The sequence below is a fragment of the Homo sapiens genome, chromosome 6 (genome assembly GCF_000001405.40).
Source record: "Homo sapiens chromosome 6, GRCh38.p14 Primary Assembly".
In the NCBI taxonomy this organism is placed as follows: Eukaryota; Metazoa; Chordata; class Mammalia; order Primates; family Hominidae; genus Homo; species Homo sapiens.
In genome coordinates, this window is record NC_000006.12 from 122,376,905 (window position 1) to 122,953,620 (window position 576,716).

Here is a 576,716-nt window from a genome sequence, read left to right on the forward strand (position 1 = left end):
AAACTGCAGGAATTAAAGCAATAGATAGAAGATAAAATTTTTAATTGAAATACACTAGAAGGCAGGGGAATGTAAGAAAGCTTAGTAAAAATGAGCTAAGTACTCCTCTATCATAGTAAGAAGTCAATAAAGAATATCAAAAATTGATAAATCTTGGAATAGATATATAAGCACATTTTGGAAATATCTTAACAGTGTACAAGCTGTGTAACTGCCAAGTTAGTTAACCCCAGTATGCCTCAGTTTCTTCATCTTTAAAATGAGAATAATAATAGTACATATCTCATGGTGCTTGTGATGATTAAATGAGTCAATATATGTAATCTTTTTTTTATTATTCTTTAAGTTTTAGGGTACATGTGCACAACGTGCAGGTTAGTTACGTATGTATACACGTGCCATGTTGGTGTGCTGCACCCATTAACTCATCATTTAACATTAGGTATATCTCCTAATGCTCTCCCTCCCCCCTCCCCCCACCCCACAACAGGCCCCAGTGTGTGATGTTCCCCTTCCTGTGTCCATGTGTTTTCATTGTTCAACTCCCACCAATGAGTGAGAACATGCGGTGTTTGGTTTTTTGTCCTTGAGATAGTTTGCTGAGAATGATGGTTTCCAGCTTCATCCATGTGCCTACAAAGGACATGAACTCATCCTTTTTTATGGCTGCATAGTATTCCACAGTGTATATGTGCCACATTTTCTTAATCCAGTCTATCATTGTTGGACATTTGGGTTGGTTCCAAGTCCTTGCTATTGTGAATAGTGCCGCAATAAACATACGTGTGCATGTGTCTTTATAGCAGCATGATTTATAATCCTTTGGGCATATACCCAGTAATGGTATTGCTGGGTCAAATGGTATTTCTAGTTCTAGATCCCTGAGGAATCGCCACACTGACTTCCACAATGGTTGAACTAGTTTACAGTCCCACCAACAGTGTAAAAGTATTCCTATTTCTCCACATCCTCTCCAGCACCTGTTGTTTCCTGACTTTTTAATGATTGCCATTCTAACTGGTGTGAGATGGTATCTCATTGTGGTTTTGATTTGCATTTCTCTGATGGCCAGTGATGATGAGCATTTTTTCATGTGTCTCTTGGCTGCATAAATGTCTTCTTTTGAGAAGTGTCTGTTCATATCCTTTGTCCACTTTTTGATGGGGTTGTTTGTTTTTTTCTTGTAAATTTGTTTGAGTTCATTGTAGATTCTGGATATTAGCCCTTTGTCAGATGAGTAGATTGCAAAAATTTTCTCCCATTCTGTAGGTTACCTGTTCACTCTGATGGTAGTTTCTTTTGCTGTGCAGAAGCTCTTTAGTTTAATGAGATCCCATTTGTTAATTCTGGCTTTTGTTGCCATTGCTTTTGGTGTTTCAGACATGAAGTCCTTGCCCATGCCTGTGTCCCGAATGGTATTGCCTAGGTTTTCTTCTAGGGTTTTTATGGTTTTAGATCTAATATTTAAGTCTTTAATCCATCTTGAATTAATTTTTGTATAAGGTGTAAGGAAGGGATCCAGTTTCAGGTTTCTACGTATGGTTAGCCAATTTTCCCAGCACCATTTATTAAATAGGGAATCGTTTCCCCATTTCTTGTTTTTGTCAGGTTTGTCAAAGATCAGATAGTTGTAATGTGTGGTATTATTTCTGAGGGCTCTGTTCTGCTCCATTGGTCTATATCTCTGTTCTGGTACCAGTACCATGCTGTTTTGCTTACTGTAGCCTTGTAGTATAATTTGAAGTCAGTAGCACGATGCCTCCAGCTTTGTTCTTTTGGCTTAGGATTGTCTTGGCAATGAAGGCTCTTTTTTGGTTCCATATGAACTTTAAAGTAGTTTTTTCCAATTCTGTGAAGAAAGTCATTCGTAGCTTGATGGGGATGGCATTGAATCTATGAATTACCTTGGGCAGTGTGGCCATTTTCATGATATTGATTCTTCCTACCCATGAGCATGGAATGTTCTTCCATTTGTTTGTATCCTCTTTTATTTCATTGAGCAGTAGTTTGTAGTTCTCCTTGAAGAGGTCCTTCACATCCCTTGCAAGTTGGATTCCTAGGTATTTTATTCTCTTTGAAGCAATTGTGAATGGGAGTTCACTCATGATTTGGCTCTCTGTTTGTCTGTTATTGGTGTATAAGAATGCTTGTGATTTTTGTACTTTGATTTTGTATCCTGAGACTTTGCTGAAGTTGCCTATCAGCTTAAGGAGATTTTGGGCTGAGACAATGGGGTTTTCTAGATATACAATGATGTCATCTGCAAACAGGGACAATTTGACTTCCTCTTTTCCTAATTAAATACCCTTTATTTCCTTCTCCTGCCTGATTGCCCTGGCCAGAACTTCCAACACTATGTTGAATAGGAGTGGTGAGAGAGGGCATCCCTGTCTTGTACCAGTTTTCAGAGGGAATGCTTCCAGCTTTTGCCCATTCAGTATGATATTGGCTGTGGGTTTGTCATAGATAGCTCTTATTATTTTGAGATACATTCCATCAATACTTAATTTATTGAGAGTTTTTAGCATGAAGCATTGTTGAATTTTGCCAAAGGCCTTTTCTGCATCTATTGAGATAATCATGTGGTTTTTGTTGTTGGTTCTGTTTATATGCTGGATTATGTTTATTGATTTGCATATGTTGAACCAGCCTTGCATCCCAGGGATGAAGCCCACTTGATCATGGTGGATAAGCTTTTTGATGTGCTGCTGGATTCGGTTTGCCAGTATTTTGTTGAGGATTCTTGCATCGATGTTCATCAAGGATATTTGTCTGAAATTCTCTTTTTTTGTTGTGTCTCTGCCAGGCTTTGGTATCAGGATGATGCTGGCCTCATAAAATGAGTTAGGGAGGATTCCCTCTTTTTCTATTGATTGGAATAGTTTCAGAAGGAATGGTACGAGGTCCTCCTTGCACCTCTGGTAGAATTCGGTTGTGAATCCATCTGGTCCTGGACATTTTTTGGTTGGTAAGCTATTAATTATTGCCTCAATTTCAGAGCCTGTTATTGGTCTATTCAAAGATTCAACTTCTTCCTGGTTTAATCTTGCGATGGCGTATGTGTTGAGGAATTTATCCATTTCTTCTAGATTTTCTAGTTTATTTGCATAGAGGTTTTTATAGTATTCTCTGATGGTAGTTTGTATTTCTGTGGGATCGGTGGTGATATCCCCTTTATCATTTTTTATTGCGTCTACTTGATTGTTCTCTCTTTTCTTCTTTATTAGTCTTGCTAGTGGTCTATCAATTTTGTTGATCTTTTCCAAAAACCATCTCCTGGATTCATTGATTTTTTGAAGGGTTTTTTTCTATTTCCTTCAGGTCTGCTCTGAGCTTCATTATTTCTTGCCTTCTGCTAGCTTTTGAATGTGTTTGCTCTTGCTTCTCTAGTTCTTTTAATTGTGATGTTAGGATGTCAATTTTAGATCTTTCCTGCTTTCTCTTGTGGGCATTTAGTGCTATAAATTTCCCTCTACACATTGCTTTGAATGTGTCCCAGAGATTCTGGTATGTTGCGTCTTTGTTCTCATTGGTTTCAAAGAACATCTTTATTTCTGCCTTCATTTCGTTATGTACACAGTAGTAATTCAGGAGCAGGTTGTTCAGTTTCCATGTAGTTGAGCGGTTTTGAGTGAGTTTCTTAATCCTGAGTTCTAGTTTGATTGCACTGTGGTCTGAGAGACAGTTTGTTATAATTTCTGCTCTTTTACATTTGCTGAGGAGTGCTTTACTTCCAACTATGTGGTCAATTTTGGAATAGGTGCAGTGTGGTGCTGAAAAGAATGTATATTCTGTTGATTTGGGGTGGAGAGTTCTGTAGATGTCTATTAGGTCCGCTTGGTGCAGAGCCGAGTTCAATTCCTGGATATCCTTGTTAACTTTCTGTCTCGTTGATCTGTCTAATGTTGACAGTGGGGTGTTAAAGTCTCCCATTATTATTGTGTGGGAGTCTAAGTCTCTTTGTAGGTCTCTAAGGACTTGCTTTATGAATCTGGGTGCTCCTGTATTGGGTGCATATATATTTAGGATAGTTAGCTCTTCTTGTTCAATTGATCCCTTTACCATTATGTAATGGCCTTCTTTGTCTCCTTTGATCTTTGTTGGTTTAAAGTCTGTTTTATCAGAGACTAGGATTGCAATCCCTGCCTTTTTTTATTTTCCATTTGCTTGGTAGATCTTCCTCCATCCATTTATTTTGAGCCTATGTGTGTCTCTGCACATGAGATGGGTTTCCTAAATACAGCACACTGATGGGTCTTGACCCTTTTTCCAACTTGCCAGTCTGTGTCTTTTAATTGGAGCATTGAGCCCATTTACATTTAAGGTTAATATTGTTATGTGTGAACTTGATCCTGTCATTACGATGTTAGCTGGTTATTTTGCTCGTTAGTTGATGCAGTTTTTTCCTAGCCTCCACTGTCTTAATGAATCATTGAAAGAACTCAGAGAAATCATGTGCATTTGACATCATCCAGGTAATTTTTTAAATTATACTTGCCAAGAGAAGCACTAACTGTAAATTCATATTTTATCAATAATTAAAATAAAATGGATATTAACTAAGGGGGAAAATCTGATCCTAGGGAATACAACTCTCTAAAGTACATTCAGTGATGTGGTTTTGCTGAGAATGAACAATTCTCCTGTTGGGGGAGTGAAACTTAAGAAATTAATCATATTTATATCATTTTGGGGCCACCGAAAATGGGATTCAGGTTTCTTTAGCAGATTTCTCTTTCTGCCTGCATTTACAGGTCGCCATAGTAACAGAGAGTGAACAGCAGAGGGAGCTGAAGATGCAAGCCAGCCGGTGAACATCTGTAAGACCAGTATTTCACAGCAGGCTTGGAGTTAGCGGCATTCATGTGCAAAACTCCGCATCCTGAGGCTGTGCAAAGCATACTGATTGAAATAATTAGGAGATTTACTTATTCTCAAAAGAATTATAAAAACATAAAGGTATCTTTAATAGAATCCGTTCTTGACAAATATTAATTTGGGGGTCAATGTGATTAGGAAAAGATTTTAATTTAACAAGTTCAGGAGTACATGTGCAGGTTTGTTACATAGGTAAACTCATGCCAAGGGGGGTTTGTTTTACAGACTATTTCATCACCCATGTATTAAGCCTTGTATCCATTATTTATTTCTTCTGATCCTCTCTCTCCTCCCACTCTCCATCCTCCAGTAGCCCCAGTGTCTGTTGTTCTCCTCTATGTGTCTGTGTGTTCTCAACATTTAGCTCTCACTTGTAAATGAGAACATGTGATATTTGGTTTTCTATTCCCGCATTAGTTTGCTAAAGATAATGGCCTTCAGCTTCATTCATGTTTCGCATGTGGTGTAGCACATTTTCTTTATCCGGTCTACCATTGATGGTCACCTAGATTGATTCCATGTCTTTGCTATTGTGAATAGTGCAGCAATGAACATACACATGCATGCGTCTTTATGATAGAACGGTTTATACTCCTTTAAGTAAATATCCAGTAATGGGATTGCTGAGTCTAATGGTAGTTCCGTTTTTAGGTCTTCGAGGAATCATCACACTGTTTTCCACGATGGTTGAACTAATTTACACTCTCACCAACAATTTATAAGCGCTCCTTTTTCTCTGCAACCTTGCCAGCACCTGTTATTTTTCTGACTTTTTAATAATAGTCATTGTGACTGGTGTGAGATGATCAATGTGGTTTTGAATTGCATTTCTCTAATAATCGGTGATATTCAGCTTTTATTCATATGCTTGTTGGCCACAATTTCTTTGAAAAGTGTTCGCTCATGTCCTTGGCCCACTTTTTAATGGGTTTGTTTGGGTCTTGTAAATTTGTTTAAGTTCCTTATAGATGCTATAAATTAGACCTTTGTCAGATGCATAGTTTGCAAATATTTTCTCCCATTCTGTAGGTTGTCTGTTTATTCTGTTGATAGTTTCTTTTGCTGTGCAGAAGCTCTTTAGTTTAATTAGATCCCATTTGTCAATTTTGGCTTTTTATGCAATTGCTTTTGGTTTCTTTGTCCTAAGATCTTTTCTCATTCCTATGTCCAGGTTGGTATTGCCTAGGTTATCTTCCAGAGTTTTTTATAGTTTGGTGTTTTACATTTAAGTCTGTAATCCATCTTGAGTGGATTTTGTATATGGTGTAACGAAGGGGTCCAGTTTCAATCTTCTGCATATGGCCAGTCAGTTATCCTAGCACCATTTACTGAATAGGGGAGTCCTTTCCTTATTGATTGTTTTTATCAGCTTTGTTGAAGATCAGTTTGTTGTAGATGTATATGACCTTATTTCTGAGCTCTCTATTCTGTTCCATTGGTCTATGTGTCTGTTTTGGTTACTGTAGTCCTGTAGTATAGTTTGAGGCCCTGTGGTGTGATGTCTCCAGATTTGTTCTTTTTGCTTAGGATTGCCTTGGCTATTAGTGCTTGTTTATGAATTTTTAAATATTTTTTTCTAGTTCTGTGAAGAATGATATTGTAGTTTGATAGCAATAGCAATGAATCTATAAATTGCTTTGGGCAGTATGGCCATTTTAATTATGTTGATTCTTACTATCCACGAGCATGGAATATTTTTCCAATTGCTTGTGTCATCTCTGATGTCTTTGAGCAGTGTTTTGTAATTTTTATTGTAGAGGTCTTTCACCCCCCGTTAGCTGTATTCATAGCTATTTTATTTTTGTGTCAATTGTGAAGTGGATTGCCTTCTGATATGGCTCTTGGCTTGACTATTTTTGGTGTATAGGAATGTTGGTGATTTTTGTATGTTGATTTTGTATCCTGAGACTTTGCTGAAGTTGTTTATCAGCTTAAGGAGCTATTGGGCTGAGACTATGAGGTTTTCTAGATATAGATTTATGTCATCTGTAGACAGAGATAGTTTGACTTCCTCTCTTCCTATTTGTACGCCCTTTATTTATTTATCTTTCCTGATTGCTCTGACCAGGACTTCCAATAATATGGTGAATAGGAGTAGTGAGACAGAGTATCATTGTGCCAGTTTTCAAGGATAATGCTTCCAGCTTTTGCCCATTCAGTATGATGTTGGCTGAGGGTTTGTCATAGACAGCTCAAAAAGATTTTTTAATGCATTTATCTTTAAAATGTCTTGGAAATGCCATCCTCAAATATTTCAGCATCTCCAGATTCCTGTTATGAGTAATACCAATCAGTGCAAAGAGGGTAGAAGAGTAAGCCAGAACAAAACACTCTTATTATTTTTACTAAGAAGAACTTGTTTAGGGTGGCCCAGTTACAAACCTGTTGACACACAGCATTCTTTTCATTTCTATTTGCTACTCTCTTCTCAACTGTTCCATGTTTTTCACTTCCTTTCTCTGTGTTGCCTTTCTCTTATATTTCATTTGCTTGTCACTTTTCTTTCATTTCCACAACTCCTTTTTTCCAAGAGTTTCCTATTTGTTCTTGGCTATTTCTATTTTATCATTTGTTCCAGTCACATTTTATTTCAACCCATTTATTATTGCCCTTCCATTTATTTTTATTTTTAATAATTTTCCCTCTTTTTCTCATTATCTTTTTTCCATCTATGGGTTCTTCTTCTTTTATAATCTATTAACTTTAAAAAATTTCTTTTTTGCCAGGCACGGTGGCTCATGCCTCTAATTCCAGCAGTTTGTGAGGCCAAGGCAGGAGGATCACTTAAGCTCAGGAGTTCAAGACAAACCTAGGCTACATAGCAAGACCCATGTCTCTATAAAAAATACAAAAATTAGCCAAATGTGGTAGCACATGCCTGTGGTCCCAGCTACTTGAGATACTGAGGAGGGAGGATTGCTTGAACCAGGAGTTCAAGGCCGCCGTGAACTATGATTGTGCCACTGCACTCCAGCCAGGGCAACAGAGTGAGACCCTGTCTCAAAAATAATAATAATAATGTCCTTTTCTCTTTTTCTTTTCACATTTATTGAGAAAGCTACCTCTTCTCCACTTTTGCAAAGTGGGAACAATATCTTGGCTGTATTCATTCATTTACTTATTTCATAAATACTTAACGAATGCCTACAGTATATAAGACATACCAGGTATCATGGTTGGGAAGTAGCAATAAGGAATGAATGGGGAACATAAAAATGAAAAAGACATAAATCCTTTCCTCTGTTGCTCATAAGAAATAAACACAAGGCCAGGCGTGGTGGCTCACACCTGTAATCTCAGTGCTTTGGGAGACCGAGGAGGGTAAATCACGAGGTCAGGAGTTCGAGACCAGTCGGGCCAACATGGCGAAACCCCATCTCTACTAAAAATACAAAAATTAGCCAGGCATGGGGGCGTGCACCTGTAGTCCTAGCTACTCAGGAAGCTGAGGCAGGAGAATCGCTTGAACCCGGGAGGCGGAGATTGTAGTGAGCCGAGATAATGCCACTGCACTCCAGCTTGGGAGACAGAGTGAGACTTCGTCTCAAAAAAATAAATAAATAATAATTTAAAAAACACAAAATAACTACAAGGCAGTTTAATATCAGTATCATAAGAAAAATGCAATATTTTTCTCCTGGACAGGGCATTAACATAGAAACTGTGAGGGCTCTTGAGGGACACATAAGATATCCATAAAGGTAAGTTAGGAGAGCAAGATGGCTAATAACACTGAGGCAGAAAGAAGGAATAGCTTAATTGTACTGAAGTAAGGGGTAGATGTGGAAGAATAGCTGGAAATTCTGTACATTATTTGTCTTACAGTAAGGATGGTTTCTCTGCAATATTCATAATAGAATCTGCCTTTTGGTAAACCTTTTCAATCCTTCTATAGACTTGGTGGGAAAGATTGAAAATCACAATTACTAATCAGTACTTTTTCTTGGTTTATTTCTTCCTTTTAAATGGGAGTAAAATAGTATCTAATTCCTGGGGGGTTGTTCAGAACTAAATTAGTTAATAAATGTAAAGTAGTTATAACTGTTCTTGCAATGTATTAAGGAGTGTAAAGCCGTTTCTTATGCTGTTGTTGTGCTGAGGGTTAATTGGGGCCAATTCAAATGCTCCATATTCATTCCATGAAGATTTTCTAATCTCTTCAACCCACTCTGATCTTTAACTTTGCTGTACACCTAGTCAGTGTTACCTGGTTAATACTTAGTTATTTGCTAATGATTTTGTGTATTTTCATTTTGTGTTTTCGTTAGATCATAAATTCCTCTTGGCAGGGACCACAAATATTGTACAATTGTCAGTGTAACTAGTATGACCGAAGACACCTAATAGACACTCAAAAAATGTAGCTAAACTAATCAATAGCTTTCATATCTTAGAAGTGCAGGAGTAAATAGTATGAAATGTAAGGCTGCACATTCATTAATGGGAAATAAAAATTATAAATAACCTCAAAAGACATCTAAGAAGAACTGCTCAAATGAAGAGTATTTTAGCATTCAGTTATTCAACAGTATCAGGGAACATCTGTTAGACACCTACTATTATGTGTGTATTTGTCCATAATAAATTCATTATTTAAATATGAGGTTTTGTAAATGAGTGAGGCTCAGAGAGGTCCACAGTCACACTATCATTAATAATGACAAAGCTTGCCAGGCATGGTGATTCATGCCTGTAATCCCAGTGCTTTGGGAGGTTAAGACCAGAAGATTGCTTGATCCCAGGAGTTCAACACCAGCCTCGGCAACATAGTGAGACCCCATCTCTACATAAATACAAAAATTAGCTGGGCATGGTGGTACACACCTATAGTCCTAGCTATTCAGGAGGCTGAGGGTAGAAGATCACTTAAATCCAGGAGTTGAGGCTACTGTGAGGTATGATCATTCACTGCACTCCAGCCAGTGTGAAAAAGGGAGATCTTGTCTCAATAATAATAATAATGGCAAAGCTATGTCTGCCAAACTTCTAATAGGTGCTCTTTCTTCTGTAATACCTTCCATTGATATAAGTAAATTTGAGAAATAATTTCCATTTGGGGACTGAATAGACATTTTATATAATTAGCACAATTATAGAGACATAAAGTGAAAATAAGAAAAATCAAAATGTTTATTTCCAGAATCAGCTAAAGAAACAGAGCAGGAGTTATGAAATGTCAAAAACTGATTGATTTAAAAGGCTGAAATTCTGCAAATGTATTTTGAATTCCCAAAATACATTAATATTAACATTTTCCAGTAGTGAAACAAATGCTTTTTTACAGTTAGTATGGAAAATCTTGGACAAGTATTTATTATTGAGAGAATCAAATTTCATAACAGCAATCAAATCCTTTGATTTTTATTTCATGTTTTTAAGAATCAGCCTACACCCTTTCTTGAACCCCAAGAAGTGGGCCATTTCTTTGCTAACTTGGAGTAGAGTAGAGCTAATGCATCATTAAATAAAGCTTGTCTCTATGCCAAGTCCTTTACTCAGCTCTGGTTATTAACTTAGTTGATAGCATTGCATAAAGATGCTCTCCTCTTATTTATTCATTTATTCATTTTTCAATAAATATTTAATGAACACTCATAATGTGCCAGGCACACTTCTTGGAATACATCCATGGAAAAAAATGAAGATCCCTGGCCTTGTGGAAAAACTAAAAAGAAATTGGGGTTGTATAGGGGAGAGTAATCAAGAAGGTTACAATTTTAAACAGGCTGGTCAGGACAGGCCTCATAGAAAATATGACGTTTGAGCAAAATCTTAGAAGCCAGGAGGAGAATATCTAGAGGAAAGAGCATTCCAGGCAGAGAAAGCTGTTAGTGCAAAGACCCTAAGACAAAGTGCTCCCAACATGTTTGAAGAATAAGGACTCCAATACATCTGTAAAGAGGTAAGAGCATTAAGAGAAGAAATATGTGATCAGTCTTCCCCCAATCCCCACAACCCAGGTGCAGAGGTTTTACCAGAGGCCGGGGTTGGGTGAAGACAAATCACACAGGTGCTTGTAGGCATTGAAAAGACTTTGACTTTAATTGGAGTGGAGAGATGGAAATGGAGAGCCTTTGCAAAGTTTTGAGCAGAGGAGTGACACGTGCAGTTGAAAATAAATAGCACATATTGGTGATGTGAATAACTCTTGGTAAAGTTCTGAACAAAACAAAACTGAATCTTCCCTTTTCTAGAAATTGGATCCCTAGAAAATTAAGTGCTGTATATGATAAAATCTTAAAAAAATACATAAATAAATAGTAAAAATCCATCCAATTACTTGTTCAAGGATAATTTAAAAGCATTAGGCTAGCCAAGGGAAAATGTCATTTGATGACACTTAAAATATACAGTCAATTTTTGCATTCTTAGGTATCAAGTATTGCATATTTATTAAACTTTTTATACTCAATGACAAATTTCACAATGATTATCTTAATTTTAATATGGAGAAATAATTCTCATTTCACCTAGGCTTAAAATAATGCCTTAATGTCTCATAATTAACTTTTTTGGTTATAAAAATAAAAAATATTAATAGCCATTAAAATGTGTTCATGAGTTTATCCAGCCACTATAAATCAGCAAGGTTAGTAAAATGTTTTTATCAAAGTTGTTTAATATCCAGAGTAGTTGGACTTTTTGGTTGTCACAAGGTTTTGGTATAGTTGAAAGTCCTCCTATAGAGAGTACATTAGCAGTCTCAGTTGCTAAAACAATGGAAAATTATTTTCTCACTGTTCTGGAGGCTAGAAGTCCAAGATCAAAGTGTTGGCAGATCTAGTTTCTTCTAAGACCTTTCTTCTTGGCTTGCCGATGGATTCCTTTTCCCTGTGTTCTCACATAATTACCCCTCAGTCTGTAGGTCTGTGTATTGTCTGCATTTGAATCTCCCCTTCTTATAAGGACACCAGTAATACTAGATCAGGCCTACCTGCATGGACTCATTTTATATCAATTATATCCATAAAGGCCCTATCTCAAAAAACAGTCACATTCTGAGGTACTGGGGGATTCAAATTTCAACAAATAAAGCTTGAGGGGACACAAGTCAGCCCATAACACATAGTATAAAGACCCAAATGATTTATCTGATGGAAACAAGACTCAGGATCAAAGCACACAATGACCTCACTAAGCACCAAAGCAGGAGAACCAAAACATGTTTTTGTTCAATTATGTTCATTTGTTTGTTTATTGCAGATTTTTATATCTTAAAAACATTAAAATAGTTACCATAAAAAAGCAGAACTTTATTACACATTCTAATTCTTATTAGAATAGAGTCTTGTTAACTGGTGACTATAGGTCTTAGCCAGCCTGTGGAAGATCCTGAGTAAGGGCTAAGGGAGCAGCCCAGCCAAGTAGGTGGGTATGGGCGGCAGGGCTCTGCCTCTCATATGGGAATTGGAGTGCAGCCTAGTTATAGGCTAAAGAGAGTCAAATTGGAAGCCTGCCACTTTGAACAGGGGATGTCAAGCACTCACTCTGGGAACATCAGATACAAGAGACTTGGGATACCAGATTTGGTTTGGATTCTTCTAGGGTCATCATACGGCAAATCATAAAGTGATAGAAAGGCATAGGCTTCAAAGTGGAAAAGTCTGAATCAAAACACATGCACACACACACACACACACAAACACACACACACACATATATATATAAAACATGCTGATCGTGAACCTATTAGAATGTAATCGAACCTCTCTGGGTCTCAATTTCAATAAATATCTCTAAACACCAGAACACTAGCTCATTTTGTTTACTATCTTCATTTTTCACAGCTGGCTAGGACTAGAAGAGATAGTTACAGATAATTATGAATTAATTCAGTGGAAAATAAACCAGACCTAAATTGGTCCAAAAGCAATACAGAATATATCTTCAGCCACCAGTGCCCCCAAAAATCACATGTAATAAAGTGTATAGTTTCCTGGCTTTGCATTGTGTTATGAAAATAACAAAGAATAAAGGTATCTCCTTTTATTTCTATCCAAAGGTGAAATCACCCCTGAGCACTAAATATTAGATTATTCTCTGTCTTGCTTAAACATTTGCTATTGCCATAGAAGCATGATGTTGACATTTCTTGTTGCTAGGAGCGTCATAGTGTTGGATACGTATACAATAGCATTCTGTTAGCTCAAACGTGGGGCTTTTTAAACAGCAGCATGCTCTTTTTATATCCTGGTACAGTAATCTAAAGTATAGATTTACCATGCAAATTATACATGAAAATCTGAATTTACTACTACACAGAAATAAAAGCACCAATGCTTAATAATTTATCTTTAAGGAATATTTTTGCAGCATCTCAGAGTGGAAAAAAAATAAAAACCTTGAAACAAAGCAGATGCCCATCAGTAGCAGAATGGCTGAATCTATTGTGCTGCATACAAGCCACAGAATATCATGGAATCTTTAAAAGGAATAAATTATAGCTATGCCAATTGACATGAAAGAGTTTCTACCATGCGTTATCAACTGAGAAAAGCAAAATGCATAAAATTGTTTATATACACCAATGTTCATAGCAGCATTATTCACAATAGTCAAAAGGTAGAAATAACTTGTGTCCATTGATGAACGAATAAAAAAAATGTGGTGTATGCATACAAACGAATATTATTTAGCTTTTAAAAAGACAGAAAATTATGACACATGTTTACAATATGGATGAACCTTGAAGACATGCTAAGTGAAATAAACCAGTTACAAAAAGACAAAGACTGTATGATCCCAAATATATGAGGTAATAGAGTAGTTAAATTTATAACCACAGAAAGTAAAATGGTGGTTGCCAGGGGCTGAGGGAAGGAGGAAAAGCATAAATGTTATTTAATGGGTATGGAGTTTCAGATTTGCAAGATGAAAGGCATTCTAGAGATTGATTGCACAAGAAAGTGAATGTACTTAACGCTATTAAACTGTACACTTAAAAATTGTTAAGATGGTAAATTTTAAATTGTGTATATTTTACTGCAATTAAAAGTAAATTTTAAAAATTGGGAAAATGTTTTATATAAAAATAATGCCAATAAACTCTCTTTATACATATAAATACATATATAACCTACTGTAAATAGAGAAAATTTGGAAGGATGACACCAGGTTGTCAAATGAGTTACCCTGTATGAATGCAAACTAGAGGGAATAGTAGGTCGTTCAAATAAATCAAGAAAATAAATGATATAATCCCTACATTGGAGGCAATGGGAGTTCTCTACAGAGTGATACTCGGAGGCCTTTATTGGCCGTAGTGCTTTTTAGTACGTCTTGAAATATATCTTTAGCCACTAATGCCTACAAAGTCATATGCAATAAAATCTATGACCCCCAGCACTGAAAATCAGCTTCCCAGCTAACTGAACTCATAGTTCAATGTAGGGATCTATTTTGTTGCATCAGTTTAGAAAATTTTGCCAGATTTACACTTCTGAGAACTAATCTAAGCCAATTTGATTATCCACAATGACTGTTTTGGTAGCTTCAAAGAGTTAGAGCTAGGTGAAGTTGAGTTGACCAAAACCTTACCACCAGAAAGAAGTTTATATTTTAAAAATATTAAAATAATCGTCATGAAAAAAGCAGAAATTCTGCCACACATACAAAGATGTATTAGCAAGAAGGCACAAAAAGTTATTCACCCTGCTATATAAACCTGATGAAGTATGTTGCATAGAATATGTTGCAGTATTCTAACAGTGGGATTCAGCTAACTTTCAAGAAAGTCAGGTGACAAAAATCTACTCTAAGTAGCAGTATTGCCTTTATAATCTAGGAGAGGAATCTCTTTTTGGAGCCCAGCACCTTAAAGAGCCCTGAATATCATAACACATACCAAAAAATTAATTTATTAAGGAACAAACGGTCACTTCTATCATTTGGAATCCAGCACTCCGTGTTGGCATAGTGTAACTCTAAACATTATTCCAGCAACTAAGAGCTCCAGGAAAATTCTTCTCCTACGCCCTTGAGACACAAGGTTTGCAGGTTGTACTACTTTATGCCCATGCCAGCTGCTTCTGAGTGAGAATAGTTTATTTTTTTGAAATGTTTAATACAATCTGATTATAGTTTCAAAATATTAAGCTTAAAATGTCAAATTTATATGAATGATTTTGTTTTTAAATTAGAAATTTATTAATTATAATTTAATTTTTAATTTTATGATATTTCTAAATATTTTAAAACAAAATGTACAAAAACTTTAATTTTCCTATTTTTAACATGTATTTGAAATACATTTTATAAAATATATTCAGATTTGGTTGTTAAATACAGTTGTACTTTGAATACAACTACATTTCAAATACTTTGATCCAATAGAACATAGGTTATGTGACAACCTTGATGGTGACAATCTAACTGAAATATAGGCAAGAAAAAATAATTTTATGGAATAAATATACAATGATCTACAAATTATATATCTCTATTTTATTAATCATCAAAAACATCATTCCTCCATCAACAGAACACCAAACAATAATTACATTTGATCTTCGTGGATCAAAGTTAATTTAAAAATATTTTGCCAACCTAGTGTCTTATGAAAACTATACATACATTGTTTGTTTGTTTGTTTTTTTGTTTTTTGAGACAGGGTCTCACTCTGTTACCCAGCCTGCAGTGCACTGGCGCAATCACAGCTCATTGCAGCCTTAAACTCCTGGGCTCAAGCAATCCTGCCTTAGCCTCCTGGGTAGCTGGAACTACAGGCATGCACCACCATGCCCAGCTGAAAACTATGATTTGACACATATCTTTTAATTTTATTATTATGAAGATATATTTTTCAAGCTAGGAGACTAGAACATATTTTATTTAAGTTTGTTAGCTTGATTTGCAATCTTTAAAACTTCTGAAATATGGCATGTAAGCCTCTATTTTTACTCTTGCTTCAGGCCACCTAAATCCCCTGAACACTGGGTCTATGAGGATCCTAAGGTTAGGGCACCTAGAGAATAGGCTACCAGTTCAAGATAACACCATTCTCAGGTTAGTCAAAAATGGGGAAAGACAATACACTATTTTTAGTCAATACACATATCCTGAACTTCATTAATTTTACCAAGAAAGAAATCATTTCCACATCCATTGCCCTAGTTAACAAAACTTTGGTATTAATTAAAAAAATAAACATTAAGATTAAATCTTCATAGGAAAAGCATTAGATTAGTCTTTCATATGCTAACTAACCACCCCTGGAGAATGCCTTCCTAATTCGGGTTTTTCAACTGTTAACTTGACTGCCCCTAGGGTGCAGATTACAATTAACTACCACACTATATACTCCTCTTTAAATTGTAGTATTTTAAAGTAAATTATAGCAAATATAACAATTACCATATATAAGGGCTTTATAAATCAAGAGTTCTGCCATTAAGTAGCAAATTTTTTTTTTTTTTTGAGTCAGAGTCTTGCTTTGTCATCCAGGCTGGAGTGCAGTGGCGCAGTCTCAGCTCACTGCAAACTCCGCCTCCTGGGTTCAAGCAATTCTCCTGCCTCAGCCTCCGGAGTAGCTGAGAGCACAGGCGTGTCCCACACGCCTGGCTAATTTTTTGTATTTTTAGTAGAGATAAGGTTTCACCGTGTTAGCCAGGACGGTCTTGATCCTGTCCTTGTGATCCGCCCGCCTTGGCCTCCCCAAAGTGTTAGGATTACAGGCATGAGCCACTGCGCCCAACCGCAAATCTTTAAGAGGTCCTAGCAACTACTTGATTCAGACAATGGCAGACTTTTCTCCGAAAGATCAGAATTCATTCAGTTCTATCCTAGGATGCCTTCTCAGAAAGCAGCAGGTTGAGCCTTTGTTTCATCTCTACTGTACTGCACCACGCTGTGAGCACAGAATAGAAAAGTCATCTCTCTTTATGGCTGGTAAGTGGATGCTGCTCATAGTAGATGACTAAACTCTAAAGAGGTTAGAAATGTCCCAGTGGTTACCAGCTCTTCACAGACACCTCTCAGATCATGACACACAGCTGTGACAGTGACTGCCTCCTCACTGAACCCAATTTCTCCAGTTTAGTATTCAAAGCATGAGTGTATTTCTGTATCCAATTCCTATAATTCAGCTCATTTCATCTTTGAGGACCTCAAAGGTCTTAGTTATCAAATGATTTGAATAAAATGATGACTTAAACCACATTTTCCGAAAGATAAACTCCTAACACATTCCATCTATCTTGGACACCACCTCCTCTTGGAACAAGACAAGTCCCAGTGAAGTAGAAACTTAAACCCTAACATGGTTTTGTTCTAGTAGAAATAATGGAAGGCTTATATTGCAGGCCATTTCTCTATTCCACTCCATTTTTCTAATGTTTCCAGTCCTTGACGGTTTTTAGCCTTGAATTTTCTTTCTTATCAACATCTCTCTGTGTGTGTCTGAGCCTTCACGGGGACCTTGAGTTGCAGGGGTACATCAATTCCTTCTATTTATCAGCTAGCTGTTGGAGTGCCTGTGAAAGAGAGCCTCCGCACTGCTTCCAGAAAGGCCAAAGCTGCATTAGAGTTTCCAGATCCCGTATCTACATTGTCGCTATACAATATTTTGCTTTGCTTAAAGAGCCTCTGCTTCCTGTCCAACATAAATAACTGGAAGAGGCTGAGTTAGGGTGATCAAACAATCTGGTTTGCCTGGGGCTGAGGGATTTCCTGGGACATAGGACTTTCAGTATTAAAACTGGAAATGTATTGTGCTAACCTGAACTAGTTTGTCACCCTAGTTGGATGACTGATTGGATTCTAGCAAATCTGGCATAGATTGGAGTTTTAATGTAGAGCAGTTCCAGCCCGAGTCTGGTACAAGCAGTACTAACACATTTCCCATGTAAAAAGCTCCTCTGGCTAGTGTCTTTTGCACCCAGGTTGTAGCCTTAGAAGAAGAAAACTTCTTGAAAAATTTTAAAAATTAACTTTCACAGTCTTCTAGCTCTTCACTTACTCAAAAGCCTATTCAAGAGTCCTTAAGCATTTTGCCACTGTCATTTGTTTTGAAGATATAAGTGACCTCAAACCTGGGCCTCTATAGCATTCTGTTAACATCTGGCATTTCCAGGATTCTAATATTTGTTCAGTTACTAACAGCTCCTCATTCGCATGCTTCTCAGTTGAGCTATCCTTAAGCTCTTCTCTTCATTTTCTTCTCTTGTAAACAAAAAGGTTTCTACTGACTGAGAATAAATTGTAAGGGGTTTCCTTATTATTAGGTAGAGCACATTTTATCCAAAGGATTTCAAAAGCTAAAATTATTAATTCAACAAATATTTATTGAGCAGTTCCTACGTTATTATTAGCACTGTGTTGAGTGCTCAGGATACAAGAGTGAACAATGCAAGCACAATCTGCTAGTCTAGTAAGGGTTGTTGAGAAGTAAATGAGCAGCAATAGTGTGGTAAAAACTATGAAGGTCAAGTTCCAGAGCTATAGGAGCACATGGGAGGAACAACTAACCCAGATTTGGGGGTCATGCAAGAATAAACAGATGATTAGCACTTACCTGTTCATGTATTCATTTATTAATTCAACAAATATTTATTGATATTTTAACATATATCATGCATTGTGAATGTCATTGTAAATAAGTGAATGTACATATGACATAGTATTTATGTTGAAGCAGTTTCATAGTCTAGAATGAAAAATACATGTAAATAAATAATTATAATATGATGTAGTAAGTGCTATAATAAATGTTACCAAGGAAGATTTCACAAAAGAACTTATGTTTGTACGGGATTGTACTTGACCTGGAAGGTTGAAGAAGAATTTAGGGGAAAATGGTGAAGAAGGGCTCTGCAGGCAGAGACAACAGCCTATGGAAATACATAGAGGTATAAAAGAATATGACCAGTAAGGTAACTACAAGCAATTAGGTGTGGCTAAGGGAAAGGCGTTGTAAACAATGGTAGACAATAACTGAAATGGTAGGCGGCATCAGATCAGAGAAGGCCTTTTATGCCCCTTAAGGGGTTTGAATTTATTCTGGAAATTATGGGAAGTCACTGAATAGTTTTAAGTCAGGAAGTGACCTTTTCAGATTTGTGTTTTAGAAAGAGATCCATAAAGATTGTGAAAGTGGACTGGAGGAAGAGACAATTTCTTTGATCTTCAAAACCACCCTGTGAAGTGAGCATAGCAGATATTTTTCACTCACATCTTATATATAAGGAACGAGGACTAGAAAATGTTAGGTGATTTGCCTAAGGTCCCCTAAGTCATTCCAAAATTGAAGAAAATCAACACTTTGTCCAGATAGCAATATAGGTGGAAACCTCTATGCAGTTCACCTTTGGATTTAATCATCCTATCCTTGAAAAAAAAATCTTTAAAAGCTAATACTGGTTGCACCGTTGATTCCAATTAGTTTTGCAAAATCGATTGGATAGAATTTATGGCATCGTCTGATGATTTGAAGCATCAAATTGCTCCATAATATGCTTTTCTATTTCCTAGACAAAGGTCTGGATCATTCATATTTTTGAATGTTATTCTAAATCTAAGTCTTACATTCTAGGCTGCAAATGAACCATGAAAATAATCCAGCTTTTTAAACTGGAGTTAACAGGAGGCAACTCCTTTAAGAAAGTGACATTTTTATCTTCTTGTGTTATAAACATGTCAAAATTGTCGACACTGGCGCAAATCTGTTTCTTCTGATATTTTAGGGATATTATAGGTGGCAAATAATTGTGAGATAAAGCTTGATTTTGTTTTCTTCCCCTCTCAGTTTTATAAATAAGTGCAAACAAGCCAAGTTATAATTTCCTTTTCCCCAAAAAAAGTCTGCATTCAATACTTAGTTTTTCAGAAAATGTACTAATTATAATAAATATTAACGATTATAAGTTCATAGAAAAACAAAACATAGTCGTTTAAGTTATTCCTGGAACATCTGGATTTTATTAAGAGATGAAGGGTGGCCAGGTGCAGTTGCTCACACCTGTAATCTTATTACTTTGGGAGGCCAAGGTGGCAGATCACTTGAGCTCAGGAGTTCAAGACCAGCCTGGCCAACATCGTGAAACCCCATCTCTTCTAAGAATACAAAAATTAGTGAGGTTTCGTGGTGCAGACCTGTAATCCCAGCTACTCAGGAGGCTGAAGCAGAATTGCTTGAACCCGGGAGGCAGAGTTTGCAGTGAGCCAAGATCACACCACTGCACTCCAGCCTGCCAGCCTGGATGACAGAGTAAGTCTCTGTCAAAAAAAAAAAAAAAAAAAAAACAGACAGAAGTAAAGCATAACAATAAATCTGTACATCTTAGTAGTAAGGGAAGCTCAGTTTACTAATTTTTCCTCTATAACAGCAATTCTCAAAATGCGGTCCCAGGGCCAGTAGCATCTGCGTCATCTGGGACTTGTTAAAAATAAAAATTCTTAACCTGTACCCCAGACTTACTGAGAGCCATGGAAGCAAAAGCAGCAATTTGTTCTTTAAGAAGCTGTCCAGGTGATTCTGCGCTAAAGTTTGAGACACATTGGTGTAAATTTAAAAAGCATGTTTCAGACTACGAAAGACCTGGTTTCAATTCCAACCTTAACTAGATGATTTTGGATACATCATCTAAGTTTTCTGGTGCCAAGGTTTTCTTATCTGGTTAATAACTTATCCTTGTCACTGCCCTTATAAGTATTACAAATACTACCTGATAAGTGATATTGCTCATTTGCTTACTGGAAGGCTTCCCTCTCCAAGTGATTCAGACGCATGCTTAAGTTTGAGAACCATTTGTTTCAAACTTACGGTCTATAAGATGCCATACATTGGAAACAGAATCAGCTACACAATTTGCAAGATCCATTGCAAAATGAAAATGTACAGTCCCTTGTTCAAAAACTGAGAATTTCAAGAGGATGAGAACAGAGCATTAAACTAAGTATGGCACCCCACTAAGCCCAGCCCTATGAATGCCCAGCCTTTGAATGTCCAAAGACAAGTTTCTGCTTCTATCTAATCACACCTTCTTTTTTTAGAAGAAAATAATATAATGCCATGAAAGTAGGCCACATTTCCTCCTTAGACACTGCCATTCTTACCTCCTGAGCTGTTGCCCTCCATAGACAGACATGATCATTAGCTTCCTGGTTTTTGCTCATTCTGTTGTCTTCCTTTTAGCTATTCAAATATATTTGTACCTCAAGACCCAACTTAAGGTCCCTATCTGCCATGAAATCCTTCCTTACCACCTTAACCTACTAATCTGTCTTTTTAAACTTATCTAGTACTTATTTTATACAAAACATTTAGCTCTTTTTGTATATATTGAGTGCTGATCACTGTGGTCATATTGTTTCTTGAGTTTGAATATAAGCATCTTGAGCTTTGAAACAGTGTCATCATTGTACAATGGAAAGGGCACATACTTTTGAGCTCAATAAAGCTTGGGTGTAAATACTCTCCCATTTACTTGCTGTGACTGAAGAAATTAATCAACTTTTGAGTCTCAGAATCTTCTCTGGGAAAATGGGATAATAAAACCTAGTTCATTGGGTTGTTGTGAGGATTCAATAATATATGTAAAGCCCTTGGCATATATAAGGGCTCATCAAATATTACTTCCTCTATCACATGCATGCCTCCATATATCTGATTTTGCTTCAGCCAACATCCCAGTGCTGAGCACAAAGGCAGCATTCACTAAATACTTGCTCATTGGAAGAGATATACATATATCTTCCATTAAATGATAGATATATATTTAATGTACTATTTTACATTCACCCAAGAAGTAAACCAATCCTATGTTGAAGTTTTGTATGTTATCTCTGACTTGTTTGTAAGTTTTTGCCTTCACATGCTGACTTTTGTAAAAAAAAAAAGTCGAATTTTGTAGACTTCATATTTTCAAAGCATTTGCACAGCCATTATAGTATTAAAGACACTCTTAGTGGGTAAAAAGATAGATCTTATTCCCAGTCAAGAAATGGAAAAAACTGGCACTGGTGGCTAAGGAATTGTTCTAAATGACAGAACCAGTGTATTTTAATATACAGAAAAATGTCCAAGAGGCTTTATCTAAACTGAGATCTACTGACTCCTTTTCCATTGTTTTTTCCACTATACCAATCTCTTAGGCAAAAAAGACTATATCTGTAAAGTATACGCAGGAAAAACTATTTTAATTAACTAAAATAGTACAAATGAGTCTATTTCTTTTTATTCTGGGTACAGAGTAGGCACTTGATGACTGGATTAAAAACAGCACATGATATATCAATTGCAGTTCCTGGTTTACAGTTTTAAGTAATCGAGAGTGAGTTATTTAAACTGCTCTTTTTGATAAACATATTTTAAAGAGGGCTTTTTCTCCCAATGAAAATGTAAGAACAAGTTTCATTATTTTTAAGACAATTTCAATTTGGGGCCTAGCACATCATGCTTGAGAGCTGGTTTTTTCCTTATGCAAATGGATCCTTTCTCTAAACTGGTGCAAACCACACTTTGCCTGCCAAACTTATGACTCAAAGGCCCTGAAGGGTTTCTGTAGCCTCCCAGCCACAGCCCAGAAACCATAAGCTGTTTCCACGTGAAACATCCAAACACGGTCTCCCAAGCCTAAGTCTGCTACCATCAAGGCTTCTGTATAAAAGGCAAATGAGGAGGCAGCGCCCCCTTCTGCTCCCACCCCCTTCTGCTCCCACCCCCTTCATGTCAGCAGCAGCCAATCGCTTTTCTCTGTCGTGCAGTCGGCTCCTGGGATTGGCCAGGGACGGGACAGGCGCGGAACCACTGCGCGCACAGGCGGAGCGCGGAGACTTGTCCGTCACGTGCGGCCGCCCGGCCTCTCGGCCTTGCCGCGCGCCTGGCGGGGTTGGGGGGGCGGGGACCAAGATCTGCTGCGCCTGCGTTGTGGGCGTTCTCGGGGAGCTGCTGCCGTAGCTGCCGCCGCCGCTACCACCGCGTTCGGGTGTAGAATTTGGAATCCCTGCGCCGCGTTAACAATGAAGCAGAGTTCGAACGTGCCGGCTTTCCTCAGCAAGCTGTGGACGCTTGTGGAGGAAACCCACACTAACGAGTTCATCACCTGGAGCCAGGTACGGTCAGGCCACGGCGGCCTCTGAACCCCCTGAATAACCGCCTCCTCACTCGCTCTCCTGCGGGGTGGTCTCTCGCGGCCTTGCGGCTCGACGCTGTCTGCGAGGCCCGCGGTGCGGGGCCTTGGCGTTCAGCCTCGCGGGGGACCCCCTGTATTGTTCGCTCGGGGAGCCGCGGGGGCCCGGCCGGCAGCGCCGCTCTCCTCAGGCCGCGGTGGGGGAGGGGCGGCCCGCGCGGGGCGTAGCGGCCCAGGCAGCCCCTTAACGGTCCGGTCCGCGTTCGGAACCGGCCCGGCGTCGCGAGGGGAATCGGCGAGCCGAGGGCGCGGGAGCCTCTTTACTGCACACTCATCCTCCGTCCTCCCGCCCGGCTCAGGGGTTACAAATCGCGGAGGGGACAGGGAGCCCAGGGCCAGGATCATCAACGTGGGGCTTTATAGGAGGCGATCTTTACCTCAGCGACCGATCACCCCCAGTTCCCCCAACATTGCTTTGCATCTGGCATCTTTATGTGGAGAGCAGTCAGGGCAATAGACATACGTTCAAACGCAGGTTACTGCTTATCAGTTGGTTTTAAAAATATATAGAAATTAACAAATTATTCTTTTGAGATTCTGTGCTATTTGTATAATGGGATTATTAGGATTGTTTTAATAAAGTACTAATAGGTGGTAACTTAGTAGTTACTAAATTTCGCTGAACAGTTACCAGCAGAGGGGCATATCGATGTGTTGATTATTGGTTTGATCTCAACTCTGCTTCTAAACAAGCATGACCTTAGTCCAGCCCTTTATCTTGTCTGGCCTAAGTTAAATCTTTCATAAGATGGATGGGTTGCCTAGGTGACCCAAGACCTATATCAGTCCCAAATACAAGATTTTAGGCAGAATGATTATTTACATCCACAGTGCATGTGCATTAGAATACACTCCTAGGCTGTTGGAATCATTTTTATGAAGGAAAGTGGTTAACTCTTATTGTAGATGATCACCTATTGAGGCATATTTTCATATGTGTAGTTCTTGAGAAGAATAAGTGAAAACTACCTGCATAGTGCCTGGCACCTGTTAAGTGCTGAGTAAATGTTATCTCCCGTCCTCCTTTCTTTCCTGTTCTCCTATTATAGGAACTCTTAGTTTTATTTACTTTTGTCTTAACAGGGAGTGAGCACCATATTAAGACCCTGAAGTTTTGACTTCTGTAATACCATAGTTTGCCTTGTGTTATTATTTGTTCTTTTTTCCGACTTCCTTCTAGGATTTAATTTTTGTGTGTTCTTTATGAGCAACTGAGTTATCCTTTTAGCCCCACTCCCTGCTTGGAGTTGAGTAGGGGGGCGTGAGTGTTTCTATTAAGCATTTAATGAATTCTGTACAATTGTACAAAGCTAGGTGAAAATAAGAAAGCCAGCCACTAGCATGTACTTAAAATAAACACATGTCTCATGCTTTTCATCAGTTAGAAGGATTAAAAGTTGACAAGAAGGATCAGTACAGACTGTTACTCAGACACGTATTCGTGTTAGAGATTGGACTGAGATTCTCTCCCCACGAAAGCTGACTTTATCATACCTTTTTGTCTTTTATGGGCCAGAAATAGGGGCTATATATATTGGCAGTTGCTTTTAATCAGAGTATCATGTCAGTGGTAGGCCTATTAAATTCTGATTAGCAACAGTGTTTTAATAACATTCTTATTTTCTGAGTACTGTCAAATGTGGAGAGTTTCGTACTGATCCGTAAATGCATCATTCTATGAGTTCTAAGCCAAATAAACAAGCCACTTAACCATTTTTTAATCCCATTATTAACTTTAAGCTTATGTGTTAACCAATTTTCTAATATGCCAGTGGGACAATCAAAATGTAAGCTCAGTGAGATCACTGTGCCAGAGACACACTAGGTGTTTAATAATTGTTTGATGAATAAATGAGATCCCTCGAAAATGTAATGGAGTGGTAGGAATGATGAAGATAAAATTATATTTGAAATGACTCTTAGAGATCATCTAGGTTAGCCTTATCATTGTATAGATGAGGATTTGAGGCTTGGACAGGTGAGATTATTTATCCATAATTATACAGCTCGCCAAGATTGGAGATAAGACCCTAACATAAGCTTGTCCAACCCGAGGCTCACATGTGGCCAAGGATGGGTTTGAATGCGGCCCAGCACAAATTCATAAAGTTTCTTAAAGAAACATGAGATATTTTTGCAATTTTGCTTTTAAGCTCATCAGCTATCATTAGTGTTAGTGTATTTTATGTGTGGCCCAAGACAATTCTTCTTCCAGTGTGGCCCAGGAAAACCAAAAGATTGGACACCCCTACCCTAATAGATTTCTGAGCTCCCAGATCAGTCTTCCACCAATAGAACTAGACTTAATGCAAGTTGACATCATATTTAGTTTTATACCAAAATGTTGCTTGCCACAAGTCAATGGACAATTCTGAATAAATGTTGTCTAGGGCTAAGCCTAGTTGCTTAGGCAGCTGTCTCATTTGTGCTCTCCATGGATTTTTCTAAAAGCAGTGCTAATACTGAAAAGTAAAACTTTAACAATAATGTTAGGTGGAAAAACCAAAATAAGTTACTTTCATCTTTCTCTTTTCTTTGATGAATAAATGAAACCCTAGAAAATGTAATGAGAGTGGTAGGAATGATGATATAATAGTCCTCAACAGGCTTTGAATTTCCAAGTGGCAGAGACTATATCACACTATATCATATTCGTTTTTTTTTTTTGTGGTAGAGTATCACTCTGTCACCCTGGAGTACGGTGGCACGATCTCGGCTCACTGCAGCCTCTGCCTCCTGGGCTCAAACGATTCTTCTGCCTCAGCGTCTCGAGTAGTTGTGATTACAGATGCGCACCACCATGCCTGGCTAATTTTTGTATTTTTAGTAGAGACAGTGTTTCACCATGTTGGCCAGGCAGTCTCAAACTCCTGACCTCAAGTGATCCACCCGTCTCGGCCTCCCAAAGTGTTGAGATTACAGGTGTGAGCCACCGGCGCCCAGGTACTCTCATCTTTTGAAAGTTGCTATTTATGGTGGTTTCTGGTTTCCTTCAAACTTGTGTTGTATTTCTGTTGAGGTAATTTAGCATTTATACTATGAAAATCATTGAGAACTTTTAGAAGAAGCAGTTGTTTTGGGAACCAGACAAGCTTTTGTGCAGTTTTTTTTTTCAATGGTGGAAAATAATTTATTTCTCTACCTTGAGTGTAAGGCAAGGGAAAAAAAACTCTTACCAATTGCGTTTTGGAAAACGCAGTTGGTAATATCTCTAGATAATATCTCTGGAGACGTACATAACTTTAATTTTCCTCGAAATTTGCAATATGACAAAATTGAAAAGGGAAATAATACCTCTCACCATTAAATACAAGAATATAATAATCTGAACAATTGAAATTATACTTAAATATGTTATTGACTCTAAAATAATAGAAATGCCTTAATTCCAGACAGTCTTTAAGAAAGCATAATGTGGCTAGGCGTGGTGGCTCATGCCTGTAATCCCAGCACTTTGGGAGGCCAAGATGGGCAGGTTGCTTGAGCCCAGGAGTTTGAGACCAGCCTGGGCAACATGGTGAAACCCTGTCTCTACAAAAAAATACAGAAAGTAGCCAGGTATGGTGGCGTGCATCTTTAGTCCCAGCTACTCAGGAGGCTGAAGAGGGGAGATGGCTTGAGCCCATGAGGCAGAGGTTGCAATGAGCTGAGATCACACTACTGCAAGCCAGCCTGAACAACAGAACGAAATCCTGTCTCAAAACAACAACAACAAAAAACAGAAAGAAAAGAAAGTATGTTTTACATATTTCCATTTTCTCCTTACTCTTCTGAAAAACAAAAATGAAAAGTTTTCATTTTTTTTAACATTTCCTTTAAATGTAAAATTTTATATAACTGTTCTTGGCTTTGGTAGTCTGTTGTCAGAATCAAGTACAGAGATTGTACTGTCAGACGACCTAAAACTGTTTTAAATCTTAAGTGTCCTAAAGAGAGGGCACATATTAGCTTGGAAGCAACTGGTGAAACTTGATATTCAGAGACAAGGCCGTAGAGGTTAAATGAAGTTATATAGTAAAAAACAGCCTTTACGAGTTAATGAAATGTTACAACCAACGTATGCTGAAGTGAAGCAGTATAAAAGAAGGAAAGAACTGGAAGGTCATCCTTTTGTCAGTGTTGTTACCTTTGTCTCTGTTCTTCAGATTGTTTGAGAAAATGAAGTGATTTCCACCAAAGACTTCATACCCAGCTTTCCCCCCTTTTTGTGCCCTTTGGCATTCTCTGCTTCTCTATCCCCCTCATGTCAGCAGAGATGAATTAGGAAATAGGTAGGAGGGAGAGAGAGCAAAAACAGAATTTTTCCATTGTTTTCTAGCTGTTTTGGATGAATTTGAGCAGTAGGCCCTTGGACTTCACAAAGTGCTAGTATTGTTTTGAACATCCCAGCAACCATTGCATTATATTAGTATTTCAAAGTGAAAATAAGAAAGACTACAAGTGTGGGAGGATGGGGGTAAAATCCAACTTAGATGGACCTGCAGAAAAGTTGAAAGATTGATTTTCAAGTATTTTTATTTGTATATATAAGAGAAAGAATGAGCTAAAGACTCTAAAAGAGTAGCTGGTGCATATTAAAAATTATAGATTAGCAAGCCACAAATTTCTGTTCCGAAAAATGTTTTAAAGTAATGTGGCTGAAGTATTAGATTATTAGGAATATTTTGAGTGTTCTAACAAGAGTGCCAAAATTAATTTGGAGAGTAACGACTGTTTCTACTCTTTGGACTCTTGCCAACATTTGTGGGTAAGGTTTAAGGAGAAGGTGCCTATCTTTCCCACCTCACTCAGTAGTAGTTTTCTCATCCTTGTAAAATACTTAGGGAGATTCTGTGTTGTATTGCTTGAACCTCACAGGTTTAAAAGACAGGAAGGTGAATTTTTGCACTCAAAGAAGTTATTTACTAATTTTAGAATAGAGACTGAGGGAATACAATAAGCAGAGATAGAGTGATATGAATGAATAAGGAGTGTATGTGAGAGAGAGTGAGCACAGGTATAGCAAGAGATTATTGTCATCTCCCTATTTTATATAATCAAATAGTTGAAATTCTAAAAATTCAGTTTATTTGGCCAAAGATTAATTTAGTCAGTCACAGGTATTTGTTATGAATCTGTTATGACCTAATATTGTGCTAGGTATCAGGAATTCATTCAGTAGTGAACCAAAGTGCCTACCTTTATGGAGCTTACATTGAGTGGTGGATATCAATAAATAGTAAGCAAATACAAGCTGGGTATGGTGGTGCATGTCGTAGTTCTGGGTACTGGGGAGGCTGAGTTGGGAGGATTGCTTGAGCCCAGGAGTTTGAGGCTAGCTTGGGCAACATACTGAGACCCCTGTCTCTTAAAAAAAAAAAAAAAAAAAGTAAAAGCAAGCAAAACACAATCAATATAATTTCAGTTAGTGATAAATGCCTTTAAAAAACACCAAGATAAACTGTGTGTCGGTTAAGATGCAATCATAAGTCAGAAGCCACAGGTATTTTCAAGAGGGTAAGTTTAATAGAGTTACTGACTATATCAGGGAAATTAAAGAAAATTAAAAGAATACAAGAATAGTTTTAAGAAGCAGCCACTACTGATAGGGCTGAGATAGAGTGCCCAAGTAAGAACCTTTTTTGCCAAGGCTAAGATTCTTACCTTATTGGAAGGAATATGGCCATGACTCAGTAGCAGAGCAGTCACTGGTGTTGCTCTGGTGGAACTTACTGGAAATGCATCCTTCAAAACTTGGTGGGAAATATGCCCTCTAGGTCACGGGTTGGCAAACTGTAGTCCTTTTGCCAGCTGTTTTATAAAAAAAAGTTTAAATAGAACACAGCTATGCCCAATCTATTTACATATTGTCTGTATCTGCTTTCTCACTACAAAGGTAGAGTTATGATGTTATAATCTGCAAGCCTAATTTACTATTTGTCCCTTTAAGAAAAAGTTTATAAATCCCTGTTCTGGAGTACTCTAAAAAACTGTTTATGGGGAGATATCTTGTTAGAGATACTCTGCTTTGAAACCTCCCAAGGGAGAGGAAGCACCAGTGAAAGCTGATGGTCTTTGAGTGTTGCTGACCACCATTAATATCAAGAGCTAGGCACTGGAGAAGCTGCCTCCACTGCAGAAGCTTGCCAAGGATACATGAGTCAGGAACAAGAGCTCCTTTTTCTTGTAATATCTCTCTTTTATCCCCTGCTGACAGAACTTAACATCATGGCACCTAGAAAAAGAAAGATATTTATTTAAGGAACCAAGCTCTATGCTTGTAGAGCAGACAATGAAGAATGAATTTGGAGCAATAAATTGATAACTGGCCCATAAACAGACTAGGATTTGTGAATATTTTAGGTAAGGTGATGAGGAAAGCCTCTCCAAGGAGACGATGTTTGAGGAGAGATCTAAATGATTAGAAAAGATGGGCCAAAGGGGAATGACAAAAGGTAAGGCCTTGAATGTGGCTGTTCAAGGAAGCAGGAAGGCCCATGTGATTAGAATATCTTTAGGGAATTAGGAGAGTGAGAGTAGGGAGGTAGGCAGGAGCAGATGGTATAGGGCCCTAGATCTATAGTAAGAAGATTGGAAATGAGGGGACCAGTTAGAAGACTATCACAGTTTTCCTGTATGGTATTGAAAATATTGATGGCTGAGACTAAGGTAGCAGCAGTCAAGGTATTGAGATGTAGCTTTGAAATCTTTGAAGGCAAAGCTGCAGGATTTGCTGATAAATTGATAAATTGGCTATGGTTGGAGGAACGACAATTAAAAATGATTCATAAATTTGGTTTGAACTACAGGATAAATCCATTTGCTGAGGAAAGATGTTAGAGATTCTTTTTGGCATATTAACTTTGAGATTAAAAATGGATCTCTAGTAGTATTTGAAACAACTTGAAAATTGTTTAATTTTTCTTAAATTTGACCATGCCTAGTCATATGGCCACACCTAATTTCAAAAGGGATGAGGAAGTGCAGTGCTAGAAAAAAAAACAGGAGTATTTTTGAACAGCTTGACTGACTTCCACACTCCAAAATGTCCAAGTGGAAATGTTGAATAGGTGGTTGAGTATAAGACTTTGGCATTCAGGGTGGAGTTTAGACCTTGTAACTGGTAAAGCCAGGAGACTTAATGAAATCATCTTCTGTGAAGATAGAAGGAACCAAAAGATGTATTATTCCAACATTTAGAGAGTATGAAGACAAAAGCCAGCAAAGGAGGCTGAGACGGAACAGTGAAAAAGAAGGAAAATCAAGGGAGTGAACCCACAGAAGTTAATGAAAGAAAATGGCTCAGGAAAGAGATCAACTGTGTCACATGCTGTTAGGAATATTCTTGTATATCTCTCCTGGTGTATATAAGCAAGAGTTTCTCTAAGGTCTGTACACTCATGTGACTTGCTGGGATATAGGATATGAAATGTCTAACCTCAAGATAGTGTGAATTATCTTCCAAAGAGATCACACCAGCTTATTCCGCTATTAGCCATGTATGAGATTTTCTGTTAATCTGCCTCTTCAAAACTGTGTATTAGTTATCGTTCTTACTTTTTACCAATCTAATTGATGTAAAGCATTGTCTCAATGAGGTTTTGATTTATATTTTCTTGATTATTAATGAGTTCTAAAACCTTTTCACGTTCGTTGGCCATTTGTGTTTCCTGTTCTGTGAAATGTTTGTTTTGCCATTTTTCTGTTTTTTTTTTTATTATTTGTGAGAATTCCTATATATTCTACATATTCGAGTTTATGTTTTGGCCATATCTTCCAGTTTGTGGCTTTTTACATTTTAGTTGTCTAGCACCTTTACTGAGTAGTTCTTCCTTTTCCAATGATCTATATTGCCACTTCTATCTTACGTCACAAGTACGTGTAGATATTGTCTTAATCAGTTGGGCTGCCGTAGCAAGATATCATAGACCAGGTGGCTTCAACAACAGGCGTTTATTTTTTACAGTTCTGGAGGTGGAGAAGTCCAAGATGAAGGCAGTGGCCATTTCAGTTCCTGTGTTAGAGCTTTCTCTGCTTTGCAGACAGCTGCCTTCTCTCTGTGTCTTCCCAATGGCAGAGAGAGAGAGAGAGAGAGAGAGAGTGTGTTCTGGTCTCTCTTATCTTATAAGGACACCAACCTAACCTGGGGGGTCCTATCTTCATTACCTCCTCTGAACCTAATTACCTCCCAAAGGCTCTAACTCCAAATACCATCATATCAGGGGCAAGGGTTTCAACATAGAATTTTGGGGGACACAAACATTCAGTGGTTTTGTTTCTGGAGTCTTTATGCCATTCCATTGGACAATTTATCCTGTGCCTGTCTTCTGCTGTCTTAATTACTGTAGCTTCAGAAAAAGTCTTTTGGTAGGGTAATCTATCCTTCAGGAGTGCCTTAAGTATTTTTGGTCTTTAGCTCTTCCACATATGTTTTAAAATCAAGTTCCATAAAAAAAAAAAAAGCCTTTTGGATTTTTGCTGCAATTGGATCAAAACTATATAAATCAGATTAGGGAAAATCGATATCTCTGTGTTGTGTATTCTCATGACAAGGCATATTTCTAAATTCATTTTGTTGATTTATGTTTGCTATTAGGCCTTGTGGATCTTTGTTCATTTTCTTCCTGGATATCTTATATATGTTGTAAATGGTGTTCTTGACTTAAAAATAGATTTCTAGCTGTTGCTGGTAATTAGAAATACAAGTAATTTTTGTATATTGATAATAAATCAGTGAGCAAATCATTTTACTGATTTCAGTTTTCTGAGTACACCCATAGTATCTGTGATTGACATTTATTTTCTTCCTTTCAGACCTTTATGCCTTCCGTTTTTCTTTTGGCAGTAACTAAGAGTGAGTAGAAGCAATTATCATGGCATTCTGGCTTTGTTCTTAATTTTTAAAGGGAATGTTTTAATGTTTCCCCCTTACTAGCTGTTAGAATGAGAGTTTTTAACTTCATTTTTTTTTTTTTTTTGACATCAAATGTTGTCGGGTGACTTAGTGAGGAAGGGACTTGGTAGAATGGAAGACACAAGAAAAGATTGACTTCCGGGGAAACAGGAAATGGGTTTAGAACATACTGAGTTAAAGAACATAGTGTAAAAAATGTTAACATTTTAAATTGAAGTGTGTAATTTGAGATGATCAGGGACAGAGCTGTAGATGTGTTTATTATAAAATAAAGTCAATAATAAGATACCCTACTGTGGATGAATTCTAAGGAAAGAATATGAATGGTGCCACGATTAAGGATAAAAACCTGGAAAATACAGCTACCTCTTATTTGATAGGTGGAAGAAAATTGAAAGGAAATATAAGAGATAAGAGACTCAACAGTGTTTAGCATCAAAGCCCAGAGAGTCGAACATTTAAGGAGGAGATTGTTAGTTGTACCAAATGAAATGCCACAGAGAGGTGTAGGAAGATCAGGACTGAAAAGAGGGCATTGAATTTGATATTTGACATTTTAGAAATCTGGTTTCAGTCGAGTGAGGGAACCAAAAGCAGTTTTCAGTGAGAGTAAGTGGATGGTCCTGAATTGGAGAAGGGGGGTTTAAAATACCTGCTTGTTAAATTTTGCAGTTAAGGAAAAGACAGATGGGTAGATTGAAAAAGAAGGTATAAGAGGGAAAGTTCTTTTAAGATAGGAAAAGACGTATGCATTTTAAGCATTTTAATTTTGATAATTACCTAGTTGCCAATACTGGTTATTGTCAAGGGTTGTAAATTTAATCTAATAAGGGAAAATCATTATTTGTTTTGCTCTACATTCTTCATTTATGAGTCTGGGTCTCTTCTAAATTTCACAATGTGTTTTTCATCAAAATTGTGTTTCTGTTAGGAAGAAAGTAGAGGAGAGTAGAGATAGAGTAGGAAGCTAGCAGTCTCCATGGATAAATTTATATTTTATCTATATGTCTTCTGGGTTTATTATGTCATGTCTCCAAAAGCTTGCTTGTAAAGAGTAAGATGACATCGAGCTCTTATTTTTCTTCCCAAATGGAAAATTTCTTAATCCTTTTCTTTCCTGATTATCCCCCCATTTGAATGCCATCTTGACTTACTACCTGGTAAATTCTCAGATAGATTTGCTGGTTCATCTGTCCTCTCTAGTCAGTCCATTCATCTATGTAATCACTTCTTCTTTTGTACTAAATTGTTAACACTATAATTTTATAATCTGTATTGGGTAGGGTTAAAATACTCCTCCCCATTGTTCTCAATATTTTCTTTCCTGTTGTTATGTAATTATTTTTACAAATGAACTTATGTACCTAACATTTGGTTATGATAGCATCAATTCATCTTTACTCCACAAATCATTTTTTTAATTAAGACAGAATTTAATGTATTGGTTAATTTAGAGAGAATTGACACCTTTACAATACTGCATTTGTCTTCCTTTTGTATTTCTATAGTTTTAATATTTTTAAAGTTCCTGTATATTTTTAAATTTTATTTTTAGATACTTAACATTTTTCTATTATTATTGGGATATTTTATTCCATTTTAGTTTCTAATTTTTTTAATTGTGGTAAAATATACATAACATAAAATTAACCATTTTAAGTGCATTAAGTTAGATTCACATTGTTAGGCAACCATTACCACCATCCATCTCCAGAACAATTTTTATCTTTCCACACTGAAACTTTATACCCATTTCACAATAACTTCTAACTCCTTCCTCCCCGCAGCCCCTGACAACCACCATTCTACTTTTTGTCTCTGAAATTGGCTATTATGGAAACTTCATATAAGGGGAATTGTACAGTATTTGTTCTTTTGTGACTGGCTTATTTCACAGCATAATGTTTTCAAAGTTCTTTTCATGTTGTAGCTTGTGAGAATTTCCTTTTTTAGGTGAAATAATATTTCATTGCATGTATATACCATACTTTATCCATATATATTTCACCATGTGTTGGTGGATACTGAAGTTACTTCTACCTTTTGCCTGTTGTGAAAAATGCTACTGTGAACATGGGGTACAAATATCTGTTCAAGTCGTTGCTTTTATGGTTTTTTTTGTTTTGTTTTTTTGTTGTTGTTTTTGGGTTTTTTTTTTTTTTTTGAGTATATACCTAGGAATGGAATTGCTGGATTATATGTTCTTTGTTTAATTTTTAAAGGAACTATCATAGTGTTTTCCACAGCAACCACACTATTTTAACATTCCCACCAATAATGCACCAATATTCCAATTTCTCCACTTCCTTGTGAACACTTGTTTTATGCGTTTTTGATAATAGCCATTCTAATGGGTGTGCAGTGGTATATTGTTTTAGTTTTGATTTTCATTTCCCTAATGATTTGTGTTACTGACCATCTTTTTATTTGCTTATTGGAAGTTTGTATATCTTCTTTGAAGAAATATCTACTCACATCCTTGCTCGTTTTTTATCGGGTTGTTTGGGTTTTTTTTGTCTTTTGTTCTTTTTGAATTTTAAGAGTTATGTCTATGTTCTGGATATTAACTCCTGAGGTATATGATTTGCACTTTCTTCTTTCCATTCTGAGGGTTGCCTTTTCAGTCTGTTGGTAGTCTTTAGATTTGATGTAGTTCCATTTGTCTATTTTTGCTTTTGTTGCCTGTACTTTTAGTGTTACATTTAATAAATCATTGCCAAGTCTAATGTCATGCTCTACTATTGTTAAAAGTTTCTTTAGCTCTTGTGTTTAGGTCTTTGATTGATTTGAAGTTAGTTTTTATATATGTTATCAGATAAGGGTCTAACTTCATTTTTTTGTATGTAGATATCCAGTTTTCCCAGCACCATTTGTTGAAAAGACTGTCCTTTTTTTATTGAATGGTCTTGACACTGTTGTCAAAAATCCTTTGGCAGGGTTTATTTCTGGGCTGTCTATTTTATTTCATTGATCTATATGTTTGTCAGTATGCCAGTACCATGCTACTTTGATTACTTTATTTTTGTAGTGTTTCCAGGTGTTTGTTTTTTGTAGAGAAAAACACTAGTGACTTTTAATATTAATTTAGTAACCACGTATCTTACTGAATTCTTAAAGGGTTTTTAAATTGATTTTACAAAGATACAATTATGTCTACTATGTCTACTGCAAATAATTATAAAATGGTACTTCCTCTCAAAATCTTTTTTTTTTATTTTGGTCTTAATTGCACTAGTTTTAAAACAATGTTAATTATGCTGTCTACATAATTGTATTTCATTTTCTCATTGCTGGTTTAATGGAAGTTCTAATATTTCACCATAGAGTGTGATGTGGCATTTGGTTTGAGATATGTTCCTAAACTTTTGAGGTTGACATCAAAAAGCTTAGTTGCAATTTGTTGCTTAATTGCAATTTTGTTTCTTGTTCCTGTTGTCAAGAATAGAATGTTGGTCTGAAGACATCAAGGAGGGACTGGACTACTCAAGACAGTTGTGGGATGTATAAATATATCACCATGTGTCATAGGAACTTAACTAATTTACTTTTTCTTTTTTTTTTTCCCCTTGCAGAATGGCCAAAGTTTTCTGGTCTTGGATGAGCAACGATTTGCAAAAGAAATTCTTCCCAAATATTTCAAGCACAATAATATGGCAAGCTTTGTGAGGCAACTGAATATGTGTGAGTATGGACAGCAGTTTATTGGAGTACCATTATCAGCTACTGATGAAGCCATTTTTTTTCCCATTAGGGTGGTAAAGGAAAATTATTCCATACAAGCACCACCAAATTTTGACTTGTTTATTTTAGTCATTTGAATTTTGAATATTTTTCAGATGGTTTCCGTAAAGTAGTACATATCGACTCTGGAATTGTAAAGCAAGAAAGAGATGGTCCTGTAGAATTTCAGCATCCTTACTTCAAACAAGGACAGGATGACTTGTTGGAGAACATTAAAAGGAAGGTGAGCTATTGTGAACGTGAGCTAATTAGGGTATTGACCTGGAGTGTGCTTGGCCAAGATTTTTATTTCAGCTGTTGAAAGTACAGAAATGCACAACTGTTCCTTGTTGGGATGAATTAGGATAATAAAGTTTTACTTGTTTCCCTGTATTTTTTTCCTAAGTTAGCTTAAAAAAAAAAAAAAGTTTAAGTTCCTGCTAGAATATGAGCTCCCTGGAAGACTTTTTCTATAGTTTGTAATTGTACATCCAGTACCTACAATAAGTCTCTTCTAATAATATAAATATGCCCACATAGTAGGCATTCAGAAATACATTCAGTAATATATTTTTTAATGCATAATATCTTTTGGTAAAATAAGATATTTTACTAAATCTGTAAAAGGGGTGGACCATGAAAGAAAATGGCCTAGCATGAACCTTTTACTGCATAAATTTAATTAAATGTGGAATGTGGTAATAAAGAGGCTTGGGGGAAATTGCAAGGAGCTTGGCATAAGGGGAGAATAAAAGACTCTAAGATATTCCTGCTTGCGGAAACTTTTTAACATTAAAAAAAAATTTTTTTTAAGTAGATTATTCCTTGCGTTCTCTCCCATTGAGCTCTGAAGTTTATTCTTTCCCTAGCATTTCATCCCGGGCTTTTGGAACCAGATCTCACTTCCTGAACAGGCTACGAAAACCTCTTCTAATAGGGAAGCTTTGAATTACAATCATGGGTGTTTACTGTTTCTTTGATTTTCTAAATTTACTTTTTCAAAGGTTTCATCTTCAAAACCAGAAGAAAATAAAATTCGTCAGGAAGATTTAACAAAAATTATAAGTAGTGCTCAGAAGGTTCAGATAAAACAGGAAACTATTGAGTCCAGGCTTTCTGAATTAAAAAGGTAAAGTGTTATTTCCAAATATAATTTTAATCTGGGAATTGGGTATGTGTCTATGTGTGTTGAGTTTGGAGGTTGTCTGATGTTTTATTGTAAGTACTCAGATCACTTTGTTGAAGCCAAGATCAAAGGTCATTTTTCTGCAAGTATTGGTTCCCTTTACTTTGATTTGTGGCCACTGACTTTACTCTAATATTGTTTTAATTATGATAGTCAGAAGAAGATATAAACCTAAGCGTATCAAAACAGTTTGATGTATAAGTCTTAGCAATAAACAGTAGGTCTTTAAGATGATGTAGGAAATATGATTCTATTTAGGTTAGCTCATATGGTGCTCATAGACAATGAGGGCATACGACATAAAAACCCTGTATGTTACCCATCCTTTGTTTAATGGCTGTCTCTTAAGATTTCTTTGTGTGGACTCTTAGGAAAAAGTAGGACACAAAAAAATCGGAAAACGATGCAGGAGAGTTGCCATGCTTGATACTTATTTCGTATAGACTTGGAAAAGTGTTATTCAGAGCTTTTATCTACAGAAAGATGCTTCGTTTTATTTTACTACATTTCTTGGTTACCATTATTGTAACTTGCCATACTAATAACTTGTGTATAGAGTAGATAGTGTATTACTCTTCTTAGTAAGTAGCTGGAATTTTTCTGTATCCTAATAGGTGCCAAGGGCTTAAGAGTGGTTACTTTACATATTCTCTCTTCCATATCAGATGTGAGACGTTACTTTAGTTAATCATAACTCAAATATCTTCATTAAAAGAGGAACCTATAACTTTGATTTCTTTTTTAAATAAGCTTTAGGCTTTCTCTTCTTGTGTATTTAACAACTTGTTTACTGTATGTATCTTGTGTATACTAGCTGCTCTTTGACCCAGTTCCTTGGGACCACAGTTTCAGCCTTTAAAGAAAGTGATCCCCAAATCATTTTTTGTACCTTAGAGGGAACTTTCTTCTCCTTATCTTTTTGTTTGTTTGTTTTTGTTTTGAGACAGTCTCACTCTGTTACCCAGTCTGGAGTGCAGTGACTTGATCTTACCTCACTGCAATCTCCGCCTGCCGGTTCAAGCGATTCTTGTGCCTCAGCCTCCCTAGTAGCTGGGATTACAGGCATGTGCCAGCTAATTTTTGTATTTTTAGTAGAGATGGGGTTTCACTGTGTTGGCCAGGCTGTTCTCAAACTCCTGACCTCAAGTGATCCGCCCACATCGGCCTTTCAAAGTGCTGGAATTACAGGCACGAGCCACCGCACCCAGCCCTACTTATCTTTATTTAGTAAGCAGATAACAACATTTTTTAATTTGAATCAGAAAAATACAGTAGTTATTCAGTAAATATTAAAATCTCCTTTGGTATACCCTTATATGTAAATCTCCAGTTCCTTTTATATTAGTTTGGATTAAAGAAGATGACTTGTGGAGAATAACAAAAGATGGAAAATTAAAGCATTTAATAGGTATTCAGCATTCTCCGTGCTGCGAACATTTAACAACATAATGCAGTTTCAATTAAAAAAGGTGAACGAAGAAGAAGCTATTCATATTTGGCAAGTTATTAGTTTATTATTGGATATGCTTTTTCAGAATAACATTTTAGTGGTTTACATATGCTGTTGTTTGAGATAGATCTTAAGATAGTTTTAGAATCTGACAGACTTTAGTTTGATTTCAACACTTACCAAATTATTTGTATGATCTTGAGCAGTTCCCCTCAATTCTCTGTACCTCAGTGTCCTCATCTATAAAATAGAGATGATGACTTATTTCTTGGTGGTTTTTAGAGAAATTTTAAATAAGTAATACACATAAAATGTCTAGCATAGTGCTTAGAGTATAGTAAGTGCTGGGTATATATCACTACCCTTTATTTCCTAAGGTGATTAGGAAGGCCTGAATTCACTTGGTAACCACAGTTGAAAGATTAGCTTATTTTTTTTTAAGCAAAAAATAATGAGCCAGATTGTCAAAAGTAGTAAATTGCCAACTACTATATTGATGTAGGCATATGTCTTAAGTTTCTGTGTATCTATTGTCATGAGTAGCAGATACTACACTTAGGAAGGAATGATTCTGGTGCTGGGTGCGGTGGCTCATGCCTGTAATCGCAGCACTTTGGGAGGCCGAGGTGGGTGGATCACCTGAGGTCAGGAGTTTGAGATCAGCCTGGCCAACATGGCAAAACCCCGTTTCTACTAAAAATACAAAAAAAATTAGCTGGTTGTGGTGGCACATGCCTGTAATCCCAGCTACTTAGGAAGCTGAGGCACGAGAATTGCTTGAACCCTGGAGGTGAAGGTTGCAATGAGCCGAGATCGTACCACTGCACTTCAGCCTGGGCGACAGAGCAAAGCTACACCTTTTTTTTAAAAAAAGAATGATTCAGGAGTTGTGTCAAGGTAGTTGTCATTCCTATGTAATTGAACCAAAGTTTTCTTGGTCTCATAAATACATATAGTAAAAACAAGTGTAGTTCAGTTGTCTGGTATTCTTAATTAAAGATACTATGGTCTGGTTTTTTGATTGATTTTTTTTTTGTTTTGTTGCTTAATAAATTATAACATAGTGAGAATGAGTCCCTTTGGAAGGAGGTGTCAGAATTACGAGCAAAGCATGCACAACAGCAACAAGTTATTCGAAAGGTAAGAAGCTCTTTTCCCCAGGACCATAATTTGCATTTGTTTAATGAGTACTGTTTGTGACCCAAAAAGGTCTTTATTGAGTGTCTGTGATTGATCTTAGTTTCTTACATATTGGATGCACAGATAGAAGTAAAAAATGAAATGAAATTAAGCCAAGTGTTACACATTTTTAATAAAAAATTTCTCACTAGCTAAAGATGGTTATTCCATACTCGCAGATAATGTCTCAGTAGCTTTTAGTAAATGATCTTTTGCCTAATATAACAATTTTGAAATACTTTATTTTTATGAGCATAATGAATACACTACCAATTTCTTTTAAAATTAGAAAACATAGCCTTACTGGTTTTTTTTGTTGGTTTTTATTATAAAAGGCATAGTTAAGGTCTCAGAAGATAAATGACAAATATTTTCAAATCAGTTGACCAAATTATGAGTTCAGAAAATGATTTCTCAATGTATGCTGTTATTAGTCTGTGGAGAAAAGCAGTTAACATAGTGTTGTAAAATGAATTTTAGATTTTAGTATCTGAGCTGAAAATTTAATAGAGGAGTTGGAATCCCTCCGTTTCATTGTGTCCTTGTGATTTAATCTTTGCATATCAGCTTTCATTTGCTAATAAGAGATGAAACATAGTAATTAAGGCAGCTATTTTTTGCTCATGAGTAAACTAGACTCTGAGTTTAAGCAACAGGTTTTTTGAGGGGGAGCTTCTGATTGCTCCTGCTTAGAAGGCCCTTGAACTAAAAATAGGGTTGTGACTGACAGGATCAGGGTCTAATGGAGAAGGCTTTAAAGCAGAGATGAGTAGCAGTTGCAGCCTGTAGCCTAGTCAACATAGATTTACTGTGTTTTTTTTTTTTTTTAAAGTGTGCAAGTGAAGGTTGAATGTAGTAGAATTCAGTTCTAAGTGTTTAGTCCAAGTACATGTATTTTTAAAACTTTCATAGGCAACTCTAATGTGCAGCCTGGTTAAGAATAGTTGACTTAAAACAATAGATGTACCTTAACCTGTACTTTATGGAAACAGTCTGTTAATACTTTTCAGAAACAGTGTTTTGGTAATATATTAGCTTACAACACTCTATAATGTGTAGATTTTTTTTTTCCTGAAAGCAAGAATAGTTGATAAAATAGCTATGTGACATTTCAGTTTTTCATGAATGCTAACATTCTGTCTGCTAAAATTTGAGTTTGAATCTCTGTGCTTTGGTGAGTGGTGTTTATATAATGCATGACGACAACCAATAATTTTTACTCTGCTCCTGGAATTTACTCTCAGCCATGGATTAATTGAGAATAATATGTGTGATGGTCCAGTTATAGGACTTAACAGGTACAGAAGTTACATGCTGTAAGTGTTAGACGCCTTATCTTCTTCAGATAAAAATCCCTGTGTAATGTGATCCAGAAGTGTCAACAGAGAACTGAGATGTAGAATAAATTTAATTTAGCCAGTGATTGATGTTCTTATAAATTCAACCTGAAGTTTTTAGAATATTCCCATAACATTTATTAATTAAAAAAACTGAAGTCGAATTGTATCATAGATATCTTTAAGCTTACATATTGTCTTTTCACTAGCTGTTAACATTTTCTCTTGAATAAGCAATTTAGTGTCTACCCTCCTTTTCATAGACTCTAATACTATGAACCTCTTCAGTTAAAATGTCTATATTTTTTTCCATTGAAAAATTGATATTGATTATAAGGCAGACCATTTAGTAGCCTTTTTTGTAAGGAAATGCTCACTGTTAGAACCTGTACAATAGATATTTTTAATTGATAATACTCTATTTAATCATGTAACTTCACAAAGCTTATAAGCACACTTTCTGCACAGAGTCTAAATAGTGCTCCAATCAATTTTGGCTTTTATTCATAGCTTCTCAGTGATATACTACTTTTTATAGTTTACCATATGATCCTCACCTTTTATAGCACCTTTAGGAAGTTGGCAATGTAATTTCAAGACATACTCTAAGCCAGTAGTTCTTATACTCACATCAGTATCCAGTCTACACTAAAGGGTTTTCTAAACATACTGGATCCCATGATCCGAATTTCAGATTCAGCAGTTCTGTAGTAGGATTGAGAATTTAACATATCCAAAGTTCCTAAGCTAGTGTTCCTGGTATTATGGGCCACACTTTAAGAAACACTACTATAAGATATGAAAGCTTGTTTGTGTGTCTTCACAATTTTCTCTCTAAATTTAATTAAATATTAAAGATTAGCTTCCCTTGTCAGTAGGAAGTTTTGACAGATAGGTCTCAACATTAATCTTTATAGAATCAGACAATAAACTTTTATCTTTTTCTTTTTTTTCTTTGGTTGCAAGCAGAGTTTGTTTGTTTAGAAATGGAGCATCACGATGTTGCCCAGGCTGGTCTCCGACTCCTGGGCTGAAGCAATCCTCCTACCTAGGCTTCCCAAAGTGTTGGGATTACAGGCATGAGCCACCACGCCTGGCCCATCACCTTTTTCTAACTCGAAAATTTCATGATTATTCTGAAGGAACTGACGGTTTATTTTGCCTCTGTTACCTGGTATAAGAAAAATGTTGCCTATCAAACACCAGTTTTCTCTTTTGCACCGTAGTGTAATCTTCAAAGTACTTGAAGTAAAAAAGTTGGGATCTATAGCCAGGCAAGTTTGGTACTTATCACCAAAACAAATAAACTGCCTGGAAGCTGGTATGTTTCTTTAGACGGTGGTTCTACGGTGCGTCTGGATTTCAAGTGTTAATATGTGAGAAATTATGAGACTTAGAGGACAAATTATTATATGAATTTGTTTTATAAGACTTGGTAATAGAGACAAAAGAATTAACAGTATAATGAAATAATTTTTGTTTATATTTTTTTCAGATTGTCCAGTTTATTGTTACATTGGTTCAAAATAACCAACTTGTGAGTTTAAAACGTAAAAGGTAAGTTTTTATGATAAAGTATTATGTCCTGTATATAGGCAGTCACACTTTTTAGTGTTTAACCATGAGTAGCCTACACTTGCTGAGTATGTGCTTGTTGTCCAAAAAGAACAATTCTCCTTTGTTAAATTATACTCTTAAAATCTCTAGAGTAGTATTATTTTTTAGTTTTATCATTCTGCTGATGTTTGTGAGAGATAAGGGTAGCCTAAATGGTCACTTTATAGACATACATACAGTTAATACAAAATATTCACTTTTCATTCACATTATTAAAGTAGCATTAGAAGGCCTGAGTGAAGGAAATTTTTAAAAAGAGGCCATATGTTAAAAAAAAAATGAAAATTTGTTTTACTTGACCTCTCTTAGTTTAAGCCACTCATAGTCTTTTTAAATCTGTATCTCAGCCATGGGTTGTGATACCTGTAAATGTCAGTAGCTACTATTGTCACAGCTAAAACATTAGAAGAATAATGGACAAAAGGAATAGTTGGAAGGAAAAAATGATCTGTAACACTAAGATTTGGGAAAAACTTGATTATGATCAGAGCTTTATGGCCTTAACTACTTCCACTAATTAGTTCTTATGATATTATCTATTTTTTTCTATATAAATACAGTTCATAGAGTTGTGTGGTTCGGTAAGCAATGAAGTATAACTGGAGAGAATAGCTTATTATAACAAAAAGAGTGTAGAAAAGTGGAGAACTGAAAGTCCTAGATATTCTCATCCAGCAGTTTCTGTTCCTAAGATGTAATCATTTTTAAGTTTATTTATTGTTACTGAAATTTTTTATTCATTATTAAGTGAGTGTGCATGTGTGTGTGTTTGGGTAAGTTAATAGAGGGAGTTTAAATTCATTGTATGTTTGCTTCACTGAACTGCATATTCTTCTGGTTTTCAGGCCTCTACTTCTAAACACTAATGGAGCCCAAAAGAAGAACCTGTTTCAGCACATAGTCAAAGAACCAACTGATAATCATCATCATAAAGTAATTTTTTAGTTAGGGTCTATTTTATATTTATTGTCTCAGACTAAATTTTATTATGGCAGTGTTTCATGCATTCAAAGAAGTGTGGTGAATAACAATTCAAGTGTTCATCCCACAGCTTTGTTAAATTGTGACATTTTTTATTATTTGCTTTAGATTATTGTAAGAAATAAATCATCACAAATCTAGTTGTTCCAGTTGCCTGTTTCTAAGTTTTTCTCTCTCCCCGTCTCTTGTCTCCCCTCTTTACTCTTCCTCGCTTACCCTAGAGGTAATCACTATCTTGAATTAGTATCTATCATTCTCATGGCCATTTTGTATATGTGAATCCAGGAGCAGTACTTGGTATTATTTTGCATATATCTAAACTTCATATAAATAATATCATTTTGTGCATATCATTTTATAGTGTGGCTTTTTTTTAACTTGATGTTGCTTTTGAGATTTATTAAACATAGCGATTTAGTTTATTCATTTCTTTTTTTTTTTTTTTTTTTTTTTTTTTTTGAGATGGGATTTCACTCTGTCACCCAGCCTGGAGTGCAGTGGTATGATCTTGGCTCACTGCAGCCTCCACCTCCTGGGCCCAGGCAATTCTCCTGCCTCAGTCTCCTGAGTAGCTGGGACTATAGGTGTGTGCCACCACACTTGGATAATTTTTGTATATTTTGTAGTGATGGATTTTCATCATGTCACCTTTGCTGGTCTCGAACTCCCAGACTCAAGCCATCTGCCTGCCTCAGCCTCCCAAAGTTTTGGGATTACAGGCATGAGCCACTGCACCTGGCTTACTCATTTCAATATTATATAATAATTGAATATTTTGAAAATGTAATTATTATAATTTAATGTGATTATATATTCTTACATTGGTTATTCTATTTTCAACTTTTTTTTATTAATGTTCACCAACTAGAATGCTTTTTACTCCAGCAATTTAAATTTTTACCTTCATTTTGTCACAGGCTTTCTGGATAATTTGTCAGATTTCTATCCAGTGGCAAATTAGTCCAGTCCAAAGTCCAGATCTTTTTTATTATCTTTTTGTTACTACTTTCAAACTTCAGAATTCAAAATAGTTCTTTAGATTTATTATTAAAGTAATAAGATTTTTGTTCTTGGACAATCAAACTTAACCTCACATCTGATTTCTTTTCCCTCTACTGTTAGAAAATAATCAAGCATACCTATTTTGTTTTTAGGATTGAAGGCTCATGTAAGTGGATGAAGATTTTTATATTTTTAACTGGGTTTATATATTTTAAAGTACTTCACATCCTTTGCCTCTTTATTATCTAGTATTGGAATTTATAGTTTTTTGCATTTTAATAATGACTTTAGTTTGCTTTACAGGATTGAACTTAGTTTGATTAATACAGCTGTAGCCTGAATATATCTGTAGCTTAAGTTTAAAAAAAAATCATTGCTAAAAAGCCAAGCTAACATGTAACTGAGAGAGGTGAAGTGCGTTTTTTTCTCTTAGTGAAGGTATTTAATGAATAAGAATAAAACACATTTCAAAACAGAGCATCTTGAGCTGAAACAATATCCCTATCAGCATGGTGGCTGTCTGGTCGTGCTTGAAGTTTCTAGTGAAGTCCTAAGACTTTTTTACTCTTTAGGCATAAAAAATACTTTAAAATTTGAAGATCTTTCCATAGAAACATTTTTAGGGGTGTCATCTTCAGGGTCCCTTACAGTAAAAGAAGTAGTAAAGTGTAGAATGCAGTTAATATACCTCATACCTCTGTGAATTGGTGCTGCTAGTACCAATTATTATGTAAGTTCCGTAAGAGCAGAGAACACACCTGTTTTGCATACCCCGAGATTCAGTAAATAGTAGTTGCCTAGTTATTTTGTAGATGATATCTTGTTTGGTAGTCAATGATTTTGATTTTTAGATATATTTTTCTCTCTGAATTTTTAGGTTCCACACAGTAGGACTGAAGGTTTAAAGCCAAGGGAGAGGATTTCAGATGACATCATTATTTATGATGTTACTGATGATAATGCAGATGAAGAAAATATCCCAGTTATTCCAGAAACTAATGAGGATGTTATATCTGATCCCTCCAAGTAAGGAGTTTGTGAGATAAAATGTATGAAAATATTGATTACTTTTCTTATTACAGAGTAAAATTCAAAACTACTTTGTTCTTTGAAAAATAATAATCTTTCTCACATTTGGATTATTAAACTTGATAATTAAGCTAAATTATTCAACCAGATAAAACCTCACCTCCTCTTCCTCTCAAAGGAGGTATACTGAAAACTAATTGATTTTTAATTTTTATTTTGGAGTTAAGCACTTCTCATTCAATCTTTATGGTCTTCTATACTATGAAGTACCAATATTGTGATTAAGCTGCTCGCTCAAGAAATTTAAGCCTTTCAGTATGTGGTATGGGGAGAGAGTTTCCATTTAGAATGAATGGATAGTATGAACTTATTAAATTTGAAAATGTAATAGGTTCCTTCTTTTATTGCTGATTTAGCTGTAGCCAGTACCCTGATATTGTCATCGTTGAAGATGACAATGAAGATGAGTATGCACCTGTCATTCAGAGTGGAGAGCAGAATGAACCAGCCAGAGAATCCCTAAGTTCAGGCAGTGATGGCAGCAGCCCTCTCATGTCTAGTGCTGTCCAGCTAAATGGCTCATCCAGTCTGACCTCAGAAGATCCAGTGACCATGATGGATTCCATTTTGAATGATAACATCAATCTTTTGGGAAAGTGAGTGCTTATCTAGATGTTGTCTAAAATTATTTGCTTTCTTTGTTCACTTCACATGTTCTGTTTCTCTTTGAGTAATCTTCCTTTCAGATGATGAACCCACATAGTCCACCTTTCTCTGTTTTGGTCAGTGTTGAGTTCTGTAATGAATGGGATTTAATCATCCCAAGAATAGTCTTGGTATTTTCCTGGTAGTTTCTCAGATTCCTTTGATGATATACTTCCTTTGAGTGTACATACAGTGTTTGTGATTATATATATTTGTGTATCCAAACTACAGAATAATGTAATTTCTAGTAAGGTACTTATAACAAAGAAAACTTAATAGTAATAATCAGTAATGAGATTAAACATTTTATATAGTATAGAGGAAAAAGGTAAATCAGACTGTTCTGCAGGGTGTGTTTTTCTGTAAATACTAAAGTTTTCTGTAAAGGCTATGAATTTTCAGTTAACCAGATTTTCAAGAATTCCTACTCTAGAATAAGATCTCTTAAGATTAAGAACCGGTAAGGATGCAGCAGCTGCTAGAAATATCTTGCCTAGCCAAGTTGTAATGGTGATTTTTAAACATAAAAACAAGGATATCTAATATTTGATTAAAAAAATTTTTTTTTCCTTAGGGTTGAGCTGTTGGATTATCTTGACAGTATTGACTGCAGTTTAGAGGACTTCCAGGCCATGCTATCAGGAAGACAATTTAGCATAGACCCAGATCTCCTGGTTGATGTAGGTACTTTGGGTAATCTTTGCTATACTGGTAGTTTGTGTGTTTATGTATATTATTTAAAAACCAGTACGTCATTTTGTTTTGTATTCTACAGGTTGTTTTTGCATTTCTTTTTTAAATTAATAATTTTGTTTATCAGAAAGAATGAAAAAATAGGTTTGGGACATTGAAGGAGTATGATTACCACCTGCCTTGGAGTAGCAATTGAACTAATTTCCCTGTGAGAACATATCAGATCTTTTCAGCAGTACTGTTAAGTTCATGTCTTGTCTGGACTTGTTGCTCTTTTCTGTTTTGCTCTAGAATGAATTGTCAGTAAATAGAAATTTGTGGAAATTAGTAATAGAGGTACTTAGCTAGGAAATAGCATGGAGACACCTTTTGATACTTTGGGGATTAACATTTTTTACTCAAATATGTTTTAATATATTTGCCTTATTTTTTACATTTTTATATTTTGAGTTACAAGGTTCCCCTGCTCCAGTCCCCACCACCATCCCTATGAAGTTGACTTCAATATTGACTGGACTGAGAATTCTTATCTACCGTTTCTGCCACTAACCACCTTTCTTACTCTATTCTCTCTTGTTCCTGCTATTCCTCCCTTCTTTATCTAAAGCTTCCTACGTGGTCTGGTCGCGCTTAGATGAATCTTGTTCTGTCTCCTATTTCCATTTTCTGTTGTGAACAGTTTTCTCTCTTTATCCTGGAAAATTTTGTTGTCTTTTTTTCTGTGTTTCTTTCCTTACATTGCAGCTTCTCTTACCCTTTTACAAGCCTCTCAGGCTAAACAAGAATTAGTTCTTTCTGCTCTTCAATCTTATTTCAAGTTCATTAATTTACTGCATTACTCCTCTGCTTCTCACCAGTCCTTGTCAGTGCCCCAAGGACTTGTTCTTACTAAATTGTTAGCACCTCACAGAGGGGATTTTACTTTCTTTGAAGATTTCTTTTCCATTTTGACCTGTGTTTCTATCTTATGAATACATGTTAATTTGAATTTTGTATCCATGTTGATAACCTACTTCAACTTAGCGGTAACCTGACAGTGTTTTTTGATCCTATCAGCCTTTCTCCCTTCTTTAGATCCAGAGACCTTTCAAAATATTTTTCCTTTAGATCACCAAGAACGAAATAAAATTCTATAATTCTGGCCATGTTCAAATCCTTACAGTCTTCAGCTAGGTCATTTTAATTCAACTTTAAAACATTTGCCACATTTATTTGCCCTAAAGACCTTATCCAGTCAACAACCCCTTATTCACAGAGGATAATTAACTATACTCTCATTCTCTCATAAGTAATGACTCTGTTTCCAATCTTGTATCCTTTCTTCTTAGAAGTAATTCCTTAAACCAATGTGTACCCCTATCCTTTGCCTCTGTATTTGTCTCCTCTATCCTTAATCTTTCCCGTCTGCCTTCAGTAGTTAGAGATCTGCTCCATCTTAAAAAACAACCATTTTGACATCTTGCTTTGTTCATTTACCATTCTGCTTCTCTAACTCCTTTACTACAAAACTTTAGAAACGAGTGGCTGTATTTACCTCTTTTTTACTCTATTTTGTCTGAAGCTTTGTATTGTGTTGCTTATTAACTCAAACTCTGCACTGCCTGTGTTGTCTTGGTTTTTTTCATTGTAAGTACGCTGTGTGTGATTTTTCTTTTCTTTTTGCTGTATTAGTCCATTGGGCTAGTGGAAAGTTTGTTTTGAATCAGACAAATTTGGGTTCTGTTATAGGCTCATGTTATTTACTAGCTATGTTACTAACCTTTGAAAAGTTATTCTCTCTCGCCTAGTTTCTCCATTTGTTAAATGTTGCTAATGTCTAACATGAAGGGCTGTTGGCAAGAATTAGAAATAATTAACACTATTATTAACATTATTGGGCATTCTGTACAATAGAACTTTTATTGTTGATTTTAGAGGTGCTGTACTTTTTTGTTCTCTCCCTGTCTCCCTAATCTTCTCTGTTTTATCTAAGAGCTTTTCTTTTTTCTACTATCTTCTACTTAAGGGCATCCCCTAATGCACCCAATCTTTCAGCCTCTTTTACTTTTTCTGTCTCTCTTCTTTTTCCATTCTTCCTCTGTGAAGAGATTTTGGCTTGTAAGATTGCTTTCAAATGTGTATATCCAGCTCTTAACATTTTTCTAAAGTAAACTGGACTTGAATTCTAATTCCGTTACTTTGGGATCATCAGTTAGCTCTTACCTCAGATTACTTGATTTAACAATAAACTTCTTTATTCTCTGTATTAGTTACATTTTACAGCTTTCTGATTTTCTGTAGTGGTATTACTTCTATTTACTTAGGAGGATAGTTATCACAGAATCACCTTGAATTCTCTTTCTCTCATCATTCACTAAATCCAGTTTTCTAAAATAGCATTCACAAGCCATCCCTATATTCTGTTTTCACTATTGCTTTTCTCATCCAAGACCCTCATTATTTTATCCTTGAATTACGCTGTATTGTCATAAATAAAAAGTCCACCTATGCTGCTTTGTTCTCTGAGATGACAAAAATGGTAAGAATGTGAATAAGTGTGCTGAAAAGTTTACAGCTTCTCTCTGAAGAGTTTAGTACCAGTACTGGTAACCCAGAGTGGGGTCACAGCAGGAGAGGCCTGGCCTTAGAATTCAACCAGCTGTGTCAGCTTATATATGATCTACTTTTTCTACCATTTGTCTCCTAGGAATACATGTAGGATATCCCTGAGTTAGTGGGTAGGGGTTGCTGGGCAAAGAGGAGAATAGAGGAGCTTACAGTGCTGGTCCTCCTCAGATGCCACTCTCTGTAGGGACAAAATTTGGGTTAGGCTTCTTAGGCAGTGATAAGCTAAACTGGCAGAGATTGATTATTATGAGTCACTATCTACTCTCAAGGATCTGAGCTTTCTTCCTTTTCTGAGGTTAGTAGTTGGTAAGAAAGGAGAAGGAAATAAAAAGGCAAAGCCAGGGAATTTTATAGGACTACCATGAATATGGAACTTTAAAGAGAGGAATCAGTGTCTAGAGAGAATGGAGGAAGAATCTGCCTGTGGCTTTTTTGCACCTCATTCTATCCTGTGAACCATTTGGTGTGTTCATTCTCATAAAAGGCTAACTCAGTGAGTGCATTTCATCATTCAGGCCATTCCCAAGGCTCTTATTGCTGACAGGATGTGGCCTCTACTTTTCGAACCTATGTATATAACTTATTCAACTTAGAACTTCTGTGTTATTTCTATTTCTGGAACATATCCTACCTTCTTTGTTGATGCCGCTAGTATTATACCCGTGTGTTCTTCCCCTAGTCTTCTCCTTTCCAAGTTCTAACCTAATATTCTCCAGGTACTGATATATATCACATAGTTTTATCAGCCCTTTTATTTCATTATGTATGTTTCTGTGTGCGCTTTCCTCCCTTCCCATTGTCTTAACTCCTTAGTGCTTTTGAGCGCCACCATCTTCTGTTAAAATACTGGATTATATCTGAACGTGTGTTGCTATTTGATGTTGGTCTTACCTTGTCCTTTAGATTGTAAGCTCCTAGAGAGCAGGAATGATGTCTTTATGATGTCAGTTATTTGTTAAAGATACTCAGTAAATTTCTATGGAATGAATGACTTTAAAGCTTATGACTTATAGTTACATCTGTGAACTGGCTGGACTGAGGAGTGCAGTAAGCAGTGATCTTAGCACTTAAAATTTTCCTTGCGAGGTGTGGTGAAAAGAACCAACAAGTAGATATGCCATCTGTCAGAGGGCTTCACTTGAGGCATAGTTTAGGAGCCACTGTCATAGAGCAGATTCTGTAAATTTTTTACCTAACCAGGTATTCAGTGAAGGCTCAGTGTCAGGGCAGAGGTCTCAACCCTGCACACCACTTAAGGCCAAAGACATTTAGAGAAAAAAAATAAAGGAAATGAAATTGAATGATAAATAATGAAGAAGGGAGGAGGTGAAAACCACTATTTGTCTCAAGTGATTTACCCCAATGTTTTTTAGAGAAATTCTTACCACATGAAATTTTATCTAATGCATGGGCTAGCTTGTTCTGCTTTTGTTTGTTTTTCTTTCTGCTTTTCTCTTTCAAACTTGTTTAACTGTATAGAAGCTTCCTAGTGCAGGGGCTACATCTCTTCACCCAACATGGCTGTATAAAATTTTGAACACACAATTATTTTTAATTATTTTTTAAACTTATCATCTTTCTTGTTTGGTCTTTCAGCTTTTCACTAGTTCTGTGCAGATGAATCCCACAGATTACATCAATAATACAAAAGTAAGTTTTAATTCATGTTGCTCAGGACCCATAGCTATAAAAATCTACAAAAACGTCCTAATAAGTAGAGAGCAATGTCACTCCCAGCCACAAAAAGCATTTTATATTCTTACCCAGTATGTGTGATCAAGATAATAAAATTCTAGTTGAAAAATTAGCTTTTGGTTATGTGGTGAACTATTACCCACTTTTGGCACTTGTGGGATTAACTACCAGTATGAAATTAACTTCTTTTGGTGCTGGGAGATCACCTGACTAAACTTGGTATATTGAAACCAATAACTAAAATATGATTTCTTCATGTTTTATGGGCAGCATTTTACATTCTTATTTTTCCTATTCTCAACTTTTTTATTAAAAAGTTATAGTACCCATATTTTTTGTGAGTTCTATCATTAGCATAAAGTAAAAATTCAGGAATTCTTATTTATTGCAGAAAAGGGAAGTTGAAACGTATGAATATTTGACTTTTTTTAAGTAATAAGGATTTTTTTTTTGACATATAGGAACTGCACTTGGGCTTAGCAAGTGTTGACAAGAGATTTTGCGGAACTTGTTTTTAATGAGTAGTAAGGACAATTTGAAGTTATTAGAGCAGGTGTTTTATATCATTGTATTTTATATAACTTAATTGTCATGAATAGGTATACACTCCCTTTATCTTTTATTTGTACCAAATTGTTTAGTAAGCCTTGTTAAAGGTAAATCAAGTCCAGATTCCAGATTAGTGAAGCCAGAATTTTATTTTGATTCTTTTTCTTTATAGTCCAAAAATGAGCACATCTCAAATAAATATAAGTGATTAGGGTGAGGGGTGGAATTTATACGATTATTGTCATGTGTAAGCCTGACCAGACTGTCTATATCTTCAAAGTTACATTGTGGATAACTTAGAGCTTAAAAAATTTGTGAATTTGTGAAATAGGAAGTTGATTATACATTCAGTATTCAGATAATTTATATTGGAGGTTGGCATACTTTCTCCATAAAGGGGCAGCTAGTAAATACTTTTGGTTTTTCAGGCCATATGTTCTCTGTCATAACTATGCAGTTCTGCAATTGTAATGTGAAAGCAGATACAGACAATATGTAAAAGAATGTGTGGTTGTGTTGCAAAAAAACTTCATTTACAGACAGGCAGCATGCTGAATTTGGCATATGGACCATAAGTTTACCTGGATTTATATTACAAGATTTTATATAACATGCTCTGTGTTTCAGTAAATATATTACTGAATGTTATTCTCATGGACCATTTAAGTTGAATGGACCCATATCATTTGTTCATGTAGTGAATGTGCTTTGTTGTTTATTTGCGACTGGACATTGAGTCCTTATTTGTGGATCATCATCTTATTCCTGAAACCAAGACCTTGATTATAGTTTTCAAAAACTATAAGCAGTTAAGCAACAAATTGCATTTTGCTCTACAATGCTGTAGAAAAATTACATTTGAGAGTGACTTTTCATTATAGTTCTGAATCTAGATTTTAATGTTTTCAAATAATTGGCACATCAGCTGTCCTTCCCTTGCTCATGACAGGTATTACATAACATGGATTACAACACTTTCCTAATAAATCAGATGCCTTATACTTCTCAGTACAGCAATCTTAATTGGCCACTATGAATGAATAAGAATTTGCATGGGAAATGAAATCTCATTCAGTATGATACTGGCTATGGGTTTGTCATAAATAGCTCTTACTGTTGTGAGATATGTTCCATCAATACCTAGTTTATTGGGTGTTTTTAGCATGAAAGAGTGTTGAATTTTATTAAAGGCTTTTCTGCATCTGTTGAGATAATCATGTGGTTTTTGTCATTGGTTCTGTTTATGTGATGGATTACGTTTATTGATATGTGTATGTTGAACCAGCCTTACATCCCAGGGATGAAGCCGACTTGATGGTGATGGATAAGCTTTATGATGTGCTGCTGGATTCAGTTTGCCAGTATTTTATTGAGGATTTTCGCATTGATGTTTATCAGGGATATTGGCCTGAAATTTTCTTTTTTTGTTGTGTCTCTGCCAGGTTTTGGTATCAGGATGACGCTGGCCTCATAAAATGAGTTAGGGAGGAGTCCCTCTTTTTCTGTTGTTTGGAATAGTTTCAGAAGGAATGGTACCGCTCCTCTTTGTACCTCTGGTAGAATTCAGCTGTGAATCCGTCTGGTCCTGGCTTTTTTTGGTTGGTAGGCTATTAATTACTGCCTCAATTTCAGAACTTGTTATTGGTCTATTCAGAGATTTGACTTCTTCCTGGATTAGTCTTGGGAGGGTGTATGTGTCCAGGAATTTATTCATTTCTTCTGGATTTTCTAGTTTATTCGTGTAGAGGTGTTTATAGTATTCTCTGATGGTAGTTTGTATTTCTGTGGGATCAGTGGTGATATCCTCTTTATCATTTTTTATTGTGTCTATTTGAAATCCATTTGTTATCAGGTTCTCATGTTTTAGAATAACGGTGACGTCTTTGGAAAATACCTATTTTAGGAAGCCTAAAAATAAAGATGGTATTATTTCATTAATGTTTATATATTTATTGTGAATGCTAAGTGATGAAATATTTTTATGTACACTTTTGGAAAGGTTTCGTAGTTTTTATTATATCTTGGAGCCCTTATTTTCTCTTAAATCCTAAAACTTACACAGCTTCATTTTATGTTAAATATCAGGGGAATTACTGGAATTAGTTTACAGTTGGTTACACCATATATATTTAGCCAGCATGTAGATCTGGGACTTGCAGATGTCTGGGACTTACAGGAAAAATTAAGAACCTCTGCACCTCAGAGTTTGAACATGAAAGGAGCACTGAAGAAATTAACAATGGTAAAGATATAATTTCCCTACCACAGTCAGATGTGAGGAGAGAAGAAAGTGGTTCAAAGAAGCAATTTAAATGACAGAAAAGAACTGACAGAGCTACAGAAAGGACAAGAAGAAACACCACCTCAACTTTGAGGCTTCTAAATAGTGATAAAGAGTTTTAAGGATGTCATTATGTCATCCTGAGCTACTCTAAATATGTTCACTTATGCTAAATATTCTGTTTATGAGTGAAATGTATAATACATTTTTTAAATCAAAACTACTTAAAATGAATTTAATTGCTTAGTTAATTATCTCTCAATTAACATTTTGAAACCAGTCATCTTTGATTCATTCTGATCTTTTACTCGTGACAAATTCTATCTGTTCTGCTGCTGAAATCCCCCTTCATTTCATACTTAATATAGAACATCTTAATTCAGGTTCTTTGTTTTATCCCCTCAGTGACAGCAATAGTTCCTTAACCAGTCTTGTTATCTCTACTCAGATCTCTCTCTGTAGCCCATTTTCCCTGATGTTTCCCCATCTCATATATTTCAGATAATATACCAGTATTTACATATTGTATCAATTTTTCATTTTTTTCAGAAACATAAAATATGAAACAAGTACTTATATATATATTTTTTTCTTTTAGTCTGAGAATAAAGGATTAGAAACTACCAAGAACAATGTAGTTCAGCCAGTTTCGGAAGAGGGAAGAAAATCTAAATCCAAACCAGGTAGGTATAAATATAGTATTCAGTCTCTGTAGGTTTTTTTAATCCTATGCAGAAACAAGTGCAAGCCGAGGGTAGTCTTAATTGAATATGCTGGCTTTAGTTCTGTGAATAGTGTGTCGAGGTTCTAGTATATAGAGAAAGTTGAATTGGTGAGGTAACAATTCTTTAAGTTTTTTTTTTTTATCCTATTTAACTTTAGGAAACTAAAGACCCCTCATTTCTTAATTGTTGAATAAGAGCTATTGACTTGCACATTTTAAAATTTATTGACATAGTGCATCATGTCATTTCTTGTTTGGCTATATGAGAGTAGTAATTGCCTATGTGTACATCTCTGTTTTCATTTTTTTCCCCTCAGCTTGAACTCAGTATAAGCTGGTGATAAAAGAGTGTTTTTCTGATCTTTATAGATAAGCAGCTTATCCAGTATACCGCCTTTCCACTTCTTGCATTCCTCGATGGGAACCCTGCTTCTTCTGTTGAACAGGCGAGTACAACAGCATCATCAGAAGTTTTGTCCTCTGTAGATAAACCCATAGAAGTTGATGAGCTTCTGGATAGCAGCCTAGACCCAGAACCAACCCAAAGTAAGCTTGTTCGCCTGGAGCCATTGACTGAAGCTGAAGCTAGTGAAGCTACACTGTTTTATTTATGTGAACTTGCTCCTGCACCTCTGGATAGTGATATGCCACTTTTAGATAGCTAAATCCCCAGGAAGTGGACTTTACATGTATATATTCATCAAAATGATGAACTATTTATTTTAAAGTATCATTTGGTACTTTTTTTGTAAATTGCTTTGTTTTGTTTAATCAGATACTGTGGAATAAAAGCACCTTTTGCTTTTCTCACTAACCACACACTCTTGCAGAGCTTTCAGGTGTTACTCAGCTGCATAGTTACGCAGATGTAATGCACATTATTGGCGTATCTTTAAGTTGGATTCAAATGGCCATTTTTCTCCAATTTTGGTAAATTGGATATCTTTTTTTTACAAATACGACCATTAACCTCAGTTAAATTTTTGTTTGTTTTCCTGTTTGATGCTGTCTATTTGCATTGAGTGTAAGTCATTTGAACTAATGGTATAACTCCTAAAGCTTTCTCTGCTCCAGTTATTTTTATTAAATATTTTTCACTTGGCTTATTTTTAAAACTGGGAACATAAAGTGCCTGTATCTTGTAAAACTTCATTTGTTTCTTTTGGTTCAGAGAAGTTCATTTATGTTCAAAGACGTTTATTCATGTTCAACAGGAAAGACAAAGTGTACGTGAATGCTCGCTGTCTGATAGGGTTCCAGCTCCATATATATAGAAAGATCGGGGGTGGGATGGGATGGAGTGAGCCCCATCCAGTTAGTTGGACTAGTTTTAAATAAAGGTTTTCCGGTTTGTGTTTTTTTGAACCATACTGTTTAGTAAAATAAATACAATGAATGTTGAGTACTAGTGTCTGTTATGTGTCTTCTTTAGAGGTGACACTCACATGAAACAATTTTTTCTTCTCATAGGAAGCAGTAGCTTTAAACTGTCTGTGGTTCATTATTCTCAATATGAATCATACCAAGATATTTGTGCCTCATCTCGAAAATATATTGTATATTGCAACAAGGGAGAAATATAATCTCTAAATTTAATGTATTTTAAAGTTCTTTGTTTAAAAATTATACTGGGTTGCTTTCTATGTTTCTAATAAAAAAGTGAGAGAATTATGCCTCTCATTGTCCCAAATAGTGTAAGAATATTATCACTGGATGTCTGGAGAGAAGATAAGAGAAATAGTCAAATCACCTCTTTCCTTTGAAACAGTTGCCCAAGAGAATTATGGAGACTTAATGCAAGGCCAGGGCACTTTATCATGTGAAGAATTTCACCTTTGGGCAAAGGGCTGAAAGCAGTACAATTAATATTGTATAGGGCTATTTAATGAGTTTCAAGGCAGGTTTTCCTATTGGCCATATTCTGTCAGTGTCTTAGAATTTCTTTTATTATGATGTAAAGATTCAAAGTAAGGGCTAGCACAGAAGAATAGGAAAATTCCCTTAGGAGAGTTTTAGTTAGATCCTAAAATACTTGGCTCTGATGGTGGGATCTTGGTGAATTAATTCAAGACCCTACAACAGTGCTCTGCGTGAGCTGAAGAGGTTATGTTTCTAAGGGTGATAAGAGTTTAGAAACTGAGAGGAGAAAACCTTAAAAGACTTTTCTTCATTCCTTTCTCATTGTGAAATACAGTCAAGTTTCTTCTTCTTGGGGGCATTTTGGAACTCTAGAAGCACTTAAAAAATAATTTTGAAAAACTTGATTATGACCCTGGTACTTTTAAAGTTGACATTTAAGATTTTTCATCTTAAGTTTAAATAGTTGGAAGGAATTTAGGATATAGTTAATATTGCTGTTTTAAAACATAATTGTTATATGTTTCTTTAACATTTACCTAAAGGAATTTGAATGCCATAGTGATTTGATCTCTATCATCCACTCTACTTCCTCCAAACAATTTTTTTTTTGAGACAGACTTTCACTCTGTCGCCCAGGGTAGAGAGCAGTGGCGTGATCTCGGCTCACTGCAACCTCCGCCTCCCAGATTCAAGCGATTCTCTTGCCTCAGCCTCTTGAGTAGCTGGGACTACAGTCATGTGCCAACACACCTGGCTAATTTTTTATTTTTAGTAGAGATGGGGTTTCACCATGTTGGCCAGGCCGGTCTTGAACTCCTGACCTCAGGTGATCTGCCTGCCTCGGCCTCCCAAAGTGCCGGGATTACACGCATGAGCCACCGTGCCCGGCTTCCTCCAAAGAATTTTATCCTGCTTTTTTATGTTTGAAAGTTAGACAATGATGATCTTTCGTGACACCTCTTTACATCTAAATTTGAGATTGTTTCCCATAACTGTAAGATTCTAGGCATTAAAAAACTTTCCCTCCAATTTTATACTGTATAACTACACAGTGGATTAAAACCATATAAATATATATGGTAGAGACTTAACTGATTGCCAGACCGTTTCCTTTTCCTATCATGTGGCTAGATTATTTCCACCACTGCAGATGGGGTAGCCATGTAACTGAGTTTTAATCAGTAAAACAGGAGAAGTGATGTGTAGCACTTCCAGTTCTGGTGGTGTAACTTCCCCCATGCATTCCTCCCATGCCATTTACCCCTCCACTGGCTTGATGCAGAGTTGTATGTAGCTTTCAAATATACAATCAAGAAGGAAAAAAATGGCTTCTTGAATTACTGCTTAGAGGAAGGCCACCTATCAGTCCTGGATAACCATTTTACACTTCAGGTGAGGGGAAACAAACCTTTTTTCTACCTGAGTTTTTGGGGGTTGATCTGTTATAGCTTGTAATGTTTACTACAATTAGAGTCTAATTTTGATGATCTGTTAAACAAAAAGTTTTACCAAAAATATATCTTATAGTGGAATAAACAGCTCTTCCTGAGTTTTCATAATAAAAGTTAGTACCAATTTTATTCCTATTTTTGTTTTCACTGATGTTAAAATCCTGAGAATCTTTGTTTATAGTACAAAATGACAAGTAGATGAAAAAGCAGTTTTGTATAGTACTGTTAATTTTTTAATACCTTTAGAATTATGTACCAGAATTCTATCAATTGATGACTCAGTTGGATCATCTTTCAATTTTGTTGAAAGCAAAATATTAGAAACCAGCTAAATCACAAAAAAAAGTTTTTTTTAACTCAGTGTCATCTCTTTCTCACCAATATTTTTAAATGTCCCTTTACCAATTGTCTGGAGATTTTTTTCCAAAGTGCATTGGTAAGATTCAGAATGGATAAGAGATATATCTTTGTTTTGTCAAGTATGAAAAGAATAATTTTTGTTCTGTTTTGTTTGAGATAGAGTTTTGCTCTGTTGCCCAGACAGGGATTACAATGGCGCAATCTCAGCTCACTGCAACTTCTGCCTCCCGGGTTCAAGCGATTCTCCTGCCTCAGCCTCTGGAGTAGCTGGGATTACATGCGTGCACCACTACGCCTGGCTAATTTTTTGTATTTTTAGTAGAGACGGGGTTTCACCATGTTGGCCAGGCTGGTCTCAAACTCCTGACCTCAGGTGATCTGCCCTCCTCGGCCTCCCAAAGTGCGGGGATTACAAGCATGAGCCACCGCACCTGGCCAGAATAATTGTTAAAAAGGATGATGCCGGCCGGGTGCAGTGGCTGACGCCTGTAATCCCAGCACTTTGGGAGACCGAGGTGGGTGGATCACGAGGTCAGGAGATCAAGACCATCCTGGCTAACACGGTGAAACCCCGTCTCTACTAAAAAATACAAAAAATAGCCGGGCATGGTGGCGAGCGCCTGTAGTCCCAGCTACTCCAGAGGCTGAGGCAGGAGAATGGCGTGAACCCGGGAGACGGAGCTTGCTTGCAGTGAGCTGAGATCGCGCCACTGCACTCCAGCCTGGGTGACAGAGCCAGACTCTGTCTCAAAAAAAAAAAAAAAAAAGGATGCCTTGTCCTGAGGCCTGAGGCACCGTTTCAGCCAGATCAGTTTTAGGAAAGAACACACATAGGAATGAAAGATGTGGTTTCTTTAAAAAACAATCTAGCTTGTGTGTACCAGAGGAAGTCTGCCTGTACTATCTGGGAAACTAGTACCACAGTGTGAAGACAGTGTAGGGGGTACCCCTCATTATCCCACTTCCAGCTTTTTTTTTTTTTTTGTCTTAGGGAGATAGAACTAGGACCATAAAAGCTTGCGAATTACAGACAGCTAAATGTTCTTTTAGGTTGTGTCAGTATGTGTTTGATTACAGATGGCATAATCAGGAATCTAGAGCTTCAGATGTGAGAAGAATGGTCTGCGACTGGAAAAATACCAAAATGACATTCACTATGACTTAACGTATATAAAAGGTCACGTTCAAGACTTAGAGCCTAAACCTTCATTTCAAGCACACATGAAGTATTTTTCGAGAATCAATATAGCATAGTAGGTCATAAAGTAAGTCAACAAACTTCTAAGAATTGGTATCAAACAGACTAACCACAATGCAAATAAGCTAGAAACCAGAAGAACCATTTTGAGCTTCTTTAACATTTCTGGAAATTGGAAAAGAACTGCTAAACTTTGGGGCCAAACAAAAAATGTTGGAAATACTGATGTTAATGATTAAAAAAAAAGAAAAGTACATGCCCAGATTTATGAGATGCAGTTTAAGTGATATCTAGAGGGGAAATCTATTCTTAAGTGCCTTTTTAAGAAAGGAATAAAAACAAAATGAGTGGACAAAAACCAAGTAAAATAAGCCAGAACTTGTTTATTGAAAAAGCACTAAAACAAAATATTTTGGTAAGATCGAGCAAGAAGACACAAATAGAGAATGGAAAAATGAAAATTTTATAAACGCAGTTGAAATTTGAAAATGTGAGGATATTATGAACAATTCATTTGAAAACTGACAAAATACACAAATTACTACGAGTATTTTACTCAAACTAATTGAAGATAGACATGTAATCCCACAGCTCCTAAATAGTTTCAGTAATTAAAAATTTCCCCCAAAGAAAAGCCTTTTATAGTAAGTTCCACTAACCTGTTCCATATGGTACCAATTCTTAATCTAACAGTTAACAGTTCATTCAAAATAATGGCAACAATGTATTTGATTTTGTACACATATATTTTTGTGTGTGTGTGTGTGTGTGTGTGTGTATAGTCGTCATACTTAGGGGTGCTTATATATAAGTGGAATGACAGCAATGATACATGGGATAGGAAAGAGAAATTAGGATTATTTTGTTACTATAAGGTACACTGCCCAAGAAGCAGTATATTATTATTTGAAAGAGGGGTTGCATTATTTGTAAATCTATACTGCAAACACAAGGGCAACCACAAGAAAACCACGCTAGAAGAGAGAATAATAAAATGCCAAATTAACACCATCAAAGGCACAAGACGAATGGAAGACAAAAATAGGAATAAAGAACAAGGTTAACAAATAGAAAACAGTAACATTATGGTAGATGTTTATCCAAATATATAAATACTTTGAATGTCAAGGGTGTAAATGTACCAATTAAAAGATAGATTATTATATGGAAAAACTGGGCCAGTTTAAAAAAGAAAAAATTGTCAAAGCAGGATCAAAGAACAAAACCCAATTATATGTTGGTTACAAGCAACCCACTTGAAATGTAAAGAGACATACAAATTAAAGAGAGAAAAATATGCCAGGCTAACACTAACCAAAATGAAGAAACAGGTATATTATAGAATAGCAGACTATACAGCAAGAATTACTATCAGGGATAATGATGAAAGGGGTCCATTCTCCAAGAAGACATGACTATCCTTAACATGTATGCACCCAAGAACAGAGGATCAGGATACATGAGGCAAAAACTGATAGAACTGCAGGGAGAATGATATAGTTTGGAAGTTGACCCCTCTAACTCTCTTGTTGAATTGTAATTTCCAGTGCTGGAGGTGGAACCTGGTAGGAGGTGACTGCATCATTGGTGCAGATTTCTCATGAATGGTTTAGCCCCATCCACTTGATGCTGTCCTTGTGATGGTGCGTGCTCATGAGGTTTGCCTGTTTACAAGTATATGGCTTCTTCCTTCACTCTCTCTTACTCTTGATTCTCACTATGTGAGACATCGGGTTCCTTTGCCTTCCACCATGATTGTAAGCTTTCCGAGGCCTCACCAGAAGCTGAGCAGATGCCTGGGACTGTGCTGCTTGTACAGCCTATAGAACCATAAGCCAATTAAGCTTCTTTATATATTACCCAGCCTCAGGTATTTTTTGCAATATAAGGATGGCCTGCCACAGAAAATTGGTACTGAGGAGTGGAGCATTGCTATATAGCTACTTGAAAAGCCAGAGTCTCTTCCTCCAAACAACCACCCTAGTGCCCCAGCAAGGGTTCTTAACCAGGCTGAAATGGCTGAAATGACAGAAGTAGAATTCAGAATATGGATAGGAACAAAAATCATCGAGATTCAGGAGAAAAGTCAAAACCCAATCCAAGAAATCTAAGGATTACAATAAAATGATACAGAAGCTGATAGATGAAATGGGCATTATAAGAAAGAACCAAACTGATCTGATAGAGCTGAAAAAGACACTACAAGAATTTCATAATGCAATCACGAGTATTACCAGCAGAATAGACCAAGCTGAGAAAAGAATCTCAGAGCTCAAAGATTGGCTCACTGAACTAAAACAAAAAGAATGAACAAAACCTCCAAGAAATAGGGGATTATGTAAAGGAAACCAAAGGGGAAGAAAGCAAGCAACGTGGAAAACATATTTCAGGATATTGTTCATGAAATTTCCCCAACCTCACTAGAATGGCCAACATTCAAACTGAGGAAATGCCCTGGGAGATACTTCACAAGAAGACCATACCTGAGGCACATAGGCATAAGATTTTCCAAGGTTGAAATGAAAGAAAAAAATGTAAAAGCAGCCATAGAGAAGGGGCTGCCCAGCCTTGGGACACTGCTCAGCTCTAAAGGGCCCAAGTAAGGCATGGGGTGCCACTTGTGCAGGGCACAAGCCATAAGCCTTGGTGGCTAACACGTGTTGTTAAGCCTGCAGGTGTGGAGAGTGCAAGGGTGAAGGAGGTTTGGCAACCTCCACCTAGATTTCAGAGGATGTATGAGAAAGCCTGAGTAACCAGGCAGAAGCCTGCTGCAGAGATGGAGCCCTCACAGAGAACCTCTACTAAGCCAGTATGGGGGGGAAATGTGGGGTTGGAGGCCCAACAGAGTCCCCACTGGGGTGCTCCTCAGAGAGCTGGGGGAAGGGGGCCACTGTCTTCCAGACCCCAAAATGGTTGATCCTCCAATAGCTTGCACTCTGTGCCTGGAAAAGCTGCAAGCACTAAACTCCAACCCTTTACCCTGCAAAGTCACAGAGGCAGAGCTTCCCAAGGCTTTGGGAGCCCACTCCTTATACCAATGTGCTCTTGTGAGGCACAAGGTAAGACATGGAGTCAAAGAAGGTTATTTGGGATATTTAAAAAAAGACTGCACTGCTGTATTTCAGACTTGGATGGGGCCTGCAGCCTCTTTTGGCTAATTTCTCTTGTTTGGAATGGTAATATTTATCCAATATCTGCACCCCCATTGTATCTTGGGAGTAAATACCTTGTTTGGATTTTAAAGGCTTATAGGTGGAAGAGACCTGCCTTGTCTCAGAAGGCCTTTGTACTTTTGAATGATGCTGGAATTAGTTAAGATTTTTGGGAGAATATTGGCAGAGGACGATTGTATTTTGCAATGTGAGAATATGAGATTTGAGATGCTGGGGCAGAATGATACAGTTTGCATGTGGTCTCCTCTAAAACTCATGTTGAATTATAATCCCCACTGTTTGTTGGAGGTAGGACATGGTGGGAGATAACTGGATCATTGGGGCAGATTTCTCATCAATGTTTTAGTGCCATCCACTTGGTGCTGTCCTTGTGATAGTGAGTTCTCACAATATCTAGATGCTTAAGTGTAGCATCTTCCCCCTCATTCTCTTCTGCTCTTGCTATGTGAGATGCCAGGTCCCCTGTTGGCTTCTGCCATCATTGCAAGTTACCTGAGGCCTCACCAGAAGCTGAGCAGATGCCTTGCACCATGCTTCTTGTACAACTTGCAGAATTGTGAACCAATTAAACCTTTTTACCTTATAAATTATCCAGTCGCAGGTATTTCTTTATAGCAAATTAGAGAATAGGTTAACACAGAAAAAGTTGAATTCACTATTATAGTTGGAGACTTCAACACTCCTCTATCAGAATGAAGAGATCCATCAAGCAGAAAATCAGGAAGTCAACAGAGAAAATTGATAAAACCAAAAGCTGGTTTTTGAAAAATTGATAAAATCAGTAAACCTCTGTCAAGCCAGACTGAGAGAGACAAAAATTAATATCAGAGATGAAAGAGGGGATATCACTGTAAATCCCATGGACGTAACAAAGGTAATAAAGGAGTATCACAATTGTATGCCTACAAATTTGATAACCTACATGACGAAGAAGTCCTTGAAACACAACCTGCCAAAACTCACACCAGAAGAAATAGATACTCCAAATAACACCTGTATCTATTTTAAAAATTGAATCTATTGCCTTCCCAAACAGAAAATGCTAGACTGAGGTGGGTTCACTGGTGAATTCTAAAAACGATACCAATTCTGTAGAAACTCTTTCAGAAGGTAGAAGCAGAGGGAATTCTTCCCAACTCATTCTATGAGGCCTAAAACCAAAACCAGACAAAAATATCACGAGAAAACTACAAACCAGTGTCTTTAATTAACATAGATGTAAAAATCCTCAATAAAGTATTAGCAAATCCAATTCAACAATGTATAAGAATTATACACCAGGATCAAGAGGGATTCATCCCAGATACGCAAGGCTGGTTCAGATATTGAAAATGAACTAATAGAATCTATCACATAAAGAAACTCAAGAAAAATCATATGATCACATCAATAGATCCAGAAAAATATGACAAAATCCAAAACCCATTCATGATAAAAATTTTCCATAAACTAGACCAGGCGCAGTGGCTCATGCTTGTAATCCTAGCACTTTAGGAGGCTGAAGCAAGCAGATCACTTGAGGTCAGGAGTTCAAGACCAGCCTGGCCAACATGGTGAAACCCTGTCTCTACTAAAAATACAAAAAATTAGCTGGGCTTGGTGGCAGGCGCCTGTAATCCCAGCTACTCGGGGGGCTGTGGCAGAATTGGTTGAACCCAGGAGGCGGAGGTTGCAGCGAGCCGAGATTGCGCCACTGCACTCCAGCCTGGGTGAGAGTGAGACCCCGTCTCAAAAAAAAAAAAAAAAAAAAATTCTCCAATTCTCCATAAAAAAGGAATGGAGGGGAACTTTCTCAACCTGGTAAGGAATATTTACCAAAGATCCCCAACCAGTAACATCATATTTAATGGTGAGAAATTTAGCAGTTTTCCTACTAAGGAGGAAGGCAAAGATGTTTCTTTTCACTATTTCTTTTCAACATCCTAATGGAAGTCCTGGTTAATGCAATAAAACAAGAAAAGGAAATAAAAAGTACACTACTTGGGAAAGGACATATAACATTAACATTGTCTCTGCTAGCTGATGACATGATCATTCATGTAGAAAATCCAAAAGAATTGATTACAAATCTCCTGGAACCTATATGCAATTACAGCAAGGTTGCAGGATACAAGGTTATTATATGAAAGTAAACTGCTTTCTTATGTAACAGTAATAACTCAAATTTGAAATTAAAACCCAATGCCATTTATATTAGCACCCCAAAATGAAATATTTAGGTAAAAATTAAGAAAATATACATAAGATCTACATGAGAACTACAGACCTGATTAAAGAAATCAAAGACCCAAATAAATGGAGAGATATTTCATATTCATGGATAGGAAGACTCAATATTGTCAACATGTCAGTTCTTCCCAACCTGATCTATAGATTCAATGTAATCCCAATCATAATCCCAGCAATATTTTGTGGATATTTGATAAACTGATTTTAAAGTTTATATGCAGAGGCAAACAACCTGGAATAGCAAACACAATATTGAAGGAGAAAACCAACACTGAAGGAGGAATGATTGATAGCACTCATCCTCAAGATTTAATATAAAGCTATAATAAGATAGTGTGGTATTGGCAAAAGAATAGACAAATGATCAATGAAACAGAACAGAGTTTAGAAACAGACTCATATTTAGTCAACTGATACCTAGCGAAAGGACAAAGGCAATACAATGTAGTAAAAATAGTCTTTTTGACAAATGATGCTGGAATAACTGGACATCCACATGCAAAAAAAAGAATCTAGACACAGACTTTCCACCCTTCACAAAAATTAACTCAAATGGATCACAGAACTGAATGTAAAAGTATACAACTCCTAAAAGAAAACATAGAAGGAAATTTAGATGGTCCTCTCTTTGACAGTGGCATTTTAGATACAACACCAAAGGCATAGTTCATGATCCACAAAGGTCTCTCCCCTCCCATCTCTGACCCCAAACAACCATTAATCTGTTCTCCATTTCTATAACTGTATCATTACATGAATGCTATATAAATGGAATTATATGTGATCTTTGGGGACTGGATTTCTTTAAAACCCAGCATTCATGTTGTTGCATGTACTAATGGTTCATTCCTTTTTTAAGTAGTATTCTATGGTATAGGTTTACTGGTGTGTTTTTTCATTCATCTATTGAAGGACATCTGGGTTTCCAGTTTTGTCTGTTACAAATAAAGCTGTTATGAACATTTATGTGCAGGTTTTTATGTGAACATAAGATTTTATCTGGGATAAACAGTCAATACTTTTATGGGCATTGTGCTGCTGATAATGTTGGAGAAAGACCACTTCACAAGAATTATGGAATAAAATATACTAAAGCTTGGTAACTAACATGAGTTGGAGTATTTTATCAGTAAAAGTACATTCTTTTTTAGTAAGGGAAATTTTTATACTATCTGAAGTATCTGTGGAAGAAGACAAGCATCAAAACTGGCAACCAGAAAAAATAGCTGGAAGACATAGTAGATGTAGAATATCCACTGAAAATATATTAATATTCTCCAAACTAAACTGATCCATATACTGAAGACTCTTTAGGGGAAGAATGCCTCTTTACCTTTGAGATCCTACTTCTGGGGTCACTTACAGACAACCAAAGGGTAACAATCTCCTAAGCAATTTAATTATCATTACAGAAAACAGGCAGTTACTTTCTAGTGCCAGGTCCTTTTTCACATAGGAAGAAAGGTCTAAATGTTATTATGGCCACCTAAAGTTAAGCTGCTAAATAATCAGTACACTACACACTTTCTCTGAATTCATTTATTTAGAGGTAAAACACAGCCATTCAAAATTGTGGAATACAATGTCTACACACAGAATAAGGTTGGGGAATTAAGCTGAATTGTTATATTCCATTCACATTAATAAATATTTTTAAAGAAGAAATTGTAGATTTTAAAAGCTTCATTAGACACTAGTGACACATACAAATAACTAAACTCTCATACTGCTTGATTTTCAGGTTGAAAGGTTACAATAATCTATATATTTCAATTACATGGCAGTAAATACAAAAGCATTTTAAACATCTTTTGAACTGTGTAGTATACTATAAGCAGGAGTTTATTCTAAAACATTCCATCATTCTTCTGACCTGTTTATGGGTCATGCTGGACACCAGCAATCCACATCACATAAATTATCCACCAGTAATGAGGTGTAAAATCAATTATGCATGTATTTTGAATAGAAATTATTTTTAAATGTCAGAGAGAATGCTATTATTGGCCAACTTGAAATTTCCTAATTAGCTATCTGAGCTATTTAAGTCTGTATTTCAGTGTCTTCATTTTTTTAAATGAGAGAACTGGACTAGATTTTATATAAGTACCTACTAAAGCCTAGTGTTTTGCAGTTACTTCCTTCCCTGTCAAAATTTTGCCTCCTTTGATTTTCAATATATATATATTTTTTTGTCTTACTCTGTTGCCCAGGCTAGAGTGCAGTGACGTGACCTTGGCTCACTGCAACCTCTGCCTCCTGGGCTCAAGCAATCCTCCCACCTCAGCCTCCTCAGTAGCTGGGACCACAGGCATATGCTACAAAGCCCAGATTATTTTTTATAGAAACAGGGTTTCACCATGTTGCCCAGGCTGGTCTTGAATTCCTGGGCTCAAGTAATCTACCCACCTCAGCCTCCCAAAGTGCTGGGATTACAAGGGTGAGCTACCGTGCTGGCCCAAAACTAACTTTCAAAGTGACTTTCAAACACTTCCTTCTAACCCATGATTATCCTTTTCAAAACCTTGTCTAAATCCTTCAGAGTTCCAAACATTTCCACTGAACCCATACTTCATGAGTTTAAAACAACCAAAACAGTTCACTTTGTTGGCAAAGGCCATCTCTACCCAAGTAAGATTATTTACTCGTTATTCAATTTAGTACCGACACCTCCATCCATAACCTACACTATTGTCCACTAAACACTCCCTACCTGTGTAAATTCCGTATCAAGGGTAAAACCTTATAAGATTTTTCAGACAACTGGCATTTAAGTGACTTGTTTATAAATTTTAAAATAAACCATGTTCTTTGCAGTATCCTGCCAGGCAACACATCAAATATTTCAAAAGGCAGCCATACATTTGCTTTAATGCTTGCTAAAACAGCTTAAGGTCTAATATAATTTTAAAATAGTCAAACAAATTTGTTTTTACTCTTCATTTCACAACTATAGAGCAGAGAATAAGCCCAATAATGGCCACTTTTACTAACTCATCACCATATTCATAAAACTTTCCTCTGCAATTCATTCTACTTCACATATCAATGCACTTGGTAAGAAAATAACAAAATGACAAGCAGTAAAATCTAATTCATGCCAGAACACTGGAGAAGTTACATGGGAAGCAAAAACATACACAACTTTACAAAAGTTGGGAATACTGTTTTCAAATAAGCAATAATCAAAGTGGGACTTTCATGCTAGAAGTCTCACTCAGTCAAAATCACGATTTGTAAGAACAAGTGGTGCCACGAGTGTCCAAACATACAGCACGATGCCAATCCAACTGGAAGAGATTTTCACCCAGACAGCTGTCCACTGACTTTTCATCTCACGAGAGGGTTCATACCTAAAATTTCAGGGAAAATTATTAAAAAGGGGCAAGGGGGTTGAATTATCAGCCACCAAGCTATGAAGCTTCATTAATTCAGAAGCGTGCTTTGTATACAGTTTGTGATTTCAGATATATCATTGCTGCATCTAATCTGCTCCCTTTCTTTCCACACTGCTAGTGTGAAGGTAAAAATCTGTTATTTCCTTTAATGGAGTAAAGTATACAGGCCTCTGAAATAGTTATTTTGCATAATCTCTGAAGCACTTTATGCATGTCTGCCATGTTATTAGACAGAAGAGGAACTGAATGTGACCTCTGGATAAATGAGATGTCACTATTACATAAGATTGTTCAAGATGTATATGGAACTCCTCACCTGATTTCCACTCCCCCAACCCCCTCCCCCGCCCCTCCCTTCTCAGAATTAAGAGACTGGTATGACTCAGAGATATCTCCTTAAAAAAAGAAAGAATTAAGAGACTGGGAAGGAAATATATCTCAAGTTTAAGTGATTTTTGAGTTAATGAAATATACCAAAATCCTTCTGGTATAAAGCCTTAATATCTACTATTATGTGACAGCCAAGGATCTGAGTTAAGAACCAGCTGGTACTCGGGAGGCTGAGGCAGGAGAATGGCGTGAACCTGGGAGACAGCTTGCAGTGAGCTGAGATCAAGCCACTGCACTCCAGCCTGGGTGACAGAGCAAGACTCCATTTCAAAAAAAAAAAAAAAAAGAACCAGCTGGATTCTTATAGCTTAATACGCTACAGTGTAAGAATTAAAAAATATATATACTTTTCAATAATAAAAATCAGTAAAGGCTGCACTCAAAGACATACAACAAAGAATAATCTTTTTCCTCCATCTTTTGCTGATACTGAGAGCCGCCTTACAATTTGTTTATTAATATTATGCATTAAAAAGTTATTAAAAACAGAACTTCCCAAACCACATAGTTCAATTTGAATCTTTGACCAAATCTTTCAGTAATCATTTGGACAAAACCAGAACTTTCAAAAATGAAACACTATAAATCACTATCTTCCTTTTAACAGAAAAAGATTTATGGATTAAGTTTGAAGTGATTAAAAAAAAAAGTAGCTTGTAAGAATTCTAAGCTTGTAGAATTTGTAGAAATTGTTGCTTGTAGAAAGAATTCTAAGCTTGTAAAAATTGTGGCTTGTAAGAATTCTAAGAATCTATCTACATTAATGAATTCATACTTAAATTTAAAAATTTTCAGAGCTTTTAATGACAGTTCAAACAAAAGAGAAAAAAGGATGTATCCTTTACTTCACTATCTTTACAGAATTGAAAAAAAAAATGTTAGATCCACTATCAACATGGATTTTTGTAAAAAGTATTAGTTTCATGAAAATTTTTATTTTAATCTCTCCAAGATTTGGAACTATTTCAATGTTTGTGTTACTGTTAAAGCAAGGAAGTAAAGACTGCATTTCTCATGCTGATCTCACTATTCATTTAGCTGTACATTTTGAAATATATCAGAGGATAAAAAGTACTTCATATCACATCATGGTTTCACAAGAGAATCATAAAATGCCATCAGAATTCACACATCCAGAGTTTTCATGAAATATAAATACCTGTACCAGTTGGTAAGGGTCATCATGATATAAAGTGAAGCCAGGAAAAGCATGAAGTGAAAGAAGGAATAACTGTAAGTGACACCATCCCTTTCATTATCTACAGCTCGGTGAACATCGTCCCCATCCTCCAGTGATCCATCACTTCTAGCTCCACCATCTTCTATTAATGTAGATTCATCACTTGTTAGAGTCAGTTTATTAACCTGACTATTGTTTGAAGTACGGATGCTGTATGAAAGAGAGTTTAGGAGGAGAGAAAAAAAAGAACATTTTTAAAAGAAATGATTCATAAATAAACAGCTAGACTTCTTGTTTAAAGAAAAAAATTCCATAGTTTTTCCTACCTGGAATAAAATACACACAACAAAAAGAGAATTAGTCCTATAATTCCTTGAGCATGCCACCACTGGACTGACTGCCCTTCCTTTGGGACAGTGCTTGTTGTATTGTAGCCAATTATGCTTAGTAGACTTGGGTTGCAATTTGTTTCTGTAATATAAAGCCAAATTAAAATGTTAGAATATATTAAAAAGATGTTTTTCAGAGCAAACAAAAGTTATTTTTAACTCTCTATACCCCTGCAAATTGAGAAACAATTGCTGGAAAAGGCATCAGTATAACAAAAATAATTGAAGAAAACTTGCACTTATTAATAAGACCTTTGAAGTGTTAATAGTTCTGATTTTATAGAAGTACCTGGAAAAGTTAAATCATTTAATTTTCAACAACATGTGATAGCTGAGAGATAATTACCTCTACAATCAGGAAAGAGGTGAAATATAGATGAACTTTCTAAGGTTAGTATAATTCTAGTAGATTTAGAAAGAAAATTCAGAGATTATAAACCACAATGCACTGGCTTTTCTATCATATGTTGAGATTATGATACAGACTTTATGAAGCTTATCAATTTGATACAGCACATTGTTAAAAAACCAAGACAGCTTACACAAAAACCAGTTATAAGGACTCCAGCAAATGCCTCATGGAAATTACCCAATAAAGTATAATGACCTACTGCTTACTCAAGTCTTATTCTTTTATAAAGAAGAAAGTAGGCAAGGTGCGGTGGCTCATGCCTGTAATCCCAGCACTTTGGGAGGCCGAGGCGGGCGGATCACAAGGTCAAGAGATAGAGATCATCCTGGCCAACATGGTGAAACCGCTTCTCTACTAAAAATACAAAAATCAGCTGGGCGTGGTGGCATGTGCCTGTAGTCCCAGCTACTCGGGAGGCTGAGGCAGAAAGACTCGAACCCGGGAGGCGGTTGCAGTGAGCCGAGATCATGCCACTGCATTCCAGCCTAACGACAGAGCGAGACTCTGTCTCAAAAAAAAAAAAAAAAAGTAGGATTGCTAAAATATTCACTAAAGTGTCTAAAATACATATTTTTCTCCTGCAAAGCCAGATCTGTCAAACTCCATCTTACTAATGAAAATGATTCTTACCTTAAAGCCAATTAGGTAAGGCTATTTCCTTCTCTAAAGCAAACTACTAATAATTTTTTTCTAACCACCTACCTGGAAAAAAACAGGAAATCTTTGTGTAATACATCAAAACAAAAAAACAAAAAATAAATTGGTCTCCAAGTTATAAAGTACCTATGATAAAATACCTACAGTTTGTAAACTCAATGAGATTCATATAACATCAGATAAATTTTTTAGGAAAAGAGATCATTTTCTTCTTTTTAATAGGTAATAATTTTTGTCTATTCTAATTTGTCTCCTTTCAACATATGTTTCTATTCTCATGGTATGCAATATAACTAGCCTATAATAAGATGCATTACAAAGCCCAATTATCAAATTCAATTGTAAGGTAGTCACAGGCTAAAAGAGTAATTTAATAATGTGAAAAAATTATACTGTTCACAATTGAATCAACAGGAATTTGAAGAGTTTTTCTTTCTATATACGACAATTATATGCTCTATGCAAATCAGATACCTTTCTTATAATTTCACCCAGTTTCTTACATAGACATACCTTGTTTTACTGTGCTTTGCCTATTTTTTTTTTTTTTTTTTTTTAGCATTTTACAGATACTGTTCTTTTTACAAATTGAAGGTTTGTGGCAACCCTGCATTAAACAAGTCTATTGGTTCCATTTTTTCTAACAGTATGTACTCACTTTGTTTCACATTTTGGTAATTCTTGTAATATTTCACAATTTGTCATTATTATTAATTACATCTGTTATGGTGATCTCTCATCAGTGACCTATTATGTTACTATTGTAATTTCTTTCGGGCACCACAAATCACACCCATATAAGATGGTGAAATAATCGACAAACATTGTGTGTGTTCTGACTGCTCCACCAACCAGCCATTTCCTTGTCTCTATCCCTCTCCTTGGGCCTATTTCAAGACACAACCATATGGAAATTAGGCCAGTTAATAACCCTGCAATGGCCTCTAACTGTTCAAGTAAAAGAGTCCCCTTTCTCACTTAAATCAAAAGCTAGAAATGATTAAGCTTAGTTAAGAAAGCATGCCAAAAGCTGAGACAGGTCAAAAGCTAGGCCTTCTGTTCCAGTTAGCTGAGTTGCGAATGCAAAGAAAAGAAAAAGTTCTTGAAGGATATTAAAAGTGCCACTCCAGTGAACACAAACACACAAATGATAGATAAGAAAGCAAAGCAGTCTTATTGCTGATATGGAGGAGAAAGTTTTAGTGACCTGGATAGAAGATCAAACCAGCAGAGCATTCCCTTAAGCCAAAGCCTAATCCAGAGCAAGGCCCTCTCTCTCACTTCAAGTCTATTAAGATTGAGAGAGAGAAGGAAGCTGTAGAAGAAAAGTTTGAAACTAGATGGGGTTGGTTGTTGAGGTTTAATGAAAGAAACTGTCTCCGTAACATAAAAGTATAAGGTGAACCAGTAAGTGCTGATGCAGAAGCTACAGCAAGTCATCCTAAAAATCTAGCCAACAAAATTAATGAAAGTAGCTACACTGGTCAGGCATGGTTGCTCACGCCTGTAAGTTCAGCACTTTGGGAGGCTGAGGCGGGTGGATCACCTGAGGTCAGGAGTTCGAGAACAGCCTGGCTAACATGGTGAAACCCAATCTCTACTAAAAATACAAAATTAGCTGGGTGTGGTGGCGCAGGCCTGTAATCCCAGCTATTCAGGAGGCTGAGGCAGGAGAATGGCTTACCAAGGAGACAGAAGTTGCAGTGAACGGGGATTGTGCCATTGCACTCCAGCCTGTGCAACAAGAGTGAAACTCCATCTCAAAAAAATAAAAATAAGAAAAAAGAAAGCAGCCAAACCAAACAACAGATTTTCAATAAAGACAACATAGACTTCTATTGTAAGAAGATATAATCTAGGACTTTCATAGCTATAGAGAAGTCAGTCAATGCCTGGCTTCAAAGCTTAAAAGGACAGGCTGATTCTCTTGTTAGGGACTAATGCAGACAATGATTTTAAGAGAAAGCCAATGTTCTTTACCATTCCAAAAATCCTAGGGCCCTTAAGAATTATATTAAGTCTATTCAGCCTCTCTATGAATAGAAAAAAGCCTAGATGACAGCACATCTGTTGAAAGTATGGGTTACGGAATATTTTAAGCCCATTGTTGGGACTTACTGCTAAAAGATCCTTTCAAAATATTACTACTCAATGACGATGCACCTGGGTCACCCAAAAGCTCTGATAGAGATGTACAGGGAGATTAATATTTTCATGTCTGCTAACACAGTATTTATTCTGCAGCCCATGGAAAAAGGAGTAATTTCAACGTTTAAATCTTATTATTTAAGAAATATATTTTGTAAGGCTATAGCTGCCATAGAGTAATTCCTCTGATAGATCTGGGTGGACAAAGTAAACTGAAAACCTTCTGGAAAAGATTCACCATTCTAGATGCTATTAAGAACATTCATGATTCATGGGAAAAAATGTCAAAATATCAACATTAACAGGAGTTTGAAAGAAGTTGATTCTAACCCTCATAGATGACTGAGGATTTCAAGACTTTAGTGGAGGAAGTAGCTACAGATACGGTGGAAAGAGCAAGAGAACTAAAAAGTGGAACCTGAAGATGTGACTGAATTGCTGCAATTTCATTATCAAGCCTGAATGATGAGGTGTTGCTTCTTATGGATGAACAAAGTAGTTTTTTGAGATGGAATTTACTCCTGATGAAGATGCTATGAATATTATTGAAATGACAGCAAAGGAGTTAGAATATTACATAAACTTACTTAATGAACCAGGAGCAGGTTTAAGAGGATTGACTCCAATTTGGAAGGAAATTCTACTCTGGGTCAAATGCTATCAAACAGCATCATATGCTACAGAGAAATATTTTGTGAAAGGAGGAGTCAATCAATGGGCAAACTTCATTGTGGTCTTAGTTTAAAGATACTAAAACAGCCATGCCAACCTGCAGCAACCAACACCCTGTTCGGTCAGCAGCCGTCAACATTGAGGCAAGACCTCCTACCAGCAAAAAGATTACAACTTGATGAAGGCTCAGATGACTGTTAGCATTTTTTGGAAATAAAGTACTTTCAAATTAAGGAATGTACATTGTTTTTCTAGACATAATGCTATGGCACACAACAGACTAGTGTAAGATAAACAAAAGTTTTATATGCACTGGGAAACCAAAAAATCATGCTTTACTGTGATGCTTGTTTCATTGTGGTGCTCTGAAACTGAACTCACAGTTTCTCTTAGGTATACATGTAACCTTCTTATAATTTTGTTAGTGATGGAAGAAACTAAGTGAAATAAATAATACATCAAAGATCAAAACTTTGTACTTTATTCCTCTAGAAGCCTAATTTTTAAGTAATTTAATCTCACAAAAAGACAATTTCTGGAAAAACAACAACTGCAGAACCTTTAGGAACATGTAATATAAATAAAACACACCTGGTTCATTGGTCATAGCTGACCATGTCAAATACATTGTGTAGACTGTAATTACTGAAGACTGTAACAAACCAGATCTTGGTTGTGATTCCTACAAAAAAAAAAAAAAAAAAATATATATATATATATATAGCAACACAGGTAAATAGTCTGACATCATTCTAGATTTTTGAAAACTTAAAAAGGTATAAGCTTCATAAAAACTAATGCTTTAAAGGGCATACTTGGATTTTTGGCAGTATAGACATTACAGAAGCACCAACGCAGAGGAGCATGTTGACACTGATGAACGCCTTGTTTTCTGAACAACTGGCTGGATGAGTGTAGTAGACAAAGAACAGGACGATAGCAACTAAAGACAGCAGATAATTCAGAGCTGTAGCTGATAACAAGGCTGTGAAAGAAATATAATTGGATAATTAGCTTTTTATCAGAAATTATTAGCAATTAGAAATGGGACCTGTTTTATAAACAATCTGTCATTTTGTCAAAAAATATATTTTAAGCAACTAACATTGTCAGCATTATAAAGGCTATAAAAGCAGGAAAGAAAATTAATTCTGACCTTTATTGCTGAAGAATTCTAGTTTTTACACATAGCTATTATGTATTTGCAAGGATGGCAAGTTAGTAAGAAACTAATAGGATTTAATACTAATATCTATATTAGAGTTTACAAACTATGTTTACATGTTAGCCATTATTTTCAAAATAAAGAAAAATAACTATAAGAGGAATATTACTTAAGGTTTTTAAAGAACCATTATCACTCAGTTGTAAACAAGGGCATTAAGAAAATTATTTTCATTATTAATGTTAAGCCCTCACAACAATGATGCTTTTCCTCATGAACTAAAATCTTAAAAGATACATATTATGCAAGGGTAAGTCATTATTTAATAAGTCAACCTATGCTTTTTCTATGTAAATTTCAACATACACAAGTTGTTTAGCCTTTATGCTAATATGTGCCTAATATACAAGTATTTATGTAGATTTGCCTCGCTGACAGGGGATCCATCCAACAAATATTTATTGAATGCCTGCATTCCAGGCCCTGGGGATACAGCAGGGAACAAAAGACACAGAAACCCTTGCATTAGACTTTGCATTTAGAGAACAAGGTATTCAATGTAAGTGAAATTTCCAAATGACTAAAGCTTATTTCTTTGAGCACCAAATTATTTTAACTTGAACCACTGAGATAAAACACCACAAATTAGTTGTGTGAGAGGAATATTAGGCCAGCAGACACACTGGATTTGGCTTGCACTCCAATTTAAAATTTTTTTAGCTGAAACTCAGTCATTTAGCATGAAAATCCAGATTTATGACTTCTTTTGAAAAACATTAGAAAAATCAAGCAATACTAAGTTCACATTCCCACAAGGCAACTAATAAATGGAGCTGAGCAGTAGTAATGCACTTTAGATGGGGCATTCATACTCTCCAATTCATTGTAGTCTATTTGCACAAAGCTTATGCACTTAAACTCTGTCCTCCTGTTCCCTCATTTTTGTTACCTGGTTTGGCCCTGTAAGCATTTGAATTGGGATATCTGTTTTCAAGTATAACCCCAAAGGACTCAACATCATCATTATAAATAATCATTAATTACATTACTATAGGAATTCCTTTAGTTGTTATTGATGCACATAAAAGCATCCTTTGCACTTGAATAAAACATCCGAGTTGCTTTTTATATTTTTTATTTGCTGCTGTTTATGAATTGTATCACTGTGTGTTTATCTATTCCTAGCAATCCTCTTCCCTTTAATATTTTGCTTTTAACCCATTGTAGGCTAGAAAATTAGGCTATAAAGTGCACATGCTTTCAGTAATATGCTTTGGAACATTTATTTTAGCTATTCAGGTTCTTTTGGATTCTTTCCTGGTTCTTGGGTTATGTTCCCAGTTAATCTGCTAAAAGATCTGCTCACCAAGTTGCTGATACAATGTGATATTTTGACACTCACAAAGTTTAAATTAAAAACCTCATCATAGGAAAGTAGACCATAAAAATCCTAAGTGATTTACCTAGTCTACATATCTATTCTCGACTTCAAAGTTCAACTATACTGAAGTTGTTCTGCGACGAAAGCTTACCTGCATACCAACATCTCGAGTTCCCTTCTTCCATTTTTTCAACCCACGATTCATTCCATGAATGTGCAAAATCAATAAGTAAGACTAGTTGTATGAGGATGAAACAAAAGGCACCTGCCATGCCTACATAAAACCACACTGAAAGGGAAAGAAAGCATACATAAGTGATTGGTTAGTTTGATTTTTATCATTTCCTTTCAAAATCACAGTACACAAAAAGGAAAATAAAATTTTATATGAACATCTTGATTTTGCCAACTGGGGAAACACACACACACACACCCCCAAACAAAAAGACAAACAATTATAGTTCCAGGTGACAATTATTTCAGATTCCTTTATAAAATATCAATGTCAAACAACTTAAAAAGGATTTCTTACCAGTTGTAAAAGTTCCTTCTGGAATGAAGAATGCCCCAATAATAATTGCAATTGCTGCAGCAAATTTAAAGAACCAAAATCTAAAACAAAAAGAAATATAATTTTTTATTAATAGACATTCATCAAATAATTTCATATATGAAATCATTTAACTGCATCTTAACAAATAGCTACACTTTATGTGAATGTTCTACTTCTTTCTGAGGATATTATGATCTGGAGTGTAGCCATATTTGTAACTACAAAACAAGGTAATCATCATATTTAGATAACATAGTTTGGAGAGAGAGTGAAATTAACCATTACCATGAACCCAAGCTTATATTATAGATCTTTCCAATTGGAAAAAACAAAGCAAAAAAAATCTGATAAGAAAGGCAAGTCAACATGTGAAAGGAATGGATTAAAGCCCAGACCACGCTAGAGGAAGCATCAGAGCAAATGGCTGGAAAAGAAAGGGAAATGATAAGACATTTTGGGGACTACTGGACACTGGCTCTGAGCTGACATTGATTCCAGGGGACCCAAAACAACATTGTGGTCCCCCAGTTAAAGTAGGCGCTTATGGAGATCATTGGGTCACTCCACCAGGAAAAAAACCACGACCTGCTGAGTTGCTTGCTGAAGGCAAAGGGAATACACAATGGGTAGCAGAAGGCAGTCATCAATACCAGCTATGACCACATGTCCAGCTGCAGAAACGAGGGCTGTAATTGTTGTGAGTACTTCCTCCTTGTTTTGTCAAAAACATGTTCATGCATGCATATACTTGTACTAAGAAAATATCTTCATTTTATTTCCATTCTCCTTTATCATGTGACATAAGATTTACTGACTTCACATCAGCATTTAAGTATTGTTAACTTTATGTAATTAGTATTTTGGTTGGGGACTGGTGCGTTTTCAGTTGTAAGGTTAGTTGTATGACCTTATTATTGTCTTTATTTGCAGATTATGTATGATCTCAGGAGATGTATACGGGTTCAAGTTGACAATGGGTAGACTTCTGATAGTTATACTGAGTGTCAATTGAATTCAAGGATGCAAAGTACTGACTTGTAATGGTTAATACTGAGTGTCAACTTGATTGGATTGAAGGGTGCAAAGTACTGATGCTGGGTGTGTCTGTGAGGGTGTTGCCAAAGAAGATTAACATTTCAGTCAGTGGGCTGGGAAAGGCAGACACACCCTTAATCTGGGTGGGCACCATCTAATCAGCTGCCAGCAGGGCTAGAATATAAAGCAGGCAAAAAAAAAAAGTGAAAAGACTAGACTGGCCTAGCATCCCAGCCTACATCTTTCTCCTGTGCTGGATGCTCCCTGCCCTTGAACATCAGGCTCCAAGTTCTTCAGTTTTGGGACTAGGACTGGCTCTCCTTGCTCCTCAGCTTGCAGATGGCCTATTGTGGGACCTTGAGATCATGTGAGATAATACTTAATAAACTCCCCTTTATATATATCTATCTATCCTATTAGTTCTGTCCCTCTAGAGAACCCTAATACACTTGATTATCAGAAAAAACAACAATTACATAAACTGCTTTTAAGACCATTTTGAGAAAGATGTATTTCTCACTAATTCATTATGGAAAAATGAGAATGTTAGTTCCATTTCACAGGCTTATTTCACATAAGTGGGATAATGTATCAAAGTATAAGGTGAACTGTATAAATGAATAGTTTTTATAAACACATGATAAATGCCTCCATCTAAAACTCTAATAATTTAATAAAATAATCAATGACCAAAGGAACAAAATAAAGGAAAAGCAACCCGTCACATATTTTCTCATTAATATTTATATTCTACTTGTTTATACTTTTTGTCTTTGGTAGCACATATAACTAGATAAGCAACAGCAGATATTAAAACAGTCAAATAAGGGTACCAGAAGTAGTGCTCTATATGAAGGAAGATTGATAAAAGAAACCCTGAAGTTTCTTTCTGGGTTGTCCAATACAACCAACCTAGAAAAATCTGCTCTCTGGGTCTAGGGAACTGAGAGTTCTATGTAAGTGGACTGGTCCACCTAAAGTTAACAGTAGAAGGAGAAATAGCTATTCCCTTAGTAGTCACAAATATAATAGAGCCTCTTTTTTAGTATGAAAATATAAAACACTGTGGATCAGAGGTTATCACAGCTATTATTTAATATCCAAAGTCTGACATTCTCCAGTAAAAACAAGATTTTCTTATCCTGTCATTCATGAATAAAGTAATTCTGCAAATTGTATAAGTTTATTTTACCTTAAAGTTTCCTTGGATAAACTGGCAATTATCAAGAAGAGGCTACCCAAGCTTTTATATTGAAGCTTATTTAAAAACTTACCCATTGTGCACTGCAGCTCTAGGATCACTGCTACTCTTCACTTTGATCATTAGTAAAGAGAGAAGAAGATAGAACATAGCCAAACCAAAGCACAAACGATATACAGCTTTATAGCCAACCAAAATGTTACAAGGGACAACACCTTTCTCATTCTCACAAAATCCAGGAATCTAGAAAAACAAAAGAGTTTATGATCCATCATTTTTTTTCATTAAGTAAAAATAAAAATTACATGTAATCAAATAGTTTAAGTAAAGGTTTAGAAAACTGGCATTTGCTTTACAATTTATGATGAATATGTACTCAAGATGAGTCTGATACATTTTAATCACATACAGTGGGGAAAAAAGAGTTAAATCCCCATCTGCGCAAATCATAAACTACAATACCAACTCTATGCTGGTTGCTTATTTTGAGTTATAGATTTATCCTACATTTTAAAAACTTGCATTCTACTTGAATAGCACGATAGACTTGTTTTAGTAGTGTAAGTGCTATTTCTGAGACTACTGTTCAGAACTATTAATACATCTATTATTCATATATATAAGAATAAATTATTTCCTCCCACTCTTTCCAGTCCCAGCACTCTAAAAAAACTGCTTTTCCAGGATACTAGTCATGTACTGGTTTCCAAACCCAAAGGCTACTGCTTAATCACATTCCTTAATCTCATTTTTATATAGACACTATCCCTGTCATTCTTAAAACTTTCTTCCTAGAACCTATACATTTTCTTTGTTCTTTTCTGTTATCCCTTCCCTCCCAGTTTTCTAGGATCAGAATCAGGTTTTCCTTTCTCCACTAACTCCCTTAAGTAAGAGATTTTGGCAGAGTTCTAGCTCTGCTCACTCTGAATGATCTTCAGCATACGCTGCCATGGTTTCAACATTCAATTTCTATCCTCAAGGCAGTCTCTAGCTCTGATTTCTCTTTTAAATTCCTTCATGTTTTCTACTTACTGCTGTATATTATTATGGACTTCGTGTTTGTGTCTACCCAAAATTAAATGCTGAAACTCTAACCCTCAATGGGAGGATAGTGGGAGATAGGGCCTTTATGTGGTAATTAAATCATGAGGGTAGAGCCCTCAGGATGGGATTAATGCCCTTATAAAAACAGACAGAAGAGAGCTGCTGCTTTCTTTCAAAAATGTAAGATGGCCATGTGTAAACCAGGAATAAGATCCTCATCAGAACTTGACCATGGTGGCACCCTGATCTCGGACTTTCAGCCTCCAAAACTGAGAAATAAATTTTTGTTGTCTTAAGCCACCCAGCCTATGATATTCTTGTTATAGCAGCCTGAACTGAGTAAGACATACATATATATATATATATATACATGTACACGATACAATACCACCAAGTCAACATGTTAGAAACTAAATTTATTATGTGTTCCCAATCTCCTTCCACAACCTGACTCTCTCTAAAAATTTTCCTTTCTAGGTTAATAGCAATACTTTCCTCCCGGTTTTGTAGGACCAGAACCTGGTTGTTATTTATGATTCCATATCACTGCCAATATTTCAGTGCTAGGCTCAGTCAATTTTACATCCAGAAAATCTTATTTCAGGTCCGCTATTCTCTTCTTGATTATACCACTGCAACAGCCTCCATATTTAACTGCTTGACTTTTATACTTTATTAATTGTAAGATTAATCTTCCTAAAGTATAGATACTTTGCTTGAAAAGCTCTTTTATACTCATTATGCTTTCTATTTTTCAATCTCTGTATATGCAAGTTCTAATCATTCTTAGAACATCCTTTTTTCCATGACCCATTGAGATTCTGACACCTGGTTAGAATTATACTTCTTTCTGTGTATTACCACAGTACATTTCCTGTACCACCATCATAGAACTTAACAAACTAATGTATATTATCTTTTTCCTAAAAGATTATGAACTACAACTAGGATTACATACTGTCTTATTCTATATTATTCTGTTTACAATATCCCCGAATCAATTTTATACATATACATATATACCCTATAGCCTCAGTTAATCAATAAATAAGAAACGAGACTAACCTTATTCAGTTGTTCTTCCATTCCTGGTATCAACATTACACAAGCTACACATACTCCAACAAGCAAGAAAAGTGCATAGATCAATCTAGTTACAGTGGAGTTGTTTCCACTAGGACAGCATCGGCATAGCAAACACGGGGCACTTCCACACAAACATGGTATCTGGGAAAAAGAATATTATTGAAAATATTATTAAGAATCAGTAAATCACTATATCTTAAAATGATACAATGAAAATTGACATTCTATCTGTTAAAAAAGAAAAAAGACTAAAAGTAATTACATCAAGGGACATACGGTATTTGGTTCATATAAATTATCTATATACCACAAAACTTAGCAACTTCTAAGAAGGAGTAAAGACAAAAAAAATCCTTGGACTCTATGCCAAGTAAAACGGACAAATCAGCTAAAACAAAAAGGGGAAAAAATCATCAGCAGTAACCAAAGTTTAAAGAGGAAAAGAAATGGAATATTCATGAGTAGCACAGCTGCTAAGCCCACCTCCAGCCCCTGACCTTTAGCCCCCAGATACTAGACTGATGAATACAAAAAATTCCGAGGATTCTCAAATACATCCAGGGAGGGAAAAAAAAGTGAATTGATATATTTTCCTTCTTTTGACCTGGCGATAGTGATAATAATGAAAACTACAACTAGAGTGAGGCAAAAAGGATAATAATACAACTGGGGCTAGCTTTTCTCCAGTAACCACCACACTAAACTAGCAGTATGCCCCCAAGGGAACAGAATATCTTCCTGTCTAGGAGAGAGGAACACTGGTACAGAGTATTTAACAGTATCTAAGAAAGCCACAGAGTAAATATTCTCATAATATCATAACCTGGGCTGAGATGTCAGACTTCTAGAAGGTGGATGAACCAGATCTTCCAGCCCTAGAATTACAGCTCTAGGGGAAAAGAGTCTTAGATATCACAGTAAGGGAATGTTGTAGAAGCCAGACCACTACACCAACCAATATAAGGTAAGAATAAAGCTGCTTTATATTAAACGTCCACAAAACGGAAATACATGTCATGGCAACTATGTAAATATACTTTAGCAAAAGTTAAACATAAACATCTCCCCTCAGAAAAAGGAATGAAGAAAATATAAGGCATATGAAGAATTCAGTCTGAAATAAATATAATCCAGTAAGAAAAGGAAATCCCCTACCAGTATTTCATTTGAGCTACAGAAAAATAAAAAATATTTTTTGTTAAAAAAGGAGACCTCAAAAATGAAGTAAGAACAGAACACAATGGAAAGTGGAAATCAAAGGGCTAAAGAAATGAGAAGGGAAAAAACGGACTTAACTAGTAACTATCAAGAAACAAAACAGACATAGGTAAACATAAAATTACTGATGAAAAAAGGCTTGGGATAATTACTATAAATTCAGGTCAAGATGGAGAAACCATGACCAGACTTATCCTCCTGACTTAAACAATGGAAAAAATAAGTTTTTCAGACAATGAACAACAGGCAATGTAAAGCCAGCAATTTCTAAGAGGAGACAATGTGAGCCCTATGACTGGCCCTTATTTTATTGATTAATTGATTGATTTACACAGTCTCCTTCTGTCACCCAGGCTGGAGTGCAGTGGTGCGATCTCAGCTCACTGCAACCTTCCCCCACCCACTCCGGGTTCAAGGGATTTTCCTGCCTCAGCCTCCTGAGTAGCTGGGATTGCAGGCGTGCACCACCACACCCGGCTAATTTTTGTATTTTTTTGTAGTTTTAGTAGACAGGGTTTCACCATGTTGGCCAGGCTGGTCTCCTGACCTCAGGTGATCCGCCTACCTCGGCCTCCCAAAGTGCTGGGATTACAGGTGTGGCCCACCGCGCCCAGCCAAGTGGCCCTTATTTCTGCCTAGGGAGAATGTTCACTGCAGGGAGGGTCTGAGAATTTTACCACCCAGAGGTGAAAAACTTTGTAATCCATGAGGCATTGGGTAAAGATATCAGAAGGCAATTAATACTGGAGAAAAATCAGCCATCAAACTAAAGGCTGCACTAGTTGCACTTAACGAAACCTAAAGGCAAATAAAAAGATCACACTGTCTCTAAGTAAAATCACCCAAGTCAAAGATAAAAGCCCAAGAATATTTTTTTGAAAATAAAAGTATATCCAGCGCTGATCAAGGAAAAATTTACACTGGAAAGCTAACAAAAAATTAGCAGGCATGCAAAAACCAGAAAAATACAACCTATAATGAGGATCAATCAGTCAATATCAACCTGGAAATGATATAGATAACTGAGTTCATTTATAAATAGGGCATTGTAGTATTACTGTTAAGTATATATCACATGCTCAAGGAAGTAGAGGAAAACTTGATAATGTTACGGACAGACATGGAAGATAATTTAAAATTAAGACCCATATCATACTTCTCCAGATGATAAAATAAGCCCCCTAAATATTGACAAGACAGAAGAAAAGATTAATAATGAACCTGAAGACATAAGAAAATAAATGATCCAAAATGAAAGAGAGATAAAAATAAGAAAAGGATCAGAACATTGTGAGACAACTTTAAATAGCCTAATATAAGTGAAATTAGAGTCCCTGAAATGAACTTCAATTGGAGAGAAGTGACACAAAGGTGCTTCTGAGGAAGTAATTGCCCAAATTTTTCCAAATTTATGAAAACGATAAACTCACAGATCCAGGAAACTCAACAAAGCCCTAGCAAAATAAACATGAAAACCACACCAAGTCACATCATAATCAAATTACTTAAAAAAGTAATAATCAGAAAAATCTTAAAAGTAGGCAGAAAAATAAAATGTACATTATAAACTGAGGAACAAAGAAATAAATCACACTTCTAGTAAGAAACGGTTCAAGCCTAAAATCAGTACCGAAAGAAAAAAATATGTAAACATAGAATTTTGTACGCATATTCTCACTGATAGGTGTGAATTGAACAGTGAGATCACATGGACACAGGAAGGGGAATATCATACTCTGGGGACTGTGGTGGGGTTGGGGGAGGGGGGAGGGATAGCATTGGGAGATATACCTAATGCTAGATGACGAGTTAGTGGGTGCAGCGCACCAGCATGGCACATGTATACATATGTAACTAACCTGCACAATGTGCACATGTACCCTAAAACTTAAAGTATAATAAAAAAAAAAAAGAATTTTATACTCAGTGAAAATATCTTCCAAAAATTAAGGCAAAATAAAGACATTTTCAGGAATAGAAAAGACAAAATAATCCAAACAAGCAGAATTAAACTACCAGAAATGTTGAAGGAAATCCTCCAAGAAAGAAAATTATACCAGAGAGAAATTTGGATTTGCATACAAAGGAATATGAAAGAGACATATTCTTCTTATTTAAAAAAATGGGCCAGAATTACAGAGACTAAATCCAAAGACATCATAAGAAAATAATAGACCGATATCCCTCATAAACATACACAAAAAAATTCTTAATGATATTTTAGCAAGTCAAAAACAGCAATATGAAAGTATATAAAAAGGATAATATATTGCCACCAGGTAGAGTTTAGCCTGGAAAAGCAAGGCTGGTTCCACTTTTAAAAATCAACCAATGACCTCTACTGTATAAACAGACTAAAGAAAAAAAACAAGGTCATCTCAATAGATACAGAAAAACCATTTGACAAAATTCAATACCTATTCATGATATAAACTGTCAGCAAAGAATAGAAGATAACATCCTTAACTTGATAAATGGCATTTACAAATACCTATAGCTCTCACCCATAATTAATGACGAAAGTCTGAATGCTTTCCCTGTAAGACATCAAACAAGGCAAAATACCTCTCTCACCATTTGAATTCAACTTCACACTGGAGGTCCCAGCCAATATAATGAGGCAAGAAAGAAAATAAAACATAAAAATTGGAATGGAAGACACGAAACTGCCCTCTTCACATATAACACAACTGTCTATATAGAAAATCCCAAAGAGGGCCATACACCATGGCTCACACCTGTAATCCCAGCAATTTGGGAAGCTGAGGCAGGAGGACCATTTGAGCCTAGGAGTTCAAGGAGTTCAATGATAGCGCCACTGCACTCGAGTCTGGATGACAACAAAACAAAACAAATAAAAACAATAAAAATACCCCACAAAGAACCTACAAAAATGCAACTAGAACTAACTCATCGGTTTAATAAGGTCACATGATAAAAAGTCAATATACACAATCATGTTTCTACGTATTAGTAATAACTGAAAACAAAAAGAAAATAGTTATAAATCTAACAAAACATAGACAAGATCTCAAATAATGAAAACTACAAAACATTGGTGAAAGAAATCAAAGACCTAAATGAATGGCAAAATATACAGAGTTCATAGTTGGAAGACAATTATTTTCAAGATATCAGGTCTTTCCAAACTTATCTATAGATTCAGCCCAATTCCAATCACAATCCCAACATCAGATTTACAGAAATAAACTAGCTGAACAGGCAAAAAACACCAGAATAGCTCAAACAAGTCTGAAAAAAGAACAAAGTTAAAAGACACACTACCTGATTTCAAGACTAGCATTAAAGTGACAGTAATTAAAACAGAGTGATATAGGGAAAAGGGTGGACACACTAAGTAGAACACAATAAAGTTCAGAAATAGATTCATGCAAATATAATCAAAGGATTTTTGACAAAGATACCAAAGCAATTCACTATGGAAAGGATAATCTTTTTAACAGATGTTGCTGAAATAATTGGATATTCATACATTTTTTAGAAAGTTAACCTTAAGCCATAATCAAACCATATATGAGAATTAAGATTTCCTAGATACCATATAAAAAACAGGACTCACAAAAGAAAAACAAATGAATTGGGCTTCATCAAAATTAAGAACTTTTGCTCTTTGAAACACACTGCTGAGAATGAAAAAGCAAGCCATAAACTTGAAAATACTTGCAAGTGAGGTACATGATAAATCATCGGCATCCAGAATATAAAAAGAACTCTAAAAACTCAGTGATAAGAAAACAAACAACTCAATTAAAAATGGGCAAAATATTTAAACAGATACTTTAATAAAAGGCATATAGACAGCAAATAAGCAAAGAAAAAGTGCTCAATATCATTATTAGGGAAATGTACATTAAAATCAGAGATACTACTGCATGCATATTAGAACGGCTAAAATGAAATAAACTGATGATACCAACTACTGACAAGAATGCAGAGCAACTAGAACTCTCTTACTTTGGTGGCGGGAATGAAAAATGGTACAACCATTTTGGAAACCAGTTTGACTGTTTCTTATTTTTAAATCAAACATGCACTTACTGTATGAATAAGCAAATCCACACTCAGATATTTATTCAAGTGAAATAAGAACTTATAATTACACAAAAAAACCTTGATGGGAATGCTTATAGCTACTTTATTTGTAATCATCAAAACCTAGAAAGGCTCCTCAAATGGTGAATGGATAAATTGTGGTACATCCAAACAAAAACAATATTCAACAATAAAAACATACGGAGAATGAAACTCATTATGTGCTAAGTAAAAGAAGCCAGACTCAAAGACTATATATTGTAGGATTCCATTAATATGACACTCTAGAAAGGCAAAATCCTAAAGACAGAAAATAGGGGTTGCCAAGGACAGGACAGTGCAATTTTTTAGGATGATCGATGTTCCAAAACGGTTACACGACTAGAGATGCATTTGTCAAAACTCATGGAACTGTATATTACAAAGAGTAAATTCTACTGTATGTAAATTATACCTTAACTAAAAAAAGTCCTTAAAATAGAGAATCCTCTAAATAAATGAATTAAAGGATATTCACAGATCTAATATAAGAAAAATTCCTTAGATGGAAAAATAATCTGTGCATCAAAAGAGCACACTACTTTTTGAGAAGGGGAAAAAAAGTGATAAAAGATTTAAACTCAGACTTATCTGGTTATTTAATTTCTAAGATAAACAAAAACTCTTCAGCTACTCAGGCAGAGGAAACAAACCACCTATGCACGTGCAGAGGGACGGTGTGGAAACCAGGCTGATATAAGACAGAATACGAAAGAGAAATAACTACAAAGTTCTGAAGGAAATTCGTATACTATATTATACCAGTCCAAAATGTCTCTCAAGAATTTAGCAGGCACTTTCAAAAACCAAAGAACTTAGAGATTCCGGCACCAATAAATCCTTTTTGAAAAATCTACTGATGACAAAATGTGGTCAATTAGGAGATGACATTAAAATAAAAAATTAGAGCAAAGCAATGGTAAGCCAAGGACTGGTAGAGAGCTTTGCATCCACTTAAGTTTAGAGCACTGGTTCTCAAACTGTAACAACTACCAGAATTACCTGGAGGGCTTATTAAAACATAGAATGCCCCCAGTCAATGTTTCTAGGGTATAAGATAATGGCAACATAAAAATAATAGTACAAAGTGCTTCTAGTTAAAGATGGCAGACTGAATATATTAATTTACCTATGTTCACTCTAGAAATCCCAATAAAATAAAAAATAAAGGTTTGGGGTTTTTTTTCTTTAAAAAAGAAAGAATAAAATGTAAAAGTCAAAAAGAACTAGATCTTTTGTTCTAGTTCTTTTGTTTTGTTCTTCCCAGAACAAATCTAGGAAGTAGAAACTACGAAGTAGTAACAACCTTAACAGAGAAAGCTGAATTCTAAGTTATCAAAGGAAAAAGTTAACGAGCAACACAATTCATTTGGCAGAATCCCCAAATAGTTCAGGAACTGGTGGCACCAGGAGTCTCTGTAAGTGACACTAAAGGTATAGTAAAAATAGATGATTGGTTGAATGTCTTTCCAAAGAGCAGTTAAGACTCCCAGATTTCATTCCATTTCTTGCACTAGTCACCTGAAAGAATAAAACATGAGGTTTGACAGGGAAACACCAAGTAGAGTTGACAGAAGGGGTTCCATACTAAAAACATAAAATTAAGTCAAATTTTATGTACTGAATGTGAAGAACCTCATCATTCTTTCCGTCACTTGCCTTCCAGAATGCAGGTATATTCCCCAGGTTGGAGACTGGAAGTGTACCCTGGATCTATCAATAGCCCTAGATAAATATCTGCATTAGGCTTCCACAATAAACTGGTTGAGCCAGATCACTTCACGGTAGTCACAGCTGACAAGTCCTACACCAAGCTCTTGAGTGTCCCACTCCTAAATATGAACAAATAGCTACTGACCACTGAATACTCCGGAAAACACTAAGATCAATGAAAGTGGGAGGAGTGGATAGGAGAAACTTGAAAAGAAATTATAGGCAGACATAAAAGCATAAAAAATTTGGTATTTTTAATATACTTACAGAGTATATTAATAAACTATATAGTACAGGGTATATCATAAAGATAAAAATAAAGATTTTTTTAAAAAGGGAGAAAGCTTGCTTCCATGAAACAACCACAGGATGCTATAAAAATGGAACAGAGGCCAGGAACGGTGGCTCACACCTGTAATCCCAGCACTTTGGGAGGCTGAGGCTGGCAGATCACTTGAGGTCAGGAGTTCAAGACCAGCCTGGCCAACATGGTGAAACAGTCTCTACTAAAAATACAAAAATTACCCAGGGATGGTGTTGTGCACCTATAGTCCCAGCTACTCAGAAGGCTGAGGCATTTGAACTTGGGAGGCGGAATTGCTCGAACTTGGGAGGCGGAAGTTTCAGTGAGCCGAGATCACGCCACTACGCTCCATCCCGGGCAACAAAGCAAGACTAGGTGAAACAGAGAACAAAACAGACTCTTGGTAATTAAAAATGTTACAGCAGAGGTTTTTGTTGTTGTTTGTTTTTTGAGACAGAGTCTCACTCTGTCGTCCAGGCTGGAATGTAGGCTTTACTAGAGTGCAGTGGCATGATTACAGCTCACTGAAGCCACAACCTCCCTGGGTTTAGGTGATCCCCCCACCTCAGCCTCTACAGAAGCTGAGATCACAGATACGCTGGGTGTAGCTGGGACCATAAGCACGCACCACCACGCCTGGCTAATTTTTTTGTATTTTTTGTATAGACAGTGTTTTGCCATGTTGCCAAGGCCTGAGCTCAAGTGATCTGCCTACCTTGGCCTCCCAAAGTGCTAAGATTATAGGTGTGAGCACACTGCCCCTATAGCAGAGGTTTAAAAATTCAACAGAAGTCCAATCAGTCAATAAAAAAATTTAAAAAATAAAATTCAACGGAAGTTCTGAAAACAATCAAGGAAATTTCTCAGAAAGCCGTGCAAAAAGCCAATGAGATGGAAAGCAGAAAGGAAGAAACCTAGAGTTTCAGTCCAGGAAGCATAATATGTGAATAACAGAAAGACAATGTAGAAAATACAGGTGAGAAAATTAAAGAATTCAAGAAATGTAATTAACTGGTGGAGAAGTGAAGGATGGAAAGGTCATACAGAAAAAGTTTCTAAAATGACTTCAGAATACCCAGCAGCAAGACTACAAGTCTACAAAGGAGCATCAAAATTCTGAGGGAAAATGACTTCCAATCTAGACTTCTATGACCAAAGTGTACCTCCTATGTGGTTCTGTCAAGGAGCATTATACCAAAACATGGTCGTCAACCAAATGAATACAAGCAATGAAGAAAAAAAGGGTTTCAACCTAAGAGAGAGGAAATGTACATCCTCATTAGAGGATAAAGTGAGATCCAGGATGAAAACAGTTGACTATAGACTAGAGCAGGTCAGAAGATTCTGGGAGAGATAACCTCCAAGGTTCGATCAATCATGACATGTATCTGAACTTAGAGATGCATACAGCTGGGGAAAAGTCTGAGGTTAAATAATTTAAATACACTGAAAATAGGCTGGGTGCGGTGGCTCACACCTATAATCCCAGCACTTCGGGAGGCCAAGGCAGGTGGATCACTTGAGGCTAGGAGTTCTGAGACCAGCCTGGCCAACATGACAAAACACCATCTCTACTAAAAATATAAAAATTAGCTGGGTGTGGTGGCACATGCCTGTAATCCCAGCTACTCAGGAGGCTGAGGCAAGCGAATCACTTGAACCCGGAAGGTTCAAAGTCGCAGTGAGCTGAGATCGCGCCACTGCACTCCAGCCTGGGCAATGCAGTGAGATTCTGTCAAAAAAAGAAAAGAAAGCAAACCAATGAACAAAAAATGTTGTGCATGAAAGGAAAAGTCATTGCATATTTAGTACAAGGCTGACCTATGAAGAGCATTACACAAATAAAGAACTAACATGTAAGTGCTTGCTACAGCTTTACATATATAAACTTATTTAAATAGTCACAATAATGTTCATTTACCAAAATTATTTAGTATTATGGAAAGCTATGGGGACATCAATGTGTGTGTGTGATTTTGGTGGGGGTAGGGATGAGGGCCAGTTGAAATCAAGGGATGACTGCTAAATCTTCGTCTTCCATAGTTAGAAGACAATGTCTAAAACAAATAAACAAAATCAAGAATACACTATATGTATGTTAATTAGAAATACGGCAATAAATACCAAAAGAAATACTGTCTCCAAAGGGAGGAAATGGGAGTGGTATACTATTTTTCTTAAGCGCATAGAGAAGTATGTACATACAGAATTATGAATTAAAAAATTTAAAAATGATACAATTAATTAAACCTGGGAACTAGGGGAATGGGTGAATATTGATTTGTTCCACCTTTCAGAGAAGTGAATCTAAAATTAAAATGTCCTTAAAAAGTTACTCCAACTTCAATGTCTTATACAATGTTTTTCTTAAACTTAAACCAGACTTTCTTAACCATGTTGTTATTGCTATTTTGGGCTGAATAATTATTTGTTGTTGGGGGCTATCCTATACATTGTAGATTTAGCAGCATCCTTGTCCTCTACCAACTAACTAGATGCTAGTGGCACGCCTCACCCCAGGTTGTGACAATGAAAAATGTCTGCAGATATTGCCAAATGCCCACTGGGGAGCAAAACTGTGTCCAGTTGAAAATCACTGCTATGGAAACACCTCCTTAGAAGAATCTTTTTAAGAAACTCTCCTGACAAATGTTAACATTTAAGAATTACTTTTTTTTTTGTTAAATTCAAGAAACATTAAATTCAATGCTTTGCTTAAAAATATGTTTAAGATGCTGCCATTCCTAAGAATATATTTTTGTCTATTCATCCACCCATGTGTATACAAATACACAATGCACCCATGCATTGAGAGAGAAGGAAGATTTTGGGGGGACATTTTTATTTAATTTCTACTCTGCATTGCTTGACCATTCATAGCAACTATAAATCATTTCTATAAAACAAGTCACTGTATTAACAAAAATTTAGGAGGTTGGCAAAAAATACGCACTCAGTAATCACTAGTTCTTAACGACTTAACTAAACTAAATATCTTGATAGGTATTGTATATAAGGCTCACCCATTCAAAAAAAAAATCAATTCTGTCTACTCACTAATACCAATGTTGAGACTGGGATGGGGAAAAGCATGTAAGTAGGTATTAGTGATTGGTAATGTTATAGTTATAGGATTAGTTGGTATGATGTTTATAATGTTTAAAGTAATTAACAATCAAAAAAAGAGACAACCATGCATGAATAAAAAATTATACTGCCATGAACCAAGGATTATGATCAATCTAATTCTAGGTCTCTTAGCAGCAAACAAAAAGTGAACAATTTAACACTCCAATTTCTGCTCAGTGGTATTACACATAATTTGTCTCTTTATAGTTCAGACATTTTCTACAATTATTTTATAAATAAGGAAAAAACTTTTACTAAATTTGATTAAGCCTGCAGAAACTTGTACTAATTAAGAATGAGGTTGGTTTGTTTTTAATTCTGGCTTACCTGATCTAATTTAATGATTTGAATGTTACTTTTTTTTTGTTCTGTTTTTTGTTTTTGTTTTTTTTTTTTTTGACACAGAGTCTCACTCTGTTGCCCAGGCTGGAGTGCAGTGGCGCCATCTTGGCTCACTGCAGCCTCCGCCTCCTGGGCTTAAGAGATTCTCCTGCCTCAGCCACCCGAGTGGGATTACAGGTGTGCGCCACCACATCCGGCTGATTTTTGTTTTTTTGTTTTGTTTTGTTTTGTTTTCTGAGATGGAGTCTTGCTCTGTTGCCCAGGCTGGAGTGCAGTGGCATGATCTCAGCTCACTGCAACCTCCGTCTCCCAGTTCAAGCAATTCTCCTGCCTCAGCCTCCCGAGTAGCTGGGACTACAGGCATGTGCCACCATACCCAGCTATTTTTTTTTGTATTTTTAGTAGAGACGGGGTTTCACCATATTGACCAGGCGGTCTCCCACTCCTGACATCAAGTGATCCATCCACCTCATCCTCCCAAGTGCTGGGATTACAGGCGTGAGCCACTGCAGCAGGCTCTGAGTGTTACTTTTGAAAAGCTGAATAAATTTTAATTTCATCAAAACCTCTAAGTAAATGAGCACATTAACTGTTAAGAATGTGGAAGAGATGGTCCCCTTCAATGACTATTGGCCTGCAGTAAAATCAAACAATTAATGAATAGAGACAGAGGCACAAGGAAGAAAAGGGAAAAAGATTACTGAAACTGCAAACAATAAAATAAATTCCAAACTGAGCACGGTAGCACCTGCCTGTAGTACCAGCTACCTGGGAGGCTGAGGTTACACTTAAGCCCAGCAGTTCCAGGCTGCAGTTCACTACGACCATCCCCTGCACTTCAGCCCGGCCAATACACTTAGACCCCCATCTCTAAAAAACTGCCTCACTGCTTCTACCTTTTTAATGTACTTCGCTATTAACACAGAAACTAAAAGGCAGGGTCAATTTTATCACGGACATTCTTCTAATCAATAAAGGTGGCGATCTATTTTGTAAAAGGGAAAACATGTATCTCATCTTTTAAATCTCTATTATATACAAAAAACTACAGCACGCCCACTTCATAACTGGACAAGATACGACATTACAAATTGAATTGCATAACATCTTCCAATAAAAAACCGATGAAAACAATCTTATATGATAATCAATTATCAGTTTTCAAAACTGTTTATCACACTAAATATGCCTCTTTTGTATAAAAGTCAATAATTAAACTCTCTAATATCTTGAGATAAAATATTCCAGGCTTCCGTGCAAGAAGAAATACCATATAATCAAAAGAACAGACTGGCTGGAGTAACAATCCCCACATTATTATTTGATTAAAATTCAACATTTTTAGTTCAAGACATATCAAAACCTTTAAGAGTATATATAACGGAATCATTTGGGAAGTCAGAAAAGCAATTGTTAGAAACAGAATTAACAAATTCCAGACTAAAGAAAAGTGATTTGAGTCCAAATACCTCGCCTAAAATTACAAATATCTTTATTAACTGCACTGCCAATGTTTTGCCTACTATTTTGGAGGGGGCAGAGATTATCTTAAATAAACTGAAATTTGTGCCACACGGACCAAAGTCTTGCCACTATACTGAAAATAGTTTTACTCTAACAACTCTTTAATGAAAATGCAATGTACAGCTAATTAAGCATGAAATTTCAGATGACACACGCATGTTTTGTGCCTAAAGACAAAATTGTCATTAGGCACAAGGCATGCGTGTGTCATCTGAAATTTCAATTTTAAGTTGAAATCTGAAATTGACACTTCAAACAGTTACGGCAGAGCTATGACTATTTGTTTCAAAAACAATATTACTACATTAGCATTACTGCCAGGCGGTTCCAAATGACGACAGGCACTTTTTAATCATAATCTGCGCCACTGAACAAAGAGGGCGACATGAATCCAGGAACGACAGTGCGGCAGTCTGAGGTCGCCAGGAAAGAGATGACAACAGAGTGGGTACCCCACCGAAGGAAAGGGGCAAAGACCTTTGTAGAGATGGCCTGCGCAGATACAAACAAAACCACGAAAAGGGACCTCAAAGAATGGGAGACAGCGTTCACGAAGCAGGGGTGGGGGAGGGGCCCTATTCTAGTTCTCTTCCTCAATTTGAGTCATCTTCCCATCGCCACTAAACCTTACGGCCAGTGATCAGTTCTTCGCAAGACCCAAAGCTCTGAAGCTGAGTCTGAGTGACGAGAGGAGACGGGAAGAAAACGGGGACAGAGAGGGCACTCCCTGTTGGGTGGGGCACCACATTCCCGCCGGGCTCACCCAGCCCCGGCTCGGATCGCCTTCTCTTTGGTCTCTCACACTAGCACCCCAGAGGCCGCAAAAAGCACCTTACCCAGCTCGCCATGGAGCACAGCCCCAGGACGCTCCCCATCTCCACAACGTCACAAGAGCAGCGGATACAGACAAGATGGAGACAGCTTCTTTCTCGCCTTTCCGAGATTATTTACTATCTGCGAGACACTTCCGGACGCACAGCGCAACCCGCCCCTCAGCCTCGCGTCACTTCCTTCCAGGCCTGGGTAGGATAAAACACGGAGCGCGCAGCGCTGAGACTGCGCATGCGCGTCACTAGACGACACGGCTGTCTTCTTTCCTGGAGAATTTCTCAAGGACTGCTGGCTGGAAACTTAACGGCTAATGTGGATCTGACCGTAGTTTGCCAAATTAAGAAAACGGTGTGAGCAAAACCCACCTTTACCTACCATGCACTTGCATTTGGGCATTAGTAGAGAACAGAGCTGAGGTGGTGGTTGACGTTTTGCCCTCCTTCATCTGAGGAACCTCTCTGCTTTTTAGGGGATTGCTTCCTCTTTCTCAGTCTTTGTCCGTCCTAACTCCACTTATTTCCCATTTTTCCCACGTTTGCATCCTGTTTTGCTCTTGCGTTTGCAACGTATTCCTGCAGCCCGCTGCCCGGAACAAGTTTTATTGGGATATTTATATTCATCTGTGTGCTTCAGTTTCTCTGTATCATTTCTGTTTGCTATTGACTTATATTTTAATTTCTTATGCTATTAAGATGTTACAAGAAATTTGCACGTTAAAATTATTTTTAATTAGTTAGATAAGACATTATCAAACTCAAACATTGATTTCGAATGTCATGAGCTGTTGAGGCATGTGGAACCCTTGCATATTAGGTGATGATGCACATCTGCAGGGAATGCATTCCTATAAAAGTTCCAGTTATTTTTTTAGAGTTATTTGTTCTTGAAAATATTCTGGGAAACAGCTCAAACTTGAAATAGTCATTCCCATAACTAATAATAAGAAAGTGTTGTAAAATCTACAAAAATTGCATGGGTCGAGGTGGGGTAAACACCTAAGAATCTGGAAGAATGTCAGAATCCCTACTCCTAGTTATTGTAACCACTAAGGGACAATCTTGCTTTATTCTTCTTTGCCTTATCTGTGGTTTTGTAGACCACTCTTAAAGCAAAGTATTATAATAGAGCATCCATAAGGTTTAAAGAATTGTGGAAATGCTTGTAATCCCAGAACTTTGGGAGGCTGAGGCAGGCGGGTCACAAGGCCAGGAGTTCAAGACCAGCCTGGCCAGCATGGTGAAACCCCATCTCTACTAAAAATACAAAAAATTAGCCGGGCATGGTGGCACGCGCATGTAATCCCAGCTACTCGGGAGGCGAGGCAGGAGAACTGCTTGAACCCGGGAGGCAGAGGTTGCAGTGAGCCGAGATTGGGCCACTGCACTCCAGCCTGGGCTGCAGAGCGAGACTCCGTCTCAAAAAAAAAGAATAGTGGAAATGGAAATTACAAACCTAACAATATTTTTAATTATGCTAAACTTAATACGTTATTTATGGGAGAAGAGAATCCTAGTATCTCAAGTCCTTAAACTTTTCAAAGTACCAGAGAAGGAGACAAAAAACACTTATATGTGAGTAACTTTAAGGTCGTAAAGAATATGTTTATTAGCCAAATGGAGAATGGGTCTCTTAAAATTTAAATTTGCACAGATTCTTGTCTCTTGCTCCATTTAAGAGGGTTTCTGAGATATTCATAAGTTCTTGCACTATTCAATAGAGTTTTTTCACCTGAGATATTCAGAGTTAAATACAAAAGTCATATTAATCTTTCTGGAATGTAACACTTGGCCTTGAAATACATTAAAAAAAATTTACTTTTATTTAACCTGTAGGCTATGTGGAGTGGAATTTGCTCACTTAAGTTATTATATATACAACATTAATTGGACACGACAGTATATATAGACTATTTTATTCGTTAGAAGAGTCTTCGACACCAGTCTCATTTTTCTCTTTGCCAACTATGAAAGAAAATTGAAATGATGACTTTTTCAAATTTCAACCCAAACACAGCTCAAAGCATAGTTTTCTCAATATATACCAGCTATTAGTAGGAGCACCCATTTCTCCAGGTGACTTCCTGTAGCACACGTATAACTTACAATGCCAAAATTCAAATTAGTCTAAGTAAGTACGTTAGTAAAAAACATTCTATCTAGCTGAGCATGGTGGCTCACACCCATTATCTTAGCACTTTAGGTGGCTGAGGCGGGCAGATCACCTGAGGTCAGGAGTTCCAGACCAGCCTGGCCAACATGGCGAAAACCTGTCTCTACTAAAAATACAAAAATTAGCAGGGCATGGTGGCACACCTCTGTAATCCCAGCTACTCAGGAGGCTGAGGCTGGAGAATTGCTTGAACCCAGGAGGCAGAGGTTGCAGTGAGCTGGGATCGTGCCACTGCACTCCGGCCTAGGTGATAAGAGCAAAACTCTGTCTCAAAACAAACAAACAAACAAAAAAGCCATGCTATCTAATAACTCAGTTCTCTGACTTGATTAAGGGCTAGTATGCCAAAAAACAAAAAAATTGGAATATTGATTTTTTTGAGAATGTTACTAAGTAGCCATGCTGGAAGAAGTTTTCAGATAAGCTTGGATGGTACTGCCTGTTACATTCTTCTCTTGTGACTGATGTTGCATATTAGCATGTTCAATTCCTTCACTCCTAATGTTTTCTAAACTTGACCTTAAAAAATCTTTTTTTCTTATGAAATGTATTAATATGCACTGTAAGTGTTCCATGAAATATAGTTTAAGAAATACTGATGGAGGGAAGGATGGACTTCATAGCCTTCTGGCAGCCCTCCTAGAATATCTTTTCTCATAATTAAACTTTTGATCCATATGTGGCATCAGAGAGCTGAAGGTTATGTTTGTTGTCAAGAATCAGAGCATGAATGCTCTGTGTTGTCAATTAAGGACAAGACATAGACTTTAACATTCAAATAAATGGTATGTAAAATTAATAGTCTCTTAGGGAAATTCAGGAGAAAGACCAAAATACTTGTCAGAATAGACATGCACAGAAATGGGCTGGGAGATCTGTGGAGTACTATAGACAGGCTTAAGGTTTTCCTTAGAAGATAGTCCAGGTTCATTCTTACATATAGGTAAATGAATTCTCCCAGATAAACTATAGTTGTGACTATTGTACCCTGAGAAAAATGTAAAGCAGGATTACGAAGCTTATCCTAGCCATAGTAAAAATTTCAATAATGGATTCACAAAAATCAATATTAACCAATGTAATTTCAGAATGATTTAGGTACAAAATTTAGGTTTATGTAAGTCACTCTCAAATATAGATTTGTCAGTTATCAGTCATTTTGGTTTGTTGTTGTTCTTGTTATTGTTTTGAGACGTAGGCTTGCTCTATTGCCCAGGCTGGAGTTCAGTGGCCTGATCTCGGCTCACTGCAACCTCCACCTCCCAAATTCCAGCGATTCTCCTGCAACCGCTGCCTGGAGTGCAGTGGCCTGATCTCAGCTCACTGCAACCTCAGCCTCCTGAGGAGCTGGGATTACAGGCGTGTACCAAAACGCCTGGCCCATTGAATTTTTGAGAGAATACTAAAAATAATAATTTTATTTTCAGAAACCACATCTTCAGCATAAAGGAAAATAAATGTCAATAACCCTTCGCCACCTCTTGTAATTCCTGTTGAAATCCATAAGGTTATGCTGGGTGCAGTGACTCACATCTTATTTCCAACACTCCAGAGACTGAGGCAGGAGGATAGCTTGATCACAGGAGTTAGAGACCAACCTAGGCAACATAGTGAGACTTCATCTCTATAAAAGTAAAAATAGGCCGGGTGTGGTGGCTCACGCCTGTAATCCCAGCACTTTGGGAGCCTAAGGTGGGTGGATCACCTGAGGTCAGGAGTTTGAGAGCAGCCTGGCCAACATGGTGAAACCCTGTCTCTACTAAAAATACAAAAATTAGCTCGGTGTGGTGGCATGCGTCTGTAGTCCCAGCTACTCAAGAGGCCGAGGCAGGAGAATTGCTCGAACCTGGGAGGCAGAGGTTGCAGTGAGCTGAGATCACGCCACTGCACTCCAGCCTGGGTGACAGAGTGAGACTCTGTCTCAAAAAAAACAAGTAAAAATAAATAATCAATCCATAAGGATATGGTTTAGAATCATGTATATCACATTAAAAATTCCCAGTGTAACCTAGAATCAGTGTGTCTCCATCAAGGTTGACTAAAATTAGACTCATCTTTGGTCCCATAATCCTTCCTGCCTTTACACAAATCTCTGTATAAACTTTATTTTTTATCCTAATAAATGATCTATATCTCTGAAATATTGTGAGAGTGGAACAGATTTTAAGGAAAATAATCAGGTCATATTTTTCTGGAAATTAGAAATTATACTGCTTAGTTCTCTTGTCCTTAGTACATCAACACTAAATATAATGAGGACTGAAACATCTTGGCCCCCCCACAGTAGTTAAAGGATGAATAAAATTTGTGCATAGTTTGTTATATAATCCAAGGAGAGCAAAAATATAAAAAGTATTTTATGGCTTTTATCCTAAATTAGTTATATCTTAAATGTAAACATGTTTAAGTATTTCACAGATATTCTGAAAGGATAAGCCAAAAATAGATTAGGACACAGTAACCCATAGGGGTCAGTATAAACTTAGAATTGGAAGAGACCATATTCTGATTAAAGACATGCTTTTATCTGTTAAGACACACATTGATAGTTTTGGAAAATAATTCAAAACTAAGATACAGTGTCAAATGTACAAAAACTCTCTTCAATTATGGTCTTAATGTTAAAACAGCAAATGAACAATATTCTTTCCACACAGATTTTCTTATTTTGCTGAAATCTAAGCCTATAATTCCATAACAAGCAGATATGTTTATACCAGTGAAATAGATGTCTACAAAAATAAGTTTATTTCAGGCAGAACATACATAAATTCAGGAAAAAAGGAAATATTCACTGTGTAAATAATAAAGTGGATAGCAAATTCAAATATGTGTCTAATATTTAATGTACTATTTTATAATCATTGAGAAGGGAGTGACTTCTTGAAAAAGTGTAAATGACATTTCTAAAACATTTCACTTTTCAAGGGCAGATGTATTGACCTTGATAAAATAATGAAATTATATACTGAAGAAATTCTTCACATTCATTCACCCAAAACGTTATTTATTTGTGCTACAGAAAGGAATCAACTAGTTCGATTTGGCACTCATCAGATTTTTGAATTCTTATTAAACATGTTATTAAGGCAACGTCTAAATCAGCACCTTCCAATAGAAATGAAATGTGAATCACATTTGTAATTTAAAATTTTTTGTAGATGTATTAAAAGAAACGGATGAAATTAATTTTAAAGATGCATTTAATTGAACTCTATATCCAAAATATTTCAATGACATTAATATAAAAATTCTTAATAGAATGTTTTACATTATTTTTCATATAAGTCTTCAGAATCTGGTTGTGTTATATAATTAAGAGCACATCTCCATTTGGACCAGCATATTTCAAATGTCCAGTAGTCCCTATATTGGACAATGCAGGTCTGTAAGCTGAAGGAGAAAGTCGAGGCAATTATCCAGGTGATACAAGCTAAACAAGGAAGCAATCATATTTTTCTTTGTATAAGTTATTTAGATATTTCAGATAAAGTGGTTTTAAGCCTGTGCATTTGCTTTAGGTATTGAACCTAAATTGATTTCTTATATAAAAATCAGATATGAGAGATTTGTAAGAAGGATAAATGTTATATTCTGATAATCATTTAGGCTATCAAAGTACTATACTATATGATACTATATGAAATTTGCCAGATTTGACTTTATTTTCCAGTAATCCATATATTCCATTATGTTATTTTAGCCAATTTATCCTGATTTCTTTTTTATTCACCTGAATTTCTATGGCCTTAGCTGCTTTCTTTCCTCCAGAATTAATTGTAAGAATAGAATGATATCCAGAGGCCCTGACATTTTAAGTGGCCTGATCTCAAGCGACTTCAGACAGTGATTTTTTCTTCTTACCCAATTCTCTACACCTCACTCCACTGACTGTATTGTCCATTATTGCGTAAAACACTTTGGCAAATTCATACCTAAAGCTCTTTCTACTGAGTGATTAAGAACTTTGGGTACTTTTTCCTCACAGTTTTTACCCTGTTGAAGATTTGCTTTAACTTCAAAAGTGATGACAAGAAAGTATGGACACCCCTTCAGGACCAACCTGATAAGTCACTGGTAAGGTCTTAATTTCTCCATAAAGCTTCCTAATATTTTCTAGTATTAAGGTCTTCATATCCCGTAACCCGCTTTGCATCACCTGCAGAAATCCTAGGCTTAGCTGTTTGGTAGCATCTGGCTGTGTCATTTGTTCTATTATTTTTCGCAGGCTCCCACCTAGAGTCCTGTTATAGTGAAGGCTGGCTTCCACTAGTTTCCATTATTGCTTATGGGTCTGTCCCTTTCCTCCAGAAAAGTCCTATCTTTTTAAAGATGTAATGTCAGATGAAGCTTATGAGCCAACCACAGGCCATTTTTTTAATCGACATCTCCTGAAGGAAATTTTCTGCCTTAGCTGGCCTGACTTACTTGTATTTTGTGGCAGAATCCAGTCTTTCTAGGAATCATCCAGTTTTAAAAATCATCTCAGTGGTTGTAGAGCTGACAGCAGAATTCTCTCTACCTATTTTCTCCGCCATGGAGAAAGCATTCCCAGCATCATTTATACAAATGCTATGCACATTTCCACTTCCCAGCAATACTCATCCAGCAGTTTAGATGCCATGGGAGGGTACTCCATAGTTCAGTTCTATGGTATGCTTTGATACGGGCATGGCTGGACACTGCACATTGTTCAGCAATTCCAAATGGTAGTCTTTAGTAAGAGAAAAAACATAATTAGAGTCACTTAACATATTATGTGGCAGCGGGGGGTGGGGAAATATCCTTTAAGAAGTAGCTTTCACATACAAATGGAGTCCAAAATAGTGAACTTTTCCCATTGGATATTTATATGAATACAACCATGGATTAAATGCCAATAGGAGAAAGTGTTTTAGAGACATGCTTAAAATCTGGAGAAAGAAAACAAAAAACAAAAAAAACTCCTGCAGCCAGCTCAGTGTCTGCCCAAACAGCCACCCAGTTTTGTGCTTGAAACCCAGGGCCCTGGTGGCGTAGGCACTGGAGGGAATCTCCTGGTCAGTGGGTTGTGAAGACCGTGGGAAAAGCATAGTATCTGGGCTAGAATGCACCATTCTTCATGGCACAGTCCCTCACGGCTTCCCTTGGCTACCAGAGGGAGTTCCTCGACCCCTTGCACTTCCCGGGTGAGGTGATGCCCCACCCTGCTTCTGCTTGCCCTTCGTGGCTGCACCCACTGTCTAATCAGTCCCGATGAGATGAGCTGGGTACCTCAGTTGGAAATGGAGAAATCACCCACCTTCTACATTGAACTTGCTGAATGCTGCAGAGAGCTGTTCCTATTGGGCCATCTTGACTAATTGCAAGAATATTTTTAAGAGCCTTTCCAGGGCTTCTTGCTTTCTCTAGGCAGACTCTCAGAAGCTCTGTCCCAGACACATTAAAGCAGTAATAAGCAACTTAATATCTTAATCCTGCCCTGAGAAAGGTACTTCATACTTTATAGAGTTTTGAGGCACTAAGAATCAACAAAGGGGAAAAAAGTTCCTTATCCTAATTGAGTGGCCTAGGAAACAACATGTAGTATTATGACTATGTGTTTTAATTCTGTCAATTAGAACTCAAAATTTTCTTTTTAGTCAGATCAGTTCTATAGTTTTGATAAATATCACAAAACAGAAATGAGAGTACAATGCATTTACTCATGGGTGCTTAGACATCAGAAGTCTCATTATTTTCTTTGCCCTCTTTCCTAGCTGTTAATATAATGCTAAGATTAAGTTGACACATTGACTAGACTGTGATCTCTCTTTGCCCTCTGCTTTATTTAAAGATTTTCCTTTGGCGAGCAGTTATATATCAGGCACTCCCCAAACCCAACATCAGAGACACTCAAAATTGCCGTGAATATTCTAGTAGCAATCTCAAAAGTTTTAAGTTCTTTTGTATATAGATAGACTTGACACATTCTCTCAAAGCATATACTGTTTCTGGCTTTTCACTGTCTACAATGCCAGTGCCGGTATTGACTGTAAGAGCTTCCCATGGCATGAATAAACAGTGAAAAGGTCCAACAGAGCTTAAAGGTATATAGAAAAAATAATAGAAAGTTAAAAAAAGATTAAAGAAAACAATGAGTATATTTGTAGAAATAAGTGAGGTTAGTTCTATTTGATTTGTAGTGGCAACCATAGTCAATTTTTTTTTTTTTTTCTTGAGAGGGAGTCTCGCTCTGTCACCCAGGCTGGAGTACAGTGGTGCAATCTTGGCTCACTGCAAGCTCCGCCTCACAAGTTCATGTCATTCTCCTGCCTCAGCCTCCTGAGTAGCTGGGACTACAGGCGCCCGCCACCACGCCCGGCTAGTTTTTTGTATTTTTAGTAGAGACGGGGTTTCACCGTGTTAGCTGGGATGGTCTTGATCTCCTGACCTCATGATACACCCGCCTCGGCCTCCCAAAGTGCTGGGATTACAGGCTTGAGCCACCATGCCCGGCCTATAGTCAAATTTTTTAATAAAATTGCTAACCTACACTTAGTATATCCAATAACGAATGCACTATTTTGATTTTCAATTCTGATTTTATGCATGTTTGAGTAATCGATGCATACATATGTAATATTTTAATGTTAGTAATGATAAAGAACAACTACAATTTATTTAAATAATGCTTCAGGTACTTTTTCTATTCAAGTTATTTACTTAATCCAAAGGGAATAAATTTTTTGAAAATGTAGTAATAGTGATCCTGGAAAAATGTCATGTTCTATTTATATGCCTACAGTATTTACTCCATTTCTATCTCTTCCCTTTGATCTGTTTGATGGCTATGCCTGCCTTATATTTCTAAGAATTTTTTTTCAAACAATTTTTAGTGGGTTGTGGTGTTCATCTCCGTTTCTTACTGTACAAATACTTTTCTGTTAAATTTAAAGGTTACTCTCTAAAGCTTAGTAGGTGTGCTTTCATTTTCACACTGATAACTAAAATCCACATCATTACTAATCATAGACATGCATATGTGTTGATTATAAAGTGATATTGTACATACCACAAAATCAGAGATACAAAAATAATCTTTTGTTCTTTTTAAAAAACTTAATGTAGAAATATCATAAAATGAAGTTAAATTGAGTAAATCTTAAGACATCACTTAGTCAAGCTCCTTGCATCAAATCAAGCCCATGATTATATAAGTGTATAGAAAAGCCCACAAAAAATTAAAAAGAAAGCTTTTCAGTGGAAAACCTGACAGACACCTTATCCAAAAGATCAAAGTTTTAACATCACCAGTAATAGAACAAATAGGTTTCATGTGTCTTCTGATGTAATGCACTAAGGAGTGAGCACTATCACTCCTGAGGCATTTTTGCCAAAAACATATAAACGGGAATAAATCATGAAGAAATATCAGACAAACCCAAATTAAGGGACATTATGCAACATAAATGGCCTGTACTTTTCAAAATGTCTAGGTCATGAAAGAAAAGGACTAAGAAACTGCCCAGATTAAAGGAAACCAGAGACTTGACAACTAAATGCCACATGTAATCATGGATTAGATACTGGAGCAGAAATAACAATACTAATAAATAATTACTGTTACTGCTGTAAAGAACATTATTGAGACAATTAGCAAAATTTGAATGGGGCTTGTGAATTACAAAGCAGTATCATATCAAAACTGATTTTCTGTTTTTGATTGTTATAATGTGGTTATGTAGAAAAGTATTATATTTTTGAAAATGTACATTGTAGTATATGGGAGTAAAAAGGATCATGTTGGAAATTTATTCTCAAACGGTTTACAAAACAGTATGTATGTGTGTGTGTGTTTGTGTGTGTACATACACACACATTGTGTAAAGTAAACAAGATAAAATTTTAATATTTGGTGAATAGAGGTGAAAGATATATAGTAAATTTTGTACAGTGTTTGCAACTTTTCTGAAGTCAGAAATTAGTTCAAATTTTTTTTAAATATTGCTTTGGCTTCCTATTTTACCTGTAGTTAACTGTGTCAAAAATATGCTAATTATGTTATCAACACCCAGGGTTTTTGTAATCTCGCAATATTGAAATCAAGAGACATCACAGAACACAGCAGCAAAGGTAAGTTTTGTTTTTTTTTTTTGAGGCGGAGTCTCGCGGTAGCCCAGGCTGGAATGCAGTGGCGCGATCTCGGCTCACTGCAGGCTCCGCCCCTCTGGGGTTCACGCCATTCTCCTGCCTCAGCCTCGCGAGTAGCTGGGACTACAGGCGCCCGCCACCTCGCCTGGCTAATTTTTTGTATTTTTGGTAGAGACGGGGTTTCACCGTGTTAGCCAGGATGGTCTTGATCTCCTGACCTCGTGATCCGCCCGCCTCGGCCTCCCAAAGTGCTGGGATTACAGGCGTGAGCCACCGCGCCCCGGCAGCAAAGGTAAGTTTAATTTTATTCCAGCTTGTGCTCAAGGGAGCTAGCACTGAGAAAGGAAAAAGGAGTTGGCTGTTCCCTGAGGGTAGTGTGTGGGTTAATTTAATAGGCTCTTTTCATAGGGAAAGGTTATATTAGGGCATATATAGGACAGCTTTTTCTAGTGCTTGCACAGTAGCTCAACATGCTTCTCCATACATTACATGTAGCATTAGCATTTAAAATCTCCACCCTTGTGTGTGAATTTTAGCATTAAAATGAGGAAGAGATAACTTTAGGTTGGATTTTTTTTTTTTTTTTTTTTTTTGCAGATGGAGTCTTGCTCTGTCACCCAGGCTGGAGTGCAGTGGTGCGATCTCAGCTCACTGCAGCCTCCGCCTCCCGGGTTCAAGTGATTCTCCTGCCTCATCCTCCTGAGTAGCTGGGATTATAGGCATGCGCCACCACACCCGGCTAATTTTTGTATTTTTATTAGAGACGGGGTTTCACCAAGTTGGTCAGGCTGTTCTCGAACTCCTGACTTCGTGATCTGTCTTCCTTGCTCTCCCAGCGTGCTGGGATTACAGGTGTGAGCCACTGTGCCCGGCCACTTTAGGTTGGATTTAAAGTCCAACTGCACGTGCAAGGCTCTGGGGAAATCCCTACCCCGCTGAAATAGGAGCTTGCTGTTAAGTTTCTTGGGTCTCTTGTCACTGATTGGCTGAAAGTTAAATAAGCTAGTGTTTGAGTGAGGGGCTTTATCGTTTCCTTTAGACCATCTTAAAATAGGGACTCAACCAGCCTGCTTGTCTTAATCATATAAATTTATTTAAAATTATCTTAATAAACCAGAACGTGGAGACTATTTTTTTAAAAGAATTATTTGTCGAAGTATTACATTTTTAGTAAGTTATCTCTTTTTCTTCTGTAGCTTCCTCATTTTTAAATTTAAACCAGACAAAAAGTTTCAGTATACAGCATAAAGAACATTTGATGAAAATTTGATGGAAGTAATTTAAACAACTATAAATACATTAATTTATATCAATTTTTGATTATGGGAGAGTAATAATCCTTTATTACAAGTTGAAACATCCCCTGAATACATTAGAATGAATGCTACTGAAAACAGAAATAATTTTTACAATTATCTGCCACATATCATAATGCCTCAGACAAATTTTGTGTATGCATATAGAAGATGAAAAATTATTTCCTAATACACTCCTAGGTTTTCTGGTTAGAGTCCTCTAAATTAAATTGACAAAAGGCAGAAAAATAAGGGGAAAAAAACACAAAAGTTTATTAACATATGCATTGTGCATGTAACATATACCCAGAGATGAGTAACTCAAAGGTTTGGTTAGAACTTGGACTTATATAGGATTTCAGCAAAGAAACAATTTTTAGAAAAATGACAAGAGTCTCTAGGAGTGGCAGATTGTGCGAAGGCAAATATATGGGAAACTAGGTAAATAAAGGCTAGTTTGCAAAGTTTGTTATATACAGTCCTCTGATTCTGTCTGCAGGCTGTAAGGGTCTAAAGCTGTCTCTGGTAATTAAGTTTTGTCCTTCCTTGTAGAAAGCGGGGGACAACTTTGTAAATTTATGTCCTGCTTTTAGATGACAGAAGAACAGAGAGCTTTTCTTGTATCTTTTTCTTCTCAATTGCCTTCAGCACAAAGTAATCCTTGTGCCAAAGTGGAAAAGTTTGCTGTGGCATATTCTGCCACCCTACCATAGCTAGGATAGAATACATCTGTACGTGAAGGTCTTTGAGGGCAGAGGCCAGATTAATTTGTAGAGTTTTACTGCCATCACCTAACCTAGTGCTTGACATGGAGAAGGGGCTTGGTAAACAATTGAATGAATTAATGAATTTGGTTGTGCCTTCCATATTTTCCGCACAACACTCTTGAAGTAAATAAAGAAAAAAAAAGGAAAAAAGAAAAAAAAAACCACTCTTGCAGTAAATATATTCATATACTTTTAAATACTATTCTAAGGTCAAAAACACCTTTATCAAATATCTAAAAGCTAATGTGAAGAAAATTACATGAACACCAACCAAATTGTATAAAATAATTTCGTATGCTTGGTTTATGTACTTGTTTTGAAAAGTGGGATTTTGCCTTAGAAATCAGAGGCCACTTTACATCTTAACTGAGAATCATTTTCGTCAACTCTTGGAACAAGGACAATTGCAAGGAATAAATATGACTTAATTTTTGGAAGATGTATTCTGTGAAGAACTGTTATAGTAAGAGGAATTATTTATTCTTATAAAAAGAAGAATCTTGAAATAAAAAGGGGCAGTCCCAAAGTGAAGGGATCATTTTCAGTAGGTTTGCTATTTTCCTTATCAGAAATTCACAGCACACATTACTTTTTTAAGACTTTGACAAATACTGCCATAAATAAAATTATTTAATATTGTTTAATCCAATGTTTCTTAAATGTGTATGATCTCAAACCCTGAAACAAAACAACATATCACATCCCGTGGATCATCATTTAGGAAAACACTATTAAAATGTTAAAGCAAACTAAATATGGTCTGAGAAGGACTCCGTACTTCTATATTTGAGTCCTTGTGGATGAGCTGCAGCCTGACTTGATAGGTAGACAAGATTGAAAACCTAACTTAGGAGTATGCGCCAGAAACAATAGATGAGTTTTGGCCAATCCTAGCAGCAGAAGTTCAACCACTCTTACACTGCCTCGTGTTCAAACTGTGTTCAAATAAGGCAAATGCTGAGCTGTAATCAATCTAGTTGTTTCTGTACCTCACTTCCAATTTCTGTACTTCACTTCCCTTTTTTTGGCCTATAAATCTGCCACCATGTGGCTGCTCTAGAGTCTCTGAATATGCTGTGATTCTGGGGGCTGCCTGATTTGTGAATCGTGCCTTGCTCAATTAAACTCCTTTAAATTTAATTCAGCTGAAGTTTTTCTTTCAACAAAAATATTCTTTTTTTTTTTTTCCTGGAATGTGGTAGCTAGGTGGTCTGTATTTTTACTGAGAATAAAATGAGACAAAATGGAAAAACTGAATTAATCTATTACATGAGATATAAATAAGAGGCCTAAGTATTTATACATTGAAATTATTTCCCAAAGGAGAATTAGAATCTCACTGAAAATAGAAGAGCTAGTCATCTATAAAGTATTAATTTTGAAGGTTTAGGTTAAAATATTAGAACAAACTAATGTATCAAAGTGGCATCATTCTTTAGGTAAAAGATATGTCAGTGGTAAAAACAACATTAAATTTTCTGGAATAATTAGGCTTCAGGATAGCATCAGTCGTGTGTTACTGGAATACAGAAATCAGGATCTAAGGGAAGCACACGTGGTAAACAAAAATCACGTTTAATAACAAAGGAGAGTGGTTAACACATTTCCAATTCAAAACTAGAAGAGTAGAATCTAGTAAGGATGGCTAGTTTAATAGCAGAGCCATCAAAGGCAGTGTTAAAGCGGAAGGATGGTGGCAGAAATCATTAGCAGTCGAGTGCCTGAGTATTGAATGTTGCATCTGTTGAAGTCTTTATCATGAATTAGCAGTGACTGTGCTTTGGTAGCATGGTTGGATTCACTGTAACTTTTGGATTATTGCTGTATGTCTTGCCTTTTGTCTTTTTGCATGGAAGTAATTGTCACCAAAAATTGTCTCTCTTCTATTTTTTTGTCCCAAATTTACAACATATGTCTTTTCTTAGGAGAAATTTCTGGTGCCAGTTGATTGTTTCTTTCTAGAAATAACATATTCATAGACACATACACAAATGTGGCTAATTCATCACAAAATATACCCATGTAACCTCCACATTACCCCCCTGACTCTAAAATAAAAATAAAAACAAATGTAGCTGATAAATTGAATAGCCAAACTTAAAAATAAACTTTTTTTCTTTTAAATCCATCACTGTCCCTATTAAACTTGTGAGCCAGCTTCTTTCTGCAGAAATTGAAAAAGTCTTGAGTCCAGTTTCATCATTTCTGGTTGTTTCAGATGATAAAAAGTCCTCCAGTCATTTTATTCCCCCTAAACCAGTCGCAATTCAATTATTGTTATCTTTCTTTCAGAATAATAAGTATGGCATTTAAAAATATTATGCAATTATTTGTTCTCTTGTTTTGGTTTCTTTTTTGAGGATTCCAACCATAGTTGCTTGATCCACCCTCGTCTTCTATATTTATTATTTCATGTTTAATGCATTTTAAGTTTATTTCTGTTATACATTTTCATTTATAAGTTTCATCCTCTATGTTCCAATAGTATCTAACTTCCATTATGTTCCTTCTAATTTCATTTCTCATATTAGTTTTTTGTGTGTATGATTTTTTTTCTTTATCTCTTGTTTCTTTCTAGTTTTTCTACTAATGTGTATCTCCTTTTATTGTCTTACCATTTCTTCCTCAAGTTCTAACATTTCTGCTTTATGGTATTCTAGTTAGAGTGAATTTTATTAATACATTTTTAATTTTATGGCAGAGTATTTGATCACAGTTTGAATCTGCACCATGACATTTTTCATGTAATTTTACTTTTGCTTTTTAAAAGTACTGTGTTTTAAAACATCTTAGTTGAAATAACTCTAGATTTGCAGAAAAGTTATAATACTATGAAGAATTCCATCTACCCTTTATCCCAATTCCCCAAATGTTAACCTTTTGCCACACTTGCTGTCTGTCTATCTATCTATCTAACTACTATTTTCTGAATCAATTAAAAATAAGTTGTAGACATGATGCTGTATTTCATGTAACTACATAAATATTTATTTCTTCAAATGTAAAAGCATTTTACTGCATAACCACAATGTACCAAAATCAGAAAATTAATAGGTAAAATGCTTCTTTCTACATTGAACATATTCACATTTTGCCAATTGTCCCAGTGATATATTTTATAACAAAAAAATAAATAAATAGTTTATCTGGTCCAGGGTCCAATAGAGGATTATGTGTTGCATTTAGTTGTCATGTCTCTTGATTATCTGACAATCCAGAACCCATATTCAGTCTTTTCTTTCATGACCTTGTTATTTTTTTGAAGAATGAAAGTTAGTTAAATTGTATCATACCTCTTATGTTTAGATTCATCTGATATTTCTTTGTGATTAGATTCAGCTTGTTATGTTCTGAATATTCATGTTTGTGTTCACCCCCCAAAATTCATACATTGAAACCTAATCACCAGTGTGATGGTATTAGAAGGTGGGGCCTTTTGGGAGGTGATGAGGTTGTTAGGGGACAGCCTTCATGATTGGGATTTATGCTCTTATAAAAGAGACTCCAGAGAGCTAACTAGCGCTTCTACCATGTGAAGACACAGCAAGAAGGTGCTGTTTTGTTGTGTTTTGAGACAGGCCCAACTGTAGCATCAGCTGACTCCATGGGGAAGCTCTGGATGACCCTTTAGTCTTGACTGGAAGCAGACTCTCACCAGACACCAAATCTATTAACACTTTGATCATAGACTTCCCAACCTCCAGAAATGTGAGAAACAAATTTCTGTTGTTTATACGCTACCCAATTTAAGGTTTTTAGTTATAGCAGCCTGAATGAACTAAGTCACAGCTTAGGCATTCAGGACAGGGATATGAGAGAAGCGATGCTGTGTTCTTCTCATTGTATTAATACTGCATCAGTAAACATATGGTGCTGATTTGTCCCATTACTGATGATAACACATTTATCACTCGTTTAAAGTGATATCTTCCAGGTTTCTCAATTGTAAAGTTTCTGTTTCTCTCTTTAGTAAGTATTTTGGAGGGATATGTTTTTAGACTGTAAATATGTTGTTCCTCAGTAATTATTTACCCATTCATTTCAGCATCCATCCAAGGTTCTTATCTCAATATGTTCTTATTATGGCTACCAAATTGTAATTTTCTCATTTCATCATTCTTTCTACATTTAACTTGCATTTGGCTGGAAGTAATAGCTTTTTCTTTCATATATATATATTCATATATATACACACACACACGCATGTATGTACACACACAAACACACACATCTCCTTATAGATTTCTGTTTATTTAATGAGTTTATAGTCTATTGTTATAATTATTTATCTTGTTGCTCTATTTGCTACGTATTTGGCAAACGGGGAAACCCCCCACCTAGAAGCTGAATACTGTCTTTTACTTTTTCCCTTCATATTCTTTTGTTTGAGCTCTTCTTTTCTGGCACAAGATCTTCCAGGGTCTCACTGTGTTGCCCAGGCTGGAGTACAGTGGTACCATCATGGTTCACTGCAGCCACTCCCTCCCTGGACTCGGGTGATTCTCCTGCCTCAGATTCCAGAGTAGTTGGGACAACAGGCACACCATTATGGCCAACTAATTTTTGTATTTTTTTTTTGTAGAAATGGGGTTTTGCCATGTTGCCCAGGCTGTTCTCAAACCAGTTTATATTATTCTTTCATTTCTCCAAGGAGCTCTTGTTCTACGTTAGAGAAGAATGATACTTAGAAACCAACATTGGAGCACTACGTCTGCTCACTGCTCCTGGGATTAATTGCTTCTAGGCTTTCCCACCAGGCAGAGGTAGAAAATGTCTGTCACTCACATACACAAACATTTGTATCTACTTCTGTATCTATCTGTCTATCTCTGTCTATCTAAGAAATTGTGTGTTCCCAGTGATAATTCCAATTGAAACATAATACCACAGGGATCATTCTGGCCATTGGCTTTTCATATTTGTAACTCATTTATCCAATAGTGAGAAACTTGGTTCTCATTATTCTCAATTTATTCACTTATTTGCTTTTTCCTCCTGTATATAATCAAACTCCTGACCCAGAAAGTTGCCTTCTAGGCCCTGCCCACCTCAATAGCCCCAATAGTTTCCTTGGTCCTAAAGTTTCTACTTGTGTTAGCTGCCTCAAAGGACAGGAAGTAAAAAGAATTAATAGATTTTTTTAAAGAAGGGGGAAAAATAAGAGACTTTTAAAAATAGTATTTCATTTATTATTATTATTATTATTATTATTGTTATTATTATTATTTTTGAGAAAAGTCTTGCTTTGTTGCCCAGGCTGGAGTGCAGTGGTACAGTCTCAGCTCACTTCAACCTCTGCCTCCCAGGTTCAATTTATTCTCCTGCCTCAGCCTCCTGAGTAGCTGGGATTACAGGCACCTGCCACCACACCCAGCTAATTTTTGTATTTTTAATAGAAATGGGGTTTTGCCATGCTGGCAAGGCTGGTCTTGAACTCCTCACCTCAAGTGATTCAGCTGCCTCAGCCTCCCAAAGTGCTGTGATTACAGGCATGAGCCTGGCCAAAACAGTAATTTAAAAATGGATTCTCTCCTTTTAAAATACTACTTATCATTGAATGAGTTAGGCTTTCCTGGACTGGCCATTTGTAAGAGGTTTCTTTTGGGATATGAAGGAAAGATAAAGTTTCTGGCTAAGTAATTTTCATAGAGCAAAAGCTTTCTCCTTTCCTGTTACAGAGTCATGTTACTTCTTATAAATATGATTTTTCTGTATAATTCTTTTTATAGCCCCAGGCCTTCTTAAGAAGAAAGACATGACAACTCAATCCATTCAGTCTTTGTACTAACGGTCACAAAAAAGGAATATTACTTTTTGGCTTCACAGTATACCCACACTTTCAGGAAGTATATTTTGCAAGTGCTTTTTGAGATCTATTTTTCAGTGGATCCCTGCTCTTGAGATTTATCACCAGGGATTCTTGTTTTCACTGCCCTTTCTGTGTATACAAAAAAATGTCATGTGCTTTTGATAGTGTTTGATATAAAATGGAGTCTGGGAGTTAAATATGCATCCAAGTTCTTCAAAAATAGTTTGCAAACTTATGAAAGCTTCTTCTTGTAGCTTTTGAATAATTTCCAAGAAAAAGGGAAAATGCTGATTTATAGAGTCATTCAAATTGTGTCTAAGTCCTCCAAAAATGTTTTTCAAACTTATAAAAGCATCTTCTTGTAGCTTTTGAATAATTTCCAGGAGAAAGAAAAGGTGCTGCTTTATATAGTTATGTTTGTAGTTGTCACATGTTGGCTTCTTCAGGAAGGAGGCTCTGAGATGAAGTTTAGCGTGAGGATGTTTATTAAAGTGTGCCCTTACCAAAGAGATCAATACAACTGGCAGGGAGGGAAAGAAAACAGTAGTAGTATTATGGTTTGGATGTTTACCTCTTCCAAATCTTATGTTGAAATATGATTCCAAATGTTGGAGGTGGGGACTGGCGGGAGGTGATTGGATCATGGAGAAAGGTCCCTCATGAGTGGTTTAGCACCATCCTCTCGGTGATGAGTGAGTTTCCTTTCAGTTCACACAGAGATCTGGTTGTTTTGAATCTGGGACCTCTCCCTTCTCTCTTTCTTGCTCTCATTCTCATCATGTGGCATATTGGCTACCCTTTGTCTTCCACCATGAGTGTAAGCTTCCTGAGTGCCTCAGCAGAAGATGACAGCACTATGTTTCGTGTACAGCCTGCAGAACCATAAGCCAATTCAACCTCTTTTATTTATAAATTCCTCAGTCTCAGCTATTTCTTTATAGCTAGCAAAAATTGCCTAATACAAGTAGGCAGAGGAAGAAGTTGTGCTGTGATACAGCCCAGCTTTAGCCTCAGCTGAATCCATAGGGAAGCTCTAGAACTAGAATGACCCTTTAGAGTTGCCTGAATGGGGCTAAGATCACCCATCAGTGATTATGTTAGTGGCAGTGAATCTATACTGGTCTCCAGCAACCTCAGTTCCTGCCTCCTCAGAAGAAAAAATTTGAGGGGCATAAAGGAGAAGAAGAGACTGAGACAAGTTTTAGAGCAGGAGTGAAAGTTTATTAAAAAGCTTTACAGCGGGAAGAAAAGTACACTAGGAAGAGGCCCAAGCAGGCCACTTGAAGGACAAGTGTGGGGTTTGACCTTTTGACTTGGGGTTTTATATCTTGACATACTTCCATGGTCTTGCATCCCTTATCTCTTTATTCTGCACTTGGAGCTGCCTGTTCTCATGCACAGTGTGTTACTGGAGTTATACGCATGCTCACTTGAGGCATTCTTCTCTTTACCAGTGGAATGCTTCTGGAAGGTCATATACCAGTTAAACTCCACCATTTTGCCTCTTAATGTGCATGCTTGAGCTCACTCACCCAATTCCTGAGATCTTTTTGGGAATCATCTATTATTATTTTAGAGAGGCAGTGTGACAACTGCCTGACCATCACCTGATGGTCACCTGACATTCCTGTTGGAGTTGGGGGAGCCCTCTCCTCCCCCGCTCATGCCTGGCTAGCTACCTACTGTAAAAATTAGTCATTAACGTAGGCCTCTAGAAGGGACGTGTGGCCTTGGGCAAACCAAGTCTTCCTGAAGAAGTGAACAGCTGAAAGATGTCTGCAGATAGCACTCCTCACTACTGGTGCAACAAGTCATTTCTTGAAAATAGGTTGTGGAAGCACATTTCAGTGTCCTGGTGCATAGCCTTTGAATACACACTCCTCTGAGTTATAGTTTTGATCTGATTTCATAGCCATTTATGACTCAAAAATATCAAGAATCACTGCATTATTGGGAACATTCATTATTTCTGTACCTTGTTTTTATCTAGAAAACTAAGGTTAATCTAGAAAGATTTGAGCTGAATTTCTAAAGCTACTCGGTAAAAATAAATATGTTGTTTTTACAGTCAGCAAATTTTCTTTAGTTATATGTTAGAATTATGAGTACTGAAAGCCCTTTGTAATTCCACTACATTACTAAAAGCTAAGACTCACCAACTGTGGATTAGTTACGCAGATATTTCAAAAACACTTGGAGGTTTTATTCAGAGGCTTAAGCCACACATCTCAGCGCTTGAGAGGGTAGCCTAGAACCAAGAGGGGGCAGCAGAGGGCCACCAGAACAGTGAGGGAGAGGTATGAGAACATGTCAGTTGAAAGGATACTGATTTTAGAGAGAGAAATACATTTATGTATTCATGCTAAACACAGAAGGAGGAGTTATGGCTTAAGAAAAATTGATTGTAAGCATATTGAGAGAATCTCTGGTTGTTCGTGGGTAGTGTTCATGGGACAAAAACTGAGCAGAGGAAAAGCAAGTAGAATTCAGGTTATAGGGAAGTCATGAGCTTCTTAGGGAACGTGTGCCTTTTAGATCTACGACCTATGGTTACTTCGGGCTCTTTATCACTGATAACATTAAGCACTCAGGGAACAATATGGGACCAGCGATAGCCTCAGTAATGTTTCCAGATATATATTTATATTGCTTTTCCACTAATTCCTAGACCAGAGTAATGGACTTAAGAGACATTCTTTCAAAGAAAATTTTTCCCCAAAGAACCAGTTTTTGCTTTTAGTGATCAAACTACATTTTCCTCTCAGTTTCTAGTTTGACTTATTATTTTTATAACTCTAACATTTTATGTTTTATTTTATTGAAGCATTTGTTCTTTTTATATTTTTCTGTAAAGTAATTTAAGCATAAGAGGTTATGAGTTTGCCCCAGTATAGCTTTATCATATCTTATATATATTTTAAGAGAAAGAGTTTTTTTTTTTTTAATTTTCTCAATATTCTTTACTGGAAGCTTTGGTTTCCTTTTAACCCAATAATTATTTAAGACATGTTTTCCATTTTCCACAAAGGCAAGCCTTTTTGTTTAAGCCATTGTCATTAAATTACAGTTTTATTACATTTTAGTCAGAAGATATGACTTTTATTACTTCTACTCTGGCATAAGGTTTTGTGTCCCAGTAGATAATTAATTTCTCTTTCATGAATTATTGAAAAGGATATATTTTCTATTACAAGTTATCTATTGTCTATCTAAACTCAACTTCATTAATTAGGTTAATTTTAGACTTTCCAATATTTTCCGAATTTTTAAAAAGAAATCCCTTTGAACTGTCAAAGCATGATGCTATGGTCTGAATATCTGTGTCCCCCCTGCAAATCTACATGTTGAAACTTAATCACCAATGTTACTGTGTTAGGAGTTAGGACCTTTGGGAAGTGAATGAGATCAGTGCTCTTATAAATTGGCTCCAGAGAGCTCCTTCGTCCCTTTCACCATGTGAGGACACAGCTAGAAGACACCATCTGTGAACCAGAAAGTGAGTCCTTATCAGACACTGAATCTGCTGGCACCTTGACTTCTTAGCCTTCAGAAATGTGAGAATTAAATTTCTGTTGTTTATAAGATACACAATTTATGATATGTTGTTATAACAGCCCAAACATATATGATGTATTGAAATCTTCTATGAAAAATTGTGTGATTTTCCTCAATTTCTTCATGTTTCTAACAGATTTTATTTTATTATGCATATCTGAAGCTGTGCTTTTCAGCATATAAATGTTTATTGTTCTATAACTTTGATATAGGTAGTGCCTCATAAGTAGTACCTCTTGTCTGAGAGTCTATTTTGTTTTCTTCCATGACCCTGTGAACTCCAAGGAGTTTTCTAAAATATTTTCTGCTTTGGTAGTATGCAAAATTCCTAGGCCTGAAATTTCTTTAATTATCTTTACATGAGGGGTGGTCTAGCTAGTCCAGTCTTTGCCGACTTAACCTTGGTCTTCCTCTCTGTACCTTCACTCTAGTTATATTGAATTCTGGACCACAGCCAGGGACCACATTGTTCCCACTAATCCTGTTCTTGCAGTCATTTATCTACTGTGGCTCTTCTGGAAAGAAACGGGATCTTCTCCCATCCTCTCTGCTTGCTTTATTGCTTGCTTTAAATATTTAACTATTTTATTAAGTTGTCCTTAAGAGTCATGAGACATATATGCCCATGTTAATATCAAATAAAAATTTTGAAAAACCTATTAGTAATTTAAAATCAATTACTAAATCCCACTTTATATACGGCCAAGTTAATTCCACACAGACCTTGAACTTTCTTATTTGAGAACATGCTTGATTAATTCAAATTAAATCCAAACACCAAAAGTTCAGAAAACTTGAAAGGAATGCTATGGCATTAAAAAACTTTCATTTAATCTTTGGAATAGTAAGAAAAATCTGCTTGCTAGTTTGGAAGTTGCTAGCTCTGAGACCTTAATTGAGCCATCTAACTTTTCTGGACTTCTATTTACCCTTTTCTAAAACAGTAGGCATTGGGCCAATGGTACAATATGGAACTTCTTCCTGGCAGGTGTTCAGAAGTATGTAGGGCTGTTTTTGTTGTCACAGTAACTGAAGAGTGCTATGGCACAAGGGTTTAAAACATGAGACAGTTTTATACTAAAGAGAATTGTCTCAACAAAATGCCAAAAATACCCCCTTGGGAAATACTGGAAGATGATCAGCAAGTTTTACTAATTTTGTGGTTCCAGAACAGGTGGTGAAAAATAATGGGAAAAAAAATTGCCTTTAAGTAAATCTTGAAGATGGCAGACTTAGCACTCTCACACAGAGAAACAGGGTAGAGAGTAAACACTTGCTCTTCAAGTGGGTCATCAAAGGGATCGTTTCTGGATTCACCAAAGAAGCGACAGGAACCAAAAAGAACAAACAGAAGTGAAGCCAGGCAGCCTCCTACTCAGAACTGGTGTGGAGCCAGCGGAAGCCTCCTAATGTGGAGAAATGATGAGGGAATGAGTGTCCCCAGAGGATCCACACTTCCTCCGTGAACCTTGCAATCCTGGGCATGGGAGAACCTCCCTGACACCTTCACTCCTCCAGGCCAATACAGAGAGCCACCTGGAGTCTTTGCACAGGCACTGTTTAAGCCCATGTGAAGCCCCAGAGGACTTGGACCCTTGGTGTCAACAGTTATAGCCCTGCTAGAGGATGCAGCCACAGTGCTGAGGAGTGGCCAGACTGCCCTGCTATTTCCTGCCAGGCAGGATCTACAGCTTGGGCTCCCAGCACAGTGGCCCTGCCCCCAATCCAAACATTTTGGTTGGTGACAGCTCCTCATTCTTCTGAGCCAAAACTCTCAGAGGTAATAGACAAGGTTTAGCACCTCTGCATGCCACCAATAGCAAAGTCCACCCTCTTGGGTGGGAGGGAAGTGCAAGTGTATCACATGCCCTACAGTCTTTACTGCTGCAGCTGAGGGGGTCCTGCCTTCCTCGGTGGAAGGCCCATAGCACAGCTGCCCTGCCCCCACCTGAACATTTCACCTGTGGTCCAGAGCCCTTCTGAAAGCCCAACCCCCACAGGCCTGTAATATCCCCTCAGATCCTCTACCACTTAAGTGTTCCATCTGCCCCTGCCTGAGAGTTTGGTTGGTGATCTGGGGACCAGGCCACCCCTCCCCATCACAGCCAGCACTTGACTTCTGGGCTAGCCCAACCCTAGTCCTGGCCCTTCAGGAGTCATATATGCTATCTAGTGGGCCACCTGGGGCCTCGGAACTGGGGAAACTACCTACCCCATTCCAACTCAGCTGGCATCTGGCCGATTCCCCCAGTGTCTGAGGTCAAGCTGACCAAATCAGCCAATACCACCACACAACTCACTTGCATGAGTCCAAATGTGGAGCCACCCCTTTATAAGAAGCGGAAGTACTCTCACATTGGAGAACAGGAGAGCCAGGAAGCTATATGTATCCGGTTGGGTGACAAGATTATACCCTGAAACCACTTCCACAGAGAGTGGTGAAACAGGTGTTTCCCATGGCTTTCAACCATATTGTGGTCCAGAGTGGTCCAGCTGCTGCAGCCTCTCCCCCACATGGAGACTCATTTCCCCAGATGATCCTCCTAGTCACTCTTGTCAGAGCTGGTGTTTACACTTGCCATCTCTGTATTCATAGGCAAGCTTGGGGCTCCAGCTCAACCCAGCTGTGTCCCCCAACCCCCATGAAAAGCTCAGGGCACCAGGTACTTCACTGTCCAGTCCTTCACCCAAGACAACAGAAAGCACCTCATGGTAAAGAAAGATCAGGTACACAACTACCTGCTTGTGCTACAGTGCTCTTACCTGCAAGTGCTGTCTACTGGCCTGTAGGTCAAACCACATGGCATAGTATAAAATCTGAAGTGACAGAAGTGCAAAGGGCTATAGAAGTAAAGCCAAAAGACCCTAACCAACACATTTATCTCCAGATTTGAAAGAACTAGTATAAGAATTCTGGCACCATGAAAAATATGAATGTTGCAACACCACCAAAGGATCATTCTTTTCAGAAATGGTCTCTAACCAAAATGGAAGCTCAGAAATGACAGTTAAAGAATTCAAAGCATAGATGTCAAGGAAACTTGATGAAATCCAACACAAGATTTAAAATCAATACAAATACACTTCTAAAGTAATCCAGGAAACTAAGGAAAAGATAAATCTTCTAAAAAGAAATCAATCAGAGCTCCTGGAATTAAAAATTGCTTAAGAAATTCTAAAATACAATTGAAAGTTTTATCAGTAGACTAAACCAAAGAGAAGAGAGGATTTTAGAGCTTGAAAACTATTCTTTTAAACTAATCCAGTCAGACAAAAATTTTTAAAAATTCAAAAAATGAGCAAAGTCTCCAAGAAATATGAGATTACTTAAAGTGACCAAGTCTATAAATTATTGGCATTCCTAAAAGATAAGGATACAAAGTAAACCTGAAAAATATATTTAAGGGAATAATTCAAGAAAATTTTCCTAATCTTGCTAGAGATTTCTTATATCCAGATGCAAGAAATTCAGAGAATACTTTCCAGATACTATACAAAATGAATGTTATTAAAGGATATAGTCACCAGACTGCCTAAGGTCAATGCTAAAGAAAAAACTTGAAAGATAGCTAGAGAAAAAGGTTAGATTACATGCAAAGGCAACCGCATCAGGCTAAAAGCAGACCTTTCAGCAGAAACCTTTCAAGCTTGAAGAGATTGGGAGCCTATTTTCAGCATTCTCAAAGAAAAGAAATTCCAATCAAGAATTTTATATCCTGCCAAACTAAGCTTCATAAGTGAAGGATAAATAAAATCTTGTTCAGACAAGAAATCACTAGGGGAGTTTGTTACCTCTAGACCAGCCTTACAAAAGATTATTCAGGAAGTTTAAACATGGAAACAAAAAACAATACCTACTACCATAAAATCACACTTAAGTATATAGCCCACAGAACCTATACAACAACTACACAATAGCAACTACAAAGCAACCAGCTAACAACTTTATGATAGAATCAAAACTTCACATTATAATATTAGCCATGAATGTAAATGGTATTCACACCCTACTTAGAAGGCAAAGAGCAGCAAGTTGGATAGAAAAGCAAGACCCATTCATCTGCTGTCTTCAAGAGACTCAGCCCACATGTAACGACACCCATAGTCTCAAAGGGTTGAAGAAAGATCTATCATGTAAGTGGAAAACTAAAAGAGATCAGGGGTCATTATTCTTAGACAAAATAGACTTTAAAACATCAACAATAAAAAAAGACAAAGAAGGGCACTACATAATGATAAAGGGTTTAATTGAACAAGAAGACTGAACTATCCTAAATATATACATAATCAACAATGGAGCACCCAAATTAATAAAATAAGTACTTCCAGACCTATGAAAAGACTTAGCCACGCAATTATAGTGGGGGACTTTACCATTCCACTGATGGCATTAGACAGATCATAGAGGAAGAAAACTAATAAGAAAGTCTGGGCTTAAATTCAACACTTGACCAACTGGACACAATAGGCATCTACAGGACACTCTACCCATCAACCAACCACAGAATATACATTCTTCTTATCTGCACATGAAACATACTCTCAGATCGACCCCATGCTCAGCCATAAAGCAAATATTAATAAATTTAAAAAATCAAAATAATACCAACCATACTTTTGGGCCACAGTGGAACAAAAATACAAATCACTACCAAGAAATTCTCTCAAAACCACCCAATTACATGGAAATGAAATAACTTGCTCCTGAATGCTGTATTCATCTGTTTTTATGCTGCTGATAAAGACATAACTGAGACTAGGCAATTTACAAAAGAAAGGTGTATTGGACTTACAGTTCCACGTGGCTTGGGAGGCCTCACAATCATGGTAGAAGGTGTACAGCACACCTCATATGGTGGTGGACAAGGGAAGAGAGCTTGCGCAGGGAAAGTCCCATTTTTAAAACCAGTAGATCTCGTGAGACTCATTCACTATCAGGAGGACAGTGCAGGAAAGACCTGCCCCCATAATTCAATCACCACTCACCAGGTTCCTCCCATGACATGTGGGAATAGTGGGAGTTACCATTCAAGATGAGATCTGGGTGTGGACACAGCCAAACCATATCAAATGACTTTTGGGTAAACAACAAAAATAAGGCAGGAATAAAATACTTTTTTGAAATAAAACAGACACAACATACCAAAATCTCTGGGATGCAGCAAAAGCAATGTTAAGAGGAAAGTTTATAGCATTAAATGCCTACATCAAGACTTTAGAAGGATTTCAAAGTAATGAGCTAACATCACATCTAGACAAACTAGAAAAACAAGAACAAACTACAAAGCCAGTAGAAGAAAAGAAATAACTAAAATCAGAGGAGAACTGAATGAAACGAAGAGGCAAAAATCCTTACAAGGGATCAATGAAATATAAAGTGAGTTCTTTAAACGAATAAACAAGATTGATGACCACTAGCTAGATTAACAGAGAAGTGAGAGAAGATTCAACTAAGCTTAATCAGAAATGCCAAAGGCAACATTAGAACTGATCTTATGGAAATACAAAAGATCCTCAGAGACTATTATAAACACCTCTATGTATACAAATTAGAAAATCTAGAGGAAATGAATAAATGCCTGGAAACACACAATCTCCCAAGACTGAATGAGGAACAAATTGAAAGCCTGAACTGACCAATATCAACTTCTAAAACTGAATCAGTAATTTAAAAACCTACCAACCAAAAAGAACCCTGGATCAGATGGATTCACAGCCTAATTCTACCAGACATACAAAGAAGAGTTGCTACCAATCCTACTAAAACTATTCCAAAAAACTGAGGAACAGGGACTCTTCTCTAACACATTGTACAAAGCGAGCATCACTCTGATATTGAAATCTGTCAAAGAAACAACCAAAAACAAACTTCATGTCAATATCCCTAATGAATATAGGCAGAAAAATTCCTAATAAAATACTAGTAAACCAAATCCAGCACCACATCAAAATTTATTCACCACATCAAGTAGGTTTTATTCCTAGCAGTCAGGGTTGGTTGAATGTATGCAAATTAATAAATCTGATTTGCCACATAAACAGAATTAAAAACAAAAACCATATGATTGTCTCAGTAGACACAGAAAAAATCTCTTGATAAAATCCAGCATCCCTTCATGAAAAGAACACTCAACAAACTAGTCATCAAAGAAACATATATCAAAATATTGAGAGCCATTTATGAGAAACCACAGCCAACATCATACTGAATGGACAAAAGCTGGAAGCATTTTCCTTAAGAAATGGAACAAGACAAGGATGCCCACTCTCACCACTCCTATTCAACGTAGTACTGGAAGTCCTAGCCAGAGATATGAGGGAAGAGAATGAAATAAAACGCATCCAAATAGGAAAAGAAGAAGCCAAATTTCATCTCTTTTTGCTGATGATCTAATTCTATACCTAGAAAACCCTAAAGACTTCACCAAAAGCCTCCTAGAACTGAAAAGTGACTTCAGTAAAGTTTCAGGATACAAAATTTATGTACAAAAATCAGTAGCAATAACATTTAAGTGGAGATCCAACTCAAGAATGCAATTCCATTTACAATAGCCACATAAAAATAAAATACCTAAGAATACATCTAACAAAGGAGGTGAATGATATCTACAAGGAAAACTATGAAACACTGCTGAAAGAAGTTATAAATGAGACAGACAAATGGAAAAATATTACATGCCCATGGATTGGAAGAATCATATTATTAAAATGGCCATACTTCCCAGAGAAATCTATGGATTCAATGCTATTTCTATGAAACTATTCAGCATAAAATCAGCATCTTTAATCTATTCAGCATTGATGTCATTGGCTACCCAGTGAGATATTAAAAATAGTGGGAAAAAAGTACTCAACAGGGTTTGAATTTCTAAGTGGTAGAGATTATATCACATTCTTTTTTTTTATATTAAGTATCCAGTATATACTAAATGCTCAGTAGATATTAATAAAATAGAATTGTAACACTGAGGAAGGGAAGAGAAGATTGCTTCTACATTCTAACACTTTTCTGTAGATAAATTTTTGTTTGCATTACATTTACACAGTTAGCACAAAAAACAATTTCCTTTGAGTCATTTCCAATAATGCTAAATATAAACCTTTATGCTGTGCAGCTAGGAGTTTACACAAACAATGCTGTCCAAGATTGTCTTTAGAATTTTTCTGACTGCTCCAGAGGATTAAGAACTTACCCCTACTCACAAGCATAGAATCCTAGATATGGCCAATTCCTAGAAAACAAGTAGGCATTGCATTTTCTTAGATATGGAGAAATTTATTTTGCATGAGTTATATGTTGTATTAGTTTGTTCTACACTGTGATAAGGGCATACCTGAGACTAGGTAATTCATGGAGAAAAGAGGCTTAATTAACTCACAGTTCTACAAGCTGCACAGGAGGCATGGCTGGGGAAGACTCAGGAAATTTGCAATCATGGCAGAAGGTGAAGGGGAAGCAGGCACAGTCTTCATATAGTAGAGCAGGAGAGAGAGAGCAAAGGTGGAAGCACTACATACTTTTAAACAACCAGATTTTGTGAGAACTCATTCACTACCACAAGAACAGCAAGAGGAAGTCTGCCCCCATGATTCAATCACCCCCCACCAGGACCCTCTCCCAACACGTGGGGATTACAATTTGACATGAGATTTGAGTGGGGACCAAGAGTCAAACCATATCATTCTGCCCCCAGCTTCTCCCACATCTCATGTCCTTCTCACATTCCAGAACACAATCATGACTTCCCAACAGTCCCCTAAAGTCTTAACTCATTCCAACATTAACTTAAAAGTCCAACTCCAAAGTCTCATTTGAGACAAAGCAAGTCCTTTCTGCCTATGAACCTGTAATATCAAAATCAAGTTAGTTACTTCCAATATACAGTGGGGCTACAGGCATTGGGTAAATGCTCTCATTCCAAAAGGGATAAATTGGCCAAAACAAAGGGGCTACAGGCCCTAGTGGAGGTTCTCTGTGATGGCTCTGCCACTGCAGCGGACTTCTACCTGGACATCCAAGTGTTTCTATACATCCTCTGATATCTAGGAAGAGGCTTCCAAACCTCAACTCTTTCCTTCTGTGCACCCTCAGGCCAACACCACATGGAAACCACCAAGGCTTGCAGCTTACAGTGTTTGAAACAATGGCTCGAGCATTACTTTGGCCCCTTTTAGCGATGGCTGGAGCTGGAATGCCTGGGATGCAGGGTGCCATGTCCTGAGGCTGCATAGAGCAGTGGGGCCCTGAGTCTGGCCCATGAAACCATTTTTCCCTCCTAGACCTCCAGGCCTATGATGGAAGGGGCTACCAGGAACGTCTCTGAAATGCGCTGAAGGCAATTTCCTCATTGTCTTGGCTATTAACATTCAGCTCTTCTGCAGCCTTGAATTCTTCCTCAGAAAATGGATTTTTCTCCTCTACTGCATAGTCATGCTGCAAATTTTCCAAACTTTTGTGATAAGTTCTAGTTTCAGTTCATTTCTTTGTTTATGCAAATAAGCATAGGCTTTTAGAAGCAGCCAGGCCACTTTTTTTTTTTTTTTTTTTTAATTTTATTTTATTTTTTTCGAGATGGAGTTTTGCTCTTGTTTCCCAGGCTGGAGTGCAATGGCACAATCTTGGCTCATTGCAACCTCTGCCTCCCCAGTTCAAGTGATTCTCTTGCCTCAGCCTCCCAAGTAGCTGGGATTACAGGCCTGCACCACCACACCCAGCTAATTTACACCTGGAATGTCTATATCACTATCAGCATTTTGGTCCAAAAAAAATTAACAAGTCTCTAGGAAGTTCCAAACTTTCCCTCATCTTTCTGTCTTCTGAGCTCTCCATACTGTTCCAATTTCTGCCCATTACATAGTTCCAAAGTTGCTTCCACATTTTCAGGTATCTTTATAGCAATGCCTTACTTCTCTGGTACCAATTTTCTGTAGTAGTCTATTTTTATGCCACTATAAAGACATACCTGAGCCTGGGTAGTTTATGGAGAAAAGGGGTTTAATTGACTCACAGTTCTGCAGGCTGTACAGGAGGCATGGCTGGGGAGGACTCAGAAAATTTACAATCAGAAGAGGGCAAAGGGGAAACAGGCACAATCTTCGTTTGGCAGAACAGAAGAGAGAGAGAGTGAAGGGGGAAGTGCTACACACTTTTAAATAATCAGATCTTGTGAGACTCATTCACTATCACAAGAGCAGAAAGGGGAAAGTCTGCCCCCATGATTCAATCACCTCCCACTAGGCCCTTCCTCAACCTGTGGGGATTACAATTCCACATGATGTTTGGTTGGGGACAAAGAGCTAAACCACATCATGTGTCAAACATATTTTCTTTATATACATACTGAATATAGTAAATTCTAGATATTTTGGAGATGAATTCTGCAGCTCATGAATTATGTAGATCCTGTTTTTTTTCTTTCAAATCTCAGTAATTTTTCATTGCTAATTACATATTTTCCTTGAAAGAGTCAGTCAAGAGTAGTGTCTTAGTTAGCTTAGGCTGCTATAACTATACACTGCAAACTGGGTGGTTTAAACAACAAGCATTTATTTCTCACAGTTCTGGAGCCTGGGAAGTCCAAGATCAAAGCATGGGCAGATTTAGTGTCTGGTGATGGCCTAATTCCTGCTTCATATGCGGTCTTCTCTCTGTGTCTTCATGTAGTGAAAGAGGGAAGTCTCTTTCAAGATTCTTTTAAGGACACTAATTCTATTCAGGAGGGCTCCACCTTAATGACCTCATCTAATTCTGATTACCCACGAAAGACCCCACTTCCAAATGCCATCACATTAGGAGGTAGGATTTCAGTATATAAATTTGCAGGGGACATGAACATTCAGTACATAACAGGTAGTGGGTCTCTGAAATGTTCATGTAGCAATTCTTGTAGAGATTCAAAAGTCACAGATGAAGTAGAAATTATGCCTAATAATTGGCTTATGGATTGCTTGTAAATTTATCCAAATGCTATTATTGTTATGGAGAGTTGTTATTCAATGTTAAAAATTTATGTAAATATTTCTGTTTATTAAAACTCAATTCAAACTGGCTTAAGAAATTAAGAAGAGTTTATTTTATATTTCAGCGTGACTGAGTCCAGGGATTTAAATGAGCTCTTCAGGATTATCTCTTTCTCTATCACTTATCTTTCTTCTTTTATGATTATAGTGTCATTTTCTTCCATGACCACAAGCTTCCTTCAGGAAGGATTTATCTCAGCCCAGTTAGTATCCCAAAAGAAAGAGAGGGCTAGTTTATTTTGGGGTATTACAAGGCAAAGTGAATACCCTAGCACTGGTCCTATTCATTCCTCTCCTGTTTCCCAGGACCAGAGCAATGGAGGATCCTGGCTGGTGAGACACAGTGATTTTTAACACCTCACCCCCCAGGCTAGGGTGTAAAACAATTTTCCAAATAAACTGGGGACTCTGACACCAAATAAAATGTAGGAGAGAGGAAAATAATACAGGAGCACCAAAACAAATGAAACCCAAAGTGGTTTCTGTTATATTTAGTCAAACATGTTCAACTACATTCTAGTTTCTGGTAATGATAATGAATTGATTCCAATGCACTTCATGAAAGTTTCCCCAAGGATTTTCTAGGGATTAAAAACAGATAACAATACATATCCTTCAGAAATATGCTAATGAGAGATATATTCATATGCATTTTTTTCATTGCTGGCTCAGTGTTCTGGGCCTATGTTTGTTGCCTTTTGTGGTAGACTTTGCGGTAATGATAAATATTTTTTTTATGAGGCTTTATTACTGTTGTCAAATCTTTTGATCTTAAGGATTATGGCTGAAAAACTCTAATAATCTGAATTATTTCCTTAAATAAAGTTTTTGCTTCTTTCTCTTTCTGGTTCTTCCTTATTTTAGAATCTTTATAATCAACTAAATGCATTTTCCTTCTGATAAAATAACTCATTTAACTATAAATTTCACCACATCTTAGGGACTATGGGCCTTGACTACTTGGGAAGAATATGCATTTAATGAGGCATGTTTTATTTACTGTGTTCCAAATGGTACTTATACCATTAGGTGATTAGTGTTCATCTGCTGAGTGCAGTTGCTCAGAAAATGCAACCCTTCATTTAAGATTCCTTGGAACTTGATGTCAGTCTCTCTGAATGCATATTTTCTCTGATTTTAGCATGTTTGTTAGAAATCCCTGGATGCTCAGAGATATTTTCCATAGCTTGAACAATGATTTAGCACAAATTGTGTTGCATTTTCTGGCTTTAAACAGTTATTTTAAAAATTAAAATTTTACCCTGTTATGTAATATTTTTCACATTTCTATTGTATTTTGTTATAGACATCCTTATATAGTTTATCTACTGAAGGATAATCATTTTGCATAACTGTAGTACATAAAATGTGTTGGTTTAGAAATATGTAAAGATTTCAATGCAGACACTTTTCAGGTCATGTCCTGTTGTGGGCCAGCCTCAACACCATCCGTAGGGTATCCGAAGTCCGGTGGTAACAAAGGAATGAGAAGAGACAGGTTAAGAGTTCTTAAAGGTGGGAGTCAGGGGGCCAGTTTTAAAATGGAGGCTGCAAAACGCCCCGAGCTCTGGTTTCTACTTGATTTATTGAGTACAATCACTTAGATCTAAGAAGCAGATGTTTAGGGCAAAACAGTGACAGGGAGGCAGTACGTCATAGGCGTTATCTATAGTAATAGTGGTTTAAATGAATTTTCTTTGTGTTCAAACAGTGTATCTTTATCGGAGAGTAGTTGGTGGGAGTGGGCTTAACTAGGAGCCTGTACGTCTGTCCACATTTTAATGTTTTAAAGGAGTATCTTTTTTCTTGAACACAGTGTTTACAGATAAGAGAGCAGATCTCGCTCTGAGCATGGGAACATGATGGCAATTAGGAGGCTTTCCTCCTCAGAGGCCTCTTGTGGCTTTCCACAACTTATTGTCCCATATTTTTATGGCCAGTTTATACAGGCACCCCACAAGCCCTTTTCCCAACATGTCCCCCTTTTTTCTTTTTTAAAACTGTCATTGTTATTATGGTTTGTTTGTGGTGTCTGGTCTCTCTCCAGAGGTGTCTTTCGCATCTGTAGACTAAAAGTAAACAGCATAAATAGATACACATTAAAGTAAAATTTGTAATAGTTGATCCTCCAGTGGTCTTAATTTATTTAAGAGGGTTTTCGTTTGAAAGTCCATTAGTAGTTTTGGTGAGAATGTCAGTCTCAGGCAGGAGAGTTGAATGACCCTGAGTCCCTTTAAAAACCTGTTTTATTAATTTGACTAAATTTAATATTAATTTTTTATCCCTTTTTTTAGATGATATTTAACTTTTTTAAAATGATGTTTAGTAGTATTATATGAATAGGGAGTTATGTAGAAATCAGAAGTATTTTAATCACATTGTATTTGTAATTGATGCTTTAAGCTTATTATATGATCTTTCATTTAAATAACAGTCTATATAAGATTATTTATTTGATTTGTTAATTGTTGGTCTGTTTAGGTCTGAGTTCCACAATTTTTGAGGAATTTTTTTGTCAATTATTGACATATTTTGTAGTTTGAATAGAGGAGTGTAAAGTAATTCCAGCAGCCACAGCAGTAGCTGTGACTGCAATAAGGCCCATAATGACTGTTATAAGGCTAAAAATAAATCTTTTTGTTTTGGTAAACACTTTTTTTTAACATTTTTGTGACCATATGAATGGAAGGAGAGGCTTTTTAAGGTCTATTGAGGAAAACTGGTATCCAAACTTTTTTTAAATCTTTACCAGTAACACAGATGTTTTTTCACCAAATGTGAAATCAATACAGGTGAAAAGGTGACAGTTTTGACAAGTAATAGTTTGATAATTAGGTCGAATATTAATATTTTCAAACATTAACATAAAAGGAGGTTTGACAGAACTTTGGGCACCGTTTGGTGGGAAGAAAACTGATACACAAATTGAAGTCTCTCATCATTTTTTTAAAGATTATATATATTTTTAAACCCGAATATGAGTTTGGGCCATCATTAACTTCCATAATTTGGGAATTATGTTTAGGGCCTATTATTGGTTTAATTATTTTTGGATGTGGGCCAGCCATACTAAAATTGGCCCAAATTATGGGAAACTGGGCATGTTGTTTAGTGTAAGTAGTGTCATCTTTTTGATAGTATAGTTTTTGTTTCAGTCCTGTCATGTATTTATTATTTTGATTGGTACAATTAACTGTAAAGGTCCCCTTAGGAGACCAATTAATGACGATTTTATAGGAATTATTTTGTAGTACCAGTGTGATTGGAGATGTAATTTTTTTTTTTTTTTTTTTTTTTGAGACGGAGTCTCGCTCTGTGGCCCAGGCGGGAGTGCAGTGGCGCAATCTCGGCTCACTGCAAGCTCCGCCTCCCGGGTTCACGCCATTCTCCTGCCTCAGCCTCCCGAGTAGCTGGGACTACAGGCGCCCACCATCACGCCCGGCTAATTTTTTTTGTATTTTTAGTAGAGACGGGGTTTCACCGTGTTAGCCAGGATGGTCTCGATCTCCTGACCTCGTGATCCGCCCGCCTCGGCCTCCCAAAGTGCTGGGATTACAAGCATGAGCCACCGCGCCCGGCCGTAATTTTTTAAAATTAATATTTTTAAATTTTTTCACCATTGTTGAGGCTGTTAATCCCTCTTTTTGGGGGGTTTAAATTGTTTTAATTGAACCAAACTTTGTGAATGATCTGGGTTCTATTTAGAAAATAAATGATAGAGTACTGGTTTTTTATTATGACCTGGAATTTTAACAGTCAATGTTGTCAGTAGTCTTTTAGGCAACTGATAGTTGGCCCTATGTAAAGAGGGGGAACTGATAACTCATGGACACATTTATTAACATTTACTTCTTCTCTGGGTGAGAGGGTTTATAAGTATCTGTAGGCTCAGGCATCTAAACACTATTATTAACATAAACCTCAACCAGGGGTTTTAACCATGTAACAGGCCTAATTAAAGGCAGAAATGGGACATATATCTAATAGGTATAATTTTGGTTTGTTGTAGTTACAGGGAGACTTACCGTCATAGTAATTACCGTATTATAGTCACCATCAGGTTACTTGAAGTTAGTGGGTTTTGTTGTGTCTTTAGGTGTTTTTTTTGTAAGTTGGGTCCATCATTTGATTTGTTTTCAAGCTGGTGGGCTCATTTGATGGGTTTTGTTGGTCTTTACCTGGTTGGCTGAAATGTGTATTTGAGCCATCAGGCGTGTTGGGGGCGGGGGTGGAAATCTTGGCTTAAAAATTTTTTTTTTTTTTTGGAATTTTGTTTATGGTAGAGTTTAAGATGTTTTGTAGGTACCCAAACTGGAAGTTGTTTTTTTTCTGGGGAAATACAAACAAACCCTCTTTCCCGTGTAATAACTTTTCCTCTTTTTTAGGTCTTTGTTTTTGAGTTTTTTTTACCACACAGGTTTTTCTTTATGAACATTTACCTTTTGTCCTGTTAAATGTTGTTTAGTTGTTGTAGTAACCTGATTTTGGGAGATGTTTAAAAAAATTTAAGGTAACAAGAGCCAATTGTAACTGTATATGAGGGGTGGAATATTTTTAATTTTTTTAATTTTTTGTTTATGTAATTGTATTTTTAAGATTTGATTGGCTTGTTTCACAATTGTTTGTCCTTGAGAATTATAGGGAATGCTTGTGTTGTGTTTAATGTTTTATTGTTTTAAAAATGTTTGGAAAGATCTGCTACAGTAGTCTGGTCCATTGTCTGTTTTTAATTTTTGTGGAATTTCCATGATAGTAAAACAGGAAAGTAAGTGTCTTTTTATATGTGTTGTAGTCTTGCTGGTTTGGCAAGTAGTCCATATAAAATAAGAATATGTATTTATGGTCGCATGGACATAAGAAAGTTTGCCAAATGTAGGAACGTGGGTGACGTCTGTTTGTCAGATTATGTTAGGTGTCAACCCTCAAGGGTTAACACCAGTTTTTTGATGCGGTAGTTGTAGTACCTGGCACTGAGGACAATGTTGTACAATGTCCTTGGCCTGATTTTACATAATTTGATATTTGTTTTTAAGTCCTGTTGTGTTAAGGTGTAAGGTGTGTTATTGAGTGGAAACTTTGGGCATTAGTAAGTATGGGGGAAACCAACAAGTCAGCTTGTTTATTAGTCTTAGTCAAGGGTCCTGGAAGATTGGTATGTGCTCAGATATGAGTTATATAGAAAGGAAAACCCTGAGTACGCACAGCTGTTTGTAAAGAGTTGAACAATTGATAAAGCTGTTTACCAATAATATATTTAATTAAGGCAGTTTTAATATGTTGAGTAGCTTGTACAACATAAGTTGAATTTGAAACAATATTAACTGGCTGATTAAAATTTTTTTTTTTTAGAGACAGAGTCTTGCTCTGTCGCCCAGGCTGGAATGCAGTAACGCCATCTCGACTCACTGCAAGCTCCGCCTCCTGGGTTCACGCCATTCTCCTGCCTCAGCGTCCCGAGTAGCTGGGACTACAGGTGCCCGCCACCATGCCCAGCTAATTTTTGTATTTTTAGTAGAGACGGGGTTTCACCGTGTTAGCCAGGATGGTCTTGATCTCCTGACCTAGTGATCCGCCCACCTCAGCCTCCCAAAGTGCTGGGATTACAGGCGTGAGCCACCGCGCCCGGCCTAAAATTTTTTAATACTGTAATTACTGTTTGTAATTCAGCTCTTTGGGCTGAGGAAAAGTTAGTGTGGATAACTTTATCACATGGTCCCATATATGTCGCTTTTTCAGTACTAGAGCCATTAGTAAAAACAGTTACAGTTCCTTTTAAAGGGGCATTAGGAGTAATTTTTGGAAGAACCCATGTAGTTAATTTTAAGAACTGGAAAATTTTATTTAGGATAATGATTATTAATACATTTAACAAATTTTGTTAAATTAACTTGTCACGTAACTGAATTAATAAATGCTTGTTTAACCTGATTTTTATGTATTGGAACTACAATCTTATTGGGCTTAGTGCCATAAAGTTTAACAATTTGTATATGAGCCTGTCCAATTAAAATTGTCTTTTTTTTTTTTTAAGATGGAGTCTCACTCTGTTGCCCAGGCTGGAGTCCAGTGGTGCGATCTCGGCTCACTGCAAGCTCTGCCTCCCAGGTTTGCGCCATTCTCCTGCCTTAGCCTCCCGAGTAGCTGGGACCACAGATGCCCACCACCACACCCAGCTAATTTTTTTGTATTTTTAGTAGAGACAGGGCTTCACCATGTTAGCCAGGATGGTGTCGATCTCCTGACCTCGTGATCTGCCCACCTCGGCCTCCCAAAGTGCTGGGATTACAGGTGTGAGCCACCACACCCAGCTTAAAATTGTCATTTGATCAAATATACTGTAAGCATTTTTATGGTATTATGTGGCAAAAAGGACCACTTAACTAAATCATCATTTTGAATAATAACCCCCATTGGGTAGTGGGAAGTAGGGAACACTGTGAATTGTAAAGGCAAGTCTGAGTCAATCCTACTGATCTGGGCTTGTTGAGTTTTTTTTTTTTAATTACTTTTAATTCTTTTATGGCCTTGGGTGTTAGTTTTTTTTTACTGTGCAAGTTGAAATTTTTTTCTCAATATTGAGAAGAGATTAGATATAGTATAAGTAGGGATCTTTAAGTTGGGCTGAATTCAATTAATATCTTCTAACAATTTTTGAAAATTATTTAAGGTTTTTAAAGAATTTTTTTAAATTTGAACCTTTTGAGGCTTAATGGCTCTATTCCGCACTTGTATTTTCAAATACTGAAAAGGAGTGGTTTTTTGAATTTTTTTCAGGTGTTCTAAGCAATCCAGTGTTTGTAATTGTCTTTTGCAAAGATGAATAACATTGAATAAGTTGGTTTTTATTTTTTGTTGTACACAGTATGTCATCCATATAATGAATGATGTAACAATCTGGAAATTGATTTTTAACAGTCTGGATAGCTCTGTCTACAAAAGTTTGACAAATTGTGGGACTGTTTAACATACCCTGAGGCAAAACTTTTCAATGATATCTGGCTGTAGGTTTTTTGTTATTAACGGCAGGGATGATAATGGTAAATTTTTCAAAACCTGTCTCTGTTAAAGGAATTGTAAAAAAGTAGTCTTTTAAATCTATAATAACAAGTGGCCAGTCTTTAGGGATCATGATGGGAGATGGGAGCTCGGGTTGTAAGGCTCCCATTGGTTGAATTACAGCGTTGACTGCTTGCAAGTCAGTCAGCATGTGCCATCTACCAAACTTTTTAAATTACAAATACTGGGGAATTTCAAGGAGAGAAAGTGGGTGAAATATATCCTTTTTTTTAGTAGTTTAACTATTTTATGAAGTGTCCCCAATTTTTCCTTAGGGAGCAGCCACTGTTTGACCCAGATAAGGTGCTGGGTCGGGCCTGAATTGTTCCTTCACTGTAATGAATGGCAGGGTGAGCCTGAATGCCCCCTTTTCATAATGAACTGTGGGTTGGGCAATAATAGGCGCAGCAAGCCGAGTCATGGCGAGCCAAGTCTTGGGCTCCCTCTCCTAGAAGGTGGCCATTTCGGACATATCTCTGAAGGAGCCATGGGCTGAACAATTTTTTGAGTAGGTTTAGGGAGACTGGGGGGATTGGCAGAAATCACCTCCGGAGTCTCCTTTTTGTTAGTACTTAGTAGACGTGGTTCAGGGTCCTGATCATTAGACTCCTTTCTCTCCTCCTGTGACTCAACCTCATCATTTGTCTGAAAAGGCACCAGTGCTGCATGCAGCAATGACCAAACTGACCAAACAGGCAAAGGAATTTCCTTTCCTTTTCTATTTGTTTTTTAAGGTCCTCTTCAACTCTTTCCCAATTTTTTAATTTCACAGTTCTCTGTTTTTGGAACCAAGCACAAAATTGTTCCACAGCATAAAACAAATCCATAAGATTTTCCGTATCAACTTTTACCCCACCACACTTCAAGAGCTGCCATGGCAAGCTCAAATATGTGGTGTACTTACTTTCAGTTTGTCCCATTTGTGTCCCTAGCTTTCTCCGAGTGCCCTGTTTACCTGCAGAGCTTAAAACTTTTTTGTCCTCAGGAGTCCTTTGTCCATCGGTCCTCCATTTCACACACTTGAGCGTTTCTTCACTGGATTCTTTTGGGTCCCATGTTGGGTGACAAAATGTTGGGGGCACCACCCATAGGGTACCCGAACTCTAGTGGTGACAAAGGAATGAGAAGAGACGGGTCAAGAGTTCTTTAAAATGGGAGCCAGGGGGCCACTTGTAAAATGGAGGCTGCAAAAGGCGCCGAGCTCTGGTTTCCACAGTATTTATTGAGTACAATCACTTAGATCTAAGAAGCAGATGCTCAGGGCGAAACAGTGAAAGGGAGGCAGTACGTCATAGGCGTAATCTACGGTAATAGTGGTTTAAATGAATTTTCTTTGTGTTCAAACAATGTATCTTTAACTTATCAGAGAGTAGTTAGTGGGAGCGGGCTTAACTAGGAGCCTGTACATCTGTCCACATTTTAATGTTTTAAAGGAGTGTCTTTTTTTCTTGAACACTGTGTTTACAGATAAGAGAGCGGATCTCACTCTGAGCATGGGAACATGATGGCAATTAGGAGGCTTTCCTCCTCAGAGGCCTCTTGTGGCTTTCCACAACTTATTGTCCCATATTTTTAGGGCAAGTTTATACAGGCACCCCACAGTCCTTTTTCCCAACAATGTCCTAACCTATTTAAAATTATAGTGGTATCCTAACACACCAGTACCTCAGAGGACTAAACTTTTAATTCAAGTAATATAAAATGCATTTTATTTTGCACATGTTTAAAAAATAAGAAAATGTCAATACTTAAAATAACTAGGTTAGTTTCTTCTTGAAATAGTCAAGAATATTCTTGGGATCTGTGGCTGCCATTCTCCTTAGTGAACTTCTCTTTCATTGCTCATTCCATAAATGTTCTCAACTTTCTCTCTTTTCCCTCTTCTCATTTTATATCAGATATTGGAAATTGGTGACTATACAGACCAAATCTGGTCTACAGATAGTGTATTATAATAGTAATTATTATTTTTTGTCTCTCGCAATACTTGGAAATAAATGGATTTAACATTTAACAATTTGGAGATTATATATGAGATCTGTTTTCAGCTTTTTTGAAAACCTGGACTCTCTGGACCATCTTGGCTGGCACTTCCACCTGTCCATAGTTAGCTTGAGCTGTGTACCAGCTGCTCCTTTGGACAATACATGCTCTGTCCCTTCACCTACCACTGGCTTTGGTATCCTTCGAACACTGAGTCCAAGTCTCGGTTATCACTTATCACACTGAGACTGTTGTTTTTCTTATAGTAGAAAAATATTCCTTGACATTTAAAATTAGAAAATGAAAGACCAAGACAGCTATGTGTTTAAAGGAAAATTAGACATGTCAATGTCCCAATTGCCCAAGAGGGCAAGTCAACCCTCTTCTCCCTGAAAGATTCATTCACTTCCTTAAGATTTAAACTACCATTTTTAATGTTTATAATTCTAAAATATATATCTCCCTTTCATAGTTTTCTCCTAAACTTCTTAGCCATATATTTGTATATATGTATAGGTGTGTATGTATATCCAATTTCTTAGTCAGCATCTCTGTTTGAATGTCTCACAGACACTTTAACCATGACATGCCTGATGTGGACACATCATCTTATTCCCTCGATTTACTCTTCCACCTCTGATCTTTCTTTGTGGTAGACCATATTATCATCCTCAATTGCTCATTCTTCCCTTCCCTGTAAGACCATTAATCTACATCCACTGCCATGTGCATACAGTACTAGCCTTAAGAGGAGCATACTTTCCCACACCATTTAGGCCAGGCTCAGCTACATGACTTGTTTTGACCAGTGAAATGTGAGCAGAATTGACAGTACACCAGTCTGAACAGAAGCTTTCCGTTGTGTAGTTTCACCAGCTCTCTTGCTTTTACTCTCTACCTTGAGAACTATAAATCACAGGTGAGTGATGCTTCTGCCAACTGGATCCTGGAGTGAAAGAACGACTAAATTGCTGGATAAAATATTTACATATATATATTTATATTCAATTTCAACTTTTACTTTAAATACAGGGGGTATATGTGCAGCTTTGCTACAAGAGTATTGTGAGTACATTGTGTGGTGTTGAGGTTTGGGGTGTAGATGTCATCACCCAGGTTGTAGTAAACATAGTACCCAAAGGGTTGTTTTTCACCCCGTGGGCTTCTCCTTCCCTCCCCTGTCTAGTAGTTCACAGTGTTTATTGTCCCGATCTTTAGTTCCACGTGGGCTCAATGTTTAGCTTCCAATTACAAGTGAGATCGTGCAATATTTGGTTTTCTGTTCTTGTGTTAATTTCCTTGGGATTATGGCCTCCAGCTGTATCTATGTTGCTGCAAAGGACATGACTTCGTTCTTTTTAAATAGCTGCATAGTATTGCATAGTGTATATGCACCACATTTTCTTTATCCGTAGATAAAATATTTTTAAATGTATAATTATAAGGAAAGTGAGGGAACTTCACTAAGACCTGAAGCAATAAGAAACTGTGAATCTCTTTCTAGGTCAGTGCTGAAGTCAGCATTTGCACTAACAGCATCTGCTCATCCTTGGTGATTTAAAGTTTCATATTTTGGTGGACTGATAATCACAGACAGGAACACTTGGGCTCCTGTGCAAGGTGAGAGACTGGAGCAAGACTCAGAGGCAAATCCAGGAATTCTAAAAGGAACAGATTCCAGGGATGAATTCTCTTATTCAGGAAAATGGAGAGAATAAGAATGCTTGCCTTTTTTTGGCTTTGGCCATGAGTACACAGGGAAAAAAAAATTCTTTCTTTGAGAATTCTCAGTATGCTTTCCTTTTGGTTTGGGGTCACATTCCCTGTATGCCTGGAAAAAAACCCATGCCACAAATTTATGTAAAAGTGGTCCTGGGCTAGTAGTACACACAGGTTCCTGGCATTTTAGCAAACTCAAATTCTCTATGGTGGTACATGCTTGAAACTCAGGCCACAAAGAAGTCATACTGATAAAGTTTAGAGAAACGTGAGTTCACAAAAATATTTGAAAAGCACTTGGAAAAACAAGCTACCGCTGGCAAAATTTAGCAGAACAACAAAATGAAGAATCAGATTCACAAAGTGGCATATATTTGAATGTTTAAAGACAATACAAAATAAGGGTTTAAAATATTTATCAGAATATAAGAGGATAGCTTCAGGGCCTTGACCAGTCTCCTTTCCATAGATACCAAGATAGGAAATATTGCTTTAGAGAGTAGTGGGTTTTTTTGTTTTTGTTTTTGTTTCTCAAGTCCTTTTATTATTCATTTTTAACAACAGCCCAGGGATAGGGAACCAGGGGAAGTGGAAAGGGGAGAAGGGAGCCCCTACAACCCCTCCCAACTCACCCCTTCCCCTATTATGTATTTATAATCTATATGTAAGCCCCAGGGGTGAGAGGAAAAGGGAACTCCCTCACTGGAGTGGGGTAACCCATAGAGTGAAGTTATATTTAGGCTTTGAGTGACATTCATTCTATGCTTCTGTGCCTGAGGTCTTTGCAAGAGTAAATGGTACAGTTTGGGTGTGATTTTTTCTCTCTTGGTGTGCTTATAGCGATAAACTAACAGTAAAACTATTTTACTTTTACAGCTGGTATTAGTGTAGTTTCTTATAAATTCATATTTTTTGGGGGAAGAAAGAGTAACGCACTTAAGTGGACATTAACTCATAAAATATTCAACCCTATTACACAATACTAAATAATTTTCCATTTTCTGAACTATAATTTCATGATAAAACTCTGGATTTGAACCGTTTATTCCAGGTATAAATAAACAATAAAATACAAAAATGTGTTTTAAAATTATCTTTCTTCTGTTTCTGACTTCTTCAAGCTCAATAAATATTAAACATTAAGAGTTGTCACTTGCAAAGAATGAAACATTTTAAATGACCAGCTTAATTTTAAAAAATACTTTATAATTTATAAAACAGAAGCTCATTTTCATTAGAAAAATTTTATTAGTTCAGATTCACACAAGTTTAAGTATAAATAAGAGAAAGTTAGGATTAAATAATACTTGAGAATAAAGGCAAAGTCTTCTCACATTTTTAAATACAACACAAACTTGAAGAACAAAGCATTTATTAAGAGATCCTTGAGAAATTACTTTAAGAACAGATAAGACAGATTAGCAGGTACCCCATGTACATGAGTGCCTCTATAGTTTGTTCATTTAGATAAGTCAAAAATTCTCACTTGAGATCTTGTTTATTAATTAAAATATTAGTAAACTATTTCTTCATGAGTTGTTTGTTTGTTTGTTTTTGAGATGGAGTCTTACTCTGTCACTAGGCTGGAGTACAGTGGCGTGATCTTGGTTCACTGCAACCTGTGCCTCCTGGGTTCAAGCTATTCTCCTGCCTTAGCCTCCCGGGTAGCTGGGACTACAGGCTCGCACCACCACGCCCTGCTAATTTTTGTATTTTGGTAGAGACAGGGTTTCACCATGTTCACCAGGATGTTCTCCATCTCTTGACCTTGTGATCTGCCCTCCTCGGCCTCCCAAAGTGTTGGGATTACAGGCGTGAACCACCACGCCCGGCCTCTTCATGAGTTTTTAATGATTCCTGGCTCATATTTGAAGTCAATGTCAGCTAAAAAAGCTATAATAACTAATGGGTTTCTCACAGAATCTACTATCATACAATTTAGTGTCCTGCAATAGAAAGTATAAATCTCAAAGAGCACACACGTAACTACTTGAGCAGAGGAGTGAGCCAGTATCTGGCTTCCTGGAAGACTGTACTGTAAGTATGGAGCTGTCTTCTCTTTTGGTCTTCTGCTTCTCTCATCATTCAGGTGAATTCACTCATCCTCACCTTCAGGCTTCAGATCTGCTTCTTGGGGGACTGGTTTTTGCTTTAATATAACTCCATAGGAGACCTAAAGGTAAATCAAAGAGTTGGCTTTCAGTTCCCTGCGCCTCTTGCATGCTCCTCTTTTATGGTTGTGATCACTAATGCTCAGTCACTTGTTCGAGTTCTTGCCTTCAACTTCCAAGACCTTTGTTGCCTACTGTTAAGATGACTTCTTGGGTAATCAATATGTTCTCCTTGTCCTTGTCAATATTTACTAGGTGACTAATCCTATAGACCTTGCCTGTGTTCCCAGTTCTGATTACTCTGCTGGAGACTTCCAAGTTGGCCTGCTTAGCTGTATCATCTCTCATTCAGATCTGACGTATAGCAGGAGCCAGATTGACTGAAACTGAGGGGTTACATAAAATTCAGCATTAAGTAGGACAGATGAGTATTAGAAAGCAGAAGAGGTCCCACCACATAAGGCAATACTAAAACAAGTATTGAGATTGGGAGCATTCAAGGAATAAATTAGGGAGAAGAGACACGGAGCAATGGAAAAGTGAGAGATTTTGGTTAAATATGGACATATTGGAAGCTTTTGCCTGGTCTTCCAGGGATATTTGCAACATGTGGCATTTAAAAGCTGGGGTGAGCAGGTACCCAATTCTAATTCTGTGCTGATAACCTCCTCCCACCCATAGTGTGGGAATGGTGCATGTGCCCTGGCCATGTATGGATCATTTGAATCACTATTTAGTGAATTATGTCTTAGAATCTCAGCTTTTTAGAGGTTAAATGGTCTTTAAAAATATTCCATCACGGATTATGTTTCTGTTTTTTTGTTGTTGTTCACTTTTTATTGAAAATATGCATTCAGAAAAGCATACAAATAAATGTACAATTTCTGGAATTTTTATACTGAACACATTCTAATCACCATTCAAGTCAAGTTATAGAATGTTTTCAGTACCCTAGAAGCTTCCCTTGTACTCACCTTCAGGCATTATTCAACCCCACAGGTAACTAATATTTTGACTTATATTAAAGAGACTTTTAAAAATATTGTTCTTTTATAAGTCTAATGCTTTTAGGAAATGTTTAAATATTAAACAAATATTCCCCTAAGCACTTACTGTGCACTAAACGATAGGGATTTTAAAAAGAATAAAATGTCACCTTTGCCTTCTAAAAAGATGAGCTGAAAATGTTTTCTGCGAAAGTCCAGAGGGAAAATATTTTAGACTGCTTGGGCCACATGGTCTTTCTCATAATTATTCAGAGACATCAGTCTAAAGTGTTGTCTAACCCTTCTCCTGTTTGCCTTGAGAATACTCACTGGTGGCACTTACAGCTGCAGCATTTGCTCCTAGATAACTTTGCTACGAAATATCTGGCTTTTATTATTATTTTCACTTTGTCTATGTATATTGACTTTGGAAACAAAAGACATAATTCTATTTATGGCATTCTGTTTTTAGTAGTGGCATTTCCATTTACAAAATACAGTAATTCTTGATCACTGAATGTGTCAAATCCTAGAAAACATAGCATTCCTACATGTGATATTAACATCATTCTCAAACAGATATTGGCCCAAGAATCATTTGATGAATCCGATTTTTCCAAAATAGGTGATTCTGATGTTAGTTCTGTTTATAAATAACTCCAAAAATAGTTTTTATATTTTATTTTCACCTTAAAATTAGTCATATTTGCTTCAGCCTCAAAGAGCATGTTCATGTAAAATTAAATGAGTGCTGGCAGTGAGCTGCACTTTTTTTTTCTCAACAGGTAAAGGGTTAAAAGCAACCCCAGAAATGAATAAATGTGGCTGTGTCCCAATAAAACTTTATTTATGGAAACTGAAATTTGAATTTTATATAATTTTTACATGCTATGAAATGTTCTTCTTTGAGCTTATTTGCCCAACCATTTAAAAATGTAAAAGTTACTCTTAGCTTCTTGGTTGTACAAATGCAGGCAGTGGGCTGTATTTGGACTGTGGGCCTAGATTACCAACCCTGCTTTAAGAGTTCAAGATTTAAGGTAATCTAGAAGGGGATAGAAGAAAATAAGCAGATACTCTAATTTTAAACACTACATTAAGTCTTTTTAGAGTGGTACCTTCACAGTTTTATTGGAGTTCATTAGTGAGAGGGACTGACTCTATCCAAGTGTGTTGGGGAAGATTTCATGAAACAAAATGAGGGAGCAGCACCCTGCTTTAGCTGTAGGTTGTCAGGACCTCTCTGGAGAGGAACGATTTGAGCTGAGAACTGAAGGGTGAGGCAGAGTGGCAATGGGAGAGCTGGAGGTCACGCCTTCCAAGCAGGAGGTAAAGCACATGAGAAGGTGCTGAGAGGGCCTCTGGCACATGGGAGAGGAGGAGTGCCTAGTGGGTGTCAGGCATTCAATAAATGTACCTATTGTTATAACCATCATGACCCCTTTTAGACCGAGAAACTAAGGAGTGAAGAAGAATTAAGTCCATGAGGCTCACATTCATTAAGACAAATATATTTTATTTATGCATCATATGCTATTCATTTTATTTTTAAAGTATCTGTTAAAATACACTCAAATACAAAGATATTTTAAAAATTGGTCATTCAGACGCAGACTGAGCACCACATGCTGACCACTTTACTGTACTTTTCATTGTAAGATGAAATAGAAAGATGCCTCACTTTGGGGAATGTACCATCTAGAGGAAGAAGAAAATGCTATAATACAAGTATGAGCACTTATTGGGTTGGAAGAGCCAAATTTGGGGGAGATAAGATGTTTTAGGCTAGGGGTACCAGTCCGTGGGCTACTAGGAACCAGACTGCACAGCAGGAGGTGAATGGCTGTGGGTGAGCAAGCGTTACTGCCTGAGCTCTGCCTCCTGTCAGATCAGCAGCTCCTAGAGTCTCATAGGACAGTGAACATTGTGAACTGTGCATGTGAGGGATCTAGCTTGTGCCTTCTTATGAGATTCTAATGCCTGATGATCTGTCACTGTCTCCCATCACCCCCAGATGAGACTGTCTAGTTGCAGGAAAACAAGCTCAGGGCTCCCACTGATCCTATATTATGATGAGTTGTATAATTGTTTCATTATATGTTACAATGTAATAATAATATAAATAAAGTGCACAATAAATGTAATGCACTTGCATCATCCCAAAACCACCCCCCACATCCCCCACCTCCGTCTGTGGAAAAATTTTCTTCCATGAAACTTGTCCCTGGTGTCAAAAAGGTTGGAGACCACTGTTTTAGGTTATACAGCCATACAAAGCAAGCTGTAATGAATTAATAAAAATCTTTTTCTATTCCAAGGCAAGAGGAAAGAATGATGGGTTAAAACATAGCCCTCACTAACTAATAAACAGCAAAATACAATTTCACTAGTAGAGATGCCTTTTTCCTTACTCTGTAAGTTAAAAGTGATACAAGGTTTTATCTTGTTTTATGTTTTCCTGAATCTTTCTATTAAAGACTCACATTCATGGAGTGACAGCATAATAAATGTTGTCCTCAAAAACACTTTTCTCAGAGCCATTGGATAAAGAGACATTTCTAATCCCAATCCTAGATGGAAACAGAGGACATCACATTAGTGGGGCTTTACACCCACTGTGGTCCAGATACAATACCCTAATCTTTTCTTCCTCCAGCTTTTCACTGAACTGTTGGCATTTTTCTCATTTATCATGTAGTTTCCCACCTTCCAAGATTCCCTCTAGGGTGCCATTCATTATTGCCAAATAATCTTAATATTTCCAGTTATGTTATAGTTATCCATTGAGACTGAGTTCAGGCATCAATTCCCAGAAGCATTCCCTAAAAATCCATACTGAGCCTTTTAGCCTGCTTTGTTTGGCACTGTATCTGTACCACATTACTGTACTTGCTATATTATGTTGAAATTATCAGCATATTGGTCAATTTGATATATTTCCTGCAAACTAGATTATAAGCTCCTAGAAGAAAAGAGCCATGCATTTTTGTTAATTGTCATATATCTGGCACTTAGAAGAGTAGGTACACATTAAATATTTACTGATACTCTAAGTTTGATAAGCCTTTGGAGTAACAAACCTGAGTTACACAAGCTGATTTTGTTGCATTCTGATGATCTGACTTGATAAAGGGATTTAACACAATAAATCATGAATGCGTCTCCTTAGAAGAGGCCTCTTCCATATCAAGAGTGTCTATTTACCATAGGTCTATTCTGCAGATGGTATAAAATTGAGATAATTGGCACACATCTAAGTTCACATGTTTGTGTTTTTCTCATCTGGCTTATACTCCTGTGGTGATTCTTCTCCTCTAGGGAAAGTCATTATTTCCTCTTCTTAAGCTCTCTCTGTAAATGTGTGGTGTGGGCTGAAAGTTTATGTTCCCACCCCCCCCCCACCAAATTTATATTAGTTTGATGCAAACAAATTGTGGTTTCAGACCGTGAATTTTAAATTATTATAACTAAGCTCAAACACGTCTTTGTTAATTAAAGTAGGGACCATTACAATCAACACATTTTTTGCCAATGAGAAATAAGTTTATTTAGTCCTGTAGCATAAAAATTCATGCTTTGGGATTTGATGAACTCTTGGAGAGCATTTTCTGCATCCTACTGGTTGTGGAAGCATTTTCCCTGCAAAAAGTTGTTGAAATGCTTGAAGAAGTGATAGTCAGTTGGCGAGACATCAGGTGAGTATGACGGATGAGGCAAAACTTTGTGGCAGAATTTCTTCAACTTTTGAAGCACTGGTTGTGGGATATGCAGTCTGGCATTTTCGTGGAGAAGAATTGGGCCCTATCTGTTGACCAATGCTGGCTTCAGGTGTTGCAGTTTTTGGTGCATCTCATCGATTTGCTGAGCATACCTCTCATATGTAATGGTTTTGCTGGGATTCGGAAAACTTAGTGGATCGGACTGGCCGCAGGCCACCAAACAGTAACCATGACCTTTTTTTGGTGCAAGTTTGGCTTTGGGAAGTGATTTGGAGCTTCTTCTTGGTCCAACCACTGAGTTTGTCATTGCCAGTTGTTGTATAAAATTCACTTTTTGTCACACGACACAATCTGATTGAGAAATGGTTCACTGTTGTTGTGTAGAATAAGAAGATGACATTTCAGGCCAGGTGTGGTGGCTCACACCTGTAATCTTAGCACTTTGGGAGGCTGAGGCAGGCAGATCACGAGGTCAGGAGATCGAGACCATCCTGGCTAACACGGTGAAACGCTGTCTTTACTAAAAATACAAAAAATTAGCTGGGCGTGGTGGTGGGCGCCTGTAGTCCCAGCTACTCAGGAGGCTGAGGCAGGAGAATGGCATGAACACAGGAGGCGGAGCTTGCAGTGAGCTGAGATCAGGCCACTGCACTCCAGCCTGGGTGACAGAGCGAGACTCCACCTCAATAAAAATAATAATAATAATAAAAGAAGATGACATTTCAAAATGACGATATGTTTGATTTTCCATCAGCTCCTGAGGCACCCACTTATCTAGCTTTTTCACTTTTTTTATTTGCTTCAAATGCCAAATGACCATAGAATGGTCAACATTGAGTTCTTTGGCAACTTCTTGTGCAGTTGTAAGAGGATCAGCTTTGATGATTGCTCTTAGTCCTTGTCAATTTCCGATGGCTGGCCACTACGGTCCTCATCTTCAAGGCTCTCGTCTCCTTTGCAAAACTTGAACTGCCACTGCACTGAACATTCATTAGCAGTTCCTGGGCCAAATGCATTGTTGATGTTGTGAGTTGTCTCTGCTGCTTTATGACCCATTTCAAACTCAAACAAAAAAATCACTTGAATTTGCTTTTTGTCTAACATCATTTCCATATTCTAAAATAAACATGAACAGCAAGTAATAAGTCATTAGCAAAAAAAAAACATAAAGCGAGAAATGCACATTAAAATGATGTACAAATAAGCACATTTATTTAAGAATGTATTCTAATATCAAACGGCAAATTTAAACAGTGCAAAAACTGTAATTACTTTTGCACTGGCAGTGAGAATTTCAAGCCAGTGGATCTTAGCTTGTTGGGCTCTGTCGGGGTGGGATCCACTGAGCAAGACCACTCAGCCCCCTGGCTTCAGCCCCCTTTCCAGGGGAGTGAATGGTTTTGTCTCACAGGCATTCCAGGCACCACTGGGGTACAAGAAAACCAAAACAAACAACAACAACAAAAAACAACAAAAAAACTCCTGCAGCTAGCTCAGTGTCTCAGTGTCTGCCCAAACAGCCATCCAGCTTTGTGCTTGAAGCTCAGGGCCCTGGTGGTGTAGGCACCAGAGGGAATCTCCTGGTCTGTGGGTTGCAAAGACAGTGGGAAAAGTGTAGTATCTGGGCTGGATAGCTCTGTCCCTCATGGCTTCCCTTGGCTAGTGGAGGGAGTTTCCCCAACCCCTTTTGCTTCCCGGGTGAGGCAATGCCCCACCCTGCTTCTGCTCACCCTCCGTGGGCTGCACCCACTGTCTAACCAGTTCCAGTGAGATGAGCCAGGTATCTCAGTTGGAAATGCAGAAATCCCTTGCCTTCTGCATTGATCTCGCTGGGAGCTGCAGACTGGAGCTATTCCTGTTTGGACATCTTGCCTGGAGATAGCATTTTTATATTATAGAATCATGTCATCTGAGGACAGAGAACTTCATTAATTGAATACATTTAATAATTTACTTTTTCCCCCAATTTGGATATCTTTCATTGTTTGTTTTGACTAAGGGCTCTGGTTAGGACATCCAATACTATGTTGTATAAAACAGTGAGACTGGGCATCCTTGTCTCTTTGTTCTAATCTTAAATGAAAAACTTCAGTTTTCACTATTAAGTATAATGTTAGCTGTGGGCTTCTCATAAATGGCCTTTATTATGTTGAGGCAGTTTCTTTGTTCCTGTGTTGCTAAGTGTTTTTTAAAATTATTATTATTATGAGAGTTTGTTGAATCTTGTCAGATGCTTTTTCTGCAATTGAGATAATCATGTTGTTTTGTCCTTCATTCTGTTAATGAAGTGTATTACATTAATCTATTTCTGTGTGTTAAATTATCCTTGCATTCCAGGAATAAATCCTACTTGTTCATGGTTGATATGGTTTGGCTGTGTCCCCACGCAAATCTTGTCTTGAATTCTAGTTCCCATAATCCCCACACGTTGTGGGAGGGACCCAGTGGGAAGTACTTGAATCACAGAGGTGGGATTTTTTTTGTGCTGTTCTCATGATAGTTAATAAGTCTCATGAGATCTGATGGGTTTAAAAAGGGAAGTTCTTGGGAGGCTGAGGCAGGTGGCTCACCTGAGGTCAGGAATTCAAGACCAGCCTGGTCAACATGGTGAAAACCCATCTCTACTAAAAATACAAAAATTAGTGGGGCATGGTGGTGGGTGCCTGTAACTCTAGCTACTTGGGAGGCTGAGGTAGGAGAATTGCTTGAACTTGGGAGATGAAGGTTGCGGTGAGCTGAGATCAAGCCACTGCACTCCAGCATGGGCAACACAGTGAAACTCGGTATCAAGAAAAAAAAAAAAGGATGTTCCCCTGCACAAGCTCTCTTTCCTGCCGCCATGTAAGATGTGCCTTTGCTTCTCCTTCGCCTTCTGCCACAATTGTGAGGCCTCCCCAGCCATGTGAAACTGTGAGTCCATTAAACCTCTTTTTCTTTATAAATTACCCAGTCTCAAGTGTTTCTTCATAGCAGTATGAAAATTGACCAGTACAGTGGTGTATACCCCTTTTAATGTGCTGTTAAACTTGGTTTGCTAATATTAATATTTTGTTGATTTTTGAATCAATATTCATCAGGGATATTGATCTATAGATTTCTTCTTCTTTCTTCTCTCTTCTTCCTTCTTCCTTCTCCTCCTCCTTCCTCCTCCTCCCCCTCCTCCTCTTGCCCTTCCTCCTCCTCCTCTTCATCCTCCTCTTCTTCTTTCTTCTTCCTCCTCCTCCCCCTCCTCCTCTTCCTCATCCTCCTTCTTTTTCTTTTCCTCTTCCTCCTCCTCCTTCTTGTTCTTCCTTCTCCTCCTCATCCTCTTTCTTTTTCTTTTCCTCTTCCTCCTCCTCCTTCTTCTTCTTCCTCCTCCTCCTCCTCCTCTTTTTCTTCTCCTCCTCCTCCTTCCTTTTCTTCTCCTTCCTCTTCTGCTTTTGCTGCTTCTTCTTCATTGTCATCGTCATCGTAGTTGTCTGTAGTGCCTTTGTCTGGCTTTGGTATCAGGTAATGCCTCATAGAAGAATCTTGGAAGTTCCCTCCTCTTCAATTTTTTGGAAAAGTTTTAAAAGAATTGATGTTACATCTTTAAATGTTTTGTAGAATTCTCCAGTGAAGCCATCTTTTCCTGGGCTTCTCTTTATTAGGAGGTTTTTGATTACTGATTCAATCTCTTTACTTTTTATTGGCCTGTTCAGATTTTCTATTTCTTCATGAGTCAGTCTTAGTAGTTTTTATATGTCTAGGAATTTATCCATTTCTTTTAGGATATTCAATTTTTTGGTATGTACTTGCTTATGTTATTCTTTTACAATTTTAAATATGTGTGGCATCAGTTGTAATATCCCCTCTTTGTTTCTGATTTTAGTTGTCTTTCTTTTTTTTAACATAATCTGCTTAAGAGGCTTTCCATTTTTTTGATCTTTTGTAAAACATTTTTTCGTTTTGTTGATTTTTTTCCTTTTGTTTGCCTATTCTTGCTTTATTTATCTCTGCTCTAATTTTTATTATTTTTTTCCTTCTGCTAATTTTGGGCTCAGTTTTTTTCCCCTAGTTTCCTTAGGTGCAGTGTTAGGTTGTTAATTTTTTTTTTAAATGTATGCATTTACAGATATAATCTTCTCTCTTAGCACTGCTTTCACTGCATTACATAAATTTTGGTATGTTGTATTTTTATTTTCCTCTGTTACAAGGTATTATATAATTTCCTTTGTTACTTCTTCTTTGACCCATAGGTTATTTAAGAGTCCACTGTTTAGCTTTCACATATTTGTAGATTTTTTAGTTTACCTTGTGCTTTTTATTTACAGTTTCATTCTATTGTGATTGAAAAAATACTTTGTATGATTTCAGTAAACTTGAAATTGTTGAAGATTTGTTTTATGGCCCATTAAAGCTTCATTTTCTGCCTTAATATGTAGTCTATCTGGGGGAATGTTCTATGTGCACTTGAGAAGAATGTATATTCTGCTGCTGTTGGGTGGAATGTTCTGTATATGTCTGTTAGGTCCAATTGGTTTATACAGACATACCTTGGAGATATTGTGGGTTCAATCACAGACCACAAGATCACAACGAAGCAAGTCACAGATGTTTTGGTTTCACAGCACATATGTTATGTTAACACTATACTATAGTCAAATGTGCAATAATATTATTTCTAAAAAGATGTACATACTTTAATTAAAAAATACTCTATGGCTAAAAAATGCTGATGATTATCTGAGCCTTTAGTGATTTATAATATTTTTGCTTGTGGAGGGTCTTGCCTTTATGTTGATGGTTGCTGACTGATCAGGGTGGTGGTTGCTGAAGGTTGAAGTGGCTGTGGCAATTTGTTAAACTAAGACAACAGTAAAATTTGCTATCTCAATTGACTCTTTCTTTCATAAAATATTTCCCTGTAGCATGCAATGCTTCTTGATAGCATTTTACCCTATAGTAGAATTCTCTTAAAATTGAAGTCAAATCTCTGCAATGTTGCTACTGATTTATCAACTATGTTTATGTAATTTTCTAAGTTCTTTGTTGTCATTTCAGTAATGTTCATAGCATCTGCACCAGGAATAGACTCCATCTCAGGGAACTACTTTTTATGCTCATTCCTTAAAAGCAACTCTTCATCATTCAAGTTTGATAATGAAATTTTAGCAATTCTGCCACCTCTTTTGATTCCACTTCTAATTTTGTTCTCTTGCTATTTTTACCACTTTTTTAGTTATTTCCTCTGCTGAAGTCTTGAACCTTTCAAAGTTATCCATAAGAGCTGGAATGAACTTTTGAAAATTTCTTTTAATGTTGACATCTTGAACTCTTCCCGTGAATTACAAACGTTCTTAATAGCATCTAGACTGGTGAATTCTTTCCAGAAGGGTTTAAATTTACTTTGCCCAGATCCATCAAATGAATCATTCTTTATGGCAGCTATAGCCTTATAAATGTATTTTTTAAATAATAAGATTTAAATGTTGAAATTACCCCTTGATCTATGAGTTGCAGAATGGATGTTGTGTTAGTAGGCACAAAAACAACATTAATTTCCCTGGATATCCCCATAAAAGCTCTTAGATGACTAGGAGTATTGTCAATGAACAGTAATATTTTAAAACAAAATCTTTTTCTTTGATCAGTGGGTCTCAACAATGGACTTAAAATATTCAATAAGCCATGCTGTCAGTGAATGTGCTGTTATCTAGGCTTTGTTGTTTCATTTATAGAGCACAAGCAGAGTAGATTTGGCATAATTCTTAAGGTTCTAGGATTTTTCAGAATGGTAATAATTTTGCAAAATGGATTTTCAAGTGGTAAATGAGCATTTGTTTCTAGCTAAAGTTACCAGCTGTGTTAACACCTAATTAGAGAGTCATCCTCATTGTAAGAGTCAGTGATTTTCTCCTTAGCTCTGAAAGTGGTAGATGACATCTTCTTCCAATATAAGGTTGTTTTGTCTACATTAAAAATCTGTTGCTAAGTGTAACCACCTGAATTAATGATCTTGGCTACGTCTTCTGGATAACTTGCTACAGTTACTACAAAAGTAATTGCTGCTCCATCTTGCACTTTTATGTTATGGAGTTAATTTCTTTCCTTCAACCTCATGAACCAAACTCTACTAGCTCCCAGCTTTTCTTCTGCAGTTTCCTCACCTCTCTTAGCCTTCGTAAAATTGAAGAGAGTGAGGATCTTGCTCTTGATTAGCTTTGGTTTAAGGGAGTGTTCTGGCTTGTTTGAACTATTCAGACCACTCAAACTGTTTTCCTTTCAGTAAGAAGGCTGTTTTCCTTTCTTATTATTCATGTGTTCACTAGAGTAGCACTTTTCGTTTTTTATAAGAATTTTTTTTTTGTTTTTGCATTCACAACTTGCTAACTGGTACAAGAGGACCAGCTTTTGCCCTGTCTCAGCTTTGGACATGCTTTTCCATTAAGCTTAATCATTTGTAGGTTTTGATTTCAAAGCAGATATGTGCAAATTTTTCTTTATTTGAACACTTAGATGCCATGGCAGGATTTCTATTGACCTAATTTCGTTATTTTTGTGTCTCTGAGAATATGGAGATCCAAGGGGATGAAGAGAGATAAGGGATTAACTGGTCAGCAGAGCAGTCAGAACATATACAACATTTATCAATCAGTTTCACTGTTTTATATGGGAATGGTTTGTGGGGCCTCAAATAAATTATAATAGTAACATCAAAGATCACTGACCACAGATCACCCTACAGATATAATAATAATGATGATAAAGGTTGAAATATTGTGAGAATTACTAAAATGTGACATGAGGCACAAGGTGAGCACATACTGTAAGAAAAATGGTTTCAATAGGTTTGCTTGATGCGAGGTTGCCACAAACCTTCAATTTGTAAGAAACACAATATTTGTGAAGCAAAATAAAGCAAACTGTAATAAAATGAAGTACATCTGTGTTATTTAAATCCCCTGTTTTCTTATTGATATTCTGTCTGGTTATTCTATTCACTATTGAAAGTATTGAAGTCTCCTACTACTATTTTGCTGTTATTTCTCACTCCAATTGTGTCAAAGTTTGCTTCGTATATTTTTATTTGGAAACTTGGATATTTGGTGCATAAATACTTATGATTATTATGTCTTTCTGGAAAAGTTACTCTTTTATCATTCTAAATGCCCTTCTTAGTCTCTTATAACAGTTTTTGATTTGAAGGCTGTTTTGTCTACTATACCAATATTAGGCACTAGTATAGCCACTCCTGCTGTTTTTGATTGCCATTTGCATGGAGTATCTTTTCCTATCTTTTCATTTTCATCTTACATGTGTTCTTAGATGTAAAGTGAGTATCTTTTAGAAAGCAGATAGCTGGGTCCTATGTTTTTTATCCATTCAGTCAATCTCTGTTCTTTGATTGGACAGTGTCTTAGTAAGCTCAGGCTGATAAAACAAAATACCATAGACTGGATGGCTTAAGCAATACAAATTCATTTCTCACAGTTCTGGAGGCTGGGAAGTCAGAGATCAAGGTCCCTGCATGGTTAGGGTCTGATGAAGGCCCTTTTTCTGGCTTGCAGACGGCTGCCATCTTGCTGTATCCTCACATGATAGAGAAAGAAGGAGCTCTAATATTTTCCTCTTCTTATAAGAACGTTAATCTGTGGGCCAAGTGTGGTGGCTCATGCCTATAATCCTAGCACTTTGGGAAGCCAAGGTGGGAGGATCAGTTGAGATCAGGAGTTCAAGATTAGCTTGGGCAACATAGCAAGACCTCGTCTCTACAAAAAATAAAATAACTAGCTGGGCATGGTGGCACATGCTTGTAGTCCTAGCTACTTGGGAGACCAAACTTAGGATTTTGAGGCTGCAGTGAGCCATGGTCATACTGATTGCACTCTAACCTGGGTGACAGAGTAAGACCTTATTTCTTTAAAAAAGAGAAAAGAGAAAAAATGGAAAAAAAGACACAATTCTCATGACCTCATCTAAACCTAATTACCTCAAATGATCACACCGCTAACTACTGTCACATTTGGGACTAGGGCTTCATGTGAATTTTAGGGTAACACAAACATTCTGTGTATAACAGACAGTTGATTCTATTTACATTTAAAGTAATTACTGATGATAAAAGAATTACAATTGCCATTTTGTTAACTGTTGTTTGTATATCTTACAGCTTCTCTGTTTCTCCTTTCTCTCTGCTTTTGTGTTTTGTTGATCTTCTGTAATGATGTGCTTTGATTTACTTCTTATTTCCTTTTGGATATATTACATAGATATTTTCTTTGTGGTTTTCATTGCAATTACGTAAAACATCTTAAGTTATAGCATTTTATTTTAAACAGATAACAAGTACGTTTAACACACACAACAACCCTACTTCTTAACAGTTCCACCTCCCCTACTTTATGTTGTTGAGGTTACAATTTACATTTTCATTTTCATATATTGTATTCTCACTAATATGACTTTATAGCTTTTGAATTTTTGTCATTTAAGTTTTATGCATCAAAATTACAATAATACAAGTCACGATATTTGTCTATAAATTTACCTTTACGAGAGTACCTTATATTTTCACATCGTGTCAAATGGCTGTCTACTATCCTTTTGTTTCAACTTGAAGGGCACCTGTTAGTTAACCTTTCTTGTAGAGCAGGTCGAGTGGTAATGAACTCCCTCACCTTTTGCTTGGTCTGGGAAAATCTTAATTTCTCATTCATTTTTGAAGGATGGGATGTTTTTGCTGGATACAGTATTTATTGATGATAGTTTTGTTTTCCTTTCTACACTTTGAATGAATTATTCTACTTCCTTCTAGCCTGCAAAGTTTCTGCTGAGAAATCCCCTGATAATCTTATGGAAACTCCTTTATATGTGATGAATCTCTTTTTTCCTTTCTGTGTTCAAGATTCTTTGTCTTTGGCTTTAAACAGTTTGATTATAAGATACATCTGTGTTGTTCTCTTGGGATTTACATTGGTTGGAGTTTTTTCAGCTTCTTGAATCCACATGTCCGTTTCTTTCTTCAGATCTGGGCTATTTTCAGCCATTATTTTTTCAAATAAGCTCTCTCCCCCTTCTTTCTCTCCTCTCCTCCTAGTATTCTCATATGTATATATTGGTCCACTTAATAGTGTCCCATAGGCTCTTTTCACTTTTCTTTACTCTTTTTTATGTTTGATTCTCTGATTCAATCATCTCAACTGACTTGTCTTCAAGTTTGCTCATTATTTCATCTTAGTGATAAAGTTTGCTGTTTCATTCTTTAAAATACATTTTTAGTTTAATTGTTGAAATTTTCAGCTCCAGAATTTCTGTGTTTAAAAAAAATAGTTTCCATTGACTTGTCCATATTCTAATTTTGGTCACAGATTGTTTTTGGTTTTGTTTAGTCATTTATCTGTATTCTCTTTTAGCTCATTGAGTATTTTTATGATAGTTATTTTAAATTCATTTTTAGACAGCTCACAGATTTATGTTTCTTTAGGATTAGTTTCTGGAGTTTGTTCCTTTGATTGTGCCATGTTTTTTCTTTGTATGCCTTGTAATTTGTTTGTTTGTTTGCTGGGATTTGGGAATTTGAAAAAACAACCACCCTCTCCCAGTTATGTACTGCCTTCAAGCAGGGAAGACTTTGCCTATGAGCCTAGCTAGAAGTGAAAGAGCTTCAAACCTTTTATGATCTCTGGCTCTCTCTGGTGTTTTTCTGAGGAACTGCAGCCTAACATGCTACTAGCCTCTGTTTTCAGCAGCTTCTAAACTCTCCCAGTCAGGTGAGAAAGAGATCAGTCCCCAAGACAGCTCTCAGATAAACCAGAACATTGGAAACGTGGTCAACTCTCCTGTTTTTGGCAAAAGCCCCAATATGGGAGAGGAGTTCTTTCTAATTGTTCTGCAATATGCCATTTAGTGGGAGACACATGAACAGACACATCAAATGCTGCAAATTTCCTTACTTCTTTCTTTGAAATCCTGTCTTGGTTTTACAATGGCTTACTTAAGTGATGTATCTACTCAATTTGCCTCTGTGGTTCTCACAGGATATTCTGTTATTGTCAACTCAGTGTCTATGAGGGAAGGAGAACTTTTAGCTTTCTAGTCTGCCATCTTGCTGAAATGACCTTAAGAGTGGGTGACTTTAAAATATCATACGTGTATAGGAAAAAGGCTGAACATTGTAAGGGAGCTATACAAAAATTGAATTATTGCCTCTTTAATATCACAAAAGAAAATATGTATGTGAAATTTTTTGAAAACATGGGAATTCTCTGTAAATACAAAATTAGTTTCTGCTGCCCCGTCATGTCCACATGTGCAGATGAACCCTTTAGAGATTGAAAAATATGCTATCACTATTGCTGGATTGTTCTATGACAAGAGAAAAGTTTGGAAGTTCAGGCACACAAAGAGTAACAGAAAGAGGGCATTAACTAGATGATTTCATCATTGTAGTTACCTATAAATCTACTTCATTATACAGGGAAGAAAGCTTCATATATCCTAAACTGATTTATCAAATCCAGACTCAATTTTCCTGTTTTTATCTGAAAACCACTACTTGTGGACACTTGAACTTGTTGGTTCTTTAAATGTTCTTTATCCTTCTGCCTGGGATACAGCATAATTGCTTCAATTTCCTATGCTGCCTTCTCCTGGTTAATTCCTACTCAGCTTTTGAGACCCATCCCAGGTGTCTCCACCTCCTTCCACTCCCCACCTTTCACTTCTGGTAAGGGTTTCCTAACTATGAGCTAGATGCACCTTCTATTTTCCCAGGGATAGCACATTGTTCTCTAATTGTCTATATTCTTATTTCTTTCAAATACTAGACTGTGAATTGCTTAAGGCTGGGAATTTATACCGTTAATCTTTGTGGCTTTAGCACTCAGCATTGTGCTTGGCACAAAGTAGCTTAATAATTGTTGAATGAATGTAGGCAAAAAGACAGATCTGAGTTTAAATCCTGGCTGTTCCACTTGCCAGCTCTATGATGCAATGTTACTTGACTTTTGTGTAGCTCTATGATACAGACTTACCACATTTTCAGTCCTTTAGTTTTCTCATCTCTAAAATTAGCTTGACGCCTCCATAAATGTTTGCTGTGAGGATCAAATGAGAGCTTCAGTGTAGAACATTTATGCAGCCTCATAGATAATAAACAGGCAGTAAATGGTAGCTATAATGTAGCTTGTTATCCTTAAATTGCAGATAACAATTAACTAAGGTGAAATGAGAAAAATAAAGTATCTACATGCTTCCACCTAGTTTAATCAACATACTCCAAGATGGGGAACTAAGTAATTAATTCCAAATGTGTATCTTTCAGCAAATTAGTTCTCTATCACTCTTTTGTTTATTTAATACTTTATTAAATGGTTACATTTTTAGCAGCTTCCTTTTTTATAACAACCTTTTTATTGTGGTAAAATACACAAAACAAAAATTGCCTTTTTAAACTTTTTTTTAAGCAGACAAGTCATTAGCATTAGGTGCATTAACATTGTTGTGTAATCATCACCACTATCCATCTCCAGAATGAAATTCTGTACTCATTAAAGAGTAACTCCTCATTTTCCCATTCTCCTCCAGCTCCTGGCAACCACTATTCTACCTTCTTTATCTGTGAATTTGACTATCCTATATATCCCATATAGATGGATTCAAATAGTATTTGTTTGTGAGTAGTTTATTTTGCCTACCATAATGTTTTAAAGGTTTATCCATGCTGTAGCGTGTGTTAATCCCTTCCTTTTTCATGGCTGGATAATATCCCATTGTATTTACATACCATATTTTGTTTATCCACCCATCCTTTGACAGACATTTGGGTTATTTCTATTCTTTTGGCTACTATGAATAATGTTGGGTGCACGAATATCTCTTCAAGACCCTGCTATAAATTCTTTTGAGTATATACCCAGAAATAATGGGATCACCGAATCACATGTTCATCCTGTTTTGATTTGCATATCTCTAATGACTAGTGATCTTGAACATCTTTTCATATGTTTGTTGGACATTTGTGTATTTTCTTTGGGGAAATATCTATTCAAGTCCTTTGCCCAGTTTTTAGTTGCTTTTTTTGAGTTGTAGCAGTTCTTTATATATTTGGGTATTAACACTGTAGCAAATATATGATCTCCTGCAGGCTGCCTTTTCACTCTCCTGATAGTGTCCTTTGATGCACAAAACTTTTTATTTATTTATTTATTTATTTATTTATTTATTTATTTATGAGAAAGAGTCTTGGTCTGTCGCCCAGACTGGAGTGCAGTGGCATGATCTTGGCTCATTGCAACCTCTGCTTCTGGGTCATAAGGAATCCTTCCACCTCAGCCTCCCAATTAGCTGGGACTATAGGCGTATACCACCGTGCCTAGCTAATTTGTGTATTTTTTGTAGAAATGGGGTCTTGCTATGTTGCCCAGGCTTGTGTCAAACTCCTGGGCTCAAGCCCACCTTGGCCTTCCACTTGGCCGACCACTGTGGCCAGCCCTTATTTAATTTTTAAATGTACACCATCAATACCAATTTCTGATCTAAGTAATGTATATAAAATAAGTACTTGGCAAAGAAAAGAAATGATTTTCTCTATTGTCTCACACTATAATGCATTTTCTTTTTCAGAGTGTAGGAGACTTCATGTACTGTTTTATTTGTAGAATTTTCTTGCTTATGTTTTAAAATCAATGCGAGAACAACTTTATTTTGAGGTGAGTTTATTTTGAATTGGATTACTCAAGAAACAAGAACAATTTACAACTCTAAAGCTAACTCGTGAGAACATTGCCTGATTATATTCAGATAATGTTTAAATTTTGCTTCCTTTCTCATGGGTCTGCGTTTTCCTCTTATTACTGTTTTTCAACTGGTCTGTGCCTAAAATCTTATCTCTATATTGTATGGTCCTCAGATCTTCTAGTGCTTACTTCTTATCTTCTATACATCTTATTTAGGCTTCCTACTTCCTGTCCCTTCTATCAACCATCCTCTCTGTCTTTCTTTTATGCTTATCACATCTTGTATTTTGGAAACTTCTACCCACTTACCTCCTCTCTCCCCCAACTGCCAATATATATAAACTTCATCTGTGACCTTATTACTTCTCAGATAATCTATTTTTTAAATAATGACAGCAATAATAATATTAACTAATGAACTAATCTATGCCCAGGTTCTGGTATATTATATTTTTTATATATAATATATATAATACTAACATATATAATATATTATATACAATTGAGGCCAACCTTACAATCACCCCAGTTATTGGCCTAGAGGACTTTTCTACACCACAGCACAGGGAGATGGACCCATATATAGCATGATAATCTCTCTGGTTGTGGGGACATAGATTGGAATTTTGGTTGGCTAAGGCAGATGTGCTAAATGTAGTTATGCATGAATAAGGTGAAATTTTATGAGGTAAAGAAGAATTGGTCATCTTTAGGTTGAGCATTTTCCTGAGTTCACATAGGGCCAAGAGATTTCAAGTTCTGAGTATCCAGCGTAAAAAGATCTCGTTGTATGCAGGGAATACAGTAAAGACCCTGGAAACATGGCACTGTGGTAGAAGGGCTAAACTAGCACTAGCACGGAGGCTACTCAAGCCCCACCATACCAATGCATAAAAGCAAGTCTCAAAAGACTTACACTGGTTCATAAATAACTACCAGCCAAATACAATACTTTCATTGGAAAAATATATAATATAATATATAAAATTATCTCGCTATTTTGCCCTGGCTGGACTTGAGCCACTGAGCTCAAGTGATCCTCCCACTTCAGCCTCCAGAGTAACTAGAACTACAGACAGGGACCGCTGTGCCAGGCCCCTCATTTTTGAATGAGAAAAGATTCAGGAAGGGTAACTTTGAATTAAAAGTATTGATATTATTTCTATATATGTGTGATTAATAAAAGTGAAGGCTAAGGAAAGAGTTTCAGCGAATATTCATTTACATTTTCTCCAGATTTGTGATATCCTCTCCCTTCAACACACATGTATTACCTCATACAGATATTTCATAGTTGCTATAATGCATTCATAATGGTCAGTTCTGCTCTTAGTGAAAATAGATGCATTTTTAGTGTTGGGGTAATTTATAGAATACCCTCAGCCTGTCCTCTCTCTCTCTTCTCTCTCTCTTCTTTACATCTAACTGTGGAGATCTGTTTTTAATCAATCTACGTCTGCAGAACAAGTTTGGTCTTTGTAAAATTAATTAATTAATTTGTGTTTATCTTCAGAGACTTTACATTTTGGTAGGAGTTTTACTCATCAGAAGAATAATTTTTCAAGCAGTTTGACTTTAGGTTCCCAATTTAAAATTTAGGTTTTTAAACATAATTAGTAAATCACTGGCTGCTCTCTTTTTCTTTCTTCCCTAAAAAAGGTTCAATTATGAGTTCCTTTTATATAATCACTATTCATTCAAACAATATTACAATAATTCTTTACTATTTTATTAGTAAAATATGACACATTTGTCTGGTTATGTAGTTAATTACTAAAATGACAGCTATTACATTTTGATTCTGTTGTCCTATGCTGCCATGGATTCCAACCACAGTCTGTCCAGTAAAAAATCTAAAAACCTTCCAGCATGATGCCTTCTTCCTCTTTTGAGGCTCTTCTCTTAGTCCTGCTTGCACTTGCTGACTGTTGTTCTTTTCAAGAAACCTGGACAGAGGAGAAGTAAACTGTTGAAAAGTTAGGCACACAGGCTTGAGAATTAAACATGTTTAAGTTTAAGCCCTAGCTCTACCCCTTGTTAGTAGTATGACTCTGAGAAAGTTTCTTAAATGGTCTAAGCTGTGGTTTCCTCATCTTCAAAATAAGAATCATGACATCAGTCGGGTTTGTAATCTAATGAACTAATATCTATAAAGCACAAGTACTGTACTTGGCACTTTGAGTCAATTGATAAGCTTCAGAAGGTCTGTGAACATCATGACACTCTAATGTTTTCAGTTGCAATTTTCTTTTTCTTTTAGACAGAATCTGACAGAGTAAGACTCTGTCACCCAAGTTGAAGCGCAGTGGCGATCTCAGCTCACTGCAGCCTCCACCTCCAGGATTCAATTGATCCTCCTGCCTCAGCCTCCCAAGTAGCTGGGATTACAAGCATGTGCCACCATGCCCAGCTAATTTTTGTACTTTCAGTAGAGACGGAGTTTCACCATGGTAGCCAGGCTGGTCCCAAACTCGTGACCTCAAGTGATCCACCTGCCTTGGCCTCCCAAAGTGTTAAGATTACAGGCGTGAGCACTGTGCCCAGCTGCAATTTCATTTTTATAGCCTTGAAAATGGTCTTTGTGAAAAAAAGACAGTGGAAAAATTGTTATTAAGGTATTGCATCACTTCAAAAATATGTAGACTGCTTCTCCTTTAATTATCAAATATAATTGGTAATCAGCTCTAATATGAGTTCTAGCAAATATTCCCAATAATAGTAATTATAAGAAATGCACCCTAGCATTTTGCATAGGGACATCTCTGACTATATTTGGCCTAGTTTAGATTGAAGGATGCCAAGGAAAATAAGGTACAAAGAAACTTGCCTATTCTTTGGGTTTCTGACCAGCAGTGAATGTGATAAACATAAAAATTCCTAAATCTTTTGAACAAGTTTCTTTTTTAATGAGTGCATTGATTCCTAAAGATCCTTTATGTCCACTTTGAAATATGTTGGAAAGAATAGATTTTATTTATGAAAAAACTTTTGATTTGAATGGAGATTTTCCAAAACTTAAAAACTATGTACCAGTTGACATAAAGACTAACATTAATAATAATAATATTAAAACAATGACAGTAAAATTAAAAAATAAAAGAGAGAAAAACAAAGCAATAATAAATATTAGACAAATGAAAATAAAGGCATCAAAGAAATATAGCAGGCATAAAAGACAGTATTTTTGTCTACCCAATATCCTTTCTGTCTTTTTTTTTTTTTTAACCAACGAACCTCAAATTTTGCTTGGGATGCCACATTGCCTGCTAGAAAAAAAATCCATATTTCTAACTTTTCTTGCATAGAGGGGGCCATATAAGATCTCCATCTGTTGGGACATAATCAGAAATCTGCTGTGGATGCTGGTAAATTTTTTTTCTTTATACTGGTGCTGCCTTTTCCTCCTAGTTGCTTCTTTATTCCTCCTAGTTGCTTCTTTATTCTTCTTTCTGACAGAATCAACTTTATTTTATTTTATTTTATGATTATTATACTTTAAGTTTTAGGGTACATGTGCACAATGTGCAGGTTTGTTACATATGTATACATGTGCCATGTTGGTGTGCTGCACCCATTAACTCGTCATTTAGCATTAGGTATATCTCCTAATGCTATCCCTCCCCCTCCCTGCACCCCACAACAGACCCCAGTGTGTGATGTTCCCCTTCCTGTGTCCATGTGTTTTCCTTGTTCAATTCCCACCTATGAGTGAGAACATGCGGTTTTTTGTGAGAACATTTTGGTTTTTTGTCCTTGTGATAGTTTGCTGAGAATGGTGGTTTCCAGTTTCATCCATGTCCCTACAAAGGACATGAACTCATCATTTTTTATGGCTGCATAGTATTCCATGGTATATGTGCCACATTTTCTTCATCCAGTCTATCGTTGTTGGACATTAGGGTTGGTTCCAAGTCTTTGCTATTGTGAATAGTGCCACAATAAACATACGTGTGCATGTGTCTTTATAGCAGCATGATTTATAATCCTTTGGGTATATACCCGTAAGGGGATGGCTGGGTCAAAGGGTATTTCTAGTTCTAGATCCCTGAGGAATCGCCACACTGACTTCCACAATGGTTGAACTAGTTTTCAGTCCCACCAACAGTGTAAAAGTGTTCCTATTTCTCCACATCCTCTCCAGCACCTGTTGTTTCCTGACTTTTTAATGATCGCCATTCTAACTGGTGTGAGATGGTATCTCATTATGGTTTTGATTTGCATTTCTCTGATGGCCAGTGATGATGAGCATTTTTTCATGTGTTTTTTGGCTGCATAAATATCTTCTTTTGAGAAGTGTCTGTTCATATCCTTTGCCCACTTTTTGATGGGGTTGTTTGTTTTTTTCTTGTAAATTTGTTTGAGTTCATTGTAGATTCTGGATATTAGCCCTTTGTCAGATGAGTAGGTTGTGAAAATTTTCTTCCATTCTGTAGGTTACCTGTTCACTCTGATGGTAGTTTCTTTTGCTGTGCAGAAGGTCTTTAGTTTAATTAGATCCCATTTGTCAATTTTGGCTTTTGTTGCCATTGCTTTTGGTGTTTTAGACATGAAGTCCTTGCCCATGCCTATGTCCTGAATGGTATTGCCTAGGTTTTCTTCTAGGGTTTTTATGATTTTAGATCTAACATGTAAGTCTATAATCCATCTTGAATTAATTTTTGTATAAGGTGTAAGGAAGGGATCCAGTTTCAGCTTTCTACATATGGCTAGCCAATTTTCCCAGCACCATTTATTAAATAGGGAATCCTTTCCCCATTTCTTGTTTTTGTCAGGTTTGTCAAAGATCAGATGGTTGTAGATACGTGGCATTATTTCTGAGGGCTCTGTTCTGTTCCATTGATCTATATCTCTGTTTTGGTACCAGTACCATGCTGTTTTGGTTACTGTAGCCTTGTAGTATAGTTTGAAGTCAGGTAGCATGATGCCTCCGGCTTTGTTCTTTTGGCTTAGGATTGACTTGGCAATGCAGGCTCTTTTTTGGTTCCATATGAACTTTAAAGTAGTTTTTTCCAATTCTGTGAAGAAAGTCATTGGTAGCTTGATGGGGATGGCATTGAATCTATAAATTACCTTGGGCAATATGGCCATTTTCACAATATTGATTCTTCCTACCCATGAGCATGGAATCTTCTTCCATTTGTTTGTATCCTCTTTTATTTCATTGAGCAGTGTGGTTTGTAGTTCTCCTTGAAGAGGTCCTTCACATCCCTTGTAAGTTGGATTCCTAGGTATTTTATTCTCTTTGAAGCAATTGTGAATGGGAGTTCACTCGTGATTTGGCTCTCTGTTTGTCTGTTATTGGTGTATAAGAATGCTTCTGATTTTTGTACATTGATTTTGTATCCTGAGACTTTGCTGAAGTTGCTTATCAGCTTAAGGAGATTTTGGGCTGAGACAATGGGGTTTTCTAGATATACAATCAATTCATCTGCAAACAGGTACAATTTGACTTCCTATTTTCCTAACTGAATACCCTTTATTTCCTTCTCCTGCCTAATTGCCCTGGCCAGAACTTCCAACACTATGTTGAATAGGAGGGGTGAGAGAGGGCATCCCTGTCTTGTGCCAGTTTTCAAAGGGAATGCTTCCAGTTTTTGCCCATTCAGTATGATATTGGCTGTGGGTTTGTCATAGATAGCTCTTATTATTTTGAGATACGTCCCATCAATACCTAATTTATTGATAGTTTTTAGCATGAAGCATTGTTGCATTTTGTCAAAGGCCTTTTCTGCATCTATTGAGATAATCATGTGGTTTTTGTCTTTGGTTCTGTTTATATGCTGGATTATGTTTATTGATTTGCATATGTGGAACCAGCCTTGCATCCCAGGGATGAAGCCTACTTGATCATGGTGGATAAGCTTTTTGATGTGCTGCTGAATTCGGTTTGCCAGTATTTTATTGAGATTGTTGCATCAATGTTCATCAAGGATATTGGTCTAAAATTCTCTTTTTTGGCTGTGTCTCTGCCAGGCTTTGGTATGAGGATGATGCTGGCCTCATAAAATGAGTTAGGGAGGATTCCCTCTTTTTCTATTGATTGGAATAGTTTCAGAAGGAATGGTACCAGCTCCTCCTTGTACCTCTGGTAGAATTCGGCTGTGAATCCATCTGGTCCTGGACTTTTTTTGGTTCGTAAGCTATTGATTATTGCCACAATTTCAGATCCTGTTATTGGTCTATTCAGAGATTCAACTTCTTCCTGGTTTAGTCTTGGGAGGGTGTATGTGTTAAGGAATTTATCCATTTCTTCTAGATTTTCTAGTTTATTTGGGTAGAGGTGTTGTAGTATTCTCTGATGGTAGTTTGTATTTCTATGGGATCGGTGGTGATATCCCCTTTATCATTTTTTATTGCGTCTATTTGATTCTTCTCTCTTTTATTCTTTATTAGTCTTGCTAGCGATCTATTGATTTTGTTGATCTTTTCAAAAAACCAGTTCCAGGATTCATTAATTTTTTGAAGGGTTTTTTGTGTCTCTATTTCCTTCAGTTCTGCTCTGATTTTACTTATTTCTTGCCTTCTGCTAGCTTTTGAATGTGTTTGCTCTTGCTTTTCTAGTTCTTTTAATTGTGATGTTAGGGTGTCAATTCTGGATCTTTTCTGCTTTCTCTTGTGGGCATTTAGTGCTATAAATTTCCCTCTACACACTGCTTTGAATGTGTCCCAGAGATTCTGGTATGTTGTGTCTTTGTTCTCGTTGGTTTCAAAGAACATCTTTATTTCTGCCTTCATTTCATTAGGTACCCAGTAGTCATACAGGAGCAGGTTGTTCAGTTTCCATGTAGTTGAGTGGTTTTGAGTGAGTTTCTTAGTCCTGAGTTCTAGTTTGATTGCACTGTGGTCTGAGAGACAGTTTGTTATAATTTCTGTTCTTTTACATTTGCTGAGGAGTGCTTTACTTCCAACTATGTGGTCAATTTTGGAATAGGTGTGGTGTGGTGCTGAAAAAAATGTATATTCTGTTGATTTGGGGTGGAGAGCTCTGTAGATGTCAATTAGGTCTGCTTGGTGCAGAGCTGAGTTCAATTCCTGGGTAGTCCTTGTTTACTTTTGTCTCACTGATCTATCTAATGTTGACAGTGGGATGTTAAAGTCTCCCATTATTATTGTGTGGGAGTCTAAGTCTCTTTGTAGGTCACTCAGGACTTGCTTTATGAATCTGGGTGCTCCTGTATTGGGTGCATATATATTTAGGATAGTTAGCTCTTCTTGTTGAATTGATCCCTTTACCATTATGTAATGGCCTTCTTTGTCTCTTTTGATCTTTGTTGGTTTAAAGTCTGTTTTATCAGAGACTAGGATTGCAACCCCTGCCTTTTTTTTGTTTTCCATTTGCTTGGTAGATCTTCCTCCATCCTTTTATTTTGAGCCTATGTGTGTCTCTGCACGTGAGATGGGTTTCCTGAATACAGCACACTGATGGGTCTTGACTCTTTATCCAATTTGCCAGTCTGTGTCTTTTAATTGGAGCATTTAGCCCATTTACATTTAAAGTTAATACTGTTATTTGTGAATTTGGTCCTGTCATTATGATGTTAGCTGGTTATTTTGCTCATTAGTTGATGCAGTTTCTTCCTAGCTTTGATGGTCTTTACATTTTGGCATGTTTTTGCAGTGGGTGGTACCGGTTGTTCCTTTCCATGTTTAGTGCTTCCTTCAGGAGCTCTTTTAGGGCAGGCCTGGTGGTGACAAAATCTCTCAGCATTTGCTTGTCTGTAAAGTATTTTATTTCTCCTTCACTTATGAAGCTTAGTTTGGCTGGATATGAAATTCTGGGTTGAAAATTCTGTTCTTTAAGAATGTTGAATATTGGCCCCCACTCTCTTCTGTCTTGTAGAGTTTCTGCCGAGAGATCCGCTGTTAATCTGATGGGCTTCCCTTTGTGGGTAACCTGACCTTTCTCTCTGGCTGCCCTTAACATTTTTTCCTTCATTTCAACTTTGGTGAATCTGACAATTATGTGTCTTGGAGTTGCTCTTCTCGAGGAGTATCTTTGTGGCGTTCTCTGTATTTCCTGAATCTGAATGTTGGCCTGCCTTGCTAGATTGGGGACGTTCTCCTGGATAATATCCTGCAGAGTGTTTTCCAACTTGGTTCCATTCTCCCCGTCATTTTCAGGTACACCAATCAGACGTAGATTTGGTCTTTTCACATAGTCCCATATTTCTCGGAGGCTTTGTTCGTTTCTTTTTATTCTTTTTTCTCTAAACTTCCCTTCTTGCTTCATTTCATTCATTTCGTCTTCTATCACTGAGACCCTTTCTTCCAGTTGATCGCATCGGCTCCTGAGGCTTCTGCATTCTTCACTTAATTCTCGAGCCTTGGCTTTCAGCTCCATCAGCTCCTTTAAGGACTTCTCTGCGTTGGTTATTCTAGTTATCCATTTGTCTAATTTTTTTTCAAAGTTTTTAACTTCTTTGCCATTGGTTTGAATTTCCTCCTGTAGCTCAGAGTAGTTTGATTGTCTGAAGCCTTCTTCTCTCAACTCGTCAAAGTCATTGTCTGTCCAGCTTTGTTCTGTTGCTGGTGAGGAGCTGCGTTCCTTTGGAGGAGGAGAGGCACTCTGCTTTTTAGAGTTTCCAGTTTTTCTGCTCTGTTTTTTCCCCATCTTTGTGGTTTTATCTACTTTTGGTCTTTGATGATGGTGACACACAGAAGGGTTTTTGGTGTGGATGTCCTTTCTGTTTGTTAGTTTTCCTTCTAACAGACAGGACCCTCAGCTGCAGGTCTGTTGGAGTTTGCTAGAGGTCCACTCCAGACTCTGTTTGCCTGGGTATCAGCAGCGGTGGCTGCAGAACAGCGGTGGCTATAGAACTGCGGTGACTATAGAACAGTGGATCTTGGTGAACCACAAATGCTGCTGCCTGATCATTCCTCTGGAAGTTTTGTCTCAGAGGAGTACCCGGCCGTGTGAGGTGTCAGTCTGCCCCTACTGGGGGGTGCCTCCCAGTTAGGCTGCTCGGGGGTCAAGGACCCACTTGAGGAGGCAGTCTGCCTTTTCTCAGATCTCCAGCTACGTGCTTGGAGAACCACTACTCTCTTCAAAACTGTCAGACAGGGACATTTAAGTCTGCAGAGGTTACTGCTGTCTTTTTGTTTGTCTGTGCCCTGCCCCCAGAGGTGGAGCCTGCAGAGACAGGCAGGCCTCCTTGAGCTGTGGTGGGCTCCACCCAATTCGAGCTTCCTGGCTGCTTTGTTTACCTAATCAAGCCTGGGCAATGGCAGGCGCCCCTCCCCCAGCCTCGCTGCTGCCTTGCAGTTTGATCTCAGACTGCTGTGCTAGCAATCAGCGAGACTCCATGGGCATACGACCCTCTGAGCCAGGTGTGGGATATAATCTCCTGGTGTGCCATTTTTTAAGCCCGTTGGAAAAGCGCAGTATTAGGGTGGGAGTGACCTGATTTTCCAGGTGCCGTCTGTCACCCCTTTCTTTGACTAGGAAAGGGAACTCCCTCACCCCTTGCGCGTCCCGAGTGAGGCAATGCCTCGCCCTGCTTTGGCTCATGCATGGTGTGCTGCACCCACTGTCTGGAGCTCCCTAGTGAGATGAACCCAGTACCTCAGATGGAAATGCAGAAATCACCCATCTTCTGCATCGCTCACGCTGGGAACTGTAGACAGGAGCTGTTCCTATTCGGCCATCTTGGCCCCACCCCCTCCTTTTTTTTTTTTTTTTTGTTTGTTTTTAGACAGAGTTTCACTCTTGTTGCCTGGAGTGCACTCTTGTAGACTGGAGTGCAATGGCATGATCTCAGCTCACTGCAACCTCCACCTCCCAGGTTCAAGTGATTCTCCTGCTTCAGCCTCCCAAGTAGCTGGGATTATAGGTGCCTGCAACCATGCCCAGCTAATTTTCGTATTTTTAGTAGAGGCAGTGTTTCATCATGTTGGCCAGACTGGTCTTGAGCTCCTGACCTCACATAATCTACCCACCTCAGTCTCCCAAAGTGCTGGGATTACAGGCATGAGCCACTGCACCTGGCTAGAATAACTTTTTAGAAGTAAGAGATTGGGGTGACCATGGATATGACAGCTGCTGCTAAGGATACCAGAGCAGAAAGAGAGAAAGTGCTGTCGATCTGCTGTATACGAACTGAAAGTAATACTTTCAACTCATTATGTGGGATAAACTAGTGAACTTTCAACTCATTATGTGGGATAAAATAAACTCATATATGGTTAATCCACTCTAGTTGAATATCTGTTACAGGCCTCTGAAAATGATCCCAAACTGATATGAAATATCATTTTATATTGATAATATATATATATTTCACACAACATCTCATTTTCTTTTTGTTTCTGTTAAAATAACCACAGCAATAATATTCATTGAGAACTAACTCTATGACAAAACTCTATTAAATGTTTTATAAATACCATAATCAAATCAATACTGAAAACAGTATAATACACTGATACCTATTAAAAAACACAAAAGCAAACGCTTTAAAATACAAAGAAAATTTAAAAGTATATAATCATAAGGTAAATTTTAACAGAGCAGTAATCATCAATAATAGATTAAACATTGAAATTTAAACTAGATATTAAAGCATTCAAACTAATAAACTTACACAAACTTTTGTATGATATATACATTTGTCTCACTTTCTTATAAAATGTCTAAAGAAAGTGAAAAGTCATATACTTAACCCTAAATAAAATATTAATAGATTTTTAAAAATTAAAAAAAAATTCTAGCTAAATTGTCTGAGCATAACCTGTAAAATAAACCCCACAATCATTTGAAAATATGCAAATTATCTCCCAAATAGCCAGTGTCTGAAGTACCCACCTCCCCCTTGCCTGCACATGATGCTACCCTGGGGTTCCAACCTGGAGGGGTGTTTTGAGATTTGGGCGTGGATATTAGAATGGAGAATGATGGAATATGTAGTGTGCATGCTAGAACTTGGGTGGAGATTTCCCATATAAAAAATTATCTGAATGGACTACCAGCTTCAGAAAAGCCAAGTAGAAGAAAAATTATCAACAGAGTGAACAGACAACCTAAAGAATGGGAGAAAATATTTGCAAACTATGTATCTGTCAATGGTCTAATATCCAGAATCTGTAAAGAACTTAAAGAAATCAATAACCAAAAAACAACCCCATCAAAAAATAGGCGAGGGACATGAACAGACACTTCTTAAAAGAAGACATACATGTGGCAAACAAGCATTTGAAAAATATTCAATATCACTAATAATTAGGGAAATGCAAATCAAAACCACAATGAGATACCATCTTGCACTGGTCAGAATGGCTATTACTAAAACATCAAAAAATAACAGATGCTAGCAAGGTTGCAGAGAAAACAGAATACTTATATACTGCTCGTGGGAATGTAAATTTGTCCAGCCACTGTTGAAAACAGTCTGGCGATTTCTCAAGGAACTTAAAATAGAATTAACATTTAACCCAAGAATCTCATTACTGGGTATATACCCAAAGGAATACAAATTATTCCACCAAAAAGACACATGCACATATGTTCATCACAGTACTATTCACAATAGCAAAGATACGGAATCAACCTAGATGCCCATCAGTCGTGGACTGGATGAAAAAAAATGTAGTATATATACATCATGGAATACCATGTAGCCATAAAGAAGAATGAGATCATGTCTTTTGCAACAACATGGATGGAGCTGGAGGCCATTATCTTACATGTATTAATGCAGCAACAGACAACCAAATACTGCATGTTCTCACTTACAAGTGGGAGCTAAACACTGAGTACACATGGACACAAAGGTTCAAGGGGTACATGTATAGGTTTGTTATGTGGGTAAATTGCGTGATGCAGGGGCTTGGTGTACAGATTATTTTGTCACCAAGGTAATCAGCATAATACCCGATAGGTAGTTTTCCAGTCTTCATCATTCTCCCACCCTTCACCCACAAATAGGGCCTGGTGTCTGTTGTTCCCTTCTTTGTGGAGGGTGGCAGGAGGGTGTGGATTGAAAAACTACCTATCAGGTATTATGCTGATTACCTGGGTGACAAAATAATCTGTACACCAAACCCCTGCAACATGCAATTTACCCATGTAACAAACCTGCACCTGTATCCCTTGAACCTAAAATAAAAGTTGGAAAGAAAATAAATGAATAAATAAAGGCTTTCCATCATGTGAAAAAAAAAAGTCAAGCAGAGAGGTGAATATATGGTAGAAAGCAATATGGCTGGTATTTAGGACAGTGGAGTGGTTAATGTGGTTAAGTGTGTAGGGAAGAGGTAGAACCTAGAGAGATCTCCCTGGGTGCCCAGGTATAGCGTTAAGGGGTTTCTAGTATGAGAAAAGTCCCAGGAGCAGGGGTTTTCTCTTAAAGGCTCATTTCCCTTTAAGCATCCTGATTAACAGTGTAAATAGAGGGTGTCTTAGTGCCAACTAGAAATAAGCTGAGGCAAATCAGGTCTTCAGCTGTTTTAAGCTGCACAGTTCTTCCTTTTCTTGAGAAGAGAAGTTTTTTTGGGTGGTCAAGATAGAAAAGTTGTGGAACAAACTGCCAATAACATCTAATGAACCCTAGGGTCTTGCTCTTCAGAGCATGCATAGCATGAGGGACTCTTGGTTGGACCCAATACATCCTAAAACCTATACCTGGAGCCGTGCTCATCACCAGATTACTCACTACCCTTCTATTCTCAAAATGACTATAGCATTCCAAAACACATGGGATGAGGTGGGGGCAGGTTGGGGGGTGGAGGTGCGGTTTGGAGCCACAGCTTAGTTTGCAACAACTTTTCTGCCTCAAAGCAAAATAATATTCTAATAATCACTAAATGAAACATTATGGAGCTATTTAACTGTTTACCATGATTTTAAAATTACATGTAGACTTTTCGTGTTGTAATGTCTAACTATATATACAAACTATGTGGACATCATGCTTAAACTGTATATAAAAGCCATAGAAAAAGGTAAATAAGGGGAAATATTTTCAAACATTATTTCTGGTATATTCAGATGAAGAACCTGTGGTTCATTTTATTTATTTATTTTTTACTTTACTGTTTTTCAAATATTCTTGAGTAGACAAATATTATTTTTTAAAAAACTTATGAAATTAATGAATTGAATGCTAAATATGCAAAATCAGAGATAGGTACTATGGGGACAAAAGGATACATAAGAGTAAGAGAAAGGATGTTTTCCTTAAAGACCTTTATCACAGTAGAAGAGATGAGACTTTCACACATAACGTAATATATAGTAGAAAGTAGCAAATGCTATAGCACAGAGATACAGGGGAAGAAGAGATTATGACCACTACCATTAGTCATTTGTAATTTACTTTTGACCCATACAGGTCAGCTTTAGACTAGTGAATAACAAAGTCAAGTTTATATAATGGATCTGTGTGTACCTGTAGGCTATTTTATTTACCATTTATATTTTGGAGAACGGGAACCTCATTGCTAGTATTTCATAGGATCTCTTTCCTCTCAGATTTGGAAAGGTGTTCTGAAAGAAGAAACAAGGTGTCACGCCCAGTGTTAGGTTCCAGCCCATGCTGAGGTCTGAAGGGAGTGGGTGGATGGGTGGGAGATAGCTGAAAGAATACTTGGGGTGGTGGGGGTGGAGGCGTAGGCAGATAAAGTATGGTTTTATTCAGCAGCTTTCTTTTTCTTCTATTTTCTTTTCGAGACGGAGTTTCACTCTTGTTGCCCAGGCTGGAGTGCAATGGCACGATCTCAGCTCACTGCAACCTCCGCCTCCTGGATTCAAGCGATTCTCCTGCCTCAGCCTCCCTGGTAGCTGGAATTACAGGCGCCCGCCACCAAGCCCAGCTAATTTTTTTGTATTTTTAGTAGAGACGGGATTTCACCGTGTTGGCCAGGCTGGTCTCGAACTCCTGACCTCAGGTGATCCACCCACCTCAGCCTCTCAAAGTGCTGGGATTACAGGCGTGAGCCACCGCGCCCGGCCTATTCAGCAGCTTTCTTATACTGTCTGTCTTGGCTGCCTGGTCCGGCTCTGCAGCTCCAGCCACTCCCACGCACAGCTGCATGGCCGGCTCTCCCTACAGGGTCACTGGACACGAACCATATGCACAGCATCAGCAGGACAGTTATACCTTTTACAAACAATAGTGGCTCCGAGCCAGGTGATGAGCCTTCCCATATTATGGCTACACAGCTGTGATTATATAACAAGTGGAGTTATGCGTCTGTGCTCCAAACTCACCGAAGTCACTTTGGCCTGGATGTCTCCTTTGGCCTATCCTTGACTAAAGCACATCCATATACCTTACACTCCAAACGCTAGGCCTAGGGAGACATAGGCCTTGGATACACAGGTTATACACATAAACTTTGGGTACATAGGCTCCATCTACACACACCGGCTTTATACATAAGTTTTGGGCATACAGATTTGATTCACCGGTTTGGCACACAGGCCTTACACAAGGGTAATTTAATTTTAACAGACCTGTTTTGACATGACTTGAATTGATTTGAAATACACCTGAGAATTATAGTAGCTTAAAGATGACCCTTGACTCATTTTCTGGTCAAAAAATACATTCCAGAGAATTTTAAATATGAAAATAACCTTTGTGAGACTTCTACAGTGAGGATTTTAAAAGCTTCTATAATTTAAGCAAGTGTATAGACTATCAGCAGCTGAACCCCTAATTTCCCGAGCCTTTCTAAAGCATTAAAAAAAATAAATCTCTTAGCAAATATTAAATCTGATCCTACTGTTTTCAAAGTGGTCATCTGACACCGAAATGGAAAGCATACGTAGAGAATGATAGGGAGAAAGGACATCAAATATTTATTCTAGCTGTCATTTCATTTCAATTTAGAATACAGTGTTGTGAAAGTTATACAGATCACATGTAGATATTATTCAAAGTGCTTCAATAATAGGAATACAAAATAGAGTTAAGCATTTGATTTTATTATTCAGTTTCCATTCTTTAGGTTATAAAGAGACAAATACAGCAAGCACACAATGACTAAATGGGCAGAAAAATGGAGTTAAGTATCTAAAATTTAAATTACATTGTTCAGAATATATTGAGTACAATTAATAATAGCATTTTGGGAATTACAAAAGAAGAGAACACAAGCATATTTTGATTGTGTTTTTATTCCATTCACATGGAAATTTTAATTTTATTTAAAGAAAAAGAAGAAATACTTTGATAACTATGTATACCTGTATAAAATAAATAGTTATAATCCAATGTTTAAAGGAATGTTTGGCATAACAAAGACATCATGTTCTAGCACACATCCATTTCAAAAGCACTGTGGGGTTCTGATAACACACAACAGTAACTTCCTTACTTTCCTTGACTACAACCCATGGAAAGAAATAAACTGTCAAATCATAGCCAAAAAGATAATCTAGTTTACTTTCCCCCTTTGAGGCTGAATCATGTGTCAGCCCTGGGTACTACTGTGAAGTTCTTCTGTTCTTAAAACTACTATTATTCAGTTCATCTGTAAAATGAGTCTAATACAGTTAGGAGGACTAAGTCAAAGAATGTGAATAAAACACTCAGTATGGGTATCATACATATGAGGCAATAAAAAAAGCATCTACTACTATTATTATTAAGAAGATAATATGGTAACCTGCTTGAGCAACCTCTTTTAAACTGTAAAAACATTTTTTTCCAAGAAATTTTTCCTCTTATATTTCTTTTAGACAATTGAATTTCCCATGCTACAATTTATACTGTATATCTAGCATTGGCAATGTCCTCTAATTATTTGTTTCACGTTTTTCTCCACATTCCTCTGCCATTCTTTAACCTTGTGAGTTCCTTGAAGTTAGGATCCCAGTCTTATTCCAATTTTATGCCCAGTGCATAGCTTGAAGCTGGGTATTCAGTCAATTCTTAACATACATCAGTTCAGTGAGTGTGAGAAGAAAAATAACATTTTTGACTAATATATTCTCTTGCTCTTTTAAAATTAAATTTACTTTTGAAAAAGTAATATTTGCACATAGTTTATAAGCCAAATAGAACAGAATGATATGTAACAAAATACAGTAATTTCCTCTCACTTTTCCAGTTCTCTTCGCTAGAGGCAATCACTTTTGATTTCTTTAGAGGTTTCTTCCTTTTATGTTACCATATTTCTAAATAGTATATATATATAAAATATATATGTATATATACACATATATGTATATGTATATAAAAATATATAATTTTATATATACACACACACACACACACATATATATATATACACATTTTTTGAGACAGAGTCTTGCTCTGTCACCCAGGCTGGAATGCAGTGGCACCATCTCAGCTCACTGCAACCTCTGCCTCCTGGGTTCAAGTCATTCTCCTGCCTCAGCCTCCCGAGAAGCTGGGATTACAGGTGTGTGCTGCCATGCCCGGCTAATTTCTGTATTTTTAGTAGAGATGGGGTTTCACCATGTTGCCCAGACTGGTCTCTAACTCCTGACCTCAGGTGATCCACCTGCCTCAGTCTCCCAGAGTGCTAGGATTACAGACGTGAGCCACTGCACCTGGACTCTATTGACTTTCTAATAAAAAGTCTAGCTAATATGAAATATGTCTAATATGAAAGTCTAGTCTAATATGAAAGAACTAGCTCCCTGAAACTTCTATCACTTCTGCTTCCCTTCCCTATTTCCTACAATAGAGTTATATCAGAAGATTTTGTTTACATCTATATTTATTGCTTAAATTATTATGAATATGTGAGTAATATTTATAACTGAGCATTTTAGAAATTTATTAAAATTACATTTTCTTTTGTATTTTTAATGTTTTAACATCAATGATAGCCTTGCTTTTTCATAAATGAAAAAGAATTCATTTAAAACTTTTGCTAATTTTTCATATTTTCCAACAGTCTTTTGATACCATTTTCACCAATATCATTCTTATCAGGTAATCTACTAATTATTTTATGGAGTCATACATCTGGAGCTCTCCATCCCTTTTCTATTTGAATGAACTGCTCTTTAGAAATGCTTCAAAGCACCTGTCCAGGAACTTCCCTTTGTTGCCATGCAAAAAATTTCATTGATTTTCTCCTGATTTGGGTGTCCTATTTTCTTCATCCTGTCTTTTCTTCTTTCTAGTTTATTTCCTTGTTTTGTTGGAGTATATCCTTTATTTCTTGAGAAAGAGTGCATGAGAAATACAATATTTGAGAGTATGCATACTTGAAAATGTCTTTATTTTACCGTATCACTGCTAGTGTGGGCATTGATTTCGATGATGGAAAAATTTTTTAGTCACAGTCGTGAAGGTGTTTCTTCATCCTTTTCTAGAGAGCAGTGGTGTTGAGATGCCTGAAATTAATTTGATTCCTCATCTTTGCATGGCATTCTATCTTTTATCTCTTTTTGAGGTTATCTCTGTTATCCTAAAATTTCACTTATATGCTTGAGTGTGGATCTATTTTTCATCTCTCTTGTTAGCACTTAGTATGCCCTTTTAATCTGGAAATCATGACTTTCAGTGCTGGGAAATTTTCTTTAATTATTTTCTTGATGATTCCCTGGTTACTCTTTAATTTCTCTTTCTGAAAGATCTATAATTCAAATATTGCACCTTCGGGACCATCTTATTTTCTCATATTTTCTCTCATTTCCTTTCTCTTTGTCTTTGCACTTTAATTACTAGATGATTTCTTTGACATTATCTTTCATCAGTACTATTGAGTTTTTCCTCTCTGCCATTATGCTTTTAATCATGTTCTTTTTTTGTTTTCTAAACATCTCTTTTTATCTAGCATCTTGTTTTGGTTTCATAGATGCAGTATTTTCTCTTATTTCTCTGAGAACATTTGAACTTTCTTCTCCCACTAAGGTCTTTGTTTCTATTATTGTTTTTCTCTCTATTGTTCATGTTAGAGCTTTCCTTTGATTTCCCCTTATCCTTGTCATTTCCTCATTTTAAGTGTGGGGAACAAAAAAGTCATCAACATTGAGCCAGCATTCTGGAAGCCACGAGGAAAGAATGGAGGGGTCTCAGCATTCAGTATTCAATATGTTTATGTTCACTTTTCCACCCAGTTTTCACACTGTGCTTGGCATTTCCCAGTCCAAAGACCTCCTGTTTTGTCTTTAAATACTAAAACTCCAGTATTTCTACTGGGTTAAATGAGAGTAATCACCCAGCTATAGAAAGTGACGGAAGGAATCTTTGACTTAGTACATCTTTTTTTTTTTTTTTTTTTTTTTTTACAACAAATTATCAGTATGTTTATTAAAGCAACTTCCTCCAGTCCTCCGTTTTTAGTCTTGGGCCATTCTAGAGATGGTGCCAGTTCCTGAGCCTTCTGTGCATTCTCGATGTCATGTTGGTTCTCTGCTCTCTCCACTGCTACTTCTCAGTTCTAAATTTACCCTTTTTACTTGCTCTGTGTAAATGGAGATGGGCCAATTAAATATTTCTCTTTGCAGCTGCCATGATGTTAAGCTTTGTTACTAGGTGGTGTTGGAGATACACCGCAGAAGGAAGAGGCTTTCTTTCTTGGTTCCAATGTGTTCCTTTCGTCAGGCTCCTACAGTATGAGTAGCTTCTGCAGCATGAGTCTCTTTCTAGTGCAGGTAACTTCTCTGGGGCCTGGCTTTACAGTTCACGCCAGGTAGCATAACCCAGCGGCCAGCAGCTTCCTCAGCATCTCCACATCTCAGGCAGTTTTGTTGTTGTTTTGTTTTGTTTTGTTTTGAGACAGTGTCTTGCTCTGTCACCCATCACCCAGGCTAGAGTGCAGTGGCTCGATCTTGGCTCACTACAACCTCCACCCCCTGGGTTCCAGTGATTCTCCTGCCTCAGCCTCCCTAGTAGCTGGGATTACAGGTGTGTGCCACCATGCCCAGCTACTTTTTTGTATTTTTAGTAGAGATGGGGTTTTGCTATGTTTGCCAGGCTCGTCTCAAACTCCAGGCCTCAAGTGATCTGCCCGCCTTGGCCTCCCAAAGTGCTGGGATTACAGGCACGAGCCACCACACCCAACCCATCTCAGGCAGTTCTAAAACAGAGTGCCTCCAGTCTGCTATCTCCCTAGAAATAGTTTTCTCTGCACCCTAGATGGTGTTTTTATTTCCAGCAAGTCCACCAGTGCAGCATCAAGGCATCCTCTTTGCATCCAGGGAGCCATTTCTATTCCTCTTCCAACAAGGTCTGGATCTCAGTCTTTAGGGCTAGTGGTGGGGTTGGGTGGAGAGTGGACAGAAATAGGTTCATCTTTGGGCTCTAGCTCATTGTAAAGAGTAGTGGCTACTCCTTATATCTGCTATTCCTAAATTCACTGGATTTTTTTTTATTTCTTACTAACTAATCTTCGTTTATCCCTATCTCCTGTTATAGTTAGTAATTCTTTATTATAAACTCTCCCTGTTCAAATTACTGCATTCAATTTGTTCTTAGCAGATACAGTTACTTAAAGCCTACCCAAAGCTCTCTGTCACCCGCAAGGTAATAGCATGGTCTACTCTGCTCTTCTTAATCTGCCCCTGACCATCTCTCCATTTATCCCCTGGCTACCCTGACCACCTGTATTCTGCTCCTAACCTCTAAATACTCATTTTCTTTTCAAGAGTGTAAACTATTAGGTTGGTACAAAAGTAATTGCAGTTTTTGCCATTAAAAGTAATGACCAAAACCGCAAATTACTTTTGCACCAACCGAATACTCAGTTTTCAGGGTCCACAAAGCCGATTGATATCCTGGCCCTTAAATGCATGCAGTTTCCTCACTCTAGAAATACCTGAACTCATCACCTTGTTGCACTCATCTCTCAAGATTGCTCAAATATCTTCTTTTTTTTTTTTTTTTTTTTTTCTGAAAAAGGCTTCCCTGACTCTTCGCTCTCATGAAATGAGTTGCTTTTAGTTCTTTCTCCTCTTAGGACACAAGCCATCCATAGGTCTGTCTCCCTGAGTTTACAGTGAACCATTTATCCTTCTTTATATTACCAGATCTTTCATGCTGACCTTTTGTTATATATTAAGAACTCAGTAAAATTGTGAAATAAGTGAACGTGTTTAATTTTTAAGGAATCTAATTTACAGTTTCCTCCATAGAGAATTGAACAATGAATAAGCAAGAGAAAGGTGAGATTTCAGGAAAGGGAAAAAGATTAAACAGTAGGATGACTCTTCCTTAATGTGCAGCTATATTTTCACTCCTGTCACCACAAATACGACTGCACCACCCTGCTATTTCAAAGCAGCTGTCAGGCCAGCTGGAGCTTGGAGCTCTTAATAAATCATGTGAATGGAGCAAAGTGACACAGATGCTTCTAGTTTAGGGAAAAATTAATCATCAGTATATTCCAGTATTCTGGTGGACATTTGCATTTATAGGTCAACAGGTACAGCTGAGAATTTATAGTTCGCAAAAGCAATCAGAAATCAGCATTTCTTAGATTCCTTAAATTTGTCAATTAAAAATTTTGTACTACAGAGCTGGCATTTCCCTGAGCTGGAATTTTGCTTATACACAAGGACTACTAGACTACATTACTGTGACTTCAAACTATTTGTTACTTTCTGATGAAGATAACACATTAGCCTACAATAATGACAGAAAAAGTAATTAATTCCACCTATAAAGCAAAGATTCTTGAATTTTCCAGGCATTGTCTCAATGATCTGCTTTGAAATGTAGATATTTAAATATGTGTTAATTAGCTTTCTATTTGGTTTAGACATTATGCAGTTCAATAGAAATATAATGTTAAATAAATCCTAGGGCACAGAGATTGTCCATGCAATGCCTCTCTAAATGTTCTGATACGTTTATAAGGCACATGATACTCATAATGCTTGCATTTGAATAGTGCTTGTACTCACTTCAAAAACTCACATTTATAAAGTTATAAGATGGCCAGGAATTATTATCTTCATTTTACAGTGGAAAGATAACTGAGCAGTAGTGGGGCTGTCTATCAAAGGTCATACAGCCAGTATGTTGGAAAACAAGGACTTTAATCAAGGGCTCTATTATTCAGGGGTAAGTATATAACCTGAACAGAGTAAACTTTAAAGAGATCCACATTTTAATAAACAGGTCAATTCTTTTCTTATATAGAGATTCATGCAAGGCTGGGGCACCAAAAAATCAATGAATTGAACATGAAATACTAGACTTTTCTAAGTGACCTCTAAAAAATCAATTCAAAAGAACACTCTATTAGTAACTTTAGATAATTGCCTGCACAGCTATTTGGGGAAAAATAAGTTTCCTCTTAAAGATTTTCAATAAAACCAACAGCAAATTAAGGGGGGACAGATAGGGAGATACCGTGAAGGAGATGGGCAAAGCAGAAGGTAATACATTCATCAATTTATTTCTAGATCACATGTTTATGATGCTTCTTTTCTTTGTTCCAGTCACTGAGATAAACACATATAAATAGAGAAATAACAACCTCTGTGAAAAGCGCTCTATTAGTTATGAACTATGTGCTGGGGGTAACCTAGAGATGGGACTGATCCACTGGTTTGGGGGAATAAGAAAATCAGAAAATAAAGGATATTTGAGTTGAGTCTCGAGGATTAATTGAGTAATCCACGAGAAGCAGAGGAGCAAAGTCATTTTCAGCAGAAGGACCAAGATGTACAAAGACTGGAAATTAAGAAAACACACAATGTATTCTAGGAAACGTGAGGAATCCATCCTGACTTGAGAATAAGCTGCAGGTGTTAGAGCCAAGGCCATAAAAACAGTTGGAAGTAATATTTGAAGGAGGTTTTTGGCTATGAGTTGTTTGCATTTTATCTTGTAGACAGCAGAGAGACATTGGAATTTCATATATTGTGGCAAGGACAATTGAGAAAACTCAACATTTAAATTGACTTTAGACAAGACACAAAGTGCTAAAATCAAGGAAAAAAATAGAAGATAAAAGCCACACAGAGTTGGCCTGAATGCAGCATTTTCTCTTTGATGTGGAGGGGATAATCTCATATCCTAATTTTGTAGTTTCCTATCCTGCAGGCCTTCTTTTTCTTTTCAAATTGCCATTAGGACTTTAGCCTTTGGTTCTATTTCTTATCTTAGTGTTCTGCTTTCTTTCAAAACATTACTTGATGGCTGGTTTGAAGATCCTGTTCACTGTCATTTAGCTCTTGTTTATAAGTGTTGATACTTGTGAAAAGGCTAATCTCATTATAACATGTAAGAGAAAAACACCAACTTGGAATTGAAAAGATGTGTATAATACAGAAATATCACACAAAAGTTCAGGGGCTTGTCACCTTGGTGAAACTTATTGTGGTCTAGTGGTTTGGGGCATTTAGATCTATGCTTTTAAAGAAGAAGGATGATATGGTCTGGTTCTGTGTGCCCACCCAAATCTCATCTTGAATTGTAATCTGAATTTTAATCCCCACGTGTTGGGGAAGGCACCTTGTGGGAGGTGATTAGATGATGGGGCAGTTCCTCCATGCTCTTCTCATGATAGTGAGTGAGTTCTCATGAGATCTGATGGCTTTATAAAGGGCTTTTCCTGCCTTTGCTCAGCACTTCTTCCTGCTGCTATGTGAAGAAGGACGTGTTTTCTTCCCCTTCCACCATAATTGTAAGTTTTCTGAGGCCTCCAAAGCCATGCTGAACTGTGAGTCAATTAAACCTCTTTCCTTTATGAATTAGCCAGTCTTTGGTATGTCTTTATTAGCAGCATGAGAACGACTAATACACAGGACAAGTTACTGCATCTGGCCCCTTCTAACACAAAAAGGCGGCACAACAACTTGTCAACTTCCTTGAATTTTTAGAAACAACAAACTTCTTACTTGGACATGCTATTCTGATCTATGTACCTAGTGTCTCTAAAGACTGCCAATTTTGAGTAGGACCAGAACAAAAGAAGGCTCTGTATAAGGTCCATGCTCCCATACAAGCTGCTCTACAACTTGGGCCATATGAATGAGCAGATCTGCGGGTGCCTGAAGTGTCAAAGGTAGACAGAGATGCTGTATGGAACCTCTGGCAGGTCCCTACAAGTGAATCCTAGCACAGAGCTTTAATAATTTTGAAGCAAAACTTTGTCTCCTCTGCAGAAAACTCTCCTCCTTTTGAAAACCAGCTTCAGGCTTGCTACTGGACAAGCCACAAGTAACTGAAAGCTTGACAATTATCTACTAAGTTACCAAGCCACATGTGCTACCTATCACAAACTAAGTGTTTTGCACCAAGCCAAAACACTGGATATGTATAATAACACTTGATTGTCAAATGAAAGTAATATATACAAGACCAGGCTCAGCCGGGCGTGGTGGCTTACGCCTGTAATCCCAGCACTTTGGGAGGCTGAAGTGGGTGGATTACTTGAGGTCAGAGGTCTGAGACCAGCCTGGCCAACATGGTAAAATCCTGTCTCTACTAAAAATACAAAAGAAATAGCCAGGTGTGGTGGCGGGCACCTGTAGTCTCAGCTACTCAGAAGGCTGAGGCACGAGAATCACTTGAATCCAGGAGGCAGAGCTTGCAGTGAGCTGAGATGGCTGCACTACAGCCTGGGCAAAAGAGAAAAACTTCATTTAAGAAAAACAAAAAAACAGGCTCAAGCAGATCTTCAAGGTAACAAATTAGTGCATGAGCAAATGTCACAGATGTTCATGGCCCATATTTCTGCCTCATTGCTTCTTTCAACTCAACCGATACCTGTGTTCTCATGGGGAGCTCCCTATAATCAACCAAGGAAGAACAAAATTTGGGGTCTGCTTTATATGACCAGGAGAGGATTGTTTTGGATTGTTCTGTGTCAACTTGGTTAAGCTGAGAACCGTATTTCCCAGAATCTTTTTCCCTGTAAGATTGTAAGTTAAAGCTGACCAAAAGAGAACTTGTGTAAGATTTGGAAGGCACACATGTGAAACAGCAGCCTTTACTTTCTGGAAGTCTTTGTGGCTAGACAAAGTGACAAAACCAAGGAGCTCTTCTTCCCAACTCTTGGCCCTGGCAATTAGGAGCAGTCCAGGTTCAACAACAGATGCTTGTCTGTAAATCGACAGAAGCCATAGATAACTTCCCATAGACCTCTCATTAGCTTACCTCTAACAGAATCACTTGATGGGTAGATGTGCTGTCCTCAGATTTACCTGCAATCATTGACTTTTTTACTTGCACCTTTGCTTAGGGAGGATCCTACTCCTTATTTGATCTTCCTACTCTCCCTTTGGATTTGCAGTTACCTAGCTCCTCCCTCAATTGGGTAAGGTCTGATTTTTACAATGTATCCCTTACCCCGTTGCACTTATAGTAACCCTACTTCCATGACTGGACTATCACATACCCTCCAAGCTCCCGATTTTTTTTGGAAATCATCATGTTAACACAAGAGGTGAACAACTAAGTGAATTTTAAGAAATTAGGAAGTCCTATTTGTTAGGACTCCATGTTTCAAAAACACATACTAAACTTACTGAAGCAGAAAGGTGAATTTATTGGCTCAAATTGCTGAGAAGTGCAGGTTGTATTTGTAGGGTTTAGTCATGGCTGAATTTAGATACACACACAATGTTATCAAGCCTCTTTTTTCATGCTTCTCAGCTCTGATTTCTTGGCTGGTTTCATTCTCAGAAGCTCTGTAAGTGGTAACAAAGACAAATATTGACAGTTCCAGGCTTATATTCTACCAGCTTAGTAATGCCAGTGGATTAAGAATATTCTTTCCTCAATAGGTTTAGCAAGTTTTCAAGCTGATTTGGTTCATGTACCTTGAGTCATATGTTCACCTCTTAAGCAGCAATTGTGGATTCTACTAGTGAAAGGTACAGTCAGACTAGTCCCCAAGAACTATGGCAGCCCATCCAAACCTCACATGTTGGAAATAGAGAAGTCTATAAGAAAAAATGGGCTTCCATTGTCAAGATGTTTGATAAGTAAAATCTACATATCTCCATTATATCATCCTTAGTTGTCCAGTAAATACATAAACTTTCTTTTAATTCATGTATCTTCAACATTTCTTTTAGTACATACATTGCTTCTATGTAATATAATAAAACTCCTTCATACACAAGAAAAAGCCACAGTCACCTCCTCTCTATTTTTTTAAATTTTATTTTTTAATCAATTGATTAATATATATTTTTTCCATAAGTTATTGGGTACAGGTGGTATTTGGTTACATGAGTAAGTTCTTTAGCGGTGATTTGTGAGATTTTGGTGCACCCATCACCGGAGCAGTATACATTGCACCATATTTGTAGTCTTTTATCCCTTGCTTCCCTCCCACTTTTTCCCACAAGTCCCCAAAGTCCATTGTATCATTCTTACGCCTTTGCGCCCTCACAGCTTAGCTCCCACATATCAGTGAGAACATATGATGTTTATTTTTCCATTCCTGAGTTACTTCACTTAGAATAATAGTCTCCAAACTCATCCAGGTCACTGCAAATGCTGTTAATTCATTCCTTTTTATGGCTGCATAGTATTCCATCATATATATATGACAAAGGACTGATATCCAGAATCAACAACGAACTCAAACAAATCAGTAAGAAAAAAACAAACAGTCCCCAAAAAGTGGGCTAAGGACATGAATAGACAATTCTCAAAAGAAGATATACAAATGGCCAACAAATATATACATAAAATAGATACATAATTATATATATAATATATATATATGCCACTTTCCCCACTTTATGTTTTTGTCTGCTTTGTCAAAGAACAGTTGGCTGTATTTGGTTTATTTCTGGCTTCTGTATTCTGTTCCATTGGTCTGTGTGCCTATTTCTATCCCAGTATCATGCTGTTTTGGTGACTATGGCCTTATAGTATAGTTTGAAATCAGGTAGTGTGATGCCTTCAGATTTGGTCTTTTTGCTTAGTCTTGCTTTGGTTGTGTGGGCTCTTTTTTGTTCCCTATGAATTTTAGAATTGTTTTTTTTCTAATTCTGTGAAGAATGATGGTGGTATTTTGATGGGGATTGCATTGAATTTGTAGATTGCTTTTGGTACTATGGTCATTTTCACAATATTGATTCTACCCATCCATGAGCATGAGATGTGTTTCCATTTGTTTGTGTCATCTATGATTTCTTTCAACAGAGTTTTGTAGTTTTCCTTGTAGAGGTCTTTGACTCCTTGGTTAGGTATATTCCTAAGAATTTTATTTTTTGGCAGCTATTGTAAAAGGGGTTGAGTTCTTGATTTGATTCTCCATTTGGTTGCTGTTCATGTACAGAAGAGCTACTAATTTGTGTACATTAATCTTGTATCCGGAAACTTTGCTGAATTCTTTTATCAGTTCTAGGAGCTTTCTGGAGGAATCCTTAGGGTTTTCAAGGTAAACAATCATATCATCAGCAAACAGTGACAGTTTGACTTTCTCATTACTGAATCAGATGCCCTTTATTTCTTTCTCTTGTTTGATTGCTCTGGCTAGGACTTCCAGTACTATGTTGAAGAGGAGTGGCGAGACTGGGCATCCTTGTCTTGTTCCAGTTCTCAGAGAGAATGCTTTCAATTTTTCCCCATTCAGTATTATGTTGGCTGTGGGTTTGTCGTAGATGGCTTTTATTACACTAAGGTATGTCCCTTGTATGCTGATTTTGCTGAGAATTTCAGTCACAAGAGATGTTGGATTTTGTTGAATGCTTTTTTTTTTGCATCTATTGAGATGATCATGTGATTTTTGTTTTTAATTCTGTTTATGTGGTATATCACACTTATTGACTTGCATATGCTAAACCATCCCTGCATCCCTGGCATGAAACCCACTTGATCATGGTGGATTATCTTTTTGATATGTTGTTGGTTAGCTAATATTTTGTTAAGGATTTTAGCATCAGTGTTCATCAAAGATATCAGTCTGTAGTTTTCTTTTTTGGTTATGTCCTTTCCTGATTTTGGTATTAGGGTGATGCTGGCTTCATGAAATGAATTAGGGAGGGTTCCTTCTTTCTCTATCTTGTGGAATAGTGTCAAAAGGATTGATACCAATTCTTCTCTGAATGTTTGGTAGAATTCTGCTGTGAATCCATCTGGTCCTGCACTTTTTTTTGTTGGTGGTAATTTTTAAATTACCATTTTAATCTCGCTGCTTGTTATTGGTCTGTTCAGGGTATCTAATTCGTCCTGATTTAAGTTAAGAGGGTTGTATTTTTCCAGGAATTTATTTATCTCTTCTAAGTTTTCTAGTTTATGTTCATAAAGGTGTTCATAGTAGCCTTCAATAATCTTTTGTATTTCAGTGGTGTCAGTTGTAATGTCTTCTGTTTGATTTCTCAGTGAGGTTATTTGGATTTTCTCTCTCTTTTTCTTGGTTAGTCTTGCTAATGGTCTATCAATTTTATTTATCTTTTCAAAGAACCAGCTTTTTGTTTCATTTATCTTTTTTATTTTTATTTTTTCTATTTCATTTAGTTCTGCTCTGATCTTGGTAATTTCCTTTCTTCTGCTGGGCCTGGGTTTAGTTTGTTCTTGTTTCTCTAGTTCCTTGAGGTATGACCTTAGAATGTCAGTTTGTGCACTTTCAGTCTTTTTGATGTAGGCGCTTAGGGCTATGTACTTTCCTCTTAGCACTGCCTTTGCTGTATCCCAGAGGTTTTGATAGGTCGTGTCATTATTGCCGTTCAGTTTGAAGAATTTTTAAATTTCCATCTTGATTTCGTTTTTGACCCAATGCTCATTCAGGAGCAGGTTATTTAATTTCCATGTATTTGCATGGTTCTGAAGGTTCCTTTTGGAGTTGATTTTCAGTTTTATTCCACTGTGGTCTGAGAGAGTGCTTGATATAATTTTAATTTTATTAAATTTTTAAAATTTATTGAGGCTCATTTTTGGCCTATCATATGATCTATCTTGGAGAAAGTTCCATGTGCAATTGAGTAGAATGTGTATTCTGAGGTTGTGTTGCTGTCTATCTCATTTCTTAGGTCTATTAGTAATTTTTTTTTTTTATAAATTTGGGAGCTCCAGTGTATGGTGCATATATGTTTAGGATTGTAATATTTTCCTGTTGGGCAAGGCCTTTTACCTTTATATATTGTCCGTCTTTGACTCTTTTAACTGCTGTTGCTTTAAAGTTTGTTTTGTCTGATATAAGAAGAGCTACCCCTGCTCGCTTTTGGTGTCCATTTGCATGAAATGCCTTTTTCCACCCCTTTACTTTAAGTTCATGTGAGTCCTTAAGTATTAGGTGAGCCTCCTGAAGTCAGCAGGTAGTTGGTTGGTGAGTTCTTACCCATTCCATGGTTCTATATCTTTTAAATGGAGATTTTGGCCAATTACATTCAATGTTAGTATTGAAATGTGAGGTACCCTTGCGTTCATCATGCTCTTTGTTGCCTGCATAGTTTTTTTTTGTTTGTTTTTGTTTTTTTTTGTTTTTTTTTTTTTTTGCTTTTTAACTTGTATTTTTGCTGTATAGTTTCTGTGTGATTTATGCTTTAAAGAGGTTCTGTTTTGATGTGTTCCCAGGATTAGTTTCAAGATTTAGAGCTCTTTTAGCAGTTCTTGTCGTGGTGGCTTGGTAACAGCAAATTCTCTCAGCATTCGTTTGTCTGAAAACGACTGTATCTTTCCTTCATATATGAAGCTTAGTTTTGCTGGATACAAAATTCTTGGCTGATAATTGTTTTGTTTGAGGAGGCTGAAGATAGGGCCCCAATCCCTTCTAGCTTGGAGGGTTTCTGCTGAGAAATCTGCTGTTAATCTGATAGGTTTTCCTTTATAGGTTGCTTGGTGCTTCGTCTCACAGCTGTTAAGATTTTTTCCTTCGTCTTAACTTTGGATAATCTGATGACAAAGTGCCTATGCAAAGATCTTTTTGTGATGAATTTTCCAGGTGTTCCTTGTGCTTTTCGTATTTGGATGTCTAGGTCTCTAGCAAGGCTGGAGAAGTCTTCCTCAATTATTCCCCCAAATATGTTTTCCAAGCTTTTGGAATTCTCTTCTTCCACAGGAATGCCAATTATCCTTAAGTTTGGTCATTTAACGTAATCCCAGACTTCTTGGAGACTTTGTTCATATTTTCTTATTCTTTTTTCTTTGTCTTTATTGGATTGGGTTAATTAGAAGGCTTTGTCTTCAAGCTCTGAATTTCTTTATTCAACTTGTTCAATTCTATTGCTGAGACTTTCTAGAGCATTTCACATTTCTAAAAGTGTGTCCAAAGTTTTCTGAATTTTTGATTGTTTTTTTCCTTAAGCTATCTATTTCTTTGAATATTTCTCCCTTCACTTCTGGTATCATTTTTTTTTTTATTTCCTTGCATTGGGCTTCACCTTTCTCTGGTCCTTCCCTGATTAGCTTAATAACTAACCTCCTGGATTCTTTTTCAGGTAAATCAAGGATTTCTTCTTGGTTTGGATCCATTGCTGGTGCACTACTGTGATTTTTCACGGGTGTTGAAGAGCTTTTTTTTGTCATATTACCAGGGTTGGTTTTCTGGTTCCTTCTCATTTAGGTAGGCTCTGTCACAGGGAAGGTCTAGGGCTGAAGGCTGTTGTTCAGATTCTTTTGTCCCATGGGGTGTTCCCTTGATGTAGTACTCTCATCCTTTTCCTGTGGATGTGGCTTCCTGTGAGTCAAACTGCAGTGATTGTTGTCCCTCTTCTGGGTCTAGCCACCCAGTAAGTCTACCTGGCTCTGGGCTAGTACTGGGGGTTGTCTGCACATAGTCCTGTGATGTGAACTGCCCTTGGGTCTCTCAGCTGTGTGTCTCAGTGCCTGTTCTGGTGGAGGTGGCAGGGGGTGCAATGGACTCCATGAGAGTTCTTAGCTTTAGTGGTTTAATGCTCTATTTTTGTGCTGGTTGGCCTACTGTCAGGTGGTGGCGCTTTCCAGAAAGCATCAGCTGTAGGAGTATAGAGAGGGACTGGTGGTGGGTGGGGCCCTAGATCTCCCAAGATTAATACCCTTTGTCTTCTGCTACCAGGGAGGGTAGGGAAGGAACATCAGGCGGGGGCAGGACTAGGCATGTCTGAGCTCAGGCTCTCCTTGGGTGGGTCTTGCTGCGGCTGCTGTAGGGGATAGGAGTGAGATTCCCAGGTCACTGGAGTTGTGTACCTAGGAAGATTATGCCTGCCTCTGCTGAGCCATGCAGGTTGTCAGGGAAGTGGGGGAAAGCCAGCAGTCACAGGCCTCACCCAGCTCCCATGCAAACCGAAGGGTCAGTCTCACTCCCACTGTTCCCCGCGACAACAGCCCCAAGTCTGTTTCCAGGCAGAGGGGAAGACAGGCTTGAAATCTCCCGCCTCCCAGCTGTGAGAGAAGAAGGCTTGGTTCTTCCCCTGCTGGTGGAGTCTGCACACCAGATTTGCACACCTTCCCCCAAGTTCTGGCAAGGAGGCTTCTCATCGGGTTCATATTATTACAAAGTTCTGCTAGGGATTTCTTTCTCCCTATGTAGTTTTACCCTCACTTGGCTCTCTAAATTGGCTCAGCTCCAGGTAAGGTCGGAAACTTCTCCCGCAAACAGACCTTCAACTTTTCCAGTGGATATGTGTGTTCGGGAGAGGAAGGTTTCCCTTTCCCACTTCTGCAGTTGGGGCACTCACAGTTTTTGGGGTATCTCCAGGGTCCTGCAGGAGCAGTCCACTTCCTTTAGAGGATCTGTGGGTCCTCTCGGGATTGCTGGTTTGTTCTTGCACTTGATCTGGAGCTAAAATTCACAATGCAAGCTTCTGCAAGCTGTTCTGTCCGGAGCTGCACTCTAGTCCTGCCTCCCATCTGTCATGATGATCCTAGAATTCCATCTCCTCTCTAAAAAGTACAAAGCACACACATTTACTCTATGTACCTCTAGTAAGAGCTTTGCTTTGTGTTTGTCTGTCAGTCTTAAAGGTAGCTTCTCATGCTTGAGCAGTCTATGACTAAGTGGTTTATTTGTTTAACCACCTACAATATAACATAATAGATAAAATAAAGTAAATAAAATATAAAATTTAATAAAATTTTCACACAAATGAGAAAAGCGGGAAATTAATAAACAGTGGTTTTACTCATCAGAGTTTGCAAATTCTTTCTGCATGGAAGGGTAGTGAGCTCCTTGGTCAGCCAATCTGCATCATGGAGGATTTTATTTAACAGTTTCATATTCTTAAGTAAATTACTTGACATTTGCTATTGACATTGGGAAGGACCCTTTTTTGGTGGCTGCTGTAGGTTAGGGACCTACTTCCCATTGGTGAAATTTTGGTGGTGTAGGAAACGCTTAGGAATTGGGTATTTCCAAGCATTTGCCGCCAGTGTTAGGGTTTCTCTGGAAGAAAAAATTTCTTACAGCCTTGGGAGGTATGCAGCTAATCTGTATTTAGTTAATGATATAGACTAGTTACTGGAAACTGAGACCATGTTGAGCATAGTCTCAAGAGAAGTGTGAGTTTGTGATTTCTGTTTCTTAGTATTAGACCTCAATGGCTTACCCATATTTTAACTTTTAGCTTAATGGTTTGTAAGTGGCACCGAATAATTAGTTGGGATTGGAAGTGATAACTAATTCTCCTCATATCTCTAGGTAGCAGGACAGGGAATTTTTTTACTGCCTTTTAAATAAGATAATTAAATTGGAGTTACTGTCATTTTTACCTACAATATCATAGCTAACACCTTCTTCTGGCAGAAAATACCACTCAAAGTTCTTGGGAAGGTCCTGGAGATCATATCATAGCTTCCCCTAGATTCTATTCTTATTTTCAATGTTCTTGTCAGCCTCTCTGAGTTTCCTTTGCACTAACTTTTTCTTGGGGTAAAGATTTTGCCTTTTTTGATTTTCAAAGCTCATGGTTATTTGAATCTCAGCTGTCTCAGATTGTTAGATGCAGATATAAATCAAGGTTGTATTTTCTTTTGTCTTTGCTTTTAAACAGGTAAGCTTGAGAGAACTGGCTAAGATATTCCAGTATCCTGACATTTTTCTACCAAGTTCCTTAAAGTTATAGTCTCAGTAGACACATGAGTCTAAGAGTATGACAGGTAACAGTTTAACCAGTTTAACTGTCTACTTTTCTACTGTATAGCATGGATGGACTACCCTATAGCTACTGTAAAAAACACTAACTTCCCTGTTGTCCACCTCAACTTGGCCAATTCAACTTTTTAAGATTTTCCAGTAACAACAACTGTCTTCCATATTAGCCAAGATATTTTTAGGTGAAAGTGACAGCAACCCAATTTTAATTTAAAGAAAAAGGTATGAATTGGTTCACAAATCTGAAAAGGCCAAGGGTAGCCTGAGGCATGGCCAGATCTGAATTTGTGAGTGCTTTAATGACATCATCACAAATCTGTCTCTTACCACTTTTACCTCTGTTTTCCTTTGACTTTTCTTCACTCTTAGGCAACATCTTTTATGAGCTGACAAACTGTGGCTATAAGTGACTTCAGGCTTTTCATCTTCTAACAGTTTACTACCCCCAATGGAAGAAGCTATCTTTTTTTTTTCAAGTACTGAGCTGACTTTGATTTGCCTAACTTGGGTCACATGCCCAATCCTGTGCTAATCATTGGGTGTTGGACTTTTAGTAGACAGGCTTGGGTCACCCTTGAAGATGAGGGATGAGGAAAAGAAATAAAAAAAGAAGTTCACTTATTATAAAAGGGGTATTGAAGAAGCAAACACAACCAGTGTTCATCACTGTCATGAGGAACACTGGGCCAGGAGTCAGAAGAAATATAGTCTGACCACAGTTCCATTACTTTCTAGCCATTTGGCCCTTTCTGAGCCTAGTTTTGTTATCTGTAAAATAAGGACATTAATACTGAACTCAATTATTTCACAAGATTTTTTTAATAACAGGTGAGGTTTTATATATAGCCTCAAAACTCATATGTAGATAACAGATATTATTAAAATATTTTTGAATGATCTTTATACTAATGCTTATGTTCCTTTAAAATACATTATTTTTATACTAAAAATATTATAACCAAAAATAATAAAATAATATAGGCCTACTCCCAGAAAATTGTATTACCATTTTGAAATAATTCCTCCCTTCCTCCCTTCCTCCCTCCCTCCCTTCCTTCCTGCCTTCCTTCCTTCCTTCCTTCTCTTTATCCCCCTGCACAAACATCTTCTCATATAGCAATATAATATTCATAATTCTCAACTTTAATAGCAAAACTTCATCCAGCAGGCATACATAACTTTCCTAACCATTCTTATGTGGTTGGATATTTAGAATATTTATTATTTTTAACATTATAAATAACACTTCAATGAGTGTACACATAATTGTTTTCATGGACTTTCCCTTAGTAGGAACATTTCTTTTTTTAAACTGGGGACAAGGTCTCACTTTGTCACCCAGGCTGCAGTGCAATTGCAAGATCCTAGCTCACTGCAGCCTTGAACTCCTGGCTCGATATACAGTGTCAAATGTCTTCCCAAAATAATTGTGGCAATTTACAATGTCCTCAGAAATATATAGAGGTAAAAATTTCAATAGGCTGTCACCAGCTGTGGTAGATGCTGCCCTTGGCCTGCTCATATTTCTCAGACTATACCATTCTAGTCTACTCAGGTGACTTCCAATTGCTGATGCCTGTTATCTCTATGCTTGGAGTTTTTCTGAGATGCAGAAGGCATTTCTCTCCGAGTGTGTGCTGCAAGTCAGAAATGCTAGGAAATTAACATGCCTTGGGAGCAGTCCTCAAATAGTGGCTGATGAGAGTTGGTGAAAAGATACCCTTTGAAGTGTGTGCTTTATACTGATCCACAGAATTAAGCTCTATTCACTCACAGTGGTAGCTGGTTTCATAATGCACTCTTGATTGGCTGTTTTCTGTTCCTTGTTTCTATTCCCCAGTCCTTTGCCATGGTTCCCTGTATTGTGCAGATAAACTATCTATACTTGAAGCTTCATCTCAGAGTCAGCTTCTGGAGCAACCCAAAATAAAACACCAGCATTAGTTATCTTCACTCAATTTTTAAATTAGCTAATTTAATAGAAAATGAGTTATCAATTATTTGTAGCAACATAGATAAATCTGAAATACTATTAAATGAAAAAAGCAACCTTCAACGAATTTATAAGTAGAGTAGTATTCATAAAAGAACTCTTATAAAACAACATAGGCAAAATAATGTATACATGCAAAGCAATGAGATACATGCAAAAATTTTCATAAGTGTAAAGTGATATAAAATATGTAACAAAACACACCAATTGAGCATGCTTGAAAATAATAAAGCGAAATTCAGAATTACAATAACCTCTAGAGAGAAGGAGGTTACTGTAGTTAGGAATGTCATTGGGAGGGTTATATAAGGAGGCTTCAAGTGTATTAGTAATGTTTTACTGTTTAAAGTTGCATTACAGTTCTGTATAGCTATATCACTCTATGTCCTTTTTTTGTGTGCCTGAAATATGCTATTATTAACATTATTAATTAAAATATAGACAGAATTAATTATAAAAGTTGTACATTTTCATACGTCAAAAAACGAATGACTCTTTTTCTTCTTTATGTTTTTGGTATTTTCCAAGTCTTTTATCACAAACAACATTGCATTTATAATAAAAAAAAAAGTTTCAAAGGTAATATGATGAAAAGAAGCAAATTTAATTTAAAGTAAAAAAATTACTGACAATGTTTACTTGTTTAAAAAGATACATTCTGGACAGAATAGTGTGTAGAGATTCACACCATAAATTTTTTTCCAAGAACCAGTGCAGGAATTTACCATAAAATCTGAAAGAATCCACAGAGCCTTTGAAATAAGTGACAGGCTGAAGCCTACTCCATGAGACAGGTGAAAAACTGTTAAGTCCCCAGAGTGTGATAGAGGAGAGTCTGCCTCCAGAGGACATATCCCCACCAGGAAATCTGAAAATCCAGGTCTTGGGAGAAGACCTTAACCTTACCCAGAGCTGGAACAAATTGAGGGAGTGGTGTGCAATATAAAAGTAGAAGCAGTAGCAGGAAGTGCCTTGCAAGCAATCCCAGTCTTCAGTGTGAACCCAAGAAAGCCATTACTGACTATATCTCACAGGGGCCCTCAAAGAAGTCAGCCAGTGAGCTCAGGAAGTGGGTTGCAGGTGAAAGAAGCTCCCCACTGAATTTTGTAATATAATCTTGAGTAGGAACAAACTCCCTTGACCAGAACCCAGGGTTGGAAGTGGGGAGCACAAATGGGAATTGCACTGCAGACATGAGCACAGGAGCTGGGTGCCCAGCCTTGTAGAGAGACAGGGATAGGTGTGGCCAGAAAGTGGAGGTTGCTATCTCTGTGGAAAGCTTATGGCCTCGGGCAGGTCTGAGTTCTGTGTGCAGACTGCCTGGATCTTAACCCAGTGCTGTTAGTGGAGCACTGTGGGAGTGAGATTGGCCTCACCAACTGCATGGGAGCTGGGTGAGGCTTACTGCTGCCTGATACTCTCCACTCCCTTTGCAAACTCTTCTGTGCACCAAAGGCAGTTATACTCCCCTCTGGAACTTTATCCCAGTAGCCTGAAACCCTCTCCTTGACCCTCATAGGGCCTGTGGCTAGCCCCACCCAAGGAGAGTCAGAGCACAGACCCGCCTAACCCTATCCCCAACTGGCTGTGCCCCTCCACCCACGCTGATAGCTTAACACAAAGAACATAAACTTTAAGGAGCTTTATAGCTCCACCTATTGCCTGAGAAACCAGAATACTTCCCCTGGGTAACTTAGGGCAAACTCAAATCCTGCTGCTACTACCACAGCTGGTGCTCTTTTAAAGTGCCATCTCTTGGCTGGAGGCCAACCAAAACAGTCCATTACAGCACCTCTAGGTAGAATAATACTGTGTCCAGAATGGAGAAAACGGCTGCATGACCTCAGCTGTACTCATCACCACTGCGTACAACACCCTGGCTAACCAAAGGTTCTAAGTGGGTCCACGTGACAAGTTCACAATAATTATGACCAGCACTTGAGAAAGCCAGCACACTAAGCCTATCAACCAAGGAATCTCACAGAGTCTACGTCACTCCTCTACCACCTTCGTCAGAAATGGTGCTGGTATCCACTGCTGGGAGACTTGAAGACAGGTCACATCACTGAATCCCTTGCAGACATTCCTCAGCACCAGTCTGGAGTCTGGTAACTCCACTCGGTGGCTATACCCAGAAGAGCAATAACAGTTACTGTAGTCTGGCTCTCAGGAATTCCCATTCTTAGGGGAAGGGAGAGAGAACCACATCAAGGGAACACCCCGTGGAACAAAAGAATCTGAACAGCAGTTCTTGAGTCCCAGATCTTTCCACTAATGGGAAGTTTCTTACAGCAGAGACACAATTACAGTGCTGCTCTGAACCTCTATCCCAACAGGGAGGCAACCTCTCTGATCATTAAGGGTCTTGGAGACGGTGTCCTTATTCCCATGAGTACACCACTGAAGACACAGCTGGGGCTTCTCCCACAGGAATGCAACATGGATGCACCTACAGACAGCTTTCCTAGAACAAGTCAGGGTGATTGCATCCCCACAGGAAGAGCACTTTCCAGGTCAGGCTTTCATGAGAGGCAGAGTCACAACTCCTCTTTACTTAGAATATCAACATTCTTACAGATGAAAAGAGGAGCCTGTCTAACCTGAATAGCCAGAACACTGGGATAGAAATGAAGCTGGGAAGTAGATGCCTTCCCTGCTGGCCTGGCAGGGTAGCTGAGGTGCTCCCACCTTTCAACCTGATAAAACCTCTGTACATCTAATTGAGGGCTTCCCAGCCACCTTCAACAAGGCTGGGACGTCTGCCCACCATTGGGTATTACATCTACCCACCTGCTTTAGCTACAACCAGTGCCTACCCAGGGATAACTCCCCTACTAACCTGAAGCCTGGATCATCAAATCAGTAAATAAAACACTGGAGAAAAATTAAGTAAATAAAAAAGCATACACCATGGGAGAATGAGATAAGCTTCAAAAATCCTTGCCATTCCAACCCCATATGAGACAGTGAACTTGCCCACACACCATGAACATAACTACTACAACAAGCATCTGGAAAAGCCAGTGCACAAAGACCCTCTATAACTAAGGAAGTCATACAGAGTCTTTCCTGCTAAAAGCACCAAGAATTAAATTAGCCTGCAATAAACTATAAACGTTAAAGTCAGATTCCTAAGAGGGAAAAAAAGAAATTAAATAAAAACCACAGTCAAATAAAAATAAATTCAAGAAAATTTTGAAGAAAAGTCTATCCAAATGAAAAGGAACCAGAAAAGTAATTCTGGTAATATGACAAAAGAGAGTTCTGTAACACCCCCAAAAGATCAAACTAACTCCCCAAAAATTGCTTCAAACCAAGATGAAATCTTTGAAATACCAGACAAGTCAGAAGGTTGATTATTAAGCTACTCTAGGAAATAACCAGAGAAAGGTGAAAACCAACATAAAAAATGTTTTAAAATTCAGGATATGAATGAAAAAATTTTCAGAGAGATGGATATCATAAAAAAAAACAATCAGAACTTCTGGAAATAAAAGACATACTTAGAGAAATACAAAATTTAGTGAAAATTTCAATATTAGACAAGAACACGTAGAATAAATAATTTCAGAGCTTGAAGACAAGGCTTTTGAATTAACCCAATCAGACAAAGATAAAGAAAAAAGAAGCAAAAGAAATGAACCAAGTTTCCAAGAAATATGGGATTATGTAAAATGGCCAAACCTAAGAATAATTGATGTTCCTGAGGGGGAAGAGAAGTCTAAGAGTTTGGAGAACTTATTTTAAGGAATAATTGAGGAAAACTTCCCTTGCCTTGCTAGATATACAGATATCAAAATACAAGAAGCTTAGATTCCTGGGAAATTCCATTGCAAAAAGATTATCACCAAAGCACGTAGTCATTAAGCTATCTAAAGCCAACATGAAGAAAAGGATTTTGGTAGCTGTGAGACAAAAGCATCAGGTAACCTATAAAAGAAAAACTATCAGACTAACAGCAGATTTCTCAGCAGAAACCTTACAAGCCAGAAGGGATTGGGGTCCTATCTTTACCCTCCTTAAATTGTCAGCCAAGAATTTTGCATTCTGCAAAACTAAGCTTCATAAATGGAGAGATAAAGTATTTTTCAACAAATGCTGAGGAAATTTTCCACTACCAAACCAGCACTACAATAAATGCTAAATGGAGTTCCATATCTTGAAACAAAACCTTGATCTATATCAAAATGGAACCTCCTTAAAGCATAAATCTCACAGGGCCTATAAAACATTAACATAATGAAGAAAAACAAAGTATCTAGGTAAAAACTAATATGATGAATAGAACAGTACTTCACATCTTAATATTCAGGTTGAATGTAAATAGCCTAAATGCTTCACTTGAAAAGGTACAGAATAGCAGAATGGATTAAAAAACCGCTAACCAAATGTCTACTGTCTTCAAGAGGCCCATCTAACACAAAAGGACTCACATAAACTCATGGTTAAGGGGTGGAAGAAGGTATTCCACGCAAATGGAAACTGACACATAAACTCATGGTAAAGGGGTGGAAGAAGGTATTCCACTCAAATGGAAACTGAAAGCAAGCAGGAGTCACTATTCTTACATTAGACAAACCAGACTTTGAAACAATACAATAAAAAAAGACAAAGAAGGACATTATATAATAACAAAATGATTAGTTCAACAAGAAGATATTACAATCCTAAATTTATATGCACCTAACACAGGAGCTCCAAGATTTATAAAACAATTACTGCTAGATCTAAAAGCAACTCACCCTCCAAACTATACAAATACATGGAAATTAAATAATCTGCATTTGAATAATTTTGGGGTTAATAATGAAATTAAGATGGAAATTGAAAATTATTGGAAATGAATGATAAAGTGACACAACTTATCAAAACCTCCGGGATACAGCAAAAGTAGTACCAAAAGGAAAGCTAATAGTATTAAATGCCTACATCAAAAAGTCTGAAACAGCAAAAATAGACAACCTAATGTCACACCTCAAGGAAATAGAGAAACAATAACAAAGCAAATCCAAATGTAGCAGAAGGAAAAAAAAAACAAAGATCAGAGCAGAACTAAATGAAATTGAAACAAAAAAAAAAACGATAAATGAAACAAAAAGCTGGTTCTTTGAAAAGATAAACAAAATTGATAAACTATTAGTGAGATTAACCAAGAAAAGAAGAGAGAACATTCAAATAAGCTGAATTAGAAATGAAACTGGCAATATTACAACAGATACTACAGAAATAAAAAAATAACATTCAAGGCTAGTATGAACACCTTTATACACACAAACTAGAAAATCTAGAGGAAATGGATAACTTCCTGGAAACATGTAATTCTCCTAGATCAAATCAGGAAGAACTAGAAACCCTGAACAGACCAGTAACAAGCAGCAAGATTAAATCAGTAATGAAAAAATTGCCAACACAGAAAATTTCAGGACCAGATGGATTCATAGCTGAATTCAAAGAATATTCAAAGAAGAGTTGGCATCAATTCTACTGAAACTATTCGAAAAGATAAAGAGGGAATCCTCCCTAAGTTATTCTGAAGCCAGTATAACACTAATACCAAAACCAGGAAAGGACACAAGAGAAAAAGAAAACTGCAAACCAATATCTCTGATAAAAACAGATGCAAAATCCTCAACAAAATACTAGCTAACTGAATCCAAAAGCACATCCAAAAGATAATACATCATGATTGGCTGGGCGCAGTGGCTCATGCCTGTGATCTTATCACTTAAACCCAGAAGGTTAAAACCAGCCTGGACAACATGGCAAGACCCCATCTCTACAAAAAATACAAAAATTCGCTGGTAGTACACACATGTTCTCCCAGGTACTCGCGAGGCTGAGGTGGAAGGATCGCTTGAGCCCATGAAGCAGAGGTTGCAGTAAGCTGAGATTGTGCCACTGTCCTCCAGCCGAGGCAACAGAGTTAGACTCTGTCTCAAAAAAAAAAAAAAAAGAAAAAGAAAAAAAAAAGAAGAAAAAAGAGATAATACATCACGATCAAGTGGGTTTTATCTCAGGGATGCAGGGATGATTCAACATATGCAAGTCAATATATGTGATACATCACATAAACAGGATTAAAAACAAAAATAATTATCTCAATAGATGCAGAAAAAGCATTTGACAAAATGCAGCATCCCTTTGTGATAAAACCCTCAGCAAAAATAGGCATAGAAAGGATTTACCTCAAAGTAATAAAAGTAACATATGACAAATCAACAGCCAACATCATACTGAATGGGAAAAAGTTGAAAGGATTCCCCCTGAGAACTGGAACAAGACAAGGATGCACACTTTCACCACTTCTGTGCAACATAGTACTGGAAGTTTTAGCCAGAGCTATCAGACAAAAGAAATAAATAAAGGGCATCCAAACTGGAAAAGAAGAAGTCAAACTATCTCTGTTCACCCATGATATGATCATATACCTAGAAAACCCCAAAGACCCATCCAAAAAGCTCCTGCATTTGATAAACTCAGTAAAGTCTCAGGTTACAAAATTAATGTACACAAATCAGTAGCACTGCTATACACCAACAACAATTAGGCTGAGAATCAAATCAAGAACTCAATCCCTTTTGCAACAGCTGCAAAAATAAAAATAAGAACACAAAAATCTAGGAATATCCTTAACCAAGTAGGTGAAAGATCACCTACACTGCTGAAGGAAATCATAGATGACACAAACAAATGGAAACACATCTCCTGCTCATGGATGGGAAGAATCAGTGTTGTGAAAATATCCAAATTCACAAATAAATCTACAGATTCAATGCAATTCCCATCAAAATATCCATCATCGTTCCCCACAGAACTAGAAAAAACAATCCTAGAATTAATATGGAATCACAAAAGAGCCTATAGCCAAAGCAATACTAAGCAAAAAGAACAAATCTAGAAGCATCACATTACCCAACTTTAAATTATACTACAGGGCTATAATTAGCAAAACAACATGGCACTGGTATAAAAATAGGCATATAGACCAATGGAACTGCATAGAGAACCCAGAAGTAAAGCCAAATACTTACAGCTAACTAATCTTCGACAAAGCATACAAAAACATAAACTGTATATTCAATAAATGGTGATGGGAAAACTAGCAAGCCACATGTGGAAGAATGAAACTAGATCCTCATCTCTCACCTTCTACAAAAATCAACTCAAGATCAATCAAAGACTTAAATCTAAGACCTAAAATCATAACAATTCTGGAAGATAACATCAGAAAACTCTTCTGGACTTTGGCTTAGGCAAAGAATTCATTATTAATATCCCAAAAACAAATGCAACCAAGTGAAAAATAAATAAGTGTGACCTACTTAAACTAAAAAGCTTCTGCACAGCAAAAGAAATAATCAGTAGAGTAACAGACAACCCACAGAGTAGGAGAAAATATTTGCAAACTATGCATCTGACAAAGAACTAGTATCCAGAATCTACAAGGAACTCAAACAAATCAGCAATAATAATAATAATAAAACCTGTCAAAAAGTGGGCAAAGGACATGAGTAAACATTTTTCAAACGAAGATACACAAACAGCCAACAAACGTATGAAAAAATGCTCACCATTGCTAATCATCAGGGAAATGTAAATTAAAACCACAGTAAGATATTACCTTACTCTTGCAAGAATGGCCGTTTAAGTAAAAAGTCAAAAAACAATAGATGTTGGCATGGATGTGGTGAAAAGGAAACACTTTTATATTGCTGGTGGGAATGTAAATTAGTACAACCACGATGGAAAACAGTATGGAGATTCCTTAAATAACTAAAAGTAGAACTATCTTGCAGCAATATGTGGTAGATCCAGCAGTTCCACTACTGGGTATCTACTCAAAGGAAAGTAAGTCATTATATGAAAAAAAAAACATGCACACTCATGTTTAAAGCAGCACAATTTGCAATTGCAGAGATATTAAACCAACCTAAGCGCCCATTGACCAACGAGTGGATAAAGAAAATGTGATATATATACCCCATGGAATACTACTCAGCCATAAAAAAGGAATGAAATAATGACTTTTGCAGCAGCTTGGATAGAGTGAGAGGCCATTATTCTAAGTGAAGTAATGCTGGAATGGGAAACCAAATATTGTATGCTCTTACTTATAAGTGGGAGCTAAGCTACAACGATGCAAAGGCATAACAGTACTATAATGGACTTTGTGGACTCAGAGGGAATAGTTGTGGGGGTAAAAGGCTATATATTGGGTACAATGTGTACTGCTTGGGTGACAAGTGCACTAAAATCTCAGAATTTACCATTAAAGAACTTATCCGTGTAAGCAAAAACCACCTGTACCCCCAAAACTACTGAAATTTTAAAAAAGAAACTACTGATACAACAACATGAATGAATCTCAAAAGCATTACTGTAAGTGCAAGAAGCCAGACACACAACAGTACACACTACACAATGTCATTTATATGAAACTCTAGGAAAGACAAATCTAATCAATAATGATACAAGACCAGTTATTGCCTGGAACCAGGGACAGCAGTGAGGGAAGAAGTAAAAGAAACATTTTGAGATTATGGAAATGTCCTATAACTTGATGGTGATGATGATTACATGGTTCTTTTAATTTGTCAAAATACATTAAGCCTTACACTTAAAATATATATTTTGGCTGGGCGTGGTGGCTCAAGCCTGTAATCCCAGAACTTTGGGAGGCCGAGGCAGGCGGATCACGAGGTCAGGAGATCAAGACCATCCTGGCTAACATGGTGATGATGATTACATGGTTCTTTTAATTTGTCAAAATACATTAAGCCTTACACTTAAAATATATATTTTGGCTGGGCGCGGTGGCTCACGCCTGTAATCCCAGAACTTTGGGAGGCCAAGGCAGGCGGATCACGAGGTCAGGAGATCAAGACCATCCTGGCTAACATGGTGAAACCCCGTTTCTACTAAAAATTCAAAAAATTAGCCGGGCGTGGTGGCAGGCGCCTGTAGTCCCAGCTAATCGGGAGGCTGAGGCAGGAGAATGGCGTGAACCCGGGAGGAGGTGCTTGCAGTGAAGCCCAGATGGCGCCACTACACTCCAGCCTGAGCGACAGAGCGAGACTCCATCTCAAAAAAAAAAAAAAAAAAAAAATATATATATATATATATATATTTTCTTTTGTATAATTATACCTCAGTAAAGTTAATTTTAAAAAGAAAAAAGTAAAAGGAACTATTTAACATAGCACATCTTGATTTTGTTAGGCATATGTGTATTATCGCATGTGTTTTTAAATTAAGTATAACTTGCCTGGCTTTGTGTGTAATTAAACAAATTGAAAACTATCAGAAGGAGAGCAAATAAAGGAAATAAATATGACATTTTAACATGGTGGATCTAAAGAATTCCTAGACAGCCACCAGGTCTATCTCTAGCATTCATACATTTCTTCATATATTAATTCATTAAACATTGGAACACTTACCATGTGTCAGGGACTGCGCCATACATGATGACTCTGTCTTTAAGATTTTACAATACACTGGAAAGACAAACAATAATTACACTATAACATTATATATGGGGCTATATAAAAAATGCTGTGGGTACATAAATGTTGGGGCCACTGGTGGCTTGATTTCAGCATTTAGCCAAATAGTATCATACGCAGATTTCAAATCAGAAGTTCTAGAGAATAAAATGAGATTAAAACCTGACCTACATTACTTTTAAGTTAAAAAAAAGTATGTGGAATAATTTTTCCTGGGATGAGGGACGCAGGGTTGGAGAAATGCAAAGAAAAAGCAATTTATGGCCCTTGAATTTGGATTCATTTTGTTTGTATATTTTTTCTTAGAAGTTTATAGTAATTCATTACACTGCTTTTCAAATAGATTTGATGAACATTTGTGATAAAGACACAAAAAGATGTCAGATTTGTGAGTTGTCAAATCAAGTCCAAATTAATCTTGAAAAAACTACCCATTTCTTCTCAATATCCATGAAAAAAAGAAATACAGATACCAGCACTGAGGGGAAATAAAATGGTTTTATCTCATTTTATATGGGGAAGAAATAACATTTATTGGGCCGGGCGCTGTGGCTCATGCCTGTAATCCTAGCACTTTAGGAGGCCAAGGCGGGCAGATCACGAGATCAGGAGATCGAGACCATCCTGGCTAACACAGTGAAACCCCGTCTCTACTAAAAATACAAAAAATTAGCCGGGCGTGGTGGTGGCCGCCTGTAGTCCCAGATACTCAGGAGGCTGAGGCAGGAGAATGGCGTGAACCCGGGAGGCAGAGCTTGCAGTGAGCTGAGATCACGCCACTGCACTCCAGTCTGGGCGACAGAGCAAGACTCCGTCTCAAAAAAAAAAAAAAGAAAAGAAAAGAAAAAAGAAATACATTTATTTAGAACACATTAACTGGGATAAACAGACAAAAGCATAGTTAGAGGAGTTTTTTTTTTGTAAAATTTAAGATAAAGGGGTAAAACTTAGTGGGCAGGAATTATTACAGGATAGTTTTAAAGAGAGAAACAATCTGATTTATGAGAAGTTAAGAAATACTGTTTAAATTAGAAGGAAATGTAGATAGAAATGTCCAGGAAGATGGATTCTACTTTAAATGTGAGTAAAATGAGGCTGGGAACCATGGCTAAAAATTAAATCAGGGTTCAACGAAAACATTTTCACAGGATTTGGAAAATAAGTTAGCATCACGTATGATGCTTCTGCTTCAAAGTGGTAAGTTTGCTACTTACATGAACAAAAAGGTGACATAGTTGTTTTTTATTGTGTATTTTTATCTTATTTTATTTAACCTTTCCTTTTCGGTATCTTTCAAGCATTTTGAATTCTACGTGTTCAAAATGGAGCTCATCAATTTCCCATGCAAAACTAATTTTCCTCTGGACTTAATCTATTGTGATGAATTATAACACTATCTAGTCATCTAGATGCCAAAATGTTCTTTTGTCTTTTCAATTCCCTATATTAAATTATTTGCCTAGTTGTGCAGGTTCTCTTTGTCTAAGCCATCTTTCCTTCCTTCCCATTTCCGCAGTCACTACCCTGATCTTGGTCTCTGTTGCTCCTTGCCTGGGCCCACAGAGCCTGTCTCACATTGTGCATGGTTAATAATGTTACTCTTGATAGCCAGGCCTAATTATATCACTTCCTGATATGGCTTGGCTGTGTCCCCACCCAAATCTCATCTTGAATTGTAGTTCCCATAATCTCCATGTGTCGTGGGAGGGACCTGGTGGAAGGTAAACGAATCATGGGGTCAGTTACCCTCATGCTGTTGTTCTCATGATAGTAAGTGAGTTCTCACAAGAACTGATGGTTTCATAAGAGGCTTTTCCCTCTTTTGCTCCTTTTTCTCCTTCCTGCCACCATGTAAAGAAGAACATGTTAGCTTTCCATTCTGCCATGATTGCAAGTTTCCTGAGGCCTCCCAGCCATGCTGAACTGTGAGTCAATTAAACTTCTTTCCTTTATAAATTACCCAGTCTTGGGTATGTGTTCATCAGCAGCTTGAGAATGGACTAGTACACTTCCCCTGCTCCAACCATTTTCATGACTTCTCATGACTTCAGAATCTACTCAGGAGTTCAAGGTTGCCATAATTTACCTACCACCTACTTTCCAAAGTTTATTTTCAATGACTTCCTTATAGTCTTCTTACATTCTAATAAAACTGGCCTTTCCACTGATGCCCTGACACAACACCTGCTTTTCCATCTTCATATCTTTGCAATTGTGTTTGCGGTGCATGGAATATCCTCCCTTTCCTCCTCTATCCCATATGCCCTAACCTATCTTCATCCCTCTGTAAAGATCTCTGGTACATCAAATTCTTAGGGCCTTTTCTCTTGTTTAAACTTTTACAATACTTTTGTATTTTTGTGCTGCATCCTTTCTGTTACAAGAACATATAATTTTAATTTTCTGTACTACATTACAGCACTTTCCAGAGCAGGAATTTGTATATTACTCATATTTATGGCTCTTTAATCAATAATTAGTAAAAAAGCAAAGTATTATTTTTTAAAATATCATGTATTTTATGATTTATTCAAATTTTAAAATTTGAGATGTATCAGTTCCTAATGAAAAGTACTATACAACAAAATGAAAATTACTCTCTAGTATTTTCTCTAGGCCCCATGTATCAAGATCAGGTTGTAAATAAAGAATATTTTTACTGCAAATAAAGCAGCAACCTCTTCAGGTTCAGCTTGGAGAAATCTGAATTATTCTCACACAAGTAGCCACATAAATAAATCTTATCTGCACCTTGACACAATGTGTTTAACAAACGTCAATTAAACACAGCTGGTTTCTTCTCAGTCAGAGAAATTAAGGTGCAAATAAAAGAAGACATCGTATATAGATACATATTGTAGTTAGCCTTGTTCTAAGATTATTAAAAATAGGTCTTAAGGTGCTTTCTATTCAGTAAAATTAATACCTCTCATTTAATTTTTAAAGTAAAAAATTATGTTCAGTGAATTTTTACTGAAATTATTTCATCACTATTTTTATATTTGACCTGTGTTGCTAGTTTGATATATAAAAGCATTTAAAATTTGTTTTTCTATCTTCAAAAAAACTAGAAAGTTCTATGTGAATGTAGTCAAATTCAAACATATTTGCTTGAGGATTCTTCTTTAGGCAGAAATGTTTCACGTGGAGTCTAAGCATGCAAACATTTTCTACTATCTTAAATTATAAATTACAGAAAACAAATAAAGCTCTAGAAATTGGAACTTGGTTGATTTTGATGGGAAACTGGGACCTCTGGAAAATGATGTTGGCATCTAATGATGTTATTTGTTTTTATCTATTATATTAAATAAAGGTAATTGCTAAGCTTATTGCCCATTAGTATGTTATTCATTAAGTGAACTATTAAAATACATTTCACCTATGTTATGCTTTTTCTCATTCTCTTCTTCTGTAAAGATTAACTGGCTTTTTCCTTAGCATAATATTAAAGTGAATTGTTTGCCTACATAGGGTTTGCCCCATCTCAGATTGTAAAGCCTCCCTGAACACTAGGCTTTTCAGGCTGCTGAAACTTGGGGACTGGTTTTATCCTGTATCATATCTATATGCACTATACACTACAAGCAGCAGAAAATATATTATTTTGTCTTGTATCTTCTTAGTTCCCAGCATACCACCTTCCCCCCACCAACTTTTAAAAAAGATTGAATCTGTTTTAGTGAGCCTCCAGAATGAAATGTTAATGGATAAACGAAACAGGAAGGGTTGTTTGTTTTTACCAAATTGCACTGAATACCTTGTCTGACATAACCTGTGGTCAATCTTTTCTTTTACACCCTCTAGAAAACATGTGAGTCATAGTTGATGGGGAAACAGTCATTATCATCAATTCTTGTCTGTGCTACCACTAGGTGGATGGTGCAGATTCTGTATTACAGACTGTAGCCTGCCAAATACCCAGGATCTTCCATCAATCACAGGCTGGAGATATACCTCGAGTCCCACCAGAGCCAGGGACTTTTAGTTATTGCACAGGCGGAATATCAACTAACTCTTCAAATAGCTCTAGTAATTTTGTGGAAATAAAAATTTAACTACTGCGTCACACTGTGATTTGGAAGAATTTAACCATTATAATACCATCATCATTTTTCTACATAGAGGACAGAATAGATGTTTCAGGTCTGAAGCAATTTCTTGGTATTGCAATGTAAGATTTCCTGGGAAATGTTGGTTTCAATGTAGAGAATTTCTTCCTACTTTATCAGTCATCTCGAAGTTGTTTTTGTTATAACATTTCTTTTACAATATAAGACTATCCTTTCCATCTTGACTTATGATTGTTAGTTATTATTAAAACTAGGCATTGTTAAGCATGAAAAGCTGAAAAGAAAATAAGAATTAATGCAAATTACTTGGTCAGAGAGCCTCACAAAGGACTTAAATAGATTTGGAATGAAAAATAGCAAGACTAGGTTAATTTAAATAACTTGCCATATAAATGTTGGAAAGCAATTACCAAAATCCCTAAAATTTTAAGCATCAAGATTAAAGGTTTAAAATTAATTCATTTTCTCTTACACAAACATAATCCTCCTTTTAACGTGCTTTGTTCTTTTAATTCTGTGATTTACCTAGGTGCATTTGCATTTATTGTATTTTTTTTTCTGTTTTTCTTCCTTATGATGTCTTAATCTCCTTTGTGGGCAGGGACCATTAAAAATCTTTAATTGTGCCAGATGTTTCTGACTACCGAGTCAACATTCACTGATTGAGCCATGAAGATTGAGCTATGATGATACTGCCATCTTTCTATCCATTACAAATGTAAAGTTTTTTTCTAGCTTTCTATCTCTATGGGCAAGTGTGGTCTCAATGGAAGGTGAGCAATGAGTGTAGGTGTGGGATATGACATCATTTTAATTTTTTAAGTGTTTATGTTCTCTTACAAATTTATACTGCAGAGATGGTCTTTTACCACTATGAGCCATATAACGTGATGTACATAGCAGTTGCTTGAAAAACATTTGCACTTCTTGATGATAGATGAGGACTTTGTAGTTGCTTATTTTTTGTCATCTTTATGGAACTAACATGGTAACAGTTATATCCTAATAGAAAAAAGTTAAAGTCCTAAAATCATCCAGGTCATTCTTAAGCAGGGCTGGAATGTCTCAGAATTTAGTAGCTATTCTTCACCAAGCAGAACTTAGTCATACCACTGTGGACTTCCCTTATTTTCTCCTATTTGCCACAAAAAAAGCAAGTGAAATAATGTAAGAGAGGGATAAGGAGATGTGGCTACTGTTTAACAACCCATCCAGTTGTTGGCTCGTGGCTTTCATCCAGATGAGAATGATTAGGAATGACTCCAAAGGCCAAAAAATGTTTATATTCCATAATGTGACATTAAACATTTCTGAATCCAAAGTCTGAATTTTATTTTTCTCAAAAGCCATTTGCACTAATGTTTGTATTATAAACATGTCCCTCAAAGAGGTTGAGCTAGAAATGGTATTATCTGATGGAGGGGCTAGACATATAGATATGTAACCAGTTATCTTTTCTATCCTATGTTCTTATAACAGAAGCTACCTTCTTTGAAGCTGTGTTGAGGTGTTGATAGAAAGTGCATTTCTTTTGTACTGCTTGTGATAAAGGAACTCATGGCCAGGTTAATATTACATATAAACATGTTTAAGTACAGACTGTAATAGAGGCTCCACGAGGTCAGGGATTTTTGTGTTTTTTTGTTCTCTTATGTATCCCAAGACCTAAAACAGTACCTAACACATAGTAATTACTAAGGAAATAGTTACTGAATGAAAGACTAGAATATGGTCACATTATTCTTGCATTTTGTTTTCTTTGGCTATGCAAGTTGTATCATATTTTCCTGTTTTCATAATCATCTTCTGAATATTGATTAATACTTAGTCATATGAAGAAATATTAATATAAGATATAGAATAGTCTTAACAATCAAGATAGAAAAAACATTTATACCCCAAGTGTTTTCTTTCTTTTCCTTTTTTCTATTTATCTTAAATAGGTTGATTATGTTTTGATTTCATTGTATAATACACTGTTGAGGTCAAACAAACGAAGCTTTAGTGAAGATTATTTTGAAAGAAACAATAGAGCATTTAATAATTTTATTTGCAAAATATATTTCAGAAACATTTTATTTCTAGCCTTAAACAGAAATCTTAATAATATCTTCTACATTATGCAGGCAGCAAACTGTGAGATAGGCATGCCCAAGCATTTCTAGGGAAGGACTTATACATTCTTAATAGCAATTTTAATTGTTCCCAGAATTGAGAATTTTTATTCTAATAATGACATGGGTAATATGCCAATAAGATACATATTAAAGGTGAGACCTAAAATTCATCTTGCAAAATAAAATTATTCACAAATGACTTTCTGAAATACCTCTTTAGGATTCTTCTTTGCTTTCCAGGCTGTTCCACGAAATTTTTGCTGCTATTACTTTAGTATGCTACTACACCCCTTCCCACTGCTTACTTTAAGAAAATCCCCTCACACTGAATACGCACATATACATTTTGTAATGTTAATTCTAGTCTGTCTTTTCAGTTATCTTCTTGGCACAAATATCACCTCTAATAAACACCATTAATCATAATGATGGTATTAATATCAATAACAATGATTACCCATTCTAGATTAGTTTATTCATTTTCATTGACTTAAAATGATTACTTCTTGACTTGAGAGGTAAGTAGTTCCTTAGAGACCTCTGAGACTAGTGAGAATAGAGCAAAGAGGCCAACTGTTAGGCTTGTCAGACTTCCTTTTTTATGCTGGGCTATGCCCCTTTTCGCAGTTTCACTTGGATGAAGAACTGGAGATTTAGTAGTTAGTGTCTTTGCAGTGTGGGAGTGTCTAACTTGGGAAGTCATAGAAGAATGAGGGAAAGTCTTATCTATTTATTTCTCTGGTATTTTTCTGGTAGCTGAATTGATTTAATTTTACCCGTGAGAGATTACACATCATTAAGGATTGTGAGTGAGGCAAATGGCTATTTAAAGGTTGACAGTGTGAAAAAACTAATTAAAACATGCACAGTCTAATCAGAAAGAAAATATATGAGAAAAGGGGAGAATGTAAAAATGGTTAAGTTATTAAGCATGCACAAGATCTCAGGATAGTATCTCCATCTTATTGCTACATATTTCACCAAATAAGGATTATTTTTTTCTTATCTCATGGTAACATCAAATGAATAAGTTCAAATTTACATCTACAAACCAGAGATTAAATATGTCAATAAAAAAGTGAAATATCTGTTGGAAATGATAATCATAAATTAAGTAAGCCATAAATAGAATTTCAATGAGGTGTTTTGATTTGTGTGAATGAATTCATTAAATAAATATTATAGCAGCAAGTTAGAGGCCTGTAATATACTGACTAACTACCTAGTGGGATTCTTTTCCACTGCATTCCAAATTTATAAGAAATACGCAAAAATTAAGTAAAGAAATAGGTCTCAGAGATTATTAACTTTTATGTCATGTAGACTTAAATACAGTTTTAATGAACAGAACTGAAGAAAAATTGAATTATATTTACCATTTTTTATGCTTAGAAAAGTGGCTTCAATTTATTAAGAAAGAATCTTGAAATGGAAGATTGAAACTAAGTATGAATTGTCTGTTTAATTTACTGTTATCTCAAAATATTAAATTTATTAAATACTGTATTCACAAAGTGTTACTGAGATAGGACGTGGGATGCAACTGTGGAGGGGCTCAGACACTGGGACACAATGGGGACTAGGTAAAACAGGGATGGGGCAGAAACATCTCTCCATAAGACAAGCCCACCAATGTGCCATGTCAGTTTACCATTGCCATGGCAACATCTGTAAGTTACTGCCCCTTTCCATGTCAATAACCTAACAGCATGAAAGTTACCACTCTTTTTCTAGAAATTTCTGCATAATCTGTCCCTTAATTTGCATATAATTAAAAGTGGGTATACATATGACTGCAGGACTGCCTCTGAGCTGCTATTCTGGGCACACTGCATATAGGATAGCCGTACTCTCCAAGAAACAGCACCTCCGCTGCTGCTGTATGCTGTCACTTCAATAAAAGTTGATGTCTAACACCACCAGCTCACCCTTGAATGTTTTCCTTAGCAAAGCCAAGAACCCTCCTGGGCTAAGCCCCAATTTTAAGACTTGTCTGCCCTGCACCTTTATGATCAATGCAAGAGTCTCCTGTACAATAAGGTATACAAATAGCAGCAGATGGTCTACTGAATAATTGAACATCTTTCAACTTCACTTGGCCTGTTAGGACTACCCTTCACCTGGTACTTTTCTAACAGTTGACTTAGTTGTTGGGCTAAAGCTAAAAGGGGCCAGAGATAATTTTAATTTCTTTTCTCTCTCACTGGAATAGAGGTCTCACAAGGTCAAGGCTCCACAAGGCTCAGTGCTAAAGGAGAGGAATCTTAAAAATGGTAAAAATTGTTATAGTTTTCTTTTTGGTCTTTAATAAGATTAAATTCAACAGTCTAAAGCTAAAGAAACATTAAGTCTATAGAAGTGAAATTAATTATGTAAGTGAACACTGCAAATTATTGAAAAAACAATAGTTAAAACCTAATTTCTTTACTTCTGGTCCAATGTTCTTTCCATGCCACTATCCTGCTTCCTCCAAGCATTTTGTTACAAAATTTTTTAAAATGTGCAACAATATATTTTCTTGAATTATCCAGAACGGTTATTCCTAATGTGTTTGGGGTGTTATTACTTACGTGTTATGTTAATTATGCTGAACCTTTGTAAAATGTATGTATAACTTGTTTTTCTCTTTCTCTCTCTTAGGTTTTTCTTTCGTTTAAAGATGACACACTCTGAAATTAATTTGATTTTGAGATTTGAGAACTTGGACATACATACTTCCTATGGAAGGTAACATCTTTTTGGTAGTGATCACGTTTTGTCATGTTTATGTGCCTAGCAGCTAATAGAATGCCTGGTGCATAATAAACATTCCCATAACTGAATTAAACAAGTTGATACAATTGACATGTTTTGTGAAATCTTGCTTTAAAAATCATCTACTCAAGAGAGTGCTTCAAGTTTCCACTTTGTGTGGGTAGACACTGTCTAAATTGAAAGTAAACTGTGATCTGTTGAACCAAGGATGGCATTATCAAACTTATTTATGGTTCTGTCCTGGTTAGGTTTTTCATTATTTGTGTTGTGATTGTTAAGTGCAGTCTTGATACCATCATATGATTTTTCTCATTTTAATGTAACTATATTTTCTATAATTTATTCCCATCTGTCCTTTCAGCTGACTGATAATTCCACATTACAAATTACGTTGTCTTTATTTTGATTCATGTTTTTGTCCTCATATAGTCCTTTTGCCTTTGATGCTACTACAACTTCAAAGAGAGTTTAAATAAATGAAGAGAATGTGTAGGCTCAGTGCTAAAGAGCAGAAATCTTGAAAAATGTGGATTAAAAAATGGTTATATTTTTCTCTTCAGTCTTTACTGAGTATTAAATTCACCAAAGTCTCTTTTTGAGAAAGTCCTTTCCCTGTACTTCCCCTCTACTGACCCCTTCTTTATTTCGCATGTGTGTGTACTCCTTATAATTGATGATATAGCCAAGGGAAGGGCTTATGTTTAGGCAGACAACGGAGCAGATGGGTCTTAAACAGATTTGGGAAGCTAGAATCTGGAGAACATAAGAAACAACTCCAAGAACTCTCTCAGTACTGGGCACTGCATTTCCAGGAAATTACAGCTTTAGGGCCACAGAAAATATATTAAGCAACTGTTATAACAAATTTCCCTCTGCCTCCACCTGGGTGGGGTGGTAGGAGGGAGCGATAACTTCACTCCAGTATATAATGTTTGCAGAGAAGGGTACCAAGCAGCCTCTTTATTAAATAAAACAAACTAAATAAGCAATGTGGTTTTTTTTTTATTGTACTTTAAGTTTTAGGGTATATGTGCACAATGTGCAGGTTTGTTACATATGTGTACATGTGCCATATTGGTGTGCTGCACCCATGAACTCTTCATTTAGCATTAGGTAGATCTCCTAATGCTATCCCTCCCCCGTCCTCCCACTCCACAATAGGCCCCGGTATGTGATGTTCCCCTTCCTGTGTCCATGTGTTCTCATTGTTCAATTCCCACCTATGAGTGAGAACATGCGGTGTTTGGTTTTTTATCCTTGCGATAGTTTGCTGAGAATGATGGTTTCCAGCTTCATCCATGTCCCTACAAAGGACATGAACTCATCCTTTTTTATGGCTGCATAGTATTCCATGGTGTATATGTGCCACATTTTCTTAATCCAGTCTATCATTGTTGGACATTAGGGTTGGTTTCAAGTCTTTGCTATTGTGAATAGTGCTGCAATAAACATACGTGTGCATGTGTCTTTATAGCAGCATGATTTATAATCCTTTGGGTATATACCCAGTAATGGGATGGCTGGGTCGAATGGTATTTCTAGTTCTAGATCCCTGAGGAATTGTCACACTGACTTCCACAATGGTTGAACTAGTTTACAGCCCCACCAACAGTGTAAAAGTGTTCCTATTTCTCCACATCCTCTCCAGCACCTGTTGTTTCCTGACTTTTTAATGATCGCCATTCTAACTGGTGTGAGATGGTACCTCATTGTGGTTTTGATTTGCATTTCTCTGATGGCCAGTGATGATGAGCATTTTTTCATGTGTCTTTTGGCTGCATAAATGTCTTCTTTTGAGAAGTGTCTGTTCATATCCTTCGTCTACTTGTTGATGGGGTTGTTTTTTTCTTGTAAATTTGTTTGAGTTCATTGTAGATTCTGGATATTAGCCCTTTGTCAGATGAGTAGATTGCAAAAATTTTCTCCCATTCTGTAGGTTACCTGTTCACTCTGATGGTAGTTTCTTTTGCTGTGCAGAAGCTCTTTAGTTTAATTAGATCCCATTTGTCAGTTTTGGCTTTTGTTGCCATTGCTTTTGGTGTTTTAGACATGAAGTCCTTGCCCATGCCTATGTCCTGAATGGTATTGCCTAGGTTTTCTTCTATGGTTTTTATGGTTTTAGGGCTGATATTTAAGTCTTTAATCCATCTTGAATTAATTTTTGTGTAAGGTGTAAGGAAGGGATCGAGTTTCAGCTTTCTACATATGGCTAGCCAGTTTTCCCAGCACCATTTATTAAATAGGGAATCCTTTTTGTCAGGTTTGTCAAAGATCAGATAGTTGTAGATATGCAGCATTATTTCTGAGGTCTCTGTTCTGTTCCATTGGTCTAGATTCAATGCCATCCCCATCAAGCTACCAATGACTTTCTTCACAGAATTGGAAAAAACTACTTTAAAGTTCATATGGAACCAATAAAGAGCCTGCATTGCCAAGTCAATCCTAAGCCAAAAGAACAAAGCTGGAGGCATCACACTACCTGACTTCAAACTATACTACAAGGCTACAGTAACCAAAACAGCATGGTACTGGTACCAAAACAGAGATGTAGACCAATGGAACAGAATTTTTTGTAGTTTTTTAAAAAATCACACATTTTGCAGCCTTCGTGTATTTGTATAAATATCTGTTTACACATTGCTTTGTTTTCTGGTATTATTTCTTGTTAATTCCTTAAGGAAACATTGTAGACTCTTATATATGCCTTGTATATTCTTGTTCAGTGAATGAATAACTTAAGAACAGAAATATGTCATGTAGATATATAAATTTCTGAGAAATAATCTAGTCCTATCTCCAAATTACTGAAGACAAAGAAACAGAAACTTGGAGAGGCTGCACAACTTCTAATCAGCAGCAGAAAGGGTTAGTCTTGGTTTCTTTTGATTCCCACTGCAATGTGTTTTCCATCAGAAAAATACAACTGCTGCCAAACTGATAGACTTCCTATAACTCTAGACTACAGGATTGAAGAGGTTGTTATTTTAGTGCTGAGCCTTTATGACCTAATATAACTTCCTAGCACAGGAATATCTCTTCAACTAAGATGTATGCCACAACCTAGAAATTTTACTTCTCAATATCTACCCTAGAGTAATGCATGTTTATAAGGATTCATAAAAAAGGATGTTGCAGCAATGTTTGTAATAATAAAGTTGTGGAGAGAACTTAAATGTTTTTGCGTAGGGGAATGGTTAAATAAATGTTAATATTTTTATTCCATGAAATACTATGCAACAATTTAAAAGAATGAGTCATACCTATGTTTGGCAAAAACAGCTGAATTCCAGGATGTTGTATTACAGTGTGTACAACACATAGCCATGTAAAAAGCAATATTATATAATATATCTAGATCCATGTGATGTGTGTGTAAAAGCATTAACAAAGGGTGGGAATTAAATATGTTAAACTGAGATAGAGATAGTCACCTATGAGGATGGTGGGACTAAAAGTTGAAGGTGGCTGTCAAAGGTGATTTGATTTCATCTCCATGTCTTAAATTTGTAAAAAAATAAAATGTATTTATAAATGTATCAGTGTAATGTAAAAACAAGTTGGTTAAAGCACATTATCCAATAAAAGCTTAATATGTCCCTGTTTGACATGATCTTAGACTAGGGGCAAGGAGAGAATATGCAGATGTGGGAAAAGAGGTTGTCATTCTAGGCCGGCTCATGTTTCACAAAGCAGATAACATAAATAAGTTATTGATATTTCATTATTACAGGAAAAAGAAAATAACAAAGAATAAGGGGGCAGCAATGAAAGAAGACAGTTAAGGTAGTCACGTTTTTACCAACAGAGCCAATTTAGTTAATAACAGGAAACCAATTTTCTTCAAGTTCAAATAAGTGATCCTCAAATATTTGCAATGCATAGTCTCTGTTAAAGTTCAGAATTTTCAGTCTTTGGTTATTCTGAAATATATTATCTTTTGATGCTTCTGTGCATAATCATAATATATGTTTTGATATTAATAGAAATCAGAAAAAAATGAGTAAAAATCAGGACAGAACAAAAGGGGGATTTTAAATACACACTTTTGGGAAAACGGTAAAGTATTCAGAAATGCCAAATTATTGGTAAGGATGAGTGGTATCTGATTAAAATATTATCTTTCTAAGCTCTGAGCCTGCTGCAGGCAAACATGTCATTTTGAAATGATGCCTTATTTATAGGAAGAAGAGCTTCATGAATAGCTATTTTACATAAAAAATCATTCACAGTGAAACTTTGTGAGGTTTATTTATGGGAAGCTATATAGTGTGGAGGTTAAGATCACAGGCTCAGATGTATCTAAATTTTGAAACCTGGTTCCACCATTTACAGATTTTAAGATCTTGGGTAAGTTATTTACTCTATCTGTACCTCAGTTTACTCTTTTTTTGAAGACAATAATACTGCATACCTCACAGATTGCTCTAAAGAGGTAATAAATGAAGTAATAAAAGAAAAGCAATTAGCTCTGCAAGTGCTCAGTAAGCTACAGAAGAGTTACTTTTTTCTCCCTCCAGTGGAAGTGTATAAATGTAGGCAGACTGCAAAATGATAGCCTTTTATTAGTGTTCTGCAAAACAAGGTGTAGATTATTTAGCTCTTTAGTTAACTTGGTGAATATAGACACCAAAGATATGAGAATTTTATCTCCATAGTGCATTTTTCAAGTTTAGAGAAGGGCAGAACCATCAGATATTTCTCTTGGTCTAGCATGCCCAAGAAAAAAGGGAGAGTTGGAGCAAAGCCAGGGAGAGGCTGGAGATAAAGGTGATGGTGGGGAGGTGATGCATGCTTAGCGTGTGGTCCACAGGGCTGCCCTCTGCCCACAAAGGGTAATGACTTCTGTTGGCAAAGATTTGGGAGAAAAGGGATTGAGATAAAAGTGTAGAAGGTGTCTGCCAATGCTAAATCACTCCACAGTTGTGTGGTTTCTTTAGAATTGCCCTTGCTTATCATGGAGTATCTTTCACGAGTTTTGCCTTTTTTTAAAAAAAAAAACAGACAAACAAAAAAACAAACCCTGATTTCAGACATCTGACAGATTATAGTTTATCCACCTATTAAAGTTATCTCTAAATTAGGAAATTCCACAGGCTCCAGCTTCTCCTTAAAAATTGTATAGCAAGGAAGGTCCCCCCCCACATCTAATTCCTATCTCTCGACACACACACACACACACACACACCCCCCACATACACACACGTTTTCCCAGATTAGACAAACGTTTTCTAACTATATGCCTTTCCTATGAATAACTGAAGGGCTACTGGAAGTTACTGATTTTCAGTTTTTTTGCATTGACATACTGATTTCCTCTTCTTCCTTTACTAAAATGGTTAATATCTATTCACCATTCTTTGCATAACACCCCATAGATTTGAACGTCTAAGTCAATTGTCAAGGTGTTAGTTGAAGTCCAAGTCAATAATCCAGTATTTTGTTTTGTCCTTTTTAAAAAAGTTAAATTATATCTTTTCTCTTATCGTTTTCATTCATTTAGCCAATGAGATTATTTTTGTATATTAGACTTCATTCAGTAGAATAGTATTATTCTAATTCAATACATTAGTATGATGCTGAGCCAAATCTAAGCATCTTTCATTTTGTAGAAATGTAACCCTTCAGATAAAAATCTGGTTCAAATTGATCATTTATATGTGGTTTGTATGTATTTATTTATTATTTTTATTTTTTTGAGACAAAATCTCACTCTGTTGCCCAGGCTGGAGTGCAGTGGCATGATCATGGCTCACTGCAGCCTCAACTTGCTGGGCTTAAGCAATCGTCCCTCTTCAGCCACCTAGTAGCTGGAATTACAGGAATTACATGAGTGTGTCACTGTGCCTGGCTAGTTTTTTTTTTTTTTTTAATCATCCATATATAAGGTTTTAAAAAACAAAGTGAACTATTTGGTTATTAATGTCCTCAACTGGGATTCAACACGTGGTATTGAAAATGCTAACTTGCTATGTAGTCTCTTTTCCCTTTTTTTTTTTTAACCTTAGTTTCCTTTTCCTGAACTTAATGAAGATTCTAACTTAATGGTCAATTTCAGTAAACACAGCTGAGGTGGTTGGTACACCTATTTGATTCCCCTTTACATTAAAAAATAAATCTAATTAAATAATTGTATTTCATATATGTAATCTTTTAGAATAATAAATTTATTTTGGAAGCTGGCAGGGCATCATTTACATAGAGGATAAATAATGAATTCTAAAAATTTTTGCAAATTACTTCCTGTAAAATGCAAAGGAGATGGATGGACTGACTAGCATACTTTCTGGATTTAAATTTCTATTATTATGACTGGTTTTGAACAACTGTATGCAACCTTTCCATCAGAAAAATGAAAACTGGTTTATCTTAAGTTAGGGTTTGAGTAAATTCTGAAAAATTTTGGTCTTTAAAAGAATCATGAAGAAGTTGCATTTTAAATATCGTCTAGCAATATAGTGTCTGATAATTTTCAGTCAAGAGATCAGGAACACATTTTCAGGAAAGAAAAATCCCTGCTTTCTTGAATGGTGTCCCACATCACTTCTCTCACCCACCTGAAACTTTGCCTATAAATTACATTTGTCATCACAGAAATCAGAAAAACGTAAACACTAAGATTATGGTGCAAAGATGAAAGCCATTGCCTTTTTTAGAGTAAAAGAAGCTTTGTTAACCTAGAGTAAAAGAAGCACAGTTTATCTAGAGTAAAATCTCAAGGGATTAGCCACTGAGTTAAGGATGCAAGTACAGCAGTGCTTTTCAAACTTTAATGGGTTTACAAATCAAATAGTGATCTTGTGAAATGCAGATTGTGATTTAGTAGTTCTGAGATGGGGTCTGAGATCTTATATTTCTAACAAACTCCCAGTACTACCAATTCTACTGGTTTGGGGTCTCAGGTAACAATAATGTACATAACTCTAATATTTGGGGTCAAGTAACGTTAACATTTTTGATATTAAATTTACAAATGTTTAGAGGTCACTGGCTTTCCTAAACATTCACAGACTAAAGTTTTGATGGTTAAGGTGTGTGGTGTCAAGCTACTATTTTCAGCCATAAATTGTCCCTTTACTGAGAGAATTTGTTTACTGGAATGAAACTAAATCTAACACACCAGGCCAACTGTGTCTACAGATTTGTGCACATAGGTTTTGGAGAAAATAGAGAATTTCTTTATGTACCTGTGCTTTTTAACTTTCTTTATTTTGGATGCTCCAGATGACCCGATATAATCCAGGGGCAGCGGTAGAAAAAAGTTGGCTGCAGCAAGTTTATATGCTTTTTATTTTTTTGAAACAAATTTATATAGACTGTTTATAGATAAATATTGTAGAAATATTTAGTGGGGAAATGGAGACATTCATTAATAAGGAACCATTAAGTCATTAAGTTAATGTAAAAGCTGAGAAGACTATCACCATAGAACTGAAAAATATTTTTTATTTGTCCCTCTCCTTGAGATGTAGCCTCAGCATTGCTATTGATAGTGACTTTATTACGTGAATTCCAGAGCACAGCTCAAAATCTGTTCCCTTGTTGATAATGAATAATTTGTAAACATAATATTCACAATTGTTAAAGCTTTTCAAAGGCAATATAGATGGTATTTCAATACAATCCTAGTTAAGACTGATTTCATTCAAATCTAATGTAAAAGCCTTACTTAATTTTATAGAGGAATGATAATATTAATTACAATTTTATATGAAAATTTAGACATAAAAAGTTAAGAACACAAAAGTTGTCAGGAACAGAGTTGAGAATAGGCTGGTTATCTCAGAATAGTGTCCTGTAGATTAAGGATGGATCTGCCTTCCCAAGCCCACTGACTCAAATGTTAGTCTCTTTTGGCAACACCCTCACAGACACACCCAGGATCAATACTTTGTATCCTTCAATGCAATCAAGTTGACACTCAGTATTAACCAACACAAGTCCACCCTTTGTCAACCTGAACCCATACACATCTCCTGAGATCATACATAATCTTCAAATGAAGACAATAATGAGGTTGTAATTATGCCTAACATAATACAACTATCCTTTGTACAACCAGAAATGCACCAATCCCCAACCCAAAAGCTATTACATAAAGTTAACAATACTTAAATGCTGATGTGAAGTCAATAAATCTTATGTTACATAATAAAGGAGAAAGGAAATAAAATTAAGACTTTTTTTTTTTTTTTAAGATGGAGTCTTGCTCTGTCACCAGGCTGGAGTGCAGTGGTGCGATCTCTGCTCACTGCAACCTCTGCCTCCCGGGTTCAAGCGATTCTCCTGCCTCAGCCTCCCGAAAGCTGAGATTACAGGCGTGCGCCACCATGCCCAGCTAATTTTTGTATTTTTAGTAGAGACGGGGTTTCACCATGTTGGCCAGGATTGTCTCGATCTCCTGACCTCATGATCTGCCCGCCTCAGCCTCCCAAAGTGCTGGGATTAGAGGCATGAACCACCGTGCATGGCCAAGACATTTTCTTAGTACAAGTGTATACATGCACAAACATGTTTTTAACAAAAGAAGGAAACGCTCATGACAATTACAGTTCTCGTTTCTGCAGCTGGTCATGTGGTCATAACTGGTATTGATGACTACCTTCTTCTACTACCCATTCTGTATTCCCTTTACCTTCAGCAAGTATCTCAACAGGTCGTGGTTTTTTTCCTGATGGAGAGACCTAAACCTTCATTCCTGAAGGGTCTGGACCATTTGTAGTCCTGCCTGGATTGGGCTGTTGTAGTTTCCCATTGACCTTAATAGCAGGGCATGGTAATACTGAGTCACCCTAATGGATCTCCTGTATTCCATGCGTACATTTCTTTACCTTGGTTATGGAGTAGTAGACTGATTTCATCTATAGTCTGAGGCAATCACAGCAGCCAACACTGTAGCTCCCTTCTTTGCCTGTTTACTTAAAGGTAGAAGGACCCCAAAGTGTCCAGGTGGCAATCTTAACTTCCAGTTTAATGGGATCGTTGTTGCAACTCCTGGTGGCAGCTTTCCTCCCTCTGGAACTGAGGTCTCTAGGCCAGCAGAATGTAATGTTGCGGGAACAGGAAGCAAAAATTTTGCTAGTGGATCACTAGGGGTGATGGCGAGTGGTGCCACTTCCACTTCCACCTCTTGATTGCTGAATCCGTGAACTCTGGCTATGGGAGGAAACAATACCATATATTGGATGCTGATTCAGAGCATACATGGCTTTCTGGAGAACTTTTCCCTAGCCCTGCAAAATATTGTCACGTAGTTGGCATTGTAATTGTGACTTCAAAAGACCATTCCCCTGTTCTATCAATGCAGCTGCTTCAGGATGATGGCAAACATGGTAAGACTAGTGAATTCCATGAGCATGAATCCACTGCCGCACTTCTTTAGCCATAAGGTGAGTGCCTTTGTCAGAGGCAATGCTGTGTGGAATATCATGACAGTGGATAAGGCATTCTAGGAGTCCACAGATGGTAGTCTTGGCAGAAGCATTGTGTGCAGGAGAGGCAAACCCATATCCAGAGTAAGTGTCTATTCCAGTGAGGACAAACCTCTGCCCTTTCCATGATGGAAGAGGTCCAATATAACCAACTTGCCACTAGGTTGCTGGCTGATCACCCTGAGGAATGGTGCCATATCGAGGGCTCAGTATTGGTCTCTGCTGCTGGCAATTGGGCACTCAGCAGTGGCTGTAACCAGGTCAGTCTTGGTGAGTGAAAGTCCATGTTGCTGAGTCCATGTGTAACCTCCATCCCTGCCACTATGGCCACTTTGTTCGTGGGCCTATTGGACGATGACAGGGGTGGCTGGGGAAAAAGGCTGAGTGGTGTCCACAGAACCGGTTATCCTATCCATTTGATTATTAAACTCCTCCTCTGCTGAGGTCACCCGTTGGTGAGTACTCACATGGGAAACAAATATCTTCACAGTTTTTGACCACTCAGAGAGGTCCATCCACTTACCTCTTCTGCAAATTTCTTTGTTACCAATTTTCCAATCACGCTTCTTTCAAGTCCCTGACCATCCAGCCAAACCATTGGCTATAGCTCCTGAATCAGCATATAAACACACATCTGGCCATTTCTCCTTCCATGCAAAGTGCACAACCAGGTGCACTGCTCGAAGTTCTGCCCACTGGGAAGATTGCCCTTCACCACTGTCCTTCAGGGATGTCCTAGAAAGGGGCTCTAATGCTACAGCTGTCCACTTACGGGTGGTGCCAGCCTGTCATGCAGAACCATCTGTGAACCAGGCCCTAGTCTTCTCTTCCTCTGTCAACTGATCATAGGGAACTCCCCATGAGGCCATCGGTGCAGGCTTGGGGAGAGAAGGCAGGGTGACAGGAGTGGAGACCATGGGCATTTGAGCCACTTCCTCATGTAACTTACTTGTGCCTTCAGGACCTGCCCAAGCCTGATCACGTATATACCACTTCCATTTGATGATGGAATGCTGCTGTGCATGACCCACTTTATGGCTAGATGGGTCAGAAAGCACCCAGGTCAGAAAGCACCCAGTTCATGATAGGCAGTTCAGGTCACATGGTGACTTCATGACCCATAGTCAAACGTTCAGTTTCTACCAAAGCCCAGTAATAGGCCAAGAGCTCTCTCTCAAAAGGAGACTAGTTATCTAGTTATCTGCAGAAGATGGCAGGGCCTTGCTCCAAAATCCTGGAGGCCTTCACTGTGATTCACCTATGAGAGCCTGCCAAAGGCTCCAAACAGCATCCCTAGTTGCCACTGACACCTCAAGCACCATTGGATCTGTCGGGTCATATGGCCCAAGTGGCAAAGCAGATTGCACAGCAGCCTGGACCTGTTGCAGAGCCTTCTCCTGTTCTGGACCCCACTCAAAATTGGCAGCCTTTCGGGTCACTTGATAAATGGGCTGGAGTAATACACCCAAATGAGGAATGTGTTACTTTCAAAATCCAAATAGACCCACCAGGTGTTGTACATCTTTCTTGGTTTTGGGAGGGGCCAAATGCAGCAACTTATCCTTCACTTTAGAAAGAATATCTTGACAGGCCCCACACCACTGGACCCCTAGAAATTTTACTGAGGTAGAAAGTCCCTGAATTTTAGTAAGATTTATTTCTCATCCTCTGGCATGGAAATGTCTCACCAACAAGTCCAGTGCGTTTGCTACTTCTGGCTCACTGGATCCAATGAGCACAATATAATCAATGTAATGGCCCAGCGCGATATCTTGTAGAAGCGAAAAGTGATCAAAGTCTCTCTGAATAAGATTATGACATAAAGCTGGAGAGTTGATATAGCCCTAAGGTGGGACAGTAAAGATATATTGCTGGCCTTGCCAGCTGAAGGCAAATCACTTCTGTTGGACCTTATGGACAGGAATGGAGAAAAAGGGATTTACCAAGTCAATGGCTGCATACAAGGTACCAGGAGATGTGTTAATCTGCTTAACTAATGAAACCATATCTGGTACAGCAGCTGCAATTGGGGTCACCACTTGGTCAAGCTTACAATAATCCACTGTCATTCTCCAAGATCCATCTGTCTTCTGCACAGGCCAAATGGAAGAGTTGAATGGGGATGTGGTGGGAATCACCACACCTGTGTCTTTCAAGTCCCTGATGGTGGTACTAATCTCTGCAATCTCTCCAGGGATGCAATATTGCTTTTGATTTACTATTTTTCTAGGTAAAGGCAACTCTAATGGTTTCCATTTGGCCTTTCCCACCATGTAGCCTTCCCTCACCCTACCAGTCAGGGAGCCAATGTGGGAGTTCTGCCAGCTGCAATTATGCATTCTGGCACTGGGGAAATGACCACAGGATGAGTCTGGGGACCAACTGGACCCACTGTAAGCTGGACCTGAGCTAAAACTCCATTAATTACCTGACCTCCGTAAGCCCCTACTTTAACTGGAGGAACACAGTGACATTTTGGGTCCCCTGGAATCAACATCAGCTCAGAGCCAGTGTCCAGTAGTCCCCAAAATGTCTAATCATTTCCCTTTCCCCACTGCACAGTTACCCTGGTAAAAGGCTGGAGGTCTCCTTGGGGAAGGATGGGAGAAAGATTCACTGCATAAATTGTTGGCAATGTAGTGGAGTCCTTCCTCAAGGGCACCCAGCCTCCCCTTCACTCAAGGGGTTCTGGATCTGTAAACTGACTCAAGTATGGAAATTGATTGAAAGGCTGTGATTCTCTGTTTTATAATTCAAATTAGTCTTCTGTCCATTCGACCTAGAAGTTTTCTGTTTGTAAAATTTAAGTAGGCATGCAGTAGGCTTCCTATCAATTTAACTTCTGGGAACACTGTGATTAATTAGCCAATGCCAGAGCTCTACACAAGTCAGACTATTCTGATTGCTGCTTTGCCTCTGCTGACCATTACAGTAGCTACACCCACCTTGCCTTTCACAGTTGAGTGCTGCCACTTGGCTCCTCCCACCTCGGGATTCAATTATTCCCATTGTATTTAAATTTTGTAGTTGAGTGACTGCGGTTCCCACCATTAGATCTGACATACAGAGAAGAACAATTACAGGGCTCTTCAAAGATGCAGGTGCTGCCCTCACAAATTTATTTTGCAAGAGATTGGTGAAGGGTATATCTTCTGTCTGAACCCTCCCAGCTGGGATGAGTAGGTCTAAAGTGACTAATCCACTCCACCATCCCAATCTCCCTAAGCCTTTCGATCCCTTCCTCTACATTAAACCAAGGGAGATCAGGCATTTCCAGCTCGCTCACAATGGGCCATCATTTAATCCATATTTCAGCTAACCAAACAAATAAACTATTATAATCTTTTTTTTAACTCCCTGAGCTGCAACATTAAATGCAATGCAGAGTCCCTACTTAGTGGGCCCAAATCAATAAATTCAGCCTGATCCAATTCTATGTTCCTTCCACCATTATCCCATACCCCTAATATCCATTCCCATGCCTGTTCTCCAGATTTGTGTTTATATGAATTAAAGAACTCAAACAGTTCTTTTCAAGTGTAGTGCACCTCCTCATGGGTCACATTCTCAACCTCACCTCTAGGGTCCACTGGTAGCTTAGTCTCGTTATATGTCTGGAAGCAAACAGAGGTGTTGGGGGTGGCTTCTGAGGAGAATCAACATTATCTTGTCTGGCAATTGCCTCAGGGGAGGCCATCGCTGTTGCCTCAAGCAGCACAGGGTTTGTCTCCTCAGACAGAGGTGGAAAGGCTGATGGCAGCATGGGTCAGGAAGGGGATGTTGCCACTACTGGGGATGGGGAAGCTGTTTCTTCTGGCAAAAAAGGTTCATCAGAATTTACAAATTCAGTATCCCCAGCTTTATCAGGGTCCTCCCACACATCCCCATTCCAAGTTGCAGGGTCCCATTCTTTTCCAATCAATGCCCTCACTTTAACAGTAGACACCTGGTGAGGCTGTGCATGCATTTTTCATTGCAGGTCAGCCACTCGCACGATAAGAGCTTATATCTGTTTTTCCACAATTTCAGCTTTTTCTCTACAGGAGATAAGACTCACTCAGGGCAATCTTAGCAGATTTGAGGCTCAGTATCTGCTTTTGAAGCCAGGAGACAGAATCCCTTCATTCATCATTTTCTTTCATCACTTTGTCCACTGAACTTAGGAGCAACCAACCAGCTTCATTATGTTCCTTGGTTCTCCACATATGGTCAAAAGTATTATGTATATGGTCACCTCACTCTGCCTGTCATGAGCAGTGAATCAGGAGTGTCAAATGGATTTATTTTGTATAACTCTCTAAACAGTTGCCGCTAAGCACTATCAGTGTTCTCTATACTATTAGTAGTAGAGTCCCTAGCATTTTTGGGTCTAATCATATTAAGCAGCCAACTCCAGAAACCCCAAAACCAATGAAAGAACTCCATCCTTAATATTCTGTTCCTCTAGAACCACTGCTGCTACCAAAATCTGTATTAGTCAGGGTTATTTTACAGGGACAGAACTAATAGGATATATCTATATCTATATCTATATCTATATCTATATCTATATCTATATCTATATCTATAGCTATATCTATCTATACAAAGGGGAGTTTATTAAGTATTAGCTTACATGATCACAAGGTCCCACAATAGGCTGCCTGCAAGCTGAGGATCAAGGTAAGCCAGTATGAGTCCCAAAACTGAAGAACTTGGAGTCTGATGTTCAAGGACAGGAAGCATCCAGCATGGGAGAAAGATGTAGGCTGGGAGGCTAGGCCTGTCTCTCCTTTTCACATTTTTCTGCCTGCTTTATATTTGCTGGCAGCTGATTAGATTGTGGCCACCAGATTAAGGGTGGATCTGCCTTTCCCAGCCCACTGACTCAACTGTTAATCTCTTTTGGCAACACCCTCACAGACACACCCAGGATCAATAGTTTGTATCCATCAATCCAATTAAGTTGACACTCAGTATTAACTATCACAGACTGAGAAGAAACCACTTGAGGGAGCATAGGGAACAACAAGAAAAGGGCACAAAGAGCTGGGATTAGTTCTTGTTCCTTGCAGCAAAAGTGGAAAACCTCGTAATTCAAGAGACATCAGATAGAGTATTCAAAAAGTCATTACCTCAGAAGAGGGGCAAAATAAGCCCTAGATAAATTACTTCTTTCTAATACTACCTCACAAAACTTAATAGACAGACTCAGACAGATAAAGTCATTTCAGGTAACATAACTATGACCAAGACCAACATTAAGGAATACTAATAGAAAAACAAAAATATCTATCACCCACCATAAATGATAAAATCATGATGTCTGGAATCTAATAAAAAATGAGTAGGCATGCAGGGAAGCAGGAAATATGACCCATAATGAAGAGAAAAAAACCAATCAATAGTAACAAATTCCAAATTGACACAGATAATAGAATTAATAGATGAGGACATTATGAAAGTTATAGTAACTATATCTCATATGCTCATGAAAATTGAGGAAAGATTGAGCATGTTAAATAGAGATACGGAAGATATGGAAAAAAACCAGATCATCAAATTTCTTTAGATAATGAATGCATTGTATAAACTAACAGCAGTTTAAATATGACAGAGTAAAAAAAAAAAATCAGTGAACTGTAAGGCATAGCAATAGAACTATGAAAAATAAAACACAGAAAGAAAAAGGGCCCCAAATAATGAACAGGACATTAATGATCTGTGGGACAACTTCAGGCAGCCCAAGCACATGTGGAATTAGAGTCACCAAAGGAGATGGGTTGAAGGAATAATTATATGAAGAAATGAGCGAAATGTTTCCAACCCAAGAAAGTCAATAGGCCTCAAGTTTGTCAAGAAAATTATATCAAGGATATAATATTAAAATGACTTAAAATTATTAATAAAGAAAACTTAAAAGAAATTAGAGAAAAAGAGTTTGTACATGGCACAAAGTTAAGCAACTTTTTTAAAGTATTGGAAAAATAACCTCTCACCCTAGAATTCTGTATCAATATCTTCCTTACTACTCAAGAAAAGGGATCTCCATCAAGTACTACTGACACTTGAACAACACAGATTTGAACTGCGTGGGTCCACTTATCTGTAGAGTTTCTTCCACCTCTACCACCTCTGAGATGTCAAGACCAACCCCTCCTCTTCCTCTTCCTCCTACTCAGCCTAATCAACATGAAGATGATGAGGATGAAGACCTTTATAATGATGGATTTCCACTTAATATATAGTATATATATTGTCTCTTCCTTATGACTTTCTTACTAACATTTTCTTTTGTCTGGCTTACTTTATCAGTATATAGTACATATAACATACAAAACTGTGTTAATCAACTGTTTGTGTTATCAATAAGGCTTCTGGACAACAGTAGCTATTAGTAGTTGTGTTCTGGGGGAGTCAAAAGTTATATGAGGATTTTCAACAGGCGAGGGTTCAGTGCCCTTAACCCAGTGTTGTTTAAGGGTCACCTGTAGTTTGGAATCAATTAGGAAAGCATGGAGTCCTCCCTTTTCTTTCCTTCCAAGCTCTTCCCTTCCTTTCCCTTCATTTTTTTTTTTTTTTATAAATACAAGGTTGGGAAAAAGATTTATCTTATGCATATCTATTAACTGGTAGTCCTGAAGTCTGGTTGTAAAGGAAGATATTTACTCCTAGGAATCATAGCGGTGCTTCAACTCAAACCACTGGAAATTATTCTCAGACATTATTATCTCCCTAAGATTCTTTTCTGTGATGTAAATTACTGTGCTTCACCTTCCTATGGCTGAACCCAAATAGTGTTTCACAAGAAGCTACTAATAGGGCCAGTGTGGACTTAAAACCACTTAGGACTCATAGAAGAAGCTCAAGTGGTTGGGAATGGGAAGATGAAAAAGATACAGAAAGGAGACAGGCTTTGTTTTCTCTAACATTTTGTCTATAGAGCTGTAGCTAATGAGAATCATAAGATGCATCTTAGCCTCAATGTTCTGAGAAATGTTGATGCCAGAGATTGTATTTCAACAGTTAAGATGCTTTAAGGAATACAACTTTTGTTGTTATTTACTTTGGATTAATGAGCTAATGTTAATTTTTATAGCTTTTCTAATTCCAGTAGAGTATAAGGGTAATTCCTTACAAAAAAAGACAAAAAACAAACTAACAAAAAATCCTGTATCAATAGGGTAAGTTGGCCAGGCGTGGTGGCACACGCTTGTAATCTCAGCACTTTGAGAGGCCGAGGCAGGCGGATTGTTTGAGGCCAGGAGTTCGAGACCAGCCTGGCCAATGTGGCAAAATGCCGTCTCCCCTAAAAATACAAAAAACAAGCAAAAAACAAATGAACAAACAAAAAAAACAAAAAAATTAGCCGGGTGTGGTGGTGCACACCTGTAGTCCCAGCTACCTGAGAGGCTGAGACAGGAGAATTGCTTGAACCCAGGAGGCAGAAGTTGCAGCGAGCCGAGATCGCACCACGGCACTCCAGCCTGGGTGACAGGGCAAGACTGCGTCTCAAAAAAAAAAAAAAAAAAAAAAATAGGAGTACGTTTACATTTTAGGTTCCTAAGCAAATTTTTAAAAGAGGCTAACTTTTAAGTCCAATTCCCCAGGAACATCTCAAAAGCTTCTCTTTTTTAAAAGACTCCATCCACCCCAACTCTGAACAGTGATACAGGAGCTATGGTTAAATTAGAGTTTATCTAAATTAAAAAGACCTAATTCATTTTATAAGACAACTTAACATTCATTATATTTATCTATAGTTATTGAGTAATTTGGGATCATAATAAATAATATCTAATACGAATAACATAAATGTCATAAAGGTGCTACTTACTGGAGTTCTGATAAAATGTATATTTTCCAATTTAATAAGATAAGGCATGAGAGACATCAGGATTTCCCATGTTAGAAGTTGTGAATTCATTTTTTAATTATGAGCATCTAATCTTAGATCTAACCCAATCTTAGATTTTATGTATCCGTGCACAGAAGAAATTCACATAAAAGTATATTGAAAAAATTTGAAAGACATTTCTTTTTTTCTTTTTTTTTGAGACAGAGTCTCACTCTGTTGCTTAGGCTAGAGTACAGTGGTGCTATCTCAACTCACTGCAACCTCCACCTCCTGAGTTCAAGCGATTCTCCTGCCTCAGACTCTCTGGAGTAGCTGCAATTATAGGTATGTGCTACCACGCCCGGCTAATTTATGGATTTTTAGTAGAGATGGGGTTTTGCCACGTTGGCCAGGCAGGTCTTGAACTCGTGGCCTCAAGTGTTCCGCCCACCTTGGCCTCCCAAAGTGCTGGGATTACAGGCATGAACGACCACTCCTGGCTTTCAACTACATTTTTTACAGGTATTAGTACAAATAAAGCTTATTTGGGCAAATAACTTACCACATACTTATTAGTCACGAAAATATCTTTGGTAAGTTGTGATTTCTTTAATTATTTTTGGTGTTTTGTTATGTGTTAAGGTCATCCTGTTGAATGGAGAAGAGAGGTGGGAGAATGGTTAGTGTGTGTGTGTACTTATGGTCAAATAAAAAGGTGCACATTAGCTTACTTACATATTTATACAAAAATATTTATTAGATACCAACTCTGTGCCAAACACAGATGCTGCACCATTAAATGGTTAGTTGGTTAGGGTTAGCAATTCATGTACTGGTCCTGAAACATTCAGAGTTGTCTCATTTACTTGAAGAAGTTAGAAAATACCAATTTTGGAATAGAAGAATCTCATGCTGACAGTGATAGTAGAGTTAGACAATACACATGAAAAGTTTTAAGGGCATGTCAAAAACTTAAGAGAATAATATTTTTCTTTTAAAATTGCCATACTCCCCAAACACATGGAGGAAAGTCTGTAAGATTGGATGGCAACTTGGCACATTTGAATGAATTGATCAGAAATGGAGAAAAATTCCTCAATAAGTTTCCCAAAGTAGAAGATTTGTGCACAGGAATTTGAAGAAATTAAGTGACACTGCTTAAGAACAGAAGGTAATGAAAATAAATACATCCCCTTGCACCAATTATGAAAATTAGAAAAAAAGAGGTCACATGGAGTGTCAAGTTGATGAGTTTATTTGGAAAGCAGGATTTGTGCTGGGAAGTGATAAGAATTAGTTAGTTGGAGGTGGATGGGTAAAGTGTTCTAAATGTTGGGCTTAATTTCGATTTAATAAGGAGGCCAATTCAGAGACTTAAAGAAATTTAGAGCAGGATAATCCCTTAGTTCTTCATCTTCCCTTCAGTCATAAGAAAACTAATTTTACTCAGATTACACAGCCTTGAGTGGCATTGCCAGTTGGGATCAGAACCCAACATTTTCTGTTTTCTGTGTTCTTTTCATATGCCCTGCTACTCTGCAAAACAATGCCCTATTGATCAGGAGTGGGGAGAGACACATGACTACAATGGTAATGAAGGAATACTTTGTTAGGAAATTTCTATTTTAAATACTGAAAAGAAATCAGTCTCTTTCCCATCCTTCTGCTTCTTACTTTATAGACTCTGATCTTCTAAAGGACAGTTGTGTCCCCAACTGTTTCATTGTCCAGCTTCTCCCTTGGTGAATGTGGGTCTGTAGCACCCTTTCTGCTATACAAAAGGAGCAGGGTCACTAACTAGTAGCACAGTCTGTGCCCCTTGTGCCCTAGGCCACTCTGTCACCCAAGCTTGGTTGCAGGACAACATACTTAGTGGCCTTTCAAAGATGGATGCTCCTGTAATCTGTTCCAAACCTCGGCTTAGTTATGCTGCTGCCCCTGCCACAATTTGGAATTCTCTCACATCATCACTCTGCAAATAATGGATGGAAGCTTTGGTGGAACTTATAGTTTCTGGTCTTTGATGGAATTTATGGTTCCTGTCCTGGAGCAGAAAGAAGAAAAAGCCAGAGAGTGTTATGCTTTTTAAAGAGAGTTCCATTTGTCTCTGGCAGCTACTTGAATATTCCTCAGAGTGTCTGTCAGCTGGAGGAAAAGTTAGCACTGATTTCGACATTTCCTTCTTCCCTCTCTAAGGATTTAAAAAATTTTCCTTTACAAGGTACGGCTTGAGAAACTAGCCCAGCCTCTCCCACAGGTGAATCTTATATTTCATATATAAGCCCTTCTGAATCTTATATTTTTAGGAAAGGGTGAGATATGGTCATCCTGTAGACTCTCCCTTAATACCAAGGAACCACATATGTCCTCTGGAATGGAGAGTGGGCGAATCCTCCCCTCCCCTCCAAGAGGGAAGCCAACTTCCTCAGTTCTTTGTAACCACACTTCTCACTGTCCCAGGTACATGACTTCTCAGTGGTTTTTGTCCCCAAGGCAGATAGCTACTCTCAGGGGTGTAAAGACTCTGGGCAGCTCTAATCTTCTGATTTTCATATGTATTAAATATCACAGTTTGAAAGCTTTAGAAACATTGATAAGGTTCATATTATTGTAGTTATCTTTGCCAAATAGACCTGAAGAGCTATCATGCCAGTGTCATCCAGCCTTGCTATTCCTCTGGCCTCCATAGACTTGGCTACAGTGGACTGAATGGTGGTCTCTAAAAAGATATGTCCATGACCTAACCTCTGGTACCTGTGAATTTGACTTTACTTGGAAAAAGGATCTTCGAAGATGCAATTAAAGTAAGGATCTCCAGGGGAGATCATCCTGGATGAACTGGGTGGATGCAAAATCCAATGACAAATGTCCTTATAAGAAGAGGGGAATACCAATGCCAACAGTAGAGAAGAAACATAGGGAAGATGTGAAAATGGATGCAGAGATTGGAGTTATGTAGCTATAAGCTAAAGACAATCAAGGATTGCCTGTGGCCATTAAAAGCTAGAAGAGGGCTGGGCATGGTGGCCCACGCCTGTAATCCCAGCACTTTGGGAGGCTGAGGCAGGCGGATCACCTGAGGTCAGGAGTCCAAGACGAGCCTGGCTAACATGGTGAAACCCCGTCTCTGCAAAAATGCAAAAATTAGCAGGGTGTGGTGGCATGTGCCTGTAATCCGTGCTACTTGGGAGGCTGAGGCAGGAGAATCGCTCGAACCCAGGAGGCAGAGGTTGCAGTGAGCAGAGATCGCGCCATTGCACTCCAGCCTGGGTGACAGAGTGAGACTCTGTCTCAAAAAAGAAAAAAAAAGCTAGAAGAGACAAAAGAGGGTTCTCCCCTGAGTCTTTACAGGAAGTGATACCCTGCCAACACTTTGACTTCAGACTTCTGGCTTCCAGAATTGTGAGAGAATAAATTCCTTCTGGTGTAGGTCACCAAATTTGTGGTAATTTTTAATGGCAACCCTAAAAAAACTAACCCACCAGCATATAAAAACATGGAGTATGATGATGGTAACTACTGTCCACTTCTTCTGCCCAGGTGTCAGCCAGCCTGGCCCTAAAGAGATGTGAAAACTAGATCTCACTTGAAACCTTGCAGCCACATCCTTCTCCCTGCATCTCTTGGTCTTCCCTCAAAATACAAACTTCTGCATTTAGTCTTTCCCAAACTTTAATCCCTAGAAGGTAAATACTGATTCTTGCTTCACCCATGCAAGAATTTCTACTTTCTTCCACACAGCATTGGTTATATAATTTGCTGGGCTCAATGAAAGATGAAAATGCAAGTCCCCTTGGTAAAAAAAAAAATAATAATAATAAATAAATAAATAAAATAAAATAAAATAAAATATTTCAATGCAGGGACAGGGGAGCATTAAACATTGCACAGGGCCTTCTTAAAAGTAGATCCTGAGCAAGGCATGTGGCTTATGCCTGAAATCCAAACACTGTGGAAGGCCAAGACGGGTGGATCGCTTGAGCCCAGGAGTTCGAGGCCAGCCTGGCCAACATAGCAAAACCCCGTCTCTACAAAAAAACAAAACAAAACAAAACAAAACAAAAAAACAAAACAAAAAAACCCACAAAAGTTAGCCAGGTGTGGTGATGTGTGCCCGTAGTCTCAGCTACTCTGGAGGCTAAGGTGGGAAGATTGCTTGAGCCTGGGGGGCCAAGTCTGGAGTGAGCCGAGATTGGGCCACTGCACTCCAGCCTGGGTGAGAGAGTCAGACTCTGTCTCAAAAACAAACAACACGTAGATCCCTGCTCAACTGAACAGGTCATAGACCCACGAAGCCAGCCCTACCTCCCACCTCTTAACTACTCTGACCTTGGAGAATCCTCATTTAATATTGAAAAATACCACCAACCTCATAAACTATTTACACAATGCTTTCTCCATTTTCTGGCCTTAAGTGGAAATAAGCTTTCTTCTAAGAATTATTTCCCCTAGATGTCCCTTTGATATAGACTGTTCATTGTTTCACATTCTAGGGTCACAGGGGCAGTGTTGGGATCCTTGTAACTCCCCAGTATTACTTCTGAAGTCTTAATTGTCTCTTTTACCAGTCCTTGATCCACTTACGTTTTTCCTCCCTGGATATGCACCTTCTGCCCCAACTTTGCATAGTCATCCTCTCAGTTCTGGATCAGTCCACTACATTCACGGAAGTGTTTGTTATCAAACTCACTCCTTTTTTCATTCTGGTATTACTGTTGGTGGCTTCAATGTCCATATAGTTTCTTCAATACCTTAGTCCCTAATGTCTTGATCTTCGTTCTACGTCAGCCAACCCCACCCTTAGCTCTTCCATAAACTGTCTATCTTTGTACTTCTAAAACTTCAAAGAAAACGATCCCATTTCCTGACTACAACTTATCTCTCTCATTTGATGTGGATTTGTAGTTCTTGGACTCTTCCTTCTTCTCCCCTCTTTGTCCTCACTTATTTTCCTATTTATTCTTGTTAACCTTAAAACCTTGTCTTAAAAATAGTATCCAAGCTTGCTCCTTGTCTTTTCATCACATCACTTGGCACAATCCCAAAGTTGGATTAAACTTTCTGCATTTAAAGGCATATATTTGACACAAATTCACAATTCACATGATTGTGTGGAATTACTGCTACCACCAATTCTTGGACTCAAAAACTCCTCCTTGCACTTATGGTCAGGTCGTGTCTAACATTTGCAAAAGCAGCTACTGCAAACCTTTCCGCATCTTCTCCTTACTTTCCTAGTAGAAATGAGAGGCCATCAAAAATCTTAAATCTAAATAGACAAAAGCATTCTATAAATAGTGTTCTTATAAGTCATTATTTGGTCTTAAGTGTGGAAACAAAGTTAATACTTATTCATTTCAAAACGGCCTGTAGAGTACCTACTTTGTGAAGGTACTATTCTAGGTGTTGAGGATATGGCCTTCATGGGCCATACATTCCAGTGGTTCTGATGATTTCATATGTAGGTTAAAAGCTTAGCAGTGAGGTCTAGTGGTTTTCTCACATTGATCCCAAAATACAGATTTTACAAAGCAAAATTTTCAAGTATAGGAAATACACTTGCAGGATCATAAAAATCCAATCATGATACCATAATTCATAAGTTCAAACATTTTAGTATCACTCTCTGTCATAGTACCTCTAAAATAAATAAACCTTAGAATAATTTGCCCTAGATAATAAAAATATATGTTATTATATAATATAATAATAACAGGCCTTAGCAGTATGCCAGATAATAAGTTTTAAAGTTACACTAATGATATAAATAACTCTCAGTCTCTTTGATTAATGCTTGTGTAACCACACAAGTAACTATATTTTTATTAGGCGGGTGCAGAAGCTACTGCAGTTTTTGCCAGTACTTTTTTGCAATTACTTTTGCACTAACCTAATACAAAACAAAATGTGCCTACATCACAATTCAGAAAAATCACAGCTTTATTAGCAGAGTATAATTTAAGGAAGTCAATCAATCCTGAAGGCAGAAAGACCTAAGTTCAAAACTGATTTGGAATCTTCTCAGCTATTTAGCCTTGTTCAAAGTATCTAACCTTGCTGAACCTCAGTTTACTATCTGAAAATAGAGAAAATTATTACTATATTGTGGAGGTATGAATATTGAATAATTTAAAGAACTTGATTGTACTACCATTAGCACACACTGAATAAAATATTAGTCTGATTATATTTTCGTATTTCCATATTTAGGCTTTTGCCTAAAAAGGGAATTTGGAAGTGGTCATTGGCAGGTGTCATAGGCTTTGGGTGGCAAGTCAGAGCATAGTATGAATGAGCAAATTAGTAAAGACTAGAGATAAGAGAAGACTTTGAGTACTAATTAAGAGTTTCAGGAGACCAGAGGAGATTTTAAGACTTCAGTGAGAAACCACTTTCTCAGGAAGCAGATAAATTAATTTTATCAGCAGTATCGTCGTCCATGTAATATGGCTTTTAAAAAGCACAGTGAGACCTTAGTAGTAACGACTTTATTTTTCTTAGTGAGAACCTGAAAGTGAAACTTGATATACATTATTTTCTGCTTTTATTGCACAAAAAGTTGTTTCCATTGCATATTGCTTCCTAATCTGTTAAAATAATCTGTTAACAAACTCGAAGACCCAGATTCGGGGCGTAGATAAGCCTGTGTACCTTCCTACCTTCTCCAAACAGCCAACATTAGATCAAAGGGCAACCTTAATGACACCTGGAGCACAAACCCTGCTCAGGGCGCGTACAACCGGAGGGACAGAAAACACGATGCGACGTCGGAAAGCAGGAAGGGAATTGAAATTCCCGCAGTCACGTCACAGAAATCTTAGCAGAACCTCATCATCGCCCAAGGGAACTGGGAGTGGCGGGCGGGGAGGACGCGGGTTGTGTGACGATCACCGATAATTAGTTGGTGGTTAACGCACAAGTAGGATAAAAGAGCTCGCCCCAGGCTGCCAGCAGAAAAAAGCTACCGTGGCACGTGCCCCGGGGAGTGATGCGGTGGCCCGGTTTGCACGGAGAGCGGGACACCGCCTGGGGAGCCGCGCTCGTAGCCTGGGGGCGGGACGCGGCGGCCGCTCCCTCCGCCCCCGAGTAGCTGCCACCGCCTGGCTGCGCCCCAGCCCAGTAGCTCAGACGCGGCCGCATCCCGGTGGACTGTAGAGGCGGCAGCGAGCTAGAGCCCGAGTCGCAGCTCCGGGCCGCAGAGCGCTGGGCGAGCGCGAGCGCCAGGGCACCGGCAGGGCAGGCAGCTGCGCGCGGCTGGTACGTACCTGGTGGAGCGGGCGCGTGAGTGGGTGTCCCTATGCGAGGAGGGAGGAGTGGGACTTGGGAAGTCGGGGGAGACTGACCCAGGGAAGATGTGGTAAGTGCAACTTTCCTATTTTCTGCCCTGCTGGCACAAATATGGGGGGAGTTCGAAGCAGATGCCTCTTTCGCTTGGGCGACCCGATCCATCGTTTAACTCACAAGTCAGGGTACTTAGAGAGTGAAAAGGACGCTCACGCCAACAGGCGTGACGTGGGAGGTCTGTCACCTGCCTTTTGCCCACTCTGCCCTGCAGGTGGCCATTGATGACCTCCTGTCACAAGTCGCTGAGTCCTTCGGCTCTCGCGCCAGCAATGCCAAGTCTTTCCCCTGGGCGGTGCTTACCAAGCCCCGGGTAGTCACGAGCGGCCGCGGGGTTAGCAGAGACCCGAGTACTAACCCGCTCGGCCAGCGTCCGGCTGTGTGGCTTTAGCCAAGTCACCTCACCTCACTGGCCTCCGTCCATTCTTTGGATAAAATATGGAGGTGGGTAGACCGAGTAAACTCAAGGGTCGCCCGTAGCTATTGGATTTTCCCTGCTCCTAGGACCCCGGCAGGCCGCAGGGAGGGACACGAGTGCCAGGTGGTCGCGGGCTGAGGGAGCGGAGGGCCTGTGTTCCGGTTGGTGCTGATGCTAGCCCCTTGGGGAAATTCCTGAAGGTGCATTTCGGAGCCAAATGACCCTGCCTTGCAGCAGGTCCCTTCCAAGGGAGCTGAGAGGGCCAGGTCAGACCGGTCTTCGTAGAGCTCCCCGGGGAACGCAGCCAACGGAACTCGGGTCCTTTAGAAAAGTGCATGCGTGAACTAGGCATGTGGGAAGCACTAAAACAAACAACAAACAAACAACAAAACACCCTGCAGGTGGTAGTGTTATTAGCTGGAGTCTGTGCAGGACTGGAAAGTGGAGATTTGAGGCGAATGACCACTTAAACGTTCATCTAGAAAAAAAATTTTAAAAAAACTCTTTTATCAGTGGTTTGCATACTGAAAGGTATTGAATTAGAAATATTGCGAGTATTGCATTTCTCTTCGTGTACAGATAGATTTCAAAATTCATCTGTCCACTTTATCTCTTCACAAGATGCCTTCCTTCTTACTGACATTGCCACACATTCAAAAAAAATCCTCCTGGGATTTTATATTTAGAAAGCTCAGCATTTGGATTATTAAAATGAGAACTGATGACCATAATGCTCACGGAAAATGGGGTAGGTTATGGATCAAGTTTGGTTAAATCAGCAGTTTATAAACCTTGTTTCCTGTTAGTGTGCCGGGTGCTGGTCAATGCCCCCCTAGTGACACTATCTCAAGAGATCATTTGCTAAAAAGGTGTTTTGGAAGTTCAAAAGATTCGATTTTGAAGGAAAGTATAGCTTTGGAAAGGAAATCTTTTGGAAAACGTTTTTAGTAATGGACTTCTCAATCTTATCTTTACCACAACTTTCTTCAATAAAATATCAAAGACTAATGGACCACATTATGCAGAATATTTTAAAATGTGTCAAATTTCATTTTTGTTAAAGAGTTTTTCCTCCTTTTTAGTCGATTGCAAACATATTGTTTAGATCAATGATAGATCAATTTAATTTTCCTCACAGTTCTTACAATTATTTAAATTCTTACGCAGTTTGCATTACAGCATTTTTTTACAACTTTATTGAGATATAATTTATATATTATAAAGTTCACCCTTTAAGGGTGAATAATATTTAAAAATTATATTTCAGTGAGTTTTAGAAAATTTGTTAATTTTCTAAAAGTTGTAAAACCATTACCATATCTGGTTTTAGAACATTCCAAAATTGTAAAACCATTACCATATCTGGTTTTAGAACAGTTTACTCACTTGGTAAGATTCCTTATGTCCATTATGTCTTTGTTCCCACTCCCATTCCCAGGCAACCATTAATCTACTTTCAGTCTATAGATTTGCCTTTTCTGAACATTTTATATAAATGGAATGATATACTATATGGTCTTTTGCTTATGGCTTCTCTTACTTAGCATAATGTTTTTGGGGTTCAGCTATGTTGTGGCATGTATCAGTATTTCATTTCTTCTTATTGCTGAATAGTTTTCCATTGTATGGATATACCACATTTTGTCAATTTACTAGTGGATGGATATTTGGGTTGTTTCCAATATGGGAATATTATGAATCATGCTGCTGAGAACATTTGCATTCAAGTGTTTGTGAGTACCCGTTTTCATTTCTCTTGGGTAGATGCTTAACAGTGAAATTGGTAGGTTGTATGACAAACTTGTGTCTAACTTTTAAGGAACACTATAGAGTAATTTTTGTAGAAGTTATATATATAAAAATTTAAAAAATTCTGGAAAAATAAATGTTTCTTACTGGATCATATATGATGTTATATGTATATAGAGAGAGGCTTGGGAGAGGAACCATTGCTTCTCTTCAAATTTAGAGCTGAGGTACAGCAAACACTTTTGAAAAAAATGTCGCAATATTTCTCAGAAACGAGATATTTCTTGCCTAATGTTTTTTAATGCTAAATGAGCATGAATCAGGCTTAATCAAGACTAAATTTTCATTAATGTCAATTGAAAATGAGAAAGCATGCAGTTTGAAAATTGTATTTTAAGTGTTGAGACTTAGCCAGCTCTGAATGGCTGGACAATAAATTCGGTGGTTTTCCATTTCTTCAATGCAAAATTTTAATTGAGTTAGAAAAAACAAAATTATTCTTTCCTCAACATCAAAAATAAACTATACGTCTTGTGAACTATATGTCTTGTGATAAGCATTGTTAATCATGATTCCATATAATTATTTTAAATAATAATTAAGCATATTCTATTAGTAGATTTAGGGATCTAAGGCCCAAGAGTAAGTGATTTCCATATACAAAAATCACATATTAGACCAGGGCTCTGGTTTTCCTGTTTTAAAACTTCCCCCATTAGTACATGTTCCTCTAAATCCTGTTAGTTTCAGACATTTTCATATGTTATATGTACTTTAAAAAAGTCATTACCAGGTAGTGACATTACATGGAAATAATCTAGGTTAAGCACTTGAACATCCCCATAAAATCAAAGACAGCTACTATTTTTTATTTTTATTAGAAGTACAACTGGTTTTGGCCCTGCGTGGTGGCTCATGCCTGTAATCCCAGCACTTTGGGAGGCTGAGGTGGGCGGATCACAAGGTCAAGAGGTAGAGACCATCCTAGCCAACATGGTGAAACCCCGTCTCTCTAAAAATACAAAAATTAGCTGGGTGTGGTGGTGCACACCTGTAGTCCCAGCTATTTGGGAGGCCGAGGTAGGAGTATCGCTTGAACCCAGGAGGCAGAGGTTGCAGTGAGCTGAGATGGCACCACTGCACTCCAGCCTGGTGACAGAGTGAGACTCCATCAAAAAAAAAAAAAAAAAAAAAGAATTACAGTTGATTTTGAGAAATCAAATGGATATGCTACTTTTTACTGAACTGAGGTACACTTTTTATTCTAGCAAGTGGCAAATAGCAGTATTATGTGCCCAGAGCAGAGTGGATTTGTGTTCTTCAGTCACTCCTAGTTGTAAAAATGTGACATTGCCCAAGAGTTGGGTGCTTGGTTGGAGAAGAGAGTTCAGAGATGTTTAGATAAAAATAAAACAATCTAGATTTGCATAATTTCCTGAACGGGAAGAGGTATTCTCACCTAGAATCCTGGATCTGTTAGAAGTAGGATTTCTCAGATTGGAAAGAGGGCCAAGGAAATGGAGATTCTTTAAGACAATGTGGTCTGTAGCCAAGATAGTTTTAATGTAATTGAAGAAGCAGCAACAGAAGCATCTACAGACAATATGAATGGAGCTGGATTCCTTCCTGTACCTCCCAGACTCTCCCTTCCTGCAGTCTCTGCTTTCTTCTAAGCACTCTTATTGGCTATGCTGTTGAAAGTATTCTTATCCCCGTGGGGGTGTGGGAGTAAGCATCCCCATGGGGGTGTGGGAGTAAGTAAACTGTAGGCTTTCTTTTTTTTTGGATAAAGTAAAGGGAGAACTGAAGTCCAGTGTGATAGCTTCAGGAATAAAACCATGGAAGACAGGAAATAATTAGGTAGTCTTCTCAAGCATGCTTATATTTTAATGGTCACAAAATAATTTATATCTAGATTAAATTTTATGGATTGAGCTAATACATCTCAGAAGAAGAAAACACCATTCTTAAAATTCTTAAAATCATAAAATCTTAAAATCAGTGTGTGTGTATGTGTATGTGCATGTGTGTGTAAAGAGGGCTTACAACTCATGCAATTACATTAGTGTATTACATTAGTTTATTTTATATTTTAAAATGAAAATAAATACCTCTACCATGGAGCTTCTGGAGCCAGGTATAATATTAAATTTTAAAATGCTGAAATAAGCCCTACTTTTCTCACTTTTCCCAAAAAGGCCTTGAAATCTAATGAAAAGCCAGATTATAGGTATGGTGGATTTTGTTACACTCCAAGGGTTTGCAAAAAGTCTATCAAGCCAAAATTTATAAACGCCAGGACTTCACAGAAACCACTCTTCTTTTCAGTTCCATCATCCTTGAAGAAGGGTGTCTATGATAATTCTGTGTATTGTAGTGAAGTAGTAGAACTTTTTGCAGTAGTGAAAAGAAAAAAAAAATTTTTAAATATGTCTTTCTAACATGCCATGAAGCTGTGCATATGTATATACTGTTGTAATCCTGGGGAGGTTTCATCTGAAGGCTACTGGAAGGACTGCTCTAGTAGGCCAAGCAAGAGATGCTGAATGAGTCAGGGCAGCAGAATTAGGGATGAGGAAAAGTATTCAGATTCTAGAAATATTAGGAGATGAAAATAATTGAGTTTGATGGTAGTTGGGATATGAAGTTAAGAAGACATGAGAATGAAGAGTGCCTCTCAGATTCTTGGCTTGAAGTGAGAGCTGGCACAATTTACAAACATGCAGGTTTAAGAATGGGGCGACTTCATGGGTGTACTGAGTTGGATAATGTCTCCCCAAAATTCACGTCCTTCCTAGAATCTCAGGATATGACCTTATTTGGAAATAGGATCACTACATATGCAATTAGCTAGGATGAGGTCATACTAGAGTAAGGTGGGCTCTTAACCCAATATGACTGGTTTCCTTATAAGAAGAGGCAAGAGACACAAAGAGAAAGACACATAGAGGGTAGACAACATGACAATGCTGGGGGAGATTGAAGTTATGAAACTGTAAACCAAGGGATGCCAAGGTTTGCTGGCAACCACTAGAAGCTAAGAGAGAGGCATAAAACAGATTTCCCCTCTGATTCCACAAAAATGAACCAACCCTACTGACAGTTGATTGGATTGCTGCCATTCTGAACTGTGTGAAAATAAATTTCTGTTGTGTTAAGTCACTCAGTTTGTGGTAATTTGTTACAGCAGCTCTATCAAACTAATACAGTGGGTGTGAGTAAAAGATACATTGGGGTGAAGATATCCAAGAAGCTGTTGTATAACAAGCTCAGAAGATGCAGATTGAGTTGACATTGGCATGCAGTAGGTAAATATAATGATGAGATCTCCTATGGGAAGCACATGGAATCAGAAGGAAAATGGGAGAAAAATGAATCCTGGGAAATGAGTTCCAGTCAGAGCCCAAGAGGAGAAGCTGGAAAGGGCATTGTCATAGCGACAAAGGTATGTAGAGCTTCAAAATGTGTGGCATGATCAACAAGTCATAGACATAAGAGGACATAATAGGAGAAGGGTTGAAGGGACTTTTGTTTTGACAAGTAGAAAGCAAGAGTAATGGCTTTATGATTGGAAGGTTGAAGCCAGATTGTGCTGCGTGAGAAGGAAATGGAAAGTAAGGAGATAGGATCAGCTAGTGTCCAGTAGTCCTCCCAGGATTATAGGTGAAAGATGGAGGAGACGGTTCGGTATGCAGGGAATCACGCGACACAGTGTCCAATTAATTTTTGTTTAATATTTAAAGGAAAGCCTTTGTCCTATCTTTAGGAGTCATTAGTGTGGGAGAGGCTGTTAAGTATAGAAAAGACAATTTATGGAGCTGCTTTCCAATAAAGGGGATTGGGTTAAGGACGAAAGTGGAGGCCTTGAACATACAATGTTTTCAATCTGTAGTAGAAGCTTGAGATGTTTTTAAGGGTGAGTAGTTTTTTTTTTTCTTTCTATGGAAATAACTGTTATGCTAAGAGAAAGGAAACTACTGTTTATTGAGCAATCTGCCAGACCCCTAGGGTTGGAGTCTGGTGGATTGATCAATAAATAGTAATTTGTAGCACATTTTCACTAATTTCGTTTATTCTCCAATCTGTGAAGTCAGTGTTACTGCTCTATTTTTTAAGACGAGTAGGCAAAGAGAGTATCTATTCAAAGTCATTTAATAGAAAGTGGCAGAGCTGAGATTAAAAGCCAAGTTTGATTGATGCTTATTTCTTAAATCTACAGCCTTTCTACCCTTCTAATTTGAGCTCAGTAAAAATGCCCAGCTAACTCACTTATATTGGACCTTCTTAGCCAGTGGCTGAGCACACACTCAGGTCTCATTCTCAATATCCCTTGTAAATATGGCTGCAAAGAGGCAACAGGTTAATGGGTATTGCATCTACCGTATGCACTACCTAATGTGGTCAAAGTTCTACACCTCTGAAATCAAACAGTCATTTCAGGTTTTTCATTTATTTGTCCCTTATGGATTCAACCATGTGGAAATACGGGGTTGAGGGGAGCCATTTTTATTTATTTCCCTCAGGGAGTGGTGGAGAAAGTTTTTAGGGGAAGTGAGGAATACTTTTCTGGCACGGTAGATCTGGGTCAGCTCCCTGAGATGCTTGTGGACTTTTGCCAAAGAATATTAAGCTTCAAGTAAAACCCAGCATAGTTTGTTTCAACTCTGAGAAATTCATATTTTGGGTTCTAGGTTTGAATGCTTTGAAAGGAAAAATAAACCTTTCAGTATTCAGTGAAACACTGGAGGAAACAAAACATTGTTTTTACTCATAGATATTTATTTTTACCAACTCTTTAAAAAAGTATTTTAATTTATCCCAACTTGATGAAAACTTTTCATATTTTCTTTCAATAATATTATTGGTCTTAATTGTCAGTTGATTTGTTTTCTTTTTGTAGGTTTTTGTTTTAATATGACTCATCTGAAATACGAATTAAGTTTGATGACAACAGTTTAGGTTATGTCTAAGTATATCTAGAATTATTTTACATAAGGACTGTTAAAAAGATTTACTTTATTAAGTACATCAAGATGTTTTTTATTTTAATTCTCACATGCATCCATAATTGTTTTAATATTGGGTATCTTCCAGTTTTTGTACATTTGTAAGGATGTTTTTTACATTAATGTAACAATGGTGTACAGTTTGTATCCTACATTTCTTCCTCTTAAAATTACTATTGCCAGTGTAAAAATGAGTAGAAACAGAAAATTAAAGAAAATAACATTTCTTAAAAGAATGTATAGTATCCTATGAAACAGTTTTTGGTTAGATAAAATTTCAGATCATAAGGATAGGAAACACTTTCTAGTTTGCTGAAAGGCTACATTCTAATTTCACTGCACCCTGTGGTAATCATTGATTTAACTCAGAAATGAGAAAACAAAATAAAAGAGAAACATACCCAAACGATTAAAATTCATTACTTTAGCTATTAGCAGTATTTGAAAGTAGAATTCAACTTTTCAAGGGCAGTATGTGCTTACTGTTATAAATTCTTCACCAAGAATCACAGACATGAAAATACCCTCAAACATCTTTTTCTTTCTTTCAGTCTCATCTCTTTGTCAACCCTTTATCATTACATAATAATGAATTATTCCACATGTTACTTTCTGGGCAAGTAATGTTTTCCACTTAAAATACTACCAAGTCCTAACCTTTAACATTTTTTAATAATGTTTTAGAGATAATATACGTTGCAATGAAAATCAGAAATTTCAGAATAGTTTTAAGAAAAAAAAGGTCTATTTATATTTGATTTGTCCACTAACTAGAAGTAATCACTATAAAATTATTCTTTGCATACACATAACTTTTTAAAAGACAAAAAATTATCATATCATATTCCCTGTTTCCCACTTAATAAATCATCTTAGTATAAATTACAGTTTTTTAATGGCTCCATTAACTAATTTTCTGGTGACGCTACAGAAAGTTACCAAATTCAGTTTTATAAACAATAGCATAGTAGATAACTCTGTTCATAATTTTGATACATCATATACACCTATTTGATTAATTCCTTTGAATAAATTTCTAGACATAGAATTGCTGCATCAGAGGATGTTAATTTTTAAAGAGTTTTGATATATTTTACAAAATATCTTCAGAAAGCCTGTGCAGTTTACATTCAAAATAATACTTTTACTAACATACTAATACAGTTTCAAAAATTTGAAATTTAGAAATCAGTGGGAAAATATAGCTACATTTGTATTTCTTTGATTGGTAGTGAGGCAGAATATTTTTAGTTATTTTTATGAATTGTTATTTTATATTCTTTGCCTGTTTTTTCAATCTGTTTGCAAGAGCTTTTTATTGATAAATATATCAACCTTTTGTATGTCTATTTTACAAATTTTAAATGTTTTCTTTTTACCATTAATGATTTAGGGTGCACTGCTTTGTAGGATACTTAATTTTTTAAGGATGTCAAAGTTATCAATCTATTCTCACGTAGTTTGTGAAGTTTAAGATGGCCTTTCCCACTTGTAAAAGTATTCACCTACATTTGCTTTTAGTACTTTTTACATCTTTTGTTTCTATTTAAAATTTTAATCCATTGGCAGTTATTTTAGTAAGAAATAAAGTGGGGATCTTACCTTATTTTATTATTATTTAATGGCTAGCCTTTTTTTTTTATAGCTATTTGTCCTATAATGGATTCCCTCCCCATTGATTTGAATAGCATCCTGTGCCTTCTCACCCCCGCACCTGCCTTGGAACTTACCTTTCTCATAGCTGTCCCACTGTTAGAATGCGTTAGAATGCAGACATGACTGCAGGCTCTTTGACTGCTCCCCCTTCATCCACATCTGCCACTCACAACCTGAGCCCTAGAAGGAAAAAAATTTCTATAACCCTTGTCATAGCATCCAGCTTTCCTAAATTACCACATTACCAGTTTTGGAACATATAATTTTGTTGGTCCTGAAAAACAGCTAATTTTCAAATGCTTCAAAGTCTCTGATTTTATCATTCACCTGCTCATTTTTTCTCTTTGTGTTGAAACTTTGTTATATGTTTTGCTACCTCCCCCTTGACCCAATGTCTCCTTTGTATTCTTCCTTCAAAACCATTCCATCATGCTACCTGGAACAACTGTTCAATAATAATAAATTAATCTATATTATTAACTTCCACCTTTTCCCTTAGCCCTGAAGCTTGACTCTCCCCTGGGTATCTTACTTCTCCTTAAGCCCTTCCTATTGGAGACTGTTTATTATTTTCAATTTTATAATCTCAGAGTAGTAGAGGGGGGCACATTCCCTTCATGCCCCCATATGCCACCTGTACAATATTTTTCCACCCTCTTATACTCACTTCCGCTCCTTTGAGCACTCTGGCTATACCATCCTCTACCGTTTCTCATTTCTATCATCAATGCTGAGGGTTTAGCACCTGAACAAACCCCTCCTGTTCTGAACACTCTAGTAATTGGTGTACAGTCATCTTCTCCCATCCTTCTTCTGTCCTAAATCTGGTGCCTTCCTATGTACATCCAATATCGTGACCTCTCACTTACCATGTGGTCGTGTGTGTTTTTTTGAATTCCCAAATGTATTCAGAAGAGAACCTAGTTAAAGAAGCACAGACTCAGAAGTATATAGAGCCGAAAAGCTCATTATAGACTAAGAATTCTCTCTTGGTTTCTTAACACAGATAGGCTAATAATTCAGCTTTCCATTGATCAGAATTTGTGTTGCTTGGTTTAACTTAGACAATCGTTTACTGCTAGTATCAAAATATTTGAGAATATTGTTGCATAAGCATCTGTGTAGAATCAAGAAGTTCCACACAAGGCATGAAAGTGGTTATACATGTCTAGCTCCTGAGGCGGTGAGGTAAGAGGTTGAGTGGCTTTGTGACACTATGCCTGGCTGCTGCATTCATGGATTTTTGTGCCTTGTTTGCTCGTGTTCCTATTTAATTTTTTAATTAGTATGTTGAGGGAGGCAGATGTTGAGTAAATGCTGTTTTGTAAATTTTTAATTAGGATTTTTAAAAATTGAAATACCTTTTTTTGATTTTTGTTTAGCTCTAAATGTTTTGTTTTATATTATTTTCCCTATTTTAGTTGCAGCAAAGATTTCTGCATAAACTACTTCAAGATTTGCTTATCTGAATGAAAAGTTATCTTCCCTGAGACCAGATCCAGACCACCTTTTGATGATTTACTTACCTGACCATGTCGTTCCCTTGAGTTTCTTGTTATTATGATTATAATAAAGGGAGTACAAGCAATCTGGTCATTTTAACCTACTACCAGATGGATTAGATCACTGCGGGATATTGGCTTATTTACCCTACAATGACTCATCACAGTTTAGGAGGAAGAAGACCAGCTTAGAGGTCAGGAGATTTACTTTTGTAGTTTTTGGTTAATTACTTTACTACCTGTCTCTGATATTATAGGTTAATGGCTTCTGGGGGGATTAATGAGATTAGAAACAGAGAGATGCCCAATCCTTATTTATTTTACAATTTTGCCTAGGAGTACCGTTCCCTAATCTTAATAAATTATAGTATAAATACCTCCTTGATGCTAAGGAATATGCCAGGTCTGAGGAGATCAGGTTGAACTGAACAAGGTTCTAGCCCTTCAAGAGCACAGGATTAGTGTTGGATAGGTAAATAACTGCAAACACGATGTGATGAAAGCCACCATAGGAGTATGAATCAATTACAGATGTGTCCAGAGGTGGTTATAAGTAATCTAATATCAGGAATGGTTTCTCTGTAGAGGTGATGCTATTGTTAGATCTTGAAAGATAACCACTAGTTTGCCACATAAAGGGGAAGGTGTTCTAGGAAGAGCAAAGAGACTCAAAGTGCAGCATATGTTTAGGGAACTAGAGTTAATTCAACATAATAGAATGTGGACACTAAGGGACAGTGACAGGAGATGTAGCTGGAAATTTGATAGGAAATAGATTTAGAAGTGCTTTGCCTATTATGTTAAATAGATTGGACTTGATTGAACGTTTCAAATTACAGGAAAAATGGAATCTTATTTGTACAGTGGTGTACTGGCTGAAAGCCCATGTCCCTCAGAGCACATGTCTCTTCCTCCATTACAGAGAAGTAAAGGATATTAGAGGAAATATGGGGAGGGCTGGACTCAAGTTCTGAGTGGGTAAATTTTTAGATGGATTGACTCGGTGGTTGCCTTCTAAGAAGTAAGTCACATATGGATTAAAGAAGCATGACTAATTTAGATTTGTTGAATTTGAGTTAGGGTGTGTGGAACTAAGGAGAAGTCAAGACTAAAGATATAAAGTGTGGGTTTAACTGTGGATAATTGAAGGCCCTTCCTAGAAATTGCTGTACTTAAACACGAGTTATGTGTTAAAATATTTTAGGAATAAGTTTGCCATAAGAATCATGTGATTTAACTCTTAAATTATGTTTTTCCCCATTTTTTTGTGTTAGCACAAACTCGGTAAATAGCAAAATTCTATAAAATTATGGAAACTTTCAAAGTCATAATTTAAAAGGAACAGCCTTCTTCATTTTTTTTTTGTAAATACTTAGACTATTTTTGCCAAAGATTTTAGTTCTGATGCTTTAGTTTTTCTGACAGCTACTCCAAAGATTCAAGGATAGAGTTTAAATGAAGGATACATTCAAGGGTATCCTTTAGGTAGGAACTAGCTCTGCTCTGATTTTTATTTAGCTATCATTGGAGAACATTCCGAAAAGTGTGTGTATAGATTATGTAACCAGTCACTTAGGGCCCCTGACCCCTTGTTAACCTGGCCCTCTTGAGAGACAGTGAGCTGGGGGTGCACTGGGAACAGCTAGGTCAGACGCAGCCCTGTTGCTTAGCAGTCCCCATGGATCAGTCATAAGGGGTTGTTGCTCAGCAACCAATGCTCTAGTGGTGCTTCATCCCCCATGGCATTTTGCAGTAGTGGGGGCTCACCCCTACCGGAGAAGTAGTACAGTCTGGCAGGGTGCCAAACATCCCCACAGGCATGAGGGTTCTTAGTAAGTATCTGACCTTAGAATCAGAGAAGATAACTTATGTTCTCTGAACGTGCAAGTGATTTATGGAATTATTGATGTAGATTTAATTAAACATGAACTTGGGGCAGGGCAGGTAGTTCTGGCAGCTAGAGTTCTCATTTCAAATACTTTGATTTCAGTTTCTTTCTTCTTGAGGCTTATTTGCAAGGTGAGTTTTCTGGGTCAATGCAAAGTAATTTTTTATGCTGCATGGAATACGTAACTTTCCAATTAGCACTATTAAGCCAGAGCAAACATTTATGTTTGAGAAAACCCGCCAAGCAAATTCTTACTTTGGTCATGTGGGCCTGAATGTCAGAGTATTTGATTTAATATCGATAAAAGAATTTGCCACTAATATTTGAGATATTCTTTGAATTTTCTTTCTGTGTAGAAAGGTCAGAAAATAACAATTCACAAGGATCACGTCTTATTTTATTTTTAATATTTAACACAGCACATAAATTACTCTTTAGGAGAGTTGACAAAAAGTTGAAACTAATTAGCTCTTGTAAGGAAGACTGAGTTCTGCCAGTGTTGAGCAATGGGTTCTTCTTAAGATCCAGGCACATATTTTAAAGATCAAGACATAACATCATCAGTATGTTGAAGTAATGCACAGTTGCATCAAAGGCTAAAATGTGGAGTAGAGAAATGTGCCTTGTCAGATGTGAGAAATAATCTTGCCAGCTCTTTCCCTCCCACCACTTTTTTATTCAGTACTTCTGGCCTTGGGCTGTAACTGTTTGCCTACTGATTCAAAGGGTGAGGAGGCATGGCTCTGTTCTGTATACAAAAGGGAAGCCTCTTTGTTGGCTTTGAGATCTGTACTCTCTGTAGGATCTACATTATTAAAAAAATACTTAAAAACTTGAAAATTTCCCTCAAGCCTTGCACCCAGACACTTTACACGCATACATATACACAAATATGTTGAAGATCATTCAATTCAAGTTATTTCTAAGGTATTACCTAAATAGTAATAGAACAATTAAGTTTTTTTCTAAGATATACTGAAAGCTACTTTTAAGAGTGATTTTTTTTTTTACTGTTTCTATCATATATTTCATTGGCAGGAGCAATCTGTTTATCTTTCTTGTGTAAGAGTATTAATAAATCTAAAACATATTAAACACAATATGTGCCAGGCATTATTCTTTGTGACAAGAATTCAGTATGTCATTTAAACCTCCTAACAACTCTATGTGGTAAATACTATTATTATAGATATTTTTACTTATAGGGAAGTCTAGACTGTTCCAGAAAGTTTAAGTAACTTGGCCAAGTGTACACAGTAAAGATTTATAATCATTAAGTCTGTCTTCAGAATCCATGTTCTCAAACATGACAATATATTGTAAGTACCAAATTATTTCAGGAGGGCAACTTAATCAAAATCCAAAGCAAACATGTTTGTAAGTTATAATGGTATGATGAAAGAATGCAAAAGGTTGAATATTACAAAATCATTTAGGTAACAAGTTTTGCTTATTTTATTCTTTGGGCCATAGTCCATAGCAGGAAACCTTTTTGATCAAGCTTCTTTATATCCATCACATTCTATGAACATGAAACATAAATTCAGGGGGCATATTAGCACTCTTGTTTCTCTCCAGTATAAGATGTGAAGACATATTGTCTTTGATATAAGATATAAAGGAAGAGGAAATCCTTAAAACTTAAAAGAAAACTTAGAGGTAATGAACACGTCTATGAACTGCTTTTGAGTCAATTCTCCAAAAACATTCATATTTCTTAGAGCTTTGAGATATAAAGCAAAATATTAAGTATCAAGGAATGGTCATTTAATCATAAGAGAAAAATCATATAGAGGAGAAAATATATATAAAATCCAGATCAAAAGTCCAAGAATATTGTGAGGCACCATGATGTGTAGTGGATTAATTGTGGGCTTTAGAGTTGAACAGAGCTGAATTTGAATCCCAGCTCTGGGACTTATTAGCTGTGTGATCTTAGGGATGCATCTCACTATCTTTAAGCTTTGCAAAAGATCCACTCTGTGATAGACTAATTGCAATGATTAAGTGGACTAAAATGCAAGGTGTCTACTAAGGTTCATGATACAGAACAGGTGTTTATTAAATGTCAAAATCCCTTTATCTCCTTTTCCTCCTGACAGTAGCAAAGTAAAAAGAGGTTTATCCTGGGGACCTGAAGTGTGAAAGGAGTTTCACAGTGGAATTAATGGGTTAAAGTTTGTCAACATTTTTAAGACTTTGAGTCAACTTTACTAAACTACTATGTAAAAGCAGTTGCGCAATGCAGATGTTACCTTTTTAATTAAGAAAACCTGATTTTACCTTGCCTATTAAAAATGTTTATGGTTTTGACTTGAATCTAAGAAGACAATTAGATGAGATGTTTAACTACTTGTATAAACTGATACCTGAAAGATGAATATATCTCTAATTCTTCGTCATTTTTATCAGTTCCTTTTTATTCATTCTTCACCTGCTGAGGCTTTTAGTACTTGAATAAAAAATTTCAGATAAATTGGATTTTGGTCATTTCTGTATATTTTTAAATCAACTAGTCTAGTTCTAACCCTTCTTTCCACAAAAGTGGGTCTGTGTTTCCTCCATTGTATCTACCACATGGTAGATAAAAAATTTGCCCATGAATGTATAAAGCAGGTTATTTGCAATTTTATGTAAATTAAAAAGCTATGGGGCCTGGCTTGGTGGCTCATGCCTTTAATCCCAAGACTTTGGTAAACCAAGTCAGGAGAATCGATTGAACCTGAGAGGCGGAGGTTGCAGTGAGCTGAGATTGCCCCACTGCACTCCAGCCTGGGCAACGGAAAGACTCTGTCTCCAAAAATAATAATAATAATAATTAATTAATTAATTAACTTTTTTTAAAAAGCTATGAAAATGTAGCAGTTGCCAAGGTTAGTTTAAAAACTGTCACAGTTGTAGAAATCAAGCATATATAATAGGGAAAGAAATAGACTACAGATTAGATTGGCCAGCTTCAGTGGCTCATACCTGTAATCCCAGCACTTTGGGAGGCCTAGGCAGGTGCTTAGCTTGAGCCCAGGAGTTTGAGACCAGCCTGGGCAACATGGACAAATTCCATCTCTACAAAAAATACAACAATTAGTCAGGTGTTGTGGCATGGGCCTGAAATTCCAGCTACTCAGGAGGCTGAGATGGGAGGATCACTTGAGCCCAGAAGGTCAAGCCTGCAGTGAGCCAGGATTGCATCACTGCACTTCAGCCTGGGTGACAGAGAGAGATCCAATTTCAAAATATAGATAGATAGATAGATAGATAGAGATAGATTAGAAGTCAATGAAATGAAAAATTAATAGTAGGTAAATCAGTTGAATACAATAATGCTAATTTTGTTGTGAACACTTACTAATCAATATACTTTAGTGGTTCATATTTTCACAACTGTATAAATTCATCCTTTTTGAACTTTATGGAGCAAAAGTGAGTGTAAAACACATTTGCAAATATTCTTTAAAGTTATTATTTACCTTTTGCTAATACGAGTAAAGATTTATGAATTTCCATTCAATGATCACTTATTGAATACCTACAGTATATTGTCCTAAGTCCTGCAGATAGTTGAATAAAACATTGCCATTCAAGATGTTCACACGCTCTGGGGAAGACTATCAAACACAGCTGTAACAGAAAGCATCAGAGAGTCATAAGAAGAATGATTTTGGGGCAGAGATTATGATTAATAACAATCTGGAACAATTCCTAAAGCTTCACAGAAGATGCGGCATTTGAGTTGGGCCATTAAGGATGGCCCACAGCCTTCCAGGAAGAGCAAAAGGAAATGTGCATTCTGGACAGATGAAGCAGAATGTTTTTTGTGTGGTCTATTTGTGTTAATCTTTTGCTATTTATTGCTAGCCCTATGTGGCCAAGGGATCCAAACAACCACATTTTATCACCACTTGTACAAGTTCTCATACAAAGGAAGCACTCAGTAAATATTGTTTTTTAATATATGAATGAATGAACGAATGAACACACAGATCCTTCTTAATATGAGATGATAACTTTCAAATAAAAATTATACCACATTGAGAGTTGTTTTTCTTTACCTGATAACAGCTATGCAATTCAAAGGACAATTTAAATTTTCTAAACTCTGAGTAACAATCATCTCGGCCGGGCGCGGTGGCTCACGCCTGTAATCCCAGCACTTTGGGAGGCCGAGGTGGGTGGATCACGAGGTCAGGAGATTGAGACCATCCTGGTTAACACGGTGAAACCCCGTCTCTACTAAAAAAAAAAAAAAAAAAAAAAATTAGCTGGGCGTGCTGGCGGGCGCCTGTAGTCCCAGCTACTCAGGAGACTGAGGCAGGAAAACGGCGTAAACCCGGGAGGCGGAGCTTGCAGTGAGCCGAGATTGTGCCTACTGCACTCCAGCCTGGGCGACAGAGTTAGACTCCGTCTCCAAAAAAAAAAAAGAAAAAAAAATCATCTCACCAAATTTTAACTCCTGTGGGTTTTAGTCCTAGCACTCTGCTCTTCTCTTTCTATAATTAATTTCTACACTTTTGTTGGCTTGTTTAAATGCATGAGTTCAAATGTATCACTTCATAAGTTACTCCCTGATTTACTCCCCTGGATTTGATCAATTGAGTGTATTTACTGTTAATATTGTTTCCCATCTGCCTATTGGATAAGCCCTTCTTGGTTGAATCACACTCACTGAATACCTGAATGTCTTAATTTGAACTCATCATGTTCCTTCCAACTTTTCTTGCCAATTCTTCCTTTTCTGGATAATTCCTGGGGTGTATCTGACTCTTTTTTCTCCCTACCCAAATCAACAATCAACCCTGGCATAAATTCTTTTGACATCTTTCACATTTGTCAGCTTTTAGTCACAAACTAAAACACTTGGCTTATTACCCCAAATGGCCTTCATTCATTTTTCTTCAGTCTCACAGACAGTTAATTGTTCTACATCCTTTCTTGACGTAACATAGACACTTTCATGGTCATCCCTCATTTACTGATAAAGAAAACTTCTTTTTATAAAATATCATTAATTTATTTCTGATTAGAAAAGAACATGATTTAATTTATAAAATATATAAAATAAGGAAAATAAATAAGTAAACTCATACAAGATTTTAACTGTATATCATCTTACAGAAAACATTCATATTTTGTTATGTATGGGATTAACATATATACTTTTAAAAAACAAAATTGTGATTCTATTGTATATCGAGTGTATCCAGTTCTTTTTTTTTTTTTTGAGACAGAGTTTTGCTCTTGCCCAGGCTGGAGTGCAATGGCGCAATCTTGGCTCACCGCAACCTCCACCTCCCAGGTTCAAGCGATTCTCCTGCCTCAGCCTTCCCAAGTAGCTGGGATTACAGGCATGCGCCACCAAGTCCGGCTAATTTTGTATTTTTAGTAGAGATGGGGTTTCTCCATGTGGGTCAGGCTGGTCTCAAACTCCCGACCTCAGGTGATCCGCCTACCTCGGCCTCCCAAAGTGCTGGGATTACAGGCGTGAGCCACCGCGCCCGGCCTCCAGTTCTTTCATTTAACATTTATGAAACATTTGCCATGTCTTATGATTACATATTCTTTAAGACTTGCTGAGTTGAATAGCATTACTTTAAGAGTAATACAGAGCAAAGTCTGAATCTCTCCAGTGGGCTTCTTAGCTATGTGATCTTGGGTAAGTTACTGAATATTTTTGAGCTTCAGTTTTGTCATTTGCAAAATTGAGATCTTAATAGTTGTAATGAAGATTTAATGACATAGTGGATACAAAGTATGCCCTGTGCATTAATAGCTAGTATAAATGTTAGCTACAATTTCTGGTTTCTTATATCTAGATACTATTTCTTCCTATGGCTACATCATACTTTATTGGACTGCACCCCCAGTTAGACTTATTGCCTGCTAATTCAATCTTAAGCCTTTTGCCTGGCTTTCAGGATTCCTTATAACCTAGCCTGACCTGACTCACAACATTTTTCACAATTTAAATTCTCTCCTCTCTGTAACCAATTTCTTTCCAGTTGCATGTGTTCAGTATGCTGACTTTCACCTTATCTCCCTTACTAGAGGTTACCTAGTGTTGTTTGTGTATACAGGAAACATTCCTGGGTAGAGGGGAAAGCTGATTCCATGGGGAACTCAGCAGCTGGGATGTGCCCTCAGAATCAGTCCAAATGAGGGCTCAGTGCAGGTTCTTTATGCCCTGCAGTAACTCGTAATTGGAAGGTTTCAGTTGAGGGCCATCAACCACCAATAATCAGCTGGGGAAATGAATGGTTCAGTCCTGAAGGGGGCAGCTGGTGGCACACCACAATGTCCATTACAACTGCTTCATAATACTCTCTGTCTTTCATTGTACTTGAATAAGGCTTTTCTCAGTTGTGTTACCCAGATAGAGCTATATGCTAGATGTCAAGGCTGAAATATTGAGTGGTGATAGATAATGCAATATGTATTGCATTAACAGGAAAAGTACTACAGGCGCCAACTGAAAGAGCTAATGATGACCCAATCTGGAACAATTTGCAGAGCATAATAAAGTACTATTGGATTATAATCCAAAGTATAAAATATAATATCTATCATGAGTTCATATCATTATGAATAAATAATTGAATACATAAATAAATGAGAAGAGATAAATCTCTTGTGCAGAAAAATTCCAAATAATTTGAGTAGACACAACATCCTCAAAGAGGTAGAAAATAACTCCTTTCTTCTTAATTGTGGGCTACACATAGTGACTTCTTTCCCAAAAATACAGAGGAAAGCAGCAGGAGACAGACTAACTTTTCAGTGGAGAAACCTGACAAACACTATCTCATCAAGGTCAACATCGGTAGTGATGCCATACTGATATTATAGACCCTTGATATGATGTGATGAAAATGGCACTTTTCCTCTGTGGTCTTCCTCCCAAAATCTCATAGCCACAGTCTAATCATGAGAAAAACACCAGGCAAATCCCAATTGAAAGGCATTCTACAAAATATCTGTCAAACTATTAAGGTCATTAAAAACAAGGAAAGTCTAAGAAAATGTCACAGTAAAAAGGAAACATTATGACTACACGTAATGCGGTATCCTAAATGACACTCTGAAATACCGTAAGGGCGTCAGATAAAAACTAAAGAGATATCAGGTATGGGATTTAGTTGACAATAGCATATCAATGTTAGTTCATTAATTGTAATAAATGTACCATACTAATGTAAGATACAAATAATAGGGGAAACTGGGTATGGAACAGTATAAGAACTTTCTGTACTATCTTCAAATTTTTTTTTGTAAATCAAAACTATTGTAAAAAAATATGTTAAAAAGAAATACTATTATCATAGGACCTAGCAATTCCACTTCTGTGTATATATCCAGAAGATTTGAAAGCAGGGTGTTGAGGGGATATTTGTACACTCATGTTCATAGTAGCATTATTTATAATATTCAAAAGGTGAAAGTAACTCAAGTGTCCATTGATGGATGAATACATAAACAAAATACAATATATACATCAGAGTATTTTTATTTAAGGCTTTATTCAGCCTAAAAAAGGAAAGAAATTCTGGCACTTGCTGCCACATAGATAAACTTTGAGAACATTATGCTAAGTGAAATGAGCTAGTCACAAAAAGACAAATACTATATGATTCCACTTATAAAACTAGATAGTAAAATTTATAGAAACAGTAAAATGATGGTTGTCAGGGGTTTTGAAAAGAGAAATGGAGGTGGTAGTTTAATGGGTATGAAATTTCAGTTTTGCAAGACAAAAAAGTTGTGGAGATTGGTTGTATAACAATATGAATATAATGAGGAATACTGAACTATATGCTTAAAAATGATTATGATACATTTTATATGATTTTAACTATAATTTTTAAAAAGCACTATTAAAATTACCATTTTCAATCCATCAGCCTGATAAAATCGGTACTGCACGGATATGCTATATCTGTTTCTTTTCAGTTTATGATCCTCAGTATACTGTTTGGCTAATTACCCAGTGATCTAAAACAGTAAAGAGGTTAAGTAGGATAATCAGTATCATCCAAAAGTATTTGCAATGAATGCTCATCCAAAAGCCCATATAAAAGTTACCTGGAAACCAGCAGATGGGATGCTCATGAGAACTCAGGGGTTGAAGGAGAGGAAAGCATGGATTAGCAGCATTTTTTGTCGTTTTTATGTCTAAAATAAAGACTTCCTTGAGCTGAGGCCACAGTGCTAATTATATATTAAGGAATATTTGGTTGATATCTTTTATTTCCTCTTTGGAAACAGAACAAACAAACATCCTATTACACACACTCTACATTTCTTTCATTTAAAACTCTACAACACAATGACAGAGAATAGGGACATATTTTCTATTAGTGTCCAGTAATGTCTGGAGATATTAGCAGAGTTTGAAAAAGATGGCATTAATATCTGTGCCACATATGGCAGTCGAGTTATTTTAATTAAATGGCAGGTTCAGCCAATTGAGATTTGTCACTGTTTTGAGCTCCCTTTCCTTTTTCTCACTTTTTTAGATTCAGAATGTCTTTGACATCCAAATATATTACAGTGTAATTCCTTTGGTGCTCTTTTTTTTGGGAAGCCAAAACAAACTCTTTAGAACATCACATTTCCAAAAGAAAGCTGTAAGACTTAAGAGTGTGATCACAGATACCTCTTGGGTCTCAATCTGAATTTAGTGTTAAACAAAGGAAGCAAGTTTATACTTCTGCAGATCTTCAGGGAGCGTAATAACCGTATATTTGGAATTTCATTGTATGTGATCTTCTTTAAATGTCAGAACAACCTGGAGAGACAGGCAGGATTAATATTATTATGCCATTTGATGAACAAAGGTCTGTCATTCACCTCCAGGAAAGGACATGACTCCTCAAAATCACCAGCTGATAAATAGATGAGTTGAAACTAGAACTGAGTTCAGTGCTTCTGCCTATATGTTGCAATGCCCTTAGGACATTCTTTTACCAGTGCATTTGTAAGCTATGTGAGAAGCAAAGGAGAGAGTAATCAAACTATTTGAAAACTAACTTAGAGTGGCTAACATAATGATGTTGACATTTGGGGAAAAAGATACTTTATTTGAGAATCATAGTGAAATATCTCCACCACGTATAGTTCTTGGGTTTTATACAAATTGGAAGTTCAGTTACTGTCCCAGTGTGAAAGGTGTGTGGAGGATGGATTCGAAGGGGAATGACTCAGGCAGGGATACTGGTGAGAAATGTCATAACCCCTGGAAGAATGGGTGGAATGGAAGAAGCTATGGCTGGGGAGAGTTGAACTAGATTTGCCCATGCAAATGGAATTGGAATGAAGAGTGAATTGAAGAACATTAAGAGCCTGGAATAGATAGAATTTGATGGTTTATTAGAAAGGAATAGGGAAGAGAAGACAGCAGACAACGTTGATCCTTGAATGCATAATATAAAACTAGACTCTTCCCTGCTCTGAATAACCCTAGTATACAAGCAGAGGAATGTTGACATTACTGGCCTCACATCTAGAAAAAGAAACAGATGATCTTCATAAAATGAAAGAAACATGGCTCATTCATTTTTAACATCTAAGCATTTACTATGTGTCTGCTCAAATATGTAGACTGCCTGAGTGAAAGGGCGTCTGGTTAACCCAGTGATCAGCTGTGGCCACCTCCACAGAAGTATATACATAAATGAAAATAACTAGGTTGTTTTCCAGCTATTTAAAGCTAATAACTAGTTTTTAAATGGGGACTTTTTTACATATAAATACCTAAAAGAATATGATCTGCAAAAAATATGCAAGTTGATTGGCTACCTATTCATAGCAAAATGTTAGATTACCTCTAGATGGTGAGGCATTATGCGTAGACTGGATTTTACTGGATTCATTTCTCTCCAAAAATTCCAATCACTAGATCTTGTGATTGAGGAAAACAATGTCCTTGCTCCTTGGTATTTAAATTCAAAGATGAACGGTTGCAGGGATATATTGCTTTTTAAAGCACACATTTGAGAAAGGCTATCATTCACCTAGTGAATCTATTTTCAATGGAAATTTGAAAATCTAAAAAAAAATCTTGCTTTCTTGTTTATTTTACTATTTAGTAAGAATGTCTCTGACTGTTCATGTTACACAGTTTTAGAGCAAAACATGAGAAAGACTGCTCAGAATACAATTGATGTGTTTGAATGGTGAACAAAATAATACAAAGAAATACATTCCTTATTTATCTGGGTGTATGGAGCTGCTTACTCAAGAAAATTTGTCCTGCTCTTGCTATCAGAGAAACTGAATAAAACAATTTGGGAAAAGGAATAAAAAAGACAATGAATGTTGTTTTAACAACATGTGACATTTGGTCACTAAGTTAGACTTTTTTGTCTAAGGAACAACTTGTTCTTTTTTGCAAGAGACAAGCAACTGGAGATGTTTATCTTAATAAATCTGTTCCTGCCTTTGTTTCCTTCAGGAGTCATGCTATACTGAAAAGACACTTCATCAAGATAACTCTGGGAGAAGCAGAAAACCCTGTGCCAGGGACAGGAAAGATAGGAGTAAGTATATTTTTGTTCCATTGATCTTGGAACATATGGAATAATATATTGAAGATGTTCCTAAAAATATATTTGTTGCTATAAAGCCAGATGACAGCAAAGAAAATGTAAGGTGGGATATCTTCATTTTAGAAAACAATGTAGTTTAATATAAGATTGATAGAATATATTGTTAATTTCTAATTAATAGCAAACGATACATACTGGGACCTTGAGATACACATTTTCAACTCATATCTGCCAGGGATAAGTGAGCTTGGTTTGATATTTCCACTCTTAGCTGTGCCTACTTAAATGGTTCTTATAGAGGCAGCTAGCCCATCAGAATAGTATTTTGAAATTTATAGCCTTTAAAATAGAAGAGAAATTCATACTGCCTATCAGGTCTTATAAACTGACTGCTTTTCTTATTACTACTCTCCTCAGAGACCATAGTAATAGAATTATAATCAGTACCTACAATTAAATATTCTTGATGACACTAATAGGTGAACATAAACCTCAAGTTAATACTTGTTTGAGAGACAGGTTTTTGTGTGCTGGTATCTCACAGATATCTGTCCTATCTATCTATCTATCTATCTATCTATCTATCTATCTATCTATCCATCTATCTATGACAGATATCTGTATATATTCATACTTGCCTACACAGTAGTGCATCCTTTGAAAATTGAGGCCACATTCATATTGCAGTCTTATTAGTATTTCATAAAAATATTATCAGTTTGTAACAAGGAACAGAAAACCAAACACTGCATGTTCTCACTCATAAGTAGGGATTAAACAATGAGAACACATGGACATAGGGAGGGGAACATCACACACCGGGGCCTGTCAGGGAGTGTGGGGCAAGGGGAGGGATAACATTAGGAGAAATACCTAATGTAGATGACGGGTTGATGGGTGCAGCAAACCACCATGGCACGTGTATACCTATGCAACAAACCTGCACATTCTGCACATGTATCCCAGAACTTAAAGTATAATAAAAATAAATAAATAATAAATAAATAAATGTTATCAGCTTGGTAAAACTTGTATTTGAGGGCACCTGGACCCCTTAGTGCTACATTCTCCTACCCAGAGTGAGAACCTTGCTTCTCCACTGCAGCTTAGATGACAGAGCAAGAGAACCCAAGGTCAGCTGCAGCCTGAGGGAAGGCTCCAAAGTTCTTCTCCCCCTCTCAGATTCCTACTAGAACACAACTCCAGGGAAGCAGGAAGGAGTGGAAGACATAACATTTGGTTTAGGCTCATTGCCTGGTCTTCTTAAAACCAGTGTACAACTTTCCCATTAACCCTCTGTGATTTCATTTAACATTGGCAATAGGTTCATTCCCATGGCTCATCAGAGCATTTTTACTTTGATGTGAAAATTTAAATTTATGTCAACATGTCTAAAAATAAAAAAATACAAAAAAATTAGCCGGGTGTGATGGCGGGCGCCTGTATTCCCAGCTACTCAGGAGGCTGAGGAAGGAGAATGGTGTGAACCCGGGAGGCGGAGCTTGCAGTGAGCCGAGATCACACCACTGCACTCCAGCCTGGGTGACAGAGCGAGACTCCATCTCAAAGAAAAAAAAAAAAAGAATAGCATGTCTTAATTGAAACCTACTTTTATTATAAAATAATTTCACACAAATAATTTTACCCAAACCATTTATATTTCTACATAAACCACTAGAATCTCCATACTAGAACAAAATAAGTAGAATTATAATACGAATTAATTTTGTACTTAAGGAAAATTAAAACTAACATAAAATAATTTATTGGGTCTATATTGTGGGCTGAGTATACAGTGATTTATAAGCATAATCTTCTTTAATTCTTACAGTAACTCTATGAGGAAGGTAAGGAAGGCATGGTTATTTCCTGTGATACAAGCATACCTTGCCAAATGCACACATTTAGCAAGTGGGTGGTGAGTTAAGACTTGAGCCTAATTTTGTCGGAAGCATAAGCCTATGTCCTTGACCAGCTTGAATAGAAATGTTTGATGGGAGCTAAAACACTACGTTTAAGTGACTATAGTATCTTATTTTCATCAGCTATTTATAATCAATTACTAGAAATATACACTCTTAAGGAACAAATTATCCCTATATTCTATGAATTCTTTGAAAGAGAAAACATTTTTCTGATTTATTTAATAAGAAGCACAATACCAAAAAAGTAAAAAAAAAAAAAAACTAAAAAAAGTATCACAAAAAAGAAAATCATAAAAATTCATTGAAATACTAGCTAAATAATGTAGACATCAATAAAATAGAATACAACACATGGTGTTTATTCTAGGAATGTTAAAGTGGTTTAGTATCAGGAAACTTATTAAAGTGATTTCATAGTCTTAGACTGAGGAATAAAACCCCTATTTTAACTTCCAAATAGATTTCAAATGACATTTGATAAAATGCAACTATATTACTTTTAAGAAACCACACATACATGTAGCATAGTAATTTAGGAATAGAGAGATGTCATTAAAATATAAAACTTCTGCTTTCTGATTTCAAGAAAGCAGAAAAACCCTAGTGGCTTACTACATGACCAATTTCATCACTTATAATTAATATCATTTAACAAATTTTAACCAACGCAATAAATGTTTTAAAAGACTAATATTTTCTTCATTTTTCTTATATATGCTAGGAACTATTCTAAATGCTTTACAAATATTAACTCATTTAATCCTCACAACAACCCTAGGAGATATGGACTACTATCATTCTATTTTACAAATTAGGAAGCTGAGGCCAAGAGATGCTAAGTAACAAGGCCAAGGTCATGAAGCTAATAAGTAGCAGAGCTGAATTAAAACTCATGTGGTTTGATCTATGAGTCTTTAATCATAAATACCATGTTGTGCTGCCTCTCAAAGGTTATAATTATTAGAAAAAATGTTATATTTTTGCTAAAAATATATATTTTACTAAAAATCCCAAGAGAATTAACTGAAGAACCATTAGGGTAATGAACTTTGTTAAGTAACTATACAAAAGATAAATGTGTAAAAATCAGTTGATTTTTCTATGACAGCAACAAATAAAAAACATTTAAAAATCTCATCATAACAATTAAATATTATATAGCTATGAATAAACTATTAAAGAAATGTACAAGACTTAAGAAAATAACATCTATTGAGAAACATAAGATAAACAATTGGCTGTTAAGTATGTTATGCAGAAAGAAAAAATAGCAGTAATGAAGGTTTATATTGTATTCTTGGATGAGAATAATAGATGTTGTACACGTTAGCTTCCTCAAATTAATTTATAAAGTTAGTACAATTTCATTTAAAATCCAAAAAAGGATTTGGGAGAGATCTTGGCAAAATGATTATTAAAATTCATTTGGAAGTATGGACAGTCTGGAAAAGGCATATTTTTGAAAAAAGAAGAAAGTTGAAACTTGCTATTTCCCAGTATTAAAGCATATTAAAAAGTTACAATTATTAAAATTGTGTGGTACTATTTACTAATACAGAAACTTAGAGAAGCCAAATCAGTTTGAGAATTCCCCAAACAGATCAAAGCACATGTAAAAGTAATGCATAAGAAAGACCACATTTCATGTTGATGGAGAAAGTAATGACTATTCAAAAAGCACAACAACAATAATTAGTTAATGTTAGGAAAACATGTAAATTTGGATATTTTATTTATACAATATACAAATACTTGTCAGATTGATAAAAGCAGAACAATGACAGAGACATAACTGGAGGAAAATAGATTGGCAAATAATTTCATAATCTTGTCTAACATGACATCAAAGGCAAAAATCATAATTGGAGATTGATAGACTTGATTGTAGATATATTAAAACTTCTATACATATAAAACAGAGAAGAGACTCAAATAGCATGAACCTAATAAATGTTTGAAAATTGCTTTTTCTTGATTTTTTGAGGGGAAATGGAATTAATGAATCAATAAATTCTGACTAACATTCCAATATATTACTGTTTGATGGCTTAGTAAAGCAGAAATTTTTCTGGGATAGTACTAATTTGCTATTTTATCTCCTGAAGGCACACAGCATCACAGAAATTTTTGTGTGAAGAATACATAATATATCTTAGTTAAAAATAAAGATGAAGGCCAGGTGCGGTGGCTCATGCCTGTAATCCCAACACTTTGGGAGGCCGAGGCAGGTGGATCACGAGGTCAGGAGATTGAGACCATCCTGACTAACACACTGAAACCCTATCTCTACTAAAAATACAAAAAATTAGCTGGGCGTGGTGGCAGGTGCCTGTAGTCCCACATACTTGGGAGGCTGAGGCAGGAGAATGGCCTGAACTCAGGAGACGGAGCTTGCAGTGAGCAGAGATCACGTCACTGCATCCAGCCTGGGTGACAGAGCAAGACTCCGTCTCAAAAAAAAAAAAAATCATAATAATTAATAAATAAATAAATAAAGATGAAGTTCTAGTAAAGACCAGTGATAATATGGAAAGATGAATTGTTCCACCTAAAAAGATCAATTAAATTTGGCTTAAAGTATCCAAGAGAGTAGAGGATTTCAACAAGACAGTTTTATAATTCTTATACGTGCCAAGGCATTTTATTTCAGTAGAAATTATTTGCAACCTCCTTGAGTAATCTCTGAATTAAAATAACATGTTAAAATAAGTTATCACTAATAAAAATGAAATAATTCAATTTCTGTCTTGAATAATGCAGTAGATAATCGCAGAGGAGTGACACAATGATAAAATTTGGAGAGAAATGTTTCCTGTTTTATGGAAGTTGATGATACAAGAAAGTTTATTTGCTTCCTTCCAGAGTACTGCTGCTCCTTCAATGCTGGGGACTCAGAGGAAGTATGAAAGGAAAATGTATTATAATTAATGACCAATAATTTTTTTAAAGTTTTAATTTAGGGAAAATATTCAAGGTTGTACCAGCCTGTACTATAACAATCAACTAACACTAACAAAGTAGCAATTTTCTGTCCCAGGCCATATTAGCATAATTACTAGACTCTGAGGACCAAATATCTCATGGGAAAGAGTAACCAGTGTACCCGTGAACTTTCTAGTCTTTCTGTTCACATCCAGCCCCTATCCATGATTCTGGCCAATGCGTTGACTCCTGTTCACTGCTGTTCCTCCAGAGAGCACTCACTCTGCTTCATGTCCTCCCACTAGCAGTCTCTCAGCTGACAGGGAATCTGCTCCCCAACCTGTGTTGCCCTTTTGTTTCAGGGCTCAAATTGCCCCAAGTTCTGCCTTCAGCCATTCATCTCTTGCCTTCTAACCCCGATCATTTTCTCAGTATTGCGTTTAGCACTTCAACTCTTTTTATCCATCCACCTTAAAGAGTTTTTTCCCTTACTTACACAAGGACTGGGACTGTTAAGAAGTGGATTTTTGCCAGGCAGGTCTTGGTCCTGGGGTTTGGTTAACAGCCATCATCATTGTCCTTCCTATAAGAACTTTTAGACATTCATGAAGTTATATCCCTGGCAGATTCATCCTGCTGGCTCAGGAGATGTGCCTAAAAGTGCCTGAAACTAAAAAAAGACTACAGAATAGACCTTAGCTCTAATACCCTTGCTAAATAAACATTGATTTTTAAACATGTATCTTTATTTGTTCATAAATCTACACTTAGTACATATATTCTTTTACCACCACCAGAAAAAAGTCTGGAAGTAGTCAAAAGAACTGTGTAAAATGTTTTCTTCTCTTGGCTAATAAAGGCAAAAGAGAAACTTAGCCATTTTGTTTTAAGCACGACTAACCAAATCAAACAAGCATAACCCTAAACTTAAAGAATAAATCTTGTTAATGTTCATGCTAGCCAGACTGTCACTTTTTGAAGACTGTCCAAACACTGTAAGCAGTGAATTCTCGAGGGGAAAATGGAAAACAAAACAAAACAACCAACAAACAAAGGAGCAGAACACACAGATACCCTTGTCAAGGAGAGTAAAGGGAATATATACAAAGAATGAAGGTGATCATTAACAGATTAGCACTAATTCTTAGTGATCAAAGTCATTGTCAATTAATGTTTGCAGTGTGCCAAACTCATTTTCTCAATTCTTCATTCCGTAAGTGTTCTTTGAGTGCTTATTCCATTTACCCTGTGCCCTGCACTGTTGTGAGCTGTGGGGATCAGAGCTAAAGACACTGCAATTCTCCAGAGTCTGTGAATCACTAGCATGGAAATTTTGAACTAGAGAAAAATTGACTAGAGGAGTGTGAGGAGACCCAAAAGGTGTTATATCAGGAGTGGCTGATGTTTTCTTTGTGGAGGTCCTAGAGAAGATGCGCTAACTTTCTTCAATTACGTGAGAAATATCATGTCAAAAAAATCTGTGTGATTGAGAAGGGAAAACTAGATTTGAATGGATGGAATTAGAGGAGAAAACATTTTTGCTTAATCAAGGGAAAGGCTTCCTGAAATTATAACAAGCTACCTGTGATAACTGAGTTGATTGGTCATAAGTGGGAGGGTGACGGGTTGGTTTTGGAGGTGGGTAATTAATTCATCTCCAAAGACAAAAGTTCCAGGGTCTGTTGTTGAAACCATTGATGTGGGAAGGGTTCGCCTGAAGACAATACAATAAGGGACTACAAGGCTGCTTTTGAGTTAGATCTACCAGCTTTGTCACTTACTCTTAGGCTTTGACCAAATCTCTCATCTCTGATCCTTAGTGCCTACATCAGAGAAAAGGAGATAGTACGTGTCACGGGGCTGTGGTGAGAAGAGAAAAAAATAATGAGTGTAAATGAACTAATTCAAAATGGTTGCTATATAGTGGACACTCAATAGATGGTACTCAATTCATGGGAACTAGAATGTCATCTTGGGAAACATTTGGACTCCCTTAAACAACCCAGAAAGTTAAAATGACACCCACTAACGTAAAAAGATCCTCTCTTCTTATTTGGGATTCATAAAAACAAAATGTTTCTAAAATGTACAGTGAGAAATGCTAAACATATACAACATTAGAAAAGCTGCCAAGACAATTGTTCTACTTCATTACCATTTCCTTATTATTTACCTATTCTTAGTTGCTGGAAAGATTTTTTTTAGCTCAATTTCTACTTTGTAGTATTCTAAGAGACCTGTACTGTCAACTTCAGTTTGTCATATCAAAGAAGATCTTGGACAACACGTTGTGACATGTTCAAAGAGAGCCTGCTCATGCAAGTTGGATGAGTTTGAAAGTTGCTAGGGTTTAGTTCTAAGTATCTGTGTTGTAATCAATTCCTATTTTTCAATCATGTCGTTGGTATCAACTGTTGCATAATTTGAACTAGCCAGTAAAAAGTCCAGAAGGACTCAGGTGGTGAACTAGAGCAAGATTATGCCAACATGAGACACATAAAGCAATTAGTGATTGCCGGTAAGAACGTTAACTCAACGAACTGTGGTTCACTTCTCACATGCCTACCAGCTGCAATAATGAATATTTAAATAAATAAATATTTCAATACTGTGAGCTCACTTTTCCAGGCCTATCTTAGGTTAGTTTCACCTTCTCTTTGTTTTCATAGTCTGTGTTCTGTTTTTTATTCGTGTAATTCATATTATACGAATATGAATTTCAATAATGAGACATTTAAATAATGAAGAGAACAAAGAATAAAATCAATTTCCCACCTCCCAAAATTGACTCATTTTATTTTATAATGTCTGCTTAAAGTCTCCTTTATAAAGAAATAAAATGCAACAGTTAAGTCTCCTCTCAGAAGCTCCTATGAATTAGTATGCATTGTTCCAGTCTATTTTATATTTTCACTCATGTATTTATACAACCATTCCAATATTTAGTCTTGATTTGTGTTTTTTAACTTACAAAAATAATATCACACTTCTTTTCAAAAGATTGTTTTTGAAATATATGTAGATATATATAGTTCTAGCTCTGTTCTCCCTGTGAAATTTGTATTTCACTTGGTAAATGAAACACTTCATTTGCTATTCACATCTAGTGGCCTTCCCTACTCCTAAATTGGGCCCATGGATAGCAGAACGTTATTGCTAGAAAAGTTGGAAGAAAACATCATTCTAATTTATGGCTTTATATATTACCAGTGCTGGGAACTTTTGAAAATGGCAAAAGCTAAACTGGATGGGAAGTCAGGAAAATATGAATAAACTAGAATTTTCCCAGGCAAACCACAATGAAGGATCAGATTGCATATGAAGAAAACAAAGCTTCGAGAGGTGATGTGACTTTCTGGTGTTAAAGCCAAATAATTAGGAGGCCATTCATCTAGGGTTGTTTCTGTTTCCAGAACCCTTATACAAGCCACACCAAAAGTTAACTTAGAGGCATTCCTTGTTACTGCTTATTATTATTATTATTTTTTGAGATGGAGTCTTACTCTGTCACTCAGGCCAGAGGGCAACCACATGATCTCCGCTCACTGCAACCTCTGCCTCCTGGGTTCAAGTGATTCTCCTGCCTCAGCCTCCCGAGTAGCTGGGACTGCAGGCACATGCCATCACACCTGGCTCATTTTTTATTTTTAGTAGAGACCAGGTTTCACCATATTGGCCAGGCTGGTCTCAAACTACAGACCTCAGATGATCTGCCCAACTCGGCCTCCCAAAGTGCTGGGATTGCAGGCGTGAGCCACAGCTCCCAGCTGTTACTGATTAATTTTGAATTGAGCTTCAGCCAATCACAGACACCCAGCTAGCTGATTGATTATATAACAAGAGACCTCCCATTGAACTGTACGGAAATACATAGCTATAGTTAATCAAGTAATTTTTTTTACTTTGTTTCCATGTTCAGACTATAAAAGCCCACTGCTTAGGCTGCTAGAGCAGAGCTCTTTGAACCTCTTTCAGTTTTGATTATTCATTCTTTTCTTAAATAAACTCTTAAATTTATTTTGTCTAAAGTTGTTCTTTTAACACTGGGTTACATAGCTAGTTAATGACAGTGCTTGAAATATCCAGCCCAAATCTCAAAATCAAAATATTGCATGGGGCAAGAGATAGAAAGCTTTTCTAGTTCATTGTTCTGTTTGTTATTCTGCTGCTTATGTTTAAAAAACACGCAGAGAGCTAAGATAAGGCATTCTTAGAGACACCTCGTTAGAAAAATGAAGTCTGATACCTTGCTTTCACAATGGCTGGTAAGAGTATAGTTTTAATCTATCATTGTTTCCTTATGCTTGCTATCTCACATGCCAGGTAAAGCTATTTGCTCCCTCTTCTCACTCTATCCCATTTGTCCCTCTAGGTAGGAGAATGTGGTCTGGAAAATAAGGTGTCACTGGTGATCAGACATCATCACTTGTCTAGTGACTGTCAGCTTAGTTTTGTCCTACAGTTGTCTTGATTTCCGGCTAGTTAATGAGTGTGACATATCTTTAAGGTTTGGGTGTGCCAATGTACTGGAGACAGAAAATTGACTCACTAATTAAAACATAGCCTGAAACTTGCATGTTCAATACAGGCCTGCAATTTCCTTTACCTAGGCTTGGTCTCAGGTATTCTTCATAGTCAAGGTGATATTACTATTGTATCACTATGATTCATGGTGTTAGGACACCAAATTCCTCATTACATCTTTATTTTAAACTTCTAAACTAGTATAGCTCCTAGGATTAAAAGGATTGCAGATTTTTAATTTTTTTAAAAAAGAGGCAGTATTTAGGTGTACCTGGTAGGGGAGAGAACAAGCATAAGGAAAAATGAATAAATTAAAGCTATATTGTTACCAGCCATTTTGAAGACAAGGTAAAGCTTTTTCATTTTTCTAATGAGGCAGCTCTAAGAATGCATTATCTTAGTTCCCTACATGTTTTCTAAACATAAGAAGCAGCATAACAAACAGAACAAAGGAGTAGAAAGCTTTCTATTTCTTACCCCATGCAATTGTTTGATTTTGAGATTTGAGCTAGGTATTTCAAGGACTGCCATTAACCAGCTATGTAACCTGGTGTTAACTATTAAGTTTTACTCACTTCAAATTTGATTTTGTTTCTCCAAAACGTTTTGCACATTTATAAGATAATTAAAAATCAGCATTTTTAGAAGGCAGCTATGATCACCACTCTATCACCAATGTCACTAAAATCAGTATTCTTGATTGCCTGCTGGAAATAAAAATGTAATTGCTAAAATACTCAGTATAAGTTAAGTGATACGTTACAAGTAAAGATCTCTCATGTGTTAAGTTTCAAGTTTCACTTAATGTTCTTAATAAAATAATGGTAATTTGAATTCTCTACAAATACGTTCAGCCTGTAGTATTCTAATTTACAGATGCTTGAGAACACCTAATATTTTTGATTAACTTAATGTCAAACTATTATCCTACCTTGTAAATAGCATAGAAATTTTAACTATAGTCTTTAAAAAATCAAATTTCATTGGTAGGGAAGTGTAAATGTATGGTTTTTTTAAAACACAACATTAAAAGGTTGAGGTTATAACTTTCATAAAGATGAAATCACTATTTAAAAGCTGCACATAGACTGATTATTATTGTTTGTTTGTCTTAGAAGATGTATCTTTAAATTGCTGGAAGACATCATGAATATTTTCATTGCTAATTATTGGTAAAGTCTTTAGTATATGTCAGTTCTGTTTGTGTGGGTATGGTTGCTGTAGTGCGGCTTAAAAAAAAACAGTGCTTCATATCAGTGAAAGCTCTTCTTTGGTTTAATCTGGGTTGTGGTTATATTGTTTTTTCATATCGTGTGAGCTGATTGCAAGGGGTTAACCCAAAATGAGCCACTTCACTTAAAATTATTCTATATGTTAGTTTGTGAATTCTGTTGTTGGTATTTAAACGTACATCATAGTTTAATCATATCACATAAAGTTGTGATTTCAGGAATACTTTATATTTCTTTTGCTGTTTTTGCTTGTGACAATTGACTGGTCCACCACATAGAATTTCTTAGTCTTTCTAACACTAGGTGAACATTTGAACTGACCAGATGATTTTATGGAAACAGCATGAGACAGTGGAAGTCAAATCTCTATTCTGTACCTTGCTTTGCCCCTTTCTGGCTACAGGAGCCTCAGAAGTCATTCAGAGATGCAGCAAAGTGCAGGGGATCAAACCATTGATCGCTGAATTTGAGTCTTACTTTTGTCATTTATTATTAGCTGTGTGACAGCTAGTAAATTAACTTAATCTCTCTGTCTCTGTGTTTTCATTTGTAAATGGTATTAATATTAGTGCCTCTCCCCCAGCGTTCTTAAGAAGATTAAAGCGGTTGATATTTGTAAAGTACTTAGAATATTGCCTGTACAGCTAATTATTTAATAACATTTTAATGTGATGTGACCTCATTAGATCTGATGTCTACAAACAGTACTTTGAGTTTGAGAATTGTTATCATTTTAAGTGTTTCTTGCCTTTGTTTTCAATACATCTTGAAATTATTAAACTTAAACTGGTGAAAACATTGTTTCTATGTGGAGTATTAATGATTATACAGCTAACACTGATGATTTCTTTGTCATTTGTTTTAAATCAAGGCACATTTGCAGAAATAAAGGACTGCTTTAAAAACTAGCAAAATATTCATATATCTTAGAGTTGTATGGACTGTGACAACTCCTGTAACTGGGTTTGGAACTTGTTTCTGCATTAGGTACACATTTTATCTCCTAAAGGGTTAATGTCATTTATTTTATTTTTCAATTTTTGTCTTTATAACTGTGCTATTAGATGGCAGACTGTTTGGAAAGCTGAATTTGATTATTGCTTTTCAGTTCTTTATTGGCAGTGAAAATATTCTGCTGTTTATCACTTTTCTTTAGTACAGGTTGGTACATGACTTCTATCTTTTAGGGTTATCATACACACATAACTCTTTCTTAAATAATCCACAATCTGTTTTAATTATTCTTAAAACCTGTTAAGTTGGCATATTTTATAGGACAAAGAGTAGTGTAACTTGTCAGTATAAGAGTTGGTGGTAGAGGATGGGGTTAGTTTGTTTTTTAATGACGGCATGGTCTCCAGTGTGAAAGAGGCCATTGGAATTGGAACTTGTTTCCGCTGATGGGAGAAAGTCCAACCGAGCTAGTAGGCTGATTATCTGGAGAGAATAATGATGTCAACAGGAGGTTGTCCTGGCAGATAGGGGGTCGGAGTCCACTAGGACCAGCAAGGTGCAGCAGATGGTGTCCCAGCAGGTGGGTGGGTTGTGGTGACACAGAGTCTGGAAGCAGACAATATCCAGGCAGATAAACAGATAGATATGTTCACAGATTGTGGGTCCCAAGGATTGGGGCTGAGGCTGGGGCCTGAAATACAGGCCCTGGGAAACCTGGATAGACCAGCACAGAGGCCAATCTTGGAGGGAGTAGTGAACTACATAGGGCATTAAAGCAGAGACTCTGTTAGGTGGGGCCACGGGTTAAAGGATACTTGTGACATCCTCAGGTTTGGGGGTTATGTGGATTGGAAGGATACTGGAGCTGGGAGCCAGGAAGGTCTTTAAAGATGCTGACTTCCATATTCCTTAGTGCAGACTCATGTGATGGTCACCTTTTGAAAACTGAAAAACTCAAGTGTGTTAATTACAAAATTGTGCTTTACTTTATTACTGATGAAGAGATTAAAAGACAACTTTGATACAATCAGCCTTGCCTTTTTTTTTTGCAAAGGTCATAGTAACCTTCAGATCAGACTTAACTTCCTGCGGTTGAAACTGCTCACATGGGGCCTAGGCGAAGTGAAGCACGCAATATGGAGGTGTTATTATTCCTTATTCTGCTTAGATTTATCCTTAGGAAGAGGTTATCTATCTAAGAAGAAAGTATAAAATGAAAGAATTAGGAAGTAGATCTTTGTTTTTGACTGAAGCTTGCTTGTAATAGAAGAGAAAATTATGTGGAAGTTGCTGAAATTAATTTCCTTACAATAATATGAGTGTTAACTGGCTTTTTCCCTGACAGTCATTATTTGGGGGAATATCAGCCCCAGTTACATTATTTGGGAATGCCCTACATCAAACCAGGGCCTTCACTTCTAAGGACTAAGAAAAAAATTGAATAGTGACTCTTTTGCTTGAGTCTTAGCATTTAACAGCCTTCTATTATTGATCTTAGACTTTATGTGTACCTATATATTTGAAGTCAAAGAAAAATGAAACCCTCAAAACAAAATCTAAGCATTCTCATGCTTTACATTTTGAAATTAAATCTCCAGTTGATGTTCACTTTTAAAAAATCTAAGTTACTATGAAGTTTCAAAGTGCTATCATTGTTTTTCCAAGTACTACTTTCGATAGAGGAAAAAATCCGTGTTTCTTTTTATTAGATTCTTTACAATGGTGAACCTTGTCTAGAGAAACAATGCATTCATTTATTAAATAGAAGTTAATTTATGTAATTAAAATAAAATTTTTCTGTCATAAAATATAGCTTCAAATTATCACCTCTGTGACTTTGGGGCAAGTAGTTTATTATATTGGGTTTTAGTTTCATATCTCAATTTACACCTTCTTCATAGAAATACTATATTTCTAGTACACCCTTGGGAATCATGATGGATGACAAAGCTTTCCTTTTTTAATGGAATTTTTCTTACTGGAAGTCATTTTAATATTTTCCACTTTTACATGCCCTCACAATCTATATGCAATTTTATTTTAATATTTTCCACTTTTACATGCCCTCACAATCTATATGCAATTTTATCAGTCAGGCTTCCACCAGAGAAACAGATGAAAAACAGAGAAACAGAACCAGTAGGAGATATACATTAAGAAACTTATTGTGAGGAATGGGCTTAAGGAATCCACACACTCGCAGAAGAGTAGGGTGGAAACTCTGGGGCAAGAGTTCGAGCTTCAGTCCACAGGTAGAATTTCTTTTTCCTCAGGAAAAACCTCAGTTCTGCTGTTAAGCCCTTTCAGATGATTGAATCTGGACCACTAAGATATTGAGGATAATCTTCTTCACTTAAAGTCAATTGATTGCAGATATTAGTCACATTTATAAAATTCCTTCACACAAACACCTAGGTGAGTGTCCGATTGATTAACTGGGGACTATAGACTAGTCAGGTTGACGCATGAAGCTGATCACCACATCACAGTCCACACTTTGCAACTTTAGACTCATGCACATTTCCTGAAACCATATTTAATCTCAAAATAAAGAACATAGCAAAGTCATTCTTCCACCTAATGCAATACAGCTATCTTGAAGCATGTTTTCCAGCCCAAAACATGGTAACCCTTTCCCTAGAAGAGGATGCAATGTCATTCACTGTTCTCCTTGACATTCTGTAGCTTAAACACTGTGATGTAAAGTTAGCTATTATGAATATATCTTACGTTAGATAATAATGACAAAAGAGGAAAGAAAGCAAAAATCTTAAATACATGTGCACACACATTTCTAACAAAATAAGGGATGCTTAAAATTTACAGAATTGCTTCTAGAACTGGCCATGTGGTCAATGCTGGTATTTATGATTCCCTTCTTCCATTACCCATTTCATAATTCTCTGCTCTTAAGCAGGCACCTCAGCTGCTCATGGTTCTTAGCCTGGCGGCGTGACCCAAACCTTCATTCCTGAAGGGACTGGGCCATTAGCAGTCCTGTCTGAATTGAATTATTGTGGTTTTCTTCACAGAATGTGGTAGTAATAAGAGATGCCCTCAGGGATCTCCTGTGTTTCAGACAGGCTCATCCTTACCTCCACTGCGTGGTATAGCCCAATTTCCCCTTGGTAATCAGGATTCACCACCCCAACCAATATAGTAACTTCCTTCTTTGCCTGTTGATTCAGAGGTCTGGGGAGCCCAAAGTGACTGGTGGCAGCCTTAACTCCTAGTTCAGTGGAACCCTTTCGTCTCCTAGTGGAAGAACACCTCCCTTTGAAACTAAGACCTCTCCACCAGCACAGCATAAGGTTGTGGGGACATGAAGCAAAATTTCTCTGGTGGATTGCTAAGTGTAATAATTAGTGATGCCACTCTCATTTTCACCCCTTGATTGTTGGATTCACGAATTCTGGCAATAGGAGATCAAGCACCACATATTGAGCACATACATATTTAGATTTAGAACATATACAGCCTCCTAGAGGATATTTCTAGAGCCCAGCAAAATACTGCCACCTACTAGGCACTATAACTGAGTTTTCAAAGGCCATTCCACTGTTTTCTATTATGCCATCTAACTCAGGATGATGGAGAACATGGTAAGATCAGTGAATTAGAGTTTCTTTGCTTCATTTGCTGTGAAGTAAGCTCCTTGATCAGAAGCAATGCTGTGTGGATTACTGTAAGCATGGATGAATTATTCTGTAAATTTGAGGAGGTAGTTTTGACAGAAACTTTACATGAGGGAGAGTAAATTTATATCCATAGTAAGTATATAATTCCAGTAATAACAAAGCAGCACTTTTTCCAAGATAGAAGAAGTCTCATACAATCAACCTGTGACCACGTAGCTTGGTTAATCACCCAGGGAATGATACCATATTGGGGACTCAGTGTTGGTCTCTGCTGCTGGCAGATTGGCCACTCAGCAGTGGCTGAAGTCAGGTTGGCCCATCTCCAACTTCCTTGTTGAGTGGAAGTCCATGTTGCTGAGCCCACGCATAACCTTCATGCCTCCCCATGGCCATTGTTCACAAGCCCTCTGGTCAAAGACAGCAGTGGCTGGGGAAAGAAGTGCAGTATCCACAGAATGGGTCATTCTACCCACTTGATTATTAAAATTCTCCTCTGCTGAGGTCATCTTTTGGTGAACATTTACATGGGACATGAATGTTATGTTCTATGTCCATTTAGAGAGGTCTATCTGCATACCTCTTCTCAGCTATCCTTGTCACCAATTTTTCAGTCATGTTCCTTTTAAGTTGATGGCCATCTCCAAACTGTTGACCACAGCCCATCAGTCAATATAGTCTTGTACGTCTGGCCATTTCTCCTTCCAAGTAGAATGAACACCCAGCTTCACTGCTCAAAGTTGTGTCCACTAGGAAGACTTCTCTTTAGCACTGTCCTTCAGATATGTACTAGAAAGGGGTTGTAGTGCAATCACTCTCTACATTCAGTAGAGCATTGGCATTGGCATATCATGCAAGACCATCTGTAAACCACTCTGAAATCTTGTTTCCTCAGTCAATTGGTTGCTGGGAACTCCCCAGGAGACCCTAGGTACTGACTGGTAGAGAGAAGATAAAGGCAGGAGTGGGGACCATGGGATTTGGGCCACTTCCTTATGTAGATTACTTGAGCCTGTTTCAGCTCAATCTTATATATACCACTTCCATTTGATATTGGGGTGTGGCTGTACATACCCAACGTTAAAATGCTTGGTGGGTCAGACAACAACCATTTAATGATGGGCAGCTTAGATTTCATAGTAACTTGGTGGCCCATGGTGAGGTGTTCAGTTTCTATATAGGCCCAGTAGCAGGCAAAAAGCTGTTTCTCAAAAGAAGAGTAGCTGTCTTCAGAAGATGGCAGGGTTTTGGAACAAAGCCTCAGAGTTTGCACTGTGATTCACCTTCAGGGATCTGCCAAAGGCTGCAGTCAACATCTCTATCTGCTACTGGCACTTCAAGCACCATCACCGGATCTGATGAATCATATGTTCCAAATGACAAAGAAGCTTACATGGCAGCTTGGACTTGTTATAGAGCCTTCTCTTATTTGGGTACCCACCTAAAACTAGCAGCTTTTTGGGTCACTCGATAAATTGGCCAAAGTAGTACACCGAAATAAAGAATAAGTTGCTTCTAAAATCCAAAGAGGCCCACTTGGCATTGTGCTTCATTTTTGGTTGTATGAGAAGCCAAATGCAACAACTTAATGTTTACTTTAGAAAGGATATGTCTAACATGCCCCATACTACTAGATCCCTGGGAATTTCATCGAGGTGGCAGGCCCTACACAGACCAAGTAGACGAGTAAATGAGATGTGATGGGAATCATCACCCCTGCATCCTTCAAGCCCTTAATGGTGGCATTGAGCTCTGCAATCCCTCTAGGAATATAGATTTGCTTATGATTTACACTTTTTCTAAGTGGAGACAGCTCTGGTGATTTCTACTTGGCCTCACTCCATAGTTCAGTAGTGTTATAACCCTTGTTTATATACAGATTAAGAATTTAGTAGATTACCTATTTCTTTTCTAGAAACACCATGATCAACTAGCCAATTCCAAAGGTCTCCACAAGTTAGACTATTCTGATTACTGCATTGTCTTTGCTGTTCACTGTGTAACCACATCAATCTTGTCTTTGATGATTAAGGCTGCCTGGGAGCCAATTATCCTTATTGCATTTAGGTATCCCACCCAGTTCAGTGGCAGCAATTCCCACTGTAATGTCTGACCTGTAAGAAGGATGACCACAGAGCTCTTTAAGGGTGCTGGGGCCCCCCTCACAAATTTATTTCTCACCATCATGATGAAATGTGTGTCCTAAGGACTCTCCTGGGGTATGTGAGCAGGTCTTACATGATAAATTTATTCTACTATTTCGATCTCCCTCTCTAGCCTTTGGATAACTTCCTCTTCAGTGTAGCAAGGCAGTTAATTCTGGCATTTGATTTCATTTAATGTAGACCGCCTTGTAGTCCATGTTTCAGCCAACGAACCAAACTGTTAGAGCCTTTTCTAACCCTTTGAGCTAAAATACTGAATCCAGAATCTCTGCTTAGTGGGATGATATCAATAAATTCATCCTAATTCAACTTTATGGGAATTTTACTATGGTGGAAGGCCCTACACAAGCCAAATAGACGAGTGAAACAAGATGTGGTGGGAATCATTACCCCTGCATCCTTCAAGTCCTTGATGGTGGCACTAATCCCTATAATCCCTCTAGGAATGCACTTGATAGGAAATGATTTATGTGATTCAAGTTTATGTTCCTTCCACAATTATCCCACATACTTAATATTCATTTACGTATTCCCCAGATTGTATAAATTGGAAAACTCATGCAATTCGTTTGGTATGTAGCACACTTCCTTGTGGACTACACTTTGTACCTTAATCTTTAGGGCCTGCTGGTACTTGAGTCTTGTTATAAGTCTAGAAGCAAAGAGGGGTGTCAGGGATAAGTTCTGAGGAGAATCAACAGGGTCTTGCAAGACACCTACCTCAGGAGCAGCCATTACTGGTTCTTTAGGCAACGCAGAGTTAACCTCAGACAGGGGTGAAAAGATTTTTCTATTGGCAAATAAACTCATCAGAATTTAGAGATTTGATGTCACAAGTTTGAGTGGGATTTCCCATATGTCCCCATTCTAATTTTCAAGATCCCATTTGTTCTCAATCAATCCTCCTACTTTAACAGGAGAAATTCATTTTGTGTTGTAATTCAGCAACACACAGTGTGAGAGTCTGGTTTTGAAATCTTAGCCCTGTGGTTATAGGAGATAAGGATTTGCTTTTGGGCAGACACAGAAGTATTCAGGTTATTTATACAGAGCTTGAACAGGAAATTTCAAGCCCTGAGTTTATCTTTTTCTTTCCATTTTCCATAGTACAGTTGGCAGCAACCTGCCAATTTCATCATACTCTTTAGTTTGGCTAAAATGCTCTAAGGCATGAAATATATGGTCACCTAAAACCTTGCCTTTTACAAATATTTGATTATGAGTACTCAGTGGTGATATTTGTGTTTCTCCATTGCCACATCATGCCATAGACTACCAGTACCCTCTTCACAACTGAGAATTGTCTTTAATACCTTTAAATTTAATCACATTAGAGAACATATTCCAAGAATAACAGAACCAAACCAATTCATAAAGCTTATCCTTAAAAATTCTATTCTTATGGAACCACTCTTAGGGCAGAAATCTGTATGGGTCAGTCAGGGCTCCACCAGAAAAACAGAAATTGCTCTGACATAACTTTAGGTGCAATTTATGGAGAATGTACATGTATGTATATACATACCTATATATATATGTTGTGTGCATATATGTTGGTTTGTGTGTGTGTGTGTGTGTGTGTGTGTGTGTGTGTGTGTGTGGAGAGAGAGAGATTTATTGAAAAGAATTGATTTATGTGATTATGGAGGCTGGCTGGGCAAGTCCAAAATCTTTAGGGCAATCTGCAAGCTGGGAATTCCTTGGAGGAAACTTAAGCTGCATGTTTTCTTCATCAGGGAAAGCACTCATCTGTTCTTTTGATGATTGAGTCAAACCCACCCAGATTATTGATGATAATCTCCTTTACTTAAATCAACTGATTATAGATGTTACATATATCTACAAAATTCCTTTACCACACCACCTAGATTAATGTTTGATTGAACAACTGGGGCCTATGGCCTAACTAAACAGTAGTTTAACTTTGCTCTGGATGACTCAGAGTCATCCCACATGTAGGCAGATGTAGGTGCTGTGTCCACAAAGATTGAAGCTAATTATCCGCACAGGCTCTAGAACTTGGTTTCTTGAAGAAGTTGTAGGTAATAATCTCTTTTTCTTTAAAACATAGAATGAAATATTGCGGCCACAAAATGCTCCTTGGTAGCATGATTTGGCTCTTCCCCCGGTTCCCCATCCCCCACTAAGATTTAATTGAGGTGGTCTTTTCTCAACAGATTTTTGTTCATTCTTCAGAAAATTGCCTGTGGTCTATTGTTATTAACCTCTTTGAATTGACACATCCATAACAGAGTGGGGTCATCCTGATCTTTGGGTCCAGGACCCTTTTCAATTGTACTCATGTATTGCTGCCTGTGCAGGGGCTAATTCTGCTAATAGGTTTGGAGTTTGGTTTTGTTTGGCTAGTCAGGAAGAATTCTAGGATTGGAAAGTTCCAGAAAACTGGTCCCTGGATAGCTGAGCTTTCTCAGTCTATTACTTAAAATGTTTAAAATGTACTAAAAAGAAAATAATGAGGTTGATACATGACTAGAGTGATCTCTTGGCTGAGTGAAAGGAGCACATTCCTGGGTGAACATTTGATTAGTCATCATCAAGCAAGGTGAAAGGGCTTCCTGGATTGTTTTTCCAGGTGACTAGCATCTCCACCCAAGCTCTTGTGATTTGCTTATGTGGAATAATGGTGTGTGTTGGGCTGTTCTCCTCTCTTGCATGTGTTCTGGCGACCAAGAGGAAAGACATAAATTGCTCCGACAGGATTGCAGGTGCCAATCTACAGCTGTGAGAGAGATTTTTATGAAGAACCTCTAGAGCAGGTTTTCTGATGTTTTATCATTCAAACCTGGTGGGGCGGGATGAGGTGGGGGGAATTTGACTCCGAAACATGTACTTTATTCTCTCTATTAAACTCAATGCATTTTCTTTAATGTAACTTGAAGGGATTATTTGAAAAAAAAAAAAAAATTGGAGTTAAGGGGCTTCCTGGCCAGGCGCAGTGGCTCCCGCCTGTAATCCCAGCACTTTGGGAGGTCGAGGCGGGCGGATCATTTGAGGTCAGGAGTTCCAGACCAGCCTGGCCAACATGGTGAAACCCTGTCTCTACTAAAAGTACAAAAATTAGCTGGGCATGGTGACGCACTGTAGTCCCAACTACTCGGAAGGCTGAGGCAGGAGAATGGCTTGAACCTGAGAGGCGGAGGTTGCAGTTAGCGGAGATCGCGCCATTACACTCCAGCCTGAGCAACAGAGAGAGACTCTGTCTCAAAACGAACAAACAAAAAAGGCAGGGTGGGGGCATCCTAACAATCAACAGTTCCCTCTTTCACTGGCTGCCTTTCCCCGTCTCCAATTATGGTCAGCAAGATATGCACCTCTATTTTATTTTAGGCCAGATAATGTTAGTGCTTGAAGCCAACCTGATAGTTTCCATTGCCTCGTCTAGTCTTTCTTAAGCCCTATCTTTATGTTCTGCTCTGTCAATAAGATGAAGTGTGAAGAATTTAGGGTTTGGAGTCAGACCAGGGTTTGGATTCTTCTTAGGAGGTTAGCTGATTTCCTCATAAAGACAATGTAGATAATTCAGAGCATTCTGTTGGAATAAGATCATGTTTGTGTAAAGTGCATAGTACAGGATAGATGCAAAGTGTATTTTCCTTGCTGCCAACCCTCCATTTCCTGAACACAAAAATATGGGAACAAATAGGATTTTGAGTGGAGATGAGAGTTGTCCTTCCTGCCATTTCTTCCAGTCCTTTAACTGTGACTCCATATCTTACATGCTAAAGGTAAACTCACACAAGTTGCTATTTACCTCTAGAATATTGTTTGTATTAATAATGGGCATTTATTGAAGGTCTGCTATGTACAGGGTTCTTAACCAAGGCTAAGTAGGACCATAAATATCGGTCAATATTATTATGCGATTGCAGATTTTAAGAATGTAAACCTACATTTTGGTGTTCTATCCTCAACTTTCAAAAACAGAGGTAAGCCTTATTCCCAGTCATCAGTTGTTATATTTTTCTGTACTGATTTACTCATAACCTGTCTGAATATATTACACTAGATTTCTATTTTTTTAACTTCATACTATTTCACAATTTTAGTGTTAGAAAGAGAAATGTATCTTAATACTTCAGATTTTTTTCTTGTAGGAGAAAAATATGACTCATGTTAGGTCACTTTTTGGTTCATTCTCCTAATATAATTAGAAACTTAAATTACTTTTGGCCTTCATGTTTTCTCTCCTGCATTTCAGTTAATATTCAGAGATTTTTTGTTTGTTTGTTCATTTGTTTTTGAGACAGAATTTAACTCTTTTGCCCAGGCTTTGCCCAGGCTGGAGTGAAGTGGCATGATCTCAGCCCATTGCAACCTCCACCCCCAGGGTTCAAAAGATTCTCCTGCCACAGCCTCCCAAGTAGATTAGATCCAGGGACTTTTAATTCCTATGTATAAGTACCATATAGTCTGCTTATCATTATAAAAATTCATTGTTTCAATAAAAACATATTGAGGGCCTAAAAATGTGGCACAAAAAATGGAAATGGTACCTGACTGCTAGAGACAGAATATTTGTGTTCTCCTCTCCACCTAAAAATGTTTATATGTTGAAATCATAAATACCAAGGTGATGGTTTTAGGAGGTGTGGAACCTTTGTTAGGTGACTAGGCCATGCAAGTGGAGCCCTCATGAATGGAATTAGTGCCTTTTGAAAAGAGATCCAGGAGAACTCCCTCTCTTTTCCTCATGTGAGGATACAGCAAGAATGTAGCCATTTATGAACCAGAAAGCAGGCCCTCACCAGAGACTGAATCTGCTGGTGCCTCCATCTTGGACTTCTCAGCCTCCAGAACTGTGAGAAATAAATTTTTGTTGTTTATAAGCTGCCCACTCTATGGGATTCTGTTGTAGCAGCCCAGACAGATGAAGACACTGCCTTCATGGAGGTAACAGTCTAGTAGAGAAGACAGACATAAATAAATAAAAGTACACATATATAGAATTATGGGAAAAATATATATTTCTAAAGAGAATAACCTTAATATTGATAATGCTCATAAAAACAACTTACTTTTTAAAAAATTGGATAGCCTTTATAAGGCTCTCTAATTATTGACTATTATACTAGCCTATATAAGGAAAAAAAGTCATTTTAGGTTTATTCTTCTATGTATAAAATACTGAGAAAGAAGTAGCTATTTATGTTCTGTCCAGCTCTAGAGCTTTGAAACAAAAACTTAAAAAGGTGCTTGAAATTGTAAAAATTGAGCTCAACGGTAACCATATTATATTTTTGTATTTTTTTCTCCCCTTGATAATAATTTATCTTTTATGGTATTGTGAGTTTTGTTTGTCTGGGTGTGATATAATATTCTTAAGAGATTCTTTTTCTTTCTTTCTAGGAAATCTTCAGGCTTAGCACTTACAAATATTTATATATAAAAACAATTGACTATGCAACTATTGTATGCACCAGTATAATCTGACCAGATGACTTTTTGTCTCCATTAAATAAAAGATCTGATAAGTCTGTTACATAAAAGAATAGTGTGTTGTAGACATATCGTGAAAGTTCAAATCCTCTTTCAGAGAATAGTAACAATTCTATAAATCTCATTTTTTATTTTAGGTAAACTGCACACTAAGACTTTAAGCATATTGCTATACAGTTGAAAAGAATCAGTTCATGGAGAATTAAATAAAATTTTTTACTTAAGTATATTTTAAATATAGTATTTGAATTTGAGAGAAATTAAAATTTGCCTATTGTGCTAAGAAATTGTTCCCATAACATCAAGCAAAGCTTTTTAGCCAAACTGATGTATCACTACTGAGATTTGTCCCCATTCATGCCACATATCTGGCTGTCACTGCCCCTGACCCACAGTGAGGCAGGGCCATGGAGTTGCAGCTTTAGCTCTTCAGCCAGAAACCCAGGCGGGAGAAGTGAGGGGGCAAGAAAGTTGATGGGGGTGTCAGGTGTCCAGGGAGTGGAACATGAGAGAAACAAGGGAATTCTGAAATTATGGATGTAGTACTGAGGATGTCAAAGCAGAACTGGCTTATGGATAAAAGCCAGTAAAGGCAAGACCACCAATGATCCATATGTTTGCTCTATGCACACTAGCTATATTTGCCACGTACATCTCCAGGTTGTTCACCTCCTCAAAGAGGCTGTCTCTGTCTCCTCATCTAATTTAAATACTCCTTAAGTTCTCATTATTATCTAATGACTTATTTTTCCCTTTCAGAATTGTAAATTGTAAATTATATATTTGATTACTTATATATGTTCTATATTCTCTTTTAGTCTTCAATTAAAATAAATTTTATTGTGCATATTTGAGGTTTATAACATGATGCTATGGAATATATACAGATAGTAAAATAGTTAAAGTAGTGAAGCAGATTAACATATCTGTCATCTCACGTAGCTACTTCTTATTTTGTCTTTAAGGCTTTTTTACACCAACTATCTTCCAGTTGTTCAATAAACATTTGTTAAACGAATGAATGATGACCAAAGCTTTCAACCGGTTGCTGTTGGTGTTTCCCTTTATCCAATAGGACTTGAGTCTAAAATTGCTACTCATGGCTACATATTCATTAGGGGCACACATGAACATCACCAAAATGCTTGGAAATGTGCACATTTTTTCAAAGTGGTTATTCCGTTGGCTTGCAATAGATGTTAGTGATCACCTACCCCCAAAATGCAGCTATTTATCCGAACATAATATCACAATTATGTTAGTGTAATAAATTGTTTTTTATTGGTGTCAATGATAGATGTAGATGATATTTTGGAGCTAACTTGGCTTTCATTTTTAGTGAAGTATGTAGAATTTCATACTGAGGGGAATTTATGAGTGAATGATTGCAGAAGTATTGGGATTGTCTCTAGTTTTGGGCATATCTGCAATGCTACTTCCTTTTTCATCATGGTTTAGCAGGAATTGCTTGGAATCTTTCTTACATTGATATTTCCAGAAAACTCTGTTGATATTTGTTGCTCTTTTTTTAGCTGTATGTTTCTAATCTTTGAAAGATATGGAAGCAATCCAATTTAAACACTGGCTTTCAGCCACATCTCAATATACTCATAAAACCAATAAAAATTCTTTCAGTCCAGCTTCACAGATACAGGAATCATGCAGCTCTTTCTTGAGCCATTAAGGGACATAACTAAAGATAAGGGTTTTGTCATATATCAGATATGTGTGGTGTGTACGCTAGCCTTAAAGATAAACTCACAAATTCTAATTTTCTGCTATTGTCCTGAATCACTGGATTAAGCTCTTTATATCATGTTGATTAAGATATACACTAAAATTAAATTTACTAATCTTTTATGCAAATTCAAAGAAAAAGCTTCCTGAAACCTTAGCTTATTAATTTAAAATAATTTAAAATATTATGTACTTTTAATCTGGGAGTCTAAAATATTTTTGTAATAGATTGGTTTTGTGCTGGTTCTGGAATAATTAATTGAAAATATTAGACATAACTTATATTTGCAGAACTAGTTTGGGCCAAGTCATGTATATTATTCCTTGACAACATCAGGCACACATGACCACTAAATTAGTTACTGTATAATTATAATAATTAAATGATTTTTACTAAGTGATGAATCAGATTTGATTTACAAATTCATAAAAGTAATGATACAATTATTGGCTACATCTTACTCTACCACAGAGTAGGAAATGTATTGGCTTAGTTTGCTGAGTGCTTTAAGATTATAATTTAAATACTGTCCCTTGAGATGTTAATAAATCCAATTCCTTGATATTTCACTTTCACTAATTGCCTTCATTCATTTATACTCTTATTTTTTGTATTCTAAAGCTTGAAATTGTTGTTTTCATAATGATGTGATGCACAGATCACTATGGAAGTGTAACATAAACTTGGAGTTCAAGCTTGATTTTTCCTTATTAGTGGGGACCCTCTCTGGGCAGAGGTCTTTCTGAATTAAGGCCAGGGGAAAGCCTTGTTTGTTGGCAAAAGCAGACCTATCTCAGGACCACTACTGGCTGCAACATCCTCTTACCTTAAATCTGAACTAGGAATCACTGAAGATAAGGGATCTTGGTAATGTTAAATGTTTATGTTAACAGTAGCATTTATTCATTTGTTAAGCATTCATTTGACAAATTTTTTATTGAGTACCTACTTACCATCTGCCAGGCACTCCTCTAGATACTGGGAATATAGGGTTGAACAAAAAAGAATCATAGCCTAATGGAACACCCATTTTTAAAATAATATTAAACAGTAAGCTTGAATTATATAATATTATTAATCAAAGCAACTTTTCATAAGGAATGAAAACTACACTTTACCAAATAGAAGTCATATGAACTTTTAAAATGAATAGACATTTCTATTTGCATATTTTTACATGGAAATGAATGCTTCTAAACACTTTAAAATAATTTGTTTCCTGACAAAGTTTAAAGATCTCTAGCTCTCATTAGAATTTCATTTAGTCTGTAATTGACTTAGCAAGTTAATGAGGCTTTATATACATATAAAATAAACTTGAATGTATTTTTAAATGTCTACATATAGAGTTCTACGTACATGTGGATACTCTTTAGAAAGATATTTTCAAAATTGTTGACATCTGAAAGATTCATTCCTTACTGTGCTGTTTCCCTCAGAGATTATGCAAAATTTAATTATGCTTTTAAAGACATTGTGCATAATCGATCTATGGATAAATCAAACTGAATATGAAATCATTTTGTAAGACCATTTGGTTCTTATATGATCTAGTTATAGGTACTTGATTGTTTTCCCCACAAAAGTACTGAGTAAACTTAACTTAGTGAAAGGAATATGATTTTCCTTTCAAACAGTGAAACGGCAAGAGTGAAACATGGTGAGAGTTCCACTGTTTGAAAGGAAAGACATCTTCTTAACTAGTATTTATTTTTATTTTTAACTATTATTTTAATTTCAGGGGTACAAGTGCAGGTTGAAACTGTAATTTAATAACTCTCAGTCTTGAGCTATTTTTCGGTAAAGTTGCCTATGTGTATCACTAGCATTGATTTAATGAAGTAGTGAGAGGAGAATCTGTAAATGCAGAAGTGAAGTAATTGAAAATCTATTAGCTGAGAGGTTCCTGCTCATGCTATATTTAGAGAACACAATTAAAAGAAAAAAATGGAAAAAAAACAAGGAACTTTTATGTGAAAAGACACAGAGAATGACAGTGCACAATAGAAAGAGCTGCATTAAATAAAAATAAAAATGGAAACATTTATCCAGTGCAGCATGATATTAAAATATTCTGAAAGAGCACGAAAATTAATTATCTACTTTAGTTTTCCTTTACAAATGAGTTAGAAATGTCAAACAAATTTCTGGATAAATGAGAAGGCTAAGCACTGAATCATTTGCAGGTGTTTTCTGAACACAGCAGAGCCTGGTGGATTCTGACATACATGAGAAAAGCCCCCACCAATTAAGGTGGGTTTCTCATAGTCATATGCACTTCCACTATTGTGGACAATATGGTCAAGAGTAAAGAAGCCCATGTTGCCCTTTACTTTGAAAGACAAGATGATATGTTGGAAGAAACACTAGGCTGAATCCAGAGACCTAATTACACTTTCACTCTTCATCTCAGCAACTCAGAGACCAAGGCATGTAGGATTTCAGCTATGGAACTAGAGGACTGAGATGAAAGAGTTAAACGTATTCTCCTCTAAGGTCCCTTCCAAACTGATCATGCTGTAGCCTTGGGATATGTTGTTCTCTTACAGACTAAACCACAGATACGGTCACGTTCTCCATGCTTGGATCTCAGGGCTGAGAAGGCTTTGTATATGTTTACAATTGTAATCACTGGAAAGTTTACAGGGCATGGATATCTTGGAATTAAATAAGCACATGGCTACTTACACTAAAAAGTTTCTGTTTCATTAAGTACAAATTTTTGATTAGAATACAAGGAGGTAGTTCCCCCAACCTTTGCAATTCTATAGCCTAAAGGATTAAGCTAAAATGATCATGTTTATTATTAAGCAACCAAAGGAAAATGTTCCCATATGGAAATGTGTGATTTCTTCAAGATAACATACTTGCAACAGGATTGTAAATGAGAGAGAAAACCCACTGATTGATATATCTCTGCAATAAATATTACCATTCATCTCAAGACCCACTCATTTAATAAACCTTTTATGTATAAGACACTTACATTTATAGATTAAATATTTATACTTAGACTTTTTTAGTGTTTTAGAAGAATAATCAAAAGGTAGAAAATATACATGATTTGTTAAATATAACAAGCTGGCATCCTAGTTCTACATTTGAAAAAATAAAATAACCTCAATTTGGGATCTGTAATCAATGTGTTCATCAAAATGCTACAAGAATAAATTATATGGATAAAGATGATTGGCATATCGCACACCGTAATCCTCCCTCAGAGATTCACACCCAGCACTAACATCCTCTGAGTCAATTTATTTAACTTAAAAAAAACTTTATTGACATAATTTGCTACCATAAAAGCCACCCATTTAAATAGTTTCTAGTATATTCACGCACTGTCATGTCACCACAATCCATTTTAGGTCATTTTCATCACCCCAGAGAGAAACCCTATAAACATTAGTTGTGACTCCCTATTTCCCCCAAAGCCTAGGGACTCCCTCTCCATCCTTAGGCCACCACAAATTTTTCTTGTTTTGTAAATTTGCATATTTTGGACATTTTATATAAATTGAATCATACAACATGTGGTTCCTCTCATTTAGCATAATGTTTTCCAGGATCATCAATGTTGTGGCATGTATCAATCCTTCATTCCTTTTTATTGACAAGTAATATTACATTGTAAGAATATACTACATTTTATTTACACATTTATCAGTGATGATGGACATTTGTGTTTTTTCCACTTTTTGGCTATTATGAGTAACATTGCTATGAATATTCCTGTAGAAGTTCTCTGTGGACATATGCTTTCATTACTTTTGGTTATATATCTAGGAGTGGAATGGCTGGATCATATGGTAACTCTATGTTTAACAGTTTGAGGAAATGCTAGGCTATTTTCCAAAGAGACTGCACCATTTTACATTTCAGCCAGCAGTGACGAAGCCTTCCATTTCTTTATATCCTTCTCAACACTTGTCATTGTCTTTTTTTATTATAGTCATCATAGTGAGTGTAAAGTGGTATTTCAACATGGTTTTAACTTGCAGTTCCCTAATAGGGGATAATGATGCTCTGTATCATTTAATGTGCTTATTGGCCATTTACATACCTTCTTTGTAGAAATGTCTATTCATGTTCACTGGCCATATTCTAAATTGGGTTATTTATCTTTTTATTATTTAGTTGTAGTTCTATATATACTTAACTTACAAATCTCTTATCAGACATATGATTGGCAAGTGTTTTTTTCCAATTCTTTAGGTAGTCTTTCACTTTTGATGGTGTCATTTGGTGCACAAAGGCTTTTTATTTTGATGAAGTTCAATTTATCAATTTTTTTTGTCACTTGTGCTTTGGTGTCATATCTAAGAAATGATTGCCTAAACCAAGGTCTCTTTCTCTCTCCTTCTTTCTTTCCTTGTCTCCTTTTTTTTTTTTTTTTTTTTTTTTTTTTTGGAGATTCATTCTTGTTGTCCAGGCTGGAGTGCAATGGCACAATCTGGGCTCACTGCAACCTCCGCCTCCCGGGTTCAAGCAATTCTTCTGTCTCAGCCTCCCAAGTAGCTGCGATTATAGGCATGCACCACCGTGCCCAGCTATTTTTTTTTTGTATTTTTAGTAGAGACAGGGTTTCCCCATGTTGGACAGGCTGGTCTCGAACTCCTGACATCAGGCGATCCACTTGCTTTGGCCTCCCAAAGTGCTGGGATTACAGGCATCAGCCACCGTGCTCGGCCTCTTTCTGATTTAAAAACATAAAGATGAGGCATGGAGTAATATCTTTTCCATGAGTGAGGTTGCAACTTAAGCTAACACTGAATTTAGTAATAACATTTCTAACAACTACTGAAAGCTTCCCTTATGAGGTTGGTAAAATTATTACTGTCACTTTACTAATGAGTAAACTGAAGTTTAGAGAGGGTATATAACTTGTCCAAAGACACAGAGCTAGTCAGTAGCGGAGCTAGCAAGACTCAGGGGTGTCTGATTCTAGCTGCTGTTTGTCTGCCTTCCAAGAGAGAAGCTTGAGCAATAAATTATGTAGGTTTAGTTTAGTGGCTCAATTCCTTAGGTCTATTTCTGTTGTTTCCCTTATCCTGATTGTATTATTTCTTCTTCGTTTCCTTGCTTTGAAAAACTTCATGGAAATTGGACTCTGGTGATTCTGTTACATCTCTGTTCTTTTCAGTGTGTTGAAACTTCTGGGCATGGGTAATTGTGGTGATAGCTTGATATCTGTTAATACCCACAGATCATGAGATGACACCTAAAAGCACTAGAAACACAAGCTATTCTAGAATACCTGGCTCATTTCAAACCATTTTAATGTATTCTTTAATCTAAGATCTATTAGTCTGATCCTGGTTTTGCTTATCTTAGGAATTGGCTACACATTTAGGGATGCTCTAATTTAAAAAAGATGAATCCGAGAAAATGTAACCTGAAAGAAGAGCCTGTTAAATTACTATGTTTCCTGGATTAACATAGTTTATACCTGTGCCCTCCAGGAGCTGCTAAGAGTCTACCATCATCCCTACGTGGATGTCCCAAAATGGCTGCCACAAGAAAGTACCACAAACTGGGCGGCTTAAAACAAAGGAAATTTATTTGCTCATAGTTCTGGAGGCCAGAAGCCTAAACTCAAAGTGTTGCCAGGGCCATGCTCCCTCTGATGCCTAGAGGGGAGGATCCTTCTTGCCTCTTTCAGTTCTGGTAGCTCCAGGTATCCCTCAGCTGGTAGATGTGTCCCTCCTATTTCTTCACAGGACATTCTCTGTGTGTCTGTCTTTACGTTGTCTTCCCTCCTTTTATAAGGACACCAGTCATATTGGATCAAGGGACTGCCCTACTCCAGTGTGACCTCATCTTAACTTGGTTACATTTGCCAAGACCTTATTTCCAAATAACATCATATTCACATGTACTGGGGGTTAGGAGTTTAATATATTTTCGGGGGAAACGATGCAACCCATAACACCATATCTGTATTTGTTTTGGGGCTGAAGTGTGATTGTTTCAGACCAATGCCTCAGAGAAATATGGAGGTGGGTGGAATCATTCTACTGAAAATTAGTATTTTAGCATTTAGAACATATGTTCTTTGTACCACTTCCTTCAAAAAATTTATTTACATATTCATGAGGATGTGGATATTCTCATATTGAAGGTCTCTACAAGATGATGTTATGTCAACTAGTGCAGTATGATATGACAACAGTAATACTGCAATGTGGTGAAAGTACCAACAACTGACAAAATCCACAGACTAGCTGCAACAGTCAGAGATTGATTGATGTTTGAAGCCCAGCTTTCAGCAGCAGCTGCTTCATTGAGAATTGGTTTTAGTGACTCAGCACTGCAGCTGCCATTTTTCTCTGAGCCAGACAAATCCTGACATGGACAATGTACTGTTATAGGAAGTATAAATTCAGCTAGTTATGAATGTCATTGGCCTAAACATGAGACTTCTAGTCATTCTCAGATTAAAGGAAGGAGATAATTTTGACACTTAATGTAAATATTAAATTTACTTATTTATTTATTTTAGAGACGGGTTTTTCTCTATCACCAGGCTGGAGAGAAGTGATGCGTGATCATAGCTCACTGTAACCTCAAACTCCTGGGCTCAAGCAATGCTTCTGCTTCATCCTCCCAAGTAGCTGGGACTACAGGTGTGTGCCACCATGTCCAGCTAATTTTTCTATTTTTTGTAGAGGTAAAGTCTCACTATGTTGCAGGATGGACTCAAGCAATCCTCCTACCTCAGCCTCCCAAGTGCTGGGATTACGGATATGAGCCACTGTTCCTGGTGTGACATTAAATATATTTTTGTCAATTTTTTTTGTTGTTGTTTATTTTTGTTTTGTTTATAGCCTTCTTGCCTTTAAATTTAATTTAATGTAATGCCTTAAAGTGAAGCATATCTAAATAATTCATCTTCTAAAGGCAAATATATAATTGTAATGTTTAGAATTTAGAATGCCTAGTAAACGCCCCTTTAGGGAAAAATAAACCTTTGTAAAAAGAATATTAATACATTTTAAAATTCAAATTTGGACTTTAGTGACATCAACAGTGTTTACATTTAGCTATTAGTCTTCCTTGGACTAGAGTGAATGGCAGCCATGAAGTATACAGCCTGTACAGCCTAATACAGTGAACTTATATAAATGCTTCTCCAGTTCTAGAAAGATCATGAATTAGTAAAATTAAGCTTGTTTTTGTTCTTGTTGACTCATATACCTGGGTTAAAAAAAGTTTCAAAATGACAGCAATGACAAAAAAAATAAGGTTAGGCTGCATTGCTTAGTAAAGATAAGTAGGAAAACCAGAAGTGAACATTTCAACCTTTGTCTATTGTTGAGCAAAATACGAAACCTTAATTTGGCCAGTTTATTTTGAGAGATTGTTCTTGCAGATAATGCTTAAGAGTCACTCTTCAAAGGGCCCTTTAAAATGGATTTATTGCAAAATTTTATTTCAAATTATTTTCTTAGTCTAAAATTCAAAACTAACAATCTGCATCTTATTTAGATAAAAGCATCTAAATCTGCAGCATGTTAAATAGTTAGCAAAGAAATATTCTTCTGAATAAGATCCTTCTAATGCATTTCTCTGCTGTGTGTGCTTTTTCTAGGATATAGAAGAATGAAATAGCAATGACAATGTTAGGACAAAGTAGACTCGGGAGAGAGACCTTCAGCTCAAAAAATAATGAGATCAAAATCACACAGGAATTCACACAGTGTTAGTTTTGAAAGGAAACAGACGTTAGGGAAAGGAAAAAAGAAAGTTGGTTGTAAAGTCAGTTTTTAATGAAAAAAAAACTGAAAATGCATTTGAAATTTTCATAGATATTTTCTGGTCCTATGCATATAACTGGTTATTTAGAGGTAATTGTTTTTTGATGAAGCTGAGTTTATCCTCCACCCCCTAACCTGACACCTCAGTAAAGGAATGGCCTGTGACCTTGTGCTAGTCTTTTAACCTTCTAAAGCACAGTTTTTCCTTCGGTATAAAGAATAGTCATAATAGCAACTTCTGTTTATTAAGCACTTACTATGTGTTAGGAATTACACTAAGTACTTTTCGGACATTGTCTCATTTAATCTTCACAACATCCTGTGAAGTGGAAGTTTTATTTCCACAGTACAAATAAGGAAATGTGAGCCGAGTTTCCCCAAGTCATATAGCTATTATGTTCTAGAGCCAGTCTGTCTCCAAAGCTCGTGTGCATAGCATTATACTGTCTTTAATGTTAGTCTTTTCCAGCCTTAGCCTTCCATGACCAAACCTTTATGACCATCTGACTTCCTTTGCCCAGTGCACTCACCATCGACACTGCCTCTCAGCCAGATTCAAACAGGTTAACCTTGCAAAAGCCCTTAAATTTCCAACAGGTTACCTATGCAGAAGAAGAAACTGAAGTTCAAAGGGCTTATTGCTTTGTAAGGGCTCATTTAGCTAACCAAAATCATGTCCGTTTAATAGCAGTATCTTGACTGACTCAAAAGGGCACAAAAATATAATATCTACTTCAAAAACATTTTTTAAAACTGGGGATATGTGCTAGTTGTGTTTTGTTTTTGTTTTTGTTTTTGTTTTTGTTTTACTTCTCTTCCACCTCTAGGAGTCTATCAAGTCACTTTCTGGTGGATACGCAATATGACAACACATCTCTTAGTAGTCTTGAGCTGCCCTCATGGGCGCATTTCTGTGTGCTTTTTGAAACAGACCAGACTCCTTTGAGCAGGTTACTGATCTTATCAAGGTAGGGAGTGAACATCTGGTATTAATCTATAATGCTAAGAGGGTATCTTATAGAAACCATTTTGAAAAAATATGGGATATATCAAAAGTGACCTCTAAAGTATAATTCATCAACTTTACTTTCAGACAAAGTCTGAAAAGTATATTTCTTTTTGTTGCTCCTGTGAATCGACTTAGTCAACCACTACTACTAGTATTAAGTCCATATGGCGGACAGACCTGGATTCATGACTTGACCTTGCTTGGCACTGGTTCGATTATAACCTCAAGCTTCCTTAGGCATCCAATGGTACTAATATTTTTTTTTTTATGGCTTTTGAAAGGATTCAGTGAGAGAATGTTTAATGCATCTAGAAAGTCATGGGCACTCCACAATTGTTTGCTCCCTTTCCTCCCAGTGAGTTGGTATGTTCCTTTTTATATTTAACATAGTTTTCATTGGCCTTCTTCTGTGAGCACAAATGTTTATAGATGCCAGATGGAAATAATGCGTCTATGTATGTAACAATACTGGGGTTAGACTTAACTTTTTTCAATTTATTTTATAATTAACATCAAAATTAACTGTGATGCCTAACAATTTCCTCTTTAACCTCAGATATACCTATTAAAATGTTGTAAGTCGGCCAGGCGCCGTGGCTCACGCCTGTAATCCCAGCACTTTGGGAGGCCGAGGAGATCGAGACCATCCTGGCTAACACAGTGAAACCCCGTCTCTACCAAAAATACAAAAAATTAGCTGGGCGTGGTGGCGGGCGCCTGTAGTCCCAGCTACTCAGGAGGCTGAGGCAGGAGGATGGCATGAACCCGGGAGGCGGAGCTTGCAGTGAGCCGAGATGACGCCACTGCACTCCAGCCTGGGGGACAAAGCAAGACTGTCTCAAAAAAAATAAAAATGAAAATAAAAATAAAAGTTGTAAGTGAGATGAAAGATAATGTAAAGCTTATGAACTTTTTTGTTGGTGTTTGAGGATTATAATATAGGTAAGAAAGTAATATAAGCTAAGAAGTTTAATAGTTATGGAAAAAAATTAAAAGTTACTTCTTTTATTGAGGCTTTGCAAGCAAACATTAAGAAGCACTGAATAGTTTACAAAAAAAATGTGAATCTGCTGTTTTGGTGCTGTGGTTTTTATGTGGCACATGGTAAAAAAGTAAAGAGAAGCTCTTTCCAGATTGATCTGAGTGGCTTTCAGGTTATATTTAAATGCCAGGAATTCTAGAACCACACAGGCCACACCTGAAAAGATATACAGACAGACAGGAGTGAAGCAATGGCAATTTTGTGTGTCGAATGCTGTGTCATGAAATGCAACCCCCACCCTCTACCCTGCTCCCACTTAACATATACACACTCTTCTCTTACTCCAACTCAAAATAAGAAAAGAAGGTTTCTTTCCCCTCAAGCTAATTTCTTGGTGTACAGCAATCTTTGTTCAGCTATTCTGCAACCATATGTAAAGGAAAGGTCATTTTAGAGCAGGTTTTCACACTCTGATCTACCTGGAGAAGTGAAAAGTATTGTCTGGTCATTAAGTAAAAAAATGACAGGGTTTAGAATCCCAAAATGTGTACCAGTATTAAGAGTTTAAAAGAATACTGTATATAGGATTCAAGGATAACACTAAAAACAACAGTGAAACTGTCTTCCAAACAATTGGAAAGACCGTGGATAATGCAGTCACTATGTGAAGAGAAAAAGGAGATTCCTAACCGATTTCTCTTCAAAGGAAGAGAGAGGGATATCAATTTCTCATACTAAGTGAATTAGTATGATCGACTTTTATGAAAATGTTCTGGTAAAGAAAAATGGAGTCTTTCCTGATGTCCCTTAAGCAGCTATACTACACATTCTGCAGACTAAAACTAGAGAGAAAACAATCTTCAGAGAAAAAGCTAAAATGGTGTGTTTTGTCAATATGAAGTGGACAGTGGAATACAAAACAGAAATCTTCGGTCTGACTTCTCCCTAAAAAATGTCCTCCTGGTTGGATCAACCAAGCCAGGTGGGGAAGAAGAACCGTTGGAGGGCCTAGTATAACATTGCCTGAATGTTCTGGAATGCTGATGACCTTCCAGGAATATTAGCACATCTCACAAGTGATACAGACTCCCAAACTCTTTCTTCTTATATATAACAGTTGGCTTCTATGTTGCCAACTTTATTAACTTCAAAGCTTAATGTGAAATTTAAATCACCATATCTTCCAATGAAACAATAAAAATTGAGGAGGAGGATTTGTTTCAATTTGCCATTTCTACTTACAGACATCAGCCCCTGGCTGGGTGCGTTGGCTCACTCCTGTTATCCCAAAACTTTAGGAGACTAAGGTGGGAGGATTGCTTAAGGCCAAGAGTTTGAGACCAGCCTGGAAAATATATTGAGACCCCATTCCTATTAAAAAAACAAAACAAAACAAAAACAATCAGCCTCCTAGAAAGAATATGTGAGTAGAAAGGCACTTATGCTTCATTTTCCCTTCATTCTTGTCACCTCTTTTCTTCCTCTATTGTGAGAATTTAAAAAGGACAGAATGTCATAGGTATCTGTTGGGTGTTTTTTTTTCTCTTGGAATTCTGGAAATTTAAACTAAAGAAATTATTGAGATCTGGCTTGTTCAGAACTGTAATTAATGCCTTTCTATTTCAAGAAATGATTGCTTCAGTTTTTTTTGGGAGCTTTAAATGGATTTAAGACATTTAGCCCACATTAGATTCCCTTTAAATTTGTTTGTCAGCTTGAATCAAGGTTAATTCTATTATTCCATGGTTTTAATCATTAACCCTTTCCTATGTAGGATAATAACATTCTTTTTTTTTTAACCTTTGCTGATTACTGCTGCTCTCTTCTGCCTTTTGTGAGAATACCCCATCATTCAGCTTTTGGCATTCTCTGATCTTAGTCTTAGATTCTATTAATTTTCACATTTTCATCTGTATATACTATACAAAATTGCTGACATTTCTATTTTCAAATTTTTCCTTTTGTCTGAGTTCCAGGCCCATACTTTCAGCTCCCGCCTTGGCTGTTTTCCACCATCTGAACTCCACCCATCTCCCTCTCACCTGTTATTTTGTTGGTGGTTCCAGTATTGTCCTAGTTCCCTGGGCATAAAACCTTGAAATTGTTTGAGTTCATCATTCTCCCTCATTCGGTGTAGCCTATCACCACATTCCATGGATTTTTCCATTTTGTAAATTCTTTTTATGTCCATATATATTAGTTTCCGACATCAGTTTGGCAGTTATTGCAAAATCCAAAAATGACAGTGGATGAAACGCAATGTAAGTTTAGTTCTATCTTATGTGCAATCCAGGCAGGTGCTATAGGGCTGGTATAGTGGCTTAACCAGGTTAGGGATGCAGGCCCCTTCTATCTAGTTGCTTTGTCATCTCCAAGGTATTGTGTTTGTCCACCTCATGAAGCATGACTCGCAGCAACAGATGCAGTCCAGTTTTCAGAAAGGGCAAAAGAGGAATGAGAGACCACATTCCCTTCTCTTTCAGTATGTAACCTGGAAGTGGAGTATATCACTTCTGCACCTAGCCATATTTAATGAAGAAATCCAGTTGCATGACCTAGCAGCATGGAAAGCTTGGTAATACTATCTGTGGCTGTGTACCCAGCTAAACTTTCTATTTCTATAGAAAGGGGGAGAGGAGCAAATAGCAGCCAGCCAGCAGTATTCCCTACACTCGTCTTCCTCCAGTTTTATAGTCTGCACCCTTTGGTGGGCCCTTATTGCCCATTGCCAAGGCTATTTCTAAAAACTTTTGCTGGATTTGCTATTTGCTTACTACCAATCCACCCATCACCCATTCTTTCTTATAAGGAATCACATGTTTTTGTTGTTGTTGTTGTTGTTGTTGTTGTTAAACCTCATCAGACCTTTGCTCAGTGGCCCACAGCATGAAGTCTCTGTTTCAATATTCTTTATAATCTGGTCCTAGTATACCTGTTGCCAGCCATCTTTCAACTTTTATTATTTCATTAATTTATTCATTTAGTATATGTATGTTGAGTACTTACTATGTGTCAGGCAGAGTCATTCATTCTCCTAAGCTAGTTCATTTGAGTTGGTGGACAGAAAACATCCTCATGAATGCACATCATTTTCAATGTCACCATGATTCATCTCTGTGATGATTGTGTTCACCATTGTAGTGCTTGAGAGGTTAAATGCATCCTCTTAAGAGTAGACTTTTAAAACTAGGTCTTACAGTTGAAGTGGTTAACTTGCTTCACATAGTCAGATGATGTTCAGTGGATACATTTTAACTTTCAGGGTTTTATGTATTTTAGAACTATGCCTTGCTTTTAAAAACAAAACAAAAATTTAAAAGAATACTTATTGAAGAGGCCAGGCGCGGTGGCTCACGCCTGTAATCCCAGCACTTTGGGAGGCCGAGGTGGGCGGATCACGAGGTCAGGAGATAGAGACCATCCTGGCCAACATGGTGAAACCCTGTCTCTACTAAAAATACAAAAATTAGCTGGGTGTGGTGGTGGGCACCTGTAATCCCAGCTACTTGGGAGGCTGAGGCAGGAGAATGGCTTGAACCCAGGAGGCGGAGGTTGCAGTGAGCCAAAATTGCGCCACTGCACTCCAGCCTGGTGACAGAGAAAGACTCTGTCTCAAAAAAAAAAAAAAATACTTATTGAAGTATCTATAACTAGATTTAGTAGCTCATTGACATTGTAAAATAGTTCAAATGAAAGCATAGGTTAGGTCTTATCTCGTGTTACAGTTGTCTAGTTGCTTATTTGTTCCCAAGCAACCTCACCTGATCCCCAGTCTTACAGACTGAAGTGTAAAAGCCTTTACCGGAACATGCCTTTGACTGAACTTTGTCCTCCAAACTACATTTCCTTCTCCTTCTACAGTCCTTGGTGTTTTGAGGCAGAAATTTGCATAATGTAACTAACCTGACATGATTTTTATGTTTACAATTCATTTTTCAGAGAAGTCACTGAACCAGGTGAGATACATGAGGCTGACTTATACAAGTTCAGGGTTAAATCTGTATTTAAAACTTTGATATTTTGTTCATCATAGATCTTTGCATAAATTTCTATTTTTACAGTGTATGGCATTTACATGTTATTTATCTTGATTTCTGAGCTTTTGGGCACCCCCTGAAATTTTGTGCTTCAGACCTGATAGATTCTTCTCCTTTATGCATGTTATTTGCATGTTAACATGGCTGGCTGCTTGAGTAATTAAAACTCAAGTTAGAAAATATATATTTGGAAGAAAAAATAAGTATTTATTGTTTTACCAAACCCTAGTACCAAAAATTACCTTAATTCCTGTTAGTTAATGGTTTAAGTATTTATATTTACAACTGAGGTCAGCTTGGGACATGCAGAGAAATCAGTTCCTGCAAGCAAATACTGATTGTCCATCAAAAAGGAGGATGGACAAGCACCAAGATGAATATTTTTAGCTACATTATTATATCTTTCTTGAAAAGGCTGCTCTTGTTCCATCTCCAGCCTGGTAGCCTCATCTCTAAAGTGGCAGTGTAGACATGTAGTTTTCCCTGAGAAGGAGGAGAAGAGTAGGGAAGGGAGTGAGTAGAGCATCAGACCTTGAAGCCCGAGGTACCCAGAGCAGTTCTGCTTGCATCCATCTTGAGTGTAGGCCTTCTGCTAAGGGGTTCATTTAAAAAGAAAATATTCCTCATCTAAAAACAATAGTTTGAAAATGATTGAACTAAATGACATTCAACATCTCTGCTAATTCTGAATGTGCATGTGTTTCTACTGTGATAAATTTCTGCTGATTCACCCATACTTTGATCTGTTCCCTTTGTAAAGGGTATCAATACACCTTGATGAGTCCACTGGCTTTTTGGCTGTTGATATGTCTTAGCTTCCATGTATATCACCAAGTTTTCTCTTGATTTAGTTGTAGTTTCAGGAGAGAGAATGGAGAAAGAATCAGACCTCGTGTGGTAGAAACATGCAAATTCTGCATCGTACACTGAGGATCATGAAAAAATATTAGAACATCTAATTATATCTATTTATATTTTATTTTTAATGTCTGTTAATGTATTTAACATATATAATAATAATATAGCAAATAAGTTATATTAGACTATTAGGATAGTAATACTTATAATTTATAGTATAAATATTCATATATAGGAGATATGTACACACAAAAATTATTTTTATATTTGTTAGGGGCGTGCTACTGTTCTTGAAATCTTCCCAAGAATTACTGCACTTTCATTAGTAAAATATTTGATAAGTGATATTTTAAAGGATGAGTAGAGACTCTCACAGTCTCAACCTTTAGTATTTTTGTGTTAAGCATATCTTCATTAAATCTGAATTTTTATGTACATTAGTAATAAAAAACATGGATGAAATATTTTCAAAGTCCACCACATAGGTATATTTGTTTGTAAAATAAACTGGAAAGAAGTGGAGAGGGAAAAACATAACTATTTCACTCATTTTTTTTTATTTTGGTTGTGTTGCAATAGACAAGGATAGGTGGATTTCTGTAAAAAAAATTAATCATGGAAAGGTTATAAAATTATAGGGATATTTTAAACATGCATTTTTAAAATGCAAATAGCAATGTTTACTTTTATCTAACAGACTTTAAACTAGATTCTTATTTATAGTTTCTACTAGATCTTTGCCAAGAGCTGCATCCAAATGGTTGAAAATATTAAGACTACAAAATTTTGTTTTCTTAATCATGTCTTTTAGGTGTGTATATTTACATTACATTATATAAGTTTTGAAGTTTACAAATTTTTATCTTTTTGCTACTTACTGTATCATCATTTCTTCATTTATTTCTCACTTCCTCTTCTCAGTTCCTTTTATTTGGTCTGGACATATAGGACTCATTGAAGGAAAAAGTCCCAGACAAAGAGTGAGAGGAAGAGCAAAGATCATTTGAGAAACTGAGTATGGGAACAAGGTTAAAATGATGTCTGCTTTTAATTTTAAAATTCTTCCAAGGTGGTAAAATACGCATTCAGGCAGCTCCAAGTCTGAAAAACACCTAATGCACCTTGACATTCAACAGGTATTTATTGCACTCCTCCTACCATCTGTGAAACACTGTGCTGGGAACAAGACAAATGAGTCACAGTCCATGCCCTCAAAAGGCTTAAAAAAATGTGTTTGCAGCAGAAAAGCAGACACTAAACTGAAATGTGTAATGCCTGTGATAAGCACAAAGACAGATCTATACCAGAGTGTTTTAGAGCACATAGGAAGGAACCTGCCTAGACTAAGGAAGACATAGAAGGCTCTGGAAAGGGTTGCCCAAGTTGACCCAGAAGAGATGAAGAAGATATACTAGCAAGGAGATGGGGAAGAGATGGAGGGCAAAGAAACTCAGCCACAGGGGTGACAGAAATAAAGCACAGGATTCTACTGGTGGAGTGTGACTGCAGAGTTTTAGGATTGGTGGAGGTTGGGCATGGGTGAAAAGGAAGGAAAAGTGGAGTGGGGCTAGTTCTTGGAGGGCACCATGTACCACGTGAAGGGATTTGGGCTTGATATTGTAGGTGATAGGCAAACTAATAAGGGTTAATTGTAGAATGATCATGACTATATTTACTTTGAAATAATTCTACCTGACACCTGTGTAAAGAATGGATTTGCAGGAAGCAAGAATGCATACAAGAAAATCATTAGGACGTTGTTGCCACAGTCCAGGAAGAGTGAATGGTAGGTTGAACTAAGGCAGTGAGAGTGTGGTGAAGGGAATTTGCAAAGTGCCTTATTGCTATGAGTGGCTAATGTGCATACCGACGGTTCATACTCCCATTATTTTTCACCCTTCTTATGCCAGATGCTAAGTCCTGAAATATAAGGCCCATTCTGTGAATAGGAATAATATATAGGTAGTTTACTTTGATTTCCAAGAGCAAGATGGTTCGATTCCTTTGACATGATCCTTATGTGGGTACTGGTAATATTGGTACAATGCCTTAGAATACTTATGGAGGGTGCAGAAGATTCTCTACAATTATATTCTCAAAGTCTGGTGTGTTTCTACAAACTTCCAAAGGTGGTATCATGCCAAATATTGTCCTACAATCATTTTTATGTGGCTACAAATATTTCCTGTAATGATCAGTTGTTTTTACACGATGATTTCTCAACCTGGCAATGATCCTTAACAGCATCAATGCAGCAATCATCCACTGGATTTTGTAGCTGATAATCTTGGGAACTAATAACTGTTATTTGAAATAAGATCCTTTTGACTTTTAATAGAAAATTTTATGTTTGAATTAGAGGTTCGGCTTTTCCCGAGAAAGTCAGGCAAGTCATGATGTTTACCAGTTTTAGCTAAATATTTTAAAAAGCCAAAAGTAATTAAAATTTGATTAACTGGATTGCCACCTTTTCTGGTTCTTCATAGTTTTTTTTTTTAATTTGCAGGAAAGAAAGTTTATCAGAATTTTTTAAACCTGTCTCAGAAATAACAACATATTTTAATCAGAGATTTGTAAGTATCCTTTTCTTCTTTATTTAGGAAATTATATGTTGATTTTGTGAAAGAAATGGTTCCTACCATAAAACACTTGACAGGAAATGGATATTTAGTCTGAAGTGGCATGCAAAATTTGAATGAGAGTAATACATATGCAAAAATCTACCACTCCTCAAACAACAAAATAAATAAACCAAAGCCTCAATTAGAAAACCTTCACCAAGTCTATCTATAGCTCATAAATATTTGGTTTATTCTTTGGACATTTCTCTTTGATGATGTCTTTTTCATTATCGTTTTTCCTTTTGTGAAGATACATGTGTGTCTACATATTTTAGAGAGTTTGTCACATCAATGAGAAGGAAGAGAAAAAGAGGTCCACAGGAAAGGGAAGAAATAGTATTCTGTTAAAAGTTAATATGGCTTTTCTATGACCACTTTTGGTGAATTTTTTTTAAAAATCAAAACTAGGTCTCATAATACTAAGGTCCATGCAGTTTCATCATAGTTCTGAAAGGCCTATTATTGTCCTATACCCAAAACTGATCAACTCACGAATGAGGAATCTAGGAGACTTTTTCTATTTTAATTTACCAGAGTTCAAGACAAGCACACATTTTCACAAACAAATATTTTATTAGATAAATTTAGAAGAAACTGTAAGTGAAAAAAAATTATGTTTTTTTCCCTGAAAAAAAATCATGTCTAATGAAGTTTTATTATAGCACTAAAGCAAATAATCAGCATATTGAATTTAAGAACACAGAGTTGATGGTGTAAAGCAGCAGTCCCTGACCATTTTTGGCACCAGGGACTGGTTTCATGGAAGACAATTTTTCCACAGACTTGGGGTTGGAGGGGATAAGGGACGGTTTTGGGATGATTCAATCACATTACATTTATTGCACATGTTATTTATATTATTATTACATTGTAATATATAATGAAATAATTATACAATTCATCACAATGTAGAATCAATGGGAGCGCTGAGCTTGTTTTCCTGCAACTAGATGGTCCTATCTGGGGTGATGGGAAACAGTGACAGATCATCAGGCATTAGATTCTCATAAGGAGCATACAACCTAGATCCCTCACATACACAGTTCACAGTAGGGCTTATGCTCCTATGGGAATCTAATGCTGCCACTGATCTGACAGGAGGCAGAGCTCAAGTGGTAATGTGAGTGATGTGGAGTGGCTGTAAATACAGATGAAGCTTTGCTTGCTCACCTGTTGCTCACCTCCCGCTGTGTGGCCCAGTTCCTAACAGGCCATGGATTGGTACCCAGCCCATGGCCCAAGTGTAAAGAAGATCAGTAAAGCAAAGTCATGCAACTAAAGTCTGGAGCTGAGTGGGCTCTTCAATAGCTGTGTGAGACCTTGGACAGCATAATTCTGGGGTTCTCAACTATAAATATTTGTGTTTGAGGGTTGACTAAAATGATGACTACCCTAGATCATTTTATGATTCCAGGATATCACTGAAACATTGCTGCTTAGTAGTTAACAGTCACTTTATCTTGGTTAACTATTATTATTATATGACATTAACATTTGTGTAGTAGCTAATAAAACTGACCAACAGGAACTGAGATATATTTCTATCTTGCTTCATCAGATAAGACCTCAGCAATTGTTTAATGAAAAGGTGCATTAAATGTTTAATTACACATTTTGCGGCAATATAGGCTGTTTCATAGCTTTGTGGCATTAGTTTTCAGTTTCATTGCATACATTTATTAATCTTGTGATTCCAGGTAAGTTGCCTGAACTTCCTAACACTTCAGTTTGTAAATATTAACAATGACATTAACCTATACTGTACCCGTGATTTCCTGTCTTTACTACATTGTTTTATAGATCTTGAGGTTTTGTCCTTGTAAAGATTTCATTTGTAAGCATATATATGCTATGTTATGGATGATATTGGTATTTGTAAAGTCACTGGAAGAATTGCTATAATGCAGATTCTTGGCCACACTTCCAACTATTAACAAGTATCTTAGGTAACTCTTATGAAAGTAATTCATAAGCTAGTCTTTGAGAAATACAAATTTTCCTTTAAAAATGATCCCCAAATCAAAATCGAAGGGGAGCTTTGTAAAAAATACACATTTCTAGGGCTCTATCTTGGAGCTCCTGATTTAGCAGCAGGGCTGAAGCAAGGCCTTGGAACTTGTTTTTTTTGTTTATTTGTTTTTTGTTTTTTTTAAAACTGCCTCATTGATTATAATACTTTGAAAATTCCTGCTTTACAGCCTCACTGCATCGCTAACTTTTGGTTGAAGAAAGTTTTGGCTGTGCTGCTTACCATATATGGATGAGGGGTTGTAGTCAGACTTGTGTGCTTCTGCTAGTGCAGATCAAGTAAAGAATGAAAATGATGAGTTTGGATTGTCTGCAGTGCATACATTGAGATTGACTGTCTTCTCACCCTTGGCTATGTAGCTGCTTTAAGTAAATCCATATGTCAAGCCCATAAATTTCAGATTTCCTGAACCAGAGAAGACTGTTGGAGATGATCTAGTTCAAACCCCTTATTTTGCAGAGGAGGGAATTAAACTCAGAGATTTGCCCCAAGGCCCCCGGAGAAGACCAGGACTAACAGTTGGATTCTTGCCCCAAGCTTAGTTTCATTTCTGTCACAATTGAATGACTCTAATTCTGCCATTTTAGGAACCTATGCAACTTGTGAAACCAGCTTTCTTTTCTTCCTTCCTTCCTTCCTTCCTTCCTTCCTTCCTTCCTTCCTTCCTTCCTTTCTTTCTTTCTTTCCTCTTTCTTTTTTTGTTTGAAATGGAGTCTCGCTCTGTCGCCCAGGCTGGAGTGCAGTGGCGAGATCTCGGCTCACTGCAAGCTCTGCCTCCTGGGTTCATGCCATTCTCCTGCCTCTGCCTCCCTAGTAGCTGGGACTACAGGCACCCACCACCATGCCCGGCTAATTTTTTGTAGAGACGGGGTTTCACCGTGTTAGCCAGGGTGGTCTCGATCTACTGACCTCATAATCTGCTCACCTCGGCCTCCCAAAGTGCTGGGATTACAGGCATGAGCAAAACCAGCTTTTCTAGTGCTGACTTCAGGCTTCCAGAGCAGGCATAGAAAGTGCTCTTAACTGTCCAGCTCTATGAAAGTGAGAGCATCTTCCTTCCCAATTCCAGTTCTCTGTCCTGAATGAAAAGAGGCAGGAGGGCCACTGAGGGATTGCTCATACTCACCTGGACAGGACTTCTGTTCCTATAGTTGCACCATTTTCTCTATTGCCTTCTTGGTCTTTATGTTAGCCAGAGCCAGGCCTTTTCTTAAATTCTGTATCTCCAGAAGGCAGAGCCATCATCTTAGTTTGTTTCTTTTTTTTAATAGTTGCATCTTTCTGTTTTGTTTTGTTTTGTTTTTTTGTGGCACATCTTTACTTGCCCTAATTTGGACATTTTTCAGCTCTGGAGTGCAATTAAGTTCAACAAATACTCAGTGCTTCTCTGTCCGAAGAGCAGTCCTGGGTACCAGAGATGTAAAATGAATCCAGTATAGTCCTAGTTTCAAAAGCATTCACAACATCATGAGAAATGAGATAAGTATGAAAATTGTTGCAGGAATGTTTGCAAGTGCCACAGGAGCACAGAAGCCATGACTTCCACTTACTAGGAGAGTCAAAGAAGTCTTTGGAGAGGAGGTGACATTGGTCTGTTTTAGGTGCAAAACCATAACCCACAATATAAATGTACAACATTTTGAAACCACATGAAAATAGTGTATCTAAGTCTTAATAAAGAGAGCAAATGCAATGCAGATAAATAAGGCTGGTGTCAGCATGATGGAGGAAGAGGGACACTGCAACACGTGGCGGGAGGCCTGTGTCTTCTCACACCACTGCCTCCAACTTGTGTGACTCTCAGCAATCCAGTCAGACTTCTGTGGCTACAGGCAATCCTACATACTTGGGATACCATCAAGTGAAAAAAAAGTGCATCCCAAACAAGGTGTTATGTGTGCCAAAACTTCAGTTTTGAGTAGTTGTTGCCCAAGTGAAGAGAAGCCTTGGAGGAAGAGCACTTCAGCCAGGAGGAAGCACAAACGTGCAGTGACCTGTGTTTGGAGGTGAAAGGGAGTATGTCTGAGAGTTATAAGTCCTGAATGGAGGGTAGTTTATTTCAACTGCTGGACTGGAGGGGAGCAGAGGAGCAGCAAGAGAGAAGCCTGGGAAGTAAGCAGAGTGTATTTTGTGAAGTGTGTTAAAGGTCATGTTAAGAAATTGGGTGAGCTTTTCCTGATGTAAGGGGATGGCTGAAGAGCTGAGATGGTAAGATTTGCTGGGCTGTTGTCAAGAATGGATGAGAGGGCAAAAACCGAGGCAGGAAACTCAGTGAAGAGGACCATCTAAGCTAGAGAGGCTGGTGATCTTGGGTAGTGAAAGAGGATGAGAAAAGCAGTCCATCCACAGATTTAAAACCTATTTAGAGACTAGAGTTTATATGACTTGATCATGGAGGGTGAGGGAAAAGGATGCCTCCTGGGTTTCTGGGGTGGATGTACAGTGGTGTTCACTTGCAGGAAAATCCAGGAGGAGGAACAGGTTTCAAAAGGAAGGTGATATTTCTAAGCCACGGTGATGAGATCAGCTGATTTGTCCTGGGGCTCTTCAATATTAACTGGCCTTCCACATGCTGAGAGAATCACGTACATTGTCACACTTCATCATCTCAGTTGTGAGAGGTATTCTTTTGTGAACTCCAAAGAAGTGGAAGCTGAGGCTTCGAGAGCTTAAGTGCCTTGTATAAGGTCCCTTAGATAATAGGTAGAGGAGCCAAAAGTTCAGAACAGATTCTAAACCAAACCACATGTACCTTCTATTATAGCACTCTGCTTTCTTTTTTCCTTTGACACATATAATTCTGTAAAAATAGGTCAATTGTAGAACACAAATAACTTGGGACTTTATGGATTGTTAAATAGAACACATAAACTCTACTTTCTATAGAAGGTTTGCTGAAAAATCAATTCACAAAGGCTGATTAATTGGAGAAAAGGCATACAAATCTATTTAACATGAATACATAGGAGCCTTCAGAATGAAGACCCCAAAATACAGGGGCAATTTTCCATTTTTACGCTTAGGTTCAAAAAAGTATGGATTGCCATATAGAAATATGATTAGACAAAATTGATATTATCTCATGCTAATAGTCTGACTGGGGAAACCCAGCAAGGTCTGTCGGTCTAGATTCTTCTGGGCTTCTCTAAGCATGGATTCTTTCCTTCTGGATTTGGGGGAGGACCCTCTCTGAAATGGAGGGGTTCTTCAGACCTATGGTTGAATGAGTTAGATAATTTCTTTATGGCCAGTTTTTAGACAGAAAGGGAGAGGGAAGATTAGAGTCATATTTTTAGGTTTCATGGTGGGCTTTGGGAAAAGAGGGATTCTGATTTCTGCGACCTGCCTTGGGGAAGAGGGATTCTAGTTTTTATGACAAGCCTCAGGGGAGAATGGGACTGCCAGACAGGAAGGCAGGCCAAGATCAAAGAAAAACTTTTGCTTCTGAGGCTGCTTCTGAAGTTTTCACTTTGAGGTATTGCTTACTGAGCTCCAACATGTCTGAGTTACCACCATCCCTCAGTTGAAATACTGCAATTGCCTCCTAACTCATCTCTTGAACCAACTTTTCCTCTTTTCCAATCTATTCCGTTTGCTGTAGCCAAAACGAACTTTTTAAAATTCAGTTTTGATTGTCATACTATTACTTAAAATCCTTCAATGACCTCCTGTTACTATTAGGATAGAATAAATTCTTAATATGTCTAAATGTTGTGGCCCCTACTAACTGACCGACTTCATCTTGTGTCTATCTTTCCCTTCTTCCCTTTGCTGTGGCCACACTGACCTTCCTTCAGTTCCTAAAATGTGCTCGTCTCTCCTGCATGAAATACTCTTTTCCTACCTCAATACCAGTTAACTACATTTCTTCCTTTATATCTCAGTTCATACTATCAATGAGCCAGGTCCTGACACATTCACATAAAACCTTGTAATTTTTTTTTTATCTAAGACTTACCACATTTTGGAATTATATATGGATTTGTGTTAATAGTTTTTATAATGTTTTTTCTCATCCATTGGAGTTCTTTAAAACAATTATAAAACTGTTTGGGCAGGCATATAATTGGCACTCAACAGATATTTTTCAAATGAATTAATACATTCATAAGTGAATAAAAATGACTTTGGATTAGCTAATTTATATTTGATCATTTGGTAAATTACTTTTTAGAATTCAGAAAAAGGACATTTCTTTTACACCTATAAAATAAACTGAGTTTTGCTCATATACAATATTGTTTTATTATACTCCAATGATATAACATTTCCCCTGGTATTATATTGTAATTGCATTTCTCCTTCTGAAGTCAATTTTCTTTTGCTCAATAAATGAAGATGATTCAAACAGCAGAGGGGTAATTACCTAATTGACATTTTTTGGATTAACCAATTAAGAAAAAACAAAACTTGGAAATGGCAACTATAAAGATCAATATGTCACCATTCAGTGTACCAAGGAAAGAGAAAAATATGTCATAATTTACTTTAAATGTCACAGCTTTATTGCACTTGCTAATTAAATGATGCTTTTCCATCCCAGCCACATTGAAAATGATTTAGAATTTTAGGAGTGATATTTAATTGTTCCCTCAAGAATGATTTTCTACCATGTGACTGTGCACCATGTAACTAATGAGGCTTGGATATGGCTTAAGAAAGCATGCGCTAATGTGTCAGCCTACAGCCCTCAAGTGGTGATGTGCTATCAGTGCTCAATATTCGTTCCAGAACTCAGGACTGAACAACTGATTGAACTGTGGGATGGAGTCTAGCGTGAGAAATTTCTACATCCTATTTTCCAGTTATACTGCTGTGGCCCTCTGGGATTGTCTACTGCATGTAGACAATCACAGTTATCTAGCCTTTCAATATCTATGAACCACCTCAGAGAAATAGATTAGATAAACACTAACTTTTTTTTTTTTAGCTCGAATAGTCTATAATTCTAAATGGAAGAAGTGGGGAGTTACAGATAGGTGGAGGAAGGCTTATGAGTTAGAGAGTAAAATTATACTTGTTACAAGACACAGTTTTGTCAGGCGGCTGGCCAGTAGGGCCATGATTTATGATACAATTGAATGTTTGCCAACATGGGGGTCCTGGTCTCCTAGGATTCTATAGAATTATTAGAGGAGTCCACAAAGCCATGTGTCTGTGTCTAAATACTGTCACATTAATGCTACCATTATCTAAATGTACATAGATTATTTTATAAAAAATAATTTATTTAAAGTATTTAATTCACAAAAATGCTTTTTTGTTACATATATTCTGAATCAATGGATTATCTAAAAACTGTAGGTTTTTTCAACTTGAGGGGTTATTTTGGCATAAAACCTCAATAAATATAGTTGTAACTTTTATACCTCAGGATGTGCCATATTTTTTAGTATTACCCATACAGAGTGTTTCTGACAACCCTCAGATTCTATTAATCTATCCTGGGTGCTGCCCATCACCTCTCGTCTGCTGCTCTGGTCTCTCTGCTCTCTTCCAAAGAGAGACTTCTGCTGTCTTCCAAAGCTTCTTGAGCCTGCTACAGTTCTCTCTGGTCCACGTCCTCCTGGGATTGTTCTCAGCAATTTTACTTTACTGTCCAAAGCAAAGACATCACTAGGATGATTATGGTGCATAGTAAACTTTACCAAGCCCTGAGGATAACATGAGAGAATTATAGTGCAGAAATGGGAAACCTGGAATTGGTTATTCAACATCATTACTAGAGTTCATTGGTTGGGCCCATTCACAAGGGTCCCCGGTTGATTGGCCCTTTCCTTACTTTGTAACCTGTTTCAGGTGTCTGCTCATCTCCCACAGGCAAGGTTGATTTAATTATGTGCTGCCTCCCTGGAATCGAGTCAATAATTCTCTCTGCACATAAATCAGTACACATTATGATTATTAAAATTTGGCAGTTATGGAATTCAGAGCCTGTATTGGGCTGTTCTTACATTGCTATAAATACCTGAGAATGGATAATTTATTAAAAAGATTTAATTGGCTCATGGTTCTACAGACTGTACAGGAAGCATGGTGCTGGCATCTACTTGGCTTCTAAAGAGGCCTCAGGAATCTTCCAATCATGGTAGAAGGCAAAGGGGGAACAGTCATGTCACATGGCAAAAGGAGGAGCAAGTGAGAGAGTTGGAGGGGTAGGTGCCACACTCCTAAATTACCAGATCTTGAGGGAATTCACTATTAGGAAGAGAGTACCAAGCCATAAGGAATTCACCCCCCATGATCCAAACACCTTCCACCAGGCCCTGCTTCTAGCATTGAGGATTACAATTCAGCAGAGATTTGGGTGGGGACAAATATCCAAATTACATCAGACGTCAATGAGTACAACTTTGAAATCACATCAATAAGGAACTTTTATCATTCAGAATATTATTGTTCCAAAGTGGAGTTCTCATTTAACCAAGTCTCCTCTACCCCAACAATCTACTCCCAAGCAAGATGGCTTTACCAATGTAGTAAATCAGTTTTTTCGTAAAGCCTTAAAAGAACACAGACTGACTTCTAAGCAAGACTCAAGGGCAAGAAATGTACATGTCTTTCCCTAATAGACCTTACAATCAGAAACTTTCCCCTAAACTAACAATAAGGCTATGATATGATCCAGCCATCACACTTCTGGATATTTATTCCAAAGAATTTAAATCAGGATATTAAAGAGATATTAGCACTCCCATGTTCATTACAGCACTATTCACAGCAGTCAAAATGTGAAAACACTTAATTGTTCACCAATAGGTGATTGGAAAAAGAAAATGTGGTATATTTATACCTTCAAAAAGAAGACAATTCTATTAAGTATGACAACGTGGATAAACTTTGAGGTGAAATAAGCCAGTCACAGAAAGACAAATGCTGCATGAGCTCACTTACATGAAGCACTTTAAATAATCAGATTTGTAGAAGCCAAGAGTGGAATGATGGTGGTTGCCAGGAGATTGCAGAACAAGGAAATGGGGAGTTACTAATCAATAGGCATAAAGTTTCAGTAAACCAAAATGAGTAAGCTCTACAGATCTGCTGTACAACATTGTACCTTAGTCAACAATACAGTATTCTACACTTAAAAATTTGTTAAGCACCTAGATCTCATGTTAAGTGTTATTTTTATCACAATAAAATAAAAATTGGGAGGAAAAAAACACTTTCCCCTAAGCACAATAAAGACCTAGCCCTCAATCTACCTTTCTCTTTCACATCTACCTTTCTCTTTCACATCTCCCCCAAACAGAGGCTGGGCCTTTTACCTTTACAAATCACACCACCATGTCCACTAGTAATCTGATGTTAGAAACTGATGTTTATTCTTGAAAAAAATTATAGAAACCACCATTATCTTATAAGTTTGCCCTAGAAGTCCAGTGACATGAGCTTTAGACTGGATTTTCAAATTAATCAGATGATTAGTCATACCAGCAATCTGGTCTCCTATATACATCTTTGAAAATAGACCGGCTTTTTTGTTTTTAGTTTTGTTTTGTTTATTAATGAGCTGATGATTAAAATTTCTTCTAGCTCCAAAATTCTCAGATATCTACAAATTACACATTGATTGTCACTTGTTTTGTTTTCCTCTTGACTGCCTTTAATAGCATTGATTAATTTGGCTTTGCATCAATTCTCTTAAGTTGTAAAATAAGAAAAATAAACTGGATAAGGTATGCTTTGGTCAAGGTCAGATACACATGTGAGTCTCTTATGTAAAATGTACATTGCAATCTTAAAAATTAGTCTATTGAAACATTTCTATAAATTTTTTAAATTGAGAAAACACATTTATTAATTTTCTTCCAGCTGCTAAACTTCTCAGATTATTGAAAATGTGTTATGAAAAGTTAGTCACTTGCCCCCGGTCATAGACAGTGATAGAATTAGGAACTGGATCCTATCACTATCTTTAATTTAAGAAATGAGATCATCATGAATTAAAGGGGGAGATTGTGCCAAAGTGTAGGTAATACCAAAAAGCTGCAGTTTTAAAAAGACTAAAAATTCTATTGGCATTTATAATTACTACAGTGTATATAAGCAATAGAGATAAGAATGACCCAATTTGTATTTCCCAGATAAATCTCAAGGCAAGTTTTAAAAAGAATTAAAAGAAAGAGAAGAATCTTAGGTTCAAATGAGTTTACATCATGCATAAACACAGCAGCAAAATGCCCATTCTATTTGGCCTCAGTTGGACAACTGCCTATAAAAAAAGAAATACTCAAGGAAAATTTCTGCTGTAACTGGGCTAGCTTTTTAAAATTAATTAATTAATTAGTTTTTATTGGCTTTTTATTTTTAATTTTTGTGGGTACATAGTAGGTGTATATATTTATGGAGAACATGAGATATTTTGATACAGGCATGCATCAGGGTAAATGGGGCATCCATTACCTCAAACATTTATCCTTTGTGTTAAAAACAATCTGATTACACTCTTTTAGTTTAGAATATAAAATTAAATTATTATTGACTATAGTCATCCTGTTGTGCTATCAAATACTAGGTCTTATTCTTTCTATATTTTTTTGTACCCATTAACCATCCTTTACTACCATCCCACCACTAACCCATGATCCCCTTCCCAGCCTCTGGTAACCATCCATCTGCTCTCTGTCTCCGTGAATTCAATTGTTTTAATTTTAGCTCCCACAAATAACTGAGAACATGCAAAGTTTGTCTTTCTGTGCCTGGCTTATTTCAATTAACATAATGTCTTCCAATTCCATCCATGTTGTTGCAAACGACAGTATCTCATTCTTTTTATGGCTGAATAGTACTCCATTGTGTATAGGTATCACATTTTCTTTATCCATTCATCTTCTGATGAACACTTAAGTTGTTCCAAATCCTAGCTATTGTGAATAATGCTGCAGTCAACATGGAAGTGCAGACCTCTTTGATATATTGATTTCCTTTCTTTGAAGTATGTACATTGCAGTAGGATTGCTAGATCATATGGTAGCTCTGTTTTAATTTTTTGAGGAAACTTCAAAGTGTTCTCCACAGTGATTGTACAAATTTACATTCCCACCAACAGTATATGAGGGTTCCCTTTTCTTCTCATCCTCACCAGCATTTGTTATTGTCTCTCTTTTTAATAATAGCTATTTTAACTGGAGTAGGATGGTATCTCATTGGTTTCTATTTGCATTTCTCTGATAGACGAATGATATGGAGCACCATTTCTTATACCTGTTTGCCATTTGTATGTCTTCTTTTGAGAAATATTTTTTTTCAAATCTTTTGCCCATTTATATATATATATATTTTTTATTTTTCGAGAAAGGATCTCACTCTTTCATCCAGGCCTGAGTGCAGTGGCATGATCATGGCTCGCTGCAGCCTTAACTTCCTAGGCTCAAGCAGTCCCCCCACCTCGCCTCCCAAAGAGCTGGGGCAACAGGCAGGTGTCACCATGTCCAGATAACTTCTTTAATTTCTGTAAAGATGGAGTCCCAGTAGATTGTCTTTTGAACTCCTGTGCAGAAGTGATTCTCCTGCCTCAGCCTCCCAAAGTGCTGGGATTACAGGTGTGAGGCACCACATCCAGCCTTTTTTGCCCATTTTTAATCTAATTATTAATTTTTTCCTATAAAGTTGTTTGAGATCCTTATATATTTTAATTATTAATCTCTTGTCACATTGGTACTTTGTAAATATTTTATCCCTTTCCATGAGTTCTCTCTTCACCTTGTTGATTGTTTCCTTTCCTGTGAAGAAGCTTTTTAACCTGATGTGATCCCATCTGTCCATTTTTGCTTTGGGTGCCTGTGCTTGTGAGTTATTACTCAAGAAATCTTTGCCCATTTCAGTATCCTGGAGAGTTTTCTCAATGTTTTCCTTTAGTAGTTTCATAGTTTGAAGTCTTAAATTTAAGTCTTTAATTCATTTTGGTTTGATTTTTGTGTATGGCAAGAGACAGGGGTCTAGTTTCACTCTTCTGCATATGGATATCCAGTTTTCCTAGTACCATTTATTGAAGAGACTATCTTTTCCTTAGTATATGTTCTTGGCACCTTTGTTGAAAATGAGTTTACTGTAGATGTATAGATTTGTTTCTGGGTACTTTATTCTATTCCATTGGTCTATATGTCTGTTTTTATGCTAGTAGCCTGCTGTTTTGCTTACTGTAGCTCTGTAGTATAATTTGAAGTCAGGTCATGTGATTCCTCTTGTTTTGCTATTTTTGCTTAGGATAGCTTTGGCTATTATTCTGGTCTTTTGTGGTTCCGTATAAATTTTAGGATAGTTTTTTCTATTTCTGTGAAGAATGTCATTGATATTTTCATAGGGACTGTATTTAATCTGTAGATTGCTTTGGGTAATATGGACGTTTTAACATTATTGATTCTTCCAATCCACGAACATGGAATATCTTATCATTTTTTGTGTCCTCTTTAATTTCTTTTGTCAGGGTTTTAGTTTTTATTGTAGAGATATTTCACTTCTTTGGTTAATTCCTAGATATTTTAATTTTAGCTATGGTAAATGAAATTACTTTTTTGATTTCTTTTTCAGATTATTAAATCTTGGCATAAAGAAATGTTACTGATTTTTGAATGTTGATTTTGCATCCTGATATTCTACTGAGTTTATCAGTTCTAATACTTTTTGGTGGAGTCTTTAGATTTTTCTAAATATAAGATCATATCATCTGCACACAAGAGTAATTTGACTTCTTTCTTTCCAATTTGGATGTCCTTTTTTTTTTAAATTTTATTTAATGGCTCTAGCTAGGACTTCCAGTACTATGTTGAATAACAGTAGTGAAAGTTGATATCCTTATTATATTCCAGATCTTAGAGGAAAGGCTTTCAGTTTTTCCCCATTCAGTGTAATGCTAGCTGTGGGTGTGTTACATATGGCTTTTCTTATGTTGAGGTATGTTTCTTTTGTATCTGTTTTTCGAGGGTTTTTATCATGAAAGGATGTTGAATTTTATCAAATGCTTTTTCAGCATCAATTGAAATGATCATATGTTTTTTTGTCCTTCATTCTGTTAATATAATGTATCACACTGATTGATTTGTGTATGTTGAACCATACTCTCATCCCAGGGATAAATCCCAGTTGGTCATGATGAATGAAACTTTTAGTGAAGAGTTGAATTGGTTTGCTAGTGTTTTGTTGAAGATTTTTGGATTGATATTCTTTAGGGATATTGGTGTGTATTTTTCTCTTTCGGATGTGTCTTTGTCTGGTTTTGGAATCAGGGTAATATTGGCATTATGGGATGAATTTGACAGTATTCTTTTCTTCTGTTTTTTTTGGAATACTTTGAGTAGGACTGGTATTAGTTCTTCTTTAAATGTTTGGTAGAATTTAGCAGTGAAGCCATTGGGTCTCAGGCTTTACTTTACTGGGAGACTTTTTATTATGGCTTCAGTCTTGTTACTTGTTATTGGTCTGTTCAGGTTTTGTATTTCTTCATGGTTCAATCTTGATAGATTGTATGATAGATTGCATGTCTAGAAATTTATCCATTTCTTCTAGATTTTCCAATTTATTCCATATAGTTACTTATAGTAGCCACTAATGAGCCTTTCTTTTTTTTTTTTTTTTGAGACAGAGTCTTGCTCTGTCGCCCAGGCTGGAGTGCAGTGGCGCGATCTCGGCTCACTGCAAGCTCCGCCTCCCGGGTTCACGCCATTCTCCTGCCTCAGCCTCCCGAGTGGCTGGGACTACAGACGCCCGCCACCACGCCCGTCTAATTTTTTTTTATTTTTAGTAGAGACGGGGTTTCACCATGTTAGCCAGGATGGTCTTGATCTCCTGACCTCGTGACCCGCCCACCTCGGCCTCCCAAAGTGCTGGGATTACAGGCGTGAGCCACCACACCTGGCCGATCCTTTCAATTTCTCTGGTATTGGTTGTAACATCTCCTTTTTCATCTCTAATTCTATTTATTTGGGTCTTCTCTCTTTTTTTCTTAGTCTGGCTAAAGGTTTGTCAATTTTGGTTATTTTTCTAAAAACCGAATTTTCGTTTTATTGATCCTTTGTGTTATTTCTTCATTTCAATTCCATTTACTTCTGCTCTGATGTTTATTTCTTTTCTTCTACTAATTGTGGGTTCAGTTTTCTCTTGCTTTTCTAGTTCTTTAATATGCATCATTGAGTTGATCACTTGAAATTTTATTCTTTTTTGATGTAGGTGCTTATTGCTATTAACTTCCCTCTTAGTACTGTTTTTGTGAATTCCACAGGTTTTGGTATGTTGTGTTTCCATTATCATTCGTTTCAAGAAATTTTTCAATTTCCTTCTTAATTTCTCCATTGATCTACTGGTCATTTAGGAGCATATTGTTTAATTTCCATGTGTTTGTATAGGTTCCAAAATTCCTCCTGATTTCTAGTTTTATTCCATGGTAGTCAGAGAAGATGCTTGATATTATTTCAATTTTTAAAATGTTTTAAGACTTGTTCTGTGGTCTAACATATGGTCTATTCTTGAGAATGTGCAGTATGTTGAGGAGAAAAATGTGTATTCTGCAGCTGTTGGATAAAATGTTCTGTAAATATTTATCAGGTTCACTTGGTCTATAATGCAGATTAAGTCCAATGTTTCTTTGTTGATTTTCTGTCTAGCAGATCTGTCCAGTGCTGCAAGTGGGATGTTGAAGTCTCCAGCTATTATTATGTTGGGAGTCTATCTCTCTCTCCAGCTCTAATAATATTTGCTTTATATATCTAGATGCTCTAGTGTTGGATGCATATATATTTAAAATTGTTATATCCTCTTGCTTAATAGACCCCTTTATCATTATATGACCTTTGTTTCTTCCTATAGTTTTTGTCTTGAAGTACATTTTTTTTGATATAAGTATAGTTACTCCTGCTCTTTTTTGACTTCCATTAGCATGGAATATCTTTCTCCATCTTTATTTTCTGTCTGTGTGTGTCTTTGTAGGTGAAGTGTGTTTCTTATAGGCAACAGATCATTGGGTCTTTCTTTTTTTTTTTAATCCATTCAACCACTCTGTGTCTTTTTATTGGAGAATTTAGTCCATTTACATTCAATGTTACTATTGATAGGTAAGGACTACTCTTGCCATTTAGTTGTTTTCTAGTTGTTTTGTGGTCTTTTCTCCTTTCCTGCGTTCCTTTTAGTGAAGATGATTTTCTCTGGTGGCATAGTTTAATTTCTTACCTTCTATTTTTTTGTGTATTTGTTGTATGTTTTTTGATTTCAGGTTACCATGAGGATTGCAAATACTATCTCATAACCCGTTATGTTAAACTGATGACAGCCTAACACTAATTGCATAAACAAACAAACAAGCAAAAAGAAATCTAATAAAAACTCTATACTTTAACTTCCTCTCCCTGCTTTTTTAAGTTTTTGATGTTTCTATTTATATCTTACTATACTGTCTATGTCTTGAAAGGTTGTCTCAGTTATTATTTTTGATTGGTTCACCTTTTAGTCTTTCTACTTAATATAACAGTAATTTACACACCACAATTTCAGTGTTATAATATGCTGTATTTTTCTGCGTGCTTATTAGTAACAGTGAGTTTTGTACCTTCAGGTGATTTCTTCTTGCTCATTAACATTTCTTTTTCTTTCTGATTGAAGAACTCCCTTTAGTATTTCTTGTAAGACAGGTCTGGTGTTGATGAAATCCTTCAGCTTTTGTTTGTCTGGAAATGTCCTTATTTCTCCTTCATGCTTGAAGGATATATATATATATATATTTTTTTTTTTTTTTGCCAAATATACTATTCTAGGGTAAAAGGTTTTTTTCCTTTAGCCCTTTAAATATGGCATGCCACTCTCTCCCGGCCCTAAATTTTCCACTGAAAACCCTGCTGCCAGACATATTGGTGCTCCATTATATGTTATTTGTTTCTTTTCTCTTACTGCTTTTAGGGTTCTTTCTTTATCCTTGACCTTTGGGAGTTTGATTATTAAATGCCTTAAGGTAGTCTCCTTTCAGTTAAATATTCTTGATATTCTATAACCTTCCTGTACTTAGATATTGATATTTTTGTTTAGGTTTGAGAAATTTTCATTATCTTTTTGAATAAACTTTCTACCCCTGTATCTTTCTCTACCTACTCTTTAAGGCCAATAACTCTTAGATTTGCCTTTTTGAGGGTATTTTCTAGATCTTGTATGAGTGCTTTATTCCTTTTTATTCTTTTTGCTTTTGTCTGCTCTGACTGTATTTTCAGATAACTTGTCTTCAAGGTCACTAATTCTTTCTCTGCTGTATCAATTCTGCTATTAAGAGACTCTGATGCCTTCTTCAGTATGTCAATTTTATTTTTCACCTCCAGAATTTCTGCTTGATTCTTCTTAATTATTTCAATCTCTTTGTTACATTTAACCGATAGAATTCTGAATTGCTTCCCTGTGTTATCTTGATTTTTTTTTTAACTTTCCTCAAAACAGCTAATTTGAATTCTCTGTCTGAAAGGTCACATATCTCTTTTTCCCCAGGATTGGTCCCTGGTAGCTTATTTAGTTCATTTGGTGAGGCCATGTTTTCCTGAATGTTTTTGATGCTTGTGGATGTTCATTGGTGTTTGGGCCTTGAAGAGTTAGGTATTTACTGTAGTCGTCTCAGTCTGGGCTTGTTTTTACTTATCCTTCTTGGGAAGCCTTTTCAGGTATTTGAAAGGATTTGGGTATTGTGATCTAAGGCATATCTGCATTACAGGGTACCCCAAGCCCAGTAACACTGTGGTTCTTGTAGGCTTGTAGAGGTACCACATTAGTGATGTTCAATAAGATCCAGAAGAATACTCTGTATTACCAGGCAGAGACTCTTGCTCTCTTGCTTTACTTTCTCCCAAACAAACAGAGTCTCCCTGTCTGTGCTGAGCTGCCTGGAGCTGGAAGAAGGGTGACACAAGCACCCCTGTGACCACCAGTGCTGGGACTGCTCTGGGTCAGATCTGAAGCCAGCATTGCATTGAGTCTTGCCCAAGGCCCGCTGTAACCATCCCCTGTCTATAGCCTATGTTTGCTCAAGGCCCTAGGGCTCTACGATCAGCCAGTAGCAAAGCCAGTCAGACCTGTGTCCTCCCTTCAGGGCAGTGAATTCCCTGGCACATTGAGTGAATTCAGAGATGTCAAATGGGAGCCAGGAACTGGAGTCAAAACCTCAGGAATCTGTCTGTTGCTCTATTCTACTACAGCTAAGCTGGCACTCAGACCATGAGACAAAGTCCTTCCCACCTTCCCCTCCTTTCCACAGCCAGAGGAATCTCTCTCTGTGGCCACCACCACAGCCCCATGGGGAGTACTTCCAGGCCATTGCTTATTTTCACTACTTGCCTAAAGCTCTTCAGTCAGCTTGTGGTGAATGCTTCCAGGCTTGCGACTCACCCTTCAGGGCAGTGGGCTCCCATCTGGCCCATGGCAGGTCCAGAAATGCCATCCAAGAGCCAAGGCCTAGAATTGGGGCCTCACAAGGCTGGTTGGTGCTCTACCCCACTGTGGTTGAGCTGGTACCTGATTTTTGGTTCTTATAAAGGTGTAGATAGTTGTTAAATTAAATTGTTGTTTCTGTCAGGGGGACAATAGGTAGAGGCTTCTATTCAGCCATCAAGATCTATCCCTCATCTGGGCTACCTTATTTTAGATTAAAAATACATCAAAGAAACATTATGTTTCAGACTACATAAAGCCTTCTGATTTATAAGTTACTAGGAAACAAGTTTTGAATTTTAATCTTGGCAATTAGCAATACTTTAAATTATAAAGACTATTCAAGTTAAGAGAAGGTAGGCACCTCTGCTTTCTCTCCACGTTCCATAGAGGATTTGCTGAGGATAAAGGACTTGCATTTACATGCAAGTACATAAAAACAAGACAAGAACCAATGCATATCTGCATTGTTTTTTAAGATTTCCACAACTGTAATTGGGGCTTCTGAAAATGTAGAACATTCTATCCTCTGTACCCTGTGACGTATAATTAATTTCAGGGTCCAGCAGACCCCAGAACACAAGGCTTCAAGGTTTTCTGAAACTTCAGTACTCTAGGGTGTAGTACGTAGCTTGGAAGTTAGAGTCAACTAACTGTTGACTTTCAATGTTTCCATACTTCCTTTACTCCCCACCGCCCCCTGCTAGTGAGAATATTTAAAATTATCTTTAATTATACTAATTTGCAAATTATGACAAGCTGAGTCAGCTTTTTAGTATTTTCTTCAGCTATTTGAATTATGATAGATTTGTGGGAATTTTCTCATACTAAAATTCTTCAGCATCCTTAATCAAATGTCAAAGGACAATATTTGAAAGATCTGATGTGGAATGAACAAACTGGCAGGATGACTTGAAAGGTTTTTCTTGGTTCAGACATGCTGCCTAATATATAAATATGACAATACTTAAAATGCCAACAGAACACTTTTATGAAGTTTGATAACATACACTTTCTCTCCCCATAGACAGGATCTGCAAATGATGTGGACTACACAGTGTCAGATCAATGTTAAGTTCACTTGGAAAGCACTCAATGAATATTTTCTATCTACTTTCCACCCTTAGAATCTGTTCTTGCCTCTCGGGAGATTTTAGTCTTCTGGGGAAAAACCATTACCCACAGAGAATGTTTAGTGAACATCATATTAAACTGATTTAGTGGTGAACTTCAGGGTTGATTATCAGAGTGAAAAGTAAAAAACTCTAGGAGATGACTGATCTAGACAAGGCCATCAGCATATATCCTGACAGGGCAGGTATTGAGAAACTTAATTTTGAGATTTAAATTTTTAATTTACTACAAGGCAATTTTAAATAAGGTCTGAAATTGGATGAGTAGGCTTCCAAGGTCGTGCGTATGCATTTCTACACTTTGTTAAAACCACAGTAAATAGTCCATTCATTTGGGTATATATGCAGTTAGATCCTGAAGATACTTAATCAATGGATTTATGTGGCTTACCCTCACCCCCAAGAGTATTACTGGAGAAAGATGGAGGAGAATGTTGCCTAACCTTTACTCCAATTCATTATTCTCAAACTGTGTGACCACAGTTACCTAGGGTGCTTGTAATGCATATGATGTCAGACATACTGAATCAAAAATTCTAGGGAAGGTATCTGGAATCTGTATTGCTAACAGACTTCCCAGCTGAGTCTTATGAACAGAAGTTGGGGAAACACTGTCCTGGTTTAAATGGCATAAGATTAATTTTCAGTAAATAGGTGTTTTATTCAAACTTGCTTTATCTCTCTTGTATTTCTCCCCATCTCCCACGTTAAGATTTGTAAAAAAATCTTAGGAAGAGCTAATTTGCTTTAAATTCACTTTTTCAGTCTCCAAGCTGGCACAGGTGAGATAAAGTTTTCTCAATTTTTTTTTCTTCTCCTTTCCACAATTTAATCAAGTGTTAAAGTGAAAAATCTGGTTCTTTGTGGAGTGGTGCATAAGAAAAAAGGGGAATTAATTTACACTGCCTGGTGTCAGGATGTAATATGATTATGATGGCAAAGCTATAAAAAGAAAATATCCAAAGCTCATAAAAAAATTCGAAGGAGGTCACTGTTAGAGCAGATGGATGGAGCAGAGTGCCTGATCATTGAACGGCTACTGAGCTAAAAGGATATTCAGGTCGAGGTGTACATAGCTGGGAGAAGGTCACAAATCTTAATTAAAGCTTTCAAGGGGAAAGTCCTGGATTTGACAGTAGATGCATATTGATTTGTCTTACTGTATAGAAATGACTAAAAGGACTGGTAAATAGAGTGTAGTCAGCTGTCAATTTCAATTACCCTGAGGGAATCTAATACAGTAGAGGGTTCCTACGCTGCATTCTTTGGAGCCTTCTCTCCTTTGTAACCAGAAAATACCCTCTCATGAAATGCAAACTTATTTTCAAATTTTAACAAAAAAGCTACAAAGATCAAGTGCATTAAAAAATCTAACATTAAGCCAAAAAACAGGATTATTAAACAAAAATTTATATTGACCTCAATATTTTTAATGAATTCTGCCAATTGTTGAGACATGAAAGGTAAGCTAGGAGGCAAAACTAACACACCTTAAAAACAACCAAATATTTAAATTATATTAGATAGGATTATACCACCAATGAGAGAAGTATTTGTTTCTGTTTTATTCTGTGAAAGAATTTTATGACACCTAAATGTGTGTGTGTTCATGGATTACACATATTATATACATTATTGTATTGTATGTGTATTACGTAATAATAGGTATAGAGAACAAAAAATAAGTTTTTTCAAAATTATGCACATTATTCAATTGTATGATCTTTAAGATTCAAAAATGAATTAAAGTTTTCATATCAGATGAATTACTGAAACAATATTTTGGGTTCGCTGAAACACTATGGTGAATATGCGGTTCAAAGAAGAAAAATATTCTTGTTGAAATGATTCAGGCATATTGTAGATGGCTGTACTAGGTGACTTTTAGGTGACTTCTTTATAACTTTATAAAGTTATTTTAGTCTAATCTCTTCTAAATTTATAAGGGCCTATGACTCTAGAAAAGGCAATATAATGAAATTTTTTAAAATCCATGTTTTGGAATCCTATGTGACAGGGCTTAAATCCTAGCTTAGGGCAAGTTTCTTAATATCTAAAAGACTCTATTTCAGTTGTTTCTTTTGAATTGTAGGGAATCTATCTCTCCTCTCTCTTCTCTCCCTCCCTCTCTGACATCTGTGGTAAAGATTAAATAAAATATTGCATATAAAGCCATGTACAATATATATTAATAAAAGCCACTGCCTAGCTAAGGGCCCAATTAAGAGTAGCTGTTCTACCTGTGTATGGCTGATAACATTTTTAGTTATCAACTGAGATTTCTTTACTCCTTTATACTTGCTTTAATACTCTATAAAGGTGGTTCACTGAGGGATGATGCACTTAATCTAGAACAAACGATCACTTAAGTTTCTGTTTTTTAAAATCTAAACAAAGAGCCATAGTCTTGAAAGTCAGCATTATTTATGACAATAGCCTGACTTTTTGAAAGAAAAGATTTATTGAGCTATCTGAAACTGAAGAACTGAGAACAAACCGTAGAGTGGGAATTACTATATGATGATGTAAAAGTTTTGATGTTTCTGGGAAGGGAAATGAGTCATTGACTAGCTAGTGGGAGAAGAATTCAGGATGTAATGAGACCCCAGTCATTATTCAAGTCTCTGTGAAGGTGGCCAGGATTCCAGCTCACTGGGTTGAACAGAAGGGAGATTGAATAATAAAAATTCTAAGGAACATCCAAATGTAAAGAGGACTATCCCTCACTTCCCAGGGAAAATTTGGGTATCAAAAAGAAGCTCTCTTTGTATGTTCTTCGACCCTAGAAAGGTAGACAAGCAATGGTCAAGAGAAGTGCCCAGGCAGATGGGCCTGACTGCCACCTCACAGAGTTCTCAGCCCCTCAGAGGAGTGAAACTCTGAAGTGATTTCATGGACCTCATGGAGGGCATAGAATGATTTAAATAGACCGTCAACCTTAAAGTCCAGAGATGTAACAAAGAGGATGCAGATGCACATATCTCTACCTGAGGTAATAGTTATACCTGAGACAATAGCAGTGGATCCCTGTGCACACTGATGTAACTGGACACATTGCAGCTCAGTGAGGGTCAGCGTGGACACAGGATATGTGTGAACCTGATGCCTTTTCTCCACACTTCAGTCTCCCTTTCATGAGAGAAAGGAACATGCTATTAGTGGTAGGGTGTCTTAGTCACCTCCTATTTACCCTGTGGGTGAGGGAGAGCTAAACACCACCTGACCCTGAAGAGATGAGACCAACAGCAAGTTATTAGTCATGTCTACTGATGGCCTGGGGGAGGAGGACATGGCACACCTTGCAGGGCCACACAGGAGTTGCACTCAAGAGCAGAGTGAACAACCAGGTCTGTAGGAGGTAGCCTTTGGAGAATTAAGAGGGTAGGGTGCTCCCAGTTCTTGTGGAATGATGTGATTCACTTGTTTGATTTGGCAGGCAAACAGAGAACAAAACCTGCTACTCAAGGATAAATAGAAACTGTGCCTGGTCCCCTTCATAAGGATGGTGGTCTGTCTAGGATACCTGATCTATGGGAGGAGAACTTGTAGTTAGGCCATTAGAGACCTGTTTTATCAGATATCAAGCCTAAATTTTTGGCTTTATGCTACAATTGATCACTTGATGCTTTGACATCAGTTTAAATCTTGATGATAACTGAGACTTTTAGGGATTAGGAGATGTGCCTTCCTAGGAAGCAAAGTAGGCACCTGACCAAGCAGAGAGGGCCACATTTTGAGGTGGTTGCCAAAAACATGAACTTCGGGCATGTCTCCATATATAACCAGTAAAAGCAATTGAGAGACCTGTGTGACATTGATGTAGAGAGTGGATGCTCCCAGGGGGTGTGAATTGAGACTAACCAATGCTTGTGGCAGTGGTGACATCAAGGGGGTAGAGGGACATTTGTCTCATTGTGACTTAAATAGTTCTTTGAAAACCCATTAGGCTTATCAATTAAAGTAGCTGCCTGGGGCTAACTACCTGAGGCCTATGGGAAGGCTGCATTTCAATGGAAAGCTTTCTTCAAGATTCCATTGTGTATTCTGAGACATAAAATGAGTGCCTTGGTAACAATCTAGTGTCTAAAACTGCAAATGAGATAAGGAATATCCTGTTGAGGCCTTGTATTGTGGCCTTAGGATATGTAGAGAAACCTGTTGATTTGGTTTATATATTTATATTTGGGTACCTGTGAAACAAGAGATTCACAGAGTTCTTTAAAGTGAGACCCTTAGGCAATGGTCTAAGAGTTGTAAAAATATACATATGAGGTGAAATGGCCAGGGCATCCATTGCCAAGATAAATGTCTAGAGTGTGCCAATTGTGCTGACCCTTGGGTTCTATTCTTTATCAGGGACATCTTGGTTAAGGAATTAAGAGCAACAACTCTCTACTGAGCTCTATCATGTATAATTGTGGCAACATCATTGGTAAAATGTATGGCCTTCTATTGCCATTCATTCAGTTGATCCCAGGGGGCTCTCCAGGTAGCCAAGGACTCTAGGAAAGGGATGACTTCCCCTAGCACCATGGTTTTGGCAAAGGACTGATGGTAGAGGAGGCCACCACCTTCTACAGATAGAATATGCCAGAAGGGCCAAGCTTGACTCCATCCTGTCGCAAAGAGGTCTCATAGCTAGGCCAGATTCATGGGGGTGCTGCTCCAATGCATTACCAGGCATTGCAGTAGCTGGGTACAGAGGGTCACAGGCTCAAAGTCTGTGAGACCCTCTATTTCCAGAAAAGCCCAGTGTGTGGCCAGTAATTGCCACTGTAATGGTGTATAGTACAAGGCCAGGAAAGGCAGTTTCTTGCATCAGAAGCCCATGAGCAACTTATGACCATCACAGGTGGCCTAGAGACTCCAGGAGGCATGAGATGAGGTCGCTGAAGCCTCTGAGGGCACTAACTGGAGTGCCTGTTGATTTCATTTTGGACAGCTTCTACAGCCTTTTGTTGAGGAGGTTCCCCTTTAAGATGGGCAATCTGTAAGTAACAGCACTAGTGAAATTAAAGAAAATTTGCAAAAGAATATGTTGTCTCCAGAACCCAAAAAAGACTAAAAGATGTTGGACTTGTATTAACCTTGTAGGTACTGAGAGGGTTAATACCTGTTTTTTGACAGTATCAGGGATGGAGCAGCTTTTGCTTTACCAAATAACTTTCAGGAATTTAACAGAAGTCACAGGACTTTGTACTATGTGTGAAATATCCACCCTTTTTGTGTGAGTTCCTTTGTATTTGTATATTCTTAATGAATACGTCAAACAAATCTTCCTGGAGAAGGATGTCATCAATGTAATATACCTGTGCTCCTGGAGAAAGGTGGATGTCATTAAGATCCTGCCTGCAAAGACTGTGTGCAGTAGCAAGGCTGCTGAGGTAGCCCTTGAGTAGCCTGGTAAAAATATATTATGTAGCAGCGCACCAGCATGGCACATGTATACATATGTAACTAACCTGCACAATGTGCACATGTACCCTAAAACTTAAAGTATAATAATAAAAAAAAAAGAATTGCATTTGTGAACTAAAATATATATATATATATTGTGTCTCATGGGAGGTAAAAGCAAACTGTGACTGCTAAACTGCTGACATTGGCACCAAATGGATCATATTAGCCTAATTCATAGTAGCAAAATATTTATCAGTTGCTGATTGGATGGAGTCAGAAGTTTCAATACTCAGTTTGTTGGAAATAGGGACCTGAACTGTATGGGACCATGGCATTAAGGTTGCAGCAGTCTACTGTGCTGCACCATTTATTTGTTCCAGGTTTAAGGACAGGCCAAACAGGCCAGATTGGGTTGTTAAATGGAGAAGCAGTGGGGATAATAACCCCTGCACTCTATAGCTGTCATGTAACAAATTTTAATCCTCAAAAGCCCTGTTTTAAATTACTTTGAGCCATGTTAATAATTATTTTAATTTGGGGTGGAGGCAGAAGAGTCGGGAGTTTCCATCCTGTCAAGCCAATTTATAAGTGTCAAGATTTAATCTAATTTCCATTTATTTTTCATTGGGTCAGAGCGTCCATGTCCATTATGGGATATTTTAGGGCAATGATTGCTATGACCATGATGAGAAATTTAGGCAAGACAGTAATTATGATGGTTAAGAAGAGGCATATCTCTTTGTCCTCTATTTTATATGCCAGAACTCCCCTAATGTTATGGGGGATACCATGTTTAAATTTAGGAAGATCCTAGTCATAACTGTAATCTGAGCCCTAATGCCAGTTAAAACCATGAAGGTTTGCCAATTGGTGCATTTCAGCAGGTATTAAAGTTAATTAAGAACCTATACTGTAGAGGCACAAAAGCCAATCAGTGCCCCTTTATCTTGGCTATATAAATGCCTTTAATATATTTTGAATTTCCAATTGGGTCAAATTGTAGATCTTTGTTTTAGGGTTCTGTTGTTGTTGTTGTTGTTGTTGTTGGTTCCTCCCCGTATCCAGGATATTTTTTTCTTTGCTTTTTAAAATTTCTTTTCTTTCTTTTTTTTTTTTTTTTTTTTTTTAGTGGTGGTCACTGGACATATTTGGTGGTGGTGGGGTGGTGGTGTGGGATCCTCTTTACCCTGATGATACTTATAAGTCTTTTCTCTCAGAGAGCTTCAAATTAGTATCATCAGGGTTAGGGGTTTCCCCCACAGCAATGGTTGCTTTATATGGTTTAAAGACCCTGGGCTTAAGTTGAGTTTGAATTAATGGTGCCATGGGGTACCACAGTGCCACAAAGGTAACATAGGTATTTCTCTATAACCTCAAGGATTAGGATCTTTATTGCAACAGAGACATAGTAAGCAGAGTGGTACAGGGAAAGAAAGCTAGGTTTATAACCCAGACTCAATAGACCAAAATTATCTCCTGCTGCCACTGCCCTACCGTTTCTGTCGTGTGGACTTTTTCCCTCTTTGTTTGTTTCTTTCTCTGCACAAATTCCCTGAGAATATTTTGAGTTTTTAGCTAGGTGAAATTGGAGCTTTCTGTAAAATCACCTGTGGTGCAAACTTTCTGGGTACTTATGGGAAAACATTAGGGAGCTTAGTGGCCTTTCTCAGAAGTGGCTGCCTCTTCCTCTAGGAAGTGCGAGTCCATCTCTCTAGAGTTGAGGTCCATATCCAGTAAAGTCATTAGTCTATGGCTTGGATAGGGCCAGCAAGCCCATGATTGCAAGATTGGCCATTTGGTGTGCTAGTAGGCAGCAGTGCTGAGCCCAGGCATACTGGCTATGGGTTTTGCATTGGCAAATCATTTGAGTACCAAATGCTCCTTCCTCTCCCCACCCTTTTCTTTTTTCATTAGCACCTGTGCCACAGGCCACCATGGATCTGCACCTCGATGCCCTTCGGAGTCATGAGAGTGCAAGCAATAGCAGCTCAGGAAGCAGCAGCAGAGGAGACCAGAAAGGTCACTACCTTTGCATGAACAACAATGGCAACCAGGATACCATGCTTGGTTCTCCATGGTGTGGCCACTTTCCTTCCCACAAACCTCACACAGGGCTGCCTCTGCGCCTGTTCCATAGGTGTACCATTACAAGCAATGTCTGTATTGCTGCTCCAAGCAGCCAGTGACAGTCACCAGGCTAGACATGGTGATCAGAGAGCTCTAGCCTGAGCTCTGGTAAGCAGGAATGAAGTACTGACTGGTTAAGGCACTGTTTTCTCATTGCATTTACAGGCTGAAGCTTCAGAGATCACCTGCCAAACACAGGCTGAACCTGACAGCATGTCACACCAGGGTATAGTTAACAACCATTTTCTTCTTGGGGACAAGAGCATTGCAGAGTTAAAAGAGATGGCATAACAGTGCCACATAGGCCATAGCTCAAGCCCATCAGCAGTTAGCAGTTCTGTCTCAGGTACCCTTGCCAAATAACTCAGAACCAAATAACCAAGGAACAGTTAATTTTAACTGACTAGGTGTCTTCTGAAATGGTTGGGCATGTCATATGGTTCATAACACCAGTGGATTTTATTGCTTTCTATTCACCCCATTGGTGAACGAAAGATTCCTGCCCTGGAGATTCAGAGATGCCTAGACAACCAACACCCAACACTGGACAGATGAGATCCACAGCAGTTTACTGGTCATACATACCACCAAAGGAGAAGAACATTGCAGGGCATGCAGGAGCATGTGAGGGTTGTAACCAGGAATAGTATGAACAACCAGGGGCTGTGGGAGTAATAGTAACAAGAGTTACTATTAGTTACATTAGGTAACCAGAATAAGACTTGGATTTCTAAGAGTGACATGCTCAATAAAAGGGTAATATGACAAAACCCTAACCTCCAAGGAAGACAGTAAGGAGACTTGCCAGTCTTGACTTTGCCTTGGATGGAAACGGGGGAAAGACTCTCTTAATAACTTATGAACGAAAATGAAACCTCACATTGAGTGTGCAAATTTCCAACTGTGTAGTCTATGTAATCCGAACAAAAGTCATGCTGAGAATATAAGGCTACCAATCTGGTATTGCCCCAGCAGAGGCAAATTCAGAGCTAGGTAGAGGAAAACACCTTAACCCCATTTAACCCAGGTCTCAGGTAATTTTTTAAAAAAACTTTTTTTTTTTTTTTTTTTTTGAGATGGAGTCTCACTCTGTTGCCCAAGCTGGAGTGCAGTGGCGTGACCTCGGCTCACTGCAACCTCCACCTCCTGGGTTCAAGTGATTCTCCTGCCTCACGCTCCTTAGTGTCTGGGATACAGGCACACACCACCACACCCAGCTAATTCTTATATTTTTAGTAGAGACAAGTTTTCGCCATGTTGGTCTCAAACTCCTGACCTCAGGTGATCTGCCCACCTTGGCCTCCCAAAGTGATGGGATTACAGGCATGAGTCACTGCACCCAGCCTTAAGGGAAATGTTTTTAAAAATATGATCTCAGAACCCCAAATCACGAAGCAACCAAAGAAATAAGTCTCCATGAGAAAGATTCGACAAAAACGGTAAACAATGGGATCAGAGTATAAAGAATTTAAATATTGGAATTTTTCGTAGAGAATTTTTTTCACTATTTGAGAAGAATATATTTTAGTACTGTGGCATAATGTATAACTTTTTATAATAATAACTATATATGATATAGTATAGGTCTTAACTGTATCATTCATCATACAGTTATATGTTAAAATAGTTAATATTTATATGCCATAACATGAAGCATGATGTCGTGTACTTTCTCCTCCATTTTTCATTTGGAATACATTCTACAACATGACCCAAAATGTAAGAACTTGTGACTTGTAACTTTTGTTTAAAGCCATAATTGTGCAATAATGTGCTACAGAAAGATTCAATTGACTTCTCTTACGAAACAAGCTTCAATGTATCAGCTCTATTCTGTGAAATGCCCTTTAAGTAAAAGATAATATAACATTTTAATGCATCGTGTATAATGTACACATGCATATTGTCTATGTACTGAACACACATTGTATATGATATTGTTATTACTATTTGTAAAAAATTTTTATAGCCTTAATATATTTGAAAAGAATAATTGAGGGTTTTTTAATTTTTTATTTCTTTTAAACTTACAGAATTTTAATGGGAAAATGCTTATGTCGTATGTTAAGCAAACACAGCAGGAAACAGTACAGTATTTTGAAAACTATTTAAAACCCCACAGAAAAAAGACTGAAAGCAAACAGTTGCTCTTGTGTGATAAGACTACTGTTTTTATTTCAATTATTAAAACATTCCTTTATTATTTTTACTATGAGAAAACATATGTAAGTATAAATGACTAAGTAATAAGATACTGTAATACAATGAACTAAACTTGAAAAAGAGCAAAGTAGATTGCCTAGAAATAAAAATATGATAATTGGAAATAAAAACAGTGTGTGGATTATGCAGCTGATTAGACACAGCTGAAGAGAGAATAGTGAACTATATACACTTATGATGCAATTCTCTGAAGAATCTAATACACTTATGATGCAGGTGCCGTTCTTATGTAGAGCGTTTTTGCCATTCTTATGTAGAGCTTTTACATATATACATACACACACATATATATACATATATGTATATATGTATATATGTAAAAGCTATATATACACACATATATATGTATATATATGTAAAAGCTCTACGTAAGAACGGCAAAAATGCTCGCTCTCTATATAAAAAACGCTATATATATATGTGTGTATATATATATATATATATAGAGAGAGAGAGAGAGAGAGAGAGAGAGAGAGAAATTGGTTCATGCAATTATGAAGGCTGAGAAGTCCTAAGGCTTTGGCAAGCTAGAGACTCAGGAGAGCTAATGATATGGTTCCAGTTTGTGTTCAAGTCTGATAACCGGGAGACCCACTATTGTCGGTTCCAGGCCAAGTCTGAGTTTAAGGCAAAAGATTGAAGACTGAAGACAGCTTGAAGACAGGCAGAGAAAGAAATTCTCCTTCTCTCTATCTTTTTATTCCATTCAGGACTTCAATGCATGGGATGTGGCCCGCCCATATTGAGAAGGGCAATGTGTTTTATGCAGTCCACTGATTCAGATGTTAATCTTTTCTGGAAACACCCTCACAGACACACCCCGAGAAATGGTTAACCAAGTATCTGAGCACTTTGTAGCCCAGTCAAGTTGGCATATAAAATTAGCCATCACAATTAGCAAACTTCTTAACAGCAAAAATAGAATAATGTGGAATAATATTGTTAGGTGCTTTCATCCTAAAATAGTGTATTTGTAAGAATGAAGATAAAAATAGATCTTTTCAGTCATCAAAAAACTATAGTTCCCAAAAGAATTTCAAAGGCTAAACTCCAGGAGAAAAGGTGAATTATCTCAGGAATTGGAACATGAAAAAAATAACATTGTGGAAATATAACGGTATGATGGATATACACAGAAGACCAATTCTTAAATACTTAGATATATGCTAAGGTATTTAGATATGCAGTGTCATGTTAATGGCAGCTTGCTTTCAGTTGGTGAAATAATAACTGTGTGTGTGTGTGTGTGTGTGTGTTTATGTTTAGAGAGATTAAATATAGCAAAGTGTTGATCATTGAATCAGGTGGAGGCTCCTTCTTGAAACCCCAGTACTTTTGGAGGCCAAGGAGGGAGGATCACTTGAGGCCAGAAGTTTAAGACCATCCTTCAACTCTACAAAAAGTTTTAAAATTAGGCAAGTGTGATGCTGCCCACCTGTAGCTCTAACTATTCGGGAGGCAGACAGGACATTGCTTTTAGCTCAAACAATTGAGGCTGCAGTGAGTTGTGATCATGTCACTGCACTCCAGTCTGGGAAACAGAGGGAGACCTTGTCTAAAAATAAAATATACCAGAAAAACACTATAGCTGAAAGCCATCTATTTAATAATCCTTAGAATTTTTGTCACAAATTATTATAAACAAGATCTATTGTTTCCATGATCAAAAATTTCTCCACCAATATCTAATTTTGTGGTGCCTTTGTGAGTCCTCCAAGATCATCATGGTTCAATGACCACATTGATAATCAAAGCCTTTTTCAGAAATCAATGGACAATAAGAGTGTATTTGTCTATTTCTAGAGTGTCTATTTTATTTTGTATTCTATTTGTCTACCCTTGAGGAATACCACACAGAATTAATAGCCATCAAGTCTGATAGTGTAAGTCCTTTACTTTTTCCTTTCTTTTTGGAATAAGAAGTTATTCTCAGTCTGTAGCATTTTCATATAAATTTTTGGAATCAGCTTATTACTCTATTGTGGTAGATTTGATTTAAAAACTTCACCTTTTAATATGCTTTAATGGTTCTCCTTGACATCTGTCTCTATTTTCAGAAAGCGCATCTTTTTTTTTTTTTTTTTTTTGAGACGGAGTCTTGCTCTGTGGCTACACTGGAGTGTAGTGGCGCAATTTCGACTCACTGCAACCTCCAGCTCCCTGGTTCAAGTGATTCTCCTGCCTTGGCCTCCTAAGTAGCTGGGATTACAGGCACATGCCACCACGCCCAGCTAATTTTTTGTATTTTTAGTAGACATGGGGTTTCACCATGTTGGCCAGGATGGTCTCGATCTCCTGACCTTGTAATCTGCCTGCCTTGGCCTCCCAAAGTGCTGGGATTACGGCATGAGCCACTGCGCCTGGCCAGAAAATGCATCTCATACACACCTTTACTATGTGATTTAGAAGTTTCATGATTCCCTGGTGCTTACAGGATACGTTCACATATTGTTCATGGCATTCATTTTCTTTCCCACTATGTTATGACTATGCTCCAACTCATTTTTCCAACTCCACGTGGGCATAACACTCCATGGCAGCGAAATGTTTCCTTTTCTCTTATTTAGAACTTGCTTTTTGCACTCCCCTCTTTTAGCTTACAGATATTTCTCTGGCTTAGTAAGCCTTTCATTCCCTTTCTACCTGTGTGGATTCCTCCCAAATTTTGAGGCTCTGTGTGTGTTCTACAGCCTTTGTGAAATATTCCTTAATCACCCCAAAATTCAGTAACCATTTATCTTTTACATTTCTATAGTAGTTTTATTTATAACACTTATTTGAATATATCATATATTTACTTCTATTTTTACATTTCCTTTAATATGCAACATATTCCATCTGTACGATGAGTTCACAACTCTTTCAGGGTGGGGACCATATATTAAGCATCTTCATGTGTCCCCACTGTTTCTATCACAATGCTTAGTCTTATTTGCCACTGTTTCCCCAGAGTCTTGCACTGAACGGAAGATATAGTAGATGCTTAACAATAATTGATTGAATGAGGACTGAGTCTGTGCTCAATAAATGTTTGCTGAGGTGTAATTTAAGGAGAAAATAATGAGTTGTGAGATGAAATGGGTTCCAGTCTTGTCTCTGTTACTTGCTAGCTAGGTTTAGCCAAACCCTTTTATTTCTATGATCGTCAGTTTCCTCACCCTTAAAATGAAGACAGTAGTGACTAATCCACAGTGTAGAATCACATGAACAAATTCTCAATAAAGTGCTTTAAAACAATGCATGCTTAACACATGCATATGCCATTTTTCATATCATAAAAATCTTCATTATAGAAAATTTGGAAAAAAGTAAAATTCAACGAAGAAAATAGAAATCATTAATAATAACATACACAAAGGGAATAACTATTATAATTTCAGTATATTTCCCTTAAAATGTTTTTCTGTGAATGTATTTTAAAACTAATATATGCATAGTGGTTTTAAAATTTTGAAAATTTATGTTTTTAAATATTTTAGATATTTTCATGGCCTCATTTTTCTATTTAACTTATATAGTACTAAAGGACTATAGTAACATAATTTTGTACAAAATGTTTTTATAAAAGTTAAATGTATCAATTTAAATAATGCTACTTCTATTAACTTAATTGCAGGTTAATATAAACATGCATAATTTGATGAAAAAATATTTCAATTAGATGATTTTTCTTTCTAAAGTTGTTTGCCCTTTGGTTGGGATTTTTTTTCCTCTATGACCCAGAAAAATTCTCAAAACTACTCTTAATTTTTGTTCCCATAATTTTGATTGAATTTTTTGCTTGCTGCAACGTTATAATGATTTCTTCTGTAAAGTACCGAAGATAACTTAGAAAACAAATCAGAGCTCAAAAAGGCTTAATCATTTCTCTCCTTTTCTTTGTTGGAAGAAAAAAATGAATATTATATTCATTTAAATATGGGCTAAGAGACATCCTAAGAGTTTTTCTTTAAATTGATGAAATAGAAGAAAAAGACACTACCGAAACTGTGGGTGCATTTAAAAAAGCATTATACCTATCTATTTTATACCCATTTTATTTATCCGATTAAAGAAACATTTATAAGTAATTTCAGTACTCAGCCATGTTCCTTGCTTTTTGGCTATGCATATTTTACATAGTTGGTATATGCTCTCTAATGTTAACATTCAAGAAAATTTTATTTTTTCAAAACTGTCATTAGAAATTTTGAATTATGTTGATTTGAGAAAGATTGCATTTTTAAGATATAATAAAATGATATCAAATAAATATCATCTAGCTTCAAACTAAATGGTGTGTAAAATATGTTGTGATATTCTTGTATATGTGCCGCTGAAAAAATTCTGGCAGGTTATGCACCAGAATTACAACAGCACTGTTACTGGATAGCGGGATGGCAATCTCTTTTTCCTTCTTTATGTCTTTTGGAATTGTCCTTTTCCCAACAACAAGCATATATTAATGTCATATGCAAAAAGAAAAAAAATTCATGTTGAAAAGTGGAAAGACAATTATTTTATTTATTGAGTGCTTGCTGAATAAGAATCAGGCATGGCTTTTGGTCCTATGAATACATCAATGAAACAACCTACAAAAACAAAAGCTCTGCTTTGTGGAGCTTACCTTCTAGTGAAGGGAGACAGACAATAAGCAACAACTGCAATCATAAGTAAATGCGAATACATTTTCAAAGCTAGTAAGTGCTAAGAGAAAGTAAGAGGAATTAGAAGCTGGAGGGATGAGATGCAATTTTAAACAAGGTGGTTAAAGCAAGCCCCACTGAGAAAGCAGGACTCTGTCAATATTATCTTTTGTGACCCTTTTTCCTATGCCATATTATCTCATTTTAATATTACTCAGATTAAGAATGCTTTTTTAGGCATCATGAAGAAATCAAGAATTTCAATCCCATTTTAACCATTGGAGAGAACACTGAAACATGGTTTGTTTCTGAAAGTATGTGAAAATTTCACCTTTAGGGAGAAATCTTCCTATGGGCAGTGTAGGGGAGATATGGTTTTCTGTGACTGGTGACTTGTATGGTTCAGATGTTGCAGAAACGTAGACAGGTTTGAGGGTGTGCTGGGAAGCAGATTGTAAATGATTTTTTGAATGCCTTTTTAAACAATATCAACTTTCTGGAAATGTCTCAGAGTTAATCTCTTTTTCTTGACATGGAGTCTTGCTCTGTTGCCCAGGCTGGAGTGTAGTAGCGTGATCTCAGGTCACTGCAACCTCCTCCTCCCGGGTTCAAGTGATTCTACTGCCTCAGCCTCCTGAGTAACTGGGATTACAGGCATGCGTCACCACGCCTGGCTAATTTTTGTATTTTTAGTAGATACTGGCCAGTAGATATTGGCCAGGCTGGTCTCAAACTCCTGACCTCAGGTGATCTGCCTGCCTCAGCCTCCCAAAACCCTGAGATTACAGGCATGAGCCATCACGCCCAGCTGCGTTAATCTCTTTCTGCCTACAGTCCAACATCAGAGGCTGTCTCTAGAGCCACGTCAACACTGTTGCTTAAAAGAATAATTGATATTCATAATGATACTCTGTCATAGTGCCTATAAATTTATATGACTGATATCTAAATAAATTCCATTTGTGTAGTTGTTAACCAAGCACATTTATAACATTAGTTCATTTGAGTCCAGGGTAGTAAAATAGATAATATAAATCCTACTTTTTAAAAATGTAGAATGCTAATCAACAAAGAAGTTAGATGTCTTTCTAGAAGTTGAAAGTCCAGGATTCAACTTCAGAAGTGTTCACTTTTAGGCGACCAAACTTCCCATTGCTCCATATAGACCGTGTAACAAACAAGAGGACTAAGGGCAGTCACTTTGAGAGTGTGTTAATGCAGTTAAGTAGTGCCCAAAGCTCTGCTTTCAAATCATCATTTAAAATAGTTTTATTTTGAATATGTGCAAATCTAAATTACCTAAGGAGGTTTTGAAAAGTAGCTGAAGTCATTCTTAGTACAAAGAGATGGGATCAAGTGGGAGTTTTTTTTTTTAATTAAAAACAGTTTACTATAAAATACGTTATATTTTAAATAGAACATGTTACCACTATTTGATGTATGAGTATAAAATGAGTTGCAATGATGGAGTCACAAAAACAGTTTCAGAAGTGGAATAAATATGTGGCTACTTAAAGTAATTGCTTTGATAGATGATACTCATTTCCATCTATAAATTTTGGTGTGTTAGTAAAAATAGTTCTATTATTTGGTATCACACTGCATTTTCCCTTTGAAAGATAAATAAGTATATATTAATTATAAATGCTTTCTGAAATGAAAGTTTAAAATTTAAAGTGTCCATGTGTATAACCATCAGATGTCCTAGATGAGGGTCGTACTGTATGAGTTTTTGCAGCAACTACTGCTCTGGCTCTACCAATCCAGGTTTACTACCCACATCTAAAAACCATTGTATTTGCCATTAGTCTACAGCCTGACTCCTATCTATTTTGATGTTAACAAAACAAAATCTATTTTAATACTGAATAACTGAACTTTCAGTCTTATTATTTATTTACTTTTGATCTTTATTATGAATATTAATAATGTAAAGGACCTTCATTTTCAGCTCATAATCGATAGGTATCAGCTATTAATTCAACATTGATTTATTGATTGTATTAAGCAGATATGTTCCAGTCTCTCTACTAGGCAGAGGGATATGAAGCCATTTCTATTGTGACCACATTGGTAAGAATTAACTTCCCCTTCTCTTCTTCCTACTGATGTCATAAACCGCCATTTGACATTTTAAAACCATATATCTCATTGAAAAGGGAACTGACTTTTTAGGCCTTGCATGTAAACCCCCAACACAGACGGCCGTGTTCCCTCTTTGTAGGGAAGAGTACAAGCAGACCACAAGAACTTCAAAATCACATTGTACACAAGAACTTCAAAATCACATTATTTTCCCACTAGGGCAAATTCAGTGCTGGGGATTTTGTGTACTTGGAGTGTATTTGTGCCCCCTTTGAAATCTAAGAATACTTTGTGTACAATAGTAGTTGGAAAAGCAACTAAATGAGAAATGGGTGGTCTGAGGGCAGCCCTTCTCTGAAATTTGCTTACTTATTTTCTGGGGTTCCATTAAATGCTGTGTTCCCTGTGAAGCCTGGCCTCATTTTCTATCCTGGAATTAAGCGCTGCCTCCACTGCTCACGTGGTAAAGGTGCTAGCACGCAGCCTTCACAGACTGCCAGTTAAGGCATGGGAAGACCTTACTTACTGTGCCAAATTCCACAGTATCTAGCGTGGGGCTTTGCAGAGTTGGTGTTACATAAATGCTTTTTGAATTGAACCCTAACTTCTTTAAGCAGGCTCCAGTACCTCAATAAAATAAGAACCAACAATATTTGAGTCACTGGTTAGAAAGAATAATGTGAAACAAATGAAAGTGAAGGAGTATAAATAGGGTTTGAGGTAAGGTGGGAAAAAAAGAATGAGAAGGGTTTCTTCAAATCCGTGCTAAATCCTCTCAATTCTGAATACTCTGAAGCTAGAAATAAAAGCTAAACTATATAAAATGTAGACAGTAGGGATGCTTTGCTATGGTTATAACCACTTATATTCATCTAAAGGAGAAGTGAAAATATCACTGTATTCTGGATAACACCCAATATACATAGCACACACACACAAACACACACACCACACAGGGACACACACACCCCACTCAAGCTAATGTATTAAAAAGGAAACCTGTTTAATTTTTAGAAAGACTTTTTCATATACAGTGAATTTTCTTTTTTATTTTTATCCCTGTAGATAGCTGGGTTTGTTTTTGTTTTTTGTTACGGAAAGCAGCAGGAGGAATCATGGTAATGGAAGAAAGAGTACCGCCTAAACTTAGGAAAGACTTTGACACAAATTAAGCTATGTTATATTGATGCATCACTTAAGTGTCTGGATCTGGAAGTCTGGACTATATCATCTTTTCAAATGTAATATCCTGCAATCATGTGAGAAATTTATTAGTCCTTTTGGGAATCTGCAAGTGGTTGGGAGAAGCCCAACTAACTCCCTGCAAACCTTTATGGAGGATACATGTTGAATAAGTCTTTCTAGTATGAAACTAAAAAGAATAAGATGACCAGTTAAATCTGACTCCCCCAAACACAGACACATACTCAAGGAGGCTACATAGTTTATTGCAGTCCATCTTTTTTATCATTAACAACATTCATGTATATTAGTATTGTAAGTGGCCTTATGTTAGTATAAGAAGTAACATTGTGCTGGAAGGGTATTCAGCTTTGTGCATTAATTTATCTGGAAAATTATGAAAAAATTAATTTGACTTTGCATTTTGAATTTTATATGTTTAAGCTGTCAAAAATTCTCTGTGGTAAAAATAACTTCCATGTGCCTACCAATGTATATTGAAGGATCTGTCTATGCAATTAGCAAGCAAGAACATAAACATTAAAAAATGTGCGTGTCAACAAACCAAAGGTAGGGTTCCCTTTGACTTACACTAGAGACAGAGAAATACCATCTTTTGAAAAATTTCAAAGACAGGAAAGTTTCTAAGTTGAAAAAAATTACGCAGGTCTACATTTCATGTAAGTTCTGTTTAGCTTAAAATGATCTTGATACTTAAGTGAATAGGAGATATGTAAAGCATTTACATTTTAGGAGTGGGTAATTTTACTTTATTTCCAAATAATAGGATTTGAGGTCAAGAAAGGTAACTAGAAAGATCAAACTGTGTCTCATCTCACCAGACTCTGGGTTCCTCTTTGTAACTTGTGGGCCAGCAACAAGGCTTTGCACTTAATAATTTAGTAGGAGCTCAAGAGATGACTGAATGAATAAATAATGATCTGTTTTTGTTGGCACATAAAGAAGTAATTCTAGTTCTTTCGCCTTTTTTGGAAGAGGTTCGTGTGTTTCAAAACAGAAAATTATATGAAATAAATAATTCGTAGGCAGAGAACTGAAAACATGTAGCATAAGGGATTAGGATACTGAGAGCTGGAGAGAGGTAGATAAGGCATTTGGTTATCAGGGGAGACCAGTGTCAGTCTGTCCATTTGTCAGTCTCTCCTTCTCTCTTAGTCTTTGGTCAGGAAAAGCACTGACATTTTTTCCAAAATGCATGTTTTTACTTCTTTGTTATTTTGTGTTTTTTCAGAAAGTCTGACTCATACCTCCAGGGAACTAATTTAGCGGGCAAGAAGTTTATTTGAAGTCTTAGGTATAAAATGAGCAATGGTTTCACTGTGGAAGATAGGGTGAGTGATATGTATCTGGAGATGAGAAAAGAATGGATCTACCATTTTGCAATCTTGGCTTCAAGTAAGGAAGCTTGAGAAAATAATGTGTTTGAATTAAGAAAATGGACCTGTTGTGGGGAGGAAACAGTTTGCAAAACTTCTGTTTGTTTATAATTATGCTTCTAACATACTAACATCCTCTTTTTCTTAGCAGGCTCTTCGGGGCCCACTGGGTTCTGACTGGTGATTTTTTAATAGCCTTTAGTGCTCCATTTATCTTGAACATCTCGTCCTCTTGAGTAGTGCTGATGTTGCATTCTCAATATTTCAGAGACTGTAAAGATGCTGGCATGTGTGTATATACATATATAAATATATATATGACTGTGTAATAGTCTTTTCTCAAGCAGCCTGAAAATTGTATATTTTCAATAGAGATAGAAGTGTGTCTCAGGCAACGTAAATTGCGTTACCTTGCTGTGGGATTGCAAGGACTTTTGTGAAATCTCCAAATGTCTAAATGGTTCCAGCTCCTGTAAGCAGCCACAGTTGACAAAGCAGCACTCATCTAGAGTCCTTTGTTAATTCTCTAGAAGAGAAAGAGGAAGAGTTGCTAGTGAGTCAGCTGCCTTGGTTGGCAAACATAACATAATTAGCTATTTAAGCCCAGAAAATGAAAAGACCCTCAAGTTAATCTGTCATTTTTCTCTGCAGTATTTCCTCATCTTTCTGTGGGCTATATATTATAATTATCACAAGCCATTTGAAGAGAGCAATTGTCTGTTTTCTATATGTATATCGCCCCTTTTAAAAAAACCAAGCATGTGCAATCGGTGTTGTATAGAAAACTAACAACAGACAAATGAGAGATGGCTACTGGGGGAAGGAGAAGCTTTCACTTAACGATATGCTATCATTTGGTTAAATTTTCAAAATGTTACTTTTAGAGCCTTTCTGTGCTAGAATATCTGTTTATTTATAATTTTTCCAGGTGGATTTTTCAATTCTTTTAAATTACAAAGGTAATATATATGCTCATTAGTAAAAGTGAAAATATGTAAAGAGGTAGAGAAAAAGGTTAATATTTTCCTTGTTCTACCTTCCGTTCCCAACTAGAATTTTTATTATTTGTATAAAGTTGAGGTTACATTGCATTCATAATGCTCTCCCCTTTTCCCCCTATAAATATTAATTTTTAAACTTGCTTTATTTCACAGTGTGTCAGTGGATCTAATACATTCTTTAACACTGTGGTATAACATTCCATAACATAATTACATAGCTTATTCAGATACTTTTTTTCTTGTTGGGCTTTCAGGTTGTCTCCAGTGGTACAATAAATCTCTTTGCTTTGGAGTTTAAAGAGCCCAGCTAAGAGTCACCTTGTGGATTCAAATATTCCTGCCACCAATTTCTAGGCCATTGACACATTTGGTCAGGAAAATAGCTTTTCTCTGTAGAAAGTGCCATCTTCCTACATCGCTGTGAGGCTGGGCGGGGTTAGCTATTCGGTCTGCCTCTGGTGAAGCATGACATCTTGGTCAGTCAATATCAGTGGCAGACTGAAAGGAAGATTGTGCCAAATGTGAGTTTGCCACAGCCAAGTACAGCCCCGAAGTAAAACAGTTTTGTTACTTAGCCTCCCTATATGGCCACTTCTGTTTTCGATCTTAAAATAGTAGTTAATGAATATAATTTTAACAAACTTTTAGATAGTTTTGTGATTCTTTTATTTTCCAGCATCGATCTACAAAAAGGACTAATTAGAAAGCCTCTATGTGAAATAATAATATAAAGGCAAAAGGAAAAACTTCCAAAATAGCAGTCAGCTAGCAGCAAAATAATCTTGAAATAAACGTGAAACCCAGAATTTCTTTTTCCATGCTGACGGCCCACTCCAAGGGCCACTTTTTAGAAGTTCTTTTTTAACAACAGACATTGGGGTTCACTTGAGGGTGGAGGGTGGGAGGTGGGAGAGCTGCAGAAAAGATAACTATTGGGTATTGGGCTTAATATCTGGGTGATGAAATAATCTGTACAACAAATCCCCATGACACAAGTTTACCTACGTAACAAACTTTCACGTCTTGCTCTATCACCCAGGCTGGAGTGCAGTGGCGCAGTCTCGGCTCACTGCAGCCTCTGCCTCTGGGTTCAAACGATTGATTCTCCTGCCTTAGCCTCCTGAGTAGCTGGGATCACAGGTGTGAGCCACCATACCTGACTATTTTTTTTTATTTTTTAGTAGAGACAGGGTTTCACCATCTTGGCCAGGCTGGTCTCAAACTTCTGGCCTCATGATCTGCTCACCTTGGCCTCCCAAAGTGCTGGGATTACAGGCATGAGCCACCACGCTGAGCCAAAAAAAAAAATATTTAAAAAAAAAGGAATTTCTCTTTCAACATACAAATTTCAACTCAATATTCATTTAAAATGTCCCATCTTGCTGAAGAAGTTTACCTATTTTATTTTATATAAAATATATAGCATTTATTTAAATATTTAAGATCGCATATCTTAACATTTTAAAAACTATTATTACATTTAATTGTAAGGTTTTAGACTATCAGGCAAGTAAGAATTCATTTATTCATGGAGCTGTTCCTTTAAGACCAGCAGAGTTAACTTCTTTGCAGTTACACAGGAAGAGATACTTGCAGCCATAGTGGTTTCTGATGTGAAGTGAATTGGTGGAGGACAGAGTGGAGGCCAGAAAATGGGGTCTACTTCCAAACTAGCCACTTCTTACAAGCTGTTGAGAAGAGATCTAACTGAAATTAATGTACCATGGGAGGGCTCACAAGATAACCAAACATTCAAACTAGAGAAGAACACTGTGAAAAGACAGGGAACCAATTATGTGCATCAGTTGTATATATATATATGAAGAGAGAGAGAGATTATTTCATCACTCAGGTATTTTATGTATATATATATATATACATACACATATATATGAACTTTAACAAACTTTTAGATATATATATGTATATACACATATTTTTCCCCCTGTTTTCTCTATATAAAAATAATAAAGGCAGAATCTAAAGTAGCTTTAGATGGCTAACTATGTGCATTATGGGGATTTGAAGAGATAATTTTGTGATAATCCATTTCGTGTTGCTTTCAGAGTGAACTGAAATTGATTTGCATGCCTGAGTGCTGACTTAGCAGCTGTGCAACTTTAAATGAGTCGCTTAACCTCTCTGACCCCCCAGTTTCCACATCCACAAAGCAAGGGTCATACTTCAGTACCTCATGGGATTATTGGGAGGTTTAACTAATGTAATATAAAAATGTTCATGTAGTATTGAATAAAAATGCTGGTTTTCCTCTTGGAAAATGCAAGAGGTCTTCCCAATAGGAAAATACTTTTTGTTAGGATTAAATGGGATACACAAGAAGGTGGTAGAATAAAGAACATTTAGTGAGATATGAACAATGATGCCAACAATCAGACATATACCTTATAGTTACAAAGAGTTCATTTATTCTTTATCTCATTATTGCTTCACCAGCATCCTGTGAATCCATAGGCTAATTGCTATGCCCGTTATATAGGGGAGGAACTGTGACTCAGAGAAATTAAATGGATTGAACAATATCACCTTCCAAGTCTATAATGGAGCACATTCTTTTTGACCAATAGTCTAGTGCTCTTTACAGTACTCTAAGATATCTATACATTCTCCACAGTTGCCAAATACCAAGCAGTTAAAAGTCTAATGGATTCCAAAATTGTATCTCAAAACATAGCTCTGTTCTCAAATTTCCCATGATTCCTGGAAAGACAATAATATCTATGGAATTAATAGAATGACTCTTTTTTGGGCAATTCCAAACTATTCCTGGACTCCTAAGGACCATGCTAAGCTCAATTTGCATTTCTTGCATTCTATGAACCAAAAATATTGTTTCTAATGTCAAATGCACCATGTTTTGTGACTATGCCATTTAGTGTTTAGCATTTCCTGAATTGAAGTTACTCCCTCCAACTACCATGAAAAGTTGGATTTGTTCTGTGTAGCCCAAGGTTTACATATTTCTGCCCTTTTTAGGTATCACAAATGAGCATCTCCATCCTTCGGTCAATACTTAGTGCATTCTGTGTTAGGGTGTCTATCTCTGCAGGCATATATTTTCTCTCCCTTTTGAGAGTGCAAGTTCCCTAAAGATGGAAAGTATACCATACGTCTGTACTCTCAGGCCTAGCTGAGAGGCTAGCATTACATAGCTTTTCAATACAATGCTTCTGCTTTCGAGATGCTATTCAGAGTTGACTTCTCAGGAGAGATTCATTCCAAAACATAATAAAAAGGTCAGTTTTAGAGTAAGCAATAACTGTTACCTTCCTCCCTTTATAGTGAATGATCTCTTGAGAATTCTTTCTTAGAGAGAGACAATTGCTAGGGAGATAAAGGGTGCTTAGGAAAGAACTAGTAATTACCATGTCAACCTGAAGGTAAAAAAACCTAAAATAGGTCCTACTCTTCAACCATTACCATGAGTCTATCGAAAATTAGGTCTCAGACCAGAACAGATCAAAATATTTAGTGCTCTCTAGGGAAAAAGCTTTTGAGATAAAGTGGAATTTCTTATTTCTAAGAAGTAGGAAAAGAGTGTTTTGTTTGGTCTCTACAAATTATAGTTATTTGGTTTCAGCCTGAACAATCACCACAAGCAAATACTGGCAGAAAGAGTCTCTACAGGAGTGGTCAAAAAAGTCAGTTTTCATTTCCTTCCAAGCCCTAGTTTGGCTGATCCATCCACAGAAAAGCAGAACAAAAGGCAAGGGATTACTGCACCCTTAAGCATCCAAGTGGCTCATTCGGCTCAGGGGTTATTTTTAGCAATCTGGCTCACACTGAGGGCTTCCTGCTCTATTCAGCAAATGTGCAAATGGATGCTGCAGGACCGTAACAGTAGACATTGATGAAGGTTGTGATCAATGATTAGACTCTCAAGCCTGTTGTGTTTTTGATCTAGCCATGCCTTTCAACCACTGTGGTGAACATTTACTTCTGAATAGGCTCATCTTCTTCATATGCACATTCTATTTGTAGATGTTGCTATGAGGACAGATTCATCAAAAATGACTGACGTGGAGTCTGGGGTCGCCAATTTTGCATCTTCAGCAAGGGCAGGCCGCCGGAATGCCTTACCAGACATCCAGAGTTCAGCTGCCACAGACGGAACCTCAGATTTGCCCCTCAAACTGGAGGCTCTCTCCGTGAAGGAAGGTAATACTCAAAATCCTCTTACAATTAACAGCACTTGTCCCTTCTTAACCAAGCCTTTTCTCTGGACAGTCTTTCTTTTATCTAGTTAAAAGTGCTCAGTTTCCTTATTTGTTTACTTAAACCTCTCAGCTTTTGTTTAAGGCTTAGTAGATGTTCAGCCTTTTCCAAAGTAGAATATTTCATCTTTTTTCTTATGCTGTGTATGTGGAAACTGAAGTTTTATTTATTCATTGCATGTGTATAGTCATGCACAAAGCTAGTAATTGGGAATACAAAGGTGAACAAATATGATCTTTCTCTCAATGAGCTTTCAAGTTTATTAAGAAGTATTCATAAATAAAATAATTTTTCTTCTGCCATCCATTGACAAATCACTTTGGAAGCTTCTGCTTCACTGTAGTGTGCTACAAGCCCTTTAATTTTCAAATCTAGGAAGAAGTTTACTATCAAGTAGAGATGAGATTCTTTCAACAGAATTTTTGTATAAAAGGTGATACTTTATATGAAAGTATAAGGATACTTTAAATAAAGTGTTAAAAGGTGCCTTTCATTTAAAAACCCTCATGGAGATTTAAAAAAACAAAACAAAACCCTGAATCAAAGTTAAAAAATACACTCAGAGAGATTAAAGATCATTTTAGTTCCAAGCCATTAGCAAAATACTCACGTTTTGTGCCCCATTTTAGACTCTCAGGTGGACTCTAGTGTATGTTTGGGAATTTATTCTTGGTGACAATGAAGCAAGTGAGAACCAGAAGCCGCTTGCATCTAACCCATTCCCGGGAGCCCAAGAAGAAGGCTCTTGGTTCTTTGCTTCAGGAGGTTATTTACTACCTGGTAAAGTTGCAAATGTTCCTGGTTCATTCTCTATGAAATAGTTATATCCTTGTAGGCCAGGAGCTGTGACCAGATCCTGCAGTTCCATGATTACCTCATCTTTTTCCAAAGGCCACTATTTCTCATATGCAACACTATAGGTGAGAGTAAAAAAGCATACACATCAACGTAAAATATTATAAGAAGAATGAAAAGAAGGAAAAGATAAGGGAAGAAAGAAATAAACATATATGTAATGTTTTTGGCCTTTTAAGTTTGAAAATGTAATATGACCATAGGAAGATGTCGTTGCTGTTCAAGAGTCCATTCTAAACTAGTGAGGTAGAGAAGGCAATTACTTGTTCGTGTAAAAACCGTAATTAAATTTTATACACCTTCAACACACACAAAACCTTAATGTTTACTGACATTACTTAATCAAGCAAAAGAGAGCAAATACACTGTGGGAGAGTCAGCAGTGTTCTCCATTTTATTTTGGTCACTAGAGAGACTAGGATCTGAAAGAATATGTTCCTGTTTTTATATTTTTCTTCATATCATTTTGAAATAAAGTCAAAGGCATCAATTAAGAAACTGAAAATGTTAAAGATGAATTTACAAATAACACCAGATGCTAAAGATTACACAAAAGGGTGAAGGCAAGTTGTAAAGTGAAATATGCCAGGCACAGAAAGGTAAATACCACATGATCTTATTCATGGAATCTGAAAGAGACAAACTGCTAGAATCAGAGAGTAGAATGGTAGCTACCAGGAAAATTAGGAAAATGATGGTCAAAAGAGATAAAATTACAATTAGACAGGAGAAGTAAGTTCAGGGGATCTATTGTAGCAACATGATGACTATAGTTAATAACAATGTATTGTATACTTGAAGATTGCCAAGTGAGTAGATTGTGAGTGTTCCCACCACACATACACACACACACACACACACACACACACACACACACACACACACACACACACAAAGTATGTGAGGTAATGGATATGTTAATTAGCTTGATTTAGCCACTCCACAATGTATGCATGTATCAAAACATCATGTTGCACAACAACATAAATATATATAATTTTTATTTGTCAATGAAAAATTAAAGAGTAGAAAAAATACACAGAAGGATATAGGCTTACATAGGTAGATGACATAGATAATATTTTATTAACAAAGTCACAAGTAAGCAGTTTGAAGGCTTATTTTTTTCTCATTAGCTAAGCATAGATGTTATTATGAATTTTAAAATGAATGGTTTCCAGTTGCTAATGAAAACTGAAAGCGGGAGTCTGTCTCAGATGTTATGGTTTCAATAATTTATTCACTTAAACATACAAATTTTGAGGTGAGGAAGATCTGCAGATTTCCCTCAGATCTATCCTTTGTTTTTATTTTTAATTTTTTTAATAAATATGCCTAAGTGGCAGGAAATCTAGGATTTCAAGTGTTTTGCATGCTGCATGAAATTAACCTGAGATTTGCCCAGTTCATAATCTGTCTTAATCTATCCCTTATAAATTGATAACCATGATAAAAAGGTCAATGATATTTGATGACATATGAACAGGAGGTGACAGAGGGTGGCATCCTGGGATGGAGAAAGATCAGTGGATTTGGGATATGTTTTATAGGCAGAATCAATAGGACTTGCTGATGAATTGGATGTGGCAGAGATGAGGAAGAGAATTGGAGGATAACTCCTAGAGCAGTCAGGCAGGTGCTGATGCCATACACCGAGAAGGGTTAGCCTAGAGGATGGGCAATTTTAAGAGTTGGAGGAGTGAAAATTTTTGTCTTCAGGATGCCTACGAGACATCTAAATGGACAAGTCAATGAAGCGATTTGATATATAGGTCTGGTGGATCAGACGGAAAAAGTTTCTGAGATATACATTTTTGAATATTTGAGTGTATTTTTTTTTTTTGAGACGGAGTTTCACTCTTGTCTCCCAGGATGGAGTGCAATGGCGTCATCTTGGTTCGCTTCAACCTCTGCCTCCCGGTTTCAAGCGATTCTCCTGTCTCAGCCTCCTGAGTAGCTGGGATTACAGGTGCCCACCACCACACGCTGCTAATATTTGTATTTTTAGTAGAAACGGGGTTTCACCACGTTGGGCAGGCTGGTCTCAAACTCCTGACTTCAGGTGATCCGCCTGCCTTGGCCTCCCAAAGTGCTGGGGTTACAGGCATGAGCCACTGCGCCTGGCCTTGAGTGTATATTTTCAAAACATATTTTATATGATTGAGGAGAAAACAGTGCAAATGAAATTATCCCATACCTGACAAGCCACATGAGTAGATTACCTTTTCAGTACAAATGGAACCACAGAATATGAGAAGGAAAGACGGAGCCTTAGAAGTCCTCCACTCTTTTGATATATAGATGTTACCATAACTAACCCCAAACAGGTTAAGTGACTTGCCCAAGCTCACAAAAATTAAGTGATAATAGAATGTCTGGTTCCAAAGCCTTCATCTTTCCCATTATACCAATTTTTCTCTATAAATGTTTCATAGAAATTATTTTGGGTGTTAATGTGTCACCCAGAAAAAAAGGGTGCTGTAGTCAAATGAGTTTGGAATTGCTGGTTTCAACATAATTGGCTTTTTACACTTCTCGGAATGTTTCCTTTTTAGACAAGGACTTCTCAGAGCCTTTGTTACAGAGACTTTAAAGTAATAGTGTGTCTACACCCTTCTAAAAATAGAACATACAACATTTTTTTCTCTCATTTATTTGGCCATCTCTGAAGAAGCATCTTGCAGAATTATTGTTCTGGGAGGCACTCTAAAAATGTGACAAGGAGTAGAAAAGGCAGTTGATACAAAGAAGAGCAGAACACAAGGATGGAAATAGGAAATGTAAAAAAATAGACTATTATATCTGATTTATATTAAACGTATATTAATGAAAAGCCTAATTTAGTAAACAGTTAAAGTGGTATGTTACCTAAAAGATATATAATAAGGATCTCAACATAATATTTATATAAAGTAACATGTTACTACATATATATATATATATATGAGAAATGTTTTTCCAAGCTAGGCTTCTAGAGAACAGAAGAACCAAGCCAGATAATCTAGAACTCAACATTTTCTTGCTTTCCCAAGAGTTCTTATTATGATCAAAAAAGTGAGATAAGTAACAGTTCAAAATAGCTTATTCACATTTGAAATGACAGTAACAGGCTTGAAAGGGAAGTTTGATGTTGCACTCTCAGAGAAATTATGTTGGAAGAATATATTGAAAATATATTCGATTACATTGAAAGCACTTGACATATGCAGAAGGTTGAAGAATAACAGCAATGTTAACTAGGAAGCACATAATATATGAAAAATCATTTTCCTTTCATTAACATCACAATACAAAATGTTTTCCTTTCATTAACATCACAATACAAAGTTGACAGCAATCATAACCTCTTGAGCAGATTATTGTTTCTTTTTATCTGCAATCATCTTTGAATGTATTTCTAAACACTTTCACATTACAAAGCAAAAAATGAGACTATAAGAGGTATTTGGAATCATGTTTTATATTTTAGTTAATAATCCTGAGCAAGATACTAGATTGACAATAAATGATATCCTGTTAGTTTTCATCTAATTATTATCTTGAGTTCCTAGTTCATTTCACAGAAAGATAACAACTTAAGGGGACTTCATATCATCTTCTGCTCATTAGACCAACTTAGAGATAGCAGATATAACAACTCTTCTCTGAAAGCTATAAAGCTTTGTGTGTAGCTTGCTTAGAATCAGTGGTGGCAAGTGCAGCTTCAATTACTGTGCAAATAATTTAGTGTTTTGTATTTCATATGGTTATAGAGTACCATTTTCTACCAAGCTTATTTTTCTAAGGGATTTCTTTCAATAAACACTTATTAAGCACCTGCCATGTTAATTAGAAGGCAACCAATTATGATTGTTAGGGTGCAAATTCTCCCTTGATCCCAATTCTCCTCCAGCTACTGTCCTAGTTCTCCATTTCTGTTTTGTAACAAAACTCCTTGACAGAGTTATCTGCTTCTGTGGCTCCAAATCTTCTGCGTACCATTCTTTCTCTCACCCTAATAAGATTTTCACCTCACCACATCACCCCACTGCTATTTCAAGATCACAAATGACATCATTTCTGCTAACACCAGTGGTTCATTCTTAGCCATCCTCTTGCACGATCTCTTAGTCACAGATGATTGTCACTCTTTCCTGTAACGTTTCTCTTCCCTTGGCTTTCCGGACACTCCACTCATCTGGTTTTCTTCCTGCTTCCCTGGCTGCTCCTCCTTCAGCTTTTCTTTCCTCATCTCCCCTAACTCTAAATAAATTGGAGGTTATCAGAATTCAGTCTTTGGACATCATCTCTATCAACACTCCCTCACTTGTGATGTAATCTGATTTCGTTGGGATAATGATTGTGCTTTTGATGACTTACAAATTTTTGTCTCCAACCTGGAGCTCTCCTGAACTGCACACTCATATACTAATTGCCTAATTGGCGTCTCCGCTTGGATATCTAATGGGAATCTCAAACTTAATGGGTATAAAAGCGAACTCCAGATAGTCTCCTGACAACAGCTCTTTCTGCATTTTCCCATCTCTGAGTGGCAATTCATACTTCCAGTTAACAAAATTATTGCCAAAAATATTGGAATCATCCTTTTCTCCCCTCTTTTTCTCGTATTCTCCATCCCATCTATCAGTGAATACTGTCAGCTCTACTTTCAAAATTGGTCCATAAATCTGCCATTTTTCACTCACAGGATCTAGTTTTTTTGGTACCTCTATGACTCCATTTTCTATTCCAATTTTCTCTACCACTGTCCCGCTTGCAAATCCTTCCTGCATATTATTGTCTTTGGCTTTGTTTTTCTCTGTGCTTGGAATGCTCTTCTCCCCACTATCTATATAGAATTCTTCTTCACCTTTTCAGGCCTTTACTCAAATGTCCCCTTCTCAGTGAGGCATTCCCAGCTAACTCTGTCTAGAATTGCATCCTTCAGGCCACAAGACTTCTTGAAAATTTCTATTTTCCACTCCTGTTTTAATGTCTTCATTAGCCCTTTTTACTTCTTATTGACCACACATTTCATTTATTTTGTTTATTGTCCATATTTCTCATCAGATTTTCCTTGAGAGCCGGGATTCATGTTTTGTTCATTGCCTTGTACGTAGTACATGCTTAATAAATATTTGATGAATGAGAGTTGAAGAACTGAATAGAGTCCATCAGATTTCAAAGATACCATTGATGACTTGGTAGGAGCAGTTTTGCAGGAGTAGTAGACCTAAATAGTTTCACTTAAAAACGGAGACAACAAAAGAGGGATACCTTTTAAAGGATGAAAGAGAAGATAGTATGTGGAAGACTTACAGTTGAAAGAGGGTCTTTGTTAGTTTAAAGACAGTAGTGACTTGTGGGAACGAAGGAGCCAGGAGAAAGGGAAAGTCAGGTAAAATGAAGAGCGCAGATGATTATTAGAGTCAGCCTCTTGATGAAGCAAAAATGGATAGGATGGGGGATCATGAAGGTATTAGACTGCATAGCAGGAGTAACACCAGGAGCCAGCTCCAAAATTGTGCAACCAGGGTGGTTGCATAGGGCTCCTTGATTAGAAGAGACTTGCATTTGGTTTAATGTTCTATTCTTGCTGTCTTGAAATTTTTCATTATTTTTGAACAAGCGTACTGCATTTTCATTTTGCACTGGGCACCAACAAATTACATAGCCAGTGCTCACAAGTGCATCTTCCATTGTAAAAAGAGGGAAGGCAGAAAGAATAAGCACAGATCACGGGGAGTTTTAGATATTTAATGGCAGGAAGTTGAGGGAACTCCTGTCTGATAACTTTGATTATTTTTTTTTCCTATGAAGTAGAAAGTGAGGTTGTCTCCTAAGAAAGAGCAAAGGGAGTAGAAAGTGTGAAGAAGCTGGGGAGAGTGCAATCCTGCATAGGGAATTGGCTAAGGACATACACCACGGAGTCAGTTGGCCCAAGCTCAAGTTGTGACTGTCACTCACTAGTCTCTGACTTTGGACAAGTCACTTTACCTGCTTGTGTTTCATTTTAGTAATCTGTAAATGGAGGCTCTGAGAATACCCTAGAAGACTGTCTGGCACTTCATAACTCTGTAGAATAGGAGAAAGTTGATCAGGAGAAGGTAGATTCCCAAACCTACTCATATCGCTCTTCTTTGTATAGTTTCCATATCTGAATTGAGGGCAAAATATGGACGGTGGACAAAGGAAAAACCAATGGTTTTATTCTAACATAATACAAAATAAATTTCAATATATTCCACATATGAATGGAAATTTTTTTTTCAGATGCAAAAGAGAAAGATGAAAAAACAACACAAGACCAATTGGAAAAGCCTCAAAATGAAGAAAAATGAAGGCTCATAATCTATCAAGAGTGCTGAATTTCTGCATGTTGAAAGACTTAGTGGTTCTGTTTTCTTGAGACATTTAATCTGGTGGTAACTGTGGTAACATTGCAGCCCTAAGCAGCATGTGTATATTAGATAATTGTGTTGTGATGCTACTCACTTTGATTGCAATGATGATGTCCAAGGTAAGCTATTAAAAGGCAGGTTACTTCCAAATCGCACTGAAGGAAAAGGTTAAGAATAATACATGATCACAGAAATGCATACCACTGTCTGTAAACCCAACAAAATTCACTGTTCTCTTTTGGATTTATTTAGCCTGATGTATTTTTAATTCAATTTTTATGGTGATGGGCAAATCATTCTTGGTAAATGTAAATCAAACATGATTGATTTAAAACTTCATGGAATTTGTAGAAAATTATGGACATTTTTGGTGAGAAAGAACAATAGTCAAAACTCACATGGATAGAGTGTGTTTGTTTTTTGCCAAAAATGCCCCAGACTTTTTCCCAAACCTCAAAAACGTCTTGGAAAAATTGTAAAAGTTTGATAACAGAAACATCTTTAGGATATTTTTGTCTGACATATTTTGCTTCTAGTATGTGCCTACTGTGATTTTTTTCATGTGGAAAATGCAAAATTTGTAACAAAATGGTTATATGGAACATGCCTATTAAATGAATTTTACTATCTTCCCTAACTTTGGTCTGTGTATGTGTGTGTGTTTTACTTTAATATGAATTATACAAAATACTAGTTGTTTTACACTCTCTTTTCTTATTCTTAGGGCTTTTGTGTATGTCTGACTTGTTTTTAAATAACTTCCTCAGCAATGCAGACCTTAATTTTTATATTTTTTTAAAGTAGCTAACATAGCAGTAGGCACTTAAGCATTTAGTCAATGATATTGGTAGAAATAGTAAAATACATCCTTTAAATATATATCTAAGCATATATTTTAAAAGGAGCAAAAATAAAACCAAAGTGTTAGTAAATTTTGATTTATTAGATATTTTAGAAAAATAATAGAATTCTGAAGTTTTAAAAATGTCAGTAATTAATTTATTTTCATTTTCAGAAATATATGCATGCAGTTATGTTTTATTTGATTGTTGACTTAGGCTATGTCTGTATACAGTAACCAAATAAACTCTTTCACTATTAAAGAGATTTCTTACTGACACAAGTCTCCTTCATTTTATCTTCAGAAGTAGGCTGAGTAAAAAATGGTGACACATTTTATAGAATGAAGTTAACAGTCTTTGCAATATAAATCACCTCTGGCTTATTATTTAATTGACAGAGCTTACCTTTATATCTTATATACACCAAAGGGGTAGATCTCAAAGAACCTGATTGCTTTAAGTTTTCAAATATAATTTTTTCTTTATTAAATAATCAAAAGTAATATTTTAAGTGTAGCACTAATTTAATATTCAATAACATTTATCACAGCCATTAAAATTATATTTCTAAAAGTTATTTAATGACATGAGGTTTTATAATCAGATAAAGAGGGGTTAGAGTGGAACAGTGGTTTTCAGCATGGATGGGGAAGAAATTTTGCCCCCTAGAGGGCATTTGACAATGTCTGGAGACTTTTTGGCTGCCACAACTGGAGGTGGAAAGCAAGGGAGAAAAGGTGCTACTGTAATGTAGTGGGCAGAGGCTGGGGATACCGCTAAGCTGCTAAGCATCTTACCATTCCACAGGGCAGCCCTGACAGCAAGGATTACCCGGTCATGTGTGTCAACAATGCTGAGGTTGAGACACTCTGGAGTAGAGTTAAACTGTTAAGCATATGGATTTTAAATTCAGATTATCTGGGTTTGAATTCTAGCTCTGCTACTCAGTAGTTGCGTGATCCTGGGCAACTTACATCATGTCTCTAAGTCTCAGTTTTATCCTCTGTGGAATGGTTTTAATAATAGCGCATACTTTATAGGGTGGGTGGAGGCAGTAAATGAGATAGTATATGCAAAACAATTGAATAATGCCTGGCAAAGAATAATTATTCAATAAATATTAGCTATCATCATCATCGTTGTCATATTTATTCAAGATGCTCTTGCCAATACTGTGGTAGTGGAGGTGGTAGGAAGCTCAATTTGTTTATTTGTCTGTCTTCTGCCTTTCTCTGTGACTTCACAAAATCTCTGTGATATCCCCAATGCTTGGTGCTGGGAGAAAACAGGATGGTAGAAATAGACAATTCATGGTAATTACCACATGAATGCTAATTCAATCATGCTAATGGGTGACTGACAGGCCATGAGTATTACCATTTAACAATGAGTCTGCTCACTAGTGTTTTATGACAGTTACTGCAAAAAAATAGAATCTTGAGTCAGTATTTAAATGAGTAATTTGTTCCATGAAAATGTAGAAGAAATAAAGTAACATCGTTCTTGGATCATAGTTTTCTACAATATTTTTCTCATTTAGAAGACCAAAAGTAAAGCCATGTCCCTCCTCATTATTGCTAACAGTTACATATATTCTGAATGATATATATTCTAAATCAATTATTCACTACAATGCACACACAAACGTTCCATTATTTTGTATTACCCAAGGTATCAGGCTTGTTCACTGAGAATATGTGCTAACGAAAATGGTTTATTTTCCCTGAGGAGTCCAGACAAAGGAGAATGAGAGGTCAGTAGCAGTTTAAAGACAACGCTGAATTTGCCTACCAACTTTTTAAAAAATCAAGCTATTTTGAGGAACCTATGGTATTTTGTCATAGCAAGTAGACACTTTTACCAAAGCTATTTATTTGGGACTTATTAAAGAAAGTCTCCTTGCCCATTTTGCCATTGTCTTTGTACAAGGCACTTGCTTTAGTCAATAGCTATGAAGTCTAAATTAACACTGTCAGATAATCAGGCTAAAAGGTGACAATAAAGCTATAAAGCAGCTGTCTGAAAACTTAACTCTGTATAAAGGAGAAAGAACAAAAAGAATCTATTCTGTGTCATGTACCCAGAGATATTTTGTGTTCTGGGTAGAAAAGATTTGAACTTTCTTAAAACGTTAGTGAGTATAAGGGGAGGTGCCCTACTTAGAAAATAAACCACTAGTTTTCCTCAGGTGGCTTGACAACTTGGGCAGATGTTTGGCAAGGGACAGGGGGATAGAGAGGAGCCAGAGGAAAATGAAAATTCTGGTGTTCTATGCCACTGTAGAATGACTATACTTAGTAATAACATATAATTTAAAATAGCTAGAAGGGGCCCTGTGCAGTGGCTCACACCTGTAATCCAGCACTTTGGGAGAGCAAGGTGGGTGGATCACTTGAAGTCAATAATTCAAGACCAGCCTGGCCAACATGGTGAAACCCCGTCTCTACTAAAAATACAAAAATTAGCTGGGTGTAGAAAAATAAAAATTAGCTTGATGTGGTGGCATTGTCCCAGCTACTCGGGAGGCTGAGGCAGGAGAATCACTTGAACCCAGGAGACAGAGTTTGCAGTGGGCCGAGATTGTGCCACTGCACTCCAGCCTGGGCAATAGAGCAAGACTCTGTCTCAGAAAACAAAAACAAATTAAAATAAAATAGCTAGAAGGAGGATGTTGAGCATTCTCAACACAAAGAAATGACAAATGCTTGAGATGATGAATATGCAAATACCATGATCTGACCACTCTAAATTGTATGTATCAAAACATCACTATGTACCCCATGAATATGTATAATTATTATTTGTTAATTAAAAAGTAAAATAAAAAAAGGATATAACCAAAGCTCACTAATCTGTTACCCTGTCTGTGGAGCCTGGCCCCTCAAGTTCAAAGTACAGCTCTGCCATTTGCTCTTATGATTTTGTTCATTTTATTCCTTGTGCTTCCATTTATTCAACATGTAAAATGATAAATTATTATGAGGATTAAGTGAGTGAATATTAGTCATTGATAAGGGCAGTGCCTGGCATACTAGCAAAAACTCATATTATTATTATTTGCCAGAACATAAAGGATGATAAAGACTTTAAGTTGAATGTTCTAGATCTGTTGATTTTTTCCTATGTTATTTGCCAGTATAGATTTCCTTCTATTCTTCTGCTCTTTTCTTTCCGCTAGCAACACCTCCGTGGCTAAAAACAGGACTGATTAATCAGACTGAGTCCCTTTTTTTTTTTTAGTGTTACTGATGACAACTCTCAGAACATTAAAAATCTGCAGCCAGTTAAAAACTGGAAGCGTTGGCTCAAACAAAGGGCTGGGGCAATGTTGTTGTTACTTGTTAAAATCCTAGAATGGATTTCTCAGTGGGCACACATCAACAGAAGTCATCATCATAGGCCGGGCGCAGTGGCTCATGCCTGTAATCCCAGCACTTTGGGAGGCCGAGGCAGGCGGTTCATGAGGTCAGGAGATCGAGATCATCCTGGCTAACATGGTGAAACCCTGTCTCTACTAAAAATACAAAAAAATAGCTAGGCATGGTGGCGGGTGCCTGCAGTCCCAGCTACTTGGGAGGCTGAGGCAGAAGAATGGCATGAACCCAGGAGGCAGAGGTTGCAGTGAGCTGAGATCATGCCACTGCACTCCAGCTGGGGCAACAGAGCAAGACTCCGTCTCAAAAAAAAAAAAATCATCATCATAGCCAAATTTCTTGTGACTGGTGATTACTTAGCACATAGTAGATCCTTTTGAATCTTCATAAAAAATCATATAAAATAGTTGTTAATGTTTCTCATTTTTACAGATGAAGAAAATGGATTCAGAGAGTATCTTTGAGAGTTCACACAAGGAAGTGCAACAGTGACTTAGGACAGGGCTCTCAGAGTTTGGATGTGCACAGCCTCTCTTGTACCAAAAGTCCCCTCTTCCCCAAACCAGCTCATTCATGAGCATATTAGATTTGTCTGAATTTACTCAAAATTCTTAGGGAAATTTAAAAGTTGTATAAGAAGAATAACATATGAGCCAAAATGAGCACTGATATCTCAAAACAGCAATTTTATTTATTTATTTGGCTTTATTCTTTCATTAACTCATATTTTACCTCATTCCAGAAATGATTTTATATGGCAAGCTGTTGGTATTGTTGTCATTTAATTTTCCATTAACTTGTAGAGCCCTGAAGGAGTGCAGAGTTGGTGAGAAGACTGGGATTCTTTGGGGTGGGAAGTAGTAGCTGGAAGAGAGGCAGAGAAGAAAGGCTCCCCATCCTTGGCTCGGCTCACATTCAGCTTGGGGCTAACCATGGTTGTGAAGAGGGCACATGGACATTCTGAGACACAAACTGCATCTGGCATGAACTAACTATGAACATTTTTAGAGAAGGGCCACATAGGTAAGTGAAATCATCTCATTTGTTCCTCAGTGATAAATTTCAGAGGCTGAATTATTTTTGGCAATGTTGATGGCAGAGAAGCATCCGAAGTGCCAGATGGGTCGCTACAGAGACCTCAGGGAACCATAAGAAAGCCAGAAATCTGAAGAAAAAAAAAAAAAGTCTCACCTTAGAGTCTGTGGAATTGAGCTCTCATAGTGCTTTAGGCATACCAGATATTCAAATAGTCCTGTTTTATAACGTATTTGTCACCTAAATTGAATTTCCATTAGTGGAAGGGATTTGTTTTTTACATATTGCCTTTCTTTGATGTAAAATTGTGGAGAATAATAGGAGAAAAAGCATGGGGCTGTCGTCAATAAATGCGGATTTGGTTCCAGGATTTTGACCTAAATTTAACCTATATTGACTACGTGCCTTTGGGTACATTATTTTCACCCTGGGCAGTTTTTCTTATTTGAGAGAATTATTCAAAACTGACACTAGGTGGTGCTCTGCTCCCACTGGCTCTACAAAAAATTTAATCGAGGCATGCCTGAGGTTTCCAGTTTGTTTCACCAATTCTGCTACATATGTTGGTCAGGATTACTGCAAAAACAAAACAGCAACCAAAACTATAGTATTTCCAACACAATTTTTTCAAGAGACACAAGAAAAATATTATAACAGTGTGCTATTCTGTGGCTACCAATTTTTTAGGATACCCTATGTTCTTAGGTACCAAAAGAAGGTGTTCTAATATAGCTTAAAAATATACTTCTCCCAAAGGAAAAATAAATCATTATGTTAAAAAGATACCTACACCAGTATATTTATCATAACACTATTCATATTAGCAAAAATGCAGAATCAACCTGTGTCTATCAACAGATGACTGAATAAAGCAAATGTGGTACAATACAACGGAATACTACTTAGCCCTAAAAAGAATAAAATCATATCTTTTGCAGCAACATGAATGGAACTGGAGGCCATCAGAAAGTTTCTGGGTTATTTTACTTAGTTACAACATGTTCTCACTCATAAGTGGGTACTAAATAATGCATACATACAGACATAGAAAGTGGAATTGTAGACATTGGAGACTTGGAAGCGGGTGGGAGTGAGATGAGAAATTACCTATTGGGTACAATGTACACTATTCAGGCGATGGCTACACTGAAAGCCCAGACTTCACCACTAGGCAATATATTCATGTAACAAGATGATACATAAGCCCTAAATCTATAAAAATAAAAAAATACACTTCTTAAGAATATATGGGGAGCAAGGGGAGGAATAGCTTTAGGACAAATACCTAATGCATGCGGGACTTAAAGCCTAGATGATGGGTTGATGGGTGCAGCAAACCATCATGGCACATGTATACCTATGTAACAAACCTTCACGTTCTGCACATGTATCCCAGAACTGAAAGTATAATGAAATAAAAGCTAAAAATAAATAAATAAAAAGAATATAAAGTCTATCACTTTTTCTGATGTGTAACAAAGAGTTCCTTTTTCTGTGTAACAGGGTCATCTGGATCTTTTTAAAAAAAAATTTAAAATAGCAATACACAAATGTTTTATTCATTAAAATCAAATTACAAATAATCCTGAGTTCTCTACAAGCTTCAATTCAAAATAGACCTCTGATGTCTTTCAAGTTTAAAGCACTGTTTTCAATTGTGACTTTTAGACTTGGAAGAGCCCCTGGCAGTTTGAACTCAAGTAAATGTGTAAATGCTATGTGAATATGTGGTTTTGTTCTTGATTTAATTCAAAATATCATCTTATTGCTTAATAGTTCCCCTTCCAATTAGAAGAAAGATTGGTGTCTCCTAAGTGGAGGAATTGGGGTTAACAAGATGATTATTCCTGTTTTTCCAAGAGCAGGAAGGAAAATAGGGAGAACGTTTTCCACAAATCCCACTGTGTGTTATGTGGGAAAGTTGAATGCACAAAGGGGACGCTGGCCAGGTAGTCTTGGTGAGGTTCTATTGGGGTGAGAGATTCTGAGCACAGCTTCTGAAATCTCTGGAGTGCTTTCGCTCTACAAGAAGATGTACATTCAGTGACAGGCCCACATGTGGGTAGTTAACAAGGGGAAGGAACAGATAGTATATAACTAACCCTTAGTATGTATTAAAACTGTTCTCAGTGCTTTATGAGATTATTTAATTCTCACAATAGGCCAACATATGAGAAAATAGGCCCAGAGACGTACTGTCCAAGCTCACATGAGTAAATGTTAAAGCCAAGCTTCAAACCAAAGCAAGTTTGTTCCAGAATCCATGCTTTTAATCACTAATCTACATCATCTCCCCAAATGAGAGCAAACACACAGTGATACTGTTGTAAGTGCTTTATTCACATTAACTTTTAATTTTCACAACAACCTCACGACACAGGATTTATTCTTGGTCTCCTTTCACAGCTGAGGAAACTGAAGCACAGATTAGTTAAAAGGTTAAGATGATAATTAACGTTGAGGGTGTGCTTAAAGACAAGACTGCCTCTTAAAGTCTGTTTGAAGGGCACTCAGCAGGTGCAGAATTGAGCTCTGATCCCCACCACCTTCTTTTTTCCCTGGGGTTCTTCTTACTTGGGTAGATCCATGCTGCACAGCCTCCGAAGGCTTTGGTCTAAGCCTACGGATAATTTTGGTTCCTGGTGCCTCTTGTCATAGTTGGGATTAAAAAAAAAGACACTAAGTATAGAGGAAGAACAGGATACACTTCCTCTGCACTGAGCTCTACACTTTGAAAGAGCGCTGCTTTAGCAACAAAGTTCTGAGGCAACTTCACAGACACCTCCTGCTCCCTAGCACCAGCCGGCTCTCCAGGGGCACCATCTTCCTAAGTTTTCCCTTTTAACACCACAGTCAAGAAGGGCTTGGGTCTCCTCCCCAGGTGCTTGTCACCTACTGGTAATTAACGAAATGAATCATTTCACTCTTCTGATGAAACATCTGCTTCCCTATAGCAACGGATGTTTAGGCGGTTGGCTAGGAGGGGGAATGTGTAGACCCAAGGAGATACCTTATTAGTTACTTTACCTATTAGCAGAAAATGAGGTCTGGTGGCTGGATAATTGTGTCACTAAGAATGACAGAAAATCCAAAAGAAAAAGAAAGAGTGGTTCTCTTCCATTCACAGGTTCTTTTCAATACAAGTGTTCCTTTATTTCTTGGAACTTCAGTTTTCTTATATGCAAAATGAATTTATTGAAAAGCCCTCTAAATTCTAGCTAATTCTGATAGTCCCTGAATTTTGGACTCATTTTAAGAGAAATTTTGAGACAATAAAATGGATTATCAGTAATAATATATGTATTTTAACTTGCAACTAAATTAATATTTCCTTTTTTAATTTGTTTTCTATGTTTTCTGTGTTTAGTTTTCAAGCTGAAAGAAAACAGGCTGTATTATGCATACAGTATCTACAATTGCACATTCAAAAACTGAGTTATATCATTTCTCAATATTAATTGAAGAAATGATTAGAATCCCTATAGAAAGTAATGCTGTGTTCATTTACTCAATTACTTTGATGAATGCCTTCCTGAAGCTGTCCTCACTCCCCCTCATTGCTTCTCCAAGGTATGGAAATAGGCAGCCCCATACTGCCACATGTCTATGTTACATATGTGTTATACCATGTTATCCTGGGTAATGAGTCATCCTATCTGACTGGCTGGGAACCATAAGGTGTTCTCCTTCTCTCAAGATTTTTGCCCCTTGAAATAATCTTCCTGTTTCGTCTCACACCAAAGAGTCCCTATTCTTATATGCTTCTGGAGTTTCCATATTTGAGTTCTTCTGGCAATGACGGCCAGAGAGAAAGGAGAGGAAAGGAACCCACCAGTAGCTGTCTTTCTGCTGCCTGTCTGAGTACAGGTATATACAACGATGACGGGGGACATGGTGCGTGCAAACACATGATGAGCGTGAGCCATGCCAAGCGGGGACCTGAGTGAGGACCACTTACAGGTGTGGTGACAGAGGGAAGATGGACTTGGGTCCAGAAAGACGGGACAGAGAGATGGGCAGGAAAAGGGAGAGTACTTCACATGAGGAGAAGCTGAGAGACGGCAGAAGTGCACATGGGTATTTTGAGAGAAGCAGGCTGGGGTGGTTGGCACTGAGGCGCAGAGAGAAAGTGGTGGGAGACAAGAAAAACAGGGTTGGAAATGAGGCTCACAGTAGATTCTAGAGATCCAGGAACGTCAGGCTAAAGCACCTGGCCTTTATCTTGCAGGCAACAGGGAATCTTAAAAGGCTGTGCGTGTGTGTGTGTGTGTGTGTGTGTGTGTGTGGTAAACGAACGGGATGAGTGCTATCAAACCTTGGTATTTTTCTTAAGTTATATAAAATAAATTATTTTCTATTTTATTCTTAGCCAATAAACGGGATCGAGTGGCAACTAACAAAAACTAGCCAACTCTGTCAAAAAGATCTCCACATCAGAAACCAAGACCTGGAAGCTGTAAGAAGCCTGGATCCACACAAACGACTGCTTAGCATTCAAATACTCCCCTCCCAGAACACTTGATGTGTTTCTTGCATATCTGACTTACTCTGCTGGCCATCTACTGACAAAAGCAATCTCTTCCCAGATGAAAATTTCTCTGGCCCTTTCTCTTTGTTTGTTTTTGGTATTGTTTAAAAAACAGCATTTCAAATTCCTTCAGCCTTCCAGGAAAGCAGACAGATGTGTAAACTAGATTCCAAAGCACTAAGACTTCTGCTTCTTAATAAGCTGGGACACAATCATGCCCTGGAAGCAAAAGTGAATAGAATTTCCTCATTCACGAAGGGTCTACTGTTGATTTTCTAAAAAGAAACAAAACAGTAACCAGATGGTAGTTGACAGGGCAACTTTAAAGACAAGTATTTGTTTTGATCTCATTCCTAAGGGAAAGAAAGTTAGATAATTAATAGCAGGAAAGAACAGGAGAGAAAGGCTAGAGGAGAAGAAATATCAAAGATAATGTATAAAGAGAAATGTGAGGAGAAATGGATATTGGAAAATAAGGGGAAAAAATAGCCAGTTCTAGAAAAATAGAAAATGGGATGAAATGAAATATAACTGCACATTTTTCACTAAATCGTTGCCTAGGAAACAACTAGGAGTGTTTCTCCCTGTACTGAATAATCGTTGAGAAACACACTGGACTTAGGGTCTCTTGGCTTTATTGTATCAACTGGGAAACTTACGTGTCAGTCATAGTAGTTATGAGCACCATGCTTTCTATATCATGCTTCTAACAACAGAAGTAGTCAGTTTCAACAATTTTGGAGGGTAATAGCAGAGGAATTGTAAGTTTGAAACCTACAAACACAGGCAGGTTGAGACTTGAAAATCTGATTAGTCTAGGATGACACATTAGTATGTGTAACACTAAGCAACAAACCGTGGAAAAGTCAATTAGAAAAGCAGCTGAAGGCCCATTTGGCAATGTGAGATCATCTTTACAGTTTGCCTGGTATCTGTTGAAAACCAGTTTTCCATATAAAGAGCCTGGTGCACTTAAAGTCATATAGTGTGGAGGCAAAGTTTCACGTTACAAAGCAGTTCTTTATCCTCCATTAGCGTACAGCCCCTATGGATCTTATTATCACTGTTTTCCTTTTAATCTAATAATTATAAAGAACAAAAAGCATTAAAAAATGCTTTACTGCTCCCATTTGAATTTGTCTTTCCTATAGTTTAGTGAATTTTGCAGAAAATATTTATATACATTGTCTTAAATAAGCCCATCTCTATAAAGCTGTCCCTCCTCTATTTATTGGGCTGAATTCTCAGCGTGTGCGTGCAGGCAGGCATGCATATGTGTGTGTGTGTGTCTGTGTACACATGCGCATACATGTGCACTTAGAGAATTGTGACAGGGGTAGGGAAAACAGGTGTGGGAGGGATTGTTTTTCATAATGACTCATACTATCCTTTTCCTAAACAAAAGCAGGAGTTAAGAGTTTGAGAACGTTTGCTGTTGGTTGGAAATAGACCATGGTTATTTCATCTTATTTTTTTCTTCACATTAACATAGAGAAGTTTTCTATAAATTTGTAAGGTCATACATATCCTATCCTGTGAGATAGAGTGAATCCTAAATTGTAAATATTTTTATTTAGAGACAAATTGGAAAGGCATAACAAAACAAATAAGAAATTATCTCGGGCTCCTGACAAATGTTTGAATTGTATCCTTGGAATTCATTTTGTCAAACATTTACTCATCCTTGTATTGGTATTGACTTGTCACTTTCATTTATTATAGAAAAAAATAAAATCTCAGTTCATAACAGGACCAGCAGCAAAGCAAACATGACATTCAACCCTCGGCCATCTGTCTGGATCTAGGTCAAGATTGTTTCCAAAACTGGAATGAGGCAGAGAAAGCCAATAAAATCTTGATGGGTTTTTATTTTGGTTGTATTTATGTGTTTTCCTGGTTTTAAAAAAAATACTGGGGAAAAAACGGTCAGTTATAATATGTACCATATCTCTGCATATTTCACAACATTTAGACATAATTTATGTATGTATATATTCTTTCTTCTAGATCTTATGTTTTAGTGAGGAAGACAGCTACATATCTTAATTCTAAGTAAATCTCACAAATAAGCAAAAAAATTTAATTCAAGAATACTGATTATCATAAAACAAATAATTGCAGAAGTTCCAATAAAAATTTGATATTACAATGTTAGTATAGTATATATCTTACCTACTGCCTCTCAGGCTATACTCAGAGATTAGCAATTAGCTGAGTGTATGTCCCTAACTCTCCTCAAATATATGAAAAAATTGGCCCAGAGATTTTTAAAAATTCTGTTCTGAAAAAAGTCTATAGATTTTTCTATTTAAAAATTCCTTATATAAAAATTAAGAAAAGATAAAACTTGGGAACATATTTATAATTACATAGATAATATAAGTGAATACAAATAAAACAATAAGAAAAGTATTAGTATTCTAATTTTAAAATAAAATTCCAGAAAGAAGTTCACAAAGGAGAAAAAACATGTGTTTAAAAAAATAATAAAAAAAACATGTGTTTAAAAAAATATACAAGTTGTTTCTGTTTTGTTTTTTAAACTATTGCATTAGCCAAAATGAACCAACAGTGCAGTGGTTAAGAAGATGAACTCTGGAGACAGACAAAACTGACTGGCATTGCTGTTCAACTTTTATAGGTTGTGGGGCCTAGGGCAAGTCTCCATTTTCCTACTAAAAATTGGAAATAGCAATAGCACCTATCTCATAGTGTGATGAATGAAGATTTAAATGAGATGACTGTTATGTGCTTAACACAGTGCCTACCATATATTAAGAGACTGATTTTAATGAATTATCGTCATTCAAGCAAGTGGAAATGTAAAATGGTACAGATATTTTAATAAGGATCTGGAAAATGTATTGATGAAATATTAAGCTGTCTTTAACATGCTTCAAATAGTTTTTAAAAACAGAAAAATGGACCTAGCAATCACAGTTTGGGAAGCACAATGAATTAAATGTTCTTATATTTTCCCTTAGCCAAGGCTGTCAACTGTTTTTTTTTTTTTTAGACGGAGTCTTGCTCTGTTGCCAGGCTAGAGTGCAGTGGTGCAATCGCGGCTCACTGCAACCTCTGCCTCTCAGGTTCAAGCAATTCTCCTGCCTCAGCCTCCCAGGTAGCTAGGACTACAGGTGTGCGCCACCACCCCCAGCTAATTTTTTGTATTTTTAGTACAGACGGGGTTCCACCATGTTGGCCAGGATGGTATGAATCTCTTGACCTCGTGATCTGCCCGCTTTGGCCTCCCAAAGTGCTGGGATTACAGGCGTGAGCCACCCAGCCGGCTGTCAATGTTTAAGCTGTTTTGACTCAATACCTTATTCTATAAGAATTTGTGTATGTATAAGCAAAACAGCAACAACAAAAAAACACTAAACAATTAAAACTCATCAATGTCTGGCAAAGGAGATGTTTTATTACTATTGTAGAGTAAATTCTGTATCTAACTTTAAAAGTTTGAAAATGAGATTCTATATATGGAAGTTAAGAAATTTATTTCACATATATTCTCTGGAGGTATATTAATTTTTAAACAACTTTTGGTAATGCCCACAGGTCTCCAAAATTTCAAGTTTATATTTTTAAAAACTCAGTATCTGCAAGTTTATACTTAAATTCAGTAAACTTCTTGATTTGTAAATATACTGACATTTTCTACTAGTCAGATAACTGAATGATTCAACCATATTGTTCACTTTTTATGTGTTATGATATTATAGAACTATGAAGTTATCACCAGTTTAGATTACAAGATTCTTGAAAGATTCTTATAGTTTGTTTAATATATTTACAATACATCTATAGCTACTGATAGTTAGGCTACTTAATCTCTAAGAAATACAGAGATATTAGGCATAAAACATATTTTAAACTAAGAAAACATCTTTTCCATTTGATGAATTATGCACAGCAAAACAAACCTGTTAGGTAACAATAAATATTCATATAAGTAATATTTATATAGATATCATCTATCATTTTTCTATATATATTATATAGCACCTTGTAGAATATTTTGACATATATTCTGAATAAAAGACTTCCAGTATATAAGATTTACAAAGGCTAAGTTAGATAGTAAGTTTTTAATTTTCTGCGAGGATAACAGAGTTTTTTTTTGTTTTTTTTGTTTTTAAACTGGCTATCATAGGTCAGGCATAGTGGCTCATGCCTGTAATCCCAGAACTTTGAAAGGCAGAGGTGGATGGATCACCTGAGGTAAGGAGTTTGAGACCAGCCTGGCCAAGGTGATGAAATCCCATCACTACTAAAAATACAAAAAATTAGCTAGGTGTGGTGGCAGGCACCTGTAATCCCAGCTACTTGGGAGGCTGAAGCAGGAGAATTGCTTGAACCAAGGAGGCAGAGGTTGCAGTCAGCCGATGTTGCGCCATTTCACTCCAACCTGGGCACAAGAGTGAAACTCTTTCTCAAAAAAAGATAAATAAATAAAAAATAAAAAATAAAAATAAAAAACTGGCTATCGTAATATGAAACTTGTCATATGTGAAACCTTTTCCTTATGATAGTTCTTAATTTCTATTAAAACAGTGAAAGGATTTAAATCTTGATTTCCAATGTATTGTAAGAAAACACTTTAATTTATTAAATTGGTATTTTTCTGTGGCTGTTTGGCAATGGAATAATTCAACTTTATTGTTGGTATGGTCTCTTAGGCAAATGATTATCAGGATTTTTAAATTTAATGATTTGTTATTCAAAATTTGCTGTTTGTAGCCAAGTAAATTTCAAAACAAAACATAAAAACAGAGAAATCTTAACTATATTTTACTTTTTTTTTTTTTTTTTGAGATGGAGTCTCGCTCTGTCGCCAGGCTGGAGTGCAGTGGTGCGATCTTGGCTCACTGCAACCTCCGCCTCCCATGTTTAAGAGATTCTCCTGCCTCAGCCTCCAAAGTAGCTGGGACTACAGGTGCATCTCACCACACCCAGCTAAATTATATATTTTTAGTAGAGACGGGGTTTCGCCATGTTGGCCAGGGTGGTATGGAACTCCTGACCGCAGGTGATCCACCAGTCTGGGCCTCCCAAAATGCTGAGATAACAGGCATGAGCCACCACACCTGGCCTATTTTACTATTTCTTACATATGAGCTAATGCTTAAGAGATTGCTAAATTAAATTGGGTATTTTTTCTTAAAAATTTGCTAAAAGGGCAGATTTTGTGTTAAGTGCTCTTATCACACAAAACAGTAACAATAAATAAAAGAGTGGGAGGAAGCTTTTGGAGGGAACGGGTATATGTATGGTATAGATTGCGGTGCTGGTTTCACAGTGTATACTTATCTTCTAATTCCTCCAGTAGCATACATTAAATATGGACAGCTTTTTATATATAGATCATACCTCAATAAAGTGGTTCAAAAAAATAAAATAGATTTTCCCAAGTACTCCATATTTCTATTATTTTTCATAAACATTGTTAATTGCCTTAATATTCTTGATGCAATTTTTAAAAATACCCATCTCTCAAAACAAAATAATTGAAATAGTGCAGTTTGTCCTGCAAATCCAAGATTTCAGATTTGCTCCACAGAACCCATGTGGTGTGAACCAGTAAGGAAGTGCAGGCAGCAGAGATGGAAGTACTGATGATGACTTTATTCTTAGTGTCATGCAATGTCATTCACATCCTATGTACTTTTACTTTCAACACTCCAATGACAACTTAAAACTCTATTATGTAGGGACACTAGACCAACACACCTTTGTTTCACTCTGTACTATACTATAGTATACCATACTATAGTATCACTCATATCAGCACTAGAAATATAAGCAAAGCTCCTTTTCCATCTTCCTCCATCCCACTTGCCATATCTAGATAGTGCCTGTTTTATATATATATATATATATCTCCATACTTAATCATCTATTATAAATGACCTTAAAGTATTCATCAGAGCTTTTTTTTTACTGCAAGAAGAAGATAGTCAATTGAATTTAAGCAAAAAGAGAGGACTTATTGACTCATGTAACTAAGTACAGAGGTGTAGCCAACCTCAGAAAAAGGGAATTTAGGGGCTTCAATAATGCTGTTGTGCTCTGCCTATATTTCTTATCTCTCAGTGTCTGTGTGGCCTTATCTGTGGCTATTTCCGGGAGCTCAGGCTTTGGCTTTGTCGACAGGGTTCATACTCTTTTCTTTTGTTCAGCTTGTCTTTGCTTGGCTTGATTTGTCACATTAGAACCAGGTATGTGGTAGGCAAGATGGCCACCTGTAACCCCAGACTTCTTACTCCTAGCTTCAACATTCCATCCCACAGGGGAAGGAGACTGTTGCCCCCCAACAGTCCCAGCAAATAATTTTTGGGATAATTTGGTCTTTCTGACTTGAGACGTGCTCCTGCCACTGAAACATCTAGCTGTGGAAAGAAGACACATTGATTTGCCATGACTGAGAGTTGTTCTCCCCACTGTGGCAAGGAATGGAGAATTGGCCCCATCTGAACCTGCAGCAGGATAAGCCCCAGACAAAAACCCCTCAGACACCGAGTTAAAGAAGGAAGCGGTATATTCAGCCGGGAGCATCAGCAAGACTCCTGTCTCAAGGGCCGAGCTCCCTGAGTGAGCAATTCCTGTCCCTTTTAAGGGCTCACAACTCTAAGCAGGTCCTCTTGAGATTGTCGTGATTGATTGAGCAAGCAGGGGGTACGTGACTGGGGGGTGCTGCATGCACCAGTAATTAGAATGGAACAGAATAGGATAGGGATTTTCACAGTGCTTTTCTATATGATGTCTGTAATTACAGATAACCGATTAGGTCAGGGGTCCATCTTTAACTACCAGGCCCAGGGTGTGGTGCTGGGTTGTCTGCTTGTGGATTTCATTTCTGCCTTTTAGTTTTTACTTCTTTCTTTGGAGGCAGAAATTGGGCATAGGACAATATGAGGGGTGGTCTCCTTCCTTATTTCCCCTGCTTTGAGAATCTCACTCAATAGTGGGAGTTCTCACTTTCATTCTCACTACGCATGTCTTCTCGCAAGACAGATCAATAGTGATTCATATAGTACACCTATGCTGAAGCATTTTGGTTAACTAAGGTAGCGATGAAGCTTTTTATCATTTGAAGAAGTACAGGTAGCAAGCAAGGGAGCAGTAAGCAGGTTCCTATTACTATTATAACTCCTATTATAAGAGTTTTAAATCCTCCTAGCCCTGGGAACCATTTTCCAAACATGGCCCCAGGATCAAATCCATGCCACACTTGCACAGGCACATGTGCCAGTTTTGTCATATCTCTAACTATGTCTTCAATTACTTGCCCTTGATCATCTATGTGTAGACAGCAATTAGTAAGGTTAAATTTTCTACAGACCCCTCCTTCAGCTGCTAGCAAGTAGTCAAGAGCCAATCTATTTTGATAGGTAGCATTTCTCATCTGAGTTTCTTGCTGGGCTAGAATAGTCAAGGCTCTGCCGGTTTTATTAGTGATTATTTCTAAGACAGCTTGTAACCGTATGATTTGGTTGATCATGTAAATGGGGGTCTGGTATCTCCATGAGCCGTCTTGTGCCCAAGTAGCATGCCATAATATTGTATGATTCTCTCAGGGGGCCATTCATCATCTTTCCAATTTCCTATAGCTATGCTTCTCTTTTTGCGGGAAGCATAGACAGGGAAGCCCAGGAGTTTGCCTGTTTTTATGGGCAGTAGGAAGAAAGATGGTTTAATAGTGCCAATAACACAACTACCTGCCCACTGGTCAGGTAATTTGGCATAAGCTCTATGCCCACATATCCAGTATAATCCAGTGGGGCTGTCCAGTCCTGGTGGGACTCTGGGTGGGTCCACATTGTTTGCAACTTTGGGAATATGCTAAATGGATTCCTCTCTGTGTGATTTGAACTCCACCAAGTGACTATTTTTGTGGTACCATTATACAGTTTCTGTCCCAGACAACTAAGTCGTCCTACGGGGTGAGTGAATTCTTTTCCTTCTCTAGCTATGCAATATTGTCCAATAATTGAGGCTTTTAGGACCCAGAAATTATCAGGGTGATTCTTTTGAGCTGGGAATTCATCAGGAATTGTGTCTGTAGGTATTAATTCTGGGGCTTCCCATGGCCATTGATTTCCCATTACAGTTCCTCCACATGCAAAACATGAAGTGACATTGAGAGACTGGGCCACATGCTCGGCTAATTGCAAAAACAAATTTCTTGTTTTTCCTGGAGTTTCTGGTACTGGCACATTTAGTTCATCATAGAAAGTTTGAAACACTGGCTCAGGAAAGCGTTTGTAAACTTCTCCTCAAACCAAGATATTTACTGGAGGATCCAGTCCAGCCCCGTCGATTCCTAAGGTCACACACTCCCCTTTTTTCCAACGAGGATGAAGGGGATTGGTTATTACTAGCTCTAAGGGGTTACATTGTCCCTTAGTGTAGGAAGGGCCATTTTTTCCTTTCTGAAGGTGGACTGGATCCTTTTCATTTTTTATCCAAGTAGCCCAAATGACACAAGACCAGTATCCACATACATTTCCACACAGTCCTAATTCATGACAAATGTACTTATTTTCGGTCATATAGCCTTTTTCCTAACTAAAGAGCCACATCCCCTTCCTAACTTATTGCTATTAATGACAGTACAGGCATCAAATTTCAAGATTATGCATTTGGGAATCCCTTTTTCTTCTGTTCTGGCTAATACTTGTATCATTTATGAGTCCTCACCAGTCTTCAGTCATTAATCTTATTTCAAAAACTGTGGACATGGGAGGCTCAGAGGGGTCATAACACACATCTGGTTGGTCGTTTCCTGGCTACATACCTTGTACTGAGTGTCATTATATAAATATGTTCCTTTTAAAGTTCCTAGGCATTCATAGTAACTATAGAACAGAAAGACTGTTTTAACTTGCTGCCCTACCTCGGTAACCTGATGTATACACTGAGAGCAGTCTCCATGCAGGGAAAATCAGTGGAAGTTTTTACTATACAAGTCCAAATTATAAGGAAAATGAGTCTCATGATGATTCTCCTCATGCTTCGGCTGTGCGTGGACCAGTCAGCTTCCGGGTGTGACTGGAGCAGGGCTTGTCGTCCTCCTCAGAGTCACTTTGCAGGGGTTGTCCAGGCTCTGTTTTGCCTCCCAGGTTTCAGTGGCTGAAAGGTTTCACACGGCTGTGGTGGATCCAGGCTGGGATTCCTTCTACCTTTACAGCCGTGGGGGTGGTCAGGATGACGGTCTGAGGTCCTTTCCACCGTGGCCGCAAAGGGGCTACGTTCCAGTCCTTGATCCACACGCCATCACCTGGAGAGTAAGGGTGAACTGGGGAGAATAAGCTGATGGGACACCTCTCATTTACCCAAGTTGAGATTGTTTGTGTAATTTTTCCTAAAGCCTGTAGCTGTCGCTGTAATTCAATTTTACCTAACTCTTGGGGAGTGCCTGGAAGCTCCTGTAGTATTGGAGGAGGCCTATGATACAGCATTTCATAAGGGGAGTATTCTATTTTCTTAGAAGGAGTGCATCTAATTTTAAACAATACCATAGGAAGGGCCTGTATCCGCTTTAATCCTGTTTCATGACATACTTTCCTTAAACTATTTTTGATAGTCTGATTCATTCGCTCCACCTTTCTGGAACTCTGAGGTCGGTAGGCGGCATGTAGCTTCCAAGTGATTCCTAATGCCTTTGCTGTCTTCTGTACCAAGTCAGCCACAAATGCTGGCCTGTTATCTGAGCCGATTCATAAGGGCAGTCCAAACCTAGGAATAAGATCTCGGAGAAGCACACGGGTTACCTCGTAGGCCTTTTCAGTTCGTGTTGGATAAGCCTCTACCCACCCAGAGTAAGTACACACAAGAACCAGCAAATACTTGTTACCTCCACATTTCAGCATTTCTGTGAAATCCACCTGAAGATCCTCAAAAGGAGCCGCTCCATAAGCTTGTATGCCAGGTGGAACAGTGGGGCCTTGCCTCTTATTGTGCTGTCGGCAAGTAATGCACTGTTGTGCTACTGCTTTGGCAAGGGCTGGCAAGAGTGAGATGTAGAAGTACCGGCCTAACAATTTTTCAAGTGACTCTTGTCCTAGATGAGTGGTTTTGTGCATGGCCAATATGATTATGGCTCCTAGCAACTGCAGCACAGCTACTCTTCCACCTGGCAGTCTGATCCATCCTCCTTTTATTACTTGCCCCTCTTCTGTGTGGAAGAAGTCTTTTTCTTCCTTAGAATAGGTAGGTACCAGGTCAGGTGTTTGAGGGAGTAAGGGGGCTGCTACTGATGCCCGGTAAGAGGTAGATGCTGCTTTTCGAGCTTCTGAATCAGCTGTAGTGCGCTATGCCAATTGGGTGTCTGCACTAAGTTCAGCATCAATATGGTGACCTCCCGGAAGCGGGGGAACAGCAGGTTGCCTAAGGAGGGGTGGACCGGCCCAGGTCGGAAATTGAGCAGGTCAAAACTCCCGTGCTGATCAGTAGTGGGATCGTGCCTGTGCTGTCAGCAGATCTGAGCTTTCTTCTTGGACACCTTATACCCACAGTCCTCCAGGTGCCAAAGCAGGGCATCCGTCCCTTTAGCACACCTGACTGCTGTGGAGTGTCCCAGCAGAAGGTTGTCCACGTACAGGAGCAAGATGCAGCCTAAGTCTTTAGCAGGAAGCTTTTGCAGGTCTCGAGCCAGGGCCTCCCCAAAGATAGTAGGGGAGTTCTTGAACCTTTGGGGAAGCCGGGTCCAAGTGTACTGAGTAGTGACACGTGACTCCGGATCTTCCCACTGAAAGGCAAACAGCTTCTGGCTCTCAGGAGCTAGTCTGATGCAAAAGAAGGCATATTTTAAGTCCAGACAGGTAAACCAGCTGTCCTCAGCTAGCAGCAGCCCTAATAATGTGTAAGGGTTAGGAACTGTTGGGTGCAGAGTCACTGTAGCTTGGTTGACCAAGCATAAGTCCTGTACTGGCTGGTAGTCCTTGGTCCCTGGCTTAGGCACAGGCAGGAGGGGGGTGTGCCATGGAGACTAGCAAAGAACTATAATTCCATAGGCTTTGAAGTGCCTGAGATGAACCTGGATTCCTTTAAGAGCTTCTCTGGGAACTGGATACTGCTTTTGTCTAATTGGTTGTGCCCCAGGCTTAACTTCTATGAGTATGGGGGCTTGGTTGACCACCAGTCCTGGAGGATTATCCTCTGCCCATACTCGGGGCCATTGCTTAGCTAGAGCTGATTTTATCTCTTGGCCTGGCTTGGTTAGAAAAAGTCTCCATTCTTCTTCCCGGGGGACCGTAAGGGCCTTGATAACTCCTGTTCCCGGTAACTTTAGCTGTAAAGAGCCCTGTTTTGTAAAGCAGATGGTGGCTCTCAGCTTGCTAAGCAGGACTCTTCCCAGCAATAGCAAAGGACAGTCAGGCATGTACAAGAACTGGTGAACTATCTTATGTCCCCACACCAAGCAGGTCCGTGGTAGACAGAAAGCCTGCTTAGTGGAAACTCCTGTTGCTCTGATTATATCAATGGTTTTCTTGGATAAGGGGGCGACCAGGGTTGTCACTACTGAATGTTCAGCACCAGTATCGACCAAAAATTTAATGTCCTTGCCCCTAATTGTAATCCTGACCATGGGCTCCTTGGTGGTGCTTGAGCCCGGTCCCCTTCAGTCCAGTAGCCCTTCAGCCAGATTGAACAAAGCTCCCTCATCTTTATCTGAGGTCTTTTGTTCTGAATCACCTTGCTTTTCCTTCAGCTGGGGACACTTATCTTTCCAATGTCTTATTTCCTTATAGTAGGTGCATTGGTTATGTTGCAAGCGTGGGGGATTAGACTGGGTATTCTTCCCGGAACCCCCCCTTTCCCTCTCCTTTCAGAGGAATTCCCCTAATGGCCGTGGCCAGTAAGTTGGCGTTTCGCCTAGCCTGGCGTTCACCTTCCTTACGGCTTTCTCTGCGGCTTGTTGCATCTCTATTCACAAACACTTGATTGGCTGTTTCCAGTAACTGTGAGGTATTCACACCTGCAAACTCAGCCTTGTTTCTGCAATTTTCTCCTGATATCTTTCACGCTTTGACTAACTAAGGCCATGTTAATCATGCGCTGATCTTCAGGGCTATCTGGATCAAAAGGAGTGTACATACGGTAAGCCTCACACAGTCTTTCATAGAATTGTGCCGGACTCTCCTCTTTTCCTTGGATGACCTCAGAGACCTTATTTACATTTGTAGCCTTTTGAGACCCTTTCTTTAGACCTTCTATTAATGTCTCACGGTACCATCTTAGCCTCTCCACGTCTGGTCCCTCATTCGGGTCCCGTTGGGGGTCTGTTCCTGGCAGCTGAATTCTTATATATTCTTGGGGGTTTTGGTAATCGGCTGGGACGTGCTCTTCTAGCCACTTAGTTGCTGCCTGGAGCACCCTTCACCTTTCATCTGTATTAAAGAGGTACATGAGCAGCTGAGGCCATCAGCCCAAGTAGGATTATGAGTCTGTATAATAGTTTGGAGCAAGTCAATTAAAGCTTGAGGCTTTTCAGTGTAAGATGGAGTATTATTTTTCCAATTGAGGAGGTCAGCAGAGGTGAAAGGTTGATACACAAAGGCACACCTTTCCACCATGTGTCCGTCCTCATCTACCCCAGTATATCGCTGCTGTCTCAGGGGCATTTGGATTCCAGTCTTGGGCAGTAAGCGAGCTGCCAAGGGAGGAGTTTCTCCTGCGGCTTCACTTCCTCTTTTGTCTACTCTGGGCGGTCTAGGGGTGTGGTTATCTGGTGGAGGTGGAGGTGCTGTGGGCTCAGGGCTTGGGGAGCCCTTCCTCTCCATAAGGAGGGGGTACTGCTGGTACCAATTCCTGCCATGATTCTTCTGGTGTTGGGTCGGACAGACTTTTGGTGCCGACTTCCCTCTGCGGGTGGAGCGAGAACCTTCCTTAACGAACTGTTCCTTTGCTGCTAGTACTGCTGCTGCCTGTCCTCTTAACCACTGTGGGGGGTCCAAAACTAGCTGTAACCAAGAATCTATATATGGGAAGTGATCTGGGTGTCCTGGCTTACAGGTTACCCTGTGCCGTACTTTCGAGACAAGGGACCTGTCCAGGCTTTCTTCTGATGGCCAACCCACCTCTATGGCCAGTCTATCTCACACAAAGTTCTAAGTTTTCCTGGTATCATGATGCCTCTATAGTCTCCCTTAAATCCCTTTTTGAAATTTTTCAATATAGTTCCTAGTGGGGTGGGCTTACTTTGTGCCTGACCCATATTTCCTCGAGACAAAACACCACACTCACACCACACGCACACCACAAAATGAAGAACGGGTAAAAAGGGCACACACACACTTTTACAGTTTACACCAAACCAGAATCAAAACCAAAATCAGAGTATCAAGAAATCCAAGCCAGGTCAAAACCAAAACCAAAGTATCAAGCAATTCAAGTCAAGTCAAAAACAAAAACCAAAGTGCCAGTACAGGCATGCTGTGGGTGATCAGGCCATGCTTCCACTCAAATGGAGTGGGCAAGTTCCAAAGACTAGTCTTACCAAGTTTCAGATGTCCGGACTCCAAGTGCCAGTTCCTTCCCGGTGTTCAGCCACTGTGTTGATCCTCCACGGGGGCCTGCCATGTGCTGCTCTGGCGAGGCATTCCACTGGGGCAATTGCCTACCCGGGAGCGCTCTCAGGATCCACGTCGCTCAAGCTGGCCAGAGTCCCCTGCAGGGATGCTCCACAGGGCAGGCCTAAGCCGCCTAAGGGGCTGCCTCCACTGTCCGTTAATCACCACGTTTCCTGGTCAGGGAACCAAGAAATGTAGCAGGACAAGCCGCAGACAAAACCCCTCAGACACTGAGTTAAAGAAGGAAGTGGTTTATTCCACCGGGAGCATCAGCAAGACTCCTGTCTCAAGAGCTGAGCTCCCTGAGTGAGCAATTCCTGTCCCTTTTAAGGGCTCACAACTCTAAGGGGGTCGCTTGAGAGGGTCGTGATTGATTGAGCAAGCAGGGGGTACATGACTGGGGGCTGCGTGCACCGGTAATTAGAACGGAACAGAATAGGACAGGGATTTTCACAGTGCTTTTCTATACAATGTCTGTAATCTATAGATAACATAACCAATTAGGTCAGGGGTTGATCTTTAACTACCAGGCCCAGGGTGTGGCACTGGGTTGTCTGCTTGTGGATTTCATTTCTGCCTTTTAGTTTTTACTTCTTTCTTTGGAGGCAAAAATTGGGTATAAGACAATATGAGGGGTGGTCTCCTCCCTTAAACCTGGTGGAATGCAACTGAAGGAGAAGGATTGGAGATCTGCACTTATCAAAACAGCAAATCAACAAAAAGGTAAACAGCTTATTTTTCTGAATTTTGAAAACATTTTATGATGCTGCCTACATTTATTAAAGAACACATGACCATAATGATAATAGTGAAAATTAAGTGATGATTAATAGTCTCTCTCTCTGTTTTTATGTGTGAATATTTCCATATTAGGAAAAAGAAGTGTCTTTGTTTCTTAAGGTCCGATGCTCCAAAATGGAATAACGTGACTTATAACCCTAAATATCTACTCTCATGACTGACACCACCCAAGATCCAGGGAATCACTTCATATATATCCTTTCCAGTATCCTATATCCTTGAAAGAGAAGGCAGCTGTATTTAAATGCCACAAATGTTTGTGGGCAGTTTCCTTGCCAGTCTGCAAAACAAATAATGCTTTGAGTGGAGGGAAGATTTGAGCAGGGGAATCATTTAGCTAAGATAAAAGACAAATTAACTTGTCAAATGATTTCTCACAGACAAGAAGAAGGCAGTAGATTCTTGTATTATAAAAGATCATTTCCCGTAATACCAAGCATACTGTTTCTTGCTTCATTTCATGTTGCAGTTTATGGTTCCAGTATTAACCACAAATCATGATGACATTCACAACAGTTGCACCTGGTGGCTGAGGGACATTTTATAGAATTAAGTTATTTATGTTACTTCTAGACATAACATGAATTGTGATACCAGCTCAACTAGCTGAAAATTGAACACGGGAATTATGAGTAGTTTGAATTGTATTAACATACACAATAAGATTTATGTAAATTTTTAAAAATTAAATAAAAACCTTAAATATTCAATTTTAAATTTTTATGTTTTATAATTTTAATAACTAATGTTGAATATTTCATGAGATAATTTTTTGAAAATGTAAAAAATAATTTTAATTTTTGAATTAGTTTACATTAATTTTAATTTGCTTTTTTGATGAAATAGTATTCAAGCTTTGCATGCACTGAATATGATTACATATTGTCTTTTCATCTTTTAGAATAATTGCTACCAGTAGATCTTAAAATAGGTGAAAATATTAATAATTATTATGAAATAATCATTTTGCTAAAATGAAAGCAAGAAAAACACATTTTATGTAATAAATAATAGATCAAAAATTAAACTTGTCTTTATTACTGATTTATACATTAATCATGCATCAACAGTACAACCAGACATGTGCAATAATAACTAAATTCATTTGTCTTTGATATCTTGCTAGTTTTCAGCCTTATGAAACCATAGTGTTTGTTACCCATGTCTTTGGATTTTTTCATTAGGAAAGTGTATTTGGCAAGGTAGGGAGATAAGACATATGTTTAATGGTATGTGAGCCTTATTTTTACCCTCCCCTGGGCCCCACTGCTGTTAAAGGAAGAACTAAACAAAGAAGACAAGAAACTTGGTCTAAACCGGAATGTTGTGTGATAATTTAAGGTGTTGATAAAAGCAGACTTTAGTCTCAGGCAAAGCCAGTGAAGAGAGAAAACTGAAGTCAGGAGTTAGCTGATGAGTGGAAGAATAAGGGAAAGTTGAGAGACTACGCTGAAAAGTTCGGATTTTGAAGCTTTGCCTGTTCTTTTGGACTGCTTGAGTTACTCTGACTTTTTCTGTGTTTTCATGCCAATTATGCTGTTATTTTCAGTCTTTATTAGCTGGTTTATATATCACCTCATAATTCCCAATAGATATCTTTAGTGGGTTCACATGTCTGTGTGAAAATTTAGGTATGCAATAAAATCATATGTATTATGAATAAATAAATATGTGTGCTTAAATTTTTTTCTTTGAGTTCTCTAGTCTAGAAGGTATCATAAAATTGTTGTCAATTAGTTCCACTTACTCTAAATTAATTCAGAATTTTTATTCTTAACCTCTGCATGCCTGTTTTCTCATCCATAAAGTGAGTACTATAGTGGTATTTACATCATAGGGTGGTTGTGAGAATTAAGTGTGTTAATATACGTAAACTACACAGAATATGTAAACTACATGCCTGGTCCCTACATAAATGTGTGCTTCTATTCTTACTGCCTCATCCTTCCTGTTGTCCCTATATTGCAGGTGATGGTGATGGGCTGTGAGGAAGCCAGGTACTGTGGGTGCATCTTGTCCTCAATTTTCACCATCTATGCATGCAGGCATCTATGCCGAGAAGTCTTCCTTTAAAGCTTCCACATAGTTACTACCACATCCTGTCTAAAAGACCCTTCTGGTTTCACTTTACACTTAGTTATTTTCACTTTTTTTGAGCACATAAGAAACATTCAGCTCGGAAATTCTGTGTCAGAGACATCTATTTAAATAATGCAAATGGCACATTCTATTATTATGCTCTGCTATGCTGCAGAACTCAACAAAGCTTTCCACCTTCCACTCCACCTGGGAACTGAGGTACAAACGCTTCAACCCTCATATCCTTCCAAATTTAAGAAGGATTTCTACCTTGTACACCTATTTCAGCACTCAGCCTGAGGAAGGGAAGCCGGCAAAGGAATCTGGGGCTCCTCAGGGCCTTGCTAGCTCCCAGGCTCTCTTGCTTCCTCCCCATCTCCCTCCTTGCTTTCCTCTCATCCCTCTGCCCCAACCCAGGTCATCTTTATTTCCTACAGATCTTATAAAACCTGAGCTGGAGGACTGGCTCTTATGTCAGCAGACATTCTCTCAGGCCCATTGTTTATATCCCTGGGTCCCCAAACCCAAATGCTTTGACTTCTGTAACTGAAAAACCACCACCCACCCCAGCTTTCCACCCCTAACCCCACCACCATCTCCCAATTTTCTTTGTTAGCAAACCTCCCCTAGCAACTTTTCTAATGTACTAATTTGATTGAGGAAAAGGCAAAGGAGCAAATATAAAAAAATCAATGATTTATATTTCAAAATGTTATTTTGTTCTAGTAACTCTGTGTTCTGAGGAAGAAAATTGACTTCTCATTTAGATGTGTTCATCCTTGCCTGCAATCTTTAAAAGGGTGAGAATTAGTTTTCTGTACAGAATCTATTTCACAAAAATAGTAAGTCCCTCAATCATGCATGCATGCACTCTGTGGTTCTATGGGTAATATTTCCTAACCCCTCTGCAGGGTTAAACCTAAATAGTGGGTTACATCTGCAATCTCTTTGGCTAGAATTGTCAACATTTTATATATAGGGGATTTCTTTCCTCTAAATGTTGGCCTAAGCCATTCCCACCCCCAACCTTACCCTCCTGGAGATATTGGCATGATGCTGGCTGAATTTCTCCTTTATGAATAAGCTCTGAGGAAACTTCTTGCATAAGGGGTGAAGAGTTGGTTTTTCTATAGATAGAATCTCTTGGACCTTTGTCTAAGCTAGTACACTTCTGAAAGTGAAAGGGGACACTTAATAATTATGCCAGGACACCATGGGTGAATTTGGATAGTCTCCAGCGAAGTAAGCCTTGTGGCTCTATTTAGAGTTTACAGACAGTGTAGTCTGTTTCCCAACCCAAAATTTTAGCCATCTCTACCCCCTCTACATTGTTATTGCCTAGTCTTTTGCCATCACCTGCTTAGTTCAAGAAAGTTATTAGTCAAGCTGAGGCTTGCATAGGGTTAGTGGTCTCTCTCTGGTTTGTTGAGTCCACTAACTAAGCCTGTGTTGTTTCCATTGTTTTTTGCTGTGGTTTCTTTAAGAGTCCCAGCTAAAGACAAAATGCCATTTTCATAAAGGCAAAGCAAAAGAAAGATGCTTACTCTAGACAAAATGCTTAGCAGCTCTCTGAAAAAAATTCTGTCTGCGAGACTAACCGTTTCTCTCTGGCTTTATAATGAAATTCCAATTCCTCTTCAAAAACAAGATCTGTCTCCCAGCAGGTGCCCAGGCCACTGCTTTCTGGCAGCCCTGCAGGGTAACTTGGGCTATCTGTATTGCTGTGCCTTTGTAGATATCTGTTTCGGAAATTCAGAACTTCAAGAATGGGCTCTAAAGATAATTTTCACCCCTCCCTAAGTGTTCTCCACTGATTTAGCAAATTGAATCTTGGCAATTTACAAGGCTCTGCTGCCTCTTGTTTCTTTCTTTACATAGACTTCTGTGCATCTACTCAGAAAATTGAAAGCATTCAGTAATTCGCTCACACTCAGTCTCATCACTGTCTACTGGTTTATCTAGAACCGTATTGACCTTGGAGTCTGCCTCCTCCCCAAGTTCTCGCCCATCTGTCACCTCAAGATGACTTGCTGTGGTGCACATATTTGTCATGGATGAGCTCCTACACACAGTGGGTACTGTCACCGATAGAGGGTCATGACTGCAGGTTGTCCAGGTTCTTGGCATTTTGAACAAAGAATTGGATAAAACGCCCAGCAAAACGAAGGAATGAAGCAACAAAAGAACGAAAGCAGGGATTTATTGAAAATGAAAGTACACTCCACAGTGTGGAAGTGGACTCGAGCAGCAGCTTAAGGGCCTGGATACAGAATCTTCTTGGGTCCAAATCCCGCCCCCCCCCCGCCCACAGAAGTTTTCCATTGGCCACTTCATGCTCACCTCATGTAACTGAAGTGGTAGCTGGCAATCAGTCTGATTGGTTGCAGACAGCTACCATTCAGAGGCTGGAGTGAAGTTACAAAGTTGCAAACAAAGACCAGACGGGCACTCAGGATAATTTGTTGCCAGTCTTCCATCTGCCACGCAGAAAAGGTCAAAGGGAGAAGCCTCTGGTCCTTTTATTACTTAGGCATGGAAAGTTAGGGTTTTCCTTTCAATTTAGTTATAGGAAGTCAGCATGAAACAGCCTTAGGTTCCCTGCCTTCAGACCCTATTCTCCTGCCTCAGGTACCATTATCAGCTCACAACACTTAGCTGTATAAGAAATATAATTTTATTTTTCTAAATTTAAACTTAGTTTTAAATAGGAGTTCCACAAAGTGGTTTCTGCCTAATCTTTTTCAATCCTAGATAAGCTCAGTTCACTTAAGGATGGTCTTCAGTTGATGAATGTGTTATATTTCATAGAGAAAATTAAACAAATATTTCCTCATCTTCTTCCACCAAACCACCAGCTTCCTGCTTCAGTGTCCACGTGCTCTGCCTTCCTCCTCCCTATTTCAATGGAAGAAATGTCTCCATGCCTGAGGCAAGTCCTCCACTGTGCTGCAGCTCTCAGACGCTTCCAACTTCTGGACGACTTTTCTGAAATGATCCACCTTTTCTTCATTTGCCCCAAGACCTTCAAGATCTCAACTTTTGTCAAAGGTTCAGGCTTCTTAAACTGAAAAACATTCGCTTTAAAACTCCTTCCTCCCATGCTCCCCATCCCCCCACCCCCCACCCACTTTTCAGTGGTAACAATGGGTGTTTTGTCCAATTCATTCAGATCATTGTTTCCTTCTGTCTCTGTGTAGCCTCCTTTGAAGTACATGTGCTAAGACTATCCTCTTTTCCGTCCCCACTTGTTAGCCTAAGAACTTCCCCTCATACCTCTTGATTTCATGAAAATTGAATTACCTGGCTCACCACCTATCTCTTAAACTCAGCATCATTTTCATAGCCCTCGCACCCACACAGAAGATCTATCCAACTCCCAGGACTTGCAGTTCCCTGGTGTCCCTTTCAATTACAATGTTCTCCACCTAAACTCACCAACCTTTCTACTGGTTATTTCCCAGGTATTGACATCACCACTAACTGTACCACTCCCAGATTCTCATTCTCTAACAATCACTTTTTTTTTTTTCCAGTTCACTACTTCCAATAGTGCTACTCCAAAAGGCTTTAACACCAGGGATTTCTAATCAATTTACTCTACCATTTCTTCCCTGTGTCCTCTCTCTCTCACTTACTCACCTTGCCAATACTTGGCTTATATGCCATGATCTATTGCTGTACTTCCTTGCATATATCATAAAGTCACTTGACCCTTTCTCTCTCCATTGTCCTCACCAAGTGAAACTCAACCCTAGCAAAATTCATCTCTCTTCCTACTCTGGGCTGCATTTGAACACTAAAAAACATGTACTTCTTTTTATTATTAATTTACATTTACGTTACATCTCATTATAATATAGTATGAACTATTATATTATAAAATATATTATAAAGTGTGAATTTTTACTTATAACCTTGATTCTTAAGTGAGAATTCAACATTTTCTACTCCTCCCAATATGTTTTGTATTTTTTTTTTTTTTTTTGAGACGGAGTCTCGCTCTGTAGCCCAGGCTGGAGTGGTGCAATCTCGGCTCACTGCAAGCTCTGCCTCCCGGGTTCACGCCATTCTCCTGCCTCAGCCTCCCGAGTAGCTGGGACTACAGGCGCCTGCCACCACGCCCGGCTAATTTTTTTTTTTAATTTTTAGTAGATATGGAGTTTCACCGTGTTATCCAGGATGGCCTTGATCTCCTGACCTTGTGATCTGCCCGCCTCAGCCTCCCAAAGTGCTGGGATTACAAGCATGAGCCACCGCGCGTGGCCTCCTCCCAGTATGTTTCTTGAATGAATACCTTCCCAATTTCTATGAGGTGCTGGGTCTGACCAGCAGACCCCAGCCAAACGACAGATGAAAAAATTCACACAGACACAGGTATCCATTGAAAGAGTGGGTTAGGGGACCAGGCCACTTAAAGACATCAAGGAGGATGCTGTAAAGAGTCACAGCGGCTGCAGTCCCAACAAGCCAGTGCTGCGGGCGTTTATACAGTACAGATTTAATGACAAAGGCTTTGAGTCAACACACTTGTGGGTAATTAACATGGCCGCCCCTCCTCCGGGGATAGAGCAGTTCTGCGCTCCCCCCTTTCCCCTCCTCTCCCCAACGGGAGAGAGCAGATGATTACAGGCCAGGTTCCTGGAGACATGAGTAAACAAGCTATTCAGATAAACTCCCCTGCATTCTTTTGTACCTACTTCTCGCCCTTTGCCCTGGGGTAAGAACCACCGCCTTTGGCTCATTCTTCCCCCAAGCTTTGCAAAACCTCCTGGCCTTCCAAGAAGGTTTGCATCTTTCTATAATTTTTATAATTTTTCCCACCACCCTGATTGAACTCCTACAGTGAGGTAACTATTTCATATTTTCCTTAACTGCTGAAATACCTTCCCCTCTTCATTCTATTAATGAAGTTGCTTCTAATTTCAATGAGAAAATAGACCCAATTAAAAAGGACTTCCTGTCGGCACCACCATGCTCACCAACATATATGCATCTGTAGCAATATAATCTGCATTCTACTCTCATCTAACCTCAAACTTCTACTTATATCCCATGTCCTCTGTTCTCTTGCTCACTGAAATGCTTTGTTCCTTCAATCCTCTCTATCTAACTACTGCCCCAATTTCTGAGTCCTTCTTTATGAAAAATTCTTTAAAGGACTTGTCGATAATACATCCCGTTTGTCTCTTCTTAGTTTCTCTTAAAGCCACTCTCCTCCAGTCTATGGAAATCACTCATCAAAGTCATCAATGACTACTACATTACCCAGTCTGAAGATCAACTCTATCTTTGTCTTTCCCAACTTCTCATCAGCACTTGACAGGTGACCACTCACTCCTTAGAGCGCTTCTTCCTTTGGCTTCTGATATATGACACTATCCTTGTTTTCCTCTCATTTCACTGGCCTCTCTTTCTCAGTTTCCTTGTCTGGATCCTTCTATTCTTCCTGTTTTATGAAAGCTGGAGAGTTCCTAAGGCTCAGGCTTTGAATCACTTCTTTGCACTGTCCACATTCACTCATGGGAAACTAAGGGTTAAGTGATCTATTAATAATTTGGTCCCATGGCTTTAAAGATCAATCATATCTTCTGGTTTCTCCTAAGTGTATATCTTAACCATAAACCTCTCTTATGAACTCCAGACTGCTATATTCAAAAGTCTACCGTCTGATATCTGCCTTGAGTGTATAATAGACATCTCAAACTTATTTCCAAGAGAGAGATACTGATTTACCCCTTCCAATCCAATTTTTTCTCTTGGTCTCCACAGTATGCTAAGTGGAATTACAATTCAATCAGTTCTCCAGCCAAAAGTCTTGTACTCTTTCTTGACACCTCACTTTTTATATGTGGGACAGCATCAGATGCACTGGGGCTGAGTAGGAATCACCGAGAAGATGACTGAAGACTAAATATCGTGATACTACTATAAAGACCATAAATTCCTTTCTGGCCCTAGGCCCCTGTCCCTGTCATGTCATGCCCTGTCCTCAGATATTAGATGCAATGTCGTAGAAGAGGAGGAGGGAGTCCTTGAATTGATTTAGCAAAACATTCAAATCCCTCAATAATCACAAATTAAACAGAGTTTGCAGAAAAGTGACTGAATAGAGCTTTCTGCTACTAGATACACATGAGAAGTTGAGTCAGTAATGAAGTTCAGATAAAAACAAGACAAAGAAATACGTTACTATATGTAGGTCTGCGCTGAAAATTTGTACCCGCTAACCTTGAGGCTTCTCTCCTACTTGTGTGGATTGCAGGCTTTCTTTCATGATTGGCTGGTTCCTTTAGGGGAGGTGCATGCGTTCCAAGGAGTCTGTTAAGGTGCCGGAATAAAATATTAAGGTACTAAAAGAAGAAAATATTAGTATTCCCGTTACTATTTAATTTTATATAAAATGAGATAGAATTTGATCTTTACTAAGATTTATATGTGGATTGACACTGGTCCTTTACTTAGACATGTGTCAGTCACTTTTCATAGTATCCTGAGGACAGAGTGAACAATGGACAGGGGCAGTCTCACTTTTCATCCATTTTACCTTACTGGGCTTTACTTCATTGCAATGCAATAAAGCAAATTAAGTAAATTTGTGAATTATATTATCTAGCTTTTTTTTTTTTTTTTTTTAATTAACAGAGTCTTGCTTTGTTCCCAGGCTGGAATGCTGTAGCACAATCTTGGCTCTATGCAAACTCTGCCTCCTGGGTTCAAGCAATTCTTCTGTCTCAGCCTCCCAAGTAGCTGGGATTACAGGCATGTGTCACCACATCTGGTTAATTTTTGTATTTTTAGTAGAGACAAAGTTTTGCCATGTCGGCCAGGCTGCTCTTAAACTCCTGACCTCAGATGATCCGCCCACCTTGGCCTCCCAGTGTTATCTAGTTTTAATTAAAATGAGACTAAAAGACTGGGAGAATGTCTGTAAAACAACTGAGGATATAAGACAATGCTAATGCTATGTGTACAGTCTAACAACAAAAGATGAGTGCTGATAGGTGTTCTATTCCTAGTGCAAGTTCTTGTCAATCAAATTCTAAGGTATAAATTTGGGCCATATAAATAGTTTTAACAAAAAAAATCGCTAAGAAAGTTCATAATTATAGGATGACTTGAAATGTGAATTTATGTCCATTGTTCCTGAAGATAATCCTTACCCTAAGTATATGCTGGGCTTTGAAATTGTAGCCAACAGTATTATGAAGCCATCTACAATTAGGAAGACAATATATAAAAATATTACTTATGTCATCTTCATCTCATTGTCTCCACATTATATTTTATATGTTTTATAATGTTCACACTATGTTAATATGGTAATATGTGCATATAAGTTATGAATAAATAAATATACATATATCAGGTTGTCAAACTTTTTTGATGGGGTAAAACATAAAAATTATTTAGGGACCACTGCTCAATAGGACAGCAATTAGCATGACTGCTTCTAAATCTTATAGTGGAAAATGGTAGAGCTACACAATGCTCTAAAGAGTTACTTAAAGAAACAAGCTCCCTTGGGACCAACATAATATTCTGTTCTCTTCTTGAGTTTTTCCTTTATGAAGTTATAAAGCAGGGCCACTAGGTTTCACATACTTAGAATGAATTCCATGCTCTCCCATTCATTAATTTATTCAAACATACTTATGAAGCCTTTCCTTTTTGTAGAGTATGACAGTACAGAGCCTAGATGTTCCTCATGGGGGTTTCCAAATCAGGTAGCAAGAATTCTTGCCAACAATTCTAAACTGTTCTCGGTATTTGGCCACAAACTTCCCCCATAGGGTGTGTGTCAGCTATGCAAATTCAATTACAGAAAGAGGTCTGTCATTGCTCAAGCTAAAAATCTAGACATCCAAATAAATTCTAGTTAATTTGGTTAAAAACTGATTTCCAACAAAGGGCTATTTTTCTTCCTTCTTCTTTTCTTCCTATTTTTCTCCTTTTGATGCATTAAAATAATGCTACAAATCATTACAAGCATCCAATCTTAATCAGGCTTAATCAGAGGATACAGAATTTAATAATAGCTAACATGGATTGAGTACTTGCTGTGACATTCTTCTAAGCACTTTATTTGTAGTAACTCATTTAGTCCTTACAACTACTGTTTAACTGTGACAATAATGCTTATTTTAAAATTAAACTGAGGCACAGAGAAGTTAAATTAGTTAATTTTATATATGGTGAGGAATATAAGGAGGCAGGATTTAGCCCCTGGCAGTCTGGCCAAGCATACATGCTCTAAATAACTATGCTACAATACTACTCTAGCCCACTTATGATTCATTTGGAAATGCCATTTTTTCTTTTTTTTAAACTTTATTAAGATATAATTTACAGGCCGGGCACAGTGGCTCATGCCTGTAATCCCAGCACTTTGGGAGGCCAGGGGGTCAGATCACAAGGTCAGGAGTTTGAGACCAGCCTGGCCAATATGGTGAAACCCCATCTCTACTAAAAATACAAAAATTAGCCGGGTGTGGTGGCGGGTGCCTGCAGTCCTAGCTACTCAGGAGGCTGAGGCAGGAGAATTACTTGAACCCAGGAGGCGGAGGTTGCCACTGCACTCCAGTCTGGGCGACAGAGCGAGACTCTGATTCAAAAAAAAAAAAGATATAATTTACATACCATAATTGTACCTATTTAAAGTGTACAGTTTAATAGTTTTGACCAAGGTACACACCCAAGTATTCAAAGAGTCAGTCGAGATGGAGAACATTTCCATCACTGTTAAGAAGTTCCCTCATGCCCCTTTCAAGAAATAATTGAATAATTGATACTTTAATCCTGTAAAATGTTCCTCTTTGTCCCCAGTGAGGTTCATTGTCCTGAAGTCTACTTTATCTCATAATATAACCATTCCAGCTTCCTTATCATTAGCATTTGCATGATACATTTTCTTCATCCTTTTAACATATGTGACTTTATATTTATAGTAAATTTCTTGTAGACAGCATAATTTGGGGCCTGTTGTTGTTTTTTTAAGTTCTACCATCTTGCTCTTTGATTTCTCTTAGTCCTATCCATCTGCTCTTTGTTTTTTTTTTCCTTCTGTTCCTGCCTTCTTTTAGATTAATTGAATTTTCTTTAGCATAGTAATTTATAGCAACTTTTGGCTTATTAGCTATACTTCTTTTCACTTGATTTTGACTATGAAAAATATGATTGGGGAGTGATTTACATTGTAAAACTAATCTTTTATAAGTGGTTCTTTTTTACAAACAGCAAATATCTTAATTTGCTGTAACATTATATTGAATTTAAATGATATTTAAATCAAACAATTTTGATATATAATAGTGGCCAAAATTGATATAATAAAAACTGCAAAATGCTAGAAATGAGAAAATGAATATATAATAGTGATATATCACTATTATAACTTAAATGAATGCTTTGCAGCTTTGTAAAAGATTAGTACATGGTTCCTCATTAACTAATCAGATTTTTATTAAAATTCATGTCAAAGCAAGATTTATGAGACTTCCAGGTTAAAGTTAGCTTTATTTATCTGTGAACTCAAACATAACTATTTAGTTCTGTCCCTCTTCCCCAATTCTGTCTCTTAAAAGTTTAAAAATATTTTCTATCTCAAAGTTTTATTTTGGTAGAATTGTTTCGTTTGCTTTGAACTTGAATCGTGAGAGCATCTAGATAACTGCTTCCTGAGGTATGAGATAATGTTTTCCTGCAAGGTGACTGTTAACATACACAGTGGAAGACCTCTTAACTTGTCTGATAGGGTTTCTATGAGGTTAAATTTGAAAATGAGCCAAATACTATAGAAATACCAAAGAACTCTAGGACATTAGACAAAGAAGAAACCTAAGAGATGATCCAGAGTAACACTGTGATTTTCAGACCATTACTTATATGCTAAAGAAGTTAGGTTATCTAAAGATATACCCTGTGTTTTGAAACTGGCCAGACTATATCATTTATGTAAAGATGCACCCTGTATTTTGAACCTGGCCAGTAATCTTTCAGAGTCAAAACAAGAAAATCTTCTCGTAATAGGATTTCAATATAGGGCAGTCAAAGATTATTATATTAATTGATCTAAGTACTAGATCCAAACAGACTTATGATTAAAAATGCTAATCCCTGGGTTGTAGAGTTTGCTTCATTTTGGTTTTGTTTTAATTATTTTGAAACCCACAGCTATCTTAAGGAGAGCAAAAGAATTGATAACACATACTTAAATGTAGAAAATAAATATGTTACCCAAAGAAGTATCAAATTTTGGAATAAATGAAGTCAAAACCTCATGGCCTCTAAATGAGAAGACTTCATAAAATAATAATTTAATCCTTTCTGAAAAAGAAATCAATTTTAACTCAATTCTTTTCTGTTTTTCAAGTTTTGAAAAGAAGATGTTCAAATTGAGGCAACAATTAATAGCCTACCAACCAAAAATGGTCCAGGACCAGACGGATTCACAGCCAAATTCTACCAGAGGTACAAAGAAGAGCTGTTACCATTCCTTCTGAAACTATTCCAATCAATAGAAAAAGAGGGAATCCTCCCTAACTCATTTTATGAGGCCAGCGTCATCCTGATACCAAAGCTTGGCAGAGACACAACAAAAAAAGAGAATTTTAGACCAATATCCCTGATGAACACTGATGCAAAAATCCTCAATAAAATACTGGCAAACTGAATCCAGCAGCACATCAAAAAGCGTATCCACCATGATCAAGTGGGCTTCATCCCTGGGATGCAAGTCTGGTTCAACATACACAAATCAATAAACATAATCCATCATATAAAGAGAACCAATGGCAAAAACTACATGATTATCTCAATAGATGCAGAAAAGGCCTTTGACAAAATTCAACAGCCCATCATGCTAAAAACTCTCAATGAACTAGATATTGATGGGACATATCTCAAAATAATAAGAGCTATTTATGACAAACCCACAGCCAATATCATACTGAATGGGCAAAAACTGGAAGCATTCCCTTTGAAAACTGGCACAAGACAGGGATGGCCTCTCTCACCACTCCTATTCAACATCGTGTTGGAAGTTCTTGCCAGGGCAATCAGGCAGGAGAAAGAAATAAAGGGTATTCAGTTAGGAAAAGAGGAAGTCAAATTGTCCCTGTTTGCAGATGACATGATTGTATATTTAGAAAACCCCATCGTCTCAGCCCAAAATCTCCTTAAGCTGATAAGCAACTTTAGCAAAGTCTCAGGATACAAAATCAATGTGCAAAAATCACAAGCATTTCTATACACAAATAACAGACAAACAGAGAGCCAAATCATGAGTGAACTCCCATTCACAATTGCTTCAAAGAGAATAAAATACCTAGGAATCCAACTTAAAAGGGATGTGAAGGACTTCTTCAAGGGGAACTACAAACCACTGCTCAATGAAATAAAAGAGGACAAAAATGGAAGAACATTCCATGCTCATGGGTAGGAAGATGCTATATAGTGAAAATGGCCATACTGCCCAAGGTAATTTCCAGATTCATTGCCATCCCCATCAAGCTACCGATGACTTTCTTCACAGAATTGGAAAAAAACTACTTTAAAGTTCATATGGAACCAAAAAAGAGACCACATTGCCAAGACAATCCTTAGGAAAAAGAACAAAGCTGGAGATACCATGCTACCTGACTTCAAACTATACTATAAGGGTACAGTAACCAAAACAGCATGGTACTGGTACCAAAACAGATATATAGATCAATGGAACAGAACAGAGCCCTCAGAAGTAATTCCACACATCTACAACCATCTGATCTTTGACAAACCTGACAAAAACAAGAAATGGGGAAAGGATTCCCTATTTAATAAATGGTGCTAGGAAAACTGGCTAGCCATATGTAGAAAGCTGAAACTGGATCCCTTCCTTACACCTTATACAAAAATTAATTCAAGATGGATTAAAGACTTAAATGTTAGACCTAAAACCATAAAAACCCTAGAAGAAAACCTAGGCAACACCATTCAGGACATAGGCATGGGCAAGGACTTCATGACTAAAATACCAAAAGCAATGGCAACAAAAGCCAAAATAGACAAATGGGATCTAATTAAACTAAAGAGCTTCTGCACGGCAAAAGAAACTACCATCAGAGTGAACAGCCAACCTACAGAATGGGAGAAAATTTTTGCAATCTACCCATCTGACAAAGGGCTAATATCCAGAATCTACAAGGAATGTAAACAAATTTACAAGAAAAAAATCAAACAACCCCATCAACAAGTGGGTGAAGGATATGAACAGACACTTCTCAAAAGAAGACATTTATGCAGCCAACAGACAAATGAAAAAATGCTCATCATCACTGGTCATCAGAGAAATGCAAATCAAAACCACAATGAGGTACCATCTCACACCAGTTAGAATGGCAATCATTAAAAAGTCAGGAAACAACAGGTGCTGGAGAGGATGTGGAGAAATAGGAACACTTTTACCCTGTTAGTGGTAGTGTAAACTAGTTCAACCATTGTGGAAGACAGGAAGGCGATTCCTCAAGGATCTAAACCTAGAAATACCATTTGACCCAGTGATCCCATTACTGGGTATATACCCAAAGGATTATAAATCATGCTACAAAGACACATGCACACGTATGTTTATTGTGGCACTATTCACAATAGCGAAGACTTGGAACTAACCCAAATGTCCATCAATGATAGACTGGATTCAGAAGATGTGGCACGTATACACCATGGAGTACTATGCAGCTATAGAAAAGGATGAGTTCATGTCCTTTGTAGGGACATGGATGAAGCTGGAAGCCATTATTCTGAGCAAATTATTGCAAGGACAGAAAACCAAACACTTCATGTTCTCACTTATAGGTGGGAATTGAACAATGAGAACACTTGGACACAGGAAGGGGAACATCACACACCAGGGCCTGTCATGGGGTGGGGGGAGTGGGGAGGGATGGCATTAGGAGAAATACATAATGTAAATGACGAGTTAATGGGTGCAGCACACCAACATGGCACATGTATACATATGTAACAAACCTGTGCATTTTGCACATGTACCCTAGAACTTAAAGTATAATTAAAAAAAAGAGAAAACAAACAAGACAAAGAAAAGATGTTCAAAGGAACTCATGAACTGTTTCATTTATGACCCATCCCCTTTTTGTTAAAAACTGCATATCTTCCCTTGATGTTGTAAGTCAAAACGATGGCAATTTTGAACATGGCTTATGAAACTGAATACATCTTCCCTGCCCACATGCAAGACCCTTCCCTTTGGAAAGGGATGTGTGTATGTTTGTCTTTTCTACGAGTTGATGATCATTGCCTTAAAGTGTTTGCCATTGTTCAGAATCTAGACTTAATCCTGAGGATTTTGAAACATGATTTGACAGCAAAACTTGATCTTGTCTCAAACAGCAGACTCAAGCAACTAGGCTGTCAAGACTGTTGTATGCAATCAGACTTTACTAATTTGCAAGGGAAATATAATTGCAGAGTAAATGGTGTTACCAAGTCCACTGCCTAATGTAGTTTCTTCCTGCAGATAAGTAACATGAAAACATTATAATGAGAATGCCAGTTGATTGATTTTCAAAGAGAAAAATCTTCTTTTACAGGCACATGTAATGGGAAAAAAATGAGTCTCAGCTTTTTCAAAACATTTGTAACATTGCTGTGTGTTCATTTGGTATCTCAATTCTGCAATGGAAAAGACTATGGGCAATCATACTTCTTATGACATTACAGGCATCTTTTTCTCTGATTGAATGTTTATTGGATTTTTTCACTTATGTTTTATATTTATTGATCTGAATTATATTTGATTCAAAATACTGCTAGAATGAGAAAGTTTAGGTCCTTTTTTCATTAACCAAATCAGCTGGCATGGCATTTTGACCTCTATCTATCTTACATAGAGAGTTTAGATAAAGATAGATCGATTTAGATATGTATCTATATATATATAGCCTATTTTCAGCAAATGAAAGGTTTCCTCAATAATGCTTTTGTTTATTGCATATATTTTATATTCCAGTTCTTTTGATGTCATTCTTGGTAATCTGTGCCTCTTAGGCTATCTATTCTGTCTTGTCTAATATTTTTATTTTCACTATTCAAAATGTCTCTGCATTCTGAAAGTTCTCTTCAAACAATGGCATTCTATTCATTACTGTCTCCTATGTTGATCTGATTCCTTCTATTTAATTATTAATTTTCTTTAATTTTTTCATTACCTCATTTTATTTTTTAATTTTAGCCTCCCCACCTCCCTTTCATCTGGCTCATTTTTAAAATTTCAATCTGTTCTCTTCTTAGGAATCCTTGCTCCTGTGTCATAGAAGCCACTTCTACCTACTGATATGCCAAAGAGACTTTTTTTTCTTCTTTTTGCTTTGATCATTTTCTGAGAATATACTCTTATTCTCTGTCTTCAAGATAATGTGGCCTCTACTACTTTATTGTTTTTATAGCTCTGCCCACAGATTTCATGCTGGATTTGATTATATTTTGCTTCTCTTATTCAAGCAAAGAGAAATATTTATCAAGACCTGAAATTTTGTTACAAACAACAGGAAAGGATCTTTTTTTTCTTTCCCTCAACATGCTGTCATATGGTAACTGATAGAGTTCTGCTCTCAAATATGTAGCTAGAGAATAGGTTTAGAGGATCAGCTACCAGTTTAGAAACTGCTGTGAAATGAGTTGGGATATTTTCTACACCTATTGCCTACTTCCCTGAGGCTTTTTAACATATTGTATGCATATTCATTAGTTGCTGCTTCAAGTGGTTTTTAAGTATTTGTTCAAGATGACAGCAACTTTTATGTAGGTACTACACTTCTTAGGGTACAATATGCTACATTCAGTCCTTCTCTAACTTTGAGTGGTTGAAGAAAGAAGAAAGACTGTGCAGGAAAGAAGGAACACAGCTGTAATCACCTAGAATGTAGTGTTTCTGTTTATAATATCCAAGGAAAGATATATTGCCAGATTTCTGGTTGGCACAGACCTAGCATCCCACATCCTGGAGGCAGATGGTAGAGTAGATCAAAGACTTGCTTGTTTTATTTTAGGTCTTAAAGTCCATACAGTATTAGATGATAAAGAGCATATAACCCACCAGCATACACATTCATAATAAAAATGATTAGGGAATCAGGAATTTTAGGGAAAGGTTTTACTACTAAAAAGTGATTTTCTATAGAAAATTAACATCTAGAAGTGATATAAATAGGTGAACATTAGAAGCATTCCTGGAAAAATCAAGAATGAGACAACAATACACAGTATGGTAGCTTATATTTAAACTGAATTGAAGTCCTCAGTGCAATAATATTGTAAGAAATATTAAACTGGAAAGGAGGAAATTAAAATACCATTAATTGCACGTTTTATGATCATTTACATTGAAAAATATTCTACAAATTGTTACAAATAATAGAATAGTGTAGCAAGCAGACTAGATATAATATGTTTGCTAAAGTCAGTTGTATTTCTATATAACAGTAACAAACTAATAGAAAATTAAAGGGAAGACAACATTTTCAGTAGTCTCAGGGAACCTCAATTATCTAAGAATAAATCTTAAAAAATATGTAGAAAAGCCCTGCAGGGGAAATTATAAAACATTATTATGCAATATTAATGACTACATATGTAAAAAAGTATATCATTTTCATGACTAGGAAGTCAATATCATAGAAGTATCAATTCTTCCAGATCAATATATAAAATAGATATGATTCCAATGTAAAAACATAATTTTTTATGGATGATAATAAAATGATAGTACCATATATACATATATTAAGGGCCATAAATAGGATATTTCTGAAGAAGAGTAACAAATTGGGAGACTTGCTTTTCCGGTTATTAGGACTGTCATGAGGCTATAAAAATTGACAGCTTAGCAATGTTAGAAGGTTACAAACCTAATTGATTAGTGGAATTAAAGAGGGTTCAGAGAAATATATTAAAATACATAGAGGACTTCGGTAAATCACAGAGATGGTATTCCATTTAGGTGGTGAAATGTTCAATAAGTGGATTGGAAAAAATTATTATCTACATATTCAAAAGTGAATTTAAAACCCTACTTCTTATGATATACAAAAATCTACTCCAGCAAGTTAACGGTTCAAATGTTAAAACTTTAAATCACTTGGTGGCCAGGCATAGTGGCTAATGCCTGTAATTCCCCCACTTAGGGAGACAGAGGTGGGGGGATAGCTTGAGCCCAGGAGTTTGGGACCTGCCTGGGCAACATAGCAAGACCCTGTTCTCCACTAAAAGGAAAAAAAAAAAAAAAAGAAGAGAGAGAGAGAAAAAAAGGGCTTGGTAGAAAATATAAGTGAATATCTTTTGGACCTTGGGTAGGTGGTTTCCTTAAATAAGACATGAAACATATTGACAATGACATAAAATATTAATAAATTTGGCAATATTAAAAATAAGAACTTTTGGTCATAAGAAGCTACTTTAAAGAAAGTGAAAGTAAGTTACAAACTGGAAGAATATATTCATGACTCCCACACTACAAAAATTAGGATCAACAATACAAAATAAGAAAAACACAACTAACCTACAGGCAAATGGGCAGGAGAACAGACATTTCACAGAGGTAGAAATCATAGACCATTAAACATATGAAAATATGTTCACTTCATTCATGATTAGGAAAATACAAGTCAAGAAAAAATTAGATGTCATTGTATATGCATCTGATTGGTCACCATTGAAACTCTGTCAATATTAAGCATTGGGGAATATGTTGATCCACTGGTGAGAGTATAAATTGGTGAGTCCACTTTAGAAAACAATTTGGCATAACCTTCTAAAACTGAAGATTAACCTATGACCAATCAATGATCCATCAATTTCAATTCAAACTATGTGCCCAAAATAAACTATTGCACATGTAAAAAAGTTAATTCCTAGCATATTACATAACAATGTAAAACATTTTATGAAGATTACATTGGTATATATGTTTTAAGAAAATATGTAGATGCACTGAACTAAATAAAAGCAAAAAAGCAAGTGATGAGCATGAGATTCAGGAAGATGTTTACCTTGAGTTGGAGAAAGTAAGGAAATGGATGCAGGAATGTTTTCAAAGTCCTAGGCTTTGTTTCGAAAGGAGGATTCACATGTGGGTGTTTATTACATTAGTGAAAATAATTATGTAATTAGCCAAATAAATGAAAATTGGACCAACATGGACAAGTGATAAGATTATGACACTAACCAACGGGTATGATTAATTTAACTTTGTGCCCCCAGATAATCAGAATTTTCTCTTAGAGAAGGAGCTGTATTATATTAGAAAATACTTTAATAAGCAATTAGTACTGAGGTCATGGATTAACAGGTGTCAAAGAAATAAAAGAGATGGCTACATTACTCTAGATTAGAAATGAATAGGGATTTCTTCCTTGTTGGAAACAAGGAGAAAGGAATGAGGATATCACCATTCGAACAGGTTTTGTATTTTTGCAATATTAACTGTGCCTTCCTAAAACTTCAGGAAAAAGCACCAGACTCAAAAATGCCTCCTGTCTGGTGGTTTCTCTGTGGAAACAAAGGAATGACATAGAGTTCCACATCTACCTGTCATAGTTCAAAACAGCTTGAGCACTTGAGGGTAGAAAAGCAAACCATACCCTGACATTCTCCATTGGTAGCAGCAGCAGGAATCTGGAAGTGACCCATGAAAACTCACCTCAGGGTTTTAAAGATATCATGATGATGACATGGACTTTCAAGGGAAATTCAAGGTTTCCCCAATAATGTTTTCTATCAACTACTAATTTCCTTTTATATATTACAGATTACACAATGTATAAAAGCAGCACTCCTCAAGACTCAAAGGTCTTCAAAAATTGCTGCTCACTATAATTTATAAATGATATATTTGTAACATAATTCATAACATAATTTATAAAATTAAATCCTATTGTAAGCTCTGTTTCTAAAAGTACATAAATATACAAAATTTATTATTATATGTTTACGTAGCATCATTTTACTTGCCTTCAATGATTAGCACTTTCTTGTACGTACTGGAGAGGCAGAAATAAATGCATTCAGAAAAATGTATTTGGTTTCAGAAACACCTTAACTTACACAGAATCTCTCATATTTATTTATGTCTACAAATGTTATTTTTAGGATATTAAATATTTCCAAAAGGATAGAAAATTAATAGGCCGAGTAGAAAACTTACGAAATGCTGGCATTTTCTTGAGTCTCGAATGGAGACTTCTCTGTTAACAAATTGAGGAGTACAAACGTTTGTAATGTCATTCCCATATTTTTAAAAACAACAGCAAAAATAGTGTAATCCTAATGGTTTCAACCGATCTGGTCAGTTAAAAAAGTTGCTTTGCGGTGAAAGAAAAAGTAAAATAATGCCGCAATTTTATTTTATTTTAATTTTATGCTGCTAAAATTCAAACAAAGGCTTATAATACTGTGTTTCCAATCAGCTATTGAATGAGAAATATTGCAGATTTCAATGGCCCGCTTGTAATTTACAATGATGTTATTTATCAAACCATATTGATAGCTTCTTCAACAAATTCTCTTGCAAATAATGTGTTGCACAGACTTAAATTTCAGTTAGAAAATATTTACATGAGAATTATCTTTTTTTTAATGAGAATAAATATATTTCACTCATCTGGAGGCCCAAATGAACCAGTGGCTCTCTTGGAAGAGGAATTTTTAATGTCCTCAGGCATGTTCCCATAAAAGTTAATGGAGAGTTGATTAAACTTTGGGGATCTTGGAAATTTATATTTAGATTGGGGATAGTTTTAATTGTAACAGCTTTTCATGTTAACATTGGTTTAGCATATTTCATCTTTAGGGTAGTTATAGGTCATATTTCTTCCTTGCTGCATAACACAAGACACTTTTATCTGATATGGAGGCAGTCTTGGCATAAGTCACACACCATTTCCACGATCATCAGTAGGGTCAAGGAATTAGTAGTAGCATCAGTGGTCTTGTAGTCCTACTTAGTACTTAGCACTGAAGAAATATTAGAATCTAAATTTACTAATATGATTCTGACAGACTGGAATGTACTAGTTTACAAGTTAATAAGGCATTAAATGTATTACATACATAGGATTTCAACTTAAGATTTTGTTTTTCAATACAAAGTTCAGCCTTACCCCCAGACTGCCTATGTCAAAATCTTGATAAACTTGAAATCTCTATAAATATAAATCTTCCCAGATGATTCTAATGATCTTCCAGTTTTAGATACTACTACTATAGAATATTTTCAGACCTATACGATCTCTGTCTTTACTTTATTCTCCCCTTTTAACAAACACATTTAAAAAATGTTCATTTATCTGTGTGATGGATGGGGTGTGGTAGACTGACTTATCTGATTCATGCTCTGCAGAAGCAGCAGAGGGTAAAACAGTATTTCCAAACTTCCCTATACCTACACTTGATTTAGGTTTTGCCTATTGCATAACTTGTGCAATATACTTGTGTAAGACTAGATTTCAAAATGTAAGTAAGTGGTGAGACAGAATGCACACAAGTCATACATTTGCTGTTGAGATTCAGCCCATATGGTGTGGTTTTGGAATCAGTACTTCTGAGCAAAGCTCTCATTTCTAGGCAACAACTAGCAGGATATTTGGGAGCCAGCAGGTGGCAAAGCAGGTTCCTGATTCCCAGCTTCCCAATTATGTAGAGATAACTGTTGCCTTAGCAGGTCAGTTTATGCGGTGGTGTTCTGGGAGTATTCCTGAAAGCTTAGCTCAACCTAAAACCTGCTATTTCAACTATTCCAAGTGTTTTGTAAGCATCTAATTCCCTATATGTTGTCCTGTTTCTGTTAAAAATAGCTAGGGTGGTTTCTGTAATCTTCAACTGATCCCAGATTAGTAACTTCCTTTTATAGCTACCTACCTGTTAATCATTGCTCAATGTACACAGTAATCAGCAGAGATCAGTAAACAAAAAAGATCTTCAAGGAATATAAGAACAAAAAGTTCTTGATTGATTTACAAGTGATAATAACCCATAGTAAACAGATCAGAGGATCTATAGAAAGGACAATTACCATGCATACTCATTGGCATCAGGCTTCCACATATGGCATGGCACAAAACTCTCCTACTCTTGCATTATTAAATCCATCATGCATTTGAACGCTTATTAAAACTATTCTGTGTGCTTTCATTTTAAAGAAAAAACCTAAAAACAGTGAGCCTTAATTTCCTCTTAAACATTAACATGATAGGATTAAAGAAGAGGCTTAGATACCTTTCTCTGGGGATCATATATGTTGCAAAGAGAAGAAAGGTTTGGCTGAAAACTTAGAAAAGATCATATGAACTATAGTCTAAATTCTTATTTTTTGACCCTTTCTGGTTTTCTGTATATTTCTATATTTGTTCATATGTTTGACATTTGTGGAGCACATATCAAGTGGACTTGATACTATGCTAGACGATGGTCGTAGAGCACAATGCATAATAAAATAGATGTTTCAAGGAACTTGTGTTCTTAAGGTAGGAGAAAGATACTAAATGACTGATTACAAAAGTAATTGAAATTATTATATATGTGTAATACATAAATGAAACCATAGGATGACATAACCATGGGGTTTTGACCCAGTTTTCCTTGAGGAAATATTAATTGAACTAAACCCTAAAAGTGAAATTAACCAGGAGGCTGGAGAGAAGAGTTTTCTTGGCCGAGTTGTTGCATATGAATGACCCGAGCAGAAGGAAGGTCCTGGGACTTTTTAATAATAAACCCAAAATATGCAAAAAGTTCTCTCCTCAGTCACTATGTCAGATCTAGAAGCAGGCTAAGAATGGAATATTTAAATAATGGGAGGTAAAAGGAGAAAAAACTGCAGAAAATAGTAGAGAAATGAGAAGGACATTTCTCCAAAATGCTTCTTTTCAAGGGCATGCCATACCTGGAGATTTATCTCCCTCTGACCTAGTCTATATTGCTCAGGCTGGACTGCAGTGGCACAATCAGCTCACTGCAACTTCCACCTCCTGGGTTCAAGCAATTCTCATGCCTCAGCCACCTGAGTAATTAGGACTACAGGCATGTGCCACCACATCCCAGCTAATTTTTGTACTTTCAGTAGAGAAGGGATTTCATCATGTTGCCCAGGCTGGTCTTGAACTCCTGAGCTCAACTGATCTGCCCACCTCTGCCTCTCAAAGTGCTGGGATTACGGGCATGAGCCACCATGCCCGGCCAAGTCTATACTTTCTAAAATGCAATAAGATAAAAGTTACATATCACCAATAGACAGATAATTCACTCATTTTTTCCTACCCCCACACCTCTTCACACCATCAAATTCCATTACTGATATTGCATTTAGCCCTTGCTTGAAGATTGGAATCCTCATCCTTCCTGGGCAGGAGCTGGCTTAGCTGGTTTATTGGTGAGGGTAGGCATGATAAAATGTGTACACATGAACAGACAGGTAAGCCCCTAGGGAATGTCTGTACCATTGCTTCAGCAAAACCAGTTTGTCTGATCTTCCTGAGGAGAGCAAAGATCACCTGGTGGCCATCAAGCAGATCATCCAGAGGCAAAACTCTTTATCAGAGGAATTCAGAAGTAATCAGATTTCCCTATTATCTAAGGCAGGCATCTGGTTGCAGGTTTCTTTCCCCAAAATTTGTAAGTAACTAGAATTTCTATATATCTCCAGAATACATGCGAATCAAAACTTATTATGCAACCCTTGCTGACATTAAGGCGCCAAAATGTCTACAAATGTAATCATTTATCATGACCTAAGTGGCTGATATGATCTAAATTACCCTTAAGTTCCTCCTTTAAGGACCATAAATACTCCTAAGGAAAAATCCACTGCTGCGCACTCAGTCCTCTTTTAGTGAGGTGCCCACTGCACTCTTCTGGAGCATTCTTTCTATCTAATAAAACTTTCTTTTTTAAATCTATACTGTCACCTGTAAATTCTTTTTGCCAACCCTTGAGTTGACCACTTTCTGATGCCAGGGCTCTGACACCTTGCCCAGCATTACCTATTATGGGAGAGACTGTGGGCCAATGGTGCTTTTATTGTGTAATTACATTTCCTTTCCAGCTACAGAGATATTCAATTACTATTTTATTCTTTGTAATTTGGTAAGAAAGAGAACCTCAAGCAGCAAATACTTTGTTATTTAATTTTTGTTGCTGCATAACCTTGGATATCTTACAAGAAATAATGTCATAACCTTGGTTAACTTACTTTGCTCAAAACAATGTTAAAACTTTATTAACACCTTCTATTTTGTTAAAAAGGAAAAATTGTTGTAAAGCAAGGCCAGGAGATTCAGCGTCATGTGAAGATTCTGCCAGGATCTCCTAAAGCAACTTATCTTTCTTTCTTTTATTTCACTACTTTTTAAAAAAAACAAACAAACAGGTCTTTATAATGAATTCTTTACCATTAGTGCCACTAGTTAATAAATAAAGGTAACAACTCTGAGTGAGGAGTCAATCTGTCATAATCTTTCCCTTATGAGACTGTAGATGCGTTTGTATGATAAAAGCCACAGCAAAGTCATAAATTGCTCCCAGGTTTAGAAAGCTTGGAAAAAGCCAGGAGCAGTGGCTCACACCTATAATCTCAGCACTTTGGGAGGCCCAGGAGGGTGGATCACGTGAGGTCAGGGGTTCGAGACCAGCCTAGCCAATATGGTAAAACACCATCTCTACTAAAAATACAAAAATTAGCTGGGCGTGGTGGTGCATGCCTGTAATTCCAGCTACTCTGGTGTCTGAGGCAGGAGAATTGCTTGAACCTGAAAGGTGGAGATTGCAGTGAGCCCAGATCAGGCCACTGCACTCCAGCCTGGGTGACAGAGATAGACTCTGTCAAAAAAAAAAAAAAAAAAAAAAAAAAAGACAGAGAGAGAGAGAAAGGAAAAGAAAGCTTGTAAAAAGATTTGTTAAATGTTAAATCCTTAGCACAACACAGTCTCTGCTTTTTCACTTTATCTTCTATTAAATTCTTCAATAATCAGAGCAAATAAGCTACTATTTGAAAGCAACCATTCTTAGGTATACAGCCATTATATTCTGAATAATGTAAAATAAGTCAAAAATGTCAGTATATGGAGTTATAGAACAGTCGAGTGGCTTTTATTCAACATGGTATTGGAAGTCCTAGCCAGGGCAATTAGACAAGAGAAAGAAATAAAGGGCATCCACACTGCAAAGGAAGAAGTCAAATTGTTATTGTTTGCTGATGACATGATCTCATATTTAGAAAAACCTAAAGACTCTTCCAAAAAAAAAAAAAAGGTTAGAATTGATAAATTCAGCAAAGTTGTAGGATACTAAATCAACGTACAAAAATCAGTAGCATTTCTATATGCCAACAATGAACAATCTAAAAAAGATATCAAGAAGGCAATCCCATCTATAATAGCTACGATAAACAAATACCTAGGAATACACTTAACCAAAAAAGTGAAGGATCTCTACAATGAAAACTATAAAATACTAATGAAATAAAATGAAAAAAAACACACAAAAAGGAAAGATATTGCATGTTCATGAATTAGAAAAATAATATTGTTAAATTGTTCATATTACCCAAAATGATCTACAGATTTAATGCACTCTCTATTAAAATACCAATGACATTCTTCACAGAAAAATAAATCCTAAAATTCATATAGAATTACAAAAGACTCCAAATAGCCAAAGTTATCCTAAGTAAAAAGAACAAAGCAAAAAGAACACATGGAAGCATCACATTACCTGACTTCAAAAGATACTAAAAAGCTATAGTAACAAAAAGTGCATAGTACTGGCATAAAAACAGACACATAGACCAATAGAACTGAATAGAGTACACAGAAAAAGTTTTTATATTTACAGACAACTTATTTTCAACAAAGGTGCCAAGAATATACACTGTGGAAAGGACGGTCACTTCAACAAATGGTGTTGGAAAAACTGGATAACCACATGCAGAATAATGAAACTAGACCCCTATCTCTCACTGTGTGTGAAAATCCAATTAAAATGAATCATAGACTTATATATAAGACCTGAAACTATGAAACTACTACCAGAAAACATTGGTGAAATACTTCAGGACATTGGTTTGATACAGATTTTTTAGTAAGACCTCAAATGCACAGGCAACCAAAGCAAAAATGGACAAATAGGACTATATCAAGTTGAAAACCTCTTCACAACAACAACAACAACAAAAAAAACAAACAAAAAAATACTAAACAAAGCGGAGAGAAAACCTACAGAATGGAAGAAAATATTTGGAAGCTATCCATCCAGCAAGGGAAGACGTAAGAGATTCAAATGATTGAATAGCAAAAAACAAACAAACAAACAAACAAACAAAAAACAAATTATCTGATTGAAAATTAGCAAAGATCTGAATAGACATTTCTCAAAGAAGAGATAAGAATGGACAACAGGCATATGAAAAATACTCAACACCACTAATTATTAGGGAAATACAAACCAAAACCACAATGAGATATCACCTCATCCCAGTTAAAATGGCTATTATCAAAAAGACAGTAAGAATGTTGATAAAGGGGCAATGCTTATACACTGTTGTTGGGAATGTAGATCAGCCACTATGGAAAACAGTATGGAGATTCCTCAAAAAACTTAAAATAGAACTACCATATGATGCAATAATCCCATTGCAGTGTATATATCCAAAAGAAAGAAAATCAGTATATCAAAGAGTTATCTGTGCTTCCATGTTTATTACAGCACTAGTTACAATAGACAAGATTTGGAATCAACCTGTGTTCATCAATGGATGAATGGATAAAGAAAATGTGGTATGTATACATAATGAAATATTATTCAGCCATAAAAAAGGAAGGAAATCTTATCATTTGCCACAACATGGATGGAGCTGGAGGATATTAAACGAAATAAGCCATGCAGAGAAAGAGAAATATCACTTTTTAACTCATATGTGGGAGCCAAAAAAAATCAATCTCATGAAAGTAGTGAATAGAATGGTGGTTACAAGAGGCTGGGAAGTGTAGTCAGGAACATGGGATGAAGAGGGAATGGTTAATGGGTAGAAAAACACAGTTAGGTGGAATGAATAAATTCTAGCCTTTGATACCACAACAGGTTTACTATAGTTAACAATAATTCATAGCATTTTTCAAAATAGCTAGAAAAGAATATTTAGAATGTTCCCAACAAAAAGAAATGACCAATGAGGTGATAAATATCATAATTACCCAGATTCAATCATTACTCATGTAATGTTTGCATCCAAATATCGTATGTACCTGATAAATATGCACAACTATTATGTATCCATACATGATTAATTAAAAAATAGTCACTTGACTTTTTCTAAAATTTCTGGTACAGATATCTGTATGGCAACATGTATTCTTTTCTGCCTATTACAAGATTAATATGCAACCAAAAAAACCTGCCTCTAAATTGTGGGGCTTTCATGTTTTTGATAAGGTTTAAAGGAATCAGAATTAATGGAATATATGCTCTACGAATAAATATGTCACCATCTCATATTCTTTATCTAGAGAGTGGAAGAAATAAATGGGTATGCACAAATATTTCAGCACTTGTGATCTATAAAGGGCTAAGATGAAGATATCTAATACATGGTTCCTGCTCTCAACAATTTTATGTTCTTAGAATACAAAAGGAAAATGATTTATTATATTTTAGAAAAATACTTACACATCCTACCACTTTAAACGTGTTTTATTAGATGAAACATATAGCAATAATTTGTAACAAAACAACTGTTTGAGAACATTTACTAGAGAAATAGTTTGCCTAGATGAAACAGTCATCGGAATTTTAGCTGTAAACTGGAAATAAAATCCTAAGCACCCCCACATACTGAGCAGACCCCCTTTTGGCCAAGGGATGCCCGCCTCAAAAAAACCCTTAAAACCTGAATTCCTGGCCATAAAAGGAAGGGAAGTCGGACATACTTCTGACTTTTTGGAGTTTAGACACAACTGACAGGCATTCATGTTAAAATAGAGATTATAAAACTGACAAAACAGACTCTTTGTGTCAATAAGACACCAAACTATAAACAAGATCTAAGGTAATGCAAGGCAAGAATTAGGCCATTCATCTTGCCACAGAGCATCCTTTTGTTAATATAAAACATTTATGTCCAGCCTGGGCAACATGGCAAGACCTTGACTCTACTAAAAGTACAAAAAAATAGCCAGGCATAATGGTACATGTCTGTTGTCCCAACTACTCAGAGGGCTGATGTGGGAGGATCACTTGAGTCGTGGAGGTTGCAGTGGGCTGAGATCGCGCCACTGCACTCCAGCCTGGGTGAGAGAGCAAGACCCTTTCTCCAAAAATAAATAAATAAATAAATAAATAAATATAATTTTTTTATGTGCACTCCAAGTTTTAGACAGAGCCTTATTCCTTTAACCAAGTGCAAATTAAAGAATCTCTGAATTCATCTATAAGCTGTAAGCCCTCAGCTTCAAGATATCCCAGCTTTTTGAGCTGAACCAATGTATGCCTTCCATGTATTGATTTACGTTTTTGACTGTACTTCTTGGCTCCCTAAAATGTATAAAACCAAACTGTAATCTGACCACCTTGGGACCACTTTCCCAAGGCTTCTTGGGTTTGTGTTTTCCCTGGGCCTCAGTTGCTCATATTGGTTCAGAGTAAACTTCTGTAAAACATTTTACAGAGTTTGGTTTTTCTGTTAGCAAAGCAAAAGAGATAGGCCTTGACATTAAGTTTGATTTTAGTGGTAAAGTATTAGAAATGATTCAGAGGTTTCTGGCTTGTACAGTTGGGTGCATGGTGGTATCAGTCACAAATAAAGTGAAAATTGGAAGAAAAGCAGTTGTGAAGGAAGACTACAGTTTTTGTTAAACAAGCGCACTTGAGACACCGAAGAAGAATCATGTAGCCGCCACCTAGCGTAGGAGGCCTTCTGAGCCTTCTCTGTTGGATCTGGTGTGGATTGGGTAGAAATGTGCTGGGCTGCAGTTTAATTGGGAGGGGAGAGAGAAGGGCAGGGAATATCAAGTCGGATTCTCCTGCTCTGTCCCCAGGAGAGGCAGGTAAGCTGCTTTCATTGCTGGTCAGCACTAGTAAGTCAGGAAGGAATCTCTTTGGGTGAAGGGGAATTTCAGAGACTTCCTTTAAATACTCTACTTAGAACCCTCAAGGTATTTGCCATTCTTGGGGAACCCTGAGCCAGGGCAAACTGAAACCAAAGCCCTTCTGATTCCTACCGCTCCTCCAGTTCCTGCCCTTCCCCATCACTAACTCCCAACAAATGTACACAGATTGTATTTGTGTAGATGTGGCCTCAGGAAATCAAAAGGTCCTAGAATGCAGGTAATTTAAAGTCTTACTAAATAATCTTCTGTCCAGTTTTTCCACATGGGTTCTATAATCTATTCAAGGAGATCGGGGGGAAAAGCATTCTTTTATTTATTTTTGTACCTCATTAGTAAGTCCTAACCATACTCTTCCTTAGGTCCCTTTTCCAACTCAGTCTCGTTCTCACATTTTTAGAAAGGACAACGGGATCTTTAAATTCTCTCGGTTTGTGTTGGGAAAGGACCCAAATTAGTGTGCTTCCTCATTGACAGTCAGAGTAGCCTTCAAGCAGTATATCCAGGGAAGGCATTTACACCTCCTCCCCGCCCTCTTTTTCAGTTTGGCCTACTCTAGCCTGCATTTCGCTCTCCCTGTAACTATGAGAGAAAATAACACACACTATTCACTCTCCTTTGTCTGCAAAGTCTGGCATTTCAGTGGTTTTCTTTAAGGGGGGTCCTCATTTGTGACCAGCTTTGTCATTAACGGAAATCAATCTGAATGCCCCATTGTGCATCTTTTTTCTTTCCTTGCAGTCTGAGATTGCCTTTGCCAAGTTTTTTCTCACCGAACCTGAAAGCCCTTCTCTCATTTTCCCGTTCCCTGCCTCCAGCCCCATTGAATCCCTGCCGAGCTTTCTCAGGCATAAGGGCTGTAGTGTGAGGATTGGGAGGAACTCGACCTACTCCGCTAACCCAGTGGCCTGAGCCAATCACAAAGAGGATTGGAGCCTCACTCGAGCGCTCCTTCCCTTCTCCTCTCTCTGTGACAGCCTCTTGGAAAGAGGGACACTGGAGGGGTGTGTTTGCAATTTAAATCACTGGATTTTTGCCCACCCTCTTTCCAAATAAGAAGGCAGGAGCTGCTTGCTGAGGTGTAAAGGGTCTTCTGAGCTGCAGTGGCAATTAGACCAGAAGATCCCCGCTCCTGTCTCTAAAGAGGGGAAAGGGCAAGGATGGTGGAGGCTTTCTGTGCTACCTGGAAGCTGACCAACAGTCAGAACTTTGATGAGTACATGAAGGCTCTAGGTAGGTAACAATAAGACCGGCTGTTCTCTTCTCAACGTGCAGCTTTAGATATTTGCAGATTCCATTTTTCACTCATCAGGTCAGCAAGAGGCAAAGACAGATCACATTGCCCTGATCAGATGCTAGGCTATGCATTTTCCACTGAATGGATTTTTAATGTGGCACTTGCTTGCCTTCTTACCCAGGGCCAATAAAAACAGAACATTTGCTATTCCGTGGAGAATATGAAGCTTCTCTGACTTTTTTGGTTTTCTTCTGCATCCACTTATTATCACAGTAGTGTTTTACATGATTAATGGGCTAATCATGTTCTAATGAAACTTACACTTTAGAACGTGGATTCCAGAATCAGAAAGCAGATTCTTGCTTTGTGAGTTATTTTGGAAGTCGCTGCAGACTGTACTGTTCCCTTTGCTATTTTAGGCGTGGGCTTTGCCACTAGGCAGGTGGGAAATGTGACCAAACCAACGGTAATTATCAGTCAAGAAGGAGACAAAGTGGTCATCAGGACTCTCAGCACATTCAAGAACACGGAGATTAGTTTCCAGCTGGGAGAAGAGTTTGATGAAACCACTGCAGATGATAGAAACTGTAAGGTGAGAAACTGCTTCTTCTTCAGAGTGGGGATGGGGAGAGGGGAATAAAGATAAAGATTTCCAATGCATGTTTTTTTTAAGATGTTGGAAAGTGTAGAATATTTTCAGTATTTCAATCCAAGGAGAAATACACCAAAGTTAGTTTAATGTGCATATGTTATATTTTGAACAATGGGTACTTGCTATAGCATAAATCTCAGTTGTATTTGTCTCTTACCATATACTGTTCACATTTTATATCAAACTTGTATTTCAGAAAATATTTAATAAGGTTTGTTTGAAAGAGAGATTGCATTTTGTTTAATTCCCCAGGTTGCCTCAGATTGACTAAATAGACAGTTTGCCTCATTCTAAGGCTTTCTTTAGAGGGACGACTAGCTGCAAAGCACTGGTTTAGGATTTTTGTTTTTAATATATTAAATTTTTGTATTTAGATGTATACTTTTTAATCAAATTATGAATTCAAATTTACATAATAGAAAATCTAGAAGTAATAGAAATAACAATAGGATAATTAACTGATCATGATTTATTCAATTATACAACTCTTTCAAAAATCACATCGTCTTCCGTATCAGAAATCTGAATTGTATTTATTGCTATGTTCTGCATTTTGTTGTTGGTCTCAGTCTGTTGTTAGCCTGGATGGAGACAAACTTGTTCACATACAGAAATGGGATGGCAAAGAAACAAATTTTGTAAGAGAAATTAAGGATGGCAAAATGGTTATGGTAAGTAATGACAATTCTCCATTCTTCCTTGTTTTTTTCTCCTCTCCGCACACCTCTCACCTCCTTCCTTCTTCTTCCCTCCTCCTTCCATTCTTCCTCCTTCCTTCCTTCTTTAATAATACATCACTGGCAAGGTTCTTTAACTATATGTAAAACAGGGGAAACAAAAAGATCCCAGTTAATTTTCTTCTTCAGCTCAACTTCTTTGATTGTAGAAAAAGAGAAAAATTCATGTGTAGTTAAAAAAATAAAAGTTGCCATTGATTTGCCTAAAACTGTGTCAAAAGATTTTTTGTAGGATAACTATGGATGTCTCTCAAATAAAATTTAATATAAAGCCCATAATCACTGAAATATATAAAGATAATTGCTATTATAAGAGAATCTCAGACAGATGACTTTATAGCTCCTGTAATAAGAGATCTTTAAACAGTTTATATTTTAATTTATAAAGTTACACAAGTTCTGGGCAGATAATTTAGAATATAACAGAAAAGTATAACAAAAAAATTAAAATCCCCTCTGATTTCTCATCAGTGATAACCCTTTTTTTTTTTTTTTTTTGAGATAAAGTCTTGCTGTGTCACCCAGACTGGAGTGCAGGGGGTGCATTCTTGGCTCACTGCAACCTCTGCTTCATGGGCTCAAGCGATTCTACAACCTCAGCCTCCTAAGTAGCTGGGACCACAGGTGCAAGCCACCAACGCCGGGCTAATTTTTTTGTATTTTTGTAGAGATGGGATTTCGCCATGTTGCCCAGGCTGGCCTACAGCTCTTGAGCTCAAAGTGATGCTCCCGCCTGCTGCCTCGGCCTCCCAGAGTGCTGGGATTACAGGCCTGAGCCAAGGCTCCCAGCCCCCAAAGAGAACCATTTTGATGTTACTTCTTTCCAGTTTTTTTCTCGAATGCATAATATGCCTTTTAAACATATATATTCAATACTAGGTAGACATGAAAAATATTTTTTTCAATCAGCCTCTTCTTACTTACTAGGAATTATCTGTAAAAGAGGATTTATTAGTGTCCTAAGGCTGCCACAACAAAGTACCACAAACTTGGTGGCTTAAAACAACAGAAATGAATTTTCTCAGTTCTGAAAGCTGGACGCCTGAGATCAAGGCGACCCTAGTGTTGCCATCCTTCTGCGGGCCCCCTCCCTTGCTTCTTCCTACTTCCCGGATGGCTCCTGGCAATCATTGAGGTTGTTGGGCTTACAGTTGTTATTACTCTGATCCATTTCTGACTCCATCTTTACAAGACTTTTTCCTCTGTTTTTGTCCTAAATTGATCAAATATAAAATAATTAACAAATAATTTATCTAATGATGGAGTAGTATCACAAACTAGGAGAAATATTATGCCTTCACCAAGCCTTCCTCAGACACTTTTTGTGTGACCTGCAATGGTATATTGATGATACTGACATAGGTGGGTAGGCTCATTCAATTTTGGAGGAGGGTGTGAGAATGCTTTACATAGTCCTTGTACGATGACAGCAGAGAAAGTTTTGTTGTTTAAGAATGGGGACTCATGTTTCCTTCTCCCCTTGACTACTGCAATCAGCACTGTTCTGCATTGAGATATTCATGTTTCTGTGGAGATGGAGGTGGGGAGCAGAGGGACAGTTTTCCTTTCATGTTAAAGGATATTTGCTCACATTTTTTTGGCAACAATCAATAAAAGAAAGGACTCATTTCTAAAAGATTCGCTCTGAAGTTCTCCTTTATGCTTTTACCTCCATTTTTTCCCAGAACACAGAAAAGTAGATAGCTCAACCGTGGCATGCATGACTATGATCAGGCAAGATTGAGTTCAAAAAGGAAGACTAAAGCAATAGACTACAAGGATATACTATACTCCTGAACATCACATCAATACATGAAAACCATGAGCACCAAAACCCCCTAAGTTCTGTAAAGTGGTTTTATAATAACTCTTCAAGTTAGATTTGACATTAGAGTAATAGAGCTGATGTTCCGCATCCTATCCACCTACCTACCTGCGTTCACATAGGCTAAACCATGACAACCAAAACAAGGAGAATATTTGTACCTTTACATGTTCCTCTTGATTTTGGAACAAGTCATTCCAAATACCATCAGCTCAAATGACTGGATTTTCTAATGGCTATTCAAAATTTATCTAGGTTAAGAATTGAAAACTGTTATGTAAACCTATTATAAAACTCATTCACTTTTAAAGCAGATAGTTGAGAAAACAACGTAGACACTCCATTTCTCACACCTGATCTGCTCAATTACCCTGATAATTTAAGGCTAAAGAAATTCTTTTGACTTGAATCTAAAGTGCTAATCCCAGTGTTTGCTTCATTCTCATTTCAGAGACATAAACTGTATATCAATATAGGGTCTCTTTTCAAGATGTGAAATGCTTATGCAGCATTTAATGTTTGTAAATGTCATTCTTTTGCATAATACTTAGATCACATATATGATGATCTTTAAAATTCGGTGACTGAAGTTCCTGTATAAAAAGATTTGATTATCTTTTGAACCTTGCAGACCCTTACTTTTGGTGATGTGGTTGCTGTTCGCCACTATGAGAAGGCATAAAAATGTTCCTGGTCGGGGCTTGGAAGAGCTCTTCAGTTTTTCTGTTTCCTCAAGTCTCAGTGCTATCCTATTACAACATGGCTGATCATTAATTAGAAGGTTATCCTTGGTGTGGAGGTGGAAAATGGTGATTTAAAAACTTGTTACTCCAAGCAACTTGCCCAATTTTAATCTGAAAATTTATCATGTTTTATAATTTGAATTAAAGTTTTGTCCCCCCCCCCCTTTTTTTTATAAACAAGTGAATACATTTTATAATTTCTTTTGGAATGTAAATCAAATTTGAATAAAAATCTTACACGTGAAATTTTGTTGTTGTTTCTAATATCATTAATCTGGCTAAGAATTCTATATTAGACAATTTTAAGTAAAATAGTCACTCTTATAGCATAAAGTAAGGCTGAAAAAATTAGCACTTTGTTTAAAATACTAATTTAAAAAATAAGCAAAAGCCTTAGAAAATACAGAAATGCCACAGTTTTGGTTGAGCCTTCCATGAAGAATCTGTGATGGTAAAATTCATTTGGCCAGGACCCAGAGAAGCCTTGTATAGTGGGTTGGGCTACGGAAGTGGTGTCGTTTTTTCCTTTTTTTGAGACAAAGTTTCAGTCTTGTTGCCCAGGCTGGAGTGCAGTCATGCGAACTCTGTCTCCCGGGTTCAAGCAATTCTCCTGCCTCAGCCTCCTGAGTAGCTGGGATTACAGGTGCCCACCACCATGCCTGGCTAATTTTTGTATTTTTTAGAGATGGGGTTTCACCGTGTTGACCAGGCTGGTCTTGAACTTCTGACTTCAGGTGATCCACCCGCCTCGGCCTCCCAAAGTGCTGGGATTACAGGCATGAGCCACTGCGCCCGGTGGAAGTAGTGTCTTTAGAAGAAACGGTTTGAAGAAACAAAATGATGTATATCAAAATGTCTTATTAAAAGGTAAATATAATCAAAATATCATGTAATCAAAATTTCTTATTGAAAGGCAATAGAGAAAGGGAGTGAATTTTATCCTGGATTATAAAAAATGTTTCTCCAGACAACTAAACTGAGTTGGATAAAGTCAATGAGAGTGCAAATGGAGTGCTGTGCATAAAGACACTCAAAATTTCGGGGTGGTGGAGCGGGGCGGGGAGAAGAAAGGGAAGGTGATTGAGTTGACCAAACCAAATTAAATACTTGTTTGTATCTGGCTGGGGTCTGAATTTGTGAAATACAAACAAACAAATATTTTACATATTTCATCATTTACAAAATGCTTTTTATACATTTTCTCAACCATACAATGTTTAGCAAGAAGGCAGGTATTATTTATTTTTACTTTACCAATAAGGAAATTGAAGGTTAGATTTGCATGTCCAAGTTCTCATGTGTAGTAAATAATATTGAGAGCTGGAAATCTTGCAATATTTCTCTTTATTTCCTCTCCAAAATTAATATTTCAGCTAACTTTTCTTCTGAAACAAAAACACAAGATTTTATTCTCCCCGATCATTCCTTTTCTTTGTTAGCCTCTTGGGAGGCTAGGGAGGTAAATATATTTCAGCACTTATATGTAATACTGTATTCATTTTTAATCAGCCCTGTGTTTTAGTAAGTTTTTATAAATTAATTCAAAGTTCAATTAACTGGCCAGGCACAGCAGCTCACACCTGTAATCCCAGCACCAGCACTTTGGGAAGCTGAGGCAGGTGGATCACGTGAGGCCAAGAGTTCAAGACCAGCCTGACCAACATGGCAAAACCCTGTCTCTACTAAAAATACAAAAATTAGCCAGGTGTGATGGTGCATTTCTGTAATCCCGGCTACTCAGGAGGCTGAGTTAGAAGAATTGCTTGAGCCGGGAGGTGGAGGTTAAAGTGAGGCAAGACTGTGTCATTGCACTACAGCCTGGGTGACAGAGAGAGACTCTGTCTCAAAAGAAAAAAAAATGTTCAATTAACTTACAGCTATAAGTATGAGAAAATTTTCTTTTTTTTTTTTTTCCTAAGAGATGGGGTCTTGCTTAGCTGCCCAATCTAGTCTCAAACTCCTGTGCTCAAGCAATCCTCCTACTTCAGCCTCCTGAATAGCTGGGACTACTGGCACATACCACTGCACTCAGTTTACCCGTCTTTAAAAGCATGAAACACAACATGAACAGGTTGTTGGCTCCAACTGTTCTGACAGCCACCATCTCTGCTTCTGGTGGAGGGCTGTTTAACAACTGGATTTCAGCCTACACTCTACCAGAAGCCCAGATTCTGGCCTCTCTCTTATTAAAGATACAAAGCCAAAGATAGAGATTTATCTTTAGCTCATTAAAATGAAGCCAAATAACACTGGCACCAGTTTCCATAACAACTGTCTCCCAGAGTGAAGAATGAAAAGGTTTTTGGGTGGCCTAAATGGGAAACAAAGATGCAATGGTCTGAAAGATCAAGGGTTGCAGTGGTAGAACAAATGATTTTAAGAGGGAAGATAATTAACATGTTTGCTTCCTAAGTTTTTCTGGGTAGTCGCAAATCATTTTTCTTCAAACCAAATTCTATTTCACACTGTCAATCTGTCAATGCACTAACTTTTCTGGTTTGCCGTCTTTGTTTTGTTTCTTAACATAGTTAAGAAACATAATTAAAGGAAAGGAAAAATGACCAAGACCAAAGGCAATTTGACCAACAGGCCCTGGAAGAACATTTCTGAAATGATACGAAGGTCTCAATGATACAAACTAAGCTAAGGCTGTTTTGTGAAGCTTCTGCTCTTCTTTCATGTGATTTCCCTCACCCAGATATACACACTCACGATGACATATTTGTACACCTGGCACATGGAGACCTACAAATATATGCCCATGGTTGAGATATGCCTGTAGAGATGTTGGGGCACTGTAGTTTTTTGCTTCTTAGTGAGTATTAAGAAAAAAAAAAAGAAAGTGGAGTGAGTAGAAAGAAGGATGGTGTTTCTACCCACTAATTTTAATATACTGTACTTTTTAGGATTTCAAACATTTCTTAAGTTTCAAAATGTGTATGCCTTGTTTTATGCTTACTGAAAAACTATTTTGCAACCAGTTACTTCCAGTAAAGTATATTGAAATTGGAAAAAAAAAAAAAAGGAGTGAAAAGAGCTATTTTTATAATTTATCCTTTTCCTAGCTTTAAATGTTTGGACTAAAAACTCCTAAGTTGTTTTGTTAATCCTTACAGTCGTTTTCTCTCACCAGCTCACCAGTTTTTTCTGGCTCCATTTTCTCCCATATTCTAGAGGTTGTGAACTGAGAAACTCCAGGGACCATCTTGTCCTCCACTGGAATGCACTTTGGTTCTTGCAAGCTTTTGAATCATCCAAAAGCTGAAGCAGGACTTCGGCTGCCCTGGCAGGACTTGAAACTGTAACACAAAAGTACCTGAGACAGGTCTCAATCAATTTAGGAAGTTTATTTTGCCAAGGTTAAGGATGGGCCAGTGACACAGCCTCAGGAGGTCTTGACATGTGCCCAAGGTGGTCAGGATACAGCTTGCTTTTATACATTTTAGGGAGACATGATACAGCAATCAATACATGTAAGATTTTTACATTGGTTCGATCTAGACGGGCAGGACAACTTGAAGCTGGGCGGGGGGTGGGTGTTTCCAGATCACAGGAAGATTTAAACATGTCCTGATTGGCAATTGGTTGATTGAAAAAGTTATTATCAATAGAAAGGATGTCTGGGTTATGATAAGGGGTTGTTAGACCCAGATTTTGTCACACAGACGAAGCCTCCACGTAGCAGGCTTTAGAGAAAACAGATCTTAAATGTTTCTTATCAGACTTATGGTCTATGTTGATGTTAATTACGCATGTCCAACCCCCCCATCCCCTTTTTCATGGCCTGAACCAGTCTTTCAGGTTAAATTTTAGAGTGCCCTGACTGGGGAAAGAGTCCATACAGATGGTCGTCCATTCAGATGGTTGTGGGGGGCCTTCAAATTTTATTTTTGGTTTACAAAACAGAAAATGGAAGCACCTTGCTTCCCACTTCAAAGCCCGTTTCATGACACACACTCCCATTAAATTACATGGGATACAAAACAAAGCTTTCTATGCTGGGAAAGAAATACACTCTACAACATCTTTTTTGAGGTTAGTAATTATGGAAAGCATTTTCTTCTGCAAAGGAATTCCACGCCCTATAAATTTAAATTATTAGCTTGTCATCTCCAAGAGATCAGCATCCTCATAAACGGTGAGAGAAGGAACACAGAATACAGGATCCAGCACAGTTTCGGGATTCTGGCTTCTTTGCCAGACTTATCTTTGCTTACTTCTTTGTATAGACTTACTTCTTTGCCAGACTTATCTTTGCTTACTTCTTTGTATAGACTTACTTCTTTGCCAGAAGTATATTCAAAAAAGTTCCGTGGAAGCATCAAATCAACCACCTCTACTTATGATTTCCATGCATCTCTGGAATGCATAAAGCATGATTTCAGAACATGTTCTAATTCTAAGACCCTTCTCTTCCCGGCAGTTTAAAAAAAACAAAAAACAAAACGTCGTATCTTTGAGCATTGGTTTTCAAACATCACAATCACTTTAACATGACCTGAAATGCTTGTGAAAACACAAACTGCTGGGCTCCAGCAGGTTTCTGACTCAACAGGTCTAGGGTGGTGCCTGGGAATTTGCATTTCTAACTAGAGTTCCCAGGTGGTGCTAATGTTCCCAGTTCAGAGACTTCAATTCGAGATCCACTGCAGTATCCATAACTTTTGCTGATTTCCTTCAAATCATGATACTTCAGGGCTCTCTGCATCACCTCTACTGAGGAGCCCTACCCATTAAAGCTGGGGTAGGTTGGCCCAAGAATGGAACCGGGATCGTTGAGATTTCAGCACCCCAGCATTTTTTAGTGACTGAAATAATGAAAATTCTGATCAGGCTCCTGCTTGCTTGCACATTTTAACCACTCGCTTTTTGCCCAATATTCTCCTTGTTTCCACAATATAATTATAAACTGCTGAGGTACTGCTTCCTCGTCAAGAACAAAGAGGTTAACTTCAGGGTCACAAAAATGTTTGCAGAAGGGATGAATACCTCCAAGGGCTTTGCAACCAGCTGCGGATGCCTGGACGTCTAATTGCTCAAAGGTGTTATCTGAGACTGAAGAAACAGACTTTTCCCCTGGATTCTTTGAAAATCCCCCTCTCTTATTCTCTAGCAGAATAAAAACTCCCTGCTTTTTCCTTTTTACACACGGATTTGAGAGATCTTGTTCTCCCTCCTTCTGGCTTTTACTAAATTGAATGTCTTTCTCTATCCCCAAGCACCAGTATGTCAGTGTTTGACATCAACTGCACCACTGATACACGAGTCGGAATTTGAGCTTCTACAAGTACATTCCTTCCTAGGCCAAACACTGACGCTAAGAAATACGAGAACAGATCATCGCTAAACAGCAGCTGAAGGTCAGGCGAACTGACTCGCTGCGGAATCTGCCTTTGCACGTGATCAGTCGGACGTCTACACCCGCAGCCGTCTTCTGTCTCCGCCTCACCCTCAGGCCTGACGGTCCGAGTGGAGCTGCGGGACAGCCCGAACCTCCAGGTCAGCCCCGCGGCCCTCCATGGCGCTGGTGCGCGCACTCGTCTGCTGCCTGCTGACTGCCTGGCACTGCCGCTCCGGCCTCGGGCTGCCCGTGGCGCCCGCAGGCGGCAGGAATCCTCCTCCGGCGATAGGTGAGTTGTCCGCGACCCTTCTCTTCCCAGCCGGCAAAGAGCGCGGAGCGGCGGCGCCTGCGCACAGCAGGAGAAAGTGCGTGGGGGCAGCTGCCCCCGGCAGAGGCTCGGGCTAGCGGGGCCCCTGACGCGTCCGGCGTTGACCACGGCTGGTGGGCGCGGGGAGGGCGACCAAGGGACTACAGCGTTAGGGCGTCCAGCCGGGAGGCCGGGGCTGGGCGGGGGAAATGCCCTCGCCGGTGGGGGCGCTCCAAGGGCGCGTCGGCCGGATTTCGCCAGCCTGGCTTTTGTTTACATCCTGCATCTCAGTTGTTTTGTTCCTTGGGGAAGGAAGGAAAAGCTGCGGGACTCAAGGGAAGAGGAAGCTGGGAGTCCGATGTCCAGCACAGCAAGAGGCCCCTAATCGGTCCTGAATGGAGGGGGACTGCAGTTTCCCCACCAGCTCAGGGAAGTAAATTTCAGCGTGACTCACACTATCTTCTGTCTTGCTCGACCGAGATCAGTGGCTTTTTCTGCCACTCACCCAGCCAGAGCGCGAAAGCACCCTCGGGTAGACTCACCCCTTAGTCTACCGTGGAACTCACGGGGACTTCATTTCACCTGGATGTCCACTAGGTTTCCTGCGGGCGGGACCCATTTTATTCACTCCCAGCACTTAACACAGTGCCCGTTACAGTAGTGATTCTCTTAAGTGTGCCCTGGACCGGTGGCAGCAGCCGCCGCACTTAAAATTGTTAGCATTGCAAATTTCCAGCCCATCCCAGACCTACTGAATCTGAAACGCCGGCGTTGGGCTTCCACAGTATGCTGTTTAACCCACCCTCCGCATGATTCCTTTCGGCTAAGTTTGAGACTCACTGGTCCAGAATAGATACATTTTGGTGGGAGATTGTACAATGCCATCCGAGCCTCCAGTTCCAAAAATCAAGGTGCCCTCACCTCCTCAACTCCCTTTAAAAATAATTGCACTGTTAAGAGGAAAAACAAAATTAGAGAAGTGGGGTTCTGTTTTCTTTTAGGGGAGAGTTGTCCCTGAGACTCGGTAGCAGCACCTAGTGCTGAAACCTCTTTCGCTCCCTCTGTGCTTTCTCAGGACTTGGGAGCGCTCTAGGGCAAATATCTTCTCTTTGAAGGCCAAGTCCTCACGACTCAGCTGTCAGGTCTGAAGCAAAAACTGTAAATCTGGTTTCCGAACTGTGGCAAATGTCAGTCATTACAAGAAATTTCCCCAAAATGTTTATGTATACTGGTTTCTGCTTTTATTACGGCTTAGCTTGTGTTCCTTTAATTATGTGACCGGTTAGGGTTTTGAAATAAAATGTCTCACGTTGCTTGAGGCCACACAATGGCAAATTCACCTGTGTTTTAAAGAGGCCTGAATGAGCGCTTTCTGGGGACTCTGTGAGTCTTCACACCTCCTGTTTGGGAAACTGCAAGGTTGAATCCCCTCCTACTAAAGGGGAAGGAAGAGGGGTTACTGGAGTTCAGTGGTCTGAAGTGTTACTGGAGTCACTGGAGTTCGAAAGTCTGAAGTGTTACTGGAGTTCAAAGGTCTGAAGTGTTCACTCAGCAGTTTCACAATTCTCCTTGTTTGTAATATTTTGCGTATTTTCCACTTGATGTGACAACTCTCCTGCCTCCTCTCAGCCCCACATGCTTGGACTTCCTTTCAGCATCCACCCTGCCTGGCTACTGCTTTCTTGTTTTGTGTTTTTGCGTTTAAATTCCCAGTCTTAGTTTTCTGCCCTGTCAAGTCCTGGTGGTCGGACGACAGAAGTTCTAGGAAGCTTCACCTGTGTGTTTTTGGCTACAGTTCTTTAGATTGAGTAGGCTGGGACTGGCTTGTGTATTGGTACTGTTAAAGCAAACTAAATACGGCCTGAGAAGGACTCCTTACTTCTATATTTGAATCCTTGTGAATGAACTGTAACCTAGCTTAATAGTCAGATGAGACTGAAAACCTAACTTAAGAGTATGCACTGGTAACAATAGCTAAGTTTGGCCAATCCCAGCAGCCATACTTCAACCATTCATATACTGCTGAGTGTTCAAACTATGTTCAAATAAGGCATAAGGCGAGCTGAATTATGTCTGAACTATGGTTCATTGGATTCTTGAGAAGTTATAAAATATTTTGGATTAAAAGATTTTCTGGTATAATTTTGAGAGTTTTTCTAGATTTGCTGAACACACACACATATTTTTGGAAGTCTTTTTAAAAATTTATTTTATTATTTTATTTTATTTTTTATTTTGAGACAGTCTCGCCCTGTCACCCAGGCTGGACTGCAGTGGCGCAATCTCGGCTCACTGCAAACTCCGCCTCCCGGGTTCACGCCATTCTCCTGCCTCAGCCTCCCGAGTAGCTGGGACTACAGGCGCCCGCCACCATGCCTGGCTAATTTTTTGTACTTTTAGTAGAGACGGGGTTTCACCGTGTTAGCCAGGATGGTCTCAATTTCCTGACCTCGTGATCTGCCCATCTCAGCCTCCCAAAGTGCTGGGATTACAGGCATGAGCCACCGCGCCCGACTTGGAAATCTTTTTAAAGATAGTCTGCAGAACAGGAAAACGTGCTGTAGTAAACAGAACTTTGGACTTTGAACTAGGAAACATGGATTGGAGTGTGGGCTCTGCCACAGGCCAGGCCTTGGAAACACACATAGGCACACAGTTTCGTTAGGAGAGGGACATGAGGCTTCCAGATGTTCATTATTCATGAGTCCCAGGTTAAGAACCTGTCAGAGCTCTGTTCTTGGCTTCTGTTTAAAGACATCTTTCAGTGAATTTAAATGATTATCCCCTAATTTATCTGTCTGGAATGCCATGCAGTAGAAAGATCACTAGACTAGAAGTCTGGAGAGACTGGTTCCAGTTAAGCTTTCATTACTGAGTCATCTGTGATCTTGAGGATATCATGAAATTTGCCTTTGCCTAAATGTCATCATATATAAATTAAAGAATGTTTGTTGAAGGGCTACTATAAGTCATGCATATTCTAGATGCTGGCGATATAAATCTAGGTACTAAATTATATCAGAGGGGTGTACTCTTAATGCATTTCAGGTTTGGGTTTACTGAAACAGATGCTGAATATGTTTATAGTCTCTTTTCCCCTAATCTTCACAGTATCTCGAGTGTAGATATTGTCGTTATCTGTTTTCTTTCTTCTTCTTCCCCTTTTTTTTTTTTTTTTAGAGACAGGGTCTCTGTCACCCAGGGTGGAGTGCCTTGGCCCAATCTTGGCTCACTGCAGCCTCAAGCTCCCTGGCTCAAGAGATCCTTCCTAAGTTTTGTATTTTTTGTAGGCATGGGGTTTCACCATGTTGCCCAGGCTGGTCTCAAAATCCTGAGCTCAAGCGATCTTCCTGCCTCAGCCTCCCAAAGTGCTGAGATTACAGGCATGAGTACCCGTTTTCATTATCTGTTTTCATGTGAGGCAAGTGAGATTGGAGATATTTGAATGTGAAAACACAGAGAGGAATTGTATGTGGATAAGGGCAATGTGGACTCTGGAGTCAGATTTCCTGAATTCATAGTTTAGCCCTGTTGCAGATGATAGTTTAGATCTGTTGCAGATGATGCATGTAACTTGAATTTAATCTCTGTGTGCTTCAGTTTCTTATCTGTAAAATGGAGTATACATAATAATGAGCTCATACATGTGAAGCATAAAAAATAGTACTAAACATGTAATAAGTACTTGAATTTTAAGTATTACTTGGAAATGGGGTTTGAAGTTAAAAAAATAACAGTAAAACTAACATTGAGCTTACTTGGTTCCATACACCTTCTAAGGGCTTTACTTCTACTAAGTCACTTAACTCTCACAGTAGGCACTATTATTATTCCCATTTCATCAATGAAATAGGCCAAGATCACATAGCAAGATTAGTGGGTGGTGGAGCTTGGGTTGGAAGTCAAACAGTCTGACTCTGGCCTCCACTCTTAACCACGACACTGTATTGTTTCATGTTCATTTACTATACCCTTACATTCTCGAAATAATACAAATACATGTTCACGTTAAAATGATTCTCTGGGATGACTCTGAGCTATTTGCCATCTTTACTTTTTGTGCTGGGTAAAGTATATCTAAGATGGAAATAAAGATTGGGGTATTTTCTGCATTATGGAATAAAATAAAATTGCTTTTGTCAGATGTTTTCAAATAGTGACTAAGTGCCAAGTAATTGACCATACTACTACTTTCTTCTGGATCTTTTGTCTACCATTTCTTAGTTGTGAACATAAATATGTCATGGAATTATAATGACAACTATGTTGGGAAGAAACAACCACCAAAAGATAACTCACCCCTTTCACCTTAACGTATCAACTGTTTCACCTTATTATCCCAGCTTTGGGTTTTATTCAGTTGTAACATATTGGTAGAGTTTAAAGTTTGCATCCTACCTGTTTACTCTGTGCTTCTGGTGTAGTACATGCTACTTTGTCACTTCTGATGTGTTTCTAGTCATAATCAGAGTAAACTCAAAAACCCAAAAGTGTGGAAAAAAATCTCTTTATTAAAACAATTTGAACATGGTTTATAAGGATCATTGAATATATATATATATAAATGATGTATAAACAAACTTGGAAGCCCTTCAGTATGGGAGTTCAGATTTATTAGCTGTGTATACTTTAACAAATTTTCTATTTGACCCAGCACTGGTTTTTCAATTCTAAAATGAGGACCATAATTCCCAGTTCGGAGAGCAGTTTTGAGAATCAAATGACATAGTATATTTAAATTGCTTATCACAGTGCCTGGCACATAGAAAATACTTAATAAAGAGAGATACCACTGTGATTATTTGTTCTAGTATTACCTTCAATAAAGGAAACTTTCTTGGCCGGGTGTGGTGGCTCACGCCTGTAATCCCAGCACTTTAGGAGGCTGGGGCGGGCACATCACGAGGTCAGGAAATCGAGACCATCCTGGCTAACATGGTGAAACCCCGTCTCTACTAAAAATACAAAAAATTAGCTGGGTGTGGTGGCGTGCACCTGTAATCCCAGCTACTCAGAAGGCTGAGGCAGAAGAATCGCTTGAACCCGGGAGGTGGAGGTGGCAGTGAGCCAAGATCACGCCATTGCACTCCAGCACTGGAGACAGTGTGAGACTCCATCTCAAAAAAAACACACACAAAAAAAAACTTTCTTAAGATGATTTCCAAGTAAGGGTGCTATCAAATGGGCTTGGCTGCTTCCTAAAAACCCAATGGAAGCATCCTTTTTAACAACTGCTTCCCTTAATTTTATTAACATTTTATATGAGTATATGATAGAAGATGTACCTCTATTAAATAGCTTTTAAGAAGCTTTGGGAATTCCTATTTTTGGCTTAAAGCTTGTATTAGAGATTTATGTTCTTTGAATTAATGTTGAGAGGCAAGGTTTATAAGAAAGTAAGAGTGATATATAGTTCCTGGTTCTGCAGTCTACCTACTCACTGTGTAACCCTAACAAACGACATCATATTTATACGTCAATTTTTCTACAAGAAGAATGTAAATAATTTGTAAAATCTTAAACTCTTAAAGGAGACATGCTATTAAGACACAAGATGATGTCATCATTGGCCTCTCCGAAGGGTATTTTCATACATTTTATTATGGAAACATAGCTTTGCTAAATATTCTTTGTTAGGTTATCATGCTGATACTAATACTGAGCTCATCGGTTCTTTTTTTTTGAGACGGAGTCTTGCTCTGTCGCCCAGGCTGGAGTACAGTGGCACGATCTCAGCTTACCACAACCTCCACCTCCCGGGTTTAAGTGATTCTCCTGCGTCAGCTTCCCAAATAGCTGGGATTACAGGCGTGTGCCACCACACTTGGCTAATTTTTTATATTTTTGGTAGAGATGGGGTTTCACCATGTTGGCCAGGTTGGTCTCGAACTCCTGACCTCAAGGGATCCACCTGCTTCAGCCTCCCAAATTGCTGAGATTACAGGCATGAGCCACCGCGCCCGGCCTGAGCTCATCAGTTCTGACACACTTAAGTAGTAAATTGTTCCTACAGTTCCTTGAAGCTCATCTTCTCACAGAGAAGGACTGTATTTAACTTCGAGGCTTATGAACATTTAAATTACCAAGGCTTTCCTCCATCACAGGGAGGAACAACCGTCTCTAGTCTTAATATAAATATTTTTATGAGAATTCCAAAAGAGAACAAGTAGATTTATCTGCATTTTTTGTGTAATCAACAGGACAGTTTTGGCATGTGACTGACTTACACTTAGACCCTACTTACCACATCACAGATGACCACACAAAAGTGTGTGCTTCATCTAAAGGTGCAAATGCCTCCAACCCTGGCCCTTTTGGAGATGTTCTGTGTGATTCTCCATATCAACTTATTTTGTCAGCATTTGATTTTATTAAAAATTCTGGACAAGAAGCATCTTTCATGATATGGACAGGGTAAGTGATTATACAAGTACCATTAATTACTCAATATTTATTTACAGTGTCCTAAGCTTCATAAGAGTGCTGAATTCCATAATAAGATTAGTTACATTTTAAGAGTTATTTGAGTTAAAAAAACACTAGGTCAAACTAATCAACATTATTAGAGGTAAGAACAATTTTAGAAGTGTTTTTTTTTGGAATACAGATTTCAGAAATATGTCAGTGTTAACTAAGAGATGAATCCATAAACAGCACACTTGCATCAATATCTTGAGGTGTTGATATTAGGTCTTCATGAAATTATCAAAGACAAAAGGCAATAATGGAAGTTTACCTGTCATGACAATTTTGTAAAGCATCATCTTCTGGCAGTATAACTAACTGGTTCCCTTCATCATTATAGGGTGAAGAGGCCCATATTTCTTTACCTGGAATAATGACCATGGCTAATACTTGTAGAATATTTACTTGGGGCTTGGCACTGTTTTAATTAACTTATACATTGTAACTTATTTAATTTTTACAATGGATATTATTATTCCCATTTTACAGATGAGGAAATGAAGGCACTGAACATCTAAGTAACTTACGAGTATACACAACTAGTAATTGGCAAAGCTGGGATTTGAAATAGGCATTTGGGCTCTGGTTCAATTGGCATCTGCTTTTAATTATTGCAGTTTTTAGCCTCTTATAAATCTTCAGTCAGGTAGTGAAATAGGCTGGGATTTCCAGCTTATTTTTTGTATTATATTTTGTTAATTTTCTTTTATAGGATTATCTGTAGGGTAGAGGTAAGTGAAGAGTAGTCTATCAACTCTTTAGCTGTAATCTGCTGTTTTAAAATGGAAGTCTGCAGTGATAGGTATAGCAACGCATCATGCATAAGTCTAGTAACTCTTTATGAAACTGATTTTGTTCTTTACAATCTCTCTCTTTTTTCAGGGATAGCCCACCTCATGTTCCTGTACCTGAACTCTCAACAGACACTGTTATAAATGTGATCACTAATATGACAACCACCATCCAGAGTCTCTTTCCAAATCTCCAGGTTTTCCCTGCGCTGGGTAATCATGACTATTGGCCACAGGTAAATTTGATAGACTTTCAGAAATGCTTAAAGAATTTTTCCTATTAGTAGTGTCAAAATTGTGACAATAACTAGCTAGTGATAGGGCATGGGAATGGGTCTTATAGAGGGAGAATATGGTCTTAATCCTAACCATCAAGAAAGGCAAAGACAAGTACTTCGGGGACTGTAAAAGTAATCTTTTAATACTTCATGAGAAGTTGTATCAATAGTGAGTTTTCAGAATAAAATTATCCAGTTTGTGGATGATTAATTTATGTTTTCCTTCATAATCTTCTTCAATTTCTCTTTTCTTTTGAGTAATGTTCTGGTTCATTTGCATGTCCATGACAAGGTTAGCAAGTAAGGTTAATATTGATAAATATTTACTTTTTCCAGAATTCTTATTAGACCTACAAGGATGTGCATACCCTGATGTAAGCTAGACTGTAAATAAAAACAAAAACTTACAAATTGCCATAAGAAGCAAAGAGGAAGGAGGTCCATGTTCAAGTCATAGTTTATCTAATTAAGACATGATTCAAGGCAGAAACCATGTTCAGAGCATTTAATGCCTGAGATACCCCCGGCTCAACAGGTTTTTATTTGAGAACCAACCTGTGCATAACAGCAAGATGGCCGTCCGGTTTACAGCATCCTATTGTAGTAGTGTAAAATCTTAGATTTGTACCCAGAGATTTTTGTTTAAGTCCAGGGCTGGGCAATTGTCTCCTGTGGTACAAATTCAGCCTGTTGCTTGTTTTTGTAAATAAAGTTTTATTGGAACACAGCTATGTTTCCATTCATTCTACATTGCTTTTGATTGTTTCATGTTTCAGAATAGAGCAGTTGAAATGGATAGAAAAAGTTTGCTGACCCCTGGTCTAGACCTACCCTTCATTTTGTAGGTGAGAAAATGAAGGCTCAGAAATGTGAATTACTTGTCCAAGTGCTCCACATCCCTTGGGAGCAGAGCCCATACGCTAGATCTTTTTACCTCAGATCTGTGTTCGCTTAAACCAACATCCTTTTGCACATCCCTTGCCTTGCCTGATTAACATACTCAATATTTCCCAAACATATCTACTTTCACGCCTCTCTGTGTCCACATTTTTCTCTTTGCTTAGAATATCTTCCATCTCATGTCAAATGAATGCTGAACGGGGGTTTTGATTATTTTTAGTTAATCGAACCTGAATACAGTAATTTTGATGAGTTGTATTCTAGAATAAGCTTAAGTTTCCAGTGACTTCTTGTCCCTGGCCTACTATCTTGAGATGAGTAATATGTGAGTCCTTTTGAGTCAGCCTGTCAACGAGCATTTGTTCCTGTTGATATGTTAGACCACACAGTGAAGAGGCTTGGGAACAAATGAGCTCCAGCAGCCCAAGGTCACACACATTGTGTTTATATGCCTTAGGTGGCAGGAAGACTGGAATATTGGAAAACACAGGTGTTCATAGTCACTAGAATGTAAATCTTTAACCAGCCCTGCTTTCCACTCCCTCCCTCTCCGCCACCACACCTCCCTCCCAGCCCTGCTTTTAATAGCTTGGCCAACTCGGGTGATTCACTTAACCTCGCTGATGCAGAGATCACTCATTTGTACATAGAAGCTAGAAATACCTACCTTGCAAAGCTTTTGTGAGCATTGGTGATATGAAAAAGGCATAGCTTACTATCTGGCACAGCATCAGCCCTCAGTAAGTGGGCTGGTGGTGATTGTCACATTAAGTGGTGACAGGGGATACATGTTTGTAACTCCTTTGAGGATTTGTTTGATTTTATTTTTATCTCTGTCCTCTTTTTGTCAAGTCAGATCTTACAATTCAAAGACAGAAATGCTACCTAACTTCTATAACATATCCTATTATATTAATATATACAGCTAGGGTAAATTGGGCAGCCTACATACCTTTAACAGTTAATTTTTTTTCTCTTTCTAGCTTATGATCTTATATCTAAAAATGTTCTTTCTGTTATTCTACTACCATCTTTCCACCTCACAGTTTCGGAAATGTCAAATGTAACATGAAAGCTCCACAACAAAATTTCTTAGAGGCTGATGTCTGAGATCTAACTCTGGAGAATGTTAGAAACAAATAAATTTCATAAGTGCTATTTTTCCACTGAAATTCTATGTTCATGCAGCATAGCTACATAAATATACATATACAGATGCATGTCCCCACCCATGACATCAGAAGTAGGTATCAGTGTGGACATCCTGGAGAATTCTTCCTGTTGCCACCCAAGGAAGGGTCCCCATTTACTCCTACACTGGCAAGACTGGTGCCACCGAATTTGTGGGTAGGTCACTTTCCATTAGGCTTCATTTCTCAGCAGTGGTTATGTCACAGCCAAAAAGGACTGGGAAGGAAACATGGTGCAATAGACAATTGACTGTGAGAGTAATCATGGGATTTAGACCAGCCCTGAGACTGACACCTATCCCTGGATAAGCCATCTAACTTCTCTGGTGCTTGTGTTTCTCATGTTTAAAATAGAGAAGAAAGTCTAAGTGATTTTTACATAATTCTAAGCTTCTCCATCACCACACCATACTTGGCATCCATCCCAAAGTAAATAAATGGCCAAGACTTTATGGCTTTTTATTATATGATGATAACGATGCGTACCAATTTTCAATCAGAATCTAGATTGGCCTAAGCTGTTGTGTAATTCTCAGACAGGCGACCCTGATCTTGGACACAAACTGAAAATACATGTTTAGTCCAATTAAAACAAGTCATTTGGTTATTACTTGCCCTATATGTATCTATATGTTCATCATGTATTAGACGCATGTATCAAGAACTACTAGGACTTGGGCATCTTCTTGAAAAATAACTTTTGATAAACTCCTCTCAGAAATAGGTCTATTTTACCAATGTACAGAAGTAAATGAAGAGAGTGAAGAAGGGGTTTCAGTCATTTAACATAATTTTTTAAAACAAAATTAAAAACAATTATCCAATTCACAAATGATTTATGGGTTTTTATTCAGTATTTACTTTTTTTTTTTTTTTTTTTTGAAACAGGGTCTTTTTCTGTTGCCCAGGCTGGAGTGCAGTGCAGTGGCACAATCATAGATAAATGCAGCCTCGCCCTCTGGGGCTCAAGCTGTCCTCCTGGCTTAGCCTTTCAAAGTGCTGAGATTACAGGCATGAATCACCATGCCCTGCTTCAGTATTTAACTTTCTTAAAGTTTTGTTTGTTTGTTTTCCTCCAGGCGAGGCTCCCCATTTACTTCTACACTAGAGCTTATGTCATCCTGAAGATACTTTATGATAATAAAAATGTTTTGTACTTAAAATGTGTTATTTAAAAAATCAAAATATTTTGATATAATTTATGCTGCCCTAAAGAGACTTCTCCAAATCAAAAGCATGTGGTTGTAAATCTTTATTCAAAGAGTTAAGAAGCTTATAATAGTTTGAACAGTTCAGAAGACTTTGTTAAATTCTAAAACATGATGTTTTCCCGTTCCCTCGGCATGCTGCATCGGGCAGTGCATGTGCAGGCTCAAACCTGCCTTTGGCATCTCTTTAATGAGCACACTCCCACATCCTTCCCATATCCTAGCCATGCTAAAACATGAGCTTTTCTCTGTACATGGTACACACCTATGGAACTCTGTGCTTTTGCCTGTGCCTATGCCTATGCCTATGTTTGTATCTGGGCCATTGCATTTGCTTTGATGCCCTTTTGTTAAGTTGATAAAGTCCTTATTTAAGGCCTGGCTTAAATAGTCTCTTCACTCTCTAATTCCCTGGGCTACACCTTTTTTGTTTGTTTGTTTGTTTGTTTTTTTGTTTTTTGAGCCAGAGCCTCACTCAGTTGCCCAGGCTGAAGTGCAGTGGTGCGATCTTGGCTCACTGCAACCTTCGCCTCACGGATTCCAGTGATTTTCCTGCCTCAGCCTCCCAAGTAGCTATGATTATGGGTGCTCACCACCATGCCTGGGTAATTTTTGTGTTTGTAGTAGAGATGGGGTTTCACCATATTGGCCAGACACTTCTTGAACTTCTGACCTCAAGTGATCCGCCTGCCTTGGCCTCCCAAAGTGCTGGGATTATAGGCATGAGCCACTGCACCTGGCCCTTGGCTACACTTGATTGTTCTTGCTTCTAGGCTCCCCGGACCTCTGGGTAGTGCCCAGCACATTGTCTTATAGTTAATTGGTTACATTTTATCCCCCAGTCTCCAACTAAGTTATAATTCCTTGAAGATGAAGTCTATCTAATAATCATCCTTGCATCTCTAGATGCCTAACGTAGTAGTCAGTGCTCAAGTAGTGTTTACATTAATTCAGCTGTGTATCTTTAAATTTCAATGGTGGATTATATTGTTTGTGGCCAGGATCAACTGCCTGTAGTCACCAGTAAAGTGTACAATGCAGTAGCAAACCTCTGGAAACCATGGCTAGATGAAGAAGCTATTAGTACTTTAAGGAAAGGTAAGTGAAAGACTTAGTTATTCCTATTTTGCCTCAATTTTTATTCATGTTATTTAGACTTAAATTTTTAATGTTTGCTTGAGTGTGCCACTTCTGGAGCACAGCCCCCAGTTTTTGTGGAGGACAGTGAGTAGTAATGCTGCCTGTGACACAGGTCGTGAACCTGTTTATCTTGCAGGGAGCTCTTCCTGTTTTTCTTCTATTCTTTTTTCTTCTTCTACTCTTAATTAGGTAGGTATGTTCCCCATGGAGCAAAAGCTGAACTTTGGATTTGAATGTAAATAAAAGTGTATGTTTCTAATTGGAAAATTGATTGAGAAGAGAGAATGGACACTAACTTCTAACCAAGCAGCACAATTTTATAAAACAAAGAGCTGGTAAAGTGAGGATAACTAAGCTTTTAACATGGACTTTGAGGTGCTTGGGAAAGTAATGCATAATTAGTGCATAGTAAGGCCTTCCCTGGGTCATGTCTAAAGGCCCTCTGCTCCACTGGCTCTTGACACATCATTATGTAAATCCCTGACATTTTGTGAGCTTAACTGAGGTGTGCAGCTGTTAAACTAAGACTTTGGTGTTTTCAGAATGTTGAGACAAATATTAAGTTAATGGCTAGACTTCTCTCAGTTAAAATACTTCTTTCGGTATTTTTGTTAACCCTTTGGCTTTTGCCACTATTTTGTTATTGTTTTTGCTAGCATGCAGCAAATCATAGTATATATGAATTTGAGACATGATAGCTTAGAATTAGACTATGGTTCTGATTAATCTAGGGAACTATATCTAGTCTTTTTTTTTTTTTTTTTTTTATTAAGATGGAGTTCCACTCTTGTTGCCCAGGCTGGAGTGCAATGGCATGGTCTTGGCTCACAGCAACCTCTGCCTCCTGGTTTCAAGCGATTCTCCTGCTGCAGCCTCCTGAGTAGCTGGGATTACAGGCACCTGCCACCACACCTGGCTAATTTTTGTATTTTTAGTAGAGATAGGGTTTCACTATGTTGGTCAGGCTGGTCTCGGGCTTCTGACCTCAGGAGATCCACCTGCCTCAGCCTCCCAAAGTGCTGGGATTACAGGCATGAGCCACCGTGCCCGGCCTATGTCTAGTCTTACACTTCACATCCTACAAGACACGTGGAGAGCTTATGCAGGTTGAAGGGAGAGCCATAAAGAATGATCAAGATCCCTAAAGAAATGCTCTGCCTTCTAAGGAGACTCAGCATAAAGCAGGGGAGGCAGAAAAAAGCTGAGAAGTGGAATGCAGGCCCTAAGAAAAAGCCATATGAGTTTCATAATGATATCCATTCCAATGATAGCCCTCAAAGATCCAGTTAAACACTGGAGTATAATATTAAGTTAAAAATCATAGAAGCCATCCTGAGAAAGTCTTAAAGGCAAAAGTGATTTGGGGCAGAGATGTCTTGCATGAGGGGCCTCAAACTTTGTCATCCCAGAGGCCCTAGTGAGACCTGTTGTCATTTTCTACTACTTGGACATGAAAGCAGCTTCTCAAAAATAACTTCTGACAAATTCAAACCCAACTGACCTGCTAGTACCATAATAAAAATAATAAGGTGTTGTGACTACAAGAAAGAATAGAGAAAATTAAAGGGGCAGTGATCCATCATGATTGAAAGCTAGGGAAAGCCGTGCATAGTGAGTAGGCTCAGGGCAAAGAAAGCTGGGCCAGATCTTAGTGCCCAGCTCTGAAAGTGCCATTGCAACAGACCCTTGGGTGTCCCACCACCAGTGGTTCAGAGGCGTGGGTGGAATGATGCCTTTAAACCTCCTCTCCCCTGAGATTGTAGCAGCTGTGGTTTGTCTGACCTTTTTTTCCGAGTAGTCTCTAGCAAGATCCATATGTGTTACCATTTTTTGGATTTTATATTTCACAATGTCTCTCATCTTAAGCCCCTAATCATAAAAGTAGAAGTTGATGTGTAAATCTTTCTTTCATAAAACTCAATCTCATTGCTTACTGCCGAAACACTTATTTATCTTTTCATGTGAATATTGGATACAGCTGTTGTTATCTCAATATGTTGGAAGCGATAGCACGGGGCCTGGCACCATAGCAGGTTTGCAGTAAATGCTTGCTAAATCTGATTCTTATCTAATGACAGCCTATCTATGTGCAAACTAAACAATGAGAAATAAGCACCAACCTCCTGACTGGATTGTAAACCTCAGGAATTTGCTTTCACAATGTTTGTGTGTATGTGTATGTTTTCCTAAATGTGTTTTAAAATTGTTTTTATAGGTGGTTTTTATTCACAGAAAGTTACAACTAATCCAAACCTTAGGATCATCAGTCTAAACACAAACTTGTACTACGGCCCAAATATAATGACACTGAACAAGACTGACCCAGCCAACCAGTTTGAATGGCTAGAAAGTACATTGAACAACTCTCAGCAGAATAAGGAGAAGGTAGATCCCATAGACCAAAACCATCTGGGAATAAACGGAAGGCAAAATTTGTATGTTTATTAAACTCGGGGTAGACTCCAGTATCAATAAAAGTATTATAATTTGAAGATTTTTTTTGCATAAACACTTTACAACTCATGGATTTTCTTTCTTTTTTTTTTTTTTAAATTTCGAGATGGAGTCTTACTCTGTTGCCCAGGCTGGAGTGCAATGGCGTGGTCTCGGCTCACTGCAACCTCTACCTCCTAGGCTGAAGCGATTCTCCTGCCTCTGCCTCCCCAGTTGCTGGGATTACAGGCACCCACCACCACGCCTGGCTAATTTTTGTATTTTTAGCAGAGACGGGGTTTTACCATGTTGGCCAGGTTGGTCTTGAACTACTGACCTAGGTGATCCACCCACCTCGGCCTTCCAAAGTGCTGGGATTACAGGTGTGAGCCACTATGCCTGGCCAACTCATTTTAGTTTTAAATTTTTTTTTTTTTCAGAGACAGGGGTCTCACTCTGTTGCCCAGGCTAGAGTGCAGTGGTGTGATCATGGCTCACTGCAGCTTCAGCCTCCTGGGCTCAAGTGATTCTCCCACCTCAGACTCCTAAGTAAGTGGGACTACAGGTGTGCGCCACCACTCCTGGCTAATTTTTTTTTCTATTATTTTTTGTAGAGACAAGATTTCACCATGATGCCCAGGTTGGTCTCGAACTCTGGGGGGCTCGAACTCTGCTTTGGCATCCCAAAGTGCTGGGATTACAGGCCTGAGCCACCTTGCGTAGCAAGTTTTATTTTGTTTTGCTTTTACTGCTTTTAGGATTAGTGGACATCTATTGGTATAAAAAGAGGCCAATTCAAAAAATTGTGACTGAAGTCACAGTTGCCTTATATCATCAACAGTGTACAAATATAGTGACCCTAATAGTTTTATAATTTCATCTCTTTTTCTTATAAATAGAAGAGATGATATATTTGCTTTCTAAATTTTAATTAATATACTTTCAATCTTGGGTATCCAAATGTCATTTAGTTATGATGAATGTGCAGAAAGATTCTCATGAGGCCTTTTTGTGTTTCTTTTTCCAGGTGTATATCATAGCACATGTTCCAGTGGGGTATCTGCCATCTTCACAGAACATCACAGCAATGAGAGAATACTATAATGAGAAATTGATAGATATTTTTCAAAAATACAGTGATGTCATTGCAGGACAATTTTATGGACACACTCACAGAGACAGCATTATGGTTCTTTCAGATAAAAAAGGTAATGTAATGCTGTGTTTGCATCTCCCCAGTCTAAGAGTCTAGAGCAAAGCGGTGAATATCCAGTAAATTTGCTGATTTAGTAAATTAAACGTTTTATTTAAAAATCTGCCAGCATTAGCCTTTTCTGAATTATCCTCAATGGTTGTATGATGAGTGTCCAAATCACAACATTAGGCCTGCAGCTGGATTTCTTCAACGTAAGCTCCTATTAGCTCCACAGGGCCAGCGTTACTTATTTGCTGTCAACACAAAAGCCTCAGAAACCCTCAGCTCACTCAAATGTTCTTTTAAATCTTCGAGTTTAAAGAAATATCACTCTATTTTAACTGCTACACTCAAGTTTCTTTTGATGCTACATGTTTTATTTCTCAGAATTTAGAAAGCAAAGCACAATTTACACAACGGCTTAAAATAAAATATATTAAGCTCTTACTTGCAAGTTCTTATTGATACATATATAAGCAGAGAGAATGATACAAACAAACCTCCTATGTACTCAACACTCACATTCAACATCTATCAAGATTTTTCAGTTTTTTTGTTTTGTTGTTGAGACGGAGCCTCGCTCTGTTGCCAGGCTGGAGCGCACCCTGCGATCTCGGCTCACTGCAACCTCTGCCTCCCTGGTTCAAGTGATTATCCTGCCTCAGCCTCCCGAGTAGCTGGGACTACATGTGTGTCACCACGCCCAGCTAATTTCACCATGTTGGCCAGGAAGGTCTCGATCTCTTGACCTAGTGATCTGCCCGCCTCGGCCTCCCAAAGTGCTGGGATTACAGGCATGAGCCACTGCACCTGGCCTTATATTCTTTTAATTTTTTGCTGGAGTATTTGAAAGTGAATCTCAAACACTGGATCCATTTTGGCACTACATATTCTATATTCATTGCTAAAATATATGGATAATTTACATAACCACAAACTTAGTTAACAAAATCAACAATAATTATCTGGTATCAATAACAAAAATGTCCCTATTTTCTCCAAATTGTCTCTTTACAGTTGTTTCAAGTCAGTATCCATTAGTGATCACATATCACTTGGTTATGTCTGTTAATCTCTTAATCTGGAAACTTTATATTTTTAATATAGTTAAACTCTTATTTAAAAATGTATGTTTATGTGCATACGTTTTGTTCAGGAAGTCCAGTAAATTCTTTGTTTGTGGCTCCTGCTGTTACACCAGTGAAGAGTGTTTTAGAAAAACAGACCAACAATCCTGGTATCAGACTGTTTCAGTATGATCCTCGTGATTATAAATTATTGGTAAGTTGGCAGATTTCAGAGCTGACCCCATATTTATGCATATCTTTGCAGTTTTCATTAATTTAGTTGAATTTTTCTCAGGACAGTCATGTGAGATGTATTTTATGTTGAAATCTCCTGGCATCCTTCTTCTTTTTTATACTTGCAATGTTATCAGGACTTACTAAGTGTGAGCTGATGAAGTTAGTCTTTGGAAGGCTGTTTCTGTTCTGTTCTTCTAAGGACTTCACATTTATTTAGATGCTTTCATTGGTTAGTGCCATGTTTGTGGACTTGTATACGTACTGAAATGTTTCACTAAGCCATGTTCATTCTTCTTCTCCAGAATATAAGTATCAAGAAGAGTGTAGGCTCTGTTACCATTCCCTCTCATGAGCCATTATTTCTAAACTTTTCTGTGTCCCAGTCTATTTCTCCATGAAATGGGAATTAAAATATTATTTAATTCACTGAGTTGCTATGAGGATTGCATGAACAAATCTATGTAAAGCACTTAGAAAAACGCTTGGCTCATACTAAATGCTTAATAAATGTTAACAAACAAGATTTTATTTTCAAGTTCTTGTTCTGTTACTCAGGCTGGAGTGTAGTGGTGCGATCATAGCTTACAGCAGCCTCAAACTCCTGGGCTCAAGTGATCCTCCCACCTCAGCTTCCCATGTAGGCGGGACTACAGGCATGTACCACCAAGCCCAGCTAATTTTTATAATCCTATTGTAGAGATGGGGGGGGGGGGTCTCCCTATGTTGCCCAGGCTGGTCTTGAACTCTTGGGCTCAAGTGATCCTCCCACATTGGCCTTCCAAATTGCTGGTATTACAGATGTGAGCCACTGGGCACACCCAAAAAATTTTTTTAAAGGAAAAAAATGGTAGCTCACGCCTGTAATCCCAGCACTTTGGGAGGCCGAGTTGGGTGGATCACGAGGTCAGGAAATCGAGACCATATTGGCTGACACGGTGAAACCCCGTCTCCACTAAAAATACAAAAAAGTTAGCTCGGCGTGGCGGCGGGTGCCTGTAGTCCCAGCTACTCGGGAGGCTGAGGCAGGAGAATGGCGTGAACCTGGGAGGCAGAGCTTGCAGTGAGCCGAGATTGCGCCACTGCACTCCAGCCTGGGCGACAGAGCGAGACTCCGTCTCAAAATAAAATAAAATAAAGGGAAAAAAATTGAATTGGATATTTGGGACAAAAGTTCTTTGGAGCAGCTTCATGGCTCCTTGCTTTAGAACAATTTAGCACAAAAGACTGGCCATTTAGCTTATGGGTACTTCAGTTTGGGTAACTTCCCCTTTCTACAAACATAATTTGAAAATAATTCACTTCAATTAAAGCCATTATTGGTATAACTGCTTTTTTTTTTCTGGATGAATTTAAATAGGAGATGGTTCTGTTATTCCCCAGAATAACAGGGAGGAGGTATGGTGGCAGAAATCTGGTTTTATTCATAAATATTTGATTAAATGGGAAAATGAAACAATTGTGTGATAAATTAGTCCAAAAGAATTTTTTCTACAACTTTCAGTTGCCTAATTTTGGATCTGAACCTCAGATATATACATCCACACACACACGTATATATCCATCTATATATGTGTTTATGTATCTAATACACAGCATCTGAGGTTCAGACTCCAATGTATATTTACGTGTGTACATATGTACTGATGTAGGAAGATTCTCCTGATATAGCACTAAATAATTTCTAAAAATATAAAAATAATTTCTTATATAATTTCTAAATAATTTCTTAAAACACAACAACATATATAGTAAGACTCCATTTTTTTGAAAAAGCCAAAAATGTAAATAAGTATGCACATTCCAAATATTTATCTTTGTTTTGATCTAAAGCCTAGATCACCACGCATACAATGGAGTACTGACAAATGTTTAACAACTATTCACTGAGGGGAAATGTGCCTTAATTGGTAGTGTTTGCCAATTTCCATGACAGAAATACTCACATCATGGACAATTTCAAGCTACCAAAGTGCCACAGATTGACTAGCAACATTCTTAAAAATTTGACAGTCGGCTTTTGTGAGCTGGTACGAGCTGCCTTCAGCACACCACTGATACACACAACCATTAGTGATGGTTACCTCTGAGGATGTGTGAATTGAAGGTTTTTTATTTTGTTCACCTCTCTTTATAGTTTGGATTACATGCTATTATGTTCTTTCATCATTTTTAAAATTGAAAAAGTGATACAGGTTTTTTATTGAGCCTCCCTTCCTCCCTCCCTCCCTCCCTTCCTTCCTTCCTTCCTTCCTTCCTTCCTTCCCCCCCTCCTCCCCCCTCCCTCCCTCTCCTTCTTTCTTATTTATTTATTGAGACAAAGTCTTGCTCTGTCACCCAGGCTGGAGTGCAGTGGCGCAATCTCGCAATCCCGGCTCACCGCAACCTCCGCCTCCCGGGTTCAAGCGATTCTTCTGCCCCAGCCTCCTGAGTAGCTGGGATTACAGGCACCCACCACTATGCCCAGCTAATTTTTTTTTTCTTTTTTGTATTTTTGGTAGAGATGGGGTTTCACCATGTTGGTCAGGCTGGTCTCAAACTCCTGACCTCAGGTAACCCACCTGCCTCAGCCTCTCAAAGTGCTAGGATTACAGGCGTGAGCCACAGCGCCAAGCCTAAAATGTCACAGAAATTTAAACATGAACGCTTCTTGTTGTACAATGCCTTATGTGCCAAAAAGTGAACCAGGTTTTGTTACTGTTCTTAACTGCAGGATATGTTGCAGTATTACTTGAATCTGACAGAGGCGAATCTAAAGGGAGAGTCCATCTGGAAGCTGGAGTATATCCTGACCCAGACCTACGACATTGAAGATTTGCAGCCGGAAAGTTTATATGGATTAGCTAAACAATTTACAATCCTAGACAGTAAGCAGTTTATAAAATACTACAATTACTTCTTTGTGAGTTATGACAGCAGTGTAACATGTGATAAGACATGTAAGGCCTTTCAGATTTGTGCAATTATGAATCTTGATAATATTTCCTATGCAGATTGCCTCAAACAGCTTTATATAAAGCACAATTACTAGTATTTCACAGTTTTTGCTAATAGAAAATGCTGATTCTGATTCTGAGATCAATTTGTGGGAATTTTACATAAATCTTTGTTAATTACTGAGTGGGCAAGTAGACTTCCTGTCTTTGCTTTCTTTTTTTTTTTCTTTTTGATGCCTTAATGTAGATATCTTTATCATTCTGAATTGTATTATATATTTAAAGTGCTCATTAATAGAATGATGGATGTAAATTGGATGTAAATATTCAGTTTATATAATTATATCTAATTTGTACCCTTGTTGAAATTGTCATTTATACAATAAAGCGAATTCTTTATCTCTAAATATGATGAAGTTTTCTTAACATGATAATTTTTAGTTAAAATCTGTGTATTAACTGAGGTCCAAATTGTTTACCTCTCATATGTAAACAGATGTTACCACTGTTTACATGCACTATCTACTCTTGGGAAAATACCATGGTCATTAGGAGCATGCTGAAACATCACAGGGCATGTATTGCCTAGCTTTCTTCATTCTGAGTCTTTGGCATTGCTAACTTTTAAGGATGAGAATGTCACACATACTTATTGTATCTGCAGTACTAGCACAAGGCCTGGGTCCTAGTCCAGTGCCTGGCACCTAGTAAATAATTGTTGAAATGAATTGAAAGCTGTGAATATTTTTCAAAGAAACGTCCTAGATTACAGTGGTGGCATTTTCTTTGTCACAGTATTCCAGGATAGGATAAAAATGAGCCTTTTATTTAATGGGATTGTTTTTAGGACTCCAATGGCTCAAGCTGTTTTCTGCTTTCAGGTTAAGTAGGAGAATTAAAGTAGAAATGGAAGGGAGAGTGGGAGGGACTGGGGGATTTAAAGGAAGAGAAGATTGTATATCCCAACACTGGCATAGTGGAGAAGACTGTTAAAGAAAAAAAGCTCATCATGACACTTGTTAAAGATGTTAAGGCAGATGTTATCCAAGGTAGGCCATAGTGGTAGGTATAGGGACCACTGCAATGGAATCCTGCAGTGAGGGAGAGAGAGTGGACTCAGTTCTGACTTCAACAAGGCTGAGTGGGGATTTATAACCAAGGAGCAGAGTGGGGATCAGTGAATGGAAAATTACCAGGAGGAAAAACATCAAAGGTAAGAGGTTTCTGGCTATTACCAGGAGGAAAAACATCAAAGGTAAGACGTTTCTGGCTATACCAACTTGATAGGATTATTGCCGAAGGCAGGCCAGTGTGATAGGATATCAAGGGCGGTCAGATACCAAGGGTGGGGCATTCTCCCTAAGCCAACTTAACAGGATTCTTGCTCAAACTGGATCCTGCAAGAACAAAGGAAGCCCAATGTTGGCCTAGTCAAGCAGAGGAATTGGAGGAGCCTGACTAAAGTTTTGGTCAAAAGAGAGAGTCTTTGTCAAGACATAAAATGAGCAACCTTAGATTGAGGAGAATGGAACTCATCATCCTTGTGACTGGCTTGACTTCATGTATTAAAATGACTTTTTGATGTAACATTGCATAATAATGAAACCAAATTATCCTGATTTCCAGAGAGCTAATAAAATAAGTATTACAAAACAAAGATATCATATCTAGGAAACAATCATGATTCATTAGGTAAACTTTCTTTTAAAATTTTTACTTTTTAGTTTTCAACAAACAAATTAGTATGTTTTAAAAGTGAGAATGCTGAAACAAAGCAAATTTTGTTATAAAGTAGTCACATCATTTAGAAAACTTCATGCCTGCAATAATATTTAAAGTTGGTATTTTCAGATGACTAGATTGTGTATTCATACTTTTTTAATTTTTAATTTTCCTGAGTACATAGTAGGTGTATATATTTATGGGGTACATGAGATATTTTGATACAGGCATGCAATGCGTAATAATCACATGAAAAATGGGGTATCTATACTCTCAAGCATTTATCCTTTGTGTTACAAACAATCCAATTATACTATTTTAGTTAGTTAGAAATATACAATCTTCATCTATTCTTATACTTACGGACAGAGGTTCTAAGAAAACAAATTTGCAACATGTAGGAAAATTTAGAAACAGTGAAAAGCAGATATGGTTTTAGCTGACTTGGAAAATGAGTCCGAGCACTGGAAATGGTTGCAGCGTTATTGTGGAGAAAATTTCTGCATCTGTTGGGGGTTTGGGGCAGTGAATATTTAGGGTCTATCCTACTTTATTCTAGAGTTTTTACATTTTTAATTACACATTTTTGTATTCAGTTTACTTTCCTCTTGAAATATAAATGATTTTAAAATCTGAGTGACATTTAGGGACATTATCAACAGTTAAATTGATGTTTCCATTGTAAAACCAGAGCATGTTACAATTATTTATTGTGGTTTATTTCAGATTATGTTCAAATAAATTATGAATTTTATTATGTCCACAGTAAAACTTATCTTAATTTGCCTCTGTTTATTGGTGGTGCTTTGGCAAATTCATAAACTGTATCCTGTTTAGATATAGACACTGCTACTTTGAAGATGGTTTTGAATGAACATTAACCATATATTGGTAGGAAAAAAGGGGGCCGGGAGCGGTGGCTCACACTTGTAAGCCCAGCACTTTGGGAGGCTGAGGCGGGCAGATCACGAGGTCATGAGATCGAGACCATCCTGGCTAACACGGTGAACCCTCATCTCTACTAAAAACACAAAAAATCACCTGGGCGTGGTGGCGGGTGCCTGTAGTCCCAGCTACTTGGGAGGCTGAGGCAGGAGAATGGCATGAACCCAGGAGGCGGAGTTTGCAGTGAGCCAAGATCCTGCCACTGCACTCCAGCCTGGGCAACAGAGGGAGACTCCCTCTCAAAAAAAAAAAAAGTGGGGGGAGTTGGGGGAGTAAAAGTGAAGAGAATAGGAAAGAGTCTTTAAATGAGGCACTGTTTTAGGTGAGTAGGAAGATTTAAGGGCAAACTATACCTTATTTATACACTCTGTCACACAGAGAGAAATATCTATTTGAATAAATTTTTTCCATTCATAATGGCTATACTCTCCCATAGTATGAACGGATTGGTTAAATTGAGCAGGCACCCCCACTTCTTAATATGCAGTAGAGGCATCTGCTTAATAAACTCAGCTGCTCTTCTGGTGGTGCCTAGCCTAGGACACAACTTGAACTTGTGTACAGACCTCTAACAGAGCATTCGGTTTCTCTGTATTCTTGGAAGATGAGCTGAATCCTTGTCACATCTGTCTGGAGTGACACTTTTAGGCAATGAGCTTTATGCCAAAAGGAGAAAGCTGGAACTTCATTAGGCTAATAGTATAGGTAATTTGACTATTTCTGGACCTGCCTGCTGAATAAAATCTATGAGACTTGCTTTCATTGTTAAACTCATCAGATAACAAAATTATAAGGGAAGAAGGGAATAACCTTCACTTTCCTCTTGCTATTGGAGCTACCTATAAATTTCAAAATAACCAAATAAGTGCAAATAGCTACATTAGGTCAGTTCTACAATGTTGAGTTGAGGATTAAACTTGCTATTGCTTAGCAATTTCATGCTAGGGATATACTAAAGTGTAAGCTTTCAAAAATATGCAGTAATAATCATGTATAAAATACCTGGGTTAGCACTGTTTGTAATAACAATAATAACAACAACAAAACATATAAACCTACATCAACAGGAAAATGGATCAGTGAAGTATTGTTTATTCAGAACGTGGAATATTATACAGAAGCAAAAATGAACGAGAATAAATGTCACAAGCATAATAATGAGATAAAAACAAATTGCCAAAGAATAAATACAATAAAATATCATTTACACCAAACTTTAAAAATGCAAAAATAATATATATTGCTTAGAGATAGATTTAGACAACCAAAAGAAGTATGTTAGTAAAATAAATATCAAGTACAGGTTAGTTGGAAGATGATGAACAGCATAGTTAATTGGGAAGAGACACATAAGGAGATTTAAATGTGTAGTAGCTATATAGATGTCTGCTCTATTTTTCTTAAATATGTGTATTCAGTATTATATAATCATTTGTTTTAAGGGTAAACAGAGGTCCATCCTTTAAAAATGATTAATTTCACTCTTGTAGGGAGAACGATTTGTTGGGAAAGCTTGGAGACATTGGAGAGTTTAATGAAATCTAGCTGAGAGCAGATTGTAGTTGGGCTGAGGAGGTGGCAGTGGAGACAGATAGTTCGGTTTATGATATATTTTGGAATTAGAAGCAGTGGGATCTGTTGCTGACATAGATGTACAAAATGAAATACAGAGAGAAATAAAGTTTGACTGTTGGATTTTTTGCTGGAGCAACTGGTAGATAGTGGTATCATGAGGGAGTTAAGATTACTAGAAGGATTCCTGGGGAGAGTGTGAAGGGCAGAGTGAAAGACTGAGGGTCTTATTGTGTGTTACAGCTAACCCAGACTACCCAAGAATCTTTCTAGTTCTTTAAATGCTTTGCTATTCTAATTATCTCTAAGTGGGAGGCTTTCTTTTAAAAGTTTCTTTTAAAAAATAAATCACTATCTTATAAAAGAAGCCTAACCAACCCAGCCTCAGTCTACTATGATTGTTTCTACAATATTTAAAATTTGTGCCGAGCACGATGGCTCACACCTGTAATCCCAGCACTTTGGGAGGCCGAGGTGGGTGGATCACCTGAGGTCAGGAGTTTGAGACTAGCCTGGCCTACGTGGTGAAATCCTGTCTCTACTAAAAATACAAGAATTAGCTGGGCATGGTGGCGGGCATCTGTAATAACAGCTACTCAGGAGGCTGAGGCAGGAGAATTGCTTGAACCCGGGAGGAGGAGGCTGCAGTGAGCCGAGATTTTGCCACTCCACTCCAGCCTGGGTGACAAGAGAGAGACTCCCTCTCAAAAAAGCAGAAAAAAAAAATTGTTACAGATAAACATGACTTACTTTATAGAAGTGTACCGTCTGCCCCATCCCTTCTGGTACTGCCTAAACCACGCTAGACAAATGCTGAGGAGATAAAGGAAAGGACAGATAAGATGTTTGTGTTTTTAAAATTTGTTTTAATTTTAATTATTATGGATACATAACAGTTATAGAGTACATGTGATAGTGTAATGCAAGCAGACAATGTGTAATGATCAGATCAGGGTAACTGGGATACCCATCACCTTAAGCAGGTATTATTTCTTTGTGTTAGGAACATTCCACTTCTACTCTTTTAGTTATTCGGAAATACACAACAAACTATTATCAACTATAGTTGCCCTATTTTGCTACCAAACACTAGATCTCATTTCTTCTATCCAACTGTATTTTTGTACCCATAAACAAAATGGGTACAAAATTTTGTACCCTCTTCATTCTGTCCCACCCCACCAACTACACTTCCCAGCCTCTGGTAACCATCATTCTACTCCCCACCTCCACGAATTCCAATTTTTTTAGCTCTCACATATGAGTGGGAACATGCTGTATTTGTCTTTCTCTGCCTGACTTGTTTCACTTAACATAATGTCCTCCACTTTCATCTATGTTGTTGCGAATCACAAGGTTTCATATTTTTATGTTTGAATAATATTCCATTGTTTATATGTACCACGTTTTCTTTATCCATTCATCCACTGAGAAACAGTTTGATTTCTTATCTTGGCTACCGTGAATAGTGCTGTAATAAACATGGGAGTACAGATATCTCTTTGATGCATCAATTTGCTTTCTTTTGGGTAAATACCTAGCAGTGGGATTGCTGGATCATATGGTAGTTCTATTTGTAGGTTTTTTTTTTTTTTTTAGAAACCTCAATACCGTTCTCCATAGTGGCTGTACTAATTTACATTCCCATCAACAGTGTACAAGCGTTTTATATATATGAATGAAACCTCTCTCTGTGTGTGTGGGTGTGTGTATATATATATATATAGAGAGAGAGAGAGATAGCTAGATATGCAAAGGACCTGAAATTATACATATGTATTATATATTTATTATAAATGTAAATAGAATATATTATATATTTATATAAAATATGCATGTTATATAAATATATCATATATTATACAAATAGATATCATATATTATATATAAATAGATATCATATATTATATATTATATAAATATATCTTATATTACATATTATATAAATAGATATCATATATTATATATTATATAAATATATCTTATATTACATATTATATAAATAGATATCATATATTATATGATATAATTATTATATATTTATATAGAGCCTCTCTCTATAGATGTTTATATATATTTATATATTATATTGATATATATTTATATATTATATTGATATATACATATTTATATATCTATATATTATATTGATATATACATATTTATATATTATATATATTTTTATATTTATATCTAAATATTTATATATTTATATCTTTATATATTTATATATAATATTTATATATTAATATAATATATATTTATATATAAAAATATATATATAATATAATTTTATATAAATATTTATATATTATATTTATATATACATATTTATATATTATATAGAGGCTCTCTCTGTATAAATATATGTGTATATGTAGAGAGAAGTTTTATATATATAAATTATATATAGTGAAAGGTTTTATATATATAAACATATATATTTTATAGATATAACTCCCCTTTTTCTCTCTATATATATGTGTGTGTATATATTTATATATGGAACCTCTCTTTCTCTCTCTCTACATATATATAATGTATATTATATATTGATATATCTCTGCATATACAAATGTATTTATATATTTTTCTATATATAAAATATATTTATATATGGGGGAGTTTTATATATATAAAATATAATATATAAGGGGGTTTATATGTATTAATGCATGTATTATTTTATATTATACTAATAATATATAATTATATGTTATTAAATTTTATATATAGCGAGAAAGAGATGGGGTTCTCTTGAACTCCTGGACTCAAGTGATCCTCCCACCTCAGCCTGCTGAGTAGCTGGGACTACAGGTGCATACCACCACACCTTGCTAGAAATAGTTTTAATTAAATTATTGATGAGCTATCTAATTTTTTTGGTGGAAAATGGGTTCCCCTCTCATTTAGAGTCCCCTACTTCGATTAGTTCTCCTTGGAGCAATTATATCAATTAGCATAATGTGGGTAATCACTCCATGGAACACTGGACAAAATAATGAAAAGATAAGGATCATATCTATTCTATGACTTCGATTTTCTAAGATATACCTAAAGTTTCTATTATACAAAATTATCCTTATTAAAAGTCAGCATGATTCAGCATCCTTACTCATTAATAGAATGAATTTCTTTCTATAATATGTATTAGTTCTTTAATTTAAAAAATTTAAATCAGTATAAACTTTTTATCTTTTATTGTAAAACTCCAGATCCTTTGCATGCTGTTCTATATATAATGCATTTCCTTTTGAAAGTTTGGTGTCCCCAAACTTTTAAGAACGAATGATTCAGGAAGATGGCTGTGAATATCCCCTGACCATTGCCTTGTAGGCCTGGAGGACTCCTTTTCATACAAGACCAGGGAATGATATGGCTCTATTGGTTTCTGTAGCTTTTTTTTTCTTTTTCAATGCAGATTCCTTCATCTCCCATCACCACCCATATTCTAATTAATTGAAACAGATTGTCAGTTTCTAAACACAAATGCAATACCCATATCTTTACCTTTTCTCATATTATTCCTTTTCCCAGTCTAAACTACCTTATTTCTTCCTCTCCCAAACTACTATTTTTTTCTAGAAGACCCAACATAAAATTTACCTCTATTGTTAAGACTTATCTAACGTTTTTAGGTAGAATTAATCTTTTCTTCTCGAGGCCATCGTAGCACTTTACTTACAATCAGTAGTGCCACTGATCACACCTCCTCTTCTCTATCTTCCTCACCGCCATTAATTCTGAGCAAATAAGGGCTCTGCTTTACTCGATTTTGTATCCCTACTGTCTAACACAGTGCTTGACAAATAGGTAAGGAAGTGTATTAGTCTGCCTGGCACCACAATAAAATGCCATGGACTGGGTGGTTTAAACAAGACAAATTTCTCACAGTTCTGGACATGCCAAGATCTAGGTGCCAGCAGGGTCAGTTTCTGGTGGGGCCTCTCCTCTTGGATTGCAGACAGCTGTCTTCTCTTGGTGTCCCCACATAGCCTTTCCTCTGTGTGTTCTCAGAGAGAGAGCACGTAAGCCCAGAAGTGAGTGAGCTCTTGTCTTTTTCTCTTCTTATAAGGACACCAGCCCTATCAAATTAGGGGCCCGCTGTTATAGCCTCATTTAACCTTAATTACTTCTTTAAAGACCCTATCTGTAAATGGAGTCACATTGTGGGTCAGGGCCTCAGCATATGAATTTTCAAGGGGGCAAATTTCATTCTGTAACGGTAAACTTTATAATAAAATGTGTTGGATGAATGACATTATTCTTATTTTCAGAAATGTTTTCCTCAACTACTTGCAGATGTCTAAGTTCCTTTAGAAACAGATTAAACTTTGAGCAGCAGAGATGAATGGTTTAAGATAGAAATGTTTGGATGAGGCAATTTATTGAAAATCATTTACTCTAAAGTGTAATGAGTTGATTAGTCACCATCCTACGTGACTGAGTGCACCTCGTTCCAGTTCACACAGAGAGGATGGATTCTGGCATTGGAGGGTTGGGGAAAGTGAACTGTAACGAGAAAGATGGGGTAGTGAGTTATTAGAAAAGAAAATACAAAATATTATCTCATGTTCTGATAGTGATGAAGACTTAGTGACTAGGAGGTCATTTGGAGGTGATATAATAAAGCTATCATGGCCAGAACTTCTAGTTAGAGGCATATGAGACTGATCCCAGCTCCTCCAATTTTTTCAATTGCAGCCAAGTTATTTACCTATCTGTAATTCAATCTGTCTCATCAAATAAATGAGGATTATAATATCACCTAATTTACAACTTTGCAGTGGTGGTTAAATAAAAATATATAGTGCACATTCCAGTTTCTGGACATAGTTAGCATTATGAGAAGTTAGAAATATTAAGACTATTTTTAATATTGTTAGATGCTCAAAGGAGGTGTTAGTGTTACAGCACTGAGCATAATAGACAAAGATTCCTGCTCAGGTAGAGCTTGCTCTAGTGCAACATCTGTGCATGTGTGTGTCTGTGTGTCTGTGTGTCTGCTTGTGTACAGCTTCGAAATAACACTGATTGTCTTTGAACCACACCACACATAATAAAAATGATTTAATAATTAATGTCTTCTTACAGGGTCACCTTCAGTGTAATGGACTTCATTCCCAGAGCACTAATTAATAGGGGCTGTGATTGTCAAGGCACAAAACAAAAATGCTGGAAATACTGTCAACTGTATTACAAAGATGTCCACTTGAGTTTTAAATATTTGGGAAGAATGATGAAAAGTTACTAAAATAACTACTTTGTCTAAAACCATGTAATTATATAAACATGGAAATGATTATCATAACATAGAAGAAAAATCTATTTTCTAATTACTTTCATTGGCAGATTTTATTATTTCGCTGATCAGTGTTGAGGTACCTGTCTGATACTTACAAAATCCCTTTTTATGGATGTGCTTCAAAGCATTTATTCTCAGATCACTCAGACTGCAAATGGAATTGTGCTTGGAACAATGACTAGTGTTATGTGGAGCATTTTGCTATAGTGTTCATTTGTCTTCTTTCCTGTTAAGCCCTTAAATCGCTGCCAAGTGGTGTCAAAGAACCATAGCAACAATAGGAGTTAGTTTCTATTCACCTGAAAATTCATTAATCACAATTTCCCTTCAAATCTAGCTAGAATCTTTAGCTGAAATTTATGTAGTTTTTTATAATCTTTTGTTTGGGAAGGGTTGGTAGTAATTATCTTAGAATATATAAATATTAAATCCTTTGAATATAAAAAATGACTTTAAAAATTCCAAATACCATTTACTAATTATTTATATTTTAATCAATATGTTTGTTTCACCAGAAAGAACCAAAATCTTTCATTTGAAATCTTTGTGCTTTGGAAGCAAAACAAGATTACTTCAATAAGTGCACATTTAAGATTCCTATTTATATTCTTCAATGGGTGTCTGTAAGCCACAGATAATTAAATTGGTGGTTCCTTTGTTCAGAGGCTACAAATGTGTTTATTTAAGTTACTCATATGTTCAACAACTGTTTTTGTAAAAAGGAGGAGTGGGCTCATACATTTATTCATCAAGCATTTTCTTGGAGCCTGTTATGTGCAGGGCCTGAGCTAGGTAGGGAGTACAAAGATAATTAAAATATGAAACAAAAGGGAAGATAAATACATATGTAGACAAATAAAAAGAATATATAGTAGAGAAATTATGTTGATTGAGCTGGCACATTTTGCTCAGTTCTTTGTAGTTGTGGTGTTTTGTAGTTTTGATTTGCAGTTTTCTGCATTCAATTGAGGATTTTAATAAGTTTCTTTAATTTAGTTTTGGTTCTCATGATGAATTATTTTAGAAATATAGTACCCCTGTGAGTCTTAAGGCAGTGTTTTCTTTCCTTTTGTTGTTAGTTTTCTATAATATTCATGGCGGACCTTTTCTGTCAGCCAGCTTCAAATGATGTACGCCTATTTCTGTATTTTACCAAGAGAAACAAAAGAGTGTTTTCCATTTGTGAAGTAGAAATAGTAATAGTACTTCACATAGAGTGGTGTTGTGATGATTAGAGTTAATTGTTTAAAAGCGTAACAATGTCTGGCACATACTAAGTGCTACAAAATGTAGTTAAATAAAATAAATAAAATAAAATATACCTTATTCCCCATTCCAGTCATTGTCTACCTGGTGGTTGTGGTTGACCTAAATCAACTTACTCTTTCTTTTTGGTAGAAATGGTAGCCATCCCAAAATTCTTGGGTTTCAAGTAAAAGTGAAAGCAAACTTCAGCTGAATTATACCACATATACAGACATTTATTAACTAAATATTGATTAGTAAGAGAACATATAAAACAAAAATTGAAACAAATATTTTGTACAACTCATTTTATAGTTTCTAGATAGCTCCAGTTCTCCAGCCATGAAGTGCTTTGAGCACTAACCTGAATGAAAGATTTGCTAGAACCAAATGGCAAAATTCTAGAGACAAGACATTTCAGCTTTGTAGACTCTCAGATGCTCAGAATCAGGGTAGTGAGGCACATATCACAGGTGCAAAATTTAAGTAAGTGCCAAAAACTCAGTAATCAGGAGTAGTAATATTTCTAAAAATAATTCTTTTTTAAAAAAGAATTTATTTATTTAGAGACCGGGTTATGAGACTGGCTAATTTTTGTATTTTTGGTAGAGACAGGGTTTCACCATATTGCCAAGACTGGTCTCAAACTCCTGGCCTCAAGTGATCCACCTGCCTCAGCCTCCCAAAGTTCTGGGATTACAGGCATGAGCCACTGCACCCCACCAGGAGTGTATTTTAAGGCAGGATTGAAAAAAAAATACAAAACAAAAATCATAAAGAAAATATCAAAATGTTACATAATGGGAGGCTGTTGTTTGTTTTATGTCTCTGGGTTACTGTGCAACAAGAAAAGTTATATCCAAGTAACCAATGGTTCTGGGGCTGCCAGATGGCTTTATAGGGGTTGACAATGGCATGCAATCCCCTTGGGCAACACAGAGGATAATGTGGAGATTTATATATAGCCATGTTCTTTCATTGTAGAGATGTTATTAACTTTTTTCACTTAGTTCAAAATACGGGAGAATATTTTTGTAAATATATATAGGGGCACACTTCTTTTCTTTGCTGAACTCAGATTCCAGTATGGCTTGATGGGGCACTACTTAGATCCCTCAAGAGTTCACTTCTGGAGGTAGGAGGGGGTAGAGATTTAGTCCAAGGCATTATCCCTAAAGGCAAGACTTCTGGCCTTTCAGCGTTCTTCTACTTTGTCATGCATATTAGGAGGAGTGAGTGTCTCTGTAAAACAAACAAACAAACAACCCAAAAAACCCAAAACTACATACTTCAGGTATTTTAAATTTCATCATTGAGAGTTTCATCATGCTACATGCTAATCCACAGGCCATTATTTCCACCAATAAAAACCCATTTCTGAGATCCAATATGCTAATTAGCAAAGAGTAACAGTTCCTGATTAGAGCTCTCACTGACTGCCTATGGGCCCTGCATTCTTGATGGTAAATTATGTGACCACTCCCAAATGTGAAATTTGGATTACAGTGAAACTGACCCTAGATTTGAGTTGGTATCTTCTTTTGTCTCTACTGTTTGGTTGTCTGAGATGCTAAAACATCAGAATTACGGGAAAATCCGTAATTTCCCACATGGAGTAGTATTGGGCTCATCTTGACTCCATACATACATATAATTTTATTTAAGGAGACTACATCTCCCAGAGTTCTACAAACATTTCTCCTCTATAATTCTTGCCCAGTTCTTTTCTAGGAATTGTAGTCACTAATTTTACATAGAAAGAGATAGACTTACTGAGGATGCAGGGAGACCAACACATAGGTTTCTGCACTCTGTCTGGTGAGAGGTATATGCCTTGATTTCTGGCTGGGTATTATAAATGCCTTGTATTTCTGTGCCAGTGGCAGATAGAGGGGTAAAGACAAAGCATTTTCTTTTTCTTTCAAGGCAGCAGATTTTCATTGTTTGAGTGTATATTGTGCAGGGGTCAGTAATTGTCTCCCCACCCAACTGCCAGTTGTAATTCTTTTCAGATTCTGGCAACAATATGACTCTTAGTCCTGGTCAGTTAACTTATTCTTTCATCAAATGTTTATGGAATTTTTCCTACATACTAGGTGCTATTTTAGGCACTGGGAACACAGATAAAATAAGCCTGCCTTTATAAAGCTTAAATTCTTGTTTTGCCTCTTCATCTCATTCTGTGAATTCATGGATAGGAATAAGAAGAGCTGCTAGATAGATATCATTTGACACTGAAGCCCAACCTAAAACACTTTGGCATATCTAGTGAATTTCAAATATTAGGGTAATCAGTTTGATCTTTTCTCATATCCATAAATTACTCATTAAGGAAATTTAAATTGTTAAATAAAGTTGCACAGCATTTTATATATCTTCTACATGGACTTTTAACATAATTCATTTAGTATTTTAATGTTTCAGAAGCATTTCAGTCCATCCACCACATTATTTATGGGCAGAGTTGGCTCAGAAAGATTAAATTAACTGCTTAAGGGATATTCCTAATTAAGTAAAGAAGCTGAAACTCAAACCCAAGACTTCTGACTTCAAGTTCAGTGATAATTCCATTATACTAGTCAAATATGCAGTTTCCAGCACTTTCCATGTTGATGAATAATTCATTAAATTCACAGGGCAATAGATAATAAACACTTCTACTAAAACAATTTCAGTTTTTTTCTTTCTTTTTTTTTGAGATGGAGTCTCGCTCTGTTGCCCAGGCTGGAGTGCAGTGGCGCGATCTCGGCTCACAGCAAGCTCCGCCTCCTGGGTTCACGCCATTTCCCTGCCTCAGCCTCCCGAGTAGCTGGGACTACAGGCGCCCGCCACCATGCCCGGCAATTTTTTTTTTGTATTTTTAGTAGAGACGGGGTTTCACCGTGTTAGCCAGGATGGTCTTGATCTCTTGACCTCGTGATCCGCCCGCCTTGGCCCCCGAAAGTGCTGGGATTACCACGCCCGGCCAGTTGTTTTTTTCACAACTGAATTAAGCCATGGATTTTTTCCAAGATTGCCTGTCAGTAGTTCAAAATGCTGTGTGTATTCAGTAAGCCTCTTGCTTCTTTGACCTGTTAGAGTCTGCTTGTTCTGAGTGCTCAGTATCAAACACTCTTCTGATGCTACAGGCCTCCTTATGAGGACATACTCATTTCGTTGTTATCAGTGAGTTGAAAACACAACTGACACTAAGGCCACATGATGTTTCTTGGTCAGCTTCTATTGCATTAAAGTTCCCATTTTATATTTTGGTTTCCTTTTTCTTCTGATCAAGATATAATTTAGGAACCATACAAGAAAGAGCCCATCTTTTTTCCATTACCTCAGAGAAGGTAAAATATATCTTTTCAAGTTTTAGATTTTTTTCAATCTTGATTTTCATATATTAAATGCATAATGACTCTCAAGTATGTTGCTAGAAAGCTTTATCTTCTAACAGCCCATTACATATTTAATGAGGCTCAGTCAGTTGCACATTTAACATGGTCTAGTAAGCATCCATTTTAAGGAAGGCGCACAGTTAGTTCCTACAGGCTCGATTGCTCCAGTTTATGGAATAGTTTTCAAGTTTCTGCATTGGTACTAGATTATCAAGGTCCCCAGAGCATCTGATATTAAAAGATGCCTTGGACACCCATCCACCAATCCCTTCGTTAAGAAAAGAAAAAAAAAATCCTACAATTGCATGTCAAGAACAATAATTATATTAGGAAAAACACACTGATACATGGTTTATATCATGCCCCAGAACCTTCTCTGAATAGAAGAAATTTGAATAATAACTGCTGCACACACACACACACACACACATATACTTAGACACACATTAAGGTACTCTTACAAGAGGAAAGGCTTTTCACTCAAAGATACATGAATGGGAAAGAAATATTTCTCTATTTCTCAAAAAGTCAATTAAATTTTATGTTTGATCAAATTGCCCAAGTATCTCTTAATACATATCTAAAGGCATAAAAGTGAGAAATGACACAACCCAAAACTCTTTTCTTAGTTTCTACTAATATAGTTTTTTCAAAAGATATTAAAATGATTTTTCAACCTACAGAGTAATAATTATTTCAAGCAAGTATCATCAATGTTTGCTAAAACTATAGAATGAAAATCTGAATAAGAACAGTATATTGTATTATCCCAAAGTCTCTTTCTACAGCTCACAAACCAATTACAAAAATTGAAACAGTGATTTTCCAGTAGAGAAACATGGCAGATGCCACCTTAACCAAGTATTCATAGTTAACATAGCTAATAATGGGACAAACAGCTGATCCTCCTGTTGTGATGCACGAATGATATACCATTCCTGCCTAAAATACGTAAAATGAACATACAGTTAAGGAAACATCAGACAAATTCACATCGAGGGACATTTTACAAAACAACTGGCCTGTAATCTTCATAAGGGTCAATGTCATGAAAGAAAAAGAAAGAAAGATGGAGGAATCATTTCGGGTCAAGAGAGACTAAAGAGACCTGACAAGTAAATGCAAAGCATGATCTTGGATTGACACAAAAAATTTCATAAAGGATGTTATCGGGATAATTGGTGAAAACTGAAAATCAGCTGTGTGTAGTATAATATTACATTAATGTTAAGTCTCCTGAGTTTGATAAAACTAGTGTATGAATACACAAATACATGTTTGCATATACATGCATATATATATATATATACAAATATATATGCATTAAAATAAAAAGTTGAAATGTAAAATATGAAAAAGTTAATTCAAGAAAAACATTGTACCTAAAAAAAAAAATAAAACAAAGCAAAGCAAAAGGGAACAAAAATTATTGAGACTACAATTGTTGTTATTCCTTCTGTCTGTGTCTTGGAAATAATGAAATAATTTAACCAAGTTATAAAGATGAGGAACAAAATTTGTGAGACTTGTTTTATTTACAGTCCTTTTGCTATGGCAAGCTCTCTGAAATACCTTTTTGTTTTTGTTTGAGTGTCATAAACTACTTCTTAATTGTTTTGGGTAGCTTATAAAATTTCATATAGAGTGCAGCTTAATTATGTTTTCTTGAAGCTTTTTTCTCTCTCTTGCTATATTCACCATTGAAGCAAACGTTTGTTGCTATAAAACAAGGAACCATTGGATTTTATACAGCCATGTCCCTGGTGCCTTTATGTAATCTACATTCACACTCTGCATATTTAGCATCGCTTGTAATGAGGCTTCCTGAACCATGGTAACCCTTGTAACTCAGTAAATAATGGAAATTAGATGGATCATTCTTTCTAGTGGCATGTTGTGAGGTAATCGGCTTTCATTACAGGCTTTCTTGCAGAGGTGATTGGGATTAGATGCTGTAAACACAGAGCAGAATATATTCGTTTTCCCAAAAAGCCAAGTTCAAGATTTGTATGAATCACTGTCGCTACTTTCCCACAGCCATTTTCAGCTTCTTCCTGAGCCTGTAAATGGACAACCTTGCTTAACATGTCTGCTTTCCATTTTCTTTTTCTTTTTTTTGAAACGGAGTTTCACTCTTGTTGCCCAGGCTGGAGTGCAATGGCATGATCTCAGCTCACTGCAACTTCTGCCTCTGGGTTCAAGCAATTCTCCTCCCTCAGCCTCCCGAGTAGCTGGGATTACAGGTGTGTGGCACCACACCCGGCTAATTTTGTATTTTTAGTAGAGATGGGGTTTCTCCATATTGGCCAGGCTGGTCTCGAACTCCCGACCTCAGGTGATCTGCCCGCCTCGGCCTCCCAAAGTGCTGGGATTACAGGCATGAGACACCGCGCCCTGCCTCCATTTTCAACATCTCTTTAAGGGATTCTGGTCCCTCTGTAGAAATCATCCGGAAGAAAATATTTCTTTCTTTCGTATATTAATTTTGCAATGAGTAGTCTCTATAACGGTAAGCCACATTTTCCTGCAGAAAAGGGACTGCTTCTCTTAGCTTACCTTGGAAGCTTAGAAGAGAAAAATATAAAGCTTTATTTTGTGTATGTGGTTGTGATGACCTACTGTCTTATGCAAAATCAATTAAATATATTCATTTATACTTTCAAAATTTTCAAAGTTACGAAATGGCAGGTTACAATGAAGGAGCTTACCCAGCACTTGTATAGAGCACAGCTGCCCCTTGATATCTGTGAACAACATGGGTTTGAACTTTATGGGTTTATTTTTTTATTTTATTTATTTATTTATTTTGAGATGGAGTTCCGCTCTTGTTGCCCAGGCTGGAGTGCAGTGGCGCGATCTCGGCTCACTGCAACCCCTGCCTCCCGGGTTCAAGCGATTCTCCTGCCTCAGCCTCCTGAGTAGCTGGGACTACCTGCTCCCGTCACCACACCTGGTTAATTTTTTTTGTATTTTTAGTATAGACAGGGTTTCACCATGTTGGCCAGGCTGGTCTTGAACTCCTGATCTCAGGTGATCCACCAGCCTTGGCTTCCCAAAGTGCTGGGATTACAGGTGTGAGCTACCATGTCCGGACATATAGGTCCGTGTATACACAGGTTTTCTTCTGCCTCTGCCACTCCCAAGACAGCAAGACCATCCCTCCTCGGGCTACTCAGCATGAAGATGATGAGGATGAAGATGACAATCCATTTGCACTTAATGAATAGTAAATATGTTTTCCTTATAATTTTCTTAATAGCATTTTATTTTCTCTAACTTACTTTATTGTAAAAATAGAACATATACTACATATAACATACAAAATATGTGATAATCAACTGTTTATGTTATCAGTAAGGCTTCCAGTCAACACTAAGCTATTAGTACGTAAGTTTTGGGGGAGTCAAAAGCTATACACAGATTTTCAACTGTCCGGGGATCGGTGACCTCTGTGTTGTTTGAGTCAACTGTATTTTCATAATATCAGTGACCTGGGATTGTCATCAGTTTCTGGTGCTTCTTCCTGCTATTAAGTCATCATTAAGTGAAACGTGCTTTTCAGTATCAGGGGATTTTGTTGTAAGGCACACTTTGTCCTACTGTGTCTCTTTTACTATTAAAGTTACTACAAGCATGTTTCTCTTTGACTGTATTTCTCTTTGAAGCATTTTGAATTGATAATTAAATAATGTAGTCCTCCCTTATCCATGGGGATAAGTTCCAAGACCCTCGAGTGGATACCTGAAACCACAGATACCGAACCCTATATATATTATGTTTTTCCTAAGTGAGCATATCTATGATAAAGTTTAATTTATAAATTAGAAACAGTAAGAGACTAACAACTTCTCTTTGACATATGTTTGGGTTTCTTTTGGTATATCCAAGTTGTCAGCATCACTACTCTTGCACTTTATTAATTAAAATAAGGGTTACTTGAACACAGCACTGCCATAGCAAGACAATCAATCTGATAACCAAGATGGCTATTGAGTGACTAATGGATGAATAGTGCATATCGTGTGAATCTGCTGGACAAAGGGATAATCTACCTCCCAGGCAGGACGGCATGAGATTTCTTCACTTTACTCAGAATGGTGCATAATTTAAAACTTACGAATTATTTATTTTTGGAATTTTGCATTTAATATTTTTGAACTGCAGTTGGGGAATTGAAATCACAGAAAGCAAAACTGCAGATAAGTGGGGGCTGCTATAGTGGTTTGCACTATTATATTTGGAAGAGGAAAGGTCTAAACATTTGGCTTTTGTTGCAAATGAAGAAATTTTTTTGGGTAGGAGTAATCACCTAAAAACCTTAATAAGTTGTGATCTTGCTCGAAAACCCAAGAAGTGTTTCTTTTTTTGTTTTTGTTTTGCATATGTAGCATTATTTGTGTTTGTTTGCCTGATTATAGATGAAAGTGCTTGATGAAATTCCCAATATTTATTCTATCTCTAGGATAATGTGAACATAGCAATTAAAGCTTATAAACAGTGGAGTTTCATGCCCAGATAATTATGGCAAGAATTTTTCAGGTGCACGCTTTCTAAAATTTATATGCTTAAGGAAGCACTTATGATTGAAAGCACGAGGACGATTCTTTTTCACTGCCCCATTCATAACCATTTTTTTCTCCCATTTTACATAGAAAGGCTTTCTGCTTATCTATTTAGGATCTTTATATGATTGATGATCTCACCATGTAGAAATTTCTCAGATTCAAAATAAAGGGACACTAGAAATATTACAGTGTTGAGAAGGTGAATACTCTAATGACTGTTAGGCAAATCCTTTTGAAAGCCAGGTGACTTCTAATTCTTTGCTATCAATATATAGAGATAGATTATTTAAAATAATTTGGATGATTGATCACTACAGGAGTTTGCAGTTAACTTGGAAACAATTCAAATAATGGATTGGCTGCATGCTCATGCCTATATCCCAACATTTTGGAGAGGCTGAGGCAGGCAGATTGCTTGAGCCCAGGAGTTTAAGACCAGCCGGTGCAATATGAGGAGACCTTATCTCTACAGATAATTTAAAAATTAGCCAGATGTGGTGGCACGTGCCTGTAGTCCCAGCTACTCAGGAGGCTGAGGTGGGAGGATTACCTGAGCTAGGGTGACAGAGCAGGACGCTGTCTCAAAAAACAAGAAAAAGAAAGAATAGATGGATATTTCAATACTAATATTACGTTCGCCCCAACTATTATTTATGTAAATGTTTCTCAGTACATATGTCCACGAAAAAAAATTTTTAAGGGAGAAAATAAATTCTCACATCTGTCTTATTCTAGCAATATGACATATCTACAATACGTAAACTAATTGGAAAGAAAAAAATCCCACAGTACCATCAATACCCTTAACAGATGCCATGGTAAACTATGTTATTGGCCTCGATTCTTTACTTTTTCCATTCTTTGCCTTGAAGCTTTGCAGTTCTCCTCACAAAAGTAGCAGATTATGTTTCTGAGTAGGAAAATCTCTTTTTATACTCTCATAACACTCTCAATACATCATTTCTGACACCAGATGTGTGGATTTTTTTCTACACAGACCAATTTTTGATACCAGCAGAGTGTTCTTTAATTTAATTAAATGTTGACACTGTCTACCTGGAGACAGCATTAGATCCACAGGTTAGGTCCCACTAGAAAGGCCCCTTGTCTGACGTCAATCGTTAAGTCCAGGTTGTCACTTCTGAGTAACCCACTGTAGAGATTCCCATTGTCCCTTCCTCGGGTTAGGTCATTTGCTAGAAGAGCTCACAGAACTCAAGAAAACAGTTTACTTGGTAGATTAGAATTTATTGTAGAAGGATGCAACTCTAGAATAGCCAGACGGAAGAGATGGATAGGGCAAAGTCAATGGGAAGGGGCACAGCTTCCACAGCCTCTCCAGGCTTGCCACCCTGTTGTACCTCAATGTGTTCACCAGCCTGAAAGCTCTCTAAACCGCATTCTTTTAGGTTTTTATGGAGGCTTCATTACATAGGTATAATTGATTAAGCCATCAGCCATTGATGATCAAGTGAATCTCTAGTCCTTTTTCCCTCCCTGGAGGAAGGTGTAGGAGGGTGAGGCTGAGATTTCTAGCCCTCTAATCACCTGGATGGTTCCCCTAGCAACCAGTCCCCACCCTTAGGGACTTTCCAAAAGTCACTTCATTAACATAAACTCAGGTGTGGTTGAAGGGGCTTGCTATGAATAACAAAAAATGGTCCTTTCACCTTTATCACTTGGAAAATTCCAAGGGTTTTAGAAGCCTGTGCCAGGAACTGGGATGAAGACTAAGTATATGCCTCTTATTATAAATTACCATATCACAATTTCCCAATCCCTCGCTTCTGGGTTTGACTTTGAGACTTGCTTTAGCTAATAGAATTGGCTGGAAGAGACAGTGTGCCAGTTCTGGGTATAGTCCTCAATAGACCTTACATGTTTCTGCTTTCTTTCTCCTGCATCTGCCAGAGCTGTGGCAAAGAAGTGACCAGGCTAGGCAGCTTGTGGAAAGAGAGGATGAGAGACAATGTGAAGTAGAGTTATCCCAGATGATCTGCCCCAGCCGAAACCAGCCAGAAGAGCGCTGACTCCCCTCTGCCCCACAGACACATAAATTAGAATAACTAGTAAACTGAATCTACTGAGTTTTGGATAGCAGCAATTGCTAACCCACATAGATATTTAATAGTTAACAATGTATTATTCTTGTAATTTTGATCACTTGCTTACTATTAATACTAAAAATAAGAAGAACATCCGTAAGACATATTTTAATACATGTCTTAGAGCATTATGGCCACAGACAACTAAAAAATTATTTTAGGTACCTATTTTTGTTGAAGAGAAGTATTAATGGGTGGTCACATTTGGGTAAAACAAAAATGTAATTCATTTGAATGAAAATGCAATAAGCATGTGAATACAAGAAATGAAAAAGAATGAAAAAAAAAGATGATTTTTTTTTTTTTTTTTGAGACAGAGTCTTGCTTTGTTGCCCAGGCTGGAGTGCAGTGGTGCGATCTCGGCTCACTGAAATTTCCATCTCCTGTGTTTTTTAAGTGATTCTCCTGGCTCAGCCTCCTGAGTAGCTTGGATTACAGGCGCTCACCACCATGCCCAGCTAATTTTTTTATTTTTAGTAGAGACGGGGTTTTGCCATGTTGGCCAGGCTGGTCTTGAACTCCTGACCTCAAGTGATCTGCCTGCCTCAGTCTCCCAAAGTGCTGGGATTACAAGCATAGGCCAACATGCCTGGCCTAGATGGTGTATTTTTAAGATCAGTAATGGTGGGTATCAATTCGCTATGGTGCTTAGGTTTCAATCAGAGATGCAAAACCATTAGGGAGGTCTCTATCTATCCATCTATCTATCTATCTATCAATTGATTAGTTGGTTAATCAATGTATCTATTTTTGTAAAAGAAAGGATTTGTTGCAAAGATTTGATTTTATGCCATTTTGGGATCTGGTTAAAAAGTCTCTGTAAGGTGGTAGCTTCTGCATCTGATGCTGAAACTTCAAGTCCACAAGGCAGACAGTCTGGAAGGGGAACTAAATGTAAAGTCAGAGTTAGAACAAGCTGGATCCCTTAAGCATGAGCTTAATCAAGAACAGACTGAGATCCACATTAGTTCTCACTGCCCCCAACCATAATGATGTGGAGATGCTGCAGGAGAGGCTGGTGCTCTTCATCAAAGAGCTATACACACATTCGTTCCAGGAATTAGAGAACCTGAAGGAAGATCCAGGGACAGGTAGAGCAGTTGCAGATCAGGCAGCTGATCCATGCCAACAAGGTGAGCAGGCAGAGAAGCAACAAAATATATGAGCTACAAAGTGGCCACCACTTCTATCCTGCAATTTCCCACAAGGTTCTCTTGTGTGGCCACCCTTACCAGAAGCATACGGTAAGGAGAATTCTAGAAAAAATAGTTTGGCCTAATCTCATGGACACATTAGAGTGATAATACTTTTAAAGAGTTTTTCACAGATCTATTTTAAAATGCTGATGGGGTTCACAACATGTTACCCCCAAAATATGGCACCTTGGCATTTGAGAAAATGGTGGAAGCCAGAAGGTCACTCTCCCCTTCCTCTTGCCCTTCTCTGAAGCAAGTCATAAAATCTAGAAAGGTCAATCTCTGACCTTTTTCCACCTTTCTACCCTGAAGCAGGTCATAGGACCTTCGTTCCAGAAGGGCCCTGCCCATGCCCAGAAGAAAGAACTTCCTTATCTCTGAAGGCACAGGGACACAGAGAAGAATCTGAGCAAACAAGTCTCACTAGGTTTTCCCCAGGTGTTAACCATTAGATTATACCTACTTTGTCTGATCATACTTCTCAACCTTCCACTTCATCATAGCTAGCATAAGAAACACACAGTTTTACCTGTTTTATTAAGCCTTCACTTCAGAAGGCCCTAGATCATAGAAAAGTATAAAATAAATGTATATGTAATCTGTCTTTGTTATAGGAGCCTTTTAATTAAAAAAAAAAACCCTCAGGAGTTAAAACATCTTGAAAGGGACTGATAGAAAATCTTAAATATACTTTAATACAAAATGGCATAATACATTGTCTGACATAGAGATTAAGAACTCAACTTCTAGATTTAGACAGCTACAGTTTAAATCTCATCTTTACTACTAGTTAGTCATAGGAATTTGGCAGTTTTCTGGGCTTCAGTTTCCTTACCCATAAAATTGTTACCTGACAAAAAGTGAGGACTACCTAACTGTAAATTATATTATTAAATAAATGAGGTGAACTCCGCGCAAGTGTGAACTAATTTCTTACCTTTTTAAATTCTAAGTGTCATTCTAAAACCCTGTATATCTCACATTCAAATTATAGTAGGCTCAATGTTTTCATTATTCTGTTTACTCAGTTAGAAGGAAATTGACATTTGCGTGCTATCAACTTGGAGTTCAGCAGCTTCCATATATGGATCTACCAAAAGTGTCCTTTTGAAAAAGTATCACAAAAGGATGTGACTTGGTATTGTTGAAGTCTTTTAAGAAGAGGGAGGTGATGACAGAGGTAAATACAATGAAGAAATTAGTGAGCTCCTTGGTGAGTGCTGAATGGGTAGAAAGATGCATACGTAGGGATGGGGAGCAAGTGTAGAGACGAGGTTAATAGATAAGTAAAGAGAAAAGGCTCAGATCTCAGGGCCACATTAAGTCAGAGCTGGTATATTCTTGTACAATCCATTTGTGAGATCTCCAATGATGTCATTGTAATTAATTTATAAAGGATTAACTAACCGTCTGCCCAGGGAGAACAGATGTATTATAGTTAATCCATATTTTAGATATCATTTGATGATCTTTAGTCACTGTTACCATTTTTAAAGTGTTTCCAAACAAAAGTCATTTGTACTTTCAAGAAATGACTCTTCCTACTGCTTACATTAAAAAATAAATGACATGCAAACTATATGTAAACTATAAATTCACAAAAATTCTGCTTGGAAATAATTAATTGAGTTCACCAGAAGCCTAATATGCAACAGACATCACCAGTCCCTGGTGTTACCACACTGACACTGCATTTCCTTCTTATTTTTATATCTGTCTTTTTATTTGTTTATTTTGTAACTTACACTTTCCTCCCACTCCTGATGTTAAACATGCAGCTTCGCCCAAGTGTGAACTTCAGAGAGTATTCCATCAGTTACTCTCCCTCTGTGGTCTGCACAATGCCCCAACAGACTGGTATGAATGTTGAAAGCCTTTTCCTTCTCCGGGCAGCAGCCTCAGGGGCTTCTTTTCTTTCCTGCTTTAGGGATGCTTTGTCAGCCTGTGAATGTTGCCTCTTTGGTTGGCTTTGTGGAGACAGCTTGTGCTCAGATGTGATTTAGTTGTAAGCTGATTGCTGCTCCATATGCGAAAAGAAAGAGAGAGTGACCAGTTCTGAGGCAGCCAGTCAGTGTGCCCCAGACCATTACGTCAGTATCGCATGATGGTGAACCGCGCAGTGCCAAACAATCTCTTCTTGGTGCCCTTTCTTTCTTTTTTCTTTTCTTTTTTTTTTTGGTCTTTCAAAGAAAGGTAAGAAAGCCTGGGAAAAGAGCAAGAGATACAAGATACACTTGCCTTTCCTTGAGAATTTCTAAATGCTATTTATTATCAAATACATTTTTCTTTTAAATTGAGATTCTGTAATGGAGGAGGGGAGTAAAGAAGGATAGAATCTTGAGGAAGAAATAATTTATAGTATATTGAAACTCGGGTGCGGTATATCAGTTTTATCTGTTTTGGTACTTTATTGATTTCCCCCTGCCCCCAACTTGCTCCTAGGTTTTTGTAGTGGTTATATTAATTTTTATCTAGAAATATGTATGTACATTAACAGAGCAGTGGCAGAAAATAATACTTCTTTCAGTTGGGAGGAAGGTTAATCAACATAATTAGAATGTTTCTTCTGTTATCTTAATGTTCTGGTTATTCTCCCTCAGACTTCATTGCTTAAAAGAGACTATATGCTTTAAAACCATAGTAGGCTAGTACCCATATGTCTCATCAATATCACATATTGTTCAGGGGAGGCTTATTTGAAAGTAATGTGGCACATTGGTTTTACCAGTGTTGTTTCTGAGGACTGTACCATGGAGATTCCATATGCCTTGCGGAAGCAGTTTTAGTTGGTGTTGATAACCCATTTTCACAATAGGTTTCATGGCAATCAACAGTGTTTTGACCCTCAGTTTGAACATCTGATCAAGAAGGTTTTTAAAATAAGAGCCTCATTCTACTGAGGTCCACTAACTTCTCTGTAACATGTGAACCAAACCCTAAAAGCATTTCTTGCTGCTTATCTACAATAGAATTGCAGATTATTTGTTTGATCACATGGGGCTAACAATGGTACCCCTCCTGATACTACTTTTTTTTCACAAATTAAAGGAAAGAGGAATTTGTGTTAAAAATAAAGGAAGGAGGAATTTGTGTTAAAAATAATAAAGTATGTTTTCTTATTCTTCTGGGAAGAGAGATAACTTTCTGAGAAAATTTATTCTAGTTATGAAGCAGAGGCACCGAATCACACACTTCAAATCTTTGTCACTTTTAACAAAGCTGATTGATTATGTGAGTTTATGCCTGTCACCTTTCCTTTGGTAAAGGAAGCCTTAGCTTTGTCTTTAATGTCTGAAATGTTAACAAGAATATCTTTATGTATTATTTAATAAATTTTTTATTTGATAAGTAAAGTAGCATTGTCACTGTAAAAAAATTAGAAAATGCAGAAAACATGAAGGAGAAAAATCATTCCATTATTCTATTACATAAAGGGAACCTCTCTTATTATTAAGTGATTGATAGGCTGACAGGTTATTTGCTAAAAGGAAAGCATCCAACTATCCAAGTTAGTTCTGGCACTTTTCTTTTTTAGTACTTGTTGCAGCTGAAATGATCTAATCCAGGGGTGTTCAATCTTTTGGCTTCTCTGGGCCACCTTGGAAAAAGAAGAATTGTCTTGGGCCACACATCAAATACAGTAACACTAATGATAGCTGATAAGCTTAAAAAAATTGCAGAAGAGATCTCATAATGTTTTAACAAAGTTTATGAATTTGTGTTCAGCCACATTCAAAGCCATCCTGGGCTGCATGCAGCCCATGGGCCATGGGTTGGACAAGCTTGATCTAGTCCTTTGTGAAATTTTTATTTTTATTTTTGGCTATCTCTCCACAACAAATATATAAGCTCCATGAGGACAGGTGTTGTTTTCTATGTTGTTCACTGTCGTGTCCCCAATACTATTAAGAACAATGTCTGACACTAGAAGCCATTCAGTATTTGTTAAATATTGCATTAATGAACAAGCATGAGTTACCTTTCAAGAGTCCTTGCCCAGTTGAACCTATCCTGTCTAAGCAATTTTTTCTCTTGATACTTAAATTAGCATTACAGAAAGAATCTTTCCCTAAGCTTTACATAATGTTGCAAAATCAGAAGCTAAGACTGTTGAACACTATGGGTTTGCACGGTTAGGGCAGGTTCCTTTATGTTTGTTATTAAATGATTGTTCTATTACTGGACTTCTTGGGTTGTTCAAGCTACTTTTCTTTGGTTTTCACTGAACGGAATGGCATGGATGGATGGCCATGCCTTCCTTCAATTCCTTCTGGCCTCACTGGCCTTTTGAACCTGCCAAACTCTTGTGCAGGACCTTCGCATGAGCTGTTCCCGTGCCTAGAAATCTCTTCTATGCTCTTCAGGGGACAGTTCTTTCAACTCTGTACTTGGCTGTCAGTTTCCCAGAGCAGACCCCTGACATTGTAGAGGTGTCTGTGTACACACACTTATCACTGTCTGATATGATATCACAATTGCTTAACTATTCATACATATGACATTTGTATCTATTACCTCTGTTCCCCCATCTTGCACTAGAATGTTTTCATGAGAGCATGAAATGTTTTTTGTTTACTGCAGTATCCTATAGACAGACTAAAGTAGCCAAAGCTTTATCCAAGAAACCTTACATTTACATGATATGTGCTAAGTACTAGGAATTTTAAGATGACTATGAGACTATCCCGGAGCCTCTGCTATGAACAGGCATTGTGAGCATTGCCAAGGATACAACCTTGAAGGAAGTGAGGTGAGGCAGGGTGATGCAGATAGATAATTAGAAAAATACAAATCTATCTAGGTGGTGCAGATAGATAATTAGAAAAATACAAATCGTTAAATAATTACAGTTTTGATAAGTGCTGCAAAGGAAGTCCCAGGTACTAGAATATAGCTGGGATCTGGCTTGCATGACTTTGTTACAGTAGGTGGCTAGTCAGGCATGAATGGGGCAAGAGAGGGCTCCCCCATCACCCCATCAGAAAAGTCGGGTGACCATCAGGTGATGGTCAGACAGTTGTCACACTGCCTCTAAAATAATAATTGGTCGCAGCCAGTGCCAGGGAAAGGCAGTTTCCCTATAGACAGGAAAAAACTGAAACTGGTGATCAGCAGCTTCCTGATGAGATCTTAGGAGCTGGGCAAGTGGGCTCACACATGTGCACTAAGAGGCAAAACGGTGGAATTTAACTGGTATATGACCTTCCGCGCCCATTCCACGGCAAAAGGGAAGAATGCCTCAGGTGAGCATGCGTACAACTCCAGTAAACACACCGTGCATGCTCCCCTCCCAAGCACTAGCAGGCCACTGTGTATGTGGACAACCCACACCAAGAGAAGAATCAGGGGAGAAGGAACGCAAGACCCAGAATCACGCCAACATATAAAACCCCAAGTCGGGCCGGGTGCAGTGGCTCACGCCTGTAATCCAGGCACTTTGGCAGGCCGAGGCGGATGGATCACGAGGTTAGGAGTTCAAGACCTGCCTGGCCAACATGATGAAACCTTGTCTCTACTAAAAATACAAAAATTAGCCAGGCGTGGTGGCGGGCACCTGTAATCTCAGTTACTCAGGAGGCTGAGACAGATAATTGCTTGAACCCGGGAGGCGGAGGTTGCAGTGAGCCCAGATCGCACCACTGCACTCAAGCCTGGGTGACAGAGCAAGACTCTGTCACCAAAACAAAAACAAAAAACAAACAAAACAAAAACAAAAAAACAAAACCCAAGTCAAAAGGTCAAACCCTGCACTTGTCCTTCAAAGTCGCTTGCTTGGGCCTCTTCCAAATGTACTTTTTTTTTCTTTTGTTCCTGCTCCAAAGCTTTTTTTTTTCTTTCCTTTTCTTTCTTCCTTTCTTTCTTTTTTCTTTTTCTTTTCTTTTCTTTTCTTTTTTTTTTTAAGACAGGGTCTCACTTTGTCACCCAGGCTGGAGTGTAATAGCGTGATCTTGGCTCACTGCACCATCCACCTCCCAGGCTCAAGCAATCCTCCCACCTCAGCCTCCTAAGTAGTTTTTTAAAAAATTTTTTTGTAGAGATGAGGTTTCACTATGTTGCCCAGGCTGAGCTCAGATGATCCACCTGCCTCAGCCTCCCAAAGTGCTGAGATTACAGGCATAAGCCACTGAGCCGTGCCCCTGCTCTCAAATTTTTAAGTCAACTTTCACTCATGCTCTAAAACTTGCCTCAATCTGTTCTTCTGCATTATGCCCCTCAGTCGAATTTTTTCTTCTTTGAAGACAATAATTGAGGTGGCTGCAGACCCGTATGGACTCACTGCTTGTAACTCAGATACTCACCACTGCTAACAGTTTGATTCATTCCAGGTACCCTATCTAATATTGCTCAGAACATTAGACAGAAAGACAGAGGAGTTTACTTAGTGCTCTTCAGATGCACGGTGTGGATGCTTTCTTTCTCCATTTCTCTAGCAGCCCTGTACATTTCCAACCAGAGACACCCACACATACCTATAGAGTTAGGACAAAGACACAAGGCTCCTAGGTTGGTTTTTACTTTAAGTAAAATTCTGTGAAACAGGGATGTGAATTAAATATTCTGAAATAAGTCAAATATTTGGATTAAGAATTGCCCTAAAATAGAAATCACCAACCCCATACCAGAGATGGATTTAATTAAAGTCACTTAAATACCTGATCCTGATAAAATCATTATGATTTTCGCTGGTTGCGGGCTTCATATGCAATGGTAAAATGCAATTTGGGGAGTATTTATTTTGAGATGCCATGTTAAGTCAATGCCCAAACTAATCTCCACAAGCCCTTTGATGACACTTTAATTCAAGCCAACAAAATGGTGTGTGAATTTTATTAGGGGCAATACAATATACAAATAAATTAGTTTAAACTATAATTTTTCTCTGTCATACAAATACTTTATTGACCAGAGAGCAACTCTTTACTGCCATCCCCTGATCTGTTGTGGAAATACTGCTTCTACTGGAGAAAACTAAATTATTCTATGATAGTACTAAGAAAAGAAAATTTAGTCTTTTAATCCCATGGATAAAGTTAAATGGCTTCTTTTCTAGGATGCAATATTGCCTGGATTTCAAATTGCTGTACATTAGCTTCTCCCCAAAAGTAATAAGAAACTATAGCATTTAGTTGATGCTATCTTAGAGCCCCGGGATCTCTTAAGTGGTGCTAACTTTTCTTCTCTTTCCGGAAATATTACTCATTCTCATTAAAAAAATAGATGTGGGAATAACTAAATTGAGTCAAGCTCACTCACTGATATAGCTTTACTTCACACAAAAGGGCCTTTCTATTGAACCTGTGGGTATTTAACTGAATTCCAGTAGCTCAAATACAATTTTATGAGAAATTCGTTGCCCCTTTCTTCCAGCCTGAATATGAAATTAAAATAGGCAGGAGAAGTTGAGAGGGTGTCCTGTTTAAGCAGGGTGGTTAGACCATTTACATTCAAGTTTAATATTGATACATGAGGTTTCGATCCTATCACGATATTGTTAGCTGTTTGCTTTGTAGTTTCTGCTGTGTTTTTGCTTTCTGGGGTCTGGGGGCTTTGTACTTCAGTGTGATTTCTGTTTGTTTTAGAATCATGGAATGTTAGAACCAGAAGTAAATGAGAGTCAACAAATCAGGTGCTAGCCCTTTGTGATAGTTAATACTGAGTGTCAACTTGATTGGATTGGAGAATACAAAATATTGATTCCAGGTGTGTCTGTGAGGGTGTTGCCCAAGGAGATTGACATTTGAGTCAGTGAGCTGGGAAAGGCAGGCCCACCCTTAATCTGGGTGGGCACAATCTAATCAGCTGTCAGCATGGCTAGAATATAAGCAGACAGAAAAATGTGAAAAGAGACTAGCTTAGCCTTCCCAGCGTGTATCTTTCTCCCCTGCTGGATGCTTCCTGTCCCCGAACATTGGACTCCAAATTCTTCAGTTTTGGAACTCTGACTGGCTCTCCTTCCTCCTCAGCTTGCAGACAGCCCATTGTGGGACCTTGTGAACGTGTGAGTTAATATTTAATAAACTCCCCTTTTTATATATATATATATATATATATATATATATATATATATATATATTCCATTAGTTCTGTCCCTCTAGAGAAACTAATACGCCCTTGCTGAAACCAAGGTCCAGAGAGTGAAGTGATGTTCAAGGTCACATAGCAAAACAGAGGTTGATTCTGCTACCCCTGATATCCTCTTCCACATAGGCTCTTCATGGTCTGAGTTTGGAAAACTCATCTTGTCTGTGTGCACCTGGGTTGTGATAGCTTCCCCAGCTTTCATCAAACCCTTAATTCTGTTGTGCTGCCCCCTGGTGACAAGGATTATCTACTACAGCTACAGAATTTGGCCCAAGCATGCTCCTCCCTCTGTATTCATTCAGTTGACAAATATTTATTGAGATCTACACTATGCCAGTCACCTTCTAGACACTGGAGCTTCAGTAGTAAAAAAGCAACGCACTATCTCTGTCAAACACATTAAATAACACACAAGGCTATGGAGATGATATATCAGAGAAGGGACAGGCATAGTGGCTGGAGAATTGCAAGTTTAAATCATGTGTTCCTAGGTTGACCTCTCTGGAAATAAGACGTTTGAGACAAGATTTGAAGGAAGTGAGGGCATAAGCCGTGCTGGGGCCAGGGGAAGCATGGCCTGGGCAGCAGAAATGTGAAGATGCCAAGGATCAAGAGGGCATCTGCTGGTTCTGAGGAACGGTAAAGAGGCCATTGTGCTCTGAGCTGAGTGAGATGCAGAGAATAGAGACAAGCACAGTGCCATGCAAAGGCAGAGAAGGGAAGGACCAGTGGGGCCTGCAGGCTGGAGCAAGAGTTTGGTTTTTCTCTGGATATGGGGACTGTTGGTGCCGTGACTCGGATCGGGGGACCTCCCTTGGGAGATCAATCCCCTGTCCTCCTGTTCTTTGCTCCGTGAGAAAGATCCACCTACGACCTCAGGTCCTCAGACCGACCAGCCCAAGGAACATCTCACCAATTTTAAATCGGGTAAGTGGCCTCTTCTTACTCTTCTCCAACCTCTCTCACTGTCCCTCAACCACTTTCTCCTTTCCACTCTTCAATCTCTCCCTTCTCTTAATTTCAATTCCTTTCATTTTCTGGGAGAGACAAAGGAGACACGTTTTATCAGTGGACCCAAAACTCTGGCACTGGTCACGGACTGGGAAGGCAGCCTTCCCTTGGTGTTTAATCATTGCAGGGACGCCTCTGATTATACACCCACGTTTCAAGGGTGTCAGACCACGCAGGGACGCCTGCCTTGGTCCTTCACCCTTAGCAGCAAGTCCCGCTTTTCTGGGGAAGGGGCAAGTACCTCAACCCCTTCTCTCCTTGTCTCTACCCCTTCTCTGCTTTTCCAGGGACAGGGCAAGTACCCCAACCCCTTCTCTCCTTGTCTCTACCCCTTCTCTGTTTTTCTGGGAGAGGGGCAAGTACCCCTCAACCCCTTCTCCTTCACTCTTAGCGGCAAGTCCCGCTTTTCTAGAGGAGGGGCAAGTACCCCAACCTCATACCTCTGTGCCCCAATCCCTTATTTCTGCACCCCAACCTCTTATCTGTGTGCCCCAATCCCTTATTTCTGTGCCCCAACCCCTTATTTCTGCACCCCATCCCTTATTTCCGTGCCCCGACCTCTTATCTCTGCGCCCCAACCCATTTTCCCACTTTTCTGGAAGGTAAGAACCCCCGAACCCCTTCTCTCCATTTCTCTACTCTCTCTTTATGGGCAACCTTCTACCCTCCATTCCTCCTCCTACTCCCTTGGCCTGTGTTCTCAAAAACTTAAAACCTCTTTAACACCTGACCTAAAACCTAAATGCCTTATTTTCTTCTGCAATGCCGCTTGACCCCAATACAAACTTGACAGTAGTTCCAAATAGCCAGAAAATGGCACTTTGAATTTTTCCATCCTGCAATATCTAAATAATTCTTGTCTTAAAATAGGCAAACAGTCTGAGGTGCCTGACGTCCAGGCATTCTTTTACACATCAGTCCCTTCCTAGTCTCTGTGCCCAGTGCAACTCGTCCCAAATCTTCCTTCTTTCCCTCCCACCTGTCCCCTCAGTTCCAACCCCAAGCGTCACTGAGTCTTTCTAATCTTCCTTTTCTACAGACCCATCTGACCTCTCCCTTCCTCCCCAGGCTGCTCCTCGCCAGGCCGAGCTAGGTCCCAATTCTTCCTCAGCCTCCGCTCCTCCACCCTATAATCCTTTATCACCTCCCCTCCTCACACCTGGTCCGGCTTAGTTTCGTTCCGTGACTAGCCCTCCCCCTCCCGCCCAGCAATTTACTCTTAAAAAGGTGGCTGGAGCTAAAGGCATAGTCAAGGTTAATGCTCCTTTTTCTTTATCCCAAATCAGATAGCGTTTAGGCTCTTTTTCATCAAATATAAAAATCCAGCCCAGTTCATGGCTCGTTTGGCAGCAACCCTGAGACACTTTACAGCCCTAGACCCTAAAAGGTCAAAAGGCTGTCTTATTCTCAAAATACATTTTATTACCCAATCTGCTCCTGACATTAAAACTCCAAAAATTAAATTCCAGCCCTCAAACCCCACAACAGGATTTAATTAACCTCGCCTTCAAGGTGTACAATAATAGAAAAAAGTTGCAATTCCTTGCCTCCACTGTGAGACAAACCCCAGCCACATCTCCAGCGCACAAGAACTTCCAAATGCCTGAACGGCAGTGGCCAGGCGTTCCTCCAGAACCTCCTCCCACAGGAGCTTGCTACACATGCCGGAAATCTGGCCACTGGGCCAAGGAATGCCCGCAGCCCGGGATTCCTCCTAAGCCGCGTCCCATCTGTGTGGGACCCCACTGAAAATTGGACTGTTCAACTCACCTGGCAGCCACTCCCACAGCCCATGGAACTCTGGCCCAAGGCTCTTTGACTGACTCCTTCCCAGATCTTCTCGGCTTAGCAGCTGAAGACTGACACTGCCCGATCTCCTCGGAAGCCCCCTAGACCATCACGGACACCGAGCTTCGGGTAACTCTCACAGTGGAAGGTAAGCCCGTCCCCTTCTTAATCAATACGGAGGCTACCCACTGCACATTACCTTTTTTTCAAGGGCCTGTTTCCCTTGCCTCCATAACTGTTGTGGGTATTGATGGCCAGGCTTCTAAACCTCTTAAAACTCCCCAACTCTGGTGCCAACTTAGACAATACTCTTTTAAGCACTCCTTTTTAGTTATCCCCACCTGCCCAGTTCCCTTATTAGGCTGAGACACTTTAATTATCTGCTTCCCTGACTATTCCTGGACTACAGCTATATCTCATTGCCGCCCTTCTTCCCAATCCAAAGCCTCCTTTGCATCCTCCTCTTGTATCCCCCCAACCTTAACCCACAAGTATAAGATACCTCTACTCCCTCTTAGGCAACCGATCATGCACCCCTTACCATCTCATTAAAACCTAATCACCTTTACCCTACTCAACGCCAATATTCCATCCCGCAGCACACTTTAAAAAGATTAAAGCCTGTTATCACTCGCCTGCTACAGCATGGCCTTTTAAAGCCTATAAACTCTCCTTACAATTCCCCCATTTTACCTGTCCTAAAACCAGACAAGCCTTACAAGTTAGTTCAGGATCTGCACCTTATCAACCAAATTGTTTTGCCTATCCACCCGGTGGTGCCAAACCCATACACTCTCCTATCCTCAATACCTGCCTCTACAACCCATTATTCTGTTCTAGATCTCAAACATGCTTTCTTTACTATTCCTTTGCACCCTCAATCCCAGCCTCTCTTCGCTTTCACTTGGACTGACCCTGACACCCATTAAGCTCAGCAAATTACCTAGGCTGTACTGCCGCAAAGCTTCACAGACAGCCCCCATTACTTCAATCAAGCCCAAATTTCTTCCTCATCTGTTACCTATCTCGGCATAATTCTCATAAAAACACACGTGCTCTTCCTGCCAATCGTGTCCGACTGATCTCTCAAACCCCAGCACCTTCTACAAAACAACAACTTCTTTCCTTCCTAGGCATGGTTAGCACGGTCAGAATTCTTACACAAGAGCCAGGACCACACCCTGTAGCCTTTCTGTCCAAACAACTTGACCTTACTGTTTTAGCCTAGCCCTCACGTCTGCATGCAGCAGCTGCCGCTGCTTTAATACTTTTAGAGGCCCTCAAAATCACAAACTATGCTCAACTCACTCTCTACAGTTCTCATAACTTCCAAAATCTATTTTCTTCCTCATACCTGACGCATATACTTTCTGCTCCCCGGCTCCTTCAGCTGTAGTCACTCTTTAAGTCCCACAATTACCATTGTTCCTGGCCTGGACTTCAATCTGGCCTCCCATGTTATTCCTGATACCACACCTGACCCCCATGACTGTATCTCTCTGATCCACCTGATATTCACCCCATTTCCCCATATTTCCTTCTTTCCTGTTCCTCACCCTGATCACGCTTGATTTATTGATGGCGGTTCCACCAGGCCTAATCGCCACACACCAGCAAAGGCAGGTTATGCTATAGTACAAGCCACTAGCCCGCCTCTTAGAACCTCTCATTTCCTTTCCATCGTGGAAATCTATCCTCAAGGAAATAACTTCTCAGTGTTCCATCTGCTATTCTACTGCTCCTCAGGGATTATTCAGGTCCCCTCCCTTCCCTACACATCAAGCTCGAGGATTTGCCCCACCCAGGACTGGCAAATTAGCTTTACTCAACATGCCCTGAGTCGGATAACTAAAATACCTCTTAGTCTAGGTAGATACTTTCACTGGATAGGTAGAGGCCTTTCCTACAGGGTCTGAGAAGGCCACCGCAGTCATTTCTTCCGTTCTGTCAGACATAATTCCTCAGTTTAGCCTTCCCACCTCAATACAGTCTGATAACAGATGAGCCTTTATTAGTCAAATCAGCCAAGCAGTTTTTCAGGCTCTTAGTATTCAGTGAAACCTTTATATCCCTTACGGTCCTCCGTCTTCAAGAAAAGTAGAATGGACTAAAGGTCTTTTAAAAACACACCTCACCAAGCTCAGCCACCGAAAAGGACTGGACAATACTTTTACCACTTTCCCTTCTCAGAATTCAGGCCTGTCCTCGGAATGCTACAGGGTACAGCCCATTTAAGCTCCTGTATAGACGCTCCTTTTTATTAGGCCCCAGTCTCATTCCAGACACCAGACCAACTTAGACTGTGCCCCCCAAAAAACTTGTCATCCCTACTATCTTCTGTCTAGTCATACTCCTATTCACCGTTCTCAACTACTCATACATGCCCTGCTCTTGTTTACACTGCCGGTTTACACTGTTTTTCCAAGCCATCACAGCTGATATCTCCTGGTGCTATCCCCAAACTGCCACTCCTAACTCTTGAAGTAAATAAATAATCTTTGCTGGCAGGACTATGCTGAATCTCCTTAGGCACTCTCTAATCAGATATCCTGAGTCGTCCCAATTCTTAGAACTTTTATACCTGTTTTTCTCCTTCTGTTATTCCATTTAGTTTCTCAATTCATCCAAAACCGTGTCCAGGCCATCACCAATCATTCTATACGACAAACTTTTCTTCTAACATCCCCACAATATCACCCCTTACCACAAGACCTCCCTTCAGCTTAATCTCTCCCACTCTAGGTTCCCACGCCGCCCCAATCCCGCTTGAAGCAGCCCTGAGAAACATCGCCCATTCTCTCTCCGTACCACCCCCCAAAAATTTTCGCTGCCCCAACACTTCAACACTATTTTGTTTTATTTTTCTTATTAATATAAGAGGGCAGGAATGTCAGGCCTCTGAGCCCAAGCCAAGCCATCGCATCCCCTGTGACTTGCACGTATAAGCCCAGATGGCCTGAAGTAACTGAAGAATCACAAAAGAAGTGAATATGCCCTGCCCCACCTTAACTGATGACATTCCACCACAAAAGAAGTGTAAATGGCCGGTCCTTGCCTTAAGTGATGACATTACCTTGTGAAAGTCCTTTTCCTGGCTCATCCTGGCTCAAAAACACCCCCACTGAGCACCTTGCGACCCCCACTCCTGCCCGCCAGAGAACAAACCCCCTTTGACTGTAATTTTCCTTTACCTGCCCAAATCCTATAAAACGGCCCCACTCTTATCTCCCTTTGCTGACTCTCTTTTCGGACTCAGCCCGCCTGCACCCAGGTGAAATAAACAGCCATGTTGCTCACACAAAGCCTGTTTGGTGGTCTCTTCATACGGACGCGCATGAAAGGGACCACTGGCCTTTCGTGAGTAGAGGTATGACATGAACCTTCGGAAGCCTTTGGAGTCAGTCCTCTGACTGCTGCATTGCGAATACACAGGAGTGGGGGCCACAGTGGAAGTAGAGAGGCCTAGCATGAGGCCATTGCAATAACAGAGACAAAACGATGGCAGTGAGTAGTGGGGAGACAGCTGTGAGGCAAGACCCTGTACATGTCCTGAAGTTAGAGCCATTAGCCTTTGCTGATGATGTGATGTAGGAGGTGTGGGAAAGAGACACATCAATGTTGACCCCCAAATGTTCTACCTGAACATGAAAGAATGGAGTGGCCATTAAATGTGATAAGAAAAGGCTGAGTGAGAAGCAGATTCTCAGAAGAAGATGAGGAGCTCAGTTTAGAACGTGTCAATGTTTCTATTTATTTACATATTGATTACTTACAGTGCTCTTCCTTCCCTCATGTAGATCCAAATTAGCATCTGGTATAATTTTCCTTCTATCAGAAGAACTTCCTTTAACATTTCTTTTAGTCCACATCTGCTGGTGACTAATCCCCTCAGCATTTTCTGAAAACATCTTCATTTTACTTTCAATTTTGAAAGATATTTTCACTGGATATGGAATTCTGGGTCAGCAGTTCCTGCCTCCCCCCACCTCCTACCCCTACCCCAATCAATAACTTTGGTTGCTTCAATGTCTTCTGACTTTTATAGTTTCTGACAAGAATTCTTTTGTCATACTGATCTTTGTCCTTTGAATTTAATATACTTTTCTTTCCTGGTTGAGCTGAAACTGTTTGCTTCGTCATGTGTTTTCAGCAATTTGATTATGGTATGCCTTGGTGTGGTGCCCTGTATGTAAGTCCTAATAAACTCATCTAGTTGTCAAGCTGGACTTGTCTGAGTCATTCTCTGGTCTCTCAGCACCTTCCTTGTTTGTGGGGGGAGAATGTTATAGTCCTAAGTTTTTCTCATAACGGTAGTTTCACTTGATATGCTGGAGGGTATTGCCAATAGGCAAAGGAAATCTTTTTTCTCTCCTTTCCATTTTATAGGGCTTATCACTGGAACCCAGTATTTTCTTTCTTTTAAAATTATATGCATACATATACATAAATTATGCACATACATGTGTGTGTGTGTGTGTGTGTGTATATATATGTGTATATATATATATATATATGTAGTCTGTGACAAAGCTTCAGGAGGTCCTGAGAACATGTGCCCCTGGTGTGGTTTTCTTTGTGTTTCTTCTGTTTGGGGTTCTTAGAGGTTCTGGGATATGTGGGTTTATGTTTTCATCAAATTAAGAACATTTTTTATCATTTTTTTTAAGGGTTTTTTTTCTGTCAATTCTCTTTACTGAGTCTTCAACTACATGCTGTTAGATTGCTTGATAGTGTCAAACAGTATCATTGATAAGGTCATGATGCTTTGTTCATTTTTTAAAAAGTCTTTTTTTCTCTGCGCTTTATCTAGGACATTTTCTATTGCTTTAAGTTTACTTTAATATTTTTAAGTTCACTGATCTTCAATTTTGTAGGGTTTAATCTGTTGTTAATCTTTTCCATTATATTTTTAATTTCTGATATTGTATTTTTATCAGTGCAAACTATGTGTAATTCTTTTTATAATATTTCTACCACTTCTTCCCTCATAATGTTAATATTTTCTTCCACTTCCCTGATTGTATGGAGTATAATTATAGTAGAATTTGAAATTTTCTGTCTGCTAATTTCATCATCTCTGTAAATCTGGTTCTGTTGCTATTGAGTGACTTTCCTTTTGGTTATGGGTCATATATCCTCCTTCTTTGATGTCTGTTATTATTATTGTTTTTAAAATTATTATTTTTTTTGAGACAGAGTCTCACCCAGGCTGTCACCCAGGCTGGAGTGCAATGGCATGATCTTGGCTCACTGCAACCTCTGCCTCCCAGGTTCAATCCATTCTCCTGTCTCAGCCTCCCAAGTAGCTGGGACTACAGGCATGTACCACCACACCTGGCTAATTTTTGTATTTTTAGTAGAAATGGGGTTTCACCATGTTGGCCAGGCTGGTCTTGAACTCCTGACCTCAAGTGATACGACCGCCTTGGCCTCCCAAAGTGCTGGGATTACAGGCATGAGCCACTGCATCTGGCTTGATGTCTGTTATTTTTTATTTGAAGACAGACATTATACATTTTGTGTTGTCAGGGGCTATATTTTGTATTCTTTTTTTTTTTTTTTAAATTTATTTTTTTATTGATAATTCTTGGGTGTTTCTCACAGAGGGGGATTTGGCAGGGTCATGGGACAATAGTGGAGGGAAGGTCAGCAGATAAACAAGTGAACAAAGGTCTCTGGTTTTCCTAGGCAGAGGACCCTGCGGCCTTCCGCAGTGTTTGTGTCCCTGATTACTTGAGATTAGGGATTGGTGATGATTCTTAACGAGCATGCTGCCTTCAAGCATCTGTTTAACAAAGCACATCTTGCACCGCCCTTAATCCATTTAACCCTGAGTGGACACAGCACATGTTTCAGAGAGCACAGGGTTGGGGGTAAGGTCACAGATCAACAGGATCCCAAGGCAGAGGAATTTTTCTTAGTGCAGAACAAAATGAAAAGTCTCCCATGTCTACTTCTTTCTACACAGACACGGCAACCATCCGATTTCTCAATCTTTTCCCCACCTTTCCTGCCTTTCTATTCCACAAAGCCGCCATTGTCATCCTGGCCCGTTCTCAATGAGCTGTTGGGCACACCTCCCAGACGGGGTGGTGGCCGGGCAGAGGGGCTCCTCACTTCCCAGTAGGGGCGGCCGGGCAGAGGCGCCCCTCACCTCCCGGACGGGGCGGCTGGCCGGGCGGGGGGGCTGACCCCCCCCACCTCCCTCCCGGACGGGGCGGCTGGCCGGGCAGAGGGGCTCCTCACTTCCCAGTAGGGGCGGCTGGGCAGAGGCGCCCCTCACCTCCCGGACGGGGCGGCTGGCCGGGCAGGGGGGCTGACCCCCCCCACCTCCCTCCGGGACGGGGCGGCTGGCCGGGCAGAGGGGCTCCTCACTTCCCAGTAGGGGCGGCCGGGCAGAGGCGCCCCTCACCTCCCGGACGGGGCGGCTGGCCGGGCGGAGGGCTGACCCCCCCACCTCCCTCCCGGACAGGGCGGCCGGCCGGGCGGGGGGCTGACCCCCCCCACCTCCCTCCCGGACGGGGCGGCTGGCCGGGCAGAGGGGCTCCTCACTTCCCAGTAGGGGCGGCCGGGCAGCGGCGCCCCTCACCTCCCAGACGGGGCGGCTGGCCGGGCGGAGGGCTGACCCCCCCCCACCTCCCTCCCGGACAGGGCGGCTGGCCAGGCGGGGGGCTGACCCCCCCCACCTCCCTCCCGGACAGGGCGGCCGGCCGGGCGGGGGGCTGACCCCCCCCACCTCCCTCCCGGACGGGGCGGCTGGCCGGGCAGAGGGGCTCCTCACTTCCCAGTAGGGGCGGCCGGGCAGAGGCGCCCCTCACCTCCCGGACGGGGCGGCTGGCCGGGCGGAGGGCTGACCCCCCCACCTCCCTTCCTGACGGGGCGGCTGGCCAGGCGGGGGGCTTACCCCCCCACCTCCCTCCCGGACGGGGCGGCTGGCCGGGTGGGGGGGCTGACCCCCCCATCTCCCTCCCGGACGGGGTGGCTGGCCGGGCTGAGGGGCTCCTCACTTCCCAGTAGGGGCGGCCGGGCAGAGGCACCCCTCACCTCCCGGACGGGGCGGCTGGCCGGGCGGGGGGCTGACCCCCCCACCTCCCTCCCGGATGGCACGGCTGGCCGGTCGGGGGGGCTGACCCCCCACCTCCCTCCCAGATGGGGCGGCTGGCCGGGCGGGGGGTTGACCCCCTCCCACCTCCCTCCCGGACGGGGTGGCTGCTGGGCGGAGATGCTCCTCACTTCCCAGATGGGGTGGCTGCCGGGCGGAGAGGCTCCTCACTTCTCAGACGGGGCAGCTGCCGGGCGGAGGGGCTCCTCACTTCTCAGACGGGGTGGTTGCCAGGCAGAGGGTCTCCTCACTTCTCAGACGGGGCGGCCGGGCAGAGACGCTCCTCACCTCCCAGACGGGGTCTCAGCCGGGCAGAGGCACTCCTCACATCCCAGATGGGGCGGCGGGGCAGAGGCGCTCCCCACATCTCAGACGATGGGCGGCCGGGCAGAGACGCTCCTCACTTCCTAGATGTGATGGCGGCTGGGAAGAGGCGCTCCTCACTTCCTAGATGGGATGGCGGCCGGGCGGAGACGCTCCTCACTTTCCAGACTGGGCAGCCAGGCAGAGGGGCTCCTCACATCCCAGACGATGGGCGGCCAGGCAGAGAGGCTCCTCACTTCCCAGACGGGGTGGCGGCCGGGCAGAGGCTGCAATCTCGGCACTTTGGGAGGCCAAGGCAGGCGGCTGGGAGGTGTAGGTTGTAGTGAGCCGAGATCACGCCACTGCACTCCAGCCTGGGCACCATTGAGCACTGAGTGAACGAGACTCCGTCTGCAATCCCGGCACCTCGGGAGGCTGAGGTTGGCGGGATCACTCGCGGTTAGGGGCTGGAGACCGGCCCGGCCAACACAGCGAAACCCCGTCTCCACCAAAACCAGTCAGGCGTGGCGGCGCCATTGCAGGCACTGGGCAGGCTGAGGCAGGAGAATCAGGCAGGGAGGTTGCAGTGAGCCGAGATGGCAGCAGTACAGTCCAGCTTCGGCTCCGCATGAGAGGGAGACCGTGGGGAGAGGGAGACAGAGGGAGAGGGAGAGCCGGAAAAGTTTCTTGTATAGCCCCGGCTCTTAGAGCCAGGCTGGCAACCTTTGATATGTAAATGCAAGCCATTAGAAACTAGGTCCACCCAAACATGGTGATTCCCCTGCCTTCTTGCCCTTTCCCCACCTATTTTGTATTCTTTTAAATAGTGCTGAACATTGTTCTGGCATGCAGTTAGTTAAGTTGCTTGGATTCAGTTTGATCCTTCTGAGGCCTGCCTTAAGCTTTTTTAGGGTGAATCCAGGGTACCTTTTGGTTCAAATTTAACTTATGCCCAATACTAAGCGGACACTCTTCTGAGGATTTTACCCAATGCTCTATGTATTTCAAGGTCTTTCTCCTTTGGTTGGTGGAAACATTGAGTATTTTCCACCCTGTGTGAGTGTTTAGAATTTTTCTGTCTGCTGTTTTTTAAAGGGGTTTTCTCCAGTCTCAGATAGTTTTCTGTCGCGTATGCTCACATCAGTACTCAGACAATGACTGAGGTGCTCCTCTGCAGTTCTTGAATCCTCTCTGTGTAGCTCCCTCCTCTCTGCCTCACAGATTCTAGCTGTTTTGGCCTTTCTCAACTCAGATCTCTTCTTCTCTACTCTGTGAGATACCTTGGCTCTGGGTTTCTTCTGTCTCCTCTACAGCCTGGAAACTGTCCAAACAGTAAGCTGATAGTAAGGATAGAGCTCATCTTGCTCATTTTTTTTCTTCTCTTGGGGAATCACTGTGCACACTACCAATGTCCAATGGCTGAAAATTATTGTTTCATATATGTTGTCTGATTCGGTAGATGTAAAAGCCTAGGATGCTGCTGGTGGTGGTTAAATCCAATTTCTGTTATTCCAAACTGGTAGAAAGCAGAAACTCTTAGGGCATTTTAATTTGGGGATATGTCTGTTGAACATGCAAGTAGTGTTGTCATGTAGGCATTTAGATATATGTGTTTGGAGATCCGGAAAGAGTTCCAGATTAGAGATACACATTTGTTATATACATTTAATCACATATTGCCTTGGAAAATTTCTTTCCAATGGCCCCATCCCTCTTATCAGAACTAAACTGTTACACATTCTATCTTATCAGGTGTCACTAAGGAGATAGGCTAAATAAAATAAGGTAATAGTGTCATTGAGTCACTCTTTCCAGGTACATGTTTATCCGTTAATAGGGCCTACCCAAGTCAATATTCTTGCCAACCAAACACAAATAAATTTTACCTGAATTGCCAATTCTTTTCCATTAATAGTGGCTCCCTGAAGTGCTATGTACAGAAGAAATCTGAGGCCATGTCCAGGCAAAGAGTGCCATGGCTGATTACTTATTTCTGTTGTGGAAGCGGGAAGGAGAATAGGGATAACTGTACCATGTGTTATGCTGCCTGTTTTGACATAGAACAATAAATGGATATATTTGGGGCAAGTGATATACAAACAACACAATATAGACTATCAACTATTTTGCTTTTATTGAGAAAGATATTACTAGTTATTTCTGTAGAATAACTCATAAGCATATATTCCCAGCCCCAAATTAGTTAATAACACAAATTCATGTTGGATTTTTTTCTAGCACAATGTGGTTGGAAAATAGAACCTCTCCTTATGCAACTCATAGGTGGTTGTAGTGTGACAGGTCCCTCACCAGGATACCTAAGGGCATATGTCTGCCACCTGAACCCTGAAGGCTGGGTGGTGAGCCAAGGCCATAGTGCCCAACCCAGGTGTCCCTGAGAAACCAAACATCCTGGAGAATATCTGAGAACATACCAAGAAAAACAGTCTCATTGTTCAAACACAGTCAGCAAAGAGCCAAAAAATTAGCTTAATAGCATGCCGCCATCCAGGAATGCCCTGTATGTAAGTCAAAATAAATCACCTACTCATCAATCTGGACTTGTCTGAACCATTCTTTGGTCTCTTGGCACCTTCCTAGTTTGAAAGGGGGGAACGTTACAGCCCCAAGTTTTTCTCTTAACAGTGGCTTCATTCAATATATTGGAGGGTGTTGGCAACAGGCAAAGGAAATCTCTTCTCTCTCTTTTTCATGTCATAGGGCTTATCACTGGAGCCCAGCTGTCTTTCCTATATAAGGGGAAATCTAGAAGAAAAAAAAAATCGTATTTTTTAAACTAGAAGTTAAGAAAAGCTCTACTTGGAACATCAGAGCTAAACCTTCTTTAGATTATATTGAATTGTATTTTCAAGTTTATTTGAATGATATTTGGAATATAGTAGGCTTTCAATAAACAATTTGTGAATGCATTAAGTGACTTTTCTATTTTCAACCTTGAATGGATATTGTATTAGTCCATTCTTACACTGCTATAAAGAAATACCTGAGACGGGGTAATTTATAAAGAAAAGAGGTTTAATTGACTCACACTTCCACAGGCTGTACAGGAAGCATGACTGAGGCAGGGGGACCCAGGAAATGTACAATCATGGCAGAAGATGAAGAGAAAGGAGGAACGTTTTACATGGCCAGAGAAGGAGGAAGAGAGCGAAACGGGAGGTGCTACACAGTTTTAAACAACCAGATCTCTTGAGAACTCACTCACTATCATGAGAAAAGCAAGGGGGTAATCTGCCCCCATGATACAGTTACCTCCCACCAGTTTCCTTCTCCAACACTGGGGTTATAATTCGACATGAGATTTGGGTGAGGACACAAATCCAAACCATATCAAATACCTAGGCTTATTGCTGAGACCTTTCCTTGTAGCCAAATGTTGACACTCTGGGATCACAAAACACCTCAGGCAAGTCTTGAAAGACCTCAGCCACATAAAAGATACTAATTGTGGCTGATCAATACCTTCAAAAGTGTGAATTTAATCCAGATAACAGGGTCATGATACTTAATTTTATGTGTCAACCTGACTGGGTTAAGGAATGCCCAGATAGCTGGTAAAACATTGTTTTTACGTTTTTATAGGGGTGTTTGTGGGGGTGTTTCTGGAAGACATTAGTATTTGAATCAGTGAATTGAGTAAAGAAGATCCTCTCTACTAATGTGGGCAGGCATCATTCAATCCATTGAATGCCAAGACAATAAAAAAGTGGAGGAAGGGCAAATTCTCTCTCTCTTTCCCATTGAATTGGCACACCCATCTTTGCCTGCTCTTGGATGGCAGAGTTCTTGGACTCTGGGACTTACACCACCACCCTCATCTCTGCTTCCCTGGTTTTCAGACTGGGAGTTTTGCCACTCAGTTTCCTGGTGTTATTAGTCAGCCTTCTCCCAACGGACAGAATCAATAGGATATATGTATATATAAAAGGAAGTTTATTACAGAGATTTGGCTCACACATTTACGTGGTGAAGTCCCATATTAGGCTGTCTGCAGGCTGGGGAAAGAGAGAAGCCGGTAGAGGCTCAGTCTAAGTCTGAAAGCCTCAAAACTAAGGAAGCTGACAATGCAGCCTTCAGTCTGTGGCCCAAAAGTCTGTGGCCCAAAAGTCCCCAGGAAGCTGCGGGTGCAAGTCTTAGAGTTCAAAGACCAAAGAACCCGGAGCCTGATCTCAAAGGACAGGGGAAGTGAAAGCACGCATCTGGCACAGGAAGAACAGAGAGCCAGGAGACTTGGTAGGCAAACCTATCCCACCTTCTTCCACCTGCTTTGTTCTAGCAGTGCTGGCAGCCAATTGGATGGTGCCCACCCATACTGAAAGCAGGTCTTCCTTTCCCAGACCACTGACTCAAATGTCAGTCTCCTCTGACAACACCCTCACAGACACACCCAGGAATAATACTTTACCAGCCATCTAGGCATTCCTCAATCCAATCAAGTGACACCTAATATTAACCATCATGCCGGGGTCTCCAGTTGCAGATGTCAGACTGTGGGACTTCTGGACCTTCATAATTGCTGAGTCAATTCCCATAACATATCTCCTCTAATATAGAATTTATATGCATCCTATTGGTTCTGTCTTTCTGGAGATCCCTGACTAATACAAGGGCCCAACGTGAGGTGCAGTTTCCATCTTTCCACACCAGTTACCCATCATGATTTCTCTTCAGTTGACTCAAGCAGAGTTAGTTGCACCTGGGAAGTTTGTTTGCACTTCTCATTTAATTCAGTTTGACAAGCATTTAACAAGACCTTACTCTGTAGCAAGGTTTCTCAACCTTGCCACTCTTGACATTTTGCCTTGACATTTTGTTGTCTAATTCTATGCTGTGCTGTGCTGTCCTGCACATTGTAGGATGTTTAGCAATATTCCTGGCATTCACTCACTAGATGCCAGGGGTACGCTCAACCCCCCTTAGTCTTGATAATGTCTCCAGACATCAACAGATGTCCCAAGAGTAAAACTACTGTTACTTGAGAAGCACTGCCCTAAACTCTCACCTTTGTAAATAAACCTTCCTTGAATTATCGTATTTTAAGTATGACATCTGTATCCTGTTGGAATTAGTGACTGATACAGAGTGTATGCAAAGCTAAATGAATTTGAAGTTCATTTTGAAGTGCACAAGGAGAAATAACATGGTTGGTCTTAGACTATTTGGTTATCTTATACAGTAATTAAAAGTAAATAACTTTGGCTAGTGGAAAGAGTGAAGTGTTTGATCTAGAATTGGTAGAATGCCTAGACAGGTGATGATGAGGGCCTAAGTCAAGGCTTCCCTACTGAATGAATGGAGAATAGCTGTACAGGAACATGGACCCCCTCACCCCTCAGGATGGTTGAAGGATTCTGAGTCTTGTTTCCAGTAACTTATACAATCAGATTTTTGTCCAGGCACAGTGGCTCACACCTGTAACCCCAGCACTTCGGGGGGCTGAGGCAGGTGGATCACCTGAGGTCAGGAATTTGAGAGCAGCCTGACCAACATGGCAAAACCCCATCTCTACTAAAATACAAAAAATAGCCAGGTGCGGTGGCAGGTGCCTGTAATCCCAGCTACTCAGGAGGCTGATGCAGGAAAATAGCTTGAACCCAGGAGGCGGAGGTTGCAGTGAGCCGAGATCATGCCACTGCACTCCAGCCTGGGCAACACAGTGAGACTCTGTCTCGGAAAAAAAAAAAATAAAAAGAAAGAAAGAAAAAAGATCTTTTACCCCTATGGCCTGTACTTATAGAATATAATTATTTTCTAATGTGAAAATAATTTCACTTTTATGTGGAAAGTGTGAAAACCCTTGCCTAAACTAATTCATGGGCAATGAGGACAGTAAAGAGGAATTATATTTCCAAGATGCTGATAAGGCAAACTTGATTAGACTTGGTGATTGATTAATATGGGGGTGAGAGATAGTGAGGAGTCAAGGATGACCCAAGTATTTGCTTAGGTGCCTAAATAGGTAGCGGTGGTTTTGCCAACTAAGATTGGGAACACAGAAGGAAGAGAAGAGCATGTTTTGGAGCAGTGGTTGTCAAAGTGTGGTTCCTGGACTAGCATCATCGGCATCACCTGGGGACTTGTTGGACATGCAATTCTCAGACTGCACCCTCGTCTACTCTGGGGGTGGGGCCCAGTGATCTAAGAACCTGTCCAGGTAATTCTGATCTATGTTGGAATTTGAGAGCTTCTGTTTGGATGTAAGGTAATACTTTCCACCTGAGGCTTGTTGAATGTTCCAGCAGGACATTCAGCGAAGTTTGTGGTCTCGAACTTCCTTGGCTTCCTTGTGCTTAGTCTTATGGGTTTTTGTTGTTGTTATTGTTTTGTTTGCTTGTTTTTTTTTTTAGTGAAGGAAGAGCTGTCAAGCTCCTTTTTACCCCCTTGTTCCTTGAGGCCAAACAGAATCACAGAGAACATTTCTTTTAGAAAAATGATACACACAAAACTTGGATAAACGATGGTTATGGTGTTGATATTTCAGTCTGAAGTCTACTTTTTTTCAGAGGAGGAGCAAACCTGCTGCCTCTTCTTCCTCCCACCCATTTGTTTTCTGTATCAGGGATCAGCAATGGCCCATGGGCCAAATCTAGTCTCTGACCTGTTTTTGTAAACAAAATTTTATTGGAACATCACCATGCCCATTTGTTAACATATTATCTATGACTTCTTTTGCACTACCCAGCAGAGTTTGGTTGTGACAGAGAATGTATGAAGTGCAACATCTAAAACTTTTCTTCTCTGGCCTTTTAGAGAAAAAGTCTACTGACCTCTCCTTGAGACCAGCGGTTCTCAAAGTTCAGCATTCATCAGAATCCCTGGGGTGGGGAGAGGGGTTTGAAACACAGGTCACCAGGCCTCCCCTCCAGTGTTTCTGATTCAGTAGGTCTTGAACGCAGCCTGGGAATTTACATTTCTAACAAGTTCCCAGGTGATGCTGATGTTGCTGGTCTGGGGGCAACACTTTGAGAATGTATTAGTCCACTCTTGCATCTCTCTAAAGAAATACCTGAAACTGGGTAATTTATAATGAAAAGAGGTTTAATTGGCTCATGGTTCTCAGGCTGTACAGGAAACATAATGCTAGCATCTGCTTGACCTCTGGGGATGCTTCAGGAAACTTACAATCATGGTGGAAGGTGAGCGGGGAGCAGGCACTTCACATGGCCACAGCAGGAGCAAGGTGGTGGGGGTGGTGCCACACACTTTTAAACAACCAGATCTTGTGAGAACTCACTCACTCTCATGAGGACAGTACCAAGGGAATGGTGCTAAAGCACTCAAGAAATCCACTCTCATGATCCAGTCACCTCCCACCAGGCCCCACCCCCAGCACTGGGGATTATGGTTTAACATAAGGTTTTGGTGGGGACACAAATCCAAACTATATCAGAAAACTACTGCTTTCAACAGTGTCTTTGTACCCTCAGAACTCACCCTTGCCTAGATCAAGGAAAAAACTGCCTATACAAGCTCAATCAGGCTCTGCTGCTACCTCAGCATGGACTGTCGCTCTTATGGAGCTCCATTTTCATCCTACTGGTTCCCTCTATGTGTGAGTCCTCTCTGCACAAGTCTTTAAGATAAGCTATTTGCTTACATTAAAAAAAAAGCCTTCCTTTCTCCTTATTTTTCTGAGGTACAATATATTAGAATGTTGACATCTAGATCTTTTTAAGAATTAGCAACTATTCTCATTGGTTATGCTTATGATCATCTTTTTCTGTTTATTCTTATCTATTTACCTTGTTCCTGTACCAAATCAAATAAATAATTTGAAGACACAATTTTTGTTTTCCTTATTTGAGTGAAAGCTTTTAAAGAGAGGGAAACTGTTTTTCACAAGTTGGAGAAATTTGTGAAATTCACAAATTTCTCCAACAAACACAGTATCAGTCTGAAATAGGATTAGGAAGAAGTTGAGATAGAATCAAATAGAGGTGTTGACTACTTTCTCCATTTTCACGAGCTAGGCTTCTACAAGGTTGTTTCATTACTTTGTTAGAAGTGCTGTGGCTTAATCACCAGAACACCAGACAGGGCCGTATGTGAATGTAGGTGAGAGTACATTCAATAATAAAAGCTTTTGTAATATTCAGGAGTTTTCATATGGTTGCTTTCTTCCCTTCCTACAGAAAATATAAAGGTGACTGTCTCTGTGTTTATGATGTAATATAAGGTTGATATAATTTAATTTTGAACTGTAAGTTCATAGAAAGTAGGACTATATGTGCCTTATTAGTTGAGCAACTATGAGTAAAGTACTATATCTACCCAATAGCTTAATAAATTCATGCAATAACATTTCTCTTCCCCTTCTTCTCATACTGTATTTATCAGAGTCTATGGTTGAGGAAAAAAACTACCAAGGAATAGTGAAGGTTTATAAGTCAGTTTGTTTCTCCCCATTTCTGCCCTGAAAAAAAAATTGGCAGTAGGAAAATCAAAGTCTGATAAACTTATCATCCAACTTTTAAAAAACATAAAAATTGATGAATTGTTGGGATGAAGAGCCAGGAAAATAGCTACCCAATCTATAAATTGCTCAGCCAGAATGATGTATTAGCAGCCACTCTTTAAATATGAAATGTACTAGTACTGGTTCTATCCATTTATCATAGATTTTATGCCTCAAATATATTCATAATGTATTACAGTGCTGAAGTTCATTTCTCACACATTTATATATTTAATATATTCCCCCCAGAAGATTTGAATGTGGTTAAAGGCAAAGTTGTATTTCTTCTTGATAATAATAAAATAATAAAGTGTTGCTCATAAAAGAAGTTCAGTATGAATTTATGGCTGGAGCCAGGCTGTATTTTATGCTGCAGTAGTAATGCTCTTGCTCACCTGACAGTGGCTTCTTTCAACATCATTACTCTTCTGGTTTAGGACTTTGTGATAAAAAAAGTCATCTTTTTAAAACTGGCACTTTCAGTTCTTGATAATTCAAGATGATGGGCTTTCAGAAAAGCACATGCCCTGAAGAATACCCTAAGGAAACCAAGTGTCTCTAATTACTGTGTCTTTGATTTAATACCAGATGGTAATAATATGACTATTACAAAATGGCAGAGTTGTTTCTACTTAGGAATACATTAGTAAAACTATTCTGTGGTATTAGAAGGAAGGATGGTTATACCAGTTACCTCTGGAAGGGTCATTACTTACTGGAAAAGAGCATGAGGGGTCTTTTGAGGTGCTGGAACAGTGCATTCTGTTTCTCCGTCTCAGTGCTCATTTCACAAGTGTGGTCATTTTGTGTAAATACATTGACTTAGGATTTGGGTCCTTGATATATGTTAAGCTTCAGTAAAAATGTCTATTAAATAAGAAAAGGTACAATCTATTAGGGTGACTTGGAAAATCAGCCCTATCTTTTTCTGAAGTTGTCAACTCTATATAAATTGTCGACTCTATATAAAGACCAATTATTTTCTACTTTGGAAAATCTGCTTAATTGTTTTTCTTTTTGTATTGTACAAGCAACATGATGTATGGTGCTTAGGCATCCCCTTCTTCTATTTTCTCTGGGATCCTCCCCCTTGCTGCTGACACTGCTTCTTTTGTGGCATACACATTTAGGGGAGGCCTCCATGACAACATGGCAAGAGGTTTTATTTTTTGTTTTATTTTACATAATTTATTATAATTGGAAGGTTCTCGGAATGACCCTGGAAAGATGCTGATGGTATCTATTCTTCCAGTTTACTTCTACAAATTGAAATAACACTTTAGGGACAAAATGTTATATATATACATACATATACAAGTGTGTGTTATATTTTCATTCCATAACAATGGATATGCATATATCCATTTGAACATCCCTACTCCAAAAATTCAAAATCCCAAATTCTCCAAAATCCAGAACTTTTTGGTTACTGACATGATGCCACAAGTGGAAATTTTTTTTTTTAATTTTGACAAATCTTATTTAATTCAGATAGCAGTCTGATCACACATGGTCCAACAACATTCAAATAATAAATCAAATATAATCAGATGTTAAATACTGGTCTTCAAACATCATAGCCAATGATGCCACGCTTGCCTATGATCTCTCCGACATAAAACCACATAACACCTCAGTGGCCACCAAACCATTCAGCACAGCTTCCTTAACTGTGAGTTGTTTGAAGCTACCAGTCTGAGCACTATTGACTATTTTTTTCAGACTCTGAATAGCTCTAGGGATCTCAGCAGGGGTGGGAGGAACCAGCTCAAACTTGGCGTAGTACCAAAATGTGGCCAATCAAGGCTTTGAGTAAGTCACAGCAGCGTTCACCAGCACCAGGGTCTTTTCCACAAGGTTACGGAAAAATTGGGCCAATGGTTCTGGGATGGAAAGTCTGTCGCCCTGAATGCCACAAGTGGAAAATTCTACACTTGACCTCATGTGATGGCTCACAGTCAAAAGGCAGTCAAAACTTTGTTTCATGTAATTAAAACATAAGGAAATTTTGTGTTTAGAGAAAATCCGAAATCTGAAAAACTGGTCCCAAGCATTTTGTATAGAGATAGTCCACCTGTAAGTAACTTCTGCAGTGAGCTGCCATCAGCTGAACAGGAGCTGATAAACTCTTTCACACAGAACTGCCAATAGATAACACTTGTTATCCTTTCCAGACCTATATGCTTTATTGTGGAATGACAACACTACACACACATATAATATATATGTATATACTATATATTATATATAATATGACATGTATAAATATATGTAACATTATATATACATATATGTATATTTTATACATATATATTATACATAAAATATATATAAAACACATTATATATATATACACACACACATATATATAATGTAATACATTATCCAAAATGCATGGGACCAAAAGTGTTTGAGATTTTGGGTTATTTTGGATTTCAGAATATTTACATGTATGTAGTGAGATATTTTAGGAATGAGACCCAAAGTCTAAACATGAAATTCAGTTATGTTTCATATACACCTTATACACATAGCTTGAAGGTAATTTTGTAGAATATTTTAAATAATTTTGTCCATGAAACAAAGTTTTGACTGCATTTTGACTGCAACCTATCATGTGAAGTCAAGTGTGGAAGTGGAATTTTTCACTTGTTATATCATGTCAGTCCTCAACAAGTTTTAGATTTTGGAACATTTTGGATTTTGAATTTTCAGATTAGGGATGTTCAACCTCGATATTATGTTGTTTGGACTGGAGATAGGAAAGCTTTGGGAGGAAAGAAGTCATTTAGTATTTGGGTGGGGGACATGCTTTCCATTCTGACTGAGCACCACAGAACCACTCCCCAAAACCGGTGGTCTATGACCATATTTTGGCAAATCCCTTTGCAAGGGGTTTCCTTCAGACATGGGTAACATAAATGGGTGTAGTGGTGAAGATGCACCACTGGATTTGGCTCTTGCAGGTGCTTTGTCAGGACTCATGTATGACTGGCATTAACAGATTTTGAACATGTGCAATTGGCTACTCCAGATGCCCTGGCCTGCTGGATAGACAATGAAATACTTCAAGCCATCAAGTTAATAAAAGCATCTGATAGTAAATTACATCTACTCCTCTAGATTAGATTTCTACAGATGAGTGTATCTGTTTGCATTAAAGGCACTTATGCATGCATTCAGATCATTATGCTCACAACGCTAAGAGAAACATTTTCACAATTTTCGATATATACATCTAGTAGCCAAAATATACATATAAAAACATTATGTTAGCATAATATATTTATATGGCAAGACGGAACATTTTAAATATCATAATTAGAGTTCAGGATAGGTCCTCCTGTCTCTTCCATAATTCCTATCCTAAAAATTCTTGAGTGAAAATAATCATCTTCAGAAAATTTCTTATAGTCTCTCCTCAGGAAATAATTTATTTATTAATAATATGGCAGAGAGTGGCTCAGAAAAAGAAAAAAATATAACCTATAGATTATATTTTTAAAATTCCTAGAAGCTAAAGAGAATTAGAAAATGAAGCCCAAGGGATCAATAAATCTTCCAGAATGTTGCTGGATTGTGCAGAGATTGCACTGGCTAACTCTTTGTGAAGGGTACTTCTCATTTACAGTTTATCCATGCACTTTGCAAATGCAAAGCACAGCCCAGAATATCCTCATTTAAATGAAGGACACAATTAATAGCCCACCTGCTGGGCTAAGGAGAGAATAGTGTGATAGCGAAGCTGAGCTAATTCTTTGATGCTAGGTTAAAAGTCTTGGTCCTTAACCTCATTTCAAATAAACAGATCAGAAGTCTCTACAAATAAAAAGAACAAGAGAGCCCTGGTTATATTAGGGGAAGAAAAGATGAGGAATCTGAATGTTTGAGTCCAGACTCTGCCATTTACTCCTTTTATGACTAAGCTTAAAACCAATCTCAATACCAGCTTTTCCATCTGTAAAATTAGCATAATGTTGCTTTACTGAGATAAGACATGGAGATGCAGCAAAAAAATAAAAAGCCTGTAAAAACAACTATGATTATGATTGATACAGAAATGTCAAGCACCTGCTATGCTTTGTGCCTTAGGACAGTCCTATGAAGCAGGCTGAGAGAAAAGCCTTGGAAAAATTTGCTAAATTCTTCCTTCATTTGAGAATGAATGGGCTTGAGAAACTGTTTTTAAGGAAACATGTACAGCAAAGCTGGGGTTATTCCATAAGCTTCAATATTGGGGGGCGGGGTGGTGGGAAAGAAAGGATGAGGCATTCTTCAGCCCTTCCAACTTGCTCTGCATCTTGTTTGCTAATTTGTCTTTATTAGAAAATAGAAGATGTCTGCCACTCAGGTGTGCTTCAAACGAGAATGGAAAAGTACAACTGGGTGTCATCAGTGTCAGTCACGTTGGGTGTAAATGAGGCGATCTAGCAGGGAGGAGAAGCAGAGGAAATAACTTGATTATGGATAGTTGTGGGTTAGGGATGGCTGTTTCCCTGATGCTCTACCTTTAAAAGAGGTCCAGGAGAGAGGCTACACCAGCAGAGGGCTGAGGAACAGTGTGCGTAATTCTAGTTATTACTTAATGTTATCTTGAGTGGAAAATAAAGGAATATTGTTACAAAATTCTTCATAGTACTATCTGTTTGTGGGGGTCCTGAAACTCTTGTTCCTGATGCATAGATGCATTACTTTGGGACTTGTTAAAAAAGAGTGGTTTTCCCTAACATTTGTCAGAAATTCCCCTAAAACATTATTTCTTGCATATTGCAAGTGACATCTTTGATTGCTCAAGCTCCTCTCTCTTTTCCTTAACTTTTATTCACAAATTGCTACTTGTCTGCATTTCCCTTTTCCATCAGCATGGCCACAGCCATGAACTCTGATGGCTACCAGTGTTGGTTATTGTTCGCATTCTCTTTCTCGATCTCTCTCTCCTACCTCTCCATTCGATTCCATCCTATAAATCATAGCCTAATATTCCTGAAGCACATCTAAGAACATTTCATAGCTCCCCAGTACTTACCAAACTGGATACACACTCTCCAATCCTCATTCACTGCCTTCTTTAGTTTAATCCCAACATTTTTTTTTTCTTTGAGACGGAGTCTCACTCTGTTGCCCAGGCTGGAGTGCAGCAGCACAATCTCGGCTCACTGCAAGCTCCACCTCCCGGGTTCACGCCATTCTCCTGCCTCAGCCTGCCGAGTAGCTGGGACTACAGGCGCCCGCCACCATGCCCGGCTAATTTTTTGTATTTTTAGTAGAGACGGGGTTTCACCGTGTTAGCCAGGATGGTCTCGATCTCCTGACCTCGTGATCTGCCCGCCTTGGCCTCCTAAAATGCTGGGAAGTTTTAATTCCCCACTGCTCTCATGCATTTGCCAGTCTTGCTGAAATACTCGCACTGGCCAAACATACCTTGTGTTCCTCCACTCAGGCCGTGATCTTCCCATTAAGATCTCTACCAGTAATGTTTCTCATCTTTCTCCTAACAGGAGCAGGTCAGGTGCCAGATCTTTTTGAATGTGCAGTTCATAAAGAGAGGAAGGAATTTGGGTTGTCTGAATATCTGCTTCCAGGGCAAAGTGAGGAAGGGAGGAAGAAACCTTGACTGCAGAGAAGGAAACCAGGCAGCTCTGGCACATTACCGTCACAACAGTGTCTATTCTACTTATGAGAGTATTGAACCTGATGCCAATACTTCATCCCATTGTATCTCCTACTAGTTGCTTGTATCTATTCTAATGCCTTTCATCTACAATGGGCTAATTCATGGTTCTCTCTCTCCTTTTCTTTTTTTTTTTGAGACAGAGTCTTGCTCTGTCATTCAGACCGGAAGGCAGTGGCTTGATCGCAGCTCACTGCAACCTCTGCCTTCCGGGTTCAAGCGATTCTCCTGCCTCAGCCTCCTGAGTAGCTGGGACTATAGACATGCGCCTCCATGCCCGGCTAATTTTTTTGTATTTTTAGTAGAGATGGGGTTTCACTGTGTTGGCCAGGCTGGTCTTGAACTCCTGACCTCAGGTGATTGACTTGCCTCGGCCTCCCAAAGTGCTGGGATTACAGATGTGAGGCACTGCCCCCAGCCTCTCTCTTCTTTTCTTATCTATTTATCTATTTATTTATTTATTTAGAGACAGACTCTTGCTCTGTCACCCAGGCTAGAGTGCAGTGTGTGATCACGGCTCATTGCAGCCTCAACCTCCCTGGGCTCAGGCGATCCTCCCACCTCAGCCTCCAAAGTAGCTGGGACTACAGGCATGCACCACTGTACCTTGCTAATTTCTTGTTTATTTTTTGTAGAAACTAAGTCTCACTATGTTGCCCTGGTTGGTCTGGAACTCTTGAACTCAAGTGATGTACCCACCTCTGCCTCCCAAAGTGCTGGGATTACCAGCATGAGCCACTGCCCAGCCTGTAACTTTACTTTAAAAATAGGCTTCTTTGGTGTACAGTTCTACGAATTTTAACATATATATAGACAGATGCATATAATCACACCACAATCCGAATATAAAGAAGTTTCATCACCCCTCAAATGCCTTCATGGTATCCCTATAACATCACACCCTCACTTTATCCATAACCTCTGGCAAGCTAATTTATTTTCTGTAACTATAGTTTAAAAAAAATTAAATATTTTAAATAATTTATTTTATTTTAAGTTACAGGATACATGTGCAGGATGTGCAGGCTTCTTACACAGGTAAACGTGTGCCATGGTGGTTTGCTGCACCTATCAACCAGTCACCTACGTATTAAGCCCAGCATGCATTAGCTATTTATCCTGATGCTCTCTCTCCCCTGCCGCCCCCTCCACAGACCCCAGTGTGTGTTGTTCCCCTCCCTGTGTCCATGTGTTCTCACTGTATTTTCTGTAACTATAGTTTTATTCCTTAAAAATATTTAATACAATTTGAGAATATCACATAAATGGAATCAGATAAATACATAGATAGACTAAATAGAATGTCACCTTTTGAGTATGGCTTTCTTTACTAAGCATAAGGCTTTTGACAAAATAGACATTTTATTTATTTATTTAGAGATGAATCTTGCTCTGTCCCCCAGGCTGGAGTGCAGTGGTGCCATCTCGGCTCACTGCATCCTCCATCTCCCAGGTTCAAGCATTTCTTGTGCCTCAGCCTCCCAAGTAGCTGGAGTTACAGGTGAGTGCTATCATGCCTAGCTAATTTTTGTATTTTTAGTAGAGATGGGGTTTTGCCGTGTTGGCCAGGCTGGTCTTGAATTCCTGGCTTCAAGTGATCCAACTGCCTCAGCCTCCCAAACTGCTGGGATTACAGGCATGAGTCACCGCGCCTGGTAACATTTTTTATTTTAATGAATTCCAATTTATCAAGTTTTTTCTTTCATGGATCATGTTTTTGGTGTCATGTCTAAGAATTCGTTGTCTGACTACAGTTTATGAAGATTTTCTCGTATGTTTTCTTCTAAAAAGTTTTATAGTTGTATATTTTACATTTTGAAGGTAAGATGTGAGGTTTAGGTCAACATTTTATTTTTTATTGCACTTTTATCAGTGATTAGAACTGAAAAGTAGAAATGACTCAAACGTCCGCCAGCAGGTAACTAGCATTGCAGTATATCCATTCAACTGAATACCACTCAGTAATAAAAAGAATAAACTATTGATACAAGCAGCAGAATAGATGAATCTCAGAATAATTGTACTGAGTGAAAGAACCAGATACAAATGAATATATGCAGTATGATTCCATCCCGTTAAATTCTAGAAACAACAAACAAATCCATAGTAACAGAACATAGATTAGTGGTTGCCTGGGGCTAGATAGGGCAGAAGTGAGAATCAACAAGGGGAACAAGGAAATTTTTGGGGTTGATGGCCGGGTTCACTATCTTAATGGTGGTGATCAGTTCTTAGGTATATAAATATGTCAATACCTATCAAATTGTATACAGGTATGTGGCACTTATTATATGGCAATTATATCTCAATAAAGCTGTTATAATGTTTTTATTATAACTGCTCATATAGTTATATATGAGCAGTATTTCACCACAGCTCATCTTAAAGATATTTTATAATTTATCCTCTATTTTTACAGCAAAATGGTCACATTTTTGTTAGTTGATAATTTTTTTTTTGTTTGTTTGCTTTTTTTGTAGAGTTGGGGTTTTGCTATGTTGGCCAGGCTGGTCTCAAACTCCCGGCTTCAAGTGATCCACCTGGCTTAGCCTCTCAAAATGCTGGGATTACAGATGTGAGCCACCATGCCTGGGAGATAATAAATTCTTGAAAGATTCCCAATACTTTACCAACTTACACATTAAATTAATCTTCCCATTTTCTTTGTCCAATTTTTAGAGCAAAATAATAAAAATATTTGTAGACCCAAATTGTAAACACATTTCAGTTTTGAAGAACAATATAAAGTAAATATAATATGGAATTACAATTAGAACACCAAGTTTGCACTGATACTTTTAAAACTTCTGTGGGGAAATGAGTTTTTCAAGTTAAGAACACAATGTGTTAAATTAGAAGGTATTTCCCTTCACTAATGAAAATTTTTGTTTTTTAATTATCTGTTGTTTTCTTTCAAATTTTGGGTTTAATGGTGACCAATTAATATTGCTTAAAGTTACAACATAGACAAACCATTCAAATATCTTAGCAAATTGTAGTTCTGGATATTCTCATATCATAATACGTAATTTAGAGGGTGATGACTCGAGATTTAAAAAATTAAATAACATGGCCATACAATTTTCTCTAAAATGTTCCCTTCAGATTTTAGGTCAACATTTTATTTGTTTTTTCCTTCTGCATATTGATGTCAATCGTTCCATCACTATTTGCACTATTTGTTGAAAAGATATGCTCCCTCCATTGAATTGCTTTTGCACTTTTGTCAAAAATCTATGGGCCAAATCTATTTAGGTCAATTTCTGGGTTCTCTATTCTGTTCCGCTGATCTTTGTCTACACATCTGCTAATATCATGCTCTCTTGATTACTCTAAAGTCTTAAAATATAGGAGAGTGATTTCTCCAAATTTATTCCTTTTTTCAAAATTATTTTAGCTATTCTAGTTACTTTGTCTTTCCATATAAATTTTAGAATTAACTCTTCTATAGCTACAAAAAATCATGCTGGAATTTTTATTGACATTGTATTAAATCTATAGATCAATTTGGGGATAATTGACATCTCTACTATGTTGAGTCTTCAGACCTTTATCATTGTATGTCTCTCCATTTAGTTAGATTTTCTTTAATGTCTTTCATTAGCATTCTGTAGTTTTCAGCATACAGATCTAGAAAATGTTCTGTTAGATGTATACTCATTTCACTTTTGAGGAACCTATTATACATGGTAGCGCTTTTAAAATCAGCTTACAAATATATGTTGCTAAAATATAGAAATACCATGGATATTTGTGTCTTCACTTAGTTTCTTGTGATTATGTTAAACTCACTTTTAAGTTCTAGGAGTATTTTTGCAGGACTGTTTCATTTTCCCCCAGATTGGCCTTTGAAGTCTTGACCTTTCTTCCAGCCCTTTCTTAAATACAATTCCTTCTCTGAGGCCTTTCTAGTTCCCTTTACCAGATGTGATTTCTTCATCCATTAAATATACAAATCATTTTGTCCCTACATATCACTTGTCTTTTTTTCTCTATATTATGGTGAACTGAATACTTCACTCATTCCTCAGTACAATATGGGATTATCATAGTGTTAAATACTTTTAATCACAATTCTGTCTTTTCTCACCCTGGAATATTGGGCAAATTCTTAAATCTTTCTGGCGTTCAGTTTTCTTTTCATTTGTAATGAGTGAAATAATAATTATTTTGTAGATTTATTGTGAGAATAATGCATGTTAGGTGCTCACTAAATATTAGGGTTTTTTTTCCCCTTTAGAGTTATACATTCTTGAGAACTTATTGCTACATACTTGCTTGAGTTCTCTGCAGTATCTGGGATGAAGTACAGATATATGTTTAATTGTATCAACAGAATTTAGCACAGGGCAAGGAACACTATCTATGTTTAGTAAACTCTGGTCTTACAACTCTTTATTGTATCTATAACAAATTTTAATATTATGTGATTGTAAGGATCATTAGGAAATTAGCCAACTTGCAGCATTAACATAAGCAAAGCATGCAGGGAAACTAAATTATACCAGATTCTCTAGGCAGCTATTAAACTAAATTGAGGTCATTATTAGCTGAGTAAGGGAAATGGTTAGAGGAGGGCAAGACAATGGTACCCTTTAGTGAGCTACCAGAAGAGCAGATTTTACAGCAACTGAAGAATGGATGATGTTATGGTTTGAATGTGTGCCCTAGAATTCATATGTTGGAAACTTAATTCCCAATGCAACAGTATTGGGAGGTGGGGCTTAATGGAAGTTGTTTAGGTCACAAGGGTTCTGCGCTCATGAATAGATTAATGCTGTTATAAAAAGGGCATGTGGGAGTGGATTCCCTCTTTTGTACTCTTGCCCTTCCACCTTCCACCATTTTGATAATACAGCAAGAAGGCCCTCACCAGATGTTGGCACTTTGATCTCAAATTTTCCAGCCTCCAGAAGTGTGAACCAATACATTTCTGATCATGATAAATTAACTGATCTTAGGAATTTTTTTATAGCAGCACAAAATGGACTAAGACAAATGAGGGTATGAAGAGGACTACCCGTTTAAAAGAGATTACTTTGGGATTTCAGGTAGCAAGGCAAGCAGGGGAGCCTTATGCTCTTTGTATTAGAGAAGAGGAAGAGTAGTATCTTCACCATCACTGGTGACCGGGAAGTTTACTGGCAGGGTTAGAATTCTTGTTGCTATCACAGTGCCACTAGGCTATCTGACAGACTGAATCTAGAAGCATCTGTTTGTGCTCTACATAACAAATAGAAATGACTTTAGCTTTCAGAAACTTGAAGTTAACTGGGATCTTAGTCAGTTGGGGCTGCTATAACAAAAATGCCATGGACTAGGTGGCTTAAACAGCAAACTTTTATTTCTTAACAGTTCCACAGGCTGGGAAGTCCAAGATTAAGGAGCTAGCAGATCTAGTGTCTGGTGACAGCCCACTCCTTAGCTTGTAGACAGCTGCCTTCTCTCTACATCCTTATATGACTGAGAGCTCTTTTCTTTTAAGGACACTAAACACACTCATAAGGGCTTTACTCTCATGACCTAATCACCTCCCAGAGGCCTTACCTCCAAATACCATCATATGGGGGATCACATTTCAACATACAGATTTTGGGGGAACACAAACATGCAGTTCATAGCACTAAGAAAGCACAATCATTTGCAGAAATTGCTAACATCTAAATATTAGCTGGGTCAGTCTGTGGACCAAGAAAGAGAAGAAAAATATCTGTGGGATCTTAGCATTAGAGACTATGATGCATCTGTTTATGTGTGTGTGTGTCATTTAGAGCATATAAATGAAGCTTGTTCTCATGTAGCAGTCTAAGAGCAGGTGGTGTTCCTGAGGAAGTCCAGCAGGGTGCACTAAGAGGCCAGGGGAAGAGAACACACTGGGAAATTGTGCAACCTCATAGGAGCTGAGCATAATATCAAGTTTATCATGACCTTCAATGCAGAATTACCTAGGTGAGGGTGGGAGGGTATTGTAACAGAAAAAGATAAAAGGTAGCAGTCAAACATCACAAAGTATTTCTGGAATACTATTTAAAAATACCACTTAAGCATTTAATCTTTGTATCTAGATTAAAAAGTTGTCCTGCAAATATTCACATGCTTTGCCACTAAAACAAGCTATAGAAATTTTATTTAATAATTTTATTCTTTACAATATGAGCCTGGTGCATACTAGGTAAGATGTTTTTCATAGTTCTTGGAAATAGTTATGCCTTTATCATGTGTATGAAAGAAGATAGGGATAGTAGATGCTATGGTTTGAATGTTCCCTCCAAAGCTTGTTAAATTTAATTGTCATTGTGATAGAATTAAGAGAGGCAACTGTTAACAGGTCTCTGTCTCTGTCTGATCTAACAGACTTGTTAGATCACAAGTCTCTGTCCTCCTCATAAATTGATTAATGTAATAATCACAGGAGCACATTATTATTGTGGGAATGGGTTAGTTATTGTGACAGTAGACTTGTGAGGCAACTGTTAATAGCTGATTAGGTCAAAGGTTTCTGTGCTCCTCATAAATTTATTAATGTCATAATCACAGGAGCACATTATTATTGAGAGTAGACTTGTTATAAAAGTGAGGTTGCACCCCTCTTGCTGTCTCTCTCATGTTCTCTTGCTCTTCTGCCTTCTGCCATGGGATGACACAGCAGGAAGGCCCTCATCAGATGCAGGCACCTCAACTTAGGCTTCTCAGCCACCAGAACTGTAAGAAATAAATATCTGTTCTTTGTAAATTGCCCAGTTTCATGTACCATTCTATACCACCAGAAAATGGACTAAGACACAAAATTGGTACCATGAAGTGGGGCCATTGCTATTAAAAATGTTGAAGTGACTTTGAAAGTAAGTAATGGATAGATGCTAGAAGAATTTTGAGGAGCAGGCTAGAAAAAGCCTAGATTGCTATAAAAAGAGCAGTAAGAGTGATTCTGGTGAGAGTTGAGAATAGATGTAAAGAAGCCTGGAACTTCTTAGATATTACTTAATTGGTCATGATTAGAATGTTGGTAGAAACATGAATGGTAAAGGCCATTCTGATGAGGTCTCAATGGAAATGAGGAACAAAATATTGTAAAATGACATAAAAGTTATTTTTGTGACACAGTTGTAAGGAACTTAGCAGAATTGTGTCCATGTCCTAGGACTCTATGGAAGACAAATTTAAGAGTACTGAATTAGAATGTGTGGCAGAAGAAATTTCTAAGCAAAACATTGAAGGAGCTGCATGGCTACTTTTAACTGCATACAGTACGATGTGAGAGGAGAGATATTAGAGACAGAATTTATAATAAAAGGGAAGCAGAGCAGAAAAATTTGAAAAATTTGGAGCTTAGCCATTGTATTAGTCAGGGTACTGTGGAGGGACAGAACTAATAGGACAGAGGTATATGTAAAGGGGAGTTTATCAAGGAGTATTGACTCACATGATCACAATGGGAGGTCCCACAATAGGCTGTCTGCAAGCTAAGGAGCAAGGAAGTCAGTCCAGTCCCAAAGCTGAAAAATTTGGAGTCTGACATTAGAGGGCAGAAGCATCCAGCATGGGAGAAAGATGTAGGCTGCGAGGCTAAGCCAGTTTAGTCTTTTAACATTCTTCTGCCTGCTTTTATTCTGGCTGGGTTGGCAGCTGAATAGATTGTATCCACCTGGATTGAGGGTGGGCCTGCCTTTCCCATTCCACTGACTCAAATGTAAATCTTTTTTGGCAACACCGTCACAGACACACCCAGGAAGGCCAAATCCTTCAATCCAACCAAGTTGACGCTCAGTATTAACTATCACAGCCATGTAAACAGTGAAAAGGATTTTTACCTTTGCTTTAGAAGAGCAAACCAAGGGTCTAGCCAAGCAACTATTTGCTAAATTGGTACTGATAGAGGAGAGCCAGGGGCTAGTTTTCAAGACAATGGGAGAATGACCCAGAAGGCATTTCAGAGATCCTCTAGGCAAGCTGTGACCTTGAGGGCAAAGTTTCCAGAGAGGCACCCAAGGGAGCTCAGGATTTGCTGCCCAGGGTTATCCCAAACTTTGGTCCCTAAATTCTGGTGCAGCACACCTTAGCTGCCCCATTATTTTTTGGCTCAAGTGGGCCCAGTACAGCTCAATCAACCACTCTGGAAGTTACAAGACATAAACCTTGGCAATGTCTATGTGGTACTAATTCTGCAGACAGGTGGAATACAAGAGCTGTAACTTTTTCCACTTAGATTTCAAAGGATGTCATAGACAGCCTGGGCACAGGCAGAAATGTCTCAGGGGTGGAGCCACCACAGACAGCCACCACCAAGGCAATGCCCAGCAGAACTGTGGGATTGGGGTCACTGCAGAGTCCCCACTTGGGCAACACTTACTGGGAGCTATGGCAGCTGTCAAGACCCCAGGACTGTAGAGCTACCAGCATGCCAACTCTAGCTGGGGAAAGCCACAGGCATGAGACTCTAATCCATGATAGCTGCTGGGTAGACTGAGCCTAGCACAACCTCATGGTGGGGCTGCCTGGGGCCTTGGGGGCCCAACCCCAGCCCAGGGTGCCCAGAATAGGGGACATGGAATCAAATAAGATTATTCTTCAGATTTACGACTTAATGTTTTCCTTGTTGGATTTTGGACTTACTTGTTACAGCTACCCTTTTTTCTTGCCTACTTCTCCCTTTTGGAATGAGAATGGTTATCCTATGTCTTGGCTATTTTGGAAGCACGTAACTTGTTAATTTCACAGGCTTACAGCTGGAGAGAAATTTGTTTAAAGATGAATCATGCCTTGAGTATCACTCACATTTGATTCAGATGAGACGCTGGACTTTGGACTTTTGAGTTGGTGCTGAAATGAGTAAGACTTTTGGGGCTATTGGCATAAAATGAATGTATTTTGTATATGAAAAGGACGTAAGTTGTGAGGTGCCAGGGATGGAATTCTATGATTTAAATGTTCCCTCTAAAATTTATGTTGAAATGTAATTGCTATTATAGCAGTATTATAAAGCAGGACCATTAAGAACTGATTATGCCATGAGGGTTCCACCCTCATGAAAGGATTAATGTCATTATCTCAGGAGTGGGTTAGTTATTGCAAGACTGGGCTTTTTATATAAGTGAGTTCAGCTCCCTCTTGCTCTCTCTCTCATCCTCTCATTCCTTTCTGCCATGGTATGACATAACAAGAAAGCCTTAGCAGATGGGGGACCCCTGACTTTGGACTTCCAGCCTCTAGAACTCTAAGAAATAAATCTATTTTTTTGATAAATTATATCTAGACATTATTCAGTTATATCAGCGCTTGAGAGGGAGTGAGGTCAATCTGAATTCAGTGTCTTTTTTCACAGCTTTAGTTCACCAAGAAATGGGAAGAAAAATCGGAGGGGAGCAGTTGACACCACTCATTAAATATGCCATTCTTTTCTCACTGAGGTGAAATGTGAGCTTCATCATATGCCGAATGATTACATATCCCCGAGTCTGTTTTTAGATATGAATTTATTTTGTTGATTTATTTGCCTAGTTCTCTTCCAACACTATGTTATTTTAATGTTTTGATATTTATTTTATTTATTTTTATTTAATAAACATTTACTTAACACTACATGCTGAACATTATTTTTAGTGATTTATAACTTTGAAATCATTTCATCTTTAAATAAACTTACGAAGTGGGTCCCATTGATTGAATCCATTTTACAGATTAGGAAACCGAAGCACTGGGAGGAGTGACATAAATTCTAGATCCCCCAACCTATGTTCAGTAAAAACGCCAGTGCCCTCCTAAGAGTCCCAGGAATTCCAAAGTACTTGTTTTCTCATGGTAACTGATCCAATTTTTTTTCCCCTAGGAGTTATTAACATCAATTGAGTCTCACTACACAGAACTGTTTTGTGCTCTCTGCCTTGTACTTCCCAAGCTAAGAAAAACCACCATTTCTCTTGTCCCTAAAACACTCCTTTTCCCATGAGGTTTTTTTTTTATGTCATAGTCACATTTACTGAAGGTTTGACAATTGGACAACTGTTATTACATCTCAGGACTTAAAAGTCCTTTAGTTCACTATCAGGGATATGTCACTGGCTAGTATTTCTCATTTCCAGTATCTAGATACCTAATCAATCTATCTATCACCTATCTGTATGTAGTTTTTTTCTCTTCTTCCTCCTCCTTCCCCTCCCCCCCTTCCTCTCCTCCCCTTCTTCCTCCCCCTCCCTTTCCTTTTCCCTCTCTCCCTCAATCCTCCTCCTCCTCCTCCTCCTTCTCCTTCTCCTCCTCCTCCTCCTCCTCTTTCTCCTTCTTCTTCTTCCCTGTTCCCCCACCACGCTCTTTCCCCTTTTATTTTGTATTCCCCTGCCTCAAAATCATATACATAAAAGATGAGCTTTTATATCCAAAGTTGCTAAAAGAATGAAATGGGCATGTCCTCTGGATTGAAATTATTCCAACTCACTTAGGGACAGAAACAGCTGCAGGAAATGGTAGACTTAAATAGTAATTTACCCCTTCCTTCTCATCATCATTAAAATATTGCTTGTGAATTTATAGTTGTGTTTATAGTCCCAGCTATTCAGGCAGCTTAGGTGAGAGGATTGCTTGAGGCTAAGAGTTTGAAGCTGCAGTAAACTATGATTGTACCTGTTAATAGCCACTGCTCTATAGCCCTAAGCAACATAGGGAGACCCTGTCTAATAATATTAATATTTGTGTTTAGTAAACATAAACTCATAGACTGTTAGAACTGGCAGTCTAAGTCTTCTTTTATAGACCAGTAATTCTGAAACTTGGTTGTGCATTAGAATCTCCTGGGACCTTTACAAAATACTGATGTCTGGGAACAGTGCTTGCTATTCTGATTAAATTAGTTTGGAGTGTTGTCTGGCCATCAGGAATTTTTGTGAAGCTCCAAGGTGATTCTAAGGTACAGTCAAGTTGAGAATGACTGTTATTGATCCAGAGAAAGAAATCTACACAAGATCAACACAATTGGGAACAGAGCTAGAGTTAAATTCAGCATGGTATTTAAGTCCAAGTTTTATCATTTACTGTTATCTTGGGTAAGTTTCTTTCTTTTTTTCTTTTTTCTGGAGATGGAGTCTTGCTCTATCACCCAGGCTGGAGTGCAGTGGCGCGATCTCAGCTCACTGCAATCTCCGCCTCCCGGGTTCAAGCAATTCTCCTGCCTCAGCCTCCAGAGTAGCTGGGATTACAGGCGCCCGCCACCATGCCGGGCCAATTTTTGTATTTTTGATAGAGATGGGGTTTCACCATGTTGGTCAGGTTGGTCTCTAACTCCTGACCTCAGGTGATCTGCCTGCCTCAGCCTCCCAAAGTGCTGGGATTACAGGCTTGAGCCACTGCGCCCGGCTACCTTGGGTAAGTTTCTTTATGGTTCTCCGAGTCACTCTGCACACCACTTGTACTCTGTCTGGGTTTGGAGTTGGACACGGTGAGAGCTGGCATGGTAGAGAACAAGGACATATGTGCATGCACACGGGAGTGCTACTGCTTTTTAAGGAGTCACTCCTGGCATATTTAAAATAATTATTTACTTTCAATTAAAATAATAAAAACAAGGGCTCTTTTAGCCAGGTCGATAAAGGAAAGAGAAGGTTAAGGAAAGGATAATAGAGAACAGCTGTTTTCAATGTATTGCAAAGCCCCTTGTATTGAATTACCCTGTGTAATGAATTACCACAAACTTAGCGGCATAAAAGAATACCCACATTAGCTCACAGTTTTGTAGGTCAGAAGTCTGGCATGGCATGGCTGGGTTCTCTGCTCAGGGTTTCATGAGGCTGAAACCCAGATGTTGGCCACATGAGGTTCTTTTCAAAAGGCTCTGAGGAAAAATCCTCTTCCAAGCTCATTCTTACCATTGGCAAAAATTCATTCCTTTTGGCTCTAAAACTGAGATCCTGGCTGGCTGGGAGCTGGGAGCTCCTCTGAACTCCTACTGATCACTTGCATTCCTTGCTAAGCTATCCCCTCCATCTTCAAGCCAGGGATGTGTGTCGATCAAATCTTTGTTATGCTCTGAATCTTTGACTTCCTCCTCTGCCATTTGCTAGAGATTTGTTTTTAAAGAGCTCATGTGACTAGGTCATGTCCATCAGATAATCTCCTTATGTTAAGGTTGACTGATCTGGAATCTTGACTCTCTTTTCAAAACTCTAGGTACAGCAGTTCCTAGATTAGTGTTGGATTGAATAACTCAGAGAAGGTATATGTACACAAGGCACCAGGAATCTTGGGGCCACCTTAAAATTCTGCCTACCACATTCTATTCAAGATTCATACATGGTTTGGAAGATTCTTATTTCCTATACCATCCTCAATTCTGAGAGTAGTGTTTTTTTTTTTTTTTTTTTTTTTTGTTGTTGTTTTGTATTTTTAGTAGAGACGGGGTTTCGCCATGTTGGTCAGGCTAGTCTGGAACTCCTGACCTCCTGATCTGCCCGCCTCGGCCTCCCAAAGTGCTGGGATTACAGGCGTGAGCCACTGCGCCAGGCCTGAGAGTAGTGTTGAAGTATTATCGAAAGGCTTTCGTGATACACTGGCTAAAGAGCAAATTTGTTTAATAAAATAAACCAATCAAACAGCCAATCAACTTAATCCCTGAAATATAGAAAGTAATCAACCTTCATTCCCCACAAGTGTTAAAGTGAGGAACTATTTTCTCTTCACCAAAAATTTTTTCATGAGCAAGAGTAGGAAGAACATTCTGGGGCAGAAACAGTACAAAAACGGGCATATAGAGTGAAAATTTGCCTTGCTTTCCAGAAACTGGAAGTAAAGAGCTTAAGCTATGGAGTACCTTGGTCAGGTTTATGCTTTAGAAATATCAGCTTCTCATCAGAGGACAGATGGGGGATGGTGGTGGTGGTGAAGCTGCTACATTTTCTGGGATACTCAGGGTTCATTGCCTTGCGCCAAGAAAATTTAGGACATAGACACACACATGAGGAGTTTAGGAGCGGAGGTTAATAAGCAAAAGAAAGAGAAAGAAAAATAGCTCTCTCTCTAGTGAGAGGGAGGGGACTTCCAAGAGGAAAAGGCGAGACAGCAGTGGATGTGCTGGATTTTATAGTCAGGTATAAGGAGGCGGTCTCTGATTTACATAGAGCTCACAGATTGGTTCGATCAGGTATGATGTTTACATATCAAATATCATGTAATTATTAAAATAGTTCTTATCCTTAGATACATATTGGAAACACCCAAAGAGCTTTATAATCTACTCATGCTTGGGTGCCATCTCAGAAATTCATACTTAATTGGCGTGAGGGCCAATGAAAAGATCTCCGGATGCTTCATCTATGCAACCAAGGTAGACCCCCTAGACGTTGTGGGTATGGAGAAGTTCAGGAGTCAACAGAGATCTCCAGAAAGTCTAGTATTTCCTATACCCCTTAGATTTCTTAGATTTCACCAAATATTCGTGTTTTGGATCTAACTAAGTGTAAAAACTAGTAACGAGAAATGAAAATCTCTGTGTGTAGAGATATTGGCAAAGTTATACTAAGAAACAGTATAGTAAAAGATCGTAAGCCATAATTCCTCTGCGACAAAGAAATTATGGCTAATTTTTACTATTTGTAAGGCACTTTAAGGGCAATATCTATCTTATCTCATTTTACCTTTACAGTAAAGCTCTGAGGGTGATATTATTAATCCTTATTTTACAAATGATGAAACAGGCACAACTATTAAAATGCAGAGTCATGATTTAAACCTTGACTGTCAGTCTGTTGAATTTCAAAGCTGATTCTCTTAGCCAAACAGTTGTACTTACTGATAACTTTGAAAAATATAATGCAGCTTCAACAAGTTAAGACATTTATTTTGTCTCACCTATTAAAGAACAGAAAATATACACAACATATACACTTGTGCACTTAACTTAAGATTTCCATATACACACATGAACGGATCCAGTAACAGGAAGACCTATGTACCATATTTATTAATATGGCAAGTTAAATGACATCTCTGGAAAGCTAAGTTTAACTTAGCTAACCTATGGAATAAGGATTATAAAGGGGATTAGTGTCGTGGAGTAGAAATGAACTAGAGATTAGGAAACTTGAGTCAGTGACCTCTCCCAACCTGCCTCTCCTAACCTAGAAGAGTTCCAGGACCCTGAGTTAGCTACTGTCCTTCTTTGCTTCTGGGTGTCCAAAGTTGTACAATGTAGCATAAGCATTGAATTATCTTTTAGAGCCTTTCTATTTAAAAAGGCAATTTTTTAAATGATTTGAAGCTATTGTGTATCCGTTTTCTTTTCTTTGGCACTTATTCATTTATCTGTTTATTAGTCTTCAATTATTTGTTTTACTGTTGAAATTCAATTTTATATCAGAGAAATAATTTAATAATGGTAAAATAAATGATTATTATGATAATAGCATAGGTTTATCAAACACTAAATTCTAGACACATTTATGAATTATGTATGTTAACTCATTTGATCCTCATGACAGTCCAAAGAAATAGGAACTACTATTATTACCCCCATTTTAGAACTGATGAAGCAAAGAAGTCACAGTACTGATGGTAGGCAGCCTTCCTGAGGTTGCAAAGCCAGCATATGGCAGAAGAATGAGGTAGTTCAGTCAAGAATATTTTCTTTAAACTGTTTTACACTCTACCTTCCAATGTTTTTGGTGCTATAAATGGGAGATTTACATGCTTATTTAATGGAGTTTATTTAATGACACATTACAATTTGAGGAACCCCCAAATGATAAAACTGTTATCTACATTTCAATGGTATTTGACCTAACAAAATTCTTTCTCTCTACCACCCTCCCCGACACATACTGACACACATATATGCACATACTATCTCTTGAAACCCATTCTTTATTTTATATATGGCCCACGTGACAGATAATCTCTGGGATATTCCTCTCTGACAACAATATAAATATCATATTTAGAAAAGATAAGAGCATCTGTTTTTATGTTCAGGACATGATATCTTCTCACTTTTCTCTGCCTTCTGGGAATTTAATTAAAACAATAAAATAGAGCTACAAGAGTTTGTCACCTAATGATAGCAAAAGGCAACAGCACATAGTTAATCCCTTCTGTGCAAAATGTTGCCTTATATGCACATTCATCCAAAAATTAATGAAGCCAGTCATATCAATAAAGGGCAACGAGCTGACTGCACAGTCTGAGGGATTGGCTGATTATACAGCAGTGTTTTAGGTCTCAGCTGTAAAGATCTAGAAAATACACAGTGGCACAGGAAGTTGCCTTTGCTGTGGCAGTTAGTTACCATGGTTTCTGGGTCTAAAGGTAGAAATGTTGCAGCAGAGAGGCTTCTGAGTAGAAACCCTTAATCCTAAGGCAAAATATGGAATTGGAGCAATAGTCTAGATAATTCTCACAATGTGGAGCAAAAGTACCTTTTTTTTTTTCTTTTTCTTCCAGGGATGATCTGTCTGGATGGTAACTTTAAATCATTTCCCATTGTCAGCATAACATACTGCCTACCCCTCCTGGAACATGTGGCTTAGTGAGATAGACAGCACTGTGCTTTATTTATTTATTTAAAATTATACTTAAGTTCTGAGATATATGTGCAGAACATGCAGATTTGCTACATAGATGTACATGTGCCATGGTGGTTTGCTGCACTCATCAATCCATCATCTACATTAGGTATTTCTCCTAATGCTATCCCTCCCCCTTCCCCCCACCACTGACAGGCCCCAGTGTATGATGTTCCCATCTCTGTGCCCATATGTTTTCATTGTTCAACTCCCACTTATGAGTGAGAACATGCAGTGTTTGGTTTTCTGTTCCTGTGTTAGTTTGCTGAGAATGATGGTTTCCAGCTTCATCCATGTCCCTGCAAAGGACATGAACTCATTCTTTTTTTATGGCTGCATAGCATTCCATGGTGTATATGTGCCACATTTTCTTTAGTCTATCATTGATGGGGATTTTGGTTGGTTCCAAGTCTTTGCTATTGTGAATAGTGCTGTGATAAATGTACGTGTGCATGTACCTTTATAGTAGAGTGATTTATAATCCTTTGGGTATATGTACCCCATAATGGGATTGGTAGGTCACATGGTATTTCTAGTTCTAGATCCTTGAGGAATCACCACACTGTCTTCTACAATGATTGACTAATTTACACTCCCATCAACAGTGTAAAAGTGTTCCTATTTCTCCACATCCTCTCCAGCATGTGTTGTTTCCTGACTTTTAATGATCGCCATTCTAACTGGCATGAGATGGTATCTCACTGGGATTTTGATTTGCATTTCTCTAATGCCCTGAGATGATGAGCTTTTTTTCATGTTTGTTGGCTGCATAAATGTCTTCTTGTGAAAAGTGTCTGTTCATATCCTTCGCCCACTTTTTGATGGGGTTGTTAGTTTTTTTCTTGTAAATTTGTGTGAGTTCCTTGTAGATTCTGGATATTAGACCTTTGTCAGATGGATAGATTGCAAAAATTTTCTCCCATTCTGTAGGTTGCCTGTTCACTCTGATTATAGTTTCTTTTGCTGTGCAGAAGCTTTTTAGTTTAATTAGACCCGACTTGTCAATGTTGGCTTTCCTTGCCATTGCTTTTGGTGCTTTTGTCATGAAGTCTTTCCCCATGCCTATGTCCTAAATGGTTTTGCCTGGGTTTCCTTCTAGGGTTTTATGGTTTTAGGTCTTCATTTAAATCTTTAATCCATCCTGAGTTAATTTTGTATAAGGTATAAGGAAGGGGTCCAGTTTCTGTTTTCTGCATATGGATAGTCAGTTTTCCCAACACCATTTATTAAATAGGGAATCCTTTCCCCATTGCTTGTTTTTGTCAGGGTTGTCAAAGATCAGATGGTTGTAGATGTGTAGTGTTATTTCTGAGGCCTCTGTTCTGTTCCATTGATCTATATATCTGTTTTAATACCAGTACCAAGGTGTTTTGGTTACTGTTTGGCCTTGTGGTATAGTTTGAAGTCAGGTAGTATGATGCCTCCAGCTTTGTTCTTTTTGCTCAGTATTGTCTTGGCTATACAGGCTCTGTTCTGGTTCCCTATGAAATTTAAAGTAGTTTTTTCTAATTCTATGCAGAAAGTCAATGGTAGTTTGATGGTGATAACATTGAATCTATAAATTACTTGGGGCAGTATGGCCATTTTCACAATATTGATTCTTCCTATTCATGAGCCTGGAATGTTTTTCCATTTGTTTGTGTCTTCTCTTATTTTCTTGAGTAGTGTTTTGTAGTTTTCCTTGAAGAGTTCCTTCACATCCCTTGTAAGTTGTATTCCTAGGTATTTTATTCTCTTTGTAGCAATTGTGAATAGGAGTTCGCTCATGATTTGGCTCTCTGTTTGTCTCTTATTGGTGTATAGGAATGCTTGTGATTTTTGCACATTGATTTTGTATCCTGAGACTTTGCTGAAGTTGCTTATCAGCTTAAGGAGTTTTTGGGCTGAGATGATGGGGTTTTCTAAATATACAATCATGTCATATGCAAACAGAGATAATTTGACTTCCTCTCTTCCTATTTGAATACCATTTATTTCTTTCTCTTTCCTGACCTGGCCAGAACTTCCAATACTATGTTGAATAGCAGTGGTGTGAGAGGGCATCCTTGTCTTGTGCCAGTTTTCAAAGGGAATGCTTCTAGCTTTTGCCCATTCAGTATGATATTGGCTAGGATTTGCCATAAATAGCTCTTATTATTTTGAGGTATGTTTCATCAATACCTAGTTTATTGAGTGTTTTTAGCATGAAGGGGTGTTTAATTTTATTGAAGGCCTTTTCTGTATCTATTGTGGTGATCATGTGGTTTTCGGCATTGGTTCTGTTTATGTAATGGATTATGTTTGTTAATTTGCATATGTTGAACCTGCCTTGCATCCCAGGGATGAAGCCGACTTGATCGCAGTAGATAAACTTTTTAATGTGCTGCTGGATTTGGTTTGCCAGTATTTTATTGAGGATTTTCGTATCATTGTTCATCAGGGATATTGGCCTGAAATTATCTTTTTTATTTTTTGTTGTGTCTCTGCCAGGTTTTGGTATCAGGATGATGCTGGCCTCATAAAATGAGTTAGGGAGGAGTCCCTCTTTTTCTATTGTTTGGAATAGTTGCAGAAGGAATGGTACCAGCTCCTCTTTGTACCTCTGGTAGAATTCGGCTGTGAATTCACCTGGTCCTGAGCTTTTTTTGGTTGGTAGGCTATTAATTAATGCCTCTGTTTCAGAACTTGTTATTGGTCTATTCAGGGATTCAACTTCTTCCTGGTTTAGTCTTGGGAGGGTGTATGTGTCCAGGAATTTATCCATTTCTTCTAGATTTTCTAGTTTATTCGTGTAGAGGTGTTTATAGTATTCTCTGATGGTAGTTTGTATTTCTGTGGGATTAGTGGTGATATCCTCTTTATCACATTTTATTGTGTGTATTTGATTCTTCTTCTTTTTTTTTTCTTTGTTAGTCTGGTTAGCAGTCTATCTACTTTGTTAATCTTTAAAAAAAAACCAGCTTCTGGATTCATTGATTTTTTGAAGAGTTTTTCATGTCTCTATCTCCTTCATTTCTGCTCTTCTCTTAGTTATTTCTTGTCTTCTGCTAGCTTTTGAACTTGTTTGCTCTTGCTTCTCTAGTTCTTTTAATCGTGAGGTTAGGGGGTCGATTTTAGATCTTTCCCACTTTCTACTGTGGGCTTTTAGTGCTATAAATTTCCCTCTAAACACTGCTTTAGCTGTATCCCAGAGATTCTGGTCCATTTTGTCTTTGTTCTCATTGGTTTCAAACAACATATTTATTCCTGCCTTAATTTTGTTATTTACCCAGTAGTCATTCAGGAGCAGGTTGTTCAGTTTCCATGTAGTTGTGCCATTTTGAGTGAGTCTCTGAATCCTGAGTTCTAATTTGATTGCACTGTGGTCTGAGAGACTGTTTGTTATGACTGCCATGCTTTTGCATTTGCTGCAGAGTGTTTTACTTCCAATTATGTGGTCAGTTTTAGAATAAGTGCTATGTGGTGTTGAGAAGAATGTATATTCTGTTGATTTGTGGTGAAGAGTTCCATAGATGTCTATTAGGTTCACTTGGTCCTGAGCTGCATTCAAGTCCTGAATATCCTTGTTAATTTTCTGTCTTGTTGATCTGTCTAATATTGACAGTGATGTGTTAAAGTCTCTCACCATTATTGTGTGGGAATTTAAGTCTCTTTGTAGGTCTCTAAGAAGTTGCTTTATGAAGCTGGGTGCTCCTGTATTTGGTACATAAATATTTAGGATAGTTAACTCTTCCTGTTGCATTAATACCATTCCCATTATGTAATGCCCTTCTTTGTCTTTTTATATCTTTGTTGGTTTAAAGTCTGTTTTATCAGAGACTAGGATTGCAACCCCTGATTTTTTTTTGCTTTCCATTTGCTTAGTAAATCTTCCTCCATCCCTTTACTTTGAGCCTATGTATGTCTTTGCATGTGAAATGCATGTGAATACAGCACACCAATGGGTCTCGAATCTTTATTCAATTTGTCAGTCTGTGTCTTTTAATTGGGGTATTTAGCCTGTTTACATTTAAGGTTAATATTGTTATGTGTGAATTTTATCCTGTCATTATGTTGCTAGCTCGTTATTTTGCCCATTAGTTGATGCACTTTCTTTATAGTGTTGATGGTCTTTACATTTTTGTATGTTTTTGCAGTGGCTGGTACTGGTTTTTCCTTTCCATATTTAGTGCTTTCTTTAGGAGCTCTTTTAAGGCAGACCTGGTGGTGACAAAATCCCTCAGCATTTACTTGTCTGTGAAGGATTTTATCTCTCCTTCACTTATGAAGCTTAGTTTGGCTGGATATGAAATTCTGGGTTGAAAATTATTTTTTTTTTTAGAATGTTTTACGTTGGCCCCAACTGTCTTCTGGCTTGTAGGGTTTCTGCAGAGAGATCCACTGTTAGTCTGATGGGCTTCCCTTTGTGGGTAACCTGACCTTTTTCTCTGGCTGCCCTTAACATTTTTTTCTTTATTTCAACCTTGGTGAATCTGATGATTATGTGTCTTGGGGTTCCTCTTCTCAAGTAGTATCTTTGTGGTGTTCTCTGTATTTCCTGAACTTGAATATTGGCCTGTCTTGCTAGGTTGGGAAAGTTCTCCTGGATAATATCCTGAAATGTGTTTTCCAACTTGGTTCCATTCTCCCCATCACTTTTGGGCATACCAATCAAATTTAGGTTTGGTCTCTTCACATAGTTCCATATTTCTTGGAGGCTTTGTTCATTCCTCTTCATTCTTTTTTCTCTAATCTTGTCTTCATGCCTTATTTAATTCAGCTGATCTTCAATCTCTGATATCCTTTCTTCCACTGGATCAGTTTGGCTATTGATATTTGTGTATGCTTCACGAAGTTCTCAGGCTGTGTTTTTCAGCTCCATCAGGTCATTTATGTTCTTTTCTAATCCAGCTATTCTAGTTAGGGTTGATAGACACCTCATACAAGAGAGCTCTGGCTGGCATCTGGCAGGTGACCCTCTCAGACGAAGCTTCCAGAGGAAGGACCAAGCAGCAATGTTTGCTGTTCTGCAGCCTCCACTGGTGATACCTATGCAAACAGGGTCTGGAGTGTACCTCCAGCAAACTACAGCAGACCTGCAGAAGAGAGGCCTGACTGTTAGAAGGAAAACTAACAAACAGGAAGCAATAGCATCAACGTCAACAAAAAGGATGACCAGTCAAAAACCCCATTCGAAGGTCACCAACATCAAAGACCAAAGGTAGAAAAATCCACGAAGATGAGGAAAAACCATTGCAAAAAGGCTGAAAATTCCAAAAACCAGAATGCCTTTTCTCCTCCAAAGGATCACAAACTCCTTGCCAGCAAGGGAACAAAACTGGACGGTGAACGAATTTGACTGATTGTCAGAAGTAGGTTTCAGAAGGTTGGCAATAATGAACTCCTCCAAGCTAAAGGAGCACGTTCTAATCCAATGCAAGGAAGCTAGGAACCTTGATAAAAGGTTATAGCACAGTGTTTTAATGTGAAAACTAACTCACAGCAATTTTTGAGTATTTTTGTCTTTCTAATGAAATTGGTAGGGTTGTACATATTATATGTTTATAACATATTACATAATAAACATATGTACAACACGATGTAAACATATGTGTTTTAGATATAAGATTGCTGAAACATATAAGGACAAAAATATAACATTGTAGGTAGTGTCCAACTCACCAATATATCACTTTCCCAATTGATGTATAAATTAGTTGTTTAGAAACCCATTGAGTGTTTCCCTACACAAAATAAGTAAACAAGTATGCTTTATTTCTTTTTTTCACTCTCACTTTGTGAAGACATATTTAGTGTTACATGTGTTTTGAAGTATACTGTGATTTTTCTTCTAGTTCTTGTAATCAGGAGTCTTTTGTTGTTACAAGAGAAGGAATCAGAAGAAACTGGAAACATTAGAGATGGGTGTATGGGAAATTCCAAGTTACTTAGTACTTTCTCCTGCGTCCTATTCAATTGGGCCCCTGGGCCCTGCTCAGGGCTATGAGCTGTCCTGAATCTCTTTCCAGGGCACCACACTGAGGTGAGCCCCACAATGTCTTCACAAACATTCTGTTCTTTAACTTACTTGTATATTATTCTCCGGATTCTCTGCGCTTACCGATCAAAAGCAATCTGAAGTAAATAATTAATACCAATAACAAATCCAAATTCCTTACACAAAAGGAATACACAGATTTTTTTTAAGTAGATCTTTACCATGTTTACTTTGCAATTATCACAACATTACTTAAAAACTTATAGGCCTATTACAGGGATATATTTCTTACACTTTTTGCTTTTACCACAAAACATTTTTAAAGCAAATACAAAAAATACCAGAAAACTCAAATAACATTAATGTTATATAATGGGCCAGGTGCGGTAGCTCATGCCTGTAATCTCAGCACTTTGGGAGGCCGAGGCAGGGTGAATCGCTTGAGCCCAGGAGTTTGAGACCAGCCTGTGCAACATGATGAAACTCTGTCTCTACAAAACATACAAAAATCAGCTGGCTGGGTGTGGTGGTGCACACCTTTAGTCCCATCTACTTGGAAGGCTAGGTGAGAAGCTTGCTTGAGCCTAGGAGATTGAGGCTGCAGTGAGCCAAGATTGCACCACTGCACTTCAGCCTGGGCAACGGAGAGAGACCCTGTCTCCAAAAAAAAATAAATAAAAATAAATAAATAAATAAATAAACAAAAAAAAATATATATACATTGAATATCTTAGGCTGAAACTAAATAATTGATGTTGACTTTAATAGTAGGAAGATGTATTGATGTATTTTTTTATATTTTACTTGTTGTTAGATTGACTCTTAATTTTTGAATGTGAGACACATCAATTGGGTCACATATTATTGTTTTTATTATTTTTTCCTGTTGAACTATAACCTTTTTTTAATTGTCAATGATCATTTTTATTGAAGAGCCAATCAATTTAATGGTATATATAAAAATAAAACTGAAAGGTGTTTTTTATTTATTAGTGGCAATCAGCTGTCATTAGCTGGAACATATATAGTGATCTGCTAGTGAGCTATTATAAGTTAGTATCAGAAGAAACAGAATCTGCAAGTTGTGTCTGTTCTTATTGAGAGTGGGGAAAGGGCTGCTATAAGGAGAGTTCTTTTGAGTTTGGCAATTCTATACCACCATGTTCAGATAATAACTCAGCTCTGTTTTCAACATTAAAAAAAAAACTTTTATTCTAGGTTTAGGGGTACGTGTACAGTTTGTTACATAGGTAAACATGTGTCATGGTGGTTCGTTGTACATATTATTCATCCTCAACGTTTTTCTACTTGACCAATTTAGGAAAGTTTGCTAAAGTCTCTAGCAATGCTCTCTCCTTCACTGCCCGGTACTTACAAATGTCTACTAAGCCATTCAAGATTTGCAACCCCTGCTGGGTTACCACACTGACTTAGAATCCCAGCTTCCCTTAACTGCTTCCACTTTTCCTTTTCTTCCCCATAGAATTTTATTGTCATTCTTTTCCTGCTAAAATGTAAACTGCATAAGGCCATTCTTTGTTTTGTTCACTGATCTATTACAACAGAATAGTACCTGTAACATGTAGATGCTCAATGACTATTTGTCAAGTGAATAAAAATAATAGACAAAGTTTATTAACACGTACGATGTTCCCCCATTGCTAAAGAGAATTTATATTTACTAAACTGCTTACTTTTCCCCAAACCTAAGAATTTTCTCTTTTCCAGTCTTGTGTTTGAGGTAGTGTGATTCAGAATTAGGAATATGGACTGGAATTTAGAAAAGAGGACTGAAGAAACAAAGGAATTTGAGAGGAGGACAAAGAAAAAGATCCAAAGCTAACTGGATGTGGTAGAGCTTCATGAAAGTTAGCAGGCAGGGAGTTGGAGTAAGGGTTTAGAGAAAGAGAAATTCTGGAGGATTAGAGAACGAGAGAGGCAGTGAGGGATTGTTTTAAGAGGTGTTGCTATGCATTAAAAAATTGACCTTTAAATTACTTCTACTTAACTTGAGTTTTTAAAGGGAGTTTATCTGCATTATGCACTATTCCCTTGAGGTCCTCTGCCTCATATTCAGAGCACATGTACACTTGTCCTTTTCTTGGACCAAACTGATTATTGATACAAATGACAGACAATAGTACTGTATTTAGTTATAAATTATTGAAAGTCAGTACTAACTAATAAGATAGATATTTGAATGACTATCTCAACTGTAAAAAGTTATCAAGGAAACCAGAAAAATTAGAAAAATACCTACAGATTTTAAAAACATATATAATTCCAAGAATATAATCTTTGCTGAATATGATAGATGGCCTTTAACTTTACCAGAGGGGATTTTCAAAGAGCAGAGGGTTACTATGCAGATGCCTTGCCAGTTAGAGAGAGCTCTCTGCATTTCTCCAGAGGGATCACAGAAGACCACCCATTCTCCAGAGACCTAATTTTATTCTGTTCTTAAAGTAGGCTTTTTAAATTGAGTTTAGATCCCAGGGCACTCTAAGCTCTCTCTAACTCCTGTGAAGACCAAATCCTAAACCTTATAACAGAGCCAGTTGGAACACATATGCATTCTGGGAAAATTAATAATTCATTTACTGAAACTCTTCTCTATTATACATGGCTCCAAAAGTTCCCTAATCTTAATTTTCTTAAGTTAAATTCAGGCATATTTGGTAGAATAGCATTCCAAGTAAAATGGAGGATGGTAGAACTAGATCCATTATAATGAGATATTATAACCTTAAGAATTATCCCTAATAAAGGTTGATGGCATGCCTTTCTGTGTGGCATTAATGGTGGCATCACTGGCAGAAGACTTGCCATCACAGAAATTGTTGCTAACCTCATTGCCTCTTCTGTCCATCTGTTCTTTTGGCTCCTTCACCTTCCAATTCCCTGTTTGCATTTGGCTGTCTCTGATAGGGTTTCAATTTGCTGTACCTCACATTTTCTTTTGGGCAATCTTGCTAATACCCAAGCATCATGCATATATTGTTATTTATGTCCCTGGTGGTAGATGTATTGTCTCAAGATAATTGCTGATTTAAAAATCATAAACAGCACACATTGAACATACACTCATGATCCTTTTTATTCATGCAAATTTAATAGCATCCCAATAGAAAACCTTACACTGAATGGAAACTATGATACCTCTTTCTGCCTTCTTGTCTTTTGATTTTCATATCAAATGTATACTTTCATTTTCACACTTATATTTACTTTCACACACAACAAGAATAAACCAACAACCTTAACAAGGTATTATAAATATGAAAAAAGTATCAAATGCAGGCAAAAATACTCTTTTAATCCATGTACCATATGACCCTAGCTACTGGGAATAACAGAATTCAGAGATGAAAAGGTCTTGAGGAATTGTCTGATCCAGCTATTTATTTAGTGATAGAATTCCCTCTACTTAGAACACTATTTCTGATGAATGACTACCTGGTCTCTGCATGAATACTTTTAACGTATTACTCACTCCTAAGCAAGCTCATTCTACCTCTAAAGAGCACTGTTTGAAAAATCTTTGTTAACATAATCCTAAGTCATTTTGTTATAGTTTCTTTTTATTTTTATTTTATTTTTATTTATTTTTATTATTTATTATTTTTTATTTATTTATTTATTATTATTATACTTTAAGTTTTAGGGTACATGTGCACAATGTGCAGGCTAGTTACATATGCATACATGTGCCATGCTGGTGTGCTGCACCCACTAACTTGTCATCTAGCATTAGATATATCTCCCAATGCTATCCCTCCCCCCTCCCCCCACCCCACAACAGTCCCCAGAGTGTGATGTTCCCCTTCCTGTGTCCATGTGATCTCATTGTTCAATTCCCACCTATGAGTGAGAATATGTGGTGTTCGGTTTTTTGTTCTTGCGATAGTTTACTGAGAATGATGATTTCCAATTTCATCCATGTCCCTACAAAGGACATGAACTCATCATTTTTTATGGCTGCATAGTATTCCATGGTGTATATGTGCCACATTTTCTTAATCCAGTCTATCATTGTTGGACATTTGGGTTGGTTCCAAGTCTTTGCTATTGTGAATAATGCCACAATAAACATACATGTGCATGTGTCTTTATAGCAGCATGATTTATAGTCCTTTGGGTATATACCCAGTAATGGGATGGCTGGGTCAAATGGTATTTCTAGTTCTAGATCCCTGAGGAATCGCCACACTGACTTCCACAATGGTTGAACTAGTTTACAGTCCCACCAACAGTGTAAAAGTGTTCCTATTTCTCCACATCCTCTCCAGCACCTGTTGTTTCCTGACTTTTTAATGATTGCCATTCTAACTGGTGTGAGATGGTATCTCATTGTGGTTTTGATTTGCATTTCTCTGATGGCCAGTGATGGTGAACATTTTTTCATGTGTCTTTTGGCTGCATAAATGTCTTCTTTTGAGAAGTGTCTGCTCATGTCCTTTGCCCACTTTTTGATGGGGTTGTTTGTTTTTTTCTTGTAAATTTGTTTGAGCTGATTGTAGATTCTGGATATTAGCCCTTTGTCAGATGAGTAGGTTGCGAAAATTTTCTCCCATTTTGTAGGTTGGCTGTTCACTCTGATGGTAGTTTCTTTTGCTGTGCAGAAGCTCTTTAGTTTAATTAGATCCCATTTTTTGTTATAATTTCTAACAGCTGTTTCTATAAATTCTTCCCATAGAGCTATTTTATAATTTGAATTTTTCTATCACATGACTACCCTTCAAATATTTGGGGACAGCTCACATTTATAGATAAAGCAAAGGAAATACCATAAAATGAAAATGGAAGGTTGTGTTATTGACAAGGGGGAAGGAAACAAAGGTATTAATTGATAGAACCAAAAGTAAAGAAAGAAATGAGACTTGGCACAAGAATAAAGCAGACAGTCCACTGATTCACTGAAACCAAAGAATGTGTGAAAGTCCCTAAATTCACAGAATGACACTTGATCTTCATGAGGAAAAGCTGTGTAGAATTCTGAAAAACTAAGTGGGATGTGCAAGGGAAAGCAAAATTAATCAGGTGATCACCAACTAGAGTAGAGTGACCATAGAGAAGGTGAGCTGCTATTCTGGCCATGCAACGTGGAGTTCACTAACAAGAAGGGATATTCTGTGATTGTAATGGATCCCAGTATGTACAGGCAATGACATCATCACTCAAAGAGATCATCAAGAAGTATTTCTTCTTTTTCTTAATGTGTGAAATGGGATGAAAAAGTGTTCTTACATGTAAAACAAAGATAATACACCTGATTAAGACTATGTCATCCTATACCGATAATCACAGTTGTCAAACTGTGATTTGAGTCACGACCGAGATAGGCAGGCAGTAAGACAGGCTATACAACTCTATAGTGGTATAGTGTGTGACTGTTTTCTCTATGACATCTCTTCTCAAGAACATCTTCTCGGTTTCTCTGAATTTGGCAGTCAGTAGCTTTACACAACTTGAGTTTTCTCAACCCCTAGTAAGTGGCTAAGGACTGGAGGTTACTGAAGACTTCTAATATAAAGAAAGTCAGAGATTTCTGGAAGAGATGAGATTACTTATGTTCAGCTGCACTTAGTAGTGGTTAGTTTATGTATTTGTGGTAGAGTGAATAATGGTCTCTTACAGATATCCTCATCCTAATCCCTGAAATCTGTACATGTTATCTAATGTAGCAAAGAGATATTTTTAGATATGATTAAGTTGAGAATCTTGAGATGGGGAGATTATTCTATATTATCCTGAGAGCCCTAAACGTAATCACAAGTGTCCTTATATGAGGGATGCAAGAGATCAAAGTTAGTAGTAGGAGATATGAGGACAGAAGCAAGAGACCCAATAGTGCGGTCATAAGATAAGGAATGCAGGCAGCATCTAGAAGTGGGAAGAAGCAAGAGAAGCAAGAGATGGATTCTTCCCTGGAGCATCCAGAAGAAACTGACTCTTTAGAAACCTTGATGTCAGCCTTGTAAAATTCATCTTGGATTTCTGACTTCCAGAATTGTAAGAGGATAAATGTGTGTTGTTTTAAGCCATTAAGTTTGTGGTAATTTATTACAGCAGAAATAAGAAACTAATACAATATTATGTATATTTTCTATTAATTTAACATCTTCCTATCAATCCAGTATAAAAACATTTTTCTTTTTTTTAAAATATACTTTAAGTTTTGGGATACATATGCAGGACATGCAGGTTTGTTACATAGATATACATGTGCCATGCTGGTTTGCTGCACCCATCAACCCATCATCTAGGTCTTAAGCCCTGCATGCATTAGATATTTGTCCTAATGTTATCCCTCCCCTTGCCCCTCAGCCCCCTGACAGGCCCAGGTGTGTGTGATGTTCCCCTCGCAGTGTCTGTGTATTCTCATTGTTCAACTCCCACTTATGAGTGAGAACATGTGGTGTTTGGTTTTCTGTTCCTGTGTTAGTTTGCTGAGAATGATGGTTTCCAGCTTCATCCATGTCCTTGCAAAGGACATGAACTCATTCTTTTTTATGGCTGAATAGTATTCCATGGTGTATATGTGCCACATTTTCTTTATCCAGTCTATCATTGATGGGCATTTGGTTTAGTTTCAAGTCTTTGCTATTGTGAATAGTGCTGCAATAAACAAACATGTGCATGTGTCTTCATAGTAGAATGACTTACAATCCTTTGGGCATACACCCAGTAATGGGATTACTGGGTCATCTGGTATTTCTGGTTGTAGATCCTTGAGGAATCACCACACTGTCTTCAATAATGGTTGAACTAATTTACACTCCCACAAACAGTGTAAAAGCGTTCCTATTTCTCCACATCCTCTCCAGCATCTGTTGTTTCCTGACTTTTTGATGATTGCCATTCTAACTGGTGTGAGATGGTATCTCATTGTGGCTTTGATTTGCGTTTCTCTAATAACTAGAGAGATGAACTAGTGATGATGAGCTTTTTTCATGCTTGTTGGCCGCATAAATGCCTTCTTTTGAAAAGTGTCTCAAAAGTTCATGTTCTTTGCCCACTTTTTGATGGGGTTGTTAGTTTTCTTTTTCTTTTAAATTTGTTTAAGTTCCTTATAGATTCTGGATATTAAACCTTTGTCAGATGGATAGATTGCAAAAAGTTTTCTCCCATTCTGTAGGTTGCCTGTTCACTCTGATGATAGTTTCTTTTGCTGTGCAGAAGCTCTTTAGTTTAATTAGATCCGATTTGTCAATTTTGGCTTTTGTTGCAATTGCTTTTGGTGTCTTAGTCATGAAGTCCTTGCCCATGCCTATGTCCTGAATGGTTTTTCCTAGGTTTTCTTTTTGGGTTTTTATGGTTTTAGGTCTTACATTTACATCCTTAATCCATCTTGAGTTAATATTTGTATAAAGTGTAAAGAAGGGGTTCAGTTTCTGTTTTCTGCATATAGCTAGCCAGTTTTCCCAACACCATTTATTAAATAGGGAATCCTTTCCCCATTGCTTGTTTTTGTCAGGTTTGTGGAAGATCAGATGGTTGTAGATGTGTGGTTTTATTTCTGAGGCCTCTGTTCTGTTCCATTGGTCTATATATCTGTTTTGATACCAGTACCATGCTGTTTTGGTTACTGTAGCCTTGTGGTATAGTTTGAAGTCAGGTAGTGTGATGCCTCCACCTTTGCTCCTTTTGCTTAGGATTCTCTTGGCTATATGGGCTCTTTTTTGGTTCCATATAAATTTAAAGTCGTTTTTTTCTAATGCTATGAAGAAAGTCAATGGTAGCTTCATGGTGATAACATTGCATCTATAAATTACTTGGGGCGGTATGGCTATTTTCACCGTATTGATTCTTTCTATCCAGCAGCATGGTATTTTTTTTTTCCATTTGTTTTTGTCCTCTCTAATTTCCTTGAGCAGTGGTTTGTAGTTCTCCTTGAAGAGGTCCTTCATGTCTCTTGTAAGTTGTATTCCTAGGTATTTTATTCTTTTTGTAGAAATTGTGAATGGGTGTTCACTCACAATCTGGCTCTCTGTTTGTCTATTATTGGTATATGGGAATGCTTGTGATTTTTGCACATTGATTTTGTATCTTGAGACTTTGCTGATGTTGCTTATCAGCTTAAAAAGCTTTCAGGCTGAGACGATGAGGTTTTCTAAATATACGATGAGTTATATGCAAACAGAGACTATTTGACTTTCTCTCTTCCTATTTGAATACCCTTATTTCTTTCTCTTGCCTGATTGCCCTGGGCAGAACTTCCAATACTATGTTGAATAGGAGTGGTGAGTTAGGGCATCCTTGTCTTGTGCAGGTTTTCAAAGGGAATGCTTCCAGCTTTTGCTCATGCAGTATGATATTCGCTATGCATTTGTCATAAATAGAAAAGCATTTATTTCTATACAGACATTCCCAGGGTGCTGTGAGAAGAAGGCATCTGGGGGAGTGAACACTAATCTATGCAATGCTACACAAAAATAAATTCTATTGGTTAATGTCTATTAGTTGCAAGGATCAGAAAACAACTCAGATAACAGAAAATGAATTTACTGACAGGATATTAGGAATATCACATTAGGAATTAGAATTAGAAAAATAAATAAGAACAAGGGAGCTAGGTATCAGCCAAGACCAGGCTAACAGCACTCTCCAGATGAAACCTGTGAAGACACTGCTGCCGCCGCCACTGCCACTCACCACCATGGCTCACTTGGTAGTCCATCATGGTACCAGAAACCAAGCACCACCCTGCTCAGCTGACCCTGACATCTCTGGAAACCTAATGTTTTTGCTGGTGTTGCTATCCCGTGCCACTAGAATAGACTTTTTGTGGACCTTGTGTCTTTGAATCTTTAACTCCTGTTCATAGCCTCAATTGGGCAAATCTGATTGATCAAGGCTGGGTCACATGAGGCACACCTTAACTACTATATAAGGGAAGCTGGGAAAATGTGCATCTGGTGCATTAAGCTTCAGAGAGATTGCTCTATTTCTCACTAGGACTAATAAGGTATGAATTTCCCCAATATAGGAAAGAATTTCAAATGATGAGTGGCTTTAAAATGCACAAATGTTAAAAACCTAAATGTTAAGGAAAATTGGTATAAAATGCACTGATACACAAGCAGGAAAATGAAAATAAGAATATGGTATAGCACATATAATACAGTAAACAAGATATTTTGAGATTTGGGAGAAAAGAGCTCAAAATTTAAAAAAAAAACCCCACAAATGAAAAACTATCCCTATTCAAAAGAAAGTATACACTTAATATTCATCAAATGCTTGTTATATACCAAGCACCCTTCTAAGTATTTAACACATGTTAACTTTGTTAGTCTTTGTAGGAAAGCACTATTATTTTCATTTGTAGGTAAATAAATAAGACATCAGATGTTTAAAAAAACATGCCCAAGGTCACACATGTGAAAGTAGCAGACACAGAGTATAAATACAGGCAGTGTGATCCAGAGCTGTAATCACTAGAGTTTGCTGATGGCTGAGAAAAAAAAACTGCGTCTTAAAAAAAACAAATAAACAATACTTTTGTGTCTTTTTAATTTAAAATCAGATGTGCTTAGTGTAGGAAGAGCTAGTAATACAAGAGTTTATTTGAGTAGAAAGTAACAGTGTTCTTTTTTCCCATAAATCTCACCCCACCCAGATGGACATTCACTGGTGTAGTGCACTTTCTTTTATGGTCTCTAAGGTTAGGCTGGCACTGTGTTCAGGTTACTATGTGTCTATAAAATCTCATGAAACTGAAATCTGATAACCTCAGGAGACTGTCTCAATGAAGATTTAAAAAAAGAGAGAAACCTGATATTTCTGATGTGGTAAGGTTCTGTTAGGCTTTTGTTCTATCCATTTTCTTCCTGACCCCCATCTTTCATAGTTGGGTTTGGGAGAGACTTAATGAAAAATTTGAGCTCAGGTAATGAGCCAATAACAATGATACAGTGAAATTAACTTACACTTGCACAATTTCTTTTTTGTTATTGTTTGGTTGGTTGATTAGTTTCAAGATGGCAGAGTGAATTTGGTGTCTCTGGCCTAATGAATTAAATTATAATAGAAGACTATACTATTTAAGAACATTTGTCGTTTGTATTAGGGTGGGGTGTGTAAAGTCCCCACCATCATACAAAAACTTTCAGTCCAAAACTCTCTCAATCAGTAGCCTAAAAACTCTTCTAATCAAATATTCCCACTCTTTCCATCAATGGTCCTTCTCCATTGATTTTTGTCATAAGCACTTCTGTTTGAGATTGTAATTTGCAGGTGTTAATCACTGAATTACATCACAGGATAAAATGCCTTTTGATTTGGGGCAATTACATCTCAGGATGAAGTGGAAATTTGTAAGAAATGTGCATTTTACCCACTCCTCAAACTTCCAACTCTCTCAGCCAAATTTTTTCTCCCAGCTAATTGCTCCTGCTTTCTTACACATGTGTGCAAATATTGAAACTATCAGAAGAGAACTTCAGTAAACTGCCACACATTCTCACACATCTTCCCAACTATCAGCTTCTGCCTTCTTGTACAGTGTCGCCTGCCACATTACAATAGAACTCTGTGCTGCACCTGAGGCCCACCCCGCATTCTGTGCTAGAGCCCACTCCTTCTCTCAGACTCAAGGTCACTGCTCCAGTGATTCTCCCTTCAGTGGAATGGCAGTGGAGAAAACACTGCCATGTTGACTGCTGTCACTTTAATATATTTTTCCCTTGGAAAGTTATTTAATTATTTACTAAAGAGTTTTTTAATGGAACATTACACAGACTGACACAGCAGAATATCCACTCATCTTTCCCCAAATGTCTACCATAAGTCAGCTGCCTCGACCTTTGAGTTTCCTTCTTTCTTCCATATTTTCTATCAAAGCCCCAAATTGGGCTAGTTTTCGTATTTTTTTCAACTCCATTTCACTATTTCCACCCCCTGACCCGCCCCCGTCACTTGCCTTTGAAACTTTTTCTGATCTGTCTGTGTGTATGTTGGGTTGTGGGGCTGGAGTGGGGAAGGGGATCCAGTGAGTTTTGAGCAGGGAGGAGAGATCCTTGATGTTTCTTTTTTTTTTTTTTTTTTAATAATAACAACAGCTTGTTAATTGAAAAATACAGCATGCATCAACAAAACATGTAAAAGGTAAATGTTCAGTTAGAGAATAATTATAAAGCAAACATCATTTAACAATCACACAGGTTAAAAAAAATTGAGTGTTAACAGTTCCCTCATGTGTCCCTTTCCAAACATAATTATTTTCCTCCTTGGTCTTAAATAATTACTATTTAGAATTATTTTAAATCATTTCATTGAACATTTAAAAATGATCTAAGTATGCATTTGTAAAAAATATTGGCTAGGTTAATCTGTTTTTGCATTCTATTGATATAACTCTAATGTATGTATAATATATGTACAATTTTGTGTCTTCCTTATTTTGTACAATGTTTTAAGATTCATCTATGATGCTGTATGTACATGTAGATTGGGCATGTTTGTTGCTGTATAGTTTTCCATTGTATAATTATACCATCACCATCAATTATGTAACTGTTTTACTGATGTTACAGTTGTTGCAAAAGCAACAAGAAACAAATACAATATTAGAGAATAAATTATAAAACAAATTTATAATTATTGGGCCTGCTGTTGATGATCCTGATACGATCATCCTTTGATATATCTTTGATGTACATATGTTGAATACTTGCGGTTGAAATAGATGGGTCATAGGCTATGCATATATTTAACTCTAGCGGATACTACAAGTCTTAGCAATTTATACTTTCACCAGCTGTGTTTGAGAGGTGCAGTCCTCCACATTTTTGCTATAACTTCACATTATCAGCTTTTATTTTTTAAATGTCAGCCATCCTTCTGGGTAGTACTGGCCTTTCACTGGTCCATAAACACCTCTGTCATAAAACCAGTATTAGTGTAGACATGTCCCCTGCTTGAGCTCTTTGTTTCTCACCTTCTGTTTCTGACATTTACTTCAATCAGGCCTGTAGTCCTGCTACATTCCTCTAGTGGCTCCTTCTCACACTGTCATAGATGACTACTTCATTAGCCTCTTTTCTTATAGTGATATACCTGTCCAACTTTTTCCTGACTCCATACTTTCGTATCTAACTGCCTAGTTGACATCCCACTCAGAGGCTCTAACACTTAAACTAACACTTAAAAGGTCCAAAATTAAATTCCTGGCCCCTGACCCCAAACCTGATCCATGTCCACAGCTTGGGTGATGGCAACTCCATCCTTACACTTCCTCATGATCCATACCTTCAACTCAATGAAGATATACATTTCAGTGTGATTGTTCTTTAACTCCCCATTTGAAATTGTGCCTCTCCATCTTAGTAGTATCTCTTTTTCATGTCTTGTTTTTACAGCATCACTAATTATCTAACATAATACAGACATATGTTTACCTTATTTGTTTTTAGTGACCCTCAGGTGGAAGGTAGGCTTCAAAAGAAGAGGTTTTGGATTGTTCTGATTTTTCTTGTATCCCTAGCACCTAGAAAAGTTCCAAATGTACAGAGATTGCTAGATAAATATTTGTCAAATGAAAGAATAAATATAAGGCCCTGTTCTTTTGGTCTATTACATGAATAAACATGCACACTGTCTCATTTACCATTAGGAACATTTGTAAAAAAGACTTGGAAATCTCAACTGATACCAAACTATAGGAATTGGCAGTGGGCCATAATTGCCTAAAAGCTATTCTTATCTTAGGTTACATTATACATTTAGAATCATGGACAAAGGAGGTAAGATAAAACATGAATATTTTATTCAGTTCCCTTGAAAAGAAACACAGTCAAACTGGGAGTCAGTAACAAAGGAATTTGGTTGTGAAATAGTATAGGAAAATGGAATACAAACATTTAAGAAATGTGACTCTGGGAAGACAAGACAGTTTTCTTCACATATGTGTAATGACTCCTGTTTTAAAGAAGTTGTAAGGTAGCTTTTGCAAGACCCCAAAGGATGGAACTACTAATAGCTTCAGTAACCATGAAACATAGTTTTATCAAATATAAGTATGAGGTTTCATACTGTCATAATCTGACAGGTGGAAGGACCTTTCTCATGCTTTACCTCCAGCCATGCCTCCATAAGATGCTGTAGGATCTTCATCCACCCCCAGGAGCTCCCAGACTGCAAGCCCTTCTGTCACAACAAAGTCTATAATCAAGCCCAGAAGCCAGGGTGCCAGCAGCCTTGAGCCTTTAGTCTCTCTTCTTCTCTCCTCTTTTCTTGAATTCAGACACTTTCCAAGGATTTTGGAGATGCCTCTATTTTCCAGAGACCCAAGTTCAGTACATATGCCTGCACAGTATTTTACAGTGTAAGTGTGCACAACTTTAGACAGTTACCCTTCTGAATGGTCATCTGTTTAGACTTCAGTTGTATTCCATGAGAGCTAAGGGTTCTCATATATCAAAAGATGACAGAAGTGAAAATTAATTATCATGCATACTTATGGTCACCTAAATACACATCACTCTCAACCACTTTGTCGTTGGTCACTGCCTGAAATGAAAGTCCCTATGGTTCTGGATCACATGCCGTTTTTATTCTCTCATCTGAATTCTCCTTTTTATTTTCTTTCTCCAGACTCAACTTTAACTTTTCTTTCCTCTTCACACCTTTTTGTTATGCACTGTTAAACACAGTTCTGTTGTTAACAAATCCTTTACATCCTTGATTTCTTTACCGACATTTCCTCAACCTCCTGTTCTTCTTGGAAAGCTAATTATCCCTGAGGACATCAAGACCCTGCATCCCTCCCAGATTAAGGCTATAAAATCTTATTCCCAAATCTTAAGGTAATGGAATGTGTTTGGTGGGTTCTCTGCCCATGCCACCATGTCAGGACCATTAATCACTCTCCTTCATGTAGCTCTTCTCTTTTGAGGCTCATGTAATCAGCTGTACTTCTTGTGTTGTTTGTAGATACTGTCATCATTCATTTATTTCATCCACTGCTCGGTCATTCCAGAGATATTCATCCACATCTCTGGATAAATATCTTGCATCCTGGCTGCCCCATTCCTTGGGAGCCTCATCTCTAATGACATCTTCAACTTCTCAGTCACACATTTTCATGTCCATGTTCTGGACCGAATCATCACTCAGAACTGTTCCACTCTTGCACTCCAACTTTTAATCTTTCTGCCTACTTCACTTAATATTAGGCAGGATTCTTTGTTGCAAAAAATAAATCTGATTTGGATAGCTTAAGTAGAAAATCAATTAATTAAAGTATACTAGATAGCTTGAGGAAGTCAGAGAGCCATGTCTAACTGCCAGAAGCCAGGAATGGTGTTTGACTGACTCCCTTGGGGACTGCTCTAGTAAAAACATCCTTGCTGCCACTACTTAGCACCACCATTGTTGGTGGTACCAGTGATGCCAAAGGTTTCACTGGTTGCTGAAAGCTCCCTGCTAATTCTCCTGAGGATCCAAGTGTCTTTGTTAATATCGTTGCTAGAAAGTGAATTCCTCTAGCCAGCATCCTTACTTTGCTCACTCTCTGTAGTGATGTTCTGAGAGGATGCATCTGATTGTTGTTCACATGCCTACACTCCAGTCAAAAAGGTTTCCAGGGAAATTTCTTGGTCCCTACTGTGGGTAGGCAGGATTCATAAGGCAGAAAATACGCAAATATTTCACAGATAATCAACAGGTTTCTAAAACTCAGAACATATTACAAATAACCACCATAATAATTATTCCTTTCTTCCTTGGTTTTGCCTTACCAGGAATTTTAGCATAGATCCTTCTAATTCAATCTCATTTTATCTGTTTTCCATCTTCGTGTCCTCTCACAGGTAGCTTAGATTTCATGGTACACAGTTCCAGTCACTCCCTTACATGTATACCAAGCTTCCTTGCTCTATTATTTTGTCACATGGATAGACCCCAGTGCTGAACAAATCCAACTATTTAACATTTTTTTTGTCTGTGTAGGAGTTGTGCAGTACTGTTGGAAACAATCACACAAGCCGATAATTGATGCTCTAAATGAATGGTTCTGAGGATCATACTCCCCCCGTCCTCAAGATTTGTCCAATAGTACTTGCTGTTTGCCTTGTCAGTTCTCTCTCTATGTGTGTCATTTCAAATGTTCTATAATCTTCTCAAAATTATCATTCTACTATTCCACTGATTTCCTTCATATTTGGGCACATTATCTTATCTCTACTTCAGAAAGAAAATGGGGCCATCAAACATAACATTTTTAAAATGTTGCCCACAAACCTATAAACCTAGTTATATCAACAACAATACTCTCTTCTTTTGCACCTAATATCAAAAATAGAACTCTTTGGCGTGTGTTTCCTTCCCTGAGAGACGTCACTTTTAAAATTCTTTGCACTCTATCCTTTCTTTTGTTTCTATTATCCCCTCTGTCAGCGTTTAAGCACACTCATATTGCTCCATATTAAATTAATTTAAAACATCAAAAGCCAAGCAACAAAGTAGCCGATGGTACAAAAGGAAACATTTATACAAACAACCCACCTACAATGTGCCAGCTACTATGTTATTACTTTCATCCTTTAAATAAAAACTTCTTGATTTCTGCTTCAACTTTTCTGCTCAAACAACTCATGAGGTTATTCATAATCTACTTTCCCTTCCTTCCTTCCTTCCTTCTTTCCCTCTCTCCTTCCTTTCCTCCCTCACTCCTTCTTTCCTTCCTCCCTCCCTCGCTTCCTTCCTTCCTTCTCTCCTTCCTTCCCTCTCTCCCTCCCTCCTTCTTTACTTCCTCCCTCCCTCGCTTCCTTCCTTCCTTCTCTCTTCCTTCTTCTTCTTTCTTCTTTCCTCCTCCTCCACCACCTCCTCCTCCTCCTTCTCCTTCTTCTTCTTCTTCTTCTTCTTCCTCTTCTTCTTCCTCTTCTCCTCCTTCTCCCTTCCTCCTCCTCCTCCTTCTTCCTCTTCCTCTTCCTCTTCTTCTTTCTTCCTTCTTTCCTCCTCCTCCTCCTCCTTCTGCTTCCTCTTCTTTTTTCTTCTTTGTAATGCCACTGTCAGCTTTTCTGACTTTATCTGACTTGGCCTCTCTAGATCCCTCAGGATATGGCCTCTGCTTCCTTCTTAGCCTCATTACGTGGAGCAATGGGATATAGTATTTACCCTAGTTTTATTCTGGAAAAATTACATCCGATGGATCCATGATTAAAACTCAGGGTGTCTGAATTTAAAAATGTGTGAAAATCTTTGCTAAGGTTGCACTCCATGAGACTTTTTGTCATAGGGGAGACATATTATGAAGAAGAGAAACACATTAAGAATAACTAAAAATGAGAAAAAATTGGAAGGCTTCAGAGTTGCTTTGTTGTGTTTACCAGCTGGAAGTGCAGGTGGGCCACAGGAGGGCCTGGAGCCAGAGCTGGACAGCAGTGGCCTGGCTCTCCTTGCTCCATCTCTTAGTGCTGTGAGGTCTCCCTTGGTGTCTTCTCAAGCAGATCAGCATTTTTCTTGCTCTCTGTAGACTATCCTTTGCTTCTGAGTGCACATAGACAAATGAATTTGGTTTTATATTCTCCTCAATGCAATACTGGAAATTTTTCTCAGAGATTCCTTAGTCACTGAGGAAGAAGGGTTTTTGTCCTGCCTGCATCCCAGGGTTGTTCCTTAATCCTAGTAAGAACTGTTTTTCAATTATCTGAGCTCTAAAATCAATGATTTTCTTACATTTTATTCTGGATTCAGACATCTTCCTGACTTGGCCCCTCTTTTTCTTCCTGCTCTAAAACTTGTGCACAATATTCTGGCTGATGAATGTATTCAGGTGTTTTCGTGACCTTTAACATATTATCTTATTTCTCTTCCAATTTCTTCATGCCTTCTGCTCTCATTTCTCTAAAACACCTTTTTTACCCATCACATGTTAGTCTTCTTTTATTTTTTCAACAATTCACAAATTGTTCTTCCTTAAGTCTACCTATAGTCCTCTTAATAAAATGTAGAAGGTCTTAATCCAGTAACCATAGCCTTAAAAATAAAACCATTATTTATATAGCCAATAAATATGTATTGAATGTATACTGTGTATTGTATGCTGTGTGAGGCTCTGTGTAAACAGAATGCCTGAAACTTATTTTTCATCCTCCATCTTCTGGCTCAGAGATTAGGGGCATTGTGGTTATTATTTCATAGACGAGAAATTTAGACTTGAAGAGTTTATGCAATACTTGTCCAAAGTCTTATGATTATAAAAAATGAGTCAGGATTCAAGCTCAAGTTTGAGTTCAAAGTACTTGCCTCATAATCTGCATAAAATTCTTATGGAAATTTCAGTGGGGACGTATCTCCATTCCATTTGTTTGGTGAGGAATTAGGTTGAATGGAGGCTTCCAAAAGTTATTTGTCCCCAGAAGTGATAAGAAAGAAAGATATTTGATTAGATTGATATGTATGCCAATGAAAATGTAAATGTAAAGTTGTAATTTGTGTGTGTGTGTGTGTGTCTAAGAACTTATTCAAGGGCATTGTAAAAGAAGTTCCCCAAATATTTTGATTACTGTTAACCTCCCTGGAATAAATGTGTATTGTAATCTTTCAAGGTGAAGGATACTCTGAAGGATAGCCTTTAAGTGTATGTACACGTTTTTTTGTTTGGCATTTAAAAAGATATCTCATTATTTTAACATTTGTTCTTAAAGACTTTGAGGAGAAATATCGTACTACATTATCCATCATTACCACCTTAGAACAGTAAGTTTATCATGTTAATTTCTGTTACTTAAGCTGCCCAGGGAGAATGAGATGACAAAAATTTTTATGTACTAAGCCAAAAACATTTTAAAATATAAAAGGGTCTACCATAAGTTTGACTTAAGTGTCTGCTTATGCAATTGGGTTAGTTGATGGAGACTTATACAGCATCTCAAAGCATGTATTTCCTACATTTTTATTTCGGCTTTGAGTCAATGTTCTTTAGCATGTAGTGTTTATAATTGAGAGAAAATATGTTATCTCCTGTTGTAGAACATAAAATATACTTCTCTTTACTGTTTGCTCACTATGTCCTTCTTAAGGTGATTTTTCTGTCCCTCTATAGCTCTCTGAACCATCATTTAAAATTAAATAAGTAAACATCTCTTTATTTTGTTAGAAAATCTAGACAAATACCATCTGTTCTTTGAATTGTTCCAGGTACAGCGACCACCTATCGTTCCCCATCTGTCAAATGTACATTTATTCATGTCATCTGTGCTGCCAGATGATTTTATGCTTTAAAACAGTGGCTGGTTTTCTGTATCTCTTTTCATGTTAAGTATAATGTGGAATTCTGATTTACAAATAAGATATGAAACTATAAAGCAGTGAATACAGTTTCCTAAATTGACTTGGAAGGGCATTTTAAAGGAGGATTTCCAAAAATGGTTGCAGCATCACTGGCATGTATTCAGCCTTTCAAGGTGAATTGTTTGTATGATGGCATTCATTTGAATGTTTACTTTTCAGTAAGTTAAACTTTAAAAGTTAAGCCTATTTGACTGTCACAATTCATACAAGTAAGTAGTAGGAACTACATCAGATAAATTTAGAAAAAGGTAGGCACTTCAGTGACAAAAAATTAGCCTTTTCCCTTAAAATTATAAGTAGCTTTTATTGGAACTTTAAAATTTTAATTTAAGCAATATTCTTATTGAAAAGTAATATCTTAATATGTATGTTAAATGAAACTCAAGTGCAGAACTCTACAAATCACATGGCATTTGGCCACAATTACTAGGCTTTTAACAACATATAAAAATAATTCTATCTATCTTTATAGTTAAGAAGTTAGCTAGGGATTTACAAAATATTATAAAATTTATATTCATTTATAAAAAAAGTATATTTACAATACAAAGAAGAAGAATAAAATTAAGAAGTATGACCATGCAAGCTAATAAATAGAACGTTGCCAACATTCAGAAGCCCTTATGTAATGTACCAAATCATATATCTTTTCATTGTCCAGCAGCTAACTACTAATCTGAATTTTGTGTAAACATTTGCTTGCTCATTGTTATAGGTTTATGATATGGTTTAACTGTGTGCCCACTCAAATCTCACCTTGAATTGTGGCTCCCATTATTCCCATGTGTTGTGGGAGGAACTCAGTGGGAGATAATTGAATCATGGGGGTGGGTCTTTCCTGTGTTGTTCTCGTAATAGTGAATAAACCTCATGAGATCTGATGATTTTATAAAGGGGCGTTCCCCTGCACAAGCCCTTTTGCCTGCTGCCACATAAGACATCCCTTTGCTCTTCCTTCGTCTTCCGTCATGATTATGAGGCCTCCTTAGCCATGTGAAACTGTGAGTCCATTAAACCTCTTTCCTTTATAAATTACCCAGTCTTTGGTATGTCTTTCTTTGCAGTATGAGAACAGACTAAAATACCATCCATGATAAATCCATAAACAATGTACTGTTCAATTATACCAGCTTTTAAACTTAATTAAATATATTCAATGTTATATATAAGTTTCTGTGCTTTGCTTCTTTTGATTAATATTATGTTTCTGAGGTTCATATATGTGGGTGGACATTCGTACTTCTCCACTGTTCAACAGTATTACACTATTGTGACTATACATTCTAGGACTGGTAGGCATTTGACTTGTATCCAGGTTTTGGCCATCATAAATAAGGGTGCTATAAATATCCCTATAAAAGTCATTTTGGGAGCATATGTTTTCATTTCTTTTGAGTAAATTTGAAGGAGTGAAATTACTGGGTTATAAGGTTTAAATGTACAAGAAACTGACAAATAGTTTTCCAAAGTGGCTGAGACATTTTATTTTATTTTTATAATTTCAGCTTTTATTTTAGACTCATGGGGTAAATGTACAAGTTTGTTTCATGGGTATATTGGGTGATCCTGAGGTTTGGGTTATGAATGGTCCCATCACCCAGATAATGGGCATAGTACTCAATAGGTAGTTTTCTGGCCCTTGCCCCCTTCCCTTTCTCTATCCTCTAGTAGTCCCCAGTGTGTATTGTTTGGCTGTGACATTTTTAATTCACTACAGCAATTTTAAAAGTCTCAGTTGCTCTGTATTCTCACCAAAGTTTGGTATTGTCAGGTTTTGAAATTGTAACCAATCTAATGGAGTTATAGTGGTATCTCATTGTGAGTTTATTTTACATTTTCTTGGTGAATAATTTGAGCACTTTTCTATGCTGATTGGCCATTCACAAATCATTTTTTGTTTGTTTAAATCTTTCGGCCATTTAACGATTGGGTTGTCTTTTTATTTATTATTGGTTTAGTAGCAATGCTTAATATTTTGTGGGCACAAGCCTTTTTCTAGAAATGTGTATTGCAAATATTTTCTTCCATACAGTAGCATCTCTCTTACTTTTACTTATGGTGCCTTCGATGGACGGAATGTTTATTTTGATGAAATCCAATGTCTCTTTCTTCATATTTCCTTTTTTGTCTTTTTGCTTTAGGGTTGGTGTTTTTGTATCCTCTCTAAGAAATGTTTATCTTACCCAGGTTCTGAAGATACTGTTCAATGTTTCACATTAGAAACTTCATAGCTTTGCTTGTAGTTTTAATTATAAAATTGATCTTGAATTAATTTTCTCTCTCTCTCTCTCTCTCTCTCTCTCTCCCCCCCCCCCCTCTCTCTCTCTCTCTCTCTTTCTTTCTTTTTTTGAGACAGACTCTCACTCTGTTGGCCAGGCTGGAGTGCAGTGGCACGATCTCGGCTCACTACAACCTCCACCTCCCTGATTCAAGTTATTCTTCTCCCTCAGCCTCCCGAGTAGCTGGGACTACAGGCATGTGCCACCACTCCCAGCTAATTTTTTCGTAATTTTAGTAGAGATGGGGTTTCACCATGTTAGCCAGGCTGGTCTCGAACTCCTGACCCCTCAGGTGATCCACCCGTCTCGGCCTCCCAAAGTGCTGGGATTACAGGTGTGAGCCACTGCACCCGCCATGATCTTGAATTAATTTTTGCATATGTTATAAAGAATGGGTAATATTCATTTCACTTTTTTTTTTTTTGAGACGGAGTTTCACTCTTGTTGCCCAAGCTGGAGTGCAGTGGTGCAATCTCAGCTCATTGCAACCTCCGCCTCCTGGGTTCAAGAGCTTCTCCTGCCTCAGCCTCCTGAATAGCTGGAATTACAGGTGTGTGCCACCACACCTGGCTAATTTTTTGTATTTTTAGTAGAAACGGGTTTTCATTATGTTAGCCAGGCTGGTCTTGAACTCCTGACCTCAGGGGATCCACCCACCTCAGCCTCCTAAAGTGCTGGGATTACAGGCGTGAGCCACCGTGCCCAGCCAATATTCATTTCTTTATATGTTTTCCAATTGTCCCATCACTACTTGTTGAAGATTTTTCATTTTCCATTGAACAATCTTGGTACTTGGATCAAAAATCAATTGACTATATATATTTTGGGATTGGTTTTTAATTTTCTTCTGCATGTTGATATGTTTATCTATTCTTTTTCCAATACTAAATTTTATTTATTACTATAGGTTTAGAGTAAATATTGAAATCGAGTAGTGTAAATACACCAGCTTTGTTTTCCCTTCTCAATATTGTTTAGTTAGTGGGCCTTTGTATTTTTGTATAAAATTTGTCAGTAATCGTAAAATACTTGTCAATGTCATAAAAAAGCCTTTGGGATTTTGATTATGAATGCAATGAAGTTATATATATCAATTAATGGAAAATGAAGATATTAATGATATTAAGTCAACTAATCTGTAAACATGGAATATTTTTCCATTTTATTTAAGTCTTTGTTATTTTGTTATTTTTTATTTTAATTTTTTTATAGAGATTGGATCTCAATCTGTCACCTGCTGGAGTACAATGACTTTCTTAGCTCACTGCAGCCTCAAACTCATGGGCTCAAGCGATCCTCCTGACTCACACTCCCAAAGAGCTAGGACTACAAGGTGTGCACCACCATATCTGGCTGAATTTTTAATATTTTTGTAGAAACAGGGTCTTGCTATGTTGCGTAGGCTGGCCTCAAACTAATGGCCTCAAGCTATCCTCCTGCCTTGCCCTCACACAATACAGTTATCTTTAACTCAGTTGTGGTTTCATTTGCAAAAAAATGTACAGTTTTGTTTAAATTTTCTAAGTGTGTTATATATGGAGGATGTTCTATTCAATGGTAGTTAAACATTTTATTTTCCATTTGTTTGCTGCTAATATATACAGAAATACCACTGATTTCTGTTTATTGATGGTTTACACTGCAATCTTATTGCTTTTACTAAGTAGATCTGATATATTTTCTGGTAGATTCCTTAGGTTTTATACCTACACAATTATTCACTTATATTTCATTTTCTTTTCTTAGATTGATATGATTTGGCTGTGTCCCCACCCAAAATCTCATCTTGAATTGTAACCCCCATAATCCCTACAATTCTCATGTGTCAAGGGTGGGACCAGGTGAAGGTAATTGGATCGTGGGGGCAGTTTCCCCAGTGCTGTTCTTGTGATAGTGAGTGAGTCTTATGAGATCTGATGGTTTTATAAGCATTTGGCATTTCCCCTGCTTGCACTCACTACATCTTGCCGCCCTGAGAAGAAGCTGCCTGCTTCTCCTTTGCCTTCCACCATGATTGTAAGTTTCCTGAGGCCGCCCCAGCACTGCAGAACTGTGAGTCAATTAAAACTTTTTTGTCTATAAGTTACCCAGTCTTGGGTATTTCTTCATAGCAGTGTGAGAACAGACTAATACATACATTGTATAGGTACTTTATTACAATGATGAATAGAAGACATGAGACAACATGCTTACTTCCTTCTCAGTCTTAGGGGGAAGTAGATTAGACATGGTATTACCAGCATGTCCTTTGTAAAGATTTCCTTTATCAGACTGAAGTCTTATTTCCACTTCCAAGATTTTGAAAAAAATTATAAATTGATATTAGATGTCCTCAAATGTGTTTTCTACATTGGTCAAAATAATTATGTTTACTTTCTTTCATCTATCTATTTTTATCTTTTTTTTTTTTTTTTTTTAAGACGGAGTCTCGCTCTGTCGCCCAGGCTGGAGTGCAGTGGCGCAATCTTGGCTCACTGCAAGCTCCGCCTCCCGGGTTCACGCCATTCTCCTGCCTCAGCCTCCTGAGTAGCTGGGACTACAGGCGCCCGCCACCATGCCCGGCTAATTTTTTGTATTTTTAGTAGAGACGGGGTTTCACTGTGTTAGCCAGGATGGTCTCGATCTCCTGACCTCGTGATCCGCCAGCCTCTGCCTCCCAAAGTGCTGGGATTACAGGCGTAAGCCACCGTGCCCGGCTATTTTTATCTTTTTAATGTGTTGAATATACAGTGATTTTCAAATGTTAAACAATTCCTGGAATACAGTATAAATTACATCCCTGATTTCTAAATCAGGGTCATAAAAAGTCCTGCAGCCTCCATCCAGGACTCTTACAACATTCTCTCACTGCAAAATCTGAGCTGTCATAAAAAAAAGATCAGGTTCTTTGAAACCATTGTGCTGTAGAAGCCATGTGTAGGAGCTGTGGTCAACAGATCCAGCTGAGCCTAGTTTCTTAGGCATCTCCACTAAAGTGCTAGACATGTGAGTAAAATGACCTCAGACTCTTTAAGCCATTCAAACCACCAGCTGAATACCACCTAGTGACTTTTGTTATAAGCCTTCACATGGTAGAAAAAATTCAGCTAGCTGGGACCCACCCGAATTTCTGATCCAGGAGTAATGAGATACAATGTGGCTGTTTGAAGCCACTGAGTTTTGGGGTAGTTTATAACACAGTAATACGTGTTTTGGAATATGCAGTAAATAAGAAAGTGTCGTACTAGGTTTAAGAATAGATTAGTCATCAGAGTAGAATAAAGAACCGAGAAACAGACTCATATATATATGTTGACATGTAATTTAAAATAAAGGTGACATTAAAGCGCAATGGAGGAAATGCCAATCTTTTCAATAATTAGTGTGGGGGTAATTAAGTACTCATATGGAATGCAAAAATGAAACCAGATCCCTACCTCACTTCATAAACAAAAATTAAGTGTAGTTATTTTATTTATTTCTTTCTTTTTAAAATGCTGGTTGACTCAGCCACTGTGAAAAGACTGAGATCCTGCCTTCTTCTTTTTTTTTTTCTTTATAGATGGGATCTTGCTATGTTGCCCAAGCTGGTCTCAAATGCCTGGCCTCAGCAATCTTTCTGCCTTAGCCTTCCAATGCATTGGGATTACAGGCATGAACCACTGCATTTGGCCTATAGTTGTTTTATAATTGAATTCAGAAAGCAAAACAGTAACTTTTAAAAAAGATAATTATATCTTTTTAATAACTCTTGGTATGTAAAAAGACAGGTCCTCTGATCTTAGAAATTTTCCTTATTTTACATAATTTTAGAATAATTATCAATTATTATTTAAGAAATAATTATCAAGTTTTATAGAAATCATGTTAGGATTCTGATTGGAAGTGCATCAGAAATAAATTAACTTGGGAAAACATGGATATTTTAAAAATATCAAGACTTTAAGCCATAAAAATAGTAAACTACATTTTAAAAAAGCCTTTGTCAATGTCTATCAATTAAGTTTACTATTATTTTTATAAGGAAATTTCATTTATTTTGTTAAATTAATCTTAGGTACTTTTCAAGGATATATGTATTTATTTAGTTTTACTTATGTATTTAGTTTTCTTGCTCTGTCACCCAGATTGGAGTGCAGTGGCACAATTATGGCACACTGCGGCCTCGACCTCCTTGTCTAAAGTGATCCTCCTTCCACAGCCTACCGAGTAGTTAGGGCTACAGGCATACACCATGATGTCTGGCTAATTTTTAAATGTTTTCTGTAGAATGGGGTCTTGCTATATTGCCTAAGTTAGTCTTAAACGCCTGGACTCAAGTGATTCCCCTGTATTGGCCTCTCAAAGTGTTGGGATTACAGGCACGAGCCAAGGCACTTGGCCAAGTTTTATCTTTTTTTTTTTTTTTTTTTTTTTGAGACGGAGTCTCGCTCTGTCACCCAGGCTGGAGTGCAGTGGCGCGATCTCTGCTCACTGCAAGCTCCGCCTCCCAGCTTCACGCCATTCTACTGCCTCAGCCTCCCGAGCAGCTGGGACTAGAGGCGCCTACCACCACGCCCGGCTAATTTCTTTGTATTTTTAGTGGAGACGGGGTTTCACCCTGTTAGCCAGCATGGTCTCGATCTCCTGACCTCATGATCCACCCGCCTCGGCCTCCCAAAGTGCTGGGATTACAGGCGTGAGCCACCGTGCCGAGCCAGTTTTATCTTATTTTTAATTGACAAATAATAGCACATATTTGTGGGTAAAATGTGATGTTTTGATACATATATACATTATGGAGTGATCAAACGGGCTAACTGACATATTTATCACCTCAAATACTTATTTCTTTGTGAAATTCACTCTTTTAGGTATTTTGAAATATATTATTTACTATAGTCACCATGCTGTGCAAAGGATCACTAGAGCCTATTCCTTGTATTCTACTGAAACTTTGTACCCTTTGACCAACATCTCCTCCTTCCCGGTCCATTCCCCTCAACTATGGTAATGACCTTTCTACTCTCTATTTTCATGGGTTTGACTTTTTAAGATTACACATGCAAGTTAGAGCAGATTGCTTTTATCTCTCTGTGTCTGGTTTATTTCACTTAGCATAAAATATCTTCTAGGTTCATCCATGTTGTTGCAAATGAGGGAATTTTCTGCTTTTTAAGGCTGAATAGTATTCCATTGTGCATCTTTACTAAACTTGTTTATCAGTTATAACTTTTTTTTAAAATGAAGTCTTTAGGTTTTCCTATATATAAGATCATGTCACCAGCAAACAGAGACAATTTCATTTTATTTTTCCTATTTGGATACTTTTTATTTCTTTTTCTTGCCTAATTGCTCTAAGACTTCTGGCTACTCCACGTTGAACAGAACTGGTGAGAATAGGCAACCTTCTCTTGTTCCTAATCTTAGAATAAAAACCTTCAACTTTTTATCCTTGAGTATTATGCTACCTATGGGATTATTATATATGGCCTTAATTTTGTTGAAGAACATTTCTTCTATACCTAACTTGTGAAATTTTATTATGAAAGGATGTTAAATTTTTTTCAAATTTTGCTTTTTCTGTATCTGTTGAGATAATCGTCTAGTTTTCATCCTTAATTCTGTTAATATGGTGAATGAAATTTATTGATTTACATATATGGAACCATCCTTACATCCCAGGGATAAATTCCACTTGATCATGATGAATGATCCTTTTGACATAATGTTGAATATAGTTTGCTAGTATTTTGTTGAGACTTTTTGCATTGATGTTTATCAGGGATATTGGCTTGTAGTGTTCTTTTCCTGTAGTGCCTTTATCTGGCTTTAGTATCATGGTAATGCTGGACACATAAAATGAATTTGTAAGTACTCCCTCCTCTTCAAGTTTTTGGAAGAGTTAGAGAAGGACTGGTATTAGTTTTAAAAATCTTCACTAGAATTCAGCAGTGAAGCCATCTGGTCCTGGGCTTTTCTTTTAATAAAAGCACACTTTTATTTCCTGAATTAATCTTCTTACTCATTATTGTTCTGTTCATATTTCTAATTTCTTCATGATTTAGTCTTAATACATTACGTAGTTCTAGGAATTTATTCATTTCTTCTAGATTTTCTAATTTGTTGGAATGTAGTTGTTCATAGTAGTCTCATAATTCTTTGTATTTCTGTTTTCAGTTGTGAGACCTCTTTTATTCCTGATTTCATTTTTTGATATTCCTTTTTTTAAGTCCAGCTAAGAGCTTGTTGATTTTGTTTAGATTGTCAAAATAACAACTCTTTGGTTTTTGTTGTTGTTGTTGTTTTTCTTAGTCTCTATTTCATTTATTTCTGCTCTTATGTTTGTTACTTACTTCCTCCTATTAACTTTGGGCTTAATTTTTTATCCTTTCTTCTAGTTCTATGAGATGTAACATTATGTTGTTTATTTGAGATCTTTTTTCTTTTTTGATGTAGGCATTTGGTTCTATGAATTTCCCTCTTAGAAGCACTTTTCCTGTATCAGGTATGTTTTGATATGATACGTTACCATTTTTATTTGTCTCAAGGTATTTTTAAATTTCTCTTTCAATTTTTCCTTTGACCAAATAGCTGTTCAGGACTATATTGCTTAATTTTCATATATTTGTTGATTTTTATAATTGTACCTTTCATTGTTTTCTGGTTCCATACAGATGAGGTTGGAAAAGATAATATGATTTTAATCTTCTTAAATTATTAAGACTTGTTTTGTGGCCTAACATAGGATCTATCCTGGAGAATGTTCTCTGAACATTTGAAAAGAATGTGCATTTTTTTGCTGTTGGATGGAATGTTCTGTTATATGCCTGTTAGGTCTATTTGGTCTTTAGTGGAGTTCATGTCCAATGTTTCCTTATTAATTTTCTGTTTGGATAATCTGTGTTCCCACCCACGTCTCACCTTGAATTGTAGTTCCTGTAATCCCCACATGTCATGGGAGGGACTCAGTGGGGAGTAGATCGTGGGGGTTGTTCTCCAATGCTGTTCTCATGATGGTGAGTGAGTTCTTACGAGATCGGATAGTTTTATAAGGGGCTTCCCTGCCTTCATTCAGGAGTTCTCCCTGCTGGCATGTAAAGAAGGAAGTGTTTGCTTCCCCTTCTGCCACAGATGTAAGTTTCCTGAGGCCTCCCTAGCCATGCAGAACTGTGGGTCAATTAAACCTCTTTCCTTTATAAATTACCCAGTCTTGGGTATGTCTTCACAGCAGCATTAAAACAGACTAATACAGTAAATTGGTACTGCATAGAAAGGAGTGCTGCTGTAAAGATATCCAAAAATGTGGAAGCAACTTTGGAACTGGGTAACAGGCAGAGGTTGGAACAGTTTGGAGTGCTCAGAAGAAGACAGGAAAATATGGGAAAGTTTGGAACTTCCTACAGACTTGGAGGGATCAGAAGACAGGAAAATGTGAGAAAGTTTGGAACTTCCTAGGGACTTGTTGAATGGCTTTGACCCAAATGCTGATAGTGATATGGACAATGAAATCCAGGTTGAGGTGGTTGCAGATGGAGATGAGGAACTTCTTGGGAACTGGAGTAAAGGTCACTCTTGCTATGCTTTAGCAAAGACTGGTGACATTTTGCCCCTGCCCTAGAGATATGTGGAACTCTGAACTTGAGAGGGATGATTTAGGGTACCTGGTGGAAGAAATTTCTAAGTAGCAAAGTGTTCAAGAAGTGATAGAGCATAACATTTTGGAAAATTTGCAGCCTGATGATGTGGTAGAAAAGAAAAACCCATTTTTAGTGGACAAAAATCAAGCCAGCTACACAAATTTGCAGAAGTAACAAGGAGTCAAATGTTAATGACCAAAATAGTGGGGAAAATGTCTCCAAGGCATGTCAGAGACCTTCACAGCAGCCCCTCCCATCACAGGCCTGGAGGCCTAGGAAGGAAAAATGGTTTCTTGAGCCAGGCCCAGGGCCCCCCTGCTCTGTGCAGCCTCAGGACATGGTGGACTGTGTCCCAGCTGCTTCAGCTTCAGCCATGGCTAAAATGGGCCAAGGTACAGCCTGGGCCATTGCTTCAGAGGGTTCAAGGCCCAAGCCTTGGCAGCTTCCACGTGGTGTTGGCCCTGTGGGTACACAGAAGTCAAGAATTGAGTTTTGGGAACCTCTGCCTAGATTGCAGAGGATGTATGGAAACATCTAGATGTTCAGGCAGAGGTGTGCTGCAGGGGTGAAGCCCTCATGGAGAGCCTCTGCTAGGGCAGTACAGAAGGGAAATGTGTGATTGGATCCCTTATACAGAGCCCCAACTGGGGCACTGCCTAGTGGAACTGTGTGAAGAGGACCACATTCTCCAGACCCCAGAATAGTAGATCCACTGACAGCTTGCACCGTGCATCTGGAAAAGCCACAGACACTCAATGTCAGCCTGAGAAAGCAGCTAGGAGGGGGACTGTACTCTGCAAAGCCAAAGGGACAGAGCTGCCTGAGGCTGTGGGAGCCTATGTCTTGCATCAGCATAACCGTGATGTGAGACATGGAGTCAAAGGAGATCATCTTGGAACTTTAATGTTTTAGTGACTGCCCTGTTGGATTTCAGACTTGCATAGCCCCTTGTTTTGGCCAATTTCTCCCACTTTGAATGCGTGTATTTATCAAGTGCCTGTACCTCCTTCTATCTAGGAAGTACCTAACTTGCTTATGATTTTACAGACTCACAGGTAGAAACGACTTGCCTTGTCTCAGGTGAGACTTTGAACTTAGACTTTTGGGTTAATGATGGAATGAGTTAAGACTCTGGGGGACTATTGGAAAGGCATGATTGTATTTTGAAATTTGAGAAAGAGGAGATTTGGGAGGGCCCAGGGGCTGAATAATATGATTTGGCTGTATCCCCACCCAAATCTCGTCTTGAATTATAGTTCCCATAATCCCCATGTGTCCTGGGAGGGACCTGGTAGGAAGTGATTAGATCATGGAAGTGGTTCCCTCATGCTGTTCTTGTGATAGTGGGTGAGTTCTCATGAGATCTGATGGTTTTATAAGGGGAATTTTCTCCCCTTCCCTTGGTACTTCCTCTCCCTGCACTCAGGTGAATAAGGATGTGTTTGCTTCCCCTTTGGCCATGATTATAAGTTTCCTGAGGCCTCCACAGCCATGTGGAACTGTGAGTCAATTAAAGCTCTTTCTTTATAAATTACCCAGTCTGAGGTATGTCTTCATAGCAGTGTGAAAATTGACTGATGCTCTGTCTATTGTTGAAAATAAAATATTAAAATCTCATGCTATTGTTGTGTTGCAGTCTATGTCTCTCTTTAGATCTCTTAATGTTTGCTTTATATATTTATGTGTTCTGATTTTGATGCATATATATTTATAATTTACATATCCTCTTAGCAATTGACCCTTTCATCACTGCATCAATAATCTTCTTTGTCTCTTTTTACAGTCTTGAACTAAAGTCAATTTTTTTCTGAAATAGGAATAGCTATCCCTGTCTCTTTTGGTTTCCATTTGCATGGAATAATCTTTTTATCCCTTAACTTTCAGCCTGTGAGTATCATTTAAGGTGAATTAGTGAGTCTTTTATAAGAATAGGCAGCATGTAGTTGAGTCTTTTTTCCTTAAGCCATTCAGCCACTCTCTTTTTATTGAAAAGTTTAATTTATTTACATTCAAAATAATTATTGATAGGTAAATGACTTACTAGTATCTTTTTGTCAATTGCTTCTGGTTGTTTGTAGATTCTTTGTTTCTTTCTTCCTCTCTTGTTTCCTTCTTTTGCAGTTTGATGGCTTTCTTTCGTAGTATGCTTTGAATCACTCTTTTTGTCTTTTGTGTATACATTATAGACTTTTGTGATTACCCCGGGATAAAGCATCTTATCCTTATAACAGATTATTTTCACTTGATATCAACTTAATTTTAATCACATACACAAAGTCTATGCTTATACACCACATCCTCCCATTTTTTATTTCTTATGTCAAAACTTACATCTTTTTATATTTTGTATCTCTTAACAAATAATTGTAGCTTTCACTGTTTTTAATATTTTTGCATTTTAACATTTATACTAGAGATATAATCGATTTGTCCACCACCATTACAGTATTAGAGTGTTTTGGATTTGACAATGTACTTACCAGTGAGTTTTGTGGTTTTATATGTTTTTATGTTACTAATTAGCATCCATTTTCTTTACCTTAAAAAATTCCATTCCACATTTCTTGTAATGTAGACATAGTGGTGATAAGCTCTCAGCTTTTGTCTGAGAAAGTCTTTATCATCCCTTCATTTTTGAAAGACATGATTGCTGAGTATAGTATTCTTGATTGGCAGTATTTTTCTTTCAGGATATTGAATATATCATCCCACTCTCTTCTGACCTGCAAGATTTCTGCTGAAAAATCTGCTAGTAGTCTTATAAATGTTCTCTTATATGTTACAATTCACTTTTCCCTTCCTGCTTTCAAAACTCTCTCTTTGTCTTGAACTTTTGATAATTTAATTATGATGTGTCTCAGTGTGCCTATGGATTCATCTTATTTGGTGTCTGTTGAGCTTTCTGCATCTGGATTTCTATTTCCTTCCCCAGTCTTGGAAAGTTTTCTACCATTACTTCTTTGAAAATATTTCTGTCCCTTTCTCTGTTTCTTCTCTTTCTGGAATGCCAATGATGCATAAGTTGTTCTTGATAGTGTCCTATAATCTCTTAAGCTATCTTCAATCTTTTTCATTCTTTTTCTTTTTACTCCTCAGATTGGATGATTTCCAGTGACCTGTCTTTGAGTTCACTGATTTTTTCTTCTGCTTCATCTATTGACATCCTCAGCTTTATGATTTTTGTTTGGTATTTTTAAATTTTTTGTATCTCTTTGTTGAAATTCTCAGTTTGCTTTTACCTTGCTCCCCTAGCTTAATGAGCATCTTTATGACAAGTATCATGAATTCCCTGTTGGGTAAATCATACATCTCCATTTCACTTGAGTTTGTTTCCAGAGATTTATCTTGTTCTTTTATTGGGAATACATTGCTCTGTTTCTTTATTTTCCTTGATTCTCTGGATTGGCTTCTGCATACTAGATAAGACAACTGCCTCTTTCAGTCCTGTTAGACTTGGCTTGTATAGGAGAAGGATCTCACAAATCTATCCACTGAGAGATTTTAAGGTTTCTCTCAAATCTTTGTGTTTGTTCAAACTGCACTCTCTCTTTCTGATGACCTCCAACAAACGGTTATCTTTGTTTTTGATTAGGATGTGCCATGTCCTGTTAATACCCTGAGATCAGTAAGGTAAAAGCCAGGTTCTTTAGATATAGCTGGAAATGTTAATGCCTTGAATGTGTATTCCAGTTGCTTTTATCCTCACGGTGAAGTTGAGTGTGGGTGTTTACCTCCCACTCTTTCTGCACTAAGCTGAGGAGAGGATCTTTGGCAAATGCCCTGTATTCACATTTAGGTTACACCCTCTGACCTTGCAAAGATAGCTACTGGAAGCACGTCTTTCGCATGCTCACCTCTTTGCTTTCTTTGGTCCAGGGACACTCAGGATTGCTATAACTTCCAGAGCTGGTTCATTTTGGAGACAGCCCGTTGGTGAGAGCTCTATAATTTGTGGACTCAGTGTGTGGACAAACTTCCTCCAGAAAGAATGAATAGACCCAGATTTATCACTGAGGCAACTGAGAGGAAAGGCTTGGGAAGTGCCAGGCTCCTGCTCAGGTTACTGGAGGGCTACTGTTTATTCCATTAATGACCCAATGCAAGCAGTTAGAGGCTGGGCCATAAAAACCACTGGAAGAGTGTGTAGTAAGCCCCTTTAGAGAGAAAGTGAGAGTTGTGCCTTTCAGCCACTTTTCTACACTGCTGTCAGGGTGAGTAGTCCCTGGAAGTGTTTGCATACCTGGTAAAAAATCACCTTTTTATTCTGTGACCTATGGAGACTTGCATATGCTTAGTCCTTTCTGCTCCCAAAGCTAGGAGATTTGTGGTCCAGTGCCTTGGGTGTGTAGCTATAATAATTGGGTCAATTGCATAAACAAACTCCTTCCAGGAGCAATTTGTAGACCTTGAGATACTGCTGGGTCAGGCTGAGGGAGAAAAGCACAAGCAGTGCTGAACTGCAGCTCAGGCCACTGCAGGGCTATTGTTTGTTTAGCCATTTAACTTCTGGATAAAAGTTAGTTAGAAGCCAGGTAATCAAGTAGACACTGGAAGAGTGTGCCAAAAATCCTTTCCTGGGAGAAAGAGAGCTTCACTTTTTTAGCTCCTACTCCATACTGCTCCTGGGAGGTGTAGCCCCTGAAAGTAGTTGCACATCTGTTTTAAACCAGCTCTTTTTTCTGTGATCTAGAGGGACTCAAACATGTCCAGTTCTCTCTCTCCAGAGCAAGGAGGTTAGAATGAAGTCCCTTGGGTAGGAACTGTAAAATTTGGGGCACTTGATGAGTGGACAAACTTTCAGAGGAAATTGGTAGACCTGAAGTTGTCTCTAGTGTGAGCTGGCGGAGAAAAATCAGGAAGATGCTGCTTCTCAGTCTGCCAGCAAGTTACTGTTTTTGTGTGCCTCTTCAACTCCTCCATGAAAGTTAATTAGAATACCTGTCCTTAAGTAGTTAAGGAAAGAGTGTGTTACAAACTCCTTCCAGAAGAAATAGAAAGCTTCATTTTTGAGATCTTCCTCTGTATTTCTCCAAGGAAATGAAGCCCTCGAAATGCTTGTGCCGACATATAAAACCACTAATTTTTCCTGTGGTCTAGAGAGACTCATATATGCCTAGTCCCCTCTCCTCCCAGACTTAATGACTTTAAAGACTATGGGGAACCTTAGAGTTGGGTTGCTATATGTGAGGTCAAAGCCCTCCTCTCCACAGGGAGGTAATGGGTGTTGGTGATTCCTTTCCCAATTGTATAGCACAGTGCCCAGGGTGGGGTCTGTGCCCAAGTGTGCCTCAACTTTTCCTACTTGTTTGATGTGGATGTTTTCTCAGTTGCCTGGTGGGTAGAGGTTTTTTAAACTGCTTTTAAAAAAAGTTTTGTTTTATTTTGGAATGACACATCATAATAATTGTACATATTTATGAGGTACAACTGGTTTCTGTTTTTCTCTCAGAGGGGAGTGATCCATGAAGATGCTAAGTCAGTACATCATAAATGGAGAGAGTCAGAAGCCTCCTATTCCTCCATGTTGCTGATGTCATTCCCCCATGATTTATTTTTAAATGCATTTCTCCTTTTACCAAAATGTTTGTTTGCCCTATACTGTTTTGAATCCAACAATATTTCCAGACTCTCTTATTTTCTATAATAATTCATCCAAAACTATTTTGTATTTTTTTACAGTCAAGTTACTTTTGGAGAGTGACTTTTTTTTGCAATTATCTTATACAGTATTTTCTTGGATAGAAGAGAGCCACAATCCAAGGAATTCAGACAGCCTCTAGAAGCTGGAAAAGATTATAAGAAAGTGGATTCTTCCCTAGAGCCTCTGGAAGCAGTATAGCTCTGCCAATACCTTGATGTTAGCTCAGTGAGGCCCACATCAGACTTTTGACCTCCAGGACTGTAATACATTTGTTTTTCTTAAACCTGTCAGTTTGTGGTAATTTGTTATAGCAGCAGTAAAACTAATGCAGGATATATTAAAATATTTTCTTTCTTTTAATTTTATCATTAGATTCTGATGTTCATTGTTTCTGCTGATTTGATATTAATTAAGGCTTTTCACCAGTATCCCAGATCTCTTATCTTTCTGGGCAAATGATATGATTTGACTTCTCTGTCCTTTTGAAAGTTTGATGTGTTCTACTGAGATCCTAACCAGTAATATGGGAAGATAAATGATGAGTGTACCTTCCTGTTTGAAGCTTTTAAGCACCAGTACACAGTTTGCTATATTGTCTTCTATTTCTGTTGTAGTCATGGAAACATATAATTGAGCTGCTATCAGCCTGAGTTCCTGAGTATAATACCAGAAGTATGACTGTTGATCAACATTAGATATGTCTAAGTATAAAATAAGTTTTTGTTGTATTTTTTTCTGAGATTTGGGTTTTTGTTATGAGAATATAAACTATAGTATCCTGACTTATATAGAAATTGGTAGAGGGAATGGGTTCTGCTATAATTTTTTAAAAAATTTCAAATGTGTGGCATTGGCTTAATGACCATTGGCCAACAGTGAAAAATATGAGAGGCAAAAAGAATTGCTATTTTTGTAATGCATGTAACCATGAATGCATGGCAAATTGTTGTCTAAAATAATTTTCAAGGCAGAAAATATACCTAATGATCATGTGTCTCTAAAGGATAATGTTGGGAAATAATATATAAGTAATGTCTGTTAGTTACATTTGATATTATAATAAATAGAAAAGCTTAAAGAAAGAATTGGTCTTAGAGCAGGTCATTTCATCTTGTTCTTTTCTCTAAGTGTGTCTTGGTTTTATTGCCCTTTGATTTCCCATATTTCAGTGCCAAATTTCAAGACAGGCATTTTTTTCTTGCTGAACTAATGAGGGCATTTAAACAAATTTATTGTTGTTGTTATTATTAAACATTTTTAATTTTTAACTTTTGTAGCTATATAGTAGGTGTATATATTTATGGGGTACATGAGATGTTTTAATATAGGTAGACAGAGGGCATTTATTTATAATTAATCCTTATACTGTGGCTGGAGTCCTTTGAGGTCCCAATTTTATGAGAGTCTCCTATTAGACTTCCCATGTTACATATACCCTTAGCTGTGTCCTCTGCTTTCCAGTCTTAATGAAGAAAGGAAATCAATGTATAAATTAGTCCTCACATGTCAACTCACAGATACAGTTGAGAAGATGTTATTCATAAGAAGGATGAAATATGTATCTGGTTCATCATGTTGCTGGAAATGAGAGTCCCTAAAAACAATGTTTTGGAAGGAATTAACTAATCATTTAAGAATAACTAATAATAACTAATCATTTAAGAAACTGCCGTTTCTTAAATGATTGAAATGACTTCATCCCTATTTCCCCTTTGTTTATTGTCATATTTTACATGCCCTCCATGTAAGCTCTTTTAGTCTCATATAGAAAGGTCATTTCTCACTGTTTTTGTAAATGTAAGATAATGTTAATATCTTAATGATATTAAGATACATGTAAGATATTAAGATACATTAAGATATTAATGTTACTTAATGTTATTAAGATACATTACATTAAGATAATGTAAGATAAATGTAAATAAATGTTATTAAGTGTGTAAAATCTGTATCTACACAGTTCATCAAGGACTTTAACTCCATGAGTCATTTACTCTATTCAGACTCATACCAGAACATTTATGCCAAACCCTTCAATGTTAGGGCATAGATTATCCAATTTGATAGGAAACTCTATTGGGTCACAACACCAGAGGTTGCAATATAAGACACATTGGGAGTAAATGGACAGTAAATGACATACTGAGAAATGTCTTAAGTCTGCCTCTATTATGGAATCAAAGGGAAATTCCTTCTGTAATATTTCCTTTAGGCCTAGCATAATATTAAAACCCCAAGGAAATTTAATTTGGTTTCAGTATCCTTTGAAATTATTCTTTTAATTAAAAGTATATATTTTCCTTCAGGCCTTATTTTAAAACACTAAGTGAATCCTTGTTGCTTCTCCCAGAAATATAAAATGAAAATGAAAATGAAAATGTTATCCTTTTATTATGACACCTGCAAAATTAATTCTTTCTCTATGGATAGGTAAGGGGCACTGGTATGCTTATAAATAAAAGTCTTTTTCTTTAAATTTCCTGTTTTCTATAATAAGTTTAAAGTCAAATTTGAGCTCTTACTTGGCAGTGGAAGAGTAAAGCCAACATTCCAGTAGATCAGTCAATTTCAGACTTCTGTTCTTGAGCCCTAGGAAAAAGTTTTAAAGGCATGAAATAGCAGTGAGGGCATTGCCTCCAGATAATGATTTATGCAAATGTTATATTCATTTGTATAAGAAATGGAATTGTTGTACCATCTTCCTCAATTTATGATCTTCCGCCTCAGCATGAGAGGACTAGGAAGACAAATATTAAGTGGTTAAAATAATGAATGGAGGATATTAAATGTCATCATAGAAAAAACAGAAAAAGAATATTATACCTATAGCTTGCAACACTGTAGAAAGCCCATATTTGACTGCTGATAATGCTTCCCAAGTGGCAACTTAGTCACTTTTAAATCTTTTAACTGTTTCTTCCCTGACTGTCTTTACATCTCTAAATAATATGCTCATATAGTTAGCTTAAACTTTATTAATTTTGTGCCCTCTAAATGGATTTCTTACTATGCTGGCTTATTTATATCATCTCAGCCCCACTCCCGCATTTATTCATTCAAGAAATATTTACTGAGTGCACACAATGAGTGAGGTCATGGGGTTACAAAAATTAATGAGACAAAGTCCCTGCTCTCAAAGAGCATATGGCCCACTGATGGGAGAGATCAGCATGCAAATGAATTAATGAGAAAATTCAAATGTTGATGAATGAAATGAAGACAGTAAAGCGTGGTAATGTTAAAGAAAAAATGGAGTTTTCAACAAAAAAGTAATTGCTTTCCATCTTTCTGTCCTACTATCCTCAGCATACTGTCTTTGTCCAGCTGTGTTTCTGTTGACAGTGTGGAAAAATAGCCTTCACGATTCTAGGCTCACACACTCACGGGAATATCTAGAGTTTTATTTTTATTTCTCTGTTTTTGTACTAAAAATTTTTTCCCTGGAAGCCATTTTGCAGACTTCCTGTTCTTTGTCTTCCTCCTAAACCAATTATTAGCAAGAGCAATGGAATTACTGTGATTGGTTTCAATAATCAAAATTTACCTTCAAAGTAGGAAATAAGATCACCATTCCTAGATCATCTATGAGAGAGGTAAAAACTTAAATAGAAAAAGCAGGTTGGCTTTTAAAAACGTGTCAGCTGCAGTTTTTTCATTTGTTTGTCTGGAGCACATTGCCATAAGTAGTGTCTTAAAAAGAATTGTGTGAGGGTAAATTTTCTGGGCTTCTGCATGTGTGAACATGTCTCAATTTTACTTTCCAAAGTCTTGATAATTGTCTAGTTAATGGACCTCTAGGATGAAAAAGTGTTTCTTCAGAACTTGAAGCAATTGCTCTATGTCTACAGGTTGCAGTGGTAAACATTTTCTTCTGCATTTTTAAGTGATCATTTAATTCTGGACACTTTTGCATCTAGGTTCTTATGACCTTCTTCCACTCTGAGATATTTTTTGTTGTTCTGCTTAAATAATAACTTCCTCTCATCTCTTTCTTGGCTCTTTCTTTCTAGAATTTATATTAATTGCATGTTTGATGTCCTGAATTGGTCTTCTAAGGTTTTTATTGTTTATATTTTCTCTTGCATTTTTACCTCTTTTTAATTGTTTAGGCTTGGGGGATACAATTTTCATGTTATCATTAAATTCTGAGTTGAATTTTTATTTCAGTAATCATATTATTTATTTCCATGACCTCTTTTATTTACTTTATTTATTTCTCATTACAGATTATTCTTTTCCAGTTATGGACACAATATCTCCTCTATTTTAAACTACATTTATACTAAAGTCAATTCTCTCACTATTTACTGCTGATAGATAATGTAGTCCTTACCTTTCTGAATTGACTAAAGGACTGTAGGAAACTTTAGTGGCTCTATTTCTATACACAGATATTATCTTGGAAAAACTATTTCTGTTAGGCTGCCATACAATTTTAGGAACATTGGAGAATGATATATGCAATGGCCAACAACATATGATAGCCCAGACGATTTCAGTTGTGTGGTTGTGGGGACACCACCAAGATTTACCATTGTCAAAACTGCTAAAAAGCTGGATTTATGTTGAATGTTTTCCCAGCTCTTTTTCTCTTCCCTATTTGGTACTGACATTTCCTCAATCTTTCCCATCCCCAGATTGATCACTGCCGTCATATTGCATTCTCTGAGACCCTACTAAGGCCTTTCTGTCCTCAAAATTCAGCTAGAATACTTATACCATACTTCGTCTATCAAATCTGCTAATACATAGCAAGAAACAAATCAAAATTAACTGATTAATTCATGTCAAAGTGTGAATGATTGATGGCCCAAAGAGAGGTCTTGAAAACTCAATAATCTTTAATTGGCATAATTGAGAGGGAAGAATATTTTTAAGAGCCTTTTTAGGGCTTCTTGCTTTCTCTAGGCAGACTCTCAGAAGCTCTGTCCCAGACACATTAAAGCAGTAATCAGCAACTTAATGTCTTGAGTCTGAAAGAGCCTTATTATACCAAAAGTGATATGTAAATGTATTCATTTGCTATAAATCTACATATGTGTTATAGAGATAATTATAAACATCCACTGTTTTCAGACAGAAGAATATATCTGTCTTTCCATGTTTTTCAGAATCCTAGTAAAAATGACTAATCTCTACACAATAAAATCTATGGGAGAGAAAGAAGTATACCTGATACCTGATTTCTTCCTCAAAAACATCTGGTGTCATTTTTAGTCCAACCCGAAGTCCTTGCAAATGTTAACTAAATGAATTTCTTAGCTAGAAGACACATGAAAGTCTTACCTACATTTTTAAACACCTGACCAATGACCTAGATATGCATTAGGAGTATGGATTTCTGGTTGTTCAATCTGTTTATGTAAACAAACTTGCAATATATGACCACAGGTACACTGAAGAATGAAGGTTAGTTATGTAACCTGAATGGAGCTTGATGACTTGCATAACACACAAAGTGTACAGACCCCCAAATTAAAGAGTTTCCTTTAGTTGAACTTGCCCTCTGTTGACTCATCATAATGGAACCACCACATACCCCAGTATAGGAAACAGACTCAAGAATGTGATAGTTCAAGGCCTCTGCTACACGCTGCTGCAAGTGTTGCATCTTTTGCTAGCCAGCAATGAAGGCTGGTGCTGGGTAAAACTTGTGTTTTGGGAGAAATTATTTGATGATCTCTGTTTTTGTGATTATGCAGTCTGTGTTTTTGAAAACACTATTTAAAATGTCTTTTTAAAAATGTATTCAGGCAAACACACACATCCCATACTGTATTTTAATATAAACACAGGACAGCAATTAGTGCATAACTGAAAGAATAAGGATTTTGGAGTTGGACATGGACTTGAATCTGATTTTTATCATTAATGCATGTATACATTTTAGCAAGTTACTTACCTCTCTGAATTTCAGTTTTCTCATTAGCAAGAGGAGGACATATTAGTCATCTTAATAAACTATGGCAATTAAATAAGATAATTTTTTGATGGTACCTTTAGTCTTATCAAATAGTAGATTTTTAAATACATAATTTCCTCCTCTTTATTTCTCATACTTGTAAACTAGTCTTTTCTAGCACAGATGTTACACTGTTACATCCCTGTATAAATAAACATACCCAATTATGCACATTCTGACATAAATATGTGATTTGGTGAGTATAAATAACAATAAAAATAGGAAGACAGAAAAAGTAAGATTTGTTTAAAATGTAAAAATCAATGGTAAACAGTAAAACCAAGTGCCAAAGGCTGCATATTAAATAAAGATTCAAGCTTTTCTATTACCATACAGATGCCACTGCCACTACGCATGCACATTTTTTTTTTTGAGACTTTGCCCAGGCTGGAGTGCAATGGTGTGACCTTGGTGAACTGCAACCTCTGCTTCCCAGATTTAAGCGATTCTCCTGCCTCAGCCTCCCAAGTAACTGGGATTACAGGCATGCACCACCACTCCCGGATAATTTTTGTATTTTTTAGTAAAGACAGGGTTTCACCACGTTGGCAGGCTGGTCTCAAACTCCTGACTTTGGATGATCCACCTGCCTCAGCCTCCCAAAGTTCTGGGATTACAGGCATGAGCCACTGTGCCCAGCCTTCGGCATGTACTTTGAAAAGATAGATCTAGGTTTTCATACTAGAATTACTTTTAATCATGTACTCTATGCATTTCCATATACAACCCACTTGTAGTTAATATGCTAATCTCATGCCTCTATTCATCTCTGTGTAACCTAGGATGTTCCATTGCCTATAATGACCTTTTAATGTCTGCCATACAAACATAGAATGTGAGGATTTAAAATGAAGAGATCCGTTGGTTGCTATTTACAAGAACAGGGAAATGGAAAGTATTTGTTGTTGGTATTATTGAAAGAACATTGGTGTTATTGATGTTTTTTGAAAGAATGTTATTGACATAATTCCCAGGAAGATGTGTCTAACAATCATAATTGCATATGGTATACCATCTAGTGGTATGAGATATTTATAATTCTACATATGTATATATATTCACATGCTTAATTATCTCCAATTATAATTTTAGCCATATTGGGCTCATTGAACTATTTTCAGGTAACTCCTTTCCTTTTTTAAAAAATTTACGTGTTTACTTTTTTTTCCTTCAACTTTTAAGTTTTGGGGTACATGTGCAGGATGTGCAGGTTTGCTATGTAGGTAAACGCAGGACATGGTGGTTTGCTGCACAGATCAACCCATCACCTAAGTTTTAGGCCCAGCTTCCATTAGCTATTCTTCCTGATGCTCTCTCTCATCCCAAACCCCCTCCAGCTGGCTCTCCAGGGTGTGTTGCTCCCCACTATGTGTCCATAGATTCTCATCATTCAGCTCCCACTTATAAGTGAGAACATGTGGTGTTTGGATGGCTACCGGCTCCATCTATGTACCTAAAAAAGAACATGATCTTGTTCCTTTTTTTGGCTGCATAGTATTCCATGGTGAATATGTACCACATTTTTTTTATCTAGTCTATCACTGATAGGCATTAGGTTGATTCCATATCTTTGTTATTGTGAATAGTGCTGCAATGAACATATACGTGACTGTATCTTTATAATGGAATGATTTATATTCCTTTGGGTATATACCTAGTAATGAGATTTCTCTTTGGCTGTGAGTTTGTCATCCATGGCTCTTATTATTTTGAGCTATGTTCCTTCAATACCTAGTTTATTGAGAGTTTTTAACATGAAGAGCTTTTCTGCATCTAGTGAGATAATTGTGTGGTTTTTGTCTTTAGTTTTGCTTGTGTGATGAATTACATTTATTGATTTGTGAATGTTGAACCAACCTTGCATCATGAGGATAAAGCCAACGCGATCATGGTGGATAAGCTTTTTGGTGTGCTGCTGAATTCAATTTGCCAGTATTTTATTGAGGATTTTTGCATCGATGTTCGTCAGGGATATTAACCTGAAGTTTTTTTTTGTTGTTGTTGTTGTTGTTATTGTTGTTGTTGTATCTCTGCCACGTTTTGGTGTCAGAATGATGCTGGCCTCATAAAATGAGTTAGGGAGGAGTCCCTCCTTTTTAATTTTTTGGAATGGTTTCAGTAGAAATGGTATCAGCTCTTCTTTGTACCTCTGGTAGAATTCTGCTGTAAATTTATCTGGTCGTAGGCTATTTATTACTGCCTCAATTTCAGAACTGGTTATTGGTCTTTTCAGGGATTCCATTTCTTCCTGGTTCAGACTTGGGAGGGTGTATGTGTCCAGGAATTTATCAATTTCTTCTGGATTTTCTAGTTTATATACATAGAGGTGTTTATAGCATTCTCTGATAGTTGTTTGTATTTCTGTGGGGTCAGTGTTCATATCCCCATTATCATTTCTAATTGTGTCTATTTGATTATTTTCTCTCTCTTCTTTAGTAGTCTAGCTAGAAGTCTATCTATTTCATGAATTTTTTTCAAAAACCAGCTACTGGATTCTTTGATTTTTTGAAGGGTTTTCAGTGCCTTTATCTACTTCAGTTTTGCTCTGATCTTGGTTATTTCTTGTCTTCTGCTAGCTTTGGGGTTTGTTTGTTCTTTATTCTTTACTTATTTTAGTTGTGATGTTAGGTTGTCAATTTGAGATCTTTCTAGCTTTTTGATGTGGAAATTTAGTGCTATAAATTTCCCTCTAACACTTTTTTAGCTGCATCCCAGAGATTCTGGTACATTGTCTTTTTATTCTCATTAGTTTCAAAGAACTTCTTGATTTCTGCCTTAATTTAATTATTTCCCCAGGAGTCATTCAGGAGAAGATTGTTCAATTACCATGTAGTTGTGTGATTTTGAGGGAGTTTCTTAATCTTGAGTACTAATTTGAGTGCCCTGTGATCTGAGGGACTTATGATTTCAGTTCCTTTGCATTTGCTGAGGAGTGTTTTACTTCCAATTATGTGATCAATTTTAGAGTAAGTGTTATGTGGCAATGAGAAGAATGTATATTCTGTTGTTTTTGGATGGAGAGTTCTGTAGATATCTGTTAGGTCCACTTGATCCAGAGCTGATTTCAGGTTTTGAATATCTTTGTTAATTTTCTGTTTTGATGATCTGTCTAATATTGTCAGTGGGGTGTTAAAGTCTCCCACTATTATTGTGTGGGAGTCTAAATCTCTTTGTAGGTCTCTGAGAACTTGCTTTATGAATTTGCGTTCCCCTGTATTGGGTGCATATATATTTAGGATAGTTAGCTCTTCTTGTTGAATTGAACCCTTTTCCATTATGTAATGCCCTTTGTCTTTTTTGATCTTTGTTGGTCTAAAGTCTGTTTTTTTTTCACAAACTAGAATTGCAACCCCTGCTTTTTTCTGTTTTCCATTTGCTTGGTAAACTTTCCTCCACTGCTTTATTTTGAGCCTATGTGTGTCTTTGCATGTGAGATGGGTCTTTTGAACACAGCATACCAATGAGTCTTGACTCTATACAGCTTGCCAAATTATGTCTTTTAATTGGGACATTTAGCCCCTTTACATTTAAGGTTAATATTTTTCTGTGTGAAGTTGATACTGTCATTATAATGCTAGTTGGCTATTTTGCAGACTTGTTTATGTGGTTGCTTCATGTGGTCACTGGTCTGTGTCCTTCAGTGTGGTTTTGTAGTGGCTGGTGATGATTTTTCCATTCCATATTTAGTGCTTCCTTCAGGAGCTCTTGCAAGGCAGCCATGCTGGTGATGAATTCCTTCAGCATTTGCTTGTTTGAAAAGGATCTTATTTCTCCTTCACTTATGAAACTTAGTTTGGTCAGATATGAAATTCTGGGTTGAAAATTCTTTTATTTGAGAATGTTGAATATTGGCCCCCAATCTTTTCTGGCTTGTAGGGGTCCACTGTTAGTCTGATGGGCTTCCCTTTGTAGGTGATCTGGCCTTTCTCTCTGGCTGCCCTTAACATTTTTTTCCTTTATTTCGACCTTGAAGAATCTCGTAGTTATGTGTCTTGCATTTGATCTTCTTGTAGAGTATCTTACTGGGGTTCTCTGGATTTCCCGAATTTGAATGGTGGCCTGTCTTGCTATGTTGGGGAAGTTCTTCTGGATGATAGAAGAATGTTTTCTGACTCGCTTTTGTTCTCCCCATCTCTTTCAGGTACCCCAATCATTTGTAACTTTGGTCTTTTTTACATAATCTCATGTTTCTTGGAGGTTTGTTTGTTCCTTTTTATTCATTTTTGTCATTTTGTCTGCCTCTCTCATTTCAGAAAGATAATCTTCACATTCTGAGATTGTTTTCTCTGCTTGTTTTATTCTGGTGTTGATACTTGTAATTGCATTGTGAAGTTCTCATGCTATGTTTTCCAGCTCCATAAAATCAGTTATGCTGCTCTCTAAACTGACTATTCTGATTATCAGCTCTTAGCTTGTTTGCATTGGGTTACAACATACTCCTTTACCTCAGTAAAGTTTGTTATTACTCACCTTCTGAAGCCTACTTCTGTCAGTGCAGCCATCTTAGCATCAGTCCATTTCTGTGTCCTTGCTGGATAGATGTTGTGGTCATTTGGAGAAGAAGAGGCCCTCTGGCTGTTTGACTTTTCAGTGATTTTGTGTGTTGATTCTTTCTAATATTTGTGGGCTTATCTACCTTTGATCTTTGAGGTTGCTAACCTTTGAACTGGACTTGAGGTGTCGTTTTTGTTGATGTTGTTGTTGCTTTCTGTTTGTTTGTTTTCCTTTTAATTGTCAGGCCATTCTTCCATAGAGCTGCTTGGTTTCCTGGGGGATTGCTTCAGACCCTAGTTGCCTGGGTTTTTCCCTTACCTGGAGTATCACCAATGAAGGCCACAAAACAGCAAAGATGGCAGCCTGCTCCTTCCTCTGGGAGCTCCATCCCAGGGGTATACTGACCTGTTGCAGGCCTGGACACTCCTATAGGAGGTGTCTGGAGACCCCTATTGGGAGGTCTCACCCAGTCAGGAGAGACAGGATCAGAAACCTGCTTAAAGAAGCAGTCTGGTTGCTTTTTGGTAGAGCAGGTGTGCTGCATTGAGGGGAACCCTTCCTTGTCCAGAACACCTGGACTCTCCAGAGCCAGCAGGCTGGAAAGCCAGAGTTGACTGAACCACAGAGACATTGGCCCCTCTCCTTCACCCCCCAACCCCCCGCAACCCCTGGGGCTCCATCCCAGGGAGAGATCAGAGTTCTGTCATATAACCCTGGCTGGAGTTGCTGAAATTCCCACAGGGGGTACCTGTCCAGTGAGGAGGGATGCATTGGGGTCCCACTTAAAGAAGCAGTCTGGCCATGATCTGGCACAGCAGCTCTTGTTGGGGACTCCTCCTTATTCAGACCGCCTAGACTCCCCAGAGCCAGCAGGCTAAAATAGCCGAGTTGACCTAACCACAGAAATAGTGGCCACCCCTACCCACAGAAACTTGTCTATCTCAGGCAGTCTCCAACCTCTTGCACTAGTTGGCTGGAATTTCAAGCCAGTGGGTCTTAACTTGTGAGGTGCCATGGAAGTGGGGCCCACAGAACAATGCTGCTTGGATCCCTGCATTCAGCCCCCTTCCTAGGGGAATATACAGAAGGATCTCCTGATTTGTCAGGATTCCCAAGGTGGGAGTCTAAAACTCCTGGGTTATCTCTATGTGAACATGAGTGACTGCTCTGCTGAGACTCTGCACAGCTCTGTGTATCAGACCCAAGGCCCTGGTGGTGTGGGCTCACAAGAGGATCTCCTGATTCATGGGTTGCAAAGATCCCTGGGAGAAGTGTGGCTTCCCAGGTAGGGTCACACAATCATTCACCACTTCTCTTGGCTGGGGGTAGGGGTTCCTTTGGCTCCATTGTCACTTTCTGGCAGGTCTTTGCCCCACCTGCTTTTCTTTGTTCTCTGTGGGTCTAGCTGTTTGCCTAGTCAGTCCCAATGTGAGAACCTGAATATTTCAGTTGAAGGTACTGAATTCACTCACCACTTTCATTTCTCTCCGTGATAACTGTGGACTGCAGCTGCTTCTAATATGTCATCTTGCCCCCTTCTATCATTCCTTTCTTTTAAAAAAAATATAGTTTAAGTAACTTAGTGCAGTATTGATTTTGAATAATATAGTAGAAATTCCAGTTTCAGCCTAAACTGTATTCACATCTAGAAATAAGCATATATGGGCATTTCTGAAGAATTGGGAGGGAAGTCCAATCTTATGGAAGTCCATTTTCATGTGTGGTAATTCATCCTGAGAGCTAAAGGAATAATGCATGAGAAAAAAACTGACTTAGTAAGAAAACCTAAAGGAAGGATGAATTTTTCCCTATTTAACATCAGATTACTATGGAAATTTGGCATTTTAAAGATGCAGATTCCTCCTTTGGTGGAGACAGCTAACCCTTGAGAAATACGGTGGTTTTCCATGCATACTGTGTGGGAGAAAGGTGATGCTAGTGGGAACATGTGAGACACTCAGGAAACTTGGATAGGTGGGGCTTGGGAACATTTTGTAAGGGAGCTGAAATGCTCCATGATCAGGTGTGGGTAAATGCTTTGGGCCATTACTATTAATGAAACCTACATTATATGTATGATTATGTACCGAAGTATCTAATCTCAATAAGCACAACTGGTAACCTAGTAAGTGCTGAGTGCTCCTTAATGCTAGCCTTCCCTGGGGGGCTCCTGTAACACACCATATACACTTAGAACTCTGTTCAATTTGTATTCTTCGATCAAAGTCAAGAGGTTTATAAAGAGCACTTAACACTTACATGTTAATCAATTTTGTAATATTTATTCAAAGTGCAAAGTTTGAGGAAAAGTGAACCCCCTTCCTTTCTTGACATGTGTGAAATGATAAATTATTTTCATTCATTACAGATAAAGTTTGTTGAAAATAATACTAAAATGATTTTCTGGAATGTAGAACTAACTTTTATTCTGGAAAAATAATGTGTCTGTCCCATAAAAACTAATTTTCCTTTGTAAATATATTTAATCTCATTAATCATGCTAAATTGTGTGTATGTGTGTGTGTGTTGTGGTGAGAGGGCTGAGGTTTCTAACTTATGTATTTCAAAAGTCATCTTTTTTGAGGTTACATAATTCTTAGGGTTTCCTACATGACTCACAGGAGGTAGAATAAGCTAATATGCAATTTGTATAGCTTGGCATTATATTTTTATTCTTCAGCACATTTTTTTCTCTGTATAAAAACATTAGATTGACTTTCCCTCAGGAGATCTGTCTCAGTATACTTCCAGAAACTATTATTATAACCTCTTTACTTGGCTTATAGTAACCCAGGCCTTTTGCTCTGAGCATTGTTACTAACCATTGTTCTTAACTATTCTAAAATGCTGGTTATTTCTAGAACTCTATGCCTGAGTCAATCTTGTCAGCTGATTTGTTTCCTTCTTAGATTTGACATTCACCCCTGAGACTCTCCGTCCTCAAAGTCTGTAATACTTTTCACTGTTCTCGGCACACCCCCTATTCCTCTGTTGTGAAAAAACACCTGGCATTATAACAGGAAAAGTTGTGGGTGGAGATTGAACAGACTTGGGAAGTCCAGGGGTGAAACAGTGATGCCAGGACAGGTAAAGGTGGCATGACTTGGGCAGGCAAAGGAAACTGAGGTTGAGAAATGGAAAGTCACCTAATTAAAGTCAGTTAACTAGCAAGTGGTAGACAGCCCTGGGTACCAAGCCTGTGAGAGTGCTCTGTAATCTCCTCTCAACTTATCTGGGTCTCTCTTGTACTACAGCTCAGTAAAGAGAAGCAATAGTATCATGCTTACAACTGTATCCCAGGTCATAGGTCTGGAACTGGGTAAGACTTGATAAATACTGTGAAATTCATTAATGAGTAAAGAATAATATGCTTGCATTAAAAACCCACTATCTTTCTCTATGTTATGCCCTTCTTAAAAGTCATACAAAGAAAGTGCTCCTTCCCTTGTTTCAGTGGAAGTGGTAGTGGAGAAGTTCTGAGACAAGGAAGATATGAAAAATAACAGACATACGTGCAAAATGGAAATGTAACTTACTTGCCTCTGATTATGAAGGCAGAAATGAACAAACACCTGTAATTTGAGATGACTTCACCTTTGGGCAGATGACTTCATCTATTCTTTTCTATTGGAAAAATTACCCCAGTGACACAAATATACAGCAAAGACTCTCTTCGTTTAGAAAAGATTGAGGTTTTAATGGCTAGTAGGCACTAAACCGCTCCTCACAATAAGAAAAGTTACCCATGATACAGAGTTCATCTCTTAGAGTCTTTTACCCATAGACAAATGGTCCTTTCCATGGCTGGATTTAGGCTACCCTGTTTTGTATAAACTTACAGATGGCTCTTGTCCGCTGTGAGTTTGTAAAGCAGTTGACCACAGAGAATACAGGTTAGATTCCTTAAGACTGCAGGAGAGATCTTTAGGCCTCGTGTCAACCTGAAAGCCCTCATGAAACAAAGACCTCATAAGGCACAGTGAACAAGACCTGGACAGGGCTGTTGATGAATAATTCAGAGTTCAGGAATAAATTTAAACTGATTTCTTACATGGATTGAACTCAGCAGGGTACCACCAAGAAACAGGGTTTTTCAATCTTAACACCACCAATTAATTAAATATTGTAGAATCAATCTTTCCTACCCTGTCTCAGCATTTTGAGAAGATTACATTGCTTTTCAGTTATTTGCAGATATTGAAACCTAAAATCTAGTCTAATTCAAAATTCTAATTTTACTTGCAATTTAGTGCTTCTCTCTTTCCTTTAGTGCAAGACTAGCCCAAGGTCTGAGAACAAGGGTGGGAAAGAGAAGGAGATACACACACACACCACAGAGACAGGAAGACAGAATCTAAGAGACAGAATGTGAGACAGAGCTAGAGAACCTATGCAAACACCTGAAGTTACTAAGAAAGTACCACTCACGAGTGTAGAATATCTCCCTTTAGTGCGACAATAACAATGGCATTTAAAAAAAAGATTTACAGTCCCACCAACAGTGTAAAAGTGTTCCTATTTCTCCACATCCTCTCCAGCACCTGTTGTTTCCTGACTTTTTAATGATTGCCATTCTAACTGGTGTGAGATGGTATCTCATTGTGGTTTTGATTTGCATTTCTCTGATGGCCAGTGATGATGAGCATTTTTTCATGTGTTTTTTGGCTGCATAAATGTCTTCTTTTGAGAAGTGTCTGTTCATGTCCTTCGCCCACTTTTTGATGGGGTTGTTTGTTTTTTTCTTGTAAATTTGTTTGAGTTCATTGTAGATTCTGGACATTAGCCCTTTGTCAGATGAGTAGGTTGCGAAAATTTTCTCCCATTTTGTAGGTTGCCTGTTCACTCTGATGGTAGTTTCTTTTGCTGTGCAGAAGCTCTTTAGTTTAATTAGATCTGATTTGTCAATTTTGTCTTTTGTTGCCATTTCTGTAAATTAGTTCAACCATTGTGGAAGTCAGTGTGGCAATTCCTCAGGGATCTAGAACTGGAAATACCATTTGACCCAGCCATCCCATTACTGGGTATATACCCAAAGGATTATAAATCATGCTGCTATAAAGACACATGCACACGTATGTTTATTGCGGCATTATTCACAGTAGCAAAGACTTGGAACCAACCCAAATGTCCAACAATGATAGATTGGATTAAGAAAATGTGGCACATATACACCATGGAATACTATGCAGTCATAAAAAATGATGAGTTCATGTCCTTTGTAGGGACATGGATGGAAATTGGAAATCATCATTCTCAGTAAATTATCGCAAGAACAAAAAACCAAACACCACATATTCTCACTCATAGGTGGGAATTGAAGAATGAGATCACATGGACACAGGAAGGGGAATATCACACTCTGGGGACTGTTGTGGGGTGGGGGGAGGGGGAGGGATAGCATTGGGAGATATACCTAATGCTAGATGACGAGTTAGTGGGTGCAGTGCACCAGCATGGCACATGTATACATATGTAACTAACCTGCACAATGTGCACATGTACCCTAAAACTTAATGTATAACAAAAAAAAAAGATTTAAAAAATCAGGCAGAAATTTCTGTTTAGATCTTTAAAATGTAACAACAGAAATCCTTTATTTATTTATAAAATAATTTAAATAATAATTTATATAATATAAATTTAATATAAAAATATTTGTTTTATTCCTTTTCAAACCATTACTCCTGTGGCATTGTGTGAAATGTTTTGAGTGATAATGACAGCAGGGGGTTTTCATATTATTTCAAATATATAGAATATATGTATGAAAGCATAAATAACATGCCTGCATCACTGCAAAGTTGGAGTGTAGAAGCTGAGAACTTGGAATTGGTGAGTAGTGATATAGACTGAAGTTACCCTGAAGGGTTAAATAAGACATACTAATGAATATTTATGTTCTCAACAAATATGTGAAGAATTTCTACTATTTGTTTATGGCTAAAATTGCTGTACCTAACTAAGGTTAGAGACATCAAGAAATAGAAACATTTGAATGTGTCCAAAATTCAATTGACAATAGTAGTTTTATAAGCACTCTAATAAGCAGTGCTCCCACTAAACAAAAGTTAATATTGATGTCACGATGCATATATATATATATATATATATACATATATATATGAGGCATATATACACATCATGATATATATATATATATGATAGATGAGAATAAATTTCCATGGTTTGCTGGTAAACCTTTTAATTAAAAATTATTTATTTTCTTACTTAAAAACTTATATGTGATGTCCAGTATGTAAAGTTAGGAAAGATAAATTTAAAAAAAGGAACATAAGAACTAAAATCACCTGGTATTCTACCATTTAGAAATAGCAAATGTTCAATGTCTGATGAATTCTATGTAGTTTCTTTTTCTTTGCAAATATAAGTCTATCTACATATTTTACAAATGTGGCATATAAAGTTATATTTTTAAAATTTGAATTTGTTTCTTATCTCATGGTTTTTAAATAAACAAACCATATTTTTGCTATTATAAATAGTGCTACAATAAAAATTTTTGCATATGTCTCTTAGGTACATACAAGATCATCATTGTTATATCTTTTTAGTGGAATTATACTTTTATGTATTTATCTCTTTTAATGAATTTTGCCTTAACTTGTATCTTATCTACAATTAACATTCTACCTGAACTTTCTCTTGGTTGGTTTATGTATATAATTTCAATAGCTTTGTGGGTACAGGTGGTTTTTGGTCACATGGATGAATTTTATAGTGGTGAAGTCTGAGATTTTAGTGCACCTGTCATCCAAGTAGTGTAGATTGTATTCAGTATGTTGCTTTTCATCCCTCACCTCCTTCTCTCTTGCCCCTCTTCTTGGTCTCTAAAGTTCTTGGCTAGTTTTTGCAAGACATAGTCTCTCCCTTAATTTTATGTTCAATCTCTGTGATTTATGTATGCATGTGTGTGAGTTTTCTAAGCATGTCTCTTGTCAGCATGATACTGCTGGGTTTTTTTTTTTTAAATTGAACCATGAAATCTGTTTATTTTAAAATAGATTTAATTCATTTTCATATATTGAAGCTAATGACTGTAATTAATGTTTAATGATTGGAATTATTTCTGCAACCTATTTTCTGTTTCTCATATATTTTTTTCTTTTGTTACTTGTCTACTTCTCTGCCTTGTTTCTCTGCCTTGTGTTGGATTTTTTTTTAGATTTCTCTATCGTTTTAGAAATTTCATTCAGTTCAATAATAATTTGGCACTTACTCTGTAACAGTCACTGCTCTAGATACTAAGAAGTCAATGGTGACCAGAGAAGATGCATATCTCTTCATGGAGTTTATATTCTAGCAAAGGGTAGTAATAGTAGCTAACCATCCTATGAGAATAAGCGCCAGACACTGCGCTAAGCATTTTATGTATATATATTTTTTATATATTTATATATATTAACTAATTACCTCAGAACAGTCCTATGAGATATATATTATTGGTATGTCCACATTATAAAGAAAAAATAAGCCACAGAGAGATAAAATAATTGGCCTAAAGTCATATAGCCAGCAAATGAAAAGAACTAGAATTCAACCCAGACATTCTTGATCCAGTGTTCGTGTTTTTCCTCACCCCTGGCTAAATCAGGGCCATGTTTTATAAAGTATTGGACAAGACTGTTGGGAGGTTTTGGTGTGACATGTTATAGTATTAGATAACATGGTCAGAAAGAACTCACTCAGAAGGTGATATATGAAAGAAACAAGTCATGCAGATATCTGGCGGAGGGAGGATTGCAGGTGGAAACAAGTACTAAGCCCTGTTGTGGTGGTTGCCAACAAGAAGTCCCTGTGCCTGCGGACAGCAAAGATTCAATGATAAAGGCAAACAAAAGGCTGGGTCACACAGACCCTTACAGTCGCAGAAAGAATTTCTGTTTTATTGGATCACAGCCACACCCTTCATTTATATTGTACATCTGGACAGTAGAATGGTTCCAATAGAGGCTATATGGCCGGCAAAGCCTAAAGTATGTACTGTTTGACTCTTTACAGAAAGTGTGCCAAGCTTTGTTCTACACCCAGAATGTTTGTTGACTGAATGAATAAAATAATTCAATTTTGATACTTTGTCATATACATAGTGATATCATTATATACAACATAATGTATATTATATAATATTCATTGTATATTTGTTTTATGTACATTAAACATATATATGTAATACATATGTATACATATCAATATATATGTAAACATAAGATGTATTACATGTATTTAAAAGTGTTATATAATATAAAAATAATATATATTTGTATAACTATGTATGATATATAACTATATATTATAGCACTATATAATACATGTATGTGTGTGCATGTCCATAACTTTTATTATTATTATTTTTAGAAACAGGGTCTCTCTCTGTCACCCAGGCTGGAGTGCAGTGGCATGATCATTCCTCATTGCAGCCTTAACTCCTAGGCTGACACGATCCTCCAACCTTAGCCTCCCTGGTAGCTGGGACTACAGGTGCAAGCCACTGTGCCTGACTCACAACTTTTATTTTTTTTCTCAATTAAACCCTAGAAAAAAACTGTGCCTTTTAATTTTTATTCTTTTTCCAAGTTAGCCTTGTGCTAAAGTATTCAATAAATATTCTAGTTGATAGAAATTATTTAAGTTATGTTAATTGTTAATCCATCTATTATAGCCTTTTGCTCCTGAACTGGATGCTTATATAAAATATCTAGAAGATAAGTTTGATAAAGAGTAAAATACGTAAAACAAATATAAATTAATAACTTATTGCAGGAACAGCTATTCACATGCAAGATAAGCATACAGTCTTTTGTGGATTGCAATTAGACAGTCTCAAACAGTTAATGAACTTCTTACAGTGTCTTATTAGCAGCAAACAGTTACATATAGGGAGCAGTCAGCTCAATGTATTATTGAATCAGAACTTTTTGCTTTAGATTTGTATGCTTTTTTTCCCACAGGGTTTTTGGTACACTGTAAAAGCTATGGACATTGATGGATTAAAAAGCAATATAACCAATATTGCTTGAAACTATGTAGTCCCAAACTGCTTTCATTGATGCCACTTAAAATAGTGTAACTCTTATGTTCAATACTTTAAAATTTGCTCCATGGTGCTGATTTAGCCCAGTGGTTAGGAAAAACACAGATACTTGAGCAAGTAGAAAGAAAATATAGGCAGGGGAAGTAAAAATAAATTGAAGGCAGCTAAATCCACATGTGAAGGGCAGTGATGTGTGTTAAGTTGGTAAAAATGGCTTTGATAATGTGTTCTGAAGAGCAAAAATCTATAGTAGAGTTATATTAGAGCTAGCTGTCTCTTCAATTATAATTTGTCACCAGCTGTGTGGAAATTTTAAAGTACCATAAACACTGCCTGACAACACACAAAATTAGAAATCTGCTGTATGTTACACAATGAACCCTATTTGTATTGGTGTCATTTATCCAATGACTTCACAAATCACATAAATGATATAGTTCATAAATGCACAAATCTTTCACAGGTGGACATGAAATACTCAATTTTTGTTTTATCAGATTAAATCTGCTCTAGCTTATTACATGGCACAGTGTTCATCTGATTCATACTCCAAGGTCTCTTAAGAAAAAAGATGAAAGTTTAAATCACAATTTGCAGGGTGAAAGTTGCTAAACCAATTGCTTTTTTGAACTACAAATGATGATCTGCAGACCTCAAGTCTGCCACTACTTTTGCATATGCATACATGTATTTTTGGCTGACTTAGACCCAATGGTCTGGTCCAGTATCTACCATGGTAGCACATTTTTCCCTTTGCTTTTTTTTTTTTTATATACTTTAAGTTTTAGGGTACATGTGCACAACATGCCAGTTTGTTACATATGTATACATGTGCCATGTTGGTGTGCTGCACCCATTAACTCGTCATTTAACATTAGGTATGTCTCCTAATGCTATCCCTCCCCCTCCCCCCACCCCACAACAAGCCCCAGTGTGTGATGTTCCCCTTCCTGTGTCCATGTGTTCTCATCGTTCAATTCCCACCTATGAGTGAGAACATGCAGTGTTTGGTGTTTTGTCCTTGCAATAGTTTGCTGAGAATGATGGTTTCCAGCTTCATCCATGTGCCTACAAAGGACATGAACTCATCATTTTTTATGGCTGCATAGTATTCCATGGTGTATATGTGCCACATTTTCTTAATCCAGTCTATCATTGTTGGACATTTGGGTTGGTTCCAAGTCTTTGCTATTGTGAATAGTGCTGCAATAAATATACATGTGCATGTGTCTTTATAGCAGCATGATTTATAATCCTTTGGGTATATACCCAGTAATGGGATGGCTGGGTCAAATGGTATTTCTAGTTCTGGATCCCTGAGGAATCGCCACACTGACTTCCACAATGGCTGAACTAGTTTACAGTCCTACCAACAGTGTAAAAGTGTTCCTATTTCTCCACATCCTCTCCAGCACCTGTTGTTTCCTGACTTTTTAATGATCGCCATTCTAACTGGTATGAGATGGTATCTCATTGTGGTTTTGATTTGCATTTCTCTGATGGTCAGTGATGATGAGCATTTTTTCATGTGTCTTTTGGCTGCATAAATGTCTTCTTTTGAGAAGTGTCTGTTCATATCCTTCGCCCACTTTTTGATGGGGTTGTTTGTTTTTTTCTTGTAAATTTGTTTGAGTTCATTGTGGATTCTGGATATTAGCCCTTTGTCCAATGAGTAGATTGCAAAAATTTTCTCCCATTCTATAAGCTGCCTGTTCACTCTGATGGTAGTTTCTTTTGCTGTGCAGAAGCTCTTTAGTTTAATTAGATCCCATTTGTCAATTTTGTCTTTTGTTGCCATTGCTTTTGGTGTTTTAGACATGAAGTCCTTGCCCATGCCTATGTCCTGAATGGTGTGGCCTAGGTTTTCTTCTAGGGTTTTTATGGTTTTAGGTCTAACATTTAAGTCTTTAATCCATCTTGAATTAATTTTTGTATAAGGTGTAAGGAAGGGATCCTGTTTCAGCTTTCTACATATGGCTAGCCAGTTTTCCCAGCACCATTTATTAAATAAGGAATCCCTTCCCCATTTCTTGTTTTTGTCAGATTTGTCAAAGATCAGATGGTTGTAGATATGTGGCATTATTTCTGAGGGCTCTGTTCTGTTCCATTGGTCTGTATATCTGTTTTGGTACCAGTACCATTCTGTTTTGGTTACTGTAGCCTTGTAGTATAGTTTGAAGTCAGGTAGCGTGATGCCTCCAGCTTTGTTCTTTTGGCTTAGGATTGACTTGGCAATGCGGGCTCTTTTTTGGTTCCATATGAACTTTAAAGTAATTTTTTCCAATTCTGTGAAGAAAGTCATTGGTAGATTGATGGGGATGGCATTGAATCTATAAATTATCTTGAGCAGTATGGCCATTTTCACAATATTGAGTCTTCCTACCCATGAGCATGGAATGTTCTTCCATTTGTTTGTATCCTCTTTAATTTCCTTGAGCAGTGGTTTGTAGTTCTCCTTGAAGAGGTCCTTCACATCCCTTATAAGTTGGATTCCTAGGTATTCTATTCTCTTTGAAGCAATTGTGAATGGGAGTTCACTCATGATTTGGCTCTCTGTTTGTCTGTTATTTGCGTATAGAAATGCTTGTGATTTTTGCACTTTGATTTTGTATCCTGAGACTTTGCTGAAGCTTATCAGCTTAAGGAGATTTTGGGCTGAGATGATGGGGTTTTCTAGATATACAATCATGTCATCTGCAAACAGGGACAATTTGACTTCCTCATTTCCTAATTGAATACCGTTTATTTCCTTCTTCTGCATGATTGCCGTGGCCAGAACTTCCAACACTAGGTTGAATAGGAGTGGTAAGAGAGGGCATCCGTGTCTTGTGCCAGTTTTCAAAGGGAATGCTTCCAGTTTTTGCCTATTCAGTATGATATTGGCTGTGGGTTTGTAATAGATAGCTCTTATTATTTTGAGATACATCCCATCAATACATAATTTATTGAGAGTTTTTAGCATGAAGGTTGTTGAATTTTGTCAAAGGCCTTTTCTGCATCTATTGAGGTAATCATGTGGTTTTTGTCATTGGTTCTGTTTATATACTGATTATGTTTATATACGGATTATGTTTATATATGGATTATGTTTATATACGGATTATGTTTATGGATTTGGTATGTTGAACCAGCCTTGCATCCCAGGGATGAAGCCCACTTGATCATGGTGGATGAGCTTTTTGATGTGCTGCTGGATTCGGTTTGCCAGTATTTTATTGAGGATTTTTGCATCGATGTTCATCAGGGATATTGGTCTAAAATTCTCTTTTTTTTGTTGTGTCTCTGCCAGGCTTTGGTATCAGGATGATGCTAGTCTCATAAAATGAGTTAGGGAGGATTCCCTCTTTTTCTATTGATTGGAATAGTTTCAGAAGGAATGGTACCAGCTCCTCCTTGTACCTCTGATAGAATTCGGCTGTGAATCCGTCTGTTCCGGGACTGTTTTGATTGGTAGGCTATTAATTATTGCCTCAATTTCAGAGCCTGTTATTGGCCTATTCAGGGATTCAACTTCTTCCTGGTTTAGTGTTGGGAGGGTGTATGTGTTGAGGAATTTATCCATTTCTTCTAGATTTTCTAGTTTATTTGCATAGAGGTGTTTATAGTATTCTCTGATGGTAGTTTGTATTTCTGTGGGATCGGTGGTGATATCCCCTTTATCATTTTTTATTGCGTCTATTTGATTCTTCCCTCTTTTCTTCTTTATTAGTCTTGCTAGCGGTCTATCAATTTTGTTGATCTTTTCAAAAAACCAGCTCCTGCATTCATTGATTTTTTTGAAGGGTTTTGTGTCTCTATTTCCTTCAGTTCTGCTCTGATCTTAGTTATTTCTTGCCTTCTGCTAGCTTTTGAATGTGTTTGCCCTTGCTTCTCTAGTTCTTTTAATTGTGATGTTAGGGTGTCAATTTTAGATCTTTCCTACTTTCTCTTGTGGGCATTTAGTGCTATAAATTTCCCTCTACACACTGCTTTGAATGTGTCCCAGAGATTCTGGTATGTTGCGTCTTTGTTCTCATTGGTTTCAAAGAACATCTTTATGTCTGCCTTCATTTCGTTATGTACCCAATGGTCATTCAGGATCAGGTTGTTCAGTTTCCATGTAATTGAGTGGTTTTGAGTGAGTTTCTTAATACTGAGTTCTAGTTTGATTGCACTGTGGTCTGAGAGACAGTTTGTTGTAATTTCTGTTCTTTTACATTTGCTGAGGAGTGCTTTACTTCCAACTATGTGGTCAATTTTGGAGTAGGTGTGGTGTGGTGCTGAAAAGAGTGTATATTCTGTTGACTTGGGGTGGAGAGTTCTGTAGATGTCAATTAGGTCTGCTTGGTGCAGAGCTGAGTTCAATTCCTGGGTATCCTTGTTAATTTTCTGTCTCGTTGATCTGTCTAATGTTGACAGTGGGGTGTTAAAGTCTCCCATTATTATTGTGTGGGAGTCTAAGTCTCTTTGTAAGTCACTAAGGACTTGCTTTATGAATCTGGGTGCTCCTGTATTGGGTGCATATATATTTAGGATAGTTAGTTCTTCTTGTTGAATTGATCCCTTTACCATTATGTAATGGCCTTGTTTGTCTCTTTTGATCTTTGTTGGTTTAAAGTCTGTTTTAGCAGAGACTAGGATTGCAACCCCTGCCTTTTTTTGTTTTCTATTTGCTTGGTAGATCTTCCTCCATCCCTTTATTTTGAGCCTAATTGTGTCTCTGCACGTGAGATGGGTTTCCTGAATACAGCACACTGATGGGTCTTGACTCTTTATCCAATTTGCCAGTCTGTGTCTTTTAATTGGGGCACTTAGCTCACTTACATTTAAGGTTAATATTGTTATGTGTGAATTTGATCCTGTCATTATGATGTTAGCTGGTTATTTTGCTCGTTAGTTGATGCAGTTTCTTCCTAGCCTCGATGGTCTTTACAATTTGGCATGTTTTTGCAGTGGCTGGTACTGGTTGTTCCTTTCCATGTTTAGTGCTTCCTTCAGGAGCTCTTTTAGGGCAGGCCTGGTGGTGACAAAATCTCCCAGCATTTGCTTGTCTGTAAAGTATTTTATTTCTCCTTCACTTATGAAGCTTAGTTTGGCTGGATATGAAATTCTGGGTTGAAAATTCTTTTCTTTAAGAATGTTGAATATTGGCCCCCACTCTCTTCTGGCTTGTAGAGTTTCTGCTGAGAGATCCGCTGTTAGTCTGATGGGCTTCCCTTTGTGGGTAACCCAACCTTTCTCTCTGGCTGCCCTTAACATTTTTTCCTTCATTTCAACTTTGGTGAATCTGACAATTATGTGTCTTGGAGTTGCTCTTCTTGAGGAGTATCTTTGTGGTGTTCTTTGTATTTCCTGAATCTGAATGTTGGCCTTCCTTGCTAGGTTGGGGAAGTTCTCCTGGATAATATCCTGCAGAGTGTTTTCCAACTTGGTTCCATTCTCCCCATCACTTTCAGGTACACCAATCAGACGTAGATTTGGTCTTTTCACATAGTCCCATATTTCTTGGAGGGTTTGTTTATTTCTTTTTATTCTTTTTTATCTAAACTTCTCTTCTGCTTCATTTCATCCATTTGATCTTCCATCACTGATACCCTTTCTTCCAGTTGATCAAATCGGCTACTGAGGCTTGTGCATTCATCACGTAGTTCTCATGCTGTGTTTTGCACCTCCATCAGGTCCTTTAAGGACTTCTCTGCATTGGCTATTCTAGTTAGCCATTCATCTAATCTTTTTTCAAGGTTTTTAACTTCTTTGCCGTGGTTTCGAACTTCTTCCTTTAGCTCGGAGTAGTTTGATCATCTGAAGCCTTCTTCTCTCAACTTGTCAAAGTCATTCTCTGTCCAGCTTTGTTCCATTGCTGGTGAGGAGCTGTGTTCCTTTGGAGGAGGAGAGGTGCTCTGATTTTTAGAATTTACAGTTTTTCTGCTCTGTTTTTTCACCATCTTTGTGGTTTTATCTACCTTTGGTCTTTGATGATGATGATGTACAGATGGGGTTTTGGTGTGGATGTCCTTTCTGTTTGTTAGTTTTCCTTCTAACAGTCAGGTCCCTCAGCTGCAGGTCTGTTGGAGTTTGCTGGAGGCCCACTCCAGACCCTGTTTGCCTGGCAATCGGCAGCAGAGGCTGCAGAACAGTGGATATTGGTGAACAGCAAATGTTGCTGCCTGATCGTTCCACTGGAAGTTTTGTCTCAGAGGAGTACCCGGCCGTGTAAGGTGTCAGTCTGCCCCTACTGGGGGGTCCGTCCCAGTGAGGCTACTCAGGGGTCAGGGACCCACTTGAGGAGGCAGTCTGTCCATTCTCAGATCTCAAGCTGCATGCTGGGAAAACCACTACTCTCTTCAAAGCTGTCAGACAGGGACATTTAAGTCTGCAGAGGTTTCTGCTCCCTTTTGTTTGGCTATGCTCTGCCCCCAGAGGTGGAGTTTACAGAGGCAGCAGGCCTCCTTGAGCTGAGGTGGGCTCCACCCAGTTCAAGCTTCCCAGCTGCTTTGTTTACCTACTCAAGCCTCAGCAATGGGGGGCGCCCCTCCCCAAGCCTCGCTGCCACCTTGCAGTTTGATCTCAGACTGCTGTGCTAGCAATGAGTGAGGCTCCATGGGCGTAGGACCCTCCGGGCCAGGTGCAGGATACAATCTCCTGGTGTGCCGTTTGCTAAGACTGTTGGAAAAGCGCAGTATTAGGGTGGGAGTGACCTGATTTTCCAGGTGCTGTCTGTCACTCCTTTCCATGGCAAGGAAAGGGAATTCCCTGACCCCTTGTGCTTCCAGGGTGAGGCGATGCCTCGCCCTGCTTTGGCTCACACTCGGTGGGCTGCACCCACTGTCCTGCACCCACAGTCCAACAATCCCCAGTGAGATGAACCTGGTACCTCGGTTGGAAATGCAGAAATCATTTGTCTTCTGCATCACCCAGGCTGGGAGCTGTATACTGTATCTGTTCCTATTCGGCCATCTTGGCTCCACTCTCAGAAGTCCCCTTTGCTTTTATGTAAATACTACTGATCAAATATAGCTTGTGGAGTTTGGGAGAACATTGTTTCTGGTCTTAGACTTGCAACAAAAACTGTCAGTTCTCGATCATATGTTCCCATACTCCAACTGTTATAACATAATAAACAACAGTTATTTCAAGCATATCCACTTAAAATTTCATAGAAAATTGGGGCTGGAGTAAGGGGGTGAACATAGAAAAGAAATTTGGACTAATCTTATTATTGGGAACAAAAGAGAAAAAAACATTTTTCTGCTAAAGGAATAGTACTCTTTCCTTTTGAGAGCTATGTGAAATTTATTTGCTTTTACCTTAGAAAATGAAAAAGAAGGAGTATGCCCCTTGATAAGTCTAAGGGTGTGTGCATAAAGAAATGCTGAGTCTCTGTATTCAAAGAAGGAAAAGAAACTAATACCTATTTAGAACTGAATGTCTGTGACACTGTGGATAGAGGCTTTATAAACATTATCACATTAAATCATAGCTGAGTCCCTACAGATCAGAGAACTAAGCTTCAGAGATGTTAATGATATTCTCTAGTTCATCCCATATACTTTTGCTAGTAAGTATCAGAATATGTGATTTAAATTTGTTCAATAAGGATTCACATTACCAGAAATCCAAAGCTAATAGTGGGCTTCAGCTTTGATTATTTCAAGAAACAAAACATGTCATCAAGAACTCAGTTTCTTTTGGTCTCTCTATGATGCCATTTACAGTTTTGTCTTCATCATAAGACCAGTTTCTTCATGACCCTACAATACCTTCCAATCGCTTCATGCTTCTTTTTTCACATGGGGGAGATCATTGCTTCTGGAGGCTTTCTCAGAAGAGCAAGGCAGACTTTTCCAGAATGCTATAGGAAAAGCAACACTTTCCTTGAATTAAGTTGGCCTAAGCACAATCTCATTGCTGGCAAAAAGGATGAAATGATCCTTTGAACAGTCAGATCTATCCCTGGAGCCGGTGGTGGAGTCAATTCCCTTGAGAATCAGAGGATGAAAGGGGTGGATGGATATATGAATAAAGCTCAGTTCTGCTAGAGTAAGATGGCAGTATAGGATGTCCTAAAACCTCATTCGCCCCATTGAGACTGACTCAACAATATACATAAACTAATTCCCTTTGTGAGAAATTCAGAAATCAATTAAGAGGCTCCTGCACACCAGATGATCATGACACAAGCTACATTGAAGCTGGTAGGAAAAGTGCATCACCCTTTCAATATAGTCTCCTATCCCCACCCTCAGGACAGCACAGTCCAGTTGGGAGGAAAGTTCCACCTTCCAGATATTTTTTCTGGGGAAGGAAAGAGAAAACTAGAACTAGAACATAGTCTAAAGTGTAGACATTTTGGTGGTCTTCCAGAGGGATGATTTCTATCTTGCCTGAATCTAAGCACGGACAGGAAAGGGCATCAGTTTTGGGGCTACTGAGAATAAAGGCAATGGTTTGGGTTAGCTTGCATTAACTTGCAATAGTCTCTCTCCCAGGCTTATCATGAAATGAGTAAAAGAAAACTGCCAACTCCTGGCTTCTCCCTTGGGAGTGAAAGAGTTGGAACATGTATCCAATATTCCATTTTTTTGATGGACCGCCTTGGGTACTGGTTTCTGTGTCACTTGTCTTGAAGCACTGAGGGGACCATCTGGCATATTTTAAATGCCTTGGGGCCACTGAAAACAGGAGAGTTTGGGTGGCATGCTCCTCCTCCAGATGACCTGTGTTACAGCAGACAGAGAGAGAGAGATACAGCTTGGTTCCCTCTCCCTCAAGGAGGTAAAGGGGGAAGAGAAGAGTGGAGTGTGCATCCAAAGTTCTGGTTTTACAGGAAACTTCCCAGAGGACTGACTTCTGTCTTGCCCTACTAAAAGCACTGATTAGACATGGCATAGTCTAGAAGAATAGAGGCTGCTGAGAACAAAGGAGAAACTGGGTGGCTTGTGGAAACCCCAGAGACTCTGCAGTACTGCAGACACCAGGGGGAGCAAGAGATTATGAGCTCCTGAAAAAATAATCCAGTAAAATCCCCTCATTGACAATTTACATGCACAGGTTCAGAGAGTAAGTATCCACAGAAAAGGTCTGAGAGGCTCCCAGAATCTTCAACCTGGTTGATTGGTAAAGGTCTTTCCCTGTACAGTCAGGTCATAAAGACTGAGAGAGGTGGCTGTATTTCCAAATGTGTGGATCTCAGCACAAAGTTAAAAAGCACATTAAACAACAACAAAAAAAACAAAACAAAAACAGGGAAAACTGGCCCAATCAGGAAACAAAATAAATCTCTGGAAATGGACTCTGAAGATGCAAAGTGTATTATTCTATTTTCACACTGCTGTAAAGAATTACCTGAGACTGGGTAATTTATAAAGAAAAGAGTTTTAATTGACTCACAGTTCCTCATGGCTGGGGAGGCCTCAGAGAATTTACAAGCATGGCAGATGGCACAGGAGAAGCCGGCACTTTCTTCACAAGGTTTCAGGAGTCAGGGCAGGGGATGGAATCACTGCACACTTTTAAACCATCAGATCTTGTGAGAACTCAGTCACTATGATGAGAACAGCATGGGGGAAATCACCCCCATGATCCCATCACCAGGTACCTCCCTCTACACATGGAGATTACAATTCAAGATAAGATTTGGGTGGTGATAACCATATCTCAAAGGGATATAAATTACCTCACAAAGAATTCAAATAACTTTCATAAAGATAATCAACAAGCTCAGGGAAATCATTTATGAACAAAATGAGAATATTAAAAAGAGATAAGAAATATAAAAAAGAATCAAATAAATTTTGGAGCTGAGGAATATAATAACTGAATTTAAAAAATTGGAAAAGTCAGCAAACTCAAGGAGAGATAATTTGAAATTATCTAGTCTGAAAACTATGGGACACTATCAAATTAACCAATACGTGTGTTACGGAAGTTCTAAAAAAAAAAAAGGAAGAGGAGAAAAAGAGTAAGAAAACTTACTTAAAGAAATAATAGCTGAAAAAATCCTAAATATGGGGAAAGAAATAGACTTCCAGTTTTAAGAAGCCCAACAGCCTCCAACTAAGATGAATGCAAAGAATTCCACACCAAGACACATGATAATCAAATTGTCAAAAGTCAAAGACAAAGAACAAGAGAATTTTAAAAGCAGCAAGAGAGCAAAGAATGAGAGAATTTTAAAAGCAGCAAGAGAAAAGCAATTTGTCACATATGAGGAAACTCCCATAAGCCAGTTTGTTAGCAGAAACCACGTAGGACAGAAGGGGGTGGGATGACATATTCAAGGTGCTGAAATTTAAAAATAAATTGCCAACAAAGAATACTATATCTGGCAAAAGTTTCCTTCAAAGATACAGAAAAAATACTTTCCTAGATAAATAAAAGCTGAGGAAGTTCATCATCACTAGACTTGCCTTGCAAGAAATTCTAAACAAAGTCTTTCAAGTTGAAATGAAAGGATGCTAGACAACAACATAAAACATAAAAGTATAAAGCTTTCTGGCAAATATATAGACAAACACAGAATACTATAATACCATAATGATGGTACATAAGTCACTTTTAATTCTAGAATAAAAGTTAAAGGGCAAAAATATAAAATATAAGTACAACTATATAAATAGGTTAATGGACACACAATATTAAAATGTAATTTGTGACATCAATAACATAAAATGTAAAGAGGATAAATAAAAGTAGAGTTTTGTATAAAATTAAAGTTGTTTTTATCAGCTTAAAATAAATTGTTACAATATATGGTATTCCCAAAGAACATGCCTATAAAAGATATACAAAAGAAAATGAGAGAAGAGTCAAAGCATATCACTATAAAACATCCATGAAACACACAATAAAAAGAGTAAAAGAGGAAAAGAGGCACTAAAGAGCTACAAGATAAACAAAAGAAAATTAACAAAATGGCAATAGTGAGTTCTTTATCAGTAATAACTTTAAAAGTAAATGGATTAAAGTGCCCAGTGAAAAGACATAGGGTGGCCGAGTAGATTAAAACAACAAGATCCAAACATATGCTGTCTATAAGAAACTCACTTTAGATTTAAGGCAGGTATAGGCCGAAAGTTAAACAATGGAAAAAGGTATTTAATTCAAATGGCAACCAACTGAGGGCAGTAGTGGCCATACTGATATCCAACAAAATAGACTTTAAATCGAAAACTGTCACAAGAGACAAAGAAGGACTGTATATAGTAATTAAAGGGTTAATTCACCAGGAATGTATAACTGTTATGATTATGTATCCATCCAACATCAGAGTCCCCAAATATATGAAGTAAACATTGACAGAATTGTAGGGAAAAATAATAGTAGTAAAAGATTTCAATACTTCAGTTTCAATAGTGGGTAGAACATCTATACAGAAGATCAATAAAAAATAAATAGAACTTTAACAATGTTACAGGCCAAATGGACATTTAACATGTAACATTTAACAATGTTACAGGTCATATACAGAATGTTTCACCCAAAGGTAGTAGAATACACATTATTCTCAAGCACACATGAAACATTCTTCCATATAGCTCACATTAGGTTATAAAACATGTTTTAAATTAAGAACATTGACATCATATCAAGTATCTTTTCTGACCACAGTGAAATAAAACTGGAAATCAGTAACAGAAGAAAAACTAGAAAATTTATAATTACATGAAAATTGAACAACACACTCTTGAACAATCAATAAGTCAAACACAAAATCAAAAGGCAAAGTAGAAAATATCTTGAGACAAAAAACCAAAACAAAACATATAAAATATTGTGGGATTCAGCAAAAGCATTTCTAAAAGGAGAGCTTATACTAGTAAGTGCCTACATTTACAAAGTTTAAAGATCTTGAATAAACAACCTAACTTTACATTTTGAGGAACAAGAAAAACAAACTAAGCCCAAAGTTAACAAAAGCAAAGAAATAAATAATAAAGATTAGATCAGTATAAATTAAAAAAAGAAAAACAACAAAACATCAGCAAAACTAAAAGTTGGTTTTTTGAAAATATCAACGAATTGAAAAAGCTTTAGTTTGATTAAGAGAAAAAGAAAACACAAATGAAATAAGAAATGAAACAGGGTAACTTGTTAGCTTGAAAGTAGGAAGAAAATTTAAAAAAAGAAACGAAAGAGGAGACAATACAACAGAAATAAAAAGGACTACAATAAATTATGATGAACAATTATTTGTGATTGAATTAGGTAATCTAGAAGTGAATAAATTCCTCATACAGCTTACCAGAACTGAACACTGAAAAAATAGAAGATCTTAACAGACCTATAACTAGTAAGGGGATTGATCAGGAATCAAAAATATCACAACAAAGAAAAGCCCAGGGCCAGATGTATTTACAGACAAATTCTACTAAACATTTAAAAAATAACTATTGCCAATCCTCACACTATTAAAAAAAGTTTAAGAAGAGGGAAACCTTCATAATTTCTTTTATGTGGCTGGCATTAGCCAGATACCAAAGCTAGACAAAGACACTGCAAGAAAAGAAAACTATAGGAAATCAATAATTCAGTCAATCAATCAATCAATTAATCAATCAAACTATTCATTCCTGATGAATGTAGATGCAGAAATTCTCAATAAAATAATAGCAAGTTGAATTCAACAGTACATCAGAAGGATTATGCACCATGACCTTGTGAGATTTATCCCTGGGATGCAAGGATAATTCACCATATGAAAATCAATCAGTGTTATATACCACATTAACAGAAAGAAGGAGAAAAATTATTTGATCATCTCAATAGATGCAGATAAAGCATCTGACAAAATTCAATATTCTTTCATGATAAAAAAACACTTAACAAATAAGGAATAGAAGAAAATCAGATCAGCATAATAAAGACTTTATATGAAAAGCCCACAGCTAACATTACACTAAATGGAGAAAAACTGAAAGCTTTTTCTCTAAGATCTGGAACAAGACAAGGATACCCACTCTCATCACTTCTATTCAACATAGTACTGGAAGTCCTACTCAGGACAATTAGGCCAGAAAAAGAAATAAATGGCATCTAAATTAGAAAGAAAGACTTACAATTATGTCTGTTCTCAAAAGGCATGATGATATGTGTAGAAAACTCAAAGATCCTCCAAAAATTTTTAAAACTAATAAATACATTCAGCAAATTTTCAGGATACAAAATCAACACACAAAAATCTGTTGTGTTTCTATACACTAAAAACAAGCCAAAAAGGAAATTAAGAAATATTCCCATTTACAATAGCATCAGAAGGAATATTTCAACTTATACTTACGAATAAAGTTAACCAGTAGGCAAAAGATATATACACTGAACTATAAAACATTGCTGAAAAAAACTAAAGAAGTCTCAAGTAAATGGAAATACATCTCATATTGATGGGTTGAAGGAATTAATATTGTTAGAATGTCCACACTATGCAAAGTGATCTACAGATTTAATGCAATCTCTATCTCATATTCATATGAAACCACAAACAATCAAATAATTAAAACAATCTTGAGAAAGAAAAACAAAACTGGAGGCCTCAAACTTCCTGACTTTAAAACATATTATAAATCTATTCAATGCAATCTCTGTCAAAATCCCAATGAAATTTTTTTCCAAAAGAGAAAAAATTATCATATTCATATGAAACAACAAAGGATATTGAATAGCCAAACCAATCTTGAGAAAGAACAAAACTGGAGACCTCACCACTTCTGGCTTCAAAACACATTATAAATCCATAGTATTATAAACAGTATGACCCTAGCATAAATACAGATATTTAGGCAAATGAAACAAAATAGAGGGATCAGAAAGAAACCCACATATATATAGTCAAATGACCTTTGAGAAGCATGCCAAAACTACACAATGAAAAAAATATGTAGCACCCAATACTTCAATAAATGGTTCTGGGAAAATTGGATATCCACATGAAACAGAACAAAATTGAACCCTTATCTTACACCATACACAAAATCAACTCGAATTGGATTAAAAACTTAAGCTTCATTACACCGGTGTTGGGAATGCTTTCTTGATTATGACAGCAAAGGCACAGGCAGCAAAAGCACAGGCAACAAAAGCAAAAATAGACACGTGAGACTACTTTAAACTAAAAGCTTCTGCACAGCAAAGGAAAGATGGGTTAATATCCAAAATATATGAGAAACTTCCACAACTCAATATAAAAAAGCCTTTAAATGTTTAAAGGACTTTTTTTTTCAAAATAGACTTACAAGTGGTCAACAGGTATATAAAAAGATGCTCAGCACTCATCATAGGTGAAATGCGAATCAAAACCACAGTGGGATATGGCTTTACACCTGTTAGGATAGCAATTATTCAAAAACAAGAAGAACAGAAACAACAACCAGAAAATAGCAAGTGTTGGTAAGGATGTGGAGAAATTGGAATACTTGTGCACTGTTGGTGGGAATACAAAATGGGGCCGCTTCTATGGAAAACAGTACAAAAGTTCCTCAAAAAGTTAAAAATAAAACTACCACATGATCCAGCAACCCTACTTCTGGATACTTGTACAAAAAGTTGAAAACAGGATCTCAAAGGGGCATTTGTCCTCCTATGTTTATTCTGCATTATTCGCAAAGGCAAAATGGTAAAAACAACCTAAGTGTCAATGGATGAATAGTTAAAGACAATGTGGTATATACATATAAGAGAATATTATTCAGCCTTGAAAAAGAAATGTTCTATCATATGCTACAACATAAATGAACCTTGAAGACATTATGATAAGAGAAATGAGAAAGTCATAAAAGTACAAACACTATGTTTCCACTTATATGAAGTATCTAAAATCATCACACTCATAGAAGCAGAAAGTAGAGTAGTGAGTTAGTATCTTAAAAAGATATCTGCCTCTCATGTTCAATGCAGCATTATTCACAATAGCCAAAATATGGAAACAACCTAAGTGTCCATTGATGGATGACTGAATGAAGAAATTGTGGTATGTATATACAATGGAATATTCAGCCTTAAAAAAGAAGGATTTCCTGTCACTTGTGACAACATGGATGAACACAG

At 37.6% G+C, this 576,716-nt stretch overlaps 5 protein-coding genes, 1 long non-coding RNA gene and 2 pseudogenes across 26 annotated transcripts, besides 28 other annotated features; 5 read left to right on the forward strand and 3 right to left on the reverse strand.

Annotated features, from left to right (window-relative positions):
• Window positions 16,329-16,947: an enhancer, noted in NCBI's record as "NANOG hESC enhancer chr6:122714378-122714996 (GRCh37/hg19 assembly coordinates)". NCBI's record gives its function as "activates a minimal SCP1, AML or CMV promoter by ChIP-STARR-seq in primed H9 embryonic stem cells {active_cell/tissue: H9 hESC(primed)}" and the evidence as "EXISTENCE:reporter gene assay evidence [ECO:0000049][PMID:30033119]".
• Window positions 22,484-22,803: a silencer, noted in NCBI's record as "silent region_17514". NCBI's record gives its function as "represses an Ori minimal core promoter by ATAC-STARR-seq in GM12878 lymphoblastoid cells {active_cell/tissue: GM12878}" and the evidence as "EXISTENCE:reporter gene assay evidence [ECO:0000049][PMID:35858748]".
• On the forward strand, window positions 22,647-56,215 carry HSF2 (heat shock transcription factor 2). 3 transcript variants are annotated; one of them, NM_004506.4, is made up of 13 exons: window positions 22,748-22,926; window positions 35,469-35,577; window positions 35,733-35,860; window positions 36,621-36,745; window positions 39,317-39,392; window positions 42,264-42,325; window positions 43,231-43,318; window positions 45,246-45,394; window positions 45,814-46,053; window positions 46,677-46,782; window positions 50,999-51,052; window positions 54,526-54,610; window positions 55,021-56,215. In NM_004506.4, exons 1-13 carry the CDS (start codon window positions 22,834-22,836, stop codon window positions 55,314-55,316), a joined length of 1,611 nt encoding a protein of 536 aa, NP_004497.1. In that variant the 5' UTR covers window positions 22,748-22,833; the 3' UTR covers window positions 55,317-56,215. The 3 variants fall into 3 exon arrangements, with proteins under 3 accessions (NP_001129036.1, NP_004497.1, NP_001230023.1); NM_001135564.1 differs by lacking the exon at window positions 50,999-51,052 and having other exon boundaries at window positions 22,647-22,926; NM_001243094.2 differs by lacking the exons at window positions 45,246-45,394; window positions 45,814-46,053; window positions 46,677-46,782; ... (1 more) ...; window positions 54,526-54,610; window positions 55,021-56,215 and having other exon boundaries at window positions 43,231-43,506.
• Window positions 23,044-23,543: an enhancer, noted in NCBI's record as "H3K27ac hESC enhancer chr6:122721093-122721592 (GRCh37/hg19 assembly coordinates)". NCBI's record gives its function as "activates a minimal SCP1, AML or CMV promoter by ChIP-STARR-seq in naive H9 embryonic stem cells {active_cell/tissue: H9 hESC(naive)}" and the evidence as "EXISTENCE:reporter gene assay evidence [ECO:0000049][PMID:30033119]".
• Window positions 23,074-23,193: a silencer, noted in NCBI's record as "silent region_17515". NCBI's record gives its function as "represses an Ori minimal core promoter by ATAC-STARR-seq in GM12878 lymphoblastoid cells {active_cell/tissue: GM12878}" and the evidence as "EXISTENCE:reporter gene assay evidence [ECO:0000049][PMID:35858748]".
• On the reverse strand, window positions 66,447-94,903 carry SERINC1 (serine incorporator 1). Its single transcript, NM_020755.4, has 10 exons — window positions 94,795-94,903; window positions 81,616-81,777; window positions 79,577-79,746; window positions 77,247-77,326; window positions 76,866-77,003; window positions 74,984-75,153; window positions 74,760-74,850; window positions 70,217-70,361; window positions 69,870-70,100; window positions 66,447-68,275 (listed from the first exon to the last, which is right to left on the reverse strand). The coding sequence occupies exons 1-10, from the start codon at window positions 94,831-94,833 to the stop codon at window positions 68,140-68,142; spliced, it is 1,362 nt and encodes a 453-aa protein (NP_065806.1). The 5' UTR covers window positions 94,834-94,903; the 3' UTR covers window positions 66,447-68,139.
• Window positions 94,553-94,952: an enhancer, noted in NCBI's record as "active region_25020". NCBI's record gives its function as "activates an Ori minimal core promoter by ATAC-STARR-seq in GM12878 lymphoblastoid cells {active_cell/tissue: GM12878}" and the evidence as "EXISTENCE:reporter gene assay evidence [ECO:0000049][PMID:35858748]".
• Window positions 95,003-95,062: an enhancer, noted in NCBI's record as "active region_25021". NCBI's record gives its function as "activates an Ori minimal core promoter by ATAC-STARR-seq in GM12878 lymphoblastoid cells {active_cell/tissue: GM12878}" and the evidence as "EXISTENCE:reporter gene assay evidence [ECO:0000049][PMID:35858748]".
• Window positions 95,017-349,469, forward strand: PKIB (cAMP-dependent protein kinase inhibitor beta). Of its 15 annotated transcripts, XM_047419002.1 has the most exons (9): window positions 95,017-95,137; window positions 100,947-101,035; window positions 204,861-208,649; window positions 209,017-209,103; window positions 256,379-256,463; window positions 298,174-298,240; window positions 324,536-324,596; window positions 340,883-341,059; window positions 348,224-349,469. In XM_047419002.1, the coding sequence occupies exons 7-9, from the start codon at window positions 324,584-324,586 to the stop codon at window positions 348,289-348,291; spliced, it is 258 nt and encodes an 85-aa protein (XP_047274958.1). In that variant the 5' UTR covers window positions 95,017-95,137; window positions 100,947-101,035; window positions 204,861-208,649; window positions 209,017-209,103; window positions 256,379-256,463; window positions 298,174-298,240; window positions 324,536-324,583; the 3' UTR covers window positions 348,292-349,469. The 15 variants fall into 15 exon arrangements, with proteins under 15 accessions (XP_047274958.1, NP_001257322.1, NP_001257323.1 ...); NM_001270393.2 differs by lacking the exons at window positions 204,861-208,649; window positions 324,536-324,596 and adding an exon at window positions 105,243-105,362; NM_001270394.2 differs by lacking the exon at window positions 204,861-208,649.
• On the reverse strand, window positions 185,268-191,675 carry LOC124901391 (uncharacterized). The gene is made up of 3 exons (XR_007059732.1): window positions 191,587-191,675; window positions 190,462-190,598; window positions 185,268-187,480 (listed from the first exon to the last, which is right to left on the reverse strand). It is a non-coding gene; the product is annotated as an uncharacterized LOC124901391 (long non-coding RNA).
• Window positions 186,351-186,888: an enhancer, noted in NCBI's record as "H3K27ac-H3K4me1 hESC enhancer chr6:122884400-122884937 (GRCh37/hg19 assembly coordinates)". NCBI's record gives its function as "activates a minimal SCP1, AML or CMV promoter by ChIP-STARR-seq in naive H9 embryonic stem cells {active_cell/tissue: H9 hESC(naive)}" and the evidence as "EXISTENCE:reporter gene assay evidence [ECO:0000049][PMID:30033119]".
• Window positions 186,889-187,425: an enhancer, noted in NCBI's record as "H3K27ac-H3K4me1 hESC enhancer chr6:122884938-122885474 (GRCh37/hg19 assembly coordinates)". NCBI's record gives its function as "activates a minimal SCP1, AML or CMV promoter by ChIP-STARR-seq in naive H9 embryonic stem cells {active_cell/tissue: H9 hESC(naive)}" and the evidence as "EXISTENCE:reporter gene assay evidence [ECO:0000049][PMID:30033119]".
• Window positions 233,352-233,531: a silencer, noted in NCBI's record as "silent region_17516". NCBI's record gives its function as "represses an Ori minimal core promoter by ATAC-STARR-seq in GM12878 lymphoblastoid cells {active_cell/tissue: GM12878}" and the evidence as "EXISTENCE:reporter gene assay evidence [ECO:0000049][PMID:35858748]".
• Window positions 234,148-234,793: an enhancer, noted in NCBI's record as "H3K4me1 hESC enhancer chr6:122932197-122932842 (GRCh37/hg19 assembly coordinates)". NCBI's record gives its function as "activates a minimal SCP1, AML or CMV promoter by ChIP-STARR-seq in naive H9 embryonic stem cells {active_cell/tissue: H9 hESC(naive)}" and the evidence as "EXISTENCE:reporter gene assay evidence [ECO:0000049][PMID:30033119]".
• Window positions 287,187-287,387: a silencer, noted in NCBI's record as "peak6076 fragment used in MPRA reporter construct". NCBI's record gives its function as "represses an SCP1 promoter by STARR-seq MPRAs in K562 erythroleukemia cells {active_cell/tissue: K562}" and the evidence as "EXISTENCE:reporter gene assay evidence [ECO:0000049][PMID:32103011]".
• Window positions 319,023-320,222: an enhancer, noted in NCBI's record as "BRD4-independent group 4 enhancer chr6:123017072-123018271 (GRCh37/hg19 assembly coordinates)". NCBI's record gives its function as "activates an origin of replication core promoter dependent on BRD2, P300/CBP, MED14 and CDK7 cofactors, and independent of BRD4, by STARR-seq in HCT116 cells {active_cell/tissue: HCT116}" and the evidence as "EXISTENCE:reporter gene assay evidence [ECO:0000049][PMID:35650434]".
• Window positions 327,087-327,287: a silencer, noted in NCBI's record as "peak6077 fragment used in MPRA reporter construct". NCBI's record gives its function as "represses an SCP1 promoter by STARR-seq MPRAs in K562 erythroleukemia cells {active_cell/tissue: K562}" and the evidence as "EXISTENCE:reporter gene assay evidence [ECO:0000049][PMID:32103011]".
• RN7SL564P (RNA, 7SL, cytoplasmic 564, pseudogene) lies at window positions 368,376-368,625 on the forward strand (annotated as a pseudogene).
• FABP7 (fatty acid binding protein 7) lies at window positions 372,297-407,170 on the forward strand. 4 transcript variants are annotated; one of them, NM_001319042.2, is made up of 4 exons: window positions 372,297-372,430; window positions 403,387-403,559; window positions 404,189-404,290; window positions 406,813-407,170. In NM_001319042.2, the coding sequence occupies exons 1-4, from the start codon at window positions 372,370-372,372 to the stop codon at window positions 406,861-406,863; spliced, it is 387 nt and encodes a 128-aa protein (NP_001305971.1). In that variant the 5' UTR covers window positions 372,297-372,369; the 3' UTR covers window positions 406,864-407,170. The 4 variants fall into 4 exon arrangements, with proteins under 4 accessions (NP_001305971.1, NP_001437.1, NP_001305968.1 ...); NM_001446.5 differs by lacking the exon at window positions 372,297-372,430 and adding an exon at window positions 402,812-402,963; NM_001319039.2 differs by lacking the exons at window positions 372,297-372,430; window positions 406,813-407,170 and adding an exon at window positions 402,812-402,963 and having other exon boundaries at window positions 404,189-405,992.
• Window positions 378,804-379,383: an enhancer, noted in NCBI's record as "NANOG-H3K4me1 hESC enhancer chr6:123076853-123077432 (GRCh37/hg19 assembly coordinates)". NCBI's record gives its function as "activates a minimal SCP1, AML or CMV promoter by ChIP-STARR-seq in naive and primed H9 embryonic stem cells {active_cell/tissue: H9 hESC(naive and primed)}" and the evidence as "EXISTENCE:reporter gene assay evidence [ECO:0000049][PMID:30033119]".
• Window positions 412,164-412,665: an enhancer, noted in NCBI's record as "H3K27ac hESC enhancer chr6:123110213-123110714 (GRCh37/hg19 assembly coordinates)". NCBI's record gives its function as "activates a minimal SCP1, AML or CMV promoter by ChIP-STARR-seq in naive H9 embryonic stem cells {active_cell/tissue: H9 hESC(naive)}" and the evidence as "EXISTENCE:reporter gene assay evidence [ECO:0000049][PMID:30033119]".
• Window positions 412,164-412,674: a biological region, named in NCBI's record as "H3K27ac hESC enhancer GRCh37_chr6:123110213-123110714".
• Window positions 412,354-432,816, forward strand: SMPDL3A (sphingomyelin phosphodiesterase acid like 3A). 2 transcript variants are annotated; one of them, NM_006714.5, is made up of 8 exons: window positions 412,354-412,554; window positions 418,773-418,986; window positions 419,920-420,064; window positions 424,406-424,502; window positions 426,760-426,929; window positions 428,005-428,185; window positions 429,329-429,453; window positions 432,187-432,816. In NM_006714.5, exons 1-8 carry the CDS (start codon window positions 412,443-412,445, stop codon window positions 432,502-432,504), a joined length of 1,362 nt encoding a protein of 453 aa, NP_006705.1. In that variant the 5' UTR covers window positions 412,354-412,442; the 3' UTR covers window positions 432,505-432,816. The 2 variants fall into 2 exon arrangements, with proteins under 2 accessions (NP_006705.1, NP_001273067.1); NM_001286138.2 differs by lacking the exon at window positions 418,773-418,986.
• Window positions 412,380-412,674: a silencer, noted in NCBI's record as "tiled region #5986; K562 Repressive DNase unmatched - State 4:PromP". NCBI's record gives its function as "represses a minimal TATA promoter and a strong SV40 promoter by Sharpr-MPRA in K562 cells {active_cell/tissue: K562}" and the evidence as "EXISTENCE:reporter gene assay evidence [ECO:0000049][PMID:27701403]".
• Window positions 412,666-413,165: an enhancer, noted in NCBI's record as "H3K27ac hESC enhancer chr6:123110715-123111214 (GRCh37/hg19 assembly coordinates)". NCBI's record gives its function as "activates a minimal SCP1, AML or CMV promoter by ChIP-STARR-seq in naive and primed H9 embryonic stem cells {active_cell/tissue: H9 hESC(naive and primed)}" and the evidence as "EXISTENCE:reporter gene assay evidence [ECO:0000049][PMID:30033119]".
• Window positions 413,780-414,074: a silencer, noted in NCBI's record as "tiled region #4155; HepG2 Repressive non-DNase unmatched - State 1:Tss". NCBI's record gives its function as "represses a minimal TATA promoter and a strong SV40 promoter by Sharpr-MPRA in HepG2 cells {active_cell/tissue: HepG2}" and the evidence as "EXISTENCE:reporter gene assay evidence [ECO:0000049][PMID:27701403]".
• Window positions 414,269-414,438: an enhancer, noted in NCBI's record as "experimental_89596 CRE fragment used in MPRA reporter constructs". NCBI's record gives its function as "activates a minimal promoter by MPRAs in K562 erythroleukemia cells, with activity observed for the non-introgressed 6:123112403 or rs13200490 variant allele {active_cell/tissue: K562}" and the evidence as "EXISTENCE:reporter gene assay evidence [ECO:0000049][PMID:34662402]".
• Window position 414,354: a transcriptional cis regulatory region, noted in NCBI's record as "Neanderthal adaptively introgressed variant 6:123112403 (GRCh37/hg19 assembly coordinates) or rs13200490 in the experimental_89596 CRE". NCBI's record gives its function as "modulates activity of the experimental_89596 enhancer by MPRAs in K562 erythroleukemia cells {active_cell/tissue: K562}" and the evidence as "EXISTENCE:reporter gene assay evidence [ECO:0000049][PMID:34662402]".
• Window positions 421,380-421,674: a silencer, noted in NCBI's record as "tiled region #10347; K562 Repressive non-DNase unmatched - State 24:Quies". NCBI's record gives its function as "represses a minimal TATA promoter and a strong SV40 promoter by Sharpr-MPRA in K562 cells {active_cell/tissue: K562}" and the evidence as "EXISTENCE:reporter gene assay evidence [ECO:0000049][PMID:27701403]".
• Window positions 440,527-440,727: a silencer, noted in NCBI's record as "peak6080 fragment used in MPRA reporter construct". NCBI's record gives its function as "represses an SCP1 promoter by STARR-seq MPRAs in K562 erythroleukemia cells {active_cell/tissue: K562}" and the evidence as "EXISTENCE:reporter gene assay evidence [ECO:0000049][PMID:32103011]".
• Window positions 443,878-444,421: an enhancer, noted in NCBI's record as "OCT4-NANOG-H3K27ac hESC enhancer chr6:123141927-123142470 (GRCh37/hg19 assembly coordinates)". NCBI's record gives its function as "activates a minimal SCP1, AML or CMV promoter by ChIP-STARR-seq in primed H9 embryonic stem cells {active_cell/tissue: H9 hESC(primed)}" and the evidence as "EXISTENCE:reporter gene assay evidence [ECO:0000049][PMID:30033119]".
• Window positions 444,422-444,965: an enhancer, noted in NCBI's record as "OCT4-NANOG-H3K27ac hESC enhancer chr6:123142471-123143014 (GRCh37/hg19 assembly coordinates)". NCBI's record gives its function as "activates a minimal SCP1, AML or CMV promoter by ChIP-STARR-seq in primed H9 embryonic stem cells {active_cell/tissue: H9 hESC(primed)}" and the evidence as "EXISTENCE:reporter gene assay evidence [ECO:0000049][PMID:30033119]".
• Window positions 467,654-468,246: an enhancer, noted in NCBI's record as "OCT4-NANOG-H3K27ac hESC enhancer chr6:123165703-123166295 (GRCh37/hg19 assembly coordinates)". NCBI's record gives its function as "activates a minimal SCP1, AML or CMV promoter by ChIP-STARR-seq in naive and primed H9 embryonic stem cells {active_cell/tissue: H9 hESC(naive and primed)}" and the evidence as "EXISTENCE:reporter gene assay evidence [ECO:0000049][PMID:30033119]".
• Window positions 468,247-468,840: an enhancer, noted in NCBI's record as "OCT4-NANOG-H3K27ac hESC enhancer chr6:123166296-123166889 (GRCh37/hg19 assembly coordinates)". NCBI's record gives its function as "activates a minimal SCP1, AML or CMV promoter by ChIP-STARR-seq in naive and primed H9 embryonic stem cells {active_cell/tissue: H9 hESC(naive and primed)}" and the evidence as "EXISTENCE:reporter gene assay evidence [ECO:0000049][PMID:30033119]".
• ATP5MGP2 (ATP synthase membrane subunit g pseudogene 2) lies at window positions 482,673-483,112 on the reverse strand (annotated as a pseudogene).
• Window positions 554,154-554,203: an enhancer, noted in NCBI's record as "active region_25022". NCBI's record gives its function as "activates an Ori minimal core promoter by ATAC-STARR-seq in GM12878 lymphoblastoid cells {active_cell/tissue: GM12878}" and the evidence as "EXISTENCE:reporter gene assay evidence [ECO:0000049][PMID:35858748]".

Bases quoted from the DNA above. Each gene is read 5' to 3' on its own strand.
- HSF2 (NM_004506.4), top strand. From the start codon at position 22,834: ATGAAGCAGAGTTCGAACGTGCCGGCTTTCCTCAGCAAGCTGTGGACG. The intron at 35,861-36,620 runs GTGAGCTATTGT...ACTTTTTCAAAG, and splicing joins TGGAGAACATTAAAAGGAAG to GTTTCATCTTCAAAACCAGA. The intron at 46,783-50,998 runs GTAGGTACTTTG...TTGGTCTTTCAG, and splicing joins ACCCAGATCTCCTGGTTGAT to CTTTTCACTAGTTCTGTGCA.
- SMPDL3A (NM_006714.5), top strand. From the start codon at position 412,443: ATGGCGCTGGTGCGCGCACTCGTCTGCTGCCTGCTGACTGCCTGGCAC. The intron at 418,987-419,919 runs GTAAGTGATTAT...CTCTTTTTTCAG, and splicing joins TCTTTCATGATATGGACAGG to GGATAGCCCACCTCATGTTC. The intron at 426,930-428,004 runs GTAGATCCCATA...TTCTTTTTCCAG, and splicing joins CTCAGCAGAATAAGGAGAAG to GTGTATATCATAGCACATGT.
- FABP7 (NM_001319039.2), top strand. From the start codon at position 402,891: ATGGTGGAGGCTTTCTGTGCTACCTGGAAGCTGACCAACAGTCAGAAC. The intron at 402,964-403,386 runs GTAGGTAACAAT...TTGCTATTTTAG, and splicing joins TGAGTACATGAAGGCTCTAG to GCGTGGGCTTTGCCACTAGG. The intron at 403,560-404,188 runs GTGAGAAACTGC...TGTTGGTCTCAG, and splicing joins CAGATGATAGAAACTGTAAG to TCTGTTGTTAGCCTGGATGG.
- PKIB (XM_047419002.1), top strand. The intron at 341,060-348,223 runs GTAATACTCAAA...TTTTTTTTTCAG, and splicing joins GGCTCTCTCCGTGAAGGAAG to ATGCAAAAGAGAAAGATGAA.
- SERINC1 (NM_020755.4), bottom strand. From the start codon at position 94,833: ATGGGGAGCGTCCTGGGGCTGTGCTCCATGGCGAGCTGG. The intron at 81,778-94,794 runs GTAAGGTGCTTT...TCTTTTTCCCAG, and splicing joins TGTGCTCCATGGCGAGCTGG to ATACCATGTTTGTGTGGAAG. The intron at 79,747-81,615 runs GTTAGTCTCGTT...TTGTTTTTCTAG, and splicing joins TGGAAGAACAACTGAATAAG to ATTCCTGGATTTTGTGAGAA.